This window comes from Lynx rufus, unplaced genomic scaffold (genome assembly GCF_022079265.1).
Source record: "Lynx rufus isolate CCGP_SWC_20201006 ecotype Redwood Valley unplaced genomic scaffold, mLynRuf1.p SCAF_15, whole genome shotgun sequence".
NCBI lineage: Eukaryota > Metazoa > Chordata > Mammalia > Carnivora > Felidae > Lynx > Lynx rufus.
The window spans coordinates 44,718,376-45,295,091 of NW_025814829.1; the positions used below are offsets into that span (position 1 = coordinate 44,718,376).

The window sequence follows — 576,716 nt, forward strand, 5'->3', positions numbered from 1 at the left end:
AACCCGGGTCATCTGGCTCCAGAACTTTCACTCTGAAGCATCTATGCCTACATGAATACAAACTTGAAACAGACAGGGCAACAATCTCCAGGGGCCCACGGTTAGAGGCCAAAGCTATTCTAGAACAACCAGGCATCTTCTCAAAGGGAGAGCACACTCTGATATCCACGTAAGAATAGATGGGATTCAGAGCTTAATATTAGAAACTTGCTTTTTGCCAGTTATGATCTGTTTACACACAAGAGAAGGAGGGCCTCTCTCCCATTGTGTGGGAGAGCTTCACGGCCTCTGCACCGAACATTCTAGCCACACTGGGAGGTCTTCTTCTTCCCACACCACAGTTCATCTCCTTTCTTCTACGGAAGGCACATATGGATACCATCTGATTTCTACCTCCTGAAAACTTTCTTCAAGAAACAAATAAAACACTAATGCCATTTGAAACCCAGGATTTCACCACAGAACTGATGTTTCCTGTAAGCATTTTCTCTCTCTGCCCTTCTAGACAAAATGCCCTTCAGGTCATTGGGGACGACCCTCAATGTGTATTTTACCAGTTTTCTGCGGCCACTTTAGTCAAAGTAAGCAACATCTTGAATTTGCAGAGAGAATTGCCACTGGAGACAAAAGAGGAAGGGATCAAAATGAATTCCCACAGGAGCAATGTAGATCCCTACAACAGTATCCATGGATCCACCATCTTGCTTAATAACTAAAGGCAAAACTCCCAGAATGCTCCTGGAGCAGCCGTGTGTGACCATTCTCTCTTCGCCCCACCAAAGGGTCACCCATCAGAATGCCGCATTCCTGTCAGAATGACTGGTTACCGTTTCCCCAAGTACAGGTTCATGTGCAATAACTGACCCCAGAGAAACAGAATGGCACAGTGTAAGAGCTTGTCACATTAAGTGATCAGAAAACCATTGCCAGCTGATAGAACGGTTGATGGTGCAGAAGTGATTACAGACACTCCCCATGGGCCAGCTCGGAGCTCCCGCCCAAGCATCCAGCGGCTGCCAGGCTTGGGGCTGGGACTCAATGAGAAGAAAAATCTACTCAGGGAGAAGTGATAGTTTATTCACTCCAGTTTCTATAGCCCTTTGAAGGGGATGGTGGTGTTGGGATTCCCAGCCTAACATTTCAGTTCCAATATACTTAAAAAAAAAAAAAGTGCTTCTAAAAGATTGGGATGAACTGAAAAGTCTAAGGTAAATTAAATCTTGTTTTCCTGGACTGGAGGGATTTGCTGCTTAAATACATTCTAGGGTGAATTTTCTCTCTCTCCCTCTCTCTCTCCCTGTCTCTGAGGATGGGAAAAAAATTCTTTAATAAAGAGAATCATTATTCTGAATTTACTTTATAGAAAATTTGTGGGGGGGGGGGGAATATGTTCAGTTTCTTGTACATTTACTGAAAGTCAAGTCAAACTCTTCTGCCCATTTACCTTCACCTGAGCCGGCGTTAACTCTGCCTCTCCCAGCCTGAGCTGGCGGCATTCTGCCTCAGTGGCCCCCGCAAATTTCTTCCGTAGTCTTTAGAGGATGGCGCGGACCAGAGCCACTGAAGCAGACCGTGAACTGCAATCCCGTCCAAGACCAGACCGGATCCAAGCACGATGGAAGAAAGAGAAAGGGTCTGAAAGGAGAGCTGGGTGGGTTGCTCCTGAGAGCGGACTTTCTCTCTCTGTACCAGCCCCTCGAATGCCTGATCTTGTCCCTTCCTCTGCATCCACGTGTGGGAACCCAGGAGAACAGCGTCTATAAATGGCTGCTCTTAGCATTTGGGAACCTTCCAGGGATGAATACCCTGAAACCTTATTTCTGAGACCTTATACTAGCCTACACAGACTGCATAGTTATCGCAGAAACTTTAAAAAACTCCCAGAAACGGAAAAATGTCTCTAAATATACTGTCAGAACCCGGATTCTGGAGTCTGGCTACAAGGAAGCTAATCCTGGCTCCACCCTTACTAGCTGTGTGCCCTTCCTCAAGTTCCTTAACCTCTCTGGACCTCAATGAGCTCATTTGTAAAAACGGATAATAACTGTCCTTCCAACGTAGGACTGTTGTAAGGATTGAATGAGCGCGTGTGCATAAGCCATGAAAAGTGCAAAATCTAGCAAGGGGGCCGAAAATTTCAGTATGTTCATGTGACTAGAAATGCACGCGCCAAACGGTTAACAATAGCAACCTCTAGTTGCTAAAAGGAACAAGGGACGTTCTGGTTTTATTTCTTTTTGTGCTTCTTCCTATTTTCTCTCTTTCTGTTGCATTAGAAACTAATTTGTAATTGGAAAAATAGATGTCTTTGATAAAAGAAAAAACTTTCAGCAAAGCTCCCAGGGCTGTCTGAAGGCCACGGGCAAGGTGAAGAGGACAAAAGAGCGGTGACAACAGGGTGAGTGGGCAGAGGGATGAAGGGGAAGTTTTTATTCAGAGATGCACTCGTGGGAGCCCTGAGGCTGGCTGGGTCACCCAAGGTGAGGATTTTGAGAACCCTTCTATTTTTGACGTGCTTGGTCCAGCAGCCAGGTTCATCCCTCATCAGATGAGCCCGGCCAGCCTCATGGCTGACTTTCAGCTCCGACGCTCCCCGGGATGGGCCTAAAGGGCCAAGAAGACATAGCCCTTGTCCACGCACAAGGCCAGCCGCGGCTGTGGTGGGGACAAGGATGAGGGCAGACTTGCCCCCTGACCTGGAAGATCTCCCCCGACCTCGAAGGCAGGAGCTGGAGCTGCCCTTCCTTCATTTGCATGTCTAGGTAATTACAACTCATGAAAGTATCTAACCCATTAGTTAAAACCCGGCCCCAGCATTTGACTCTGACCTCCTGCGGCAGCACGGGCCACACGCTGACTCCATGCTGCCTGGTTTGTCCTCAATTTATAAGCAGCACAGCCTATAAATAGAAACCCTTTTGCTCAGTTCCCCAGGAGGCATCAGCAGGTTTTCCAGCTTGTATGTGTTTTCTTCTTTCTTTTTTTAAAAACCAACATGGGAGGCTTATTTTCCCTGCCGGCTGCTCCCCCGCCCTCTCCCCCAGTTCAGTCTGGGGGCACGGGGAGCTGGCACAGCACCTGCAGCTCCGGACGGTGGGGGGGGGGGGTGGGGGGGGCGCGGGGGTGCTGCCTGGCTCGGGTCCTGACCCGCCGGGCCCCACTCACCTGTAGATCCTGTACCTGGTGGTGAAACCCTGGCGGTAGCGCTCCATGAAGTCGGCATACTCCTGGGCGCGGTGGAAGGGGCCGCGGTCGGTGAGGAGCCAGTCCAGGGGCGGCTGGCCGGCGGAGGGGGCATGCTGCTCGGGGAGCGCGGCGGCGGCGGCCGTGGCCGAGACCGCCAGCACCCAGCCCGGGAGGCCCAGCGCCAGCAGGGTTGCCCATGGGGCCGCCGCCCGCCCGAGCCCTCTAAGCCGAGTGCCGCACTGCCGCCTCATGCTTCTCCCGGGCGGTTGGTTTCTTCATTCTCTCGCCACGCTCCCCTGCTCTGTGCCGCTCCTCCAGGGCTCCTGGAACTAGAAAAGTCCGACACGGCGATGTCAGTTGGACACCCTGGTCTCAGCCCGCGCGGGCCTGTGCGCCTCGCACGTCAGGAACCCCCTTATACGCTAACGACACCTCTTCATCGCAGGCCCTGGGCAAAGTGCTCGAGGCACGTGTTCCCTTCGATCCTTAAAACAATCCTAGGGGGAAGACCGCCGTCCTCATTTTCACACATGTGAGGGTGAGGGTTAGGGAGATAAAGAGGGAAGGAAGAAACCACATTTTTGAACCCTGGAGGTCTGCCCAGCCGTTCCAGTAAATTGCTTCCCTTCCTGTGTTGACTCAACGCCCTCTGCTTCTGTCTCCCTCCCTCAGAATGTTCGCTGGGGGTCCGTCGCAGGCCCACAGCGCCCCCACTGCCTCGAAAAGCTTGAGGCCAGGTGAACGGAGACCCCGCTTCTCGGGCAGCCAAGCGTGCGGCACAGAAGTAGGGAGGTCCCGTGGTTGCTGGGAAGCTGGGTGAACTTGAACAAATCACTCCCCTTCTCTGGCTGTAGTTTTCTCCTACAGAAAATAAAGGGGCTTGATGAGATCATATCTAAGACTCCTTCCAGCTTTCAGGATCCGATCCCTCTTACTGAAGGCCGCACAGGAATGGCGTTAGAGCGGGAAATCGGATCGCCTACCATCAGAGAGCAGATCCGAGTGCACACGAGGCCTGTAGTTCTGTCTCCACAGGGCATGGGAGCTCCCTGATGGCAGGGCTGTGTATTCTTCTGTCCCAGGTCCCGAGAGCAGACGGCTGGTGTTTAGAGACCCTCCTTGAAGGAGTGAATGAGCATATGCCTGGCCTTCTCTGAGTAGAAGGGAAGGGGCCAGGCAAGAAGATTCTGGCCTTCAAAACTCCTGACTGCCTGTGACTCCTCATATTTCATATGGCCTTCGATCTCCAGCGCCTGCACCTTGTCTAAGAATAAACAGTCATCTTTACAAACCTTTGGGCAGACACAGAGGACTGATTCAATCCTATGGAGGTCCTTACAATTGCATTTGTCCCTCAGATCTTGAACAGCACATGCCGTCTCCCCTCGCCAGGAGCACTTCAGTGCTAGAATGTGCTAGGATGCCTTCTGACCCTACCCCCCAGGACCTGTAATCTGTGGCCTTGAGGACTTTCTCTGGCTGCCAAAACCAAGGAGACAGGCTCCTTCCTTGGGGATGAAACAAGGATGTTAATTCTCTGGTACTTCCAGAGCCCTGTAAGAGCAGACAAAGTAGCCTTCAGCATCTGATTCACGCCCCCTTCCAGAGTCCCCAGTGTCGTCTGCAATGGCTCCAGTTCAACAAAACCACCAGACTTCCCTTGGACCGGTGTGAGCCCTGAAGAGGCTTCCGGGAGGTGGGGCCAAGCATGAATCCTGGATACCCAGAGCCTAAAGGCTGGCCCGAGTGTGAGAGACCCGAGCCTCAGCATTTGTACAGGATGCTTTCAGGAGGGTTGTGGCCTCCTCTTGGAAGGATGCATGAGAATAATGCACCTTCAGACTCACTCCTCCACTCCAGCTAGGAGGTACTGACCACCTACTATGTGCTCCTGGGTGATTCTTTAAAAAAAATTTTTTTTAATGTTTATTTTTGAGAGAGAGAGACAGAGACAGAGACAGAGACAGAGACAGAGCGCAAGCAGGGGAGGGGCAGAGAGAGGGAGACAGAATCTGAAGCAGGCTCCAGGCTCAGAGCTGTCAGCACAGAGCCCGACACGGGGCTCGAACCCACAAACCGCGAGATCACGACCTGAGCCAAAGTCAGACGCTTAACAACTGAGCCGCCCAGGCACCCCTGTGCTGGGTGATTCTTAGAAGCTGCCCCAGTTGATTCTCACAGTAAGTTTGTTACAATGGCGTTATTATTACAGGTTTGCGTCTCACCGCGACTCAGCGGAGTTGCGCCAGGAAGATGCAGAGACAGAATATGAGCTTAGATCTGGCTCCACGTCCAGACCTCGCCAAGAAGGCTGTGCCTACCTAAAGAGCCGGAGCCACCACAAGACAGACCCTCATTTCGTGCACTGGTCGAGACAGAGGCCAAAAGAAGAACACGGAGGTGACACCTGCCTTACTGGGTCTCGGAACACAGCACAGAATTCTGATCATTAAAATAGGTGATGCTGGCACACACACTGGATGGGCAGATCAATGATATAGAACAGACAGCTCAAAAATAGAGCTCGTTATCAACAAGAGCTAAGCATACACATATACATATGAAAACATTACAGACTAATTGGGTAGGGGCTGGAATATTTTAAACATCGCGTTGGGAAATTAGTTCCAGATGGATTAAAAAGTTAAATATAAAAAATAAAATCATAGAAGGAAGAAAAATCCCTGAGTGTTTTATAATAAGCATGCATTACTCTTGAATCAGGGGAAAAGTGATATAAACTGAAAGGAGTCCGCCTTGCACATGGGGGGGGTAGGACTTGTTTTTACAGGATGTAATCCGATGAGGATGCCCAAAATATTTCTCATTTGATCATTCACACATTCATTTCTTGAGAAGCATAAATTGGGAACTCCTAAGACACTATGCTAAGCATTGATTATACAAAAGCAAGGGCTCGCTCCATTATCTGAAACTCTATTGGTGATTAATTCCTCTTATAAAATACTGTTCTGTTTTTTTTTTTAATTTTTTTTAACGTTTATTTTATTTTTGAGACAGAGAGAGACAGAGCATGAACGGGGGAGGGTCAGAGAGAGAGGGAGACACAGAATCTGAAACAGGCTCCAGGCTCCGAGCTGTCAGCACAGAGCCCGACACGGGGCTCAAACCCACGGACCGCGAGATCATGACCTGAGCCGAGGTCGGACGCTTAACCGACTGAGCCACCCAGGCGCCCCAATACTGTTCTGTTTTTAAAGGCATGTTGACGGAGGGGAAGGGAGAAGGGTCATTTGGGAGACTGGGGCTACTTGACTCCGCAGGCCAAGGCAGCAAACACTATGAAGTGGAAATGCATTGACCGGTGGGAGAACACTGTGGAAGACAGGATTCTAAAATGGCCCCCAGGACTCCCGTGTCCTTCTGTGCACTCCCCCACATAATCTCCATGTCCTTCTGTGCACGCCTTGCATAATCTGCTCCCTTTGAGTGGGGGCAGGACCTATGAATATGGTCAGATACTACTAATCAGTTACTAATCACTTAATTTTGAGTTGTTCAAAGGGGAAAGTATCCTTGGTGGGCCTGACCTAATCAGGAGAATGAGAACCCTTAAAAGAAAGTGAAGTGTCAGACAAGCTCCTGGTGATATGAAGAAGGCAAACAGCCATACTGTGAATGGCCTCTTGGGGGGCATGCAGCAAGGGACTGTGGGTCACCTCTAGGAACTGAGAGCAATTCCCTGTCAACAGCTAGTAAAAAAAAAAAAAAAATGAGAATGACAGTCATAGCCCAAGAAAACAAATTCTGCCAACAGCCACGTGAGCCTGGAAGAAAACCCGGGGCCCCAGGGAAGCACCGCTTCCCTGACTGACACCTTGATTTCAGTCAGGTGAGACCTGGAGCAAGAGGACCCGGCTAACCCATACCCGATTCCTGACCCCCAGAAACTGCGAGACCGTAAATTTGTACTGCTCGATGCCACAAAGTTGGTGGCAATTCATTCCACAGCAATAGAAAAAATAATACAGACAACATAATAGGTGGGAATACTCCTCTCCCGTCCTGTGCAAAAGCCTGGTCTGGTGAGAGGTTTCCGTGCTCCCTGAGGAAGAACCATCTGTTGTTCTCGGCACGCGAGAAAGCTAGCATGGCAGTTTCCTGAGCAGAGTGGTGCTGCTCACCTCCATCCCCCCCGCTGGCTAGATTACAGACCCCTCGAGGTCAGAGTTCAGGTCTTTGCTTTTATCATTCCAGCCCTCACACATAGTTCGTCCTCAAATTTATGTGACGACTCAATTCCGCGCGTTTTATAGAGGGATCACGGTGAGCCAGGGGCAACACGTGGCATTGGCTCAGCTCCTGAACTTCTTGGGCCCTGTGCTCTAACACGGGGGGGGGGGGGGGCAGTGGCGGCCGCCACCTCGCCTGCCAATCAGGAGTTTTCTGAGGACAGGTGTGAAAGGCTGTGTGCTCTTTGAAAGAAAGGAGATCCGTTCCGTCAATGTGTGCTTCTTGCCATTCTTTGTAATTAGGCTTTTTCAGAGCTCACAATGTGCTGGAACCTGCCTGGTTCTAGGAGTATCAGCTTTGGAATCAAATGGTTTTGATTGCCGGGGCCAAGTCTGCTGAGTGCAGCAGGATCGCCTGAATGCAGCGCTGACTGCTCCCGGGAAACATTTGGCCTTGGAATCCTACGGCTTCCGCTTCGTCGCTTTTCCTCGGCATCTGAAGACATCCTGACGAAAAGATCTCTTTTCAAGAGGGAGAAGTTTTAAACTGGTTTCAAAACTTTCTCTTAAAACATCTCTAGACTGTGTTCCCTCACCTTTAAAAAAAAAGAGACAAAGTAACGGCTGCATTGACAGTTGTGGGAGAATTAGGCTCTTTCAGGAGAAGGGCTCTGGGGCCATTTCCTGTTTACGCTCCACAAATAATGTCACCAGGGATTTTGTAACAGCAAACGTCCAGCAAATTATAACCATCTCAATTCTCCTGACTTCTGGTGGGATTGCTAATATTCAGCAGGTTGAAACAATTAGCACCTTCCCCACAATGCTTCCAAGGGTGGTTTTATGCTAAAGCTGACTGTGTAAGTAAACCTCCATGTTCCGCGTGAGTATTGTTAAAGTCATGGCTGAGCTAGCTCCTTGAGGAACAAAATACAAATGTACTTGTGAGAGCCAAATAATTCCATTTACTTACACTACACCTACGACAGAGTTTTACACCTACACAAATAATAAATTAGCCTTGGACCAAAGGCACAAGTGAAATAAGTTCATCGAGCCGTGAATAAAAGGGATTACGGTTTTGCCAATAGAGAAAATCAAGTACAGACCAAGTCACGTGAGAAGCAGGCAGTGCGGCCTTTGAAATGGAGAGAATCGTATCTCCACCACTCTGACTGTCAACCAGCTGAGGACCTGGGGGGGGACAGTGTCATGTTCTCCTGGTGGTCTCAATCTCCATTTATGCCCGGACCTGTCGATATGCAGAGCAGTTAGGATCTGGGGCATCTGCTGCTCCCGTGCTAAATCTTGGCAAATGAGATAGGAATAGAGTCTCCTCAGGACTCCTGGGTGGCTCGGTTGGTTAAGCGTCCTACTCTTGATCTCAGCTCTAGTCTCTATCTCAGGGTTGTGAGTTCAAGCCCCGTAATGCACTCCACCCTGGGCGTGAAGCCTAATTAAAAGAAAAAAAAATTTTTTTTAATTTTTTTTCAACGTTTTTTATTTATTTTTGGGACAGAGAGAGACAGAGCATGAACGGGGGAGGGGCAGAGAGAGAGGGAGACACAGAATCGGAAACAGGCTCCAGGCTCCGAGCCATCCGCCCAGAGCCCGACGCGGGGCTCGAACTCCCTGACCGCGAGATCGTGACCTGGCTGAAGTCGGACGCTTAACCGACTGCGCCACCCAGGCGCCCCAAAAGAAAAATTTTTAAAGAAGTAGAGTTTCCTCTCTGAAAACTATTCTAGAGGGAAGGTCACTTATCAGAGGAGTTGAGGGCACGGCCAAGCTAAGCTGCTGTTAGAGTCCAGAAGAGAAGGAGAAATAGAAAGTGTCATTATAATTAACAAAATCATTCATTCTGTCAACAATGATCATTAATAAATGACAGCATAAATCACTTCATATTTGTGTGGCAGTTACTGCTTACGAAGAAGCACAGGTGATAAAATTACACTTGAACTTCATCTTCCAGATTTTATCCCCTTTTAACAGATGAAAATGCTGAGGCCAGGAATGGATGTGAGCTGCAAGAGGGAATCAGGTGTTTCAGCGGTAGATCAATGTCTACCTGCTTTAAAGCATTTTTTAACGGTGATTTATTTTTGAGAGAGACAGAGTAAGTGGGGAAGGGGTGGAGACAGAGGGAGACACAGGACCTGAAGCCAGCTCCAGGCTCTGCGCTGTCAGCACGGAGCCCAAAGTGGGGCTCAAACCCACAAACCATGAGATTATGACCTGAGCTGAAGTTGGACGCTCAACCAACTGAGCCACCCAGCCGCCCCCAGGTCTACCCTCTTCAGATCCTCCGGTATCCCTTAACATGATTCACATCGATAAAACTACGTAGGCTTTGCCACTTACAGGTTCCCTTGGGAGCAAGTCACTTCCCTCTGGGAGCGTCCTCTGGTCATCAGTGAATTGATTTCAGAGGTAAGATGATCCCTAGGATCCTGCCCGGTGCCGAAATTCCATTATTCTATGCAAATACAAGGGGCGCAAATATATGGGGAAAGGCATTAAGATTTCAGTCCTATTTGGGAGGAAACTCTGTTTCAGGAAGGGAGTGAAGCATATAAAAAGTGAGGTATAAAGCCAAAATCCTTGCCCGTTGGAGCAGTGACATTTCATAAAATGATTAGGCAGTGACATTAAATAAGTTTTCAAGCCATTTGAGTGGTTAATTGGCCAACTCTATTGAGGAGATGTTTTCTTGACTAAATCTGAGGGTGTCTTTGGTAGCAACGCACAGAAAGCGTGATTTGTCCTTGTCCTCCACCACATCTTGGTGTGAATTCGGCCTCCCCTTTGTCTAGAAAGGGCGGACAGACAAGAGAAATGACAGGGCGTTCTGGGGTGGAGATTCCTAAAGGGCAGGTAGATGTGGAGTGCTGTTAGTTCACCTCAGTGACTTTCAGTCTCCCCTCTCGTCGGGATGAGCTCCAGCCCCCACAGAGACTAACCATGGCGTGTTTGCCCTGGTCATAGGCTCCTGGTTGCACTTCCGAGAGCTTCCGTCTTGGCCGTCGTTCCCTGTGTGAGTCCAGGCAGATGTCACACCCCGACGGCCATGTCTGCTCTAGGCTCCGTGACACAACCTTCGGTTTCTCCCCCAGAACCGGCCCGGAACCATCAAGCTACATTTGCTGCATTTCCCGACCGCTGGTCAGGAAACAACTTAAAATAGGTGAGGCATATGGATATCCTCCCTGCGTAAAATCAGGGGAGCAAGATTAATGATTATGTGCGCAAAGGTAAGAGCTAATTATAATGACTGTTTCCTAAATGTTCTTACATTCATCTGAGACCTCTGAGAGGAGAGGGTGGAAGAGGGGAAGGGCCTCGCCGAGGTCACTCCGGAGAAGCAGAAGGGACACTCAGACATTCCGACTCCAAGACCTATACTGCAGCTGTCCTCATCCTCACCCACTTCTGTCCTTCAAACAGCCAGTTGTTAAGCAATTCCTATGCACAAGGAATGTCCTAGGTGATGGCACTAAATCTGATGCACAGACCCAGAACTTACCCTCGGAACAGGAAGAAAGTATAGGAACTTGGGGGTCCTAGGAGTTTAAAAGAACGACACACACGCATATGCCCATGTGCGCACGCACACACACAGCTTTAGTGACAATTAGACTTTGTAGGCTCCACCCCCTCAGGGCTCCAAATTTATAGGTTTCTGCTGTGTGATAACCAGCCCTTCACTTGTCAAGGGCGGACTCATCTGTCAGTGGTAGAGGCTTCGTACGCGCCTGGGGGATGTCCTTGGCCCTTTCCTTGGAGAGACAAGCCACCTGACAGGCTTGCCCACAGCCTCACGCGGTAAAGCCCGGGTCGCGGTGTGCGACCAGGGAGGCCCCTGTGCCCCGGAGCTTCTCTTGAGGTCACGGAGGCCTCCAGAAAAGGGAAAGAAGGCAGTGCTGATCAAACAGAACCTCTAAGCGAAAGGTTGTCTATTTCAAAGCCTTTAAAACCTGGTCTCCATGCAGATCAACCTTCCTCGAAACCACTTCCATTATACTCCTTTAGGAAAGAATAGCAGTTCCTTGTGGCCCTGAGATACATCTGCCCTCCTCTGCCACACACCGAGACCCCCGCCAGCGGGTCCACGGAGAAGCGCCGCAAGCATAGGCCAGCGAGTCGAGCTGCCCGGTTTCTCACGCTGGCTCCAGCTCCCTGGCCTCAGTTTCCTCTTCTGTGATGTATATTAAAAAAGGATAACAATACTCATGCCTCCTCATAGGGTTGTGGGGATTAAGCGAGCCAACATTTACAAAGCCTCTAAAAAGTGCCTGGCCTGTGGTGAGTGCTGTGTATGTGTTCGCTGTTATTTCTTCCAACGCTTCAACGTAAGTATCAGAGCCAAAAAGAGTCCACAGGCACCGCCTCATCCACTATGGGGTTTTGTTTGCTTGTTGCTGTTTACAGGTAAGAACGCTGGAGCCTGAGAAGGTAAAATCTCTGTTAAAGAGATATGTCCCCGTTAGCCTTTGGGGATCTCTAGAGGTCACTCTGAGCGGCCTCACCGGTCCTGCTCCCCAGGCCCTCCATAGTTAATGACTCAGAAGTGGGCAGTCCATCTGTCTTTATCTGTGGCCTCTGTCACCTGAGCCTTTGTTATCTGCCTGTGGGCCCTAACACTGTGTGCATTTCTGCCCCCCCCTCCCCTCCATGAGTCTGTGTCTGCCTGTGACATCTTTTAGACTCATTTTCTCCAACAAACTTCTCAAAGCTTGGCTCTGTGTTCATCACTTGGTAACTTTGCCTTCTTTGGGTCCCTGATTAATTTCCACCTGATCATGTCATAGAACTGGGGGGAACAGGGTGAGATCCTGGAAATTAGCTGGAAATCATCCAGTGGTTCTCAGCAGCCTGGAGTGTGTACGGTGTATGTGTGTTGGTGAGAGTGATCATGGGGGTGGGGGTTGGTATAGAGACAGAGAGGGAGGGAAAGGGAGAAATAACCGATGTCCTAGGTTGGGGTCTATTTCTGTGTTTTGAAATATTTTGCAAATCCCCCAAGGAACTTTTGATGCAACTGTCCAGTGCGAGCCAGTGATGGAATCCCCTTCACAATGGACAAGAGATGAGAAAACGTAGGGCCACAGAGGTGCGGTGAGTTATTCACAGTCACGTCGCTGACTTGGGGGCAAATCAGGACGTGAACCTGGCCTCCCAATGCCACGCCTAGAGCTTATTCTGTCTATTTCACACGTGTCCGTGAGAAATTGACATTTCCAGAAGTGGGAACCCATGAGTTCCAGAGCCCCCATCGTCATCATCACCAATTATTGCACAGGCATCAATTACTATGTGCCAAACACTGGTCTTTAAAACTTTCCATTCATTGACTCATTTAATTTTCACAGAACCTTAGGAGGTGGATGTTGTTATTATGCCCGTGTTACACTGGGGAACGCTCAAGAACAGAGAAGCCAGTAATGTTCTTCCAAGAGAGTCCTCAGTATGGTCAAAATGACCTAAAACCTAAGATCCACAGACTTTATTCTGTTAAGGGAGCTGTAGTCACAGAGGTTATCCTGGATGCCTCTAGGTCACTCACTCTCATTTAAAAAATTGCTGCGGAGTGATGAAAAGTCTAAAATCTTAGAGTTTAAAAGTAGGTCTCGCCCAAAATCATTTTCCTGACGTGGATAAAGACATTTAAGCCTTCTGCTTTTGGGGAAGCTGTGTGGCTCCTGTTTAGATGGTCTGTCAGCATGGCCTTAGGAGAAGGCAGTTACATATCACTTGCGCTATCTTAAAATTCATAAGGCCAGGCATGTTCCCCCAACCTGGGCCCGGGTGGACGACCCATAGGTGCTGGTTTCCTGCACAACCCCTGAGTTACTGCGCTCTTTCCTCAGACCCTCCAACCAACTGGGCCTGTGCCCAAGATCCCCATCCCCTCCATTCTACCCAATCTTAGCGTGTGCATCTCAGGTAAGGGGTTCGCATCCTTCTTGACTCCTGAACCCGCTGCCCTCAGCTCCCCTACTTGCTGTTGTAGGAGACAGACCTCCAAGAATTGCCTACCCTTTTGCCTAATTCTGAACTGCCCCCCCAAGCTCTTTTTGTGTTCCTCTTGATGCGTGCTGGCCAAAGCTGGTCCTCGTGCGACCGAGATCATGCCAATTGCCGCCTGCCTCTGGATGTGCCCCTCCCTGGGTCCAGCTACTGAGTCATTCGCTCCAACCCCTAGCAGACTGCTGGTTCCATCCTCCAGAGAGGAAACCTTCTCCATCCTGCCTCCTTCCCACCAGCCCGGCTTCCGCTGCTCAAGCCCCAGCTCGCTTCCCAGCAGAGCCAGCTTCTATATACACACAGGACAATTTAAGTATTTCTTTCAGGCCTGAGAAGCCAAAATAAACCTAAGCCAATCACGTAGAAATTGCTCACCACCTTGTGGGCAGCCCCACCGAGGTGGGGCTGACGAGCAACTCTCCATCCTGACCCTCGGCCCTCAATGCTACTCTTGCTCTTGGCTTCCCGCCATGCCTGTCACTGAATCTGAACTTTTAGCCCAAGCTCTGCCCTATTTGGGCCTTGGCACAGACCAGAATGTAAAATGATAATTCCCTGAGCTGTGCCAAACAGCGCAGAGCTCCCGAGATGTTACAGATGCAGCTGTGACCAGCAAACACATTGTTTCCGGGATGGTGTTTGTAAATATATGAGCTGCCCGACAGCTTGTGGAATTAAATATAGATGCTACATCACAAAGTCTAGCTAAAATAAACTATATGCTGCTCAATGAATGTCAATAAGTACACGGAGAAAGAATCATTATCCCTTTTCTGCAGCACAGTCCAAGGAACCCATCCCTAAGTGGGTTTTTCTGTTTGTTTGCTTGCTTTTTGAGGAAGGCAACGTTTCCCCCCCACACAGGCTCTTGACTGGTCCCGGTGGGCAGCCGGGGGAGGGTGGCATGCAGTGACCGAGTGGGCACGATCGGGAAGGTTGCTGCGCTGGGTGTGGTGTGTACGGGGTGGTGGCCAGAGCCAGCCCATCTGAGGTTCCCGGATGGACCAGGCAATCACAGTCAACCTTTCGGGATTGCTGGCTTTGAGAAACCATTTCTAGAAGTACGGTCTGAAGCGCACTGGCGGGTTCGAGAGACATGATGGAAAGCAAGCTGATCCATCACGGCCAGTCCTCTCTCCCGTTCTTGAGCCGAATGCCTCCCCTTCCCTCGCACTGATTTCTACTGGCTGCTTGCATATTAGCAGCCTCTTAAGTGAATAACGGCAGGTTACCCGAAGCTGGCGTTCACACACTAAAATCGGCATCCCGAAGGAGGTTTCTGAGCGCTCTCGTTCAGCCTTCGGCCGAGAAGCCTTGTTGCCCTGCGATCCTGGGCGTTACGCAGAGCCCACGCTGCTCTGCCCGGACTGCCAAAACCCCACTCCAGGAGGTGGTGCAAAGTGAAAGGCGCTCTGAATTCGGGGCGACGTCAGTGTGGCCCCGAGGAGTTCAGGTTTGACTTGTGCCGATCATTTTGAACGTCTGCAACTGCCACACTGTTGCCCATTGAATGTATTTGTCCGTGCGTGTTCCTCTCTGGCTTTTTTAAAATTTTTTTTTTAACGTTTTATTTATTTTTGAGACAGAGAGAGACAGAGCATGAACGGGGGAGGGGCAGAGAGAGAGGGAGACACAGAATCGGAAGCAGGCTCCAGGCTCTGAGCCATCAGCCCAGAGCCCGATGCGGGGCTCGAACTCATGGACCACGAGATCGTGACCCGAGCTGAAGTCGGACGCTTAACCGACTGAGCCACCCAGGCGCCCCCCTCTCTGGCTCTTTAGCACCAAGTTCTCTCTCCACTACAAAGGGGAGCCGCAGACCTAGGTAGACCGCGGCAGCTCGAGCACCGTCTGGGTCCTTGTGCAAAAAGGTTTCCGAGTTTCCGGTAGAAGAGCTAGAGTAATTCTCTACAAATCGTAATGCAGACTTCCTTCTGGCTCACCCTGCCACGGACTACCCAGACTACTTCTGATAAATTAAACCCTTTGGAAGATGTGGCGATAAGTTTCCCCACTTCCTTCCTTTTAGGAAAGCTAATAAATAGCTATTCGTTCATCCGACTAATGTTTGTCGGACAACAAACATTTAGCTAGAATGTAAAATGCACGAAGGGGACGGTGGAAGGGAGGCTGGAAGGTAACGCTGGGATTTCTTTCAAAGAAAGGTGAGGGCAAACCCTTACAATAATTCTCTCGCGGCAAGCCTGATTAGCCAAAGCCACACTAGAATGACTGTGCTGACTGGGATTTACAGATGTCCACAACTGAGTGACAACTGAGGCTTGACTCTGCAGCTTCTGATTCAAAGCGAAGATCATCCTCAGCCTAATTTTGAATTGTATCATTGATTTTCAGTCCAAATCTTTGGAAAAACAGTAGAGAGTAACTCCTAAGAACTTGGGAAATTAAATCAAATATCCCATTCCTCAAACTTGGTAACAGAGAATACAGTTAAGACAGAGCCAAGTATTTATTCTGATGGGTCTCCAGTGTGTGTGTGTGTGTGTGTGTGTGTGTGTGTGTGTGTGTGTGAGAGAGAGAGAGAGAGAGAGAGAGAGAGAGAGAGAGAGAGAGAGAGATTTGCCCCATGAGACCTTTCTCAATTTCCAGAGAAATATTTGGTTGCAACAACTTGGAGAGGGGTGCTATTTCTCGTGGGTAAGGCCAGGTAGCTGTTAAGCATCCTATAATCCACAGGACAGTTCTAATGATTCCCTGACTCCAAATGTCAGTAGTGCTGAGATTGAGAAGCTCTGGCTTAGGCCAACAAATTCTAATGATCTCAGACTCATACAGTATCTCTGAATACTGGAAGGCCAACTTTTTAGAAAAGTTTTTCCTGCACACCTAGTTTGCCAACATATGTCACAGTGGTGAAGACCAAAACTTCTCATCCCCACAATCCCTCCTTCTAGGCTTCCTGTTTCCTGTTTAATTGGTCCTTGATAACAACAACAACAGTTAAAAGACCTATTTATTGAGTTATTATTTTCTACTGGGCACTGTGCTAAGCACTTTACTATCAACAAAGTAGATAGTACTAATCCACAAGCAGTTAATATAAGGAAAATGAGATTCTAAGAGATTTAGAAACTTGTGCACCTCCTTCCCTCCCTCCCTTCCTCCCTTCCTTCCTTCCTTCCTTCCTTCCTTCCTTCCTGTTCAGTCAGAAAGCCAATAGGCAGGCCTGTGCAGCAGGCAGCGTGGGGTGGGGGGGGGGACTAGCAAGGATCTGGATCTATGTAAGGCAGGTAGTTGAGTGGAGCAGTAGCCCAGTGGAGTCAGAAAACTGGTTTCATACGGGGGGGGGGGGCAGTTAGCCAATAAGTAAGTATATTGAGGATAACAGGAGCTAAATTTCTCACGGTCAAAGAGAGGAGTTGGAAATATGGAAAGAAAAAAAGCTAGAATAAACCCTCTGGTTTGGCCTGATTAGAAGTATGAATTCATATTTCTAAATCTAGATAGAGAAATAGAAGGATAGAGAGAGAGAGACTGACAGATGAACAGATGGGGAGATAAATAGATGTCAGATAGATAGATAGAAGTGTGTGCGTGTGTGTGCGTGTGTTTGCACATTAAATATAATATGATATGCTGGGTTGGATTCTGGAATAGAAAAAAGGATATTAGTAGAAAATGGATGTAATCTAAATAAATTTTATAGTTTACTTAATAGTATTGCACCTATGTTAATTTCTTATTTTTGACAAATGGACCACGGTTACAAGATATTAAAGTTAGGAGAAGCTGGATGAAGGACACACAAGACCTCTGTGCTCTTTCAAACTCTTCTGTAAACATAAAATTATTCCAAAGTAAAATGTTTATTTAAAATTAAAGTGTATATATGCATATATATATACAATAACATATTATTGTATTAAATTACATATGTATTAAATGTACATATGTACGTATATGCAATAAGGTATATATGTGTATATATGTCTACACAATAATGCATACATATTTATATGCAATACATACACATACACACACATACAAGCTATCCCTCCCAATTCTGTCCACCCCAAGTATGTCCAGTAGGACTCACCTCACTTTAAGATCTTGGTTTCTAAGTCCTATTCCTTCCACCAAAAGGAATCAGGGATTGTTGGAGAAATGAATGATTACAGGCCTGTGGCAGTTAAGGTGTAACATGAACTTGGAACATCTTTTTATGACAGAAACATCGGTGTCCTGGCAAATTTTTAACATCCAGCTCTCGGGAGGAAAAAGTTCTGATCGTAGCATTTGCCAGTTTCCGTGGTGCAAATACTTCCCAACATGCCTGATTCCAAGCTACCCACTTAATGTTAATGACTCACACGTTTCCTGAAAATTTTGCAGTGGGCTCCCATAAGCCATTGTAAGCTCTAGCAAACTACTGGGTTCATATGTGTATATGTATCTCCAAAGAAGGATGGATACATGTCAAAAGGACACAGAGCCAGCTTGAAAAGGTTCCCGTCATGAATTCTGGGACAATTTGAACATCAAAATAAATATTGATAGTAATGGATTATATTCCTTTGAGTAAAATAAGAATCTATGAGGCCACATTATTTACACACACATACACCAATACCCAGGGAGGGGGGAGCTTTCTTATAATTCTTATAATAGAATGACAACTAATAAATGTAAAAAAAAGGATAGAATTAGAAAACCATCATTTAGGAATTCTCACGGTGATAATCCATTCAGAAAAGAAACATAAATCAGTGCTAAACTGTGAAATACCCCCATTCTTCATCAAAGAAGAATATTTCACAGTCTCAGAAGATCTTCCTCAAAATACTTACTAGTTATACAAAGAAAAAAAAAACTTTACAGTGGACTGATAGCTTCCATCTTACTCTAGTGATCCAACTTAACATCACCAGAATTTAGAACCTTTTAAAATTCTTTTTAAAGTTTATTTATTCATTTAGAGAGAGAGAGAGAGAATGGGAGAGGGGCAGAGAGCAAGGAGAGAATCCCAAGCCGGCTCCGTACTGTCTTGTGCAGAGCCAATGTGGGGCTTGAACTCATGAACCATGAGATCATGACCTGAACCAAAACGGAGTCTGATGCTTAACCGACTGAGCCACCTGGGTGCCCCTAACATCACTAGAATTTAGACAAAGAGAAATCATGTGCCACCTGACGGGATCCAGTGAGATCACAGCACTTCTAGCACAGTCCAGGCAAAAAATCCCAACTTGAATTCAGCACGAAGAAACATTACACAACCTAAACTGAGAGATATCCTATAAAATAGCAAGCCCATAATCTTCAAAAATGTTAAGGTCACAAAGATCAGAGAATGACCGAGGAACTAATTGTTCCAGATTGAAGGGCACTTTAAAAAAGACACGCCAACTACAAGAAATGTACAGTCCTGGGTTGGCTTCTTTGTTATAAAAGACATTATTGGGTCAGTTGCAAAACTTCAATAGGGTCTCTGGATAAAGGGCATCTGGCGAGTTCTTTGTACTCCTGTATGACTTTTTTTTATGAGATTGAAATTATTTCCTTGTACAAAGGAAAAAGGAAAAAAAAGAAATTCATACATGATTACAGAGCTCACGCAACCAACACTGAAACCATAGTTGTTCTAACTCTGACACCTGGGCGAATTACCGATCCATAATTCAAAAATATGTTTGTCTATTGAATTGTAGAGGGATATCTAAGATACAGACGGATCTTTCTTATTTAGGACAGACAGACCCTCATTATTTACATCTTAGGAGATACAGCTAGAGACTTGATACACGTGGCTGTATCCAGCATTGTCCAATAAAAATATAATGCAAACTACACAGATATTTTAAATTTATTACCAGCTACATTAAAAAGGTAAAATTAAGCAGATGCAATCAATTTTAGTGATATATTTTATTTAACCTAGTGAATCCAACATATTGTCATTTGAAATAACTCTGTATGGTGACAGATAGTAACTAATCTTATCATGGTGAGCTTTTCATAATGAGTGTAATTGTCAAATCATTACATGATACACCTGAAACTAATTTAATGTTGTATGTCACCTATATCTCAATTAGAAAAATAAAAACACAAATTTTTGTCATTTGAATATGTAATTAATATGAGAAAATTATTACCAATATATTTTGTATTTTTTCACACTGACTCTGAAATCTAGGGTATATTTTACACTTACAGCTCATGTCAGTGGAGATGCTAAGTTTTCATCAGCAATACTTAATTCCTGGGGCGCCTGGGTGGCTCAGTTAGTTAAGCGTCCAACTTCGGCTCAGGTCATGATCTTGCGGTTTGTGAGTTCGAGGCCTGCATCGGGTTCTGTGCTGACAGCTCAGAGCCTGGAGCCTGTTTCAGATTCTGTGTCTGCCTCTCCCTCTGCCCCTCCCCTGCTTGCACTCTGTCTCTCTCTCTCTCTCAAAAATAAATAATAAACATTAAAAAAACATTTTAAGGGGCGCCTGGTGGTTCAGTTGGTTAAGCGTCCGACTTCGGCTCAGGTCATGATCTCATGGTTGGTGAGGTCAAGCCCCACGTCGGGTTCTATGCTGTCAGCTCAGAGCCTGGAGCCTGCTTCAGATTCTGTGTCTCCCTCTCCCTCTCTCTCTCTGCCCCTCCCCTGCTCGCACTCTGTGCCTCTCTCTCTCAAAAATAAACAAACATTAAAAACATTTTTTTTAATTTTTTAAAAAAGAATACTTGATTCTTTGTTTAGATTTGAAATAATTTACAGTTGAAAAAAGAAATCACATACCCAACGTATTTCCAAGCGCACTTAAATTTTTTCTGATAACTGAATTGAGCAGAAGTTTTGAAATTTAAATTGATGAAAATGAGGTAAAATTTCAAAACTTAGTTTCTTCGTCACACCAGCCACACATCAAGTGCTCAACAGCCCCATATGGCTCATAGCTACCATATCGGACAACACGGGGCGGGATAGGTCCACAATTCATCTGCTCCTATGTATCCCTGTACATTAGGGATACATTGCTCACACCATTCCCCTACACAGAGACTCTAACTTTACACCATCCGGAGCAGGATACTCTTTCCATCCTGTTGCCATTAAGCATAAAGACTTTGAGTGAAGCACGGTTCCATAGACGTGAAGGGACCAGAGGTCCTGGCCCCTCCTTTTCTGCCTCCGCCTACTAAATTAACCGCCCTTAAATCATGGCCGCCTCCGGACTAGCACTTGGGTAAATAAACAGGGGAAATCCATGGCAGAATGGCACCAAAGAGGCAAGTTCTTTACGATGAAAAGCACTAGACAGACATTGATAGTCCAGTTTATTTTTATTATTAGAGGCCAAAAGCGGCGGACGTGGCCATCACAAAGATTTTGAGCAAGTCCCTACATTCGCTATTTTGGCTTCTCCATGGTAACAATAAAGAAGACGCTCTACCCTCTTCAGACCAACCGTCACACACCTCCAGTGCAGAATGAAAGGAGCAAATATTGCAAAGCTGTGCTCTCCCCAGAGAAAAGTGTTACAAGTCAATTTATACTGGTAATTGTTGCCAAGTGCTGCAATCATGGATACCCTTCACTCCCTTTGTTAGATTTTAGGTACGTCCAAATTTTCTACAAAACAATGCATTATTTTTGTAATCAGAAAAAAAAACACCTTTTTCTAATTAAAAAAAGTAATGTAAGATATTAGGAGTGCTGCTCTATCTCTATTTGTCCCATCATCTGTATGACTGAGCAAGACCTGAGCCAGCTGCCCTGGCTAGAGAGCTTCAGCTACCAACGCGAACAGCCGGTCAGCTAATCCTGCCATTTCCAACCATCTCACCCGCTCACACTTGGTTGTTCCCCGCGTGTGAGGCGGAGCTGGGGTTTAGTGGAAACAAACAGAGACAATTCATCACACTCATTCACAAATGTCGCTCCTTCCGGCTCCTTCAGCCCTCCTGCCGCCCCACCATCCTTGATATCCTGCCAAATCTACAGCCTTGTGCTTATTCAGTCCTTGGCCAGGCTGCCCATGGGGATGGCCCGGGCAGATCCTGGAACTGGCACTGGTGATTCAGCAGGATGGGGCTTTCTGTCTCACTCCATCCATCCTCGCTCTGTGCCCTAATGAGCGGCCCAAAGGCTGAAAGTGCCCTCCTGACATCGCAGCTGGTGTGGAGGACCCGGGGAGCAATTACCCATATGCTTTCTGGGCTCGCTGTCCCCTGAAGTTTCAATTAAAGATGCTCTCAGTTCTTCTGTCTTGTTTTTCTCATCCTGACTTAGGACCCTCCCCTCCCCTACAGGGCCACTGAATACCCGGGTTCAGACTGTCGTTGCAAACGCCAAGAGACACCATTCACTCCATAGTCTAAGCAAATGGCTCCCTGTGTTGTTGAGCAAAACACAGTTGTATCCCGTGCAGTCGTATCCGAGGGCCTGCCGCATCCTGCATTTTCTCTTCACCTCCGGAATGACAGTTAAGCCACCACGTTGCTGATGCACCACGACTGTAAAGGGATAGAGAGAGCGCGTGCAAGCAAAGACCCAAAAGGCAAAGGACAACAAAGGTAGACTTGTCGGACCACGTAGGACACCTCTGGGTACCATCCACACGCCCCCAGAGTAGAGTCCCCTGACGTGGCTTGAAAGGGTTCAAACATTCGAGGCAGTGACACAAACAGGGAATGCAGGGGAGGAGACGCCGGGGAGTAATGTGCACGGTTTACAGATGTAGCAGCTGGGAGCTATTTCTCTCAAGGGCAGTTATCAGCAGTTAGGGGGTCATAACTGCCACCACCATGGGCATGGAGGGAATGGTAAGCGTACTTCTTCAAACACTTAAATTCCCATTTTCGTTTTTGGTGTATTCACAGACACAAAGCTATCCCCGCCCCCAACTACAAAATGCCTCTCAACATTGTTCTTGAACCGACCCACACACGGTCACCCCTCGTTTCACAAACATCACTGAGCTTGACTTCGGCAAAACCCACAGCAACTTTCCACTCTCCAAACCAGGACCTTTTAGTACTTGTAGTACCTGTAGCTCCTACTCACTGAGTAGTAACTGGGTGCTAGGCGATGTTCTCTCTGCTTTACATACACTGTCTCACTGGATCCGCAGAACAATAAACAGCCTTGCGTTCTACGGATATTTTACCTTTATGGACGAGGAAACGAAGAGCTAAAGAGATTGAGTAATTTGTCAAGGTGCCAGCGTTTTATGGCCGGGATGGGTTGTCCGGTCCAGAGCCGGCTTGTAACCACTGGGTTCTACCCTCCTCAGTCCAATTCTCCCTCATCACCCTGGCTTCTATGCAGCTTTAGGCACTGCCGGCCTCTCCCACCTGGCTTCTCTCTCCCTTTGCTTCTGTTGATCTCCGACTTCTCTTGCTTTGCCTGCCTCCCCCCGCTCCAAAAGCAGGTTCCTGCTCACTCATATCATCCTCTATCCATTAGCACAGCTCTGTCCTCTCCCGCCCTGCAGGTCGGGGAAAGGAAGCAACCAGGAAAAAAACTGTAATAATGATAGAGAAGACTCCCAGCAAGATGGCGACTACATTGGCAATTGACATCTGGAATTCTAGACTTGTAGAAGGGCCCCATGTTTCATAGAGGAAGAACCAGAGTCCAGACTGTGATTACAAGGTTTAGGTCTATGTGGCCAGTTAATAATGGGCGGGCATTAGAATCTAGGTAGGTTTTTGCCACCCAGAGACCTTTCACCGGAGCCCACTCTTCCAACAAAACTATGGTCTTAACAAAGACCCGAGGGGCCTATCATCCACACAGGACTTCCACGCTTACGGGTCCAGATCCCGATCCCAGGGCAACATTGATTTTCCACAGCCCACTCTTCCCCTTCAAAGCCTCTCTGTACCCTGAATTTCTACCCTCCCTTTCTCTTCTGTCTACCTGCCCACCTGCGATCTGGGTTTTTCCAAGCTGTTAGCCCTCTGGCTCTACTAACATCTTTCTTCTTCTATAGGGTTGTTTTCAGCAGGATGCAAAGGCCATTAGTAAATCAATAACGTTTTATTTAGAAAAGGGGGGGAGGAAAGGACCTGGAGTTTTTAATTCAGATCTAGCAACTCCTGGGGCATTATCAGGAGCATTCTAAAATTAGGCCTTTGAAAAGCATGATGCTGCAGCTGTTGGAACTTGATAGCTTCCTGCCCATAAACAGGAGCAGCTTGCCATGGGTGCGATCATTAGCCGAAACCTCCCTCTCCTGTGGTGGGTACGGCTTCCTCTAACTCTAATGCCATATGTGCAGTCTATTGCTTTAGACCTCTTTGTTTTACTCCTGCCTCCTTCCCCTTCTCTCCATTCATCTCTCTCCCGGTCTCCACACGTGTCCTTTTTCTTCTTTCTAGGAATCTTTGCATTTCCACATATCGGTGTGTTTCCATCCAATGCAGCAAACACTTCCACCAGGGCAGTCTCGTCAATGAAACCACCTCGAGCATCTTAAGCACCAACCTCTCTATGTTCACAAAGATGACCCTCCAAAGGTCAGCACGTGCCATGGGACCAATCTTTGAGGACTCTTGTCGTTGTTCTGCCCCTACTCCTGTTCCAGCCTCACTGCCTACGGGCTGAAAACAAAGTCATGGATCTGTATGGGTATGAATGGGACAAGAGAAGTGATGGCACGGGCACACACGTGAAGGCCAATGTCATGGTGTCTGAAACAACACACTTAAGATTTGACCCTATAACACTGCAATTCTGCATTTCCTTTGATCTAGCAAGTGTATCTCTGGACGATTGTTCTGAAGATGCACACGGAGATTCAGCTACAAGGATGGTTTATTGCTTGACAACAGCGGAGAGAGAGAAACTGAGCTACTTATGTTTCTGAAGTATATTCTTTACCTGTTACTGTGTAGCCATGAACACAAAACTTAGCAGCTGAAAATTAAAAAAAAAAAATGTTTACTATCTCACACAATTTCTGTGGGTCAGGAAGTCGGGCTGGCTCTGGGTCTCTTACCAGGTTGCATTCATGACGTTGCCTAGGGCTACGGGCATCTGAATATTTGGGGGTAGAAGACCCCAGTCTAAGTTGGTTCATTCTCAAGGCCAGCGGGTTGGCGCTGGCTCTCGGTAGGAGCTCTCCATTACTCTTCATTCACACAGACCTCTCCGAAGACAACTCAAATATCCTTGCAACACGGAAGCTGGCTTTCTCCGGAGTGGGTACTCCACAAGAGAGCAAGGCAGAAGCCACCACGATGTTTGCAACCTAGCCATGCAAGTTGCGCACCACCATGTCTGCTGCAGGTACCGCTCACGTGGATCTAACCGGGTACTCTGGGGGAGGGGACTACCCAAGGGGGTAGATACCAGGAACGGAGACTCGTTGAAGGCCATCTTGAAGGCTGGCTACCACCTATGGGGACTACTTCACCAGGAGCAGCAGCCCTGGTCTCTCTCCTCACCAAGAATTCTTCATTCTGTGAGTTTGAGAGAACACTGAAGCTGGTCTGGGCCCGTTAGTTCTAGACTTCTTTGTCTTTGCCAGCTGTCTGCATGCAGTGGATGTGCATTCTGCCTGCTCCCTGTCATCCAATAAAACGCAGGAGCTCTGCTTCTGTGGCACGGCAGTCGGCTCGGAGGGGTGGCGATGGGAGGGCTTGTGTATCTAAGCCTGATTTAGTTCCAGATCTAGGTCACATTCTGTACTTCTCTTTCCAGCAATGAAGCTCGTCTCTACCTGTGTCTTATTCTTCCATGGATTCCCAAGGTCCAAGTGCTTTTTATTGACCCATCGCACTCCCGATTATGTTTTATATTTTAAAATGTGGTCCTTATGATAGTGGAAAATTCAAGACACCTAAATGTTGTACAACAGATTGAGCAAATTATGGCATATCCATACAATTCAGTATAATACAATCATTTAAAAGTATGCTATATAAGAATATTTAATGATACAGAAAATTGCTTAAGATACATTAAGTGAATACAGGATATGAAACAGTATGCAAGTTATTGCTCTATTAAAAATAATGTACATATGCTTAAAAAAGAACACCACACAGATACCATTTTGGAGCCATGGTATGTATGTATGTATGTATGTATGTATGTACGTGTATGTGTATATATACCAAATACCAACTGTAGTTATCATTGGTTGGGAGGCTTATGGGTAGTTAAAATTTCCTTCCTTTTGTGTTTCCTAAATTGCCCACATTTTACACTCATTACCTCTGTAGTGAGGAAAAAAAAGAGAGAAAGTTTGCAGATGCTATAGTTCAGGGGTTCAATTAAAAGTAACTAGAGGTTTCTGACATCCTTTATTGGAGAGAGAGTCAGGCATTAGAGTGACTCCCACATCACCTCCATAAGTTCATTTGACACCATTGACTAATGCCTCTTTCATAAACACGCCCTCCTCTTGGTTTTCTTGACCCCATACTTTGTTTTCTTTCTGCTTTCTCTCTAACAGGCCCATACTCCTATACCAAGTCATTAAACGTTAGAGTTTCTCAAAGTACAGTTCCAGACCTTTCCCTCTTCTCCCTATAAGCTCTACCCTGGGAGGCGTCAACCCACATTCGTGGCCACAGAAAGCAGTTACCCATAGATTATAAGAAATTCATGCCTCAAGCCCAGGCCTCCCTCCTGAGCTCATAGGATTTGTGTACAACCTGAGTACTTTGACGTCTCAAAACTTTCTCAAGTCAGTAAGTGCAAAATCAGCCTCATGATCTTAAGTGGCTCATGATCTTAGCAAAGTGTAGGGCAGAATAATATGTTCTTGGGGTTCTCAATCCTGGTTGCACATTGGAATCACCGGGAAAGCCTTTTTAAAAATACCAATGCCTGAACCCCTAACGGTTCTGATTAAAAAGTGTGGGGTCACGCCCTGCAGCGAGTATTTTTTAAAGCCCCCTCAAAGGATTTTAATGAATGGACAGCGTTGAGTGCCACTGATATACTTATTCAATAGAAACCTCACAGTAATTTTGGTATCTTCCTCTTTCTTGTCCCTTAAGTATCACCTATCCCTAAATCCTACCAATTTGACTTCTAAAATGTTGCTCAAAGTTAACCATAAGTCTTTGTTCTCACTGCCACCACCTTAATCTAAACGATCTTCTCTCATCTGGACTTCCAATGCTTTTTGCATAATGCATCAGATCTGAACATATCATCTCTTTTTACCTGCTGTCGTGGCCCCCAGTGAGTCAGATCCTTGTATAATTTTCTCCTCTTGAGTACAGGAAGGGCCTGTAGCTTGCTTCTAATCAACAGAATGCAGCAACAGTGATGGGATGTCACTCTCACTATTATATTATATTAGGGAAGACCCCATTTTAGCAGACTGGAGACAGAGATTCTATTGCTGGCCTTGAAGAAGCAAACAGCCAGGTTGTGAACTGCCTATGCAGACGGCCATGTGGCAGTGGCCTGTGGACAGCCTCTAGGACCTGAGGTTAGTCTCCAGCTGACAGCCAGTATGAAGCTGAGGCCCTCGGACCTAAAACTGTAAGGAAGTAAATTCTGCCAACAAGTGGCAAGGTCGTAAAAGTGGATTTTCCTTAGCTGAGCTTCCAGGGACAATATAGCCTGGCCAACACGTTGACTTCAGCCACGTGAAGCCCCGAGGAAAGGATCTAGCTAAGCCATGCACATGTTCCTGACTCATGGGAACTGGGAGATCACTAATGTGAGTTGGTTTAAAGCACTAGATTTGTGCTAAACTGCTATGCAGCTATAGAAAATAGACCTTTGGGGTGTCTGAGTGGCTCAGTGGGTTGAGCTACCAACTCTTGATTTCAGCTCAGGTCATGATCCCAGGGTTGTGGGATTGAGCCCTGCGTTGGGCTCTGTGATGAGTGTGGAGCCTGCTTAAGATTCTCTCTGTCCCTCGGCCCCTCTCCCCTGCCTGTTCTCTCTGTCTCTAAAAACAAACAAACAAACAAACAAAAGAAATAAAGGAAAAAGAAAACTAATAGACCTGCTCATTCTCAACCCCAAAACACAGCAATCATTCAACAGCTTCCCATCACTCTTAATATGAATGATCTGGCTCCTCCCACCTCCCCAAACCCATATGTTCTACCTTGCTCTGTGCACTAGCCATGTAGACCTTCTTTAAAGGCCTGGGATGAGTCTAATAGCCTTCAACCACGGGGCATTTGCTCCTCACATTGCCTCTGGATGAGCAAATGCTCTTGAGGGCTCTGTTCATCTATTTCTCACTCAACCCACCTCTTTAAGGAAGCCTTCTTTGAATGTCCCTGTCAGAGTCAAATTCCTGACTACAAGCACCTGTTAACATTGTCTTTTACTCATAAAACTTGCCAATATAATTTTACATATTTGTTTGGATCATTATTTGATCAAAGCGTGTCTCCCTCGCTAGTCTGAGAGTTCCATGAAGGCTGCATTATCACTTGCTTTGGCTTGTCATTTTAACCCCAGTATCTAACACATTACCTAACATTTAAAATGTTCCTTGGACGGACGGACGGACGGATGGATGGATGGATGGAGGAAAAGTGAATTGGATATGGCTTTTGTACCCCACTTCATCCCAGTGCATTCATATTAGAGCACTGGATCTCACCTCACCTCAATGGATCTAGGTTAGATGAAAGTTTATAAGCCTAGGATTCAGGAGAAAAAAAACTACAACCAGACAAATACCCAACAATTGTTAATTCTTCAACAAAAGTTGGCAAGCAACTATATGTAAGGCTATGTGTTAAGTGTATGTGGGCTGCCAAGAAGTACAAGGCAAAATCTTGGACTTCTTATAATAAGCAAGGACCCATTTTAGGGTCTCGAGAGAAAACTTAAGAAACCTTCTCTTTGATTCAAGAAATAGTCCTTTATGATACAGTTGGTGAAGTTAAAATTGCCAGAAGACTCCCATTCAAGCTCGTCCTAATCCAACGAGGGGCAAGGTAGGAGAAAATAGATGATCTGCACAGATGTGCCCTCCTAAGTTTAAGCTTCTAGAACTCTTGAATGTCCAGGTTCTATTCAGCACCTGTTTTATAAACTATGAGTCACGATAAATACTATTTTTATATCTTAGACTTATTCCACAAAATATTGACGAATTTCTACACGCTGAGCACTAGTCAACTACTTCTTACATTTATATTCCAGTGGGATAGAATACAGATGGCAAACATATCAATAATTAAATATATAACATATCAGGTGGGAACAGTTCCATGAAGAAGAGTACAGCAAGGCAAGAGGATAGAGAGCAACAGTGTCGGGAGGGGGTTGTTATCTTATATCAAGTACTCAAGTAATAGGTATATTTGAGCAAAGACTCGATGCAAGTGAAATGGGAACATTAAGCGGGCATTTGGAGGAATAAAGCACATCAGGCTGAGGGAGAAGAGCGGGCAGGCATGAGCCTGCTTTGCCAGCGAGAGGAACGGCACAGAGGCTGGTGTGGCAGCAGGGCCACGAGGGAGTGAGGGCGCAGGAGAGCATGAGGTCACATAGGTAGAGCACAACCAGATTCTGTAAGAACCACGAGGCGTGAGCTTGACCTGAGTACAACGTTATGCTGGAGTAGGTTTGCTAAGGCTGCTCTGTTGAGAAGATAATCTATCTAGAATGCCAAGGGTGGAGGAAAGATGAGGTCAGAGGTCAGAGGTCAGAAAATGGACTGGGTAAAAAATGACACCGCCTTGGACTAGGAAGGTCACTGTGGAGATGGTGAACGATCGTCCAAATCTCTCCATAGATCATAGGTGGAGCTGTCAATGTCTACCAAGGCCTTGGCTGGGAGCATAAGGGAAAAAGGAGTTGGCCATGCTCTAGAATTCGGTACGTTTTTTTTAATGTTTATTTGTTTTTGAGAGAGACAGAGAGAGCACGAGCAAGGGAGGGGCAGAGAGAGAGGGAGACACAGAATCCAAAGCGGGCTCCAGGCTCTGAGCTGTCAGCACAGAGCCCGACACGGGGCTTGAACTCATGATCTGCAAAATCATGACCTGAGCCGAAGTCGGATGCTTAACCCACTGAGCCATCCAGGAGCCCCAGCACATTTTATTTTTAAAGAAGACACCCTTCGATCTCTTTCCTGCCCTTCTTTCATACATCATCATCAACAGAGTCATCTTGGGATATGCCTGAATCCCAAATTGCTCAGCCTAAATACAATTTTCAGAGTTAGAATGCTAAGAAGCCCTTTTTACCCTGAAAATGCTGTCCTTTTTTTTTTTTTTTTTGCATCTCCACTGAGGAAAGATGAGAGAAAGCACTTCAGCTGGAACATGACGGAGGCCACATGGAGACAAGGGAAATCCAGATCAGAAGCTAACAGTAAGGAAAAATGAGAAGGAGTCCTTAAAAGAGCCCTCAATTCCGATCTGCCTGGGACATCTGGGGGAGGGCTGGGCGGTTCTCCAGTGTCCTCTCCTCTCTGTGATGCGGGCCTCAGAAGGAGCTGGTGATCAAAATTATCAGCTAATCCTCCTCCTTCTCCAGAGCAAGCTGGGCTCATGCTGTGCAAAGTTGCCCTTAAAAAGTCAAACAAAAGCTGCTCCAGTACATGTGGCCAGAGTTGGAAATGCAAACCACCACCCGGCTGCAAATAGATCATTCATTGATTTTCCTCAAGTTTGGCTTACAACTGCTGTCTGTCAGAGAATTATCATGCTGCCAAGTTTAAAAGTTTATTACGTTGACCCTACGAGAGCAATAAGGTATAAGGGTGGGGGACCTTTACATTCGCTTACCCCACCTCCACCCCCATCTTGCGATGAGCAAAATATCTAAGGGTGTTTTTTTTCCCTAAAGTATTACCTCAGGGATGAAAACAGAATACAACATCCATGTCTGTGTGAAGCTTGTACATATGGCGTGTGACTCCGTATCTACAAGAGTGCATTTCTCCAGGATTAGCACGGGAGATGTCAACAGGAGGGAGGACAGAGAGAAGAAAATACAATTCGTCTTTCTTTTGACTCTTAGAATCTCCAATTGCCCAACTGCCATTTTGCAGGACTAGCCTGAGCCCATGACACTGAGGTCACTCCCCTTGCTAAAAGGTATACTTTCGTTTCACAATTGTTGGACCACAAGCACCTAGAATGTGTCAGGAGGGACTGGGGGTACAGTGAGGGACGAAGAAACAGCTTCCCCAGGATCACGGACTCTCTTCCGGCATTCTGGGACTGGTCTATGCTCCTACACTTTCCTTGACCGCCCTTTATTTCCTTAAGTTTATTCTTTTTATTTTGAGAGAGGGGGTGCAAGTAGGGGAGGGGCAGAGAGAGAAGGAGAGAGAATCCCAAGCAGGTTCCTCGCTGGCACCACAGAGCCCTACCTGGGGCTCGAACCCATGAACCGTGAGATCATGACCTGAGCAGAAGCCAAGAGTCCCATGCTCAATGGGATGAGTCACCCAAGAGCCCCTTCTTGCCCATCCTTTGAACCGAGTAGGCCCAACCCTACCATTCTTGGAGGACTTTCCTCCTCATTCCCAAGGTTCCCGAGCTCCCACATTTTCCCTGTTGCCCATCCAGCAACGCGGCCCCCATTTACAAACCTGAGCTCCAGACCTGCACGTGTGTGTGCGCACACACAACACACACAGATGTGGTCATTACTGTGCTCATTAAAAGATGAAATCCGCACCTCGTGCTGTCGGCAACAAGGAAAACAGTACAGAGTCTGAGGCACATTCATTCTGCTTCCCCCTCCAGTTTCACTGCTCAGAGTAAGAAACGTTAACAGCTTAGTGCAGGTCTTAACATCCTCCAATCCATGCTCGTCTAAATCTGTATGTAAGTCTGTTTCTATACGTATACATTTCTTTATCTCTATATGCATTTTCCACAGACATCTTGATTTCAGTGCATCTTAGATTTAGACATTAGACCCAATTTTCTATGACCTTACTTCATGTTTGCTTTGCTTTGAACTGAAAACAAGCAAGTTTCCCAACTCATCAATCGACGCCCCCCCCCCCCCCACCAAATCACCATACTCCTATCCATCCTTTTCTCCCCTAATAGTGACTGTTCTAAATGCCCATCTGGTCTGCTTAACATCTTCCATTGGCTTCTCATTGCTCACATGAGAAGGTCTGAGTGCCTTTCCCTTGTATGCAAGGGCCTTTAGGATCTGGCTTCAATCTCTCGTTTTGGTCACACCTTACACTCCATCACTGCCCCACATCCAACAGCTTATTCCCCATCCTATTCAGCTCTGCCCTGGGGCAAAGCCCATGCTTTCTCCTGTCTCTGCTCCTTTGCATATGCCAGGCCCTCTTCCTGGGTGGGGGTATGCATTAGCCAGCTAAACCCGCTATAACAAAATATCACAGACTGGGTGGCTTAAACAACAGAAACCTATTTTCTCCCAGTTCTGGAGGCTGGGAATCCGAGACCATGGTGCGAGGGAGAGGGAGAGGGAGAGGGAGAGGGAGAGGGAGAGGGAGAGGGAGAGGGAGAGGGAGAGGGAGAGGGAGAGGGAGATCTTTTCTCTCTTCCTTTTCTTAGGACACAGCTCTATGGTATTGGGGCTCCACCCTATGACTTCATTTCATCTTAGTTACCTGCTAAGGATCCTATCTTCAGATATAGTCACATTGCGTTTAGGGCTTCAACATATGAATTGGGAAAAGATTTTCCTCCTTTTTAATTTAAAAAAAATATATTTATTATTTTTGAGAGAGAGAGCAAGCAGGGGAGGGGCAGAGAGAGAGGGAGACACAGAAGCTGAAGCAGGTTCCAGGCTCTGAGCTGTCAGCACAGAGCCCGACATGGGGCTCAAACTCACGGACTGTGAGATCATGACCTGAGCTGAAGTCGGCCACTTAACTGACTGAGCCACCCAGACGCCCCAGATTTTCCTTCTTCTCAGCACAGAAGTTAAGAGCGGGTGCTTTGATCTAGACTGCCTGGGTCTGAATCCTCCTTCTACCATTTAGTCTCTGAGTGACACTGAGCAGGATACTTAACCTATTGGTGTTTTAGACAGAGCAGAATCAGAATCAACTGAAGGGATTATTAAAACACAGGCTACAAAGCCCACCCAACTGTTTCTCAGTCAGTAGGTCTGGGGTGGGGACTGAGAACCTGCATTTCTTTTTTTTTTTTTTTTTTTAAGTTTATTTAGTTTGAGAGAGAGAGAACAAGCAGGGGAGGGGCAGTGAGAAGGAGACAGAATCCCATGCAAGCTTCCATCAATGCGTAGCCCGACGGGAGGCTCGAACTCAAGAATTCGAGATCACAACCTGAGCTGAAGTCAAACCAACTGAGCCACACAGGCGCCCTGAAGAACCTGCATTTTTAACAAGGTCCCTAGTGATGACGCCACTGCCTGGGAGGCACCGCATTTGGAGAACCACTTCCCTACCACCAACTGGTAGGGAATTTGTGCTAATATTAACACCTACCTCCTAAGTTTGTCATTGGGATGACTAGATGGGTTACAAAGAGTTCAGAGCAGCGCCTCTTTATGCTAATTGTCCAATGAATGTTTGCGGTCACTATTATCCTTTGCCTGGCAAAAGGTACGTTTGTCATCACTCATATTAAATTTCGCATTTGCTGAAAAGCTTCCTTGATATTTCCTGGTCGAATCTGTAGTCTCACACCTCTATTTTCCCTACCCCATTACAGAACTTACCACATGAAATTGTAACTACTTGTGCCCTACACGAAAGCCCATGTCTTCCATGGACTGAACTGCTTGAGGTTGGGAACTCTGTATTATTTCCCTTTGATTTCCCAGGATTTGCGGGACAGAGAGCAGCTGCCCAATGACTATGCTCCAATTGAAGAAACCAGTGCAGAGTGCCCCGCATCTGTGAGTGTGCACACAGGGTGGGCCGGACTCGGGTTGTCCTTTAGATGCTCACCTAAACTCTAACATATGCGGTCTCCTCCTCTGGCAGTGGTTCTCAATTAGATCACCTTCTACACCAAGCACCTGGGCCCCTCCCCAGACCAATCAGTGCAGCGTCTCCAGGTCTAGGGCCTGGGCACTAAGTTTTCCAAGCTCATCAGGTGATTCTAATGCATATCTAGGGCGGAAAACAACTGGGCTAGGAGAATGCAATCTGTTAAAATGTGCATCTCCTGCAACATTAGCAGTCTTCTACTCCGGACCATACATTTGTTTCTCTTATCCCAATATAAATTGCCAGCTTTGAACAGTTTTGAAAAGGGGTAAATAGAGAAATTAGCATTTGTAGAGCACTTTACAGTGTTCAAAGCACTTTCGTACTCAGTGTGTCATCAAAATCTTAAAATAACCCAGTGAGGAAGGTATCATTATTCTTTACAAATGCTTTGAGGCAACAGCCCAGGGAGGGGGATATACACCAAACCCTCTTAAAAGAAGCAACAAATCAGCAAAATGCCATCTGCCTGGTTTTTTGCTCTTGGCCTATCTGTTACCAACAATGCTACCTACAGGCCATCTTTGCTACTCGTCCAGGACTTGGATTCCAAGCATTTTTCTCCACTTGGCTTTTGGCATATCGGGTTCTATGGCTGGTCGATGACTTCTGCTTTGCCCCTTGGCATCCCTAGGTAGGCTCGGCTCTTTGCCAGCTGCTTTCCAAGAACTGACTCCCTCTTGCTCGCAGGCACTGGTGTTGGTTTGACTCCACTATGCCCACTGAGCGCATCCCACAATTTCCCCAATCTTAACCATAGTTAAGGAAACTTCGGTCCGGAGAAACTCAGTGGCCTGCCTAGATGCACACAGTCAGTGAATGGCAGAGCTGGGATTCAAACCCAGATGAAGTAAGAAACAACTTAGGAGGGCTAAATGCTTTAAGGTAAGAATGGACAGGGAAGAGGGACAAGGGCGCGACGAGGAAAGAGAAGGCATTGAGCATGTGCTATGCCCAACACAAGTCTGCCCAGGGCCACTTCTGAGCTTGTGAGCAGAAGACTAGACTACAGAATAGTACCACTGCTGTTTTAAAATGGGTGAAAGGAGTCCAAGGGTAAAAAAATAAAGTCAAGTTAGTCTGATGCCCATCATAATAAAAGAATCACAATTACACAATAAGGCTAACTTTACTGAATGCTTATTTTCATAGAGCTGGTAAGTCCTTAAATAAGAAAAAACCATCAGCCTAGAAGTAAATATAGTACAGAGACAGGTGAAAAGCAGAAAGAAAAAAACCGTTAAGGTGTACTGGCAACACCTTTTCCACTACAAAATCAAGAACAGGGTAAAAACAGAGAAAGTAGCGAAAACATAAACATAAAAATAAATAAAACCACATGGGATAAAGCTGTTGTGGAACGTGGTACCCGCAGGAGATTCCAGAACATTGCTCCTTTGGGGGACGGATGCCATAGTCCTCCTACATTGTGTTTCGGGAAGTGTTTAAACACACGTAATTTAAAAATTAATAAAATGACAGTGTCACGTAGAGGGCCTTCACGGGCCATGAACTGAGTTACTGCGTTTTGTTAGGGTGGAAAAAAAAGGGTGGCAGGGGGAATATTAGAGGCCCAGCGTTCTTTGTAAGGGTGAGTGCTATTCCTTACAACCTGTTGGAGTCAGTCTTGCATGCGTGTGAGGGTGCCGTCAGCAAGTGAATTTCATTCCATATGGTGGCAACACAAAAAAGCATGAAAACTAATGATGTAAAGGGATATTTAAAGACATGAAAAAGGGTTTAGAAAAATAAAACAGTCACAATAGTCTGCTAAATAGGCTGGAATTTAAATCTCCAAAAAAAGTAGTTTGCTCATCAAAGATGTCCCTCCGGTACATTGTTTTATTTCAGGGATGTGGCGGCGACCCAAAAATATTTTTGGAAGTACCTCCAAAACCCGAAGCACATTCTTGTAAATATAATTAACAGTGGCAAATATTTGTCCTTGGAGGGAATAATTTATGTTTAGATTAAAAGTCAGAACCAAATATGATGAATAACAAAGACTGTAAAGATGAGTTGGGAAAACCTTGGGCTGTAAGCCTCCTCGAGAATGGGGAGCATTTCTTTTATTTTATACGTTCAGGTCCTGCCATACTGCTTGATGTAGGATAAGTGACCAGCAGGCGTTTGATGAGCGGAAAATATTTTGCTATGAGACCCAGAAAGTAATATTTTAAGAAGAATATCCAAAAATACTCTGATTAGTAGGGCATCATTGGAGAGAGCAGTAAGCCTGTCAAGGAGACTATAGGCCAATTCTGGGTCAACTCTTATTGGGTAATGCGGGTCTTGACATACATGCTTCACACCCTCGCAGGTGTAGGCGTGAGCGCACCTGCGTGTGCGCGCGTACACACACACACACACACACACACACAGCGCTTTATAGTCCTACCTTTTCTATTCATATGCAAATATGTGCAAGGCATCCCTATATGTATGGAAAGAAAGTTAAATCTTCTTAGTCATGGGTAGCTGTTCAGGAGAGAGGGAGAAATGAAGGCTTATTAAAATCAAAAGGGGATAGAAAGAGATTTGATACACTAAATGGTTAGACACAAGGTTTTGCCTGCAAATTAAGAATGTGTCTCATTCCCCCAAAAAAAGAAAGAAAAAAGAAAAAAAAAGAATGTATCTCATCCCTAGTTGCTGATACCAGGAAAATGGGCATTTCTCATCTTTGTGATCCTGTCCTTTCACACGTTGGGTATCGTGGGCAGGTGGAGTCCAAGTGGAGTCCAGGACCTCTGTCCAGACCTGGCTTCTCAGAAGCATATTACTGGTGGAAAGAACCCCACTATGTATCCTCCTCAAGTCGTGGGTGTCAAAATAATGGGAAGTAAGCTATTCTGTTAATGGAAAGAAGACTGAGATCATATTACAGAGGAAGATTTTTACGGTATTGGGAGGACCAGAGAATTTGTTTTCCTATAAGTTACCTTAAAAATGTTATTGAGGAGGGGAACCTGAGTGGCTCAGTTGGGTTAAGTGGCCGACTTCGGCTCAGGATATAACTTCATGATTTGTGAGTTCAAGCCCCGCGTCAGGCTCTGTGCTTTTTCAGATTCTGTTTCCCTCTCTGCCCCTCCCCTGCTCACACTCTGTCTCTTTCTCAAAAATAAATAAACATTAAAAAATGTTATTGGAGAAAACAAAATAAAAAAACTGCCCATGCCTCTCCTATTGAATACTGCCAGGACATAAATAACACCAGTGTTACCCCTTTTAACATGATACAAACAATAAGATCCACAGCGAATCATCTCCTAAGTGTCATTAGCTTCTTCTTCACTTGCCGGTCTCAGTCTGGTCCTAACACCAGCATTTCTATTGTGACAAGAGCGTGCCAAAGTCCAGGACCACGGGAAGAATGGACTGGGAAGAATGGGACCCCAGTTACAGGTGTGGCTTTCGCCAATAACTAGCTCTGTGACCTTGAACAAGTTAGCCCTGAGCTTTGGTTACCTCCTGAATAAAACGGGGTGACTGGAATGACCACAGGTGAGGTGACTGGGTCTCCTTCCATCACTGGCAGGCTAATACTTTTTAAATACAGTTTCACCATGTGATGGGAAAGACAAGCCTAGAACAACACAATTCTATAAATGGACCCAACAATGTCTGCTGAAAAGACCTTGCCTCTGTTGAGGGCACATGCTGGACATGGCAAGGTTCTCACAGTTAAATCCTACTTGAGGGATGCTTGAGTGGCAAGGCTCAAGTTCAAGAAGGACACACTTTTAATCCTTCTCCATGAAGAGAGACAGAAATAAAGATTTTGTAAAGTTGCCCAACAAGGGGAAAACTAAGAATTTCATGCAATTATATGGTTCCCGAAGGTTCTACTAATTCAATTACCATAGGCTCTTGTTGGGCATTCCTGACCATGTCCCCTATAATTCCATTAGTATTACCTCTGTGGATCCTATAAAGGCCATTAACATAAGGCAGATATTTGCTTTCAATACGATAACACAGATGATTTTGTCTAATTGTCTCCCTAATCCCTCCCCCTCACAGCCTGGGAAATCACTTGCAGTTGCTCAAATCCAGGCATTTGTTATTGCTGATCAAAACAGCTTTGGAAACATGACAGTGTTACTGAGGAGATGTGGCTCCTTCCCTTCACCCACCACATGCTCTTGTCTTCCAAAAGGATGAAATGAACATTTGTACTGACATCCCTACACTGGAACCATAGAGAGGAAGGAGAAAAGTGCACAGAGCCTGTCCTAGACCTCGCTACACCACCTGGGAACACAGGCCTGGTCTCATGAGCAGCTGATGCCTCACAACCCAAGTGGGTTTCCTCTTCCAAGGTTCTTCTAGCCCACATCAGCCGTGGTTTGCTATTTGCTGGGCAGTTACCTCCACTGGAACAGGCCCATCCGGCTGCCCTTGTAGGCTGGCTCTTACTGTCCAGTCAAATCTGTTATTCTTGGGCTCCTCGATCTTGAATATTCCTAAATCTGGTCTTTTTTTAAGTTATTCGGGGTCTTTGCTTTTGTACCTTGTTTTTGACTACCTGATTACTCATTCATTTCTACATGCTGGCTCCGCAGGGCAAAACCTGATTTCTTTTGCCCTTACTCATTGCTCCAATGAGATATTTATAGGAAGGCTTGGGTAAAATAAGTTTTAGTGTTCTCTGAATTACATTTATTCATGTTCCACTAGCCCACCACTATAAATAATCCAAAGTTGAACATAGGGTCAGCCCATGGTCAGTGTAGTATAAAACTTGGAAATCAGTGGTACCAGGGAGATGACTGATGTCCTTAATAAGAATAGAGCTTGGGTGGGCTCATTTCCTCTCCACAAATACACACACACACACACACACACACACACACACACACACGCACACACGCACACACACAGGCAGTGTAGCAAGGGGAAAAAAATAAGTTAAGACTGAGTTTGGAACCAGACGGCTTTCACAGTGGGTCTCTGTAATCTCACTTATATTTCTGCAACTCGTTTCCCTCTTAGACTAATCCTTTGCTAATTACCAGACCCATCCACCCACAGCCCAAGTGGGCATGCACAAGTACGTACAGAGGCATGATAACATGTACAGCTGGCTGTCAATGAAGGACTTCAGGTCTCTGATCTTAGTGCTAAAGGTTTATCCTTCCCATGTTAAAGGAGGTTCAAATCAAAACACTCTTAACTTTATGAGATTGGTGAGAAACCTCCATCAAAGATGGGAAGTAATGACAGGAAATGAGACCCCTATTATCTCTGCTCATAGCAGAGCAATTATTGGAATAATTGTTCCACTAGTGATCACGAATCCCACACTTAAACTTGTTTCTCCATTATTTTCATTATTCCAATTGATCGATGACACTTTAAAACGTATTTCAAAGAAATATGGTCTTTCATTATAATTTTTTTATTTTTTAATGTAAGATTAAAGCAAGCCATGTATCAAAGAACATATAAGAAGAAATGCATATTCTATGTAACATAGAAAATAGATCTGATCTTCACAAGGGCTATTCACTATAAATTTCTAGTTACAAAATATGCAGCTGGACAACTGAAAATGTTTTGTGTTTCTAATCTAGGTTTCTTCTGTATACATTATAGGTGAAAGACACATGAATCAAGTGAACCAGCTTTGGAAAGGGACCTGCCAGACCATTAAGTCCTACATCCCCAAGGGCTACTGTACTTTGTTCCCATCCTCATACTCTCCAGAGTTTTATCCACTTTCACTTCAAATGTCTTCAGCAATGCATTTCCTGGAGGAAAAGGTCGGGGTAACAGTGGTTGCTGTTAGAAAGCCTTCCTGACATAAGCCTTGGCTGCTCTTTGAAATTCAGCCCAGAAATGCTCTATGTGCAAATTACTACTCGTTCAATTAGGACACAAGTTCTGATAGGACTCTTTAGCGATAAGACTCCGGATTAGTAAACTAGTGCTCTGTGGCAAAGAAGCAAATGGAAATATTATACTCTCCTAAAGGGATAATGCTCTCTGGACACATAACACCACCACCGGGACCCTCTGCCATATTAAGATGTTGAATCTTCTCTGGACTGTTGAGTGAAACGTTGGGCTTTTGCTCATTGGCTTGGGATATATCATAACATTCATGGGCCAAGCAACTGTGTTAAACTCTGAATCACCTCACTTAATCTTCACCACAGCCCCGTGAGAGACACAGTGGCCGACAACATTTTCTATATGAAGAAGCTTGGCTCTGTTAAGTGACTCACTCATGATCACATCACTAGTAGAGCCCAGAACTGAAACCAAGCCATCTGACCCAAGAGTCTGTTCTAACCACACCCTGGGTCCAAGCAGACAGACTGGTCCCCCAAAGCGCACTTCCTATCCCATGAAACTGTAGTTCATTAGTGAAGGAGGAACCATCAGATGGTCTGGTCTGCCTATAGCTGCTTCAAAGGGGATCCACATGCTTTTCCTGACTGACTCCCACTAGGGGAAGAAAGAGGAGAGAACAGGAGCCTGCCAACCTCGACAGATGGTGTGTAGGCTGTTCTGGAGATGGGAAGAGAGAGATTTTTGCTGGCTGACAAAGAACAAGGGAAAAAGATTGGAGAGAAGTGTGACATAAGCAGAAAGAGCTAAACTTGAATTTGAAATACATGTGGTAGAGAAGATTGAGGGATAGAGACTGATCTAGGAGACAGATGGGTAAATAGACTTAAAAGGACATTATTTTAAATGCCACATAACTCCAGTCTAGGGAGAAAAAGTGAGTGAGGAGATACAATCAGAAACGAGAGAAGTAAACTCCTCTCCATGGTGTTTCTGTAGTCTTTCAATGGATGGATTCAAAAGACCTGTGACTTGTTCCCCCACCTGCCAAGCAGTTAAAGATCCATATTCATGTCCAAAGGAAACTTTCCCTAGTCATTCTAGCTTGGAGTCAGCCTCACAGAGGAGAAGATGGGAACATTCTGAGGAAGCTTAGAATTGTATCAGTCCTATTCATTGTCAGCTGAGTTCCAGAAAGGGGACATTAAAATGGAATGGAATTTCTGTTCAGTTGAAACTTATGGGTAAACCACCTGTTACCAAGCTTCAAGGAACCCTCCCGAATCTTGGCTGAGGGAACACTGATGGTGAGTGATCAGTGTCCCACATACTCTCTTTTTGTTTTCTCTCACAAGCCTGGCTTAGGTTATTTATGCACATGACTTAACATTAAGATGGTTTATTCATGAGATTGCCTTAGGAGACAGGAGACAGACAACCTGCTTTTGTGAGGGTCTCTCTGGAGATTGGCAGTTACACAATGTATTGTTACTCCGTCAGGCTCTATGAGGACAAAACATCACAATGTAGAGGCCTCTGTTGAAAATAATGACCTGTGCTGTGTAGGTCCCAATTTGAGAAGCATTTATACTGATAAAGTTACTTGAAGAAAAAAAGTCCAGATTCCTCAGCACCAGACAGGGCAGGTCTGTGTTAAGGAGGAGAGATCAGTGTCTTTGTCTGTTGGATCTTCAACAAGCCTGCAGGTAATTTACTATCCAGAAGGTAATTTACCATTGTTGGCTGTGGTTCTTCTCTGGAAGACATCAGGAGCAACCAAATGAATCATTCTGCCGTCTCTCAACACCATTCACTGTGGACAGGTGCTTGACCAGAGGCGGAGCGGTCTTGGATCCTGTTCTGGGAGGTGTGGTTACTAAAGAACATGATTACCAAATGGACCTTGTGAGAGAACTCCATGGCAGAAAATCTTGCTGACTACATCATAAGAAAATTACTTTTTTCAGGTACCTTTTTTTCAGCTTCCTTAATAGCAGCCTTTGGTCATTTGTTTGGATTTGTGGAATCAAATCTAACTGGGGCCTATTGCTTTCAATTAAGGTCACATAATGTATAACTGCAATTCTTAATTTGCATTAAGACTCTTAAAACGTTTTGTCCCAGTTAGGACTGCACTAAAGACATCAGTTGTGTCTGTCCCGTGTCCTGTGTCCGCCTTTTTCACCTCCCCCAAATTCTTCCGAGCTACAGATTTCCCTATAATTAATTGGTGCTGTGTCCTGAGTTAGCTTAATTGAAAGCATCACATTAATAAAACTTAGAAAAGGACGTCTTATAAAGGTATGTGTAAAGAGGGTGAGTTCTATTGCAAACGTATACAATGCAGTTTCTGCTTTTACAAAAAAGAACTCTCAGCAAAGATAGGTGTGAGTTTATTTTCCATAAACAATTACTGAGTTCTTAACCTATAGAGCTCTGGGATTAAGCATAAATGTAAACTATGGTACATTCTCTAAGCTCTTAGGGAGCCTACCATGGGATAAAGCATGCATAGCGTGGAAGTTAAGAGGTGATATAACAGTTAAATAGGTTTCAGTGCACCTGGGTGGCTCCGTCAGTTGAGCATCTGACTCTTGATTTTGGCTCAGGTCATGATCTCATGGTTCATGAGTTCGAGCCCCCTGTTGGGCTCTGTGCTGACATAGCACAGAGCCTGCTTGGGATTCTCTCCCCATCTCTCTGTTCCTGCCCCATTCGTGCTCTCTCAATCTCTCTCAAAAATAAATAAATATTTTCAAAAAAGAGTTAAGTAGGTCTCGAGGAGCTATTAAACAAAATATATTAATTTCCCACTATGGGGAAAATTCTCCCGATAACCACATAACCACTTTCCCACCTTCTTGTGGACTTTGCTCAAATGTTATCTTGTCATTGGGTCTTGCCCTAACTATCCCATGTAATTGTGCAACCCTCCTCGACTGTTCCAATCTCCCCTGCTCTATTTTTTTTCTCACAGCACTTACTATCTTCTAGCAAAAAATACCACTCACTTATTCATAATGACTCTTGCTTATTTCGTCTCCTCCCACAAAAATATAAGCTCCATAAGGGCTGGGATATTATTTTCTGTCTATTTTGTTCACTGCTCTATCTCTGGCTCCTAGAAAATGCCTGGCGCCTTGGAGAAGCTCAATAAATATTCGTTGCTCTTGTTATATGAGCTTGGAATTGAACTAGATAGGATGAATACGAACCTCAAGAAGGTACAGTAACTGCTGTAAGGAACTCACAAAATGATACTAACAACAAAGATAAAAAATAATACAGCCACAAAGATAGTTATTCATCGAGCAATTTTTATGGGCCTGTCGCTGAGCTAAGTTCATTATTTCACTATTTCATTTATTTTTCAACAATAATCCTTTTAGACAGATATTATCTCCATTGTATTGGTAAGAAAACAAAGGCTCAGAAAATGTAAATCATTGGTCCCAGATAACGCAGCAAGAAAGTGTTTGTGTGGAATTTCTGTTCAAGTCTCTCCCTCTCCCTCCCTCCCTCTCTCTCTCTCTCTCTCTCCAAATTCATGATTTATCTTATTCTTTTAATTATGGAACTTTCCCAAACGTATACGAAAGTGGAAAGAATGTTATGAACCCCTCTGTACCCCCGCAGCCACTCAGGTTCAACCAATAATGATAAATCTACAGGCAGCCTTCCCAGAGTTTGTGATCTTAAGCACTTGCTATATGATCAAGTAAAAGGAATAGAATTTGTATTCCTCTGAGAAGAGTGGGGCTCTCCACATGGGAGTGCTTAGAAAAGCCCTCACAAGGTCTGCCTTAGTTAAACTAACCCCCACGCTCCTCGTCCTCCTCCTCCTCCTCACGGTTGATTATCCAGGCTTCACGTGAAGCCCGCAGGATTGAAATGCTCAGTCCCTGCTCTGGTCCTGATCCTGTGCTCGGCACGTCTGAGACCTGATCCAAAGGAAAATTATTTTGAGAAGACTTATTTTGGTGAGTGTATGTGCTCAGTTTGGGAGGGAGGGATTTTCCACTAAGCTCATTAACTGCCAAGGGGCTTCGGGATCCACAGGAGTAAGTTCAGAAGGAGAGACCTTGGAAGACCAGCTCTTTTGATGGGCTCCTGGGGCTGGTGCCTGATGGCAGGTCAGCAGCCTGGATGCACAAAAAGCCTGGGTGGCTCAGTCGGTTGAGTATCTGACTCTTGGTAACAAACCTGCCTAAATTTCAGCTTCCTGATCTTCAAGGGGGCAACTGAATAGTCTACAATTTGTAGAGTGTCTAAAAGGATGCTTGGCAAGTGTTAGTTCTTTGGAAATCGGGTTGGGAAATTCTCCGCCGTTATCCTGTGACACTTCTCCAGCTTTCATTAATAAAGGAGAGTCCAAGTTCCCCAGTGGGATATGTCTATAACTAGTATTATTCACATTTTTACAAAGAAGGAAATTAAAGTAACCAAAAACTCCTGGCTGGATTGTAAGTTCCAGTGACCCACATCCCACCTGCATTTTGGAAGAGATCCAGGATCTGGGAGCCAAGATGTTTCTTTCTCAATTCCCTCTCACTCCCCAGGACCATGACTTTGACCTCCTGTTATCTCCTCATTAACACCTTTGAAGGAACTGACAGGAAAGCTCTACTCGTCCTACATACATACACATATATGTACCTACATACCGATTTATGCCTTGCCACAATGCAGGTCTCATTAGTCTCCCTCCCCTTTTTGAATTAAGACTAGGAAGCCGAGGGCCAAAGAGGTGAAGTAAATTGGAACTGTGTCACCCAGCCCAGCTTGCCCCTTCAGGGACTCCTTCAATGGTCAGGTACATGAAGGGGTTGAGACCAGGCTAGCCTGACAAGGACCAGGCGATTGCATTTCGTATGAAGGTGTCAGCAGGATGGCCAGATCTTCAGCCCAGTCCGTTATTTGGTAGGCACAGGATTCTGCACCTAATTGCTCTCCATGAATCATCCTTGTCAGGTTGTTTTGCTAAGCATATTTTGTGTTTAAGTACAGCAAAATCTTTCAGAGGGTCAGGCGGTCATTATAATAAATTCTCTGATGAATAAGGGGCAATGATCCCAGGCCCTCACGCAGGAAGAGAATCCTGAGGCACTGAGAGGTAGCTGGAGCTGTCATTCCTCCCTGGCAGAAATTCCCAGAACCTTCGCTACTGCACGAGAGGCTGTCTGACAGAGCAGATAACAGGACAGGCTCTTGAGGCTCACTGCCTGGGTTCAGATCCTAGTCAACTATTTTCAAACTCTGTGATCTTAAGCCTCTCAGTGTCTCAGTTTCATCCTCAGTGAAATGGGGATAAAGTGTCTGACTCATAGGGTTATTTTGAGAAGTAAATAAGGTAATACATATTCAAAAATGCAGAACAGTACCTGGTGAATACTAAATGCTTAACCAATGACGGCTATTATAACCAACACTTCTCCGGACGATAAGATCTTCCCACGGTCAGTGGTTCCCCCACTAATGTGGTGCCACACGAATGTTACACATTCTCTCCTTGGGAAATCTGATTATAGTGGAGCCGGGCTGCTGTATCTCCCTTGTCCAGTAGATGCTGCCCATCCCCCCATGACAATGGTTTCTGTATGGAATTCGCCCAAACTGCATAGGTTTTTCGCCATAAAGTTAAATGATTAAAAATGTCAAGGTCAAGACATATTGGAAATATTTGTCTAAATAAAGTGAAATTGTATGTTTCTTTATCGCAAAAACATGTCAGAACCTCTAGCCTGCTAAGTGAATTATAAACCTCCAATGGTATAGGAGAGGGCAGGTGGGAAGAAGAGAACCATGACCCCACCTCTTCCAAGCACAGACCTTATTTCCTTCATGACACCCATTAACTGCTTAAGGGACACTAATGTTCGGCCAGACTGAACTGGGTGACATTTTATTTGGTTTGCCTTAAAATGGTGTCTCTCAAAGGGTGGTCTTCAGATCATCTGCTTATTAAAACACAGTCTTCTGAATTTTATACAAGACCTATAGAATCAGACTCTCCGAAGGAGGAACTGAAGATTCTGCATTTTAACAAGCTCCCCAGGTGCACATTAAATTTTGAGAACCACTGCATTAAAGAAAACACTTTCCTGATTTTGGAATTCTATACATTTGAAATCCTGAATACGAAATTTTTCGCAACAGGAAGGATACTTGTTAACCTCCCAGAAGCCTGTATTTTATTTAATGAAAAGTGGACGCTGTGGGGGTAGATGGTGAGGTTGTTTAATTGAATAAACCTTAAAAAGTTTTCCCTGATGAGCACTGGGTGTTGTATGGAAACCAATTTGTCAATAAACTTCATATAAAAAAAAAAAAAGAAAAAAAGAAATAAAGATGTAAGCAAGGGAAAAAAAAAAAAAGTTTTCCCTGTGCTAGATAGAAGGCTCAGATCCTGGCTACAAAATGTTTACAGTCTACACCTAAGAAGAGAACCAGGGACACTGCTCAGTTTCTCAGCTGCAGTCACCTGAGCGGTCAAGTTCACGTGGGATACAGGGGGCTCATTCTGGGAATCAAAGTAGGGAGTAGAAGAATTAATTTCTCTTCTAAGTGGTTCAGTCACCAACCAATCACCAAGATACTGTTTTGGTTTTTTTGTTTGTTTTGGCTTTGATATCCAGAAAGAAATGCAGTAAAAAACAGGACAAAGAAGTCAGATAAAGCAAAGGAGGAGCGTAGGAAGTAGGGGAGGGGAACCTAATAGCTAGATGAATTATGGGAAGAGGAGGAAAAAAAAAAACCCAACCCTGCTGACTCTGTTCAGTTTAAGGTGAGAAATAACAGGATTAGAATGTCAAATTGCTGACAGTTGCAGACCTGAACCATAAACCTTCTCTAAGCTGTTCAGCTTTTTTCCTCTGCAGTCACTAATTAAATATTGCCTTGAAATAAATAATGAAATGAAATGAAATAAAATAAAATAAAATAAAATAAAATAAAATAAAATAAAATAAAATAAAATAAAAACAAAAAGCCAAAGGCTTTTTTTGAGTCAAATAGAAAGCATGTCATTAGCCTGTGATGGAGATGGGTCCCTGGCTGACCTACACTAGGAGCCAAAAGTGGAGGAAGCTACGGGAGGGACATCAAGCTAACAGAGAGCTTGTCTCCATCTTAAACTTTTCATGATCACTTTCTAGTTCACACGCAACTTCTGTAGTGTCGTATTTTCATATGTAATCTCGTTGTCCTAAATGGCAGTAACGGGGACTATGTGGGCATCCCCTTTTAGTGTGACCAGAGGATGCTAAAGGCTGCTATCAGGAGTCCGAAAAGCATCCGTGGGTCCAGCAGGAGAAATGACCAGGCAAATTTCACCAGATCAGGGTGGCTGAACAATTCAGTGTCCCTTGCACTATTCTCCCTGTTTTGTCCAGGTAATATCTTTAAAAACTGTTCACCTTCTTGCACATACAGCTTGCTCTTCAGGTAGGTTCCTAAGTCTGTCCGCTCTTGCTCGCTTCATGAAAACACAGTGTGTGTTCCAAGCTTGGTGGTTGGTATCTTTATGATAAAATATCTGACTCTAGCACCTGAGGCCACAAGGAGTCCATTTGTCATTTCACTCTCCTCTCCTGTGTGGAACGGGTCTGCCACCAAATAAGGATTTAACCGACTAAAGCCCTAACAGAGATATCACCGGCCCTGTGTTCTTTGGTTGTTTGCCTGAGCAAAATCTATCATTACTCTATATGCATACGGCATGTGTCAACTGTTTTAAAATTAGCCAATTTTCCTAAGCATAAAAATGGATTTTTGTCATATCACATGAACCATATATCACAGAAACAAACCAGTTTTTGTTGTGCCTTTTTTTTTCTTTTCAAAATGCATTAAGTCTTTTTAAGTCACTGCCAAATCCATTTTGCTCACTGCATTTGTGAGATACATTTAAAGAAACCAAGCAGAGGCAAAAAAAAAAAAAAAAAAAAAAGACCGAGACAAACCCAAAAACTCCATGCAGTGCTGTCACCTGGAAAGAAATCTAGTTCATTACCAAACCAACCACACCTAGGAGGCTGCACTGCTTCACCTGCTTTTAACTAATAAATAGGACCTTTGTATGCTGCCCTGCACTGAAAGTTTGGGATAGGGCAAAAATGGTAAAAACAAAAACAACATGGTTAGGAAAAAGAGCTGTCGTTTACTGAGTACTCTGCATGCACCGAACATTACAGGAAGTGCTAATTCTCCATCATTTCATTTCAGACTCAAAATAATCCTGTGACACGAGTTTTACTGCATCCATTTTACAGATGTGGGAACTGAGGCTTGTGTGGTTACCTTGGCACAGTGCATAGCTAACACATAGCAGAGCCTGCCAGACACGTGAACCCAAGTGAATCATCCCGGGGCCAGAATCTCTAGACGCCTAGACCATCTCACAAGTGAGTGAAAGCCCATCAGACGCCCAGAGACGTAATACTGAGACATCATCGGGAAGCCGTCTATGGCAACTCCTGCATTCCAGACTTCTCCTAATGAAGGCTACATGGGCGTCAGGGTGGATTCTGCCGCCTCGGGTTTCTCTCAGTCCCCACTTAGCTGTGGGAGAGGAGGCAGGAGAGACAGGGTCTCCTGTGTGTGCCCATCACCAGAACCAAGCCCTGCTTTTAAGGACTGTGGGTGAGAGCAGGCCTTCTTTGGGCATAACGCCCCCAACATCGCGAAGATTAGGAGTAATGCAGCATAGGTCCTGAACAGGCAGCTGTCTGTATGGCTCCCTCTGAGGGGCCTACAAATTCCTCTCAAAACGGAAAAAACACCAGTCTCCTACTTGGGTTAAAATATGTGAATCTGTCTTCAGAAGTGCTCGAGTGTTAATTGAGAGGGCAGCACATTGCATCATTATTAGTCATTAATACTTCAGGACAAATTAGTTGATCAGGTTACTGAGAGGCGTGGAGGCCCTGAGGGAAAGACATCATTTGGATGGAGGCGGTGGGGAGTTGCCCGGAGGGCTGACGGGGCTGCTGCAGGGGCTAAGAAGCTGGCAGCAGCAGCCACTGGCATCGGAAGGGACAATGGGTGGGGGCAGGGAGGGGGAGGGTCGCCAGTACTGCTGCTACCACCCCCACCCCATCCCACACACAACCGCCCTCCGACCCGCCCTTGTCCCTTGGGAGGTTACGGGCTTGCACTTCCAGGCACGGGTCTTGGGAAAGGTACGGCAGGCTCCCGGCAAGGCTCCCCGCCTGCACCTCTGCAACCGGGGGGCTTGTAATGCGGCCTTTTGCCTCTAGGGGTCTCCAGTGCCCCGAGGCTTCGGGAGGATGTTGACCTTGCTCCGTTATCCCGCAGGGCTCAGATCCCAAAGGACAAAGATCGCGGGAAGGGAAAGAGGCGCGTGCAGGGAGCCCCCAGGACCCCATTCCCCGCCGGAAGGCTGCTCACCCATCTCCCCTGCTCCTGCCTGATGGCTTATTTATAGCACATGCTAAATGGCTGAACACCAGTGAGGGGGAGGCAGAAATTAACCGCCCCCGCATTCCTTACTGAGTGCCTAAGCATTTCCATACCTCTAAGGGTATTCCAAGGACTTCCTTCCACAACCCCACCCCACACTCTCCCAGTAAGCCCCATCTCCAGGCCACCAGACCTCAGCTGAGCAGGAATCCCCCACACTTCCTCAGCCCAGCAGCCTGGTGCCCAGGACACTCGCTGCCTCCTGATCACCAAGGTCTTGCCACTGAGGCTGGATGGACCCTGATGGCCAGTCCCTCCCTGAGGTTAGGGATGAGGAGGGCAAGGGGCTGTGAGGGAGGACCTCGGCCTGGGTCCCAGGAGGCCTCAGTGCACTAGAAAGCAGAGTCATTGGAGGTCAGAGGGTCCAGAGAGAGTTTTTCTGTAAAATCTCACCACTGAGGAGTATTGGGAAAAGTAAAACACAAACAAAAGACCAAAAAACCAAACAACAACGACGACAAAAAAAAAAAACAAAACAAAAAAAAAAAAAAACGTTGACAGAGAGAGGCAGTATCACTCCTGATCCATGCTTGCAGAGGCCACAGGTTTGTGGCTATACTCTGGCTTTCTAATCCATCCTATGACTTGAGTTTGAAGCCCCACTCCACAACTCACTAGCTGTGAGATCTTGGATAATTGACTTAACCTCTCTGTACTTATTTCTTCTCATCTGCCAAATGGGAATAATATCTACTTTGTAGGGATTTGTTAAACTGAACTTACGGCCAGTGATACCGTGACTAGCACTGTGCCTGACTCAAAGCAGACATTTTATTTCTACGCGTCGAATTTCATGCACCTTCAATCCAGAACAAGAATGAACAAGTCATTAGTCAATTCACAGGTGTTTGGGGGCTGGTTGAGAGTTTCCTATTTTAAAATCAATTTCAGGGGCGCCTGGGTGGCGCAGTCGGTTAAGCGTCCGACTTCAGCCAGGTCACGATCTCGCGGTCGAAGAGTTCGAGCCCCGCGTCAGGCTCTGGGCTGATGGCTCGGAGCCTGGAGCCTGTTTCCAATTCTGTGTCTCCCTCTCTCTCTCTGCCCCTCCCCCGTTCATGCTCTGTCTCTCTGTCCCAAAAATAAATAAAAAACGTTGAAAAAAAAAATTAAAAAAAAAATTAAAAAAAAAATAAAATCAATTTCAATATGTCACCCATTATTTTACATGAATCGCCAAGTCTTGCTTTTTAAAGGAATTCTGTAGTGCAGTGGTTTGCAGCGTACCATGAACAGACTTTAGGTTCCAAGGAGGTTCCTCAAGGACTACATGCAGATGAGAAAAGACAAGTGACAGGTGACAGGTGGGGGAGCTCCAGGTCCCCAGACCTGCTCCAATCAGGGAAGTCTACTCTTATCTGCTTCATCTATTGGGGTTCTGGGTAAGGGTTTATTTGATTAGACTTGTCTCCTTCTTTAAAGGTTAAAACCCACTGCTAATATGTCCTTGCATAATTCAGGGAAAACTTCTCCTCCAAGCCTAGGGACTCGATTCATTTTATTTGTTTTAAAATTGCCTGCTCTTTTGAAAATGGAACGACGCCTGTATTCAGAAACACAGGTACTTGAAATATTCAGCCCGCACATACAAAATACCCCCGATGTGTAAGGCATTGCACTTGAAACTTGGCAGCATTTTTGAACATGTAGTAACTCTCTTGGCTTGCCCCACAAATCCCCTAAGGGTTTAACAGTGCTTCCAGTCCACTCCTGACTGATTTAGCCCAGACCTTGGAACAGATACCCTTACCTTGACCACAAATGTGCCCTTTCCCCCGGACACGACCTAAGACCGTGATCACTTTGCAAAGCCCAATGTGGAAGAGCATGAGCTCTGGGACCTGACAGACCTGGGTTCAAAACTAGGCTCTGCCACTTCCAAGTGGTGTGACCTTGGATTAGCTCTTTAATCTCTCTGAACTTTAATGTCCTCATCTACAAACAGAAGAGAACAAGTCTTCTCAGAGGGGTGTAGGATGATTAAATGAGACAATGCCTGGAAAGCACTTAGCATGCTGCCTGGCATACGGTACTATTGCCCGGAAGTTCCTGACTCACTGGCATCTAACAGCATATGCTACCTGACTCCCACTGACCGCAGCTAAATGCCATCATTGCTCTCCACGAAAGTCAAAGTCTGATGAGCTTTAATACTTCAGGACATGAACACAGTAGCTGCCATTTTTGAGTGCCCATTGTGTAGCAGACACTTTGCTGATATTTTTCAATCCTCTTCAATCATCACGATACTTGTGCAGATAAGGGGTTACTGTCTCCACTGCACTAGATGGGGATACTGAAGCTCAGAGGGGTTATGAAATGTATCTGAGCTCAAACAGCTAGTGAGTGGCCAAGATTACATTGAGGCCCAAGTTTGCCTGACCCAGAAATCAGGGGCCTTTCCTCCCCACCTTGCTGACCCTTGGAGCTTTCCTGTGCAAAAGGTAGAGGGCATGGTGCAGGGGGCAAGAGCCCTGGGTCTCAATGGCAACTCCTCTGTTCTTTGTCCTCCTTATTTTTCAGTCGGTAAACAGGAATGATATTTACTTCATAAAGGCGGTAATAAAAATTAGGGACACCTGGGTGGTTCGGTCAGCTAAGCGTCTCTTGGTTTCTGCTCAGGTTTGTGAGTTCAAGTCCCGCGTCAGGCTCTGCACTGTCAGTGAGGAGCCTGCTTGGGATTCTCTCTCTCTCCCTCTCTCTCTGCCCTTCCCCCACTCACTCTCTCAAAATAAATAAATTAAAAAAATTAAATACAACAATATAAGTAAAAACAAGCCTGGTACAATGTTTGTCATAAAGTAGGCTTTGGATGCACATTAAATAGGTATGAACTTGCCCCACCAATTTTTTTAGCCTTATTATGAGAAATATTCATAGAGAAGATATATATGTATATATGTGTATATATGTAGTGTGTTGTATATAAATATATATGTGTGTTTGTGTATATACGTGTGTATACATATACGTGTGGATATACATAAAACACATATGAAAAACTGTAACACAAACTACCACCCAGGTGAGGAAACAAAGCACCCCCACCCTGCATGCCCCTCCCTGATCCAATTCCCTTTTCTCCCGCCAGTCCAAGTCACTTCTCGTCTTGTTAAAAAATAATTTTCTTTTCCCCTTTTGCTCATGCCTCTGGGTTGTCTCCAGCCTTTTCGCTGTGCCTGTGCCTGTCACTTCACTAAGGTTCTGAGTGATACGTCATTCACAGGAGAGAAGTGAAATAAAGTGTTTCAGCAGAGCGGGGATGCGTGTGTGTGTGTGTGTGTGTGTGCACGTGTGTGTGTGTGTCCCTGCACCTTCTACCTTTCTGGGGAGCAGCAAACCAGACACCTTGTGAGATATGTTTTAAACCAAAAGAACAGAAGGGACAGGTGGACTGATGGCAGAGGTTTGGGGAACAGTTGGACGATTTGTCGCTCCCCAAGACCACTCAGGACTGAGTGCCTACCACGAGCAGTGGACATCACAGCAGCTAGAGCCTGGATTACAGACAGCATACAACTTCTCTTCTCCTGATCCTTCCCCACCCTGGGATTTCTACCTTCCTCAATTGACAATCAGGTTTCAATTTAAATGTGTTCCCTCCTTGGGGCTCTGGGTGGCTCAGTCTGTTGAACGTCCGACTTCGGCTCAGGTCATGATCTCGCGGTTTGTGAGTTCGAGCCCCGTGTCAGGCTCTGTGCTGACAGCTTGGAGCCTGGAGCCTGCTTGGGATTCTGTGTCTCCCTCTCTCTGCCCCTCCCTCACTCATGCTCTGTCTCCCTCTCTCTCTCAAAAATAAATATTAAAAAAATGTTTCTTCCTTGAAGAGACCCTCCCTGACCACCACTTCACTCACTCTAATACTCCATTTTAATAATCTTCATTACCAACACATGAAATGATCTCACTTATTTGTTTATATGTCTATTTTTTCTGGATACCATAGTAAGAAACAATACAGGTTCAGAATCGAAACTGGGTTAGAACACGAAATACCCCCTTTACTAACGGTGTGACCTTGGACAAATTGTTTAACCTCGCTGGGCCTCCAAGTCATCACCTATGATATGGGAATATAGGACTTATCGAAATGAGAATTATAGGATCCTTAGGTGAAGTAAACGAGCTAATGTATGTCAAGCTTTCAGCAATGCCTGACACATAAGTGCTATTCAACTGTTAGCTATTATCAGCAATCTTAATAATAATCCTTATTACGATTCTTACCCTATCTTCCCCCTGGAAGGTGAGCAACTTGCTGGCAGAGATTTTGTCTGTTGTTCTCTGTGGAATCCCCAGTGCCTAAGAAGAATACGTGGCACATATACCTAATAATATACTAAATAAATATTTTCTGAGAAATACGTCTTTGAAAGCCAATCCCAACCGTACCTTTAAGTGCGGGAGATGGCCACGTTAACAACTCATGATAGTGCGGTGGGTACAGCACAAAAAGACAGGCTGAGTGAAATGTGTACAAGTACAGAAGAGGAGGGAATTAATTCTTTCTCAGAATCTCGGGGAGGTGTTCACAGAAGAGATCATCTTGACACAGTCTTGAAGGTCTGAAACCCTGGAGAAGCAGGACAGGTCAGGGGACGGTCCTGCAGGAGAACCACAGCTACACCTAACGGTCCTGTCTGTCGTTTCAGGCAGCTGGAGTGCTAAGCGGGGCGTGGACAGAGGCATGGGGAGACTGCTAGGCCGGCTTGTGAAGTACCTCCTGTTTGTCATGTGAAGACATTTAGGGTCTTACCCTGACTGTAGTGGGGATCATTGGAGGATTACAATAAGGGGAGAAGCGTACTCAAGTTTACCATCTTGAAAGTTTGCCCTAGCTGCAGGGAGGAGACTGGACTGGCTAGGCTTTAAGAGACGAAACAGGGAGACAGAGCATTGGGAAACTCCAAATGAGAAGGAATGATAGCCTGACAAAAGAGTGGGGGGGGGGGGTGAGGGTGGAGGGAAGGGAGGCTTTGAGAAACCAGTAGGAGGTAGACCTTGTCAGGCCTCTGGGATTGATTGGATGTGGGTGGCTTTGTGAGAGGAAGTAGAACCCAGGACAACCTGTATTTCTTAATTATGCCTCTGGGGGTTTGGGTGAGCCTTTAGCCAAAGCAGGGAATTTAGAGAGGGGACTCATTTTATGTGTGAAATTTGTACGTAGTGAGTTCACCTTTGGACATTTTAATCTTGGCAATATCAAAGCGAAGACCTTTGGTAGGAAAGGAGGTTGACATGTGTTGAGCATCAACCATGTTCCTGGAACTGTGTTTGGAACCTTATGTAATTTGTCCTGTCTAACATTTAGAACAACACTTTGAGAGATGCAGCATTATTACTTTTTATTTTCTAGATGATGAAACGGAGGCTCGGAGAGGTAATAAGCCCTACTTTACATGGTTAACCATGAAGAACAGTTAGTAGACCAGTTTGACTAAGCAAGACTGAATGAAGCGCATACAAGAGAAGGATTAGAAAGTAAAGTAATAAAGGTAGTTTGGGGACAGATCGTGGAAAACTTTGAAAGGAAAATCAGAGAATTGGGTGAGAGAAAGCTTGGAAAATACTTCGTAAACTATAAAATGCTGAGCAATTTGTGGAGTTCGAGTTGTCGCCAAACCACACTGCAATTAAAAATAATAAAATAATAACAACGAAGGGCGCCCGGGTGGCTCAGTCGGTTGAGCATCCGACTTCAGCTCGGGTCATGATCTCACAGTTCGTGGGTTCGAGCCCCGCGTCGGGCTCTGTGCTGACGGCTCGGAGCCTGGAGCCTGCTTGGGATTCTGTGTCTCCCTCTCTCTCTGTCCCTCTCCCACTCGTGCTGTCTCTCAAAAATAAATAAAAATGTTAAAAAAGAACAATGATAACAATGAGTGAATTATAACGTTTAAATCTGTAATTATTAAACAAAATTCAATCATGATGCCTTCCCCCTCAGTCTTCTTACTGATAGGTCCACAAAAGAATATTGAACACACAGCAGTGACCCTTCTCTCTCCCTCCCACACGAGCAACATATCTGGTTTGAAGGAAAATTCTCCCAAGGAAAGATGATAACGTGGTAGAGATGAGAAGAAAGACGGAGATATGAAAAGCAAACACGCCTAGCTGGTCCCAGCTGCTGTGTCCTCACACTTTGGGGTGAAACCCTCAAGATAATCTCCGTGGTTATTTCCACTGTCAGCCTGAAACTCAAAAAGATTAGGATAAAATGACCAGGTCTGTCATCTGTGAGTTGTTTGAATGTCAAATGAGGGCTGCAGTGCTCTGTAAATGCTTTGGGTGGGCTGAATCATAGTCGATGAGGTGCCCCTCAAATGTAAATCAAAGGAAGCCGCGTGTGTCCTCCTCGACTCTCGATTTCAGAAATACACACCCCGAGGCCCTCTGGGCTGCTTGGCATCGCTCCCTCCACGTTCTTTCTCTTCATGTCTCTGGCTCCTCTTATCTCACGCCTCTGTCCTTTGTCTACATTACCTGACACTACTCTACAGCCCCTGGACCAGCACCGTCCAAAAGAAATGCGATGTGAGCCACATACACAATCTCAACTCTTCTCGTAGCCACATGAAGAAGCACAAAGAATGGGGGTGAACCTAATCTCAATAAATTTTACTTAACCCCAGCTATCTAGAAGATTATCATCTTAGCAGGTAATCAATATTAAAAATTAGTGATGAGACACTTTGCATGCGTTCTTTTAAACCATGTTTTCAAAATTCAGTATGCACTTTATACTCACAGCACGCATTTCAGGTGCTCGAGAGCCACATGTGGCTCGTGGCTACTGTATGAGGAGCACAGCGCAGATTAGAACTCCGTCTTGTGAGGTGTGAAATTACCCATTCCCTTGCTCAACCCTGCATTCCAGACATATCTGCATTCCACATGGGTTCCAGGAAAAGGGATGATAGAACTGGGTGTTGAAGACTCCATGCTATAATGACGTTACTCAAGTTTATCTCCGTCTGCGTGGCAGAGTAAAGATCTCAAAAGAGATCAACCAGCATTCTCATTGGCCAGATGATCCCTACCCACCGCAGCCCCCAGTCCGAAGCATAGCTGAGTGGCCTCTCTTCACTTCCAAAGAGAAAAGCCTTTAACCCCACAACCACTCCCCACACACCCATGGGCCTGGACCTCTGCCTTGGCCCCCGACATGGCATGGATACTTCTTGAACAGAAAAGAAAAAGGCATCAGACCCACCGTCCGGCTGCCTGATCACTGAACACAGAAAACAAAGGCGACAGGGAGGCCTAAGGGAAGATTTTAAGCAGAAAGTAAACATCCTTTAGGACTGTCCTCAGACAGCCCCTTTGGGGCTAAGGGATCCCACAAACTAAGTTCTGGGGATTTTCCTCTTGACCTGAGGGCAATTATGGTGTGACTTTAGGTAGGTCATTCTACTCTCAGTGCCTGTTAGGAACTGCCTCCATCTTGGAATGGGGCCACCCAAGCAACAAGTGACATGCAGGGTGAATAGATGTCTCAAGCCAAGTGGAGACCAATGAATAGTGTGGTTGTTCTCTCGCAGAACCTATGGTTTGCCTTGACCTTTACTCTAGGAGACAAGGCTCGCTGCTGGAGCAAACTGTGTGGCTGACTGGTCACAGCCATCTCCTGGCCGTCTGCAGCCCATGGCCCTTCCTTGAAGCTGCCCAGGCTGGCAGCCTGCCTGGTTCCCTCTCCTGCTCGGCTGAGCAGCACAGCACCCGGTACAGCTGCGGGCGGTTCTGTGCCCCACCCTCCTGCTTTCTGTGGCCTCCTCCTTTGTGACGGCTACAGCATATGTTTTATTAAAAGGGAAAGAGGAGGGAAGGCAAGAGGTTATGCACATGGGTGTGCTCAAGAATCTTAAGATTGAAGATCTTCTGCTCAATGCTAAATGCCTAAGGGCTTTGGCATTTTGCCAGCTTCAACTAAACCCCAATAGGGACATCTGGGTGGGGAAATCGGAAATGGAGGAAAATCGAGACTCTCTCTTAGGAGATTCTGTTTCTAAACCACGAGGAGATTTCTCTCATGTTTTCTTGAAATTTGCCTGCTTCTTCCCCAATATCTTCAACCGAAAATTTTGATACAATGTTGATAAGGTCCCTGACCTTGAGCATTATTTTTCTCATCATGTATGATTAGACTTGAGGGTGGTTGGAAGGCTAGGTAATTTTCAACGCCTAATGAGGTATCCAAGGTCTGAGAGTAGCTTCCTCTAGGCCAATAGATGCTTTAAGTAACTAACTCAGGTGTATGGTATTTCCAGGATCCAAGGGAGAAATGACCCAGGGTAAACCCCAAGGAAACGTGCAAGCCTCGAAATTTCCAGCATTCTAACTATGCCTCAGTTGGCATCTCTGTCAGCTGGAATCCTTTCTCCATTTCTTCCTCTCCAAGCAAATCCCACCCCGTCCCCCATGGCACAACTCAGATTCTCCTTCCTCGGAATACTGATAGCTCTCGTTATCTGTACAAATCAATCGTGGATTAATTAGGTCAGCCTCATGAATCTCTTGTATTGAACTGCTGCTGAGAATGTATATTGTCGTTTATCTTTTTCCCAGACGTAGCCTCTTTTCCTAACTAGACTGTAAGATCACTGAGGGCCAAGGCAAGGTCTTCTAAGACTTTTATCCCTCGCAGCGCTTAGGTCAGGGCTGGAGGCAAAGCCCTACGTCACTGCCACTTCCTATTCCTGTGAAGCACAGAGCAATCGAATGAAATCTCAGGTACCGAGATGAAACCATTCCTTAGGAGAAGTCGGGGGAGTCTGCGGTTGGGCCAGGAGGGCTGAGCCCCAGACCCCATTCCATGGGACCCCAAGTAAAGCAGTTCATCCTTCCAAGGTTCTCGGCCCTTGCTTTTCCAAGAAGGAAAGCTCCACTTCTTAGGGTCATCAAAGATAAGTGAGACAATCAGCTGTGCGAGGCTTAATTAGATGAGCTCCCTGAAATGCTCTCGGCCCATTGGAAAAGGATGCCACTGTAAAACGGATACAAGCTCTTCTTATTTAAGAGAAAGAGTTGAATCGCCAAAAATACACTGCACAGTGGGGAAAACAAAACACTAACCAGGAAACCTCGACACTAAGCATCCCCGTCAGCAGAAAGTGCCCACGCAGCTGTCTCAAGTCCCTCCAGATTACCTCTTGTTTGTGAGCTAGGGAGGGATTCTGGAGCACCGTCTCAGAAGGGATCTCTTATGTGGTGCTCCCCGGTGGCCAGCCTGTGCCTTGGGAAAGGCGATCAGAAGGAGTTGATGACGCAGGGATGTTCTGTGCCCTCTGGCCTTGCTCAGTAAACAACCTGTCAGTAGGGCCAGAAGGGAACGCCCAGAGGATGATCTGCCCCCATCCTTGAGCCTGGCCCAGTGCTGGTAGAGCACCCTCCCCAGTCCTTCCTTCCTCTCCTCCTTCCTGGTGCCCACACTGCAGTGCACATCACTCCATTCTGGGAGACAAAGCCAGCCCCATTTTTGGAGAGGAGGGAGAAGAAAGAGTCAAGGATGATTCTGTCTTCTCCATGGCTGCTGCCCAGCTGTGAAACCCTTTGGATCCAGTCCCCACCGCACCCCCCCCCCCCGCCCCCAGCAGGGAAGACCGGGGTCTGACATTTGCTTCCTTTCCCTCAAACATTTCATAGCATCTATGCTCTGCGCCTACCAGATCTCATCCCTCCTGAAAGAAGCAAAGCATGCATCCTTCCCCAGAGTGAGCAGCAGCTATGATATTGCTAAGATTTCAGGATCACTGTGGCAGCCTTGCTTGGTCATGTCTCCAGTGCTGCAAAGCAACTTATTGGGAGTGAGAGGGAACTCCGGAGGGTCCTGCTTCAAACAAATAACATACACACAACTGTGTGAAATCAAGAGGGAAAACACACCAACTCCAGCATCACTCTGCTGTTGCCTGATGTCAGCAGACTGCCCCCCAGGGGATTCTGTAAAATACTTTAGCTGCTCGGTTAATACTGGCATTATATGCATCCTAGAGAACATGGTCAGAAAGAGTGTCCCCTCCACACGCACATGTCTGGAGAAGGACAGAGGCAGAAATGCTTGACTTATGATAAAGCTTTTATCCTCCTTGATTGGTCTACGTGGACATATCATTATTCCTGCTGAATAAGGCCCAGATTATCCAGCCATACACATGGCCTGTTACAATTGCTACCCTTTTAACAAAACATTTGTTCCTGCTCCAGGCACCCAGCTCCCAGGGCTAAGAAGAGCACACACACACAGTTCTTTACAGAGGGGTCTGTTCAATCATGTTACAGTGCATTAGCTTGATTATTAGTTAATATTTGGCTTAGGTCTATATACCCTGGATAAATATGTACCATGCAGAGGGACTGCTTGGTGAGGAGAAAACTCCTCCGGGCTGGAACCACGGCTCCCAAGTTCACGCTCTTACTAGCAAGGAACACTCCAGGCATCTCTCCTAGGCAGAGCTGTGCACGCGTGGTTCTTTGGGCAGCAGCTTGCCTCCTGCATACGGCTGTGAGCACAGGCACACACATAAACACACGCACATACCATAGGCAGCACCAGACTGTGGACCCAGATGATCACAGAACCAGGGACAGGGATCGCTCTATAATCTCAGCCTGCCCCTCCTTCCCAGCACACCACGGCTCTCTCCCCGTATCTCCAGCGTGCTGCCAGGCTCCACTCAATCGATGGGGCTCTGCCACCACCCTGGGGAGACTATTTGCAGCCCACAGGGTTGCACTCTTCAGAAATTTTTTCTTGGCTGCATGTGCCTGGGAGGAAGAAGCTGCTAACCGACATGCCACGGGCTCTAGAAGCATGTGAATCCTTCCAGCTCTAGGAGCATGTGAATATAGATGTACCATGTATCACACCCTCAGCAATTGGGGGCCCTTCCCAAACACAGCGAACAGCCTATACAGTTCAGCCCAGCAGCCGCTGAGCAGGCGAAAGTCCCCGTCATCTTCTGCAATTATCCAGCCCGATTGGATTTTCTGACGCTAATGGGAGTTGCGCTAACTTTGAGGACTTAAACCAGGCAAAAGCAATATAGGTCAGGCAGAGTGCCCAAGCCCTGTGACAGCCATGCAACACCAGGGAGACAGTAACAGGGCGATCTCCTGCTAAACCCCAAAGTCCACTGCTCAGCTCCACAAGGCAGAAACTAAGAGGTGGGATCATTCCCTCTAACTGCCAGGCACCTGGGCAAGAGGGTGGTAGGAGGGCGAAATGATCCATTTACCAAGGGACACACGGAAGGACAACGAAAAGGGAAGAGAGAAATATTACCAAAACCCTGCACTGTTACCTTGAATCCTTGCAAGAGCCCTCCTTGCTGTATCAGCTGCTCCCCAAACCTCCACCGACTGGGAGGAGACTCCTAAAAGATTCCAGGGTTTTGTGCAACATCTCCAGTGGCAGCTTTCCAAAGTTTTTACTTCATGATTTCTTGTGGCTCTTTCTCATTTGGGGAAACGCGAATGCCTCCCCCTCAGCGTTTGAGAGGGAGCGGATGTCTCTTTTCAAATAATTCTCTTGCTCCCCGCTTTGCTGCTGCCGCCGCCGCCGTTAGACCACTTGCCTGCTGCCTTCCTGCTGAGCAGCGAGGGTCCCCGTCGCCCAAAGCATGTCTGAAGTGGGGCTTCAGCGCCAGGCCGGGGCGCACGCGGGTGGAAGAGGGAAGGAAAGTGCAAAACCCAGCTGGGGGAGTCCCCCGTCCCTCCACGGAAGAGAAACCCAAGATCTTGCTTTCCTTCCAACTCTAAAGAGACTCACCCGCCCGCTCCTTCTCCCGAAATCACTGCCTTGCACCTGGGCGAAGACAGTTCCTCCGGCTCTACTGCTCTGCCGGCCGCCTGCAGACCTGCCCCTGCGCTCGCGCGGTAAGGCAGGTGCACGTCCCTGGGCAAGTGTTAACGGGAGCCTCCGAGCTCAGCGGAGGCGCTGCCGGAGCAGCCGCGAGCAGCTTCCGAGGCAGGTGGATTCCATCCCAGGGCTGCAGCCCAGGCGCGTCCCTGCTCCGACTCCGCGCTCCGTACCTAAGCAGTGTCACCTGCAGACTCAGACACCAGATGAGTGTCTTAAGATAACAATGCTGCCCTGCCAGCCCCTCTCTTTCTTTCTTATGCACGTAGGTTGGCGGCCAATGAGACACAGCGCCACACTCCCCACAGGTGCCCATTGGCTGGGCGGCTGGGCAGGGGGCGGGCTCGGAGTCTACCGGCTGTCTCCTTTGGTTAGCTGGCAGGCTGGGGTACCAGCTCTGTTAACCCTCCCGGCTTTGCAGCAGGGACTTTTTGGTGTGGGTTAGGAAGCCTTGGATAAATTCACGGCTGGCTGGGGAGTTGGAGGGTGTAAGAAGGCCGCCGAACAGGAAGAAGCTGGGAGCTAATTACATTTTCTTCTAATCTTCCTGAGTTACAATAATCATTTGTCCCAGACCATTTTGTTTGCTTGCTTAACTAGAACTCCTAGAGATAGGGACCCATTTGAGCCATTTTCCTTCTAATTTGAGGTTTTATTCAGTTGTTTTGTGCATTTTAGCCTCTTGGTCCTGAATTGCTTAATTAGAAACGAGCCCCCAAGTGAGAAATACTTATCTTACAGTGCGCGCGCGCACAGGCACACACACAGGCGCACACACACACACACACACACACACACAACCAGAGATGTGAGAGAGGGAGGGAAAAAGAGCAGGAACTCAATAACAAGAGTAGAGAGAGACTCTGAACAGCTAAATCAAGAAACGTTCTGTCCCCAAAACCAGGATTGTGAAGACAAAGGCAAAGAGGAGAACTTCAGGTTTCTGGGAAGAGATTAAAGGGGAAAAATGTCCTGCTTCCAAAAAAAGAGAATTGTTTTGCCTTTGGTGCTCTCCTTCTGTGTGTCTCTTTTTGCTTCAGTGTGTGTCGGGAAGAGGGACTGTTGATCTCCATTTGGTTTTTAAAGGAAGACTAAAGAAATCAGAACAGGACCAGCCTTGTTTCTGTGAAGCAGGTGCTGTTGCTGAGCCTATGAATTGAGGGGTTGGGGGGCGGGGGAGGGAGAAAAGGCAAGACTAAGGAAAAAAAAATTATTAACTTTGGATCAAAGAGTGTGAAATATATTCTTGATGTCCTAATGGGGATGCACAGCTGATTTATGTCCAGCTAACTAACATACTCCACTAAATTTTGGCAAGAGCATGGGAGAGTAATTGTTAAAGAAAAATCCAATTCAACAGAAGAGCTAGGGGCTGGAGCTGGCAAAGGAATTTGGGGAGTTCACACCAAGTCTTGTGGTGGGGAAAATAGGGAGAGAGAAAAAAAAAAACACAGAGAAAGGGAGATAAGTGTTTTGATTTAGCTTCCTTGAATGAAGAGCGACATCAAAGATTATTTTGTAAAAAACTAGAAAAAAAGTAAAAGAAAGCAGAGGTTTAATGAATGCCCAAGTAGTATACATCAGGATTAGCTAAAAAGCATCAAGGAGCCAGATGTTCTGAATGAATGGGGAAAAATTAGAACTATTTCTCATATGGTCCCCCCCTTAGCCCCACCCATCCATCACTTTCACCTCCTCTGTATCTTATTATACAGGTTTGACCTTCCTTCTTCTTACTGTAGGTATGGAGTTCTAAGCCATGTTAAAAAAATTAATGAGGTATAATATACATTAAAAACTCCACAAGTGTAGAGTTTGATGAATTTTTGCCTATATATGCATCCACAATGACTACCTACATCATTTCCAGCACCCCGGAAGCTTGTCTGCACTTCTCAGTCAAAATCCCCCTCACCCCCAGAGATAATCGCTATTTTAACTTCCATCATCAAAGACTGATGGCTACGTTTTCTTGAATTTCATAAATATAGAATCTGCATGTATGCCTACTTTTGTGTCTGATTTCTTTTGCTTATCGTGATGTCTGTGAGACTCATCCGTGTGTCTGCTTGTGTATTTTCTGTTGTTGTATAGTATTCCATTGTGCGACTATAAGCCATGTATCTCTTTTCCTAATGACACATTTTTTGATTCCCTTTCTTTGTGATTATTAAAAGTAAACCTGCTATGAATGTTCACGTACATTTCTTTTGGTGAACACATGCAGTCATTTACCCTTGGTATACACCAAGAGTGTAAATCACTTCTTTTGCTTTTGGCTACTACAAGGGAGACCATTTCATGAAGGAGATTCTGAAGCTTACTTTCTATCTGCAGTAATTGAATAAAGAAATAAGGTCAAAGGCTATCACATTACTGAACACTAACTAAAATGCCTAAAATGTGTCAGATCCTTTCCATACAGTTAGCCTCATTTTCTTCTCACTACTCTAAAAAGTATGTATGTTTCTATTTTGCAAACAGGAATATCCAATGCAAGACCTTATGTTAGGAAGTGGCCCTCGGCCTTGTAAGGTGGAGAGTACATGCATGTAAATGCTCTCTGTGACGAGCTATGTGAGACAAGAATGTGGTAGAAGGACCCACTACGTAGATGAGGCTGGAGATTGGTCTGTGGAGATGAGACACGACCTGGAGAACACAGAGCAGTGCATCCCAGTTGGACCAAATGGCATGGGAGGACTCGAAATGGAAAACAGGCTTTAATTTGATTGGAATGGAATGCATATGTGTATTGTCAGGGGAGAGGGGATAGATTAGACATTAACAGAACCTGCTATTGAATACATCTTGGTGAATATAAGTATTTGCACTTATCTGTGGCTTGTATTACTTGTGGACTCCATTTCACTGATGGGGACACAGAAGGTAAGAATGGTCCAATCTCAGGGTGCCTGGGTGGCTCAGGTGGTTAAGCATGGACTTTGGCCTAGGTCATAATCTTGCCCTTCTAGAGTCTGAGTCCCACATAGGGCTCTGTGCTGACAGCTCAAAGCCTGGAGCCTATTTCAGATTCTGTCTCCCCCTCTCTGTCTGGTCCTCCCCCCCATCCCCGCCCTCTCAAAAATAAATAAACATTTAAAAAAAAGAATGGCCCAATCTCACTTCCAAATAAGCAAATTACAGACTCTAGACTTGAATCCCAACCTGTTGTTTCATTACATCATGTTGCCTGTACACGAAGGTAATGATTGAGATGCTTACAAGTTTCTCCCAGTTCCATTTAAATGTAAAACATCACAGGATACAGATGGTCTAGCTTTTGTGAACTTCAACCTTTCCCCTATCTCTAGGTATTTAATTCTCTAAGAGGAGGCCATGTGACATCTATGTTTACAGGAATCCTGTGCCCTGAAAAAATCTGACCTCAATTTATTTGTACAGTTCTTTTGTCTGATCTTTCCATAGAGAAAGACAAGAGGTCTATAAAGGCTTGAGTCAACAACTTCCAACTATTTCCAACTCAATACTCATTTTTTCAATGACCATTTAGTCTACACACTTTTTCTTGTAAATGTGAGTAGGAAACCGTGTAAAAATGACTATAGATAGGCAAAGAATACTAGATATTGACTTATTAGAAAATCAACCCAAAATGGTTCACATGGGGTTTCTAAAGTTACTCGACACTTTAGAAAATTAGAAAAAAAAAGATTTCAAAGTAATAGACTATATGCTACTTAAAAGCAGGAGTATTTTTCCTCTAGAATCTGTCTGTGCCTAGCCTAATGCCCAGCATATGGTAGGTACCTAAATGTTTACTGAATGAATTACTGTGATATGATAATCCATGGGTGCACCTAAATGTAATGTAACTGTGTTGTGGAAAGAGCATTAGGCAAAGAAGTCTCCTTGGCGGTCTTAGCTCCACCCCTTCTTAGATTGATCTTGGGCAAATCACCTATTTCACTGGCCTCAAGTGCCTCCTGTGTTAAATGAGAGACTGAACTAACAGATGATTTGGTAGTTTTATGCCATTTCTCCCATTTTATGACTAAGTATGTTTTCCTGGCATCTACTCTAGTTTTTCAATGGTAAACTTCGCATAACTAAGTTCAATAGTGTTTTTTATGCTAGGGAGAGTAGGAAAAAAGGTATCACAGGGTCTTTCTCTTCCTCAGTACCTCCTAGGGAAGTAATGAAGAGAAGGATGCGTTTTGGGAAGGATCATTAGCTGATAAATCTTTTTTGCAGTGGTTAGTTCTCAGAGTATGGTTCTCAGCTTATCAGATTCAAAAGACAACTTGTAAAAAAGTATTTTTGTTCTTTTTCTCATACCAAACAGGTCTTTCACCCCTTGAACATGGCTCATTTTCTCTATTCTCATCCATCAACTAGAGTAGCCACGGGGAAATATGTGGCAAAGGTTGTTTTTTTTTTTTTCTTTTAAAGGGCATACATTCATATATGCCAATACATTAACACCAGGTACAGTGAGAATGTAATTGTTTCTAAAATGGGGATCCTCTTTGGAGAGTGTGGTGCATTAAATTCCTGGAGAGCAGGAACTACCTATAGGAGACTTACAACACTATTTAAGCAGCATGGAATAAATGATGTTGGAGGGGCAAACTTTTAAAAGAAATTATTGGTTATCACGTGAGAGAAAGTTCAGTAAAACATCAGATTCCAGCACACACAAACTTCACTTTTCTATCACGGTTTATTGCATATAGTCACTGTTTTGTTAAGGCAACACTGCCCAGCACTAGTGGAAACACACCTTATATGGGTTATTGCCGTTATCTACGCTGTTCTACTTCTGATGGGGCTGGGACTGACTTGGTCCATACCGGAGGGACATTCTTTTATTCCGTTCCAATTCGTTAGGGGTACTTAGACACTTTGTCTCCACATGTCCTTCCAGCTCTGATCTATTTACTGGATTCTCTAAAATTAAAGGCTCAACAATTTCTTCCGGCTAGTTCTACTTTTTCTGTAAGTTATAGCACTCCCCACATCATTTTTATATTGGTTACCAGAGATAACATTTGTAACAGAAATGGAACAAAGGAGAGAAAAATCGCCAATAAAACTTCTGGTCTTCAGCTTCACTGTATACAGTGCATTGGCTTTGTTTTGCTGTTCACATCTACCTCTTGAGAGATCTACAACCCACGTATTTCCTCTAAATATTTTTGCAAAGTAGTGCTGAGTAAAAATATATACATCCATATTTCTCAGCACCCGTTTATCCAACATATATTTGCACAAACAGTGGGTAAAAAAGAATGGGGCCACCTACACCGACAAGATAACGGGGGGCTCATTTGCATCTAGAAAGACCCCCCCCCCCACCTGCTCTCAGGAAACGCCTTTTAAGGTGTGTGCCTGTGTGCCCTTCCCGAGCCATCCGGATGATGATGCGAGAGGGAAGATTTTGCATTGCAAAGACCGATTTTTAAAAAACGCTGTGCAGGTAGTTCCTAGCCAAGAGCGTGCTCGTGCCGGGGGAGGCGAAGGAGGAGAAAGGCGGCAGCACCGGCAGCCTGCTGGGGGCTGACCTGATTCCCTAGAATCCTCAGCTCCCTTCCTCTCTCCTCCGACGTCCTTCCTTCCCTTCTCTCCTCCTTCCCCCCCCTTCCCATCCCCAGCGAAGCAGCTGCGAGGAACAAAGAACGCGGGCGCTCCGGGCAGCAGCGCGCAAGCCCCGCGCACGGCGCGCGGCGTCTGGCTCCGCGGAGCTGGGCTCTCCCGGCTCCACGTCCCTCCGCAGCCTCCCCCGCCTCCCGCGCTCGCTCGCTCCCGCCCGCTCGCCGCCTCCCCCACCTTCGCGGCGCCGGAGGAAGGCGGCCGGGGCTCAAGATGGCTTTAGCCGGGCTCTGCGCCCTGCTCGCCTGCTGCTGGGGGCCGGCGGCGGTGCTGGCCACGGCCGCCGGCGACGTGGACCCATCCAAGGAGCTGGAGTGCAAGCTCAAGAGCATCACGGTGTCGGCGCTGCCCTTCCTGCGCGAGAACGACCTGAGCATCATGCACAGCCCCTCGGCCTCCGAGCCCAAGCTCCTCTTCTCGGTGCGCAACGACTTCCCGGGAGAAATGGTCGTGGTGGACGACCTGGAAAACACGGAGCTGCCCTACTTCGTGCTGGGTGAGTCCCGGGGGAGGTCGAGGCGGCCCGAGGCGCGGCCCGGCGCCCCCACCCCCCACCTCCCCTAGCTCCACACACCCACTAGCCGCCGACCTCCCCTCCCCCACAGCTACCTCCTGGATCCGCCCCGCGCCCGGCCCGCCCTCCACACCCACCTGCCGGCCGGCGCCTCCGTGCCCCCGGCTTCTCCCCGCTTCCGACCTGGACGCCGGGCCCTCGACCTCTCCCCGGCCGCCCTGCCCCACGGAAGCGGGTTGCAGGGGTCTCTCTGAAACCTTTCCCGGCCCTGACCTCCCCGCTTTCCTTCAGGAGCAGACTGACAGAGCACTTCTTGGAGGCTACCAGCTCCACTCCCATAAGCCCTTCTCCCCACTCTCTGGCCACATGCTCAGTTCTTGGCTTCACACCCCCCCCCCCCGGACACCTACGGCATTTCCTGGGGGGAGTTAGAAACAGGTATCTGGCCCCCACCTTGGCAGGCGTGTGCAGGCCGGATTGCACCGGCTGGATCTCTAGGCTGCACCCTCTCAGAGGGTTCTTTATCTTTCACCAGATTACTGACACTCTTTCTGGCCTTCCTTCAGAACACTCAAGTTTCCTCTACCCCTGATGTCCATCCTGGCAAGTCCTCCCTCGGTGCCTACGTACAACAGTGTCCTCATCCAGCCACCTCCACATGTCCATGTCACATCCCAATTCCTCGCATAGAGAAATCATCCGACTGTAGTCTCTTAATGTTGGCATCTTCTTTGTTCCCAGTGCTACCTTAGGTAGGCATAGACGTTCCTGCACCCAGAATGATCTCCCTGGGTAAGAGCTCTCCCTTCCTTCCTTTGTTTACATCTCTCTCCCAGTACCCCTATTTTAATTTTCTTAGGCCACAAAACTCCTTCAGATCCTGGAACCTCTACGTCCTTTCTGATTCACCTCTTTTTCACTACCAGGCTGCAAAGATAATTGTGGTCCTGCTCCAGCATCTTGCAAAGCACCACAGGTTCATGTGACTTCATTAACCAAAATTTCCTTTCCTACTCCCTGTGCAGATGTATGTCTCCCCTGCTGTGCAGGCCCACCATGCAGTCCATTTCTTTAGTGATGCTCTAAATCATCCTTCTTTTGCCCAGGCAAGAATTCAGAGATAACCCAATTCAAAGTTCGTCTTTAGGTCCAAAAACTGAAAAACAATGAAACCGTCCAGGAGGCTGTTGCGTCTACTTAATGTACTACCAGCTGGAGTTCACTTTGTAGGAACATGGCTTCCTGATGGCCATACGTAGGTGACAGCCACATGTGGAATGTCATCTAACATCTCCCTCATGCTCTTTATTCGCCAGAGAGCTCTTCATAGTGCAAGCGTTAAGAAGTGGGTGAGTAAACCTCCCACTCTCCAACCCGCACAGAAAAGCAATTTCAGAAATTGCCCGATCCTTTGAAAAGTTGGTTTGCGTTTCCTAGAGTGCAGCTTAGTTGACCCCATTAAGTCCAGCCTACACTCTGGATGGCATTATTTATTTTTGCATTAAAGACATACCAATAATGTAATAAAAGCTGGGGGCTGGCTGGGAATGGGGACACTGGGGATATGCTACTCATTAAAATGTACAAAAAATTGCCGGGTTATTCAGTGGTTGTAAATTTTGTGTGGAAGTCATGCTGATGTGCAAGTACAATCTGTTCATCATAATATCCAAGAATGAGTATAGGGAATTCTGTGTTTCTAAAGAGCCCTGTTTTGGGCTCTACAATCAGTGTTTACTGTGCATGCGGAGGGCTGTGTGTGGTGCATAAAAAACGGGAAACTGGACTAGCAGTTCTTCAAAATTTTCATGTCCTTTTTTGCAGAATCCCAAAGCCAGGGCCTAAAGCCTGCTGGGATCCAGTGTGCACAGCGAAAGACCAGATGTTAAAGAATGGGGTTTCTGCACCTCTATGCAAAGCTGCCCACTGCAGCACCCTGCTGGAGTTGCTATGGTAACCTCCTGCAACTTGGCATTTACATATAGGAACAGACACTCTCTCACTTCATGGCCAGATGCATTTCCTAAATGCATTGATTGTGTCTCCCCCTTCCCCCTGTCAGGGGGGGCATGTTCAGAACCAGAGATGTACTGATGCCTATCCCTTCTGGCCCAGTATTCCCAGGGGGAATAGGAGTGACTGTCAGCTTGTGTAAGGGAGCAGAGCTAGTCCAGGTTCATGGAGGAAAGACTCAAGTGTATAGTTGCTCTTGAAGTTAAGTTTTGTGGTCCTGGATTCTGTCGCTCGTGGCCAATAGTAAGGGCTGTAGTGACTTTGGTTTTGAGCTTCCCCTACTCTTATCTCTGGAACTGAAGTGTGCTTAAGCCATCCTCTAGAGGAATACGAATTCACTAGTCCTGGGAAATTACTGATTGTTCACTTGCTCAGCACTGGTAGGCATTATTAGGATAGACAAGTGAAAAAAAAAATAATAAAAGGCCCCTGCCCTTGGATTCTCTCTAGTCAGGGAAAACAGACTGAAATACCTGTAAGAATTGGAAGAAATAACACTTGATCGTGTGGTATGGGTGTTAAGGGGCGTGGGAATGCTGGGGAAGGAACTACTTGCATGGTAAGAGCAGACTCCATGGATGACATGGGCTTCATTAGCGACCTTGACCCAAATCAGGTCCTTTGATTTCCTTTTGTCTCCAGGATCAAGTCCTGTTTTTTTTTCAGTGAGGCAAACAAGACTATGTTCTGACTCCAGCCAACGTCTCCAGCCTCACGTCCCTGCAAGACTTTGCATATGCTGTTCCTTCTACCTGGAATGCGCTTTCCCCCTTCTCTACTTGGCACCCATCTGTTCTTCCTTTTAAACCATGCACACTTGTTCACCTCTCTAGGAAGCTTTACCCGTCCCCCAAGGCACATGCGTGTATCCCACTTCCGTCCTCTTTGTGCGGATTTAAAAAGTCAAAACACGAACAAGATTAAAGATGGATTCAATTTGGCTTGGCCAAGGGGAAGGTGAAGCCATCTCAGCAGTGGGTGGTGACGAACAGGAATACGGGATGGCCCGCGTGTGGTGCAGTACTGGGATCGCCCTTGTGGGAGGAGAGTCGTCGGGACGGTGTGCGGCTCGAGAGAGTGGAGCGTAGTTCTCCGCTTAGAAGCCAAGCAGTGCAGGGCTGATTTGACATAGAAGGTTGTGAAGCCTGACTCCCGGCAGCTACCTCAGCCAGCAATGCTGTGGGTTTTGCTTGTAGGATGGGTCATCCTGTGGGGCAGTGTTGGGGGGTGGGGTGGGGTAGCGGGAGCTCTTGTTGTCCAAAGTGAGTTTGCAGATGGTGCAAGGGCCACGTGTAACTTTCAGTTGTGCTTTGTTTGGCTATGTGTAATTTTAAAATGCTTTGAATCGGAATGTTTTTAGTCAAGGCCTGCCATCTCTAGATTGTCATGCTTCCCTTTTCTTTATGGTATTTATCTAGCAACTCTAAGCCAGGCAGTCTAAACCTGCTTTCAGAAATGTTGGGGAAACTCTATAATGTTCCAAAGTAAAGACAGTTTCCAATTTAAGATCTTTAGATGCATAGACCTGTGGACTAAAAAGAGGCTATAAAATAACCATAGGCTTTTTTGTTTGTTTGTTTTTTGGAGGGGCATGGGTCTTAGGTATTGCAATCCAGGAGATAGAGTCCATGGAAAAAGAAAGTATGCTCAAATTGCAAGCAGAGAGTGCAGGTTTGTAAAAGCAAAACCCACATGGTGACGAAACTTGTTTTGAAAGAATTATGATTGGTGCTGACAGAGTTAACCCAGAGGCTACAGGGTTGGCTATTAAGCTAACAGGTGTTACATTGGATTTCAGTCCAAAGTAGAAAGGTATGTTCCAGGAGGTGGTCCAGTTGTAATGGATAGGTTGCAATTGATGAACTCAAAAGTTCGTGGTGTTCTAGAGAATTGAAACAGGAGAAGTGAGAGGGCCCTGCTTCGTCAGTATCCTCCCCACCCTATTTTGTTTGGACAGACTCTGTTAGCAATGTGTATTTCATGTTGGAAGTTTCTTTAAAAGGCCTTATTACTCTCTCAGGAGAAGATAAAATCATGAAAATTTCCTATCTCGACTAAAATTTTGTATCTGAGCTCTTAAGACCGTAGACCTTCTTCCTTTGGAGGTATGTCTGATTTTGACACAGTTGCTTAACCTGCATTGAAGTGTGGTCTTCTGTGCTGTGAACAGAACAGATTTATCAGTGTCACTACTGTTGAGGGGTGCTCCTGTGTTTTAGACCCAAAGATTGAGCTCGTGCATGTGTGAAACTTAGTGAAGAAGGCTGTTTCTCCTGAGCCTTGGTGTTTAGTTTTAGCTGCCATGGCTTTTGATAGAAGAAGGTACTCCCAAAGATAAATCAATCAGCCTGCAGAGCTGTAGTGCGTTCCCACATGCAAGGTGCAGTTTAAACTGTCTGGAACAGTCCAGTGTGGTGGTTAAAAGAACAAGCTTTGAAGACAGATCTGGTGTCAACTCCTGGCTTTTCACTTCTTCCAACAGTGGAGAAAAGTAAGGATCAGAGAGGTTAAATAACTCACTCAGGGTCGCAAAGCTCACAATGGATGGATCCATTACTTGAACTCAGGTCGATATGACATTTAAACCTTTCTCTTAGTGGTGATTTTATGCCTTAAAATTTTTCAAAATCTGTTCTTTTTCATGATTGGATAAAAGAAGGCTCGTCAATGGTGTAGGATAGGGAAAGTACACTAACCTACTTTGTACGGAAGAATCCTTCATGACGTCTACGTAAATACCTTTTGAATATCCTTGCCCGTTGAGTGATTTCTCACCCAAGCCTTAATGCAGAAGAGAGTGAACTTCATCAACAAATATTTGCCTTAGCAGGTATACTTACTCACCGAAGCAGAGATGGGGATTCTTGTTTCATTTATAGTGTCCAGGTTTGGGGAGCCATGTTCCATGATGTGTACAGACGGCACCCTCTGTGGTGATGAACGATGTAGGATCTGTGGGGATGAAGATAACCTGTCCAGTGCTCTTCTTACAAAGACCCCGCAGAAATGCAAACTGGGAATCCCAGAGAGACGGCTCCATGGATAGATGGAGCCATCCAGAAGGTTTTAGCTCCTTGTCCCAGGCCACTGCCCTTTGTATCAAGTAGCCTTGTGCTTTGAATCCACTGTCAGGGCTCCATGGAGCCGCTCGATTAGCAGTTACTGAGCTTTTTTTTTTTTTTTATAATTTTTAAAAAATGTTTTCTTATTTTTGAGAGAGAGAGTGTGAGTGGGGGAGGGGCAGAGAGAGAGGGAGACACAGAATCCCAAGCAGGCTCCAGGCTCCGAGCTGTCAGCACGGAGCCCAATGGGGGGGCTTGAACTCACGAACCGTGAGATCATGACCCCAGCTGAAGTCGGATGCTTACCAACTGAGCCATCCAGGCGCCCTTTACTGAGCTTTTATTTGGCTTCCAGTGTGATAGTGGGCACAATTTCTACCTTTCTGCAAAAGTTGAGCTTTGCTTGTTAGGAAACAACCATACATTTTTTTTTTCACTCGTCCGTCCAATTCTCCACTTGAGAAGAAACTTTAAAATTTCTTGTCCTTCCTTTTACTCTCTGTTACAGTCAGCTGCTTAGGTTAACAGTAAATAAATTTATATACAGTGACAGCCCATCTAAGACACCAGGAGGATGAATGGTAGCAATCTGAAAGTAGGGTCTCCTATACTTACATAACTCAAAGCAGAAGAATGCACTAATTTACAGTATTGAGAGGATTATTATTTATAGTTTGTCTACAGAAATGTAGATTTTTACATCAAAGGCATTTTGAATGCCAGGGTGATGAATTTTACAACACTTCAGATGCTCTTGTAGATATACTGATAGGTTTGAATTCAAGTCATTGGAGTTTTTGAAGGAAAAAATGAAATACGAGTTTAATTTCTTTATAGTTTTTTGGAGTGAAGATTGAGGTCTTGTTTTATAGAACATATATATATATATATATATATATATGTATGTATGTATTTGGAGGGAGTTTTTTTTGAGGGTGGAAATGCAATTAAACCCAAAAGGCTCGAAGTTTCTCAGATTAACGTCAGTTTATGGGCACAGAACTTGACTTCCTTTCAGCGGGGACACGTCCCATCTTTATTTCTCCACTTTCACACTGAGTTGAAATAGATGCACACAAATGGCAGAAAAAAGCTCTTTTATTTAAGCAAGTTAATCTCTCAGGACAAGTTAAGGCCTCTGGTAATTTCTAATGTACCACAACTTGTCATCTATCATCATTCTTTTTATTATAAGTATGTAATAGTCATTAACTTATTTTTTAAATTGCATACAATTTAAATTTTGAGACAACACGATGAAGCGCCTCTGTTGATTCCTGGGTTTCCAAGGAACAAAATTTGTACAAATTAAACTGTTGCTGATAGTTGTCTAAATTGATATACGTAATGATGTGTACGTCATTATATAAAACTGTTTTTATAAAACAGTTTGGTATCACATGGTAAAGTTGAGAACATGCACGTCTCACAATCCAGCATTTCTACTTCCAGGTATTTACTACACAGGAATTTTTATATGTATACTGTTGACCTTAAAATAAAAGTTCTTGTGGTGCCTGGGTGGTGCAGTCGGTTAAGTATCCGGCTTCGGCTCAGGTCATGATCTCGCAGTTCGTGGGTTCGAGCCCCATGTTGGGCTCTGTGCTGACAGCTCAGAGCCTGGAGCCTGCTTTGGATTCTGTGTCTCCCTCTCTCTCTCTCTGCCCCTACCCTGCTTGCACTCTGTGCCTCTCTCAAAAATAAATAAGCATTAAAAATAAAGTTCTTTTACCAGCAGCAATGGGTTCATTTGGGAATGGCAGAGAATTCCAAATGAGGACATAGAAGCTATGGCAGAACCATAGGCAAGTCTAGCAAACAAAGGAGAGGAACATTATTTTATGGAGAAGACAGAGGAAGTTGAGAGGGGTTGTTTTGAATGACAGTCCGTTGGTGAAAAGCAAGAATTCAGGGTGATGATGATTTCTCATTGTCTGAGTTGCAGGGCTAGTGGACTTCTTGTAGAAGATTCAGCGTACATCTTTTCCTGTTGGGGCCTGTAAACTGATCGTTCTTTCCTATGAATGATTCTTCTGTTGGGGTTTGTGATTGATAGTTCTTCCTGTGATTGACATTGAGTGGTAGGGCTCCCCCTTCTAGCCTCCCCGGGTCACTTCAATGAGGTTTGCCTTTAGTAATTTTCACAATACACAGGAATGTTGTAGTAGCCTTGTTAGTCATAACAAAATCTGGAAGCAACCAGTGTCCATTAATAGGAAGCTAGAAGTATGGAGGTGTAACAGTCATCCAATGGAATGCTATCCAGCCATGAAAATGAATGAATTGCAGCCACATACACCAACATGGATGCATCTCACAACTGTAATGTTAAGTAAAAAATAAGCAACTAGCCGAAACATTCATACATCATATTGGGGCACCTGGGTGGCTCAGTTGGTTAAGCGTCTGACTCTTGGTTTCAGCTCAGGTCATGATCCCATGGTTCATGGGTTTGAGCCCTATATCAGGCTCTGTGCTGTCAGCACAGAGGATTCACTCTCTCGCTGTCTCTGCCCCTCCTCTGCTCTCTCTCTCTCTCAAATAAACATTAAAAACAAATACAGCACGGTCTCATTTATATAAAATTCAAAATAGCAACACATTATTTGAGGACATAAAGATATACATTTTTTATGAAAAGCAAAGAAACAAAACCCACAAAATAAAAGTTGGGTGTTATGTCTGGTGGAAAGGGAAGATAATGTGAAGGCGGAGGGAAAGAAGAGGGGCTTCAGACATTCTGGCAGTGTTTCATTTTTGTTTTTGTTCCTTGTTTAAAAATAAACTTACATTTTTTTTAGTGTTTATTTTTGAGAGAGAGAGCATGAGTGGATAAGGGAGGGGCAGAAAAAGAGAGAGAGACCGAGAGAGAGAGAGAGAGAGAGAGAGAATCACAAGCCGGCCCTGCACTGATAGTGCAGACGTGGGGCTCGATCTCACAAACCATGAAATCGTGACCTGAGCTGAAATGAAGAGTTGACACGTAACAGACTGAGCCCCCCCAGGCCCACCTAAAGTTAATTTTTTTGTAGTAGTTCTAGATTTACAGAAAAATTGCAAAGATAGTACAGAGTTCTCATACCCCACATCCATTTTCTCCTGTTAAATAACATCTTATGTTGGTATGATGTATTTATTGCAGTTAAAGAACCAATGTTGATATATTACTATTAAAGTCCATCCTTTGTGTAGATTTCCTTAGTTTTTACCTAATATCCCTTTTTTTCTTTCCCAAGATCTTAACCAGGACGCCACATTACATTGAGTCATCAAGTCTCCATATACTCTTCTTGGCTGTGGCGGTTTCTCAGACTTGTTTTTGATGATCTTACCAGTTTTTGATGACCTTAACAGTTTTGAGGAGTATTGGTCAGGTATTTTGCAGGGTGTTCCTCAACTGGGATTTGTTTGTTCAGGATGAGACTGGAACTGTGTGTTTTGGGGAGGAAGCCATTTTCGTCACATCGTGTCAAGGGCACATTCTGTCAATATGACTTAGCATTCATTGTTGCTGTTGCCCTCTATCACCTGACTGAAGTAGAATTTGTCAGATTTCTCTACTGTAAGTTACTCTCTTTCCTCCCCTTTCCATGCTGTACTCTTTGAAGGAATTCACTGTGTATAGTATATACTAAGAAGCCGGGGAGTTGTGGTCTACCATTTTGAGAGCTGAGAATCTACATAAATTATTTTGAATTATTGTACATGAGAGAATTGTCTCTTATCCCTCATTAATGTATTTATTTAATCATTTATTTATATCATATGGACTCACAAATACTTATTTTATACTTTGGGTTATAATCCAATACTGCTTTATTGATTTTATTGCTGAAATTGTTCCAGCTTTGGCTAATGGGAGCTCTTTCAGTTGGCTTCTGTGTGCCTTTGAGGTAACCTCATCAATGTGGGCATTTGCTTTGTTTTTGTTTTTTGAGCACTTTGTTACTTTTTATCTCTTTCTGCTCCAGCTCATTTTGTGTATGCCTACTACGCCCTCTAGCCCCTGCCCCCAGAGTTCTAGAATCAGCTCTCTCTCTAATTAGCCCTGATTCTTCAAATTAAAGATTAGTATTAAACAAGATCTAGGCACTGTATTTATTTATTCTGGGGTATTGTAGCTTGTAGGATCTCAGCTGACAGAGCAAGGAAATAACATGTGTATATACTAACTCCTATGTACACACATATTTATAAATATTTCTATAAGTAACCATCTGTATCTTATTAAGCTAAGCATGAGTTCATGCTGATGTGTCTGGCTCTAACGCATTATCTAATCCATGGATCATTCTAGTCTCTTGCCTTTCTTTAGCCCAGCCTAGCATTGAGAAATCTGGTTCTATCTTCCATCCATTTTTTTAATTGTTCACTTCCACTGTGCATCTGTGGCAGTATCAGAATTGTTTACCCATACTCCAGTGGGGACAAACTTGATCAATTAGAGTATAATTCTTACATACAGCATCTTTTGTCTTTAGTCTTAAAAGACCAGCCGAAGGTATGTAAGTCCGGATGCCCCCCCCCCCCTTTGTGAGGTTGTTTCATATATTTTTGATAGAATTAGAGTTCTGCCTCATTCTACATTCCATCCCAGGATCACCCAGCCTCCTAAATGATTTTTCTTTTAATTTGCATGCATTGAGAGGGGCTCTTTGTGCTCTAAAATTCTATGGGTTTTTAACAAACGAAATGCATACTATCAAATATCTGCAATTCTAGGATCCCACATAATAGTTTTAATGCCCTACACAATCCCCTGCCCTTCACCTATTCAACCTTCCCTTCATTACGTCCAAACTCTGGCAACCACAGATCTTTGCTGTCACTATAGTTCTGCCTTTTTCAGAATGTTATAGAATTATAATCATACAGTATGTACCCTTTGCAGATTTGCCTCTTTTCATTTAGCATTATGCATTTAAGATTCATCCACATCGATTTTTTTTTTGGGTTGATAGCTCATTCATTGTTATTGTTGAATAATATTCCATTGTATGAATATACCACAGTTTGTATCCATTTACCTGTTGAAGAATATTTTGTTGCTTCTAGTCTTGGGCAATTAGGAATACAAATGCTGTTAATATTAGCATATGCGGTTTTGTGTGTTCTCTTTTTGTTTTTGTAATTTCAGTGCAGAGGTTTGAGTTAATCATACTCCTCAGTTCACAATACATTTTGTCATAGGCCTATGAAAACCCTCCTTCTTCCAGTGGTTCATATATTTGGCTCTTTGTTTCTCTTTATCACTGCTCCCAATTCCCCCCTACCCTTCCTCACAGGCAAGCACTCTAATTTTCCTAATGTTTATCTTTTGGTGGGGGGTAGGGCTATATCTTCTTGCAAAATGTGAGTAGTTGTTTTGTGTTCCTGCATTTGTGACTTAACTAAATGGTGATGTAATATAATGACATTCTGATTCTTACTCTTTGCGCTCAGCACTTTGTTTTGAAGATGTCCTCATGTCACTAGGTGCAGATAGAGCCCAACACTGTCTAACTGAGCTTTCCATAATAATGAGAATGTTGTACATATGCCTTATGCAATATGGTAATCCCGAGCCGCACGTGGCTCTTCAGCACCTGAAATGCAGCTGGTGGGACTGAGCAGCTGAATGTTTTACTTTTTAAAAATTTTCATTAATTTGCATTTGAAGAACCTCACGTGGCTCGTGACTACCATATCGAATAGTACGTTTATAGTACATTATAGTGCGTATACATTGTGGTGCATGTAACACGTATATTACATGTGATATATGCAGTATTATCTATTTTGTACATACTATAGAATATACATAGGTAGTAGATATAACTATATAGTATATACAGTGTATATGTGTGTAATTCTACATACAATATGTATATAGAACACTTCCATCATCATCGCAGAAAGGTTTATCGGACAGTACAGGTGTAGCCCAATGGCTCTCATTGCTGCAGAGGACTCCATGACAGGTATCCATCACATTTTACCAGTCCCCTCAGTGATGGACACTGGGTCGCCTCCAGCTCTTCATCCCCATAAATAATGCTGCATGTGTCATCTTTGTGCATCTTCCCTCAAGGACTGTTGTTAAAATTTCTCTGGGATGTGTAAGTGGGAGTGGAATCACTGACTCATAAAGATTATGTATATTTAATTTGACTAAATACTGTCAGATTGTGCTCAGAATGGCTGTACCAGTCTGCGCACTCATCAGTAGTATTTGAGGGCCACTATACCCCCATACCCCCACCAACACTTGTCTTTATCCAGTGTTCTCAAATTTGTCAGTTTGCTAAGTGTGAAGTGATCTGTCATTACTTCATATTTTTAGAAGCACTTTAAACACTAAGGAGATTATCCCTTTGACTGTAATTGAAGTTACAAATAAAATTTTTTCTCAGATCAAGAGATTAATGTCTCTTGATTTTGCCCATGTTTTTGTTTAGTTGGCTGGTTTTCCAACAGCTTTTGAATTTTTTGTAAGTTACTATTTATTTTTGGCTTTCACACCTTAAGTTTCAGTCGGGGAGTTCTTCCTCACTTTAAGATAATAAAATGATTCATCATTTTTTCTCCTTATATTCTACTGGTTTCATTCTTTGCATTTAAATATTTCATATATTTTGAACATTCTAACATATTCTGTGAGACATAACCTTATCCAGATGTACTGTGGGAAGTACCAAATTTAGCTCTCCAGATGGTTACTCAGATGTCTCAGTACCATTTATTAAATAGTTTGTGATTTCCCCTTTGATTAGAGGTGTCATCTTTATAACATGCTGAATTCCTTCATACATTTAGGTCTATCTGAACTTCTGTTCTATTACTGTGTGTGTGTGTGTGTGTGTGTGTGTACGTGCCTATCCACGTTTTAATTATTGAAGCTTTATAGTATATTGTAGTATGTTTTAACGTTCTGTAGGATTAGTCACCCTCTGCTAGTATTCTTTTTCAGAGTTTTCCTAGCCACTTTTTTTTCATGTAAACTTTCATGGGTGCCGGGGTGGCTCAGTTGGTTGAACGTCCGACTCTTGATCTCAGCTCAGGTCTTGATTTCAGGGTTGTGAGTTTGAGCCCTGCATTGGGCTCCATGCTGGGTGTGAAGTGTATCTGAAACAAACAGACACTTTCAAAGAAGCTTGTTCGGTTCCTGAAAAAAAAAAACAGGAAAAATAAAAGCTAGGTATTTTTGTTTGAGATCTTGTTAAAATTTTTAACTAACTTATTTAGGGAGATTAAATCCTTACGATGTTGAGTTTTTCTGTTTAAGAACTTGGTATATTTGCATTTAGTTGGGACTTCTGGTCTGCCCTCTAGTAGGGTTTTCAAGGTTTTTCTTTCTTGTCATAAAGTTCTTGTACATTTCTTGTTGGATTTACTTCTAGGTATTTTGTCTTTCTGTACTCTTGTAAAAGGAGTATTTTGTATATACCTATGTAGTATATGTATTATGAATTGTGCATATATATATATATATATATATATATCTCCTAAATGATTACAGTTTGTGTATATCAAAGATACCGATATTCATGTGTTAATTTTCAACTGCCGCTACCTTACTAAATTCTTTAGCTATTCTTGTGTTTCAGTTGGTTCTCTTGCGTATTTTAGTTAGGCAGACATATAGGCAAATATTGATCGTTGTATATTGTCCCCTCAAATTTTTATTTCTTTGGTTTCATTTTCTTGCCTGATTACACTAGTAGTAACTACAATACAGTGTCAAATAAAAATATGATAATATCATTTCTTGTCTTTTCCTGACTTTAATGGTAGCAACTGTACTGTCTTGCCATTATGGTAATTGCTTTTCTGTTAAGATAGATAAACGTTATCATGTTAAGGAGGAATTGAGTGTTTCTTTCTTTGTTGAGGATGATTTTTTAAAAATACTAAAATTTCTTTAGTATTTATAATCATGTGATTTTTCTCCTTAGACTAATTAAAAGGATGAATTCTATAAGTGGATTTTCTAATATTGAACTATCCTTGCATTCCTGAAATAATCTTCACTTGGTAAATAGTGAGTGGTTTTTTTCCTTTAATATGTTGTTGGAGTCTGTTTGCTAATATGTATTAGGGGTTTTTCTGCACCAGTATTCCTAAGTGAAGTTAGCCTCACATTTTCTTTGTGTATTCTTTGCCAAGATTTGGTATCAATTTTACATTTACTGTATAAAATAATTTTTAACTTTTCCTTCTTTATTTGCTCTAGAGCAATTTATATAACATTCAAATGATCTGTAAAGCCTATAGTCTTAGCCACTGTCCTACACAGTGTGGTAAATCCAATGACTTGAGTTAAGAACTGATTGCTTTGTTAGTCAGTAATGAACAACTAAATCAGACAGGATAGTAGGAAATTCTTTCCAGAGAAAATGTTCTAAATGGAAGTTAAAGGATAGTGGGATTTAATCTGGCAACTATGAGGATTCTAAGTTTTCAGAAGAAGTTACGAGCTGTAGCCTAAGGGAACAGGAAGTAGAAAGTGTAGAAACCAAAATGAGTGAAAAGAAGTGCAGTTTAGAAATATTTAAGTGCCCTCTTTGGGATCTGTGTGAGAAGTTGACAGCCTTTGGTTGAGTGGGCGTGAAGCTAAGGATAGAAACCAGAGAAGTGCCCAGAGAGACTCTTTCATTGCTGCCGGCTTCTAGGTGGCTTTTGTAATTCTAAATAGTGAGAGAATACTTTTAGTGACTATACCACACCATGTAACTTCATGAGGCAGCATTTCCAGTAAAACCTGTGTACATACAGTGTCCTCTGGAGACGTGCAGTGCGAGTCTGGGCACATCTAATGGCCTGCACTGGTGGCTTCAGATTGTCCTGTTCTCCCCTGTATGTCTACTTTTCTCCCAAATGTTGGGAATTAAAATTCTCCTGCTCATTTTTCCCTCTTATAGTCTCACCCTGTGCCTTGGACTTACTCTCTTTCTCATGTTCCCCCTCCTGTGTTTCCCAGTGTCCTCTGGATGGCTCTTTTCAGTGTAGCACTAGTCAGAATGCAACCTGGAAGGGTGCAGAGGCAAAGAGCGGCTACTTGATTGAGAAGTGTCCTCTGAACGCCTTCTCAGAATGTTGTCTAAGCACGTAGGAGGGATGGCCGTGCCCTCCTTTCTTCACTGATGCTTCCATACCAGGTGTTCTTAGCCTCAGCATCATGAATGGGCTCCTGAGTCCATTAAGTAGAAGATTTGTGTGTTAAGTGCAGTTTCCTGGAAGGAGAGTCCATAGCTTAATCGGATTTTTAAAGGGGTCCTCTAAGTTGGAAAGAGGTTAATCTTCTGGAACAATGAGCCCTCTAAAAATAACTTAAAGAGGAAGAGTTTATTCTCTCTCAGATGACCGTCCCAAGAGACGTGGTGCAGTTTGGAAGGGCAGCTCCACTCCACGCACTTTTTCAGCACTCCGCGGTCCTTCCGTCTTGCTGTTCTGCCTCCCCGCCAGGTCATCATCCTCTTGTGCATGGACAAGCAGGTTGACCAGCACCTGTTTGTACTTCTAGGAAGGAAGAAGGCAGAAGTACAGGATGACGATATTCTTTTTGTTTCAACAAGTGAGACACACATTGTACATATATATACATCTACTCCCGTGCCCTTGTGAGAACTTTGTCACCTGCCCTAAGTCCAGGCAGGTGGTGCTGGGAAATGCAGTCTTAGCTAGGTGGCCACGTGCTCAGCTTCAATTCTTTGTTGTTGTTGTTGCAATATGTTTGACATTTTTATTTTATTTTATTTATTTTTATTTTTTTATTATGCATATAATTTGTTGTCAAATTGGGTTACATACAACACCCAGTGCTCATCCTCAATGCCCGTCACCCATTTTCCCCTCTCCCCCACTCCCCCACCCACCGTTAGTTTGTTCTCTGTATTTAATAGTCTCTTGTGATTTGCCTCCCTCCCTCTCTGTTTGTATCTATTTTTTTCCCTTACCTTCCCCCATGGTCTTCTGTTCAGTTTCTCAGTATCCTCATATGAGTGAAAACATATGATATCTGTCCTTCTCTGACTGACTTATTTCACTCAGCATAATACCTTCCAGTTCCACCCACGTTGCTGCAAATGGCATGATTTCATTCTATCTCATTGCCAAGTGGTATTCCATTGAATATGTAAACCACATCTTCTTTATCCATTCATCAGTTGGTGGGCATTTAGGCTCTTTCCATAATTTGGCTGTTGTTGAGAGTGCTGCTGTGAACACTGGGGTACACGTGCCCCTGTGCATCAGCACTCCTGTATCCTTTGGGTAAATTCCTACTAGTGCTATTGCTGGGTCATAGGGTAGCTCTATTTTTAATTTTTTGAGGAACCCCCAGACTGTTTTCCAGATAACCTGCACCAGTTTGCATTCCTACCAACAGTGCAGGAGGTCAAATTAAATTCTAAGCAGGGATAGAGAATAGGTGTTTTGGAAAAATAGCAGTCTCTGTCACAGGGACGTCAAAAAAGTTAAGACCCATCCTTCTAGACCCATACAATTCTGCTGTCCTTCCGGAAGATGCCTCCTTTTTGGAAGTACGCATCAGCAGCTTCATCACCTCCTGCCCCTCCTTGTCCTTATTCTTCGTACTGCCACTCTGTTTTCTTTCTCTCTCTCTTGTCTCCTGCCTTTACCCAAGAACATTTCCTTAACTATATAGACCCCGTCAACAAACCTATTCTTTTTTTTTTTTTCAACGTTTTATTTATTTTTGGGACAGAGAGAGACAGAGCATGAACGGGGGAGGGGCAGAGAGAGAGGGAGACACAGAATCGGAAGCAGGCTCCAGGCTCTGAGCCATCAGCCCAGAGCCCGACGCGGGGCTCGAACTCACGGACCGCAGGATCGTGACCTGGCTGAAGTCGGACGCTTAACCGACTGCGCCACCCAGGCGCCCCTCAACAAACCTATTCTTAAAGGGCAAGTTAGCAAATACTTTAGGCTTTTTGGCCCATATGGTCTCTGGTGCAACTACCTAACTGTATCTTTGTAGCAGAAAACCAGCTGTAGACAATGCAAAAATGAACGCGTGTGGTTGTTCCATTGAAGCTTGATTTTCAAAAATAGGCAAGTGGCCCATATGTCATAGGCTGCCAACCGCTGACGTGGACAACATATCCCATTTCCTACTTTGTAAATTCCTTGCCTTTTGGCACTTCATTGACCTTCAGAACCCCATTTTATTCACTTGTAACCGTGGCCACTAACCCCTTACCCCTAAACGTCCTCCAGCTCTGAAACTGGTCAGCTCATACCACAGATTCCTCTTTCCAGCGCTTTCCTGCTGTCCCTTTCACTCTGACTGGTATTTGACCCTTGAAATTCACCATTTCACTGATCCTTTTATTTTCCCCATGTCTATTAGAATGCTTCTGGCAACTCTTCCTTTTCCTGAAGTACCTTTTTTATTAGAATCCTCAATTTCATTGCTTCTTGTTATTGTATAGCATCTACTAGTAAATGTCTAAATTTAGATCAATTTCCCCATATGACATGCTTTACTTTGAGCCCTAGACTGAATGCCAAGATTTGTATGTAAATTCTCCCATTTGTCTGGATTGGTGGTTCCATAAATATCTGGATTCCAATTTTGATGTGGTCCTTAACATTGCTTATTAATTTTTTATTGTCCTTGATCAACCTCTCTTCTCATTGCCTTAAGTGACTATTTTAAAATCTTTAGTAGATAGTTAAGCTCACAACCTAATTTCCATATCTTTACACTTAGCATACAGCTTTGCCTCATACTTTACCTAATAAACAAATTGAGTCTGATGGTCAGGCATAGTTTCTGTACACCCCCTACTCTCAAACTTGCAGATATGCCTACACATTCATTCTTAGCTTCTCATTTCCATCTGCCAATATTTTTTCAAGTAGCTGCTAAGTATTGGTGATGATACTAGGCTCTCAGGATGCAAAATAGAAAAGACAGTTCTGTGTTCACAGAACAAAGAATTCTGCCTCTTCTGGGGCCTCACGTGTCTGTCATTCCTCTCTTCTAGATCTTTACTTTGTGTTGCCCGTTCCTTTTCTTGGATCTCTCTCTTCAGTCTATCCTGGTTTAAAAAAAATTGTCTGTTCCCTAGTATACCCTCTTAGCAAGCCACCTGATCAGTCTCTCTCCCTGTTCAGAATGGCTTTTAGCTTCCTGACTGCTTCATTGCACTGAGATGCCATGTGAAATCCAGGGAACGCTCTCTGGCCCCATCTTAGTGACCCACTGCTGATTGCTCCTGCTGATCTTCCTTGAAATTGTCTCCTCCTTTTCTTGGGTAACACAAAACCTCTTTATAGGTGGGAAGGTACCTTGTAAAACTGAAAGAAAGCCAGTGTGGCCAGAGCATAAAAATGAAAGAGTCCTCCCCAAACCAGCTGGTGGCACTTTCAGAAGCTTTATTATTTTCCTGTTTATAATATTATATTGACTTCCTGGACCTGCTGAAGAATGCTCACGATTCTTAGCAAGGTATGGAAGGCACTCCATGATTTGGTTCATACCTGTCAGGACCATGTCAGATCGAGCTCACATTAGTTTGGAATTTTTCCATTATGAGTAAGAGAAAACTGAACTTGAACTGAACTAATTGATACAGGGGATCCATAGGCTCAGGCCTGTGAAAGTGGTAATCAGGTGTACTGTTATCCGGGCTTCAACTTTGTGTCTCTGCAGTTCTCATGGCTTTGGCCTCCCGTGTGCATGGTCTGCATCCTTAGACTGGTAGTAAAATGGCGGCTATGGTTGCAGGCACCACCTCCATATGCAGTATGTCCAGAGGAAGAGTCAGGATCGCTTTGAGAGCTGGCACAAGCCTCCCCGCAGCCCCCTGCAAGCCCCTCCTTGCAGTTCACTGGGGTGAGTTGACTTAGGCCTGCCCATCCCTGGACCAATCTCTGTGCCCAGAGCGATGAAATAATGGCTCAGCTTGGACTAGTCGGGGCTCATTCTTGGAGCCGAGGTCGTACTCCTGGGCTGCATGGGGAGAGGGAGTCACTTTAGTCCCTTCCGCTTCCAGCTTGATGAATGCTGACCTGTTATTTTTCTTGTACCTCTACCTCCCTTTCCAGTTCCTTTCGTTCTTCCATATACATCGTAGATATGACGTCCTCTTCTGAGGGTTGTTTGCCTGCTGTGTTGTCTCCACGCATACCTCCCTAGTAATACTCCCTCAGTCTGAAATTATTTTCTTCCCCATTTGCCTATCCCAGGAAAGAATAGGCTCCTCCCAGGCAGTGTCTTAATCATCTCTGTATCCTCAGCTTCCAGCACAGTGCTCACTTGTTTGGCATAGAGCATGTTCTTTGTGAAAACACGTTGAGCTTGGTTCCATTGACCTTCACCAGGCCAACTCCTGAGGAGCGTTGGCGTTTAGCTCAGTGTTTTATTTTATTTTATTTTTTGTTTATTTATTATTATTTTTTGAAATGGCCTTCATATTCAAGCCATTTAAAATTTTTTTTAATGTTTTGTTTATTTTTAAGGCAGAGACAGAGTGCGAGAGGGGGAGGGGCACAGAGAGAGGGAGACACAGAATCCAAAGCAGGCTCTAGGCTCTGAGCTGTCAGAGCCCAACGCGGGGCTTGAACTCATGAACCATGAGATCATGACCTGAGCTGAAGTTGGATGCTTAACTGATTGAGCCACCTAGGTGCCTAGAGCTCAGTGGTTCTTAAAGTGTCCCACCGACCTTTCCATAGTTCGACGAGACCCCTTCCACAGGCTCTTTGAAGTGAAAACTGTTTTCTTCATAGTATCAAGATTATCTTTATCTTTATCATGGGGTTGATATTTGCAAAAGCAGTGGTGGGAAAAACTGCAGGTGTCTTAGCAGGAATGCTCGCAGGGATGGCAAACCGTACAAGTATTCATTGAGTATTTCACCACACTCTCGCTTGTTCCACGAATCCACTTTTTGTGTAAATGATTAATTTATTACATTTTGGCCCTCGAGCATGTGTCCTCTTCTGTTCTCACCTACAGAGTGGGAAGAAGCACACATACGACTTCTGCCTATAAACTCAAGTGCAGGTGTTTCAGTTGCAAGCTCAACTATCTGCTTTTGTCACATACCGTGATTTGTGCCTGACAGAACAAACGAGCTGTGTTTATTCAGACTTGGGAACTTGGCCGACATTTTCTTGAAAATGAACAAAGTGAGCTTGGAAAATAACTGACAATATTTGTAGCGAATGATAAAATCCAAGCTTTCAAGAGGAAAAAAAAAAGGAATATCATAACAACTTGTGAATGTCACAGCAAGCGTGACAGCTTTTCAGTACTTATAGACTTGACTCATGAGACTGGTAATGCTATTCATGAATGGGAGATTTTGCAGTTGTATAATGAACCATGGAAGATGTGTGGAAATCCATGAGCCAATATTTTTGAAGTGACCAGTGCATGACGTTTTAAAACTGTGCACGAGGGGCCGCTGGGTGGCTCAGTTGGTTGAGCATCTGACTCTTGATTTTGGCTCAGGTCATGATCCCAGGGTTATGCGATCGAGCCCCGTGTGGGGCTCCAGGCTGAGCATAGAGCCTGGTCAAGATTCTCTCCCTCTCCCTCTGTCCCTCCTTTCCCTCTCTCTCTAAAAACACCCAGAAAACAAACAAAAAACCCCCACAAAACTTCCAAAAACCACAAAGCTGTGCATGAGTAAAAAAGTACATTCAAATTTCAACATGGATAATGGACTTTAACGAATATGTTCCATGTATGGTTTCTGTTTCCACATGGCCATTTGCCTTTAAGAAGTTAATACTTCCTGAGCTTTGGTATAGTATCAGAAAAGAATATCCACAGTTTTCTGAAATCGCTATTAAAAGACTCCTCCCTTTTCTAAATTCATCTCTCTGTGAGGCAGGATTTTCTTCATATACTTCAGCCATAGTAATCTGTAGTATATTTAATGCAGAAGCAGGGATGAAAATCCAACTGTCTTTCTTTTTCTGATTCTTTAAAAAATGTAATTTATTGTCAAATTGGTTTCCCATACAACACCCAGGGCTTATCCCAACAAGTGCCCTCCTCCCTGCCCGTCACCCACTTTCCCCTCTCCCCCACCCTCCCATCTGCCCTTAGTTTGTTCTCAGTCCTTAAGAGTCTCTTATTCTAATTTTGTTTAATGTTTATTTATTTTTGAGAGAGAGACAGAGCGTGGGTGGGGGGAGGGGCAGAAAGAGAGGGAGACACAGAATCCAAAGCAGGCCCCAGGCTCTGAACTGTTAGCCCAGAGCCCGACGCAGGGCTTGAACTCCCGAACCATGAGATCATGACCTGAGCTGAAGTCAGATGCTTAATTGACTGAACCACCCAGGCACCCCCTAACTGTCTTGTATTTAAATAGCTGGATATTTAAAAGAATTTTGGAGAATTTTGGAAAGATAATGTCATTCCTCTCACTATTTCTTTTATCATAAAAATATTGTTTTTTCCATAAAATATATGGTTTTTGTTAACATGTGGTGGCTTTCTTATTATTGTTTTTAAATGAATTAATAATTAGGGGCTTCCGGATGGCTCAGTCAGTTAAGCGTCTTACTTTTTTTTTTAAATATATTTTTTAATGTTCATTCATTTTAGAGAGAGAGAGAGGCAGGAGCAAAGAGAGAGAGGGAGACACGGAATCTGAAGCAAGCTCCAGGCTCTGAGCTGTCAGCACAGAGCCCAATGCGGGGTTTGAACTCATGACCTGTGCCAAAGTCTGACGTCTGACCAACTGAGTCACCCAGGTGCCCCAAGCGTCTTACTCTTGATATGGGCTCAGGTCGTGATCTCACAGTCATGAGATCCAGCCCCGTGTCAGGCTCTGTCTGCACGGAGTATGGAGCCTGCTTGGGATTCTCTCTCTCTCTCTTTCTGCCTCTCCCTCATTTGCTCATGCGCGCACAAGTATGCTCATGCCCTCTCCCTCGAAATAAATAAACACTAAACAAATTATTTATAACATTTCTCAGTTCTGGCTTCAGATAAATACCGCAAACTCTGATAGGCATAGCCCACATAGAACAACAAAAGCTCGTTGCGGTTCCCATAGTTTTTAAGAAGGAAAATTTCTTGCCATCAGCTCAGGGATCACACCACCCCATGAGGCTCCACTCCCTGCTCCTGACCTGTTTTGGTTTCAGCCCCAAGAGTACTTATTTAGTATGTATGTAGTCCAGTAATCTCACATAGAGAGTATCTTCCAGAATTTCTGAGACCGAGAAGCTGGAAAATGGCTCACCTAGCTCATGTGGCACCTCAGCCAAGAGCTGCCCCTGATGTCCCAGGGAGAGTTAATTATCTTCCACATGAATTGTGGGCACTTGGTTTACGTCTGTTACAACACTTTGCAGGGAGCAACAGTAGTTTGTACGCCTGTTGTTCCTAGCCTGTGGTCCTAGTGCTGGCACGTCTCTGGTACATGGTTTTTGGTGAATGAACAGAAGAACGAACGAACGAATGAATGAATGGAGGTTCCTGGTTTCCTCGTTCTACTCTAGCTCGTTTTTGTTACCAAATTTTAATGTGTATTCTGTGCTTCCTCTGGAGGACAGTGCTTTATGGGATCATGACCGGTACCAAGTAGGTGTGCCGTACTTAGCCCCCATGACCTTCATGTGTGGGGGATTTTTACCAGTCAGCAAGAAAAAGTGGTTGATTAAGAATCTCAGAATCATGGTGTTTAAAGGTGCTGGCTTACAGAGGTGGTTATTTTATTTTTTTTAAAGTCATGTTCTGTAAGACTTTGGATATATTTTACAGTGAGCCTGGAAGGCACACTGTTATCATTACTTAAAGGTCACGGGGGAGGCCCATTGAGCAACTATGACATTTTAAGCAATTTCGGCTCATTTCCTAGGGGGTTTGAGATTAAAGGTGAGGGGAATGGCTGTTGTTCTAGACCCACTTGGAAGAGTTTGCACTACCCTAAGACAGAGACTCTAAATCTGAGGCATTTTCACCTTCATGCATCACCAGAGGATCAGGGCTGAAAGTTGACTTCTCCAAAGTCACAGGTTAAAGGAATCCAATGAATCATCCGCGTTTCTCGAATCTTGGTTCTGGGCTTTGCGATCCTGGGGATTAGACACTTGGGGATTTGAGGACTTAGCGTGCTCTGAAAGCATCAAGGCCAGTGCTTCCCAAACCCTTTCATCGCAGGAGACCTCTAAAGAGACAGTCTTTGTGGGTCTCCCTGGAGTACCTTACGTGTTTTCTTGAGGTTGGAGGTGATGGGGTTAGTGACTGTGGCTTACGCCAGACCCCATCGGCTACCCCGACGGTTGGAGGTGAACATTGTGGCATATTTCAGTTCGTGTGTAGCATGTCAGTATGCTGTGGTATACCAACTGGGAAATTCTTTTCTAATTTAAAGTGTCTTTGTGGGAAGGAGGTGGAGTCTCATCATAGCCTGTGTGGAGCCCTTGTGTGCAGCGAGAGATCAGAAACAACCTTCCCAAGCATCTGAACATTGTGGCACCTCTGAATTGGACCAGATTGCCCCTACACCATTGGGGCTATTATCCAGTAGGCTAAACCAGCTCAGGGATGATGCCACCCCATTAGGCTCCACTCCCTGCTCCTGACCTGTTTTGGTTTCAGCCCCAAGAGTACTTATTTAGTACGTATGTAGTCCAGTAATCTCGCATGGAGAGTATCTTCCAGAATTTCTGATGGCATCATCAACAACAAGTTATAGTCTGTGGAAACATGTTATAGCCATAATTTCCACGGAGACCTGGTAAAGTTCTAGCTAAACCTGAAGGCGAAGAAACTTGACATTTTGTTTACTTGTGGGACCTGGTTCAATGATATTATTGCCCGATAAGTGGTGACTTATTATTTGAAATAACGTTAGGCTTATGGACACATTGCAGAAATAGTGCAGGTAATGCTCTTGTACCCTTCCCCCAGCTTCTACCCTTCCCCAGCTTCTCCTCATTCACATTTTGCCCGAATGTAATGAATGACCAAAAGCAAGAAATTAGCATTGGTATCAGAATATTTCTAGGTAGGACATGGGCTGTTATTTTAAAAAATATATAAGATTTAAACATATATTAGAAAATATGTGTACTAGGAAATAATAGGTGTACGAAATTAATTTCGTTGATTTTGGTCACTAAGCTTCAGATTAATCAGAAATTGATTTGAAGTAAAGTAAAATTTCAGGTGGTGTTTCAACATGGAAGAATTAAATTATGAAGGTATCACTTGAATGAGTGAGATTTGGGGAATGTCTGTGAGAGTAAATGCCTAATTTGGAAATTTTAAGAATTTACCTCCTTCTCCTTCCTACTTGGCTCGGTGCTCCTTGGATGCTGGTTTCCCAGGGCAGGCGTTATTGCTCCAGAATGTCACTGCTGAATGATTTGTGATCTCCATCCAGCACAGTGATGACGGTCGAGCCTAGAATGACGTCCCTGCACCTGTCCATAGCAAAGTTGACTTCCCAGTAATCCTCACGTTACAATGTAGATTGATGGTTATGGTGGTGATGATGGAAGTTAATGTTCTTCCTCAGCCTGGACATTGACAAAAACTTGGAAGTGTGCGTACTAAAGGGAGACTTGAGAGGGAAATGTAAATTACCCAGTTAATGGGTTTTCCCCAATATAAATGCAAAAACCGCTTTCATCTTCAGGTCACCATGTAAATCACACGACTGCTTGGCAGTTTTACATTCTGCCGGGTTCTGTGCGGAGGTGATTACCAAGAACTCTGGAGCAGGTTGGCTATTTGAGGAGTTTAGATAGCCATGAGGGGTGTGCAGAAGGCTAGGAAGACCTGTGTTTAGTCTGGAAGGGAATTTGCTGACCACATCTGTCTTCTGAAGTTCAGTTTTTCTTCCTCCCTCGGGAGTCAAACTCACTTTAAATAATTTGTGACTCTTCTAACTCAGCCTTCCTTTCTGTGTTTCTTCTCTTCCCCCACCCCCCCCCCCCCACCCGGCTCAAAGAATCCTGACTTCCTATGCATGTTTTCATTGTTAGTGAGTGAACACTTGGTGAGACATAGGGCTTAAACTAAGGTCCCCCAATTTCATTGTCTTCACAGAAGTCAGTAATTTGCGAGATTAAATAATGACCATCGGATAGAGCAAAAGTGCTTTTTGTTACAAGATATACTTAAAATTTTTTAACCTCAGTCTTTCTCAAGGAAAGGAAACTCAGTCCCAGTGATTCTCAGATGCTCTTGCTTATTATCCCTATTTTTTTTAAATACAGGGGTGCCTGAGTGGCTCAGTCGGTTAAGCATCTGACTATGGCTCAGGTCATAATCTCACGGATCGTGGGTTCGAGCCCTGCATGGGGCTCTGTGCTGACAGCTCAGAGCCTGGAGCTTGCTTTGGATTCTGTGTCTCCCTCTCTCTCTGCCCCTTCCCCATTCACACTCTGTGTGTGTGTGTCTCTCTCTCTCAAAAATAAACATTTAAAAAAATTTAAAATATAAAATCGTGGACGTGAAGAGTAACAATGATGTACCAAGGACTATTTGATTGGTAGGTGCTACCTGACAGTCTTCTTCTGTGTTTTGCTTCGTATTTGCCTGGCTTTCCAGACCATTCCACATCAACTGGTATTGCAAAGTCATACCAAGTCCTGGGGGTGTTCTGGAATAACAGGAGAGGATTCTGATTTCTAAATGTCAAGCACATGAACTGTAGTTAACTCACTCCTTCATTTTTTCATGGCTTTTGTTTACTAATTTGCTTCTTTATTTTATTTCATTTCCTGTGGCTGTTTATCATGTAACAATTGTTGGCTACAAGCCTAATTTTAAAAACTACGACAGCAGTGTGGCCACGGAGCCACATGCTGACCACCTTGCCTGGAATTTGTAAATTTGCTGGCAGTGTGCCGTTATTATTTTTATTGCTTCAAATGACAATAACTACTGAATAAATATGACCAAAGGGAACTGTCACCAGAGTATGTCTACATAACCACTGGAGCTAGGGCTCATGGTATCATGATGCACACTCAGTCCCCTGTGGCCCTTGTTATACCACAGACCCTAATACCGCCCCATGGACACATGAAGGACATTCAGCAAATTGGCTGAAACGTTTATGCTTATGTGGCAGGCGGGAGCCGCTATACTCGTGTCCTGCTAACCACTGATACTGATGCAGACTAACTTGACTTCCTATAGACGAGTGAGGCAGTAAAGCCCACTATGCGTTGGTCTTGCCCGCAGGTGCTATTCGTGAGATACTAACTGTTGGGGTTGAGTGAACTCAATGAATGTCACCCAAGTTCAGGACCAATTGAGAGACAGAGGGACAAGAGTTAGACAGTTGGAAATGAGAATTACCACCTTTGTTACTGATAACACTATGCTGGGAGACATGGCTTAGTTATAGTCAAAGGCTTGCATACCATTCTTTTTGACTAAACAGACTCGTGTCCCAAATGCCATGCCTCCTGGGAGTTGGAGCTGGCCCTGCTAAGCCCCCACTAAGTAGAGAGAGCAGAGCAGAAGGTATGCTTTCTCCAGGCACGCAGACATCAAAAATCACCAGACAGGAGGGGAGGGGCTGAGCCCTGCCAGCTCAGATCTTTTCCTCCACTCACCACTCAGATCCATTCCCCTTCTCCTCGCAAGGAATCCAAGGGCAGAAAGACCAGTACTGCTGTCCCAATAGGGACTTCTGACATAGGGAAGCATGAATCCAGGGGAAAGGCGGTTCCCAGCCACCCCCAATACACTGTGTGCCAGGTCCTCTGCTAAGTACTCTACCTGCACAATCTCCTACACCACAGCTATCCTGTGAAGTGCTTTGTATTAACATGGAAGCTAAGGCTTCATAAGGCAAGACGTGTCCTCAGGATCACACAGCTAGAAAGTGAGTGAACAAAATGCATTGTTTAGTCTACCTTACCCCAAAGCCTATGCTCTTTTTTTTTTTTTAATTATTTTAATCTTTGTTTTTGAGAGAGAGAGCGAGTGGGGGAGGAACAGAGAGAGAAACACACACACACACAGAATCTGAAGCAGGCTTCAGGCTCTGAGCTGTCAGCCGGAGCCTGACACAGGGCTTGAACTCACGAACTGCGAGTTCATGACCTGAGCCAAAGTCAGACGCCAAAGCCTATGCTCTTAACCAGAGTTCTGCGAAGTCTCAGATGTTTTACATTCATAGTACTTCTTATCTTGGTGTGTACCTGGACAGAATGCCACATCACTCCATTTTCTTGGTTTCACTATCTGCTCAATGGAGAGAGCTACCAAGTTATCCTGATTTAGAGGAGAGAACTCTTACAAAGAATAGATCATAAATAACATAAAGAACGTTTGTAAATTACATTTAGCTGACATACACATGGATTCCCAGTGAATCCACATATGGATGAAGGATATACACTTTAAATGGGGAGAACAGTGTGCCCTGTTTTGTTCTTTAAAAAAATTTTTTTTTAAATGTTCATTTATTTTGAGAGAGAGAAAGAGGGAGAGGGGGGATGGGGAGGGACACAGAGACGGGGAGAGAGAGAATCCCAATCCCAGGCAGGCTCCATGCTGTCAGCCCAGAGCCTGATATGGGGCTTGAACTCATGAACCGTGAGATCATGACCTGAGCTGAAATCAGGAGTTGGACGCTTCACCAACTGAGCCACGCACATGCCCCTCAAAATGTTCTTTACCTTGTGTGCTGATCCATGCTGGGTGATAGAGGTTAGCCTTGCTTCCCAGGAAGTGGTCAATTGGGTCACATGGTGCTTGAGAGATTCTTTCATTCATTTGTCCATAAAATGCATGTATGGTGTCCTCTCCGTACCAGGAGATTTGGGGCTGAATCAGGGGATGCTCGGAGGGGGACAGATAATGCTCACGTGATCCCCATCAGAGGAAAGGTGTAATGTCTGCTCAGCCATGGTGGATTCTTGAGGGACGTTTTCTGCCGACGTGACTTTCATGCTTCTCAAACACACTTTCACAGATTTGACTGCCAAAAGTAAAACACTGTTTCTTTTCCTCTGCTCACAACCCTTTGGACACCAGACGTCTGGGGATTTTTCTCACACCAACCAATTCTCCAACTCTCTGCACACTTAACTGGGTGTCTTCATAGTTTACGACACCACCTACCCGGAGTTAGTGCAGACTCCACAGGTTAAGGACTTGGTTCCACAAGACTCCCTCCCTACCCCCACTTTAGATGCCAGTCACAACCCAGGTTGTCACTTGTAATTCTGACCAACCAACTATAAATTGGGGTTCCCACAAGCCCCTCCTCAGATTTGATAATTTGCTGGAACAGCTCACAGAACTCATGGAAACACGTTCACCTGTTTATAGTATAGGATATGATAAAGGACATGAATAGCCAGATGAAAAGGGACATAGGTTGAGGTGTGGAAGGGTCCTAAGCATAGATGAGGTACGCCACCCTCCTAGCACGTGATTGTGTTTGCCAGCCCAGAAGCTCTCCGAACCTTGTAGTTCAGGGATGTTTTATGGAGGCTTCAACACGTAGGGGTGGTCGATTTCGGACTCATTGTCCCACCCCTCTCCCTTGCCCAGATGATGGGGGTGAGGCTGAAAGTTCCAAGCCTCTAGTCATGGTGTGGTCTTCCTGGTCACCAGTTCCCATTCACGAGCCTAGCAGGAGTCACCTCATTAGAACAAAAGATACTCCACGTTCCAGGAAAATCCAAGGTATTTAGGAGCTCCGTGTAAGGCACTCGCATTATCTTCATCCCTCAGGAAATTACAAGGCTTTTAGGAGCTCTTTGTCAGCAGCCAGGGGCAGAGGCCCAAATACATATTCCTTTCTATGTCACAACTGCCTATAGCATCACCACAATGATAGACTTCATTCATTCATTCATTCATTCACTCAGTGTAGTGCCTCAGGGCGGTTGTAAAGCCATATATTTACTTCTCAAGACTCTCTCTGATTAAAACCAATTGAGAAAAAAAATTTTTTTTAAGCTCAAAATGGCAGTGTTTTATGGAAGCTCTCATTTGACGGTTAGGGAGATTTGACTTATTTATGAGTATCTTGTCTTCTTTTTGTGCCAAGGCAAGCATCTTTCAACCATATATGGCAAACTTTCCTAAAGTGACTTATTTTATAGGTGGTAAAAATACCATGATAAAGAAAGCAGTAGGGCGCCTGGGTGGCTCAGTTGGCTAAGCATCTGACTCTTGATTTTGGCTCAGGTCATGATCTCAAGGTTTGTGAGTTCGAGCCCCTCCTTGGGCTCTGTGCTGGACAGCGTGGAGCCTGCTGTCTCTCCTTTTCTCTTTCCCTCCCTTGCTTTCTCTCTCTCTCTCTCTCTCTCTCTCTCTCAAAATAAATAATTAAAACTGAAAAGAAAAAAAAAAGAAAAAAGCAGTGAGAGTGCTTGGGATACTTAGATGGAACCAAGGTCTGTGATTCATCCTGTTGGGAACATTTTCTCAGAGGGGCCCCTGGAAGAGAAACAAGGAGGACGAGTGGAGATTGTTCTGACCGTGTCCCACCCTCTTGCTGCTTTCTGTAGACACTGTCCACTTTGAGTCTTCTTACTTGTAAAATTGGAATAGTAATTACTATCAGATAAGTCCTAGGAATTGACTAGGTTTTTGTCTCATTTCTAATAGATTTCCTGGCAGTCAAGATTCTCAGTCATTTCCCCAATATCTCTGCACACCTGTCCTCATTACTGCATCCAGAGTGCCCTCTTGACCTGAGCTACTAGCTTCTGTTTAGGGGAGAGACATCAGTCCTGGTTGGTTCATATCATGTCTTTCCTTTCAGGATGTTCTTTTCCCTTTCTCTACTTCCTGAAATACTAGTCATTCTGCAAAGAATAGCATGGGTCCCTCTCTTTGATAAAGGCTTCCCATAATTGCAGTTTCTCACGTAGATATTCCCCATCTCGAGAGTCCCAGAGCTCCTGGTATCTAACTGTATTCTTTATATTACTTAACTGTTTGCTCTGTGTTTATGTTTCCTCCCAGCTAGATGGTAAGCTCACGTATGGGAAGCCCTATTTCTTATTGTTTTAAATGTTTATTTATTTTTGAGAAAGAGAGAGAGTGTGAGCAGGGGAGGGGCAGAGAGAGAGGGAGACACAGAATCTGAAGCAGGCTGCAGGCTCCCAGCTGTCAGCAGAGAGCCCAACGCGGGGCTCAAACTCATGAACCTCGAGATCATGACCTGAGCCAAAGTTGGACGTTTAACTGACTGAGCCACCCAGGCGCCCCGGGAAGCACTATTTCTTAGATGTCTTTCATTAGAGCCCTTGTCTTTTGTTAGAGGCTAGAACAATGCTGTGCTCATCACAGATGCTCCACAAATACGTAGTTACAGAATAAACCCACGAGTCCTCTTGTGCTGAGATTCACTAAATCCTGAGCTCCCTTGTTGACTCACACCTGGAAGGGCTTTTCAGTGGACCGTTCTTTCTTCCTAGCCCTTCTGTGTGCTGGAGTGGAAAGCTTGAACTTTGGTGTCAGAGACTCCACCACTGACGTGTTAAATGACTACAGCCAAGTTTTTATTCAAAGCCCTGAAACCTCGGCTGTCTCCTCTGCATGGGAGAGATAATACTTTTCTCCTAAGAGTGTAGGAAGTCACTTTCGAGGCGAAGCTGGCACGGTGTTTGGCACTGAGGAGGTACCTCTTCTCGCTGCCCCCTTGGACTCCACTCAGGCTGCACCTTCTTCACTGCCTTTAATCAGTAGCTCCCGACTGCCCATTCTGTTCAGTGGAGTCCTGATTAATGAAAGCTTCCTAAGGAAGCTCAGCTTGGTGCAAACAAACTCACAAAAACCTCCTCTAAATCTTGTGAAGCAGAGCTGTCTGGCTGCATTAGCATGACAAAACCACCCCAGGACAGAGCTATTTGTCCCCGTCCAGTTGAAGAGGGAGCCATGTTGGCTCAGCAAAATGACCAAGTGCTTTAAATATATTTGGATTCACACTGTTTTCTTTCTGTGCTCTCCCTCTTCCTTCCCCTCCTCAACAACCCAATTCCTCAATAGCTTTGCCTCCACTCTGCCACAGAAACTGTGATCTGACATAATTAATACTCTTTGATTAACTGATTGTAGTTGAATGAGAATGAGTTTCAGCCAGTACGTTACCCCAACACACTGGTGGTGTGAGAGACTTTGTCCCATGATAAGAGAGCTCCAGCATCAGCAAGCAGAGAGATTTCCTGGAGCAGGAAAATTCTGCAGTCCCAGTCGGCTGGCTCTAAGGTCAACCTTTGACATATCCCAAATTCAGCATTTTTAAGGTGGTCAGGTATATTGACTCAGAGGTAGTAGCATCTTTCTTCTTCCTTGATGGCTTGGTCTCCTCCTCTCTGGGGAGGAGTTGACTGGGTTAGGTTCTGGGGCTTGTTCTAGTGGCTGGCAGGGACTGGGATCCAGCCTCTGAAGGGTTCTGTTCCTTGTCATTGGTACCCTGGAAGGTAGCTCCCCTCTTGCTTGAGTGATGGCATCTGAACCTCATTCTAAACCCTGTCCGCTTTATTTTCTATTTTGAGACCCAGGGATGCACACTGTACATTTTTCAATACACTAGATATGATTTTATTTTTAAAAATTTTTTTAACGTTTATTTTTGAGAGAGAGAGACGGAGCATGAAGAGGGGAGGAGCAGGGAGAAAGGGAGACACAGAATCCGAAGCAGGCTCCAGACTGAGTTGTCAGCACAGAGCCCAACACGGGGCTCGACCCCACGAACCGTGAGATCATGACCTGAGCCGAAGTCGGATGCTTAACAGACTGAGCCACCCACGTGCCCCTAGGTGTGGTTTTAATCAGCATTTCATTAACAGATTTTCCACACTCTGCAAATCCTCATAAATCACAACAGGCAGAGGGGCATGGTAGAATGATTATCAGGCCAAGAGATAGGAGACCCAGGTTCAATTTTATCTTTGATCCTCTGTTCTCCAGGCCCTGCTCTGGGCGTCGGGCAACCAAAGACCATGAACACTGAGCCTCAGCCTTCACAGACATTGAAGGTTTCTGTTCTAACTCTGCCTCTTGGTAACTGTGACCTTGGATTAGTGCATTTACTTCTCTACATTGTGTGTAGAATAACGGCATTGGACTAAGTGAATCTAATACTCATTCCAGCTGTAGATTTTACGAATCTGTATGTAGCAGACCTGCCTCAGAGAATTAATACTTCAACGTGGTATTTCCTACTGTAGCACCCCTGTTTGTCTGACATCCTTGAACCCTTTTCTCTGTTTCTTCTATGGTTTCCATCTTAGTTGATGATGCCTGTAGCTGAGAAGCAGACCTCTGCTCTTCAGTAAGAGACACTTGCTGGAATTAGAGGTAGCCTAGTCCCCTTGGTTTCTCCTTTCTGAATCACGTGTCTCTCGTGAGTCTTCCTTCTGTCTTCACCAGCGCGTTGACTTGCATGTGTTATTAATACCTCTTTGTTTATCTTACCCAAGAATATAAGTGCTGGGCGTTTGTGTTGTGGCTCTTTCGAATCACATTTCCATAGACTTCTTCCTTACGCTTCCTGATTGTCCACACTCGTGTTTTCTCACCCAGTGGTTTGCAACCAGCAGTGATTTTATCCCTCCTCCCCAAGGAACACTTGGTACTGTCTGGAGACATTCCGTTGGCCACCACTGAGGGATCCCTGAGACGGGCATCTAGTGAGTGCAGGCCAGGGGTGCTGCGGAACATCTTCCAATGCATAGGGAAGCCCCCACAACAGCGAATCGCCAAGCCCAGCATGTCTGTAGTGCTGATGTTTAAAAAACCTTGTATAATCATTTTGAATGCCTTAGGTGAAGAAACCAAATATGTCCATTTCCATGTGAGAAGCAAGCAGTACGGTGCTGCCTGACAAGACAGAGAGGCGTTATTCATTTTTGTTTGACTAACAAACCCCCCCGGGGAGGTAAACGGATCCACAGTGAGGGCACATTTCTCGGTGTTACAATCGTACAAGCACATCCAGGAAGGGAGGTCTGCCTAAAACCACAGTGTGATACTTCCTAAAATACTTTGAAACATCTACAGACTGTTCTGCTGGGATTCTTAACCAAATGCAGTAAGACTAAAGGCCCTCAGGCAGTCCAGTTGAGCTGTGTTCAAAAGCGGACGCTTGGGGAGAGGACAGCCACCAGGAGTGCAGCGATGGCTTCTGAGGCACTGGGCACCTGCTGTGAGCCAAAACCGTGAGCAAGAGCCTTGAGTAGGGTGAGATTTAAGTTGATGACAAATTTTAGCACAGTGTCAGGCCCTCTTAATGGGCAACAGTGATGCTTGCTTCAAGAGGAGAGGTTGGCTAGACTAGCATTCATTTTGCTTTATTTTGTAATCCTCAAGTTAGAATTGATGATTCTCTCCAAGCCTGTGATAAACTGTTCTAGAACAATGCTTGTAAAACTTTAATGTGCATATGAATCACCTGGGGATATCATTAAAATTCAGAGTATCTATAAGTACTTCTGGGGTGGGGACCAAGATGCCACATTTCTTTTCTCTTTTCTCTTTTCTTTTCTTTTTCCTTCCCTTCCCTTCCCTTCTCTCTCCTTTCCTTTCCTTTCCTTTCCTTTCCTTTCCTTTCCTTTCCTTTCCTTTCCTTTCCTTTCCTTTCCTTTCTCTTTTCTTTCCTTTCCTTGTCTTGTCTTTCCTTTCCCTTTCCTTTCCCTTTCCTTTCCTTTCCTTTCCCTTTCCCTTTCCCTTTCCCTTTCCCTTTCCCTTTCCCTTTCCCTTTCCCTTTCCCTTTCCCTTTCCCTTTCCCTTTCCTGTTTTGAGAGAGAGAGAAAAAGCCTGAGCCGGGCAGAGGGAGAAGCACCCATTGTGGAGTCCAACTCAGGGCTCTTATCTCATGACCATGAGATCATGACCTGAGCCAAAATCATGAGTCAGATGCTTAACCGACTGAGCCACCCAGGCGCCCCAAGAGGCCACATTTCTAACAAGCTGTAGGTGATGCCGTATATAGATACAGGTGCTGCTGGGCCGTGGGCATACTTGAACTGACACAGTTTTAGAGTGTTAAAAGCTGGAGAGTATGTTTAAAGGTCATTTAGCCCAAGCCTGTATTTCACAAATGATGGAAGTGAGACCTGGGGACTCAAGGGCAGTCCTAGACACAGTATGGTGACCAGATGTCTGTGCCCAGCCTAGTCCCCACTCCCTTTCTCACTCTGGCCTCACTGCACAACCTTTGGCAAATCACATGCTGTTGCTGGGTCTCAGATTTCTCCTTTTAGAAACAAGTGGGCTGTGGTCCCTATGAATTGCGCTGTGATTTCCTCCGTGCCTCTGTCATTTGGATGCTGACGGTCACCACTGCTCATATCTCCTTTCCTGTTGCCTCTGGTGGGGGTCGGGGGAGGTGTGAATGTGGGGAATGCAGGAGGCACACTGGACGGATCGAAGATTGCTGGGGATGGTGACGGGGTGCCGGCAGGGGGCACAGGTGCCGTCCTCATTTGATGAGCACACCGCCTTGAGGTGGGCTTTCACCTTGGTCACAAATGAATCCGGGCACCCATCAAGCTGGCTCAGAGCCCCCGCTGATGTGATGAGATGCACAGAGCTTAATGTGAACTGGCATCCCTTGCTGCCGTGACACAAGCAACAAAGCAAAATCAGCGCCCCGTGGCAGTGAGCCCATCCCCCCGCCCCTCCGCAGGTACCGGAAGTTCTCTTCGAATCCCAGGGATGGTCCTTCGATTAATATTGCGCCGGAAGGCAGCAAGGAGAGGGAGAGAGGAGAGCACACAGACCTTTGCCTTCGTTCACTTGAACCCCTTCATTATTCATCTGCTGTAATGTCTGCCCTAGCATCTTGTTGCTTTTCAAGTCGTTGTTATAACTAACCACCGTGGTTAGCTTTGGACATCCCTCTGGGAATTCCTAAGGCATTTCTCACAACTCATTCAAAAATAATGATGATACCTCTTCTCGTGGATGGTTATTATTGCTAAAGTTTCCTTTCCCTCCCGTAGCCTTTCTTAACACTTCCTCTCTGTGTTCCATAGCAGCATCCAGTGAAGACATTTTTAAAACTTGAGGAAAAAAAAATCAATATTTTAAGCAATAAAAATCCATTGTTTCTCACAGGATTTTCATTTGAGGATTTTTGCAGACATCAGACAATAAATCTCCTTTGGATCCCTTTTAAATTATTAAGGAAAGGTAGCTCTTTTCATTCAGTTTCGAATAATAGCAAGACTGAAACACCGCACTTCAGCGTTGGCCTAAATTCAGTCCTGCGGGCTGGTGGGAAGTGGACCCACTTCCAGAATAGAATCAGGTTATCTGGTTGAAATCCAGACACCTTGTGATTCTCCACGCGAGTGAGGTTGTTCCCAGTAGCGTATTAGGCAGGACGCCAGGGGTGGGAGACCAGTGTTCTCTAACAAGATCAGAACTGTAAGAGCTGATTAGACCCGTGAGATGGGGCAGGAGTGGATAATGAGTGGTGGAGAGGTCAGTTCGGTGCTACTGCTTTCCTGGGCCTGCATTTCGGAAGCAAGAAGGCACTCAGTGAAATGAAAACGTAACCCATTTAGTGTTGATGAAATGACATTCTTGTGTTTGCAATCCATTACTAATCTGTGGATCTCAGTGCTCCTTGGAAGCACAGAGGCCAGCGACGTTCGTGGAATGATGAATTTTGTAGATGTTCGTGCAGGAGATTGGGATTTTGTGGATCCAGAGATCGGTGCCATCGTTTCTGCCACCGTTATCTGCAATCAATATGTGCTTTCAGCATACACACCCTGGGTGACTACGGTGGGCACGGCATGGTCCTGGGCACAGATGATTTTGTCTCGCTAGCATCTGATGCGTGATAGCTACCGAAGTTTGTTGAAGGGGTCAGTGTCTGAATGAGTGAATGAGTACCCTAAGGCAAATGAGGCCTGTTCCTTGTCCTCATCAGCTTTCAGAAGACTGTAGTCTGGAGCAAATCAGTCATGTTCCTGTGCCTCACTTTCTCCATCTCAAAAATAATAGAAACAAACTAGACCTTTACGGGGTTAACCTGTGAACTCATTCATCCTCGCCCTTTCAGATAAGTAGAAACACTTGCCTACCGATTACTAAGGAACGTCTCAGTCGTTGCATTAGCTGGGCTGTGGGGAGGATGGTGGTCTTTATCTTTGTTCTGTTGATATTCAGTGGGAAAGTGATAATAACTACAACATACGGCCCCATTCCTTTGCCATCATTGTGTTTTGATTGTCTCTATTCTTGCCTTACTCCTCACCAGTTAGAGGGAAAAGAAAGGCAAGGATGAGGAATTTGGGACTATAAGGCATTTATGCTTACATGGCACATGGGATTTTGTACCATGTGTTTTGTTAGGTAGAGGAGAATTAATTCAGTGTCCAAAAAAATCCTAATGTATTTTTGAGGTAACAGAATGTTGTGGAAAGAAAAGAGGCTGGGCTTGCTATCCGGGCAGACCCTGTTTTGAATTCGGTCTGTGTGTGATTGCAATCCAGTTACTTAACTTCTCTGAGCATAGGTTTTCCTCTGACCACGGGGAAGTCTAGATCCAGCAAAGTGCTTCACCTGTTCTTTTTTTTTTAATTTTATTTTTGGGACAGAGAGAGACAGAGCATGAACGGGGGAGGGGCAGAGAGAGAGGGAGACACAGAATCGGAAACAGGCTCCAGGCTCTGAGCCATCAGCCCAGAGCCTGACGCGGGGCTCGAACTCACGGACCGCGAGATCGTGACCTGGCTGAAGTCGGACGCTTAACCGACTGCGCCACCCAGGCGCCCCATCGCCTGTTCTGATTATTATTTAGGTCAATGCTTCGAGGTATCTTTGCACGTGCCTCGGTTGACAGCTAAGGTAGTGTGTGTGATAAGAACGAGATCCAACATATGTTCATAACTCTAGGACATCAGGGCCTCTTTAGAAGCTATCTTTAAAAGTATATGGTGGGATCAGCTGTGCTTTATGAACTAACCTAAAAGGATTCTTTTCCTGGAGAATCTGACCCAAGCCAGGTGACACAGAAAGGTAGAACAGCATCACTGGACCCCCTCCTTCATCGTTAACCCCTTTCTCATTCTGGGCACGAATACCCACCAATGCCACGATCCTGCTGGGGATCCGCGTAAACAAACGTGTGATTCCAGGTCTTCAACAGACAGTTCTGCTGGTGTGTGCCACATTACACCTGTTAAACACAGGCAGTTTGTTCAGCAAGTACTAGAACACGTACCGAGGCAGGGTCGTAGGCAGAGAGGAACTACGTTAGCTTGGTTTTTTCCACTGGGGCCCTTGGAGTCTGGGGACCCAGCCGTCTCCCGGTTTGTACTCACACCTTGGCAGGATTCTGGATTATTGCTTCCCGACTACTGTTCTGGATGTTCGGTTAAAGGACCATCTCAGCGAGGACCTGAGCCCCCTACTGCTGAGAGGAGCCTGCACTGTCCTCCTGGTGTTGGGTTTAGGAGTGTTGGTGTCAGGAGGGGGCGTGCTGGGATTTAGCCCCAGGATCACGCCATCTGGTTGGAGGCACAGGATGGAGGAAGGCAGACCTTCCCCACTCCTTTTTGGAGACTTTATTTGCTCTCTCCCCTTCTCTGCTTGGTGACTACTAAGTCCAAATGGAAGGTAGTGACTGGTAACCTGAAAGAAGTGCTCGTCTTGGCCGAGGTAAGAATCACATCTCCTATTCCGGGAGAAAGGCATTGGATAGGTTGTGTTTCTGTTCATTCGTTCACATGTTTTCAGAAGCGCAGTCCTTCCCTCCCCTCCTTCGATTACAAGGATAATACATGTTCACGGCATTTGTGTCAGAAGAAATAGGAAAGCTTAAGGAAGGAAAAAAATCACTCAACTTCCACCAGTGAGAGGTGACCCTGTTGACACGTAGGTGTATTTTTTCTTTTTAAGCATAGTTTTTACCTACTTGAAATACCGTTGCATATATAATTTAAAATCTTGGGCTTCCACTTAAATTTTTAGTATAAACAAATACCCATGTTATCAGAACCTAAAAACAGTTTTATAAGCTCTGAGAAGGCAGTGCATGGGTGTAGACAGTTTACTATTAAATTCTCAGGGCCTAGCAAATAAGTATTTGGTGACTAAAATGAATAGGAGTATTCTGACATATGGATGTTCAGTATTCTACTGATATATTGACATTTCCAGTTTGCTTTTATACATAATACGTCAGCAATCACCTATCACAAAATTCTCTTGTACTTATTATTTTCTTCTCGTAGATTCCCAGAAGTATAATTACACACTCAGTCAAAGAGGTATGAGCATTTTTAAAGTTCTTGGAACTTAGGACCAAACTGCTTTCCAGAAAGGTTGGGTTAATTTATACTTCCACAAGAAGTACGCAAAGGGGCACATGTCACTGTACCCCAGGCAGATCGTGAGGGAACACAGACATCGAGGGCCACTTGGGCGGCTCCATCCATCTGGTGGGTGGACGAGAGCAGCTTCGGGCGAGTTGAGGGGAAGGTGTTTTTTAATGGGATCTGAAGAGTGAAAAGTGCCATGTACTTTAATTTAAAAATCTAGTAAGTGCAAACTGGGGCTGAGAGTAAAGAAAAAAACCTTTTAGGGAAGCTAAAATATAAAGCTTTCGCCTGCTCAGGGGACCTACCAGCCAGCCCCCAAGAGCCTTGGAGAGGAGCCTCCATGCTAGGAGCTAACAGTAACCTTGTCTGCCTTCACCACTCAGTGTCAAACACTTTAACGTGGACGAGGCTCACGCCAAACTCTCTGGGTGACACTAATCCCTGATTTAATTACCCTTGACAGTGTGTGATGGGCCTTAATGAGCTAGAGTCCCTAATGAGCTACATCTTGGGGTTTGGAAGCGTTACCTGAAGGGCGTGGCCCTCACCCAGGCTGACTCTGGCGGAAGCAGAAAACCAGCTCCCAGCTCAGGGATCTCAGTGCTAGTGACAGAGCAGTATCCGGTGACCTGCAGAGTATGCATCTAAGTGGGGAGATGACACACGATATTTCCCTGGTCCTAAATCATTAGAAAGTAAGAACCGCAGGGACGATTTCAGGAGTGTCAGCATTATGTGGGTGCCTTACCACTTTCTCTGCCACTCAGTCATCTTCCTGGGGACAAGCACTATTTTTGCTTTTAAGCTGTTCATTATAAGTCTCCTTATTGGCATGCCGTAGGGCTGGGACGGGAGGGTGTGCCCGCCAAGTACTCTGGAGGGATGTCCCTAGCCTTATAACCAGGGTTACATAAACCACCCTGTCCAACACTGAGCAAGGTTTATCCCTCATCCTCTCTGTTAAAGGAGGTAAGATCACTGCTTTGAAAAAGGAACTTCAACAGGAATAAACAACAGAAAAGAAAGATCAAGTGAATTTGAAAAAGTAGATCAAGTTACAGAGTAGGATTTAGCCATGAATAAGGTTGTCTCGTCACAAACTCTGGGACCTTGTTCATTAACCTTTGCGAAGTCTGTTTCCTCATTTGTGAAATGCAGAGAATAGTACTCAGATTGTAGGACTCTTGTTAATGTTAAAAGACAGAATGTGCCTGGGCGCCTGGGTGGCTCAGTTGGTTGAGTGTGTCCAGCTCTTGGTTTTGGCTCAGGTCGTGATCTCATTGTTTGTGAGATTGATGTCAGGGCAGAGCCTGCTTGGGTCTCTCTGTCTCTGTGTCTCTGTCTCTCTTTCTCTCTCTCTCTTTCTGCCCTTCCCTGTGCACTTGCACAAGCTCATTCTGTCTCAAAATAAATAAATGAACATTTTTTAAAAAAGACAGAATACACAAGAGAATAGAGCATGGCCTCTAGCACCTTCTTAGGGTTCCAGAAACGGGAGGTGCTTTGTTGGTTTTGTCAGGTTCTCATAATTTTCCTGTTCTTTTCTTTACTTCGCTTTTTCCTCAGGTGCACACTTTACAGAGACATTCTGACTCCCAGGCTGCGGAAGATTTGGGTTGGCAGTGCTTCTAGATCTGACAGTGGCATAGATCTTACATCCTGCTTCCTCGTCACTGGGTTCCTCAGGTCCTACAACGGCTGTTCTGGAGCCTCTTTTCTGCATGCCCCACCTCCCTAAACCATTCTCCTATCCTTAAACTGATTTTACTTTGACCTTGACGCTACCATTATCTCGGCCATTCATGTCTGGTCTTTAACACCTAGGATATGAATTTCTTGGAATTCACATCAGCTTGTTCTAGGAACTCAGTGATTGCACAGCTCTTACACCTTCAGCATTTTTTACATTGTCTGAAGCTGATTCGTCACTGTGCTTCCCCAGTAAGATGAATCTAATCTCACCATTTGATGAAACCTGGCGTCTTCATCTACTGGTCTAGTTGAGCACACTGACCTCAGGCTTAAAGCCTGAGTAATCCTAGTAATGGCACCATCTTTCTTGGAGCACGTCTGCACCTTTGACAATCAGAGGCCGATTCTCTCATCTTAAAAGCATACTTCTTTTTTTGACTAGTTATCATATTCCTATTTCATGTTGATAAGAAATTCCAAACCTCATATCATAGAGTGGAGATAAGTGATTGCCATGTCCTAAGGCCAGTGGCTGATCCAGACTTTGCTGGGTCGGGTTGCTAGTTGAACCTACTTTTTCTCTTTAATCCAGTCTATGAAATAAACCAACTCTTTCCCTCAGGTGCCCCCACGGGGAATTAGTCCTTTAGAGTCTTGTCTAATACCCAAGGAGTATAAACACACAGTTGAAATCACAGAAGGGAATAGTCATTTTATCACAGATGTTTCTTCTAGACTTCAGTTTGGGAGTTGCTTATAGATCTTGTATTTGGTGCATATGTGCACAGACAGGCATGTACAACTTCAAAAATAGCAATGGTACCATGAGCCCCCCAAACGAAGGGGAAGAGTATTTTTTTCATTATGGGCTTTTTCAAAAGTTACTTGTTTGACTTTTGAAAACAACGTATGGAGAATCTGAAGGTAAACATTTCAACTTTCTAATAATGTTAGACTTTGGGAATTTTGATCAAATTAAGCAGACCTTAAATGTGGTTCGCTGTCTCTGAATTCACCATAGAAAGGCCAGTTCCGGGCATAGAATCCTTCTTGTGCATAGTAAGATTCGGGGTGAATATAGCCTACACAGGTAAGAAAGAATCTCTCCAGTAGTTGTGCAAAGAGTGAAATGGAAGCTTGCTTATTTTCTTTTTTCATACGGTACTTCCAAGTTATGACTCCTCTTCAGAAATGTATTTTTTGCTCGAATTCATCTAATGACAAGAACTTATGTGAATAATCTTAAATCCCAGGTAGGATCATAACTAAGAAATGATGAAGGCCTCCGTACGTTTTTGCTGTTCATTTGAAACTTAACATTTGTATTATTATCATTTTTTTTTTTTATCGGAACCTGATGATTGCTTCACCGGGGCATTGCGAGTCACTATTTGTAAAGAAATTGCATCTTTCTGGAATAAAGGTCATTTTCTGTTGGTGCATAAGTTGACATGAAAAATTACATCGACAGCAGGCATTTATGTTTTGAATCATATGCGTACAGAATGTGGTTGACCTGACAAACCATTTAAATAAATCATCAAAATGGGATGCCATCCATCCAACAGTTTTGAAAGAACTTGAGAGTGAAATTGTAAAACCATGGGCCAGATGTGTCTGATGGTGCCTCTAGAAGTAACCTGATTCACGGGAAGGCCTGTGTAGCTGTCAGAAACGCCTAAGGAAATGCAGAAGGGACCCCGGGCCGGCATATCACCCTTCTATTGCAAGAAATGGGCGGAGCACTTATTGAGAGACAGTCATTGAAAGGCTACAAAACCACAGCCAAAGTGGAAGAATAGCCTAGTGGTTAGGATATTGGGTTTCAGACCCAGACACGGCGGGCCAGACGTGCTGAAGCTGTTTGGTTGTGGAGAAGGTACTGGGTGTGAGAAGAACAGGAGAAAATACGGTGACATGGGTGAAGAACTGGCCTAGATGTCAAGGAAAGCGATAAATGGGTGCTTCTCGGAATAAAGAGCATTAACCGAGGGGTCTTCTAGAAACCACTACTTCAAAATTTTCCATTTAACATTTTAATATTTTTATAGAAGAGAGAGGCCATAATGAAATTTCTTTAGTGTGCAATCGACATTAAAGTCTTCCACATACAGGAATGTCAAGCCAATAGAAATAAATTTCAGAAATATTGCAGAAGATTAGACGAGGGAGTTGAAAGATAACTTTTGTAAAAAATTAAAGTTTCATTCTTTGCCACTCAGATGATTATGGCCTGCCTGCACAAAATTTGTCTGATGGTTCCCGTGATCGTTTACCCCTCTTCATGCCTTTGTTGCTTGTTATTTATGTTATTTATTTGGCATGGAGCATATGTTAGCTTCAAAATGTTATTTACCTTTTTCCATTTATACCTTGAATCTCCGGTCATATTGTCTTTTTGGTATCATTAGATCCTTAATAAACCTTTAATAGTATTCTTCTTTTAAATTTTTTAAAAAATGTCATTTATTTTTGAGACACACACACACACAGAGACAGTCAGAGAAAGAGTAGGGGAGGGCCAGAGAGAAAGGGAGACACAGAATCTGAAGCAGCCTCCACGCTCTGAGCTGTCAGCACAGAGCCCAACGCGGGGGCTCGAACTCACAAGCTGTGAGATCATGATCTGAGCTGAAGTCGACGCTTAACTGACTGAGCCACCCAGGCGCCCCTATTGGTATTCTTGATGCTTACCTTAGCCCAAATTCCCTAGAAATTGGGACCTAAGGGGTAAGTTTTGATGATTGTTGGCAAGGCATGGAGCACAAAAGAGGCAGGGCAGTGAGCAGGAAGGACAAGAAGAGTTACGTGGTGATGCGTTAGGATGATGGCCTTTGCTTCATGACACCAGCAAGAAGACATAGCAGGTGACTTGGTACCTGCCAAATGTGGGCACATATCTGTGGACAGGGCTCTACCACACCTTGGAATAGTTTGTGGAATGGGGAAGGACAGATCATCTATCCGCCTGGCTCCTTCCCTTCTCCTTTCTCCTCTTGGTCAAGGTCTGCGTCGAAGCTTACTCCCCTGTGCTTCTGGATTGCGTGAACTGGCTCCTGCAGTGGCGACTCAGCAAGTCAGGTCTGCAACCCTAAAGCGTGGTGCTACATCTGATCCTGAAGTTGCAGGTGATGCCAAGACTCAAGGGGTGTGGCTGATTGTCCTGGTTGTATGTCCACAGCCAAGGGGGAAGGTCTGTCCCTCCCAGGTAGTCGTTGGTTAGGGCCATGCTGGATTGGGTCAATTCATCAGTCACAGAAGCTGTTGAGGTGGAGCAAGCAGCTGAGGGTCTTAGAGGCAGATGAGACCAAGGCAATCAGACACTCAAAAGCTGTATCTGATAGGAGAAGGGGGAAGAAGTGGAGGAGGAAGGGGAGGAGGAAGAGGAGGAGGAAGAAGGTTGGTGTTAAAGGAGCACTGCCAGCAAGAAACAGAGCCAAGAAAGCACCTGAAGAGGTCATCAAGCATCAACAACAAATAGAGGCAATTTTTAATGTAACGGTAGGTTCAGCCCTCTTTAAAGAGGTGAAGGCCAAGAGACGTTCTAATTAAATGAACATAGATTTGTTCGCAACATCTTGGAATATTAGAAGTGAGGGGCATCCTTTGAAGCTTGAAGGAGAGACTTAATTTGGGAGAAGCGAAAAGGGGTATTATTATTACTTAATACAGTGAGCGGGTGGTAAACACACAGAATGCATTACCCTCCGAGGTGACACTGTCAGAAAATACAAATTGGTTGAAGAATAATTTAGGCAAGTTTATATTTTATGGAGCCGTAATCGGCTACTAGGAGGAAATTAGGGTGTTTAGGGTACTAACCCTAACCTTTGGAGATTGAGATCACAAAAGACGGTAATGTCCTTCCTTTAATATACTTGGTGTCATTTTCAGTGACCGAATCCTGCTCTGAATGGATCATTGGTCTGAGCCAATACAGAGGGTTTTACATGCCTATTTTTATCATTAATATCCCTGGTAATTTCAGGCACTTTTTTCCTTTTCATGAGGCAAGTGTGGGGAGGTTATGGAGGGTACACAGGCACTGTTGTCTCCAGACGTAGGTGAACATCCTGCCTTCCTGCTGAGGGGGTTATGTTCACAGTAAGGATTTCTCTGACGTCGCCGGCACCCAGTCTGTTAGTATTAAATTCTCCTCTCCAAACCGGTGGGGAATTAAATGGGCAATCAGTCCACCTGATCTTTGCGTAGTCATTTGAAACGCAAATACAGTGAGATACATTGGTTTCTTCATCTTCATTCAGAGCTCTGGTCCTTGGCCTAAGTTAATCTGTATATGTAGGTTTCCTTCTCTCTCTCTGTTTATCCAAATCCATGCATTGAAAGGCTCAGGCCACTCCCCATTTCTCTATAAAACCTTCTCTGACCACTTCATTCCTCGAGGCCTTTCCCTGCTTTAAGTCATTTGACATTTATTGTCTTTATCATAAATACTCAGCTTTATGCTGTCTTGAATTGGTTGCTAATCACTTTGTTTGTACATAGATCATGTCGCTCTAACTAGATTTTAAACCCTTGTAAGCCCTGGGGTGCGATCTCCTAGTGCTTAAAGGCTCCCTGGCATGTAGCAGAATGCCAGGCACCTGGCTGATGCTGGACCAACACTTACTGAGTGACAGGTCGCCAGGTGAGAGAGGCACGTAGGTATGTCCTGCCATCCAGACTAGGGATGGCGGGCAGCTCTCCATAGCCCCCTGTGAAAATGCTTCCTCGTTGCTTGTGGATAAGGAAAGCAGTCCTTAATTTTCACTGAGCGTAATAAAAGTTACTGCCCCTTTTAGTGGTGCTAACTCTCTCCCACTCCTCCTCTTCTATCAAAACATGCCGGTGAATCCTGAAGACCTCCTAATTGGTGATAAAGAAAACTTCATCTCCTATTTGATATTAAAAAAGGATTCGCCTTCCCTGTCTTTGTCCTCCTGTTCCTCTGGGCAGTGGCTTCTGTGGTAGCTGTTAGCAGAATGCTTCGGGCTATATACATCAGATTGGGAAATCCGTCATTGCTACTTTCCAAGCTCAGGTCTGAGACGATGCAGCAGAGTTTAGCTAAAACAACATCCACCTCCCACTCACACCTTCACCAAACCCATGGTGGGGTCTCAAGGGTCTTTGTCTTCTCTCTCCTGGAGAGAATTTTGAGGGGAGGGATTGGCCAGCAGTAGGAGGCAGAAAAAAGACTGGGGACAAGAATGACTGGAACAGTTTGGCCTGGAACATGCTCCCGAACTTCTGTCCAGATGCTTCTTGGGAGGATGAAGTGCGCTGAAGGCACATGAATGCACGGGCGCGGGAGGGGAGCCGGGGCTCCATTGCTACCTGCTTTAAGCTAACGCGTTCCTCGGAACAGGGAAAAGATGCCCAACCCGTGCCCTGTGCTTCTTAGAAAGAGGACTGTGGTGTGCGTGGGACGGAGAGTCCAGCCCTCCGCAGGAAGCGGCTCCCAAGCCCTGCCATAATCAGATGCAACAGCTGAAAGGCTTCCTCGAAAACATCTCCGTCGGAGAGAACAAAATTAAATGCCCTTACATCAAACCTTTTACACAATGGACCTGGCCTTTCCTGGGCAAGATGGAAATAGACTTGCAGCTCTGGGGCTTAATTCTTTTACTTCCCCTCACCGATCAGCCACTGAACTCGGCTCCCTGCCTGGGGTTAGCTCGAAAGTTGATCCCCAAGCCTCCCGAAGGCTTGGCTGTGCCAGTTCTCGCTGCACCACCGGCCAAGATGTGATCAGCTCACAGAGCCAGGATGGGTAGGATGCGGCTTGAAATGAATAGCTGCTGTCTGTCGAGAAAGTCGGCCGTTGAGGACCCTGAACTCCTAGCACAAAGGAAGAAGGAGTCCGTGGGCCACGGGGGTGGGATGAGGGTGGGAAGCGCGGCAGGAACGAGGGTCCGCGTCGTGTGATCTGTGATTGCCATTTTGGGGGTGTTCGCTTCTGTTTATACATTTTTGGAGCCTCTGTGGTCTACCTCATCTGTAAAAAGGGAAAAACTGCACGTACCCTGCTTCACCCATGGGCTTCTGATGAGAAGCAGACGCTCCAGAGTATTTTGCAAGAACTCTATAAACCACAAACGCTATTGCGCCGTTGCGGGGTATTAGTTGTCATGATTAGAAATAAAAGTCCAATAATGATTATTAATTGGTTAATTTTTCCTCTTTACCGTGAGTGCTTTGGAAATGGTTGTACATTATTTGTGCTAACCTTCCGTGTTTTCCGTTGACTGTTGGAATGAAGCCAGACCCTGTACTGTGCGGGCTTGTTCTTGTCTGAAACCTCGCAGAAGATTGTACTTCTTCATTCCCGACCGGTAACCAACTGTGGTCAAGTCCAGCTGCAAGGAGGCTTATGTTCCCTGGAGTGTTGAGAGGTTCCCTGGCCTTGAAGCTGGTGCTCCAAGGAATTGCTTCAAGCTGTGACAATCCCCAGAGGGAAGAAGGGTCCAGAAGAGGTTGTGCTGTTTAGTGTTTTGGGTCTGGCTCAGTATCTCAGGGGATCTTCTCTCTCGGCCTTTCCCATAATTTACTGCAAGTGGCTCAGAAGACCTTTTAGATCCTGGGCATTTCTGCCCCCAGTTCTTTGAAATAAGGAGGATAGTTCCCGTCACCTCCCTGGCGGGAATGCAGTGAGTCTGATGAGTTAGGTAATGTCTGGACAGGACTCTGGCCACTGTGAAGTAAGAAGAGTAGGGTGGCCAAATGCAAGTCTCCGGGCAGTGACATGGGTGGTCAGATCAGCAGATGGCGAGCCCGGGCTTAGCCTTGCCAGCAAGGATCTGAGCTGAATGTGGGGCCGTGGGGTGGTGAGGACGGGGGGCAGGAAAGAGAGAAATGAGAGCATCCCCATTTTGCTCCTTGGAAGTCTCCTCTCTGGCCTCCTTGGCCTTCCAGGTTCAGGGCCTGGCCTGCTGCTGGATTCCAGAACGAGTCAGTCACGTACTCGTGAGCTGTCATTGCTCCGCTTACACGTCCCCAGATACTACGACTAATTGGGTTGACGGGAAGCAAAGACAGTTCCACTCCGAATTCTGCTTTGGTGGCACCGTGCTCTGCCTATGGAAGAGCAGGGGAGGCGTGGTTCCTGTCACTTCTGGTCCTGTCTCCCCGGCGCCCCCAGCCTCTGGTCGCCCACGTTAACACCCCCGGCTTTGTCTCTGTCCCTCAGTAGCGTGGGGCTGACCCTCATGACCTCCTCGGTGCAACTCCTTTTAAAACCAATTTGGCAAAAGGAGAATGGGATTTGGCAGGTAACAGTAGTGTCCCCATCGATCTCTTTCTTAACCCGGTGACCCCCAAGTGTTCCAGGTAGCTTCCTTCCCTCAGCGTCTCTGCCTCTGCTGAGGCCAAGAAGCAAAGCCACCAGCCCTGTGCTAAGTGGGTCAAGAGGGCTTCTCTTTCGCTGGCATCTGCTTTGCTCCTGTTGACAGCAGTCCTGAGTGAGTGCTCACCGGCCTGGTTCTACCACCACTGTGCCTCTCGCCGGAACTCGTGACGCGTCCAGCCTACCTCCAGGGTCCGGTCTAGGTCTTCCCACGAGCCCCAGCTCTTGACAGGGGCACAGGGAGACACTCCGTCAGCCTGTCTTTTTCCTGATCTCGGGGCCTCTTTAGATCAGGGAGCCACGTGTGATGTGAGAGCTCATAAAAGCCTCGCTGGCAGAAGGGAAGGAGGTGGAGGTAGGACAGCTAACTTTTACAGGTCACGTTTTCTGTGCAGAGAGTAGTCAACTGCTTATCTCCCTTCATTTTCAGCCCAAGCTCCACAGAGTGTGCGAGTGGGGAGAGGAGAAACTTGAGGCTCAGGGAAAATAGCCTTGCCCACCACCGTCGCGCTCCATCAAGGGGCAGGGCTGCTAACTCACGCCCACTCCGTCTGCTCTCCAGGCCCGTGGGCCACCACGAAGGCCCTTTTCCTGCCTTGATATCCATTTGGGACATCCCTCCGTTTCCCTGCTGAGCATACGGCATGTGTCATGGTTCAACGTCACCGGCCTTTTTTCTAGGGCCATAGATTTCTCAGTCTTCTACTCACCGTCCTCCTTGTAAGACACCAGCGCTCTATTCACCTCTGCAAGAGTGCGATGCTGTCTGGCGGCCCTATCTCTGAGTCCCAGTCAAAACCGGAAACCTTGGGGCACCTGGGTGGCTCGGTGGGTGGAGCATCTGACGTCGGCTCAGGTCATGGTCTTGCAGTCCGTGAGTTCGAGCCCCACGTTGGGCTCGCTGCTCTCAGCCTGTCAGCACAGAGCCTGCTTTGGATCCTCTGTCTCCCTCTCTCTGCCCCTCCCCTGCCTGCACTCTCCCCCAGATAAACAAATCTCTTCAAGAACTTGGAAACCTTTTATCCTCCTAAAGATCCCACGTAGTTTATGCGGTCCTACGCGGTCCGTAAGGTCACCTTGGATGTTCTGGCCCCGGCAAGGCTGCTCCTTCCATGAAGAACACGGCAGCCTCAATGATGAACAAGGGCAGAATTGGCGTTTCTAAATCCCAAATCTTTAGATTCCTCGGGGATGAAAATGCTCCACACTTGCAAGCCACCTCCACTTGTGCCCCTCGGTCTGACAGCAGCCTGGTGACGAGCAGTGGGACGACCAGAGGACATCTTCGTGGTAGATGTCCCAAGCTCCGCTCGGCAGAGAGGGATGCTTGGCTCAGGGTCCCGTAGGCACAGGCAGGACCCTGTCCCAGGGAGTCATCTCCACCGCATGCACCCACATGGAGCACACGGTCCGGCTGGCTGAAGCCCTCTTGACAGAGGCCAGACTTGCAGGAGAGCTGAGGCAAACACCACCCTGGTCAGAAAACCCGAGAGATGGAGCCTGTGTATGTGAGCTGGGAAGGGCGAAACTCATTATGGAAGAAAGTGCTGTCTCTTTGCAATGGAGGACCCTCCCTGTGTCTGGGAGTCATGCATATTGCATCAAAAGACTGAGCTTATTTAGAAAAAGGAGAAAGAAACCTAGAAGCTGAGAGAATTAAATAACTCCTGGGAACTAGCCTTAGGAAGGTCTTTTCAATTTGATTGTGAAAGTAAGTTTCTGTCGGGGTTTTTGCCTTGGATTTTTGGCTTTGTGCGAATCCCAAGATCAAGAAAAAACCCTCTGGGAGGCCTGAGGTGAGGAGAGAGCCCTTTGTGAAAAGATGGCAGGCGGGCGAGTCCGGAACCGGTGGGCCTCACGGCACCCATCAGGTTTCCCTGTGCTCGGTTTCTCTACTCCTTTTGTGTAAAATTTCCCAGTGTTTAAAGCTCCCCAGCGTGGCTGGGGACGTTTTAGGTTCAGTCTCATTGTCGCAGCTCTGCGTTTTAATACTTCAATTAAATACCAAGTAATCACGCAAACGTGCTTCTAGGGGGCTTTGCAGCCCGCGATCAGCTGGGGGCCCCTCTGCTGCCCTGTGTTCCTGCTCCGAGGCCACTTTCCTGCCCTTTTTATGTGGAGTGCGGCAACTAACCCTCAGCGAAATGTTCCTGCTTTCAGGTGCCACACGGAACGCGGAGGAAGAGGCTGCCCTCTGCATTATTTATGGGGTGTTTGACCGTGACTCTCTGGCGGGCCACGCACCGTGGCACCTGGCTGTGTCTGGGTGGGGTGGGGGAGGCGGGAGCGGCTCCTTCAACACCTTCCCCCGGATCCGCTCTATTTCTTTCCCTGCCATTTTAGGACAGAGGGACGGCTCATCGAGAGGAGGCCGGTTGTGAACGGACCTGCTTGGGGCAGTTCGGTGTGATATGGGAATGAGGCAAAGTGAAGGAAGAGCCATAATAACAAAAGGCAAAAGGAAAGGCGAAGGAGGCACAGAAGGCAGTAAAAATAGTCCGGAGCTAAATCTGCATTGTTCTGTATGGGCAAGGCCATTCCAGGACTGTACGGAATTGCAGGAGAACTGGCTCCCAGAACTCAGCTTGGTGTCAGCTTTCACAGCGCTCCCGAGGAGTGAAAGGTTTGGGGGAAAAGGAGAGGAGGGGGAACTAAAATACCCTTTGCATCTCTGTAGCTTCTTTTGAGTTGAGAAAGGACTCTTTAGCCAGAGCCTCCATCCAGAACCTCGTTTCCATGGCAACCCCTTGCAGCCTGCAAAGCTGTGACGGCCCATTCTGGAGCTAGTGTTGCTGAACCAGAAAATGGAATAGGAGAGAAGTTTTGTTCCCTGGATTATTAGCATTAGCTAGGTACACGTAGAGGTGTGTAGGAACCCGTGTATTCAGCAGCCAATGCTGCTTTTCTCCTTTGGCCTTAAACATGAATTCTGTGCCTTTATTTAGCGTTTACTGTGCACCAGCGCTGGGTAGGTTCTAGGGATACAAGAGGTGAATAAGACATAATCTTTGACATTGATGAGGCTCCTGGCTGTGGGGGTGGGAGTTATTGCACCAGGAGATCGATGCCACAGAGCATCTATGTGCTGGGTATTCATGGATGCAGAGGAAGGCCTAGCTAGCTAACTTTGGTAGAGGTTGGGAAGGCTTCCCAGTGCAGATGACGTTCAAGAATTGAAAAAAGGGAGTGAGTGGGAGTTTTCCAGGTGCAGAACGTGAGGAGCAGGGAATCCTTGTGGGAATAATGTCTATTAAGCGGAAAATAAAGCAAATTATGACTTTTGTTTCTTGACCGGTTCCTGAAGTAGATTCTGCTCTTTCTGAAGCTTCTGCCCACCAGCTGTTGAAGGCTCTGACCTTCTGAGTGATTTAAAATCTGTGGACTGGGGCGCCAAGCGTCAGACTCTTATTTTTGAGTCAGGTCGTGATCTCTCAGTTTGTGAGTTCGAGCCCAGCATCGGGCTCTGCGCTGACAGTGCGGAGCCTGCTTGGGATTCTCTCTCTCCTTCTCTCTCTGCTCCTCCCCACACTCTCTCTCTCTCAAAATAAATCAACTTAAAAACATAAAGTCTGTGGACTGACAGTATTACCCAAGACCTCATGGGGCTTTCACCTATACACTTGCTTTAAGAGACAAACGCATTTCCAACATTATGTGGAAATACGATACTGGCAAATCAAATGCCGTGGGGGGCTCAGAGGTTGGTCAGGGCTGATTTTTAAAGCTTGTGATTAAATATTTGAAAAAATTTTGTTTGGGGATTAGCATACTTTCTTCCTAAGACATCCCCACCATTAGTTTGACTCTCTTTGTAATGATTTTTTTTAAAGAGGGATATACCTGTTCTGAACTACATAACTGGTCTTTACTTTATGCTCCTAGGAATATACTAATTTGCATATCGATGCCAAGAATATAAAGATAAATTACTTCTTTCAGAGCACTGGAGAACAAGGCCCACCTCAGTAATGTTCCACAGAGTCCCCCCCCGCCCAGTTCAGCATCAGTCATCCTGTGAGCACTCCATGCATATTAATTGGTGATAATTGAAAAATAACACCCATCATCCTTAGAGAAGGATATCGCCTCAGCTGATTGCACTTTTATACATAGGTTGTTCTTATTACCTAGAGTCAGTAAATAATCAGATTGTCGTTATCACACTCAGTACTACCACTAATATATAGTCTTTTTTATTTTATTTTACTTTATTTTATTAAAGTTTATTTTTATTCCTTTTGAGAAAGATACAGAGCTCAAGCGGGGGAGGGACAGAAAGAGAAGGAGACAGAATCCCAAGCAGGCTCCATGCTGTCAGTGCAGAGCCCGATGTGGGGCTTGAACTTACGAACCGTGAGATCATGACCTGAACCGAGACCAAGAGTTGAGACACTTAACCAACTGAGCCACCCAGGTGCCCCTAATATATGGCGTTTTATTCATTCATTCAACAGCCATGTTCGAGGCAATATGGTGGGGATGTAAATATGAAAAAAAAATGAGCCCTATTCTCAAGAATCTTACAATTTACTGTGTTTGTGGGAGGGTGGAGATGTATATAAATAAATACGATACACGGCAGAATGAAGCAATTGCTGTACACACACATAGACACACACACACACCCTAGCACTGTGCCTCACACATAACATGTTTTGTAAGTGTAAAATGATTGATAGGATAAATAAACCTGCTGTAAAGATGCATAGAAGAAATGATTCATTTTGATGCCTGTCCAGGGTTTTCAGGACGGAAAAGCTTTATAGAGGAAGTAACATTTACATAGAAATTTCAAAGCGTGAGTGGTGTTTTGTAGATAAAAAGGAGAAGGGCAGTGTAGGTTGAGGAACCAGCCTGAGCAAGCCTGGGAGGTGTGATGGCATGCCCCATGCTGGGCCAATGTGAGTGGTCCAGTGAGGAAGGGGACACTGTGGGACACCTGGAAATCGGGCACTTGATTATGGGTCTTTGATGTCATCGTGCTTAAATGTTCGGATTTTTTATTTTTATGGTGGGGAGGGTAAGAAAGGAGTAGCCAGTGAAGATTTGAGTAGCGACTTAATGCTATTACGTTTATTGTTTATTACGTTTATTGCTTCTGAGTGCTCCCCAGAGCTCACCCCAGAGGTGAGGCTTCTTGTCTGCTTTGTTCACTTACATATCCCAAGGGCCTAACCCGGTGCCCGGCACACTGTAGATCCTCACCAGATGATTGTTGAACGGGATCCTCCCAGGGCTTTAGGGGTATGTTTCTGGGAATGATATGAAATTAAGGGAATGAGAGGATTTCAGGCAGGAGAGTCAAGGTAGAAAGTTTTTCCGGAAGCTCAAGTGGATACCTGTGAGGCTGAACTTGGGAGACACTCAGAAAGGAAAACTGGATGTAGGGGGGCTGAGGGTCAGATGCATCCTCTGTATGTTAAATCAGTGACCGGCTGGGACTGCTCCGAATTGAACTGAGGCCCAGACATCTGCGGGTAGAACTTGCCTCCTGCTGGGGGAAGGGGTGTTGGGCTGGGGTGAGGCCGAGAAGAGAGAAATAATGGCTTTGTTTTTGGAAAGGTTGAGTGTGACGTGTCTTTGGGAAGTTCATGTGGACGCTGGCTTGGAAAGGTTAAGTTTGAGGCGCCCTTGGGAAGTTCATGTGGACATTGGCTTAAAGGGACACTTGGGTTGTAGACCTCACTATGGGACAGGAGGACTGGAATGAAAGGTATGGGAGTCATTGGGATCCAGGTAACAAGTGAAGTAAGGGAGTGATGGCCTAAGTTTCCTGCGGAGGGAGCTGAAGGATGGGAGACTGAAGGAAGTTTGCATTTAATGGGCAGCAAAGTCAAAAGCCTGAGAATTGGTGGGGAAGTTAGGATGAAAATTAGAGCAAAGGGTCAAGGAAGTCACAAGAGTGTTTTCTGATTGAGGATGGGAGCAAAGAACTCAGTTTGGTGGAAAACCAGGCAGGGTGAAGCCTGGTAAGAGCCCATTGGATTGGACAGCCCAGAGTACTTACAATTAAAACAAAAAACAAACAAACAAAGACGGTATTAGTAATTTCGATGGAATGGTGGAGGCAGAAAACATCTCAGGACGTTGAAAATGTTGGATGAGAAAGTAGAGTTCAAATGTAGACAGCTTTTTAAAGAAGTTTGGCAGTGAAGGAAAAGAAAGAAGGGGGTTTAGTTCCAGGGGAAATCAGTTGCTGAAAGACATTGTATTTTTTATGAAGGGAAGTATGTTTGTGAGGCAGTGGGAAGGAAGCTGTTAGGTAAAGACTTAACAATCAACCTTTGGTTGTTTCTGTGATACAGGAAACTGATTGTGATTCCGAGAAAAGTGAAGACGTGCTTTCATCTACACGTAAAATAACACATCTGAGCACAATTTTAATGGGATAATGTCAAACACGATGCATGTGTAGTCTTACTAAGAATGATCATTTTGGCAGTCTCCGATCTTTTTCTACAGAGAGAGGGCTGCTTTCTGTAAATGCTGTGAGGTTGAAGAGGCAGTGACGTCACCGTGTCTGTGCCTGTCTCACCGTGGCCTGGTGATGGCTGTGTAGTCCAAAAAGGATGAAAATCAGGTCACATGGAGCGAGCACCTGAGAGGACTAGAAAATGTTGGGAATCCTAGATGTTGAGGTACTTTGGAAGGTTACTGGGTCTTTCACCTTGTCCTTTAGATGATTCTCGTGAGAAGTATTCCAGAACTAAAATATCCTGCCCACTGCTTATGTGCCTGGAACCTACCGTGGTAGCGGTAACAGTTCATATGGGAGAGGATCTCATAGAATTTTATGTGATTGTTCTTCTTGTGTTTGGACTCCCTAGAGAGTAGAGTTGGCATAGAAACAAATGGGAAAACGTTTTTTTTTCTTTTTTCTTCTTTAACCGAATAATATGGCCAAATAGAAGCAAGTAATTTTTTTTTAATCCCTTTGTTGAAAGTTGAAGATCTTGTCACGTATCATCAGAGTGCTGGCATAAAATCAGTGTTAAATAAACACGGAGTTGACTGAAATGTGAGCAGAGAATTCTGTACATTTCAAGGCCCTTCTCAGTCCAGAATCTGGAGACCACCGTGTTACACTGAGAAACAGAAGTTGACAAAATATCTAATGGTAGGGAGGTGGATGAATAAACCATGCTGTGTCTCTAAATTCATCATGTACTGTGATTTAGCAGATTCGAAAGCATGGAGGAAACCCAATAACATGTTCAAGGGAAAATCCAGGATGCAAATCTCTATGTAGTGTACTACAAATTTTGTAAAATTAAGTGTCGCACATAAAGATACGTTTGCATGAAAAAAGACCTGAGAGAATATTTTACCCCAGAAACTATAATGGTCATCATCTTTGGTGATGGGATTACGAGTGATTATTATTTTCTTTGTTACGTTTTTATGCACTTGCCAACTTTGATGTAACGAGTATACTTTATTTTTATCATCATAAAAGTTATTTGAGCCTAAGCTTAGATATCACGAAAGTGTAATTGCACATGTACTTCCTCATATGTGTCTTTCCGTTTAATTTTCATCTGAATGGGGTCTGGGTTTGGGGGGCCTAATTTAATAACTCCTGTGGGCTTGCGTTTACAACCAAATCTCAGTATGAATCAGAACAGGTTCTGTTTGGACTCTGGACTATAGCAATTCAGAACTGGCCTGCTGACCAGAAGTTTCCTCGTGGGTGAAATGGGTGGGCACCGAGATCGGGGAGATGGTGGTGCTGCTCATGGTCTTTTGGACTTGGAAGGGGCTGCCATAACTCCTGCCCTCCTGCTCCTCTCCCCGCTTCTCCTCCTGATCTCACTTTCTTTCCCTTCCTTCTCTACCCTTCCCCTTACTCCTCCTTCTGCTCTCCTCCTCCTCCTCCTCCTCCTCCCCTTCCTTCTCCTCCTGCTCACCCTTCTTGTCCTCTGCCCTTCTTACTCCTCCCCTCCCTCCTCTTCCTGCTTTTTCTTCTCTTGCTCTCTCTACTCCTCTTCCTTTTCATCCTCACCGCTTCCTTAATGGCCAGGTGCTCCGTTTCCGTGCTTGAACCAATGCGCTGGAGGATGAAGAGTTCCTTCATGGCTCAGGAGGAGTTCATGGGTGTTCTTGATAAGAGGCACCAGGAACCAGAAGAAAGGCAGAAATGAGCATTTTGACTTTGGCACCCAAATGAGGCTGTTTAAAAAATTGATTGAGAACCCAGGAATGTTTGTGGTGACGGACGTGTTGTGTCTGTTGACTGTGGGGCTGGATACACGAGCCTGCACGTGCGTAACCTTGCATAAGATAAAGACATGCCTACATATACTCGAATGAGTAGAAGTAAAGCAAGAATTCTGAATAAGATTCGCGATTGTATCAGTGTCAATATCCTGGCTGTGATATTGGACACCGTGCTATAGTTTTGCAAAATGTGGCTGTTGGGGAATCTGCATAGAGAACAAATGCTATCTCTCTGTGTTATTATTATTATTTTTACAACTGCACGTGAATCTACAATTATCTCAAAATAAACATTTGATTAAAAAATAAAAAGTATGGGTGAGCCATTCATGTCGTGAAGATCCATTGCCCATGTAGCTCAGGATTCTGCTCTGATAGTAAACACAAAGGATTCCAAGCACGTATCAATTAAGAAATCATTATGTGTTAGGCACTACGCTAACTAGGCACTTGACGTGCATTATTCCCTTTCATTCAGTTCATCAACCTTATGATAGGTATTGCTGTCCTCATGTGACCTATAAGGAAACTGAGGCTCAAAAAGTTCAAATGCCAGCTAGTACTTGCAAAGTAAGGAGCGAGCACAGGCAGTGTGATTCCAGAGCATGCACACTTCATCACTAAGCGACACTCCCTCCGTGTTCTGTCCAGGAGCATGTTGGCCGAGAATGATATTTAACTCAGAGCGGGTAGGGGTGCCTTGTCTCCTCCCAGCCGTCATTTCTTTGCATTGATCCTTCAGGGCCTATTCCCCTGTGGGTTTATCTAAATTCTTACTGCGGTTATTTATATGACCAGTTTTACTATCTCTAGTTTACTATCTCAGTTTTACTGTCAGTCAGGTTTATGCACTGCTGTGTAGGTATGTCTTTTTGAATTGATCTCTTTCTCTGAGGTTTCCGTGGGAAACCCCTTACTCCCTTTCCCCCCGCTAATTTATTTACCAAGATTGGATGGGGTTTGTCTCCGTCATCTGTTAGTGCAAGGCATGTGATCGAATACGGATGAATCCTGTTAGCCCAGAACTGGGAGAACGTGGCAAGGTTGGGAGGGCCTGGAAACTGGTGCCAGGGCAGAGCCTTCTGGATTGAGGGCTGTGGTTAAGCCCCTGTAGCTGAGAGCAAAGAAGAGAATTTAACCAAGTAGGAGCGCTGGAAGGCAAGAGACAGAAAAAGTCAAGACCCAAACAAGGCTAACTCTGGGACCAGCACATCCAAAGGAAACAAGGTAGTGGTAGGAGAAGGAAAGGAAGAGAACACATCTAAGGTCAAGAGGATGACAGTGTTGAGGAGTCTTTTTCCCCAGCTGGAATTGTCACGTATGCTTCCCGCAAGGAACGGCCAGCTCCAGGACACTGACAGCAACAGGCGCCACCCAGCTGTCTCTGGCTCTGAGTTGCTCTTAAGACTTTAATCACCGGCCCTCGAATGTCCTAAAACGATATGTGACTTCTGTTAGTTCTGCGGGGGAAATGGCCTCTTTTCTGCCACGTAGAAGCTGGAAAGGACCTTAGGTGTTTATGGCCTGGTTTGGAGCAAGTGCAGGGGTTATGAGTCATTGTCTCCTATGATCGCTGGGAACATGTGCAGAGAGAAGGCTGGCGAGTGGGGAGGGCTGCTGGCCTCATGCACGCCAGCTCTGTCTGTGCCTGCCTGCCTGCTTCCACGGGATGCTTTGTACAGGCTTGAGAAAGAATTGGTTGGCTAGTTAAAGTTAGCTCTACAAAGATTGCTTTACAGAGAAAATGAAAGAGAACCTTCACAACTAGTCACAGGGGAGAGAGGTCACGGCAGAGGGAGGAGCAGGAGATGATGTGGGGAAAAAATTAATGAGAAAGAGCACTGGGCACGATAACAGACTGACTCGAAAAAGAGAAGAGAGAAAAGGATTCCGCCCTGGGATTGGCTAAGTTGTGTGAAATGTAAAGATAAAAGTTAACACAGTCATCCTCTTAGAATCGGGATATATCTGCACCTCCTGCTTTTCTCCTCCACCCCCCTTTCCAGGTTTAGCCTGGAAACCCAAGAGCCTTAGGGATGTGAGATGAAGAGAATAGAGATGCCTGTTTGGGAGGGAGTGAACTCCACTCATTATGGCGATATTGATCAAGTGCAGTTGGGAGCCATTTTCCCCACGGGACCTCATTACCCACATCATTCTTAGAGTCAGTGTCCCAATCTGGTTGCCACTGGCATGGCACCCACCCCTGTTGGACATGGGCCGAATGCAGAGTGTCCGTTAGGAACTTGTCCCTGGTGAGCAGGGCCTCAGCTGGCCCATAGAAGAGGTGTGGTGGGTAGGAGTGAACAGTTCCGGAAACAGCTAGTGTGAGTTCTGTAGGGAAGCAAATTTTGTCAAGCCAAGATAAGCCTCTTTGGTATATTGATTGTTTTAAGCTGGTTATTTTTAAGAAAAAACAGACACAAGAGAAAGTCTTAAAACTGAGTAGAAATTACTCTTTTATAGGAGACATTGACTTGTATAAGGGAAATCTCCCATCTGTAAGGGTGTCTCCCTCCCTGTACCAGGAAGAGGGGCTTGAGTCATCTCTAGAATTTCTTATCAGTGGGGAAGGCAGTGAACTTAAATCTGCATAAAACATTACCTGTGTTTCCTGTGCTTTCCCTGGTAACTTGCCCTGACTGACTCCCCACCCCAATATCCTCCTTTGTCTTTAGTGAAAGATGGTTTTCAAGATGATGGCTTCAGCCATTTCAGGAATTACTCAGTTTTCCTGGGTGTCCCATGTATACAGTAGGTATACATGTTATTAAATTTTGTTTGCTTTTCTCCTGTTACTCTGTCTGGTGTCAGACTTTTTCCCTTTTTATTTTTTATTTATTGAAAAAAATTTTTAACATTTACTCATTTAAAAATTGTTTTATTATTATTTTTTTAGTTTTTATTTTTTAATATAATTGATTGTCAAATTGGCTAACATACAGTGTGTCAAGTGTACTCTTGGTTTTTGGGGTAGATTCCCGGGTTCATCACTTACCTACAACACCCCGTGAGTTAGAAGATCTTGAAGGGTAAAGGAAAATTTCCTCCCCAACAGTGCTAAAACGTATTTCTTCTTCCTTTGATGTGAAAGATTCCCTACACAAAAGCCACTGTCAGCTGCAAGAACGTGGTAATAAGTTGTTTTTTTTTTTTCCCCTGCCGAAGTAAAGCAATTACTATAGACTGTGCAAACACCTAAGTGACCCCAGTGGTAACCAGAGCAATTTGCTGTGAAGTTGGCTTCCACTGAAATAGCAAAACATTCCATGGAAGTCAGCCTTGACTCCAGATTGCAGACACGGAGGAGGGTCCCTTGCCCTTCAGCTCTATAAGGAGAGCTGAACCCTTGGAGGGAGACAGGGGGCCGGGAGTTGGGGTGGAGGGGGTGGAGTGCAAAGCAGAGCAGTGGAACGTGGCAAAAGGTTGCAAAACAACTTTGTGCCAAAGACCTCCAAGTTGCTGGGAGGTGTTTGGCTCCTCCCCGGGCTGAGCGCTGTCACCCCTAGGGATGTGGGTCTGTCGGAGGGCATCGTGACCATTTGAGAACTGCGGCAGCCTCCACGATCATAGGAGACGTGACAGAATTCTCCCTCCCAAATGGGGACTTCTTACTGCTGCTGTAGAATCCTTCGTTTGCCGAGCGGTTGTCCACATGTTTGCAGAACTGCGCCGAGGGCTTGGGGTAACGCACACATGGTAACTAACCTAACGCCCCCACTCGCCTACCCCGGTCCCAGTCTCTTACATGCCCTCACTCCCTAGCTTAGCAGCTGTAGCAAATTACCATCCCATCAGGTAGAGCAATCGCTGAATACCTTAGAAAGCGGAGCTTCCACTGAAGCCATCTAGCGGAAGCATACCATGTTTAGGCACATGCTGGCGGGGGTTGCCGTATAAATACTTAGATCATTCTATTCTTAATAGTGGTCTGCAGACCAGCAGCTGTCAGCATCACCTGGGAGCTTGTTCGAAATGCAGAATCTAAGGCTCTCCCCCGGACCCAGTGAATCAGACATATGTTTTAACAAGATCCCAGGTGATTCAGGTGCACATTGAAGTCTGAGAGGTACTGCCTTAGATGTCTTCAGTGCCGCTTCTCACAAAGGCATAACTGTGGAGCAACTTTGTCTTGGAATCAGCCTTCGATCCAGACCCAAGCTCCATTACCTAATGATGTTGATCAAGAAACTGTTGGGGCGCCCGGGTGGCTCAGTTTGTTAAGCATCAGATTCTTGATTTCGGCTCATGGTTCATGAGATCAAGCCCCACATAGGGCTCTGTGCTGACAGTGCAGAGCCTGCTTGAGAGTCTCTCTCTGCCCCTCCCCCCAATAAATAACCATTAAAAAATACTGAACTTCTCTGAGACTCAGTTTCTCCTGTATAATATCACAAGAGACGGTTGTGACAGTTCAGTGAGCTAATGCATATCAAGTGCCTGACAGTGCGAATGGTTTAACTAGCACTCTCCCCGCTACCTGTCTTCTCATTAAAGGGATTTTATACAAAATACCTTCTCCCCTGTCCCTAAAAGGCTAGCTGTTATAGAAACTGGTGTTCTCAAGTGTTATGAGAGGGTTAAAAAGAATTTCACTTTGGTTGATCGATCTTACCTCTCTTAAACTCAGCCAGGCTTTCACAGAAGTCTTTTTCTAAATCATGTCTACTTCATAATTAAAGGCAGATATCGGCTTATTTCCTGGTCTGTTGAGCCTGTATTAGAACCGGGAATCCAGAATGTTTCATATTTCCTTTTCCCTAAAGTGGACTGTGGTGCAACTGCTCGGGCTTTGGGCTTCAACAGTCTTGGGTCTAGACTCTAGCCCTGCCATTTACCACAGTATGACCTACAGGGGCTGTCACATCCCTGTGAACCTTTTTTGTGTGGAACATGGAGCTGATGAGTCTGTATCTCATAGGATCATTGTGAAGAATAAGTGAAAAGTCATATATAGCACATAGTAGGTGTTCCCATATGCACCTATTTCCTCCTCTTTTGTATCTAGAAATAACTCTACGCATTTTGGGGGATGATTAAACTAACATTTATTCTAGAACATCACTGGAAAAGGGAAGTTTGAATGTCTGGGACACATGCATAATTTTTTCTCCTCTTTTACTCGCTGGCCACTTTAATATCACGGCTAATGTTACGTTAGACACTGCAGCCCAAACGGCATAGTGATGCATTGGTCTTACGACTCGTTTTAATAAAGTAACTTTGAAATGTTACCTACTTTTACATTTCCAACTTAGTCGTTGTTTGATCTTTCTAACTTATTCAAAAGGTCTCTTTGTAAGTTATCTTTCCTCTGTAAGCCTTGTGATGGCCTTTGGCCAAAAGCTATAAAATTCTGACCTTGGAAAATCTTTATTAATCACTTTTGCTCATGTCATGTGTGGTTCATCTGTACCCACCAACTTTGAGTTCTCAAAATACTGTATTTCGGTGAGGCAGAATTGAATATTAATGTGTTTTATAGGTAGATAAATGAGGGAAAAGATAGAGAAGGGAGGGCAAATAAGTGAACGGTAATAAGTAGAATAAGGGGAAAATATTCAGAAGTGTAATTAAAGATGAAAGATGCCTTCATCTGAGCTTTTTAAGGAAGTGGAAAAGTCAATGAGTCTGAGAAACTTGGCTGGGCTATCTATTCTAGTAGATTGGAAATTGAAAGATGAAAGAAAGCTCTTCTACCCAAAGCAGTGAAACAGCGGAATCATATAATATTATGAAAAGGAGGACCCATGAGGGATCTTCCAGTCTTTTTTCTTTATCTTGAGACATGTTCACACTTAGTTCCAGACAGATGAGAACCCATTTTTGCTTTTAAACAATGCTAGGAAAAGATATTCCGTGGTCCCTCAATTGCAATCCACATCAAACAATTTTGAATGTTTGTAACAATTTCCAGTCACAGAGAGCTTGTCCTGAAGTCTAACTTAAATCTGTTTCTTGCTTAACAATGATTTTTATAGATCATGGACTGCTAAGGGCTGGGGTTTTAAAAATGCCATTCTAGAGCGTTTGCACTTCTGATGCAGTAAAGTTGCCAGTCTCTTGGGATAGTGTGTGTGTGTGTGTGTGTGTGTGTGTGTGTGTGTGTGTGTGTGAAAGAGAGGGAGAGAGAGAGGGACAGGATTTCTTTTTGTTACAACCACTTTAAAAGCTCTGTAAGGTGTATTGCAAGCACCTAACAGTTTGTCATAAATGTAACTCAAGTGATTTTATACCCACCTTCCTAGTATTTATTTTCCTCTACTATTTCTTGAACAAATGACTTTCTCAGATTTACAACTCATTTTCTGCAAGCTTCAAGTAGATAGTTTTAAATGTACCATACCATATTTGAAAAATCAATATTCATAATTTAATGAATTTCAATTTTATCTATTCTCAGTCTTAGTTTTTACCAAACTGATGAGGCCTGACTTTCTCCATCTATTCCAGAAGTTCTTCAGAATCAAATAGCCACATGCTCTGTTGGATTTCCTTCTATTTTTTCTGCATGCCATTCTGTCTCATTTTCTAGCTCATCCTTCCCTACCTCAATGCAAAATTGGAGTTCTTTAGGACTCAGCCCTTGCCTATTGCTGAACACTCTGCTTTTATCTCCACCGGTGATCTTTTCCACTCTCTTGATTTCTGTTGCAACCCCAGTGCCTACAAATGGTAAGGCTATACCTCCAGCCCAGATAGTTTTCTGAGCTCGAGAGCCATATGTATTATCCGTCTACTGAAAATGATCATTTGTATAGCGCCCAGATGCTGAAAGTTCACGCGACCCAAACTGGATCTGCATTTCTTCCTTTACCTTTCATGCTGCTTCCTTCTGCTTCCCCAGCCACGATAAATGACACCACCCAGTGTTCACAATAGCCCAGGCGTCCATCAGTAGATGAGTGGGTAAACAAAATATGCTGTCTACATCCAGCGGAATGGTATTCCTCCTTAAAAGGGAAGGAAATTCGACACAACGTGGATGAACCTTGAGAACATTATGCCAAGTGAAAGAAGCCAGACACAAAAGGACAAATGCTGTGTGATATTCCACTTCTGTGCGGTGCCTAGAACAGTCAGAACATAAAGGCAGAAAGTAAAGTGATGGCTGCCAGGGGTTAAGGGGAAGAGGGGAACAGGTATGGGGAGTTACTATTGAATGGGTACAGAGGTTCACTTGGGGAGGATGAGAAAGGTTCTAGGGGGGATGATCATGTACTGTTGTGAATGTACTTAATGCCATTGAACTGTCCACTTCAAAATAGTTACCATGGTAAATTTCATGGTATGTGTCTTAGCCACGATTTTTAAAAGACAAAAAAAGTAAGGGAACATGTGAAAGGACACCACAGAGACCAATCAGCCGAGTCCTGAATGTGAAACATACTTTAGGTTCATGCTGTAGGCCATGTTTCTCTTGGGGGGAAGAGGGAGGGACCATTACGGAATAGAGGAGGCCTGAGAGACAGAAATTAACTAATTAATTTAAAAAATGAGTAAATAGGAGTGCCTGGGTAGCTCAGTCAGTTAAGCGTCCGACTCTTGATTTTGGCTCAGGTCATGATCTCACAGTTTCCTGAGTTCGGGCCCCGCATTGGACTTCGTGCTGACAGTGGGGAGTCTGTGTGGGATTCTCTGTCTGTCTCTCTCTTTCTCTGTCTCTCTCCGACTCTCACTGTCTCTGTCTCTCTTGAAGTGAATAAACTTTTTTTTTTTTTTAAACGAGTAAATAACACCATCCTCCACCTAGGCTCTTAAGTCAGGGACCTGGAGGGGTGCCTGGGTGGCTGAGTCGGTTGAGCGACCGACTTCCTTCGGCTCAGGTCATGATCTCACGGTTTGTGAGTTCGAGCCCTGCGTCGGGCTCTGTGCTGACAGCTCGGAGCCTGGAGCCTGCTTCGGATTCTGTGTCTCCCTCTCTCTCTGTCCCTCCCCTGCTCATGCTCTGTCTCTGTCTCAGAAATAAATAAATATAATAAAAAAATTTTTTTAAAAAAGTCAGGAGCCTGGAAGTCATGCTTGAATCCTTTTGCCCCATATATCCACCCATATGTGTTTGCACATGTGTTCTGCTCACGGGAAATCCCCTGGCTCTGACTTAGAAGCAAAAAGCCCCAACAGAGTTGGATAAGGGAGAAATTTTTATGTTTTAAAGTTGCGAGGAAAGGGGCCCTGGGTGGCTCAGTCGGTTGAGCGTCCGACTTCAGCTCAGGTCACAATCTTGCAGTCCGTGAGTTCGGGCCCCGCGTCGGGCTCTGTGCTGACAGCTCAGAGCCTGGAGCCTGTTTCAGATTCTGTGTCTCCCTCTTTCTCTCTCCTCCCCCACTCATGCTCTGTCTCTCTCTTCTCAAAAATAAATAAACGTTAAAAAAATTTTAAAGTTGCAAGGAAGACTTTACAAAAAAGGTGGGCCTGTAAGGAGTGGCCTTGAAGGCTGGGTGGTGATGGGGAGTTCCTTGAGAAGTGGTTGGAGATAAGATTCTAGATAGAGGGACAGAGTGAGGATGTGGCGGAAAGAGGCTTGGCGCATGAGTGGCGATGATGGATGGGGAGCTGCCGGGAAGGCTTTTTATGGGACCAGTCTGTTGGTGCCAACTTCTTGTAGAAGTGGGCCTGCTGGCGTGGCACGTGCCCTGTTACACCCAGTTGAGAGTCACATTTTGTTTCGAGGGTGGGCTGATGAGTGTACACACTTGACATTCTGTGATGCAGGGAGGTCAGAAAGAAATGTGATCAGATGTAACTCCGGAAGCTTCTGGAAAAGAGGGGTGATGCTCTGCAAAGGAGTGCGGGATCTGAGTGGACTGTGGCTAGGATGCTTGTGAAAGGGTAGGCCTTAGAGGGAAGCCAGCGATGTATCTGATCAACTTGGAACTTTAAGGAGAAGAAGGGAAGGGGAGGGGACATTGGCAGCAGGCGACTTATCTTCTCAGGCTGTTTCACGGATGCAAGCCAGAGGAACACCTAAGGGACATTGCTGTCACAACACATGGCCACTACACACTGGATAAGTAGGGACTCTCTATTGAAATGCAGCAAATCCCATTCTGAGAATTAGGATTTCTCAACAGGTGAAGGGTAAGCTTAAACACGTTCATATCAGGTTCTAGTGTTTCAGGTGCAAGTGTGATGGGGCATCAGCCCTTGGTTAAATTGGTTGCAACCTCTTTCCTTCCCCAGATCATTCTTTGTTTGAAATCTCCTCCCCATGATAGGTTATTGCCTTATATCCTCCTTTCTTTCTTTGAGCTATAGCTACAGTTTTTATCTATACCCATCAACCAATGTCCCAGCAGAAAACAGGTTATATATTCCAGCCGAGTTTTCTAGAAATTACCGAGGGATTACTAAAACGGTACAGAAAGGAATAGTGCAGTATGCAGAGGTTAATGACAGCAAAGTGTGGTCACCAGCCTTAGGCCTGAGGGGGAGGAGAAGGGGCCGTTCCTGGAACCCAGAGACAGTGAGGGCTTTTGGAGAGAACTGTGACCCCCACAGAGGGATGCAGCCAGCCTGAGGCCAGTCCAGGGGGAGTCTCACTCCTCTTTATCTCTCTGCTCTCATTCAGGTCGGCCTCCTTGGGCACAGAACAAGGTGAAAGAAAGTGGAGGGCGGATCAGAACAGTGAATGGAACATCCCTATTGGATTTCCATGTAGAGATCTTTTGCCGACTCTGCTGTGGTGTCACTGTTTATCCTGAGTACAGTTTTCTTTTTAAATGTTTCCCTTAACTGATTTTCCTTTTATTTATTTTTTTATTTTATTTTATTTTTTATTTTTTTATTTTTTTAAATTTTTTTTTTCAATGTTTATTTATTTTTGGGACAGAGAGAGACAGAGCATGAACGGGGGAGGGGCAGAGAGAGAGGGAGACACAGAATCAGAAACAGGCTCCAGGCTCTGAGCCATCAGCCCAGAGCCCGACGCGGGGCTCGAACTCACGGACCGCGAGATCGTGACCTGGCTGAAGTCGGACGCTTAACCGACTGCGCCACCCAGGCGCCCCTGATTTTCCTTTTAATAACCACATGCGAAGTAACCGCTCGAGCTAAAGCCGACCCTGATTTTGCTTTTGTATGGTCACATGTACTTACAGCTAGGTCAGGCAGGCCAGTCTTCAGCTGAGCTAGGAACCCTCTACCAGAACCTCCCACTATATAGTACACTTGGGAACAGTCAGCTCCGAACACAGGTTGTGATTCAGGAGGTCTGGGGAAGGGCCGGAGAGTCTTCATTTCTAACATGTTCCCAAGTGACGCCCATGCAGCTGGTGCACAGGCCACATTTGGAAAAGCAAGGCACTGCACGATTTGACAATGATCTCTAGATAAACTGCCAGCTGCCCCGAATTAGCTAGGTGAGGCAGTGGGAGGTCCACCTTCCTGCTGATGGCCTGCCATCTGCTACTTCATTATTTCTTGGCTTTGCCACTCGTTCCCAGGGTTCAGGGGTCCCACGTACTTCCCCAAGCCTCAGCGTTTCTGCCTTTATGGAATTGAGGGCTGCTCTTCTTCCTGGGCTTGTGAGAGGATAACAGCAAATGACTGTGTTTATCTTCTGGGAACGGTGTCTTAGAAGTCCTGTTATCTGCCTCATGTTGCTGCTGTTTATTTGAACACCATTCAGCGTGGTGCTTACCTGGCCGAATACGCTGATGATGTTTTTGCCGATTGGATCAGTGAGTTGCCGGAAATGAGGAGCCTGTAATCCTTGGAGCTTCCCTTTAACAGGACAAGGTATCACAGGCTAAAGTTTGAGGGTACCCTAACATCTTGCTGGCCCTACTGTTCAAAGGAATTTCAGCAGAACTCATAAATAGCTCTTCTAAAGTAAATGCCCACCTCATCAGAGGCTGAGGCTCTACAAATACCGGAGTGGGGAGGGACTTGTTCCTCTGAATTTTATTTCAGACAGGAAGCTGCTATATCAGCAAGCAGAATTCTGAAAGCCAGGACCTAGGGAAGGTACAAGCTGGAATACAACGGAGGTTCACTCTGGGATGACTGTGGATGCCACTGGCTGTTGTGTCCATGGGCTGAGACAGTAGTGGGGCCAGTGGAGTAAAACATGTGGGAAGTTAAGGTAGAGAAGTGTAAAGGATGAATTATGTCATAATTGGGAAAACCAACAACACTTAAGAAAACGATTTTGACCTACATTAAATGAAAATACTGCGTGCTTACAATATGGCTACACACGGGGCTCCTGGGTGGCTTAGTTGGTTAGGCAACCCACTCTTGATTTTCGGCTCAGGTCATGATCTCATGGTTTGTGGGATCTATCTCCGCATTGGGCTCTGTGTTGATGGCTGGGAGCCTGCTTAGGATTCTCTTCTTTCCTCTCTCCCTGCCCCTCCTCCCCCAGTCGTGTGTGCGTGTGTGTGTGTGTGTGTGCGCACGCACATGCACCTGCGTCCTCTCTCTTGGTCTTGCTCTCGCTCTCAAAATAAACAGAAAAATAAAAACAAAACAATATGGCTACACATTTTCTTTCAGATTATCATGCCAATTCTGAAGAGCAGCATTAATTAAGGGCCCAGACTCTAAATTGCCCGGGTTTAAATCTGGTGTGCACCAGTTCCTGGAAATGTGGCATTATGAAGCTTTTAACCTCCCTGTGCTGCGTGTTCTTTTCGCGGTGAAATGGACATGAAAATAGTAACAATCTCATAGGGTTGTCTTGAAAAATAAAGGACTTGATAAATGAAAATTACCGAGAACAATGCCGGCATAGACTGATTTCTCAATCAGTGCTGACAATAATTATTATTATCATGCAATCAAGTTCGAGTTCCTGCCTAAATGGGAGTTCTTTCCACGAAGCCATGTTGTCTCTTCCAGCTTGGTGAAAATGCAGTTTATAGTGGGATGAGCAAGTTAGTCATGGTGGAAGGGAAGTCTTAATAGTGTTGAAATACCCACAAGACATTTTCCCTTTTTTGGGTACAGCACAATAAGCATCTATCTAGGAAGGAATATGGGGGAAATGATTTGAGATTGTGAAACACAGTGGTCATGATTCCTTAGTGATTCGTAGGAGCTAAGGTGAAGGAAATCATGCTTGCAGCGGTCTATCAGAGGTCTCAGTTTTTGGCACAGTTTTTTTTTGGTGGGGGGGGGCGGGGATAATAAGGAACTAAACTCTCTTAAGGAAGCATTTAGCCCTTGAATTTGTAAGGAATTTCAGGTGAGTTCTGTGAGACTCAAAATGTAATTACTTACCGAGTACCCAGTGTAACATCAAGTATTGGCTAAGTCCCATACGAGCATATTATTTAATCCCCTCTCTCTCTCTCGGGTGGAAGCTAAGTACCGTCACATAATCCCTCATCAGTGAGGAAATGATGGGCCTAGAATTCCCAAGTGACTTCCTATTCAAGGGCACACGACAAGTCAGAGAGAGAACCGTGGCTTGACTCCAGAGCGCGTGGGTCCCCATTCTGCCTGTTGACTCTGTGAGCCAGGCGAAGCGGTCGAAGGGGAATGCCCAGATGGGAAAAAAGGAAACTCATTTCAAAATGATACTTGATGAAAGGTAGTGGTGATCAAGAAGGGATAAAGATAAGGCCCAGAGGAGTGCTGTTTCACAGTTGTAAAGCCGAGGAGACGTGGGCATCATCCCATCTCAGTCTCTTCATCTGACAGATGAAGAAGAAAGGGTCTAGACCTCAAGGTCACTTGGGGCTCGTGTCAGCACGGAGACAAGAACCCCTTCCTGGACTAACATTCATTCTGTGCTCTCGCTTTCTCCACAAAGGACAGTTGCTTTAGCTGCGAATGAATGGCTGTGAGTATAAGCGTCTGTGGCATTCTTTCAATAGGAACTAGTTAGACTGGGAAAATCACACTTTTTAATTATTGAAATCATTTATTGATGCTGAGACACTGTTTGTTTGGTGAACATATGTGGAGAATATTAATGGATATTATATATTACTAAAGCTCCCCCTTATTGACTTCTGCGTCACAATGTAAACACGCGTAGCCCAATAAAACATGACTTTGTCTTAATAGCATTATGAATAAATTATTAAGGGCTCTTTTTTTTCTTCTGCAGTAATTTTACTACTTTTTTTTAAACAAACCTTCCATAGGACTGTAATTAAAAGTAAAGGAATGTGCAGCAGTTTTTAGCCATAATCCTCAGGAGATTAATAAAGAACCGTCAAAGCCCAGATGAAAAAAAATGCTCTGTGTGCTGAGGGGCTCCTTGAGAATGGCGTTCAAGGGGGCCGTGACCTCTGCTGGTGCACGTGTCTCGCCAGCTGTGGCTGAGGTTTGTGCTGTGGAGAACTTGCCCAGAATGGCTTGTTGGATGCCAGTGGGCATTGCCAAGGCCAGGGAGTGCATTGTCCACGTCTAGCCTGAGCCCAGCCCAGGGTAGACCGTCGTGGAATGCTTGTTGGATGAGTTACTGCACTCCGAGCCGTGCTCTTTACCTCCAAAGCCATACTGTGGTTTGCATTTCTTACTGAGGTGGCTTAGGGATCTGCTCAGAGCTCGTATACGCTGTGAATAACTGCCATCAGAGACAAGAGGTCCCCATTTAATGAGCAAGGGCTCTTGTGTCAGCCAGACCTATATTTTAGTGATGGCTTCACCGTCTTAGGCAAGTTACTTTGCCATGTTGACCCTCATTTCTTAAAAAATGACAGTACCCACTTTTCGGGGGCTGGTGCGAGTACTCTGTGATAAACATGTAAAACGACCTAACTCAGGACCTGGGAGGCTGTTATTAGTCACTCTGCTTGCCAGCAGACGGAAGGAAGCCTTAGAGGAGAGTCACCTGATCATGAGCTGGCTGTTAAGTTCGATTTATCTATTGTTTTGCTATTTTTTTGCATGACCACTGAGTATCTGCTGCCCTGTCACTGTAGCTCAGTGCATCTTCCTCTCTGTTCTCACGGTCATTCAGTCGTACTTCCTAGTGTCTGTGGCTGCTCTCTCCTGACCACCCCTCCAGTGCCCAGTCCTGCTGATTCTGCTGGAGAGAGTACAGAGAACAAATGTCCAGCCTGTGATTTTGTACGCAAAGGGTAGGGCTTAACCGTAGAACTCTAGCCTGGCAAATTTCACTCTGATTTTTTTTTTCTGGCTTTTTGATCCATTCAGTCCCCAAATATAATTTCACATCATCTGTTTGCCTTAGCATTTCATTATGAGTTAGGAAGTCGCTCTCAGACCTCTGCTGGGAGCTGAGAATATGTGCCCTGTGCAGGACCAACACCAGGCTGCATTGCCCAAGGCTCCCTGTACTGATGGTCACGTGATTCTTGGCACTTAGATGGTGCTTCTTTATGCACACATTAGCTACTTCTTTTAATACCTTCAAGGACTGGTAGGAATTGCTATAGTCTGTTTGCATTGGTGGGGAAACTTAGGCATGAAGGGTCAGATGCTTCTTCTAGGACATTGCAGCAGCTATGGTGGTCAGGAAATAGTTTTCACGCGAGGCCATCTCCAGTCTGAGTTATGATACCCTGAAACAGGTATACGGTTTCCCTGAAGGCTTTTGGGTTGGCATCATTGGGATTTTCCTCTCTGGCCGTTAGCCAGTCCTGTAGCACTAAGAACGATTCCTTCTGGAGTCTAAGAGAAGTTAGATGCATAGAATGTGGACATTCATTCTTTTGAGGCCCGCCCTTTGGGAGGTCTCTCACAGACCACCCCTTAGATACCATTGTTTATTAAAGAATATTAGGCTGGATTGAGAAAGTGGTCAGACCAGTGATGGCAGTTATTATAATCTTGTACCCTCACTACCCCGGCTATTTTTTTTTTTTCAGGCAGAAGAGTGGTTGTGTTTTTCGTCGCACTTGGAATAATCCATGATGTTAGGATAGAACTGACAGAGTTGAAAAGAACCCCTTTGGTTCTTCTCTTTAGGGAATGCAGACATTTTGACAAAGGGCCATTGACCTCCGTGGAAGCTAGGTGATCTAGAAGGAGCCTGATGAGTCAACGGTCCTGCATCTGAATCTTTCTTCCCTTCTTTAGTGGCAGTACAACTAGCATAACCTTCGTCCTCTCTGACTTTGTTTCCTCCTCTGTAAAATGAGTGCAGTAGTATTTAGCTTTGAAGGCTGCTGTGAGGGTTACATAAATGTTTAACACTGCGTTGACTCGTGATGGGTACTTAACAATCAATCCCCATCCTTCCTTTATTACAGCCAGAGGAAAGACCTCTGTGCTCCCTCAACAGACCTTACAGATGGAGCACAGAGGACAAACGTCCAATCAGTCTGTGTCCCCAAATGATGTATGTTCCCCAAATGTACCTCACTCCTCTTTGTAATCAGTGGGACACATCTCAGGTGCCACAGACTGCCAGCCACCAACTAGAAATGACAGGCGTGAACTCACTCATTATCCTAATAGGTCCATTTTTAGTATATGAAAACTGAGACCCCCGTCTTGCCTTGGGGCAGGAAGAAGTGAGTACCTTGGTTCCTGCATAAGAATGTGACATTTCTACATTTGGGTTCCTCATTTGCGGGCTGGTGACCAGTTTCATAAGCAGTGATGAAGGAAGAGCAGGGCAAGGGAGGAAGGCTGCCTGTGGGTACAGTCATTCCCTATCTTATTGACAGGACATCTCTTCTACTAATTTGTCATTCTTGCTTTATCATGTTTTCATAGAAAAGTTTTAGGACTTCAGATTTTTTTAAATGACATATAAGCAGATAGGTCAATGCATTTCAACAAAGGTAGCAACCTGTATACCCAGGGCCCTGATCAAGACACAGTAGGATCCCTCTGCTTCTCCTGTACCCCAAACCATCCTCCTTGTGCCCCTTCCATTCCCTCCCGCCACCCTTGGGGAAACACAAACTTGATTTGCAACGGCATGCATTAATCTGATCACTTCCAAACTTTCTATACAAAACCATACGGTGCAAACTTTTTGCCTATGTGGTTCCTTTGGCCCTGCATGATTTTTTGGTGAAAGTTTCTTCATGTTATTAGAGTAGCTATAGTCCACTCATTATCACTGCAAAATAGTATTCCGTTGTGCAAATCTATCACAACGTATTTGTCCAACCTACTACTGATGGCCATTTGGGTAGTTTCCCGTTTCGGGCTAGTTTAAATAATAGGGCTGCTGTGCATGTCTTTTGACTGATGTATAAATGTGTTTTAGTTAGGTATAAATCTATGAGTGAAATTTCTGGCTTATAGTGGATGCTAGTGCTTAGCTTTCATAGCTGTTGACAGACAGTCCTCCAAAGCTAGATCTTTGGTTTTTAAAACACAAGGTCATATTTTTGGAAAGATTGGGAAAAGACCCCCAAACCAGGCTCGCCTCAGTAATTGACTGATCTTATGCTCAGAAGTGGAATCATCTTCTTCGAGTTGTAGATTATGTGCTGCTCACAAAGGGAGTTTTGATGCCTAGGTTCTGTCACAGTAGTTAGTAGTTAGCTGTCTTTACCCAGTGGTAATGGTTTCCTCTCATCCTGAACTCCAGAAGGCAAAACATTTTCCATGGAGGTACAAACCTTTCTCTGGATGTGAAAACCTCAGCTTGTTCATTTTTATGGTACAATAAAAGCCCACTTTTTAAAATTGGCCAGCAGGGGATTAGGGTATCAGTAGAAAAATTCTATGTGTATGCAGTTTCTCAGCTGTCCTTATCCGCCTTGCTCTGTTCTGGAAATGTATTACCAGGAGCTGTCACCTGCCTTAAATGTTTTAATGAATGATATTTAGTTGCCTGTGGCTTTTTTTTTCTTAGCAAAATACATAGAGGTTTTTTTTTTTTAAATACAGAGAGAGATAGAAAATAAGAGATGTTCTGCTTTAACAAAAGCATTACTAAATGCCAACTAACTGACCTCATTTCCCTGTTTCCAGCACAGTGAAATTTCATTATCGTCATCATCTGCATTAACTAATTTTTATTATCTGTCCATAAAGTACTAAGGGGTTTATAGTAGAGTGCGGTGAAATGAAACACGTGTTGGGATTGAAATCAGGTGCCTGGGAGCAAGTCTGTCTGCCATTTACTAGTTGGGGGGTGGGGGGCAGGTATCTTTGGGATTAATCCCTTTGCTTCTTTTTTACCTCACTTCCACTGTTGTAAAAAGAAGTGTTTAGATTCCATGATGTGTAAGAACCTTTTTAGCTTTATAAAAGCTACAGTTTGAACTTTAAGCAGTTTGGAAACATTGATCAAATGCGTATAACCAAATTTTCCTTTTAATGAAGTATATGCTTTAAAAAAAATCTTCATAGCTTAAGAAGGTAAATGCCCACACTTCTCTAAGATCAGGGACCTTTCTAACAGACTTTTAAAAAATCAACAAGATGAGAATGCTCCTCCTGAATGTACTAAGGCCAGTAATGAGGACCCTCCTAACTCCTTGTGGTACTTTCTAGACTTGAGATTGCTCTTTATTTAGTAAAGGGAGAAGTGGAGCAGAGAAGGAGAAAATCCAGGAGACAACCATATTGGCAAAACCTTGAATTGTCCCAATCTCAAATCTCTTCTTAGCTTTTATTTTTAATATTAATATTCATGAAATGTTAAATATTGATATTAATATGTATTTATTAAATATTAAAATTTATTTCAGAGAATATCCATTAAGGGCTAACTATATGTTAGGGACTTAGAGTTTCAAAACTGGTTCACAGAAACCCACATAGTCAGTGAAAGTCTCCTGTGTCTAAAAAACATAACCGTATTTTATGTGATTTTCCTTTTTAAAATAAAAAGAAATGGAAGATAGTATATGCTCATCAGAGGAAACTTCAGACCTGATTTTTTTTTAATAGTCTGTACCGATCGTAAAATACAAGCTAGGACTTTAAAGAAAGATTATATGTTGATTTATTCTTTTATGCCTGCCTGTTTTCCCTGGAATATAATTATATTGAGAAGCTGGTAAGAGCAATGTTTTTGGAGGAAAAAAGGGAGTACATAAAAAACAGCTTTGGAGTTTCTTCAACATAATACTTTGTGTTTAATTTTTAATTATAGCAGTACAAGAGATTATATCCAGTGTGTTGAGAATTGATGTTGCTTAATGGGAATGTATATTCTTCCCTAGTAGTATATGTATTATTCATAGAAAAAATGGTCTTTCATGAAAGGGCAGCTGGTCCTTTAAGAGACAGGAACCTCCTGAGTTGGAGTAGCCGCTAAGAGTGGTTTTGATTTGCTGCCCGAAGTGCACTTACAGGCTCATTTCACATTAATAGAAGGTGATCTGGGTTCCTTCATGACCCCTTGGAACCTAAATTATAGCCTGGGTCATTTAAGAGATTGGGGATGAGTCGACTATATTCACTTCCTTATCCTGGGGCTGATGGAGAGGGAGAATGGAGATCAGTTTATCACAAGAGATTATAAACAATGATTTTTAGAAACCACTCCCCTACTGTGTCCTGTTTCCTCCCCGCTGCCTTCTCTTCTGCATTTCTAATGTTTCTCCTTGCTCCCTTCTTTTCAGTCATTTGCTTCTTTGACATTGACCACCACGGCACTTAACGCCGTGTAAGGAAAAGTCCTATTATTGCTCTACAAAGAGAGATTGAGACAGAGCAAAGTGACTGATCCAGGCGGTCCAGAGCAGTAGATAATGATAAGCAAGAATAGCTACCATGTGGGCTTTGCTAAGTGTCGGGCACTGTATTTTTAAAATTTCATCCTTATGACAAACCTTCCATAGAGGTATTATAGCCACGTTCAGATGAGGAAACTGAGGCTTAGATTCATTAAGGAGTTGTGAAAAGACATCCAGCTGGCAGATAATGGGGCTAGGGTGTGAAGCAGGCTCTAACCCCAAAGACTGTGTTTGTGAGTGTTGTACTTGTCAGACTGAACCTATATCGAGAGATTTCTATATGAAGTGAGATGAAGGTATTTGGCAGCTGGGAGAAAAATAATAATGGGACTTTTCTCTGAAAATGCTGCAGCATTTTCCTAGTGGCAGCAATCACTGGAAAAATGATAGTGATGAGTAAAAATGATGGGAGTTTTGTTAAGACTGGGGAAGAACTAAGGAACTGAGGAAACCATTTAAGATCTCGGTATGGGTGGTTCAAAACTGGATTTACTCTTGGAAGTTAGCTGTATTGGCTCTGAGGTGTTCAAACAGACTTTGGTTGTCTGAGGTTCCTGCCTCTGATTGACCTTCAAGTTTCCTCTCGGAGCTAATGTCCAAAGAGAGGGGGGTCATAGATCTGCAGAAATGCCTGCTGTGATCTTGTTAACGGGCTGATCTGTAAGAAGCAACAGGAGTAAGAGCAGTCACTGAGCCACATCTTCTTTCTCAAAATTGTTGTACCAATCCAGACTCCTTGGTGATTCCCTGTGAGTTTCAGGATTGTTTGTCTGTTTCTGCCAAATGTGCCATTGGGATTCTCACAGAAAATTCATTGAATCTGTAGATCACGTTAGGTAGTGTGACCATGTTAATACTATTAAGTCTTTCAGTCTATGCACAGGGGACATGTTTCCATTTTAACTTCAAAACATACTGCAAAGCTATGATACATCAAAGCCATGGTAATCAAAATGGTATGGCGTGGTCAGACACACAGACCAGTGGAAGCAAATGGAGCTCAGAAATAGACTCAAGCAGGGGCGCCTGGGTGGCTTAGTCGGTTGAGCATCTGACTCTTGATTTCAGCTCAGGTCATGAGCCCAGGGTCGTGGGATCGAGCCCCATGTCAGGCTCCATAATCAGCATGGATGGAGTCTGCTTGAGATTCTCTCTCTCTCTCCCTCTGCCTCTCTCCCCTGCTCACATGTGCTCTCTCTCTCTCTCTCTAAAATAAAAGAAAGAAAGAAAGAAAGAAAGAAAGAAAGAAAGAAAGAAAGAAAGAAAAAGAAAGAAAGAAAGAAGCTCGAACATACATGATCCAATGCTGTCAAGACTACACAATGGGGAAGGAAGAGTTTCTTCAATAAACGGTGCTGGGAAAGAATGAAGTTGGATCCTTGTCTTACACCATACACAAAAATCAACTCAAAATGGGTTAAAGACTTCTTTCTGGAAGAAAACATAGGAAAAATGTTTCATAACACTGGTCTTGGCAATTATTTCTTAGATATGACATAAAGAGCACAGGTAACAAAATGAAAAATACGTAAGTAGGACTCCATCAAACTAAAAAGCTTTTGCATGGTAAAGGAAGCAATCAGTAGTGAAAAGGCAAGGTACAGAATGGGAAAAAAATATTTGTAAACCATCTGATAAGGGGATAATATGCAAAATATATAAGGAACTCTAGTAACTCAATAGTGAAAAGCATATAACTTATTTTTAAAAATGAGCTTAGGGGCACCTGGGTGGCTCAGTCAGTTAAGCATCCAGCTTCGGCTCAGGTCATGATCTCGTGGTCCCTGAGTTTGAGCCCCGCATCAGGCTGTGCACTGACAGCTCAAGCCTGGAGCCTGCTTCAGATTTGGTGTCTCCCTTTCTCTGCCCCTCCCCTGCTCATTCTCTCTCTCTCTCTCTCTCTCTAAGAATAAACAACCATTTAAAAAAATTTTTTTAAATGAGCTTAGGACTTGAATAGACACTTCTCCAAAGAAGATATACAAATGGTCAACAGGTATATGAAAGATAGTTGATCTAACTAATCATCAGGGAAGTGCAAATCACAGTGAGATACCACCTCATAACTGTTAGGATGGACATTTTAAATAAATAAATAAATAAATAAATAAATAAATAAATAAATAAATAAATAAATAAGTAAGTAAGTAAGTAAGTAAGTAAGTAAATAAATAATCAGTGTTGGCAAGGCTTGGAGCAGTTAGAACCTTTGTACCTTGTTGGCAGGGATGTGAAAACAGGTGAAGCCGTTAGGGAAATCATGAAGTTTTCTCAAAAGTTTCTAAGTAGAACCACTGTATGGTCCAGCAATCCCACCTCTGGGTATTTACCCCGTACCCCCCAAAAAACATTATAAAACAGGATCTCAAAGAGATATTTGCATTTCTGTGTTCATTGTGGCATTATTAACAATAGCAAAGATATGGGAACAATCTAGATACCCACTGACAAATGAATGGATAAAGAAAAAATATATTTATATGTCTATATCTATCTGTATCTATATCTATATATCTGTCTGTCTAATTCAGCCTTAAAAAAGAAGAAAATCCAGTTAAGTGCTGCAACAAGGATGAACCTTGAAGACATTATGTTAAATGCCATAAATCTCCACAGAAAGACAAATAGTGCCCGATTCTATTTATATGAGATATCCAAAGTAAAACTCCTTGAAGCAGAAAGTAGAATGGTGTTGCCAGGGGCCTTAAGGGGGGGGGAGAGGAAAATGGGAATTTGCTGTTCAAAGGGTAGAGAGTTTCAGTCACATAAGATGAAAAAGTTCTCGAGTGCTGTGCACCCATGTGTATATAGTTTACTATACTGTACCCTTAAATATTTGTCAGGAAGGTAGATTTCACATCAGGTATTCTTTTACCACACACACACACACACACACACACACACACACACACTGAAAATAAAAGTACACACTGAGGATGTGAGAACGATAAAAAGAAAGTGAGGCAGTGGGCTTGAGATGATTATGTACATTTGAGCTGGCGAAGTCCAAGGCGGTGACCTGGAGGAAGGGGAGCACTCAGATTAGACTCAGGAAACAATCACATGCACAGGCAATCTCTCTTCATGCACATTTATGGTGTATTACATCGTCTTGAGAGGCAGGGTGTACCGTGGCTGAGGGCATGTGGTTTGGTATCAGACAGAACTGGTTCGAGTCTTGGCTCCTCTAATTATGAATTGAAAATTCTTTTCTTTTTTTTTAATTATTTACTTTTTTTTTTTCATTTTAGAAGGGTGAGGGGCAGAGGGAGGGAGAGAGAATCTTAAGTAGGCTCCACGCTCAGTGTGGAGCCTGACATGGGGCTCGATCCCACAACCCTGAGATCCTGACCTGAGCTGAAATCAAGAGCTGGACGCTCAACCAAGTGAGCCACCCAGGCTCACTTTAATTTTCATTTTTATTCCAGTATAGTTAACGTACAGTGTTGTATTTGAATTGAAAAAAATTTTTTAACTCCTCTGAGCCTTGCTGTTCTCTGTACGGCAGAAGACAATATCTATATCAATCGAGAAGATTAAATGAGATCATTTGTGTAGCAATCTCAAATGAAAATGGTGATGGCTGTTTATTAATGTAGACGCAGGGCTGGTACACGAGGCTGGAGGGATTGGATTATAGGAGTTGCTTGAAAGTTCCTGAAATTTCAGGCAAGGATATTTCTATGAGGCAGGCTCTCTTGGGAGCCAGTGTCCGTACCAGTATTTTTATATAGAATTGCACTCCAAACGTAAACCCCAATATATAAATTTTTAATTGAATTCAGAGACCTAACAATCGCATGTACAAAACACACAGCTGAAAAGTCAGCTGTCACATACCATTAAGAAAAAAACCGAACTTTGCAAAAAACAAAACTCTGTTAGTCATTCATCTGCGGGAAGTGATTGAAATCTTTCCTTCTCTGTTGACTTTTCCTTCATCTTTTGATGAGATCTACCCATGTGTCATTTTGCAGCCACCCAGGTCCTGTTCTGAGGCAGGAAGAGCCCTCGAAGAGCCAATCTGGAGGGTGTGTGCAGGGTCATCTTTGGCTTGCTTTCCATTTCTGTTTCCTGGGCCTGCTCTTCCCCAGAGGTCAAATGTGACAGCTGGAGTATTAGCTCACCAGACGGAAGTTCTCCTTTTTCTCTTGAGCTGCCGAATGATATGATTGTGGTGGCCCTAGGATTTTGCAGTTCTTCAGAATTGGTGATAATGGTTTTAGGGGGGGCATGTCATAGAAGGTTTCTGTCTTAGATTACCAAGCGGCAACCTCCTGTGCCAGGAATGGTCAAAATCATTGTTCTTTTGGAGGTCCTAAGGTGATGGATATCACATACGGTATCCTGCGCTAAGGGTTCAAATAAATGTTCTTTAAACATCAGCAAGGCATTTGGCAAGGTCTTCCACACTAGCTTTCCAGACACCATGGAAAGAGAAGGCAGAACGCTGGTCCAGCAAAGTAGACGTGTCCATGGTTGAAATTTGAGAGTGAGTTCTAATCATATTTTTTACTCAGTGATTCATTCATGGCAACAAATATTTATTCAGAGCCTTACCATGTGTCAGATTTTTTTCTAGGCACCTGGGATACATCAGAGACCAAAGGAGACAAGGCTTCTGCCTTCGCAGGGCTTATATTCTAGTATCATGCCACAGGGCTCTTCAGTTCTACCTTGCTCAGCATTTCCATAATCAACTTCTGTAACATTCAAAGGCATGTTTGTCCTACAAAGCCACCATCACAAAGACAGCGTAGCGCTGGCGGAAGGATAGGCATATAGAAATGGAATAGAATTAAGAGTCCAGAAATAAGCCCTTATACTTACAGACAATTCATTTTTGACAAGCATTCCAAGACAATTCAGTGGGGGGAAATGGTTCTGGGACAGTGCAAAACACCATAGCCCGTGTGTTAAAAACCGAAATTCAACGTAATAAATTTGAAGATCTAATTATTAAATGACTCATGAATTGAGCAGCATTGCATCTAGCAAGTAGAAAGGAGCCCCATGGAGCTGCAGAAAAGGAAAGGCTTTTTAAAGGCGGAGAGGGGGTGGAGAGAAAAGGAAATTGTTTGCCAGGAATGCATTGTTTTAGGAAAGGTCAGCCTCCTAAGGGGAACAGAAAGGGTCTATCAGTAGATTACCTCATAGTGTTGACCAGAAGATTCCATCTCTGCTGGTTAAAAGTCACATTCCTGGGGCTGGGGTTGGGGTAGTTAAAACCCCTTCAGTGTTGGTTTGTTGGGGTGGGGCCCTTAACATAAGGGAATCCATTTGGAACCTGTGGTTTCCTTTATAACACGTGCAAAAGAATGAAGTTGGACCTTTCCCTCCTACCATATACAAAAATTGACTAAAGCGGGTCTAACATCTCAATGTAAGGGCTAAAACTATAAAACCTTAGAAGAAAACATAGACATAAGTCTTTGTGTTCTTAGATTAGGCAATGGGTCTTAGTTAAACATGATAGCAAAGGCACACGCAACAAAGGGAAACATAGATACAGTGGACTTCATCAGAATTTGAAACTTTTGTGTTTCAAAGAATACCATTAGGAAAGTGAAAACAGACCCCTGTTTCTGTGGGTTATAGAGTAACCCACAGTATAATAGTAAATATTTACAAAGCACATATCTGATAAAGGATTTGCATCCAGAATACATTTAAAAAGCTCTTATAACTCAGCCCAATAAAAAAGACGATCCAACTAAAAAATTAGGAAAGACTTAAGTAGACATTTCTCCTAAGAAGATACACAATGGCCAATAAGACCATGAAAAGATGCTCAACGTCATTAGTGATTAGGTAGCTACAAATAAAAATCACAATGAAATACCCTTTCGTAGCCACTAGGATGGCTATGATCAGAAAGACAAACAAGAATATATGCTAAGAAGGATGTAGGGAAATCGGAACCCTCATACACTGCTGGTGGGAATGTAACATGGTTTCACTGATGTGAAAAGCAACTTGGCATTTCTTCAGAAAGTTAAGCCTACACTTTCTATATGACTCAGACATTCCACTTTGAGGTATATACTCAAGAGAATTGAAAACATCGGTCTGCACAAAAACTTATGTTTGTAGCGGCATGATTCATAATATTGAAAAAATGGAAACACCCAAGTGTACATCAACTGATGAATGAATAAACAAAATGTGCTCTATCCATGCGCTATACTATTATTTGGCCCTAAAATGAATGAGGTACTGATGTGTGCTACAACATGTCTGAATCCTAAAGACATTATATATGCTAAGTGAAGGAAAGCAGACGCGAAAGGCCACGTACTGGGTGAGTTCATCTCTACAGGATGTCCATAATAGACAAATCCGTAGAGACCTGTGAGTATATTAGAAATTACTGATTGTACGATTTAAAAGAGTGAATTAGTACGTGACTCATCTATCAATAAAAAAGACATGCTTATCATAATTATAGGTTACATGAAACCAGCAAAGGGAATATTTGCATTGGGCAAAGGCAACAAAGTCAGTACTTAGACGAACCTTGACAGATTGGACAGCTGGGCTAAATCTGACAAGGTGAAATTTATTTGGAATAAACAGAGAATCCTAAAACTGCATTCAAGAAAAACAACTAATAACAGCCCTATAAAAATAATTCCAGGCTTTAGTTCACAGGGAGCCTGATGCGAGTCAACAGAATGTCACATTCCTAAAAGGTTAATGTAACGTTTGCAGCATTAATAGAAGTATCGTTACTCCAATGAGGAATTAACGTCATTTTTTTGAGAGTCAGTCAAATGGCACCCAGACTTTTGAGGTCAGTTCTGGTTGTCGTGTTTCAGGAAGCGTCTAGCTCAGTGGGTGAATCTAGTGTAAATACACATTGTACTTGGCTCTCACAAAGTCTGTTTTCTCCTTTGAAGGTGTTTTGGTGAGAAAGGGCTCCCCGCCTTCACTCCCAGCCCCATCCCTCCTTCATTGCCTTAAGCAAGGCCAGGCTCGCACCTGTATGCTATCTACCTGCTTATTACTAATGTTTGAGTTTAGCCTCCCTCTGTACCCAATCTCAAAAACAAAGACATGTAAAAAGAATGGCGAAGGGGTCCCCAAGACATGTTAAAAGAACTAGTTATGTTTGATCAGAAAAAGACTGTGGGAACGGACCTCAAATATTTGAAGGTCTTTCATGTAGATGTGGGGAAAGACAAATGAATACAGTCAGGGATGGATGAGTTGAGGCTTCAGAGGAGATGCTTTGATTCAATGTAGAGAGCGTTTCAGATGAGCTCCCCGTGGGTGGGTGGTTTCTATTCAAAGGTGGAGTGTGGGTTGAGTTTCATTGGCACAAGCTAATGACCTTTTAGATGGAATTTATGATCAGATGTATATACAGTGTAGATGAGCTTGGTAATGTCTTCTAGTTTTAGGATTTCATCACGATGCTAATTGTCTGCCCAGCAACCCCTGCCAGTTTATCTATTAGACTCTCCAGCAGGGACTGGAAACAGAAGACTAGCGTCTGGATCTTGTCCTTTTGGAAGCTCACAGCCTAAAAAGAATAAGAAGAATGCCAACGCCATGGAGCTATTTTGAGGATTAAGTGACATAATGCTTGTAAAGTAATGTCTGTGTCTCACGTTTAGTGTATATTCAGTTAATGTTAGTGAGCTTTCAAGTTAGGAGGACAGAAAAGCTAAGTAAATATACTAAGTGTGATATATATGTATAGCACATGAACAGAGTGCTGTTATGTGGGTTACTGGTTGTTGGGGCTGTGAAGTCCCTCCATCTAGGACATTGTCACATGGCAGTGGTTGGCTTCTATGATAAAAATGAAAACGGTCAGTTTAACTGTGTATAAGTCATAAGTCCCGGGGCCTTTGTGGTGTGATGAATTGCACTGATGATAGTGGTGGTGATTGAGGGGTGTAGTATGTTTATGTTTTTTCACAAATGTGTACTTTTATGCTCATGTAAACAAGGCTAAACTAATACATGGGCAGCTAATGCTTTTGGTGTCAGAAGTGAAGAGGATGCCCTATTTGTTTTTTGTTTGTTTGTTGCATGTTGGTGTTTTTTTTCCTTTTCTTTACTTTTTTAGTTTGCATCCAAGTTAGTTAGCATTTAGTGCAATAATGATTTCAGGAGTGGAATTCAGTGGTTCATCCCCTACATATAACACCCAGTGCTCAGCCCAATAAGTGTCCTCCTTAATGCCCCCTGCCCGTTTAGCCCATCCCCCGACCCACAACCCCTCCAGCAACTCTCAATTTGTTCTCTATATTTTTTTTAAAAATTTTTTTTAACGTTTTGTTTATTTTTGAGTCAGGGAGAGACAGAGCATGAACAGGGGAGAGTCAGAGAGAGAGGGAGACACAGAATCTGAAACAGGCTCCAGGCTCTGAGCTGTCAGCACAGAGCCCGACGTGGGGCTCGAACTCACGGACCGCGAGGTCGTGACCTGAGCCAAAGTCGGCCGCTTCACCGACTGAGCCACCCAGGCGCCCCTGTTCTCTATATTTAAGAGTCTCTTATGTTTTGGGGAGCCTGAGTGGCCCAGGCGGTTGAATGTCCAACTTCGGCTCAGGTCACGATCTCGCAGTTGATGGGTTTGTGCCCCTCGTCAGGCTCTGTGCTGACAGCCCAGAGCCTGGAGCCTGCTTTGGATTCTGTGTTTCCCTCTCTCTGCCCTCCCCCACTCATGCTGTGTCTCTCTCTGTCTCAAAAATAAAATAAACATTAAAAAAATTAAAAAAAGTCTCATGTTTTGTCCCCCTCCCTGTTTTTATATTATTTTTGCTTCCCTTCCCTCATGTTCATCTGTCTTGTGTCAATTCCACATATGAATGAAATCATATGATATTTGTCTTTCTCTAATTACACTCAGCATAATACCCTCCAGTTCCATCCACGTAGTTACAAATGAGGATGCCCTATTTGTATTAAACAAAGTAAAAGCTTCACTCAACCACTGACTGATAACACCCTAGGAAAGGTGACCAGTTTCAGTGACATCTAATTTTTATTTTAGTGTCTGATTTCAAGCCCTTTGCTGACGGTCAGTTTTGATGGGGCGTTGTAGGGTTGTGGAAGAACCCCTAAGGGCCCGGTGTACGAATGGTACTGGGAGGAGGCCAGAGGGTGAGTGAGAGCGAAGGCAGAGCAAGCCTTTCTGGCCGTGCTACGAGTGAGTAGTGAGTGCGTGTGGGAGAGGTTGGTACAAGTGTGGAGGTGTATGTATCCTAAGGGCATCAGATTAGGTTCCAGTGTTTTGTGAACTGGACCCTGAGACTCGAGGAGCACTCATAACGGTTGATGTTATTTGTCTCAGATATTTTCAGGGTATGGTGCATCTCTCTCTCATTCTCTCTCCCTCTCCTTCCCATCATAGCTATGGATCCAAGATGAACACATTCACCAAAGGATAACAGGTGGCTTTAACTTTCTCCATAGGAGCTTTTGTGACTGGAAGGGTCACACCTGGTCGCACTTAGAACAGTCTAGAAACTCTCACGGGACCTTCAAGGACCAATGGTGGTCTGAGTTTTCCACTGAGCAGGAAGGCTTTTGGCATCAGACAAATCACAGAGGTGGGGGAGCTCTGTGCCTCCACATTGGTGAGGTGAGGGCATGGGCTCCTGGGTCGCCTCTTCTGCCTTTGAGGAAAGGGACTGGCTGTGGCTAGTTACATAAACCAAGAAAATCACCAACCTGTGCTCCTTTCTTGCTCACTGCCCATGCGTCTGCCCCTCGCCCTTCCCACGAAGGGCAGGCGAGTGTGGTAGCAGAAAAGGGAGAAGCAACACAGGCAGCAGTTCTGACTCTGGGTCAGGTGAAATGGTTCCTAGGGCATGTGCATTACTGTTTTCTAAACCTCATTGGAAGCATTTTGATGTTTTTAATACCCTTTTGATTAAAGAAGGAAGGAAGAAAAGAAGGAAGGCAAGAAAAGAGGAGAGAGGGAAGAAAAATTCCACACGTGTTTGTATATATTTATGTGAGCTTGGAGAAGGGCGTGCAGAGGTCTGTTTTGTCGTTTAACGTTAGTTATTTCCGGGAGTGAGATCGCAAGGCAAGTGAGGCGGAAGTTTCGCTTCAGAAACTTCTGAATTCTTTGACTTCTTAGAAAGAGCATGTTTTAAAATAGAAACGCTTACAATAAGTGTTCAACTAGTGTAATATCAACAGAGTATAGGATTTTTTAAAAAAGAAATCGCACCTTTTGGTTTGTTGATAGCTCCAAGAAACGTGGCTTTTTCCCTTGTGACTGTCCTGCCCACCTTCTTGATTTTACCGATGGTGACGCCAGCCACAGTGGGCACGGGAGCCAGTCGGGCACATGGTGAACGTTGCAGCTCTTCAGGCCTCTCTGTGTCTTTGGCTTCCTGGCCTGATTCTCAAGCTCGAGGGAGCTGCCTCCATGCCCCCCCCCCTTGTGAAACAGGGAGCACCCAGAAAGCGTGGCTGGACACTTAGTGAATATTGTTCATCTCCGGCACTGGAACTTGGTCTGTCTTCTTGTGGTTGGCGGGCCGGCGGGCGGGCGGGCAGGCGGGCAGGTGCCTCCGTGTGTAGCAGTAGGAAGCCTTCCATTCTCCTTAGGTACTTAAGTAGATTTCCAGTCCAATTCTGTCACGTCTGGGGGCTTCAGATACATTTTCAACATCCAAGCCTCCAGGCTTGTACTAAACTGCAACTCTGAGGCACGTGAGCTTGGCTCCCCATCACTATTACGGGAGGTGAAGATAGAGAAAGATTAGGTGATAATAATACCTCACAGGTATACAACTTCTTTAAGCCAAAGCTCTTTGCAAGGAGCTGGGCAAACCCCAGGACCAAGAGCCGGGCTCAGCAGGTGCTGAAATGCAGCCAGGCCCTGAACGAAGCCACCTCCGGGGTCAGCGAGCCACCCTCGGAGAGACCTTAACTCCAGACTTCACTTGGTGAGGTGCAAATGAAGCCTGCATCTAACAGTGGCAGCGGGAATGCTTTTCTGAGGCAAAATGTAATTACCAGAGGAGGAGCTGGCCTGGCAAGTGGGGATTAACACTCCCCAGCTCCTACGGGCACCTTGGGCTCTCTGAGTGTCTTCAGCAAGATTTGGGGTTTTATGCCTCCACCTGAAAGTCGGCTCTGTGTGACACACGGTTGAGGACTAGCAGACGACAGGGACATTGATTCATCGCAAGCAGGGGAAGGGATTTACTAGTATTTCTTGTGAAACCCAGGCAGCCTGAAGGTGGAGAGGGGATTGGAGGAGGTACACAGAGTATGAAGGTTGTAAAAGCGGCCATGGTCACCTGCAAATGATAAATAACGTCCGGCTCCTGCTGAAGGGGCAGAATTCCGCACGTGGCTTGCTGAGCACACTGTTGAGGGTGGCATCGCGGGTCCTGTGCTCTGTCTTGGGTCCCAAGAACATCACTGAAAGAATGCTCTCCTCTTTTAGGTGAAGCTAAAGGTTTGGGAGGCTGGAAATCCGGGTTTTCTGTTTGCCCCGGTCAGGAGACGTGGTGACTTTATGCGAGCCACTGCCCATCTTCCAGCCTGATTCTTCATCTGTGGCTTGGAGAGGTTGTGCCAGATCAGGATCTTTACAAATTACCTTTCACAGCGTCCCAGAGATTTCATTAACATGCCTCCACTGCCAACAGGAGGGCGGGGATGATGGGGCTCTGGGCCCATTATCCCTGCTGCGATGAGAAGCATTCTTCTTTTATCTTTGTTGACATAGTAAGCATCTCCTTAAGGTTTCTTTTGAAGAAAGAGTTTTGCTGGTAAAAAAAAAAAAAAACAAAAGTTTGATAATAGATGCTGTTTTCTGGTTCCCTCTGGCCTGTAATAGTCTATGCCCTGCAAATAGCTTTCAGTTTTTACAAACAAAACACCAGAGTATGCATATTAGTTACCCTCAAAGATACTCAACAATCCATGGTATCAGAATAAAAACTATTATTTTCTTCTCATTAAAAGCTATCCCTCAGTCCTAGAAAAATTAGGAGAAACACAAAAAAGTAAGGAAGAAATTTGAAATCGTAACCCTACTCCCCAGAGATGAACTGTAAGCATGAGTTGCGTCTTTTGTCAATTTTCTATTCGTGTGATGCTTCTTTGTAGAAAATGGAATTCATGGGGCGCCTGGGTGGCGCAGTCGGTTAAGCGTCCGACTTCAGCCAGGTCACGATCTCGCGGTCCGTGAGTTCGAGCCCCGCGTCGGGCTCTGGGCTGATGGCTCAGAGTCTGGAGCCTGTTTCCGATTCTGTGTCTCCCTCTCTCTCTGCCCCTCCCCCGTTCATGCTCTGTCTCTCTCTGTCCCAAAAATAAATAAACGTTGAAAAAAAAAATTAAAAAAAAAAAAAAAGAAAATGGAATTCATATTTTACACGGTTTTCAAAAAGTCCAAAGACATTTATTTGACCTTATGTTATAAGTGGCTTGCCATGTCATTAAATGTTCTTTGAAACATAGTGGTCCATGGCATTTAGTGTTACCTAGTATTCCATCCTGGGTCCATACCACGATTTATCCATCCCTTCTTCAAGTGCTGAGCATCTAGATAGATCCCGGTGTCTGCAAGTTCAATTCCAAGGGGAACATTTGTGGAACAGTTTTTTTCAACCCACATGTGTACAGTACATTTAAGGTTTAATTGTTGGTGTCGTTGTTTGGCTTGTGTGTTTAGCGTCAGGGCTATGGCTGTTTTTTCCCTTCTTGAAAGTGTGTGTGTATGTCTGAAACTAGTTGACGTAAGAGAGCTGAATGGGGAGAAAAGAATTGTTTGAACGGATCCATGAGGCTACAGAGAAGGTGCCACTAGAGATACAAGAAGGAGGAAGGAAAAACACTAGGGGAAGGTGTGTGCTGGCCGAGCGGGTGGGAATGGTTTCTCTGCTATCCTAAAAGACCAGGACATCTGACAGCCCCAGTCACACACAGGAGTCCTTGTGTCAGACCATCATTATTGAGTTTAAGAAGATATCCCCTGTCAGAGGAACATAAAATTGGCCGTGTAGATCCCCTCAAGGAGTGTTGTGAGGGGCTCTTGAAGTACCACGTGAACAGTAAAACAACCTGATTACCAACTTTGACATTGCCACTAACTGACCCCACAAACTCGTGGCAAAACTGTTATCTCATCAAATAATGAGGGGGTTCCTCTAGGTCAGTCATTTCCCCTGAGGGACACCAGCCTGCCTGGGAGCCATTGAGAGACTAAATGGTGTCTGCGTGGTACTTGCAGTGTTTATTAGGAACCTGATAGAAACTCTACCCTTGCTGTTGAAGAAAGAGAGAAGGAGAAAACCAGGGAAGCTCAGATTTATCCAGTGCCTTCTCTGCACCAACCATTATGTGACCCAGGCTCTTAATCTCAGCCACCTCTCACAACAGTCCTGGGAGGCAGGGATTTTGCAGGTGTACTTTACTGCCTTTGCTGCACTTTACAGGTGAGGAATCTGAGGCTCAGATCAGTTGAGTAGCCTGTCCAGGGTCATATGGCTAGTAAGTGTCAAAGTGGGATTTAAACTCCTACTTCCTGGCTTTAAAACCCATGATCTTGGCACTGGGCCATATGGCCCCAGTCAAACGTATCTTTGGAGAAAAAATAAATTATTACTGAATAAATACATTTGGTAAACAGGAAGAAAAATGAACAAGGTTCCCAGTCAGATAAAAAAAAAAAAAAGATGCCTTATAAATCTGGGACTATTTCATCTCCAAGTTCTACTCCAGCGTATACAACCAAATGCTTTTCCTTCATACCTTTTAGGTGTCAAGGAGTGTGAGAAATTCTTTAGTCCACTCATCCAATCATTTTGTCTTATAGATAAAAAACTAGGGTTCAGAACAAGGTTAACTGACTTGTTCAGTATCATTTAGATGGTTAGGAGCAGAAATGAGGTAGGAACCAAAGTCATCTGTGGTCAAATGGACAAGTATTAGCAATACCTGACACAATGCCTAGCACGGGTTAGTAGCAGTCCGGGGCAAAGCTTAGGCTTACCATCTACGATTCTATCCCTCTCTTGTATTCATTCCTTCATTCCTTCAGCATTCACTTGCTGTGCCCACGCCATGTTTTCAAGAAGCTCTTGGTCCAGTTAGAATTTCATCATATCTTACGCCTGTGCTCATCCACTCTTGCTCTGTGTCATTTGGTAAAGAGTGGGTTTAGCAATAAATGGGAGAGTAAGTAGAGGAAATGAATTCATAAGCTCAATTTTTTGAAGGGTTGGGGAATGAATGAGAGTAAAAAAGGCCATGAGAAAAATCAAAACCAAGATCAAAGTTTTTTGTTTTTTATTTTTTGTTTTGGAAGATACGGAGGTGAGAATGACTGTGAGCATTATTTTAGACCAAAGAGGAAGAGATACTGGAAAGACAGAGTGAAGGTACAAGAGACAAGATAGTAAAGCCTATCTTCAGAGTCCTGTCCAGAGACAGAGAGGGTGAAGAGCCCGAGTCGCGGGGTTGAACTTTGGGAAGAAATAGAATAGCTTTCCCTCTAAGATGGATAGGATATGAAAGGAAAAGGGAAGATATGGAAAATCTTGAAGTGAAAGTCAAGAGCATTAACAGGGTTCAGTTTTCCTGTAGGTAGATTGGGACTGGGGTAGTAGGTTCGAGTTATGAAAACAGGAATTAGGATCACAATGTACCCACTCTGGGGGCGCCTCGGTGGCTCAGTTGGTTAAGCGGTTGACTTTAGCTCAGGTCATGATCTCACGGTTTGTGAGTTCAGGCCCCACGTCGCGCTCTGTGCTGACAGCTCAGAGCCTACTTCAGATTCTGTGTCTCCCTGTCTCTCTGACCCTCCCCCGCTCTCACTCTGTTTCTCAAAACTGAATAAACATTAAAAATAAAGCACACTTAAAGAATGTACCCACTCTGGAGATTTCCGTCTGGGGAGGGATACATTCTTTGGCACCTCTGCGACTGGGACGTTAGTTACACTAACCCTGGGCGCTCACCCAGCAGCCTCTGCCTTCAGTGGGCTGCAGGTAGGGCCTGGGATTGTGGTAAAGCACGACTAGATGGTTCTCCTGTCTTTGGTCTGTGCACTCATTTACCTTTCTTTCCTCCTGAGTGGAAATCGTGATCCTGCCAAGCATTCACCCCCTGATGGTTTCTGAAGTATGACTGTGAGAACTTACTTCCCACCTGTGATGGGGAACTAGAGCAGCACGGAGCTTTGCAGTCAGAGGCACCTGGCATCCAGGGGGCAGTGGTCACATTTTTGCAGTTATTATAAGGAGGCTTCAGGGTAGTTACTTCCTGTCTCCACAGATGACTAAGCTAAAAGGAGCAGGCTTAAATGACAGCAAGGGAGAATTGACTCTGACAAAAGACACATATGCCGTGGATGAGGATTTGGAGGAACTTATTTGTCTGGACACCTGAGATGCCCAAGAACTTCCTACAGGGGTTTGGTCCAGGTGGTTAAGACTCCCTTATGGAGCGATATTTAATTTATAATCCTGGTATCCAGACCCCAGGTGCTTATGGCTGGAAGTGGTCCACTTAGGAGACAGTGTTGACACTTGAGGATTTGGGGAAGTTACACACGCGCATGTGCGTGCACGCACGCACACCCACCCACCCACCCACACGTATACACACACACAAAGGGGAGGGAGGTTAGGAGTACCCTTCTGTTGCTTTCCTGATATGCAGTGGGCCTTGGCAAGAGGCAAGTCTTTTATTCCAGGGGCAGAAATCTAATCCTTAGTCCCAGTTTTCTACAGAAAAAGCCCCACTTACTGCATTTTCATTCATTTCTGGCTTTTGTACTCTGAATTCCTCATTTCCAATACCTAAAAACAATTTCTATTGTGAAGGATGAGAGGAAGGAAGCATTTTTTGCCCCTCAATGACACCTGACCAGATTTGGCACAGAGCAAAGGATGATGCCTTTGGACCTGCAGATTTCCTACGAGAATCGTAGAAAATCCTGAGGGCTGTCATCTCCTGATACTGGGTGGGGCCAGACAGAGGGCAGTCGATCACTAATGTTGAATTTGTATGTGATGAGCGATACATTTTATACTCCGTCCAGACAACCAAAAACATATGGCCCTGGACTCCCATAATAGGGAAAATATACTGATCCGTGGCCAATTGTTGTCATCAGGTCACTAAACCTATTTCCCCAGATATAAAATGAGACTATCTTGCCTCTCGGTACAAATGTAATAAAATCTAGTGATGCAGCCATGAAAATAAGCACTGGCCCATAACCCAAGGGCTTAAGAAGTCAAGGCTAATGAGAAACGGGCAGTATACAAAAAATAAATTGAATTTCCTCCTCTCTATCTTGGGTTTAATAGGAATTTGGGTGTATTTTCCACAGAGAGTGTCTACATGGGCCTCGTGCAGGTGGGAGGTAGAAAAGTGGGAAACATGGTGCGTTGCTAAGACGAAGAGTGGGTAAAATCATAAATGGGGATATGGCCAACGAGAATTTTATGGTGCTAATAATTCTTCAGTCTACTGGTAGGTAATGAGGTGCCAGGATCTTAGGCACAATTTGTAGTGGTGGACTCCCTCCAGCCTGAGGAGAGAGAGCATCGAGGGAGCCAGGAGTATTTCATGCCGGGTGCCGGTGTTATTTTCTGGTGTGCCTCAAAAACACCTCCCCCGGACACCAGAGGAGTGGGAGGGAAATCCATTCTATTGTGGCGTCTTTGAAGGCATGAGAAGGGCCATGTCCCGGCACAGAGACCTGCCCCTGTTCTCGCCTGCCTTTTCTTCTTCTGTGAAGTCTCCCTGCCGTACTCTTTGCACGCACGCCCTCACGACAGAGGGATCAAGGGGCCACTTCAGAGGGGCTTAAGCTTCAAACAGCCTTTTCCAAAAATAACAAAGGTGGAAGGAAGAAAAGGGAGCCGGTTGTGAGGGAAAGCCGGAGCCCGATAAAAAAAGCATGAAATGAGACATTGTAGAGGAGAAAATAACCAAAGAGGGCACAGAAGCCCATCCCTCTCACTTAACAGAAGAGGAAAACTGAGGCGTAGAGAAGCCTTTTCCTTACAGGACAGTGTCCCGTGGTCATCCTTGGGCCCAGACCTCTACACGCTGCACACTTCTAGATGAATCATCCGTTCCTGTGGCTCCAAGGTACCATTTTGCCTGCCCAACCAGGGAGGAGGATGTTCCCACGTGCTTCCGACATGTGCATTCACGTACCCATGGGTGCCCCTGCCTGGAGGTCCAGTGTGCAATTCAGACTCGGCACATGGGAAGCTCCGCTCCCTCCCCCACACCTGCTCCCCATCTTGTGTGTCTTCGGGGGTGGGCCTCACACTAGCCTTTCAGGGTTATCCACACACCTTCCCTTCCCGTCATCCCCAGACCTGAGCAGAGACTCAGTCTTAATTTCCACCCCGTTCTGTTACTTCTGCCTTTTCTCTCTTCTCCTGTCCATAGTACAGGCCCCTAACCCCTCTTTGCTCCAGTTTTTCATAGCTGGTCTCCCTGTTTCTGATCTCAGCTCTTCTGGTCTTTATATGCCACAGCTACCTGCTTAAAGGCCCAAATCAGGCCTTATGTTTTACTCCCTTTTGCCAGAGAATAAAGCTCAAACCCTTCAGCGTGACACACAGTGTCCCCTGTGACTTGGCCTCCAGTGAGCACTCCGGCTACGGCCTGCCAAGTGCCTTCTTGATGTTCTCGGAGAGTGCTCTGCTATCATTATTACATGGTTCCATATTCTAGCCAACAGCATGGCTGGTGTCTCCCTTTGCCACATACACTCTGCTCAGACAACCACACTTACCTTTAACCCTAGTGCAAATATCGCCTCTTCCTTGAAACCTTCTTGATTCTCTCCCCCTTCAGACTCAGAGAACAAACTGGTGGTTGCCAAAGCGGAGGAGAGGTGGGGGAATGGGCGAAATGGATGAAGGGGATTAAGAGGTACAAACTTCCAGTGATCAAATAAATAAATCATGGGGATGGAAAGTACAGCATCTGGAATACCGTCAATAATACTGTAATACGCTTACCACGGTGAGCATTTTGTAATGGATGTAATTGTTCAATCGCTATGTTGCACACCTGAAACGAATTTATAACTAATTCCGTGTTTAGTAATTTTAACTAATTTAATATTACATGTCGGCTCTACTTCAATGAAAAACTTAAGGAAAACATCAGATTTGGGGCAGAATAGTCCATGGAATTGTAATAGGGTTGCATGGTGATGGGTGGCTCACAGTGTGTGCCCTCGTCCAGTCACTGTTTTGCACACCTGAAGCTAATGTAACGTGTTGACCATACTCCAATTAAAACAGAAAAAAAAAGTTCAGGGAGGACTAAACCATGATGTTAGATGTTGCTGGGTGGTCGAAGTAAAGATGTGAAAATGGTCAAAAAGTTTTTAAAACAATGGACTATACCCTCGCTCTGTCCTGTGGCTATCGCTCCCGCAGCTCCTTCATGGCATTCCTAACTGTTGTTTTCCTTCTTTCGCCCTGCCCATTCCAGAACGTAAACTCACGGACCAGCTCACTCGTGTTTGTGACCTTTAGGGTTTGGCGTGAAGATAAGACTCAAGAGAATACTTTGAATGGATGAGTGAAATTTACACGGTCCACTTGTGGCTCGGTTCTTCCTTCTTCTGGTTCATGTTTTTCCTACTTCATGTTGTCCAATGAGCAGACCCTGGCACTTAAAATGGTACCATCAGGTGCGCCTGGCTGGCTCAGTCGGAAGAGCATGCGACTCTTGACCTTGGGGTCGCGAGCTCAAGCCCCCTGTTGGGTGTCGGGATTAAATAAGTAAACTTAAAAAAATAAAATAAATAAAATGGTACTCTCAATGTGCTTTCTCCACACAATTTATCTTATTTTCAGATTGAAGCGTTAGAACTCATCGGCCAATTGGAAGTAAATGAAGACGGGTCTCCAGTTTCTGGTTTGTTATCTCTCTTGTGGCTCAGTTATATTTTAATTGTCCAAGGAAGAAGGATACATACATGTATTGAGTGCCTGCTGCACACTTCACACACGGTCTCATTTAATCTACACACATCCTTTGAAGTGATTATTGTTACGTACATTTTACAAATGAAGACACAGAGGCTCTGAGGTTATGTAACTTGCCTGGGATCCTACGACAAGCAAATGTCAGAGTTGAGAGTCTAACCACGTCTGTCTGATTCTAAAGTCCATTCTCTTTCCCCTTCACTACACTTCCTCCCTAGGGAAACAGAACAGAATTAGGGACATAAAAATCTCAAGAAGTTTCACTAAAAGACATTCCTCTGTGCCTCCAATAACAAATTGGACTAAAGAGGCAGGTGCTCTGAACCCTAACTCTAACCCTGTTTCATGACATGATTTTGAGAAAGTCAATTAACCTCTTGTTTTCCATCTCCTTAACTCACAAATATGGGATATGCAGACTTTCCTCGATTAATCAATTAATGAAAAAGAGTTACTTCATAAATTAGGTTGTGCTGTTTGCTACAGAAATGCTTCTGCTGAATTACTAACCATAAAAGTGACCTTGTTTCTGTAAGAAATTAGCGTTGGTCTGAAGGAAATAAGACAGCTGGTCTAGTGAAACATCAGGCTGTGGATCCAAAATTGATTCCCTTTTTATTTCATCTTATATAACATCTTCTTCCCTTTGAAATTAAATTTTTTTTTCTTTTTTAAAGTAGGCTCCACACCCAAGGTGGGGCTTGAACTCATGACCCTGAGATGGAGTCGGATGCTCTACCCACTGAGCCAGGTGCCCCCGTGACCTCTTTTTTGAGGTGTGTGATACCTGTCTTCTTTTACGCCTGGTGATAGGGCAAAAAAGGAGGAATAAAGAGATGCTTAGGAGGACGAAGAGGAAGGACGGTTAGGAGTATGGCTGTTGAGCATTTTACGTGCCAAATTGATTTTTTTCCCTAGGTCTAATAACTCCACGGTGGAAATGGATATTTTTCCTTGAGCATTAAACACATAACATTCAGAGCATTCATTGGACCTCAACAGTCACCGGCTGTTGACAGAACTTGAATGTTGACAGTGCGGAGTCTAAGATGAAATATACTGGACAGAGCAATAGAGAAAATATTCAAAGTAGAAGCATTTTAGAATCTAAAAAGTATATTTTCAATTTTTTCTGGATTCTGAGAAGCAGTATAACAGAAGGAGCCTCAGTCTGAGATGCTTTCTCTGGATTTCTTATGAGGTAATGCTCCGTGTGACCTTGGGCAAAATATTTAACTCTCTGAGCTTTTGTTATGTTTTAAATAGGGGGTGTGGCGTTTCTGCTGTTGAAGGGTTGGATACCAGTAAGATGAGGACAGTATCTTTTTCTTTTTGTCTTTGTCTTTTTTTTTTTTTTTTTGAAAGAGAGCATGAGTGGGGGAGAGGGGCAGAGGCAGGGAGAGAGAGAGAATCTCTGGTAGGCTCCACACTCAGCTAGGAGCCTGATCTGCGGCTGGATCTCACGACCCTGAGATCATGACCTGAGCCAAAATCAAGAGTCGTGAACCCTCGACCAACTGAGCCACCCAGGAAAGGACAGTATTTTTAACTTCCTTCATAACGCCTCTATCCTTTGGTTTTGTGGTGGCTGTGATACTGAACTTGGCCTCCAGCCACCTTTAGAGCATGCCTGATGAAGTAGCAGCAGGTCAGCAGAAAGGAAATGTTTGAGGCTGCAGATAATGGGAAACAACGGGAAAATAAATGGTGGCTGAGATTTTCCTTAAAATCATGGTCCTTCTTTCAAAATAAGACCTAAGTTAATAGATTTTTAGATGGCAAGGAAGAATTAACCCCAGCTTCTAGAGGCTAAATTCCTAAAGGATGAAACTCCTTGAGACATTCCTATAGCAACCCCTATTTAGATTCAGGGGCACGAGGCTGGGAGAACCCTAGCGTGGCCCCGACACTGAGCCTTACAGATTGCCCCCAACCCCCACGTGCCACCGTTCTTCTGGGACCTGGGAAAGACACCAGCTCCTTCACCGAGGGTCTGTCATTTTGCCAGTTGGAATACGCCCTCAGAGATTCAATCCACTCTTTCCTTGTTTTATGAAAAGTCCAACCTTTATACACCTAATATGATTTAGTCCTGGTTTAATTTCCTGAATCTTTGTGCTGCTTTTTCTTCCTGGCTCTCATGTTCAGGGTTGCCAGTTTCTTTGTCCCTGCAGGTGCAGACAGATTAGCATAAAGAGTAAGTTGCAGAATCGGAGAACAGCAAATTTGATTTCAAAAGCCATTTCAGATTGAGGTCCATTTGGTGGCATTAGGAGCAAAACTAATAAACAAACCAGATTTTTTTTTCCCCTCCTCAAATTGATTTTTTTTTTTTACTTGACGGTATCCCTTTAGAAGTAGAATATCTTATCAAATTCTGATTTTAGCTGTCATGTACAGTGCTTTTTTTTTGTTTCCTTTCTCCTTGTTGCTGACTGTTAAGGTATGTGGGTTGGCAAAGGAAAATCTTTTCTTTTATAATAAAGAATGCATCATTATCTACCTGCGTGTTTCATGATCTTGCAGATGTAGTATGTTGTGGTTTGACGTTTGTGCTATCGTGACTCCCATTTTACAGATGGGAAAAAATTAGGAAGAGACTTTCAGGACCGTACCTTGACTTGAAAAGATACAATTCTGGGTCTAGTTTACTCTTTGACTAAACAAACATTGTTCATGACTTCTCTCGCAAAGAGTGATATGTACTTATTTACCTGTCGTTCCGGGGGGCACGGGAAGAGTCCGCTATAAGCTGAAACAGAAGGACCAGAGGAGGCTTGTGCTGTGTGCCGTGATCAAGGTCATCTGGGGAGGGGCCAGGGTTCAGAATGCACTGAGCAGTTCAGATTTTCTGAAGGGTGTTCACTCTCAGTGGGGAGGCTCCTGTGGTTGATTACAAGGCGCAGGGACTCAGTTCCTCAGTGAGGGGGGAGTCCTTGTTAGGACTCGCACATGTCAGCAGGAGGCAGTGGCCTCGCAGGAATGAGGGAGCAGGACGCATGCCCCTGCCGGGCCTCGAGGCAGGTGGCCCTGGATCCAGGATAGCTCTCGGGGCTCCGCAGAGGGCCTCGGGGTGTTCCCTGTGTCATCCTGCCCCACACCTGCTTTTCCTCGTCCCTCTGCGGTCTTGCCTAGCGTCTTCCCTCTCCGCCCCATGTCTTTTCTCTAGCTCAGAGCTTTGCTTACTCGTGTTTTTTGTATTTCCTCATTTCTCCAGCTTGAAGTGGCCCTTATGGTGCAGACTCCCCATCTGTGCGTTTTACTGTGCCTCTCTCTGAGCTCTGCTTCTGCTGATTTGTGCCTGACTCGTCCATATTCCCCAGTTCACATTCCTAAGAATCAGAATCTGATGAGTTCGTCTTGTGCTGATCCATGTCATGGGTCGCTGCCCGGTCTATAGACAGGCTGCCCTTGGTGACACGCCCCCCACCCCCACCCCCACCCCCGCCCCGAGAGGGTCAGGTGGAAAGAAATGCCTACGGAAGGGGCCCTTCAGGCACTTGCCTGCTCTTCTCTTCATAAACCTGTCCCTCAACCTCAAGTAGTCTGCCAGCCTGTGAGGAATGATTTCTAGGAGCTAGAATATTTTCAAGGTCAGAAAAGGAGAAATCACTAAAGTGACCGTAGCTACGAGGCACTGTATTAAGAGCTTTACATTTATTACTTCATTTCCGGCTCACAACAACTTTATAAAGTAGATATAATCCTTTTTAGGCTTAAATAACCTGTTCAGGGCAAACCAGTATTAAGGAGGATGGTTCATATGCAAACGCAGTCTGTCAGACTCCGAAATTACGCTGGCAAATTCTACTCCCTCCGTATCTAACTAGGTACCTTTAACTGGCATTTTCTTCGCCCGAGTCACATGAAGCGTCTATGAAATCATCTGATTGGAATTGGAGCCATGATGGGGAAGCATCCTAAGCCAGGGCTGGGATGGAGGGGAGCAGTGTGGGCAGGTGACGAAGGTCCCTCCTCACCAAGCAAAACTCGCTGGTGTCGGGACTGTGGATACCGGTGCCTGGCGAGGCCATCTCATGCCCAGCGGACGCGAATGTGCCACGTGACCGCCTCCTGTGACTGGTATTAACACAGATCCATCATTAATATTACAAATGTGCGCACCTGCAGACTTAATTGCTTCAATTTTCTTGAGTCACTGATAGGTTTATGGCCCGCCTCAATTCCAGTAAAACTGAAGCAATCTAGATTGGATGAAAAAAGTGTCTTACTCCAATCAATCTCTTGAACAGACCCAGACTCCAGCCCTGATGACAGACTTTCTTTCTAGACAGGGTAATTAAAGAGGCAGAGCCAGCTACTTTTTAAAGTCCCTTCATCTTAGTTTTATCATCTATAATACAATCTTAGAAACTCTAGACGGGAAACGTCTTTCCTTCTCCCGTCCCTTCCCCAGATGACTGGCCCTCCCTCTTGGCAAAGGCTGTATGCCCTCTCCATCCGTCTTACTGCCGAGGCCACTCAGTGTAGACTTTCTGGTTTGTTCCTGAGGGGATCGTGGATGTGCTGAGGGGTTTCTGTTGCAGTTGGGGGATCCATCACTTAAGATCGAAAGGTTTGCCCACAAAAAGAAAAGCCATCTTCATACCGGAAGTTTTTTTTCCCCACCAAATCCAGGTTCAGCTTTTCACGCAAAACCAAAGAAAACACAAAGGGGGGGGGGATATTATGGATTCCTTACATTATTGAGGAAACCTCTAGCAAAGAAAGCAAAGCTACCTAGGGTATATTTTGTCCCAAGGGACCATTATAAATATGGAAAATAGTAAAAAGAAAAACCCACAGGGATTTGGGAATCATTAATAGATTTTTAAGTGACCAAATGTGAAATAATGTGTGTTAAATAGAAATTAATTGACCAAAATGTTTATTTTTGGTTACCATCAGGGGTATAAGAGATCCCCACAAGGTGTAACAAAATGGTGCCAGTCAGAAAACCCTCAAATCCTTTCATGATTCTGGAAGGGGGGGGGACCGAGAAAAGTAACTGATGAAATGACTTTTCTCAGTTGTTATTGAAGAATTTGTGAAATCTCAACAGACATCTTACTTTCTGAAGATTTAAGTAGTAAACCAAGTAACAGTGAGTGCTGGTGACCTAGAATAACATGGAGGTTGGGGCACTGATTCCCTGTACAGTCAAAAATCTGTGAATAACTTTTGACTCCCCAAAAAGTTCACTAATATCCTATTGTTGACTGGAAGCCATACCAATCCCATAAACAGTTGGTTGACATGTATTGTGTTTGTTGTATGTATTAAGAGACTGTATTTTTATAATAAAGTAAGCTAGAGGAAAGAAAATGGCATTAAGGAAATCATAAGGAAGAAAACATACATTTACAGTACTGCATTTACCGGAAAAAAATTCGCTTGTGAGTGGATCTGTGTAGTTCTAACCCATGTTGTTTGAGGGTCACCTGTACTGAGTATACCCCAAGCCAGGGAACCAGGAATAGGTAAGTGATGGATGTGGCAAAAGATACAGCCATGAATCCTGAAGAATTTCAGAGATGAAGTTGGGGAAAAGGGTGTGAAAGTATCTGACTCAGGGTCATCTGACAGACCCTTCCTGTTTGTAGGAATTCAGCCCTTATTGGGGGCCAGTCACCAAAGTTGATAATGATGGATGAGATCTCTAAATACTTCAGTGTGAATTGAACTTAGCGTGAGTGTAAGGGGTGGGTGGGCAGAAGCGGTGGAGGGCATGGCAACACTGGATGTCTATAAAGGGAATCAAGTCTTGGCGTCTCTGTCATAGGGGTGTACCATACATATGCATCAAGGGGATCTGCTTAGATTTGCAAAGAGCTTTACCAGGTTCTGCCTTTAAAATTTATTTTTTTAGGGGCACCTGGGTGGCCCTCAACTCAGTTGGTTGGGTGTCTGACTCTTGATTTCAGCTCAGGTCATGATCCCAGGGTCATGGGATCGAGCCCTGTGTTGGGCTCCATGCTGAGTGTGGAGCCTGCTTAAGATTCTCTCTCTCTCTCTCTCTCTCTCTCTCTCTCTCCCTTCCCTCCCTCCACCTCTGCTCCCTCCCCTGCTGGTGCTTTCTCTGACATATCCATAAATACATAAATAATCTACTTATTTATTTATTTTTTATTTTTTTATTAATCTTATTAATTTTTTAAATTTACATCCAAATTAGCATCTAGTGCAACAATGATTTCAGGAGTAGATTCCTTAATGCCCCTTACCCATTTAGCCCATCCCCCCCCACAACCCCTCCAGTAACTCTGTTTGTTCTCCATATTTATGAGTCTCTTATGTTTTGTCCTCCTTCCTGTTTTTATATTATTTTTGTTTCCGTTCCTTTATGATCATCTGTTTTGTCTCTTAAAGTCCTCATATGAGTGAAGTCATATGATATTGGTCTTTCTCTGACTAATTTCACTTAGCATACTACCCTCCAGTTCCATCCACGTAGTTGCAAATGGCAAGATTTCATTTTTTTCGATTGCCGGGTAATACTCCATTGTATATATATACCACATCTTCTTTATCCATTCATCCGTCAGTGGACATTTGGGCTCTTTCCATACTTTGGCTATTGTTGATAGGGCTGCTACAAACATTGGGGTGCATGTGCCCCTTCAAAACAGCACACCTGTGTCCCTTGGATAAATACCTAGTAGTGCAATTGCTGAGTCGTAGGATAGTTCTATTTTTAATTTTTTGAGGAACCTCCATACTGTTTTCCAGAGTGGCTACACCAGTTTGCATTCCCACCGACAGTGCAAAAGAGAACCTCTTTCTCCGTATCCTCGCCAACATCTATTGTTGCCTGAGTTGTTAGTGTTAGCCATCTGACAGATGTGAGGTGGTATCTCATTGTGGTTTTGGTTTGTATTTCCCAGATGATGAGTGATGTGGAGCATTTTTTCATGTGTCGGTTGGCCATCTGGATGTCTTCTTTGGAGAAGTATCTGTTCATGTCTTTGCCCATTTCTTCACTGGATTATTTGTTTTTTGGGTGTTGAGTTTGAGAAGTCCAAAATCTATAGGTTTTGGATACTAACCCTTTATCTGATATGTCGTTTGTAAATATCTTCTCCCATTCTGTCAGTTGCCTTTTAGTTTTGCTGATTGTTTCCTTCACTGTGCAGAAGCTTTTTATTTTGATGAGGTCCCAGTAGTTCATTTTTGCTTTTGTTTCCCTTGCCTCCAGGGACGTGTTGAGTAAGAAGTTGCTGCAGCCAAGATCAAAGAGGTTTTTGCCTGCTTTCTCCTCAAGGCTTTTGATGGCTTCCTGTCTTACTTTTAGGTCTTTCATCCACTTTGGGTTTATTTTTGTGTGTGGTGTAAGAAAGTGGTCCAGGTTCATTCTTCTGCATGTTGCTGTTTTCCCAGCACCACTTTCTGAAGAGACTGTCTTTATTCCATTGGATATTCTTCCCTGCTTTGTTAGAGATTAGTTGGCCATATGCTTGTGGGTCCATTTCTGGGTTCTCTATTCTGTTCCATTGATCTGAGTGTCTGTTCTTGTGCCGGTACCATACTGTCTTGATGATTACAGCTTTGTAGTATAGCTTGAAGTCTGGGATTGTGATAACTCCTGCTTTGTTTTCTTTTTCAAGATTGCTTTGGCTATTTGGGGTCTTTTCTGGTTCCGTACAAATTTTAGGATTATTTGTTCTAGCTCTGTGAAGAATGATGGTGTTGTTTTGATAGGGATTGCATTGAATACGTAGATTGTTTTGGGTAGTATCGACATTTTAACTATATTTTTTCTTCCTATCCAGGAGCATGGGATATTTTTCCATTTTTTGTGTCTTCTTCAGTTTCTTTTATTAGATTTCTATAGTTTTCAGTGCAGAGATTTTTCACCTCTTTGGTCAGATTTATTCTTAGGTATTTTATGGTTTTTGGTACAATTGTAAATGAGACCGATAGCTTGATTTCTCTTTCTGTTGCTTCATTGTTGGTGTATGAGAATGCAACCAATTTCTGTGCATTGATTTTATATCCTGCAACTTTGCTGAATTCATGGATCAGTTCTAGCAGCTTTTGGTGGAATTTTTTGGGTTTTCCATATAGAGTATCATGTCATCTGCGAAGAGTGAAAGTTTGACCTCCTCCTGGCCGATTTTGATGCCTTTTATTTCTTTGTGTTGTCTGATTGCCGTGGCTAAGAATTCCAGTACTATATTGAATAACAGTGGCAAGAGTGGACATCCTGGTCTTGTTCCTGACCTTAGGGGGAAGGTTCTTAGTTTTTCCCCATTGAGGATGATGTTAGCGTTGGGTCGTTCATATATGGCTTTTAAAATCTATTTTTAATGGTAAGTAACCACCATATTTGTTGGTGATAGAGCCTCAGTTGTGAAAGCGGTATAACTGACAGTTTTTACACATGATTTAGATGATACTAAACTTTATATACTAAAAAGTCAAGCTGATGGAGACAGACTGCAAGGAGATCATTAGAATCCATGTCAAAGGATGGAGCAGAGGGAGGTGATTTTCATGCCATCAACATCAAGGCAGTGCCCTCCCGCATACAGGGTCTGGTTACAGTTATAAAATAAAAGGCTGTCTGCCACATTCTTAATGATTCAGAAAAATAGTCTAGAATTCATTAAAATCATTTGCTGAAAACATGGAGCCAGTATGCTATCCTGGCTAAAAAGGAGGAACGAAATGTCATCATGAAGTGCCTGGGAAGCCCAACAGTTCTCTACACTTACGTAGAACCAGTTGACTTTCTACCAGGAATAAAATAAGTTATTCTTGTCACTGATCTTTAAGGATCCTATTAAGATTAATAACTATAACTCCTATTTCTCATGCTTTGAACCACTTCCATTTGCATTTTCACTTTAATCACCCTGTAAGGTAGATGTTGGTATGATTTCCATTTTTTGAAAGGTAGAGAAACTGAGGCATAAAGATTGCAGAGTTAATAGGTGCAGGAACCTTCTCTCAAACTTAGGGTTTTCTGATACTGGGATCCTTCTTGTCTCTGCTGTGCTGTGTGCTCCACTCTGGGGAACACATTTAATGACCGCAGCGGAAGTATGGGAACGGCAGGTGCAGTGGTCAGGAGGAGGTGGGTACGGTTCTATGAAGGCAGAATAAAAAGCCTGACCCATACTGGACACAACAGCCAAAAATGTACCAAAGAGATATGAATGAGTCTACTGATACAAAGGTGGACTCTTAGAGGAATTTTCGTCACTTAAAGTATGTGTGACCTTGTTCACCAAACACTCAACTGCTAGGATTCAAAGCTCTATTTGAAACCCAAGGAAGGTGAGCTTAGGGCAAATGAAAGGAAGTACTCCTTCACCCAGAAGGTATTATTCATACAGAACTTATTTCCCAGGTGTGGTACAACCAGAAAATATAAGTGTAGTAAACAAAGGCACTGGAAATTTCATGAATGAAAAAGACATAGTTGCTAAGAAGCTGAGATCGACCTTAGCTTCTTTTTAAGATTTTATTTTAAAATAATCACTACACCCAGTGTGGGGCTTGAATTTACAACCCCGAAATCAAGAATTATATGTTCTACTGGCTAAGCCAGCAAGGCACCCACCCACAGGGTGATCTTAGCTTTAAGACCAACGTCCTAGAGGATATGAGCCTCCTGACACAGAATTGCCTTCCAGTCTGTGCCTTTTTGGCCATAGAATCAGCCTCTAACTAATGGGTCAGTGCTACTAAGTAGGGAATGAAAATGTCAGGGCCACCTCCATGTTAATTTCCTGATCTTTGGTACTGATATGGTGTGCCAGGATCAGCTAAGAAGGAAAACTAACCATGAGAGGTTATCTTGCAGTGGAAATATGTGTGGAACATTGCTGAAAATTAAAAATGAAATTCCAGAAGAAATGTAATTCCAGTTAAAATATAAGAATGGTAGCAAGGCTGTGGCAGAAAATCAGGAGAAAAGGGGCAAGGAATACTATAGGGAGCAAATAGGTTAATTAGGAATTAGTCTTATAACAGGGGGTATATACTGGAACCCCCCCCCCCCCCGGGGAAGAGGCAGGGAAGTATAGTGGTTTAGAATCCAGACTCTGGATCTAGACATCCTGTTTGAATCCAGTCTCCTCTACTTGCTAAGCATATGATGCTAGGCAAACTGCTTAACCTTTCTGAACCTTCGCCCTCTAACCTGTAGTTGTTCACCTCATGCAATGGCTGTGAAGGTGAGATGAATCAGTGTATTCAACAGCCCTTAGATAGTGCCTGTCATATTGCAAATGTGTCATAATCATTAGCCATTATTCTGAATTAGGTTGAAAGACCATATGTGTTTGGGGGCTGATGTTTATACATGTACCCATACTTCCTATTCTTGACTTGATCAAGTCAAAAAAAGAGAATATATGGATAGATTTTCAGGTCCAGTTCGTGCCTCACCATTCCCCATTCTCATGGCCATGCCAGATGATACCAAGGATTCTGCCCACCTGATCTCACCACAGTGTGTCTGCAGCCTCTTCCTTGGTCACCGATGGAATCAGTGTGTTGGCTTGGGTGCTAATGATCCCTCCCTAGATCTGTCACTTAGAATTAGTGAGTGGACCATGTAAGGCTTCAGGAAGAATGTGTTCCTTTTCTAGAGTCATGTTACCTAGTCTCTTTGTGCCTCACCTCCCTAATCCTGGGATAATAATAGTACCTACCTTATAGGCTGTTCAGTAGCTTAAGGAGCATGTATGTGTTTAGCTCAATGTGATAGCTGTTGTGAAGAAGAATAATAATTCTCAATTGTCCTACTTCATTTCTGGCAGATTCAGCCTGGTCTTTACATCACCCAGCATTGTGTGGACACTAGGCACTTGTGGAGCATGAACATTACAAGTCTTGTAGATGGAGTCGAGAAAAAAGGGAAAAACCTCCTGGTGCCATGAAGTATATATGATAATATAAGCCCACAGATTCGGACATGCCCCACAGAGCAGTTACCCGCACAATAAAAGGGTAGAAGGCCAGAGCAGGTGTGAGGATTGGTGCCATTGATGAATGCAAAATGGCAGACAGACTTCACCTGTTTTCTGAAAATGAGTCCTTCGTGAAGAATACCTTACTCCTATTTCTCGCTGACAGCCTCTTAATGTGTGTTTTGTGTAGGGGGCCTGGAGAGGAGGGGAGGGCTTTAGAATTAAGAAAGAATATAGAGCGGGCTATAATGAAGAAAGAGAAGAAAAGCACAAAGATGTTAGCAACTGGTCTTGTCAGTGTCTGTCCTTCCTGTTTAAGCAGCAACATCTTATTGAAATCAAGGGACCTTGTATTCCTTTAACCCACTCTTGTTGGGACTAGATGGCCAGATCCACGATTCCCTGGGGAGGTCTGTCAGGTCATTTAGAGGTCATCTTGACCCCTATTATAATGAGCATTTACCCAAATAAGCCTGCAGAAATGGACCCAAAGCAGTGTCGAGAGAGTCTTCAGACCCATAACTGGAAGAGAGGAAGAAGCAGATCTGATCTTCCAAGGGAGTCTGTCACGGGGAAATCACATCAGATTGCCATGTGATTTATAGACCAGTGCGAATAGGTTAATAACTCAGTTTCATTCCTGGGCCTGTGAGTCCAAACTCTTCAAACTCCTGACAGTGTTTACTCCTGATGTAGATCTTCTGTATATCTAATTCATTAAGCTCAAATACAAGCACAGTGGTTCATGATTTCTCAGTATAAATAAACATCGCTCTGGTAGACAGCACAGTTTGGTAGAAAGAGCATTGAGCTCAGAGTCAGAAGACTGGAGTTGAGCCCTGTTATCTCCGTCTCATTAGCACTAACCCTTGTGATCATCACTGTTTGGCCTTCTGACTCTACCTCTGTAGAGCCTACTGCATAGGATTGATGAATGAAAAGGGAGGGGGCCTTATAAGGGTGGGCTTTGCAAGTTGTAACGCAGTGATGATAATAAGGAATTTTTCCTGTGCTTGAGTCTTTGTAGAATTCCCTCCCACTCTCCTTTCTTAGGCTGGACAACACAGCAGAGATACCGAAGATTCGTAGCATTTTTCATCTTCAGTCTGGAGGAACCTAAGGTTTAGTTCCCAGTATGGCAAGTGCAGATCGTAGGAAGATGCAAACTAAAATCAGAGAATTTTAGAGGGAGAAGAGGCTTTAGAGGTCACTTGACACCCCCCTCCCCCTTTTCTGTAAGAGGAAATGGTTCAGAGAGAAGAGCCTAGAGAAATGCTTGTCTTGCCCTGAACTACGTGCAAGAAGGCAGTGCTCATGGTCAGCAAGGTGGGCTCACAGGTCTGTAGGAATGGGCCAGAAAGCTTTGCTCCCCAGGGTTGAGATGAGAAAGAAAAGTTCTGCTTAAGTTGCAATACCTCTGGCATTTATGATAACAAGCACTTAAACAGATTTCGTCTGCCGAAGAGGACTCAGTTTGCTCACAACCTCCATTTGGTCTTTGCTTCTTCCTTGACCGCAGTCACCACACCCTCGGCCCTCCAGGGGGACCTGCCTGTGTGAATTCACGAGTCTCTTGGTAAGTGCCTGACGGCAAACTCATTTGCGCGCCGGCCTTGAATGGGCATGGATGGCATAGCCTCCCTCGGTGAGAATCTCTGTGGCTGGGTCTTAACGCAGAGGTATGTATATAAAAGGGGGTTTTATGAGAGAGATCTAAAGAGTGTTCAGTGTGCTAACAAGCATTAGAGAAGTATACACAAATGACTTGGCCCCATTCCTCACTGGACCTGAGCTCATTCCTGGACTTAGGGTTCCCAGGCTTCTGAAGATTCTTAAGCAGCTGGAGTCATCTATTTTTTAAAATTAATTAATTTATTTTGAGAGAGAGGTTGAGAGAGAGAGAGCTCAAGGGAGGGGCAAGGAGAGAGGGAGAGGGAGAGTCCCAATAGGCTCTATCCCACGACCCTGGGATCATGACCTGAGCCGAAATCAAGAGGTGGATGCTCAACTGACTGAGCCACCCAGGCGCCTCCCAGTTGGGGTCATTTAAAGGGACCATTTGCTTAACTCTGTCAAGGATTATTAGTCACTTTTAGAATTTATGTGAGTGGCTCTAATAATGACAACAACAAACCATATTAACAATGACAGTGAAGGCACTGATGTTGATCGGTGCTCATCATATGTCAGATACTGCTGAGCACTTTACTTATATTATCCTGGGGTTGAGATTTACAAAGTGAGAGAATGGGAATTGAAATAGTGGAGAGGAACAGTAGCCTTGCAGTCAGGGGGCCTAGGCATCTTTCCCCCTAATTAGTATTTACTAACTGGGTGACCTTGGTCAAGTAGATTGACTTTTCTGGAACCCCTCATCTGTAAAATGGGAATATAAATACCCACACTAAAGCGTCATTGAGGCTTAAGTTAACCCGTGAATGTTGAAAGGGCTTCTTAGCAGAGCCAACACGTAATAGACATATTACTTGTTGAGTTGAAACACAGATGATAAGAACAGAAATACAAATGGATGAGAACTAATAAGAAGTGGAGCTCAATCAAGACAGTTTAGGACAAACAGTGGGTTTTTCTCCTTTTTATGTCATTACAGGTGATCTTTTGTCATTAACGTTTTCTCTACCCACCCCTTTTATAAGGTGAGAACCATACAGAGGACCTCATTGAAATAGTTCAGGGTGAGAACTATCGCAAATGCTAAACTCTTTGTTAATAATGAAGGACTTAAAGGATGTGAGAGAGGATTCTGAAGGAGCAGAGCTCTCACTTGTCTGAGAAGAAGTCTCCTTGCAATCACCCTGTATCCATCTAGTGCCCTGGCTTTCTAAAACACAGGCCGCCATATTGCTTCCAATGCCACACTGCAGGGAAGTGGCCCCCAAGGACTTACAAAGCTCAAATCAGAATTCCAATCATGAACCTGCAGGCTTCAAAATGACTTATTCTCATTACAATGTATGAAATGATCCGTAAATACATATTTTAACATTACAGAGTTTAAATATTATTACACATCTTACTTGATGTCAGATTTTGTTAAATGCGTGTCGTTATCTCAATTTACAAAGGTCAGTCGGGTGGCAGTGGAGAATAGAGCTGGATATATTTAAAAATTTTCTTACCAGTACATCTGCAGCTCAGATAACCCTGCCTTTTTCAAAGAGCTTTGGGCTTTTTTCCCCCCCTTTCAAATGAGACTTTAATGAGTATCATGTGGATAAACTCTTTGCAGAGGTTTGAAAAGATCCAGAGAAACACTGTAGTAGGAACAAGCAAACCATTTTGGATGAAATCATAAGCCATTTGAATGCCTCCTCATCTCTCTGGTTGTGTCAGAACCTTTTGGCTGCGTTTTTCTGCCACAGGAATGTTTTCATCTCCATGGCTAGGTAAATAGAATGTTCGTGTAGTTGCTCGATTGCTATTCATGCCGGCACAGAGTAGCAGAGAGTGACCTACTTCCAGCAGCATCCATAGAAAGCTTTGCTGCTTTCCGTCACGTCTGATTTTAAAATCTACCTTCTGTTTTTTTGTTTTTGTTTTTGTTTTTTGTTTTTTTTGTGTGTGTTTTTGTTTTTTGCATCTTCTGCCCCGACTTGGCCCCAGAGACACCATACCATGGACTGTCAAGAGTCTTTATTTCTTTCTTTAATCACTCTTGCTTTTTGTGTTGGTTCATTTTAGTCTATCTTAAACCTCTGTTGGAAAAGGAGATGTGGGTGGGTGGCTAGCCTTAAAGGAAGTGAGCTTTTCTGACTTGTAGAATATGGTTCTATAAGGTAGGACTGCCGAGAGAGATCAGGTGAGGTTTTCTTACTGAGACTACCCTTCTCCACATCAGCCTTTTGGAAGCATCTATATGTGGATGCTTTCTTATTGGGGACCACCAACTGGAGTTTCCAGAGGTCACTCTCATGAGTTTCTGTACAGCCAGTCCTTACTCTAGAAGTTGACAGGCTGGAGTGAGCTAGAAGCATTCCATACTCTCAAGAGGAAAGGCTGATTTGAAAAACTCCCACAGAGACTTATCCAGTTGGCGTGCAGAAATATAGTTAGCCTTCACCTGATTTGGGGTATAACTAGAACCAAGTGTCACGTGTGGCTTTGTGTCATGGAATACCATGGTCACAGCTTGGGAGTCCTTAGAGACCTCCTGGTCCCATGATTTGAAGATGATAAAAAGGAGCTCCAGAGAGATTACTACAGCTTTATTCTTCCAGCTCCCCATCCAGTGCTCCGTTCAACCCGCCATTCCGTTTCTCATCAGTGGATCATTAATGCTTTGAGGCACTCTTGTTTTTTGAGAGCACGTGTCACCAAGGAAAGGAAATAGAAATTCAGTTATCCTTCTCCTTGTCACAAGTGGAAATTTCTATCCCAGATCTGCAAGTCAAGAAGGTTCTAGTTACTTGAAAAAGAGATTCTTGAAATTTTAATCCATTTTGCTGTGGAGGGTTTGCTTGTGTGATTCTGTGTCCATGGCTCAAGCCATGAGATGATAAGAAACAGCCCCATGGCAGATAGTGAATTGAATAGAGGAAGCACATTGAGAGTTCCATTCGCAGTAGGACTTTGAACATCTTTACAAAAGAATTTCCTGGCTATGCTGTCTCCCATTTTGTTGTTCACTGAGCCAGGCCTCCATAGGTGCAGACTTCAGGCAAACCATCGGTGTTTCTGGCATCTGTGCTGGTTGAATTCAGGCCCAGCAGGGCACCTTATCTTATGTGTTTCTCACTCAGGGCTGTGGGATTGTATCACTTCAGAACTCCCTACCAGATGGTCCCTGTAGCGAGAGGTGTAGAGGCCCAGCCAACTCAGCCCGAGGGACATCGTTTCTCTGGCTAGCCTCCTTTTCTTACTTCTCTTGACTTTGTCCTTTCTCTCTGCATCCTTCTCCTTTGTCTGCTCTTCATCTGTCCCTTATCTTTCTTCACAGATGGCCAGGACACTAATGTGCTGCTGTCATTATGTTATGGAACAAGTTGGGGTCTTCAGAGGCTGCCGTTCCAGAGACATTAAAGACTTGGGTCACGTTTGATACCAGGGTAAAGATTTGCAGGATAATTAGCGATCCTCTGCTGTTATTAACCCCTGACTCAAGCAGGTTATTTTCTTACAAAGGTGTTGAAAGTTAATGCCACTGTTAATAGTTTCTGTTGGAAGACCATAATGAAACCATGTGGGAACTGGCACCTACCATCAATAATCTTTCAAACTCTGAAATCAGGCAGGTGGGGGTGGGGTGGGAAGAAACATCAAAAAAGAGTGGAAGAAAGGGGGGTAATTATATCACAGGCTTACCTTTGGTTACCTTAGTGATAGTCACTGATGGACAAAACCCATTTGTTACCATTCGTTTTGAACAGTTGGCTTATCCCTGCTGAAGTCCTGCGCTGTCTCCATCACATAGGGAAACTCAAAATGGCCACTGTGGTAGCACAGGGTGGAGAGAAGGCTAGATTCCATTTTTAGAGATGACCCTTTCCCCTGCAATTTTTTCATCAAGAACATGAGGCTATTCACAATATCATAGTTAACAGAATTGAAAAACAGCCAGGCAAAACTGATAATGCATAGATTACCCCCTCCAGTCTCCTAACAGCAGGGAGTTTCGTGGTAGTGCATTTTATTTGTCTTCCAATTGATCCAGATCTTTTCTGACTCTGCGCTGGGGAGCCCCCTCAGAAGCTGTATTAGATTTGGTTAGAGGAAGAGTTTCTAAGATTAACAGCAAGTTTGAAAATCCTGATCTAAACAAGGTCTTCTGATAGTAATGGTCATCAGGGGGTGTCGCCCTCAACCTTGAAAGACTGCAGGGTCAGTTCAGCAGGTGCCTCAACGAGAGGCTTAGAATTGACGAGTTCATGCCGCCTCCTGGCTTGACCTCACCACCTGAGCAACCTCATTACTACTTAGCTGGGTTTAGCTGGAAACTCAGCCTTCTCAGGAGTGAAAAAAGGGCCCAGAAAGGCTTAGAGTGCTCTAAGCCACTCTGAGTTATTGAGTGCGTTAAAGGATCTTTGAGAATTTTCCCAGTTCAAATCCACATTTGACTTTAAATTGCCAAATTCTTTGGAAGAGGGCATCATAGATCTGGTGTTCAGTGAAGTTGTCTTTCGGGGGAAATTCTGATGCTGGCATGCTGTGTTGTCCTAGTGGCTCAGTTCAGGGATGCTCAGCGTGAGGGGACACCTACGGAAGGGGCACGGCACTTGGATGGTAGGAGGAAGTTGTTATGTTTGGAAAAGGAATTTTTGTAGCAAGCTTTGGGTATCCTAAGCTAACCCCACAAAAACACAGTGCTACAAGTTCACAGGGCACATGCTAACATTACCACAGTAACTAACTGAAAAGTGATTTTGGGGGTGCCTGGGTGGTTCAGTCGGTTGAGCGTCTACCTCTTGAGTTCGGCCTGGGTCATAGTCTTACCATTCGTGGGGTCGAGCTCTGCGTCAGCCTCTGTGCTGAGTGTGGTGGAGACTGCTTGGTATTCTCTCTCTCTCTCTCTCTCTCTCTCTCTCTCTCTCTCTCTCTTCTTGCTCCCTCCCTCCCTTCCCCCTACCCCCTCCCCTGCTTGCCCTTTCTCTCTTTCTCTAAAATAAAAAAAAATATGATAATAAAAGTGATTTTATCTCACTCTCCACTGTGCCTTTCCCCACCCCAGCTCATTCTCTAGCATGACTGCCTCTGCTTACCCATCCTCCTGCTTCTCTATTGCATATGCAGAAGCTCCAGGATTTCTTCCTTAGAAACCGCATATCTGCATCAGCAGGAATGAGAACCTTTCTCCCCAGCCTGAGGTCCAGTCCAAAAAGGGGCCTGGCTCTTAAAGGCTCTGATGAAATCATCCCAAACCTGTCCACCCTGTGCTCTGAGGGAAAGGGGAGGTGGAATGCAGGGAAGGCCTGAGAGAAGAGTGGACATTTCTTGGCACGTGGAAATTACCATCTTTCTAGGCGGTCATGTGAAGCACCCTGTTCTGGACTTAGAATCGTGGAATGTCAAGTTACAAAACGGTCTTGAAATTCATGTGTACAGCTCCTTCTTACATAGATAAGGAAACTCAAAGCTAGGCAGTACATTCAAGGCTACTCCAGACCCAGATCTCTTGAGTTCCAGCTCAGTATTTTGGTCACTGCAGAATACGGGATCAGAGTTACCATGAGATTGGGGTAGAGTCTAGTCTGTCTGCCGCTCTCTTTCTGGGTCTTCTCAATCTTTCTAAATCCTGGCCTTATTCCCTTCTCTGCTTAATGAGACCGGGAGTGACTTTCCATTAGCTCGGAACTGCTTAAACTGGCATTCACACCTTTCACACCTGACATCAATCTGCATTCCTTCCCTCGTCCTCCATGACTCCTCTGAACTAACGCTACCCTTCTGCAAACAGGCATCAGGCTGCCGTTTCTTAGTACACATTCTCTTCATATGGAGTTGCCTCCAGCGTCTCTTCCCATTATATCCCATGTCCAGCCAGATCCCACCCTCCCCCAACTCAGCATGGCTGTTACCGCTTAGAGTACTTAGTCTTGGCCATGTCTTCAGTTTCTTCCTAGACCAAAGCCTCTTTCAGGGTAGGGATCATATAGCAGTTTGCTGAATGTGGTCAATGGAGTGTGCTCCAAAAATCTTCATTGTATACAGGAACAAATGGCATCCTGGTTTCTGTGTATTCTAGGCAGTTCCAGAATTTTGGGAGGTGCTGGGAGACGTGAGGCTCGTATAGGGGAAGAATGGACACGTTAAGAGTAAGGGCACCCTTCCCTTTCTGGAGATCTCCATCCCACAGCGTGCTGTTGGCAATGGTGCCCAGCCCACCCGTGGTATCTTGAAATGGCTGTGGAGGCTTCTGTAGGCACTTGTTTTATTCAGTCCACTATGGAGGACTGGGCTGTGCGGAGCACGCACAGAGCAGAGGCTCAGTTTGAGCCTCATCCACAGCCCTCAGGAGGCTTTGGACCAGAGTAACTGCCGCCTCCCGTATGTACCTCTTGGGAGTTTCAGGGAAGGCTTGCATTGCTAAAGCAATTTCTGAGCATTTCTTCTTCTGGAGACCCTCTGCTAACATCCAGGCCAACGTGATTACATTGATGTTCCAAGCTCTGATCTCAGTTCCATTGGTGACGAAATTCACAAGACGTTTACTGTGCCCTGTGGTTTTTCATTGGCTGACCTAGGGCAGATTCAGCACAAGTAAATAAGTTCCTGGTTTAGCATTTTGGCCCTCCCATGTCAGATCCTGCCAGGACAGGGAAAAAGGCCAAAGAAGAAGCTATCATTCTGTAATTATCTTGAATCTTAAAAACGACAAGCACCCTCATGGGCAGGCATGGTGCTCTCCTTGTTTACCCTTTTTTTTTTTTTTTTGCCCTCTACCATGAGTCTGGTCTGGGCAGGATCAGGTTATCACTGTCTTGTGGAGATGGGCATGAATATCTCACAAAGAGGTTCAGAGGGCTGGCCTGGAAGCCAGGGTCAGAGATTCTGTGCTCTCAGCTCACCTCCCTGTGGGAGAACTTTGTCAATAACCTGTTCGTTCCCTGGTACCACCACTCCTGGGACCCTGGAGCAGAACGCCTCCCTCCTCAGAAATTGTCTTGGACCGCCAATACATATAGGTTTCTTTTTGGGCTGATGAAGATGTTCTGGAATTACAGTGGTGATGGTCTCACAACTTTGTGAATGTACGAACCACCATGGAATTGTATACTTTGAAAGGACAGATTTTATGGTATGGGAATTCTATCTCAATTTTGAAAGAAGTCATGGAATACTTGGGGAGCCTGGGTGGCTCAGCCAGTTAAGCATCTGACTTCGGCTCGGGTCATGATCTCACGGCTCGTGAGTTTGAGCCCCGCGTCAGGCTCTGTGCTGACAGCTTGGAGCCTGGAACCTGCTTCAGGTTCTGTGTCTCCTCTCTCTCTCTCTTTCTCTGCCCCTCCTCTGCTCACGCTCTGTCTCCCTGTCTCTCAAAAATAAATCAACATTAAAAAATGTTTTTTAATAAAATGTTATTGATAAAATGTTTTTAATTTTTTTACACAAAGAAGTCATGGAATACTAAGACCTTGCACAACAAATAAAAATACTGCCGCTCAGAACCTGCTAGAAGACCACACGCACTCCATACTCAAATGCTCGCTCTCTCTCTCTCTCTCTCTCTCTCTCTCCGTGCTTCTGCAAAAGTCATGTTGTCTGGTGTGTGTTGGCAATGGAGGGGATCTGATAGGACTACTTCTGTTTTAGCTCCTGTTCTGTGTCAGGCTGGCATGACCTTGATCTGGGTGTTTACTTGTCCTTGCTTCCACAGTAAAAATGGAGGTAATGAGCCTGGCCTAGTTGATGAGAGTCTCCTGGGAAAGAAAAATCCATTTTAAGCGCTTTGGAGGTATGAGGTGCTAGATTCCTTCTAAAGAGTTACAGGAAGGCCTGAAGTGGCACCCAACATGTATGGAATTAATCCCAGGCTGGCTTAGAGCCGGTGTGGGTAGGAGGCTGAAAGCGTGTTGCTCTGAGTGATTGAATTATGGTGTTGGGTGTTCTATTATAAGCTGTTAGTGCTTGTGAGTTTTGTCCATGCTGCGGGGACTGGTCTCTTCCTGCAGCGGCAGGGAAGGCACTTGGGGGAGGGATGTGCTTCCCAGGAGGAATCTTCCTGGGGCTTGACCCATGGTTGGGAAGTAGCTTGTGATTGGGGCACTTGTAGTGACATGTCGTGTGGCTGCTGCTGGGAGGCACGCCCAAGGGTTTCTCTTCACCTGGAAGTCTGGAAGGCCACCTTAGAGGAAAAGTGAACTCAGGAGTCCTGTGTCACTCACTGCCTCACTTAACAAATGGGGCTGTGCCTGCGGAAAACCAAGACCCGGATGCAGGGGATCTTCCATTCCTACACCCTGTGCAGCTTCTTGGCTGCTTGAGCTGGTCACTTCCAGAGCACGGACAGCTCGCCATCCCGGTGGGATGTTTGGGCGCCAGGCGAGTGGGCGAGGGGCTGAGGATGAAGGGGGGCTCTGATCGTCCCGTCTTTGCTGTCCCCTCATCGCCCGTCACACACCCATTTACTCTTCTCCCCGGTCTGGAGGGTATTAGGAAGAGGTAGGGAATACTATCTGTGTCTTTTAGGGATAGGCTAATGACCTGTGGCTCCTGTGAATTCTTTTCACCAACCTACCCTGAGAGGACCAGCCAGTATTCTTCCTCGTCCTCCTTCTAATTCTCCTATCAGTGTCTGCATGTCCCCTTTCTACATCTCTACCTGTGAAAAGGATAGCCACCACCCTTTAGGACCCAAGGCCACTACCATCTTCTTCCAGATTTCCTCCCCTTCTTCCACCCTCAACCCTGGCAAGCCTACTCTTAAATTGTACGTTTTCACATGGTGTCATTATATACATGGTGCAACACCTCCCACATTCACCCAAGGGTGGATTGCTTTGGAGAACTTGTTGAGGGCCTCATTTAGATTAGTATCACAGTGCCTAGAACAGTGCCTGGTGCACAGTGCATGCCCAATGTATATGTTAAGTCAATTAATGAATAAATACGTAAGTAAATAAATAAAGCAGAACATCATTTGTGCCCTCCTACAAATAGTGAAAGATATTTATAAACTCCATAAATATTCAAAATTGCTTCCCTCTTTATGGTGCGGTACTTGATGAGAATACTATTCTAAATGTGTCTTATTAAATCTTTTTTATGTCCGTGGAATTATTATTTTTTTTGGTCAAAGGTGATAAATTTTGGGAGAAGAAGCCATGCCTTTTAAAAAATGAACTTTTATAAAGCAATGCATTGCCAAAGTGTGCTCAGCGGAATATTAGTTCCCTAGGGTGGTAATAGTTGTTAAGGAAGAAATGATTTTGAGGCCAAATGAAGTTTAGGAAAGGCTGGGCTAATCAGGTCTCTCTGTTGTGAATTATCTCATAGCTTCGATGTGATCTTGCTTAGGAATATTAGCAGGAGAGACCCATAGTAGCATACTTCTGTACCAGTAGCTTAGCACCTGCAGTGTGAAATGCATAGTAGGTTTTTGGTATTTTGTTGTTAATTGTTGATGATAGTCCGGTGCCTCCATCTCGAGCCTTGAGAGCAGGTGAGTGCTTGTGTCTGTGCTAAGGGCCCAGGTTTTCACCACCCCCTCTGTGTGTACCAGCTCTGCTCTGCAAAAATGAAGAGAAAAATTAAAGGGAATTAAAACATCCCTGCCACGGCGAGTATTACACATCTCCAGTGGGCTATGCAGCAAATGATTGTGGTTTTAGAAATATTCTGTCAGCCCCAGTTGCTCTGCAGTAACCTCCCAGGACTGTTCCAGACGTGCCAGTTCTCTGCACAGTAATTACCCGCTCTTTCCTTGGTAGATTCACTGGTGTCTAGGAGTAATTGCTAGGGAACTCACATTTTCAAATTTACAAGAGGCAAACAACCTTCTATTTACCTCCGGGGTTATCAGGGTATTCAAACAGTGCTGGGTAAAGGATGCTATTGATCATAGAAATATGGGGAAGAGCTCGAATTTTCACCTTGGTGTTTTTCTCAATGGGTGAGAGTCTGGCTCGCTCGATTATGGAGCAAAGATCTAGGGGGTGGATAAGTCTCTTCTTCTCGGGGCCTCTTCCCTTCCTGGAGATTTGAAACCTGACCTAACCATAGCTGGAACCCTTTGTCGTCTTTAGCTGACACCGGCTGATCGGTACCATTGCCTAGGAAGAAGATGAATAAGAAGATCCAGATTGGGCCAGTCCAAATTCTGACCTGTGCTTTGGTGTTTGTCCTCTAGAGATCTCAGGAAACACAGAGGACATCCCTCTGGTGCGCTGGAGGCAGCAGTGGCTGGAGAATGGCACTCTGCTGTTTCACATTCATCACCAAGATGGTGCTCCCAGCCTCCCTGGACAAGACCCAACTGAAGAACCCCAGCATGAGTCAGCAGAAGAGGAATTGAGGATCCTGCACATCTCAGTCATGGTAGGAGCAGCGTGGCTTTAACCTCTCAGGCCGTAGCTTATGTTATCTTGACTTTAAGAGCCTTGGCGCCGTGAACGTAGCTCTACGAAACCCACTCCACAACGATCATTGATCACATTAATAAGTAAATTTCCCATTTGTGGGAAGTGTCTCCACCTGGGGTGAAATATAAGGGGTAGTTATTTCTATACCACCATTACCCACCTGTTCTCTTTGGGAACATGCCTAGACATGGAGTAACTTTTACAAACAAGAGAATATCAGATTGTGGCAGTGGATTGTCTTATAAAGGCGTTCTTCAACTAGTAGATCAGAATATCTTGTAATAGTTGCTCCATAAATGTTTGCTGAATGACTGAATTGCCAAGCTGCTTGCTGCTACCAAGCCCTCTCTCTCCTCTTCCAGCCAGGAGAAAGTCAACATTTGGCTTTCTGTCCTCTTACAACAAAGGGCATATCAATAGATACTTGCCCCTCCCTGTAGCCTAGCTCAGAACTGTCACCATCAGCCTCCCTTCTCCTCTTCAGAAATTTGAGGCCTCAAAAAAATGAGAAGATTCTTCCTAAAATTCTAGGAACTTGTGTCCTAGACTCTCACTCAAAAGTAGGTGGTACAGTGACAGGCAGGGGTTTTGTCTGGTGGTGTTTTGTGCACTGTTGTGTTCTTGGCACTCAGAAGAATGCATTCACATAGTTAATGCTTAATAAATATTTGTGGAAGAAATGAATGAATTTCCCAGTGGACATAGACAATGTCTGCTTCCCTTGGCATCTTACATATTAGTATTGTATTGGTAAAACCAACATATCGTCTGCTTCTAGGGAAGCCTGAGAGCAGGTTGAGGCCAGACTGATTATTCATGAGCCATATATACAGAAGGCATGGGCTCTTTCATGTTTACGAAACTAGAGAAAACCAATCTAGGTCTTGATCTAAACTTTATCTGTTACTCTGATACCAACACTACGTGCTGTTTGGTTTTGTTTATCAAATTGGGAGAAATTGAGCACACTTCAGATACATAAAAATTCCCATTATCCAAATATGTGACATTGAAACTCTTTCCATAAAATCTCTGATGAAATCTCAGAATGTAAGTCTTCCACTGATCTCTGCACGAATAACTAGCTTGATAGATTACCTGCATATACACAAGCTACTTTATTTAAACTATATGGTCAAGAAAAGAGTCCTTAAGAGCAAATGGTAAACCTCAATGCTTAGATGTGCTGGAAGGCAGGCAGGTAAATGAGATTGCCATGCCTCACATTTACAAATTTATTGAGGTTTCTAACATGGCAGTTATGGTACTTGTACGTCCTTAATTAAAGGCTAGCATTTCCTCTCTCAGGGAAGATTGTCTTCTGTCATGTAGCTTGTAGTTCCCAGAGAGCGGTAAGATCGGGCAGATCAGCCGAACCACCCTGGCATTGACTGGAGTGACAGATGTAGAGGCCACGTTGCCTTCACATTTATGATACGGTCTCACTGAAAAGAAGGGCACAATGGTGGATTTCCCCCAGCCATTCACATCTTCCCATCAATGTGAAAAGCAGTCGCCATTGTTCTGGATGGTTTTTGTTTTGTTTTGTTTTGTTTTGTTTTGTTTTGTTTTGTTTTGTTTTGTTTTGTTTCTTTTGGTCTGAGACCATTTCAAAGAACCAGTCATCACGCCAAGGAAATGTTTAGGGTGAAAGGAAGTGTATGGAGATTCTTAAGGACTAATACTGGGTGTGATTGTATCTGAAAGGCCCTGAATATAGATGGTCAAGACAGGCAACGTATCAGAAGGTGTGTTTGGTGTGGGGCTTGAGGGAGTAGTGGGAGGATCCATGGAAAGACGGTCTAATGCTGGTCCTCGTTGCTGCATCACGAATCTTAGTGTAGCAAGGATCCTGTCTTCAAGTATCCTGTCCTTTCCATCCTCAGAATGATGTGCTCCAGTAAGTTCTCTAGAGAAGTTTATATGTGGGTATTGTGTGTGTGCGCATGCATGTGTATGTGCACACATAGATGCATGTTTGTGGGGGTGGGTGACCATGGAGACGGAAATGTGCAGGTCAAGGATGCCAGAGGATTTGAGGAAATAGTTTGTGCCCTTAAAATATAACAGTCCCTATGAGAAGCCCTCCGTTACTAATGCTTTGTTTTTTGAGGCCTCCCCCCACCGAGCGGGGATTAATGGACCGTGGGCGCTGAGATGGAAAGAGAACAAAAGTCAGCCTTCAACCTGTGTCTGAAATTTTTCCTTCCTATGCTACTGGTCACCCATAGACCAACGATGACATTCTGTCTTCCAGATAAAATGGAAGAGATTCTTCCTTCAGCTTTACTTTAGTTTATTCTACGTTACTCTTCACTACGTTATTATTCATTAACCTTGCTGGAGGGGGCAAAGGTTAAAAGAGCATGGGCAGGGGGTGAGGGCAGGCAAGTCTTGTGTTTGACCTCTTGCATGTGGATAGGCCCCTGTCTCCATGAAAAATTCAGGAAAGCCTTTGACCTGTGCAAGCAAACAGGGACCCCACGGTGAGGTGAAGATGTAAGGACTCCCTCCCGTCCTTGGCAAAGACGCGGTGGTCAGGGGAGTCTTCCCGAGCCCAGCTTGCTATCTTACCTTGCCCTACTCCCATTCCATGCCATACGCTCTCGCGCACTGCCTCTCCTGTCCTTAACATTCCATTCTAGACACAGTTTCAAAGTCTAAAGTTGTGTATCTGCCCTCAGCTTAGAAATCAAGCCTGAGGGTATCCTGTTTGAAGATACCGTTCCTAGAATCTCTGATGGCTTCTTCTTAAGAGACTCGGGGACTGGTAGACTTCATCTGATATGCTTTATACCACATCCTTCGGAGGTGAAGTAGGCAGCCATTTGAGGCATCTGGAAAGAGAGCATTATAAATGTCAGAAGATTTTGCAGGCCTTTGACTAGTAACACTGTTGGACAGCAAAATGCACTTACATGAAATTTTATTACCCAAGCCCTGTTGGTTATGAAATAACAATAGCAGAGCTATTTTTCATTAACTGTAACGATCAATACTGATGTGGTTTTCAGTTCGGATCCAAATAGCATAATTTGAAAAAGAGAAAAGTTAAGGTGATTATCAAAATATGAATACACCCAACCTTTTCTCTCTTGTTAAGAAAATGTATATTTAAAAGCTTAACTGGTAATTCTAAATATTTCCAATATGTGCAGAGGGAATTAATGGTCCTGTGAAAACCTTCAAGTTTACATTTCTCTGATTTTGTGTTTACCCTTTTCCCATCCATATTGCCTCAATGCAGAGACCACTGTTTATTTTTATATTTTGCATTTACTGTGTTTAGTTTTAAGCACAAAGTATAAGTAATGAGAGACTGAAAGGCCAAGGAATACCTTCTTTGTATCCTTATGACACTCTGTGAATGAGAATTGGTGAGTCCTTGTTTCCACTGCCCCCAGTGTAAATATACCTTCGGCAAAATGGTGGGCTTGAGGGAAACCAGTACCTCAGCTGGGGACTTGGCAATTGAAAACTTTGAAAACCCTTTTGCTTTACTTACTGTTCAATCAAATCCTAAAATTTTTGAATTATTTTTTCCAAAGAGGTACTCTTTCCCTCCTGACATCTTAGATTACCGCGTTGAGGGTCAAACAATGTATTGTAACCTCCAGCATGATTCAAACTGGGCGGAAGAGATTTATTGTGAATCTTGCAAGGTAATTGACATTTATTTATTTATTTATTTATTTATTTATTTATTTAAATTTTTTTTTCAACGTTTATTTATTTTTGGGACAGAGAGACAGAGCATGAACGGGGGAGGGGCAGAGAGAGAGGGAGACACAGAATCGGAAGCAGGCTCCAGGCTCCGAGCCATCAGTCCAGAGCCTGACGCGGGGCTCGAACTCACGGACCGCGAGATCGTGACCTGGCTGAAGTCGGACGCTTAACCGACTGCGCCACCCAGGTGCCCCGGTAATTGACATTTAAAACTACTGAAGCACACAGGGATACTGTTGATACTCTTTTGCAAACTCTTGAACAAGTGAAAGCCAAATCACCAAATAGAAATCAATTGTGTGAGTTTAAATCCATAAATCAGAGAATTTTTCAGTTATAAGCACATCCTTTACTCCACGGCAGGTTTTAATATGACTTTGTTTTTTTTTAATGTTTACTTATATTTGAGAGAGAGAGAGAGAGAGAGAGAGAGAGCTGCGAGTGGGGGAGGGGCAGAGAACGAGGGAGACGCAGACTCCAAAACCTCTCCAGGCTCCGAGCGGTCAGCATAGAGCCCGACTTGGGGCTCGAACCCACAAACCATGAGATTACCACCTGAGCTGAAGTCAGAGGCTCAACCAACTGAGCCACCCAGGTGCCCCTAACATGACTTGACTTTAGATATTCAGACTCTGTGGGTTTAAATTTCCATGTTGTACTTTTGCTAATTTGCCATATGATCTACATTTTTCTTCTTACGGTATGCAAAAGAATTGAATGGTGCATAATAGCACTTTAACGTACTATCTATATATTTCATCTTTGTAATTAAAGATGGCAGTGGTAATAGACTTCCTATATGCATATAGGTTGGTTAAATATAGTGTTCACAGCAAGTAACCTTTCAAAAATCCTTCAGTTTGGTATATATATTTTGCAGTCATAACTCCTGCTGGTAGGTAAGCTTTCATAGTTCAGCCCTCGTAGGCACAACTCACAGTTGTGTGGAAAAAAATAATGTTTGAGCGTTTGTCTATCTCCCTGGAGATTTGGGGACTGGAGCCCATCAGTGAAGCCTGGGTCTGCTCAAGACCACTAGTCCCACCTCTGTGGGGCCCATTGGCCAGTGTCTGTAGGTCCGTGTGGCCCTCAACTGCTGGCTCCTCAGGTGTCTCCAAGCACCTTGTCTCTGGGAGCTCCTGGTGAGCCCTAGACACGTGGTTTTCTTTTGGGAGAAACAGCATAAAGAACCAGGTTCAGGGACAAAGGAGGCCACAGGTGTTACTGTGGAGTCCCAGCATCCAGGAAATAGAATGGACACTTTAGAGAAGTTGTATCCTGGGGAAGTAACGGCTGGGCCGAGTTAGTACAAAGCCTGCAGAACATACCTATGGGAGCTTCCAGGACTGTGTTACTACGACTGTCGCCAACTTTGTGCCAGAGGACCCATCCTTGCTCTCACTTGCTCTTCCTTGTGCATCCTCGCTCAAGTTCAGTTCAGCTGCCTACGCATCGTGTGTTACTTTGCTTGAAGCTGTCTACACTGAACTCGTAAAGCTCAGCCACGTCTAAGGGCAGGGAAGAGCATTTCTAAGTGTGGTCATTGCTATGTGCCATCAAGGCCATCGGTTTATTATTAAGTGTCTGTGGGCATAGGAGAGCTAGATGCTTTTTCTGTCAGTCCCTTTTGCCTTCAGCTAATCGGTTACAAAAATTCATTAGCAAATTCATTAATCAGGGTCACTTTTACATCTTCATTGTCAATTTATATTGTTTGCTTAGTTCAACTGAGGATGCCCTATCCTTCTTTTTGATCTTTAGAAAGAAATGGAAGGGCACCTGGGTGGGTCAGTCAGTAGAGCGTCCGACTTCGGCTCAGGCCATGATCACACAGTTTGTGGGTTCAAGCCCTGTGTTGACAACTCAGAGCCTGGAGCCTACTTCAGATTCTGTGTCTCCCTCTCTCTCTCTGCCCCTCCCCCACTCATGTGCATGCACGCGCTCTCTCTCTCTCTTTCAAAAAATAAATATTAAAAAAAATTTTTTTAGAAAGAAATGGAGGAGTTTAGTCATGTCTTGTGTTACCACAAAAGATAGAACTAGAGTGATAACAGATTCAGTCCAAAGAACTTTTCTAGCAATTCAAGCCATCCATTATGGGGCAGGACTGACTTACTGGCCATACCGTCCCCTTGCCAAAGCCATTGTCTTGTACTTGGCCTCCTACTAAGAAAATGGTGGGCAGTTTGTAAAATAACAGCAAGATCCCTACAGACAAAACCTCCTCGCACTTGGGTTGTTATTGGCAGACTGATGTGCAAAAGAGGACATGCCAGGGCCCATTTGGGGGCTCTCCCAAGTGCCAAGGGAAGGTTGGTTTCTAAACCTCCCCACTTGGCACCATGGTTTGGCTGTGCCTGCCTTGCCAAGGTGCATTAGGTGCAGGTACATGGGAGTCCATTAGCCGTTTCAGTTGTTGAGCTATTCCGAGTGCTGGCTGTGCTCCCATATTCACACGGGTGTGTGGGGGGGGCTAGGATGTGTGGGAAAGAAACACTGGGTTTAGGGTTGGAAGGTAAGCTTCAGAGCCTGGCTTTATATGATGTCGGGTAATCTGCTGACCTTTTGGGAAGCTTCTCACCTCAACTGTGAAATGGATACATTCACTGCTGAGGCTTTTTAGTTTCCAAAAAATGGAGATCCACTCAGGTCTTCTCTGTAAGGGAGTTTGACTATAGTAACTCACATGGAGGTAAGGTAGACAGGAATCTTCTCTTTTTTTTTAATGTTTATTTATTTTTGAGAGAGAGACAGAGCACGAGCGGAGGGGGGGGGGCGCAGAGAGAGAAGGAGACACAGAATCGGAAGCAGGCTCCAGGCTCCGAGCTGTCAGCGCAGAGCCCCACACAGGGCTTGAACCCACGAATCATAAGATCATGACCTGAGTCGAAATCGGATGCTCAACCGACTGAGCCACCCAGGCGCCCCAGCAGGAATCTTGTAATTAAAAAAAAAAAAAATCCTCAAAGTAGAATTTCATGAACTCTGGAGCTGAAAGGTTGTGCAGGATCTGGGAGTCACCCTGTCAGCCCCCAGCATCCACAGCTGGTTTGTGGTTTGGCTCTTTGACGCGTTCCCATTGCCATAAATTAGCTCCTTTGTCCAGCGTACTCTGTAAATCTCATCCCCATTTTGATGCTTTTCAGTGTTTGTACTATCCATTTATTCATCAAGTCACTTCACTTGTGACCCCTCGGGACTTCTTGCACCTTGTCCCTGTCCCTGTGGCTGCCAGATTCCCTGCTTTTCCCCACCTCCCCTGACTCCTTAGGGAGACAAGCAGAGGGAAGCTAGTTACCATAGTTCTTGTTTGTTGACAGCTTTTTTCCTCTCAAATCACCCCATGGAAAGCTATAACCTTAACCTTCTCCCGTTGGCTGTGGTTACAGGAAGGTTGGCTTAGGTGGCACAGAACACGACTAGTCCTGTTCCAGGCCCAGCTCGGAACCACTTTCTTTAGCAGAGGAGAGAAGCCATGATCCCATGATTTGCTTGTTCAATGTGACGGGCGTGCTGCAGGGGGAGCCTGGGTGGCTCAGTTGCTTAAGCACCCCACACTTTTTTTGGCTCAGTTCATGATACCAGGGTCATGGGATCAAGCCCTGCATCGGGCTTCATGCTGGGTGTGGAGCCTGCTTAGGATTCTCTCTTTCTCCCTCTGCCTCGCCCCCCACCAAAAATCCCCCGAAAAAACACTACTCTAAGTACTTGCAGTATATATTACCGTATGTTTTATTCTCATCACAACACCATGAGGTAGGGATAATTATCATCCCATTTTACAAATGAAGGGACCAAGGGCCAGAGAAGTGGAGTAACATACCTAAACTCAAACAGCTGTTAGGTTACACAGCCAGGATTTAAGTCGAAGCAGTTGGCAGAGTCTAGACTCTGTTCTCTGAGAAGCACCAGCTCATATTCTGGCCAATCGTGGGTGCCCGGTAAGTATTTCTTACATGTCCATTCATCGGTTTTTGTTGTTTTGTCCACTTTTGACTGCTGAGCCTCATCTGATGCTTTTCCCCCATTGTTGCTTCAAAACCAGTAACTCTGTGAGCACTAGGACCCACAAGCAAGGTGGAATATAGATCTTTCTTCCTGTGGCTACACCAGACAGCTAACCCCAAAAGCTCAGATTCCGTTCAGCTTGGCTACACCCACCTGCTAACCTTGGCTTCAGCCACACCGCCTCACAGCTGGCTGCGGGCTTATTGGCAGGGAAGGGAAGAGGGCAGTTAGGGACTTTTCACTCTAAAATTGTGAAAGTCATATAACAATAAATTTAGGCTTTTTCAGGTACATACTTTCACATCTTTGCAGTTTTTAAAAACAAAAAAACATTTTAAAAGCATTATTGACCTATCATTGATTTAAAAGAAATCGTTGACTCATTCATTCATTTAGATATGGATTCTTTACCAGTATCTGTCAGGCTAAGGAGGTAGGAAATTAATAAGACAACCTTTTGCTTTCAAGAAACATTTAATGATATTATTAACACTTAATATTTGAGGATGGCCTTTGGCAGAACTGGGAGGCAGGTAGAGTGTCTACCTTCTTTTCCATTTCTTTATATTTTTTACATCCTTTTTACAGTTTTGTTCTTCTCTTTCCTGAAGCTCATGGAGACCTTAAGCTGCCCCCATTTCTCCAGACAGCAAGGAGAACAGCTAAGAGGCCACATTTTCATGATACTATTTTTTAACAACATGATGTAATACTCTGTTCAGCAATTTAGCTCACTTGATATAGAAGCCAACAAATTTTAAGTACTTAGTTCCAAAAATCTCTGAAGATCCTTTTGAAAGCGGGAGTCATAGTCTCTGTGGGGTTTAAATCGATAACATGAACTGGTGATACTCATAGTAATGAAGCTAACATTTTTACTCGCTGGGTCCCAGGCGATGTATGGGATCACTTTCATGCATAATATCAGTCGACTCTCTAAAAATCTAGTGAAATAGATGGTAATTCTCCCACTTTTCAGATACGAACACTGAGACTTCGAGAAAGTACATCACAGATCCGAGGTCTTATAGGTGGAGCCAGGATTCAAGGCAAACGCATCCGACTCCAGACTTCATTCTGCCGTGACGGTGCCACTTGCTGGCTTCAGGGTCAGCCGGTTTGTTCCAGGCTGTGGGATAATTTTGCTTCCTCTGGCTAGCACAGTAGAGACCCTTCACTTGATGAACATTGGGAAAGCTCATAGAGAACTGGGCAAGGAAGGTGCTATCATGATGGAGTCTCTGAGCTACATCAAAAGGTGAAGATCTGCACTGAGCAAATGGATAAAGCATCGCAGGGAAGCCTGGGGTTGACTCTGGACAGAGGTCATCGAGAAGCCAAGACTCCAGAGAAGACTATACAGTCCGTGTATTGAACTTCAGGGCGGGAGTTTATAGCAAGGCTTTGTTATCAGAGAGACCAGTTTGAATCCCTGTTCTACCCCTTACTACGTTTTCTAGAGTCCTTGGGCCAGTTGCTTAAAACTCTCTGAACTCACTTTCCTCATTTATGAAATGGGAATGATAATAGATTCTGCTTCTTAAAGCTGTTTTGAGGATTACATGAGATGATTCTTACTAAGCACTTCCTACAGTGCCTGGCCCGTGGGAGGTGCCCAGTAAATACCAACCAGGTAAACCCTTGGGGTGCCGGGCAAGCTGCCTGTAACCATTCCTTGCGTCGTGTGTTACTCCGGGGCCCACTACCTTAGGGAGCCAGAAAAGCAGCTGGGATCATGGCAGCCCCTTGCAGGAGTCCTGGAGGAGTTGTGCTCGGGGGCAAGACTGAGGCAATTAAGGTCATCAGGGCAACAGAACGGGCCCCTTGTGAAGCCGGGATGTGGCCGTGTACATCTAGGGCATTGTTAAGCCACTTCTGTTTCATTGTTTACAGGGTTTCCTAGCAGCTATCCTTTGGTTTGGGAGGACGATCCCAGCTCCAAATTCCCTGGAAGAACTTCACTAATTTATTTATTTATTTTATCAAACCAAATGATGTCATTATGGGAATTTCTGTTCTGCTGAGGTATCTAAGAGTGTTGTTACTCACGTTCACGACGGGGAAGAGAAGGCATGGACTGATGGGAGACGTTTGTGGCCAGCACTGGTGAAAAGGCTCAGGGTTCTTTGTTGTTTTTAACTTTTTTTTAACATTTATTTATTTTTGAGAGACAGAGAGAGACAGAGCATGAGCAGGGGAGGGGCAGAGAGAGAGGGAGACACAGAATCCGAAGCAGGCTCTGAGCTGTCAGCACAGAGCCTGATGCGGGGCTCGAACTCGCAAACCGCGAGTTCATGACCTGAGTCAAAGTCGGACGCTTAACAGACTGAGCCACCCAGGCTCCCCAAGACTCAGGGTTCTTAATCTGAAGGCTGTCATCTTTCCTCCAGCTCATGCTGCCTTCTTCCTGCCTTCTGCCCATGTCTAAAGTTTTGTGATTCTTTCACTGACCCGAAATTTGCCTTTAAATCTGACCTCAAGCCTACACTCAATGGGTGGTTGGTGGGGACAGAGTAGCTTTGGGTATAGTGGATGTAGGCAGCCATGTGCCCAGAGACAGAAGCCTGCGTGGGCAATGGCAGGAAATCAGGCCACGGGTCTGTAAAGTGCCAGATGATAAACACTTTCAGCTTTGTAGGCTGTTTGAACTCTGGTACAACTACCCAACTCTTGCCATTTTATAGTGCCAAAGTAGCCATATGCAATAAGTAAATGGATAAATGTGGCTGTGTTCTAATAAAGCTTTATTTACCAAATAGGCAGCGGGCACCATTTGGCCTAGAGGCCATAGTCGGCTGATCCCCATCTAGTACATTCTCTTTTGTCTACAGTGTGTAAACAGAGACTGAAATCTTAACAACTTAGTGGAAGTGTTAGGGTACCATTTACAGAGTGAAAGATAATAGTTTGCTCATTTTAGTCAGACTCCTATAGATTGATTATAATTGTCACTTAAGGCAGACATTGACAGAGATCGTTCTTGCTACAAATTCAAGGCACAAATTCGGGTGAGATACAAGCATATTAGCCTCTCCTGAGAGGTATTGATGGGTTTAGCGAAGACAAAGTTGATGAAAACAAAATATGCTTAGACTTGACAAGGGAATTATCAACAAGGTATGGGTTAGGAAATATGCAATTTTTTTTCCTTCCCTGTGAGGCTGATGGCTCCTGCTTGGTTTCGATTTTGACATACACAACAGACTTTTGTGAAATGTTTAGATAGGTTACAACAGCCCCTTATACAGAAACACCTAATATTGGTGGACATGCACGCAGAGAAGTATATTACACTTCCAGACAGGTCATGATACATTTGGTCTGTGATACGTAAGGACTTTACATTTATTTATTTTTGAGAAACGGAGTGAAACAAAGCGTGAGTGGTGGAGGGGCAGAGAGAGGAGACACAGAATCTGAAGCAGGCTCCAGGCTCTGAGCAAGCGGTCAGCACGGAGCCTGATGCGGGGCTCGAACCCACAAACTGTGAGATCATGACCTGAGCCGAAGTCGGACGCTCAACCGACTGAGCCACCCAGGTGCCCCGATACTTAAGGACTTTAAGAGTTAGTGGTGGCTGTCTGCCTTGCTTATAAATAAGGCTGAAGGGGGCGCCTGGGTGGCGCAGTCGGTTAAGCGTCCGACTTCAGCCAGGTCACGATCTCGCGGTCCGTGAGTTCGAGCCCCGCATCAGGCTCTGGGCTGATGGCTCAGAGCCTGGAGCCTGTTTCCGATTCTGTGTCTCCCTCTCTCTCTGCCCCTCCCCCGTTCATGCTCTGTCTCTCTCTGTCCCAAAAATAAATAAACGTTGAAAAAAAAATAAATAAATAAATAAATAAGGCTGAAGGTGGACGAGGCATTTTGAGAGACCTCACCTCATAAAATCGCCTTATCGCATACCCTGTCAAGTATGAGCTCAGGTTCATTGGAAGTCTTGCCTGCATGAGAGGCTGATGTCAGTAGCTCTCCTCCAGATTGCACAGGAGTCTCCGTGGTACATCCGAGGAGGTCGGGAGCTTCCTGCTGCTGCCTTGCTATTTATGATTCTCCTGATACCTCTGTCACTGCTGCTGACATCCACGAATAGCAAGAGATGAGTCAAATAGCCTTCTAACTTGGGCGAATCAGATGCTCAGTTAATTGATATATTGAACTGTGGCTGACAGCAGTGAGTGCCTCATGGAGAACTATCTGGGCCTTCTGGGCTTGGCTCCCAGTGCCGAAGTTTGCTTAAGGTGAACTTAAGGGGACTTCTGCAGCCCCCTAAAGCACCATGGCCATAGGAGATCCCTAAGAGATCAGACAGCAGGTGTTTGTTAAAGGGCTCAGCCTTTTGTTTCCTCCCTTCCTGTATTCTGTCTGAGCAAGAAGGTGGAAGAATTTGGGACTGAGACGCATAAGCATTTGGGACGTAGAGGAGTGAGTGTGTCAGAACTTGACCTGTCTGGGCCTCAGACACAGTCTTACGAGGGAAGGTAAGCCGCCCTACAAACAAACGCAGGAGGGCTCTGCCTCCCAACGGTGATGATGAAGCATCCCAGTTTGATTCTTTTTATTCCCTAAATGATGTGACATGTACACGCGGAGGTCACCATCCCTGGGCTTTCAGCTGGCCGCCTCGGGGGCTCTGCTGACCAGAGCAGGCGGCCTCGGCACCTGAGAGTTCCAGCCTGTCAGAACATAGGCACCATCCTTGGGCTCCGCCTGCAGTTGGAACGGGCAGCACCAACATGTCCCCGCTGGGGCTCTGCCCGGAACTCCCAGAACAGAGTGACGCCACCAGGCTGTGCTCCCCTAGACGGCATTTTCTCTTCTTCCCTCAACAGTGATACATGCTGGGCCGGGGAGACCAGGGGACCATTGAATTAGAAATCAGGAGGCTTTGCTTATGGGCCTTTTCCCCACAAAAGTCTGTGAAACTGCAGGCATATGTCTTCACCTGTCAGAAGCCTGTTCTCATCTGCACATGAGTGTTCTTAAAACTTTAGGCATTCGGATTGTGCCGTGGTTGTTTTTTTTTTTTTTTTTTTTTTAATCTGCCTTGGTATTTTCTGAATATTTTTATTTACATTGACTGGCTTTTCCAGTTTGAACTTATTTTTGCCTTAGATGAAAAGGCCAACAAAACCAGGGGTTTGATGTTATCGTTAATGACATCAGTACAGGTTAGGAAAAATATTATTTTATAAAAGAATGGAATGGAAACATCCCCTACTTTTGCCAGCCATTGGCATGGCACCAACTAGGAGCACATGGATGGGCTGTGGGCACTCTGCCTTGGGAATCCCAAACTGGATGACCTTGTAAGTTGCTTCCAGCTCTGGTATTCCAGGAGTATGAAAGTGAAGGACATATGGGACACTAGCAACCCCAGTTAAAACAGACTTCAGAGTAATATACAGAGAAACTGTATTCTGCTCCCTGCAGCAACTCTGTTTTTCTTTTTCCCATTTACGACCGTGGGATGATGGTCTACGGGGAAAATGGCGGGCTTGTCTGCCTGTAGGTTGGGTTGAATGGAAGTGGTTCTGACCAGGGAGAGAGCTGTCACTTCCCGCTGTGCTGACCTGTCGAAAGGAGTTTGGTGGCTGGGAGCCTTTTCCCATGGCCTGGTGGGGCCTGTCCTCAGGATTTGCTGAGCCGCTAGCCCAGGGCCTCTTGTGCTCAGCCAGCCGTCCTCACAGTCACCCACGGAGTCTGCCTGGACACGCCCCCACCTTTGCCTCAGGGAGTACACTGGGAGCCTCCTGGGGTCGGCCTCAGAGTGGAGTGGCTCCTGGACCACGGGAGGGAGAACATCGTGGGAAATAAAAGACCACGACCTTCTGCTTGGGGGATTTGGTGCATCTTGGAGTCACCTCTGGAGCACTTGGAGTCCTCAAAGAGGACATTTCTCCTTCTACCCAGAATGACTGCGATGAAACCAGAGGCGGAGTGATTGTGGCAAGCACAATCGAGCCGGTGGTTTTATATTTCTTCCTCCCCTGACGGCCTCAGTGGCCCTGTGTGCTCTCTTCTCAGGACAGCACTTGTACCTGAGAGGGAAAAGTCTGCTTTGGAAGGAAAATTTCTGATAGGATAGTGGGTTCTGCCTTGCCAAATAACAGGACACCTCCCAGACTTCCCTTCCGGGAGAGCTCTCCTGGTTCTCAGGACTGCATCTGGACAAGGTCGAGGACAAGTCAGTGTCACCTCTCTCAGTAATGACAGGCCATCTTCGGTCTCTAAGGCACTGGAGACCCTGCTGTCGTTCTCTTCCCTGCTTCCTCTTCCACATGCCCTTTGTGAGTTCCTTTGCCTCTTTGATCAAACTTGCATCTGATGTTCATTTTCACCTGATTTCATCTAATGAAAAAAATTGAAGTGGGAAGTGGGCCGTGTAACCATTCCTGTGTGGGACTGTGAGTGTGTTCAAAGGGCTGCGTTTGCCTCCAGAATTTTTTACCAGCGTCTATGTCAAAGGCTGCCTTATCCAGTTAATATCCTTCCACGTCACTAGGGTCGCAGAGAAAGAAGAGTGAAAAGGAGAAAAGTAGTTCTTTCGCTTGAGAATCATCTACACAAATAGTGCATTTTATTATTTGGGGAGAGAGGGATCTGTCTTCCTACTCATTCTTATTGCCCAGGATGCCCTTTTCTGTACCCTCTTACTCACTGCTGCTGCACCTGCCATGGCTGTGTCTTCCTGGGTCCCTCCTTCCCCTCCATGTGTATGCGTTCAAATCCTACCTCTCTTTCGGGTCCCATTTCAAATGTGTCCACCTGGCCACCTCTCTGCATCATTCAGCTGGAGACCATTCCTCCCCCTTGGTCTCCTATGGCTGGGCGAACAGGAAAGGCTTCTTTGAGCCTTTCTTATGGCTGGTGTCTGTTTCCATCCAAAGGCAATTTTGATGAATCTTGTCTTCCCTACCAGACTCCAGGATCCTAAATGGCAGGATCTGGTTTTGAGTCTGATTCATCTTTATATTTCTTACAGCTACCAACCCGACGCTTCACACAAGGAATGTCCCCCAGTTGGTGTTTGTGAAATGAGTAGAATTTGTTTGTATCATGTTTTGTTTTTTTTTTTTTTCACTTGGTCCTTATAACTGTCTCTGTCTCCAGCCTTGGCCTCTCCTACCAGCTTCTGACTTACCTATCTGCTTGGGTGTCCCACATGCATTGTGAACAATGTTTCCCCACCCACCCTGTCCTCCCCTTGTGCCTCCTGTGGTGACAGGACCACCAACACCGTCACCCAGGCCAGACCCCCTTTCCTCCCCCTTCTCATTCATTCAGTCCAGCACCACATTCTGCTCATTTTAGTTCCAGATGCCACTGGAATCCTTCTGTACTTGTCCCCTCTACTGCCTCTGGTAGGACAGCCTCCCTTCCCAAATCCCCCCCTGCCCCGCCCCCTCCTCTCACCAGATTGCTACAGGCGATTTCCACCTGTTCACATTGCCTTCTGACTTGCTCCCCTCAAAAACTTCCCTCTTTCGGGGCTCCTGGTTGGCTCAGTCAGTTAAGCATCCAATTCTTGGTTTCGGCTCAGGTCATGATCTCATGGTTCATGAGTTAGAGCCCCACATCGGGCTCTGGGCTCACAGTGCAGAGACTGCTTGGAATTCTCTCTCTCTCTCTCTCTCTCTCTCTCTCTCTCTCTCTCTCTCTCCCCCCCTCCCCCACTGTCCCTCAAAATAAATAAATAAACGTAAACAAAAAACTCCCCTCCCATTGCCACCAGGCTGTTCTTAGCAAAGTGCGGCTTGCACAGTATCATCTTGCTCACAAAACACCTGAAGTAATTCCCTTCGCTCTGCAAGGTCACTTCCCAGCTAACCTTTTCATGGCCTGACCCTCATCTCGTCTCCTCAGTTTCCACTCTGTCCTAGCCACACTGACCAACTCGGTCATGGTGCCTGGAAGTCCCTTGCTGTGTCATACTTCTGTGATTTCACGCGTGTTTTACTTTCGGCTTACAATGTCTTTCCTCTCCTCTGAGTGGGGTTGCTTCTAACTACTGGCTTTAAAATTCGCCCGTGAGTTCCCTGGAAAATGCCCTGACCCGTTTCCCTCTAGGCAGGGTTGAGTCATGCTTTGCAGTCCCCGACACGCCTTCCTGCCACGGACCTCGTCGTCGTCATCTGTGCCTGCGGCCCTGAGCATGAACTTCTTGCTGGGGGGCGGGGAGGGGGTGAAGGTGAGGAGTTCCGCTTCTCTGCGTCCTAGCGGAGCCTCTGGTCTTTGCTAGGAGGCCAAGAGGGACTTTGGGAATGAACGGCCAACCCCATGAAGAAGGCTGAGCAAATCTGACAAACAGACAGCTGAGGCTCAAAGGTCCGAGGGCTGAATGACCGGTAAGTGGCGCCATTGGGAACAGAAGCTGTTTGCTGGTCAGCTCGCCTTCCCTCGTCTTGCAAGACCTTTGGTGGAATGTTCTACTCAGGTCTCCTCTCTGATGGTTGTGGCTCCCTCCTCTCCGCTAAACCGTCACCTCCCCTCCTCCCTTCACGTAATCATGGAACAGGAAGCCCAGGGAAGACTACCGTACCCACCAGAGCTGGCTAGTCACAAGGCATCTCTATCCATCTATTCGTCCGTCATCGTCTATGGAATGTTTTAAAATCGTTTTTTAATTGATACTGAGCAAAATCACTGTGAGATATTTTCAGAGTGAAGACTTCAGTTTTGAGTGTTCCAGGGCATGGGTGAAGGACTGGGGTAGTACCCACTAGTGTTATAAATTTAGAGGGCCCCTCCCAGGACCTGAAGACAGGACAGTCCCTGACGCAGCCTCTGGACGAAGCAAACGGCTCGCCTTTCATATCCTCAGTGGCTGCGTTCACACCTCTGCAGTTCTCGGCCACGGTGCCGGGTCCCCATCAGTTGTGAACTGTGGCAGCTGAATCTGACGCTGATCATAGTCACAGTGTCAGGATTTGCAAGTGGTTTCCTTTTCTCCATTAGAATAGAGTCTGCATTATAAGTGCCCGATAAAAAAAGTCGTTCTCACTCAGCTTGCATTCTGGTCTGGTTTCTTGACCCAGAGGAAACTTCACTGGGGTTACAGCCGGCACTGGGTGTGCCTGTGGGGTCTACCCAGTTTGTAGCCCGCATTTGTCATGGTATGGTGGCGGAGAAGACTGTTGAGAACGGCTGGTCCTGACCGTGTGTGGCCCTCTGCTAAGGCAGATGCAGTTTCTGCACTACAGAATGGAGTTAGCGAGAACTCCTACATCCTACCTGCAGTCACTCTCTAGAAGCGGAAAGATAAATGCAAATATATGTGCATACATAAATACAGATAATGCATATATTAATGAAAACAAAAAGTAAAGCTTTGGTTTCCAGGAGAGAGGACTTTCTTCACACCCTTCCCTTTGTAAAGCACGTAGCAGAGGTTTTCCTATAATTAGGTGCTAATAGATGTCTTATAACTGCACTTAATGTGCTGATCATTTTGCAGTATATACAAATATCAGATCATCATGTTGTACACCTGGAACTAACGTAATGTCATATGTCAGTTATATCTCAATCATAAGGAAAAAATGTGGTGACAAATTTCTTTAACCTCTCTGATGACGAGACGCGATTCACGCGGAGTTTTGTGGAGTACAGCAAGTACAGGCCAGTTAGTTTTTCTAGAGGAAAAATGGCTGTCGGTTTACGTGAGGCCCCTGCCATCTCACAGCAGCTTTGCTGGTGGCACAAAAAGGTACAAGTCAGAACGAGGTTGGGTAAATGGAAGCCATCGTGCTTTCTGGAAGCACAGCTAACGTCCTCTGGATGACGGGTCTGTAGCATGGACCTCCCATCTGAACCACCCACCCTCGTGAGTGAGGATGCTGACGTCCTTCCGGAGCTGACTTCTTCCTGGTGGCTCTGCGCTGAGGGGACCTCTCAGCACTGGCCAGGGAGCCAGCAGAGAGGAGTGAAGATGGGCTCCCCGATGGAGGCCTTAAGTCTGAGTTGACAGACAGCAGGAAAGTCATGTTCTCTGTGCTGTATCAACCTGGCCAAGCCAGCCTCACTTTAATTAATCAAGCAGCGCACTGTCCATGCTGAGAATGGGGCTGTGGAAAGTTTTTAAAGTGGGGTCTCTGCCTGCATGTGTAGTCAGAGCTATGATGCGGGACATAGCAGAATTAGGGATTAAAGATTAATTAAGAAATGCCCACATATGCTTTCAGAGTGGGGACAAAACATGTCCTAGGATCGTAGAAATCAAACTCATTTTTGGGAAGGAGAGGAACTTCTGGTGGGGGCCGTGGCGGGGGTAAGGGGCTTAGGCAAAGGGAAGGTGAGGGAGGGCAGGTCAGGGGAGGGAGAGGGCAAAGGCTCTGGGATAGGCAATAGGCATGGGCGTGTGTCCTCTCTCTCCCTCCCTCTCCCACTTACTCCTTTCAACCCACCTTTCTCTCTCCCTCACTCCCTCCCTCCCTCTCCCTTACAATAACACTGAATCTTAAAAATAGAAAAAATAAATCACCTCTATTAAAAAGTAGAAAAATAGAATCCCATGAACGCGGTGATCTGAATTAAATCATAATGGTGCCTCTGGTTGGCTGGGAATGGCCCTCCTGGGGTCAGCAGCACATGCCCGCCCCAGGTACAGAATAATGTCTTGTCTGGAAAGATGATGTCTGTCTCATCAGTTGCCTTGGAAGCAAGAACCCCTGACTATCTTTGTATCATGAGAGTGTCTCTGGCCAGAGCAGGCTGACCTGTGGATTCACACTACATGATCCAGCCACTGATCAGTAAATCAAAACTATAGCAGAGTTGGGCCTTTTGTCACTTTCCACGGGGTTTGGGGGGGGGTGGCGGGCAGAGGGGTGAGCTGGGACTCAGCTTCCAGCTTCCCTCTGCTTGGGTCCATCTTTGGCTGGTGAACACTGGGCTTGTGCCCAACGACCTGGTAGAGGTGACTAGTTTCCACCCAGGAACAAAGTGAGCCACGGACCAGCTAGTGAAGAAATCGAGTTACAGGTGTCCAGTTCTGTACTCAGCCTCATCACCTCCCCGTCGGAAGCCAAATATAAGAGAGAAATCCTGGAAAACCAGAGGAACAAAGCTGACATCACGCGGCGATGGGTGGGTGGGATGCCAGGGAGGGAGGAGGCAGAGCAGGGCAATTTTTTTTTTTAATTAACGATGGGGAGGATTTGAAGACTTGACAATGGCTTTGCCTGCAAAAATATAATTAGCCAAAGACCATGTGCTGCTGATGTTGGAGGTGGTAGTTGAAGGAAACCTGCCCTAATGAGGACGTCAGTGCCTCACTCAGAGGTTGTCTTCCCAAACCAGGCCTCTTCTCCAGATTCTGTGCTTGATTAGTTCCAGAGAAAAATTGAATTATAATAATTTTTTAAGAGGCAGAAATAAGAGCCACAGCACTTAGCGCATGGCCCAAGAGGAGACTCTTTTGACTGTCAGTCTTCCCTCTCCCTCCCCTCTTTGATATCAGACAAAGCTTGTTGGCAAGAGTGAAGGGCTTGGAAGATATCTTGGCATAGGATACGCTAATTGCGTTTGTACGTCAGCATCTCTGCTGTCCTTAATTCCTTCGCCTGCTCCCTTTGCTACAGTTCTTCAGCTTTAATATGCATCTTACTTGGATGCCAAGATTGAGTCACAGCTGGAGTGTTACAAGAGCTGTGGCCACGAGTGCCCGTTGTTCTCATCAGCCTTGTGGGTGAAGTACGCTACAAGTGAGAGATCCTTTATGAGCAGAAAGCTGTGTGTGAGAGTTTTGCTGACTTCTGTATTTGACTAGCTTTGAATGACTTGCATTCCGAGTGACCGTTATCATCCTTTGAGTTTTAATGCAAGACATGACCTGCAGGGCTTTCTCTTACCTTCTCCAGGTCTGTTGGCCAGCCAACTTGTAGGTGACCCGACTGCGATGCCGCTCCTTGGCTTCCTTGAAAGTGTTCAAGTCTGACACTTTCTTCCAAGTCTGTTTTCTACATGTGCTGTTATATTATGGAAAACATCCACTGCTCCTCTTAGGTCTCTGATCCCAGACTAAGGGCTTCAGGTGGCAGAGGGACCTAAGTCTGTGTGCACGTATGGCAGACTGTTCTCAAGGAAATGCTGGAACATCTGTACCTTGCAACCCTTAAGACGGCTGATTTCACTTAGAAAATATCCACCCAAGGGGCGCCTGGGTGGTTCAGTCGGTTAAGTGTCTGACTTCGGCCTAGGTCACAATCTCGCGATTTGTGAGTTCGAGCCCCGCGTCGGGCTCTGTGCTGACAGCTCAGAGCCTGGAGCCTGATTCGGATTCTGTGTCTCCCTCTCTCTCTCTGCCCCTCCCCTGCTCATGCTCTCTCTGTCTCTCAAAAATAAATAAATGTTAAAAAAAATTTTAAAAAAAGAAAACATCCACCCAAGAATAGGTATCTCCAATAGATTTCCCTTACCTATGTCAGAATGACACAATAGATGATCACAGTAGATATCCCTTGCCTGGTAAATATGGCCACCGTTGGCACAATTAAATTACTGCTTGAAATGATGCATTTGGTTAACCCTGTGATCAAGCTTAACTGAAGAAGATTGGGGGCGTCCAGGACATCTACCACAATGCAGACATTTGGGAATCCTTACTTGTATAATCCTAAGAGTTATGTGTAGGTACAAGGCCATTCAGGGCTTAATTTAGAAAAGATGGAGGTTAGGGAATTGGGGCCCTGGCCCAGGCCCAGATGGTGGGCCCCTTTCTACTCAGCCAGGTCATAGAACATCATTAAGACCAGTGGTTGAGTCTTGATTTGGCTTTGTACTAACTACCACACGAACCTGAGCAAGTGACTTAACCCCTCTAATCTGTTTTCTCATCTAAGAATGGAAACAGTAATTTCTGCTACTTATATTTATTGGTAGCATTAAATAAAATAATGAATGTAATTCACCGTGTGCTGTGTTTGGCACATGGTAAATACTTTACACATGGTAGTTATTATTCCTTCTTCATTGCTTCGATACCGTAGGAATAAGGCAGTGTGTCCATAGAATTACAAAATAAGACAGGAATTTAGTAGGGGGGCGTGGATTAAGCATGTGTAATGGGATTGCTGTAGATGCCGAGAAATGCTTTCATAGTGATTTGTAGCCTTTGAGATCTTCACAAAACTAACCCTCAGCTTGGTAGGTTTGTCACCTCTCCTAGTACAGACACTGCACCATTGGAGATTCCACTGAGAGGAATCTCCTGGGCAGAGCTCCTGAGTATCTGACTAGACCCTAGCACACCAGACCTCACGGCAATTATGATGAAGTTGTACCTTCCTGCGTGGGACAGGAATATGATCAAGGCCCACACCCTATGTGTTGGGTCTTCTACCTAGCCTGTGACTAGCAGGTATCTCTGAAGAGCACAGCCTTTAACGATCCGTCTCAGCTTGTTTTTTGTTTTTTGTTTGTTTGTTTGTTTTCTGGAGAGGAAACAGAGCTTTTAAGTCTTCACTGGTTCAGAAAGTGATATGTACCAAATTCAGGGAAATCTTGCCATCTCGATTCTCTCCACCCTGCTATACCCCACTTTTTTTTTTTCAGCTGAAGTCATTGGAGTCTTGACAGGTACCTTGCATACGGTCTGCCCTCAGTGACTGGTCATTAATGTTGTTCATTTGCTCGCCCCCAGCTGCTGCCCACAGAGCTATTAGGTCTTTGAGACCTCTCACCTCCCCTTGGGCTGGGCTGCCTGACTTTTGGGAGATGAGAGGAAGAGGGGTTTAACAACTCCATTATGTTTAGAGAGAAAGAGGGTTAAAGTCTAATGGTCATTAGCATATCCTGTGCCAGCTGCCTCTTCTGTTACTTGTTCAATAATTCCCTTAATGTTTGGTCCTAATGGAGCAGATTATTGTTATTATTTTATTTCATCAAGATCACCTACTGCATAAAAACAAAGAGGAAAGGAGGAAAGGAACGTGGCCAAGAATAAGCATTGAGCATTATCCAGCTGGAGATATTTATTTATTGGCTTCATGCTTGGCTTGTGAAGTTTTGAAGGGCTGGTGCACATAGCCCATGGAGGGAGCCTGTCTCACGCAGCTCTGCCCACGGGTTGCTGAGACAGCGACCTGGAGTGCTTTTGCTTCTCTCTGGACCCTTTTATCTCCCAGCCTGCCTCTCGTGCACAGTACACGTAGCATTTGTGCACGTGCACACACGCACATACCCACATACACGGGTTACATGTGGGGCCAGCCTCTTAACACAACACTGATTGGGGGGTCCCATCCACAGTGTCTGACAAGGCAGCGTCACCTCTTAGAATATTGCCCCGTCTACATCTAGAGGGACGGGAGGACCTCGGCTTTGCCCAGTGTCCTGATTCCTCCATGCTCTCCCACTCTGCTGAGATCTAGGCAGGTCTTTGGAGTTAGGGGACCCGTTAGGCTAGCCTTGGACCGGGAACACCCTGCATACAGCAAGCTGCTTCTGCCCCCCCCCCCCCCCGCCGCTGCCTCACCCGGCTGCACCTGGCTTTGGCGTTCTCATTAAGGCAAACAACAGGCGCCTGGTGCCGCTGAAGATCCGAGAGCTCTGAGCTCCTTATGAACAAGTGCACTCCTTCGTTTGCTTTGGGACAGCAAAGTTAAGGTTCTGAGGCAAGAAAAAATCCCAAGAACCAAAAAAGCAGCTCTATAAAAAGAACCTGAAAGAGGACAACTTGAAATAGCCCGGGCTGACTCCAGCACGCTAGCCTCCAGCCACTTTCCCTAGAGGGCTTCAGGCTCTCATTAATGAACCTCCTGAAGGCTCATAAAGAAATGCATGACAAACTTCCTGGATTAAAGAAGAAGAATAGTGAGCAAATCTAACCGAATTAAAACTTTGGACCTGGGAAAAGCCAACAAATAAAAAATAAAAAGCTAGCAAGCTGAGTCTCCTCCGGAGAAGAACTTTATTCACAGTGTCTTCAGATTGGAAGAGCCTTCAGATGTCAACCTGCCTAATCTGGAAGACTCTTAGTCTTAGGGATTGTCTCTTGCTTATGGAAGGCTGTCTGTTTGGTCCCCGTCTCTACCTCCCCAAATGGCGTTTTAGTGAGGGAAGGTCTTGGAAGGCCTTCTATTTCTTCCCTTAGCTTTGGGTTCTTGCACCCGGAAGCATGGGGAAGGGGTCCTAAAGCATTTGATAGCAGCCAGCTAACATAGTATCCTGCCCCAGTGAGAGGCTAACCAGGCAGGGCAGCTCTGTCCCCCACGTGGGATGTGCAATTCACGTCAGAAGCCCCAGAGGACATATTGAGGCCTCTTAATTAACGTGGTGGCCCGTGGCAACTGGAAAGCATTTCCACACGATTAAAGACTTCGGAAAACCCCCAAGGGGAGGTAATGTTCCTAATAATTTATAAATTGAACTCACTACTTAATATGCTTAACATGTTTCTCTCGTCTTCCATTTGGGAAAGAGATGGGCAGGGGATAATGGATTTCTGTTCGCCAGCCACCACAGGAAAGAGAATCTTCAAGAAGAACAAACCAAGGGGCTTTCTCTTCTAGTTTAGGTGACTCCTTCTGGCAGTAAATGGATCCTCGAGGTTAAGAACATGTTACCGCAATTTTGATGACATCATCTAATTTTCAAAGGCCTTATTGTGCCTTTGGGGCTTCCTATCAGGGGCTCCATTGGGCTAGCTAGGGTTGATAGCCCACCTCTGAAGGATCAGTTCCATTATTGCTGTGGTCTGTAGTTACTGGCTTTCCTGCGCAGGAAGAGCTCAAAGACATTTTCTCCACCAGTTTAGAGCTATTTCCAGTTTGACAGGGATCAGTGTTAACAATCAGGAAGTTTTCAAGTTGGAAGAGTCCATTCATTTCTGTCAGTCGCTTCATTTGCTAGATGAAAGCCTGGGGAGGGCGCAGAGGAGTTAACACAGCTTGCCCAGAGCCCTTCTGCTGGTTGGCCCTGCGGTTTTACTGGTGACCTCCATGTTCTTAGTAAATGAGGTCCAGTTTTGCTCAGAAGCACAGGGTCAGACAAGACCTTGAAAAGTCATCTCTGTACCTCATCTGTTTGCTGCCCCTGGAACATTTGGATCTAGATTCGAGTATGGCCGGCGATGCCATGCAGACGTGCACAGTTTTCTCCTGTTGGTCTGTCTCCTTTGAAAGCCAGAGATAGATGTAAGTGATCACTGTCATGTGTGAGAGAGGCCCTTTGCCCCAACAACCCTTGGGCATTGTTAGTGGGAGAAAATAAGAGACATGGACCACCAAACTTGTCTATTTCATTCTGATTTTCTAACCACCATTTAATTCCTTTAGGAATATAATTTGAATTCCGTGTGTCCAGTTGCCTTGAGGGACAATTAATTATGTCTCAGACTCACTCTTCTGGTTACTCCTAGGGTGAAACGGAGCTTTGAAATGTGAGTTGATTGATTGGCTGCAGTCCCTTGACAGATGGTAGCTGGACACATAATCTCAGCTTTTCCATTTCTCTGCCAAGGGTTCACAAAACCCAAGTGACTCCTAAACTTTAGTGACATTTGATAGATGGAGATTCTTTATTCTGGGATTTACTGATCATATGACATTGATACCAGATAAGGGAAGGACTCCACTGGCCCCTGACGTGTTCCCTAGGGTACTACCTCCAGTCCGAGATATCTTTACCTACCCCAGTTTCTTCTGTTATGAGGAGCAGTGACATTTCCCAGCCCTGGTGAGCTGTTCTCATCTTCCTTTTGTGCCTGAGTTTACCTTTAAAAGCCAAATTATAGGGACTGTTTCCTCTAACTTGAATGTGAAGCCCACGAGCTCAGGAACTATACCTGTATTTTTCACTGCAGTATCTCCATCCCTGTGACCAGTAGACAAATGCCTTGCTGAAGTAAGTAAAAACTTGTTGAATGATTGAGTAATGAAATGAATGGATGAGTTACATAGCAATTGTATAAAGCTTTGCTTGCAAGCACACAGAAGATGTCTTTATTGAAATACATGCACAGTTGACCTCTCCTCCCTCCCTCCCTTCCTTCTTCTTTAGTTATTGAACACCTTTGTGCCATGCACTGTGCTTGGCCCCAGAGCTTAGTGGCCCCTGCTCATGAAGTCTGTACTCTAGTAGATGAGCTGGACAGGAAAACCAAAGGAAAGATGCTTGTGGTCAGAGTTATTGTGGAGGCTTCCGTGGGCAGTTTAGTGAGACTAGGGAAGAATCGGCTGAGGCTGTGTCACTGAAATGACTCGGAAGGGCAAGTAGGAGTGAGCTCAGGGTGGGAGGTGCGACGTAGACCCAGGATGAACACACAGGTCAGATAATGAGACAGTCTGGGGTTAGCCTGCATGATTGGGATGAGCATAAACGGAGATCTGCCTAGAACGTTCTGTCCCTGGGCAATCATCATCAGTGTTATATACAACGTTGTTACACAAAGGTTTCAAAATCTGTAAGGGATCTGACCAACATCATACTATTCTCTCAGGTAAGTGCTGAAAAATGTCAGTGTCATAATAAAATAAAAGCTGGTTTCATTTTTTGATCTCTATTAAAGCCAGGAGAAATGATTTATTGATTTCTAAAGAAAACATATTTTTAAATGCCACTTTTTTTGCATGCAACTTGTTAACGGATGTGGAGTTCTCATCTACCCCAAACGTGCTTCTAGTTATAAAATGTTAATAGTTTTGAGAAAAATCAATAGAATAATCAGAAAACTCATGAAAAGATGAATAAAGAGCAAAACAATTTCATATCTTGCAGTAATTGTTATTTTTTCTCGAATGTTCAGAGTTTGCAACTTGTTACCTGTCATTGGGTCCAGGTGTACCTTAATGCTTTTGCCTTGTTTTGCTTTGTTTTGCATACCATGAAAATTGAAGCTAACACACATAAATGAAGAATACCCTCTGAGCACAGCTAAGGTGATACAGAAATGCAAAGCCAGGAGCTCATGTGTGAATTCCTGCATGCTTTCTGTAAAGCCTCGTGTGATGACGTCGCCATTATGACGTCTTGTCTGGGATCAAATGCATGGAGGAAGTTTGTTCCTCCCACTGAATTTTATCATCAGACAAGATGTGTGCAGCTTGCCTTTCCCTTTTTGACTTGGTTACCAGGAAGCTCCTCGCTGTAGCTCCTGGTTCAGGCACTCTTTCCATTTCATCTGCCACCTCTTTGTTCTGTTAGATCCCTTGAAAGAAAAATTTTAGAGCAGCTCCGACTTAAGTCGAAAATGCTTAAAATTCTCTGTGGAAATTGGTTGAAAATAATGCTAAAAGCAAAAACTATGGTTTATCACAGGAATGCAAAAACGATCGAACGTGAGCACTGGATTTCCATGTCATCACTGTAGAAGGAAAGTTATCAAGGTGGCTATATCCATGGCTTCTCCTAGTATAGTGGAGAGTCTCTACATTTTTCCCTACCCAGGACCTTCTTATTGGATAGAGCAGATAAGCAGTTCAGAGGAATTTGTGTATAGTGACTTTGCAAATTATGATTATGACAAAATGTTTTTATTATATATTCATAGCATGTAACATTATTTTTGTGATTATTTATGTATGAATCCACGATTAGTAAGTCCTTGCTAAGGGTTGTGACATCTGCCACCAATTTGGGTTGTAGAAGCAGAGAAACCTTACCACAACTTGAATACCTACGTCGACAGTCCCTTTTCATGTCTATGCCGAGCCTCACCTAGTGGCTGGCGCCCATTACTAATAACCGATTATGAAAAACCCAAGGTTGTTAGGATCACTGACTCCAAGCAGGGGAAACATTTCAATAAAGCAAGGTTAGATATGCTAAATACACTGGCTTAGCCAATCAGAAACTTGTGTTCTAGCTCCCTATAAGTTATTATTTAAAATAAATAAATACTACTTGGCAGTGAGAAAGAATGAAATCCTGCCATGTGCAGCAACGTGCATGGAACTGGAGGGTATTATGCTAAACGAAGTAAGTCAGAGAAAGGCAGATATCATGCTTGCCTCATATGTGGAACTTGAGAAACTTACCAGAAGACCATGGGGGAAAGGAAGGGAAAAAAAAATAGTTACAAACAGAGAGGGAGGAAGGCAAACCATAAGAGACTCTTAGATACAGAGAACAAACTGAAGGTTGATGGGGGGAAGGTTGATGGGGTGGGGGGGGAGAGGGGAAAATGGGTGATGGGCCTTGAGGAGGGCACTTGAGCACTGGGTGTTGTATGTAAGCGATGAATCATGGGAATCTACCCCCAAAACCAAGAGCACACTATACATTGTATGTTAGCCAACCTGACAGTAAATTGTATTTAAAAAATAAAAATACTTGGGGCGCCTGGGTGGCGCAGTCGGTTAAGCGTCCGACTTCAGCCAGGTCACGATCTCGCGGTCCATGGGTTCGAGCCCCGCGTCGGGCTCTGGGCTGATGGCTCAGAGCCTGGAGCCTGTTTCCGACTCTGTGTCTCCCTCTCTCTCTGCCCCTCCCCCGTTCATGCTCTGTCTCTCTCTGTCCCAAAAATAAATAAACGTTGAAAAAAAAAATTAAAAAAAAAATAAATAAAAATACTTAAAAAATAAAAAAGTGTATGCATTATATTTAAGTAAATAAGTAAATATAAAATATTCCAAATGGAGTGTCTAGAGCCACACCTGGTAAAAGGAATGTTATTTATTTATTTATTTTTATTTTAGAGACAAAACGTGAGCGGGGGAGAGGGGCAGAGGGAGAGAGAGAGAGAGAAAAAGAGAGAATCTCAAGCAGTCTCCATGCACAGCCCCGACACGGGGCTCGATCTCACGACCCTGGGATCATAACCTCAGCCACAGTCAGGAGTCAGAAGCTCAACCAACTGAGCCACCCAGGTGCCCCTGGGGAATTTTAGATGAACCTAACAGAGCGGTGCCATGAGAAAGGATCAGGTCTAGAACCACTTTGGAGCTGTCTAGTTTTATAGCTTCTCTGGGCATTAGTTTCTTCATCAGAAAAGGAGGGGCTGAACCTAGAGGTTTTCAGTGGGTCTCACAGTTGAAAGAGAAAACAAATTCTTCGTGGAAATTTAACTAAATTGAGACCTAATGATATCCTCCAGGCTTGTGGTGATGTGTGAGGCGCGCTGTCTTATTTTCGCACAGAACTCTTGAAACGTGAGGGTTGGGTTAGTTAATTAATTAATCTTGGGTCTGGACGCTTAGTGGGCGCCCCGTGAAAGGTCCTTTGTTTAGGACGATGCCTCTTTGGACCCGCTGTCAGCTACATGTGCACTTTGAATAGTTTCTGTGTTTTGTTCGAGAAGGGAGGGTAGATCTAAGTTGGATTATCCACACTCCCCCCACCCCACCCGCTTACGATTTGTGAGACAGAAGCCAGGGTGTGTGTGTTTCCAGTGAGCAACCCCGTACAGCATCACTGGAGCCTGGTGGTTAAGAACAGAGGCTCTGCCATGGGAGGGGAGGCCTGGTTCCCATTCCAGAACTGTTTCTTTGCTGTGTGCCCTTGGACAAGTTACTTAACCTCTGTGCCTTAGGCTTTTCAGATGTAAAATGGAGAAATAGTTGACCCTGCCTCCAGCAGCAGTTAGAAGTCAGAGCATTTAGAACAAACGTCTGATACACGGGAACAGCCCCAGAATGGACAACTGTTCTTGCTTGATTACTGCATAATATGGGGGATGAACCTTTGGCCTGCCTCCGATCAAAACCGGGAGAAACTGAGGGGAAGCACGGAGGGGCCCCCCGAATACCTCAATGTGAGCGGGAAAGATGGTGTTTCAGCCCTTCCTGGGAGATTGATGTTTGTATTGCTCTCACGGCTCTTTAGGGAATAAAATTACCTCTCGTTTTCACTAGCCTAATTCAATGTCTGACAACTCCTCTCACTCGGGAAGTTATTCTTTCTGTATGGCTTAATTGCCCATTGTTGCGGTTTCGATTTGGGGTGAAGGAAAGGATGGCGGGTCTGACTCCCAGATAAAGGGCCTGCTGAAAAAACTAGCGGGTGGGACTCCAGCAAATGGGGGGCGGGCTCTGGTTTGTTTGCGGCCCCCTGGGTGTGCTGCCCCCCTGGGCGTGCCGCCCCCTGGATGTGTCTGCAGGGCTGGCGGGCTGCAGGGAGGTGGTGGTCAGCCAGGACTCAGAATACTTGTGTCAGGACCCCCACCCACGCAGCAGCCCAGGCAGCTTCATATTTACGCTTTCTGTGTACTTGCCTGAGAGATTTCACCAGGAGAAAGGGTTCCAACAGAGAAAAGTCTGAAGAACCTGGTGGCCAGTGTCTGTCCCCAACAAGCCGCCTGACGTGACTTGTCTGTCACCTGGCAGCTGACTCTGTTGCTTCCTGTGTCAGCTGCTCTGTGCCTGAGCACATGGTGTGTGTACGCACGGGGACGTGTGCTCCTTTGCTCCAGGTGATGGTCAGGGAGGGAGGGTAAATGGGAAGATGTATGGGGAGAGGAACTTTATAAATTCAAGGTACAGTTATCACGAGACTGGAAAAGGCTCCTGTTGGTGCATTTGAAGGAATGATCTTGACCCAGCCTGGGGTGGGTGGGCCACTGGGAATTAATAGGGGGTTTTCATCTCTAGCCTATGTGACGGGGTGGCAGTGACCGAAGCCCGAGTCGAGGGCAGAGCCATCTGGCACGCCCCCCACCTAGTGAAATAGGTTTGGAGGGATATTGACCAAAATCAAGGGACTGAATACAGATCGTGCACGGGAAGGTTTATGCCCGCCGAGCCCTGGGGAACAGTGGGTTTCCTCCAAACCCTGCCCCCGTGGATGTCGAGGTCAGGTGTTCTTTGTCGCCGAGTATGGCGTGTTGGCCACTGCTAGACAACCGAGTGGAGTCCTGGTGTTTAAGGAGAGGCCTCAGAGGATGGGCTGGGAGCATAAGAAGGTTCCGAAGGAAACGCCTTTGCGAGCCTGGCCCTAGGACACGGGTCTCGGTCCCTCCCTCGAACTGTAGAAGAATGAGAGATCACTCAAGGCCGCGTGTGTGGGAGCAAGCTGTCCCCTAAAGCCGTAGGGATCCAAAAAGTCACGTGCAAATGGTGAGGGTCCTCCGCATGCTTGCTTGTGCATGCCTAAGGGACATAAACGTAGCTTTGGATTGGTCGATGGCCCTCCCCTACTCCAATGGAAACATTTCAGGTTAGGCTGAGGATAGCCCGGATGTCGCTGGAGTTAGGACCTATACATGGCTGATTTTAAGATGTGAGACAGGAAGAAATGAGATGCCATCCTGCTGCTAAAAGTTGGCTGGAAACCAGCTTTATGTGTAACAGATTTGCCTTAACAAACTAACCCCCTCCCCTGTTTCTACAGCTGAAGTGATACACACACGCACACACACACACACATACATCGAAAGACTTCTCTTTCAAATTGTTTGCTAAGCCAGAAGCAACTGTGGATCACTTAAATGAAGCACCGGTCATCGCAATCCCATTTTTCTCCATTTTCCTTAAGCACCCATCACAGCAGACTGTCCCTGTGCCCCTGAGCGAGGCTCAACTCTAAGTGCCTCCTGCATCTGAATGAATAAAGGAGTGAGTGAGTGAGTGAGTGAGTGATGGACGGTGGTAGGGGGAGGGCCGGTGCCTCTCCGCGGGACAAGCTCGCCCATCTTCCCACGTCTGTCTGCTGTCTCTTCCCAGGGTGGCATGATCGCTCTCCTGCTGTCCATCTTGTGCCTGGTGATGATCCTGTACACGCGTCGACGCTGGTGTAAACGTCGCCGGGTGCCCCAGCCCCAGAAGAGTGCCAGCGCTGAGGCAGCCAACGAGATTCACTACATTCCCTCCGTGCTGATCGGTGGGCACGGGCGGGAGAGCCTGCGCAACGCCCGCGTGCAGGGCCACAACTCCAGCGGCACCCTGAGCATCCGGGAGACACCCATCCTGGACGGTTATGAGTACGACATCACAGACTTGCGCCACCACCTGCAGAGGGAGTGCATGAACGGAGGGGAGGACTTTGCCAGCCAGGTCACCCGCACCCTGGACTCCCTGCAGGGCTGCAACGAGAAGGCGGGGATGGACCTCACACCAGGTGGGCCCATGGGTCCTCGTCCCGGGGAGCTCGTGAGTGAGCCGGGAACAGCAGTTTTCCAATCTTGGTGGCTGGTTGTCATCCATAATGGCAGACGTGTGCCCCTTTCCCCGGGGCGGGGGGCAAGAAGAGCCAGCTTTTCTGTGAGACGATGGGAGCTGTTTTCTAATGTGGGGAATCAGAAGAACAAGTATAAACTGAATCCCCCTCCACTTCCGCTTGGCATTGGGAGCACAGCTACCTTTACATCCAACAGAAGAGTGGGTCTAGATAGAGCCCTTTTCATATCTGATAGAGCAGCCCCCAGGGGAGGAAGAAGCTAGCGAAGAAAGATCAACGTGTGTGTGTGACAGTTTTGTATGTGGCACGTTTGCTTTGGCAATTTATTTTTCCACGGAGGTGGAAGGGACAGGGGTCTCTGTACTTTTCTGTGACTCTCGAGACTTTGCCTGGGGTGGGGGTGGTGAGATGTGTTGTCTTGCTCATGGCTCTGTGGTCTTTACAAGGGTCTTCAGATAAGAAGCAGTCAAGCTGTCCGACCTTAGGTGCCTTGGGTTTCTACGAGACGCTGGGTGGAAAGAACTTGGACCTGATCAGGCTGAACCAAATCGGGGTCAACAAGGTGCAGGGAGGAAACGACTGTACTTTTCCTTTACGGTAGCTCTCCCGTCTCTCTCTAAGTAAGCCACGCCTCATAGATAAAACCCCACGTGATCCCTCAAAAATTGGCTCAGTTATCTTTAAAGAAGACGTTTTTGGTCCTGAAAATTGCTTAAGATGCATGGACTTTCAGGGGGGCTTGAAGAGAGGGAAATCACATCATAAAAGTTTCCATTCTGCTTGGTATCTAGAAGAGATCCTCTTGTATGAATAGCCACTTCTAAATAAGATTTAAAGTCAGGGAACTCCTTGAGGATAGGAGACATGTCGTCAATGTCTCACGTCCCCCATAGCACCTGGCATGGTGCTGAGCCCCAGGTAGCCATGTGTGACTCAGGGGTTACAAACCCCAGTGCATTCAGGAAGCGGCAGTTAGCCCAAACATGTGCAGTAGTTAGGTGTCAGACAATAGGGAAAGGTGTAGACTGGGGTGGAGGGGCGAGCGGGTGTGTTCTGCCTGATTGCCCTCAAACTCGGCTTCTTTTAAAACTCTGTGTCGACCAAAAGAAAGGAATCCGCAGCCTGTATCTAGCCAGAGGGCCACAGGTGGTGACCGTAATCGATAGCAGAATCAGTTGACTTGGATTTTCAGTTGTAATCATTCTTTTTCTCCCCTCTCTCAGTTTTGTCGGCCTCCAGAAATCAGAGAGGAGTGTTTCAGTCTCTGACAATCTCTCACTTTAAAGGTTCCTTATTTCAATTCTGTGAAACTCCGTTTACTTGGTTCATGCAGATTTCGTGGCTCTCGCTTCCTTTTGGCCTTTTCTCTGAAAGATTTTGCCTTGACTCTCCCTTACGCAGGAAGTGACAATGCCAAGCTGTCGCTGATGAATAAGTACAAAGATAACATCATCGCCACCAGCCCCGTGGATTCCAATCACCAGCAGGCCACCCTGCTCTCGCACACCTCCAGCCAGAGAAAGCGGATCAACAACAAGGCAAGAGGTACCAGTGTCTGATGTTAGGGCTTGGAGGTGGATTGTGCGTAGAGGCAGAACCATTAATATCCTGGACCCCCCACTCTCAGGCACGGCTGGGTGGGGGGGGGTGTTTTTGGCCCAGTGTTTCTGGAGGCCTGTTAAGTGTTACTTACCCAAAAAATATATCAACCCTTTGACCAAGCGATTTCATAAACAAGAATTTATCCTCAGGAAATAATTGGACAAGTGCGCAAAGATGTGTGTAAAAGGCTGTTCATCACCACATTGTTTAAAAGAGCGAAAAATTGGAAATAGCTTAAGTGTCCATCAGTAGGGAATCCGTTAACTACCTGCACATCTGTCTGCTGTCCAGCGGCTTGCCATGCAGCCATTTAAGATGATAATATAGATCCATATTTGTTAATATGGAAAGTTGCCCGCCCATTTATTAAATGGAAAAAAAAACCCGAGGCTATAAAATTGAAGGTACAGCAAAATGCCATTTTTAAGGGGACATTAAGAAACCTTTATCTGTTTCTGTATCAGAAAAAGAGAGCATACACGTCGAATGTTAACAGTTTTTCTCTGATTGCCAGGGTTTAGAGGACACTGGTTTGTTCCCTTTACACAGGTCTATGTATTTTATTACTTCCTCTTTTTCACGTGGAATGTATATTAACCCTAGAAAAAAAAGCAAAAACAGAATGTCTTCCCTTTTGAGGAGGGCAGTTTCCCTTCCTTCCTTTCCCAGCCTCCATCCATGAAGGTCCTCTCTCTCAGTCCGGCTCTCTGTCCCTCCTTGCGGGGAGCACGGGCAGGGTGGAGAAGGTGCTAGTGAGTGCCGTCGCGAAAAGGTCCACTTCTCCAATAAATCGGTATATCAGGAAGCTCCAGTGTCCGTGGCTACCCCTCCCAGATTGTCAGTCAACCCGCTCTTGTTTCTATCGATTTTTCTCTCGAGCTTGCCCAGTGATTGGGTGTCATGAAGGAAAAACTGAAGATGTCGACTTTGCTGTGCTGCTTTTCATTACAGCTGGTTCCGCCTTCCTGAACCCTGAAGGAGACTCTGGCACAGAGACAGAAAACGACCCCCAGCTGACTTTCTACACCGACCCCTCCAGGAGCCGGAGGCGCAGCAGAGGTGGGAAGGATGGAGGGGCACAGCGGGTGACGGGGCACTGGGGAGAGGAGGCAGGTTGCTGCAGAGGTTCTGGGTCGGGTTGGGGGCCGTGTGGACCAAGGCCAGTTTCTGCAGGAAGCGTTCTTGGATCACGACCGGTGTTTCCTCCTAAGGAAGAAAGAAGAGCCTAGAGTGGAAAATTTCGGAGAATCATCTCTCCCAGATAATGGCACTCTCAAACAAGTTTTGAAGTTGTTTGAAAGGCTATTTCTTGGTCAGAAGACTCTCAATTCCTTCTGGAAGCCTCAGGAGTCCTCTTTTGGTGTTTAGACACAGGAAATAAAGTTGATAAAGTGCATTATATGTGAAAAAGCGGACAGTGCCTGTACTCGTGCTTACCCAGCCACACCGGCCTGGGGACTGGGCGAGGCGGCGGCTGTGGGATGGCGTGCTTGAGGAATGATCTGTGGCCTGACATACGTGTGTTGTGGGATTTGACCTTTTATCCTCTATCTGGAAGAACCGCAGGACCCCAAGCCTCCCAAGTCGCCTCCTCTCTCCCGACAGGGCCCCGGTTATTTCCTTCACTCCCCTCACCACTGACAGAGTTGTTATTCCGCACAGCCGGTATCTGTTCCAGGCCACCCGATGTTCAAGTATGGCTGTTGTGGATACGTTGTAGATATCGCCACCGCCTATATGCCCTTGCTGGTACCACTGTTGTCACCGAGGGAGGTCTGGGTTCCACAGGCTTCACCATTGACTTGTTGTGGGATGTTGGATAAGGACAACAACTTCGCTGAGCCTCCCGTTTCCCCACGTTAAGCGTGTTTAACAATGCATCATGCACAGGGCTATTGTCGGGATTAAATTATATTAAAATGTGCCCTTTTTGGTGACCGCCAGAGTGCTATGCAGTCCCATTGTTGTGGCTCCTAGACCTCTCCATGGTGTGGCCTCGGGCTTGTACAGCACCCCATCTTAAAGAATCTTGGACAGGGGCCCCTTGGGATACAGTGGAAGATATTTGAGTGGCGTCCCTCTTGTTACGCTCCATAGCATTTCCCCCAACCAATGATCGACCAATGCCCCCCAAAAGACATTCTCATTTGGCTGTCTCCAACCTCCACTTGAGTTTCCTCCATGCTGAGGGCCTTCTCCCCAGGGATTGGAAGCAGCCCTTTTAATTCCCCATTTCCAGTTTCTGTAAGCTTTGCTAATATCGGGACAAAAATCCTTCCCACCGTTTTTCACAAGAGATGAGTGGGGCTCTGGGCCTAACGTCTGATGCCCCAGTATCCCTGAGGGTGAGAATGTGGATCCCTTGATCCTCTTTACATATTTATACACAGCAGACAGTCACCCTAGGCCCATCCAACCCAGAGCAGGGTGTGTTCTTCTTTAAGAAAATCCCGTTTTAGGAAAATCCGTAGTAATGAATTCGAATGAGTTTCTTTGCAGCATAAAACTGTTCCTTAAAATACCGAGCTCTCCGAGTACATCAACTGTTTATTGCCATTAACTAGACTGTAAGCTTCTTAGGGATGGGCATGTCTAATTTATTTTTCCAAAGTGCCTTGTGAAGGATTTTGCCTATAATAGATGCTTGTAAGTGTTTGTTGAATTGAACAGAATACATCAATCAGGCCAGCAAGAAATTTTATAACGCACCTGCCATAGGTCAGGCTTTGTGATAGGAGGTAGAAACGTGAAAACATGGCACAGTGATAAGGCTTAATTTAGTATTATAAATAAGGTAAAGTGAGTTCTCAGAAGAAAGAACAGGTCATTCTACCTGGCAGCAATAGGAGGCAAAGAAGGAGAAAATAAGGAGACCTGGGTTATATACAATGTATAGAATGCCTTGAAAAAGGAGGCTCTGGGATAAGGGCGTTCTAGTAAGGAAAATAGCATATGTGAAGCCTTGAAGGCACAAAAGAACCTGGTATTTTAAAGCAAGGAAGAGTAGTTCAATATGGCAGCTATAATCCGGGGTGTCAGTATATGGGCGCACGGGACAGTAGGGATGGGGCAGGATAACAGGCCAGCTACCAAAGGATTATATGTGTGCCATGAGTTTGCACTTGGTTCTGTAGGTCACAGAGAACGACTGGAAATTTTGAAGCCAGGTAGAGACGCTGGATGATGGGTTGACGACGCAGAAGGACCAGAGAGATGGGAAGAGGAGTAGCAAATTATTGCAGTCCCATGAGTAAACAGTGACAACGCTGTGTGATAAAAGCTATAACAGCAGGGTGCACCCAGGGCTAAAGGAACAGCCCGGAATGAGTGAGAATCTGCTCTTAAAGGTTTCAGGGAAGTGTTTACAAGGAGATGTTGTTTGAGCTGAGACTTGAAGAGTAGGTGTATGCCAGGCTGACAAGGTGACGAAGTGGCATTCTGCGGAGGAGGAGATGATATGTGCAAAGTCACAGAGACATAAACGATAATGGTCTAGTCAGAGAGTGGTAAAGAGTTTACTAGAATGAAGCTTATCGTGCAGGCTTGCGGTTTGCTAGGAACTAAGGCTGGAAGATCACACGCCTCGACTGGAGGACTTGAACCTAGCGCTTCAGGTGGCATCACAGAAGGCTTTTAAAGAGCACGGCCCTGGTCTGCTCTGCTTCGTGAAGTGTGCCTCTGGGCCGGGGCGGAGGGTAGGCGAGGGTGGGGGAGGTTGAGGCAGGGAGACTGGGCAGATGGCTGTTGCCGCGGTCCAGGTGTGCGATGCTGGGCGTGGGTAGGGATGGAGAGAATGTAGGCAAGAGGAACTTTGGACACCAGTGGAGAAAAGATTTAATGGCACTGGAGGTGGTGGAGGGTGTGGCTTCTGGAACAGAGGATGGAGTTTTCCCACTTGAGAAACCCGAGTCGCCGAGGGTGCCGTTCTCCAGGTGATGGAAATCGGAGGAAGAGGGAGAGTCCAGTCTCGCATTCGAGCGCCTGGGGGATATGCTGGAGGTAGATGTGCTCAGGCCCGGTCTGGGCCTGAGTGGCCCAGGGAGATTTGTAGGTGTGGGAAAACAGACCCCTCGTTGAAAGGCCGCTAACATGAATAGAATGTCTCCAGGTAGCAAGGGACCGAGGACCCAGAGTCTGCCTGCCACCCTGGAGTCTGTCATCCCAGCTACTGCCGGCTCGCCCGCTCAGGGAACGTGCTGCCGTAAAGGGTGGGTGCAGCCGTGGACCCAAACCTTCCCTGTGGTCCTGAGAACAGCGGTTCCAAAGACTCCCCTGGCCCCCAGAGATGGAGCAGTGCCTCGTCTGGGGGCGAGGACCTGTTCCTTAGTAGCTGCTTGACCCTGGACGTGCCCCGTCGCCTCTCTGATTGTCCCTCTGTGGGGGCTGCCTCCTCACACTGTGGTCACTTTAAATGATACGAGCCACATAAAGCCTGGGCACTGGCGCCTGACATAATTACGCTTCATGAGTTTTAACTATTGCTGTGAGGTTAATCTCTTTGAGACTTATTCTCCTTACCTGTGAAGTGGGTAGTTACTGTACAGACTCACAGATTCATCCTAAGGAAGCAAATAATAAAAACAAAACAATGTATGCAACGCACTTAGCACACTGTCTGACATAATAGATGCATTTTATTTCTAGCACTAATAAATGCCAACGCAGATCAGATGATGAGAAAATTACAAAGGACACATATTTGATGGCAACTTGCTTTCTTTTTCTTTCCCACATCTGTTCTGCCTCCAGGTGAAAGGTCCCTCTTGTTACTACCATTTATCGTCTCCACAAAACCCAAAACGAAACCAACAAAAACACAGCAAGAAAACCTTCCTTCCCGTTCCTGTCCACACCTGCCTGGGAAGGTGTCTTCTTCTCAGCATTATTATGTTCTCACCAGGCTGCCATTTATAACCTTACCCCAGTGACTGCAGGACTGGGGAGACCCTTCTGGCATGACAGCATCCTCTGCTCATACAGAGAGACTTTCCTCTTTCCAGGCCCTAGAGAGGAAGAGTCACCCAAGAGGTGGGAGCTCAGCGGAGGGAGTAGAAGGGGAGAATGCCCTCCTTTCTATCTATTGATTTCTTTGTGAACCTGCCCCAGGACGAGTGCAGAGAACGTGCACATGACTGGCCATTGTTCACCCTGAGGGCCACCAGTAGGCTAGGCCCCTGTGACTCCAGCTGACGACATGGTGTTGCTCGAGGATGAAGCTCACTGAGGTCGTGAGCTGAGACATTTCCTGCCTGGGCTAGGTTTGTCCACTGCCTCCCCCATTTGCTGGGTCGGGCAGCAACAGGCCAAATTGTCTTCCCTCTGCCAAGATTCTTACCGCCACGTGTCTTGCTTGTATCTTGCTTCCAGTGGGCTCCCCCCGAAGTCCTGTGAATAAGACCACCTTGACGCTGATCAGCATCACCAGCTGTGTAATCGGTCTCGTGTGCTCGTCCCACGTCAGCTGCCCCCTCGTTGTCAAAATCACCCTGCACGTCCCCGAGCACCTGATCGCCGATGGTGAGCTCACTTCCGAGGATGTGGCTTCCTCCCCAAAGGGGAAGTTTTCGAGTTGGACAGGGAAGATAGGGAAGCCGGGGGTCACTGTTACTTGTTACTGTAAGCGAGGGAAAAATAAACCCAGATAAGTGAGGCTTAGGACAAATTTGGATTGTCCGCAGATGAGGACAGAAAGCAGGTTAAAAAAGAAACAACCATAAAACTGAACAGATTACCTCCTCTTCTCTGTACCCACTCCAGTTTCTCATTTCTCTTTGTTTTAAAATAAGCCCCTGTCTTTGTAGAGAAATACAGAGCATGCTGGATACAGGTAGATCGACACTGAGATTCCCGGCTTTTGGGAAGGGAGAGGCTAAGCGGAGGAGAGGAGGTGATTACCAACCAGCCATGCTTCGGTCTGGGTATGCCCGGGTGAGAAACTCCTAATTGCAGTAACTTGCTAAAGCCTAGAACACTGAAGCGATAATTTACTTTCATCCAGGGGGACCCCAATATAATGAGGGAGTGAAACAGGTTCTGAGAGGCCCTGAATTTGTTAAGCCCAGAGCACCGAATTGACTTGTATAATGTCTGTTCGCTCTGCTGCTCTAAGGCTGAAGACAGGTGGGGACTGTCCCTGGTGTGAGAGGGCCTGCTATTTCGTGGCATGTGGAGGAGACAAGGCAGCGGGTCCCTGTTCCTTGGGCGAGCGCCAGTGCCTGTGGCTGGGTCTGATGGAGCCATGCCATGGCCATCACAGAGCCGCTGTGTCCCAGGATTCCCTCGGTCCACCCTGACCGAGACGGGACGGGGCAAGGCACCAGGGGGCGGTGTGGCAGGAGGTCCAGGTGGCGGCCGAGCCTCCATCTGCTGATCCCTTGCTTGGGGGCTCATGACAGGCCGGGGCTGGTAGGAGTAGTGATCTCAGCTTGGGGTATTCTGCAGAGCGTCCCTTACTCTGCCTTCAGTGGCGTGTGTGTGTGTGCACACGTGTGCGCATTGTATGCACACACAGGCACACCTCCTCTCTCTCTCCTGCAGGGAGCCGCTTCATCTTGCTGGAGGGGAGCCAGCTGGATGCCAGTGACTGGCTGAACCCAGCCCAAGTGGTGCTCTTCTCTCAGCAGAACTCCAGTGGGCCCTGGGCCATGGACCTCTGTGCCCGGCGGCTCCTGGACCCCTGTGAACACCAGTGCGACCCCGAAACTGGTAGGCGGGAGCACCGGGCAGCGGGTAACTGTCAGAGTTCATGCCTCTTGCAATCACTCCCCTGGAAACCCAGACCGTCTCTCCCAATTTTTCCATTGCCTTTGGGAGTCTAGACCGTGCAAGCTGCCGGTGTAGTCTTGGGCCCCCGAGCATGTGGGCTTAAAATGTGTCATCTTCTGGCAGAAGCCTTGGAAGTGTCTTTTCTGGGACCCCCACTCTGTATGGACCCGTTTAAGATGACCTCCACCCCCATTTGCCATCCATCCATTGGATGTCAGCTACTGGGGCCAGACTCTTTATGCATGTTTATCGCAGAAAATTTGGAAAAGTTAGGAAAGCTCATTGAAGAAAATGATAATTATCTATAATTCTATCTTCTGGAGAAATCATTTTAAAATCGTAATGTCCCTTCTGATCTTTATCTGTGCATGATTTTCAGAGACTCATAAGCACACGAAGTCCAATAGCATTTCCCTGATTTTTTTCACTTTAACATTTTATCATGAAAATTTTCCAGAACCATTAAATAATCGTCAATAACATAATTTTAATGGCTATTTGGTATTCCATTGTACGTCTGTATCATAGCTCACTTAAATAGTTCCCTATTATTTGACATTTAGGATGCTTTAAATTTTTAATTTTTACAAATACTACCAAAATGAATATCTTTCCACATAAACGCAGGGCACATCTGAAGTTATAGTCTTCAGATGAATCTTAGGAGAGGGGTTACTGGGGCAAAGGAGAGAGACATCTTCCAGGCTGTCATGTTACCAGATGGGGTGGGGCTTCCCTGAGAGGGTCCATATTCATGCACGGCTCTGAGAGCTTTGTGAGCTCCAGGAAACTGAGGAGTGTGGGCCTCTCCTTCCAGGTTGCTGTGCGCTTTTCTTGCAGAAAGGGTTCATCTCCAGTAGTCGTTATAAAGACCTGGTTCCAGTAGATTCGGTTCTACAGATAGATCCTTCCCAGAGAAATGGTATGATGCCTTAGAACAAAGGAAGGGGTGTAATGATAGTTAAGACCCCCAAGGGAAATGTGGGGAGTTAGGGGCCAACTGCTCCCACTCTCCATACCTCACGTACAGCCCCTCACCTCCACTACACATACCACACATATATGCCTGTGTATGTGCACACACACACACATATACATATGCATCACACATTTACACACACGTACATATGCATGCACGCACATACACACACGTGTACACGTACATGTGCACACATACACGCACACACACTGTACACACGTACACTTACACACACGTGTGCGCACATAGTTACATATATACGTGCACATACAAGTACACACATACATACACAGGCACACACATATACAAACGTACACACATGCATATACATACACAGGCACACATAAATACATACATACACGTGCTCATGTACACACCCCCCCCCCACAGGTGTATCTTCTTCAGGTGCTGGGGTGGAGGGATATTAGTAGAGGTTGAGTCCAGGAGATATAGCCTTACTTCTGTCACAACCATTGCTAGATGTCTTTGGGAGAGTAACAGGTGGAGACAATGGCTAAAGTTCACCTTCTTAGGTCTAAGAGTTTTCACCTGGGCCCATCACAGGTCTTCCAGGCCCGAGTGTGGAAGAGAAAGTACAGCATTTTAAACATCTGATGTCTAAGACTGTGCCTACTTACTGCTCCTCCCACGCTGTCAGGCAAACACCAAATCAAACAGATGGGCTGTGCACCCTGCCCGAAAGCCAGTGTGCTCGGGAGAACGGAAAAGCGGCTCATGTCCAAGACGGGGCCTCTCTGTGCAGCAGGTCTCTGGTCCCCACCACTGACTTGGATTGGGAGATCCTGGGACAAGCTGAGCTGTTAAATTCACTTCTGAGAGAACCATGATCCCCAGAGGGCCTTGGAAGGCGCCACTGAGGTGTTATTTATTTATTTTTTCATGAATATAATTTATTGTCAGATTGGCTCACATACAACACCCAGTGCTCATCCCAAGTGCCCTCCTCAACACCCGTCACCCATTTTCCCTTCTCCCCCACATTCCCATCCACCCTCAGTTTGTTCTCTGTATTTAAGAGTCTCTTACGGTTTGCCTCCCTCCCTCTCTGTTTGTATCTATTTTTTCCCCTCCCTTCCCCCATGGTCTTCTGTTAAGTTTCTCGAGATCCACATATGAGTGAAAACATGATGTCTGTTCTTCTCTACTGAGGTTTTAAAGAGCAGAAAGCACTTTTAATTACATGTGGGGAGAAGGGATTGGTGTTTTATGCATGGAGGGGTCTTAGAGAGAAACGACCTTCTTACTTTAGATCGATGTGTGAATTCCCCGAGAAGGTGCATAACTCACTCAAAGCCCCCACGGCTTCCTAAGGCATAAGTCTGTGTTCTATCCATCATGAAGTCAGAGCGGAGGTGGGATTATCAAGGGTTGCTTGATTTCCCCAGACATGTCAGATCCAGCATATCTGTCACTGAAAACTATGCAAACAACCATCATTATACTGAGCATGCTCCCCAAGCCAGGAACCGGGTGCCTGCTTGTCCACAGCGAAGTTCCTATCACCTCCCTCTTCAGTCTTCCTAGACATCTCATTGCTAATCCTTGCTGAAAATGACTTTGGGAAACCCTCCTCTGCCAGTGGCTTCCCCGTATCTGTGACAATTAATGAATATCCAACTGGAAAGCCATGCGGGAGACTGCAGAGAGGAACCCAAACCCCACAGCAGAGCTAAGGTGCATCGTCTTCATTTGGGGTAGCAGCTGAAAAGTGCTGCTTCGGAGACTTCTGTTTTCATTAATGCTGGAATTGGAAACCCTCCCCCTTCCTGCCCTGCTTCTTCCCGCACGTGGGACGATGTGGTCATCCCACACGCTCATCAGTAAGAAACTTTATCGCCTCCCACACTCCGTCCTAGAGCCTTTCTCCAAAGAGCTGAGTGTGGGAATTGGCTGCAAGTCAAGCCGACGTTATTTTTGCAATCCTCCAGCTAACTCACTTGGAAATGTCACCGTGTTGGGACGTGTGCTTTCCCAGCCATGCCGAGGGGTCTGCCCATATGGAGATGTGGAACGGTGCAAGTGCACGTGTGTACTTGTTCACACACGCACACACACGAACACACAAACACGCACGCTCAGTCACTGCAAAGGAGCATCCTCTGGGGCCTGGAGCTCTCCTTAGGCAACCTTCCAGAACGTTCCAAAGTTAAGCATGCGTTTACGCATCACCTGCACAGTGGTCCAGAATAGCAGCTGTGGTAGGCAGAATATCCCCCAAGGATGTTGTCCCCCTCTTCCCCAGAACCTGTGAGTGAGTTACGTTATGTGGCAAAGATGAATCCGGGTGGCTAAACAACAGGCTTTAGAATGAGAATATTCTGGGTCAACCAGGTGGGCCTAGTGAAATCACTAGGGTCCTTAAAAAGTGGAAGAGGGAGACAGAAGAGGAGGCCAGGATGATACGACACGAGAAGGACCCCACCAGCCACTGCTGGCTTTGTAGCTGGAGGAAAGGGGCACGAGGCAAGCAATGTGGTCAACCTCCAGAAGGTGGAAGAGGCAAGGAAACAGCTTTCTCCTCTCCAGGCTCCAAAAAAGAATGTGGGCCTGCAGACACCTTGTTTGTAGCTCCCCGAGACTTATGTCAGGCTTCTGATCTACAGAACTGTAAGATAATAAAACAGTGTTGTTTAAGCCGTGAAGTTTGTGGTCATTTTTATGGCACCTGTAGAAACAGAAGGAGGGAAAGGGCAGAGAAAGAACGAGCATCGTTAACGTTACCCTTTGTAGCTCCAGCCCAGTTCATAGAGGTGGCTACACGGATCTTCTAAACATGCATCAGGGGTCTCCAGAAGAATGAGCTGGAGGAAGCCTGCTGATCTGTTTTCCATGTCAGCCTCCCTCCTACGTTGTAGCAACACACTCTTTGGGAGAGATGTAGCGTACCTGGAGCTCTTAGCCCGGTGCCTGGAAGCCCTCGGCCAAGTGCACGCTGATATTCTCCCCCAGATCTGCCCAGGTTTGGAACCGTAGGTGTGTCTCAGGTCCGGGTGGGCTAACGGCAAACCACTGAGGTTGAATGGCTTAGTGCTCTGGTTGGATCCAGCCAGAGGTTGACTTTTGCTGTACTTTCTAAGGGTTTTTGTTTATAGTTGTATGTTTGCCCGATTGCTTGTTTTCTGATGGAAACACAGACTAGCTGGATTCAGCAACTTCTCTCACTACTCCATCCCCGGACTTTGTTCTGCCAGTTGGGCAGCTGTGGAGGCATCACACACACTTGCTTGATTTCACAGCCCCCGTCAATCCTGGCCACAGACGCTGACTGCCCTTTGCAAGATATGTAGCTTTTATGGGTCTACAAGCAGCACGGGCATCCAAGCTAAATCAGATTTTACTGGCTATCCAAGATTGCCATTCGCCAAAATTCTTTCCACCCCAGATCTTTCTAGAGGCCAGTGCTAACCATAGAGAAATGTGTAAAACCTGGCGAGGGCCATTGGTCCAGTTTCCCAGACTCAGTGGAGCCCTCCTCCCCTTTCCTTGATCTGAACCACTGCCTCTCTCTCTTGAACTCAGTTTGGCAGAGTAGCATGGCTTTCAATTTTGTTCTTGCCACCTGGATCACCCACTCATTCCAAACTCCGTTAAAACCCCTTCCTTCAGGATGTGCAACTGGTGTACTTCCCTGTCTGCCCTCCCAGGGTCACATGGGACCGTTTGACTCTGGGCCCGCCTCTTGCCTGATGTCTCCACAGGGGAGGAGACCAGGAGGTTAGATGTTACCGTAGTCCAGATGTCTTACAGAGATTGCCCTTTTTAGATGGAGCACACCAGCCAGTTGCATTTAATAAAAGCCAACAGCTATCTGGAGGATAGGTAAGTCAGGGCTTTTGGCCACATCAAGTCCAGCCCAGTCATGTCGGAGGAGCCCTTAAGTCAAGGTTGATCCTTCGATGAGATTTGCACCTCACCCCTTCACCTACAGAATGGGGAATGAGGGAAGGCAGGGGCACCATGCAAGTTACCTCAAGGCATTTGACCTCAAGGGTAGCAAGCACAAATCAAGTGTAGCCATTTCCAGGCCTTGCCTGGATCACCTCTTGGTGGGTTTCTACTCTCTGGCAGTGTGGTGGCCTGTGCGTGCCTCCTGCAGGGCACAATCCATCCCGGTTGGGCACCTCTCCGTGGCCGTGACACGTCTCTCCATTGGATTCCTGTGAACACCACCACAGAGCCGGCACGTCATGTGTTCCCCGCCATCTGTCACAGCAGATGCAGAGACTGTAACACTTCGAGCTTAGGAGGGCATCCAACACCCTTGTGGGGTCTTTAAAATTCACAGCTAACAGTCGGAGCTTGTGCTCGCATGAAACCCCTCTTAAAGTCAAGATTTAGCATTTGGTTGCCATAGCAACTTCCCTCATCAAGTCTGAACTCCTTTTCCGTGTAGATGGCCCAACTGGTTTTGAGGAGGAATATAGAAGGGGGGAGTTTGGTGGGTTCCGGAAATGAGGATCGTTTGAGAGGCAGATTTTGGATATCCTCAAACTCTAGCCTGGTATGTTTGAAAATGTCTCTGTTGATCCGGCTTTGGGCCGCATGTGACATTAGACGGAGGGAAGCTCTATCTGTTGTCGGCAGCGGGTCCCCACGTGGTAATGAGTGATGGAACCTCACAAGGAGATAATGACTATGAAGGCAATTTGAGAAAGGTGAATGTACTCTACAAATGGTAGGTATTGCCATCATTAGGAAAATCAGGCTTTGCTTGAACTCTCAGTTGTTACTGCATTTATTTTTACATGTTTTGCAGTAACTAGATCTCGAACGTGGAAGGACTTCCTTTTTGGTCAGTCCTTAAGTCTAGGGCATGGCCTCCAGCCAAGACCCTTCTAAGAGTCGGAGTGATGTGCTCAGAAGCCTCATGAGGTTACTTCCTGTTTTTCAACGTCCTACCCATGCCTGACGTCCACAGGGACAGCTGGGAAATGATCTCCTGAAGGGAGAAGCCAGTCTGTGAACTAGACCCACTAGTTGCCTTTTATCTCTGCATCTTGAGAGTTGGTGGTGGTCGTGTTGTCTGTAAATTCAGGGCAAAATTTGAAATGATTTAATCAATTTTCCATTTTGCACTGTTTATAAAATCCCTGTTTATGCAAATAAACAAAACAAAACAACAGCAACAACAAAAAACCTAACTTTGTTCCTGCCCTTGTGTGGCTTATAGTCTAAAGTCCATGCTTTCTTTGGAATTGGTAAGATAGGAAGGCTGACCCCTTAGTAATTTTCTTCTTTTATGATCCTCTGGTACTTGCCTTCTTTATCTTCCTCTCTCCTGGAGAAACGTCATTCATCTGAAAGCTTTATTATCATTTCCCTGATTTCTAGCTTTGTTTTCCTATGTTCCACTCCTAGCTCCCTGACCATTCTTGGACACAGCTCAGCACCACTGAAGCCAGTAAATTTGAGCCTATTGTGAATCTAGCCCACGTGGAAGCCTGAGTTTCCCATACAGGAGACAAAGTACTAACCTCATACTCTGTGTGGACACCCCCTAAACTAAGAAGTGAACTAATTGTCACTCCACTCCTCAGCACCTTGAGCTAAACAGGTGTGGGGGAAGAAAATGGGTGTTACCTGGTAGTGGGGCCCTGATGGTCAGTAGCTTATAGGCCCATCTGGAAAAGAAAGATTAACCTTAGATCCTAACAACAACAACAAAAAACTCCTTCCTTTAGAACCTACCCAGTCCCTTCGCTCTAGGACGGTGGGGACCCCTCGCTTCATTTTTATTGTTTTTTATCTTGGAAAGCAGAAAATCATACTCCAAGCTATGTATATCCCTTTTTAGAGTCTCTTCCTAGAAAGATGAGGAAACCTTATGTCCCTTGTCTCTTCAAGGCATGCCACTTTTACTATTTACAAATGGTGGGAAGTCATACCCTGTCCTTCTACTACCTGTGAACTAACCAGCCAGTGACAGAGTTCACACGAGTGCTGCACTGGCTCCGGTCTCAGCAGTTTAGGGATACACAGCATTGCTTAAGGATTACTAATATAAGGGCACAGCAGCAAATGTTTCCAAGATCAGTACTAAATGGAGCAATGATTCTTAATCCTTGGGGGTCTTGATTTTGCTTGTAAATCAGAAGAATGTTATGGAATCCTGCCGTGAGGAGATGTGCGCGTGCACGCACACACACACACACACACACAGTGTTGCATACAGTTCCAAAGGGGTGTGGACCGCTTGGTATATTAATGGAGTAACTAATGGTAAGGAAGCATAGTAATGTTCTAAACAAATATAGAATTGTGGATGGTTCTTCTGTTTAAAAGCTCCAAAATAATTAGCCATTTTCATTTAAAAACGAAAACCCAGAGTTCCTAGAAAACCATAAGAAGTATAAGTGACCTCCTCTAAGTATGTCATTGTTCTATGGGCTAATGGCCTGGCATGGTGTGAATAAAGGTCCAGAGATGGACCGTCATAAGCTCAAATATGAACTCTGCCATTTATAAGCTGTCTCCAGATCCCTCAATTTTTCTGAGCTTCAGTTTCCCCTATCAGCATAGCAGAGCTAATAATACCTACTTTTCAAGTTTCTTAGAAATATTTGATGAAATACATCGCTTATGTGCTCTTTAAATACTTATTGATCACCTAATATGCACCTTGCGGTAGACTTGGCGCTGAGAAAACACGGTTGAAAAAGTTCTTTTGCTCAGAGTTCTCGTTCTTTGTGTTCACCGAGCACATATAGTAGGCTCTTTGCAAATGTTAGATTCCTCCACTAGAGAAAATTAGCACGTAGTGGAAAATGGAGAGATTGGGGGTGTGTTCATTCCGTGGGCAGTAGAGACGGGGATGTGTGACATAATGGGATTTATTGTTTCTTCCACACCATTATTAGAGTCTGAGTTTAATCTGATCATTTCACGTTCATTTTCTCAAACAGACATGTTAATCAATTCCTTCATGTTTCTTTTCCTTCTTCCTACCCTGCTTCTAAGGGGAATGCCTTTGCTACGAAGGTTACATGAAGGATCCAGTACACAAGCATCTTTGCATTCGGAATGAATGGGGCACAAACCAGGGGTAAGTGAGGGGATGGCAGATGAGCCGGTTCCCAGATGTCACCCTTCTTCATGCAGACAGGACGCGGAACAATTGCGTGTAGAGGAACGGAGCTAAGGGGTGGTTATATTCTGAATAGCGAATGGGTAAAAATGTCACCATGCATTTCCATATTTATACCATTCCAGTGACGTCCGTGTCATCTTTTTCTCCATTTACGAGTCCAGAGATGATGCCTCTGACTCGCAGCCCCACAGCCTCCAGCTGGGATCTCAAAATCAAGCTGTCCCTCTCCTCCTTTGCATTCTACCGCCAGCCACCAGGATTCCACAGGCAGAACTTAGCTGTTGATTTTGTTGGAGACACACGAAGCCACACAGACTCCCGTGGAGCTCTCCCAGAGCTCAAGGGGCTTTGTGAGACTGACATGAGGAGACACTCGTTTTCCCCACCACTGTCAGCAAGGGGGGAAACGTGGGAATGCTCGGTACCAAGTAAGGGTATTTTGCCCGGATCCCCAGTAACCATTTCTTTCGGAGACCTTTGCTTTCCCCTAAGCACACATGACTGGGATAGAAGTTATCTTGTCTTGGATTTTTCTTTTCTTTTTTTTTTTTACATTAAAAAAATTATTGTGATGAAATACACATCTCATAAAACTTACCATTTTCATCATTTTTAAGTGTACCATTCAGCGGCATTAAGGACATTCGCATTGTTGTGCAACCGTCACCACTGTGCGTCTTCTCTTGCTTTTTAGAAGCAACTTTCTACTTTGTCTTGGGTGCTGAGAGCTTGCTTTCTGCGTTGGCTCCCCCATGGAGCAGAGTGGATAGAGAAAGGGGTCGATAAACACTAACTAATAATAGCAGTCGATGGAACAGGGAAAACTAGAAAGAGATCAAGGCAAAAGCCATCTGAGAGTGATTGCTTTTCTGCAGATTAGAAATGTGTTTGCAGCCTGACAAGGTGGAAAAAGGAACCACCATCATTTCGCACATTGCATGGAGGACTCATATCCCCGGGGTTGATGATCAGCCCCTTCTGTGTGATTCTGAAGAGACCAAGCCTAGAATATTGAATGTAGTTCTGGACTCTCAAAGCAATAAATATGGAGACAAATGGGTGAGAGTTTGGAGAAGAGCAATAAAAATGATTGAAGAGCCCAAGGGAGTGATTTATGACGAAGGGTAGAAGAACTCAACTCAGAGAACTGGCCAGCTGATGACTAAGTCAAGGCGTGATAGATGCCCATCGACGTTAGAAGAGGGCAAATGTTCTGGAACGGGTTGAGGTTGAGGAATAAGGACAAGAGGGAATGAAGTTAGGGAAAGGAAATCTGAGTCACAGGTCAGAAAACTTGAGGAAGTCAAAATGCCATGAAATTTTTCTGTTAGTGAAAATGAAGGATTGCTGTTTCCACTGAACCCGAGATCGCATCGGAGAGGCTGCCCCCCACGATTTGGAGGAAGGTGTTAGTAGAAGGGTAAATGCACATGAGGTAGCGTCTTGTTGAAAGATGGGTGGGGAGGGCAGAAGGCTTGGCTGATAGATGTCAAGCGGCGTATGAATAAAGGAGTGCCACTCGCTGTTTAAAGTCCCCTTAGTCCCCTCACTCTCTGACCCCTGACACGTTTGCATAGTGGATGGGGAGCCAGGATATTAGCTTCTGTGGTGGCTGAGCATCTCGGTTGGCTAGGATTCTTACTGAGTAAAATGTTGTAAAGGGTGATGGATAACCAGCTCTCTATCTCTTAGCCTGCAAACTTGCTGCTGAAGAAAACAACGACAAAATATCATTTCGCTTTTTGCCCTGAATGATCCAGGCTGGCCCTCTGCAGTGATTGGATTTGGTGGCTAATCGCTCAAGCCTCCACATCCCTCGCCTTGCAGACAGATCATGCGAGGACGGGCCTGGCCTCACTTGGTAATTGCACAGGGTTTGTCGTTCCCTCTGGCTGCGTGTAGAGGCAGTCTTAGGATGTAGACGAGAGCCTCCAGGGACTTGGTGGAGGCCCCACGTTGGTGTCATTTAAAATAAGACAGGCTAAAGCATCGAGTCGCAGACTGACAGGAACATTAGCCCCAGGAAACAGACAAGGAGACCTAATCTGTCATTTCCATCTCTAATTTCCATTATTCTCTGATCATCACTGTCTGCGAGGTCTCGTTTTGGACACTAATAAAATAATGGAGCAACTGTTAGGAGGGAAAAAAGTGACTGTCTTGGGGATAATGGAGCCAGGAGTGATAAGCAGCATGGGTTTATATGTATATAAAAAAGTGCCAGACAAATGACTGCATTTTCCCCGTAAAATGACAAGATAAATGAAAAGTGGAGGATGCCATACATCTTGATTTAAATCAGGGCTCTGATGCCACGTTTCTCTGAATGATTCTTGCAAAATTAATCGAAATTGATTTGAACGTGAAGTCTGTCACTTGAGTTGAAACCTGCCTTACAGATTGCCAACTAATGATACGTATTGGGGTATTATGGAAAAATCGATGGTGGGCCTCATTTTCCTGAATATTTAATGTTCCGGAAGGTGGAGATAAGCAGCGTGTGTGGGTATTTATGTTTTTCACCTAGGATCCTTGTATTGCGTATATAAAAATGGCTGAACGTTCTTTTGAAGTAGAACAAGCAAATCCCAGGCCGGTAATCTTTAAAATGAATTCCCTTGTGAAAAATCTAGGCTAATGTAGAAGGGAAAAAGTAGCAATAAGCATCCGTTATTTCAGGCAAGGAACAAAATGGATTAAGGACACAAATGCAGAAAATTACAAATGGATGATTTGGTGAGGCAGAGAAGTTAACACCTGTAACTTCACCCAGTCTCTGCCTTGTGCTTTGGTTTACCTAGACCCACGTGTGTCTGCACGTGCACCTACATGCACGTGTGTGGTGAATGTGTGTGCGTGGTGTGTGAATGTGTGGCGTGCGCATGTGCATGTGGGTGAGTGAGCGGATTAGTTTATAGAAATCCTCTCACTACTGTGCACCATCATTCATGGTTTCAACAGATATCCCCTCCATTACCTATTGTACCAGGATGAGCTAGATGGCTAATTACAAGATGTGGTCTCTGCTCTGGAAGAACTAATAGTCTAGATAGATAATGGGCACATAATGAAAAAATTACATTCAATTCTAAGACCTATTAAAATAAAGGTGTGAGCAAAGGTCAATGTGATTACAGTTTAAGGGGTGACTTATGTGACACCTGAGAACCGAGAATAGGATTTCGTGGAGAAGTTAGATTTTGAACTGTTCAATTTAGCAGCTAACATAGGTAATTCCGAGCAAAGGAAACAGCATATGCCAAGGCGTGGAGATACAAGAAGCATGGCTTTTCCAGGAGTAGCAAATAAATAGCCCAGGGTAGCTTAAGAATGCAGTTAACAGAGACAGGAGAAGAGGCTGATACAGTAAGGAAAGATTCGTTCTTGAAGAGCTCTTGCTTTCTAAGGTTTGGGACACGAAACTTCCGTATACCTGCCCTTAAAATTGTTAGCAGGAGGGAGAAATTCCAAGGTGTCTGTATATTTGGTGGGATATTCCCTCATTATACATTATCATTCTGGGTCCTTCGAAATAAATTAAAATAACCCTAAAAAGAAAACAAAACAACACACACACGCACATGCACGCGCACACAAAACAGAACAAACCCACACATATCCTCTTGAGACTATCTAAATGTGTATTTATCTGGATTCTGCATGTAGAACATAGTCCTAAAATTATTCTGTAGATAAAGTTGTCAAGATCAAACAGCACAGAAGGACAGAATAGGGCCCCATATATATAAGGCACGTGAGTCAAAGGGGTTGTCAACAACCATTTTTTGGTGACTCTGGTTCTACCGAAAATGCCCAAGGAGAAGTGAGGCAGGTTGAGAAATGTGTGAGTGGATCCGGCTGGTGAATCTAGTCACCGTAGTGCACCCAGGTGACAGGATCGGGTCACAAGTTGTAAAATTGTTGAACTCATTACACAAGAGGCTCCTGTTCAATAGAAGTAAAAATAGCTTCAAAAAGATATAAACGAAGTCATGGATGACAGATTTCTAATGAGTTACTAAAAGAACATGGGATGTTTGAGGTTACATTTTTGGTCTTCGAGGTTGGCAACAAAAATCAATCATTTCCTGCCACAGCATCCCGGTGACAGGTTGTCCAGCAGAGGACCCAGGATGAAAGGGTCTTACCCCCAGCATGAGGCTTTACCATGTCTTCTGTCTAACCTGTATGAATTCACTAAAAAACCCTCAGCCTCCTATCCCTGTGGCTTCATAGATACAGCCAGAGACTATTAGAGTATGTATTTAGTATTTGTTTGCTAGGACAACAAGGACAAATGGAAAATTTTCACAGACAAGAAATGAAACCAATAAATGAGGCTGGAGGAGGCAAGAGAGATTGATTTACATGAACACATTAGAGGAGGGAAAAAAAAACAAATTTATTTAGCTACTTTGGAGATTATTAAGAAAGGCTATCAATAGTTTTTTGTTGTTGTTAAATCAAAAGTGTGCCCAAGGGCTTCTAGATACATTTTTCAGGACACCACATTAGATAAAATTCATGCATTTGAAGATTCCCTGTAAATAATAGCCTGACTTCTTATTCTGGCATCTCAGATACAGAGGGCAACACCAAGGAGATTTCCCACTAAAGAACCATCACATATCACTAGATTTCAATGCTGAAGGGTTGTGATCGGGCGATAATTCATGAGAGGGGAAGAGCCGGCAGTAGGAAACGAACAGGTGTTTCTCTCAGGCTGTAGAAGCCATCGTCAGGAATGGCCCTGCTCATCAGAACCTTCTCTCACTGGCTGCTCAAGAGGCAACACGTTCACCATGGCATCCCCGGATAAGAACACATGTGTGCGTGCACATGCACACACACGCTCGCTCTCTCAGACAGCCCACGCTGCCTTAATCTGGCCTTTCCATTGTGCCAGGTGCTTACTGTTCTCTCCTTCTATTTCTACCACGTCTGCCTGCTGCACCCTCCCAAGAGTGACTGCCTGGGGATTCTAAATCCATATAAGGAGCAAATGTCCCACCTTGTAGAATCCAGTTTCCTTTTCAAGCCAAGAATGAGGACGGTGTCGGTCATGGTTAGCTTCAGTCCCTCTTTCTGGCTCAAAATACATCCTTGATGGCAGTAAATGGGAGGGGGGCTGCCCCAATGATGCCATTGGTAACATTTGTCTGGAGACAACTCTCAGTACAATGACCAGAGCTCAGTGGAAAGGATGCCTCTGCCTCTGGGTTCTAGGTATCGAGCAGAGACCAGGCTCCCCCGATTACTCAAAATGATCCCAAACCCACTCTCACCTCCTGACCACCTAGAACTGAGCAAAGACCTCCTCACGGCTGTCTGACAGAGGGCCACTGCTCGCCCATTGGACGGCAGCATCTGGGATGCCGGCGTGCGTCTCTGATCCCAAGTCCCGGTCTTGGGCGGTGTTTGGCCTACGTTGACCTGCCCAAAGTCTCTTCAGAAGTGACTCAGACAGAGTCAGACAGTCCTGGGTGACATACAACATTTCCTGACTTCCCTTTGTCCATTTCTAGCTCACTGTCTGGCTTTTATTTCCCCACCCACGTGTCACTGATTTCTGTGTCACCGATGCCCCATTCACCTTCCCCCACCCCCTCAGACAAGATTTGCAAGCCAGCCTGGTACTGCTCTTTGTATCTCTGGGTGCGCTCCCCCCCGCCCCGCCCTCCCGACCGCGCTGTCTGTGCCAGCTCCTGTCACTGCCGTGCCATGCACAAATGGGATTATCTCCCCATTAGCTCTCTTTTTGTTCTCCTTTTCTCTGTTTCTCTGTGTGTGTGTTGTATGTGACTCTTTCTAATTATACCTAACTTATTCGCATATTCCTAACAAGGGTTCCCGGTGTTTGGACCCTTATTTCTCATTCTTCTTTTCTTCCCTCCTTTTTTCTTTGCTTCTGTCTCCCCTACTTCCCCCAGGAGTCGATGGAAACGTGGCTGTCCTTTCTCCCACCCATTTCAATGTCAAACAGATCTTCATCTTAGCTCGTAGAATTCAATCTAAAGCTCCTAGTTTCCTCTCTCTTTAGAAGCCTCACTGTAACCTGATTCCAGCTGAAATATTGTCCGTGGAAGGAGAACCAACCCCTCCCTGGACAAGCAGGCGGGAACTGAGCAACTGAACGCAGATCTCCACCCGCCAGGACCCCCTCAGTCAGGTGTAATGGGATCGGTTCCCCCACTCGGCTTGGGAAACTGCACCTCGTTCTCGGGGATTTTCCCAAGTGAAAACATGTTTGACTTGACCCATTTTCACAAAAAGCGTGCGGTCAGTCCGCTGAGTACAGTGCTAGACCTTGTACGTTGCAGATAAGACATCTGGCTAGGAGAGCAACCGAAGCCTGAAACCTAGCCCGTGTTCACCAAGGCAAGCAAACCCTGAGACAAAGGCGATGTTTGTCCAGATGGGCACCTTTTTCTAATTTGCACAGAGGCGCTTAATGAGCTGCGCTGAGCCTGGCTGTGGTCATTTTAGGTGGTGCCCTTTGCTCCCCTCTTAGAGGCAACGGTAACCTTCTTGGTTACTTAGGATGATACAGAAGCAAAATACGTCATTAGTAATTGACTCCCCAGTGCATCTGGGCAGCTTATTTAAAATACGGATTTCTGATTTCTGCCCCTAGAGATTTTCATTTCACAGGTCTGGGAGAGAGTCCAGAATCTGTACCTACAAAAAGTTTCCCCAAATGCTTCTGAAGCACAGCCAGAAGCATTTCTTAATGCTTAAGTCTTAAGACTTAAGAACCCTTCCTGAGCTGGAAGTGGAGTCTCCAGACCCCTTGGGAGGGCACCCTCTTGCCACCGTACCCACCCCCTGCAATGCAAGTAACGGATTTGTAGACTGTGGCTGAGTGCATCCTAAAGGATCCTTGAATTTTACTGATTGGGAAATAGAGAGCCAGAGAGGTGAAGAAACTTGCTTAAGGTTACAGAGCCGGTGGCCACGCTTGACAGTGATGGGTGGGTATTGGAGCTCAGTCGGTCAGGTAAATACAGGTTTCAAAGGGAGTGCAATGTGAATCGCATAGAACACCCTGAAGGTCAGTTACCAGCTGTAGATGAGAGGTGGACGTTCTGTGCTCTCCACCAGCTTCTCCGAACCCTCCTCCCCCTGGGACAGAGGGGCCTCACTGTGCCACCCTTCCCTGAGTGACGAGCGTCTGCAGTCGCCCCCTGCTATACTGCCAACCCCCTGGAGGAGGGTGTAGCTATCACAGTGTTCTCTCTGACTAGTCCAGTCACGGCACCAAGAGACTTATTTTAAACAGTGCCGGAGGCGGGAACACTCATATTTCCTCCAACATGACCACCAGGGTGAAAAAAAAATCAACCTCAATTTACCCTCCCATCTGCTCAAGAATGGAAGATAAATTGTTTCAATTTTATAGAAATGAATGTTTTATGTCTTGCCCATGCTTTCCAGATAGTGTCCTGAATTTATATATTCTACTGAATGCATGGCTATTTTCCACTAGGAATGCTCGCTGGACCTTCAGCTTCCTTGGGTTTTGGTCTAAGAATACTAGGTTTGAGAGTGCTGTCATTTTCCCTGGCTTTGGAGGTCTTGGCTATATATCTTTTTTTTCCCCTCTAAAATAAATAGAAAAAAAAATCCACTCATTATCCCATGCTCAGAGAAAACTACCATTACCATTTTGGCACATTTCCTCCCAATTTCTTTTGCTATGCATCAAAAGTTTTGCTTCCCACTGCCCCCCCCCCCCCGATTCTGTATTTATATTTTTGTTCTCTTTCATAATTTAACAATAAGCATGTATTACTCTTATAATCACAGAATTTGGAGGAAAAAGATAAGGAAGGAAGCTTTAAAAGTATCTTTGTGGTACATTACTATTGTCAGGACTTTTTCCATGAGAAAGTTATTATTATTATTTTTTTAATCAGAGAGCGCGGCATAGGGAAGAGGGGCAGAGGGAGAGAGTGAGAGTCTCAGGCAGGCTCCGTGCGCATCATGCAGCCTGACACAGGGCTTGATCCCATGACCCTGGATTCATGACCTGAGCTGAAATCAAGAGTCAGATGCTCAACCGAGCCACCCAGGCGCCCCCATGAGGAAGTTACTCTTAATGGCTAAACCTTCCATTTTAACCTGATTTTAGAGGAAAGGAGAAAGTGGTTCAGGGTCTAGCATTCTGGTCAAACTCTAATAAAACATTTCTGTAGGTCTGGATAGCAAAGGGCTGGATGAACCCCAAGCAGTGAGCCTCATATTCAGCACAGTGTTTAATGCAGTACAACTTCAATGTCACTGAAGACGTTGAGCCCTCGCATAATGCTGATTAGTAGCTGTGATAATGCTGGACTCAGTGTTTGTTTTTTAGTATCACTAATCTTGATAAAAATCCTACAAACTGGTTAAGAGGTGAGTAGTTAGCAGTGGTTATTCCACCTACAATTTCTGTGAAAACAATTTTAGTAAAAATAATTGTAAGGTTTATTCTTCCTAGAGAAATATTTTTGGATTCTTATTCAGACGTTCATCCTGTAATGATCTTTTTGAAATTTTAACTTCATGTAATTTCAGAAACTGGAGAGCAAACATTTTGTCTCTACGTATTTGTTCTTTGCCTTTTCTTTTTATAAAAGGGATGCATGTAACTGGTAGAAAAATTAGGGAGAACATGCACACACACACACACACACACAAACACACACACACACACACACACACACACACACACACACACAACAGTAAAAAGAAGAAAATCCAAACCACCTGAAGTACCATTCCCTGGAGGGAACTCATTGTGACCTTTTGTTTGTTTAGGTATATTTTTTTTAACAAAAATGGCATCATATTGTTATAGGTCTTGCTTTGTTTTACACACACACACACACACACACACACACACACACACGTATGTATAATGAAAACGGTGCCTAGTATTATTTGAGACTCAATAGTATGATGACCAGAATCACAGAGTGGTGAAACAGAACTGTCCGATGCCAACATCTAGGCTCTTATTAAACCATGATGTAGCTTAACAATCGGGATAATCTTTTTCCTCCTTATAGGCTCCTTTCCATCAAGCTTATTAACCATTCCACAAGGTTTTCCACACCAAGAGTAGCATTATTTGCTTGAGGAGATACAGCCAAAATCAGGCTTTCCAGTCAAGGTTGCCCTTTGGATCCAAGACCCTCAGATGTAGAGGGCCCCAAATTTCAGTTGTGCAGGACCTTGGACAGCTGCTCAGAGCCCCAGTGCCGCACTAGCCTAGTTAGCCCGGGAGGTGGATGATCCCATCGGCTGCCCAGACCACAGTTCTCAGCACGGACTTCCTCCCATCCTGACGTACAACAGGGACTCCTTCGTTTGTAGCCACAGGAGAAGGGTGACTTTAAATGGAGTGAGGTCTTGCCATTGTGGGATGGTCATAAATGGGAACACAGTCTACGCTGAAAGCAGCCCATGTGGAGTAGAATTAACATCAGTGCCAGGGAGCCATAATACTTTGCATGCCTGGTGTTATAGTACTCCCCCCACACTCTGCCCTTCAAGTGCTATAGTAATAGAATTGATATTAATATTAGTAATAATAATAGCTGACACTTCCATAGTCCTTGCGATGCACCAGCCACTCTTCTCCATATTTTTCTTGTACCAACACAGGTGATTCTCATCTCAATGCTATGAAGTAACTACTATTGTCACCATTCTATAGGTGAACCTCTTGAATATTGCAGCAATATTGAGAGTCTCATAAGCCAAAAAAATAAAAAGAAAAGAAAAAGAATCTTGGTCCCTAAAGAGAATTTTCTTGCGTCTAATCCCTCAAGAGCTAGAGTCTCAAAATGAAACAAAAGCCAGAGAGAAGCCACAGTTCAGCCTTGGGGCTCTAGGGGCAGGGGATCCATGAGTTGACGTCTGGATTAAAACAATGGCAAGTGTGTGGTCTGTAGTTAAGCATCTCTTTCAAAATGATGTAGAGTCCCAGGGAAAGCCACAAGTCACTAGAGGGACCTTACTGGAGACCTAATAAACAGTAAATGTCATTGGCTTCTTGCCCAATCCAGGTTTGAAAAAGCACTCAGACACATCCTGGGGGCCCCAGGCTGGTAACTGTCTGTCAGGGGCAGGCATCTGCTACTGACTAGCTCTGTGCTGTGGCCAGTGTGGAACCACGGCCATGTGTTCAAGTCAAGATGGCCCATTACTATAGCGGGGACATGGCAGAGCCTGTATGGATCACATTTACTCATTTACCAGCACAATCGAGGGAAAATAAAACATCTACTCAGGTCCTTGTTTTTCACAAAGATTTCAGAGCTCTTGCCCAATAGGTCAGGAGTGGTATCTTCATGTTTGAGCCATCCATCCATCTTCCCCAAGCTACTTGGCCTAGCAGAAAGGTTGTCTGGAATATGCTCAGAGGTTTTTCCTTCCAGGGATAGGCTTGGGTATCGTTAACTAAACTTCACTTAATAGCCTTGATAAAACCATTTCATCCGTGCAGGGAGGCTGTGGGTTCCTCACTTCCAAGAGGATTAGTGTTCACCCGCTTACATTTTCAACTGTAAGGGAGGCGGCAGAGCATAATGGGAAGAGCATAGAGTTGGACTCAGACACATTTGGGCTCAAATCTCATTTCTTTTATTTAAAAGCACTGCATTTGGGGCTGAATTCGTAACAGTTTTGAGTCTCAGCTTCCTCAGTAAAAATAAGGATAGTAAGTATCGACTTCATAGAGTTGTTATAAGGTTTATGAGGAAAACATAAATATGTTGTACTCAATAATGCTAAATAAAATATGGAAGCTCTCAATAAGTGATGGCATTGAGTTTTGCCCTGGCGTGGCCTCATTTATGTTCTTTGGCCTGCCACCAAATGATGTGATCTTAACATCAGTTTGGCAAGTTGGGTTTAGAATAACCTACCGCTAGAATTTAAACTTCACCAGGGCATGAACAATGCCTCGAATTTCACTGCATTGTCACATCCTAACACACTATTATCTCTTACCTCCTGTAAATAATAATGGGTAATACTCACAGGGTGCTTTCTACATGAAGGCATTATTTGTAAATGCTCTGAGAATGTTCCTATCGTTCCCTCTTCACATTGTGCAGATGAGGAAGCCACGACATAGAGGGTCCAATAATGTGCTCAAGGGCACACTGTACCAATGGCAGGAGATGGAATGTCCCCAGCAGTCTGACCCTGTGTCTAGGCTCTCAGTGTGATGGATGAGGACAAGTATGGCCACCATGTGGCCTCTCAGGGTAAGGCCCTCCCAGCACCCAAGGCCCCAGCACTTGTTTCCAGCCTGATTGAACTGCTTGCTTCCTGACCATACTTACTTTTTACTTCACCCCCTCCCCACTTTTCCTCAGGACATGTCTTCCCTTCCAAGTACTCCCCCCTTATCCTCTCAGTTAATTCTATCCATTTGCCAAGGTCCTGCCCAAATACCTGCTCCTCCATAAAGCCTTCCCTCCTTCACCAGTTGGAATTCATCTCTTCCTCCTTTGGGCTGCCTCAGACCTTGTGGCAGTTGCTACATTATGCCTTGGTATTTCTATTCCTATACTGGCCTTGACTCCTTGTAGACCATAAGACCTTTGGAGCAAGAGCGTAATTTTGAGTCTCATTCTCAAGCACATATTGTCAGGCATAGAATATGTGCTCAATAAAAATCGAATAATTGGTGAGATTTCAAGCATTATGAGAAATAGACTATCAGGGAAGACATTTATGTCAGGGGCAGGAAGGATGGAAGGTCGTGATACCACTCACAGCACATCACTTCCACGGAGGACTTCCTCTGTGCCAAACACCCTATTCAATCTTCACAGTAGTCCTGTAAGGTCCAGTCCATTAGGAACTTAAATAAGTGAAGAACTGAGTTCGTACAGCATATTGGTTAGGACTGTACAAGCATCCCCCTTGAGTCCAAATCCTGGTTCTACCACTTACTGGCTCTACCCGCTTCCCTCGAGCAGATTACTTAAGCTCTCCGTGCCGTAACTTCCTCTCCTGTGAATGGGGATAATAATAATAATACCCACCTCATAAGGTAGGTAAATGAGAATCGTGGAAAGTGAGAGTATCTAATGCATGGGAGTTAGCATCAGGCATCATAATACCTGCCAGGCGGATGGTTTTCAGGAGGGAGGACTTGCTTCCGTTATTTAAAATCTCTCAATTTTGACCATTGACCAGCAGTTCCTGCCCAGGCTGGGGTTGTTGTTGTTGTTGTTTGGTTGGTTGGTTTGGTTTTAACTTTTTTTCCTCTCTGTCAGCATCAAAGCAGTCATCCTGAAGAAACACCCCTGCTCTTCAAAAGCTTCGTCTCTCCCTTGGCTAAATTGTTTCCTAACAGGCAGAGGAGGGTGCTGTTGGACGTACAAGCCTAAACTCCAGCCTTCTTCTTAATTACACCGCAGTCAGATTTTCCACGCAAGCCCCTAGCGTGGCAGGATGCCCTCTTTGAAGTCATTAGTCTCCACAGCAGGGAGAACACATCATCAAAGGCTCCGTTTCCCAGCAACCCCTGCTGTGCCCTTGTGCACCAGAGGAAGACTCCCGTTTCCCAGCAACCCCTGCTGTGCCCTTGTGCACCAGAGGATTGCAGAGGGAGAGAGCAGAGCCTACAAGTGCATTAAGTCTGTTCTCTCCTCTGGCCCTGAACCGCGATTCCTTTGAACTGAAGCCCAGGGACAGGGCCGGTGATGCTATCGCAAAACCTCTCCCCATTCTTTCAGTTTCAGCCAATTTAGCGATTAAACTTGCTAGGGCCAGGGATGGGAGATGTGGGGCATGGTTAAGGTTCCAGTTGGTAATCTAAGACGCCAAAGAGTTGGGAGCTGGGAAGGGAGGCAGTGGTTCTGAGGCTCCAGATACTGAAAATGTAGTTGGTAATGACTATGGGGAATCTGCAGTGAAGTTAAAATTCTGTGTGTGGGGGGGGGGGGGGGAGGGGTCCCTACACTTCAACCAGACAAACCTGGATTTAAAAAAATTTTTTTTAATGTTTATTCATTTTTGAGAGAGAGAGAAACAGAATGCAAGCAGGGGAGGGACAGAGAGAGAGGGAGACACAGAATCCGAAGCAGGCTCCAGGCACTGAGCTGTCAGCACGGAGCTCGACATGGGCCTCGAACCCACGAGCCATGAGATCGTGACCTGAGCCGAAGTCGGATGTTCAACCGACTGAGCTGCCCTACCCGCCCAGACCTGGATTTTTATCCTGGCCTTACCTCTTCCTTGCCTCTTCGTTTCTGACTTTCAGTTTCTTGATCCCTTCAGAGTTCAGTGGCTACTGTGAGTGAAATGTTTAATGGAAACATTTACTTAGGCCTAGGTCTTCGCTTTCAGCAGGAACCTGGGCCTTATTTCAGCCCTGATGTCCGAGGCCTCTGCCGAGGCTAACCTGCCCTGTCTTCGGAAGATCGGCTGGTGGAGCTCCATCATGGATTCTTAAGTGGTGGGGGGACGTCTGAGTCCAGCTCTCTGGGGGCTGTGCTGAGGCTGAGGGGCGCCCCAGTGGCCTCCAGCAGGGAGCATCTCCTCACACACACACGGTCTCACCTGTCCCACCCGTGTCCCAGGCCAGCACTTTATCCCTCACCTGGGTCACCACGCTAGGCTTCTCACCTGGCTCCCTGCCTCATGACTTGTCCTCACATCCATCCTCTTCGGCCACCCAAAGATCTACCCAGAGGAGCTGTTCATTTTACGCCCTGCCCCCAAATTCACCAGGGGAGCCCACGGCCTTACAGAATAAATGTGCAGTCTCCCGCAGTGGCCTCCAGCCTCTTTGCGACCTGGTTGCTGCCAGGTCAGCCCTATCACTGCAGTCACTCCTTGCCTGCAGTGTTATGTTCCAGTGACACTGAATCTGTTGTCCGGCCTGTGTGTCCGTGCTTACCATGTGGGCGCCTGGTTGTGGGGTGTTCTGTGCCCGCCGTGGCTTTTCCTAAACCCTTCCCTAGCCCACTGCCAAACTTTTCTTGCTATTCCCAACTTAGCGTAGAAGTCTGCATCCGGATAACCCCCTCTGAGACACCTAACTGATGCTACCCAGTGTTCTTCTCTGGTCCTGTGACTCCCCATACCTATCTCCGCCACTGTTTTCACACCATAAAATAACGATCTGATAATTCTCATCATCTGTTCACTACTCTGCCTCTGCTATTCCACCTTGCAAGTTCCTCAAGTTCAGGACCACGTCTTACTCATCTTTGCAACTCTGTGGCATTTCCTGTCGCATTCGGTATTAAGCGCTGAGTGCACGTTTGTTGAATGAATAAGTGATTGGCTGCCTGTAAGGGTACGCGTACAAGTTCTGTGTAAACCTTTCCATGGTTTTCCCAGTGCATTTCCTGGTGCTTAGGTCTCCTTAGCCACAAAAGAGAACTCAGCTTATTTTTATTTAGTATTTGGCATGGTGTTCCTTTCCGAGGTAACTCGTTTGTCTTCCAAGGGCCACTAAAGTAGTGCACTTTCATGATTCATTCACTTGAAAAACATTTAGCGATGACCTTCCATGTCTCAGGGATTGTGTTAGGTGTTCCTGAAAAGAAAAGATGAATGATATTAGCCAACAGTCATGTAGGGTTTATTATATGCTGGGCACTGTCCAAAGCACTTCACGTTAACTCAGTCTTCACAACAACTTTATGAAGAAGGTACTGTCACCATCTCCCCTCATTTTGCGATCGATGACATTGAAGAACGTAGACTGTCCTAGCCCGAGTAGTCTAGAAACAAAACCTAAATGTTATGGCTTTCTAGGAAGGAACGATCCCACGGGAGCAGAGTGGGGGGAAGAGATGACTGAGACAGGACGGGGCTACATTGGTAAGCTGGCGACAGCTTTACAAGAGGTCAGTTTTGGGACACATAGGACAGTAGTATAGGCAGGCCTTGTGGAAATGTGTACCTCTGATCAGTCCGTGAGGGTGGAGGGTAGACAGGAAAAGGGTGCAATTTATCTGCTGATTCTTTCCAGTCTCCTAGTTCTCCCGGGGGATGCTAACTTCTGTGGACATAACACAGCGTTGGAGTGAATGGAGCCCATTCTGTTCACTTCCTTCTCACTCCCACCCCCGCCACACACACGTTACCGCCCAGCTGAGGCTTGGATGAGGGTCAGCCTCAAGTGAGGAAGTGAGGGATCTCGTTAGAATTACAAAACTTCACACTTGGCCTAAGGTAATACACAAAGTGCAGGAAGTACAGGATTAAGAGATTCAAATATAGGAAAGTTGGAGGCTGTAAGTACAGTCCGAGGAATGAATGAATGAATGAATGAATGGGCAAGTTGAGATGAATCGAAGAATGAGAAGGAAGCATCCTGCGGACTGAGGTACACAGGTGCGGCAGTGGCTCCACTGATAACCCGAGTGCTAATGTGAGTCGCCACAGCAAGGTGACAAGCTGACAGAGTCCCCGCTGACCTAGGCTAGGCCACCTAGAGTGTACTTGTGAGACAGATGCAGCCAGACTTTACAGCAGTTGGTTCTCCGGAAGGAGAGTCTTTGTGGGAGAGCTCCTAGACGCTTTTGGCAGTGGGGATGGGTAGTGTCCAAGGATAAATAAATACCCTGTTCCCACGTACCCCTAAGAACTGGTCCGAAAACCCATCTCAGAACGCTCCTGCTTTTGCTCTGCTCCTAGCTCCTGCCACAGCAGATTTAAAAGGCTCTTCCCTGGGGTTTCCTCGCACCTGGGTGTAGGCAAATGGGAGAATAATTCGGTGCTATACTGGCATTCTTGTCTCTTTCCCCACTGGACTGGACAGTAGTGGAAAACTCCTTGAAGACACAGACTGTTTATTGGCTCTGTTTCTGCCTTGTTGTGTTTGCGACGCCTAGACCTCTCAGTCGTACAGTAGGTGTTCAATAAACATTAAATCAATGGCTGAATTAATGAACAAATAGTACCAGGTGGCTGAGAGATCTACCGTAGGCCTTTTTCAAAAAGCAAAAGTAGCAAATTTTTCTCGCCTCTCTTTTTCTGTACCCGCCACCCAAAGTAATACCTGATGATAGAGATTGCAAGAAAGGTCATCTTAAGAGAGATACTAAATCTTATTGGAAACAGGAAGAGAGACAAGGTTTTCTTTTGCCATTTCATTCTAGACGGTTGAGAAGGATCCTTTCTGATCCTCATCTAGTCTGCCTTTTCTTGGCAGGGGCCGCAGGGGCCCAGCCACGGGTCCTTAATGAGTTTGGATGCAGAATTCTCATTCTCTAAGCTTGTCTTTGTGGCTCTCATTCACGGTGTTCAGAGCATATGTTTTTCCTTGAAGGCGGGGTTCAACCCAGGAGGTCACTTCTCCGGTTATCTTTCAGCTCCCCAGAACCGGCATTTAACAGTGTGGAGAAGCAAACGATTCTGGTTGGGATCTGTTTCAGTTCACTCCTGTGGATGCAGGTTAGACGCTGAGGTAGTGATCTGATTGTCACTTCTCTCTGCCTGTCGAGGGCTTTACCTATGCTTTACTTCCTTGGTTCCCCGAGGACACACGGAGGGATGTGGTATGCCACAGCCATCTTACAGGGGCTCCGTGAGCAGAAACAGGGATAGCTGTCAGATACCCTACTTTCTACCTTCAATTTAGAAATTTAGAATTTAGTATTTTTTTTTTCAAGTGACCGCTGAATTGTTAGGAGGTCAATAATACTGATACTTAAATTGTTTGGACCTAACTACTTAATAAATGAAACTAGTAGATACTTCTTTGGACCTGGAAGAGCTGTGAAAATTATTTTGTCATTTGGGGCACGGGGAGTGCGGCAAGTCCGGGAACGTCTCCTTACTTCATGCGGTGACCCCAGTAAGGTGGGCATTATTTCCTCAAGTTTATCTCTGAGGAGACTAACAATCAGAGGAATCTGAAAGGCGTGTCAGTGGTACAGCTGAGGTTTGAACCCAAGTCCACCAGCCCCCGAAGTCCAGGTGCCTCCACGGTCTCTCTACTGCAGAGTTAACGAAGACTCGATCTTAGACTGTCCGAGTTAACATGGGCTTTGGCAGGAATTCAGCCCAACTTACAGCCTGCCCAAGCCACACCCCTGATGAGCGGGAGGAGTTAGCTTAGAGATCTTGTCTCCTGAGTCTCAGTTCTGTATTATTTCCTCTCCACTACATACACTTCTGTCTCTTCCCAGCCTTGGGCAGCCACCCATTATTGCACTCCACTTTCCATGATTGAAATGATGAAGGTGTTTTATTACCTGAAGCACAGAGAAGTGAGGTGCTCTGGGGAACAGCACCACAACTAATTATGGCGGTGAAGGGTGTAGTTTACAGGGAGAGATGAAAAGAACAATCATGCAATGTGTAATTTGGCTAAAGCGAGTGCAAATGGGATGTGGCGTCATCTGTTAATATCTAAGTGGTATAAATGTCAGAGGAAAGGGCAGGGAAGTTATTTAGGGGACATAGGTAGGAAACGTGATAAGGAGAAAGAGGCGAGGCTGAAAATGCAATGTTGATATTTATGTATTGGCCGGTGCAGGGAGGGTCAGCTTTCTGTAAATTTGGATCGGGTGGAGCTTTCTGGAGGTACCTCATGACACTGACCCCCGAGGAATTATCTAGATAGTTTTCTCTATTTGGGATTTTCACGGTTCCTTAACGACTGCAGTTCTGCATTGGTCCTCGACTGTGTCCTCTGCCCTTCCTCGGTTTCCTTCCTGTTCATTTATATCCATTCCAGACTCTTCTTCCCTTTTTTTTTTTTTGCTTTTTCCCTTTTGCTGCTTTTTGTCCCCTCATCCTCACAGTCACTTTTGATTTGCCTGCTTTCCCCTCTGGTTATTCTCGCCCGCCCATCCCCCTCCACGTCTTTCTCTGATACCTGGCGCAGTCCAGGTTTCCGGGCCTTTGCTCTTCCTCTCTCTTCTTCCAAAGTAGAAGACGAAATTTGCCACTCCGACAAAGAGAACAAAAGCTGCGAGTCCCTGCCCAAGTTACAAGGACAGCATTTTCTCTTTTTAGGGTTTTTAATTTTAAAAGGAAAAAAAAATTGCAGCTTCTTCTCCCTCCTCCTGCTGTGCGTTCACTGCCTTCTGGGCTGGGAGCGTCAGCTGAGGGACAGCCCGATAAAAAGCTACTCCTTGGTTCTGATCATCTCTGCTCTCGTGTTTCCTTCCAGCCTCAGCTCCTTTATGCTGCATTTTTTGGAAATCCAGGCAGAGAATGGTAGCATTAGCATTTTTAATAAAGGAAGCTGGAAGAAGAGAGAGGCGGCTCAAGGAAGCTGAGGGAGGGGACGAAGCCCAAAGGCACTGACAGTCAAAACTGCCTTTTGGAGCCAGGGCGCTGTGGATGGGGACAGGGGGAGGCGGACAAGAGAAGGGGCCGTCTTAGGAGAAGCATTCAGGCTGATATAATTGGAGCTTTGAGCACGAGCAGTCACAGTTGGGAGGTGGGAAATCGCTGTGCCGGACTGAGTTTGGCTCAACTTGATGCTGAGGCCTGGCATTGTGAAATGTTTTCTAATTTAGCTCATTTTCCCTGTCTTCCTGGAATGAGCCATTATTCGTCCATTACTGGTGAAAATCATGGTCCTGGCTAACCCCTTCTCTTCTTTTCTCTTCTTCCTCCTCCCCCTGTGCTCTGTAGGAAGGGAGAAGAAATAAACAGGAGGGAAGGGGCCACACCTATTCTTGCTTTAGAAACAGCGAGTGAACCTTGGAGACCCGGAGTGGCTGACATCATCTTTGCCTATTTCATTTTTCCAGGGATACGAATGCAAAAGTTTAATGGAGTTGCTAGGTTTATGTTTTGTCTGTGAGGCCATTGTACCTCTGCAGGATGAAGCTTAATTGGCTCTTTTGCCACCACTGAAAAGGAGAAAAAATTTCTCCTTGCAGAGTTTACTGTTCTGTAAAGAAAGTGCCAGTGATTAGATCTAATGCTTTTGACAGCTGGATAAAAAGTTGCTAAGTAAGAGTAGATTGAATGCATAAACCTAGAGTCAATCAGAAGGTAATACAAATCCCAAACACCAAAAATGAGCGGTCTTACTCCAGTGTTCTTCCCTGTCACGCTTACCACCCTATGCGAGGACAGCAGCGGCCCATCTATTTTCCCAAATCTGATTCCGTGGAAGGCCAAGACGAAGCCAAAATTGGGCAGTACCTCTTTGTACTCCTGCGTTTCAGCCTAGAAAAGGCTTAAGACTTCTCGGTTGGTGAAACGTCAACCTTGATAATTGTAGACATTGCATACATCCCATTGTTCGAAGCCTTGCGATTTTAACAAAAGAGTGACTGTCACAGCCAATGTTCCTTATACATAAAATCAATCACTGTAGCCTCCTCTGAACAGACAAAAGAATGTGTGTGTTTGTGTAAACAGCGAGTCGCATCTGGGCCCTGCCTCATGAGGCTGCAGCTTGTTTTCCTTCATCAGTGAGTTACTCCTCTCGCCCCCTGTGTTTAGCCACGACGGTGGTACCAGACATATGAAGGTACATGTAATTATTAACTGCAACTCTGAAAACTTTCCAAGATCTTCATACCAGAATATCTTTGAAGAGTGCAGAGAGGCGAATAAAATTATATTTCTTAGATCCCTTCAAGGAATAAATGCTGCTTCCGATCTTCAGATCCAAGGGTAGAATTAATATCAGTTGGAGACTCTCAAAAACATTTAGATTTGGATAGAATGTAGGTTTATACCCAGAGCCAAGTTTTCTTGAAGGAGTCAGGAATTAATTTGGAAATTGCTTTGTTATTATACCTAGGGAAAAGAGGGTTGTTTTTTTTTTAATGTCTCTTAATTTGCAAATAACCTCAAGTGAGACCTTGGTCTTTAGCTTTCCCCACATTAAAAGTGTCCTGGACAAAAGTCAAACCTTTAAGCATGTGAAAAGAAAGTTGTTGTGTTTTTTTCCCAATAGCACCCTCTGCAATCCCTACCCCTGCGTGGAGGTTTTGGCAGGGTCCTCGATTCCCTTCTGTTACTAGACTGCCTGTTTTCCCGGGGTGATCTGCCCCTCTCCCAGAGAATCAAACGTGATCTGTACGCTTGTGTTTTCTAAATCTGTATCTCTAGCATGAATCTCTTTCCTTGGTTTCAGTCTCCATTTCCAACTGCCTTCTGGATATTTGCTCATGGATTTCCTACAAGTATCTCAAATTAACTTGTCCAGAATGGAACATGAAGCCCACACCTGCCCTGATCCCTGCTCTAACTCCTACAATTCTCGTGTGAAGAATTGTAGAAATAGCATCAACAATCACTTGGTCTCCCAGATGAGAAACTTGGGGGTCATTCTCCATGACCCACCTCCCACAATTACCTTCTGCTTTCTCTCTTTCACACACACCCTGTTAGCCCCCAGATCCTCTTTGTTCTTCTCAGAAATCTCAGAAACCCAGCTGTTCCTCTCTACTCCCAAAGCTACAGCCTTCCTCTAGGACAATCCATTACCTTTGACAATTGCCAACATCTTTCCAACCACTGCCATTGCCATTAGGCACCTGTTGAGAAGGAGGGCGGATGAGAAGGAAAGAACCTGCAAATAAGAGGAATTTCATGATAGGCAAGTTCACATGGGCAGATTGTGAGGAGAGGGGGCAGAAATGCCCATGGCCTGTTCAGGAAATAGAGTGATAGGCAGTGGATCTGATAGGACAGGCATAGAGGAAAAGTGTGAAAGGTGGGCGGGCAGTGACCAGAAGGCTTTGAATTTCAAACAAGGAGTCTGGATTTCCCCTAGTAGAAAATGGGAAGCCACAGAATATATTTTGAGCAGGGCATGGGATGATGGAAATGGTATTTCGGGAAGGCGTAAGAGGCATTAATGCAGGGATCTGCAAACTGTCATCCTCAAGCCAAAGCTGGCCTGCCACCTGTTTTTGTAAATAAAGTTTTATTGGAACCCAGCTGTGCTCATTTGGTTGTATATTGTCCATGGCTGCTTTCCTGCTACGAAGGCAGAGTTGAGTACAAATGCAACAGGGACCATATGGCTGCAAAGCCGAAAATATTTATTATCTGGCCCTTCACAGAAAAAGTTTGATGACTCCTGCAGACGATCGGGGCTTCTCAAACTTAGCACTTCCTGACATTTTAGGTTGGCAATTCCTTGTGGGGCTGGGAGCTGTCCTGTGTGTTGTAGGATGTCTAATGATGTCCCTGACCTGCAGACATTGCCCAGGCAAGAGAGAAGGTGCGCACGGCCCCCCGCTAGATGATGGTACAGCCAGCAATGTAGGAGGCAATTTAGGCCAGTCCAGCAGGTAAGGGTGATGCCAGTAAACATTTTCAGCGTGCCTAGCACGTGTCTGCCACTAGAAGGCTTTTACATTTATCAATTCCTTTAATCTTCCAGCAGTCCTGGGAGGTGGGTACTCTTTTACCATTAGTATCCCATAAGGTGACTATGGTTATTATCATTGTTTTACAGGGAAGGGAAGGAGACCCAAAGGTAAAGCGACTTCCCTAAGGGCATCCAGGTGATAAGGGGCAGAGCCACGTTTTGAACTTTTGAACTCACGTCATCTGGCTTCTGAACTCCTTAACCATGAGATTGCCCCGAGTGACACGAACCAAAAGACCTGATGCGTCCTGGTAGCCTCGAGAATACAGACATGGTCAGAAAATAAGTAAATAAGTATTTCGAGCTAACTCTTTCTGTCCACTTCCAAAGCATTTACTTCGCTCTGACCCCAAAGAGCTAGAGAAGGTCTTCAGGTGTCTCTGCACGGTGAAGGTACCGCCCCCTCCTATTCCTCACCCCCGTGCACCCCCCCCCAGAGCTGTATACGTCAGGCATAATACACACTCACTGGGACTGTCCGCATCGTCATGGTCCCCGTTCTCGGTATTCGTGTTCTCCGTCGCTCTACCTTGCTTTCTAACTAGTGATTTCGTATCGGTTCTTATGAAGAGATAACAACCCCTTTCCTGTGGTTTGGCATCATCTTCAGCTTTGTTTCCTGCCTGGATCTGGCAACGGTTCTGTCATCTTCCTGACTGTGCCGTCCGTAGAGAGTGCAGATGTTGTGAGGACAAATGGGCGGGAGATAAGCCCGGGAACATGAAAGAAGCTGGAAGGTGTTCATACGGGGAGACAGTCCTTCTCAGGGACAAAAGAGCAGGTTTGAGCATCAGCTTCAGAGGCGGTGCTGGGAGCCGGATCTCGGCTGCCATCCCTGTCAACCAGTCCCCCCGGCTCACAGGCCTGCTGAGCTTATCCGGGCTTGCTTCAAGGTGAAGGTTGGGGTTGGCCATGTCTGCAGCGAGAGGAGAAAATGCCCTGTCTTCGTCAGGCGTGTTAGGCCCTCTTTATTCAGAAGATGGAAGGGATGGAAAGAAAAAAGAGAGAGAACGTGTTGGAGAGAGGGAAACAACGAAAGAGCTCAAGATTACAATTTGGAAGTAAACGAGCCCAGCTGATGGAGAACAGGGGTCAGGTTGCTGTACCCCAAGGGACAGGATGGAGCAGCTGGTACCCACCCAAGTAGGGGGACTTTTGGCACCCAGAGCGTTGGGCAGAGGACCGGGGTGCACGGGAGGACCCGGCTTGGGGCAGGCCCCAGGGAGCAGCAGAGGGGAATGGCGACTGCAGGAGCTCATGCTTCGGGTCTTCTGGGCCACTCAGCCCAGCGCAGACTCCTTACTCTTTTGTAACTGCCAGAGCGTGTGAGGGTGTGGTGGCTGTCGAGGGCAGGGATCATACGGCAGAAGCAAGACCTGCGGTGGTCTTGAGACCCAGGAAGAGGGGGACCAAGGATCAGGGGTGGGAAGAGAAGCATGACAAAGCAGGGCGGGCAGGGCAGCCCAGGACAGAATGGGGCAGAACAGGGACAGGACTCACTGCAGGTTAATGGAGGTGGGAGTCGGGAGCCGGGGGGGGGGGGGGAGCGGGGAGGGGGGGCCCCTGGGTTCTCCTCGCTGAGATTCCCTTGCCCCAGGAAAAGGCATTTCATGTTATCCAGGCTTTGTTTTGCCCCTAGGAGGGGAAAGTGAGAGAGGGCCTTTGGTGTGCACAGAACGATTTCTCCAGGCCAGACAGGTGTCCAGAGGGCAGAAGTCCCCAGGTGCGAAGCAGAAGGTGAGAACTTAGGGAAGTTGCGGGCACACTGTTACTTTCCCGCCACTACATGAAAGCTGGACTCGAAGCCTGTGTGGGAGAGGAGGGCTCCCCAGGAAACTGGCCGAGGCAGGGTTTGCATGCAGGCCGGATTCTGGGGAGATTCTCCTCAGGGGCAACAACCGTGACGGACTGAGAGAAGCAGATTTAGGCAGGGGGAGATGCTCCCCTGTCAGGCAGTGACAACAGAGGCCCTGCCAGCCCTCCAGGAGCTGAGACAGCCCTTTAGAGATGTCCCAAATGGAGAGGCCAGGGGCCTGGACTTTTGGTCCCCACACTGGCCCGTCCCTAGATGTGAGCTGCCCTGAGACAGGGGTCTGCGTAAGGCAAAGCAGCTCCCTCAGCTGAAGGCAGGGCCCGGGGGGGACCCAGGTGTGCTCCATCAGCAGCCACACTCCCAGTGCCTGGGTCCTGACGTGGGTATCCGGCCGGTGGCCCAGAACGTGCACAAGAGCGGGCAGAGTGGGAAGAACGTGGACGTTCCCATCCGCCTCTGACACAGGTGCCAAACTCGTGGGGAGTGTGACAGCTCTTACCTGCGCTGTGCCTAAGGTGGCCTTGCACCAGGTTGGTGGGATCAGAGTGTGCAGAAAAGGGCCGAGTGGGGCGAGAGGGTCGTCAGGAGGCTTTGTGAGTTTTGCTCTGTGGTGTGTTGGTCTGGTCAGTCACAGCCTTCAAGGTTTAGAACTGGGCCATTCAGTGACAAGCTGGACAGCGCCCAGATGAGAGTGACCGGAGATCGGTCAGGTAAAGCTCCTGGAGGTGCTCAGTGCAAAAGGAGGAGAAGTGAAGGGAGCACATGGTAATAACTGTAGCAAGAAAGTGAGCCTTGCTCGGTTTTGCCCCGGAGAGCCAGGCCCAGGACTAATAGGTACAAATGAGAAGGAAGCAGATTTTAATTCAGATAAGAAAAGCGTTGAATGCTTAACACCGTTTCAAAATAGAACGTTCTGCTCGAGGAGGCAGCAAGCGTCCTGTCTTCTGAAATCTCTGCAGTTTGGGAGCTGAGGCTCGCAGTGGTTCAGTGGACACGTGGCGGTGGAGGTGGGTAAGGGATGTGGCCTCTCAGTACTGGGCTTTATGGTCTCCTAAAATCCAGTTTTTTTCCCAGAAGTCTGTGATCATCTCCACATCCCCAGTAAGGCTCCAGCCCGTCAGCTTTCAGCAATGATGGCAACCTCACTGCCGGGCAATGAGTCTCATTTCTGGATGGTTCTAATGGAGGTAAAGGCCTTCCATTTCCTTTTCCCCAGAGCGATGCTTACCATCCCCCATCACTTAAATTGGAGAGAGAGGAAATCAAAAGCCAAATGCTGCAGAATGGCACTTTCAAACACTCCGTTCTCCTTGCTGTCTGTGCTGAACAATTACCGAGCCTCGGCCTTTGTTCCTGGCCGCTGCACCAGCAGTGTGGAGGGAGAATAAAGGCCCCATCTTGGAGAATGCTAAAAGACCCCAGAAATCACAGAGCTTTCACGGTATCAATGAGGCACGGAGGACAGCCCCCGTCCGCTGTTGTGTCTTTCTCTATCTTGCCTCTGGCTGGGCCGTGACAATCACTGGACTTCCTCAAGTCTCCACTGGCAGTCAGAATGGATTACGCTCTGGCTGGAACATTCTACAGTGGCACAATCCGACAGGGGCAGGCCCAGCAGCTGTCATTTGTGTGCGTGGATCTGAGGCTGGTAGGAGATGCAGGAGGGACAGCCACGGGGATCTGAAACCTTTTGTTTAGTCCAGAGGCCCGAGGCTGCCCAACCACTGTGCCCAAGTCCAAGGTCAGAGCGAATACTTTCCAGGCTTTAAGTGCGCGTGTGAGAAAAGCTCGTGTGCGCAGCGCGGGGGCACTGAGATGCAAAATGTAGGAAACGTATCTTGCGTTGAGGAGTGAGTTGCCTTCAGCAAAACCTGGCTTAGGCAAGGAAACATGCCCAAGCCCCAAATCAGAAAAAGTTTTGGGAAAGACGAAAAATCTGTGAATTTTAACCACGTCTGTGAACATTTTTCATGGGAAAGATAAGGGCCGTGAGTGCAGAATGAGTTAATGCTGCCAAACGGATTAAGAGGAATAAAAATGGTGTTTACAAATATACCAGGGAAAAGAAGCACTTGGGAAAAATAGGTCCGTAAATAAGTAAAGGGGATTGAAATCTACTGCGAGTCTAACAAGACTGAGGCACCGAATTGCTTTTTTCCTATCTGTCTTTTACATGAAAAATAGCAAGAAAAAGCAGGGGGCTGTGATGATTTTCTGGGGGAGGCTGTGACTGTGAGGTGAGGGAGAGAGCCCAGGGAGGGTACCAGGGCCACCGTGGGGAGCTCTTCAGGGGCTTCCCGAGACCCACTGGGGGGCCCAGAGCCTCGGCCTGGCTCACGTCCTGCCTCCTGACCTGCCTCGCCTTGCGAAGGCTTCACCTTCCATGTCCTTGGCACATCAGCCACATCGGGCCACCTGCGTTTATCCAGCAACGCGCCTTCTCAGGCTCTCTCCTGTTCCTGGACTGCAGCCACCCCCACCCGGACATCATCAAACCTCACCTGTCCTGACATCACCACTGCTCCTTTTCCGCTTTACCACCCCGGAAGAGTCCAACCTTTCCTCTCTTCCAGTCTCCTTTCCAAATCCCACCTCCTCCTCCTCAACTCTAGCTTTTCCCGCTTGCCCCCAGCCTCGCCCTGCACTTTTCCAAACGTCCACTGCTCACCTCCCTTTCGTTATGTAAATATATGCATATGTGTAATTCTCCCTCTAGACCTTGAACTCCTTATGACCTAGGCCAGGTCTTTGTGCTCTGTGTTCTGGGCATCTTTCACAGTGCCGGTCACAAAGCAATGCTATTGTTCTCTAGCCGGGCTGCAAATTAGAATCTCCTTGGGTGTACTGAAACATGTCCATGGCCACACCCCATATCAGACCTATTAAATCGGACGTCTCTGGGGCAGTCGTGGGGTTGAGAGCTCCCAAGGTGATTCTGACGCCCAGTGAAGCTTAACGCCCTTAGTACAGGTTCTCGGAGTGTGATTCCCAGGCCAGCAGCATCAGCTTCTCCTAAAAACTTGCTAAAATGCACATTCTCCAGTTCATCCCAGACCTCCTGAATCAGAAACTCTGAGGTGGGGCCCAGCCATTCGAATTTCAGCAAGCCCTCCAGGGGATTCTGATGCCGCCGTGGCCGAGAACAGCTGTTGAACTAGATGCATTCAGCAGTCACTGAATGGGATTGGAGAAGTAGTCACCGTGATTCATCTGCCCTCAGTTCGCCCGGCCGTGATTACTTCCTGGAATACATGCAGTTGATAAAGCCTTGGTTTTGGAACCTTGCTCTCTGCCTTCTTCCTGCTGCTTCCCCAAAGAAGCCAATTAACCCACTGATTTACCTGGTTCCTTCATTAGACTATATAGGTCCTTGAGGAGGGGGCTGTGTCTTACTTGACTCCACTTCCCCAATGATGAGTGTGGTGTTTGACACATAGTAAGCCCTCAGTAGCTCTTTGCTGAATGAATGCACAAATGAAGAACCATACATGTTAATTGTCCTTCTAACTGATGTCTCAGTATCTTCTGGTTCTTCTCGATTTTAGGTGATGGCGGCAGAGCCACTGCTTGATGGCAGTGTATTTTAAAAGCATCTCACGATTAGGCTGTCGAACTCAAGTTCTTCACAGCCTCCCTAGCCTCTCCTTGTCCCATTCCATCTTCCCAAATAGTCTACTCTTGGACTTCATTTTTCAGTATCCTCCCCTGTCTCTCTCCTGGCTCTATATACATCCTGAGCCAGCCTAGACCTCACATGAGCCATTTATGAAAGTACATTCACAATCACCCCCAAATCCCTACCCTTTTTTCCCACTGCCCCACCTGCCTAGCTTGCTCCAAGCTTTATAATGGCTGTTTCTGTTTGTTTCTGTGCTGTTCTGGGGCTTCCTTGAGCTGGGGAGAATCCCGAAGAAACTTGCTGGTGGGAATTCCTTCTGGAATTCTAGCCAGGGACTCAGAGCAACATCATAGTCTTCTTACTCATCTCTCGTCATGGGCCAGAACCCTCTTCCCCGTCCTCAATCATCCAGTCCTATCCTGGCTCTGATGCTCAGCCCATAACTTCAGATCTCACTTAGCAAAGTCAGAGCTCTGTGGCTCAGGGTCCTTGCCCTCCTTGTGTCTGCGTGCGGTTTCTCCTCATCTTTGCCCTTTTGGAAAGCGGCTGTGTCCTCAGTGCCACAGCTGAACTCTGCCTCGATTTGTCCTTTGGACTCAGCTCGCTTTCCGTAGAGTCTTGCCCCTCAGCCGACTCTCTCTTGCATCTACTATTACGCCTGACCAACTTCTATCCCTTATTCAAATGTTAGGTGGTCCCTTGACCCTGTTATCTTTCCATATCATTTTTCTCATTTCCTTTTCTGCCTTAAGGGAAGTATCTACGTATTTTGTCTCTGCTCTTATTGTCAGTTGATGATGCTATTATAATTATTACCTTGAAACGTCAAACTCAGTCTGGCAATCACTCTCTCCCCCCCTCCCTCTTACACACACAGACACCACACACATAGACCTTGCTGTTTCTAATGTCACACACTTCTGCTGATTTGTAATCACCCAAATCATTCACTCATTCTTTCCCCATGGAGTGACATTCTTGCCGTATGTTAGGCTCTGCCACTGGCTGCAGAAACCTTGGGGACTCCTGCCCTCAAGGCATGTGTACTCTCGTGGGGAAGACACTGGGACAAACAATAAAACAAACATGTCCCAGAATACTTACAGGCCGTGAGAAGTAGAGTGAGGGAAACAGACGGCTCATCAAGGATGGCTAACGGGAGGGAAGGGCAGGGTCACTTGAAATCTGGAGCCTTGGAGGCTGAGAGATGAGAAGGTACCGGCCAGAGCAGGAGGGAGGGGCAGAGGCTCCAGGCCTCACTCGCCCTGGATGATCCCGGCCCATTCCAGAAACCTGACTGTAGAGTAACAAGCAGGGAGGTGGAGGCTACCGATGAAGTTGGCCAAGCCAGGGCTAAGCAGGGGGCCAGGTCGTGCAGGAAGGCCTTGAGGGCCAGGACAGGAATTTAACAGAGGGGAGTGGCATGATGCGATTTGTATGTAAAATTCCTCTTAGCCCAGGGCTTAACCTTCCCCTTCTCAGACAGGCTGTCCTTGACCACACACACTCAAGACCGCATTCCTTCCTTCAGAGCTTTCTCCTCAACTGTGATTATATTTATTCATGAGTATAAACTCCATGAAGCAGAACCTCACCACCTTTGCTTTTGTTCACATCTGTATCCCCGGAACACAGAGCTTGGCCCATGCCAGCCAATGAATACATATTTGCTGAATAAGTAGGTGGACGAATGAACGAACGATCTTACCTCGCTTGTCTTCCGTATGGTTTTTTTGGCCTTGTAACCTCTCTGAGCCTCGGTGATCTTATCGCTGAAGCAGGGATGAATGGGTCTAGTGAGTGATCGATCAGGGGCCGGTGTTACCTCTATTCTGCTCCTGCGGTCTCTATTTTCGCTCCCACTCTCCATCTCTGTGCTCCCCTCTCTGGGCAAGGTCAGCCCTGCTTGTCTAGCTGCCTGCTGCACATCTTGCCCAAGCTCACGGTTGAAGCTCAGCCTTTTCAGTCTTGCCTTCTCACGTCTGCCTGGGGATGTGGACGCCTGTGTGGGTTCGCCCTTGCAGCCAGTGCCGCTCAGTGCCCCCCCCGCCTTCTCTGGAAGCAGCAGGGTGGAGGTGATCCACTGAGGTCCTAGCAAGAGCCGGGACATCTGAGAACGCCACGCCCGAGCCCGGGCTCTGCCACTTGTTAGCTGTGAGAGTTTGGCTAACGTTATTGAACCCTCCTAAGCCTTGCTTTCCCCATCTGTGAAATGGGTTTAATAGAATGCCTATGCATTTGTATGAGAATTACATGAAGTAGTAAGCAGCAAGCACTTGGTTCATTGACTACTAGTAAATGCACAATAAACAATGGCTTTTATTTGCTCTGCCGTAAAAATTGACAACCCAAACACCGTGGATTGTTTGCTTGTCATTCTTCTCAGACCATGATTTGGGACAGGGACCCAGCCTTTGATCTGTGTGTCCCAGCACACCCCATTATGCCTGGCTCCTCAGAGGTGTGTAATAACTGCTCAAGGAATGACTCACTACATTGATGAAGTCCTTGATGGCAGGGAACGTGTATTAATCATTTCTGTGTCCCTTGACGGTGTTTAGCAAACTGTTTTTTACACGGCACTTGGATAATTAATATGTTTCAAGTAAATAAATAAATGACTATGTGAAGGAGAAATTGAATTTATCGCGAAACAAATTAGTAGAACTGAAAGAAACTAGGAGATAGGAAAGGACTTTGGGGAAGGGGTAAAAGCTCCATACTAAATACAGGTCCTCGATGGATGTCGTTGTGATTCTTCTCTGGTTCATTTACACTGTCAGTTTCTCCTGACGCAAAATCATAGGCAGATAGGAAGCTACCTTTTCTCCTAGGCCTCCTCTGCCTCTTCTCTTCTCTTTTGTGTTAATGCTGTTGGCTCCCCCCTACCTTCACACGGGAATTGAATGCAGGTATCTCTGGAGGAGGAGGGAACCCCAGGTTTGCACCCTCCTCTTTTACAGGGAGGTCACCCTCCGCGGTGAATAGGTGCCGCACTGCTTCTCTCACACAGAGATGGATTTGCACGGATCCATTACCAAGCTCGGGTCCGATTCATCTGTGAGCAAAGATGGGTGTCCAGGGACACGCGGCCCAGGCTGTGCCCATGGACAGTGGTAAGCGAGACTAACAAGCTTTCAGGAGGATTGAACTTGAAACCCCGGCTGCATTAGCCCAGGGTAAAAATCAACCAAGCCTTCGGATCCAGAGGCCAGAGAGACATGGAGGGAGAGAGCTTCCATTTGGAAAGGACAACTGTACTTCAGTCATTGCACTGAAACGGTATTTATTCATTCATTTAATCTGCTTATAGCCCTGTAAGTAACAGGCAGCTATTATTACCACCATTTCACAGTAAAAGAAAGAGGGATGTGGAAAGGTTAAATATCTGGTCAGTTTCACAGGGCTGGCAGGGACCTCAAATCTAGGCCTTGGACTCACACCGCGGTCTGCCTGACTCGAGCCACCCTCAGAAGCTGGACCGTGGGGTGACTTGTGTGAGTCATGGGAGACCCAGTGCTGATTTCCTCTACAAGGGACCCTGCTCTCCACGGCCCCGTCCTGCACGTCGGCTTTCAGTGTCCAGAGCAGCTGCCAGGAGGTAAAGAGAGAAGGAGGAGGAGGAGGAGGAGGAGAACCATTGTGAGCCCTGCCAGGCGTCTGACTCCCCTTCCCCCAAAGCAATTGTTGCAGCTGGCTGTGGCCAAGCGTGAGGGTTTGTGAACGTGTGTGCATGTGGAGCATGGGCTCGTGTGTGTGTGTGTGTGTGTGTGTGTGTGTGTGTGTGTATTAATGGGGGGGGGGACATCTGTCCCTGTGAATTCATTTATGAATGCATGAAAATCTCAATGCTGCATACTCTTTTAACGGAAATGTTGATTCACTGAAGTCAAAATGACTTGACAGTTAAAACCAAAACAAAACAAATGTACATCTCGTGTACTCGTAATGAGATTTGGGATATCTTAATTCATCAGGAAAAGGGACAAGAAAGAACTCAATATGCTTCATCTCTCATTATTATTCAGAAATTTAAAAGCAGGTTCCAGGGAATTTTTGGGGTAGGTTGCAATTTCTGTTTTTATGGCTGTTGTATTTTACAGAATGCCGGACTGATTCCTAAAGGTTGGCTGGGGTGTGAGCGGGCACATATCAGGTCAGAGATTCTCAACCTGTGTGTGCTTTCCAATCACCCACCTAACTTTTTAAAAATACTGACGCTTGGCTTCACCTTAGATATGTGAAATGAGAGCAACTAAAGTTTGACAGCTATTATCCCATATGTGGGATGAATCTGATGTACCCCAAAGTGTGAGAGCCGTTCTACTAAGTGTCATTTATAAAAGATGCAGGGAGAAAGGAGAGTCAGTAGCTGGGTCAATGAGAGAACATTTAAGAGGAAGACAGATTGGGGCGCCTGGGTGGATCAGTTGGTTAAGCATCCGACTTCAGCTCAGGTCATGATCCCGCGGTTCGTGGGTTCGAGCCCACGTCAGGCTCTGTGCTGACAGCTCGCAGCCTGGAGCCTACTTCGGATTCTCTGTGTCCCTGTCTCTCTGCCCCTCCCCTTCTTGCTCTCTCTGTCTCTCTCTCAAAAGTAAATTAAAAAAAAAAAAAGAGGAAGACAGATAAACAAGTGACTTTACCACTTGGTGTATGTCAGAATTGCCCCACACAAACACGGGAAAGAAAGCAGGGGATCCCTCCTGTGAGCTATAGATAGCACCCGCACCACCTGTCACTGCATCTGGAAGCCAGGGGTGGGCAGGCCAGACCAGCACCCAGGTAGCATCCCTGCCTGCAGACGCAATGCTGTCTTTGTACGTTCTCTCCAGCATCCCTGTGCCTCTGATGGAGAGGAGGGGGAGCAAGGTGTGGGAGAAAGTGTGGGCTGTGCTGTCCATGATAACACTCACCTGTGCCCCTTACTAGCTGTGTGACCTTGAACAACTTACTTAACCCTGCTGAACCTTTGTTTACCTTTACAACATGGGGATAGTAACTGTAGGGTGGATAGCTCTCCGGGTGGCTGTGCCTGCCTGGCATGTGACAAATGTTCAACAAATGGCAGCTATTATCACCAGCTTTTTTCTGACCTATTCAAGATTTCTTCCTCTACTTTATACCAGCCTCGATCCCAGAACATACAGGGGAACTCCAAGTCTCTGCGCCAACTTTCTCCATCTGAGGGCAGATAGACTCTGTGTCTGCCTTCTGTGATGGCCCCTGAGTTATAGAAGCAGACATGTATCTCTCCCTCCGTAAGGCAGGTGTTCAGGGTCAAGGCAATGATGTCTCCTGCCTTACTTGGGGTCCATGCTTGTGTCCCCCTGAAATGCTTTGTGTTGACAAAAAGGTTAAGCGTGGATTCTGGAGTTGTGTATGTGTGTGGGTGTGTGTTTATATGTATGCATCGGTCAGTATTCTACAGAGAAACAGAACCTAGAAGCTGCAGACACAAATATAGAAAAAAAAAGATTTATTGTAAGGAACTGGATCATGTGATTATGGAGGCTGACAAGTCCCAAGATCTGTAGTCAGCAAGCTGGAGACCCACGAGAGCCGATGGTATAGTTTTTGTCCGAATCCGAAGACCTGAGATCCAGGATAATTGATGATGTAGTTCCAGTTTGAAGGCCAGCAGGCTTAAAACCCAAGAAAAGGCAATGTTTCAGTTCGAGTCGAAAGGCAGGAGAAAACTAATGTCTCAGTTCAAAGTTGATCAGGCAAGAGGAGTTCTCTCTAACTCAAAGGAAGGTTTAGCTTTTTTGTTCTATTCAGGCCTTCAACTGATCAGATGAGGCCCACCCACACTAGGGAGAGCAACTTGCTTTACTCTGTCTACTGATTGTAATATTGATCTCATCTGAAACACCTTCACAGAAACATCCAGAATAAGGATTAACCAAATATCGGAGCACCCTGCGGCCCAATCAAGGTGACACATAAAATTAACCATCATACTGTGCCTTTGTCTTTGCCTATTGCCCCTTTTTTTCAAGGCTGTATTCTTATCTTCTAAAATTGCGGGGGGTGGGGGGGCAGGAAGTCTCAACATTTTGTTCATTATTGTCATTTTCAAAATCATTTTATATCTAAAATTTCTTCAAGAAAAACCCTTTTCGACATTTAGAACCAGCATTCCCGATAATGTGTGAAATATAAAATCCAACATTTATTCGGAACTTACCATATATCCAAGGTCATTATGAGTAATTGGCACATATTTTAGATCATTTAATCCTGTGCAGTTGGTCAGGTGGGTACTGTTAATGTCCCATTTTATAGACAAGAAAACTGACCCACGGGGAGGCAGGAATTCTGCCGGCTTCCACTGTTTTACCTGAGTTAATTTCTGTAAAGCACACACACGCACATACACACAAAGTATAGAATAAAACTGCAGAAACCCGATTCACGTGAACGATCAAAGATTATCAATGATCATTTCTACATACTTTGTTTTATGGGATATGCTATATACCTCATGGTTTTCATTTTTCACGTAAAGAAATTGAGACCGTGGGGCACACGCGTTCACTTGAAGTCATAGTAGCAGAAGGGAGCTGGGATTTGTAACCTCCACCTAGGGCTCCTTCCCTTCTGTCGCACCGCCTATAAGATGTCAGAGGGTTAGTTGCAATAGTAGCATTCTGGATGGAACACAAAGTGTTCATGCCTAATTACTGGAAGGGGGCCAAGCAATAGGCAAGAGGCAGGTAGGTGGGTGGATGTGGTGGGACATGCTTTTAATCTGATTGCCTCTGCTTTCTCAGTTACGTAGGAAGCAGATCATTAGCCAAGGGTAAGGATGGGGGAGAAGGGGTTGGAGGTTTTGAGGAGAAAGAAGAAGGTTTGAAATATGATCTAGAGAGTGGGAGAGTGAACAGACAAGGAAAATGTAGTGTGATGTAGGCAGTATTCAGAACCCACTTGAGGTCACTGGTGTGGGATTTAAAATGAGACCGATCAGCCTGGTTGCCAACTGCATTCATTTGCGCAGACGGGACTGGAGCCACAGGGTCGTTGAGCTGAACCAGAGTTGGAGTGTTTTAGACAAGTATGATAAAGCGGTGGAGGGGCGAGAGTGGGGGTTACATGTGATTCCAATAACGGGTACAGAATTTAATCTAAGTGAAGAGGGGGAGAATACGTGAGGTTGGTGAGGGTCAATAAAATGGTGATTGGATGAATGGATTTTAAGTCTCGGGAGCGTAGATAATTCTGGTGGTAAGAGGAATGATCTAGGAAGGTGGGAGGTGATGATCAAATATTGGGACTCCTGAAATTATGACCAAGGAAGGGTTGCAGACATTGGTAGTCTAGGCTTTACCATGGGAGTAGGGGTGGAGGACAGCCTCCTTTAGGAAGAAAAGTCAAGGTGCTGAGTGGTTTCAGAATTGGAAGCATCATCTTAGTGGCTGCTGAAGTCACCAAAAATTATGGTGAAGTGTCAGAGAGGACAGTGAGCCAGACACTGAAATGTCGGGGAAAGATGGGGGCAGGATGGGATTGGGCATGACGGGAGCAAGTGCATGGAATGTTCTGGTGGCAGGATTTCATGACCTTAACCAAGGGCAGAGGGCTAGTCAGTGGTAGAGCCGGGTTTTAAACCTACGAATTTGGTATTTGTAAACCTACAAATATGGTATTCTGCTACATAAAAACTTCTAAATAACAGACATTAAATAATGAATAAAGTCATATCAATATTTAATTTGTTTTTACATGAGATTTACATGCTTAGAGGTAACATGAGTTTGTAAAATATACCACGGTCATCATGGTGTTTTGGTTTTTTTGTTTTGTTTTGCTTTTTGTTTTTGGAAATGTAACGTTAGAAAAAAATTAAGTAGAACGTAATGTTAGAAATGCGTTTTTATTCATCACATGGTGGTGTTGGTCATAATGACCGTAGCTACTAGTCGTTGAATTTGTTCCGTGTGGCAGGCACTGTGCTAATATATACACCCTCATTTATATACGACTCCAGCTACTCTTTTCTCCACGTTTTATAGATGAAGATACTGAGGCTGAGAGAAATTAAGTGCCTTGCCCGAGGCCGTGTGGCACAGTGGGACTGCGTCCTCCCAGACTCAGACCGGGTCTGGCCTCATTTGTCATGTCATCTGGCTCTTCACCGAGTGCCTCTTCTGTGATGGCGTGATGTTAGACAGTGAAGGGAGAGCAAAAATGATGGCAGGGCTCTTTGTATCTGATGAGGGCAAATAGTAACCGAATACATAATACATTAATTAGATTTATAGGTTTTCTGAAGAAAAGTGCAGGGTGTTTTATATAATAAGGGGCATGACCTAGTCTTGGAGCACCAGGGAAGATCTATTTGGGGAAGTAATTATTTTTTAATTAATTAACTTATTTCTAGGGGTGCAGAGAGAGGGGGAGAGAGAGAGAGAGAGAGAGAGAGAGAGAGAATCTCAAGCAGGCTCTGTGCTGTCAGCTCAGAGCCCGACTCGGGGCTCGATCCCATGAACCCGTGAGTTCTTGACCTGATCCTAAATCAAGAGTAGGACGCTCAACTGACTGAGCCACTCAGGCGCCCCTGGGAAGTAATTTTTAAGCCAGACTTAAAAGAATAGTATAAGTTACCCACAGAAATGAGAGGGGGAGAAATTCCAGGTAAAGAAAGAAATCTGCAAGGGCCCCCAGGCCCTAAAGCATCCTATGGATACATCAAGCATCATTATCCTTATTATTTAACTTGTGACAAAGCCATGGGTTTAGCAAATAATTGAGACATCAGTCGTTCCAGTACTTACTTCTTCCAGAACTGGTACTGATTGTGAAGACAGTGGCACATAATAATCTCCCCTTCTTATCATTAGGATAAATTGAGGCATGGAATGTTTCAGCCAACGGCATAGCTGGAAAAGTCATTTTTACCATTTTTCTCTTCACCTTTTCTCCTGTATATCTTGCAAACTACCTTCTTTCCAGAAGCATTTTTTAATGAACCTCTGTTCTGTCTTTGTTTCACCGTTCCCTGCTTGCAAATGCATTTACCTAGCCAGGGAAAGGAACGTTTGCTCAAAAGCCTGTCATATTACATATGGGTATGATCTTCTAAACCAGAGCCCCGTAGTGTAGCTCTAGCTGGGCTGGAATTTCAGAGACTATGCTTCCACCCTAAACTTAGCTGAATGTGGGCCAGAGGCAAGCTTAAAAGGATGTGCTTTTATGTAACTATGGACACATAATTTTCATTTGTAAAATACTCTCTTTAGTGACAGGTGGGGGAAAATATAAGTTCAAAAGAAGCTCCATGACATGCCTTATTTATCAATGCCTACAGCTGAAGCATCCTCTCTCCACACTGAACTGTGTACACACACATCCCCCCCACATACGTGCATACGTACATACGTACATGTATGTATTCTCTCTGCTTTCTCTATCCCCTCTGCTTATTTCCTTCCTTCCTTCCTTCCTTCCTTCCTTCCTTCCTTCCTTCCTTCCTTCCTTCCCTCCTCCCTCCTATCTATCTATCTATCTATCTATCTATCTATCTATCTATCTCTCTCTATTCCCCCTCTCCCTCCCAGGCAATGAGTTTGGAGCTCTCCACAAGGAAGCCCATTACCAGACATGCCGACCGAAAGCTTTCAAGCTCCATTTCTAGGTGCCACTGTTAAGTGGAAGGCTGCACATGATCGAAAAGCAGAATTTGAAATCGTTTGCAACAGAAATGGTCTCTTTGTGCACCGGGAGAGCTAGTGTGAGGGCTCATCCAGCGGAGCAGACCGTGCAGAGTGGTCACTGACTCACTTAGGTCTAGGTGGTGTCATGGAAGAAACGCCCACCCAGTCAAGTCAAGACAAGGCCACAGCCAACTTCTGGCCCAGCCCAACACCAGGACCAAAGGGAGAACCCCATGAGTACTGATGTGTCTTGGAGAAGAAGAGGAAGGGGTGAGGAGAGTAGCTGAAAGTTTGGGAGTTGCCCGGGCTTAGGAAAGGTTCTGCATAAACTGGGTATTGTGTGAGCCAGGGAGAGAGGAAGAGGCAAATAAAAGATAGCGAATAGTTCTAGCATACCAGTTTGCATTACTGTGGGGCTTGTCTGCGGCACGGACTGTGTTTCTGCTTGAGGCAATGGTTCCGGATGGTTCCCCTGCTGGCCTGTGACCCTGAATCTAGGCCGTCTGTGGCTGCCCACACAGGAGGACAGTCTTCAGGGTCTTGATTTGTCAGAATGAAGAAATTAACAAATCAACTCTTTCCTGACCTCTGATTCTGCTAATTTTCCCAAACTAACGAGGGGACTGGGTTATCCAATGCAGGACAGAGAATGTTGGAGCCCACACCTCTGAGTTGAAGTCAAGAGGGCAAAGCTTCTTTCCAACTGCAGGTTTCCACCTTCTGCCCCACACCCATCCTGATGCGGTCCGTGGGCAACTCCCCAGCCCTGTGCTCTTCCCACAAAACTCGTATTGGCTCAGTCTGCTCAGTAATGCCACCCACTTCTGAGGGAGGCAGCACTCTTGCCCCACAAGCAGGTAGAAGCTGGGGTGGAAATGTGTTTGACATTCACCCTCCCCCCCAGCTCCAGCCCTGAAAACCCAACAGGGGTTGCCTCTGCTTAGATGCCTCTCCTTCTCTGGCCCCAGAGATTGGTCTGCTTTGCTCACGTGATTCGGGACCTGTCAAGCAGTTCCTCCGTGGATTATGTTTTCCTAATGAGGAGGGGAGACATCTCCTCTATGGCCTGACCCTGGAAAGACAGGAGTGGCAGCTGCTGGAGACCAAGTCTCCAGCATGGGTGTTGGCCTTTTGAGAGAATAAAGCCTGAAAGGTGAAAAACCAAACAAAGAGAGGAGGGGGACAATTTGAGGGCCTTGGGGCCTGGTTTCCAGGCACCCCCCTCCAACGGCAACTTCCATTTAAACCTGGATAGGAGAGTCTCAGTGATGGGCCTCTTTCTGGTGAGGCCAGTTCCATTGTCTTACTTGGACTTGTACCCAGACAGCCCTGACACAGAGGCCTTCCCTCTTTCAGTTGGTCACGGATAACTCGGCCCCAAAGCGGTTTTGGGGCTTTCAGGTCCAGCTCTTCATCGTGTTACCCCCTGCCTTTTCCTGTATGCTGCCCCCACCCCCACCGTAGCCTCTCCGCTCATGGGCACCAAGCTCCCCGCTGCTGTCATCCCATGCCCTGCCAACCCCCAGCCTTCCCAGTGGCCGGGAGGAGTGCTGGACCACTGCAGTACCACTTAGCTGGTCTCCTGTAACTCCGTCCCTCCTCCCGTTTACTCCATTCTCTTCTGTCTGGCCAGACATGTTTCTTCAGAAAGACCGTAGATTCCTTTGAGGGCAAGAATCTCCCCAACTCCTGTTGCCTAGTATCACAGTTCACACCCAGTAGGCCCTCCATAAATATCTGCTAAATAAATCAAATAGGAAATCCCACCTCTCTGATTTCTCTCGCCGTTTCACACATGCTCTCCCCCCTCTCCCTATACTTAATGTCAACACAGTATAGTCACTGTCCTGTGACGTGACGGCTGGGTGGGAGGTGGGGGGTGGGGCCTTGGTGTTCCCATATTTATCATTGCCTCCTCTCCAGGCCACACGCATACATGTACAACCCGAGTTCAAGCCTGGTATTGCCATGGCATTCGCACCCTAGGGCAAGACACTCGTTCCTGTATAGAAATTTGAGAACCTTCTTATTAGAATATGTATTTGATTCAGGTAACTGCTAAATTTAACTAATTTAGCCAATGCTTGTAGGACACTCACTAAATGCCAGAACACTGTTCTGAACCCTTTAGCTATATTAAATAGTTCTGCCTCATCACAACCTGGCCAAGTGGATATAATTGTTACCATCCGCCTTACTTTATAGGTGAGGAAATGGGGACACAGAATGATTAAAGGACTTGCTCAAGATCGCACAGTGATTCGTGGCTAAGCTGGAATGTGAAGTAGGCAGACTGGCTCCAGAACCCACATCCTAATTGACGTGCCCTGCTGCCTCTCATTGTGATGTGGGCAAGCTCTACCCTGCACATCTGCACCCTTGGATTCTGAGTTGTCTTTCTCGATCTCCAGGCCCCTCGAGAGCAGGAAGGCTCTTTGACCTGACCTACCTAGCAACATGCTGATGTGTGCTTAATCAGTGGGCTCATTGATTTATTACCTATGGCTTGAACACAGGTTTATTTATGTTCTTCTACGCAGTTAATTGTTCACATTGTAATCAATGCCAGTCCTAAAATTTGGCTCCTCAACATATATTTTCAAACAACCTAGGACCCATGCCAAGAATTAACTCTAATTACACATCGTACCAGTTTCGAGCACTAGAGATGACTAGAAGGCAAAATGTGTGTTATTTAAAATTATCAAACTAATAGTAAATAAAATGCTATTTTGCCCAACAGAGAGATAAAGTTATGTCTCTCTCTCTCTCTCTCTCTCTCTCTCTCTCTCTCTCTCTTTGTATTTCCCCTTTCTAGGTGTCAAGGATCACATGGGACTTTTTCCCCTCGTGATTTCTAAACTGTTTCTTTAATTAATGCATAATTTTTAGCAGCTCATGAGCCACCACTCGCTGTTCAGCAAAAAAAGAATCATATTCAAACCCCTCTCTGTGGGTTCACCTCCAATGAACAGAACAAACATGAAAGACACATGGGGGGAGAGCTGTTGATTTGATGCAGGGGTTATTCATAATACAATGTGGGGTCCTTTTTGGAGCCAACTCTAGTTGCTTCAGGGTATTTCTAAATTGAATTCCAAGAACAAAGTGTTTATAAATAGTAAGCATAAAAGAGAATGCATTCATCCCAGCCACTTCGGTTTATAGTCCCAGGAGCTCCCCTTGCAAATACTGACTCCTTTGGCTAGTTAATTGGTTAACTAGTTGAGTTACGTCGGTGGTGTTCAACCCTGTCAGACCCAACACTCTGTTTTATGACAAATATTTTTAACCCCTTTACATGAAATAGAACAAATATTTTAACCCCTTACATGAAATTCACAAGTAGTAAAATCTATATACGCAAGATTTCAAAAATAAATGTAATGCCTTAACAGTGTTTAAAAGAGAAATAAAAAGAAAATACTTTATAATGATAGAGTAGCTTCTAATGTGTAAATGCTGTGGTACTATTGCAACAGGAGAATTTAATAAAGTTGACAGACACTTGCCCCGAATGTAGATTCACCAGAATGTAATAAGTAAAGTAACATATGATGTGCGATATGTCCAAGAGCAGTAGCCGCTGATCCAGATGTGCTGTATTGGTGATTCAAAGATCGTTAGCAGCATTGCAGACAATGATATGATTTTCCAAACTTATGAACACCTCTTGGTAAAATTTCTAAGTAACAAGGTATAATCTTCCCTCGATTTACATCATAGTTATGCACCCAGAAAATTTGTCATAGGTTAAAGCAGTACAAGCTGCTCTGTGCTTATGTGTAAATGGAGTTAGCATCTTGGCTCAGGTCACGATAGGCAAGTTTTAACCTATGTAAATGTGTAGTGAGGCATTCTGTAGTTTGTAGGACATACGGAAATGCTTTGTTGCACAGAGCTATCTTGAGCGCTGTCCGATTCTAGCCTTTCTAGCCCTGCCCTCTAAATGCCAGCAGTGTCCTCCAATCGTTGTGTCCAATCGTTATGTGGGAGAGCAACCATAAATGTCCCCAAATGCACTCTCTTGGGTAATGGCACCCACAATGACAAACACTGGGTTGGTTCCTAGCATTAGATTTAGCCCCAAATCATAATTATGTCAATTTATTCTGCTGACTTTTTCTAGTCTCCAGTAAAATCCTCAATCATTGGGTTCCGTGGGAACAAGGGCTCAGTTCATCCAGAGTGTACAATATTTAGTACCCAGCACAATTGCGGGCTTTCCTAAGTCTGCCTCAAATGAATAAATACTTTTTGGATTAGACATTTGGGTTAGTCAAAAGATATATGCACTATTTAAATAAAATAGTTTTGTTACTTTCAATTATAAGTGACAGAACCTAGAAGCTCATAAGGGAGACTTGTAGTTAAGAATCATTTTAAAAATACCATTTCAACTGTTTCTGTTTGGAGGAATGGCATTAAAATGTTTGAAAACATCTGGAACCTGTCAGCCTTCTTGTCATTTTGAGGAGGGAAGGGGAACATGTCGAGGACCCTGTATGAGCCGTGCCTTTGGCCTACGAGGTTTGCTTAATCTTCATAGTGGTCTGGAGGCACCTATTACAGACTCTATTTTTACCAAAGAGGAAATTAGACTCAACAAGGCAACTAACTTGGCCACAGTAAGCCAACAGCAGAACAGAGTTTGAACTCAGAACCGTCTGACTCCAGAGGCATCGTCTTTCCCAAGAAGTCATACTGACCCTCTTTTTTTAAGTGAGGCAAAGCTAAGTGTCAGTTAAATCTACATCAGAAGGACCGTGAATTACAGCTACGTGAGGTCCACCTTAATATAATTTTACTGTTTCTGTAGTTGTGGTTGTCATGTCTGTTACATTCCACTTTCCTAGTGGTTCGGTGATTTTTATGTTGATCCCGTTCTTGGTCTGGCTCCAGCATCCAGGGTCTTACGTGAGCTCCCGTCAGTGGGATCCTTGAGGGCAGGGATGAGACCTCCGTGTCTTTGGGTCTCCAGTTCCCAGCATGGTGCCTGGCACGAAGTAGATGTTCAGAGAGTGTTTGCGGAGTTGACTTTAATTGAATGATGTTTCTCCTTTTAGGCCTTGGCCTTACACAATATTTCAGCGGGGCTTTGACCTGGTTTTGGGAGAACAGCCTTCTGATAAAATATTCAGGTAAGTGGCTGTCTAGGGACTTGCTTACGTATGTCTACAAGCCCCATGTCTCACTTGGCACTGACCTTTCTTCCCTAGAGATAAAGTAGAAAATGGGAAGCACATCTAGCTGTTCTGCCCTCCTCATTACAAAAGTGCTGGCCCCGGACTCACGCCCAGTGACAGCGTGGAGAACTCTTGAGGGCAGACAGCCCTTGTTTGGGTCCTGGCTTCCTTGCTTGCCTGCTCTGGGAGCCCCAGTAATTTACTTAACCTCTTGGAGCCTCCAGTTTCTGCGTTTGTTAAATGGGGCCGCGTTATTTGCCTGGTTGTATTGTGGTGAGGAATGTATGAGATAATGCAGGGAAAGCCCTTGGCACAGAAACTGGCACAGAGCAGGCAATTAATGTCAGTTTCTGCCTCTCCCTTTTGCATTTAATTTGCACCTTTTTCGTCAAGTCTTATTCAGAATCTGTCCCTCCCCTGCCTCCTCCTTTTCTCAGCTCTACTTCATTATTATTTTTCTTTTATCTACCACCCTCCTAATCAAATTGGATATTTCTAGTCCCTCCCAAATTTCTACCTACATACCTGGGAAGAGCACATGCTAGGAAAGTCAACCAGCAGAGGAAGAATTTGGGTGCCGCCGCGAACTATTGGATGTTCATGAAGTTTAATTCACGCCAGGCTTTAGCCGGAACACAACTTTATTTCCAAACTAAGATCTTAGCATGCGTTTATTTTGTCAGCGTGTCCTTCATTTAATGAGTATTTGCTGACTACCGGCAGAGTACCTGAGATTGCTTGTGGCCTGGCAGTATGGATGTGAATACATGTGCCTCTACGTGCATGCCCTCTGATGGAGGAAGTAAACAGTCCTGCCAAGGATGCATTAAGCTAGTGTAGGGCTCTACCGGAGAAAAGGCGGGCCGTGTGGGGCAAATGGAGAGCTTGTTTCCTTTTTCCTGCACTCGTACAGAGTGCTGAGTCTCCATATTCTCCGCTTCCTTTCCGGTCCCTTCCCGGGACCTTTCCTGTCAGCCTGGCCTGGCCTAGGTGTTAATTTTGCTCCTGCATTTGCCCCCTAGAGCCGACTCCTCTACCCCAGCTTCTCTGGTTCCTCCTCTGTGTTGGCCCCAGATGGCCTGGGTTTGGCCCCTGCAGTGTTCTCTTAAGGCATGCTCTTAGCAAGAGTGCATATTTACAGAGCTGCTTCTTCACAGGGCCTCCCCTTGCCTTTTTCCCTCCTGAATGTCTCTCTCAGGGGAGGCTGGGTCACATTAATGGCATTGGCCGCAGGCTGCTTTTGAGGATTCGTGCTGCACAAGATGTCAGCTATATTCCTTAGACTATGACTTGGGCATTTAAACTTTCCAACAAGGATTTATCATTTGGCTGACTTTTTTTTCTCTCTCTTTTTCTACCACTGGTCTGCTAAGACCTTCCAAGGGTGATAAAGCTAAGGCAGATGGAGAGCCTGGTGGAGTTCAGCGGATTGATGTGCATAAGTTTCCTCTCCCCTAAAAGTCAGAAACCAACACTTTGAAAAACCGGGGCCTTAATGAAATTGCTATTAGAGCAGAACCTGTACAAAAACTGTGCTTCCATCCCTACAAGTACCATTTGTTCTTTTCAGATATGTTAGCTGCCAACTGCATGTGATACCCACGCACTGCAGAGGGGTCAGCTGAATGGTTTGACCCTTGCAGTTATTTCAGGAGCCAGTGGGGTAATCGATCATGTTGGCCCCTAACATGACAATAACTTGCCTGTCTGGTAAAAGCAATGGGTCATGATTTACCTATTTTAGGTATTAAGAACTTTCATCAAAACCACCCTGGGGTCGGAGTAAACCACCCGCCAATGGCTACTGTGGAAAATTCTATGACCTGGTCAGTGACTGTAATCTCTTCAAGAAGCTAAGGACTGTTTACTTGCCATTCTGTTCACCCATGATTTAGTATCCCGATGAATTCCAAGCCACTGCACATTTCTGACATTTGAATCGTTCCACATTTGAATGCCAATGTACAAGGCTGTTTTATAAGTTGCCCTTCTCCTATGAAAACTTCCATTCTTTTTTCTTTTTTTTAGTAGAGAGAGAGCAGGAGGGGCACAGAGAGAAGGAGAGAGAGAGAATTCCAAGCAGGCTCTGCACTGTCAGAGCAGAGCTCATTGTGGGGCCCGAGCTCACGAACCGTGAGATCATGACCAGAGCCGAAACCAAGAGTCAGACACTTAAACGACTGAGCCCCCCAGGCTCCCCGGAACCTTCTGTTCTTAGTCAAATCTATTCCCTACCTGATCCACCGTCCCCGGCAACTTGAACACTTCCCGCTCTACACTTCTGCTCATCCTCTTTCCTCTAGCAAGAATATATATTCTTCTTCTAATATGAACATTATTCGTTTTCATGGTCTGGGTCAAATCTTAGTTAAGCCCAATATCTACTGAGCACCTACCACTGCAAGGCACCGGTTTAGATGCTGTAGATATGACCAAACAAATATGATTGACATAGCCCATGGCTTCAAGAAATTTACAATCTCATCCAAGAATTGTTCTCCAACCCCGATCTTCCAGGAGAATCCCAGCATGCTTCAAAAATGGCCAGTGATCTTCCCTGGCACAAACCCATTAATTGAAAAGTTCAGGGGCATGGGATCAGGCCACGAGTTTTTTAAAATCACCATGGTTCTTCTGATCTCTACCCAGGATTGAGAAACATTGCTCTCAAGCTTCTCCAAATCCACAAAGACTTCCCCCCCCCCCGCTCCAAACATCTATAACATACTGACTGTAATATTTATTTGTCAATTATTTCATCTCATGTTTCTTTTTAGTTGCCTGTTTATTCCAATGAAATGATCGTCTTCTTGAGGGAAGGGGTAATACCCTACATGGCTTTAAATATTTACTATCTAATATATGATTTTGAACACAGTAAATCTCCAATAAATGTCTGTAGCTGATCATTTCAGGTTTTTCCGAAGGGCTTGAAACCAGATTAATAAAGACCTTGTTACCCAACCTAACCTTGGTAATCTGCAATCCCAAAGAATCTGGGAAGGGCCCAAGCTAGACTCAAAGGGTCCAAGGAAGCTGAACCGAGTCTCCTCTGCAAACCCAGTGTGGTCCCAGAGACATTCTTTCCATTATGGTGAGGATCATGCCATTTCACTAGACCCTCTGGTGGCAGGGATTGGCGCAGACCAGATTTCTCTCTCAGACACCCTCCTTCCAAATGTGTACCTGTGTCACTGGGAACAACATCTCATCCCGGAATGGCCGGACCTGGGGAAGAGTGAAGATGCCAAGAGCTAACCGTCAGTTTCCCCACATTCTGTTTCATGCCGAGCCACAGTGAGAGTGCAGGCTTATTATGCCCAGTGCTCTCTGGCAAGGGTTCGCTTCTGAACAGAAGTTTCAAGTGCTAGTTCAACAGTGTCGTGTGCAGGACTCAGCCTACAGCTGAGCCATCAACTGTCGTGGTCACCCCCAGCTGTCGCAAGAGAAGGCCCAACTTGGGAAAGCATTCCAGATGCTCTCCCAATTTCTCTTTGGTGGCTTTCTGAAGTCATTCCTGCCAAATCTACATGAATGAGGGACAGATGAGATTTCAGGACACAGCTTTTTCTCTGACAGTTTGTTCTATATTTGGTTTTTGGAGTTACTCAGTAAATTTTGCAGAGAAAAGAAAACTTTAGAATTTCATGGGCATGAGCCAGTATGGGCTGGAAAGCTGCTGTGAGCCATACTTGAGTATCAGACCAACCCCTGTCTTTCCCACCTATGGAGAGGTGACCTTGGGGAGGTTGCTAAACTCCTTAAAATGTTAGTTGACAAATTAGTCAAGTGGAGCCAAATGGCCAATCTGAGAAGACTGTATTGAGGGTGAATGGAGCAGCATACAGAGCACCTGCTGTGTTGAGAGTTCTCAACTGAGGTTAGTCTCAGCCACATCTGGCTTTGCTGCCTCTTACAGGGTTTCACCTCGGCCCTACCAGACATCGAAGATTACACTGTTTTTCTTGTTGACGTGGTACAGTGTTATGTCTCAGAAACTACTGTGCCCTTTGGAGGTTCCTCACAATACGAAACCCAGATCCATCTTGACCTCTAAATCCATTCAGACCCGGAGGTTGACCCGCATCCTGCTCTAAGTAAAGGATGATCTTCGCCATCACTTCTCCCTTAAGTTTGACAATGGAGATTATATCCATCCCGGAGCCTATGCAAACTAGGGAGCATAACTGAATCTCATTATTGAACAGTCAGTAAATATTTACGGAGTGACCTCCTTGGGCCAAAACTTGGTGGTGGACAGTGCGGATACAAAGATGGCAAAGAAACCTCCCCTGCCACGCAAGAGAGCACGTTCTTCTGCGTGGTGATAGACATGAGAAGGTGGCCATGAGTCACCATCTCTGGGGGCAGCCAGGGACCGTGTGTGTGTGCACAGACGAGTGTCCTTTGTTTCAGCCTGAGGTTGAGCGTGAAGATCCTGGAGGGCCTTCTGGAAGGGGTGGGGATTTTAACTTAGTCTTAACATGGCTGGAATCCAGCAAAGAAAGGGAAGCAAATTCAGAAAGGATTCTTAAGAGCAAAGCAAAGAGGTGAGGAAATTAAGGCGACTTTAGAGACGACAGTCCGATTGCAGGGTAGAAGCACAAAATGTGAGGCGGGGGTTGGGGAAAGAAGCAGCTGAAGAAGGGGGTGAGAATGACACTGTTGGCGACGTAAACTGTGCTCTGTGGGTCCAGGGTGCTGTTGAACAGTTTCAGCTGGGGAAAGAGATGGCTTACTTTTCCCTCTGAATTGTTGCTGAATGCAGAGGAGGAGGGGAACACTGAGACAGAGGGACGTGGAACTCTCTCTTCCAAAAGAAAAATTAACCGTCAGAAATATGCTAGAACTGCCAACTGTTTCCGAAAATCTGTTTCATAAATTATAAGCTACAGGTCCCAGATTTGTTGCTCTGCATCAGTGCAAACTTGTAATTTTATAACCAAAATAGAAAACAAAAATTCACCTCTGTGTCCAAATCAACAAATAAACTGCTTCCTCCCTGGTACCATTCACACTTGTGTATGTTCTCGCTGAAACAATAGCTTACTTATAATATTAGTGGTGTCCTCACCCCCGCCTGCCTGTTGTAATATTACCCTCAAGAATGTCCATTCTGAAATGCCATGTCCGTGCAACACCTTGCACATTGTTGCCTTCGAACCCACTCCGTCTCTGAATCTCAAATTCCGGGCACTTAGGGGCAATCATTTGCCCTAATCGGCTCCTTAATCTTGCCAGATGAGAGAGAGAGGGAAAGAGAGAGAGAGAGAGAGAGAGAGAGAGAGAAGGGGCTGGCATGCCTTCCATTTTGCCAGCTGCTTCACAGAAGAATGAAGTGGCAAGTGTCTTCTTCTGTCCCCTACTAACTGGCCTCCCTCACCTGGTGCAGACCCCTCCCTGCATCCCTGCACAGACCCAGCCCCATCCCACTTGCTCAGTGGTGTTGCCTTTCCCCTGGGCACCCGCCTTCTCTTCTGTCAGCTGCTCTAGCACCCCGGGCTGCCTGTCCATTAGGGAGTGGGTGAAAATCACGCGAGCCTGGGTCAGTGGGCATTCTCCGCGGCCAGCGTTCCAGAGGACTGCATTTCTCATAAAAGATCGCAAGCCATCCGTCTGGTTTCCTAGCATCATCTCAAGCAACCCCAGGGAGTGGAGAAGGGAGCATGTGGGTTAAGGGAGACGGATGAGCAGGATTCTGAAGCGGTGCTCTGTGACCAGCGTGCTGATCAAGCCAGGGCTGGGTTCTGTTTAATTGTATGCATTCTTCAATTGCTCCTCCCTCCACATTAAGTTGGAAGGGGCCGCCAGACTGCCACAGCCTTGCGATATCCCACCCACACTGGCTTTTATCCCATAGACTATTTTTGACTGTGAACACAGGGTATTTGAATGCCTTTGAAATAAAATGAATGAATAAATAAACAAATAATCTTTCACGGTTTTCTTAAGCTCTCCCTTGAAATGCTGATTGATTCTTCTATTCCTTTCAGCCCTTGTTATAAGAATTAAAAAAAAAAAAAACCAAAAAACAAAAAACTCCTCTGTCTCCGGAGGGTTACTGCCATTAGCTGAGGATGTGGGTAGGAGTGTGGCGAACACATCCAGGCTTGCCCCGTTCCCCTTCTTCTCTTCTCCCTTGGGCTGCTGCCTTCCCTCATTTCTGTGTGCTCCACACAACCTGAAAAGAGGGAGCTTCCGTCTTCCTTTCCCTTGGAGGCTTCCTTGAGGCACAAGAAGAGAAGCCGTCGCTACCACTGTGGGTGTGCCATCTGAGGGCTGGGGACGGTGGGAGGCCAGCCTGTCTCTTCAATTAAAATGCTTCCAATTATATCTGACATAGGGTTGAGGAAGCCCAGCTTTACATCTGAAGGAAACTGGGATTCGATTTCTTAGGGCTTGATAAAAACCACTTCAAACAGCTGGTGAGTGGGCGCCATAATCCGTTCCCCCAACTGGCTGGACATGTGCACAGGCGTAGGCCTCTCAGCCTCTCTGGGACTCCGTCATCTTATCCATGGCATGGCGGCCAGCTCCCTTTCCTGACGAGGCGGCGAGGGCCGAGAAGGAAGCCCCTGACAGCAAAAGGCCAGGTCCCCTGGCGGGGTGGTTACTCCCCAGCTGTAACCCCCTGGTGTTGGGTGTCCCTGCAGATTCACCTACACCCTTGGGGAGGGCATGTGGTTGCCCCTCAGCAAGAGTTTTGTGATCCCACCGGCTGAACTGGCCATCAACCCTTCGGCAAAGTGTAAGACGGACATGACAGTGATGGAGGACGCTGTGGAGGTCAGGTGAGTCCGGGCCCAGGGTGCTGGGGCCACATTTGGCTGGGGGCGCTGAGTGAGGAACTACCTGCCCGTGCCAGGAGCTAGGAAAGGAGTCACGACGAGCCGAAGGGAGAAGTTGGCAGGCTGCCTTCAGATTCCCTGTACACGGTGCCAGGATCTACTCTATCTGGGTCAATATTGCACACCCCAAGGCTCATGCTCTGGGAGAGGACATAAAATTAGAGTTTGTAAGCACTTCCCACATCCCCTAAGGACTGACAGGCAATAAAATGTTAATTTCCTTGCCCGAGTTTAGACCTCCTTCTTTGACCAGGCATTACAGCCTTGGCTCATTTCCCAGATATGGAGAATGTCCATAATTTGTTAGTTCAAGGCTCAGAATGTGGCTGATCTTTAATTTTCGTGAGAGTGAGACGTGCTGCGGGTGACTAGAGAGGAACTTGGAAGGTGATGCTGCTTGTTGTACCTGGAGTTGCCTTGACTCCTCGCCCTCCCCCTGCGTCTCCCCACAGAGAGGAGCTGATGACCTCGTCCTCCTTTGACAGCCTGGAGGTTCTCCTAGATTCCTTTGGGCCAGTGCGCGACTGCAGCAAGGATAACGGGGGCTGCAGCAAGAACTTCCGATGCATCTCGGACCGCAAGCTGGACTCCACTGGTTGTGTGGTACGTCTGCCCCATCAGGCTTGTGATTCCAGTGGGTTGGGGGGCGCCCAGGATAACACATAATGCAGATAAACGGACGCAAATACACTGTGAATGAAAGACCAGGCGCCTTGGCTGGCCCAGTGGGCGGAACGTGTGACTCTTAATCTCGGGCTCTTGAGTTTGAGTTCCACGTTGGGTGTAGAGATTACTTTAAAATAAAATCTTTAAAAAAGAAGAAAGAGAAGGTTGGGGGACCCTGGCGACTCAGTCGTTTAAGCATTTGACTCTTCATTTCAGCTCGGGGCATGATCTCACAGTTCGTGAGTTCGAGACGCCCGTCGGGTTCCAGGCTGACAGCGCGGAGCCTGTTGGGGACTCTCTCTCCATCTCCCTCTGCCCCTCCCCTGCTCACTCGCTCTCTGTCTATCTCAAAATACATAAACTTTAAAAAGTACTTTTAAAAAGAGAGAAGGTCAAAATGATCCCTCCCTAGTTGTCAACCACTGTCTAGTCTAAATTACGAATTTTTTCTTGACAGAGATGAGAAGCTAATCACTAGTCAATCAAGAAGAATTTATAGAGCACCTACTGTGTGCACTATAACTATCCTAGTGAAATTTCATGGATCACATAGCAGGATTCTTTGTTTCTAGTCTTACAATCTAACTGGTGAGGGCTACCCCCAAACAATTTGAGAATTAATTAGCTGCTTAACACTATGACATTGACTCTAATAGCAAATAGACTGTATTGACCATAATAGGAAATTCTACTTTGTCTAGGGTCAGATCACATTGGCTGTAATAGGAGATTTTAGGAGAAACCTACCTAAGACCAGAATGATGAAAGAAGTAAGTTGCGCCAGGTACGGTAGGGAAAAGTAAAAATATGTCCCCTTTGCCACCATAGCAGTGAACTCTACTTCACCGAAGGTGGTTTTCTGCTTTGTTATCGGCTATGGAGACTTTGGCTACATGTAAATATGCGATGCCAGGACCTAAATAGGCCATTTGGTCGAGAGCGGACTAAGATAGCTCCTGCACTGTGGATAAAGAGTGACTGAACCATGCAGGTAAATGGAGGCAGGAGCGGATGAAGCCATCAGCTGCCCGAGCCCTTATATTGGCATTTTCATGCCCAGCAGCACTGTTTTCTGTTACCAGCCCTCCTTTCTTGTAAGGGCAGAATGATGCAATCCTCACAGAGAGGAGAGGACAAAGAAGGAAGACAGACAGGAAAGCCAGATGTAAAGTGGGCATAAAGGAGAGGGAGAGATGGTTTGTTGAGACACATAGTTCTGCTGTGTTTCTGGGGCAGGGCCAGGAGCCTTCAGCTGAGGGAGAATACGGTGCCTCGTCTTGCTTCCCAATCTGACAGCTGTGTTTCAGGAAAGGGACCCAGAGCAGGGGCAAGCTGTGAGGAGGCTGGGCCGAATCCCTCTTTCACACACCCCTTCCCTGTCTCTGAGCACCTGCTTGGTTCCGGGAGCTGTGCTCCATCAAAGACGGATATGTGCCTGGGATCCAGGGTGGGACTCTCTCAGCCCTAAGGCCTCCCAGGACTTTCACAGATCAGGCAGCAGCTGACAGGAGCCCAATTCATCTGAGGAGGGAAAGAAAGGGAAGAAAAGAAAAGGGAGAGAGCTGGGGGGCAGATAGGCGGAGACCTGGCCGGTCCATCAAAGGAAGGCAAAGCAAAACAGAGGACCACCGGGCAAGGACAAAGAGAAGCGCTCTGCGGGTTCTGTCTTCCAGAGGCAGCTGGGTGGGGGGGGGGGGGTAAGTTGGTGTCCCACAGGGCTCCCCTCCCTTTGGCTGGTCCACTTTCAGACGTCTTAAGCAATGAGCTTCCCAACTGGGTCCCTTGGTAGACAATTTCACTGTCTGATGGAGCTCCCAGCCGAGCCACCTTTTTCCCTACCATTCAACCTGCATTTCTTCATTCAGATTTCAACCTTTCGTTCCTTGCCACTCTCTCGGGTCCCTCTGAGTCCTCAAACACTGTGTGCACGTGCACGAATACCTTCCCCCCGACCCCGGGCGGTCCCAGCTGAATCGGAGCGCGCTCACACCTTCGTAGACTTACACATGATATGCTCTCCACCTCTCTGCCCCTTTCCTGATCCCCGAACGGTTGCCTGTCAAGTGCCTTCTGTTGGTGATCCTAGCCCCTTTTACTTGGCATGTAGCCTTGCTGGTGTATTTTTGTACTTTTAACACTGTAATCTGTGAGACGAAGCTAGCAGGAATAGTTCTGATGAATATGCATTTGCAATAAGGCCGCGCTGCGTTTTAGAGTTGGAGCCGCGGCAGAAAGTCACGCAATTATACCAGTGCTTGGGATTAGCATAATACTTTGAAGTCACTGGTCCACGTGGCTGTTGGGGGGAGGAGGGGCCGGGTGACTGGCAGGCCACCCAACAGACTGTTTTTCCTTGGCCATCACGCGCGTGATCCCTGAGACAGGAGGACTGGAGGGTGAGGGCCGATGTGCCGCGTCTCGACCCTTGTCATCCGGCTGAGACTTACGGTGAGCTGAGCCAGACGTCAGCACTGTGCGAGAGCTCTGATGTTGATAGCAGAGCCTTCCAGAGTCGTCTGGAGGTGTGGGCCAGGGCCAGGAGCCTTTGGGCGGCACCGGAGTGCCGTTTGGGTGAACTGGGCTGCCGTTCTCCTCTCCATGTCAACCCTGACATTCAGTACTCTGGGTGCCCAACCGAAAGCCTTCTCAGGAGAGGTATGTTTTTGTGGAAGGAGAAAGAGGTGAGGAACTCCGAACACACTGGCCCTGAAGGAACCTGGGAAAGGGACAGGGATGTGGGACAAGAGGAGGCACCTGTGTATTTTCCCGATTGGCTGCAAGCCAGACAGGTGGGGCTGGTGCACATGGGCTGCTCAATCTTCATTCTTTCTAGGAAGGCAGGACACGTTTCTCGGTTACGCATGGACTCCCACAGGGTTAATTGCTACCCAGTTAATTGCCCTATTGTTTATGTTGTCTCTGAGGACAGGAAACAAATGCCCGTGAAAGGCACAGACCTGTGGAAGCCACGGTCTCTCAGTTCCCAACCAGAACACTCTCCCAAAGCGGGGATTGTTGAACCTTTGGGAAGGTTCCCGGAGCAGAGGTCAGCCACCCGCTGCTGATAACTTGGGTCTTACTTCTACCCGTTGTCCTTACTGTGCTGAGGTGGGAGCTGTAATGCCTCCCTGGAAAGCACCAGAGCGGGGGCTCTGTGTCCTGTGAAGTTCCCTAAGGTCCTGCGAAGTGACTGTATTAGTGTCCTATTGTTGCTGTAACAAAGGACCACGGGTTTAGTGGCTTAAAACAGTACTCATCTATTATCTTACAGCTCTCTAGGTGAGAATGCAACAGGAGTCTCATGGGGCTAAAATCAGGTATCTGCAGGGCTGCATTCTTTTCTGGAGGCTCCAGGGGAGAATCCATTGCCTTGGCTTTTCTAGCTTTTAGCGTCTGCCCAAGGGTTTTGGTTCCTGGTCCCCTTCTTGTATCTTTAAAGCCAGCTACGTTGCATTTTTTCTGGCCATTCTTCTGTAGCACCTGCTCTCTGATCTTCAGCTTCTCTCATCCGCTTTTAAGGGCTCCTGTGGTGACGTTGGGTCTACCTGGATAATCCAGGATAATCTCCCCCTCTCAACTTGACCTGCAAAGCGCCTTCTGTCACGTAAGGGGACGTGTTCACAGGCTCCGGAGGTTATATTGCTGACACCCTTGGGGGCCACAGGTGGGAGATGGCAGTGGGATTGGGGCAGACTTGGTGGGCAGGATGCTGGTCCCCATTCCCAGCTTGAGCCAGGCCATCCTTCTTCTCATCCAGCCTACCTGTTGAGTTTTAAGTTAAAACGCTTAGAAGGTTTGAAAATTATTTCCAGTGCTCTAAAATAACAGAAAGCCCATGCTCTACTGCCCCTTCCTCATCTCCACACTCTTCCTGAAAGTGGCCAAAAAATGCCTCTGCTTGGTGCACTATCCGTGTGCACTTAGGTGAGCAGACCGTGGCCTTGGAAGGCAAGGGGTCAGCTGTCCCGCATTCCCGTGTAATGAACACATGACCTTGCCTGCCAGAGCATTATGCTCTAATGAGCTTTGAATTACCCAGTGACCCTGCCGCCCTTCTGTCCACATGCTGCCCACAGTGGTTTCCCACCAAATGTGTCATTTCACCTCTGCTGGAGCACAGATGTGCAGAGACCATTACAGATGACCATATCTCTTTCTCTCCGTAGGACAGTAAGCAGAAGCCTATGCCTCAGAGGCTTTCAGAGAAATGGGGGCAGGAAGCTGAAACATAAATTTAATTCCACCAAACTTTCCCCTTGGGAGAAGTCCTGCATGGCTTGGGTTGGCATGTCCGAGCCCATCGAAAAGTCAGGGAAATCATTATTTGTAAAAGGAAGATCGCCATGTAGTCAAGGGGAGCTTGTTTGGAGTAGACATTATGGTTGGATATCTTATGAATCATCCAGGTAAGGCAAGGCAGGTTCACCTGCGGGAAAGTGTTCCTCTTCTCCCAGGGGCCCCGAACATGCTCACGTGTCCATCACTCCTAGTCATCGGCTAACAGCATCTGCCTCGTAATCTGGAACAGAAGGGTGTGTGTCTCGGGCCTAGTGAGATTTGACTAGACTCCTAAGTAATTAATCAACCAAAAATCATTGGGAGAAAAAGAGGGAAGAGACAGTGAAGAAAAGAAGTTGAATTGGGGGGGGGCATCATTTTAATCTCATTAGCAAATGATGCCTTAGACCAGTAATAAGTCAAGAAGCCATGAGCATCTCATGAAAGATGATTAACCTTGTGTAGTTTAGGGGTCGCTAAAATATGAGCTCATTTATTAGACCTTCTTGATGGGGAAGGGTTGTTGCCATAATAAACGGAGTTTTGTTTTTAAGCCCCTCATTTCTAAAGGCTCTGGGACTGCTAAATGTAACCTAATATGAGAGGAGTTAATACATGACTTTGGGGCTCCATCCTGAGCAAACAGTGCTCTTTTAAGGAGTAAGTGGAGAGTTCGTGCACAAGCCAGGAGGTGAGAATGGCCAACACTTGCCAAGAGAAAATACTAACTCCTCCTGGAGGCAAGATTTCTCTCCTGACAACTGGGCTGTGGCTGCAAATACTTCTAAGAAGAAGGCATGGTTTGGAGCCAGTAGTTTTTTTTTGTATTGAGATTCAGATTTTGAGGAGTCCAGAATGTGACCACAACAGTACACGGAACATGTGGGCAAAAACAAAAACAAACGTCAACTGTGGGAAACTTGATTGATCGGGCCTGTTGGAGAATGGGTGTTCTGGTTCCACCAGGGTTGAGAAGAAAACTGTATTTTCGGTTTCGGCCTTCTTTTTCCTGGAAATCTTTCAAGAATATTTTTCCCTGAACTGCAGACCAAGTGAGTTACAGTGCAGTGAAGATAATTGCCTCTTTTTCAGTGATTGAGGAGCTTGTCTTGCCTTCAGGGTCATCCCTCTGGACGTTTTGAGTGTTTTTGCCTTATAAATATTTGTACCCATAATGTGTGTGTGTGTGTGTGTGTGTGTGTGTGTGTGTGTGTGAAGGAGAAGGGTGAGTGAGAGACACAGAGAGAAATAGAAATAAAAAGAATATTAGGCTAAACCTACAAATCCATAATTGATCCCAGGATGTACTCTGGGAGTTGCTCAAAACAATCAAACAAACAACAAGTCTACCAGATTGCTTTACCTGTGGATGTATTGAATTGACTTTATTTCATTAGGGATTCCAATGAGTCCACGTTTTCTCACACCTGAGAAGCAGCACAGCAGAGTAGAAGAGACAGACTTGAGCTCTGAGGTCAAATAGATCTAGTTCCAAAATCTGATTCTGCCATTTTCCACCTCTGTGACCTGAAACAAGGTACTACTTAATCTTTCTGAGTCTTAAGTTTGCTCATCTGTAAAGTGAGGTGAGAAAAAGTCTGTGTTGTTGCGATTGAAGATAATATATATTGATTGTCCTGCACACGGAATTGCTTAACTCCCGATGGCTGTTATTGTTATTCTCGCTTTGCTTATAAGAACAACAGAAACAATGCAACTGGGACAAGGCAGCTAACCATCTTCTCTCCAGATCTCCCGAGAGACTGTAAATATCAGGTGGTCCAACTTGGCACAGCAGTGGGCATCCAGACATCAGGGCCAGGCAAGTTGTGGATATGCCAGGCTTTGGAATTCTGGAACAAAGCCTGCTTGGGTTTCCTTTGGTGAAGTCTTCGTCAGAAATCACGCTTAATGGAAACAAGCAGGTGGAAAAAAAAGCGGGTGGTTGGGAAGGTGGGAGTCCTGGCTGGTGAGCTCGCCGATGCAAGGGTTGAAACCACACGTGGGAACGACAGGAGGACTGGCTTTGTCTCTACTTTGATGGCTTTTCTTAAGCTTCACAGAAGGGAAAAAAGAAAAAGGACTCCTAGCAACCAGGGCAGCCCATTTAATTCCAATCGAACTTCCACATCCATGCGGGGCAGCCTCACAGTGGTGAAGCCAGCTCCCTTCTGGTGGCACATCTGCCCTAACAGCTGGATGGCCAAGGAGGTGGATGGGTGGGGTGCTAACAAAACATGGGGTGCCATCCTCAGCTGCCTCATTTGCTTGTTTACCATCATCTGGAACATCTGGGTCTGCACCACGTGGGGCAGCCCTTGGAAGTGGCTTTGAATGCCCTCACCTTCCAGCACTCCAGCTGGCTTCATGGGGAGGAAGGGGATGGGCCAGCCTGGTAGCCCGGTGGGCCCACCGAGGGGCCATTTGTTTGGGAAATTGCAGAATTAGTGTCAGCAAACAGTGCGCATCCTGCTGTGATCTTGCGGGGAGGGGAGGCGGGTTTTCCCAGGCCCACCTGCGGCAGCCCCGGGCTCCTAGGCCAGAGTGCTTGGCAGTCGAGCAAAAGAAGCAGCCAGGCAACAGGGCAGGAGGAGGGTGGGAGGGTTGACGCTGTTCCACCAGGTTTTGAACGTTTTCCGGTTTGGTCTTGGAGGAGCGCGTTCGTTAGTTGATAGTGTGTGTAGCACGGTCATTAAAAGCAGATCATCTCTAGACAGACCCCCAGCTCGGCCCCACACTAGCGGCTTGGCCCTGAGCAAGTTACTAACCCCTCTTCCGGCCGTCGCGCAAATGTGCCGAATCTATTGAACAGACAGAAGAAGCAGGAAGGCGAAACACATTCATTGACTCTTTTTGGCGGGCTCCAGTGCCGTTAATTGGCAATGTTAATGGTTTCCGCATGGATTAAATGAGGACCCTCCTATAGGGTGCTGTGAGACGAAATACCCAGAGCACCACCGTAATGACTGGCTCCTAGTAAGTGCTCAGTAAACAGTGACTATGGTGCGAGAGACAGATCGCTGTGGAAGCTAATGATGGGGCGGCCGAGTCGCGGACCCCCATACTCAGCCTGCCAGGTTTTTAGGTGTGGTCCTGCCTGATCGGCAGCGGGACTTTAGGAAAGTTAAGTTTTCTGTGCTGCGGCTTCTTCGCCTGTCCCATGGGACCGATCATGCTCCGTACTTCAAGGGGATGTGTCGAGAGCTGAATGAGTAAGACCGATGAGTTAGACCCGGCCTGGTGTGTGAGAGGGCTCCCCCTGCTCACCAAGCCCCTTTGTCTTGCCCAGATTCTGGCTGACATCTCCACCTGGATTATCTTTGCTGGCACTCCTGGGGAATTTACTGAGGACGTAGCCGTGCAGAGAAGCTAATCGTTGCACAATAAGAGCATCCAGGACACTGGGACAAAGCCCAGACCCAAGCGCAGCACCTGTGGGTGTCATGTAGCAGATGCCCTTGTGTCGCGTCCTCCGCAGGCATCCTTGAGGCGGGAGGGTTGTGGGTCCGGCCACTCCCTCCAGGAGAGCAGTCAAATCTCCCTCCAGGGTCACGGAGAAAGTCCACTTCCTCCTTCCAGCTGGAAGTCCTGGCTCTGCCCGTTCTCTCCAACACCGTCGGCTATCTGGTTGGCAACATGTTTGCATGTTAAAAAAAAAAAGTCCTGTTAATACTAAGTGCAGACAGTAGCACTCCCTCCCCTTAGTCCAACTAGTCCAGAGAAGTCTCTGCTTTGCTGTTCAGTTCTGCCCCACTGCTGCCACCCAGTTGGGAGGCCAGCACACCTCACTCTTGTCTTGCTGTGACGTCCCCTTCTAGCCCGTGTAGAGGAACTGGCTTTAATGCAAATGTGTGTGATCTGTGCCCAGAGAAAAGAAGCAAGATGTCAAAAAGGTCGCTTGCTTTTAATGGGAGTCCAGCACGGTGGGAAATTCGTGCATTACTTGCCAATGTTAATGGTTTCAAGGCCGAGTGCTAAGAATAGGCATGAGTGGTTACACTCTGGTTCCCCGAGAACTCAGTCCCCTGATTCACCTCCCTGCGTGGATGTTTTTTTGACTGTTCCAGTGCCCGTCCGGACTGAGCCCCATGAAGGACAGCTCTGGCTGCTATGACCGCCACATTGGGGTGGACTGCTCAGATGGCTTCAATGGCGGCTGTGAGCAGCTGTGTCTCCAGCAGATGGCGCCCTTCCCGGATGACCCCACCTTGTACAACATCCTCATGTTCTGTGGGTGAGTCGAGCCGCCCGTGAGGCTGGGATGCGGGATGGTCAGTGTTAAAGCCAGGAAAGTAAATCTAAATGAACTGGTCACCCTAGGCCAGCCCTTAGGCTCTGAAGAAAGAGCCTGCAGGACCGGAAGAGCAACACTTTAAAAGTCAAGAGTTGAGAGGACCCTCAGGGAAAGTCTAGTCCCATCCCCGTGGGAGAGGAAGCTGACCGCAGTCATTGCCAGCATACCCCAGAATTTTCCAAACTGTTCTGCGCAACTGTGTTAACTGTGTTTTGTGACACAAGGGTTTCATGGCCCAAAAGCTTGGGAAAGATTGTGTAAAACGAATTAATTCTCAGAGAAGGGGAGGGGGAAGTCTTTGGAGGAGTGGAAACATGATTAAACTCTGCCCCCAAAGCCCCAGCATTTTATGCAGCCACCCTCCCCCTGACCTGGTCATTCCTCGGTGCAGTCAAAGAGCCCTCATTTCATTTGTTCCCAGGATAAATGTGTGAGGGAACAGGGCAGGCAGCACCACCCCATTTTACAGAGGAGAAAACCAATGCACCGTGAGGTTAAGATGCTCCTCAAGACTGGGAGTTGGTAAGCGGGAAGATCAGGATTAGAATCCAGGCTCTCTCTCTCTCTCTCTCTTTAATTCTGCGGTTCCCTCAAAATTTACATTTATACCACTGACTAGAATTATATTTAAAGACCATTGCTTGTTATATTTATAAAGTAAATAACGATTTGGCCCATTCTTGTACACTCATGGTTTGCTTGCCTGTCCTTTCCTCCGCTTTCCTTCCTCCTTCCCTTCTTCTCTCTCCCCGATCCTTCCCTTCCCTCCCTCCTCTCCCCCTCCCCACCCCTGTCTCCCCCGCTGTCAGGGAGGGTGCATGCTTTATGCCACACACCATGCCAGCCCCCGGGCAGCACAGATGAATGACATATGGTTCTTGCCCTCAAGGATCTCATAATCTAAGAGTCTTGCAATGAAAATCAATGTTTATAATAATAAAGCTATGCTAGCTTGTCGCTAAAAGCCAGTGCCTGCTGAATAATCATGACAGGATTATTGGGTGGAGTGCTAATGTTATTTTATTGTATTTCATTGTATTTTGTTTCTTTTCAATTGATAGTTTTTACCTTCAGTTTCTTGTAAAATTCCCTTCTGTAAGTGGCAACTTGTTCTAAATTGCAACGTCTCTATAATGTCGTGGGGTACGGCTGGCCCGCTTCAATTAATAGAGATACTTTCATAAATTATTTGGTAAACATACATATGGGCATCTGGTCTGTGCAGAGAACCTAGTTAAGTGTTAGATACAGGAGAGACCGCAGGATAGGTGACTGGCCTCTGCCCTCAAAGGAGTTTACGGTGGGACACATGTATGAACACCAAGAAGGAGGGGCGAGTGGGGCAGTGCGGAAGGGGGAGCTGTCAGGACACTTAGGAGGGACTGAGAGGGGATCGGCTGGCTTCACGGTTCTTTCCAGACACAGTGAGTTATGGTTCCAGGAAGGAGCCACTTCACTGTCTTGTCCCAGACCTCGGCTGGAGCTATAGAATCCCTTGTGGGGACATCTGTGTACTGGACTAATGCAGTAGGTTCCTACCTGGACTCTCTTTCTGATTTCAGTCAGAATTTGGTATGTGTGTGAATTTAGCACTCTCCAAGCCCCTGTATATGGCCTGCCAAAAGAGTTCCAAGACTTCATACTTTTGTGTAAAGACTAAATCACAGGCACTTAAAGTTAAAGAGCTATAGTTCATACCGGTTAACACAAATCTGTAAATGGCAAATGCGGAATATGAACCGTTAAAGTTGCGGTAACACGGACCTCATTCGTCCCTCTGCTGATGATAGCGACAGCAGGATTTGATGAGTATTTGCTGTTTGCCGGGGACACTGTAAGTTCTTTAAGTTCATTGTCTCACTTGATCTTCTCAACAGCTCTGCAAAGCAGCCTTTCCCCCGCCTTTTACAGTTGTAGAAACTGAAGCTCAGAGAGTTTAATCGACTCACCCAAGGTCACCCAGTAAAGGGCACCGTCATCACTTCTCACCACTTAACACTGTGATTATTTGTTCCTCCATATAGAAGAGAGGTCTTTATCTTGTTACGAAAATTACCATAGATAGTGATAAATGATGTGTTTTCATGTCACGAACATCTATAAATTCTAAATCCGGTATATTTTAAGGAGAAACCCACATTAAATTAATCTGCTTTTTAAATGATGGGTTTATCAAAGTAGTCCTTGAACAAATTACATTTTTCTCAGTATAACTACAAATAAGGTCCCATTAATGACTGCTGGGTCACTGAGCCATATTTACCAACATCAGTACTGCTCTTCCGTTAGAGTAACTGTACATGTTTAATGGGGAGGGACGCCAAGGAGGTGTTCACACATCGTGCCCTAGCGTCTATTTAGTTCAGGAAGGCTACTCGGAATGGAGGGGGAGTTTAACATGGGACGATCTTGTGTTTGGATACATTCACCCAGAACACAGTCGGAAGATGATCGATCTTTCTAATTTCCTAGTTGACTTGTCACAGGACCAGATGAGAAGGTTATTAATTTCTTAAGCCCAGTGTCATTCCTTTTGCTGCCTAATTACCCTCCAAACAAATGCAGGGTCTGGCCACACTGATGGTTCTGGAGAAAGGTTCTAGAATATCTCAGATTTCAATGTGGTAACCCGCTTACAAGCTTATGGCCTGTGACTCTTCCCCTGATCTATTTGGGAGAGGATATACTTAGAGAAGGAAGCATTCCAAAGCTCTGAAAGCACTTGTCTGCAGAGGAAAGGTGAGAGTTTCTGTATGATCACATAATGGAAGGAGACTCGGTTTGTAGGCTTAAGAAACTGAGTTCTAAAGGGACCAAAATGAACCTGGGATACTCATAATCTTTACCACCCAGCACTCTCCCAGAGGTGTTTCTTCCCAATCTGTTGGGTTGAGTTGACTGCATATCTCATTGATGGAACAGCTTTTTATCTTGAGTTTTCCACCATGGTAGGTGCATCGAGGATTACAAGCTTGGTGTGGATGGACGCTCTTGCCAGCTCATCGCGGAGACCTGCCCAGAGGGCGGTGACTGTGGGGAAAGCAGGGAGCTTCCCATGAACCAGACCCTCTTTGGGGAAATGTTCTTTGGTTACAACAACCATTCCAAGGAAGTCGCTGCTGGGCAAGTGCTGAAAGGAACATTCAGGTGATTCTCATGTCTATAGAACTGATTATTCGGCGCCATTGGTGGGTCTTCTTCCTTGAAGAGCTTTAAAGTCAGCATAAAGCTTTGTATCTTAGAGCAAGGGGAACGGCATCCTAAAAGGACAGGTTGTGTTCTCTCCCGTGGTCTTCTCCTCTTTCCAGAATCTGGGAACCGTGCTTCCTCAGGGTGAAAAAAAGTGTTAAATAAATTTCTGTCTTGCCCAGGCAGGGACTGCAGATTTCCCATGGGAGCCACCAGAGAATCCTCATGTTCTGATTTGCTCTGAGTGGAAGAATCAGTGTGTGAGTCAGTCTAGAATAGTAGTCCTCAAGTATGGCCCAAGGATCCTGAGGGTCCCTGAGATCCTTTCAGGAGCTATACAAGGTCCTGCCTCTCCCAACTACAGAGAGAATGGATTTTCCTCATTCACTTCAACCCTAACAGTACATTACAGTAAGTTGCATGGGGAGGAGAGAAGCCAGCTGCAAAAGAAATTTGCAAAAAATATAAAGTAATGCCACTCCCCTCATCATTTTTCACAATGTGTTCATTTTTAGATGGATTAATACATATTACAAAAATTTCTCTTTCAATTTCTAATATGGTAAATATTGACAGATAAAATCCAAACAAACAAAATCTATGTGGGGCCTTCATTTACTTTTAAAACTACAAAGGGGTCCTGAGAGCAAAATATTTGAAGACATTGATTTAGAATACTTCTTGGAGATTCTCCATTTGACCCCTGTTCCTAGTCTGTCTTAGGCTGTTAGAATACATCTTCCTCAGAGCCCATGCTTCCCAGGAGACAATGATGATGATGAAGGGGAGGAGGAGGAGGAGAATGTTATAAGATGGACCAGTAATCGGTAACATCCTAGGCCTGGACCCTTATGAGCAAACCAAGAGTAAATACCCAAGCCAGTTCTTGGAATCAGTTGCTTTTTCTGTTACAGACAGTAGACTTTTCCCCTTATAGGCTGGGACTTCATTTGCCAATGGCAAGCAGTGAGATGTCATAACTAATCTTGTGGTGGCTGGAATCTTCTCTGTAGTCTAGAAATAAGACTGTGTATGCCCAGATCTTGGGGAGTGTGGATCAGGAGGTAGGGCCTGGGATGGGAGGAAGGGAAGAATGTTCTCTATCTTCTGAATAACCTTTTCAGCTGATTTATGTCTCGTCTGTTCTGGCCCTCACCCTACCTCTCACACCCTGTCCTACTCCAGACATGTCCAGCAAGTGGGGTTCAGGAGGAGGGAAGCCTTTTGGTCTAGGAAGAATTTTTTTATTGTAGGTTGAGATCTAGATTGCCCACCAAGAAGTGGGATTCACCTTAACACTCAGAAATGACCATCTATTCTATTTCCAGGCAAAACAACTTTGCTCGGGGTTTAGACCAGCAACTGCCAGATGGTCTTGTGGTGGCCACTGTTCCCCTGGAGAATCAGTGCCTGGAGGAAATCTCGGAGCCCACCCCTGACCCCGACTTCCTGACTGGTGAGTATGTCCTGCCCCACTCAACTGGCAAAAAGCAGGCAGCTCCTGATGGTTTCATAAAATCAAGACTCTTGACCTCACTTATTTTGGTTTTGAAACCAGCCAGGGCACCTGGGTGGCCCAGTTGGTTGAGTGTCTGACTTCAGCTCAGGTCATGATCTCGTGTTCTGTGAGCTCGAGCCCCGCATCGGGCTCTGTGCTGATGGCTCAAAGCCTGGAGCCTGCTTCGGATTCTGTGTCTCCCTCTCTCTGCCCCTCCCCTGCTTGCACTCTGCCTCTCTCTGTCTCTCAGAAATGAAAAAAAATGTTTAAAAAAAATTAAAAAAAAGAGAAACTAGTGAGTAATTTCCATAATAAACAATAAGAACTTAATCCTGAAACACTGGTAGGATTATTTGTCAGTAAAATTGCCAATGTTTTTATATAATCATCTGCAAAATGGTAGTGTTAGTACTTTTCCCTGCGAGTCTCATTGGGTTGCTTTGAAAACAAATGGCATAGCAGGTATGTAATGGTTTAGAGGTCTCGGTGGATTCGAGAAAGTGAAGTCAGAGAGAAGGTGGATGGCTACCATAGCCTAGGATATCTGTCACTGGGGCCGCTGGGTTCCCTGGCAGGTACTTATGGACCAGCACGAGGGAGGAGAAAATGGTAGAGTTTTGTTGTCGAATGACCCTGGCTTTGAGTCACAGCTCTTTCTTTCTAGCTGTGTGATTTGAGGCAGTGCAGTCTCTGGGGGGCTCACGGGCCTCATCCTAAGTTGGGGATGATGGCCCTCAATGCTGTTTTGAGCCCGCTGGCATTCTTCCCCTGGGCTCATTATGGAACTAAAGTATGGGTTGATTGGAAGAGGCAGGAACCTCAGGGAATGCTCCTCCATTTTGGGCCTCTGGAGACCTACCCTGTTAACACATCCTGGACTGAAGAAGACACTTCAAAAGTCCAGTGGACCCCTAAGGGACGGCCGACCAGGAACTCAGCATCACTTGCTATAAAGCTGGATGTGAGCTCAGTTACACTGCTGCTGTGCTCAAGTCTCCATTATTCTTCTCGCTTCCTCGTTCTGTGTCTCCCCCATCCAATACCTTTCTCTCCTTTTTCTTCCCTCTTCTGAAGAATGGATTGTGCTGAGGGCAAACCTTTTCAAGATATCAAGTTCATGACCTTATGGTCCAAACTTTATTTTAGACCTGAACCAGATTAGAAGTAGGTCTGTCTGAGGGAGCATTGCGTAGCAATTAATAACGTAGGCTCTGGAGCCTGGCAGCTGGGCTCAACCCTTCCCTGGCTGTGTGATCTCGGACAAGTTACCTACCTTCTCTGTGCCTCGATATTTTTACCTGTGAAAATGAATAGAAAAATGTCTTCCCTATGGAATGGATACAAGGAGTAAATAAATTCATATTTGTAAAGTGGGTAGAATATTCCTGGTGCTCCGTGTCTAGTGGTAGGCAGTCCGGTTTTCTCATTTCCGTGTCACTTGCTGAGCAATACTTCCCATGTGTGTGTGTAAAATGCCCGGAAAGAGAGGGGTACAATGACACACAGAAACAGGACAGGTTCCACACCAAAGAAACCTGTCTCCCGTTTAAAGGTCCACCGAGACTTCATGTGTAGTAGTTTATTGTGGAGGTGAGGAGACTTTGCTTCAGTCACTAGGCTGGGAGGACAGAGAGGAGTCCTGGATACCACCTGAGGCATTTTTGGAGGAGTGAGGAGAGATCTGAGAAACATCAGAAGAGCACGTTCGACTCTACGTCTGTGGGAATGAGGAACAAATCCAAGCCCACTCCTCATCCACAACAGAAACTTCTTTCCCTTCTGTACCCTTGGGCCTCTCCTAGTCTGGCATAGTGGACATAAAAGGAGTAGAAGGATGTCCATATAGATCATTTACACTTGTCATGGCCTTGAGAGAGTGAAGTCTAACATTTGTTGCACAAAGGTTCAATCTTGCTTTTTTAAAAGCCCAGAATGACTAGAAGAATTCAAGAGACGTTTGACCAAATGTCTCCTATATTAACTTTCTAGTTCTGGTAACATTTTAATCGTATCTTTCCTGAGAGTCACATAGAGAATATCATATCATGTTGCCCTAGGTGCTATTATAGGTTATAATGCCCATAAACCTACAAGCTTAGAAGATTTTAGAGCTAAAGTGATCTTCAGAAGCTTCAATATCAGCATTTACAAGCATGGTGGTGTTTTTTCATGAAAAACCAGTGCTCTACTATAAATAGGTCCTTCCTTGAAATATTGTTTAGAAAGACTATAGTATCTACCTCTCAGCAATTTGCAACTCCTTAGCATAGAGAGAGCAGGTCCCAAGAAGCCCTGTAGCAATGAAATCCCTTCTGCCTCACTTAACCCAGCAATTCCCAAACCTGTTTAACTAGAGAACGTTTTACACCTAATAGCCATTTCCATCTTTCAGAATATTGGTTGGAAGAACATACTGGAAAATAATTGATTTTTGTGCTTTATCTTGCTGAACGCTTCCCTCTTCGTCACGGAACACATGGGTGGCTCAGTTCAGCATCCAGCTTCGGCTCAGGTCATGATCTCACAGCTCATGAGTTTGAGCTCCGCATCGGGCTCTGTGCTGATAGCTCAGAGCCTGGAACCTGCTTCAGGTTCTGTGTCTCCTTCTCTCTCTCTGCCCCTCCCCTGCTCATGCGCTCTCCCTCTCTCTCTTTCAAAAATAAATAAAGCAAACATTTAAAAAAGTAAAAAAATGTAAGAGTTGAGAACCCTGAGCTTTGCCAGCCTTTTTTGTGTTGTAAGTTGTGTGGAAATAAATGAAGAGCAGCCAAATTAAAACAGGTGAAGGCTGTTTATTCAGAGCTTGCTATAGCAAGAGACTTAGCCGCTGTCACTTGCATTTTGGCCAAGACTGAAGGGCTGACAGAGGAGTAGGAAAGCTGCAGAGGAAAGAAGGGAGGGCCCAGGTTGGACGCTTTTGGTATGAGGGTGGGCCAACTACCTGGGAGTGAGGCATTCCAGGTAGATGTTTAGGGGCACGTAGGTCGGACCTAAGTTGGGAGCAACAGCAAAGATAGGAACGCTGTCAGGTATCAGTCAAGTCCTGGTCATGTTGGGCCACTTTTTACAGGGCTTATCGTTTGGCTTCCTGGACTGGTTGACAGATATAGTGGTCTGACTTCTAGAAGTCTGATTTATAGACAGTAGACTAGCTTCTTGGGGTGCTTACTGTAGATAATAGTTTGGTTTCCTGAGCTTTTTGCTGCAGATTAGGGGTCGGAGTTCTATTTTTATATATGGTCTGGCCAATGCCTGTCTGTATTTTGAGTCTCTCAGTTGAGAAAAAGAAGAAACCAGAGGCAGACCAAGGAGGGAGAGGAGGCTGCTGGTTACATTTATGGGCCAGTGGGTGCCATAATTATTAAACCTGCGTAAAGATTTAGAGCTCTGATCTTTTTGGAACTTCTTCGGGTTCATCTGAAGGAAACAGACTTTTAAAACTTCTGGGCAGAATACATTTCCCTGACATTTCAAATAAAATAACAGGAGAAACCAATCTTCCTTCCTTCCTTGTTTCTTCCCTCCCTCCCTCCCTCCCTCCTTCCCTCCCTCCCTTCCTTCCTTCCTTCCTTCCTTCCTTCCTTCCTTCCTTCCTTATTTCTTCCTTCCATCTTTTCTTCATTTCTTTCTTTCTTTCTTGATTGTACATAAATCAATTCAGTCATTCCTTTTTTCAAGCATAGATAGGGGAAAGTGTGTTCTTTCTAAAGAAAACATAGTCAGATATTTTTTTTGAAAAAAAGAGTCATTGAGAGATGTGTCCCAAATAACAAAAATAAAAATAAAATAAAATAAAATAAAATAAAATAAAACAAAATAACATAACATAACATAACATAACATAACATAACATAACATAACATAAAATAAAAAACTAGAATTGACTGCATGTCAAGGGCACACTGAGAAAGAATCCTATGACCCGGCTAGAAAGCATATACTTTAAAATACCCCTTTCTTCCTAACTAATGGACATATTATCCACATGCAGGCACAAAATAACACCTCCCAAGCACTGACAGTTCCGTAACTGTCTCCTGATCATGGTGGAGCCGAAATGCATTCAGTAGGATTGTTGTTCAGCAGCTAAGTGACAGCTAAGTGACAGTGAACTTGGCTCATCCTGAGTGAATATGGGACACTGTTACCCCTTCCTAACCCCTGACATCCCTGCTGTAATTTTCTTTCCTCTGTTGTTCTGAACTAAAGCCTAGGAATTTATAATAAAAGCATCTGTAAAGAAATGTCAAGCTTATACAATTAGGGGTGATGAGGCAGAAGACAACATTATAGAAGCCGCGTGTGTGTATAATACTTTATCTTATCCCAACATACCTTTATACCCATAACTTTACTGGGTTCAGGCAGCTCACCTGTAAAGCAGGCGAGATGAATACCATTATCGCCACTTTTCAGATAGGAGAGTGGAAACCTAGGATTTGCCCATCCCAAAGTCACACAGCTGGTTGGAATCTCAGGATTGAAAAGGAAGCAATAGATCGCCTCTGCTAAGCCTCTGCCTTTACAGATGAAACCTCCAGCAGCCAAAAGATCCCCCAGCTAGGTCGCCAGAGAGGAACTCAGCCAGGGGCCCCTCTAGCAACATGGCCAGTGTTAGAACTGCATGTCCTGCCTGTTCCTTTTCCCATCAGGAAGCAGCTCCATTAAAGGGAATGTTTTCCAATATACTGAAAAGGCTTCATTGATTGGACTTGCTCACTTTTTTATTAATAGTCTTTTTGAAATAACCGCAAGCTAGTGAGCTGACGTAACTAGAGAACGCGCGTTACGTACAATAGTTCTACAAAGAGCGCACGTTTTGTGCTCTACCGAAATGTGCCTTTGAGGTATGTGACTGGGATGTTAATCCTGTAAAGTTAGAATTTCATTTATATGCCTTTAAAATTAACATAAAGGGGTGGTGCTCGAGTGACTCTGTCGGTTAAGCGTCCAGCTCTTGGTTTCAGTTCAGGTCATGATCTCACGGCCTCGTGGGTTCGAGCCCCGCTGACAGCAATGGAGCCTGCTTGAGATTCTCTCTCTCCCTCGTTCTCTGCCCCTCCCCTGCTCATGCTGTCTCTAACTCTCTCAAAATAAATAAATAAACTTTAAAAACTAAAACTAAAAATAAAATTAACATAAAGGTTAAAAGCCAAAGTATGACTGTTGTCACCAAGCTTAATGCCCTGAAAGAAGAACATTTGAAAGAAAAAAAAAGTACAGAAAACCTTCTTTTAGCTTCAAGTAACTTATCTTTGATGGCCTGACATGAAATTTAAGCAATTGATTCATTAAGTGCCCCTTCTGACCTTTTTTTCTTTTTGCCTCACCAATAATTATTCTTGTATGATTCACACAGAAATGGAAATTTGGTAGTCACTCAGCCAATTTGACCAGAGTTGACAAGCAGCTAATTAATCCCACCCCCTCTTCATCCAGTTTATGTATTAAATTAGTTGATTTCACCTCACGGAAGCATGGGTCAAAATGGTAGGGTAACTCACTGCGTATGTATTACCGCCATTACATTTATACACATTATATTAAAACACACTATCTATCTAAATTTTCTATACATATTGCCATTATATTTATGTACATATACGTATATGCGTGTGTGGTACGCATATACATATATGTACATAAATGTATATGTACATTATGTACATATATGTATATGCACATATCACATACGCATATACATATATATTTATTCCTATAACTTACACACACAGCAGATATTAGGCATAGAAATGAAGCTAAAATTGGTTTTCTCAACTTAGCGTGGTGTTTTTTTTTAAATTTCTTATAGCATAATTATTTTGTTTCTGTAGAGTTTTATATGTATCATAATGACTGGAATTCAAATAGGGTGCCCCTCCTTCTCCAAGGTGCTCAGGCAAGAATAGCCTGTTTTATCTTCTCTAAGCACCTACAAGGATGTGCTTATTGAGAATGACTTTGGACAAGTGCCTTGGCTTCTCAGAGCCTCAGTTCTCCCATTGGTAAAAAGGGAGACCACAAATAAAGTGTCTGTCATACTGTCTGGCACATAGATGGCACTCAATACAGGGCCACCCTGCCCCTTAATGACTTAGTCACGCTGACCCTGTCCCTCCTGGTGAAGAAGAAATAAGCATTATCAGCTTCAGAGTAATTAAAACTTAAATACTGAACACAAATCAGTTAAATGGGACAGAAAAATCAATGTTATCAGGTACGTGAGCTGAGTCAATTACTGCAGCTATTAAAGAGAGTGAAAATCTGGTGTGTTACAGTAAGCCTAGCGTTTCATATAAATTTACTCAGGGAATATTGTAGTAGAACGGTTAAGAACAGGAGCACCTGGGTGGCTCAGTCGGTTGGGCATCCGACGTCGGCTCAGGTCATGATCTCACAGTTCATGAGTTCGAGCCCCGTGTCGGGCTCTGTGCTGACAGCTTAGAGCCTGGAGCCTGCTTCGGATCCTGTGTCTCCCCTTCTCTCTGTGACCCTCCTCCACTCATACTCTGCGTTTCTCATTCTCTCTCAAAAATAAACATTAAAAAAAAAAAAAAAGAACGGTTAAGAGCACCACCCTGCCTCAGAGACATCTGGATCTCCACCCTGGCTCTAGCTGGTGGCCTAGGGCCCTTATGCAGACACCCTCTCTGAGCTTCAGTTTCTGCATTTATAAAACGCAGATAATAACACCTGTCTGGTGACAATCAAGTGACTTTATACATGCAGAGTGCTTAGCAAAATGTCTGCCACAGAGTAAGGGTTCAGAAAATGATAGCTGTTGTCACTGTGATTCCAGAAATTCTCTCCATCAAAGAATGCTTTCTCATTCTCTCACAATGACACCTGCTAACCTAGTAGACTTGGGACCTGTGAATCAATTGCACACACTGAGCCCGCGTCTCCTCTACCCCTAGGCATGGTGAACTTCAGTGAGGTGTCTGGATACCCTGTGCTGCAGCACTGGAAGGTCCGGTCTGTGATGTACCACATCAAACTCAACCAAGTGGCCGTCTCTCAGGGTGAGCACCGCAGCAAGCCGTCCGTCCCACTGGCTCCCGGGGCTTAGAATTCTTTCCAAGGGCACAAGCCTTTTATCCCATTGTTGAAGAAGCAGTCTAAAATGTAGCCACTTCAGCGAGATACATAACCTATTCACTCAGATTCACCCTTAAGGACAAGCCCCTGGAATCAGATCCTTGTCTAAGTATAGATTAAATTATTGCACATTTTATCATGGACCGAAGAAGAGATGGGAAGGGCAAGGCAGGAACCGCTGAAGATAAACACCTACTTTATCATTCTTCCTGGGGTCACACAGTGTAGAGAGAGGATGTTCAAAAGCAGACTTTGTAGAAATTGACAGAATAAAACCGTCCACATGCAAAGAGCATGACTTAGAGTTTTCAGACAATGAAAGAAATAAGGGCAAAAGAGCAAGAAAGAGGAGGATGTGGGAGAGGGGATAGAAAACAGCTTTTATGGTCACGAAATACTAGCAGGTGAGCAAAAGATAGACAGATGATAGATAACAGAGAGAGCTATCTAATAAGTTAAGGAGTAGTGAATTCCAAAACTCAGGACAAATTGAGCCAAAACACAACAGTGAGGTGCTCGTACAAGTTTCTTGACACTTTAGCGGTCAATGCCTTGAATCAAGTTTTTCCTAGCACTTAAGCTATTTGAATGTGTGATTTGCAGATGGGAAAACTGCTACAGACAAGGCCTTAATACAGGTGCGCACCTCCATTCCACGTCATCCCCTGGGACCAGGAGAACGTTACTCGCATTCTTTCTCCGAAGCTACCTAAAGAACATGCCAGATGTGAAGTTTATGCCATAGGGTCTTGTTTCTCTGTGTTGGGTGGAAAGGTAACTGGAGCCAGATGACATTGTTGGCACAGGAGGACAAGACAAGGAGAGACCTTTGGGTCAATAACAGAAAGGCAGAGTCTTAGCGCCAACAGGAGAGACGTAAAAGGTAGGGGACAGGTAGAGAAGCATAAAGAGGAAATGAGCCATATCCTCACGGAAGTAAAGCTTTACGTCTAGGGAAAGAAACTGCATTAAGGATGTAGAACATGTCCATAGGACACAAGGGGGCCCAGAACTTTGTTTATTTTAACGTGAAAGAGTTCTTGGCAGGAAGGGATTGGGATGGGAAATCTTCCTGAAGTAAACTCTGCTGGTACAGAAAATCCTTGAAAGAACTAAGCTGCTCTTCCTTCTCGGGAAATGTAGCAGTAGAGAATTTGGCCTGTTCACGTGCTGACTTTGCAGCCAGCACAGGTGCTGTGCACATCAAGGGTTAACAGGGGGACATCTCTGTTGCCACATGCCTTTCAAAGCCACAGGTGGCAGCACAGGTGATGTGGACTTCTGCACTAAGGGTCTTGAGCCTGGGCCGGGCTCGGCCTTGTCCTGTTAGGACACAGGTGTGTACAGAGGAAGTCAGACTAAAGCTGGCCAGGTTCAGAAGGCATTGGGTTTGGAAAATTTGTTGTGGGCTCTCTTTCTGACAGGTGTAATTCTCCTAAACAGGGAAAACGAATCTGTGGAGATGTGGCTGGGGAGGAGGGTGGGCGGGGGGGAACAGATCCTTTCCTCCATTTGCTATTTCCCTGTTTGTACACTTTTGATTTTCTGAAATAAATATGAATAGTGTATTAGGGACTTTCCTTACTCCTCTTCTTCCATTATCTTCCTGTTACCAATGTCTGTGTCTGAAGGCAATATTCTGTCTCCAAAAACACTTTTGGTCATTACCCACAGTTAGAAGACATTTTTTTACACTGCGACCTTGTGCATATGCACACCCCCACATACGCACAAAAGAAGTTTCATGAAACAGTACATCATCTTACGATGTGAAATGTTCTTCGCTGGTATTTGTGTTTCTATTTTAGACTATGCTATTCTTTTTTTTTTTTTAATGCTATTATTTGAGCTCACTAAATTAATTTGATGTCATGACTTGTGATTTGAAAAAGAAAACCCAAGATTGACTGAAGCAGGGCGTTAGATTTGGCAATGTAATGCCTGCATGAAGCTAACAGCATAACCAACTGCCTTGAAAAGACACTCATTTAGGGACTAAAGTGTCTGACGTAGCTAACTGGAGAAGTTCACCTGATACCTCAGCCAGCTCTCCAGCATCACTTTGGGCCACAGAGGTACTTCCGCTTTTGAGGCTGAGTGGCCTGGGAATCCAGATGCTCCCCACCCTGTGAGACCTCACTCTTACTTTTGGGTGATGTTTCTCTGTAGCCCTCAGCAATGCGCTCCACTCCCTGGATGGAGCTACGTCTCGTGGGGATTTTGTGGCCCTTTTGGACCAGTTTGGCAACCACTACATCCAGGAAGCTATCTACGGCTTTGAGGAGTCCTGTTCCATCTGGTACCCAAACAAGCAGGTGCAGCGGCGACTCTGGCTGGAATATGAAGACATCAGCAAAGGTGAGTGATGTGCTCACCAGCATCTTCTACACCCTTGCAGGTACGGCTGTCTAGGTGCAAATCATGGGACCAAAATAAAGGAGTCTGTTGGCAGAGGACTAATTCAGATACTGTCTTGATGCTCTGCGCCCATCCTTAAAATTGCCAGGGTTGGGATGTTTGGGGAAACTTTAGATACAGGATGGGGTCAAAACTGTATGGTCACTTTGTGAGTTACCATGAAAAGAGTCCACTAAGGGTATTTACCAGTCCCTGTGCATTCATGGCAAGGGCAAACAAAGTATTCGACTGTTCTCATGAAATGTGGGAGGAGCAAGAGAGTGTCGCAGTCTCCACCACTTTCTGCTTCTCACCCCATCCTGCCCTATCTTTAGGCCCATTTTTTCCCCACTGATTTGTGCTAAGAGGAAATCTCCATTGGCTCAAGTGTTTATAAAGCTCTGAACAACAGCCGTACAGATAAATCCTTGTCTACTCTTGGATAGCCGGTTAGTATTCTGTCCAAGTAAGTATAAGAAATTGGAGTTATTCAAACCTTTTGAATTCACCTTCTGGTATGGGAGGAGTACTGGCTGGCAAATAATGTATTCTGATCAACCAAGACTGATGTAGAATCGCCACTCGTGGAATTTCTTCCGAGCTTAGCCTCATGGCATTCTGATGAGGCCGAGTTATAGATGTGCGAGTTGCTAAAGGGCAAGCCATGAAATTAGTGCAATGGAAACTCAAGAAGTAAGTCGTCCTAAGATTTAATGATCAAGAGTCCCTCTGAAATGAGGGGACCCCTGTGTCAGCAGTGCTGGACTGGGAAAATGTGCCCCCATGGCTGAGATGCTCTTCACTCTCTGAGCTCCATAGAAATTTCTGTTTTGTCTCACTTGATGGGTAGCAGAAGCATGAGGGCCTCTCTTCCGGCTCATCCTTTTCTTCCAGAAGCAGTAAGAGGCTTGTGTCTGGGCTCCCAGTTGTTGCAGGCATTTCCCTCCAAGCCCTGATTCCTCTAAACCCAAGGACATAATCACAGGCTTCTAGTATCCTTTCAAACTTCAGTCTCCTAATACTGTTCTGTTCCAATTTGCCAAGAAAGGAGTGTCATGTAAGCAAATGTAGATAAGACCAGTTCCAGCTGGCAAAGCTTTCTTACATTTCTATGCCAGAGCCTAATGATTGAACCAAAAGGCTAATTCCTCCCCTGCTTCTGTTTGCCAGTGGTTCAGGGTTGGCTAGGTTCTGTGACTACAGGGAAATGAGCCTGACCTTCCCCCCTGTATTCCTGGTTCTGTTCTTTGCTTCTATCCCGAGCACTGCAATGTCCTTGAAGTTAAACCCTGAGCCCAGGAGGGAGGTGTATCCATGACCTTGGCACTACGCCTTCCCATCTTGATCTCAAGCCATTCTCAAGTTCATTTTGTCACAGTCCAACTGGTGACTCTACTTCTCACAAGTATTATGTATACAATACCTTGCCTGTTATTGATCTAGAAGATATTCAAACATTTTTGTATGTCTACTTTGATATCTCTCAGTTATCCATGGGTACCACCCCCCTCCCAAGTCTTACCTCTGCGTCATAGAGTTTATCTCTTTTATTGTTTGGTCTGCTTGCTACTCTTAAATATTTTTCTCCTCCGTAGGGACTAATTTCCTTTTCTTCCAAAAGAAGGATGCTCCCGATGAAGACTTATAAATACGTAAAACGAAGGAAGATTTTCTTCCACTTTTCTGCACTCTGAGAGGGTTGCTCCAGGATGGGATTTATACGCTAGGGGTGACGAGTGTTCTGAGAGGCCTGGACCTACCATGACATAAAAGTGCCATCTTCTTGGACTCGAGTCCCTTGATTATATGTTCTTGTCCACTCTAACTTTCAAAACCTTCTAGTGGAAAGGGATTCTCTATTGCTCACTTTTGCGCCTGTGATCAGATGCCTAAAATTACTCACAGATTGAATAAGAAAGGAGATTTATTAGGAGTGAAACGAAATGGAAAATGCATAGGACTTAAGGGTTGGGTCTCTAAAATTCGTCAGGTGACTTTTGCTTCGTCAGTTAACGGCCCGGACCTCTCCTGTAATGCCCTCTGTGGTTCCTCCCAGCTCCGAGAGTGTATGGATCCTTACACGTCCCTCTTTATGTGAACAGCTTTCTCAGGTCAGACATTAGAATAAAGACTGCCCTCTTCTCTGTACAGATCACTGCACAGTTTCTCAAAGGTAGGTGTCATGCCTTATTCAACTTTAAATCCTCAGGGTCTGACACAGAGCCGGGCACATGGTAAGTCTCCAACAGTTGTTTACTGTGGTTGTTGTTAGTGGTGATGGAGGCAGTTATGGTGACAGCGGGTGGTGATGGCGGTGGCTGCGGCTGTGGGAATGGTAGGAAAAGCCCTTCTTACGCGGCAGCTTTCCAAGTGGGTTTTATTATAGACATGCAAAGTGCTCTAGTTCTGCCTGGCTGACGGAAACTCACAGATGGATATTTTTGGCCAGATCCTCAGAAGCCAGCCTTTCATTCATCACGCACCTATTTGTCACACTACCGCTACATGGTGTGGCCACACCAATATTGAGGAGTATCTGTCTTTCAATAAGTCTGACTGAAACCTGTGAAAAATAAACTCCCACTTATTGTTCAGGATTAGCGTATCCTAATTTTTTTTTTTTTTACAGAGCAAATAAGGACTACCAGATGTTGAGTGAGTAGTTTATATATCCCTTCTCTTCTTCCTCAGCTTCTTTTTTGACTCTTCAGATTATTATTATTTGCTTTCAATCCCTGTCACCCTACAGAAATAGCGGAGAAGGAAATCAAGGGCTTCTCAGTCAGAGGTTTACTTTTCCATTCGGTGACCGTTTTATCTATGTCAACTGAAGAATTTGTCCCTCTTGACCAGGTCTGTCATCTTGAAAATTCTCTCTTCCGTTCAAGTCCCTGATTCTGTTCCCTCTAGATTCTCTTCATAAATCTTTGGCCTTTGTTTCTCAGCCTTTCTCCCCTTCCTCCTCTGAAGAAATTATTTACATCTTGCTTGTTTTCCAGAATTTCATCTTTAATGTTCATCTCTTCTTCCCCGTTGCTGGGTGATTCTCTTCTGTGTCTACCTTAGCCTACATCTCTGAGATTTTGAAACCTTGCCCTTGAGTGTTGAGCATTTCTACCTGGATATATGCTCTAGGGACCTCAGCGGTCACCATCTCTTTTCTCTGTACCCACTAGTAGATTTGTGCACTGCAACAATGGGTCAAAATGCAAAGTGGGGAGTATGTCTAGATGCTCTCCTCCGTCCTCCACACTCACTCATTTACAAAGTTCTGTTCTTCTTACCACCCAAATACTTCTTCAACAGGTGTAGGTTCTCCTGTCCATGTCTCGAAGCCGTATGAGCTTATGGTATCAGCTCTCATAAGAAAAACTGAAATTGCGTCCTCACGTGTCTCCTTTTCTTCAGTTTCCTTCCACTCTAGTCCACTCAACATCATACTGTTATCTTCTTAAAATGCCACTTAATCATGAGACTCTTCAGCTTGAAGCTGTTCACTCACCCCTGGCTGCCTTCTCAACGTGAGCATGACCTCACTCCTGGTATTAGTTCCCTTGGGCTGCGATAACAAATCACAAACTAAGTGGCTTAAAACAACATAAATTTATTCCCTGACTATTCTGGGGGCCAGAGGTTCGAACACAGTGTCAATAGGCCAAACTAAAGGTATCAATAAGGTGGCTCCTTCCGGAGGCTCCAGGGGAGAATTCCTTCCTTGCCCCTTCCAGCTTCTCAAGACCACTGTATTCCCTGGTTTCTGGCCGTCTCCATCTTTAAGATGTGTCACTCCAATCTCTGAGTCACCTGGCTGTCTGCCAGGACTCCTACCTGCTACTTCTTTTTTTTTTTAATTTTTTTATGTTTATTTTTTATTTTTGAGAAAGAGAGAGACAGAGCACAAGCAGGAGAGGGACAGAGAGAGAGGGAGACATAGAATATGAAGTAGGCTCCAGGCTCTGAGCTGTCAGCCCAGAGCCCGACGCGGGGCTCGAACCCACAAACCGTGAGATCATGGGCGCTCAACCGACTGAGCCACCCAGGCGCCCCCTGCTTCTTCTTTCTTGTAAGGACCCTTTGGATTACATTGGGCCCATGCAGATAATCCAGGATAATCTTCCTATCTCAAGAGTCTTAATTTAAGCATATCAGCAAAGTCCCTCTTGCCATTCACAGGTGACAGTCACAAGTTCCGGGGATCAGGCCCTAGGCTTCTTTGGGAGCCCTTTCCAGCCTGCTACATCTCTGCCCTCTGCAGCTGCTGCATCACTGACCATTCCATGCCCCAAGTATCCTCCACTCTGATGATAACAAGGCTGCTCGCTCTCAATCCCAAACCCTTGCATTTGCTTCCAGACAGTGAAAGGCTTTAGAGGCTCCCTCCCTGCCCCAGTCCAAGGCCCTAGATAAGTTTCTGTCTCACTCAGAAATTTTCTCTTGGGTCCCTGTCTTGTCTCCTCTTGGGGCTCTCTGTTTTTCTCCTTTCCCAGGTGTCCGTTCAGTTGTCTAATTTCTGGAAGGATCTCCCTCTCTCCTTAGCCCCTTAGGATCAGCAAATGAGTCTTTCCGGCTCTGAATTCTGTTTCTTGCTTTTGTTTTTTAATTGCCCTCTCCAGCTCTATAAATTGCCATTTGCAATTAAGTGATACCCAGTCCCAGGCTCAGGCCCCAACTCTGGGTCCAGGGTCAGGGTTTGGAAGAGGGCTTGGAGCCTTTTCCACGCTTCTGAGCCTGTGGGCATGTGCTGCCTGTCTCACCTGGTCCTCTGTTCCACCTCCATTCCACCATCCCCTCCTTCCTGCTCTCCCAGCTGACGGAAGGTCACCTGCCACCCCTCCCACCACCCCTTCCCAGATACTCTGGGTGGAGTTCTTTGCTGCCTCTTAAAGCCCCTTGTATCCTATCCTATCCCCCCGGCAGCACTCTTCGCATTTCTCTGTGTGGCCATTTCCCTGTAGGACTGTCTCCCGCGATAATGGATGGCACAGCACTTACCCTGTTTCTCTCTCTCTCTCTCTTTTTGGTTTAAAAAGATTATTTATTTAAAAAATCCAAAACGTATAAAACAGAATAAAGTGAAAAATAAATCTTCCTCCCACTCTTAGTTCCCAGTGTTCCAGTTCCACACCCCAGAGGCAGCCAGGCAACTGTTGCTAGTTTACTGTCTATCCATCCAGAGAGGTTCCATCCGTAGCCATTTGCAAGTGAACAAAGCAAATCGCAGAAGAGTAGATATATTAGGGTCTCATCCATTTTAAAAATAATACATATAAATATATGCCAATACACACTATATAAATATATATGTATAATCTTCTAATCTGTCACTAAATATGTATATGTGTATGCAGTATGTCTATGTATATATATACCTATAGAGAGAGAAACATATGTATATAATCTCAGAATAGCTCTGTGTGTGTGTGTGTGTGTGTGTGTGTGTGTGTGTGTGTGTGTATACACACATTATCTGTTTGCTCCAAGATTAGGGCTATGGGGTAGAGACTTTTATTTTTTGTACTAAAAAATTCTGTATTGCTTTTCCCACAATAAGCACGTGCCACTTTTTTAATGTTTATTTATTTTTGAGAGAGACAGAGCATGAACAGGGAAGGGGCAGAGAGAGAGAGGGAGACCCAGAATCCGGAGCAGGCTCCAGGCTCTGAGCTGTCAGCACAGAGCTCGATACAGGGCTTGAACCCATGAGCTGAAGTCAGACGCTTAACTGACTGAGCCACCCAGTGCCACAAGCATGTGCCACTTTTACAATAAAACTCTTTTAACACATGGCAAAAAATACATTCTGAAAAGTTTGTGTTACCGTGGAGCGGAGACTTACAAAGGTAACTTAAAAAACAAAACAAAACAAAACGTACAGTTGTATCTACAGAGAGCTGAACTTGGGATAGAAGTCTGGGAGGAAGCGCGAAACAATGTCATCATTTCCTATTGGTATTTGACTCTGCATCCCTGACGCAGTGCCTGGCATATAATTAGCATCCGCTGTTTTTGAAGGAATGAATCCTTTATTTTGTTCATACTTCAAAAGAAACCAGTAAAGAGTTACAGAACTGTAGATTCTGGAGAAATGACAAAAGGAAAGAAAGAAAAGAGAAGAAAAAGAAAACATTGAATCTTCTTCAAATAAGAACTTCCAAGAGCTTAATTTTCATCCTCCACCTGACACACCCAGTACATTTTCTTTCTTTCTTTCTTTCTTTCTTTCTCTTTTCTTTTTTTTCTTTTTAATACTCCATTCGGGAGCGGATTTCCTCAGGGCTTTCTTCCTTTCCTTTTCCAATACCACTTCCATTGTCACTTAAGATCTGACCTTTGTCATCATCTTTTCTTGCCATTGCCTTTGGTGCATGCACATCAGTGGGGTTATCTGGGTTGACAGGTGGGAGTTAGGAAACTCTTCCTGTCTGCTGCACTTTCTAGTCCATAATCCACTGAATTTTTGTTGTTTATTTGTTTCTAGCCAGTTGCCTCCTCTCCGTGGGGAAAGCTAAGAAGAACAGCTTCTTCTTCTTCCATGATACGGAGCTGAGGGTTGTATTGGGGGTGGGGGTGGGGTGGAGAGTAAGGTGACTCTCTAGCTCCAAGTCTGAAGTCAGATGAGAGTCAAAGGAAGAAAAGTAAACCACCTACATGGCATTGTGTTTTTACCACACAGGATGCCATGTTTTCCACTTTCCGTCGATTTGTTTTTGGGTGGATAGGGCCCGAGACAGACTCAGCTGGTCCCTTTCCCCAGAATAATGAACAGATGTCTGCCATGGCTGAAGCAGAAACAATAGCTGGATCGGCCGCCAGCCTTCTGATCCTGGTCTGTGAGTGCTGGTCAGCAGAGACCCAGGGTGGGACACGTGACGCTGGTGCACTTTGCAGGCTCACGTACATAATCGTGGTAAATGGCATGAAAACCTGATTAAGTTCAGGACGCGACATAGAAATCCAACAAAGAGCAATAAAAGACGTTTCTATAATGCTTTATGCTTTACAACCCTAGGTTGCAAGCCAGTTCCAAAGGCTCTTTTTCTGCACGTTTACAACGATGAAGTTAGCGCTCAAGTGGCAAGGCAATTATGGCATATAGCTATTTTCTTTAAATGATTAATTAATTCGTTCCTCAAACATTTGCTGAGGGCCTGCTCCACGCAAAGCCCTGTAGTGAGCAGAGAGGGGATTTAGGTTTAGAGGAGACAGCTGTTCTATGGCTTTCCCAGGCAGACGGCCTGGTGAAGGTGCTGCTGAAGCTGAGCCTGGTGGTGTCATAAACAGAGGCTTTGAAAAGGAGCTAAGCTTTCCTAAACATATGGGTGAGGTTTAATTTGAATCTTCAAGTCCCCTAGGCTCTGATGCAGAGTCCAGAGTAAACTGGATCTTTAGGCTGCAGAAAGACACCACTGTGAATAATATTGCCAAATAGCATGTTATATAACTTTTCTCATTTAATCCCTAGGTCTTACCCTCCCCATTTTATAGATAAGGAAACCAAGTCTCCGAAAGCTTAAATAAATAACTTGCATGCAGTCACATAGCTAGTAAGTGGCAGAGTCAGGACACCTTCACCTCCTGACACAGACTGTGGGCAGCTGCATGCCATGTTGCCTGCCAATGGTACAAGAAGAGATTAAGGTGGGAAGTTTAGTGGACAAGATGGAGGTGGGGCCAGGACGTCATTGAAGCCGGGTCACTGGTCTAAGATGAGTGCGACAAGGCCAGATGTCAACCCTCGTTAGACTGCGTAGTGGATCCCCTGCCTTTCACTTGAGTTTTCTGGAGTTTTTGATTGTTGTGGGTTCGGGGGGCCCTGAGCAATGGCACAGTGGCCGCAGCAGTTTTTTGTTTTCCTATATGGCAGTGTTTCTCAAAATTTATTGCGCAATATGTATCACCTGGGATCTTGTTAAAATGGGAATTCTGATCCGGTAGGTCGGGGTGGGGCCTGACATTCTGCATGTCCTGACAACTCTCACTTGATGCCAATGCTGCCTGTCCAAGGACCCGTTTTGAAGAGCAAGGTGATAGACTTGTCTCAAAGACCCAACAGGGAATGGGCTCCCCCACCGTCCTTGTTCGTCCTGTCCGGTGCAAGGGCTTTAATGATGGAGCCATGGCACGGTGGCCTCCAGGGGCCTATCCTGGTGTCATCCCCACAGAGGAGTGTCACAGATAAGGAGTGTCGACTGAATGGTTTTCACTTTGGTCCAGGACTTTTCTCTGATTAAGCCATTGATCGATAGGCTTGTGTGCAGAATTGAACAGTCCTAAGCCCTCAGGTGCTAAAAGGAATTGGAAACATGCCAGTAATCAGGACGAAAGGTGATAAGCTGATTTTTCTAAACTTTGTACTATAGGCAACACTGTTCTCATCTTAATATCTCAGGCGTTTTCTAGGTATTTTTAAATTTAGTATTTATGAGGCCCCGGTTTTTTTCTTCTAGAATCCATAAATGGTTATAGAATTTCATAGTTTAACATTTCATAGTTTAACATAGTTTAACATTTAACATTTTCGTTAATGGGACAATTCTGGTAGTGATATCAAATTCCTTTCATATAATTATGGGCCTGACAATAGTGACATATTGTGCATACCTACAATTTAGTAGTTAATTATATAGTATTCTGGATTATTTTCTACTCCAAGCATGTAAGCTTTGCCCTCACAACTTGATTGATTGCTTCTTGGAAGAGGGCTTATTCATTCACTTAGTCAACACCTGATTTATCTAAACATTGGTCTAGGCACTGGGCATGTAATGATGAATGACACAGAAAACTTTCCTGCTTTTGTGGAGCTTATATCCTACTGAAGAGAGACAGAGAGTGGCAGGTGACAAATAAATGACAGCAATAATTCTAGACAGTGAGAGAGAGAGATTACAAAGAAACTGAAACCAGGTGACGTGATAGAGATTGGCTGGAGGACTGGGGGCTCATGAAGATGGCGGCCACAGAAAGGCCTCAGTGATGATGATAAGGGCGTGAAGTTGAGCTGAGACCTGGAAAAGACAAGAAGGAGCTGGCCATGCAAAGACCTGGGGACAGAACCATCCAGGCAGAGGAAATAGCGAATGCAAAGGCTTCATAATTTGTTTTTTTTTTTTTTAATTTTTTTTTTTCAACGTTTATTTATTTTTGGGACAGAGAGAGACAGAGCATGAACGGGGGAGGAGCAGAGAGAGAGGGAGACACAGAATCGGAAACAGGCTCCAGGCTCTGAGCCATCAGCCCAGAGCCTGACGCGGGGCTCGAACTCACGGACCGCGAGATCGTGACCTGGCTGAAGTCGGACGCTTAACCGACTGCGCCACCCAGGCGCCCCCATAATTTGTTTTTAAATTCTCATAGCTTCTAGCATAATGCTTCTAGGAGGGCATATGAAGTTACTTGGTAAATATCAGACTGATGATCAATATGACTGTGGAAAACAGAGGAGCCTGGATTCTCTGATGGAATATGAAGAGAAGAAGCTCCGCTTCCAGCCACACTTGTTCTGTTTCCTAGATTCAGCAAGCTGAGATAGGACCGGTATGTTTAGCCCATCTTCCTTATTTTGAAATTTTAATTCCAGTATAGTTAACATACAGTGTTATATTAACCCATCCCGTGTTATCCAGCATGTAGATCAGTGCTCATGTGGGCTGGCTGTGGTAGTATAGACCAAGGGAAATAAGCATAAGGCACAATACATATATCTACCAGTATTTTGATTTCGATCTTAAGTTATGCGCTCCATTCCACAACTAATAGTTTAATCTCTGAAAAAAATGTCGGAAATAAATGTACAAGATAGATGATGAGGCAAAGGGATATTCCACATCAAATGTGAAGATCTACGCTTGACATCACTTGGGGTTTTCATGTCTTTGGGGATGAGTGCCTGTTTCTTACGTAGTAATAGGTCTCTATCGCCCATCCGACTCTAAGGCAGCGTGTTGAGGGAAAAAGCACTGGGTAGGGAGTGAAGACCTACATTCTTGGTCTCAGCTGAACCATTAGCCAGCCAGCTGGCCTTGGGTAAATTACTTAACCCTCCTCCAAATAATCTTCTCACCTGTATAATAACTACCTTGAATCAGGTACTTAGAATTTCTCCTACTTCTGTGACTCTGTATACTCAGCCAGTGTTTTCTACTTCTGATAACAGAATGGAACATTTAATAATGCCTGGCTCATGGCTAAATAGGTTAATGCAACTGCTGTTACATTAAAAGGAGTTTTAGTGTAGTTGCTTTTGTAGTAAGTTCTAAAGTCAGACAGATTTCAATCAAAATTTTTATTAGCTGGGGCGCCTGGATGGCTCAGTCGGGTAAGCATCTGACTTTGGCTCAGGTCATGGTCTCACAGCTCATGGATTCGAGCCCTGTGTCGGGCTCTGTGCTGACAGTTCAGGGCCTGGAGAATGGAGCCTGCTTTACATTCTGTGTCTCCCTCTCTGTCTGCCCCTCCCCTGGCTCTCTTGCTCTCTCTCTCTCAAAAATGAATAAACATTAAAAAAATTTTTTTTTAAATTTTTATTAGCTGTGACTCTTGAGAAGTTTCCTTAATGGCTGTGAGCCTCAGTTTCCATGTCTATAAAATAGGGCTATTAATACTTAGTTACAAGTGAGGATTGTGTAAAGATTGAACATAATAATTATATATGCAGCACAATGTCTAGTATTCTGTAAGTGTTCAATTCAGTATAAGTCTTTTTATTACTACTATTATTAGAATTATTTTAATAAATTTTCAGCTCGGCTTTTTTTTTTTTTTGAGCAAAATAGTAACTGATAAGAATTTCAAAGGGATATCAGTAAAACTTGCCCTGGGTAAATTCGTGCTTCACAGAAACGCTGATGTATATTTTACAAGTCACCTCCTCATCAGGCTAGTGGAACAGGGGGCCCAAACCTTCCTTCCAAACATCAGGATCAGCATCACATCTTTGGCAACTATTTTCAGTTCCAGTTGTAGCACCCCCCTGCTGGGAAAAGATCAGGAAATAAGCACAACTCTTTTTTTGGTGGGAGCAAGGGGTGGGGGCTGTGAGAATGTGCTCTCTGTGGAAAAGGATCCCTGGGGAGGCCTTTTTGATAAGCAGCCTGGGTGTTTCTGCCTTTTAAGTGCAAAGGAGCTGCCAGGTGCATTCCACAAAGGGAGAAAAATTCATGAATGTGTCCAGCTGTACCAGCCTTTCCTTTTACCTGTGATTCAAAGCCTCTGCCGTCTAGTTCCACTGCCTGCATACAGATGCAGACACTGATTCCTCTCGTGCCCCAGAGATGGGTCCCTGGCCCTATTTACAGCCCGAGTTCCAACGTAAGTGATGTTGGGGCTGAGAGAGAACTCGTTAGCAGTTCGGTGTTTTGTTAGACCCCTATCTTGGCCTGGTTTCCATTAACGGATGCTTTAGAGGAACATCTACAGGTCTCTGGGTTCACCCCGCATGCCTACCCCATCTCCGTCAATGTGTAACGCCACGCACAGCACCTGGCATCCAGTCGGTCAGTATTGGTGGAATGAATATAGGAGTGAATGCCATACTTTTTCTCTTCCTCTTCCCTTTCCAAGGGAAATGACAGCAGAATGGCTAAGATAACATCTCCTTGAACACCTTGCCCCGAAGCCCCCGGCACTAGTCCACCCTTTCATTGTCCCTTCCCCCTATCTCCAGGTTTGATTGTTTTGAGTGTGGGGTGGGGTGGGGATAATGTCATGTCCTGGGGTTTGGCATTAGAAGAATAGGCTGGACATTAAAATCAAGTGATCAGCACAAGGTAGGACAGGATTAAATACTAGAAAGAGGAGTCAATCCGTGTGTGGACCTTCAATTTGTGATTTATTATCCCCAATTTCTGTCTACCAGTTAATGTTCTAGGAGCCAATAGCAGCCTTTCTTTTACCACTTTTCCTGACGTTACTTTTCTTTTATAAAGCAGGTAGGAAAGTTTTCTTGGGGAGGGCGGGATAGGTATTAGGTGCAGCACACAGCTTGTATTTAAAATGAAACACAAGACGTAAAACCATCTCGACCTAAACCAACAAATCAACAAGCCGTGTCCATCGGAGCTTCTCTGTGTGGCCACTAGCCATTTCTGGTTCGTTCCTAATCTCCATTCCTCTGTTGTTAGAGGATTCTTTCTGAATCTCACGGAACTCTTGGGAAGTTGGGTCAATTAGTAGAAGATATAAATTAAAGAGAAAATTAAAAAGTACATAAGAAAAACTGATGTCAAAGAAATCATCAAGAAATGGATCAGGTAAGAAAGTAATTGCAAAAAAAGTGGGAGTAGTCGACATCACGTTGAAACCTGGCCCCGGCTGCCAGCTAGCTACACTACAAAACCTAGATGATTAATGCTGCATCAGTCAAAGGCTCCAGAATATATCATCTCTATCTCCATTACTGATGAGAGGAAGATAGTTCTCTGATCAGATCAACGTCCCTCTTTTAAAAATTCCCACATGCACTTTGACTTTCTTGCCGATATGTTGCCGTCAGCAGAGTCCGTGACATGTAGACCCCGGTTAGCAGCACGTTGAGGGAAGGCTGAGTTCTTTGCAAGGTAAGGATGTTTACGCATTCATGCAGAAATGTGCATTGAGTGTTTACTGTAGATCAGGCACAGTGGTAGGCATCAGTGGTTAATAAGAGAGGGCTCCTGACCCACTGTGGAATTCTAGATGCTGAAGGAAGGCCTATTTTCTCTGCCAGCCTTACCTTACCTCTTTCTCTCCCTGCAACTGGCTAGTCAGTATCTGTGTGACAGCATGGTTGAGCCCTCAGGGGGACCCACAGACGAGGCAAAGGAAGCCATCGCAAGGTCCAAAACACACTTTCCACCTTGGGAGTTTATCCTGTTCCTTGGAAGGTTTCTCGGGGGCAGGCTTATGCACATTCTGTCAACTTCCAAAGAGCCTGGGCTCATGGTGGCTGCCCACAGGAGGAATCTGGGACACGCGGAAGGAGGGAAGCAAAGGGACCCGTGTGCAGAGCTTTACGTGCAAGACCCTTCACAACATGAAGCGTTTCTGGGGAGAGATGCTGCTGGGCTGGACTGGGCTGTGCCTGGGACATGTGGGATGCCCAGACCTTGCAGCTTTGGGAAGGCTGTCTGTTCGCTGAGGCGGAGAAGGGGTGGCGCCTGCCTACACAGGGTTCGTGCCTGCGTCACACCGGTCTTCCCCCTAAAAACCAGTGTAATTAGATGGCGCGGCTAAATCATAACCACACGAGGCCCATCGACTTGATGACGTCCGGCAAGGGACAGTGGCCAGTCCGCTTAGTTGGAACGTGATGTCAGCAAAGAGCCCTCAGTTTAAGGCAATTGAAAAACCAAGCAGGTTCAAAAACATTTTTGGTTTTGATGATTAAAAAAAAAATGGTAACAAAGTAAGAAAGAAAAAGGCAAGTAAAAAGAAGCATTTCTTTCGCTCAGTTTCTTAGTAAATCTGCCAGGTAAAATACGTGCTTTGAGGGTGAAATGTGAGTGCCCGTGACAGGGAAAAACAACCTAATCGGGTAAACCAACAGCCTGGACTCCCTTGACACTTTTCTGTTTCCTTGGGGTTTTTCTTTAGTCAGGTTGATTCCACAGGGGCAGCTTATAAAGTCTCTCTTTGTGCGTGCTCCGGCTGCCCGTGCTGACTGCCAGGGCCCCTCCCGTCAATTTGTTACAAATCCAGTCAATTACTGTGGTAATTGGTTCTATATATATTGATGCGTTGGGGGCATTTATGGCTTTATGCATTTTTATTTGGTCTGCTTTGACTCCTCCCTTAGAGAGCAGGGACTCGGCCCACTTCTTTGCGACTCCCCGTAGATGTTGCCTTAGCTTCTGCTCACAGTGGGTTCATCTTCAGTATTGATCACAGTAATGTGGACGAGGATATCCGGAGATGCCAGCCTCCAAGCTTTACTGGTCCCTGCCTTCTTTTACAGGGCTGAATATAAAGAAGAGATGTTATCCCTTCAAACTTTGCACAGTCTCTCTCGTCGAGGGTCATTAATATGTTGGAACCTGGGTACATCACGTATCCTGCATTCTTCAGGCAGGCAAAGGGCATTAATAATCTAGAGATAAAAACAAATTGGGGGGGGGTGGTGCCTGGATGGCTCAGTCGTTTGAGCATCCAACTTCAGCTCAGACCATGATCTCGCGGTTCATGGGTTCCAGCCCCGCATCGGGCTCTGTGCTGACACTCAGAGCCTGGAGTCCGCTTCAGATTCTGTGTCTCCCTGGGAACATTGCCTGGTTCATCTAGAAAATCGTAAAATATTAAAACCACCAAGGCCCTGAGAAATCATTATAATGGTAACTTATAATTGTTAGTACTTCACATATACCATATTTCTCATCGCTTTATGAAGGGAAGGGGTAGGTTATATATTATGACCCTTTTTGGTGAAGGGTCTCTTGTGAGTTGTTCTCAGTCCCTCTGAATTGTGAAACCACGAAAGGCCCCTTGCAGACCAGAGTTGCGTCCCTTGGGCTATCTGCAAGGTGGATGTGTTGTCCCAGATCGCCCCGCCCCGGGTGCTGAACCCTGGAAGCATTCCTCCCCCAGGGACATCTGCCTGCTGACATGTACCCTTGCAGTAGGACTCTGCCGCCCCCCACTGGCCGTCTAGCACCCCTAATTCCAGAGGGGAGGACCTGAGGCCCATGATGTGAAGACACTAGGCTGTGGTCACACAGAGAGTGGCAGAACCCAGGCTGGGTCACTCATTGTCCCAGTCTCAACAGAGCTATGGCATCTGCTTCTCCATGTGCTGAAGCCCAGGAGGGCTCTGGACGCCGGTTCCACTGTCCCGGTGTTTCTCTTTGAATTTTCGATCCGCCATAATGCTGACCCAAGATGAGCGCCCCATTCCGTAAGGATGCCAGATCTACCATGACATGATCTACTCCTAACAGTTTCCTTATGGCTGGGCGTTATTCGCATACTAGCAAACAAGATAAAATCCTTGCTCAGCCCAGCTCTTAGCTGGCCGTCCCTCCCCTGGAGAGAGGGTTCCAGTCTACAAGTTAGCAAACACTCAGCACCTGCTGCTAAAAGTGTACTGAGTGCCAGGCCCTACGCCAAGGGTTGAAAGCATGCTGGTGAATAAGAGCCAGGCGCTGCCCTCAAGTCATTCATAAAATATGTGGGAAGGTGTCCAGCAAACCTGAAGTTGTAATACTGTGATAAGAGCTGTAAGAGACCTGAGAACAGAAAGCACCGAAGAGGGCCTCCCGCTCCAGACTGGGACAGGACTGAGAAAACCCTGCTGAAGGAAATGTTGCCTGGATGGAGAACTGAGGGTGAGTGGATGTTAGCAGGCAGGCTCTGGGTCAAGGACATTCTCAGTAGGAACAAAGCAAGGCACAGGGGACCCGGGGCCGGTGGCAGGGGGGGAGGGGATTCAGGGGAAATGAGGCTAGAGAGAGGCCAAGGGACCGGTGCAAAGGGCCTGCTGGCCATCCCAGTTCCCTTAGTTTTACCTTAAAGCCATTTGAGAGTTATTGAAGGATTTCAGCAGAGAAAAGGTATGTTCCCAGGATGCTTTAGAAGCACACACCCATTAACATCTTGGAGGATAAGTGAGAGATGTAAAGCCTATAGACAGGATGGCCATCAGGAAAATTTTGGAATAGACCAGTGGGAAGTGTGGAGGGTCTGGACTAAGGGGAAGAACAAGCATACGGTGGATGTGACAGTAATTTGGGAGATGTCCCCCAGAAGTGACTCTAGGGATGAGGAGGGTAAGGAGGGGGTAAGTGGATGGAAGTAGAAAGCCCTGGGGCCCTGCAGTGATTTCCCTCATTGTGCAACAGCAAGAATTTAAAGCTCTTTGGCTCAGGGCGCCTGGGTGGCTCAGTCAGTTAAGCGTTCGACTCTTGGTTTCAGCTCAGGTCACAATCTCACAGTTTGTGGGTTCAAGCCCCACCTCAGGCTGCACACTGACAGTGCAGAGCCTGCTTGGCAGTTCTCTCCCACTCCCTCTTTCTCTGCCCCTGCCCTGCTCACTCTCTGTCTCTCAAAATAAATAAACTTAAAAAATTAAACTAAAAAAATAATAAATAAAGCTCTTCAGCTCAGACATTATACCAGGCTGATACGGATTTTTGAGTGGCAGAATTTTTGCTTTTTGTGATAGTACAGTTTGCTTCTCGATGCTGACAAGGCTGGGGATCCAGAGAGCGCAAAATCACCTTTCTGGAATGTTCATCCTAGCAAGATCTCACTTGTGGGGGGCTCCTGAACTGCAGTCACACCTTATGGAGATATACGGGAGGAATGGGGAACCTGAATTTTCACCTGTATTCTTATCTCACAAGCAGCCTGTGCTATGGCAGGATGCCAAGGAGAGGCACCTTGAACCCAGATCAGTCGTCTGGCCTAGTGCAGGGGGAACGAGGTCAGCGGCGACGTGTGTGGTCTCAGGTGTTCAGATACAAGCGAGTCCATCCACTGTATTAAACATGACCGTAGTTTTTCCTGCGAAAGCAATCTGGGTGGAGATGAACCTCAGTGTTGGTGAAGACAGAGAACGGGCAGGGCAAGGCGGGGAGATTCAGGCTCGTGAAACCTACTGCTGCCTCCCTGCAGTAGCTAGAGGTCATATTTCTGTAAATACTCTGATTCTTGCCATTCTGAGCATATGTCTCCTTGTTATCTTTTAATTGGTTTTTATTCTAAATTTAACACTAAACAGTTTGTGATGGTAGCGGCTGTGAGCACTGGTGTGGTGCATGTTAATTCCAAGGACATGTGATACGTCAGGCCTTATCTGTGCCCTCCCTCTCCTCCCCACGTCACACCAGCCTGCATGAAGGAGCTGCAGATTGCTCATCGTGCCCTTTCCTGCCCGTGTTGTCACGGTTATAGATGTCAGGTTGGGGGGAACAAAAGAAGAGTCATCTAAAATCGGAATGATACCGCCAGAAGCCCTGCGTAACGGCAGGTGAATGCCAATAGATCGGAAGGTGATATCCGCAGGCCCATGATGTGGGAAATCCTGCATCCCAGGAAAGGCCTTCAGAAGTCGTTGACCACCACCACCCGGCAAAATGCAGTCATTGGGGGTGTTCTGGAGAAAGCCAGGGAAGTCTGACTTCGAAGATCTCGTGTATCTATGATGTGGAAGGAAACATGGTGCAGAGTGGAGAGGAAAAGGATTTGGCTGAGCAGTTTTAGAACAGGTGACTCACAGCCTCTGAGCCTCGGTGTCCTCATCTGCCAAATGGGATAAGGAGAATATGGCAGAACATTGTGAGGACTAAGAGTCTTGAGGCTGTTAGAGCATCTAGCCCATAGTAGGTCCTCAAGAATGTTCACCGTTAAGCTGTTTTCCAGTAGCCCACCCGTCCAACAAGAGATTCTGCAAGAAATGAATTCCACGTTCGCATTATTTTCTAACAACGATGGATGCGGTATTTCTTTTTTGGAGATTTGTAAAACGTATTAGGATTCTAAAGGCTTTCTGAAGATATAAGAAAAGCCCAAAACCCTGCTTAACTTTCACTTCGGTTGTTCGTTCACATTAAAGCTTGAACATCTTTTTACTTGTCGCTCTATTTGTTACTTGTAATAATGTTATTAGCAGATCTGAAAAACAAAAGTTCTATGAAGTCTACTTAGAAAAAAAGCTTTTGTTACAGACCTTCTGATAAGGTGAAAGCTTTAACCTCCTCTATCCAGATAGGGCGCCAAATCCTCGTATTTCTTCTGTAGTTCCCCCCACCTCGGTTTGCACCTTGTTCTTACACGTGAGAGTCGCCCCAGTCTGACCGCAGACTGACAGGCCCGCCTTGTTACTACAGCCTCGTGGCTGATCGCTTTGGCTTCCAGTCTCCCATTTGTTCAAACATTCAGTCATTCAAAGTCGGTCTACGTTTCACTACCCACTCCATCTTCCTCACCCACTTCTGTGCCCCGTGCCACTTACCATCAAGCTCTGGCAGAGGCTTGTCCCTAGCTGTTGCCCCAAGCCTAAAAGTCCCAGTGTGGTTTTTCAGGGGCCCATTCAGTGCGGCCCTACCCCATCTTGTGTCACCTTATCTATGTAAAACGTCTGTGGCATAGACTTAACACTCTTTAAAGACCTCCTTGGCCACCTTCGCCTCTGTTTTTTGGCCTGATCATCCACATTGTCCCTGACAACCTCATCAGCCCCTGCCCATTCTTAGAATGTGGCCTTCCAGGAAGCCTTCTGAGACTTCTCTGTCCCTCCAGACTCCAGTAACGCTGACAATCTTAACCATACTATGCGGGATTGATTGTGCACCCTAGGATCAGGCCCAGGTGCACGTTGCCCTTCCATTTTTAGACCTCTGTGACCTTGAGTAAAGTGACTTACCTCTCTGTTGCTCAGTCCTGTCATCCAGAAGGTAGGGACAGTTTCAGCATCAATCACTACAGTCCGTATGAAGAACTGACAGTGTTGAATCTGTACTGGACGGTAAGAAATCCAGTCATTTGTGTTCTGGAAAATGGCTTACCGCAAAGAACTACGCTTCCCTGTGAGACTGTGATAAGAGTCATGGTTGTCCCCTTTATTTATGAGAAGGCCAGATACAGACCCTCAAATCCCCGTTCTTTTCTTTATAAAGGATTACCCAAACTGCTTGTCCCCACGGATCTATCAAAACAAAATGCTTGCTTATCAAAGTTTATTATACCCCTGGCCTTTGGCCCACAGTCAACCTGATGGAACATACTGCCTCTTCGGAGAATAGGCTGGCCTCACACCTCTTCACCACACCTGTTTCTTTCTAGCTTTGTTAATTGCCTTCTGTAAAAGAAAAAAAAAAAAAAACCTCTTTTTGCCTAACTCTTGAGATGCTTGCAGACCTTACCAGAGCGTTCTCCCTATTGTAACAATCCCTTCTTCCTATTGCAATGGTATCCCCACTCCACCTGTGTACCACGCAATAATCCTTTTGGATAATACCCTCCTTACTAAGTCCGGATTTGCTGTTTCGTGGGCAGAGTATATACAAAGTGTTCGGTAGAGTGGCAAGATGTCTAAAGATCAGCTGTTGTTATTACTACTGTTACCACATGTTTGTTAGTCTTGATATCTCAAATAGGTTGCACATTCCTGGAGGTCAGTATCTTATACTTGAACACTCTCCGCAGTACATAGTATGATGCTGGGCACATCACAGATCTTTAACAGTTGTATATTTACTGACTGATGAAGCTGTCGGTATCATATCTGGAAGCCAGTGATCCAGTGTGACCCACAGACAGTGTGAAGGGCATTCGGCTCTTTCAGAGAAGGAAGGTGATCAAGGAAGGATGGAGACCACCACCTGATATCCTAAGAGGTGATAGAAGGACATGGAAACTCCTGTTTTCCTTCCGTCTTCTCTAGCACATTAAATTGCTTTTAAACAAGAGATAGGAGGTCGTGCAAGAGAGAACTGCCGCTCAGAGTGGTGAGCAGAGAAGTTAGCAATGTGGAGAGAATGATGAATGTGAGCATGCCCGTTTTCTGCACGAGCTAGCAAGGTCCACGCGTGGGCTCTGGGCGGTCATGGGGGCAGCGGGCCCTAGAGGTTGGAACGAATGCTTGAAGGCTGTCCTTTTTCCTTCAGATATGGGAGAATATTACATTCTGGAAAGTAGAAGCTATCAAACACTATATCCACCCCCTGAATGACCTGTGAAAAGAGAGAACATGATGGTAACAGAGATCTAAGATGAGTTCACTGTGAGCAAGCCATGATGGCAAACCTCATACTCCTTGTAAAGAGTTTTTTTAGGTCTTTGGATGCCTCTGGCTAAAGAAAACCTATTAATTCCACCATTCCTCTGAGCTGCTTACCGTTACTAGGAGGTAGGGTGGCCTAGCGGTTCAGAGCAGGGTTTTTGAAATCTATATGACCTAAGTCCTCTAAGCTTTACTTCGGATATCTAGAAAATGGAAATGATATAGCATCTACCCCACAGAACAGGTTAGGGTTCTATGAGAGCATGTGTTGTAAAGCATCGCGTGTATAGTGAGAACTCAGGAGGTGAGGAGTCCGCAAACTATATGACCCACAGGCAAATCTGTGTTTGTATGGTCCACAAGCTAGGGGTGATTTCTGCCTCCTTAAATATTTGAAAAATAAAGATAAAAGGGGAAATAACATGTTGCGATGTGTGTAAATTATATAAAATTTAAATTTCAGTATCCATAAATAACACTTTATTGGAACAGGGCAATGCCATTCGCTTACATATAGTCTGTGGCTGCTTGTGCACTACAAAGGCGTAATTGAATAGTTGCTTCAGAGACTGGTGAGCCACAAGGCCTAAAATATATACTTTCTGGCTCTTTACAGAGAAAGAGTTGCCAACTCCTACCATGAATGGTAGCTCTTGTTATTAAGGATGCTTTCATCCCTCAAGGCCTAGCCCAACAGCTCCCTCTCCTCAATGAAGCTTTCCTCAATGATTAGAATGGTCTAATCATCCTGATACTGTCTGGTCCTTATCTGATCATTTTGTTTAAAAAAAAAAGGCACTGAAATTCCATATATCTGTCTTATCTCTTCTACAAGGTAATACAGCCTTTGAATGTAGGGATTACACATAATTCATTTTGGTATATTCAAAAGACTTGCACAGTACCTTGTAAATAGATATTCAATAACTTAGTATTTGCTCTATCAAATTGAATTGAGTTCCAGTTTGGGTCTTTTGACTTTTGCTTGATGTCAACCAACTTTTTGATGGAAAGAAAGTCCTAGGAGGGCTGAAAACAGAAGCACAAGAAGGATCTAAAAAGATTTGCTCTCAAAAAAAATAAATACTGGTAACAACCTTGAGATGAGTACTTCCCACTATACACACAAAATTTCAGCCTTGGTTGCTTGTTGACAACATTCACTTTCTATGTTTCTGAAAGTACAGTTAGATGTGCCTCAGGGATTTGGAAATATCAATGATTAATTTTCTTATCAACCATCTTAAAGGAGTCCTTTTGTCCCAGCTTCCTTGATATCACTTAAGTTCCTGGCACTGGGGTGAGACTGTATTTTGTTAGGAGTATGTGCACTTACACATACACATGCACACAGGGGCAGACATCTATTACATTGTGTGGCTTTATTTGTTTGACATTAGACTAGAATGAAGACAATATCCGAATTGTCCTCCAGTAGACTTGTTACTATAGGAATGAAAATTAAATCCAAGATCCTATAGCTACAAGGTTTAGAAAAAGATAGGATTCATGACTCGATATATCTGAAGTGGCTTATCTTCTGTATTTCTCTGTGGGTTTTTGATTCCACATTGATATAAGGGAAAGATACCCCTGAGGTCTTCCTGAAACCTAGGAGGGATTTGCTTTTTCTCTCTTCTGTGAAAGTAAAAAAGAATCTAGAAGTCCTAGCACTCTCTTAGTACTAACCCCTAAGTATTATAGATCGTTACTCAAGGTCCTTAAATACTGCCATTTATATACTACCCACCTGTGCAGGAACCATCCAAGTAGTATTGAATTTCAGGGAGAAATATTTTGTAACTAGAAAGGTTGGCTTGGGGGATCAAAATTTAATCTTACGTAGCATTTTTATTTGAAATAGGTAAAGCTCAGCATGGTCACCAGCATCTTTTCTACCCATTTGCCCCCATTAAAAAATTTTTTTTAATGTTTATTTATTTTTGAGAGAGAAAGAGAGAGAGAGAGAGAGAGAGAGAGCATGAGCAGGGGAGGGGCAGAGAGAGAGAGGGAGACACAGAGCCCAAGGTGGGGCTCGAACTCACGATCTGTGAGATCACGACCTGAGCCGAAATCGGACGCTTAACCAAGTGAGTCACCCAGGTGTCCCCTCTTTCCCCCCAGGATTAATGAAAAGATCACCCAACTGCTGGAGGGATGGGTTGCCAGCCTTGAGGGTCACCTTGGGACCACAGGGACCATGTCACTTTGAACAAGCATACTACTAACAGTGATGCTTGAGAGGCCACCATTAGGCAAACCAGCCACATCTTTTGATTGATTGTCATGCATCAAAGGTGTACATGGAAGCACGTGGTCACAAACGAATTATGAATTTAGCATCATCTTTTCCTTCCCCTCTCCCATCCCATGGGGCTGTCATGACTCCAGTACTAAAGCCAGTGGGTCAGCCACATTCTGGCTCTCCTCCCTCCTGCCATCTCAGGCAGGTAGCTCAGTACTCACAGAAGCCTGGACTTAGGTATGGCTTCCTTGGCCTCACTTTTGGGGGGCAAGTAAGTAGTGGAGCCCTTCCTCAATCATAGTCTGTTTCCCCACAATGTGGGGGATTTCTGATCCCTTAACTATGTAGGAATGGACTTCCTGGCAACCTTGGTGTGTTAGGTTCCTACAGATCCAAAGCCTGCAAGTTTAGTCCTCACTTACTACTGAGTATTCTTGTTCGTCTCTAGCTCATGAAGATCCTTGTTCTGTTTTTGATCATCAATGTTTGTTCACTTTTCATTCATTTTGTATGTATTGAGTACTTACTGGGTGTCCAGACTGTGCTACAAGACTGGGCTAGGTTTTGGAGATGTAATGGTGAACAATGACTACCATCGAGTTATTGGAGTTATGGGAGGCCAGGCTAAGGGTTTGACATGTCTTATCCCATTTAACTCTCAGAACAACCCAGTGAGACAAGTTGTGTTATTCACCAATTTAACTCATAAGGGAACTATAGCCCAAAGAGTTGAAGCATCTTATAATATATCCCAGACCTCTGAATTTGAACCCAGGCCTAACTGCCTCCTCTCAGGAGATGAGGAATTCTGGGTGAAGAAGATCTTTGCCAGCTGAGGTGGTGGCCTGGGATATGATATGCTCACAGTGTCTGTCTCAACGGTTTATGCTGAGACAGATGGGGCTTCACCCCTTTCTGCTCTTCCCTTCATTTTCAACACCAGACATCTGCTTTCATTGGTGGTCCAGTATCAAAGGTCTCAGAGACGGCCCTCCTCACTGACCATGTCCTCACACATCACTGGGTCTGGGAGCTTCTGCTGGCTCAGTGGCTAGGCAGGGCCATTTCTGCCTGGCTGTTGGCTGGCTGGCTGTTCTCCCCATCAACCATTAATTTCCTTATTGAAATAAGAAAAATTGTATGTGTGCACAAGAGTGAGGTAGGCTTTAACGGAGACTGTGGTGTCAGGGCTTTTAATGGCCAAAGTGACAAGATGGCCTTCTTTATGGGTGATGACAGCTGGGCCCTGGTACATGAGTAACAGCCTCTTTCTTCCTTGGCTGGAAGAAACCTCACAGGTCATTCTAACATTTGTAATCATCTTGATCTCTGCTCTTGCTATAAGCATGCAGGGAAGTAGAGTAACATCACAGTGTCACCTTGGTCGGACATAATGATAAAGTTCTCTTGAAGGCATTTGAACGAGATGAGTTAATAATGAAATGTATTAATACACACCTTTATACTCACTGTCTGCAGGAGAGCATTAGATCTGGCTTCTGCATCTGCCCCTCATTTTATTGTCCCCCTGAACAGAACTGTCTGCATGGATGTGGCCTTCTCACGTCTCCATGAAGTTCTTTATGAGATGAATGTGCATGATTGACTAGATCTATGCTTGGTCAAGAGTATAAAGTTTTCTGACTTTGATTATTATCACCTCAGTAGGACTGACCACACAGTGTGGTTTTTGTCTGGCAAAATCCAGGAAGCACCAACAATAGAATTGGATGGCCAACAATAGAATCTGCTGCTGGTGGCAATATCCTTCTCAGGGTCAGCATGCGGTCCTCTTGGCTGGGGAGCACGCTTGGTTACTTCTGGAATAGTTCAGGCCAATGTCATCAGAGTCTGAATCAGTAGTTTTCAAATTAGGCTGCTTGTGCCTGGGGCTCTGAGTAGATGCTTGAATGGCTCCATAAACAATAGAGTTGTTTATTTTTTACCCAACAGTCAAGATGCCAAACGCCTAGGAATCTATTCCCCACTTTAATTTCTTTTACATATTGGGATAACGTGGAGAATTTTTAAGAAGTGTTCTGGCAATATTTATAAAATAAATTACTCTTGTGTAGGGTGTCGAATCCCAACATGTCACGTGAGGATGGCCGCGTTATCCAAAGTCAGAATCCTTTGGTATGTCTGATAAGATGCACATCCCTGGCCCTGCTGCACTGATTTAGAGAAAGACCAAGAAGATGAAGTCACAGAAAGTAGCAGTTTAACGTCTGGCTGTTAAAAGGGACACAAAGCCCTTCTTCTGAAGAGCCCTCCCCCACCCCCACCCCCGCCTCCCTGCCCTGCCATGACATCCCTAGCAGTGGCTGTCTGGCTTCCATATGAATGCTTCTGCCCATCATCTCCTAGGCGGCCCATCTTACTTCGTATCAGTTGTAAGTTATTACAAGATGCGTCCCTGAAGGAATCTAGAGTCCTCCTTCAGTCTCCCCCATACCCAGCAAAGTGGATTTCCAAATTTCCTCATGGGCATGCCCTAAGCCTGTCTCTGAAGCCTCTGATATCACTCCCCATCATATCAGTGTCTGCTTTTCTATCTACTCTCCCACCTCACACACTGGAAAAATGAGCTTTTGGCAAAAATGCGTCTGTGCACATGAGCACTGAGTACTGTACTGACACAGAGTAGGCACTCAGTGAAAACCTGTGGCTCAGTAAATTCATTCTCTCCCATTTCCTTCCCTGGATCTTTATTCTACCTCTGAAACATACAGAATTCATGTGATCCCACGTCCATGTGACAGCCCTTCAGATCCTTGGAGAGAGAGCTCCCAAGTCCGCTTCCAGGTCTCCTGGTATCCATTCCAGACTCCGCCCGCCATCTGCTTCAACCATTGTTGATAGGATACCGGGTCCATGTGCCCCAGAACCCTGACTGCCCTCCCTGTTTTCAGAGTATGTCTCTCCCTGACTCACCCAGAAGTGAACCAGCTCTTGGAGGGTGGCTTGACGTGACACCACTTCTGCCCATCGCCTTGGTCACTGCACGCTCTTAAATACAACCTGAGATTACATCCACCTGACACTCGTTGCTGGCCTGTTCATCTCGCAACCCTTGCTTTCCCGTGCATCTGGTTGTTTCCACCACCTGCAGCCAGGCTGAGCCAGTGAGCCCTCCCTCACAGACCAGTGTGGGTTACAGCTCTGGGTGAATCTATGTCTCATAAGGAGAGTTTGATTAAGGCTGGATGGGTGGATGCAGGGACCATATGTCTGAGAACAGAGCACAGGTCACCGAGAGGTGAAAAGATCCTGGTCCACTCAGCACATTTGAAACTCAAGAGAGGAGGACCAAGAGGTAAAGAACTTAAGCAGAATCCAAATCACCACCAGGAGCCACAATCTATTGGAGCCCGTGGCTCCAACAGGCAGGACGGCAGCATAAATTTCAGTGAGGCAAAGCTAAGTGGTAACGGACTTTAACTTCTGTCATATATAGTTAATTTGCAGAATAAATTGGTCAGGGCAGCAAAAGGACTTAACATCCACATTCATTTGAAAAACAGAAGCTAGATGAGTATCAAGAGGAAAATGGAGACCGTTACGACATTCCCTTGCTGGTTGGAATAGTATTATTATTAAATAATATTTTTATTAAAAATTTCTAGACCGTTTGATAGTTAGATATTTATACACCAGCCTTCGCAGTGTCTCAGCAAGGCATTGAATCTCCCTCTGTGGAACCACATAAGCCCCCAGAGGCTCCCACCTGAGTGTAAGTCATGTCAGCATCCTGGCCACTCTCTCTGTCTTTGTCTCTCTCTCTCTCTCTCTCTCTCTCTCTCTCTCTCTCTGTCACACGCACACACACACACACACACACACACACACACACACACACTGTGCAAGCCAGGCTCTTGTCATGTGGAGCGAAGGCAAGTACTGGTCACATGCCAGTTCCACCCATTTCAGAATGTCAAGGAGTTTCTCTCCATTATGCTTGTCTTGTCCAGATTTGAAGTCTGAAGGAAAAGAGAGGACAAGCCCCCAGGTGGAGCACATAAAGGGCAGGAGACTGAATACATGGAGGAAGAGGTGGAAGGAGTCACACACAGAATGTCCCTGAGGGGATGGCTCTGGCAGAGCGAAGGGGACTCCTGGGCACCCCTGACTGGCAAATGATACTGCCTGGGAAATAGGAGGAAGCATCGTTAATTCCACTCCGGAAAGGACCGGAAGCTCAGAGAGGCCCACGCTGGTCCTGGGAGCGGTGTCTCTCTGGTCCAGGCTTCTCCCTCCGCTTGTGCCTGGGCTACTCCCCAGAGTGATCCTGGCTCCTTCTGCCCCCGAGTGGTCTGAGGGTGCGCTTGGCTTCCCAGCACAGCTTCCCAGACAGGACACACAAGACTGGGGAAAAGAGCTAACCTGCGGACAAGAGCACGGGAGGCTCTGCCGGGAGCCCGCTGAGCGTGCCCACTCACTCGGGTGGTCTCTCCACTAATGGAGGGTCGCAAAGAGCCATCCCACGGGTGCTCCTCATTTTCCCCTCTCTCTGAGCCCCGTCCTCCGCCTCCCTCCCCATGCCGCTCTGTCAGCAGGGATAATCCCGCGCAGCTCTGTACATCCACAAGGCTGTGACTCTGAATCTCCATGTCAGGTTTATTTTGATGTTGACGAGAAGCTGCACAGAGCTGCAGCGGGGCCTCGGGATGCTGAGGGAGCCGAAAACTTCTTCTCTCTTCCCATTGCCTGGGGCCCTGGGAGGAAGTCCAGCAGGTGCACGGCCAGCCCCCAGGCATCACGGGCCGTCGATCAGGGGAGAGCTCAGTGGTTGATGTCACAATGCTACAGGCTATGGACACTGCAGTGGAGGGACTGCAGCTCTTACATCCTGAGTGGCGTCTCCCTAAAACTCATGCCCACCTCACGTGACCTTACTTGGAAACGGGTTCTCTGCCGATGTAATTCACAGAGTGGGTCCCAAATCCAATGACTGGTGTCCTTAGAAGGAAGAGGGAAACTTGGAAAATTTGGGCACAGAGAAGGCGACCGCATAACAGCTGAGACCAGGATCGGAGCGGTGCAGCTTCAAGCCGAGAAACTCCAAGAAATGCCATGAGGTGAGCCACTAGAAGCTGGCAGAGGCGAGGAAGGATTCTTCCCGAGAGCTTGCAGAGGAAGCGTGGCCCTGTGGACACTTTGATTTGGGACTTTGTGCCTCCAGAACTGGAGGAATAAATTGTTTGAAGCCACTCTGTTGGTGCTGATTTGTTTTGGCAGCCCTAGGAAATGAAGGGGGAGAGACTGGATAAGAACAAAAACCTTGGAGAACCGCTCAGAGTCGCATGAAAGGCATCTGGTGAATAACGTGTCAGGCTTTAAGAGGCAAATGAAAAAATGGAATCACGTCAACATTACAAAAGGGTGTTCGACAGTGTGCACGTATATTCATTACACTTCAGCCAAGGCTGAGCAAGTACCTGCAGAGTACCCAGTGCTGGGCTCTGGGGACATATGGGTGAGTAAGGCCCCATCCTGGAGAAGAGTGGGACAGACAAGACATGGAACCAAACTCAGTCTGGTGCAGTGGTGGGTGCTCTTCTGGACACGGGCTCCAGGTACCAGTGGAATTACTTCTAGTAGGGACGACGGGAGCAGAGAGGATCTTAATAAATATATAGGGAAGGAAGGGGGTGCCTGGGTGGTGCAGTCCATTAAGCTCAGGTAACTTTGGCTCAGGTAACAATCTCACGTTCGTGAGGTTGAACCCCACGTCAGGCTCTGTGCTGACAGTGCGGAGCCTGCTTGGGATTCTCTGTCCTCCTTTCTCTCTGCCCCTCCCCCACTCATTCTCTCTCTCTCTCTCTCTCTCTCTCTCTAAATATACATAAACTTTAAAATAGATAAATGAATAAATGTATAGAGGAAGGCGGAGGGAAGAGAGAATTTTTGGTGTGTGAGAACAGTGATACCAGCCCCATCTCCCATATGCACTCAGTAACTGTTTCCAGTTAACCCCCTGAGCCACATCAGGTTTCCTGGCCTCAACTCTATGGTGTATCCTAATGAGGCTTTGGGTTACGGACTCGAGGAGTTACAGGCGGTGAGAGACCAGAAAGAGCTACAATCCCTTTGCTTCTTGCCACCCCTTTGTATTTGTTGAATGCTCACCGAGTCAGGCATTGGGTGAGAACCAGGCAGTTTCTGGCCCACTGGGGACTGGCAGTCTAGCTGACGAGAAGGGTTCATGTTTGACAAAGCTTTAGGGCTTCCTAGGAATTCTTGGATTTTATTATCGATCCTCTTGAGACACATGGGGCCGCGTAAAGATGGGTCTCTAGGCGTCCTCAAAGCGGCGGTTCATGGAGCTTTCTTCGTTTTTCCCCTTTTCACTAAGTTCAAGATTAAAGGGGGTGCAGACGGAGTCACAGCCAGGCAAAGACCATCTTTGTGTTTTTATTAATCCCTCGGCAGGTGCTGCTATTCCATTTTTTGGACTCAACCTCTCCTCCTAAGTGGACCATCACTAGTACTGACCAAAAAAGAGGCTGACAGAGGCTTTGGTGAGTTTTGGTCAGAGGTTTGGTCAGTTCGTTACTCGATTAACTGTTCCCATGCCAAAGAGGACTAATGACTTTTGGCAAAGACAGAGCATTGCACCTGCAGCAAAACTTCAGTTTAACGTGAACCCAACTAGCCAGGAACCTCAACCAGGCAATCGTTTGTTTGACAACGTGCCCATCAAGGGGAGAGGGAATCCTAAGAAACTGTAACCTTAGGTTGTCGATCAACTTTTCAAAAGCCCTTTGGGGTACATGTACCGTTTTATTTCTGTCTCCTACAGCTTCTAAATCTGCACAGTCACAATTGATAAACAAAACGATCACCTGAGGTGCCTTGAGGAAAGGCTTAGTTCTGTTTGGTAGGCAATGCTTCACGAGGCAGGCAGAAAATTGGAAAACTGCATTTTTAGAGAAGAAAAATGTCAACAGGAATTGGAGGAAAAGTAAGCATTTTCTGGCTAAGTATCAATTAAACAAAAAATTCAATTTTCCAGAAGACACCTTTTCTTCAACCCCACAGTTAATTGTGCTTTGCCAAGGTGCCCAGTGGATGTTTGACGACTGCTAATTATTTAACTGGACCTCACCACACCCAGAGATGCTGCTCATGCCTATAACAAAGACCATTTGCTCTTTCCAGAAGCTTCCTGAACAAGTGCCAAAGAACTAGATCTGAAGTTTCAGAAACTTTAATTTGAGGGCCAAAAGAATACATCCTGACATAGGATATTTTTTAATTGTGAATTCATGTGTAGGGAAGGGCAGGGATATAAAGTCTATGTCCAACACGTTGGACAGTTGTGAACCAATGGTTTTCTAGTATTTAATCCCAAAAGCACATCCCCAAAGATGTGCTTCCTCTAAGCTCATGGGTAATGATGAATGTGTGCCTGGAAACGTGGGTGGGCTCCTGTGTACAGGCTGAGATGGGGCAAGGTAGGAAAACTGCAGAAGATACAGGTTTCCATGTTTCATCCTTAGGGCCATTCTTGGGGGCTAGAGCATCCCCCCCGCTCTTGCTGTTACAACCACTGTCTTTTTTTATTGGTGAAGTAGAACGCGCGATGCTGAATCCCGGTACAAATGCTGTCACTCACACCCCCCACAGCGATGTGCCTTCCACCTCAGCCGCTGTCGGATACCCGCGGCCTCATGGCCCAGGACACCAATCATATCCGTTTGCCACTTTGTGACATTAGTGGCTGTAACGCTCCCACATGTACTAGTCACGGGAAAACCACTGCCTGCTCGTCGGTGCCACAATCGGCTGCTCCTTTTTTTAAGCTTAACTCCTTCTATCCCAAGGTAAACGCTCCGTGTACAGCCATAGCCTTTGAGATTTTACCCAATTTGCAAGGTGTCCTTTTGCGGTATTTCCTCAAATTTTTGCAATCAGATTAACTCGGGCCAGTTCACATTTGTCCCTGAGAGGGGTGGAACTTGCCCTGGATGGACGTCCCTCTTTTTTTTAGGAGAAAACCAGAAAATCTCAAAAGAACCCAGGACGGCAAGGCGAGAAACGAATTGAAACCCTGCCTGTCTGGTTAGTACCTAGTCACGTCGTATACAAGTCATTATAAATGATTTATTAATTTGACAGACGTCGGTAGACATTCAATACATATTTGCTTAATGAATTGTCGAATGCATTAGCTACTTGTTAGGCAATAACAACACTGTGGGACATTACAGTGGGAGAACTAGACACAGTTTTGCCCCTCAAGGAGCCCGTTTGGTGGCGGGCGGGGCAGGCAAGTAGACAGGCATCGTGAGAGTAATTAACTTCGGAGAGGCCTCACTGTGTCCCAGGTACGGCAAAGCTGTCTTCATGGATTGTATCAGTTCACCTCCACCGCGGCTTTATGAAAGCAGTTCAGTTGCTGTCTCTTTTTTATGGACCAGAAAGCCCAGGCCCAGAAAGGTTCAGAAACTCACCCCAAATTGTACAGCTAGCAAGTGCTAAGGTCAGAAGTCAATCCCGGGCAGTCTGACTCCGACCTCACACTTTATTTTATTTTTATTTTTTTTTATTTATTTATTTATTTATTTATTTTTTTTTATATGAAGTTTATTGACAAATTGGTTTCCATACAACACCCAGTGCTCATCCCAAAAGGTGCCCTCCTCAATACCCATCACCCACCCGCCCCTCCCTCCCACCCCCCATCAACCCTCAGTTTGTTCTCAGTTTTTAACAGTCTCTTATGCTTTGGCTCTCTCCCACTCTAACGTCCTTTTTTTTTTTTTTTTTTTTTCCTTCCCCTCCCCCATGGGTTCCTGTTAAGTTTCTCAGGATCCACATAAGAGTGAAACCATATGGTATCTGTCTTTCTCTGTATGGCTTATTTCACTTAGCATCACACTCTCCAGTTCCATCCACGTTGCTACAAAAGGCCATATTTCATTTTTTCTCATTGCCACGTAGTATTCCATTGTGTATATAAACCACAATTTCTTTATCCATTCATCAGCTGATGGACATTTAGGCTCTTTCCATAATTTGGCTATTGTTGAGAGTGCTGCTATGAACATTGGGGTACAAGTGCCCCTATGCATCAGTACTCCTGTATCCCTTGGATAAATTCCTAGCAGTGCTATTGCTGGGTCATAGGGTAGGTCTATTTTTAATTTTCTGAGGAACCTCCACACTGCTTTCCAGAGCGGCTGCACCAATTTGCATTCCCACCAACAGTGCAAGAGGGTTCCCGTTTCTCCACATCCTCTCCAGCATCACACTTTAAACTGCTGTGCCGCTGGGGCAGCCGTGGGCCAGCAGAGGAGTGGATGGTTTGGGGAGGTAGAGAATGTGGAGACTGGGTGATTGGTTGGGAGGGCAAGGAAGAACCGACAACGAAGCCGGGCCTCGCATGCTGAGCAGTGAGGAAGCTGGTGCCATTTGCTGGACGAGCACCTTGGAGAGAAGAGGCAGGCTGATGGAGAGAGTGTGGATGAATGACCACGGCAGTGTGGGACACGTTGGCTTTGAGGCGCCCGTCGGACATTCAGATGGATTTCCAAGCAAGCTATTGACAAGGCTCTGTTCACACCGGTGGGAGAGGTCCCGGCTAGAGACCGGGAGTTGGCTGTGGTTAGGATAAGGCTTTGTTCTTGCCACTGGATCCTTCGAAGCTTTAGTACGAGGCTAGCAACTGTTTACAAACGCTTCGGCTTTATTCTTTATGTTTGACTTGTTTTGAACCTTTAAGTCTATGGTCGTGGTTGTTATATTCACCCCCTTTACCCTGCCCCCCAAAACATATATCCATGGGGAGAGAGAGAGAGAGAGGAGGGATATGGATACGCTTGAAATGGTTAGAGGAGTTTCAAAGATGAAACCCAACTGAAACACAATTACTGACCCCAAACACTCGCTGTCTCCTACAGAGGAGTAGAGAGAAGTGGCCAGTTTATGCCCTGTCCCCTTCTCCTTGATTATTAACCCATCACATTGTACTTTATTCAGGTCTCAGAGACTGTCTTACGGCAAGTCTAGGAGTTCATTTTAAGTCATCCCAAGTGACCTGAACCTCTCTGTCCAAAGACGTGACCAAACCTCCCGAGAGACTGATCTGAGCCGGAGGGCGTGGATGGAAATGTGAATTTAGATACCCCCCGGACACCCTTTGTGACCAGGAGCAGGCTGGCGGCGGGGAGGGTGGTGGAATGCAGGGTGTTGGGGGGCTCCAGGGTGCGGTTTGCCACGGCTGTGCTTCATCTGCCCCACGTCAGGCTTTCTTTCCTGTAGATCCTGTGCCGTCTCCAAGGGCTAGGATCTAATTAGTTTGCATTTGATTTCTTTGCTGCCTAATGAACTACCTCTGTAGTTCTGGCTGTGATGTCATTAGCATCTCATTGCCTTGGGCACCAACTCAGGAGAGAGAGTCTTAAGCAGTCCCCGAATCCTACAGGAATTGTACCAATTTACTTCATAACAACTAATCCACCTCCATGACCTGTCAGTTCCTACCAGCAGAGCAGACCCTGTATGAGGATGGGTCCCTCGCTTTTATCATCCTCGTACGCTCCTGAGTCTAGGTGGGTCAGTATGTACACGCCTAAGGCCATGGGCACATCCACAATGAGATTCGAAACATTGAGGATGCCAACATTCTCATTCCACAATATTCTATTGAGGAAATTCATCCACTGGGTGCTGTAGGATACAGATTTAGCCTAAAGCAAATGGCATTTATTTATAGCAAACTGTATTTGCAAAATGCTTTGCAGTTTTGGGGTTGTTAACTACATTCCAGGTTGGCTGTTCTTCTACTTATATGAAAGCTAAGTGTCATGGCTGGACTCCAAAGCCTCCCTGAGAGCAATTCGATGAATTCTGCAAACAGGGATAAGAGGGGGCCACGCCCCTTCTGGGCACCTGGATGCCCTTGATCAGAAGGCACTTTTGCCAATTATAATCTTTTAAGACCTTAACTGTAGCTCCTTTCTTATGTTCAGAGTCTCTGTAACTTGTTGAAATCGCATATTCATTTTATTAAGAGACAACGTAGTGACTTAAAATACTAGAGAATTTCCACCAGGGATCTAGAGGGCAGAAGAGGCAAGAAGTACTTAAGGAATGTAACCAGAGTGGGAGGTGGAGGGGAGAGCCATTGAACAATAAGGAAATGGGGGGGGGGTCTCCTCTCTGCGCTCTCCATGCACTCTCTCTACCTCCCACTCCAACACTGAGGGGGAGTTAAAAGCAAATGTCAAAGATCAGACTCCCCTAAAGCTTTGAGGATTTGAACTACTCTCTCGCTTGCCACAGACATGATGTTATAGGTGCTCTCTCTGGGCAAAGGGAGATTTATCTGGGCTTTCACCACCGGACTCCATCATTTTAAGGAGTATTTCCCAATTGTGCCTTTAACTGCGCATGGAAAATGCATTTCCTCTTTGAAAAATCTCTCTCACACACACATCTCTATTCTTTGCTGGAGCCTGAATGGATGGCTTTGGGAGTTCGCTGCTCATCACTTCTATATAAATCCAGCTCCTTTCTAGACAGCTCCGTACTGCATGACCAGGGGGCTAGAGGGTCCTTCACTGGGCCTGCTTTCTATGAACCTGAATATTTTCAGGAGAAAGAAAATAGGATTCTGGATCAAAACAAGAGTTTGGTGGTCTGCCACCATCTTCTTTTGCATCCTCCTTCCCACGCCTCTCTTCTCCCTAACCGTGCTCCTGCCCGGATATTGAAGGGGATTCGTGGTATCTTGATTTTGCTTGGGACAGTCAGAAGACAGCCACAGGGAATAGCCTCTCAACTGTTTACAGCAATTACAAGTCTTAAGGATGGAGTGCTGGAGGGCTGGGAGGTGGTCACTCAGCTCCACTGTGTTTGGGGATTCGGTGCCCTCTAGTGGCCACATCTGGCTGTCAGAACGGTGCACCCTAAGTGATAAATGGGCAGGCGTCCTACCCCTGAATGCGTGTGGAGTGTGTGGTGGGCAAGTGGGGGGCAGAGTTCCTGGATATTTGGGGATTCAAGGCGAGAGGAAAGGAATTTGGAGGCATATTATCTCCACTTAGAAGTGTCACTCCATGTGAAGGATATTGAGGGAGGATTTTCATTCTCCGTCTCTCAGAATTACCTGTCTCTTGCTCTCTATTGTTTCTCCTTAGGATACATTTTCTGGAATTAGGCTACTCATTAAATTTTTTTCTTATTCCACTGGAAAAAAAATGGCACTGTCACACACTTTTTTAAGTTGCCAGGTGTTACTTTTCCAAGTTTATTTTCTGTATAGTACCAGAGTGGCCACACAGAATTCATTGCAAGATTTTTCCTCTCACAGAAGTCATTTTACACTTGATATCGCCATCTAGTGGTCATCTCATGGGACCTCTTTTCCCCGCCTCTGTTGAATACACTCCACAAGGAGGGCTGTGGGTTGAGGAGATGAATCTGATGGGAAGGGTCACGAGGGCCCTCCAGGAGACACTCAAGCTCCGTGGCAAGGTTTGTGCAGCAAAAATTTTTAAATTTTGTCTTGAAAAGACGCACTGTGTTTTTACTGATTTTTTTCTTTTTTTTTTTTTGGAGTTTCATTCACTTCCCCAATGAATGAAGGCCTTTTTTTCTAGAAATCGTATCAAGAATCCAAGACCTCATTCACTTCTTCTCCCTGCCCAGTCTATATAGCCTGTTGAAGAAGACTGAGGCCTGGCCAGGGGCTGGGTGAGGAGAGTCCTTCCAGATTGTGGTCATTTTACAAATACTCTCAGCCATGGGACCGACTGAGTTGCATAAGCCTGAATGTCAATCAGGATTTACATGTGGCTCAAGGGACCTTGGGGCTCGCTGGTGTGGGCTCCTGGACCTCCCTATTTGATAACATCATTCTTGGTTTTGGTACGTGTAGTTTTGCAGTTTTTATAAACTAGGAAAGGCTTCAGTTCCACTCTGGGTTTGTTATTAAACAAAAAGCAAATGTGAAATGAATTGTATCCCGTGTTTGCAGTCACTGAGAGAATCCTTTGTGTTAGTGAGCAGGGGGAAAGCCATGTCAGTGGAGTCTCTGGATGAAGATGCCTCATCCACATAATGAGGGTGTTCATCTGGGAGACAACAGTGCTGAAATGTCTCATGACGTTTCCAAACAGGTTCATATTACATAACAAACAAGAGACAGGCGAGCAGAGCACTCCCTGGACCCCACAAGAGAGAACCTTGTTATCAAGTCAATCAGTTGTATCCCGGTCACCTTCTGGAACCTTCCAACCATTTCCCCCAGAGATCTGGCCCATCGAGTACCGCATTTCCCCCAGATCAGGCCGAGATGACCAGAATGAATGTTCTAGATCTGCCCCTTGTTCCTAAAATCTCTGTGGTCTGCATGAAATTGTCTCATGTTCGGGACTTGTGGTGTCACAAAAGGCCAGGGGTGTAGAAAGGAACCCAAGGCAAAGGTAGTCTTGGGTCAGCGGACCCTACTTCCATCTTCCTCTGGAATGAAGAGGTTAAATGGGAAATCATGAAGGCTTGGAGGACAAATATCAAGCCATGCTTTCTTCCATAGGGAACAAAGTATTATGTTCGGGTAGGCATTTCTCATCTTTGACACCAAAAATAAACCAAGAGTTTCTCTAACTACCTTTTTTACTCATCAATCGAGGGCGATGTGAACCTGTTTCTTTGGAGTGCTTTGGAACGCAGATCTTTTTGAAAAAGCCAGAACTCCCTCCCCATATTCAATACATTGATGGGTAATGAAGCAGAGAAGTCCTCTTCTTCCCCCCAATGACTCAAAGGCTTTGGAATCTGGCAAAACTGGATTCAAATCCCAGCTCTGACCACCTACTACCCTTGTGTGATCTTAAGGCTCTTGACCTCACTTTCCTCACCCATAAAATGGATGCAATGATGGAAGTCCATGCAGAGAGTTCTTGTAAGGGTTGAAGGAGGCCTGGACCGGATCTCACTTCATAGTTTAGGTAAATCTTACCTGTGGTTATAATGAAGACTGTTATGATGGTGGTTGGCCATGCACTAGCCACCGGGGTGTGTGCTTTAAAAACATGTTGTCATTTATTCATCACATAACGCTAGAGGTAGTACTAGGAATATCTTCATTTAATGGATGAGGGAGCTGAGTCCCGGAATAATCACTGTTGCTACTGTTTGTATTCCTGACGACAGTCCTAGATCCTGCACATGCATTGAAGATGCCTCCCTCTGACGGGATCAGTGGAGCTGATGATTCTCCGAAAGGAAACAACCTGATCTCACATTTAGAAGGCTGTTTCCAACTCTGTTGGTTACTGGGAGGATGGGTTCCCCCTATTCAATGGGAGGTCAGAATCACATCCGTTACCTGCCAGTGACATTTCGTGACCTTCCTACGATTTGACTCCGGCACTCGGGCCACAAGAACATGCAAGACCTTGCTCTTTCATGATCCTTGCTCACTGTTCCTTTTCGTTTTGTGTCCGGCAGGCAACTCTCCATCCGATGAGTCGGAGGAGCGGGAAAGAGACCCCAAGGTGCTGACGTTCCCAGAATACATCGCCAGCCTGTCAGAGTCTGGCACCAAGCGCATGGCAGCTGGGGTCCGCATGGAGTGCCAGAGCAAGGGACGATGCCCCTCATCCTGCCCCCTGTGTCATGTGACATCCAGCCCTGACACTCCTGCTGAGCCAGTTCTGCTGGAGGTGACCAGAGCAGCCCCCATTTATGAACTGGTGACCAACAACCAGACCCAGAGGGTAAGAGGCCTGGGACCCTTGACTCTGGGAGGCCTGAGCAACAACAGAGGGCTTTCCAGATGGCCTGGGGGGTGACAGGGTGTAGTTGAGCTCCCTGCTAGAATATGGATAGTGAGACTTTTTGTTGAGCTAATCCGGGCACATCATTTGTTTAGATTTGCATGTTTGCATATGAAATCAAATCAGTGCATCCACAACACCCATGGTAATGAGTCAGGAGTCACAACTCAGCATTAGGGTAGGTCCTTGAGCAACAAGGGCTGGAAAGAAAAAGGTGGAGAGGGAGGCATGGCATTCGTAGTCACTAAAGGCCTTGTTCAGAAAGCCTCAGGGGACAGTCGTGAGAGGAGGCTCAGCTCCCCTAACAGATCCCGAGCCTGGACCAGCTGCGAGGTTAGGAGGAGTGCGTCAGGCCCAGGTCCCGAAGGGAAGGGTCTGGTCTTAGCCTGGAGGGGATGGTTTTCTGCCCGTCACTTTGACTCTCAGAACAAAGACCATAAAACACCACATCCATGCAAATCTTCTGCCTCAAATAATGCTACTAGATCATGACATTTCCCAGCAGCACCCCCTTTCCCTCTGCGGCTCCCTTTCCAAAGGTGCTGCAAGAAAACGAGTGGACCCAAAGGGATAAGCTGGAGACCTGTGGCTTAGCTCATCTCCTAGCTCTCTGATCTCCTCAAGGACAGACAGAACAGAGTGGGTCAAACACACAACAGCAACGGTGATGACGATGACAAGAATAAAAACACGAAAGCTCAGGGTGTGGGACTTTTGAGACTACAGGCAAAGGTGGCCTTGGGGACAAGACATAGTAGAGTCGGAGCAGAGAGCTGCTTACCTGCCTGAGAGGTGTGTCCATCGAGGTGGGGCCATAATTGCTTTCTCTGTCCTCTTTTAAGGGACACCTGGTGTATCGTGTTGTTTCATAGGTGATGCTCAGACCAACAAGGACAGATTTTGCACACGTGGGCTTCCCTCACCTTTCCGCCTCTGCCACAGACATTTCACTGAGTGTTTGAAGACAAGGTTTCTCAAAAGAATAAATGGTTCCTTTGGCCTATGAATTCCTCTTCAGTCTAGTAGAAGTGATTGGGGAGGAGGAGTTGGAGAGAAAGGCCCACGAGAGGGGGGTTTACAAGGATGAGGAGGAGGAGGGGTTGGTGTCACTGTGGAGACCCAAAGCTGCAGTGGCTTTAACCCAGCGCCCTTACCTGTCTTTTGTGAGCACCCAAGGCTGCTGGTGCCCCAAGATCACCTGTGCACTTGACTGGGAACAACAGAGGCAGAGAGCACACTCCCAGCCCCGTGCTGCGGGACAAGGTGTGCAAAGCTGCAGAATAAGGAAGAGCCTGGTGGGAGAGGAGGACAGAGACTCATGGCTTCCTGCAGGGGCGTCATGAGCATGATGGGGAAGCTAGAGGAATCTGTCCTTCATCATCCCCCTCTCTGGATCTCCTACTTGCCACATCTTGGCCCCTCCCTGTCTCCCTGCACTGGTTTCACGAGAGTGGTTGGGAGATACCAGGCATCTGGTTGTATTTTGAATATTTTAATTTCTAAACGCATAGACAAGGTGGCCGAATCGGTTCAGTCACCATCACGTATTTGTTCTTTCTTATTCCTCAAACGCATTCTTTCTTCTCTGCTCATTCTCTCTACTCCTCTGCTTTTCCTTCCAATTTTCTCTTTCTCCCAAAGAATGAGGATGTGGAGTGTAAAAGCAAAGGAGGGGGTGGGGGTGCTAAGTCACAAAACCTGTAAGTCAGCGTGTGTTCTTATCCCTACCTCTCTGGCATGTCTGGAACCAATTTTCTAACCTCTCTTGGTCTCCTTGGCCTCCTTCTCTGGGACCAGATAATCTATGATGCCATATTTCAGTCTGTGATTGGAAACAGCCCAGAAACCAGTAGGTGGAGCCGTATAACCCACCAGGTGTCCCAGACCCAACAAACTTGAACTCACCATCTTCCACCCCAAACAGCACAAACATTGTGCTTCAATCTCAGTGAATGGGATTCTCTTCTACCAAGTTGCCCCAAATGGAGACCAAGTATGTTTCCTTTCCTTGTCACTCCCTGACATCGGTGTATCACCAGGGATCACAGATATCTTGAATCCAGGGGCATCTGGTAGCTCAGTCGCTTGAGAGTCCGACTTCGGCTCGGGTCATGACCTTGCGGTCTGTGAGTTCAAGCCCCTCGTCGGGCTCTGTGCTGACAGCTCAGAGCCTGGAGCCTGCTTCCGATTCTGTCTCTCCCTCTGTCTCTCTGCCCCTCCCCTGCTCATGCTCTGTCAACCTCTGTCTCAAAAATAAATAAAAACATTTTTAAAAGTTTAAAAAAAGAGGCAAATACCTTGAATCCATTCTCTTGTTACTGTACCCCCATCACAGCCTATTTCAGTCATCCACTGTAACATCAGGCCGCCATCTTGTTACAGTAACCTCTTACTGGTTTTCCTGTGAGACCAGTCAGAGTTTTCTCTCTGATGTGGATATCTGGTCCTACTGCAGCAAGATAAATTCAGTGGTTCTGCAGAATCTGTTACATACAATCTAAAATCCTTAGCATGTCATTATAAGGGCCCTTCATTGTCCCAATGGTGTCTTCACTTACATGGTTAGGGTGTACCCACTCTATACTTTATGTTCTATCCTCCAAATTTTAACTCTTTGTACCTCCTTAAACACATTTTCTGTTGTGCATCTAGCCCTTCACACTTGTCACTCTCGCTCCCAGGAATGGCTTGTCATACATTTCTGCCACTGGCAAACTCCTGCTGTGAAGTGTTTCCAGGTTTCAGCTCAAGCATCACCCGCTGTGACAAGCCTTCTCTTGTTCTCCGAGGCCAACCCATGTGCCTTCACGGCACATTGTCTGTATCCATACATCTTCTGGAACGCGTATCACCTCCTATCACAAGTGTTCACATGGTTCACTCTCCTGGAGACCCTGAGAAGCACTCGTTCTTCTGTGGAACCCCAGTGCCGAGTTGTAGTGGACACATAGTGAGCACTTTGCTGAATCAATGAATGAAATGAATAAATGGAGGAATGAAGGGACCGGTGAACTTGGCTCAAAAGTTCAGCTGCTTTCCTTAGAACAAAATAATAACAAAAATGGGGAAATCCCATTTCTTTTCTGGAATCAGGATTAAATCTCATAACAAATGAGGACTCCCCAGGCAATGCCTGACACATTGCAGATACTAAGAAAAACGTTAATTTTTTTCCCCTTCCTTTCCAAAAGGCCCTCTTCTTGATTCCTCTCTTCTACCCTGTCCTGCCTTCTGCAGCTAGCTATGACCCAGGATTGAGGGAGTCAGAACTCGTGGAATTGTGTGAGTCAAAAGTGGAAAGTTAAAGCTTTTGAAGAAATGTTTGTTGTCATAAGTGTTGGTCCTTACTCCTTTGGGTTGGAAATCTGATAATGTTGTTCCCCTATTTAAAACACTTTAATGGGGCACCTCAGTGGCTCAGCCAGTGAGTGTGGACTCTTGATCTTGGCTCAGGTCATGATCTCACAGTTCATGAGATCGAGCCCCAAGTCTGGCTTTGTGCTGACAGTATGGAGCCTGCTTGGGACTCTCTGTCTCTCCCTCTCTCTCTGCCCCTCACCCACTCTTTCTCTCTCAAAAATAAATAACCATAAAAAATAACCATTTTAATGGCTTGCGGCTGCCCTCAGAATGTGACACTGCCCCTCACCATGGCCCACACGACCTCTGTAACACGCCCCACCCCTTCCTATTTGCTGAGAACCTCTTCCCCCTTCACTCTGTCTCTTAGAGCCAGAGCAACCTTTTCTCCATTGATTTTAGAGGTCAAGTTTCATCCAGGCTGAAGTCTTCTTAATATTGGTTTCTCCACCTGAAACACTTCCCCATCTTTTGTAACCAGACTCCTGATCTGTCCCTCCAAGTTCAATAAAAACACATCCTCAGGGAGGCTTTCCCAAACTCCTCTGTGAGACCGGCCGCCCTCCTTGTCCCTCCTGCCACATTTCACCCTTTTCCGTTGGAGCCCCACCACCCAGTTGTAGTTATTTGGCTACTTATGTAACTTGTGCTTGTTTATTCTTTTGCTGCAAGATTTATGTGGGCAGAGACTGTATATATCTTATGCATCACTGTATCCTTAACGCCAAGCACAGGAAACACCCCTACAGGTGCTTGGCTAGTAATTGTTGATGGAAGACGGTAAGCGGGCAGCCACAATTTCCTCTCTATTCTACCGATCTCAATGAAAGTCTGTTTTCTTAGTTTAGAAAAGTATACTTTTGATTTGAATTTGGTTCAGGCAGGCAGAGCATAAAGTGAGCACCTACCGTGGGCCTGGCTTCATGCTGGGAACTGGCAGATCCAGCGTTTATGAAGAGAGCTTTGCTAGAAAGAGCCTGAGATGTAGCATGGGTCACCTTGAGCTCGGGTTCTGTCACTGCCCCCATTCACTAGCCCGTGACCCTGAGCAGCTCACCTCACCTCTTTGACTCTAAGTGTCCTCCACTGTCAATCATAACCATTTTCCAAGGAGCTCAAACTAAAGTGTTAGCCCTACAAGGGCCTTGAGATTCTAAAACTGCACACAGATTTTAGTGATACTCAGGAATTGGCCCCTGCTCCCTAGACGCTCCCAACCTGAGGGATTGGGATGAGGAAGATCAATATTGACCCTTATTTTCAACTATGTCAAGTTCTGAAGCAACGTAACTTGGGATACTGGTTTCAGCGTGGACGTTTTGATTTTTGTAGGGCTTTCTCTCTCTCTTTTTTTTTTCTTCTTCTTTTTTTTTTTTCTCCTTTTCCTTCCTTCTTTCTTTCCTTTCTCCCTCCCACCCCCCCTCCCCGTCTCTTTCTTTCAGTTTCTTGGCCCCAGATTTTCCATGTGGGTTTGGTAAGAGCGGGTCAGAGAGAAGAGACTCACAGGAAAAGCGGCGGCTGCAGTAGATGGGCTGACCCAGAGAGAAAGCTGACCTTGGCCAGCTTGGCCAGCCATGTGCCATGCGGCCAGCCTCCCCCTCTGCCCATCCCTGGCCTGGGGTTGAGGCAGCAGCACCCCGCTGAGGGGTCAGTGCCCATCAGGATCTGCTTCCTCGCCAGAGAATTGCCCCATCTCAAGTTCTTCTCCTTGACTGGTCTAATTTTATCCTTTGTCCTTTCATTTAATAGTGAATATCTGCTATGAAAACACTGTATATAAAGAATTGTTCTAGGCTCTGCGGCATTTATAAGCTTCCCCATAAGACCCCCCTGTGTCATTCGAACACAATAATAATTGCTGACATTTATTGATGACTGCTGTGTACTATTTATATGCGACTAGTGCGTGCATAGCACAAGTACTATGCTATGCCCTTTGGCGTATATTATTTCATGTGATCATCACAACCCTGTAAGGAAAGTGCTGTTTGTCTCCCGTCTTTCCAGTGAGGAAACATTTATGCAGTTGGCCCAAGGTCCCACGGCAGTGATTGGCAGAGCCGAAGTCCTCACCCAGAGCAGACAGCTCTGGAGCCCGGTTCTTAGTGTGTCGGCCGCACTTTCTGCCCTCTACCAGGAGAGAGAGGCCTCATACGCAATCACAACCCAAGGCAGAACTGTGTAATTATCGTACGTGGGGTACAAGGCGTGCTGAAGGAATGAGGAAGCCATGCTGGGCAGGGTGCAGAGGCCACACAAGGAGGCACAGAGAGGCATTTGAGAAAGGGCCAAGGGCCTCAGGGCAGAGGAAAGGGAGGTAAGGGCACTGTATGGGACAGAGGTTACTGTCGCTAGGGCCCCGGATGTGGAATGACGGCTGGAGTAGGAGGGAGAAGTAAGACTTGCTTCCAAAGTGATAGCCCTTCACCTGTCACATTAATGAGAGAGAGGCACCCTACAGGTCCTGCGAGGTCTGGCTTCCCAGAAACGGTCTCCAGGGATTAGGAATTTTAGCTCAAAAAATGGTGAGGCAGTGCCACAGCCTACTGCCCGGATATTATTTAGAACCAAGCAGAGCCCTGGTGTGCCTGGGTGGCTCAGTTGGTTAAGTGTCCGACTCTGGCTCGGGTCATGATCTCTTGGCGTTGGGCTCTGTGCTGACAGCTCGGAGCCTGCTTCCGGCTCTCTGTCTGTCTGTCTGTCTGTCTCTGCCCCTCCCCTACTCGTGTGCTCTCTCTCTCTCTCTCCCTCACTCTCAAAAATAAATAAATGAACGTTTTTAAAAATGCAAAAACCAAAGAAGCAGACGGAGCCTCGATTCTGTCTCTCGACTGTGGTGGCCCAGCCCCGACTCCTGGACGCGCTCACTCTCTCCCCTGCCCTCTCTTGCAGCTCTTGCAGGAGGCCACCATGAGCTCCCTGTGGTGCTCAGGGACTGGAGACGTCATCGAGGACTGGTGTCGATGTGACTCCACCGCTTTTGGAGCTGATGGACTCCCCACCTGTGCGCCTCTCCCACAGCCTGTGTACGATTCCCCTTCTCTGCCTCTGTTGCATGCACGCCTCCGCACGCTTCTGCACACGTAGATTACAGAGGGTCCACTGTGTGCAAAGCAGTAGGCTGGGTGCTGGGTAAGAAAACCGCGAGGCAGTACCTGCCCTCGGCCAGCTTTCCATCTTCCGGGGGAGGCAGGCACACAGAGAAGCTGTAGGTAGAAGACAGACGATAAGAGTTCTATGAGTTCTATGAGACGTTTCAGCCAAGTGTGAAAGGGAACGGTCAAGTCTGAATTTGGGGAATGGTGAAGCCTTCATGAAGGAGGTGGCCCTTGAATCTCTCCCTGAAGGTGGAGGGGTAGGACAGCACGTGCAGAAGATCAGAGGATAAAGTGGTGCCGCAAAGGAGGAAGTGAGAGGCCTGTAGCGAGCCGCTAACTAGGCCAAGGACGCCCTGGGTGGCGGCACCGTGTGGAGCCATTAGGTACTGTTATCACTTTCATTTAAGAGATAAGGAAATGCATTCAGATGGACTGAATTTTTCCAAGGTCACTGAGCAGGAAGCAGAACCACCACCGCTAAGAAGCTGGGATCTCAGCCGTGATAGTGGGGAAGGACACGATAGAAAGATGACTTTAGGTAGAACCAGCAGGGGGCAGTGGGTGACTTGTTGGTGGGAGGGGGAAAGAGGGATGAGTTGAGAATGGATGTTAAGACTCCTGCCCCTGTGGCTGAGAAGATGAATAGGCCACAGCTGAGAAAAGAAGCAGGCTTGGGGAGGAGACTGTGTTCGTGTGGACCCATCTTGGGGTTCTGTCGGGGCAGTCCTAATGGAGATAGATGTTCAGTGGTCAGAGGGAAAGACAGTCTGGAGCTCTGTAGAAAATATAGACACTAGGGGGCGCCTGGTTGGCTCAGTCGTTTAAGCACCCGACTTCTTCGGCTCAGGTCATGATTCCACGGTGTGTGGGTTCAAGCCGCACGTCGGGCTCTGTGCTGACAGCTCAGAGCCTGGAGCCTGCTTCGGATTCTGCGCCTCCCATTCTCTCTCTGCCCCTCCCCGACTAGCGTGCTCCCCCCCCCTCTCTCTCAAAATAAATAAACACTTTAAAAAAAAGATAGGCACTAAAGATAAGATTTAAATCAACCCCAAAGAAATGAGAGATGCAACCACAGCTATGAGAAAGGCTGCTCCAGAGTAAGTATAAACTGGGAAGAGGAGAGTTGGGGATGAGCATCAGGGGGTATGTGCCTTTGAGGAGTGAACAGAGTACAGAGGGCTGCTAGGGTGGTTCACGATGAACGTGTCCAATTTCCTTGCCCTCAGGGGAAGGCTGAACAGAACTGGTGAAATTCTTGTAAAGGGCCTGAGGCAGGAACCGCCTTAGCCTCTACTGTGGCATCTGCCCTAGAGGTGAAGCACAGACATATGGTGTCTAATAAAGAGTGCTGGCAGGAACAGCCGGACCCGCGTGGCCCCGTGGGTTGGTGAGGCAGAGAAAGCCCAAAGGGAGGATCAGGACCAGCGGGAACAGGAGGGCCGAGTCAGCAAGAGCGAGCCGGCAGGAGGAAACCAGCAAGTGGGAGGCCGGTTCTGTTGGACGCTGCCCTCTGGCCTGTTGCATGGGAGCACAGGTGGGCATTACCAACGGGCCAGGATGAGCAGGAAGAGAACCGAGAAGGAGGAGGACACAACAGTAGACGGTCAGTCCAGACCAGTGTTGTCTACACGACCTCTCTCTAAGGGTAGTTTTAGATACACCGGCCCTTCGTTTCTTGCTCTTTATGGCCATGACTTGGACCTCTTGAGTCAAAAGAGAATCAAGCTCATTGTCAGTAGAAGTCCTTTCTTTTGGTATAAAGGGGGCCACTGGAAGCAGATGATGCTTCTGGATGGATTCACCAACTAAGAAAATTACCTTTGACACAACACTGAAGCCGCCAAATAGTTATCACTAGGTGGACACAAGAGCCAACCATTGGTGTCTTAGGGCTGATTTTTTCTCCAAACCTGTGTTTACTATATGTCATCGCTAAAGATCAAATTGGGCTAACTTTCCATAAGCAGAGGTTCCATAAGCAGGAGCCTCTATTAAGGACTTCACTTCTTGTGTCAACTTTAATCACTTCTTTAGTGGCAGACGTTAGTTTCTTGAATGTTGACTGGTCATTGGAAATAGAAATGCACTCTGGTTTTACACGAGTCTCTGTAATCACGCACGCTATTTTTCAGGAGAGGGGGGCTTCAGTCCATATTTTCATAGAATCTGAGTTCTCAGAAAGGCTTAGTTACTCACTTAAGCTTCCTAATGCTTTTTCTTCAAAATAGCACTCTGCATATGACTCTAATTAATGAATTTGTCAATATCCGCACTGTTTTGGGTCTACTCCATCTTTAATGTCATATGCAAACTATGAGCTGCTTCAGAGTAAGCCACTAAAGAGCATGTGTTTTGCATTATTTTCCCACTGGTTAAATTCCTTGCTATTGCTCCCACAGCCTCCCGTGATTTCTTCTTAAAGTTCTTATCACACATTATTATAAGCACATGTATAGTTGTCTATTGACCACTCCCCTGCATCTTTAGCCCCAAGGTCATTCTTACAATAGGTGTTTAACAAATATTTGCTGAATTGAAATTGACTTTTGCTTTAGTGTGCTCCATCCACAGTGATTCCTTGCACAGTGATCCCTGAGACCAGTGACAGGCATCTGTGACCTGAGTGGAGACCAGAGGACGATGATTGTGGGAGGTTGTGAGATATGGGACCCAAGGCCAAGGGTGAATGGCAGGGATGCATGTGAAGGAGGGAGACTGGAGTGAACAGGAACTGGGAAAATCCCCAGAAACCCGTGGTCTAGGAAGAAACAGGGAATTGGAAGCAAGTGAGAAAAGTGAGACACACATGCAAAGTCAGAACAAGGCAGCAAATTGAAATCACGGGGACCATTAGGAGATCCATACCACCAAATCTCAATTATGTGTCTTGAGTACAAAGAGGTATGAGATGGGAAGGCAAAAGAGTGGCCAAAATAGACAATCTGCATGGAAGGAGGAGACTATGAATTGGGAAAAGCAAAGAAATACTGGAGTTGGGAATCAGGATATTCAAAGAAACCTGAGAGCAAAGAAAGAAACTGAAATCAGAGTTTGCAGACACAGGACATCACCCCGAAGAGAACTTATTAACATGTTGTCACATCTCTCTTGTCCAGTAAAGCCCCCATGTGTGTTGCCTCCACACCGAGCCTGTTGCAAAGCCCGGCCAGCAGATCCATAGCAAGGATGGAAGCCAGCGTTCCCCCCAACAGGGCAGATCCTGGTAACACTATGGAAACTGAGCTGATCATGGCCTTGTTAATGCAGGGCTCTCCAAGACACCACTTTCACTGAGCCTTCGTATGAGCTTTTTTAAGCACATTTTCCTATTTTCAAGAGCAAATCCAGAAATTATATTTCCAAGCCATATAAAGGGCCACCCCGAAAGCCCTATCCATTGACCCCTGTAAGATGCAGGGGTTCATTCATTTTTGAGTCACTTACTTACAAATATAGGTTGAGTTCCTAACCTGTAACAGGCACTTAGAGTAATAAAATGTAGATTTCCGGGATCTTCAAGAACCATTGGTCCCTAGTGAAGGAGACAGGCGCTCAGAGAGATCATTGTAGCAGTTGGTTAAGAAAGGTTAGAAGGAAGACTTCAGGGTGTAACCGTTGAGAAGATGGCCAGTATCAGAAAAAAATTGAAGGTGTCAACAGGGACCCCATGTGTTGTTTCTTTCTGTATGCACTCAGGCTGAGACTCTCCACGGTTCATGAGCCCAGCAGCACCCTTGTGGTCCTAGAGTGGGAACACTCAGAGCCTCCGATCGGGGTGCAGATTGTAGATTACCTCATCCGTCAAGAAAAGGTCACTGACAGGATGGACCACTCCAAAGTGGAGACAGGTGAGCATCTCCGACTTCCTGGGCTCATCTTGATCCATTGGTGAAAAGAAGAGAGAAGAAAAACGCCCTGCCTCCTGGCCTTTGCTCCCGGTCCCCTGTGTCCCAGGGCAGTGCAGGAGGAGCGGGGACAAGCTAGAACAGCCATCTTGCCCACGTAAGAGTTTTTGCATGGCGAGCTATCTGACAAAGTCTTGTTTTGATTTTGTTTTTCTTTTTGTTTATTACAGAGGTGTCCATTTCACTGCCTCTAGGCACACTCACAAAGAAACAACAATACAGTACACTAGTTATCCTAGCCCACAATTAGGAAACAATTCTGTGCTAACCACTGCCATGATTACAGAAAAAAAAAAATTCCTTTGCTAATAACCCCCCTCCAGGCACAAGCATGTGCAAACAGATGTGCTTACCCCGTGTCTTGTCCTAAAGCAAACTCTGCTTTCCCAGGTCCAGCTAGAAGAGGGAAGTCTTAAAGAACGGGAAACGCCCCATGAAAAATGTTCCATGCCTTAGGATTTTGCTGCCTACACGTAGGGAAAGGTCAACATAAATCGTGCCTAAGACTTACGCGTGAGTGTGGTCGCCAACGGGAGAGTGGCATCCACAGTCCGACTCAGGGTACATGGCTTCTTTTGAAACCATCACTCGGGCTGAGAGACCTATGCAGTGCCTTCGGGTGTGGAGAATGTCTCTTGCTTCCCCGAAGGCTCTTTTCCTGCTGTGTACAGGTACTGCAAAGGTCTGGCAGTGACCACTGACCACAGCAGCTGTTCTCTGCCCTCGCCAAGAACATTTCATAAAAGAGCTCACAGATGGGGTATGCATGTCTTGCATCCGGAGTTGTATCTGCATTCACTCTGGACAAACGGCTCTAAATTGACGAAACACGAAACAGAAGAGCCAATTCCTTCTAGGTCTTTTTTCTCTGCAGCAATTCGAGAAGACTGGGGACCAAGCAGTGTTCATGTTAAGTTCTCATTGAACTGACGCCATGCCCTCACCGCTTGGCCGTCGTTTCTCATGGCCTTTTCCGTTCCTTCCCCCTGGGCAGAAACGGTGCTGAGCTTTGTGGACGACATCATCTCTGGAGCCAAGTCTCCTTGTGCCATGCCCTCTCAGGTGCCCGACAAGCAGCTTACCACCATCTCTCTGATCATTCGGTGCCTGGAACCGGACACCATCTACATGTGAGTGACACACATCCGCCTAGCGGTTCTTTGCCCTGAACGTCCTGAGGCTCTAAGCTCCTTCTGTTTTGTTGCTTGAGTTCCTTCAGAAACTTGGGGAAATATTTTGAGTTTCTCAAGTCCTCTCCCCATCGACGTTAGGGAGAGCTTTCTAGGGCCTGGAAAGGGAGGATGAAGAAAGACCGGATAGCCCCATCCTTCAAAGACTCTGCCACGCAGAGAGGACAGATATAAACAAGTCACTTTCATATCGGGTAGGAAGAAAGAAATGCTAGATGGGAGAACAAGGAACGTGTGGTAGAAGGCAAAAGGAAGGAATGGTGAATTCTGACTAGAGTGGACATCGTCTGACTTGGGTTGTGTACAATTTCCATAGGTAGAGTGATGTTGGAAAAGGCACAGCAGCCTAGGGAGCCAGCAAGGGCAAAAGCAAAGAGGCATGAAGGTGAGTAGCAAGTAGTCCCGTAGAGCAGAAGCAGATGGTGAGTAAAAGGGAATGGAGGAAAGTGAGTCCGGAAAAATAAAGTGAATGCTGTAAGTCAGGGGAGATTATTCATTTTGTTAGATGAAAGGTGTAGAATGCCAAGAACTCTGCTTTTTTTCTTTAAATTTTTTTTAATGTTTGTTTATTTTTGAGAGAGAGAGAGAGAGAGAGAGAGAGAGAGACCCAAGTGGGCGAGGGGCAGAGAGCGAGGCAGACACAGAATCCGAAACAGGCTCCAGGCTCCGAGCTGTCAGCACAGAGCCTGACATGGGGCTCGAACCCATGGACAGCGAGATCATGGCCTGAGCCGAAGTCAGATGCTCAACCGACCTGAGCTGAAGTCGGAGGCTCAACCGACTGAGCCACCCAGGTGCCCCAAGAACTCTGCTTTTTTAGAAAGCTAGCTCTAGTGACTTTGAGAGAGTTTCTAGAGGTTAGAGATGGTCAGCACTTTTCTTCAAAGGAAATACAGTGGACTTCTGTATCATGGCACTTGGAACAGCCCTGCGCTCTCAGGGAGCTCTTCCTCATTTTGCCCTGAGCTCCTGGAACAATTGTAAAATATTTTGTGAAGCAGAGACGTAAAAGACTCCAAAAGAGGGAGACATGGAAGGAGTGTAAGTCATGATGGGAAAATTGGCGGGGAGGGGGAGAGGCAGAATTCCTAGTGACGTCATTCTGGGACCTTTTGACCCCATCGGTATGAAAAACATGTAACAGTTTACAGATGAGGTCACAAGAGTAGAGTCAGAGTAGCCAGAATAAATCATCTCCATTTCCACAGTTAAAGAATTCAGAGGTGAAAAGCCCCAGAAGTGTGAGTGGCATTGACTGCAAAATGAACTTAGATGCTCAGCCTGCATATCTTCAATCTAGGAAAAAGAGTAACTAGGGGGCCATACGAGTAAAATACATAAAGACAAGGGATATTCTAGAGGAGCTGGGAAATACAGAGAGCCTACTTGTGATTCTTAGTGGCTCTCGTGCTGTTGGGCAGCACGAACCCTGTATGAGCAAAGCTTCTTAGCTTTAGGAGCAAAGATTAGGGAGGGTGGACCACCTCGCCTGCTGTCAAATGCCTCCAATTCGGTGAAACTGGAATTCTCATTTCTAACAAAGGCTCCATAATTCCTGCCACTAAGTCACAACTGTTAATTAGGAATTTTGAAATTCCTATGAGCCAGCCCTTACCCATCTTGGGACCCTCCTCATGTTGGCCTGACTGGGCCATATTTCCTGATCAAAGACCGGAGACCGATACCTTCTCCCACTCTGCTATCTTTGGGGAGCTTCCAGTATTGCTGTCTCGTATAACACGAACTTTCTGTCAGTGTGGATTACTGGGGAAGTCAGAGACAGCGCCCCGGGGGGCCGAGGGAAGGAGCAGCCAGCTCTGCGGCACTCCACTAGGTGGCGCTGCAGATCACGCGAAGAGGGCCGTGGAGGGCCCGGGAGAGTCGTTCCTCTCCGCAGAGGATCAGGAGAAGCCAGACCTTCAGTCCCTGGTGCAAGGAGGGATCCCTGGATTAGTTGTTGGAAACACTTGGCCCCTAGCCTGGTTTTGTTTCTAAGCACTAAGTAATTCCAAGCAAGATTGCAACTAAGTTTTCTGATCATTAAAATGGAGAGAGGTCAGCCTTCGTTTATGGAGCGCTTACTATGCCTGGGAGCCTCGGGGACCCTGTGAGGTCGGGGTTTTGCTCCCATTTTATAGTTGAGGAAAACAGAGGTTCAGCAACACGGAGTAACTTCCGCAGAATTGCAGGCTGGTTGTCTGGGGTGTGGCGGTGGTTCAGAATTGAATCGGGGTTTGCATTTTCTTCACTCACTGCTTCTCGCTCCCCAGCCACTCCAGGCTGCTGCCATGACCTCATTACCTCACACGAAGGCTTAGGGCTGGTTCTTCTCCTGGGCTGCACGGAAGGAGATGTGCATTTCAGCCCAGCTGGCTTATTTTGCCATCCTATCTGTGCATTTTATTTAATGCATTAAAAAAACATTCTTCTGAGGATTCTCGGTCCACAGTACAAAAATGTTTAAGAATCCCCGGTTGAGATCCCACAGTTTGTGAGATTGAGCCGCGCGTCGGGCTCTGCACTGACATTGTGGAGCCTGCTTGGGAAGCCCAGAGGATGAGAAACTCCAGTGACCGCCATTGCTGAGGATCCAAGCAGCCACTGGGAAGCTGTGTGGGGCCGGTGTGGCACAGAGGGACCACTCAGACCTAGGAGGAGAGGGCTGGCGGGGAGAGAAGGGTAGCAGGGTGCCGGAATTTGGACCAGGGTCAGATGAGGTTTAGGACCAGGCAAGATGGTGGATCTGAACCAAGGAGCAGAGGCCAGTGGAACAGACTGAGCCGCCTTGTGGAGATAGGAGGGAAAGCCTAGCACCGGCCCCAGCCTGACTGACAGCCAGGAGCCCAGGCAGTCCTGCGGGGCCCACAGGTGTGGTCTGGGCCCTGCCCCCAGGCAGCTCGTCACATTCTCAGTCCCAGCAGCCCGCGTTTCCACTTGGGGCTTCTGGTCCGTGGTGGGGTGGAACTAGCCGTACATGGGAAGCAGGCCCCCCAGCCACAGGCAAGTCAGGACCCCTGAACGCTGGCTGTTCCGCTTCTGACTTCAAAAGGGAGAAACTGTCCTCGGCCCTCTGCGTCACCGTGCCATCTGAGCACAAGACAGGACAGAACAGAATGAACGTGATTTGCTCAGTGTCGCCGGTTTCCGGGTATTGTCCTCGGTCTTTCGGGACGTAATGATCTCATTTCGGCCTCACAGGGACCTGCAGGCGGGTTCATCATCATCCCGTTTCACAGATGAGAGAAAGGAGAGCTCAGAGGATTTAGCTGTAACTCCCCACGGCGGGGAGTGGGGCCTCGGACCCGAGGTCTGACCCCAGGTTCCTTGGACACATACGTCCTCGCTCGGCTCAGTGGCCGTCAGAGTAGAAGTGGAAGGCTTGTTAGAGCACCCCTCTGGAGTTTCCGATTCAGTAGGTCTGGGCCGGACGGGAGAACTTTTATGGCTGCCGAGTACCCAGGTGAGGCCGATGCCGCTGGGCTGAGGGCCCCCCTTTGAGAACCACTGCTCGGTGCCCTGATGCCTTTCTGCCAAGTAGTATACCCGAGGCACCCCGTTACAACCCAGGACCCGCCGGGAAGCCACGAGAGGCTCTGGGCTACGCACCTCACGACGTGAGTGGTAGCAGCAGGTTGACACAAGGCTGCGAGAACGGCCGGGGCCAAACCCGCCCAAGCACAGCTTGACTGTCAGCCAGGCCCTCAGCTTCTGTCTGACGACCATTTCCTCCCCCTTCTGCCAGGTTCACCCTGTGGGGCGTGGACAACACCGGACGGCGTTCCAGGCCCAGCGACGTGATCGTAAAGACCCCTTGCCCCGTGGTGGATGATGTCAAAGCCCAAGGTGAGTGACGCCGGGGCCGGCAGAGCCTGCGGGGGGCCGAAAGCGAGAGCAAGGGAGTCAGACAGAACGTGGGTTCCGCGGAGAAGGGGGAGGATGCGAGGCCCAGCCCAGGGGCGGCACCTGTCTGATCGCCTCCGCCTCTGCCTGTGGTGGAGAGCCTCACGGTCCGCCGCTATTTCACACGGTCTGAGAGTCAGGCAGCTGGCACGACACGCTGACGAAAGCCCTGGGCACGCACAGGCGACAACACCAAACGCTTGGGTGTGCATCGAAGTGCCCGTGACCTTAGCCCTCAGGACCCTGATCCGGGCACTTGCTGGCTTCGTGTGTTTGTGCACATCTGAAGGGTTATTTTGAATTAAAGCATAGAGAGTCTGCAGGTGGGGAATTAATTACCGTATCCCCCCCCAAAGATGTTTCCAAATCCTTAATTCTGTATTTCAGAGTATCCATGGGCCAGTCCCTTGGTAGAGAATTGTCCCTCTTCAGTGCACCGGAATAGGCCCTTGTCACTTAAGGGGTTTGCCTCTGTCAACATCCGTGGCACAAACAGCCCACTTGCTAGAGATCCCCTTCCTCATGTTGCCCCCTGGCGCGTCTCGAGAGCGTCCCCTGCTCTGAGGCTTATCACGTGGCCTCCAGAGCCAGGATTTGGCCATCCCGGGCACCCCTTCTGCAGAGTTCTGATGCCAAGCACAGTGCCCTGTCCAGCCACCGCCGTCTCTCTGGTGGCCTAGGGCCGATTTGATTTGCACGTGAGCGGAGACACGGGCCGGCTCTGGCGGGGGGAGCTCCGGCCGTGCAAGTTTCAGGAAGGGAAGTGGGGTGGCCACGCTGATTGCTGGCCCCGCCGGTGGCCTTCCTGCTGGCTCCTGGCTCCAGGAGTATCGGGTTGCCCGTGAGGGACATGGTCCCGCAGCGTTCCAGGGGCACGCGCAGCGATGTGAAAACACACAGGGAGGAGCGCCCCAGACCTACGTTAACTGGAACCACTGGCGGTAGCCCTCACAGCTCCTGGAAGGATCCTCGCAGTTACCGCCTCACTGAACGCGTGTGGCCTGTGAAGAGCGCGGTTATTTTCCACACAGCGATCTGCCCCTGCTCGGGCCCCTTCTTAAAACTCTTCAAGGATTGCCACGCCTCCCGTGACAGAGACCAAAATACTCACCAGACACACGGGACCTGACTGAGGCGACCCTGGCCCGCTTTGCCAGCCTCTTCCTGTCCCCTCTCCCCATCAATCTCTGCGTCTCTGCCCCACCACCTTTCTCAGGTCCCCCACGCCATTTCCGCTCTCGCTGCCTCCAGTGCTCTCCACCCCCAGCCCTGAGCGAACCGATTAACTCCCCTCCGCCTGCAGATTCGGGATCCGGTGTCCCTTCCTCAGGACAGGCACTGCTGGAGGTTCCGCAGCACCGCGTTACTTTCCTTCGGAACATTCATCTCCGTTTGTTAGTATCCTCACGGGCCCAGTATCTCTCACTGGACAGTGAGTTCTGCTAGAGCGGAATCTGCTTTGTTGGCTCACTGTCACGTCCCTAATGCTTCGAAGGAAGGCAGCATGGTGACCGACTGGTGACAGGAAAATTTAGGCTCTGGAGTCAGACCGTCCAGGTTCAGATTCCTGATCTGCTGGCTACTTGACCTTGAGCAGCTGACCTCACCTCATGTCTCCGTTTACTGATCTATAAAATGGGGGAAGGGATAAGACTACCCTACCTGATAAGAGTCTAATAAGAGTCAAATGAGCGAATTTACTTTAAGTCTTTTTCTCGTGCCCATCCCGTAGGAATGGTGCAGTAGATGTTAGGGAACATACATTCTAAGATGGCGCCCCTCATGGCCAACCTGATACAACTGGAGTCAGGAGCCCAAATGAGGTGACGTAAGGGGTATGAGCAAATTGCTTGGCCACAACATTTCTCTGGATGAAACTGGCTCAGCTTAAAATTCCAGCCTCAAAGTCTCCGTGACTACAGAAATGCCGCCACTAACCATGCAGAGTCTGCTTTCCGATAGGGACCCGGTAAGCATTTACTGAATGGATAGAATATTGCCCCCATTTTATGGGTGCAGAAATTGAGATTAGGAGTCGAGTGAACAGCTGACCAGGGTCACAAAGTGAGCAGCTAACAGCCTCGGCACTCAGACCCATTATTTGACATCAGTTCCCACTTTGCCTATAATGTTAAATTAGATATTTAGAAGGTCATTGTGTAAAAGAGTGAAAACCTGTCTTTGAATGAATAAAAGACCTACATTTTAAGCAGAGTGTTCAAGTTAGGTGGCGGGGGGAAAAATCCCCCTTTTTAGAACTATGAGAATCCACTGGGACGCTTCTCTCCAGAGTGAGATAGGGTTGGCTGATAGGGTATGGACCAAATGACTTTGGAAGGTCTCGAAATCCCTAGATGATGAAACCAGAGCCTGGGGTTGCAATGAGAGGCTATCTGGACAGGACCGGCGGCCCCCTTATGTCATCACTGTTGATTTCTTACTCCAAGCCAGAGAGGAGCAGGTTGTGGGAAGGTGCCCCAGTTATTTCTGTTTTGGAAAATTTGCTGATGTCTCTGCCAGCAGAAGTAGGCCCCTTGGACTTGCCTGCGGAAGAGGCCGCAGGCTGGTGGGGCATCAGGGGTGGGATCAGCAGGTAGGAGATTTGTAGCACAGTGCTACCTGGGGGAACAGGTGGATAGACCGCGACACTGGACCAAAGAATGGCCAACGTAGAGAGCTGGCCTGGGAGAGACCACTGTTCTGCTTCTCTGTGGGGCTCCTTTGGGTTAATTCAGCCCCCAAAGTGAATCAAGACGTGCGGCTGCCCCCTTGGGCTCCCTGACAGAGCAGAGTGTCTGGAAGCCCAGCAGACCAGCTGGGGAGCAGGAGAGTCAATTTATTGCTGAGAGAATGACACAGCGTCACCAGGTGCTTTTACTCTTCAGCCAAAAGGGGGTCCTGTAGGGGGCAAACGTGCAGATTAATGGCTTGGACTAATTGAGGGGATCCTCACAAATTAATACAGTTCTAGCAGCTGTACCAAAAAACCATATGCTTTGCCTCCTTCAAACCCAGATGGTGGTCATAAATATAACTCACTTGGGTCTGAGTTTAAATCTAGTAACAAATGGGAATTACCTTTTAAGTGACCCGGAGCATGACCTCGGCTCCTAATTACCCAGCAGGAAGCTAGACTCTATTCCTTGTACGCACACTTTTCCTATGAAGAATTTTATCACATCATGACACTAAAGCCACTGAGCCAGTGAGTTTCTCGTCATGTTCTCCTGAAAGCACCCTTCCCGGGAGGAACGAGCTAGTGTCCACGATAAGACGAGCCTGGTCTCCAAGCTGAGGGCAGAATCTTAACTGGCATGGTTTGGGAAGAGGGTGGAGAAGAATACACGCGGATACTGGGGGAAAATCATTGCAGAAGGAGGAACAGCACGAAAGAGATGCTTGGTGTGTTTAAAGATGTGGAAGGAGGCCCCCATGGTGGAGAGGGATGGGGAGGAGAGAGGGCAAAGAGGAGTTCAGAGGGACTGTGGGGCGGATCCCGTGGGGCCCCAGTGCAGGGCTGAGGATTCAACCTGGGATTCGGAAGGGAAGCAATGGAGCCCTTCAAGCGGAAGAGGGACGTGATTGGACTTCACATTGTCCGGGAGCATTCATCTGCTGTGCTGAGAGTGGACTCCAGATAGCAGGTCCGAGATAGAAGTGGGGAGCCAAGGCTGTGGCAGTGACAGAGGAGAGGGGACGCTTGCGAGGGCCGTGGTGCCGAGTGGGCCGGTCCTAAGTTATTTTGATGGTAGGACCAAGAGGATTTGCTGATGGCTTGGATGTGGGACAGGAGAGAAAGAGGTCATGCTAGGCGTCATATGTTGTGACAAGGGCTGGGCAGGGGTGTGTTGAGAATGCCAACGGAGCACGAGCAGAACCACCTAGCTCAGTGGCTTGTGACTGTCCCCCAGCAGATCCCAGGAGCCTGTGTGAAGACAGAGAAGAGACAAAGGATGGAGCAAGCCGGCTGAGGGCACAGGCCATGGGCCATGTGGATGGTGCCAGGTAGAGAAGGAGGCAGACAGAGCCGATGCCTGAAGTGAGCGGTGGTTTCTATCGCTGAAGGACAGATTTGACGGCAGGAAGAAGTACAGGAAGTTTGAAAGGAGGTTGTGTTGACAGTATGTGATCCTGGGATTTACTGGGACAAAGCTGGAGAAGGTCTCAGACAGGATAATTGACTCCTGATGGCTGGGGGAGCTAGTCTTAAAGAGGACTTCCATGTCGACAGTGAAGTTGCCCTAAATGGTGATGAGAAATGAGGTGGAAAAGATGAATTAGATGCCAGATTCTTTCTGGAAGAATGGTCAGGAAATAAGCAGGGGGAAATAGGAAGAGGCAGGTGAGTTTCTAAGGTGGAGGGACGCTTATGTATGTACGGAGAGAGCAGTAAATTGTTCGCAAGTACTCGTGAGAGGCTGAGAGGCTGCCCTTCTCTGGGGGCATGGGAGGATTCCTCTGTGTGGGAGAATGCTTCAGAAAGGTTTCTGCCAACACAGGGACATCAGGAACGTTTGCCAAGGTCAAGGGGAAAGGGAGAGCTATTTGCCATATTGCCGGTCCCAGAGGAAGCAAGGAAACCCTTGAGAGAATTAATTTGTCTAGAGCCGTGGTTCTCAAAGTGTGATCAGACCAATAGCAGCAGCCTCACCTTGGAACCTGCTAGAAAGGCAAATTCTCAGGTTCCATCTGAGACCTACTGAATCAGGAACTCCATAGGAACCATTAATCTGTGTTTTTCACAGGCCTTCCAGGTGGAGAATCAAATTTTATTCCCAGGGCTGAGAATCACGGGTGTGAAGGCAGCACAGAGCAGCCGGGGGAGGTGAGAGGCTGCAGGGGAAGGGGACAGAGGCTGGAGGGTGGGGGCGGGCGGTGTGGACAGTGCCAAGAAGGACAAAGATAGAAGCCAGGTGGGGTTCCTTGCCCTCATGTTTTCATATAGAATTCTGTGATCAGTTACTTCATTGTGGGGCCAGACAGACCCAGGGACTCATGACAATGGTGCCTTAGGACCTCCATTCAAGGAACTTTCGTTATAGCAGCAAGGAAGCCATTAGGAGGATAGATGCTTCCAAGATTCTTGTTTATTTCATAGTAAAAAGACCAGCCACTGGGACGCCTGAGTGGCTCAGTGGGTCAAACGTCCGACTTTGGCCCAGGTCATGATCTTGCAGTTGGTGAGTTCGAGCCCCACATCGGGTTCTCTGCTGTCAGCGTGGAGCCTGCTTTGGCTCCTCTGTCCCACTCTGCCCCTCCCCCGCTCTCACGCCCTAGTGCTCAATCTCTGTCTCTCTCTGTCTCTCTCTCTTTCTCAAAAGTAAATAAACAAAAAAAAGAGCAGCCACTGCTGGGGTATAAGAAAGTTCACTTCTGCCCCAGGAACCCCCCCCCCCATTCAAATAAGACTGTTTCCCACAGTCTCTTGGACTCCTGTGTTTCAGTATCTCTCTCATGCCATTGGGAAAAGCTTGATCCAGTGATGAACCAGTAATAATCATAATAGTAAATAATAATAATAAAATAACATCCACCATCATTCGACTCTCACTCATCTTACTCCAAACATGGTGGCTTATTTGCTGTTTTCGGATATGCTGCTCGCCATAGCCTAGGAGCTCTGTGCTGGCTTGCCTCTCCCTGACATGCTCTTCCCCACGTCTCCTTGCAGCTCATCCCCTCCCAAGACCTCCAGGTCCTGGCTCCAGGGTCATCTTTGCAATAAGACCTATCATGGTGGGGCGCCTGGGTGGCTCAGTCAGTTGAGCAACTGACTTCGGCTCAGGTCATGATCTCGTGGTTCGTGGGTTCGAGCCCTGCGTCAGGCTCTGTACCTCTTCCTACCACTGGACCGTAGTGCCTCGAGGGTGAGGACTTCTGTCAGTTTCTCCCTGATGTAGCCTGAGTGGCCTAGAAAAATGCCAAGTACATGGTGATTGTATTGAATGGATGAATACATGTATGCTTACTGTGTCCAGACATTGTGCTGAAGAAAGGCTTTATGTTTAACACCACTTAGTCTCGCAATAATCTCGGAAGGTGTATATTATTCACCGTCACAGAACAGAAAAGTCGACTAAGACCCAGAGAGGTTAAGTAATTTGTCCAAGGCCACACAGCTAGTGTAGTGGAACTCACCTTCATATGATGCTATATGCCACGGTGCCTGTTCTTAACCATCCTCTGCGTCTGAGGGCTTAAGTCCCAGCCCTGTTGGTTTATTCTGCTCCCTAAGAGGTATCGTTTCCCTTTTAAGAACTAGTAACTCAGCTTGATTTTTTGTGATGAGTTATGTCTGTAGACTCCCTGCCATCCCTCCACCTGCATTTTAAGTATTCCTGAACACCATGCATTTTAAAGAGAGGAAGGACATATTCCTGTTTTGGATAACCCAAGACTTCTGTGAAGCTGAAAGCTGGGTAAAATGATAACTAAAAATACCTTGTATTCTTTTCCATTCTTTGAGTTAATGACTTCTTGAGATGCTATGAAAGTTAATGAAATAACATCTCTAAATTTCGTCCGTGGAAATAGGAGGAACCAGAAATACTCACGCGCCAGGAACCTAGCATATAGATCCCTCTGAATATAGCATCGCGCTTACTGATGTAGGCTTGTAAGCACACCCTGGAGTTAGATTATCTTGGTTTTAGGAGATTTATGGTGGCACCCGGGCCTCTCCCACCTGGCCTCGGGCATATGTGCTGCTGCTAATGGAAAGCATCAGCCTTCTCTAGTTGGATATTACTGTTGTGTTATGAGAATAGTAAATACACCCGAAAACACCTTCTCAGCCATCTCCGTTCCTCTGCAGAGACAGTCATAACCAGGGCCTGGGGCCAGGGATGCTATTTCCCATCACCAGAAATAAGAACAGAGAGGCATCAATAAACAGAACCCCAGCCCTCCCTATCTGGGCTCTGGTCTGATCGCCCACATTCTTCCTCCTCTGGTCTTTCTTCTCTCAGTACACATTCCCCTCCTCTCACTGCAAACAATACGGCTCTTAGACTGGTCTCTCTGCTCCTGTCTGTCTCGGCTCCAGAAATGACAGGCTCCCTGCATACTTACTGGGAGTCCCTCTTTCTCGACACCTAGGGGCCACCTTGGGTCTACTAGAAACAGTCACCTCAGATGTGCATCCACCAGGATTCTGCCTCCTGTGTCTCAAATTGGTGAAACACTCCAATCCCCTGAGCATTAGTGCCAAAGAGTAACAGAGGACAGACATGGTTTTAAATCTTGACTCCAGCCCACACTGGCTATGTGACCTTGGGTGGGTGACCTGGCCTCTCTCCGAACGTCCTCGTGTGTAGGATACAGACATTCGTATCCATCGTGCAGTGATGGTGTGAGGATGAGAGTTTATATACGTAAATTTCTTAACAATCAAGAGACCGTTAATAAGTAACTAGAGGTACTATAGATCGTTATATTCTAAGTCACTGTCCACTTTACCTCTTGATCCTATTTTAACAACCTGAGAATTTAAAAATCCTGAATATCTCAGTGGGTTTCTGGACTGAAGTTATTTTTAATGCAGTTAAGGTGCTGGCCATCAGAGTTTGATTGCTAAAGGATTGGTAGAGTGTGGGATAGAGAAATATCACTGGATAGATCATGAGTTCTATTCTTTTAGCTAAGATGTTCTTTAACTACTATGTTGTTTGGCCCTGTGCTGGGCACTCAGGACGTGGAAGAAGCTCTGGCCCCCGTCCTCATAGGCGATGGGCAAGATAGAAAAGTAAGGAAATCATTGCAATGTCTGGACAGAGTAGGAGTAGAAATTTTCTTCCTTCCAACCCATGAAACTCCTACAACAATGACTGTCATTACCAACAGTCCCTGAATTCACTTGGAATTGTGACAGCGAATCAGGTTGCTATGCCTTTTGGCTAACAGGAGGTCGAGTGGGCAAAGTTCTGTCTCAGAAACCTGTAGACTTAGTTTCTTCATCCTCAGATTTAACATTGGATCTGAGACACAGTTCTGCTCTCCAGATCTCAGTTCCCAGCTGTTTAGGAAGGAAATGTGAACAAATCTCCTTTCTGACAGGTTTAATACGAAAACATTTAATGATAAAGTGCTTGGAGCTCCATAGAAAAAATGCCAAGGCTATACAAATTCATTGCCACTTTGCCACATCACCAAGTTCAGTCTTAGCAATGTATGCCTTGGAGGAGAAATATAAGAGTTCTAAATTAAACCGAAGGATTACTCATTTGGAGCTGCAGGATGTATTGGATTCAATTTCTGTGTCACCACAGATCTGCAAACGTGTCTTCATATCTGGTCGGCGGGGGGGGGGGGTGGGTTTGCAAAGGCTTGGTTTTCCTGAAATCCTAATCGTGGGGCCAAGGTTGCCTTAGAAATTGCGACCATTCACTGCTCCGGGTTCTTCACGCTGCCCTGGCATCGCCTGACTACCTCACTTCATCCCTGAGCCAAATCTCTACCCCCTGCCACCCAGGGATTCCCAGTAGCTTTTGCAGGACCCGCTTGGTACCCAAGCATATGCAAGCCGGAAGTGCGGGAGAGCTAATGGCTCATGAAGGCAAATGTGAGAAGTCCCTGCAGACCATTCACAGATGGGAGCTGGGGGTAAAGTCTTCCATTCTCCTGGGACAGACTGGTGGGGCTCTGGTAGCTTCATACATCCCGTCCTGCAAAACGTACCACCTGCTCCCTTAGCACACTTCCCTTAGAGTCACTCAGCCCCCTTTCTCGCTTCATTTCCTTCCTCCCTCCTTCCAGCTTCCCTGGGATTGCACTTGCCAATAAAGTATTAATCTGAAGTCTTTTGCCTCTGGCACTGTATTTTCAGGAAACATGGGCAAAGACAGAGACTATTCTAACTGAAATTGACCTCAGCAATATTCCATTTGAAGGTTTTCATTTTATAGAAAAGAGAGCTACAAACAATGGGGCAGAGATAAAGTGAGTTACTCAAACCCCTGTCTCCAGCCTCCAGGTTTGGTATTTAAGCAACATCTCTCTCTCTCTCTCTCTCTCTCTCTCTCACACACACACACACACACACGGATATGTATTACACACATCTGCATACACGTGCACACTCATGTTGCACGTGTATACACAAACGTTAAAAATCTTATTTATTTACCTTTGTTGTCCTCCTCAGAGATAGCAGATAAGATCTACAATCTCTTCAATGGCTACACCAGTGGGAAGGAGCAACAGACGGCCTATAACACCCTCCTGGATCTGGGTTCTCCAACCCTACACCGAGTCCTCTACCACTACAACCAGCACTATGAGAGTTTTGGAGAATTCACCTGGCGGTGTGAGGATGAACTGGGCCCCAGGTAACTAATAAACTTCATTGCCTCTCATAAAGACCTCAGCTCTTTGAAATTTGGTACCTCCTACACCATAATACTGAATCCACGAATTCACAGAGATTTCCTGGGTGAGCTTAGTTGCTTGTAGAAGGAAGGTCTGTGCTTTTACACAGCCCAGTTCATATAGATTAGTTTTGCATAAGCTGTATTTAAGCAGCCAAGTCATGAATACATTTCTTGAACTCTAAAAAAAATCTTTGCCCTTGACCTGTTTTACCCGCCTCTTTTTCACGATGACATGGCATTCCAAATGCTAAAACACAGTAGGAGCCAGAAGCCTAGTCTTGTGAAAGAAAATTAGGAATTTTATTGAAGGGGTTATCCAAACATATTTATTGCATATGAACTTTGCTTATGCAACATGCATTGCACAGGCGTATTTTCAGCTCAACTGCACATTCTTTTGAAAGACAGCGTGGTGATGGTCAGTATCCACCTTGACAGCTATCTTGATAGGCCAAAATTAGGACAATATAGTGTTTCCCTGGCCCTGAAGCTGCAACTTTTCAATACTCAGTCCCTACTGCTTATAGGTTTTACAACTCAGATAACATTCTTAGAAAGAGACAAATGGGGACGATGTGTGCAGATACTAACTTCATTTTGTTTCTACATCATGGCTATATATTCCAAGAAAAACAGATTTCAGCGGAAGCACTGGAATGTTCAGATAGACGGTGTAAGAGGCTTTTCACATGGAATGTTGGCACCTGTATGTCCTTGAATTAGTTAGGAGTTCATAAAGAAAAAAGGGGAGAGCCAAGGACTAAGAAAAAAAAAAGAAGGAAAGAAAATGAAGACAATCAACACAATGGAATCCTCTAGCACTTGAAGAATCCTTGCACTCCTGCCAATAGGCTGCACGAAAGTATCACCCAGAAGTTGTCCCACCCATCTGACCTCTGAGCGAACTGGAGGGAGGCCCAGTATCAGAGTGCCTCTTGTGACCTGAAATTATAAACTCTCGTAGAAGACCATTGCTCAGGACATTCCCTCCTGCATTCTTACTTTTGAAAGAAGGAGGAAGTTTAGGAGTATCTTCCAAAATACAATGATTTGAAGTGTAAGTTTAGGAAGAATCTTTTCTGCATTTCATAAATTATTTCCTGCAGTTTATAGAGACTGGCGGTCCTTGGGCAAACAGATGCCAGAGCTATGTCACAGAGGGAAATACATAAGGGGCTTTTCATTTGTTTTGTCTCAGTTTCGGTAAAAAGCAAACCCTGGGTTAGAGAGAAGATACACATTAAGATATGTCCCCTCCGGTCTATACATTATTACTCTTACCCTTATTATTACGTATACCTAATATCCCCTCTCTCCACCTCTCTCCCCCCACCTCCCTTCCCCCTCTCGCTCTGCTCCCTCCCTTCTTTCTGCTCCCCCCCTCCTTCCTTCTCCCTTTCCTCCCTCCTGACATTTATTGAGTGTATATATACAGTTCTTGGTTAGGGAACATAAATGTCACAATTTGAATAGCACTAACATTGCATATATCATCTTGATTTCCAAGGGCATTAGGATTGCTTTTAAAATTTCTCTCTTGTAACTCAAGAGTCGGGGGAAAAATTGGTTAATAAAGAAAGGGAGCAGGGGAAGAAGCGTGGATCCCCCTGTAAAGCAGGGCGTGCTGCTGACCTGACACTCTCTTCGCAGACTCTCCTCCCTGGAGACCCTTCCATGTGCGATGCTGGTTTCTCAAGGCTATATATTAGAAAACACTGTGTAATTTCATTAGCTTGTGGAAATCAAGTTTTACTTTCCAGTGTCACGGATCTCGGAGAACCACAGGAAGGGAAGAGCGCTGTGCCTTGAGATGCATCGGCCCACTTTGGAGCTCATCTTGAGAGTGAACAGAAGAGGGTCTGTGGGCTACATACTTCCTGTGAGCAGATAAGTCTGTTCCCTTAACTTTCACAGAGGCCTCCAGATTGACTTGCGGGTTGAAATACTTTGAGAACGATATTGGTTGTTCTCACCTTCCAAGAATTTGTCAACAACTAATGACATGTAGTGGGGTAGATTAAGAGGAAGGGCCACCAAAGTCCCTGTTGATGACAACTTTTGGAAGCCTGCGTGGCTAAACTGCAGAGGCTGAGAGGCAGAGGAGAGACGGTCTGCATCAGATGCAATTTCTGCGGCAGGAGGAGTGTCTGACTTCCTCTGACCCACCACTGACATCGGAGAAAATACCACTGCCCTCCGATGACCTCACCCTCTCTCAGCCCCTTGACCGTGCTGCTGAATCTCCACACCTTTCCTCCAGCATCATCTCTGTGCCTCTCAGCGTGGCCTCCCGGGAACGCAATGAGATCGCCCCCGGTGGTAGTCACAGCCAGACAGGAGGGGAGAAATGAAATGAATGTGGCTATTGTTCTCTGAAAGGTCATCCTGAACGGAGTGCAGAAACTTCCATCTTCTGCAAAGAATTGTTGATTAGATTAGAAAAGAGTGGTTCTTCACATGAGAAGTTAGCTTAGCCGCTGATAAATCCTGCAAGGGGTGCTGTTCACTGAGCTTTTCACGACGGCATTTTACAGCCTCCCACGAGCTCTTTCAAATGAGAAATGCCGTGGGTCTCTGAGCACTCAGGCCTTTGTAGAACGAGAGGAACACAGCTGAGTGAGGGAAATGTTGCTCCGTCGCTGCTTCTAAGGGCCCAGAGAGGCGGTGAGTCTGACAGCTGGCTGTCAGGCAGCCCCTCTCTCTGACACTGTAAATGGGCCCAGGGAAGAAGGCTGTACTCCAGTGAGATGGACTGTGGGGACAGCCTGCTTCCCGAGGCTGCTCGTGGAGGCCCCCAGGCTCTGGTCTTGGCCCAGAGGGATCACTGCACTCCAGTGTGCGTGAACTTGGGGCAGCCTCATTCTCCTCTGTTCCTTTCTCTCTCTCCTGGCGATCTGCAGCAGCTCAGGTGCCCTCTCGTCCCCTCCTGTTCCTCTCTCTCTTGATTGGGGCGCAATGGCCATGGCCTCCTGGCCTTCCAAGGTAGAAGGCGGAACGGAGCATGAGCTCACCAGAAGGCTAATTAGGTCACGTGTGCCACCGCGAGTCTGCTTTTCCCCCCAAGAATGGCCCTGCATCATTGTGCCCCGAGGGCATTGCTGTCTTGGCCCTTAGTTCACTGCCACTACCTCCATACGGGCATAATTCGTTACATTGATATCCTCCAAAGTTCAGTATATCAGCTGTTTCTGCTTAGTTCTGAAATAGCCTGGAAAAGGCAAATACTCACTCAAATGCATTATTTGTCATTTGATGACGGTAAATTGCTGGCTGTAAAGAAAACGGATTTGATTTGTCTTTCAAAACTGCCAACCCTGTGATTTTAAAAGGGCATAAATGCCCACTAAAATATCAGTTGTTTTCTCTTCTTTATTTTCCCTCATGGCATTTTGTTTCTCTCTTTTGTTTTGGTGCCTGTCCCACTTGGCACGGCCAGACTGTTCTTTGATCCGCCCATCCGTCCATCCAACCAGTTGCTTGACAGATATTTATGGAAGACCCCTGTTCTAAGTGCCCACGCTAGACCAGCAGGTAGAACACTCTAGGCTGTGCCCTCTTGGAGTTGAAAAGTCTCACTCTAGGGCTGCCTGGGTGGCTCAGCCGACTGAGCGTCCGACTTCAGCTCAGGTCAAGATCTCGAGGTTCGTGAGTTCGAGCCCCGTGTCGTTCTCGCTGCTGTCAGCGTGGATCCCACTTCAGATCCTCTGCCCCCCCCCTCTTTCTCTGTCCCTCCCCTGCTCACACTCTCTCAAAAACAAATAAGGCTTTAAAAGAAATAATGAAGCCTCGCACTAATAGTAGTATCCTCCACGCTTGATCCATAGGAAAGCTGGCCTCATCCTTTCCCAGCTAGGCGATCTCAGCAGTTGGTGCAATGGCCTCCTTCAGGAACCCAAGATAAGCTTGCGACGTGGCTCCCTGAAGTACCTGGGCTGCCGCTACAGTGAGATCAAGCCCTACGGACTTGACTGGTCAGAGCTCAGCCGGGACCTCAGGAAGACGTGCGAGGAGCAGACCCTGAGCGTCCCTTACAACGACTATGGGGACAGCAAGGACATCTAGCGCCATGAAGCCAGATGGTGTGGCTGCCGAAACGAAGCAGGAGAGAGGAGAGGAACATCTGGGTTGGTTTGTGGATTTTTAATATTTTTTAATGGAACATTAAAACCTCTAAACCAGGGAGAGGCAATAGCTAAACCAGGGAGAAACTGATCCTTGCTCCCGGTGGAACTTCTTTGGTATGACATTCTCCATCTGCATGGTCGGTACAGCTGCCATCCGGCAGCTTCGTGCAGTATTTCTCTGCAGGGGATTACTTTGGGGCTTGTTTTACAGTTGATTTGTTTCATTTAATTTTTTTTTTCCCGTGAGGTTCATCAAAATGCTCAAGAGTTCTGCCATGTTTCCCATGAAAGGTCTATCAGGTCGAGGCACCCTGTGCTCACTGAGTCCCTGAGTCCGTTAGCTGGGGACAGAGATGAGGTCAGAGAGTTGCTAGACTGGCCTCGGGCCCCGGCCTCAAGCGTTCCTCAGGAAGCATCTCACTCTGGGAGCCTAAGCTCTGCTCACAAAGACCACAGGAAATTGGGAGGGTGGCCTCTGTGCGGGTCTCATGGTTTCCCCCATGCCTTCCTATTGCTTGTTTCACACCTCTCAGGTGAACTGAGCCTCCAACATGGGTCCCAGCAGGCCTTCGGGATTTTTTAGGTCCTCACCCATTCTAAGACAGGATTAGAATGAAATCTCCTTCTGGTGGATCTCTGCCTCTCCTTCAGACAATACGATCTTTAAGAGGCGACAAAATGCTACCTGTCAAATGCACCTTTGAAACAGTCTGCCTGGGAGACTAGTTAGCAGTCATATTCTAGAAAAGAAGTAGAGTTGATTATTCTAAATTTTTTTTTTCAGCGTTTATTTATTTTTGGGACAGAGAGAGACAGAGCATGAACGGGGGAGGGGCAGAGAGAGAGGGAGACACAGAATTGGAAACAGGCTCCAGGCTCTGAGCCATCAGCCCAGAGCCTGACGCGGGGCTCGAACTCACGCACCGCGAGATCGTGACCTGGCCGAAGTCGGACGCTTAACCGACTGCGCCACCCAGGCGCCCCAGAGTTGATTATTCTAAAAAACTCCTGTGTCCCCAGGATGAACTTCTCCAGACCACATATGTACGTCCCACGCCTGGATTCTCTTTAGTGTCCGAGTCACTTAACCCTGGGCAGAGAAGGCCTGACCGACACCCACTCTGGTCCAGGAAGGGCTGATACCTCCGTGTCAGTGTTTCGGTGAACTAAAGCTCTTACTGATCACACACACACACACACACACACACACACACACAACCAATGTCCATTTCTCCCTTGCTAAATTTGCCTAATTATGTCGCTAGTTTTGCAGATCCTTTCTCTGGATGGCCATCCACAGGAGAATACCACTGTTTTCACCTCCCATCCAGCTGCCGGGAGTAGCCGAGGTTCTATGTAGGCAAGTAGAGGCCGGGCCCTTGGCTCTGTCCCATGACCCTAGTGTGATAGCCACAGATATAAGTGGTGGCCCAGTTAAAAGGAAAGCCAGCCTTTCCGTAAGAGCTTTGAGGGCCATGTGGCCCACACACCTCAGAGGCCTCGACACACACTTCCAGTCACCCTGCCTTTGAACGGGGCTCCTCATTTGGAAACACAAGAGAAAGGTCAGGAAAGAGATGCAGGACGATATGGGACTCTCCTGGGTTTTTTCCAAATAGTGATGACAGATCCCGTTCGTGCTTGCCGTGTGTCAGAGCTGCTCTGAGCACTTCGTACATCCCTGAATCCTCAGGACAGCCTCCCGCCCCCACCACCAAGGAGGTGCTGTTCTCGCCTCCGTTTCAGTGATGAGGAACCCCAGGCAAAGAGAGGAACCCCATTAGGCGGTTTGCCCGGATGCCTCCTTTACCGCTGCCTGGGCCCCGACAGGAACAGGCCAGTTTGCCTGTGGCATGCAGCTGTCCCGTCTCTAAGCTCCACAGGGACCCGCCCAGAGAGCTTTCCCTTTGCCACACCTGCCTGGGACAGATGTGCCCACGGTGCACCCTGAACTCAGCCACCAGAGCACCCCTGGGGACCAAGGGGTCTGCAGAGCGAGCTTCCCCCGGGGTCTGGTGGCGGGGCCTGGGGTGAGGCTGCAGGTTCGGGAGGCCTCACAGCCCGCCCTGCGTCTTCCCGTAAAAAGACTGAAAGATTTGTCTCGAATTCTGGAAGGTACCTGCCTCAGAAATTCCTCCACTTCCGGAGCCAAGGCCAGCAGAAAAGTCGGCCCTCCCGCTCATGGGCAGTGCAGGGCCGCAGGTGGGATGCCTAAAGGGACATCGTTGACCTCCGCCAGGGAGGACAGTGCCACGGGCAGCTGGTCCCCAACCGGTGGGCGAGGCTGAGAGACAGGCCGTCTTATCCCGTCTGTTCAAGTCCGCCCGGAACACGGGGTCTGTGCAGCATGGTGGGGGCCGCCAGGGCTGCGCTGACTTCCTGGCCCCATGAGCCAACGGGCTGAGGAGGGAGGACAGTGAGTGGCGTCAGGGTCACACTTCTTTGACCCCCCCCTTCTGTTTATTAAAATAAGGAGGCTCATTCTCTCCCAGTCTCCCCTCCTCCTCCCCCAGGTCCCTCCAGCTTTGCATCCAATTTCTCGTCTTCCTCTCGGGCCCCACCCTGCCTCCTTCATCCCTTCCTTCTCCATGACTCTCTTCCTCCTTCCGTGTCCCCTTGTGCCCTTCTCGCGGTACGTGTGCTCACACACACACCTCCACACACGCACACCATATGCCCTGCACACCCGTACATCACACACACGTACCACACTCATCACACATACATTTACACACACGAGACGTGCACACACACATGCGTTACACACACAACACACTATACACGTGCACTATGTGCAAAAGTTATACATACCCATACATCATACACGCATATACACATACAGTATACACACGCACTCAACACATATACATCACACACATGCATTATGCACACACAATACACACACATACATAACACACACATCATATATACACACACTATCTATGTATACTACACACACATACTATATGCACATACACTATACACACATGCACACATACACTATACACACCTACATTACACACACACGCACACACACGCACTATCCACATACATTACACACACACTAGACACACAGACGCTATGGCTGGGTCCCATCATCCACTTTCAAGTTACAAGGAAGGCCGACATGAGTGGGGCAGGATTCTAACTTCCTCTGAGGATTTAACTGCAGGATCTTGGCTCCTGGGAAAACACTGTTGATCGTGCCCTTGTGACCTTTCCCAAAGCGTGCCTGGAGGAACCCATCCTGACTAAAAAGGGTGACGGTACCAGACCAGTATTAAACCTCAAATTTCCAAGCTGACAAACAGGTCTTAGGGAGTCACTTATACCCGCCAACCCTCCCCCGGCTCTGGGCTCCCCGTGAGACCCTGGCATTTCCCCTTAAACATACGTGACCCACCGTAATAGCATTAGACCTTTAACTGAGTATGCAGTCATCTTCCATGGAGTTCGGTCCATTCATTATTTTTGGTTAAGCACACTTCTTGAGATTCAGATGTTCTATTAAAACACTGAGTGTGGAAAAAACCCACTTGACTACGATAGAAGGAAGAATGGATATCGTGTGACCAACTTCAGGTATAACAGTATTGTTTCAAAGAGAATTATTGTACGGTTATAAAAAATGGAATAATCAACTAAATAATAAACAAAGCTGTTAGTAAGTGTCAGGTGTGTGGATGTTACCTTGTGTCTGTCAACAGTCAGAGTGATCTGGGGGGACCCACCGGGGAACTGCTCCAGTTTCGAACGTTACACCTCAGGTGCCTTACAGCCCGCCATCCGAACCAAAACAAAAAGTTAAACACCTCACAGCCAATTATAAATGTGTCGTTAGGCGGTAGTGATTCTCATCTTTTCTAGCACCATCCAGATAATTAGCCAATGAAACGTATTTACTATCTACCCTATCTCACACACGATGCCCGGTGCCCAGCGTGTGCTGCTGAGTTAGACAAGCTGCTGCTTCATCGCAGAACCTGGCATCTTATGGGGAAAGTCAGACATTGAGTCCATCGTTACCGGGGTGAAGAGAACCATGAGAGAGAAGTACAGGATGGTGGGAGTCACTAAACTTACCTTCGGGTGTTTAAGGCCAATGTTGCAAAAGGTCCTCCCTGATACTTGCCTGTCTTGTGACTCTGTAGAGGCATTTGGGGTAGGGTAGCGGTATGAAATGCTTCATGGTGCTCAGCCCAAGCACTCAACCACTTTTTTTCCCTCTCTTCCACGTAACTTTAAATAGATGTTCTCTCTCCTGCCACCCATTATCCCCCAAAAAAAGACGTTAAATGTCTGCACACTTAGTAGCCCCTCTCACAAAGTAGTGATGAGAGCAGTTTCCCCCATACAAGCAGGAACTATCTGGAGGTGAAGACTGTGGCAGTTTTCACACATGGCCACAAATTGTTCGAAACCCTCCCCCTAGACGTGTGTTCTACGGACTCTCCCGTTGAAGCTGGGCAGGTTGACTGTTTTAACCAATAGATTATGATGGAAATAATGCTGTAACTTCCCAGCCTGAGTCATAAAAGGCCCTGGGGCTTCTGCCTCCTTCTCTGGAACTCTTGCCTTTGGAGCTCTGAGCCACCGCATAAGAAATGTGAGGCCACCATGCTGGAGAGTCACGTGTAAGCACTGTGATCCACGCCTCCAGCTGAGCCAGCCTTCTAGACATTCCTGCTGAGGCACCAGACATGTGACTGAAGCTGTCTTAGGCCCTCAAGATCAGTCTCTCTGCCAGCTGCATACCACCCAGCAACTTCTATCAATGTCACATGGAAGAGAAGAATCACCCTGCCAAGCCTTGCCTGAATTCCTGACCCCAGAATTATGCAACATAAGAAAACAGTTATTGTTTTAAGCCACTAAGGGGGTCTGTTAAATAAAGGGGATCGGATCAGTGGCCAAAAACAACCTATTCCAGCCAGCCAGTGACGGAGCATCGAGGTGGCCCTCCCCTAGGCATGAACTCACCACAAAAAGGAGAGGAAAGTGTAGTAGAAAGTGTAGAAAGTGCGGGTTGGGCTATGTATGCATAACATGCTGAGTCTCTGCTCCGACAGAGGAGAGCAAAAAGAAAGATGGCCACTTCATCCCAATACATCTGAGCAGGTGAACCTCAGAAACTTACATGGAAACCCTGGGTTGAGGGGCAGGGATGAGTGCTCCAGGGCCAGCAAAAGAAAGAGAAAGAAGGCAATTTGGAATCAAAAAGAGCGATTGGAAGGGAAGGGTTTCTTCCAACGACAGTATTTGTCCCTTTGCATTTGTCCCTTCCCGGATGTGATGTGCATATCCCACACCTAATGCGTGCCAGGCACTTGTGCTAAACGCTTCACTGCAAAATAGTCTTCAGTCTTCACGGGAGTCTTGTGAAATGACTACTCTTAAGTAAGCGGAAAGCAGAGTGTCAGAGACTTGATACGATGTGCCCAAGGTCACAGCTAAGGGCAAGTACAGGCATTTCAACCACAGGTGTCTGACTCTCACCGTGAAACCATACTGCCACTACCTCCTAGGAGTTTGTTTCTCACTGTGTTTCCTAGAAAGGGAAAAACTCCTCCCGTTGAGATTTTTCCAGGTCACTGGCCTGTTACCCTATCTCAGGCAGTAGGAGAGAAGGTGGCTGGATCAGTACAAACTTAACCGCTACCGTTAAGAAAACAGTTCAGAGTGCAAACGAAGCACATTGTCTCTTTTTGTTTATTTGGTCTCGGCTTGGTGTGTTGTCTGTCATATGACTGTAATGCAGAACTAAACAATTGTGACTCCTGCTCTGTCTGTTCGGCGTAGCCCTGTATTGGGCTTTAGTGGTTCTTTGGCCTGGTCTCTGTGTTGCACATACGTGCATGGTGACACCCGATATCTGAGAGAGAACTTGGGGAACAAAAACCTCCTGCCCCTTCAGGGCAGCATCCTTTGGCTTGTTGATTCAGGCCCAGCTCTGATTTTGGTAACTTGCAGCCTCCAACCCTCTTCCCGTCAACAGTGCCTAATTTATTGTGCCAATTAACGAGCGGTTTAGCGTCAAATGAAACCTCAGCATTCTGTAGGATAGCTGACAATTTCCCTGGATATATGTGGGACTCCAGGATTTGGCTCATGTCTGCACTTTTCCAAAGTGAGGAAAAAAAAAATTCCTCCTTGTTCTGGGACTTTGCAGTGTGGGCTATAATTGGATTGATTCCTGTAAGAATGGGCAGGTTTTGACATCATGTTTCACCAAAAGTGCCCTTTGTTAGAGATTATGAATATGCCTGTTGACACAGCGCTGTGAATCGGGTGTAACCGATCCCTTACAACCTTTCTGGGTAGGAGAACCTCAGCTATGTTCTGTGCTTAACAGTTGGGAACAACTTCCTTTGCTTAGAAGGATTCAGATGTCAAGTGACCCTGAGGCTATTGCTGCCCCATGGGTCAGACAGTGCTCTGAGACCTACCGGCTTAGAGATGAAACCACCTCACACAATGCCCTGGTGATGTCGCAGGACCTAAGTGCCCAAGAGTAAGGCTAGATTGGACATGCCCTCACTGCATTTGTCCTGGTGACTATTGAGTATAACATGGTAATGCCTACAGTCCTCAAAAGCCAACTGTCTGTCCTCAGATCCCTTTTCCAACCTTCTGCTGCTCTGCTCCGTGTCACATAGAGATGACTCTATTATAAACTACATTTCCCAGACACTCATGTCAATAGGCTTCCAGTCCAGTGGGAGAATAGAGACACTTGGAGGGGGTCCAGGACAATGGAGGCGCTTGGGGGAAGACTGGAGGACAGGAGGAGGGAGCAAGCCAGGGTACCTCTCCCTCTCTGACTTGGATAGTGTCTCTAGCATCTCCCTCATGATTCCAGCTGCCTATCTGGTCTCAGAACTCCTCCAGCTCTGCCATGATTACAACTCCCTTCCGGTGGCGCCACCTCCTGGGCTTCGGCAGCACCATCTCATCTTCTCAAAGTACGAGCTGCTTCCTGCTGCTGCTCATCTTTGGGTTTCCCCACAATTCTCTATATGCCCTTTCTTTTAGTCCAAAACCTTTCTAATTGGAACTTCCTCTGTTGCATTACCCAAAATGTGTGCCGTTTCCTGACTGGGTCTTAATATATACTTTAGACTAAAAATTATTACATATATATCATTTGGCACAGGAATGTTGTAGTTCTTTAGGGTGATGATCTGGAAGATGAAATTTCGATGCTAAAAGTAAAATTTCTATGAACCCTAAGATTGATTACAGGGTTGGATAATAGGTTTCTACTTGAGTGCTAAATTTGGCCAAGTGGTAGTGGCTGCCCGTGATTTGAAAAGAATTCTGAGGATGCATCTGTATCTAGCCAGAGAGAGTGATGAGATCCATGATCAGTGCCTCACGTGGGTATGGAAATGGTGAATAGTAAGATGTGTGCCATTCTTTTCACCCTAATTAGCTGAAGCAGAATTGGCACAGACTATCTGAAATCGGGACTATTTAGGAAAATCTATGATGTATGCATCATATATCGTATATAAATTATGATACATCCAAAAGTGAATACAGGTTCATTGTGCACTGATAATGGAAATAGAGTGAGAACAAAAAACACATTTCTGAGGCCTTCTGGCCCCGTTACTACATAATCAATTTCACAGCATTTTACTTATGTTTTCTGAACGGCCATTTTCATTTCTAAATCTGTATTTTAAGATAGTCTTAATGTGTTAATTTGGTATGTTAGGTGGCATAAAACGAAGGATTTTAAAGTCTTCATCTGTTTCTGCCACTTGAGCAGTGTATCAGTTAGGATCCAGTTAAGATTTCAACAGGGAGAATTTAATATAGGGATTTGTTTAAAAGATACTGGAGGATCAGAAAAGCGAAAATATTTGAAACCCCAAAATAGCACAGAGGTACTAATGACTATAGGAAGCAGCCCCTACCCTTGGGCTAGAAGAACAAAGAGGGGAAGTTGGTTTAACAGAAACTGGATGCCCCCGAGGAGGAGAGGTTCTTTGCCCAGTGCTGGAAGGTTCTTGTGAGAACATAACGAGGCAGGTTCCTCGAGCACATGTAGATAATGGAGACCATAATGCGGGGCTATTACCATGGTGAAAAGCCACTGGTAGGATGGCATAGACACAAACAGCAAGCAGACAGGAAGGAACCAATCCCATCTCCCTCCACCTTCCTTCCAGTCTCCTCTCCTGCCCCCTGTGGACAAAACCTAACATGGAACTGACAGACAAAAAGGAAGCCATGTTTGCAGTTTTCCAAAAGCAGCATTGCAAACCAGGATACAAAAGGGTGGGTTTGAGCTGAGACACAGTAGCTAAAAAACCACACAGGCAGCCTGAGGCTTGCAGGAGAGGATGCTTTTGAAAGCACTTAGCACAATGCCTGGAACACACTTCATAAGCATCAACAGGGGTACTCCCTGGCCTTCTTCTGTGCCCCTTGGACACTAAAATGGAGCCAGATTTGTCCCTGATGTTATCGGTAGCTTTCTCTTGATAACATCGACAACATAGGGTGGCAAGAAAACATGTTCTAAGTTCATATTTATGCATTCTTTTTTATGTGACAAAAGATCCTTTCATATCTTCGAAACAGAGCTTCCTCTAAGAGGGTTTATCCTGTTCAGTGAGATTTCTTTTGTTGCTAAAGAGGCTGTTGTTGTTGTTTTAGGTTTACTTAATTTATTTTGAGAGACAGAGACAGTGATTGGGGAAGGGGCAGAGAGAGAGGAAGAGAGGGAGAATCCCAAGCAGGCTCCATTCTGTCAATGCAGAGCCCAGTGCGGGGCTCAAGCCCACAAACCGTGAGATCATGACCTGAGCCAAAACCAGGAGTTGGATGCTTAACTGAGCCACCCAGGCGCCCCAAGAGGCTCTTGTTTTTAACAGCAAGTAACGTGTGTTTATTGCTTATTATGTCCCAAGCACTGAGCACCTTGGCATGGCTTCTCTTGTCTAATCACCCCAACGAGAACCCTATGCACAGATGCTGCGACTGTCTACATTGAACTCAGAGGAAACTCAGAGGTCGTAAGTAATTTGCCCAAGGCCACACAGCGGCTAGGTATGCGAGCCACAATGCATCTTTGGGTTGTTGGTTTGTTTTTGTTTTTTTTAATGTCTATTTATTTATTTTGAGAGAGAGAGACACAGAAAGGGAGAAAGAATCCCAAGCAGGCTGCTGCCCACGCGCCCCTCACAGTGTGTCTTTTTTTTTACCGCATGCTGCCGTGTGGCTCGCTTGAGCCACTTTCCGTCACCCCTGGAACCTGGAATCTGTCTTAGGTCACCACGGTGAGCGAACTGAACTAGCAGCAAAATTTGACCGTTCTTTGATCTATTGTCTTGTTTTGCCGATGAGGGGGTTGCGGTGTTTCTTGCGTCCAGCACAGCTGACGAACAACACACGGCAATCTTTACACGTCCGATCGTGCCTCTTCCCTCGGGGTCACTGGCACGGAGTCAGTGCCTGCCGTGGAGAAGGCATGACGGTGGCCCAGGGCCTGTGCACTTTCAAGGCTCCTTGTGACACGAGTTTGTTGGCATTCATGGAAGTGGGACTCCTCCCTGAACTCCCCTCTGAGCCCACGGGGTTTTGATCTAACTGGTATAAGGCGTAGGTCTCATCCCCACTCTCTAGCCTGGTGGTGTTCTCAGACAGACCATTCAGCTGCTCGGGTGTCTATACAGTTACAGAAGGGACGCGTTCCACGGCACTCTGTGGCTTCCATGTTATCTGTTGTGTCTACACCAAGGTCTGACTGAAAAGGCCAGTCAGCCCCCTGGACCCTCCAAGCCGTCTCACTCCCGGGGATCAGCCAGGGGAAGAGGTCTTGATCCTCACCCTCTAGGCTCTGTGTCCCCGGGCAACTGGGGAGGGATGTGAGGAGGCCCGTGACGGAGGTGTTGGTGACGGAGCTGACTGGAATGGGAGGGGGGTGGCATAAAGGAAGGGTGTTTGGTTGCCATGGCAACACCAGCAAACACTCCAAAGAGCGGGTGTGGTCCAGGACTTCACGAAGTGCCACCGGCCTGGAGCAGCCGCTGGAATGTCTGAGTGTGGCCGCGTTCCTCCCCACAGAGCCCGGGGCCAGGCCACCAGCAAGGACGGCCGGTACCTCTCAGGAATGCTCAGGATGAAGACGGGCGTGGAAAAGACAAGCAGGCCTCCCAGGTGTGGGTTTTCCTACCCCCAGCCACAGAATGGGGGCCTTCCAGAAGAAATTTGGAAAACTCCACAGAGAGCCAAAAGCGACTTGATCGACAAATTGGTTTTTTTTCCCCCAAAACTCTGAGGCTGACATTCTTCAGGGTATGAGCAGGCACTTTGAGAGTTCTTCCCTGCAAACGTTCACTCCTGTTGCCGCCTGCCCTCCTCTTCCAAAGTGGTGTTCTCACCGGGGACACGGACCTGGGATCTCAAAACCCTTGGTCTGATCAAACAGAAGACGGGGTCTTGGCACGGGTGGGCAACGGGAATGTGGGTGACAGTGGGATGAAGGGGCAAGTCTGGAGAGATGCGGAAGCAGGAGAGACGAGACCACAAAGGCAGTGACGGGGTGAGGCCAGCAGGACACGAGGAGTGGATTCAGAATATGTGAAAGCTTGAGGTCAAGGCAGGGTCTTGTGTCCAAGGCCCAGGGGTTAGATGAGGCTTTTGCTAGCAAGGAGATTCGTGAACACAAAGAAACAAACAAACCTGGTAAGAATGTGACCGTGAGCTCAACGGCTGGCCGGCCAAGTTGTCTATGGGAAAGAAGGCCTGGAAGGCCCGCTAAAGCCTGGAAAACGAATATTGCCAGAATTGGCAATTGGTAATTGTGACCTTGCTTTCACCCCCAGGTCTTGCAAGACTTGCAAGACCTGCAAGACCTTGCAACTCTTCCCTTCTCCAAATTCAAGTCTTTTCTGTCCTATTCCCTCTTCCCCTAAGCCTTAACTAGCTTAGAGGAAATTCCCACGCAAAATATAGCAGGAGTGGAGACTGGAAATAAAAGTGGTGATATTTTAAGTGTATCTGAAATGCTAATAGGGTGATATTTGGCACTTCCTTGGTAAAGAAGGAAATTCATTCATTAGCAAATGTTGATTATTAATAATTACTTATTGCACTCCAGGTAAATTGGCTCTGTGGTACATACTTTGCGTTCACTATAGTTAGTCTGCATAAAACTTCTTTAAGTTGGGAACTATGGTTCCATTTTACAGATGGGAAAACTGAGTCTCAAGCCACTAACTTGCTCAACATCACTCCACTTCATCTCAGGTCAAGATTTTATGCTTTGAGAAAGGAATTCACATGGAGCACACTTTACGTGCCAAGCGCTCTCAAGGGTTACAAATGTTACCCAATTGAATGTGCATAACAATTCTGCAATATAAACGCATCCCCCACTTTGCAAATGAGCCTTGAACGGTTCAGTCTTCTATCTAAGTTCTCCATGAGCTGGGAGCCCATTCTAAGTCTTGATTCGGAAGTCTATACTCTTTGAAAGAGCTAGCATGAATATCTAAGTACCTGGAATGTACTTTGAGAGAGTCAAGGCTTGAAATACACGATACCTTCGTACCTCTGGGAGCTTCATTTGTATCTAGAGGAAATTCTTATATCTAGAGGAAAACTTGCTACTCTCCCCAAGCCATGAGCATTGCCTGGGGCCCTCTTTATTGCATGAAGGTAAATTGTCTAACTCTAAAATTATTATGGGTGGAGACAGATTGCTCATTTAATGAGCATGCTTCCCAAGCAGAGCTCTGGGACATGCTCTGGCATTAGCATTACCCTCTGAAATCATGGATAAATTACATTGTCTTGCTGACATCGTTTTTTTAAAAAAAAATTTTCCTTCCTTTAATACTTGGAATTGGGGTCACATTCTAACTATTTAATCTGAGGCCTCAAACTGGCGCACAGCATAGCTTTAAATGAAATTAAATTTAAAACCTAGCCAAAGGTTCATAGAACACTTAATTGCATGCATGCACCACGTGTGTGTGTGTGTGTGTGTGTGTGAGAGAGAGAGAGAGCGCGCACAATACCAAGCAGCCCTTTAGAATAACTCACATCCTGGGCCAGGAAGTGCATGGAAACTCAAAAGCCAGCCAATCACCAATCATCATCCTCAATATTTTGCTTCTTCTGGTCTCTTCTGTATCAGGGACACTTCTGTTTACCTTGAGTAACAATACTTACAACAAACATATATGATATAAAATGCTAATTCCATGGCATGTACTTTATGTTCATTATAGTAAATCTGCATGAAAATTCTTTAAGTTGAAAATGATCATTCCATTTTAAAGATGGGAAAATTGAGTCTCCATCCATTAAGTAACTTGCTCAAGATCATTAAATTTCATCTGCCTGGTAGCCTCTTAGATTCTCTCTCTTGCTTGATCAACAGTTACTGCTTCTTCCCAATCCTTGTGGACTACACATCTAAGACTGAAATGTGCATATCTGTTAGCTGGGCTCAAGCAGGCCTCAACAGAAAACTGACTGATGAACCCTGAGTTCAACAGTCAACTTGAAAATGAGTCATTTTGGTACTATGCTCTCACAATCCACAATCTTCTGTGTTGCCCTGCTCTCACCATCACTTTTTGGGCTATTGTTAAAGAACCAATCAAAGCATAAATTTCAAGGGTCCACGGGCCCACCCACTCACCCACCGCCAACCCCAAACACAGCATCCTCTTTTCTTTTGAGCCTCACATCCATAAAAATCAGGGTTGAACTTAGTCTAGCAAATTCCAAGGCTTTATTCAGGCGGGGCACTGTGCAAGGCAGTTGCTGAGATTCCAACCTGAGTAAGATAGTGCTTCCAGGACCACCGTGGAGAGATGTGACATTGTGTCTTGCTCATGGTTGCTTGATCCCAGGGCCAGAAATCAGGCCTGGCCTACCTTTTTCAAGCCATGGTCTCTGATGCTGGTTGGCTTTCACTCAAATGAAAGCGTGCTGTTTTCTACTTCTTACAGGAGTCATCAAATGACCTAGTGCCGCTGAGTTCACTTGCCTTCAAAGAGTTTGATCTGGGGGGAAAGGACAAGAACACAGGTAACAGGACACCAGTCAACTAGATTGACTCTTCTAAGAGAGGACAGGAAGGGTTCATGGATTCAATACATCTCATCAAAGAGGAGAATGAAGAAAAGCTTCGTGAAGTTGGAGAATGGCAGAAAGGACTGAGGAAATGAAGTTTGAGGCACGAGGAGGCAGAGGGAAGGCAGTCCAGGGTAGGGAACAGGACGAGCACAGGCCACAGAGACATTACTCTTCAATGGGAGGGAGGGAGCCCTGGATCAGAAACAGTGAGAAGTCAGTGCAGCGGGCCGGCCGTCTTGACACCAGTTTGACCAGGAAGGACATGCAGAGTCTATGACGTAACTTCACTGAGGCATCGGTGACCTGATGGGAGCTGAGGAATGACCTGGACCCCACGTGCCAGTGGGTTGGGGGTAAGAGGCAGGAGAGGGCAACTTGCCTGGGAACATCACCGTGGTCTGTTGAGGAGGCGATGGCAGCCAGGGGGAGAGCAAGGCCAGCGGGAAGGAGGAGGACAGGGGAGAGTTCCACAGGAAAGGGGATGGCTTAGGTGCGCACAGACGAGCCGCTGTGGGAAACACTTTCCCTCTGAGGACTAGCCAGGGCCATCGTCGTGGCCAAGGAGACCCTCCAGGACCCCTCCCGATCCCCCCATCCCTTCCCTCATTCTGCCCCGGCCACATTGACCTCAGTGCTCTTCTGCAGACATGCTGAGTTCTGTCCCAGCTCACATCTGCCGTTCCCTGTGCAGACTGGTCTTCTCCAGGTATTCACCGGGGCTCCCTCTCTCACCTCCACGTGTCTCCAAGAAGCACGCTCTCACCTTCCCCACATGAACCGGCGCTTCCCCACCCCCAGCCACTACTTGCCGCCTTACGGCACCTGAGTTTCCTTTGTGGAACTCCTCACCAGGGGCATATACGTTTCCAGCTGCCTCGTCTGTCTCCCACTTCTTTCCAAGCTCCATGAGGACAGAGACATTGTTTTGTTCACCACTCTATCCCTAGTGCCTGGCACAGAACAGGTGCTCAGTAAATATTTACTGAATAAAACAGGATCACCGGTTCTTTATTTTTTTGTTTCACGAAGGTCACAGCAGTCCGGATATAAAATATATGGCCCTAGGCGACGGTGAGTTCTTTCATAATTAGATTGATTCATGACAAAGCAGGATAACTCATGGAGGAAAATGCTAGAGTGCATTAACAGTCTTTTGGAGACCCCTTCATGCCCGAGAACCTACAAAACTAAGTACTGTGGTACTTATGTTTATGGGTTTTACGTGTGTGGTTTCCCCAGACGGGGGTGTTCCATCGGAGCTTAGTGGGTTAACGCACAGAGCTTAGGGTCAGACTCTCAGGGTGCAAATCCCGACCCTGCCATTTGTTAGCCGGGCTGCTTTGGGCCTCTGTGAATCTCTCTGAAAACTTCTCATGTCCCATTTTTGTTAAGTATTCCACTCCTCAGTTACTGTCTGAATTCCCGAAGTGCGGGTCCCAGTGGTGACTCTGTTACCTGATCTGTTAAAAAAAACTGCATAGGCTTTATGGAAACTAGATGCCAGTAAGAGACCTTTTATTTGCTTTTTCTTATTGCTGGTTTGAGATTTCTGGATGTATAAATTTGTATACGATTTATTAAATGGAAATTCTCCTAAAGTAGAATAATATAATCAAATACTTCGCTAGGCGTGATGTCCCCTTACTTTAACCATGGGACATAAGTGTCATGATTAAAAAAAAAAATGATGTCCAAAGCATATTTTAAAAGCAAATGTGAGTGATTCATCTGTGTGACAATCTAGAACTGTGCTGTCCAATATGGTGTTCACTTAGCCACATGCGACTATTTACATTTAAATTATTGGAACGGAGTAAAATCTAAAATTAATTCTTCAGTCGTCCTGGTCACCCTTCAGGCGCTCAATGGCAACACAGGACTAATGGCTATTAATTACACTGGACAATGCAGAAGAGAACATTTCCATCCTTGTAGAAAGTTGTACTCTTCTACAAACTTGATGCATTCAGAAATTTAATGTTTTTTTTTTAAGACAATAACCAGCATTCCACATAGCTAGTGCAACTTTCCAGACATAGTCCAAATATCTGGAGCTTCCCAGTAGTTTTGCCAACTCCGAAGATTTCCCCTTAGCCCACTTCATTTTGCTCAGTGCCACTTTTACCACCATCTCCCTACAATCCACGTTGCTTCTCTCTGAATCAGTAGGCTAGGACATCTGGCAGCCAAACCACACGGGATTCTCTTAGCTGCCCTGTCCTGAGAATATAATAATCATGGCACACATCTCGGAGACCCTCTGATGTCCAAGTATCACAGTGAGGATTGGAAGCGTCTTTAAAAGCCATTCAAAGGCACTTCCCTCGGGGTGTTTGGGTGGCTCAGTAGGTTGAGCGTCCGACTTCGGCTCAGGTCATGATCTCATGGTTCGTGGGTTTGAGCCCCGCGTCGGGCTCTGGGCAAACAGCTCAGAGCCTGGAGCTTCCGTTGGATTCTGTGTCTCCCTCTCTGCACCCTCCCACACGCATGCTCTGCCTATATCAAAAATAAGCATTCAAAAATAGTTTTTTAGAGGCACTTCCCTCATCTTCTCCACTGGCAAACTTCTTGACAGCCTAGTCTATACACATTGCTTCTGGCATTCCCTCCTTCCCTTCTTCCTGTCTGCCCTGCTCAGGCAATGTGCGAGGCATAGGGCTGCAAAGGTAGATATTTAGGGAACTGAGGCTCAGAGAGGTTAACTAGATGACAGATCTAGTTAGTGGTATAGTCTGAATTCAAATTCAGATTTGTTGGGCACAAAAGCTTGAGCCCCTTGCAGATCACCATGCTGCTGCCCACAGATTATGAGTCATTAATGCACCATAGGTACTAACCTTCAAGGTCCAGACTCAGTCATCCCTGCCCCTAGCCTCCCTCCCGCAGATCATCCACCAAAGTGGAAAAGGCATTAGCAGCGTTGAGTTAATACGCAATGTTTCCCAGAGTGGAGGCTACTTGGACACTTTAAGAAGCTCTGGGATCCCTCTCACAGGTCATTCTTTTTTTTTTTTTAATTTTTTTTTATGTTTATTTTTGAGACAGAGACAGAGCATGAGTGGGGGAGGGGCAGAAAGAGAGGGAGACACAGAATCCGAAGCAGGCGCCAGGCTCTGAGCTGTCAACACAAAGCCCGACGCGGGCCTTGAACCCATGAACCATGAGTTCATGACCTGAGCTGAAGTTGGATGCTTAACCAACTGAGCCACCCAGGCGCCCCTCTCACAGGTCATTCTTAAGGTGATTGATTCACCACCAACAAAATCATTCCTCGAAGTCATTTGTGTCCTAACACAATGTGACTTACTATTCAGAAAGCCCTCTGACCTGTGCATATGGAGTTGTGGTACGGGGAAATTCTGTAACTTTTATAGCCTTTTGTGAGATTTAAATATATGACTTGTACATGTGTAAACATTTTTGAAAAGGCAACTGCCTTCTGATAGCAGTTATGGGGAGGAAAGGCAAATTGATACATGATTGGTGGTCATTAAAAAGTCAACACTCTCCCTTTATTTATTGTAACTTTTTTTACATTTGAATAAATGACTTTCATGTGGACAAAGACAAAGAAAAGGAAGCTGTCTATATTAAATTATCTTCAGAAGGAAATTTGATTCAAAGAATATTAGTAAATTGCAGTTACTCTGGACTAACTTTCAGGGTTTAGAAATGTTTTTATTATACTGACTTGGGATTTTAACCAGACTTGTAGATTCTTTTAAGAATATACCCTGCCAGGGGCGCCTTGGTGGCTCAGTTGGTTGAGTGTCCAACTCATAATTTCAGCTCAGGTCATGCTCCCAGGGTTGTGGGATCGAGCCCCACATTGGGTTCTGTGCTGAGCATGGAACCTGCTTAAGATTCTCTCATTCTCTCCCCCTCTGCCCCTCTCCCAGACTCATGCTCTCTAACATAAAAATTGAAAAAAAAAATGTACCCAAGGGATCATTAGCAGGTTGCTGAATGTAGCCAATCACATATACTTCCCAATGAGTTGACCACCAGACTGGATTCTGACCATAAGAATGTGCATTCGACCCATGTAGACTCAGACCATGGCAGACTTGAAAATAGCCATCTATTCTCTAAACTAGTCTTACCTCATTCCAGACCCAAATACACAAGGTGTAGGTAGATTTTATGGGCGTGGACTATTATGAGATACCAGATGTTCACCACCACACTCTTTTGTGTCTGAGCTAATCATCGGGCCACCTGAAACGTTATGGATCCAGAATCAGTGGTCTTTCTGGGGTGACTTCAAAAGAGACCCGAAGCCAGCTCTGGAGATACCATGGGGCTATTTGTAAGTGGAAAACCTTCTCGTTCCCATCCTCCCCATGCTAAGCCCCTCATCATCTGGTTGGCCTGAATCTAAGAGTAGTGAGTCTCCCAGCTAACGGGTGACTCATCATGTCATTTAAGTTTGTCAGTCAACGGAAACCAGAGCTCCAAAGTCTCTCTCCAGGACTATCCCTGGGGAAGCTATTAGGGAGAAGGCAGCCTTGCCAGAAGTCTCAGGCCAGCTGTGGCCTAACTGGCATGTGCAGGGGCATCTGCTTATACTCAGGGCCTGGCATGAGGAGAGGGCCCTGGAAGAGCACTCTAGAAAACTCTCAGTTTTCCTACCATCAGCTACTAACAAAGCCACAAGGAAACCAATGAGCACCTGGAAACATAAACAGGTAAAAAGACCCTTAACTTTCCCACCTAAAACAGGTATGGGTTTGCTCTGGGCCTAGTGGGCCACATCCTGGAGTAGAATGCATATGGCATTCGGAGACAGAAAACTTGGATTCCCATCCCAAGCTGAACTTAGTTATATGAACTTGAAGTTTTCAATAATTTGACAGTTTCTTCATCTGTAAAATGGAAACAGACAAGGCTGATTTTGCTCTGATTTACCCACGGGTAGCAATAAAGCAGAAGAAAGCAATTTGTGAGATAAAGAAAATGTCAGGTAACTTTTTCTTTTTGCTCTCAAGTGTTTATTTCTAGTCACAAACCTCTCCCCCAAGTTCCAAGCACACATTCCCACCTATCTATTCCATGGGTCTTACCAAATGGCTAACAGGCGTGTGAAGACAACCACTCAGCCCTTCAGGCCACCGGAATGATGCCTGGCATGACCAGAGACCCTGGCAGGCTGCCCCCAGCTGCAGAGGCCTCTTCCTGGGTGCTAAACACGACTTCACAGGAAATTTCCAAGTAATTATCTACCTGGCCCTCCAACTGATTTTATCAAATAGCAAATATATGTGCTTTCTTCCAAAGACCACTCCTCCTGGCTTCCCTCTTCTGTCAGTGATGGTAATGTTCAAGGGTCCATGCTTAATGTTCAAGGCTTAACGCAAAGCCCTCACCTTTGACATTTCTCTCCACTTCTCCCCCTTCCCTTTCATGTCCTCTTCAACACCATTTTTCTTTTCCTTCTCACATCTCCATGTCCCACAGAACCAGGCGTAAAACAGAGACCAGTCATACGAACTTAAGGAACTTCCCTCACCAGGCTGACACTTGCTATCCTTATCGATGTAATGAGAATATGGAGGGTGCAGATTTGCGATTAAGTTTGCCAAACGCATGGCACATGTTGGCCAAGTTCTGCCTTCTAGCTAACCTGGCTGCCTCAGTGATGTCCAATATCACCCAGCCTCTCCCCAAACCTACCTCCTCTCTTCAGCCCTGTTCTTCACTTTGCTTGCACTATCCTCTTCCTCTTTCCCATTTCTGTCTACCAAGCTTGTATGCCTCCTCCTCAGACGATCCTTCAAGCGCTATGCATCTTTGGCATCCAGGAGTGGTGCCTACTTCCTCTGACCCATAAATGTCAGCCTTTGTTTCTACAACCCACGAGACACTTGACATCACTACTGTGCGCTCTGCTTTGGTACGCGTCCTCTCCTCTCATAAAATTTCATGTTTATTTTGTCTACATGTGCCGCTTACTTAATAAATCACTCTTAAGTGACCAAAAGGAATCCATCAATTAACTGATGACGACGTCTGGACTGGCCCAAGCGAATGGGAAGCGATTTGGAAATGGTGGTTGATTTGAACAAAGAATAAGACACCAAAGACACTTCACATTTTCTGTGCTGATTTTTTAATGAACATCTTATAATCTTACAAAATAACTGGCTGTAGCTGTTTTACATTACAATACAGTAGATCAGCTCCTTTCATTGTGTTCCCAAACAAGCCATCCCCTTGGGGTGCTAACTAACGCACTCAATAGTGATCTCACAGAGTATAGAGCAAATGCCAAGTGCAATGCCTTGTGATGGAGGGAAGCAAAGGAGACAATCAAGATAACTCTTCCCTTTCATGTACAGTTTTGCCAGCTGCCCATCTGTCTTCACTCTGTCCTCTCATCTCTCTGGTTGGAGACTGTCACACGAACCACCAGAGTCAGCCTAGTCCTGGGCAACCTTGACACCAGAGCCCCTAGTTACTAGGAAAAAAAGAAGCAGAGAAGTGACTTTGGAACATAGAAGGGCCTTTGGGAGAGGTCTTCCGTTACCCCGTGGTTGGGTGAGAGCAGCCAAGTGCAGACCACCACATGGAGTGTGAGTTGGTATCTCCCGGAGTTCTATGACCACGGTGGCTCAGTCCTTCCACTTTATTAGTGACATGAGGGCTCAACACATCAGGGTCCAGGGACAAGGGCTGGAAGAGCCTGCCATCTCTGAATGGCCATCGCTGAGTAGCGCCGGGCAGCCTTTAGCCAGAAGGGCTTTCCAGACACCACAGGAACTGCCCTCTCACCTTCCCAGGGCGGTGGTGCATTGCAGATGTCGCCAGTGGAGAATAAAAGATTTGTAAATGAAGTATGACAGAGAAGTGTGCTCACTGTTCCCCCTGTGGAGAGACTGAGCACAGACCCACACTGGCGTGAACCGCAGGCTCACATCCTCGTGGGGGGCTGTAGCCTTCCTGAGCTGGGCAATGCCCAACATACCTATTCTGTTGCCTCAATCTCAAAGCAGCATTCGCTGACACAAAGCTTGATGCACTTCCAAGAATTTGGATATTCTCCCCAAGAAAACAATTGTACGACTTTGTAAAAAATGGAGGATCTAAACTTTTTCATCGTCCTTTCCATATCGAAGCCTACTACAATCCCAGAAATATTTATTCTCTTCTTGGGGTACTAAATATGAATCCAATGAACGGTAGGTGCCTAGGGTTCCATTGGGGCTAAAAACATAGAGGACAAGGGCTTTTTGGATGGGCAATCTGCTCTTTCCTTTCCCCAGTGATGATGCCACCCTCATTTTATATCCCTGGAGATAAATTTTTTTTTCCCATTCCAGAATATTTTCCTTCCCACGTGAAGTCTGGCTCAAGATAGCGGTAACATTTCCTCTTCCTATTTGCAAAGCCGTTGCTCCAGTGTTGGTGGGAAAAGTGGAGGACTTGTGGTCAGAGCCAAGGAGCAGATGATTCAGAGACCAAGGTTGCACGCTAATTTGGCCTGTTATTTGCTTCCATTGGAGAAGTAGCTTTGAGGGAAGCAAGACTCCCAGCCCTTCTTGAGATGACAAACTGAAGTGTTGAGCAAGAAGTTAACGCTCTTTCCCCAAAGGCCTAATCCAGAAATTGTTACCAAAAACAACTGCAATACACCATGAGCAAGAAGAGTAAGCCTGGGACGTGAATGCAGGCAGGTTAACACGGTGGTCACTTTACCTACAGTCCATCTATTGAACAAGAGAGGATAATGGCAACAAAATGGACCCTAAATAGTTGAAATTCTTCTCTTTTCCCACAGAGTGTCACCCTTGCTCCACGTGTTTCCAAAGCTTGCTCAAATGAAAAGCTCTAGGTCGCAGATCTGATACGTTGCACTCGAATAGAATTTACCTCAGATTCCGCATTGCTTGACGGATTCCCCTCTGATCTGTTTTGGAGACTTGGAACAAGGCTGAATCTCTGACTTGTTTCACCCTCCTGCCCGAGGCCGTGATTTTCCCATGGCCTCTCCCACCACTACGGCCTCCCTAGGCTCCTCCATTTCTGCCCGTTCTTCCACCTCCTCCCACTTTCCCCCATGTCATGTCCGTGACATTTTTTTTCCCTCCAGAACATCAACAATTGGTCATGTGTCTGTGAATGATGGCCAGGCTTGGGGACTTAGAAGAAGTGAGACCACAGGCCGAGCATGAGGAATGTGTGAGTTCCTGTAATCCTGGCAATCCCAGCCCTCGTACAAATTTGTTGACTGACTAGTAAGAGCCACACTTGAAAGTGTAGAGAATCCTGGGTCTCGTCAACTCCAAACAAGAGTTCTGAGAAGTGAAAAGTAGTGAATACAGTCTTTTTGGATAGATACACAAGAACCACACTCTGGTTCTCCTGGGCCTAGTGCTAATGGGCACTCCCACCCAACTGCCATCTCTTAATGTTATCGTCCCCGTCCTCCACCTCCTGAAAAGGTAAATTAGCTGACATGTATCAAGAACGCCACCTAATTTCTCTCTCTCTCCTTCTCCACTTCCCTTTCACCGTGCCAATTCTCATCAATAGAACAATGGCAGAGGAACTTGTCTTTCTGTCTTCAAATCCTCAGTATTCATTTTGGATGTGAACTTCACAGCAGCATGTGTGGAACAATGTATACTTTTTAGCTTAGTAGACAGCAAAAAATATAATATATATAATATATTTATATAATTATGTTTAAATACTTATAAAGAATTAATAACTAACCTCATCATTACTAAGGGAGACTACACAAAAGAAAGGGAGCCAGTTTAGAGCAGAAGAGCCCTGAAAGATGGCAATCCATTCAAAACGGGTGTTACAGAGTGTCCCTGGCAACTTCTCTTCTAGTATTTTGGTATTGGTTTGCAAGTCGGGTGGGGCTGAATAGTTGGCAGGGTGCAGAGTGGGGAGCAGGGCAAGAGGCGGGGATGGGGTTGAATAGAATATAAATGGGGGATGAGGGTCCGTGTATATCTATCATATTTCTCCTTCCACTTTTAATCAACTGCCCCTTTGAAGAAACTTTTGCCCATGATTCTTCCCTACTTGGGCTTCTTGATGCAATAGTCGGCACCTAGAAACATCCTCCTGCATTCTATGAGATCCTCATGCTCTTCCTCCTTCCTTCATTTCGTGACCTTTCTTCTCTGTTCACCTTTTGTGCCCTTTTGTGGAGGCCTCTCTTTCTTACTGCCTCCAGGGCAGTAGAAGGAGGGGCTTGATCCCACAGTTACTGATTTTCTTCAGCCTTGGGGTCCCGGCAGGTGCATTCATCCAGGTCACAGTCAGCAGCAAATGGAATGACCTAGTGGAAATCAAAGAGAAGTTGAAATAACCCACTTTCCTGCCAAGCGCCATACTTTTCAACCGGCTTTTGCTTTTCTCACGTGGTCCCAGGGGAAGTGTGGGATTACTGTTAATATCACAGAAGTGAAATTAACACTCAGTTCTTTCACTTACACATCATGTCTCTTTGGGCAAGGCAAATCTTCCTCGCTTCACTTTTATGTGTGTGGAAGGACAACAGTAACCACTCCAGGGGTGTTAGTGTGACTTAAATAAAATGATGGATATAAAACACACATTTCCCGGCACCTACACCACCTGTTACTACTGCTTCTAATATTAAAACTAATGTCAAAACCTTTTGTTAATGTTTTTGTTTCTATTGCTCTCTTCACAAAATCCCTGTGAGTAGGTAAGATGAATGTTGGCATTTTCTTTTTACACGGAAGGCCAAGAGAGGTTGGATAACTTAAGGTCACACTACCATCCAGAAAACTAAGGCTCTACAGCCTAGTTCTATGACTCCTACTTCTTAGTATTCTTGGAGCCATAAGATCATCTTTGCTGTCTTTAAAAAAAATTTTTTTTTAATGTTTTTATTTATTTTTGAAGGAGAGAGAGAGACAGACAGAGCATGAGCAGGGGAGGAGCAGAGAGAGAGGGAGACACAGAATCCGAAGCAGGCTCCAGGCTCCGAGCTGTCAGCACAGAGCACAACGCGGGGCTCGAACCCACGAACCGTGAGATCATGACCTGAGCCGAAGCCGGACACTCAGCCGACTGAGCCACCCAGGCGCCCCAATCTTTGCTGTCTTCATGAGCATGAGAGTCTGCCCATCTTGAACCCAGGATATACTTTGGCTCGGTGAGACAACGCATCTCTCTACCCATTGTGGCTGGACTGCCTCCCTGCTATGTAATTGTCTCTGCTCCATGCCAAAATAATCCAGCAAAAGTTCCTCTCTACCGGCTTGCATTGCCACCAACACACTTTTTGAGTGTATGTTAAGTAGCTTCAGAGAAAACGGGGCATCTTGGGAGACCTGATGTAAAAAGTGGCAAGGATTCTAACCTTTGGGCATGGAAAATCAAGTGAGGTAAAAAATAGATGGACGTATCGTATGCTAGTCCAGGTTCACCAAAGAGAAACAGGGATAAAAGAGAAACCGAGAAAAAGACTCCTGCTCAGGATCGGTCTAGGGAGTCCTGCAAGCAGCCTGTGGTGGCCACTCAACATACATTTGAGATATGGTTATACTGCACTATACAGGATTATCAATGTAATTACAATTTATTAATTACAAACCAACTTAATTAAATTAATTAAACTACTAGCAACTGGATATCACTTCATTGGTGGTCTTGCCTCTCCAGGGGGGTAGAGGCCATGATTCCCTGCCAACAGAAGTGTATCCCAGACAATTATAAGCAGATGTGAGCCTTTGAGTAGCAAAGCCATAGGTTTTTTGAAGGTGCTCCTTAAAGAATTAGCGTTTTCTAACAACCTCACCTAAAATCACTGCCCTTCATCCTGCCACCATAGAAGCTTCAATGTTTTCTCACGATCATTCCTTCTTGAGTGTTGAACAAGCACCAATTATGGTACAGAAGGAAGGAGAACCAGCCAAAGCCCCTGCGCTGATTCCTGGAGCCCCTGCCCAGCCTGTTACCCGCAGGCGGGTTCACGTACCTTCTTGGAAGACAGAGTAGAAGAGCAGCAGTCTCCCCCATCATAGTGGCAGTAGGCCCGGTTGTTGATGGTATCGCACCACCCATCGGCTTGGAAAGGCTGGTGAAGACATGAGAGGTCAGCGTCTAAGAACAGCTTTGCTGGCCTTTGCCCAGCTCTCCCACCCATCCTCACCCCACCATAATCCGTGGAACTCCAGGGATATTATGGGAGAGCACCCAAAGGACAGGATACAAACTGACCCAACGTTCTCAAGAAGCTGAAAAGTCCCAAGACCATTAGACCCAAGGGTCTGTTAAATTTTACTCTCAACAACTCTGCTTCTCACCAGCTCTAGGATCCAGAATGGTTCATCTAAACTCCTTGGTCAGCTTTTTCACCCTGATGTAGTCACAGGTCTTTGTGTCAAGTAGGTTACGGAACATTCTCACACATTTTAACTCTGTGGAAAAGCCTGTGCCGCTGGCCAGGTTGGCTTTAGAATTCCCATTTGATCAGTGAGGAAACGGAGATGCACAGAGATGACAAAAATTGCCCTGATTTGGATAGTTAGGGTCAAGCCGGCTTTGGATTAGAAGTCACGCATCTTGACTTTCTGTTCCTTCTCCCAGATTAAGAACCATAACTACCACCCCTTTGCTGCCACTTGTGTTTAAAGAGCCTGGTGGTCCTGAGGTGCTGTGAATACCCAAATGATGTCTGTCTAGAATGCAGGGGTCCTGGGGCTTGGGACACTAGCGCTAGAACATGAGTCGTCTCACATGTACAGCTACCTAAAGCACAGCAGCTAGACACAGAGCAGAGAGAGCTGAAGTGTTTCCATTCATTCCTGTTACTGCTACAAGTGAACAGAAACCAAAATGGGAAACGGGCCCAGGCCAAACCAGAGTTAATGGAGTGTTTCTCCCCAAAAGGGGATGTATGATAAGAACAGCAATAAGCGGTTAAAATAAAAGCTCAGAAGCCCAATGCGCCGTTTCCCTAGAACTCCTCCTGGAGAAAAACAGTGTCCCACAGCACCCTGGAGGGCATGCCAGCCAGCCCACCTACTCAATCGCATTGGCTGCTTCCCATCCTGAGTGGATGCCCAATTGCAAAGCCTCAGGAAACATCTTGTGGTCAAACTCTTTGTACCACAAGACAGTCAGTAGACTTTTGAGTTCTTAGGTCGCCTTCCAGTTTACATGTTTAAATCACTTTCTCTCCCCCAACCCTCCTTAAATGTCAAATAGACGGACTGTTCCCTATTTCACTGGGCTTTGATGAGACAGATCACTAAACTGGGGGAAAAAAAAAGGCCATTAAATGATTTTCAGCAATTGAATTACATCAGAAGGAGCTCATCCAAATTATTACTTCAATGTTTTGATTTATTCTATGGGGTCCTGAGGTCATTTGAACATCATTCCAGATGTATACCAGTTTGCCAATCACTGAAAAGTTGCTACTTGTGGCGTGGAACTCAACAGCTGTTGCACAGCTGTCCAGCAATGTCGGTTGAGAGCAGGAAGTCAAAATGAATTCTGTTTTCAACACGGGCCTCACTGGGATAGAGACAAAGGTTTTGAGGTGAGCGTTTGTCTTTAACACTAGAACCAGTCACTCTGGCTCTGCAGAACTTGGGATAACTATACAATCAGGACTTGGGTCTACAACTGCAGCCCTATAAAAGGAGTCAACGTACAGCCAGCTGCATCCTTAACGTCTCTAAATGCTCTTGGGTCCTCCCAGGAGGATCAGATACATCTACTGAGATTCCCCCAGAGTTTTCTTTTTCTTTTTCAAGTGTTGGGAGTGTATTTTCCTCATCTAACACCGCATCTGTTACTTTTTTTTCCAACCCTGACTGACTCATTGGCAAAACTTAATCTGTTCCTCCTTTATTTTTCATCTTATTGTCTATAAAAATCCAAAGAGCACCCAAAATACTTTTTTTTTTTACGTATAAAGTATGGTCTTCGGTATGGAGGATTAAAGGGAGAGCTTCCTTTTCGTAAGAACAACTTAAACATAAGAATGAATTAATAAAGGATCCAGGGAGATCTTCCTTTCCAAAGTCTTCCCCAAGGATGGCTTCTTATCTTAGGAACACTAGGGAAGACAGGGTGAAAAGAGTAGAAATGGTCTAGGTGACCTTCTCTACCTCCTGATGGATGTCCACTGCTATAGCCTGAACATGATTTCTAGAAACTGCTTCTTTGCTGCTCTCAAAGGGTCATCAGGGAAGAAAAGGGAATTTATTAAAAGGAGCAGAAAATCGGAGGAAAGGTTGGAAAGACCCAAGTATTTAATTCACTATATACCTATTAGAATTAATTATTCCTCCCCCAACCTGCCAAAAACAACTGCTCCACCCTAAACAAACAGAGTCTCCAATGGCAACATGTGCCTGGGAAACTTGACAGCTTGAGTCCAAAGTTACAATGGAAAAATTAGGAAGGGAAAAATGACTAATTGATTCAAAGTTTTTAAAGCATCTGAAGACTGCATATAGATTAGATCAAAATCTCAATAATGGAAAGGTGTCAGACTTGCCACAGGAAACTTTCCCCAAGGAAGGGCACAAGGCTTGGTTTCTCTGCACAACGTGTCCATAGGTGAATCGTCACTACCCATACCTACACCTCATTTATCCTGTAACATCAGAAAACAAAGTGCTTCACATTAAGTGGATTTTTCAAATACCTGAAGACTATTTCTTCAGGAGACACTTTTTCATTTTCATTTTAACCATTTTGGCAAAAGAAAAAAAAACTATAAAATTCCTCTTATCATGCCTTTTAATAACTTGGATAGAACACAAATTCATCCGCATGAACATTTTTCATTTCCATTTATGGGAAGGCTTTCTGTATGGGGACACTTGTCCCTTCACTAGATGAGCCCCCTCCAACACACACACACACACTTCATAAGTCAAGCTTCTTAGAATTATACCTGAAGTAAGTACCTAGATCTGAGACAGAGGCGTGGTTGTTCTTTTTATGATCCAGGAGCTTGATGTTATCTATGGTTAGCTAGCTGTTGCTCTGGTCAGATGAGGCGGCCATATAAATGGCTGTGTGTGAATGACGAAATATAAGGAGGAAGGGCTATCAGTCTCTATGACCATGTGACTATGGAAACTGTACAACTTTGGGAACTTCTCAAAAGTAAAGATAACTTCTTCTTTATATTATGTCATCTACATTCTTTATGTTGTATTATTTTCTGATTAAGGTTGTTCTGGAAAACTAGGCATGGGGATGGTGGCCCTATCTAGTCATTCATCCATTCATTCAACATCCTTTATTCCTTACCTCTATGTGCCAGGCATTGTTAAGGGGATACAAAGATAAATAAAACATGGTTGCGACCCTGGAGAGAACCCACTGCAAACAAGCATAGCTTATGATGATGAGTGTGGCATAGGGGTGTGGACAGGAGAGAAAAGTACCGAATCCAGATTTTGGTGGTGGGGATCTATAAGAACTTTCAGGGGCTGGCTCTGCTACATCTAGCCCCTGTGGAGGAGAGGTTAGGACTGGATGATTCGGAGGGGATGCCTGAGGGAACTGTGTAAGGGAAAAAAGAGGGTGAAAATAGAGAGACAGGTGGTCTCAGACTGCCTATCACAGGGCCCGCCCTCAGGAATGGTTCCATGAACATCAACTGATTGGCTGATAATACCTCTATTACTTGAATGACATTAAGAGCATTTTTCTTCTATAGCTTGCAGCAGAACTCATGACCATAGTGATGTTTTAGAAAGGTTAGCATTGAACTTTAGATGTTCTGCTCTGCTAACCTACAGGCTGGGATCTCAGCCACAAGTGACTATATCCCTAGAGGTAAGGTATGAGACAAAATCCTGATTTGCCATATTTTAAAAAAAATACGTACTTACTTATTTTGAGAGAGAGAGAGCACAAGCAGGGGAGGGGCAGAGAGAGAGAGGGCTCCGTGTTGTCAGCACAGAGCCCGATGTGGGGCTCGAACTCATGAACCATGAGATCGTGACCCAAGCTGAAACCAAGAGTTGGATACTTAACCGACTCAGCCAGCCAGGCACCCCCTGATTTACCATCTTGAGGAGTGTTTCAGACCAGGAGAAGCTGCTAATACCATTTATGCCTAATGCTTAACACTGTTTTCTTTCTCCTACACCATTTCCCACCAAAACCCTCTAGGTATGTGAAGGACAAATCAGACCCACATCCGTTTCTTCATATTGATGAGGCTGCCTCAGGCCCCAAAGAAGCCCCTTGCCAGGGACACTATGTTGCCGTGCTGGACACAGTCCTGGCGGTAGATAAAGCCTCTTGTGAATACGTACAAGAACGTGTGCTAATTTTCTCTTTTTCTCTGGCTTTCCAGTGAGTGCTTGGCCCGATTCTCCGGCCTGATTCTGATTCTTCTTTCATCCCAAAGATCTGCCTGCTGTGTCCATACTCCCTGGGCTTCACTGCAAGGCCACTCTTCGAATTTCACAGGCAAAACCTGTGAGGCCTTTGAGGCCCCTCAAGGAGCCTTGGTGACCAGAACACTACTTGCTTTTTGTTTTTCTTTGAAAGGATCACAGATACATGAAATTCTATGGTTGGATGGAGCCTTGAAGACTATTTAGTACAAAACTCTTATATTACAAATGATAAAATGGATGCTTAAAAAAAAAAAGAAATGTCTTGTTTGTCAGGCTAGTGGGTGGCAATTCTGCGAATGAGGAGGAAATCTCTGGATCCTTGATCTGATGTTCTCTCTACTATACCATGCTACTGCTATCTGATGAAATCATCGATCTTTTAATTTATGGGGAATGCTGGGTAATTTAATTCCTTTGGCACCTCTATAAGAAATGGCTTAGGTACAGCATTAACAACGAAGTGAACCCAACAATCCAATACAGAAACAAAAAAGGACTGTTTGTATATATCATCTCAATTCCCCTGAACCCCAACAACTTCCCTTCTTATTTTCCCAGCTGCAGGTCGAAATATGTCCCCAATAAGCGACCAGGCGCGATCACTGCTTCTGGCCTCGGGGCTTGGTCAGTGCATATTTCCCTAGAGGCTGATTTGCCCAGGAGGAAGCAGTAACTCTGCTCCCATCCCATCGGCAGATGCCTGCAACCCAGAAACATTTATTTCTGGGTCCCAGAATGCTAAAGCCAGATATTTTTCTGCTCATTGCAGTCATCTGACGGAAAAAGGAAACGGAGCTGTTCCCCTCCTCCAGCGTTCACCCCTTGGGGTGGGAGGGTGCCAATGATCTCACATTTGTGGGTTTGCCACAATCTTCTTGGAAAATGTAAAATTAGAATAGATACCCTGAGATGGATTCTGCAGGAAGAGTTTCTTACATGCAGCCTCCTCTGGAAAATCTCCTCTGGCTCCCTGGACCCAGAGAACTCTCCCTAGCTGTGCGTTACTATGGTATATTTTAGCCATATTTGCATTATTTAAGACTCGACACTCTGAATGGACTATCGAGGACTCACTCAGAGCGTAACCATCTTCACCAGCAGCTAGGTCAGTGTCTGGTGCCACAGGAGGTTCTCAAGGAATGAATATGGGGCGCGTGGGTGGCTCAGTCGGTTAAGTGTCCGACTTCAGCTCAGACCATGATCTCATGGTTTGTGGGTTCGAGCCCCGTGTCGGGCACTGTGCTGACCACTGGGAGGCTGGAGCCTGCTTCGGACTCTGTGTCTCCCTCTCTCTCTGCCCCTCCCCCGCTTGCTCTCTGTCTCTCTCAAAAAATAAACATTAAAAACATATTTTTAATGAATAAATATGGGGGTGGCTAACTTCATTTCCTTAGCATACTTTGTGACCAGATCTGTCCTTTTCATTATTCTTCTCCTACTAGGTACAGAGCATTGGTATATACTTATTTAAGAGTGGAAAGAGACAGTGGAATACACCATCTAAAAGTTCTCCTTCTATAATCCATCTAAAAATGTTGGATAAAATTTAACAATATCCTCTCAACTCCAGAGCTGGGATAAGAAGAAAGGAAGAGAAATTACCAGGGGGCCAAAAACAAAAAAGAAGCTGAAAAACCAGAGCAGAAAGACGGGAGTGAAAGCATGGCTGTCTTAGGAATGTTTGCAAATATCTGTAATCAAGTGGTTAGGTTTTAACGGCTGATTGGGGGTAGGCGCCCAAGTCCCGGGCCCTTGCAAGGTGGTGAACTCATAAGCGACGCTGTTAGTATTTTAATAAGAAGACTGAGTTTGTGAGGACCGATATGGAATGACACAATCATACGGCGATGCCGTACAAGGTACCCTGGCTCACTTGGAACTGGGAGACTGGTTCGTGCCCACCAGCCCTGAAGACCAGACGATGCAAATCCCAGCCTCGGCAGAGTCACCGATCGCTAAGGTATTAAGGACCTGCTGAGTTACAGGGTAGCAGTTGAAACTGCAAATGGTACTTCCTCGAACGCCAAAGGTCTGCTCCACAAATAATAGATGAGCAAGATGTAATTGAAAGAAAGGCAATGGAGACACGCATTCTGCTGGATGGGCAGAGGGAAGCACCCCATTTGGTGGCCCTGAGTAACATCAGGAGTTGGGGTGCAGTCCTATGGTCCACTGTGCTTTACTGGTCTGGGCAAGCTCACACGACTTCTGTATAGTGCTTCAAACCTCGGCCTGTGCAATACCCCAGACTCGCAAAAAGAGGAAAAGCAAACGTGCCACTTTGTAGGGTCCAAAAGAGACACCCGATTACGACGAGTTTATCTATGTGCGACACCACGACCAAAGCACAGTCTTGGAACAGAAATAATCAAATGGTGCAGAACCCATATTCTTCTGAGAGAAATAGTGGGGATGAGTTGAAGTGGAAAGAAAGAAAGCAAATAGGAAAGAAGGAAAACAAAATAACGTCAAGTGACTTGTAAGATTTTCATCTCCTTCAAGGTACATGGGGCTTAACACCTTCTGCTCTGGAAAATGATAAGGCTGTAGAGTGCAGTGATAAAGAGCAGTGTTAGATAAACCTGTGCCCGGATCCCAGCTCTGCTCCTCACCACCTTGTAGATGTGAGCAAATTACCGGACTTCTTTAAGTAGCATTATCCTCATTTGCGAGTGAGAATAACACCTCCCTCATAGACTGTTGTAAGGAGTAAATGAGCCAATGGAGGTGAAATACTTAGCCCCGTACCTGGTACACAGTAAGTCCTCAAGGAATCCTAGTTTTATGAAGGGGGCAGGAATACTACCATTGCTTTTACTGCCGTGGGTTGGTGTCTGAGTTCCCGCCACAGAGACCCTGGTCAGAAAAGCTTTGAGATTCTACCAGCAATACTTCAGAGTCAAAGCCATGGACGTTCTCATCCCCACGCCTCCTGCCCCATTCACTTTCACCACAAACGCACCATCTGAGTCATGAAGGAGTCAGGTGACAAGGGAAATGGGTCTGGAAATTATAAAAACAGAGTGGGAGAGGCCTGACTGGCTTCTGGAAAGCAAGGCTCTCCTCAAAACCATGGTGGTGACTTGAGTGTCTTAGCCTCTGAAAAACCCCAAACCACCACAGACACCTCTTCCCTGACGTGCACCACAGGAAAACAGGAAAGTGAGAAGACGCTCTGTGACTGACTTTCCGGCCAAAAACAACCTCCTAGCAGCCCCTTTCATTTCACTGCAAAGAAAGACCCGGTACGGCAGACTCTTCGACCTCACTTACACACGTATGCCAGCCCGCTTCCCCGCTGGCCTGCCTCTGGGCCCAACAGAGCCGGGTGCTTGTCAGCCACCCCCAGGCAGGGGTAGGGGTGGGGGTAAGAGCCCCAGATGGTGAAGACGAGGCACTCGGGTCGAGTCTGCATTCATCTGTGCCAGAAGAACGTTGGCTCGAAATTAGGGCTCTATTTCCCAAGAGATAGAGACAGAAGAGAACATTCTCCCATGGGCCCTTATCATGCTGTCTTGGGGGCTCAAAAACCAAATGAGACGGCCCTCCTAACGTTTGTGGCCTGCCCCTCTGTGGAGAAATGCCACAGTAGTGAGCCACTGCTACTGATGGGAGTGTGTCCTGGGAGGCCTCACCCAGGCTAAGAAGCCCTGTGCCTCCGGCCCTGACCTCCAGCTGCCTTCGACCAAACTGCATGAGACAGGGCCACCGTCCTTATTCCTCAGTCACATCTCCACAATCACGCGCAAGGTCGCTGCCGGGCCACAGCTGGCCTCCATGTCCACAAAGGCCCCCCCAAACCTCTCTTCTGACTCCCGTCCTCCACGCTCGCCCTTGGCCCGGCCGCAGCTCTTCCCCAGCAGTCGGCTGGTCCAGATTTTACGCCAATGACTCCCAACCCTATGCTGTTGCCCTCCCTGCTTCTCGAACCACACCGCAACGCCTCTCAAGAGGCTGTCTGGTGGCAACCACGGCAGTTCTCCCGAGTCCTGATGTAGCAACGTCTGCTTGGGCTCCCGGCAAGAACCGGTAATGACACACCATCAGACCTCACTCGCCTCTCCGCTGCCAGACCGGTAGGCCCGCTGATTGTCGTGATTTTGTTTTCTTGTTTGGATGGGGGCTGGGAGAGGTGGTGACGGCAGAGGTGGCCTGCAAGGTCTCCTGCCACGGTCTCGCTTGCACGGCATTTGACTTTCTTCTCTAAAAGAGGGACGCATCAGCAACTGTCCGGGGGAATTTCCTGTCTCCCCTCCTGCTAATCGGAGCCAGCCTACGTGTTTCAAGGTCAACGATAGAGACTTTGAACACAAGAGGTTTGGACTCGGTAAGGCCCCCGGGGGCAGGGACACTTCCATTCGTGCTTCTTTCCATGAGCGGTAGACCCCCGCAGCAGCACAGTGCCCAACACAGCACACGGGGTTCTTAACGCAAGACTCATGGATCCCCTCCAGAAGACACTTTCTAACCTAAGAAGGCAGAATATTTTTCTGCTTTCCACTCCTCCTGCCCTTCCTCCAAGGTAAGGTGCCTTTCCTCTGTTGTTCCCGACCACCCCAGGTGTCCATTCTCGCCATCAATTACGCTCCCTAACACGTCACCTGAGAATGGCTCACCATGAGCTTCCAGGTACAGGTTCATGGATGATAGACCCTTACAGAACCAAACTTAAAGATCCAGAAGAACGAACCTGGGAGCAGAAATTCAGGCCATGGCAGCCACCGTGCTGAGCAGGTGGGACAGGACCTGCCCTGCCCGTGTCACCACTGCTGGCAGTCACTCACACAGCCCCTCCTCTCTTGGCTCTCCGACAGCTGTTGTGCCGGGACCGCACCCCCCGTGAGGGACACCGTCGGCAGCCTTGCTCTGCTCAAGGGCTCACATCGCTCTGGGAGGTGGAGGAGGAGGAAGGAGGAGGAAACAGCTGGCAGAAAGGGCTGGAAAGGCACCGGGAAGAAGACCCCAGGGCAGACTGCCGGGGTCCCACTCTGACCGCGAGCCTCTACTTCCCTCTGTCCCCGTCTTCTGACTCCTTGGCCGGCCTGCAGTTCATGGGAGGTTGAGGCCGGCCTGGGCTGGCGATGGAAATGTTCTACCGCAGCCCGCCACGCGTGCTCGCCCCCCGGCGCCCTGCCACACGCACACCCATGCCAGGCAGCTCGGCATTTCTTGGCTCCCCAGGCCTGCCTGTGCGAGATGACTGGGAATGCAGACTGTGGGAGGAAACGACAATATTCATTGTTTGGATTAAATATTTTTCTTGGCCCTCCTGCTGTTTGCTGAGCGTCGTATTTTTTTTTCTTTCCCCATTCTCCCTCATTCCTTCCCTCCTCCCTCCCTCCCTCCCTCTCTCCTAGTCTCTCTTTTCCTCACTCTCTCCTCAGCAACCGAGCACACTGGGAGAAATTTCGGGGAGAAAGCAGAAACTCCTGGGGTGGAAAGAGCTATTTAAAGGAATCAAAGCAGGTGACAGAACCTTTTGCCATTCTGATACCACGCCCAGCTCTTCCCAAACATGGAGCACTTTGGAGTAAATCTAAAGCTACGTTGTTTTGAGTGTTCACAAGTACTCGTGGGGTCTAACTCGCAGGACTTGTTTTCTCTCTCATTCTCACTTTCTTTCATATATTATGTATATATATACATTATTACGTACACGTCATATACACAGAAAACACACAGATATAACAGACACATATATACACACGTACACATAAATATGGTACGTATGATATATACAATATTCATATAGAAGATACATGTGTCGTAATAATATATAACATGTATATTATGGATATATAACATTAAGATATGTGTTTTTATTATATATATACATACACAGAGAGACGTATACAATTTCTCTGTAAGTTCCTTGGTATAAGGAATGTACCTAAAGGCAAAAATATTTTTACAAACTACAAGCCATCATATAGAAGCCAGATGCAATTTTTATCTTATATATGGCATTTTCTGTGACATGGCACTGTGCTATGTGGATGCTATGCATGATCTTACCGAGCCCTCACCATCACTCAGTGAGGTAGGTATGTATTATCATGCCCATTTTGCCAATTAAAACACCAAGGACTTGAGCCATTAAGGAACCTGTGTGAAGAAAAGACGTACAGCCACTGTCCGATGGCCAGGCTCGTGCTATAATCATCCTGACGTATCCGTCCTGCCACCAGTATTGTCACCAAATCATAATGATACGTCACACTCCACTTCTCAGTAGCAAACCTGGTCCAATCTCTCACCACACCTATGAGCATGCAAAGCCACTCTCTGAGGAAAAGTCAATGCTATAGAAATCCACGAAAAACAGATCAGGTAGGCTATTTAAGTTCAAAACATATACTATGAGCCAGGCGTGAGGCTAGTTGCTGAATTCTTGGGATATTTAAATCGATACATAATTAGTGTGTCTTCTTCTAGGTACAAGGAACACGGTATGTTCTGTGTATGACAAAGTCTGCCTTAAAGCAGCTTTGGTGTCATCAGCACTGAATAAGGAAGGATCGGAACAGCGTCTGAGAAAATAGGAAAGAAATCATGGGCCAATGGAGGATTAATTCCCAAAGTAACTAATAGCACCAATAAGAGCTAGAAGGCTCAGAATAGGAAAGGGTCTGCGACATTTCAGAAAAGCTTTATGGAGTATATAGGATTAGATTTCATCTTTGAGTATGGATGGGATTTGGCAGAGAAGTGGGGAGAAAGATCACAGCAGGAGGGCAAAGATAAGCCAAGATTTCAGATGAAAAAGAAAGCGATGTATCTGTGGTTTTCTGCCTCAAGTATTAATGGCCCACATTAGGAACTAGGTCAAAATCTCCATTCTGAGGAATCTAGCTGCTCCTTAGCGTGAAGACAATAGAGACCACTGGAAGTTTTGCTTTGTTTTGTCTTCTCTGTGTTTTGTTTTGAGCAGAAGAACAGGACAAAAGTTATGTTTCAAAGACTGGATCTGGGGACAGTGTGGGAAATGTTCCGGAAAGAAGGGATCAGATTCAGAGCAGGTAGAAGTTCACCTCAAACAAATATGAACTGAAGAAAACAGAACTGGCTGGTTGTAACATGGAACAGAAAACAAAACAAACAAAAAAACAGACAGACAGGAGAGGTACTGCAAAGGAAATGGCCATATTTGGGTAGGAGACCAAATGCAGATGAAAGTTTTTTTGTGACATTTTGACTTTCAAACCATGCTAAGTGTTTCTCAAAAAATTTGTTCATTATGGGGCGCCTGGGTGGCTCAGTCAGTTTAGCATCCGACTTCGGCTCAGGTCAGAATCTTGTAGTCTGTGAATTCGAGCCCCACGTCAGGCTGTATACAGACGGCTCAGAGCCTGCTTCAGATTCTGTCTCCCTCTCTCTCTGCCCCTCCCCTGCTCATGCTCTGTCTCTGTCTCTCAAAAATAAACATTAAAAAAAAATTTTTTTTTAATTTGCTCATTAAAAAAAAAGCTAGAAAGAATCCTTACTAAATCTAAGGACTCAGTCTTAAGAAACAGAGTCTAAGCAAACAGCAAACCCTGTCCTAGCTCACAGTGATAAGGTCTCCATATCTTTTCCCATATAAACACAGACCTAGAGGGTCCCGGCCAGTTTTCTCTCCTGCCCGATTACTGCCAGGCTTTCTCCACAACTTAGGCCTGTTTTGTCACCCCTGTAAAACCCAGGTCCGGCTGAGTTGAGGAATAGCAGGAGGGAGGTGTCATATTTAGTCTAGAATATTTTCTTGCCAATAGTCTTGTCTCTTTTAGCCCTAGTCTAAGTTCCTGTGTCTACAAACAGCTCAATTTGTGTGGCTGATTACTGTGGTTCTTAAGCTCAACCTGTCACGCCATCCCACTCATCAATCCGCTGCTCTGTCCTCCGTTAATTGGTGTATGCACAGAGCCTCCCTGTCACCCATATGGAACCTATTCTGTGTGTAAGTGCCTGGTTTACGTCCCCTTTATCTAGGGGATGCTTGTCCGTGTATCTTTTTCACTCTTCCACTGATCGGCTGCATGTGTTTCAAATAGGTCCCCACTCTCATCTCCCTGCTCTCTGGTCCTCATTCAGCAGGGTTCACTGGCACAACACCCCTTCTTCAGCTTAAAGCTTGCAAAGCCTGGGGAGCTGTCCCAACAGGTGGCCAGCACCCTGTGCTCATCTCTTCATTGAGTATTCTACAAGCCCTACATTCCTAATTCATGTGTTGTTTGTTTTCAATCTTCCTACCAGTTAAGAACAAGGACTCTGGAAACAGACTGCCTGGGTTTGTGTATTTATCCCACATTTGCTACCTCTGGAGCTTTGCAAAGGGACCTGAATTCTCAGCCCCTCAGTTCCCTCATCAGGAAAATAGGAATGATAATAAGGGTAATAATTCCTTAGTATGCACCTGCTATATAATAAACACTCAGTAATGTTATTAAATATACCATGCAACCAGGAGCTACTTCTTGTCTGTTTCCCGAGTGCAATAAGCCTGGATATTCTGAGTATTGATGGTGCCCTGTCTGTGAAGGTGGACGTTAGCCCTCCCAGAGGCGGCTACGGGATAACCTGGTGGGTCATTCTCCTCTCTCTTTTTTTTTTTTTAATTTTTTTTTTTGTTTTAACGTTTATTTATTTTTGAGACAGAGAAAGACAGAGCATGAACGGGGGAGGGGCAGAGAGAGAGGGAGACACAGAATCGGAAACAGGCTCCAGGCTCTGAGCCATCAGCCCAGAGCCCGACGCAGGGCTCGAACTCACGGACCGCGAGATCGTGACCTGGCTGAAGTCGGACGCTTAACCGACTGCGCCACCCAGGCGCCCCTCATTCTCCTCTCTCTTAATCACGACCTGTAATCCCAGGGATCTTACATTTACTTTGCCCAAGTATAGGAACAGAAAAACTATGCATAATATGGCCGTAAGGCAGGAAAAATACAGAAGCCAAGTTAGCTGATACTAATCCTCTCTCTTATGTTCTGTTGTAGTTGAGGTACAGCAGCAAGGCTGTGTCAAAGTCTGTCTTTAGTCCCTGGTCTCTTTTTCCCCCACCATCTCCACATCCACGCTGGGCCCTGCTCGCTCTGAAAACCCCCTTGCCCAAGGTGTCCATCCCTACCATAGTGTCTGCATAGTCTCCTACCTCTCCGGAAAGCAGCTGACATGTTAAGGAGCCAATGATAAATATGTATCTGCAACCAGATAAAATAGAAATTATTGAGGAGAAAATGACTTTAACTTTGGAAACTTTGAGACTTCGTAAGTCAGATGTGGGAGATAAATATTTGAGGGAGAAATAAAAGTATGTACAGCATCCTTAAAGTTATACAGTGCAGGCAGCCACCTGTTAAAGAAAACTGGGAAACTTCGTTCTATGTGTCGGAACGTCTTCTACTCAGGTGAAATGAGCATGAGTGGTGCTGTTAGGGACTGAAGTGTGTTCCTCCAAAATGCATATGTTGAAGCCCCAACTCACAATATGATGGTATCTGGAGGTGAGGCTCTAACAGGTCATTAGGTTTAGATGATATCATGACGGGATCAATGTTCTTAAAGAAGACATACCAGCTCCTCCTCTCTCTCTCTCTCTCTCTCTCTCTCTCTCTCTCTACCTTGTGAAGACATAGCAAGAAGGCAGCCGTCGGCACACCAGAAAGACAGCCCTCACCAGGAAACTGAATGAGCCAGCACCTTGATCTGGGACTTCCCAGCCCTCCAGAACTGTAAGAAATAAATGTCTGGTGTTTAAGTCCCTCAGTCTGTGGTCTTTGACCACAGCAGCCCAAGCAGACCAACACGCATGCCTTAGTTAGTGAATTTATTAATTTAGCTATTTTTCCTGATCTGTCAACACAAAGGATTTTCAGAGATCCTGTCTGAGAAAAAGGGAGCACGAAAACAAGGTAAGAGGACAGGCAGGAAGCGGCTCTCAAGAGGGAGCCCAAAGAAGTTAAAAGATCACTGGGTTCTGCTATTCATTTACTGGGCAACCTGGATGGGTCTGGCCATCGGGCTGGGCGCAAGGGGCATAGACACAGGACAGGCGAGTATGGCCAACAAGCCGGGCAGGCTCCAGGTACTTGTGACTCAGCTGCCGTGTCACTGGGGTCATAAGTGGTTCCAAGGCCAGAGACCATTCCCAGGAACCTGACGGCATAGCAGACATGCACCACCAAGTTTAATATTTCTCACATTAGAAAGACTTCAGTTGAATCTAATCTCATTTTTAATTAGTCCTCACATCGCCTGGTGAGACAGATTAATATGATTATCCATATTCCACTGATGGGGAAAATGAGACAAAGGGCCATGCCCCAAGGTCACTTGGGGAATGAGCACTAGAGGTGAAAATTAAACTTAAACGTTTTAAACTTTCAAGCCAGAACACAAGGGAGAGGACATTGGGGACATGGCTTTCATCTCCATTTGTTCAGGATCTTTCACATCTGGATAATGCATATTCAACTTACTACTTGGTTTGTCTAATTAAAAAACAAAATACTAATTCCAGTTCTGCACCCCACCAGTCCACATTCAATGCATAAAGAATTCACTAAATAATATATGCCAAAGAAGAGAATTAAATGAGCATTACCTAACCACATGTGAATATTTGTTGACTATTTATGGTATGTTTAATAATAAACTACAGTGTGTGTGGGGGGGGGTGGATAGGGGTGGATATAAACACAGAGGAATTAAACATGCCCCCTGCCCTCTAGAAGCTGGTTTAACTGGATGTTCAAAATAGCTACACCAACAAAAACACAAATAGCATATACCTCCAACCACACAGGCAGGAACCAAGTTTTTCTTTACTCCCCGTGGTAGATGTTCAAGCATTATATGTTGGGAAACTGTTAAGTTGAGCTTTCTTCAGAGTAAACTGAGATTATCAGTGTGAGAGGTGAGCCCACAGAATAATCATGCACCCCCCTTCCAAGCAAATTAAGTTCATCTTCAACTCCTCTCTTGTATTCACATCCAACATCCAAACGCTTACCATTCTACTACAGAAATAGTTCTATATTCAGCCCCTTTTCTTTCTACTTTCTCAGTTCAGTGAGAGACTATTACATTAGCTCAGGTTAGAGGTGATAAGGTTCTGACTTCCATGGTCAAAAGTTTTTGTCATCATGACTTTCTTCCTAAAGTATACGTCCTATCATGTTTTCTCTGTGACAGAGATGTTCAATGGTCACCTGATATCTGTATAGTCCCCTGTGTTTCCCTGACCCTCTTGAGGCGGGCTTGAGGCCATGTGACCACGTACTGGGAAATAGAAAGGCAAGCGGAAATGATGTATTAATTCTGTTCCAAGGGACTCAAGAGTTACCGGCCCCTCTTGTGTCTTTTCCGTCCCTTTGGAGGCAACCATGGAGGCCACATTTTGAGAGAACAGAGGAATAAGACAGAAGAGATGAATGGGTGCTTTAAATATTTACACCTTTAGAGATTTAAGACTTAATCTCAGACAAAGACCAAATCAAGGGGTGGATCTTTAACACCCTTTGTTGAGGCTTTTAACTGGACTAATGTGGCACCTGGGGGATCCTCGCATCTTAAAAAAATGCCTCCTAGAAAAGAGACGAAGGCCTTTGTCCCAGAGAAGCCTCTTAAGCTTAGAATACCTTTAATTAAATCTACAGAGAGAGCCACATCTGGAAAAGACTTGTGAGGATAGCTGTTGGTATATGGATTTAACTAAAATTAAATGTATACAAAACCAATAAAGTCTGTGAGTTGAATTGCCAAAAGTACCATCAGCTTGGATTAAAAGAGACTTATAGTTGGAGAACATGAAAAGATTTTTGGGTCCCCCATAGTCTACGACAACAAAGCAGGCAGAGAGAACCACTTAGCTTCCAGTGGAGGGATGTTCTCCAAAGCAACTTTTTGTGGCCTAAGAGGATGATGGAAAATGAAGGACTCCCAAGCCAGCAGAGCCAAAAGCCATGAAGAACTCCCTGGGAGTTATACCCAAGGAGTAATCAAATGCTACTGAACAAGATACTCCCTATTCTAAGAGTAGGGGTTTTTTACAACTTGTCTCAGAGGGATTTCAGAATTGTCATAGGCCGGTAACTGTTACGTGCCTCTCATTATTCTCCCTGAAAGGGGTCATAGTAAATGACAGTAAGTAGGTGTCTTTTCTCTGCCCCACTTTGTTCATCAGGTGTGTGTAAGGTAGAGAACTTGAACACCAGGCTCTAGATTAAGAGAAGCACATTGTAACCTGATAGTAAATCACGATCGTCTAGATTTCAAGCCTGATGCTATGATTGGGGAAGACTTTTGGAGTGTCTTGGGATCGAGTAGAATGAGTTTAAATGCAACAAATGTTTGATTGACTGGCAGATGACATTACATGTCCACTGTTCCTTCCACTCTCTTCCTTTGTCATGACTTCTCTATCAACAGAGTCTGATTCTCCTTCCTACTAATTCTGGACCTAGCCATGGGGCTTGTCTTGACCAATGGAATGTGAGTGCATGTCACACACGCTACGTTTGACCAGAGGTTTTGAATGTGCTGGCATGCCTCTGCTGGTCCTTTTGTGCCCATGCTATCCACCAAGAGTTAACAGAACCTGAGTAGTAGCTGCTGACCCTGAAACCTCGAGTGACAGACACGTGGAGCATATCCGGACCCAACGCACAACCTAAAGCAGAACGAGTTCAGTCACCCTGCAGATGCACGAGTGAGAAATACATCTTGTTATTAAAAGGCCCTGGTGCTTGATTATTTGTTATACAGCATTATTACGGACAAATTTGATGACTGCATTGCACCACTCCCTTTCACAGCTTTGCCTTTCCACATGCTTCTGTTTATCCTTCAAAAGGTTACCTTTCTAAGAAGATCTCTGCGTGACTGGGACAAGCTATTTGCTTTATTCTCGGTGTCCCCACGTGACTTTGAACGTATCTCTGTGTTGCTATACTCATGGGGTAGCAACTGATTGCTCACCTCTATTGCACAGACTGGGTTAGGAAGTTAACTTAATCACTTTTGTAACTCAGCACAAACTGGACACTCAGAAATATTTTAAGGGAGGAAATGAATAAATGGGTATGAAGCAGTGGTCGTAGCTTAGTGACCAGGGTATAAGTCGGGAAAGGAGGTTACGACTCTTCTGCAAATCCCAGCCATTGGGGGGAGCAGCAAGCTTTTAGATTGGGAAATGGCATGAGGCTCACACAGAAAAGCTGGATGAATTTGTTTTTTCGTGTGTTGGAATTTGGAGCCCTAGATTCTGTAGCTAAGCTTGGAGAGGTGGGAAGATGCTTCCCATGCATGAAGTAGTGTACATTCCTGGGTTAGAACATGTTTTCTTTGGGGGTTGCTGTGGTTTCTTTCTCTTTTTCTCTTTTCTTTTCATTTTTTTCCCCAGCTTTGGAAGCATCCAATGTTTGCAATAACAATAACAACAACAAAAATATGAGGCTGGCCCAGTATGAATCAGGAGAGAATGTGTACATGCAGTGGATGTAGGGGGTAGGAGAAGGAGGTAGAAAGTGGAGAGAGGGGAGAAGAAAGGACGCACACAGTTGCCAGGAGCTTCACAGAAGAAAATGCCATGCCGGACACGTGGCTGGCACAGAGGAGAGCGACATCTGTTCTCGATGAGGATCCCCGGTGTGTGCACGTGTGTGTGCATGTGCGTGTGTAAGGAAACACCCAGGCTGTGTGCTTCAGGAAGTCTGCTCGTGGCTCCAGTCTCACTGGGTCTGCGATGCTGCCCTCGGTGGTGGCCTCTTACCGTGGGTTAGATCTCCAGCCAACTCATTCTTGTGAAGTATGTTGCAGGCTAGAACGGGCTGTGGAAAACAAGCCCAAGAAAAGCCACAAGGGCCTCCTGACCCATTTGAATTTTTCTCCTGCCAAGCTCTCATTACTGAGCTTAAATAGGAAGGAAAACAATGTATAAGGCTGAAGAGGCTATGGAGACTCTACGGGGGGAAAAGTCTCACTGGGCTCGCTGGGCTAGGGGTGCTGAGACGAGAAAGAGGTAATAAGTCTGTTTTCAAAGTAGGTGTATGTTTGTTTTGCCCTTTTTTCCAGTTTGGTTAAGCATTTGAAGACTCGTTTTCTCTCTTACCCCTGTTACTCTCTTCAACGAAACGCAGGAGAAAGAAGGTGGAGGGGTTGCATCCTCCAGGGACAGTGGTCATCCTCTGAAGGAGGAAGGGTCCCTAAGATGCTGGGCTGGAGCTGGCACGCTGCTGGCAAGCCTCCAGCTGGGGCTGCTGTCAGCCCGTTACACAAGGCTCTGATGTCCACTTTGGGTGCCTACGCTCGGAAAGGTGGAGCCAAAGAGACACAAAATTTAGCTCAAAATTGTAGACCTGATTCCTGAAAGGGATCAGACTGAGTCTAAAGGAGAGCAGCAGAGGTTGCACTTCTCCTTTGTCCGTTCTTTGCTGCTACGTTACGTGCACACCTGCCCGCAGACATTCAGATCCCTCTCTCCGGAGCTCTGGCACTACGTGAGGCATGTGTCCCCTGCAGCGTCGCCATGCCTCGGCCTGGCCTTGCTTCTCACACAGGGATGATGACAGCGATGATAATCCCCTACTCACGTGTGGCATGTAGTGTCTACAAATGCTTTCAAAAACAGCATCTCGTTTGAGAGCCAAAAGAACTTTGCAAGCCAACCAAGGAAGATACTGTTTTCCCGTATGAGTTAAATGGCTCTGATGGAGGTCACACAACCAAGGAAAGGTAAGAGGAGGAGCCAAGTTTTCTGTCCGCAGCGCACAAACAGCCTTCACAGAGCTGAAGGGATCCTGGGAAACCAGATTTCATCCATCCCCAAAGTCCCAGGCCGGGGCCATGCCAACTGTAGACTTAACACCAAAAAGCATTCAGTAGAAAGGACACTTAAAGGAATCAAAAACTCAGGGTCTCCTGGCAACCTTATTACTCTTCCCGAGTTAGCAAAATTGTCCTTTTCCCCTAAGTAATCAAGTTACTCAAGGTTGTTAAGCCACTGCTAGTCCTCTCCCACATGTGTGGCTGCCTGTAACTTTCTACCTCATTCATCCGTGCAGAAGGTATTTATTGAGCATTTACCATGCTCCAGACACCTTACCACTTTATTACGCACGAGATACAACAGTGAATAAAATAAATAAAAAGTTCTGCCCTGTGAAGCTCAAATCCCAGTGGGGGAAAATAGACATTAAAGATAACAAATAAGTCATTATTTCATAAATCAGAAAGTCTTATAAGAAACAGGACAATGTAAGGGAAGCAGGACTGCTCTGTGTTGGGGGATGGGTGAGAATGAGGGAGTCAGGATAGCTGTAACTCTCAACCCAATGGTCAGAGGGGGAACATCTGGGGGGTTGTGTGAGCCGTCGTAAGCCATTGGCTTTCACTCTGAGCGAAAGGAGCATGGTTAGAAGGGTTTAGCAGAGTCCTGCGTAGCTTTCACGTACATGTTGACAGCATCTTTTGGCTGCTGAGCTGGGAAGGGACCACGCGGTGGTCATGTGACCAGCCAAGAGGCTGTTGCCCCAATGCAGGCAGCAGATGATGACAGCTCAAACCAGGGTGGCAGCAGTTGGAACAGTGAAAAGTGGATGAACTGTGGATACATTTTAGTGGCTACTGGGATTCCCTGATGCGTTGGATGTGGAGGGTGAGAGAAAGAGAGGAATTAAGATAGCACCGAGGGTTCTGTCCTAGGCAACTGGAAGTATGCAGTTGGCATCGGCTGAGATGGGAAAGTTCGCACAGAGAAATGAGAAGCCGTTGTATGTGGAATCCCTGGATTCTAGAATTCCACCTGCTACTCTACAAACTTTGTCTTTAGTCATTGTTACTGCCTTCTCACCTGACTCAGAGCATTTGTAATCCCTTCTATCCTCTCTTGGAGACCTTGGGTCTCCAGTCCGTCAACCAGATTATTACCCACGGCCAATAAATACATTCAAGTCTCGTCCACATCAAAGGTCTTTCCATGGACACTGTTTTCCACTGAAATGACAGCCCATGGCACTTCTTCTACTGGCCAACTTTTGGAAACAATAATTTTTATTTGCTGCACCAACTTTCTTATCTGTTTCTCAACCCATTTGCCCTCTCCCCCGCCCCACTGCTACCTTTGTGCCAGGGATTTCAGTGAGCGCTTAAATCACAAACTTAGTGGTCTCATGTCAATACTCAACTTGTTGTCTACTCTGTAGCAGTTAACACTATTCACCATCTCCTTCTCCGGAAGTCTCTCTTCTTTCACAGTGTTTCTGAGACCACTCTCTCCTTCATTTCCTTCTACCTTTCCAATCATTCTCTTCCTATCTCCTTGACTAGCTTCACTTCCTCTGTTCTTCCTTATTATCACCTGCCAGGTCTTTTTCTTTCTTGTCCCCATTCAAATGCCTTGCATGACCTCATCCATTTGCCACCTTCAATCATCATCCTTACTTTCCTCTTTTCTCAACCTAAGTCACCAACTGAGACTGTGTTTTTGAACTTCTATTTCCAATTCCACTAAACTCACCCCGTCTAAAGCCCAAGCCCATCATCCCCTCCTACAAGCCTACTTCTTTTTCTTTACAGAGGTTAATGGCACTCACTAACCACCCAAGCACCAGTGACTTGGATACAGAACCTCATCTTCCCTACAGGATGTGATTCTAGAATCAGTTTGATGCCTTCAAAGGAAACCCTTCAGTGGTTACTTCTTTCCATCTCTACACCCAGGAGCCAAGTCTGGGCTTTCATCCCTTCTCTTAAAATACAGACGCTGTTTCCTAACCAGTCTACTGATCACCTGTCTCTTCTCCATGGGCTTCATCTCCAACAGTGTATCATATCTGATCTTGCCGTCTCCAGTAAAAACAAAAAAGTGAGGCTCTTCGATGCCTCCAGAATAAAGCTTGTATCCAAAACATGGCAGCATTCAAGCCTCTTTTTAATCTAGCCCACGCCTCTCTAGCCTCACCTGTAGTCTCCACATATCCCATCCTCTGGTGGTTCTCCAGAAATCCTCTGTGTTTTCAACCCCCGTGCCTTGTGCTTATACTATCCTCCCTGCCCACAGGGCTTTCACCTCCAACTGATGAAATTATTACATCCCTCAAGGCCCCACAGGAGTGCCATTTTGCTATAAAATTGTTCCCAAATCTGATGTCCCACCTACTTCCTGCCCGCTCCATAAGCAAATGCAACCACTTTCTTTGCACTGTTCCCACAGCACGTTGAGCATGCCTCTCCCGCAGATCGGACAGGGGGTTCCCAGGAGACAGGAGCCCTGTCTCATTTCACTTCATATCCCTAGAGTCTCATACTATGCATATGCAATAAATGTCTATTCTGTGAATTAGTGCTTCTTAATCTAAAACTTACACTTTCAGGAGTTTGCTACCTTTAAAGAGATTTCTGCTTGGCTTTAGGCTGAAATAAGAAGTTAGAAAAGACAATGCAGGGAAAAGATACCAAAAAAGATATGTGGTCTCTGCCAGGTGCGTCTTTTTCCTTCCACAGAGGCATAAACTCTGTTGAAGGAATTGGTAGTAAGAGTGTGCTGCTCACTGAGCACGTACTATGTCCCAGGCTCATTGCTGGTAAAACATAGGAATTGAATTTGTTTCTATATCAGTTCCCTCTACACACCCCACTCAAATGACCAGAAAGGAATCAAAAAGGTAAGAACTTACAAAAGAAAAGAGGATATGAGAGAGAATGATAGCCAATCGAGAATTCAACACGTAGGAGGGTGGAAAATGGATGGGCGAGCAGGAACTGATATCACAAATTTGAGAAAACAGATACCTAAATGTCTGAAATGAAATAGAACCCCAGAAAAGCTAAGGAATTAGAAGTGTCAGGCATCCCTACCGGCAGCAGTACAGGTATGTGTGTGTGTGTGTGTGCGTGTGTGTGTATGTGTGAGCGATGGTCTCAGAGAGCTCAAACTCATCTTCCATATTAGGAAGTCAGTTAAGAATGTCCTAACTGAAAAAAGAAAATCAAGATTAGCAGAAGAATTATTAAATAGATATGTGTGTGTAGATACAGATGTTTACAGATGTAATTTCCAGAAGAAATCAAAGAAATGAAACCAAAGAAGGAAAGAAGACACGAAAGGATCCCCTCTGCCCAGAGAGCCTGAGGTCAGATGGCAGAGGGGCAAGTACCGTTCATCTTCCAAATAAACCTAGAGGTGCCAAATGGCTCTCTCTAAACTAGGTGCAGGTATTACTTTTATAGGATTAAAGCTCAGTTTAAAAAATATTACACAAAAATAAAACAAGGGTGGAGCTGAGATTCAAACCCATTAGTCTGGGGTTGAGATGTGTAGCTTTTCTTCTACACGCAGTGCTGGCTGCAATTTGCAAATAATCAACTTGGGAGTGTCACCCTCTGTGTCATTACTCACCGCCGGGTTAGTCAGAACCACAGACCCACAAACACACACACCCACACACACAACATGCATATAGGTACACATCTGTACTTTAGAGACTAAAAAGTAAGGTAAGATGTCTAATAGCATAACTTGCTGCCACTCAGTCATTACAATAAAGCATATAATCAAATAATTCCACCTGAAAGAAATGGGGATTTTAGTAGAATGAACTAGAAATGACCCAAACTATATGCACTTTCTGAAAGAGATTGCTTCCATGACTATTTAATAAAGACGTTGTGCCAGTGATCACGGTGGTAGATAGTATACTAACCAATGTTCTATAGATTCATGAACAGTCTCAGTGCATGTATTTGAGTCGTGCTTAACTGTGTTAAAACACATTTTAGAAGCACACGTAGAAGTGGTAGGGGAACAATGTCTCTGTGCAAAGTGAAAAGGGGTAGAGTTTTTTATGTATAGAACCTGATTATATCTGCTTGCTGCTAATTCTAACCTCAGTTATAATCATCGGGAAGAATCTGGAAGGTCGCGCGGGTTAAAGAAAAGAAGGTAGCATTTCTGTGATGCCAGTTTTGCAGGAGGGTAGTATTTACGTTGCCTTCAAGCCCAGGCTAGAGATGATAAAGAAAAAGAACAGAAAAAAAGGGGAAAAGCACAGAGAAATCAGAAAAAGGGTGCGGTGGGAGGAGACAAAGGGACAACCCGGATGTCGTAAAGAGAATAAGCAGAGGGAGAAAGCCGGCCACCCAGGAAGCCTAGAAGACAAAGAAAGCCAAATGCAGTCCCTTAGAAAGCCCACCAGGATGCACAGCGTGGCTCCAGGGGAGTTTAAGAGAGGCATAAATTCTCCTGAATGTTGTTAATCTAGATGAGGTTTTACAATTTGCATGGGTCGTGCTCTCCGTGTTTCACTCTTTTAAAAAGTGAGGGGAGGGAAAACACAATGGTTTTAGCTTTCAAAATGAAAACCTAGTCCTGATTAACATTTGGAGTCTGATTTTCAGAGATTCCAGCTGGAGGATCTGAAGTAGAGCCCTGAACCGAATAGAACTCTGGACAAGCCCAAAGACATGCCCGGATTTTTCAGCCTCGTGCAGAGATTGCACAAAACTGGCAGCGACGTTCACAAACAAATCTCGAGGGGATCGGAATTTGGCAGTCGCTGTGCCTGGAAGGCAGCTCCAACTTAAGCTAATTTTCCATTTTTCTCTGGATTTTAACACGGCTAACACATATTTAGATTTAGATTTGTAAGAACCTACACTATCCCTACCAGAAGCGGAGTGGCTGTCCCTGCTATTGGCATCTGGGCTGTTATTATTCCTGCCATAATTAACATTTTTATGGTCCCTTTTCACCCATAGATCCTAAAGGACTTGGCAAGAATGCAAAAGACAAGCAAGCCCATATGATGTGTCCTCTGAGAACCAGCAGGGAAGGAATGATTATTATATCTGATCTGTAAACAGCTAAAACGTGGCAAGGAGAAGTTTAATTGCTGGCTATTATTTAAATGACAAAATATAAATGGAAAGGGAATGAGAAGTTAAACTATGGCACAACCACACAGGGCACAAGTGATAAAGTTGGAATAGAACATTTGGATTTCTGCATACAGATATCCTAAAAAGGATTCATTTTTCTCTTTCTACTAAGGAATTTATAAAGACATACTCAAGTGAGAATTTGGGGATTTGGAGGGGGGGGGTTTCTGGAGTTTTTTGAAGAACCAGTACCCATCCCACCTGGTCACACTTTGAAGTTCAAGCCATGGGCATTTATTAAAAGTAATTTGTGACTATCTGGTGATGGCATGGCGTTTCTAAAGAGCATAGTCTTAGAGATGAATCTTAAGGATAGAAATGAGAAAAGAATGGCTGGACAGGTTTCACCATGAGGCTGAGGGGAAGAAAGGAGAGAGGTTTCTTTTTAAAAAAAATTTTTTTTTAACGTTTATTTATTTTTGAGACAGAGAGAGACAGAGCATGAACAGGGGAGGTGCAGAGAGAGAGGGAGACACAGAATCTGAAACAGGCTCCAGGCTCTGAGCTGTCAGCACAGAGCCCGACGCGGGGCTCGAACTCACGGACCGCGAGATCATGACCTGAGCCGAAGTCAGACGCTTAACCGACCAAGCCACCCAGGCACCCCAGGAGAGAGGTTTCAAATCAGACAGGCATTGGTACATTCTTCAAGCCCCCACAACGGTCACTATTGAGCTATTCCAGCTCTGCAGGCAGGTCTCAAACCCGGGAGTGCACTGGAACCACCCGGAGGGCCTGCACAACTGCTTGCCCACCCCCTCCCCAGGGCATCTGCACCCAGAGTGGGAGCTGAGAATCCTCCTGACAGGTGTCCAGGCGCACCTCAGGCGGGGCCCTGGTGTATTCTGGATCTCTGCAGGTGCCGGGCCAGCCCACGCTGCCCCACTTGAGTCTCAGAGAGCTCTATGGGTGAAATACAAAACTGTCTGAGTCACTTCGGTCTTCAAATATTTCACTTGGGAGAAAATGTTCCTTCCTGCTTTCTTGCAGGAGGGCCAGCCACTTTAGCTGCCACAGGGAATGTGGGATTTCTGCACCGGAGCCTCCCAGACACTCACACATTTCATTTCACCTTTAAGAATAAAGATCCCTCAAATTTATGATTGTGGTGATAGGTTTTGCCACCCTGCCGTGGAGCTTCACCTGGTCGGATATGAAGAACTATCACTATTTACACACACACACACACACACACACACACACACACTGCCAGCCTCTCCCATCCCTGACCTCAGATCATCTCAATCGGAGCTGTACACAGTCTCAGCCCCAGAATAAAGCATATCCCTTAGAACAGGATTTTTTAGTCGGACTCGAGTGCCTCTCTCTTGGCTCAAACTCTGGGCAAGAAAAAACGGTACAATAAAACCTTGATTTTCATGCCACCATTTCCACCTCATGAATTACACACTGGCCCCTGCATCCCATAGACTTGACAGCAGTAAAGCCAGGCAGTGCCCATGAGCGATCAAGAAGCACAAGCTAACAGGGCTAGCATCTGGAATAGAAATAACAAATAGTGAAAGGGAGGCAGGGGGAGTGGTCCAAGACAACACAGAAGAAAGAATCCAAGGAATGGTGGAGCAGATGGAAGGAATTAGTGATGGACGCATTGTCGGTATCAACTACTAAATGTGTAAAAAAAATACAACTGCCCACCTACATTTAAATAAATGCAGCCACTCTGCGGAAGCTAAATTCGTCCCCAACTCCTCCTCACCGGGTCTTTCCACCTCCCAATTCCCTCCTATACAAATTCCAATCAAGGGTGTACTCCTACAGTTACGATACACAAAAATATCTCTACTAGTTGCTTTAAGAAAACTCCAATATATTTACATTTAAATCCATGGCATGCTAGATCTGCAGGGAAAGAGAATACCAAACCATGTTCTGTGTTCGAGGCAGCAGAAAACTTAACCGTGTCAGAGAGAGGACAACACACATCCCCTTTCAACGCTCCCAAGGCTAATATGCCTTTTAAACACAGGTCTTTATAACCCTGTATAAAGTCTAACACTTCCAGGATATTTCACGCAGCCTTAAATAGTTCATTCGGTTCTCAAACCCATTATTTTCTGTGCCGTTGTTACTGGGAGGGTGTGACTGTGAACTCTTCTGTAGAGAAAATATTTACTACACGAGTCTTTATCTTTCTCTTCTTTGGCTTAAAAATCCCAGTTTCTTTGGATTTTTTTTTCCCCAAAGGAGTTATTATCAAGCTTTTGATATTATTTTTGTTACCTTCAACCTGTTCAGGATTTTCTAATGGCTATGCTACAGAAGCTAGACTGAGAGAGAAAATAGGATCAGAGCAGTGGTGAGAAGAATGAAAAAGACAATGAGACCCTCAGGTTTTCTGTTGGTCTCCTTTCCACCCACTGCCATAGAGCTTGTTGTTTTAAGGTCCTGTGTACCCCTGACGAGACAGAATTTAAAATTTTTCTTCACTCTAATTTTAAGACAACCTCCAGTGTTCTCTGGCTTCTAAGGATTTTAGTTTTATTACTATTGGCCAGATGCTTGTACCTCTATCCTGGACCTTTCTGAACTGCATCCTATTTCAGGTGATTTCATTTTTTCAAGAACTATCAGAAGACACATCCTTTGTCCCAAGATACAAGGTACTGCTGGAAACTATTATCTATGAGTGTATTAATTTATTCCTGCCCAGTGTTTCTCAAAGCACAGTTAAGCATTGCCTGTATTAGAAGCACCTGGGGCATTTGTTAAAAAAACCAAATTCTTGGAGTGCCTGGGTGGCCTAGTCAGTTGAGCGTCTGACTTCAGCTCAGGTCCTGATCTCACGGTTCGTGAGTTAGAGCCCACACTGGGCTCTGTGCTGACAGCTCAGAGCCTGGAGCCTGCTTCTGATTCTGTGTCTCCCTCTCTCTCTGACTCTCCCTCATTCATGGTCTGTCTCTGTCTCTAAAATAAAACATTAACAAAAAATTTTTAAAAAATTTAAAAAAGCAAATTCTCTGGGCCATCTGGGTGGCTCAGTTGGTTAAGTGTCCGACTTCGGCTCGGGTCATGATCTCGCGGTTCGTGAGTTTGAGCCCCGCATTGGGCTCCGCGCTGACAGCTCAGAGCCTGGAGTCTACTTCAGGTTCTGTGTCTCCCTCTCTCTCTGCCTCTCGCCTGCTTGTGCTCTCTCTTTCTCTCAAAAATAAATAAACATTAAAAATTTTTTTTTTTAAAAAGCAAATTCTTGGACTTCACACCAGACTTGATATATAAGAATGAGGAGGTAGGGGCAGAACCTAAGAATCTGCATTTTAAAAGAACCCCAGGTAATTATTAAGCACATTTTTAATCAAAACGACCCACCGAGTCCTTTGCCCATGTCAAATCAGTAAAGGTGGGGGTGCAGCCAAAAGAAGCCTTGAGTGCTCCACTGAATGCGCCACCCCATTCGGCACAATCCACAGTAACGATCCGTGTCATGGTCAAACTCCCTAGCTGCCGTCTTAAATGGGGGAGAGGGAGTACTTCATTTGACCTAGTATGACACATCTGCTAGGTTTAAGAAGTGATTTCTCCTTGGGGCCCCTGGGTGGCTCAGTCGGTTGAGTGTCCAGCTCGGTTTCAGCTCAGGTCATGATCCCAGGGTCGTGGGATCGAGCCCCGCATCAGGCTCTGCACTGATCATGAAGCCTGCTTAAGACTCTCTCTCCCTCTCTCCTGCCCCTATCTTCTCACTCTCTCTCTCAAATAAATAAAATGAAAAAAAATTTTTTTAAATAAAAAAGAAGTGATTTCTCCTTTACCTCTCTGACAAATCATTCTGTCACAAAACAAGACAGTTGGAAGGGAGGGCATGTTCCTTTCAGTATAGGACATGGACTTGGAACTTAGAACTGTTACTAGTAGAAAATCACACTTGCAGGCACATAGCCATTATTGTTCAACCCCCTTTGCCTTTAAAACGGTATATACTGGGATGCCTGGGTGGCTCAGTCGGTTGAGTGAAACAGTATATACCACACAGCTTCGCTTTCAGTTTTCTAAGGGCTCCTCATTCCTTCAAGAACATCAGAATGGCTTAGATAGGGCATCAGAGAATCTTCATCAGCAATCCTTAACCAAATCTCCCTCCAGATCTGCCTGGCCCCTTCCCCCCTCAGGGTATATGCACAGCCGTGGGTCCTGCCCATCACTGGCGTATGAAAAAGAACAGTGGCAAAAACCATAACTTTCCTTCTGAAACAGAAGCCACTCAGTATTGCAGATAGATGAAATCCCATTAACGTTTATCACACACTCAATTGCTGTTTAATGAACATTCATACAATAGGCGTCTGCACACCCTTTATCATGTTCCGATTCTCCTATCTACCCTAGCTTAGTCTGAGTTTTCTCTTGCCAGCTGGGACCAGGATGAAAGTAGTAAAACCAAAAGCAGGACCGGCCTGGAACTGACGCCAAGGAAGGACAGTGCCAACAGATTCCCAAAGTGCAACCCATCCACTGGGTAAGACATCAAGGCCAACTGAAGAGGCCACAAACCGGAAGAGAGGCTCTTTAAGAGAAGGACCCGTGGGCACGATTAAGATCAAACATCTAACCAAAATCTTAATCTTTTGATTCAGATCCAAAATTCCCAGAAACAGGGTGGGGGGGGAGGGTTGCAGTTATTTCTGAATTAGCATGACCCACACTCTACTGAAGTGTGACCTCTCGGAAGGCCCCAAACTACAAAACTATGGAGGTTGCGCCCCCATAGTTTTCTGACCAACAATTTGAAAGACAAATTACATCCATGTAACTGAAAGCTGAGGGAACTTAGATTCAGAGAAAGTAGCTCACTTGCCCAAGGAGTCGTGCGATAAAGGATGGAAACGAGGTTCAAGCCTGCCTCTAAGCCCCAGACGGCCTTTCTTCTGCTAGTCCACGTGGCCCTCACTGGATCTGTCGCAAGCCCTTTGGATTCTGTGCACGGCAGGGTTTTTGTTCTTCACTTCTCCTATGTCTTCCCTGCCTTTACTTCCACTGCGCTGCTTCTCAGAAGCCTGATCCAATCTGTTTCAGTTTAAGACTCTGGAAGTCAAAGTTCGACCTTCAAATCTCTGTCCTTGCCTTTAGGGGCATAGAAGCAGGTATCACTGAAGAATTAGGTTATATGTTTCAGAGGGATACAAAAGGAAATAAAGCACACATCTGACCACTTGGGAGCTTGTAGTCTGTTGGAAGGATGGATCTATCCAATAATCTTGAAACGATGTGGTAAGTGAAGTGATAGGCATTTGCAAGTGTATGTATAAGAGTTGTTAGCAGAAATGGCAGCTAATGCCCAGAGAGACTCCCTTGAAATTCCCAAGGAATTCCTTAGGAATCTTAAAAGGCTTCCTAAGTTTACTGGAAGCCTGAGAAACATCAATTAACCATGGCTACCTATAGTAAATAATAAACACTCATAACGATAGAAACCGGGTGTAAGCTGACTGTTGCATCAGTCTTTTTTTTTTTTCATTTTTTTAATGTTTATTTATTTATTATTTTTTTTAAAGTTTTTTTTTTTTAACGTTTATTTATTTTTGAGACAGAGAGAGAGACAGAGCATGAACGGGGGAGGGGCAGAGAGAGAGGGAGACACAGAATCGGAAGCAGGCTCCAGGCTCTGAGCCATCAGCCCAGAGCCCGACGCGGGGCTCGAACTCACGGACCGCGAGATCGTGACCCGGGCTGAAGTCGGACGCTTAACCGACTGAGCCACCCAGGCGCCCTAATGTTTATTTATTTTTGAGAGAGACAGAGACAGAATGCGAGTGGGTTAGGGGCAGAGAGAGAGGGAGACACACAATCCGAAGCAGGCTCCAGGCTCCGAGCTGTCAGCACAGAGCCCGACGGGGGGCTCGAACTCACAAGCTGTGAGACCGTGACCTAAGCCGAAGTCGGACGCTCAACCGACTGAGCCATGCAGCTGCTCCACGTCAGTCTTAATATATATATAATTATATCAATAAGACCCTGTCCCCACATAGTTAGCAAGTGTAGAGTCAGCGTTTGATCCTAATTATTCTAACACAATTCTGCCTCTGTCCTTCACAGTTCCCGCGTTTGGAACAGGAAGGGCACAACTCTACACAAAACAGCAAAGGGCTGAAGAGAGAATATCAGAAACCATAATCCCAAATGGGGGCTGCTGACAATAAACTTGCAGGAAGTACACGCTTGTGGAAAAAGCAGCCCCAAAACATAGGTCAATGGGCACTCAATTTTAATCATCCAGCAGGAAAGAAATTAATCTCTTCTACCCAAAAAGGGGCCGCGAGTGTGGTCTTTATTCCCAGCCGCATTCCCTGGAACACAAGGTGTTCTTAGTCTAAGTGGAACCTAGGGCTGTGGACTTTGGCAGAATTAATAAATAGGACTTTATGAAAGAGCAAAGAAGGAAGAAAAGGAAGGAACGGGGGGGAGGGAGAGAGGATAACACATGTGATCTGACAGTATCCTAGTGTTCGTGGATGGAATTATCACCCACAAAATGAAGACGCCCCCTTCCCTCTCTCTCTTGCCATGCCAGGAAAAGAGTACACTTTATTGGACGAGCGTTTGGCAAAGTAAGTGTTTGTTTTCTGCACAGTTGTCCTAGACGATTTGTATACTTGTCTGTAATTTTAATGAGCACCGGTCTGGGAGTAGGAAGAACAGTTAGGAGCCCAATGCAGTAGCCCAGGTAGGGAATGCTGAGGCCCTAGCGAGGGGGGCTGAGGGGCTCGACAGCAGGGTGTGGAGAGCTGCTCACGTGATGATCGGCTCACCACTGACCTGGTGACTGACTGGACACGGCAGCCGTCTCCAAGCGGTCTGTGACTTACGGATCTCAGGGGCTTCCCACGGGAATGGCCGGTCTCGCTTCCCTCCTGTCGTTCTGTCCCTTTTCCGATCAGACTTTGCACCTACGCCTCTAGAGACCACATCAGCACTTCAGCCTTGTGCTTTCTGCTCTACTCATTCAGGGAGTGCTCACAAAGTGGCTAATGGTTCCCAACAAATGCCACTACTTTATAACCACTGACTATGAACCAGACAGGGCAGATGCTTAAGCGCTTCATGTACATTATCACATTAATTCCTTGCCACCGCTCCTTAAAATAGCTTTGTTGTCCCCACTTGCCAACACCGATTAAGACTCGAAGGCTCACACCGCTCAGCCGGCCCAGGATTTGAACCTACGCTGTCCAAAATCTCTCCACCCACAAAGCTACCATTCCTTGCTCATGCGTAGCTTACAAAAGAACTAGAAAACACCAGGAGGCTCAGGTTGAGTTTCGAGAAACAACCAGAAAACCCTAATTTAATGTACGAACAGGTCTGGGCTGCAGATACGTAGTATGCACGTTTTCCGGCTCAGACAACGGGAACACAGGTGACGATGAGAAGGCAGCGTTATTTACACAGGAGCCGGCAGAGAAAACCTCAGAGCTGTCTCTTAAAGAATGCAAGAGGCATAGAATGATGGAGGGCGGAAAGCCCAAGCTTGTGGCAAAGGGGACAGGGCACCAAGGAGCAGAAATGACACGAAGCGGGACATGGTTGGTAGGCTAGCAAGCTGATGGTCTCACTGTCCTGGGCTCACTGAGCAGAATGAAGTGTGAGGTCCTCAGCTTTGCCCAGGCGGGATGTCTGAAGGGGACATCTCACAGTTATACTCGGTATCGTAGAGGGAAAAAAAAAAAAAAAAAAAAGGAAAACTCCTTCTAGATACCGGGGAACCAATGTCTAATTTGAGCTCAGATTTCTGTGCAGCACTTTTTAAAAAGTTCTCATCCACCGAGCCCTCTTTGGTTTATCTTGCCTCTGCGTCTGTTTTCCCTCCGTCTGTCTTTGACGCTCTTCAGTTGCCCCTAATATATTTAGCCGACTTTTTCCAGGAAAGAATTAGGTTTCTGCCAAGTGACCAGTTCCAGCCTCTCTCACCCTTTCTCTCCCAGTCTCACCCCCTCTCTGCATCTCTTACTTACTTCTTCAGAGTTTCTTCCCCTTCTCCTCCCCTGTCTGACTCGATTCCTTTCCTTTCCAGTGGGCACTGATACTCCTTTTTTCTTTGCTTCTTCCTCCCACCCTTACGTGGTTTTTTTTTTTCTTTCTTTTTTTCCTCCTCCTAGCCTCTGCTGGGACACCAGAAGCAAAATCTTATCCTTTCAAACCTTTTCCTAACCAGAGAGCCCCAGGAAATACTGTAGTATACTCAGAATGGAATTAATGTTGGCTAGAATTACTCCCGGACAAAGAGAGCTTCAAATTGGGGCTCCACAGGCTGGGAACCTTCTTGACTCCTCCCATGGTGGCCACGGTAGTGGCTCTCAGACTTTGGAACTCTTCAGAAGCACCTGGAGGCCTGTTAAAAACACAGATTTCTGGGCCCCACTCCCAGAGTCTCCAATTCAGTAGGTGTGGGACGGGGCCCAAGAATGTGTATTTCTAACAGGTTCCCAGGAGATGCCAATTGTGCTGGTCCAGGGGCCACATTTTGAGAACCACTTGAGGCTCAGCTGTACGTGGTAGTGGGTGGGCAGGGGAATCGGAGGAGGGAGTGGAGTTTTGTTCCTTGTCACATCAACAAAGGGACTGACAGGAGCCTAGGAAGCTCAGGATAAGGGATCGGGAGGATGCGTTGGGGGTGCAGGGAGGAGGGGAAGACACACGAGGAAAGCTCTGTGTTGTAACCTTCCGGGAAACACGGAAGCCAGCTCCCAGCCCTGTCACCCACCCTCCCTCCTGCCATCACACATGGAAGCAGCAGAAGGGAATTCTCAGGATCCCTTTGATCTCTTCCCAGTTCTGAGTCCTCTGTCTGTTTATCTCCCTCCTCCCTTGGCCTCCTCTTCCCCCTTTCTACCCCCTGCCCAGTGGATGAGTCACTGCCCCTCCTCCCCACCCCACTGCCATCTGTTTTTCTAATGATGGCAGAAGATGAGCTGTTTTGTTGGCCCGCGCCGTAACAAAGCACACTCTCCACTAGCATTTTTCCTGATGGACTCTCAGAATGCTATTTTATTGGTATCATTTCCCCACCCAGTTTTCCCTTTGTCTCAAACCCCACCCTTTCCCCCTCTTTGGCCTCATGTAGATCCCAGTTTCCCAGAATTGGATAAAGAGAAACAGAGATACAGAAGAATCGAGGGATAGATAAGCATGTGGGTTGGATGCATGTGTAGGGGGGAGGGTGTTAGAAATCAGGGGCAGTTCAATGGCTCTCGCTAGCACACAAGGAGCAACCAGAATTACCCAAGTATCACTGCTAAGTGGTTTAATTACTCGCAGTGAGAAACTCGAATGGCAAAACCTACTGTGACTGAGTGGCCATTCCTGGGGTGAGAGGGTTTAAATGGTGTGTGTGTGTGTGTGTGTGTGTGTGTGTGTGTGTGTGAGACAGAGCGGGGGGGTAGGGAGAGAAGAGAGGTGTCCCCTCTTCCCCATGCCAGGATACCTGGGTCATTCTCTGTCTGTAAGGCTCTGCCTCAGTCTTGACTCTTCTTTGCAATAACTCGCGTTAATCTAGCTAAGGGAACCTGTGTGAAGAAGTACATAGGATTCCCTGAGGAAGTAAAGGTCTGGTTTGAATTAACCAACAGGGGGTTACAGGTCTACCTCAGACGTTGCAAACAGATGCCTGCACGCTCCAAGCAGTTGACATAAACCAGGGATGCCCACTAGGTAAGGAGCCACAGGGAGAGGGGAGCATCTTGCTCACCGAGAGAGCAGCTGCCTTTTGGGCTGTAGCTGTTACTCAGGTCTAGCTAACTGTTGCCACGGTGCCAGATAGTCTTGTTTTCCAAGAGACATATCAGCAGTGTTTGATATTGATTTTTATCTGGAGTATGTATGTACGTGGGTGTATGATGTTATATATACATACACAAATGTTATGCGAAACCCCAGTTTTTAAATATTGGCAACCAGAACAGAATTGTTTTCAGAGACGGTGCTGGCCAAATAAACCTGTCTGTAGGCCACCATCGGTCTGCAAAGCTCTGATCTAACTAAGCTCGAGTAAGGTCCAGTTACAGAATCTCAAAACCGTATAACATTCTGATTTGCCTTTTAACTTATTTTTTATTAGGTCATTTAAAATGAGACTCTGGAGATTTTGCAGGAAGGAAAGAAAGAAAGAAAGAAAGAAAGAAAGAAAGAAAGAAAGAAAGAAAGAAAGAAAGAAAGAAAGAAAGAAAGAAAGAAAGAAAGAAAGGAAGAAAGAAATCCTAATATCTGTAATTTGAAAATTAGAGAGCTAAATTTAAGAGATTAAACCAAGGGCATAGTAGCAAGACCTAGCATTAGAAAGACCCAGGTCCCCATTAGTGAAGCAGACCAGACCATTCTGGTGTGGGTCTGGGAGGGGCAGGAGGCTTACCTCACACGACTGGATGCAGTGGATGAGGAAGGGGGGTGGGTGCCATTGACGCTGTCCAGTGCACACAATGCTCTGAAGGGGAAGGTGGAGAGAACAGAAAACAAAAACAAGGACCCCTGGTCAGTAAGAGAAGGGGAAAATCCTGAGCTCACCCCACCAGCCCAACCCCGTTCCCTGAGGAGGGAGACCCCAGCTGTACCCCACACAGGGCTCCAAGGCCAGCCGGACTTGCCCGTGGAAGTGCTAAACTTGCCAGATGGTGCTGAGGTGGAACTCTCATACTCTTCATCCTCCTTCACCCTCCCCAACGTATCAAAATTTCCAGAGAGGTGCAGGTGTAATTTTAGAAAGCATCCTCAGTGTTGTAATGAGTGTAATTTGGTTCCAGGCATAGTATTTTTTTTCTATTTGTCTTGAAATTTTAAATAACATCACAAGAAATTGTGAGATGGCTGGGTTGACAAGGAAGCACCATGGATTTTTAAAGGCTGAGCAGTATAGCTTCACAAGAAGAGTCATAAACTAAACACGGATCTCAAGACTCCTAGGCAAGAAGACGTGAGTGCCAAGCAGGGGCTGGAGGGTGAGTGGAACAAATCTGTAGCTCCTGTTAGCACCATTTATCCCCTCCTCCTGGGAAATAAAAGGTCTCTGCTGGGCCGACAGGGTTAATGGGACACCACTGTGGCTCAAAATGGTGCCCGCATCAAGCTGATGACAGCAAAAACATTCATTCATATTAAACACCGGTGACTGTCCCTGTCCCAACAGCCATTTCCAGATGTGCATTGAAACAAATACTCATCTACTCTTTGTTGAATAATAATTACAACCCATTTTCATTAAGCTTTTCCCTTTTAATTTTTGGATTTTAAAATTTCAAAAGAAACATTTCAGGAAAAGAAAAAGTCCCATAGGAGGCTTCAGGGAGGAAAGGAGATTGATTCTCTCTGTAGCCCATCAACCCAAACCATTTGTAGACTTTCATACTCACGTTTTAATTCAGTGTGATAGGAATACAGTACAATCAGAAGAAAAAGAATACATTGTGAGATATGAGCTTTCTGCAAGATAGCACCTCTAGTAATTAGAAATTATATGTTCTAGAATGTTAAGACTATGTGGTAATCAAATTGGAGACATTTGCATATATTAACATGTAGGTATATGAATATATACCTTGTAGTTACGAGAATAGGGAACTGCGAGATTTTTCTAGAGTTGTACTAGTATAAACTAAAATTTCTCTTTCACAGCCTCCCTAAAAGGGAGGTTATACCATAAATCCTAACGAATTCTGATATTCTAAATTCTACACTGTAATTATAGAAAGTGGCTTGGTTTAAGTTTTCATTGCACTGGGAAAAAAAGGATTATAGAGGATTATACAAATACATAATGGGGGGTCAGCCTACTAAAAAATGATGTATTCTGCACTAACAGCCACTTAAGCAGCATTTGCATATAAACAATGGCTATGCTACCTAGAAAGGATTCTTGTTTATGTTTTAAACCCAGTATCAGTGCAACTCTTTTAGCTAGCAAGGGATTCAATTTCTAGTATTTGAAATATCAATGTTTTACGCTTCCGTTGTTGTTACCAGATAATGCTAATAGCATAAAACAGGAAGTTGTACCCTTGAGATGTCAATACGTATTTTCCTTCTCATAGCATCACATTCCCTAAGGATCCCAATTCCCCATTCTTAACAGTCAGACATTGAAATGTATACATGCTTCACTCACTAGGAACCAGAGTTGCTGCCCTCAAAGAGGTCAAAGTCTGTGGGGAAGGTAGCTGGAAAAATTGTCAGTGCTTCCCCATAAGAGGATATGTAGCCTTGGCAGCCTCACATGATGTCTATGGCCAGAACTCGCCAGAACACCCTGAACTGACTGTGCCAGCTTCTCTTATGCCCACTACACCTTCTACCCCAATCACTTCTTCTATAAATGCAGGAGTTTGGGGGTGCCTGGGTAGTTAAGTGCCCGACTCTTACTTCTACTCAGGTCATGATTTCATGGTTTGTGAGTTCAAGTTCCGCATCAGGCTCTGTGCTGACAGCATGGAGGCTGCTTGGGATTCTCTCTCTCTCTCTCTCTCTCTCTCTCTCTCTCTCTCGCTGCCCACCCCCTGCTCTATCTCTCTCTCTCAAAATAAATAAATAAACTTAAGTTATAAATAAATAGATAAATAAATAAACAAGCAAATAAATAAATGCAGGAGTGTTGGTTTGTTAATAACACTTTAGAAATTCTAAGGATATATTGCAAAGGGACTTAAAAGAAAGGAAAAGAGTCTGTCTTTACTTTTGATGCGTTTTCTTCGATGCTCTTTTGTCCTATTATCTCTGACTGATGTTTTCTATCTTTGTATTCTTATGTAATTTTATTATCGTGTAATATAGATTCACAGAATAAAATATAAAATGTATGAAATGTGCACAGTCTCCCTCCTGCTCCTGATCCCCAATCACCCAAGTTCCTCAGTTTGATTTTCTGTGTTTTGTATCATTACAGAGACGTTCTACGCATATGCAAACATATATGTATGAAATTATCTCCTCACACAAATTCTAAGATGTTGTCATTTTATTTTGTACTTTGGTCTGTTGTTTGCTTGCTTGCCTTTATTCCACTTCACAGTGTTTCTCCGGGTTCTGGAATGTTGCATTCCATTGATTACATAGTATTTCATTGCATGTATAAGATCTCATATACTTAACCAGGCCCATACTGATGGATATTTAGGTGATTTACAGTCTTTTGCTCTAACAAACAATGCTATGTATAAATCATTTCACACACATGCAACTATTATCTGTAGAATAAATACATGATAGTAGAACTGAGAATACCCATCTCAATAATTCTTTAATCTCGCTCTCCCTCTTGCTCTCCCTCTCTCTCTTGAGATGAATTCAAACTGGCTTCTTCCTTAATCTCCATAAAATTGCAAAAGCTTCTGGTACCTGGGTCTAAGACCATTCTAGATTGCAAAATTCTTGAGAACAGGGACCATCTTCCACTCTTACATCTTACCTCAGTGACTTAGAGATGATGTTTTACAAGCATCTGTCAACCACTAAATAGTTAGAGCTCCAGAATTCTCCTCTATTTTCTGGCCTATGAACGTTGTTCATCCCGTAAGAAAAGATATGCACGTGCCATTAACTGAACTACTACTTATTGATCAAAACGGGAGGAGAATATCAAATACGCTTCAGGCCTTAAAGTTTATGGGCAAGTTTGTGGTGGTGAGGTGTGAGAGAGGAACAAAACAGTAAGAAGATAAGGAGAAGGGCTAACTCCTGGTGGGATGAGTTAACTTAATTCAACAAGGGAGCTTTTAGACTGAAGTGTCTCTGATGCCATAGTGGTCTACGTAAGCGACCCAGGATCTAAGCCTATACATGCTTCAAGATTATGAAACTAAGAACTACGGACAACCAATCACAAAGAGCCAACGAGGCTTTAAGGTACAGCCAATCAATGATTTCCTTACTTTCCTTCCTTTTTTCTCTACCATAGTGTCTCCTGAGCTCCTCTTGGTGAGGAACTCCTAACCATTTCTAGTTTCACACTGACTAATTCAAACAGATTTTTGCTCAAATAAACTCAAGATTTTTCATATGCCTCAAGTTATCTTTTAACAGCTCCCTATGATTTTCTTTTTTTCTGGAATATTTTTGACAAATGGTGATAGTATATATTACATTTGAAAAACTATAGAAATTGGGGCCTCTGGGTGGTTCAGTCAGTTGAACGTCTAACTCTTGGTTTCGGCTCAGGTCATGATCACATGGGTTGTGGGATCAAGCCCCATGTCGGGCTCTGTGCTGGCTGTGCAGAGCCTGCTTGGGATTCTCTCTCTCACTCTCTCTCTGTCTCTCCCCTGGTTGTGCTCTCTCTTTTTCTACATAAATAAATAAATAAATAAATAAATAAATAAACTGTAAAAAAAGAAAAGCTAGGGGCGCCTGGGTGGCTCAGTCGGTTGAGCGTCCGACTTCAGCTCAGGTCATGATCTTGCGGTCCGTGAGTTCGAGCCCCGCATTGGGCTCTGTGCTGACTGCTCAGAGCCTGGAGCCTGTTTCAGATTCTGTGTCTCCCTCTCTCTCTGACCCTCCCCCGTTTATGCTCTGTCTCTCTCTGTCTCAAAAATAAATAAACGTTAAAAAAAATTAAAAAAAAGAAAAGCTATAGAAAGTAATTGAAAGAATGTCCTTATATCCTCTGTTCAGCTTTATCAAATCTTAATTTGCTGTATCTGCTTCCAGAACCTAAGTCGCTAGAGATTCAATTAATGTCCTCTACATGTAGCCCTCCAACCTCATTCTCCTTCCTTCCTCCTTATTGGTAACAACTATTCTGAATTTTTTTTCAGTTATTTATTTATTTTGAGAGAGACAGAGAGCGAGCAGGGGAGAGACAGAGAGACAAATAAAGAGACAGAGAGAAAGAGAATCCCAAGCAGGGTCTATACTATCAGAGGGGAACCCGAGGCGGGGCTGAAACTCACAAACCGTGAGATCATGACCTGAGCCAAAACTAAGTCAGACGCTTACCCGACTGAGCCACCCAGGTGCTTCATAACTATTCTGAACTTTTAAGTTATTATTTCTTTATAATTTTATATGATTATTATTGCTATTACACTATTAGCAAGCCACTTGTCAGGTGAATTGATTGTGAACAAAGATTTGTTTTGAACTTTCCAAAAGGAAAGCAGTCACGAGGAAAACCAGCGTAAAGATTTTCTCTCAGGCCATTTCAAAAATTTTTTAAAGTAAAAAGGAAGATGGGAAGAACAAAGGGAAAGTAGAAGGGGGGAGACACAGAGAGAGAGGGACAGAGAGATGAGAGAGAGAGAGAGAGAGAGAGAGAGAGAGAGAAGGGAGGAAGGAAGAGGAAGGAAAGGAAGACCAGTTAAGGGTTATTAGGATGGTCATAAGGCAATTGAAGGCTATTGCCTGGTTAAACATCTCACTAAAGGTCACAAGACTGATAGTTAGCCAACATTAAGGTCTAACACAGAATTGCTCAATTGTTTTTTTTTTATCAGGAATAGTTACTTGACAGAATGGGCTAATCGCACCACCCCAACAAAGTTCTGCAGCTGCCCAGGTCTGTGACCATTTCCTTATGACTACAAATGTATGCAACCCTAAGTGAAGCACAGCACTGTTTTTGCCTTGTTTATCTGGACAGTAGCACGTTACCCTGCAGTTTGCTTTTCAAGTTCTTCCGCCCCCCCCCCAAGACTATCTTGGACTCGAGGCCTCGAGACTCACTCAAACTGAAAGCAGATACTTCCATACTTGAAACTGATGAAAAAGAAGGCTTTTTCATGACTCATATCTGAGGGATTTGCTCTCCCGCTAATGTGTGTATGGCAAGGGTCACTGGAGCTCTTACACAATTGTGCCCATCGAGAGGACACTGTGGGGGATGAGAGCAAGGATCGGGACATGAGACACACAGGAGGGTGAGACGAGCTAGTCGGACACGATGGCTCCTGGAGGGCACCGTCTTCTTTCTCTCTTCCTGCTTCTCTCTCCCTCTTAAAACGTTTTGTTTTTGTTTAAGGAATTATTAATCCTTTGGGGGCCAATTTGGGAAAACAAAGTCAGAAATTACAAGATTTGTTTTGACTCGAGCAATTCTAGTGAAGAGTTGGGGAGCTGAGGGAGGGATTCCCTGCAGTGTTGACAACCTTTGCAAACCTCACATGTGTAGCCACAGGAAAATCTCATTAGTTTGGACCTCACTAATTCCTAATTGTGATATACTAAAGAAAGAAAAGAAAAGCATTGTTCGGTCTGTGACAAAATGAATTTATGAAGCAAACCAACAGAGGAAATGAGATGTTATGATGGATGCTTTTGTACTTCAGAACAGAACACTTTCAAGTATAATTTAGAAAAGCTCATTTACATGCAAACAATTGCCACATTATGTATAAAAAAATCACCTCCCCATGAAATCGGATTCTTGAAGGACCAATGCTTTACAACGTAAGTCAAAATGTTAATTTTCCTGCTTTAAATGGTAAGTCTCAAGATAGAATAAAACACCCTCTCAACACAGCGGTTAAAGACAGTCATAAAAATTCAACCTTACAGAGGCCTCTGGAAAAATCAAAAGGTTTGCCCTGAGAAAGAGCTCTGTGGAGCCAGGAGCCACTCTCTTCATCCAGCAATGGATGAAAAGAGCGATGTGCCGAGCAGATCATTCCTACCCTCGAGAATCTTACCGTTTAGGGGTAGAATGACAGAAAAAAAAAAGAAAAAGGAAGGAAAAAATGAAGATGAGGAAGAACAGGGATGTGCTCCCAGCAAAACTCTGAGAGGAGCTCCTCCCACATGCTCAGCTCAGGCTCCCCAGACAGTCGGGTGTCCACACAGTGCCTGAGACATGCGGGAGGCAGTGGGGCAAAAGCTCTGGTTCCTGGATGTGAGCAGTGGTACCGATTGGGCACGTGGCTGTCGCCTGCATCCCAACTGCCAGATTCCACTGCTCGGTCACCTTGACTAGCAGACCTTTGTTTGACTGCCAAGAAGCCCTTTTGTTGGTGTCCTCTCTTTCTGCCAGGATATTTCTCTGCTGATGTCGCCACCATGGAAAGGTCTAGGTCTCTGTGTGTAGTAAGTGAAGGAGCAAGATACCTTTACAAAAACAAAAGATCCAGAAAGTCCATCTGAGCCCTTCACATCCCTACCTCTTGTTCCCCACAGCCACCATGCTCCTGAAACATTTAGAAGTCACAGTAATTTTCATCCTTACTTTCAGTCTCCCAACAAAAGCTGTTAGAAGTTGCTTCTTTAGTCAATGTTCAAATAGGAAACAATAAATGGCCATTAGTTCTCTTCCCAGCCCCATTTGTAAGAGGGACAGGAAAAAGACAGACAAGGGGCACCTGGGTGGCTTAGTTGGTTAAGCATCCTACTTGGGCCCAGGTCATGATCTCACGGTTCGTGGGTTCGAGCCCTGCATGGGGCTCTGTGCTGACAGCTCAGAGCCTGGAGCCTGCTTCGGATTCTGTGTCTCCCTCTCTCTCTGCCCCTCCCCTGCTCTCTCTCTCTCTCTCTCTCTCTCTCTCTCAAAAATAAATAAACATTAAAAAAAACTGTTTTAAAGACAAATGATCTATACATTTCTGTCTACACACACACATGTACACACACAAATAAGCAAAGTACAGAACTCATAGAATGATACGTTTCTTTTTCATAGAGATAGCTGGTAATATCTGTTCAGAGATGAAGGAAATTTCCAAAGGTAAGATTTGTACTAAATGAAGTGAAATTTCATTTTTACTGAATTCAGAACTATATGCTAAAATCCATGCAAGACATTTCAAAAGTGTTATATTTGACTCTTATTACAGCTCTGCAAGACAGATAATATTATCGTCACCCTCGCTGATGCACAGACAGAAGCGACCGAGGGGTAAGTACCTGAACCCAGAAGGATCTCACTCTTCTATATGCCAGTTGCTACGTAGAGTTGTTTTTTATCAAAACCCCAGGATACCTAAGTCCTCAGAAATTCTTCCTTTACCAAAAAGTATATGATTCTAGGAGTCAGGTATCATTTGCAGGAATAAAGACCAGCAGAACTTCCCAGAGGAAGGCAAATAAACCTTGTGGGTATCTAGAAAGTATACTTGATTGTTCTTTAAAAACAATCTCTTTCCCAACAAGGAATAATAGTGTTACAGGGAACTGTCTCTCTAAATGATTTCTGTTAGACTTTATGGAAAAGGAAGAGAAGTGCGGGGGTTCTCATAGTTGAGAGGACTGACTTCTTTTCTACTTGCTGATCCAAACACATACTAGGCGGGGAAGAAATGACTACGGCAAACAGGGTGATTCGGGGGAAAATCACATTGGATTTGGAATCAGACAAGTCGATTGCACTCCTTTCTCCATTGCTTGTTAGCTGTGCAAGCTTGGACAGATCATCCAACATCAAATTTATCGGTAAAACAAGGATAATCAAATCCTGCTTTCCTAGTTTATTAGTGTGTGATAAGATTAAAATGAAATTATAAATATATGAAAACATATATTTTATATATCTACACAACGTTGAAAACAATAAAGTGTTATCCAAACGTAAGATATCATTTTTATTACAAAGAATGAAGTCATTGGAAGCAGACTAGAGAAAATGACACAATTCAATTCATTTGCTCTGTAGTCCTGCCAGATAAAAAGGTATTTGAAGAATGGGAGATAGGGATTTGCACGAAATAAGGAGATCACCACTTACTAAACAAATGAGCCAGGCTCCAAACAGGCGTGCTTGTACTTAAAATATTTATGTTGTCAGTACTTTATTTTGTAACAGCAGTGTCTCTCAAAGCACTCCAGCGGAATTACCTGGTGTGCCCCACGGCATCACCAGCCTTTCTGAAGGGGGAGCCCAGCTCTGTTCCTCTTACAAACTGCCCACGTGAATTCTTAAGGACACCAATACTCTACATTGAGTACAAAATGGACCCTCCCCCAAGATGATTCGATGTAAGTTATAGGGATTTTACTTGATGAAGAGTTTCATTTAATACAACCGCTTTGCTTCTTATTTATGAGGACAAAGTTAGCTTTCCCACCCCTCATGAGCTGCTGGGTGCCACAAAATAGCAGACATCATGAAATCATCTGTGGCTGGTGTATAATCTTCTGAGGACCTGGGAACATAAGAACAATAACTTCGTCCCCATTCCCAGTGCTTCCATGGACCCCTTTCTCTTGTTTTCTGTTACGGTAAAGTTTTGATATCCTAAGGGGCGCCGGGGTGGCTCAGTCGGTTGAATGTCCGACTTCTGCTCAGGTCATGATCTCACGGTTTGTAGTTCGAGCCCCGAGTAGGGCTCTGTGCTGACAGCTCAGAGCCTGGAGCCTGTTTCAGAATCTGTGTCTCCCTCTCTCACTCTGCCTCTTCCCCACTCATGCTCTGTCTCTCTGTCTCAAGAATGAATAAACATTCAAAAAAAAAATTTTTTAAAGGAAGAAAAACAGCATCCCATGTAAGCTTTTTTTTTGTGAGCAATACTCCTTTATTCCATTATATCTGTGAAATTGTTGAGAGATACCCAAAGGACAGCTTGTTTAGCCATTCTATGATAATTCATGTGAACTACTGGATTAACTCTGGGTTTTTTTTGGCACAAAGAATATTGATTTGGGGATTCAGGAGAAAATGTTATCAATTATATGTTCCATTTTTTTACTAAATTTTTTGAGAGAAAAAAATTTTTTTTAGTTTTTTTCTTTTTGTGCACGTGCACATAAGCAGGGGAGAAGCAGAGGAGAGAGAATGAGAGAGAGAGAGAGAGAGAGAGAGAGAGAGAGAGAATCTTAAGCAGGCTCCACACATGAGATCAGCCAATCTCATGACTGTGAGATCCTGACCTGAGCCTAAATCAGGAGTCGGACACTTAACCAACTGAGCCACCCAGGCGCCCCATTTGTGTCCAGCTTTTGAAATTCTGACCTTCAGATGTTTTTTTAAGGGACGAATTAGTCTTACGAGGTAAGGATGAAGCTCATTTTGTGAGTTACCTCAATTTTTCTTCTCATTATTAGAAGAAGCTAATTCACTTTGTTTTCACACAGGAATAGGACACGAGTCTAAAAAGCACCACTAAAATAATAGTGTCTCTAACAGTATGAAAATTGTGATTGGTATAGTTGTACCCCCAAATCATAAAGAACAGGGCAGTATCATTACAGATGGGAAGAGCAGACAGTGGTGAGGAAAAGCGATCTGTCTCCAGTAAGAATGGAAACTGATCAAGAAAGGTTGTTCTTCATCAAGCACAAAGCTAAGTTCTACCTGCGTTTCTCATCTGATACTCACACTCACCTTTTGAAATAGTATTATGTCCATTTTACACACAAGAAACAGAGGCGCAGAACAGTAAAATTGCCTAAAATTATGCAGCTGAGGAAGAACAGAGATCATGAGTAAAAACTTGGCTTTTTTTTAAATACATTAAAAAAAATTTTTTTTTAATGTTCATTCCTTTTTGAGAGAGAGAGAGACAGAGTGAGCGGAGGAGGGGCAAAGGGAGAGGGAGACACAGAATCTGAAGCGGGCTCCAGTCTCCGAGCTGTCAGCACAGAGCCCGACGCGGGGCTCGAACCCACAAACTGTGAAATCATGACCTGAGCTAAAAGTGGACACTTAACCGACTGAGCCACCCAGGTGCCCCGTTTTTTTTTTTTAACACATTTGGATTCTAAGGTCTACAACATTTCTGTGATGCTATCATCCTTAAACCATACCTGGATAACCTGTTTCAAAATCTGGATTTACTGACTAGACCATACTCAAGACATATGCAGTGATTTTGATGTTTGGCTTAAGGAGAAAAAAAAAATATTCTGCATTTCCTCTCTGGGGTAGACAACTTGAAAATGACAAGGGTGTGATGACATATAGTCACATAGTCACAGAGAGATGCTGAAATCTGATGAAATTTGGAGTTTGATGAGGAAACAGACACTTCCAAAGTAGAAAACGGCTCTACAAGAATTTCTTTGCTCATTCCACCAATGTTTATAAGACACCTACGAGGTTCCCAGCACTGGAAAAGCTACCAGGAATATAATGTAAACAAAAAGCTACAGAAAAAGGGAAAATAAGTAATAATGACTCTTGTGAAGGACAGTTAAGAAAAAGGAGGCTTTCAGAAAACAGAGAATATTATTTTCTAGTTTGGAAACAGGAAAGTCGCTGTATTTGGCGCCCCTGCTGTCTTCATGAAGACAACTGAACTGCTCTTCTTTGAATGTCCCACTTGGAAAGCGGAAGCAGGAGACCCCCACTCACTGGAAGGCCTGCACTCTGGCCTTGCAAGTTCCCACTGGATGCCTTCATGGTGAAGTGGGTGGAGAAGAGTTCCTCAAGCAGGTGATTTCTCAAGAGGAAGAGAAGGGTCTGAAATGTCCTAAGCCTTTCCCCCTTTAGAGCTACTAATGAAGAAAGAGAAGGCTTTCCTCACAGGAAGTTGAGTTTAAGGGACTGAAGGAAAAGGTCTAGACCATCTGGAGCTCCATGAAACATGAGGCCAGAGTTCTTCCTCCAGGCACTGCAATTCTAGCTAGGCCTTCACAACAGACTGTGGGGAGTGGCACAGAAAGTTTAGGAAGGCCAGGGATGGGAGAACCAGGCAAGGTGTTTTCTGGCTTTCTCCTTCCCACCCCAGTCCAGTCTTCAAGCTGCCCTCAGGCTCCTGGTGAGCTCCACCCTGCTCAGTGGCCTGCCCTGCAGGATCTTGCCCGGCCGTCTCTCCCCTATCTCAGCCTTCTAGTATCCATCTTCCCTCTCCCTCACTCCCGCACATACCCTGGTTTCAGCCATAGAGAACTTCTTACATTCCCAAGCCTCTAGAACATTCCTCTCTTGATCATACTTTATGACCCAGAGGAAAAGCCTCCTCATCCTTTGATCCTTCCTGAAGCTCCCAAACAGAAGAATGAGTTGCTTCCTCCAGGGTGTTCCCACAGTACCTTCTACCACAAACAAACCACCTCCCGTGTTGCATTATTATAAATGTCTGTTTCCATGGCCAGATTTTAAGTCTTGTAAATAGAAGGACTATCATTTTTCCATCTCCATATTCCCTGCACTCAGCCCCATTCCAGGGTCCACAGTAAGTTCCGATCAAGGATTGTCCAATGAATAACTGATTGAATTCGTAGGAGCACGCCATTCCCGTCCCCCTCTCCTGAGTCACACATAAGAGTAATTTTTCCTGATCCTCTTGCTTTGACACAAATCCCTGCTGATAAGATAGCGCCACTAGCTGGTGAGGGAAAAAGAAGCAATCTGAGGACGGTTTCCAGATGAAATGCAGTACATCTCTAGAATCCATCTCTTGGTCACTCTAGGAGAGCAGCCTTCCAAGGATTTCATTTGTTAGTCTAATAAGGCAACCAAGCTCCCAGACTCCCTGTCATCCCCACCCTTCCCATTCTAAGGAGAGATACCTAATGTAAGTTAGGCAATACGAAATCAGGATGGAGAAGATCCTGTGGTACCAGGATTGCCTTTTCTTCCTCTTTTCTTCCTCTTTTTCATTTATTCGCCTCTCAGATATTTACTGAGCACTTACTACATATTAGACACTGTTCTAGGATATGGGAATATAGTAGTGAATGGAACAGACAATAATCCCTCCTTGGGCTTTTTATTATAGCAGCAGAAAGGGATACTAAATAAGATACATAAGTAAAATGTATAATATGCCTGGTAATGGTAAGTCCTAAGGAGAAAAAATAAAAAAGGGAAAGGGGGACAGAAAGTGTTAGGTGAGTTAAAATTTTAGCTAGAACAGTCAAAGAGGGCCTGGAATTTGAGTAAAATTCTAAAGAAAGCCAAGGAGCAAGACGTGAAGATACCTGGGAGAAGAACAGTCTAGGCAGAGGGAACTGAGAGCAAAGGTCCTGAGGTGGGAGTGTACCTGGCATGTTTAAGAATCAGCGAGGAAGCCACTGTGGCAAAATCAGAGTGAGCCAAGGGAAGCGTGTAGGGGAGAAAGCCAGAAAGGTACAGGTGATCACTGGAGGAGAGGAGGCCATGGAACCGAGAACCCAGGTTCTGGGAGGATCAAGTATGTGGATACCGAAACCAATGAGTTATGCAGGAATATCAGCTCACATGACTATGACCTAGGAGCTCAAATGTTTAAGAAATGAGAAGAGGAGGTGACTGGAGGGTCAGAGGATGACAGAAGATGAGGGTGGTGAGTGATGTGCTCCTTTGGCATTAGATTCAAATGTGGGTGACTCCAGGGAGGAGGCAGGGTAATGGCTTGGAAATGGCACTGAGGAGATGGGCGGGGGCGGGGGGGGGGGTGGCGGGCAGACAGCGGCCCTTCTTCTAGGCCCAGAGGAGAGAAAAGGCAGGGATGGGCATTCTTGGGGTTTCAACTGAGAATGCAAACAAACGGAGAGCCCAGAGAAGAGGCCGCCGATGTACTGGGTCCTACCCACGACTGACTGGACTCCAGATGGCCCTGGGAGAGGATCTCGGGGTTCAGAAAGGGTGGGGACAGAGACAGGGAAGGCAGCTCTCTCGGACTCCCTGCGGTCATTCTTTCCCCGTTTCCAGTTGCATCACCATCTCTTCCAAGCCATCCTTCCCTCTCCACCCTTCTTTCATCTTTATTCATTTCTTTGGCTTCCTCAAAGTCTTCCTGTCCTACTTTTCATTAGCAGTGATTTTCTCTTTCAATTTCCCTTCCTGAATTACCGTTCTCTTATGTCTCCAAGTCCTCCTTCTAGATTATCTTTTAAACTGTCCTTTGGATAGGGGCCATCTTTTTTCCCAAGTGTCCTCTTTTCTCCTCCTGAGTTTTAATTTTTCTCTCTAGGAATGAGCCGTGTGGTTGTTTGCTTTAAAGATACTTTGAAAGCCTCGGAAATTACTCCAGGGAATATGCTGTCAGTTGTGGATTTCTCAGCCCTCTTACGTCCTTGGTACATAAAAATGTCCCTTTCCTCACCTGGACTTTGACAGGTTCCATCCAGTGCTCCAGCGTGTCAGCAGTGACGTTCTCAGGCAGAACTACGGGGTCACTAGGGGGGATCACACATGATGGGGAACACACAGCACCTGAAGGAACAGAAATTTACAGCAGAGACTTGAACTTCCTAGATCTCAGTCTTTTTCATCCTGGAATCGACAGCTTTGATTTTTTAAGGGCAATTAATTTCTATGTTATGGGTCACCACATAATCACGGATATAGGCAGGGCTGACATTCATCTACCATGTACCTGTAGAGACCCTTCTACGCTAATTGCGACAGAGGTCACTGCTCCACGTTAACTCCCCTTGACCCGATGTCCACTCCTCTTTCTGGTCCAGAACAGCCCCTTCTCTGCAATCTCTGAACCCCTGCATGATCCAGCAATTAAAAGTTTGACTCTTGGTCCTGCAGACTCCCAAGACCCCACGCTAGGACTCTGGCCAGCCAAAGACTATCCTGGTTGGCCGATGCCTTTTAGCACATTTAATATCATTCCTGCTTATATGATCTCTGGAAGGCTGATAAGTACAGCAGCCATCACCTAAGAAGTGTACTAGCTGGGGGGAAAATGGCCCAGAAATGATGAAGGCAGATTTATGTCTGTTGCCCCACTGAACATTATGCTGGCAGCCAAGAAACCTATGTGTTTAAAAGAGAAAGCAACAGGAAATTAGAAGCAGAGATTTTGGTCATGTGTTAGCCTTCTGAAGGAAAATCTTGCTCTACTCCCTTGTATGTGGGTCCAAGTGTCTTAGAAAATTCTATTCAAAGACGGCTTGCTCCCAGGGTTCCGTTTCCTCATCTATAGATATGCTCATCTCCAAGTTTCTTTGCAGCTCTTGCTATCTCTATTTCTATGTTTTTTACAAACCTATGAAATAACTCAAAATGCTACATGACTCTTAAGAGCTCTATATATGTGAGCACCTGACATTTTAATGCAGAAAGTAGAGAGTGGGGAGATGAGAATTTGCTCACGAAATACCATTCAAGAGGCCCAGTCTGAGCACCCTACTACTCTGTGCCTGGCCATAAGATATCTTGGTGCAAAGAGCAGCTTGAAGATGATAAAGAACCGTCTCAGAAACTAATGAGCTTTCTCATTCACTCAAATTATACCCATTGGCGTGACACAGAATGACATAAAATTACTCCTTACTTGTGCAGTTCAGAACTCAGGGTTAACCTTACAAGGTTTGCCACAAACAGCATCTCTTTTCTATGATGCTTATGGCCAGCCAGGGCAAAGTTGAATCAACTTCTCTATAGATCAGCTCCGACCACAGAGTTGCAATTACTTGATTCAGAAGTTGCCCAGAGGCTCCGGAGCCTGGTCCCCTGTAGAGAAAGAATGGCCGAAGGGCAATGCAAGCCTGCAATCTCCAAGCGGCCTTTTCAGGAGGGAACGCCCCGCTCCAGATTCAAGGGCAGAAATGACAGAGAAGGGACTCAGGACATGTGTGGTATGTGGCTACACATTCCCGCCTGTCCTCTTGGACTACAACTCAACTCCTGCCACAAATCAATCCACTCTCCGCCTGCAGCTAAGTGGGTGACATGACCAGACACTCTGCAAACGGCTCGGCAGCAGCACCAATACCAATGGCACACACATGTGCAAGAGTAAAACGGATGCGTTTGCCATAAATTTCATTTTTACTGAAGCAGCGAAGAGTCAACTTGCACCTCCAACCACTCCTCAGGGAGGACAATGGATCTGACTCCAAATCCAGCGAGGCCTCATAAAAGGATGCCTTGGGAGCAGAACTCAGCATCTCGTCCCAAACTTACCAATCCCGTATCCCTGTTCACACTTGTACTCCACAAAATTCAGCTCCGACGGGGGTGGTGGGCACTCCCCTTGTAGGTTCTCACACAACTTGAACTCCTCAGTCCACAGTCCCTCCTTAGTGCAGAGGATAGGAACCTAGAATATCAGAAGTAAACATTTCCATTCTTATTTTGTTAATTTCATTTAGAACAAAGGGGAAAAAGAGGTCTGATTAAATGGCAGTGTTCTCCAGTTTTTAGGACCTGGACTAAAAGACATGATTGAAATAATAAACCATGTTGTTACTGACCACAAAATAAAAATAAAAAATGAGAAAAGTTAAGACAATTTTTTTTTTGGCGTGTTGACGTGAAGAAATCATGAACAATCTTGTCATTAATGAAATTTATTAACAATGTGTTTTCCTTCGGATAGAAGGATTCAGTTGTCAACTGTAGCCCACATATTCGTAGCTATTTTTGGACTTTTTTCCACAGATGGCGTTGTTTTGCATCGATTCATCCATACTATCACACCAATGCTGCTTGTAGCAAATGTCAGATTTTTTTCAAGAGGAGTGTGATCCAGTGAAGCCAATTCATAATCTTTATGAAGGTGTTTTTGCCTTTCTGCTTGAATGGGCACATCACGGTTGCTTTTGATCTCACCAAAGTTTTATTCCCTCTCTCCATAGATGTGCTGGTTTGTGTAACTCTTGGCTCTACAGCCCCAATGATCACAAAGCATACTATATGCAGATCACAGAGAAAATAGCAGCAAATCGCAAAACCCAAGGAAGCAAGGTTTTAGAATTGTAGATAACTCTCCCTTCATCCAGGGCCAACTCCTTGAGGCCTTAAACAATCCGTGCAAACGGATGTGTTTGATTTCTCTGGGGTCTCATTTCATGGCCTATTCTTTCCACATCTGTCCAGCAGTGCTTACCTTGGAGTGCTGGACACTGAGATAGACATGGGCCAGGAGAGCAGTCAAGGTCATTGATCTCTGCCTAGGAAGTCTGCCTAACTTCCTGCCTCATGTATGTGTGTGGTACTTGAAAAGATTCAAACCTGACATTGATTTTAATCACGTAACCACGATAAGACTGTGGTTTTCATTTGAGACCTCTTGCGCCAAAATCCTAGAGAGAATGGTAGTCAAACGGTGTTTTTTGCCTCGCCTTTGCCGAGGAATTTGTGTTTCTGTTCAGGACTCCGTTTGTTGAAAAACATGATACCAGCTTTCATAGCCAGGTTAGGTCAGTGGCCATACATGGGAGGAAATCACACTGACTGCCAGATCAAAATCCCAGCATTTCTGGAACTTACCCAGGGACTCAACCCATCCGGTTTTTCCTTTTATCCAAGAGGAAGTTCTAAACTCAGGAGAAACTATTCCAAAAACATGGTCTCTTCTGAATTCTCCATCAAATAATAGCAACACCACTGGGTAGAACTTCAACTTAGGAAGGCCCTGCCTGTTGGGATTCATTTAGATCATCTCTGGTGAACATTCTTGGATGGGTCATCAGGATTAGAGCATGGCCTGCTCCAAAACCAAGTTCAAGTCATCTTACCCTTCCGCTTTCCTGGTTACAGCTGAGCACACACCGGCTGTTGAGTTCAAAGCCATTGGTACATTCATACATGCCTTCAAAGACAGGGGAAGGGGGCTCACACACCACTGGAACGCAGCTGCCTTGCTCCCAGATGCCACCCTCCAGGCACTGTATCTTCAGGAAATTGCTGATGAGACATGAAACAAAATAGCCCGTTAGACTTCCGCAAGGAGGTCATGGGAGAAGACTGAATTCTCCATAAGTCTAAGGAGTAGCAAATAGGCGGGAGCAGTTCGTTCTTGTTAGCTATGGGTCCTACCTCTCCAGTCTAATTTCCAAGTCATGGAAGGAAAAATAGTAGTATACACTTAGTATCAGTGATAGCAGTAGCTCCTGTATAGTATAGACACACCTTGGAGACACTGCAGGTTTGGCTCCAGACTATCACAAGAAAGCAGATATTGCAATAAAGTGAGTCAAATGAATTTTTTGGTCTCCAGTGCATTTAAACCTATGTTTACACTCTACTGTGGTCTATGAAGTGTGCACCAGCATTATGTATGAAAAAACAATGAAACTTAATCATATCCAAATTTTGATTTAAAGTGAGCTATGCGTGGGGTGCCTGGGGGGCTCAGTCACCTAAGCATCTCACTTTGGCTCAGGGCCGTGATCTCACAGTTCCTGAGTTCAAGCCCCGCATTGGGCTCTCTGTTGACAGCTCAGAGCCTGGAGCCTGCTTTGGATTCTGTGTGTGTCTCTCTCTCTGCCCCTCTCCCACTTGTGCTCTCTCTCTCTCTCTCTCTCTCTCTCTTTCTCTCTCACAAAAACAAACATTAAAAATTTTTTTAAATAAAAAAATAAAAATAAAGTGAGATACATGTGATTCTTCCTTTTACCCAAACACTTAGAGAACGTCATGGGGTTATTAACTGGCCTAATTCTAGTTTTATTGTGTCTCTGTATTCAGAGGCTCAAGGAGAGGGAGAGGGACAGGGGAATGGCCAGACAGTGAAGTAGTCAGAACACCCATGATATTTATCGGTTAAGTTTGCTGCCTTATATAGGTGTGGTTCATGGTGCCCCAAAATGATTATAATAATAACATCAAAGATTGCTGATTACAGATCACCATAACAAATACAATACTAATGAAAAAAAGTCTAAGATAGTGTGAGAATTACCAAGATATGACACAGAGACAAGAGGTGAGTAAATGCTGTCGGAAAAATGATGCCTATAGACCTGCTCAGTGTTGCCACGAGGCTTCTATTTGTAAAAAACTGCAATGTCTTGGGACGCCTGGGTGGCACAGTCAGTTAAGCGTCCGACTTCAGCCAGGTCACAATCTCACGGTCCGTGAGTTCGAGCCCCGCGTCGGGCTCTGGGCTGATGGCTCGGAGCCTGGAGCCTGTTTCCGATTCTGTGTCTCCCTCTCTCTCTGCCCCTCCCCCGTTCATGCTCTGTCTCTGTCTGTCCCAAAAATAAATAAAAACGTTGAAAAAAAAATTAAAAAAAAAAACTGCAATGTCTTCAGAGCACAATAAAGCGAAACACCATACAACTAGGTATGCTTGCAATATATGATATATTACTCTCAAGAGAGCTTGATAAATACCAGTTCAGGGTCTAACCTGTTTACAGTTGGGTTTTATGTAAGACTTTCATCTTGAGAAGTCTCACTCCTAAGTGCACTGGGAGATGCCAGGTAGGATGACGGGAAGAAAAAGTTATGCCAAACTCAGCGGACTACCCAGAAGTGACTTGGGATCATCAGTGTTAATACGGTAACACAACTGATAATGCTACCGTTGTTTCTTAGTTCTCTGGAGAGGGGAGAAGATGCAGCATACAGATTTTCTTTTAAAACAGAGTTTCTTTTAAAACTCTTATCCTGAACTTCTGAAGGGCAAGAATCTCACTAGAGATTACCATGGCCATTTTGTTTGTTTGCGAGTCCATGACTTCCTTGGAAAGAATTCACAGCTTTTGTCAGATTCTCAGAGGGGGCACGACTCAGCACTGGGCCCGAAACAACTGCTCTTCCTTCTAGCGTACGAACATGGCCTCCAACCAGAGAGACTGCTTTGGGGTAGACAGCAGTCAACAGAACTGGGTCTTGTTACGGTGAATTCCATTCCATTCCCCTTCTGACTCACTGCCAATTTGAGGGTGTTTTCCATGTTGCTGTTTTAATGCATCCACTTCTGATTCAGAATGATTCTGGATGGCTCAGTCAGTTGAGCGTCTGACTTCGGCTCAGGTCATGATCTCGTGGTTCGTGAGTTCAAGTCCTGAGTCGGGCTCTGTGCTGACAGCTCAGAGCCTGGAGCCTGCTTCAGATTCTGTGTCTCCCTCTCTCTCCCTCTGCCCCACCCCTGCTTGTGCTCTGTGTCTCTCTGTCTTTCAAAAATGAATAAACATTAAAAAAAAAAAAGAATGATTCTGGCTACATGCTTGTGATTCTAAGATAGAAATAATCCATTGGCCATTGACTCAACCATATGGTAACCCTAAATGATTATTTTACAGTGTCGTGACCCTCTTTTTAAATTCAAATACACCAACAACTTTTAATTACTGTCGTACTATTATACAATGCCTCCTGTGGGCTTCCCAGGCATTCTAATATTACACTACTAAAATATTTATCACACTGTTTTATAAATGTGTATATGTCTCTCTTTTCCAGTGAATTGGAAACTTCCTGAGGGCAAGGATTGTATCTTGTCCTTGTTTTTAATTCCTAAGAATAATTCCTAAATAGTATCTAGCTACATTAGGCATTAGTTAAGTATTTTCCAAGTTGAGTAATTTAACCCAATTCACAGTGTATTAGGCATACTGCAGAGCACATTACACACGGTAACACTGAATGATCAGAATACTCGTTGTGAAATAGTATTAGTATTCCTATTTCATAAAGAAACAGACTCAGAAATGTTAAGTAATTATCCCTACAGCACAGAATGCATTTGATTTCAAATAATTTAAATGAATTTTAATAGTTTAAACATTTAAACAATATCCTCCTAGAAACAAGTGAAGGAGTATTCCTTAGTCTGTTTTTTTAATGTTTATTTATTTTGAGAGAGAGGGAGAGAAAGACAGCAAGTGGGGGAAGGGCAGAGAGTGAGGGAGAGAGAGAATCCCAAGCAGGCTCCATGCTTTCAGCACAGAGCCCAATGTGCAGCTTGAACCAACGAACTGTGAGATCATGACCTGAGCGGGTATCAGGAATTGGATGCTTAATCAACTGAGTCACCCAGGTGCCCCTGTTTGTTTTCGAGGTAGAATTGTTATATAATTTGTTAGTTTCAGATATACAACATGATAATTTGATATTTGTATATTTGTATACATTACAAAATGATCACCACAGTAAGTCTAGTTACAATCTATTACCATGCAATTGACATCATTCATACATATCATTTACTCCCAACTCCCTTCCCCTCTGATAACCATCCATCTGTTCTCTGTATCCATGAGTTTTGTTTCATTTGTTCATTTGTTTTGGGTTTTTTGATTCCACAAATAAGAGAAATATATGGTATTTGTCTTTCTCTAACTTATTTCATTTAGCATAATACCCTCAAGATCTATCCATGTTGTCACAAATGGCAAGATTTCCTTCTTTTTTTAAAAAAAAAAGTTTATTTACTTATTTTTGAGGGCAGGGGGAACATGCATGGAGAAGAGGCAGAGAGAGAGGGAGAGAGAGAATCCCAAACAGGCTCTACTCTGTCAGTGCAGAGCCCAACTCAGGGCTTGATCCCATGAACAATGAGATCATGACCTGAGCCAAAATCAGGAGTTGGACACTTAACTGACTGAGTCACCCAAGATTTCCTTCTTTTTAATGACTGAGTAGTATCCCACTGTGTATATACACTACATTTTCTTTATCTATTCATCCATTGATTGACACTTGGTTGTTTCCATATCTTGGCTGTTGTAAATAATGCTGCAATGAACATAGGGAGGCATGTATCGTTTCAAATTTGTGCGGTTTTTTTTTTTTTTTTTTTGATAAGTACCCAGACATGAAATAGCTGGATCACTTTGTAGTTTTATTCTTGATTTTCTGAGGTTCCTCCATACTATTTTCCATAGTGGCTACACTAATTTACATTCACACCAACAATGTATGAGGGTTCCCTTTTCTCCACATCCTCTTCAACACTTGCTATTGTCTTTTTGATAATAGCCATTCTAACAAATTTGAAAGGATATCTTCCTGTGGTTTTGACTTGTATTTCCCTGATTAATGATTTTGAACATCTTTTCATGTGCCTGTTGGCCATCTGTATGTCTTCTTTGGAAACATGTCGATTTTTAATGGGGTTGGTCGTGGGGTTTTTTGCTATTGAGTTGTTTGAGTTCTTTACAAATTTGGGGTATTAAACCCTTATTGATTATATGATTTGCAAACATTTTCTCCCATTCAGTAGGTTGCCTTTTCTTTAGATTGTTGGTTTCCTTTGCTATGAAGAAGCTTTTTACTTTGATGTAGTCCCACTTGTTTATTTTTGTTGTTGTTGCCTTTGATTTTGGACTCAAATCCAAAAATTCAATGCCGAGACCAATGCTGAGGAGCTTATCTCCTATGTTTTCTTCTAGGAGTTTTATGGTTTCAAGTCTCACATTTAAGTCCTTGATCCATTTGGGGGCAATTTTTGTGTAGAGTGTGAGACAGTGGTCTAGTTTCATTGTTTTGCATGTGGCTGACCAGTTTTTCCCAACAGCATTCATTAAAGAGACTTCCCTTTTCCCACAGAATATTCTTGGCTCCTTTGTTGTAAATTAATTGACCATATTTGTGTGGGTTTATCGTTGGGTTCTCTATTCTGTTCCATTGATTGATATGTCTGTTTTTATAACAACACTATATTGTTTTGATTACCACAGTTTTGCAGTATAGTTTGAAATCAGGGAGCGTGATACCTCCAGCTTTGTTCTTTCTCAAGATTGCTTTGACTATTCAGGGTCTTTTGTGGCCCCATACAAATTTTAGGACTACTTGTTCTAGTTCTGTGAAAAACACTATTGGCATTTTAATAGAGATTGCAGTGAATTTGTAGATTGCTTTGAATACTATGGGTATTTTAACAATATTAATTCTTCTAATCCAAAAGTATGGAATATCTTTCCATTTACTTTTGTCTTCTTCAATTTCTTTCATCAATGTCTGAGTTCTTAGTACACACGTCTTTTTACCTCCTTGGCTATATTTATTCCTAGGTATTTTTTTTCAGTGCATTGGTAGATGGGGTTGTTTTCTTAATTTCCGTGGTAATTTGTTATTAGTGCCTAGAAACAATTTTACTGAATTCATTTATTAGCTCTTCACTGAACTAAGAAATGCAACTTCACTGAGTTCATTTATTAGTTCTGAAGTTTTGTGTGTGTATGTGTATGGAGTCTTTAGGGTTTTCTCTATATAGTATCATATCATCTACAGACAGTTACAGTTTTAGTTTATTTCTCATTTGGATGTCTTTTATTTCTTTTCTTGCCTAATTGCTATGGCTAGGAGTTCCAAAACTACGTTGATAAAAGTGGCAAGAGTGGGAATCCTTGCCTTGTTCCTAATCTTAGAGAAAAGCTTTTGGCTTTTCACCGTTTATTATGATGTTAAATAGTTACTAAGATTCATACTTTTATTCCCAGGAATATTAGAGTAAAAATCTGATTTTATGACTGGAATTCTGAAGCATCATGGTTTATGTGAACATATATCTACTATCTGCTAATAATAAATACTATTTATGAGTTATATTTCAGGTATTTGGCAAGACACACACATATACATATATGTATATATGTATATACATGTATATACATGTATATATGTATATATGTGTGTGTGTGTGTGTGTGTATATATATATATATATATATATATACATATATATATGTATATATAATTTCATTGAATCTTCCAAATGGCAGTTAAGGTAAATAGACTATTATCCACATTTCAGAGAAGGAAACTGGGCCTGAGAGAGATTTATTTTTTTTTTTAATTTTTTTTTCAACTTTTATTATTTATTTTTGGGACAGAGAGAGACAGAGCATGAACGGGGGAGGGGCAGAGAGAGAGGGAGACACAGAATCGGAAACAGTCTCCAGGCTCCGAGCCATCAGCCCAGAGCCCGACGCGGGGCTCGAACTCACAGACCGCAAGATCGTGACCTGGCTGAAGTCGGACGCTTAACCGACTGCGCCACCCAGGCGCCCCTGAGAGAGATTTAAAGCGAGCTCAAAGATCTACAGTAAAAGGTATATTAGGACCTGGACCTAGGTGAGCTTCTGCCAAAGCCTGTGGCTGGTCCTTCCACTGTGTCAGGTTTAAATGCTTCTTTTATGCTCTATAGCCCACTTTGAATATTAACAGAATCTCTATCTTAGTGAATATCCCAGATGCCCTTTATCCTGATACCACATGTATGAGTATGGCAAAAAAAGAAGATTCATTTTAAATTTCTGTATGGAGTAATAAATTACAGATTGAATATTACACAAATCTTAGTATACAGCTCAAGGAATTTCTACATGTGAATATACCTGAATAATCACTCAGATCAAGAGAAAGAGTATTTCCAGCTCCTCAGAAATCCCCTGGTGTTCCTTACAGTTAAACCTTCCCACACCCCTGCAACCCACACTATTCTGACTTTTTCATCAGCACAGATTAGTTTTGCCTGTTCTGCAACTTTATATAAATGAAATCATATACCATGTACCAGTTCGTATATGGCTTCTTTCCCTTAAAAACCGATGCCACTTAAAAATGTTTTCCCAAATGTAATTTCAATGAAAGGTTTGTAGTTGTTTTGATTATAACTAAACTCCTTTTTGTCCCTCTTATAGACTGGAGAGTCTACTCTTCTTTCACACTACAGAGTTTATATCCTCCCAGGGACTCTCTTCTTTCTACCACCTCCCACAGATGAGATCCTTCCTCTACCTTTGCTGAACTGACATCCTCCAGCTGGAGAGAGCAGGCAATACCACCGACACCAGGGGAGAGGCAAGGCTGTAAAACCTTGCATGTCAGCATGGCTATAAAGGAAAACCCTTGCTTGGCCAAGATGATAATATTTTGACTTCATGTGGTATTTTTCTCTGAATTGGTTGGAACTCTTCAACATGGAAATAGTCCTCCCTTTTCCTGCCCAGAGTGGAGAGCCATTCAAGAATACCAATTTCATATACTTCCTTGCCAGTTTAATAACCTCAGGGATGAAGGTAGATAGATCGAACTTGCATAGGGAAGAGTGCCTTGGGCACTGTCTGTGGTACCTGAACAATGTGACAGGCCCTGCACTCCAAACTACCAGTAATATCACTAAAATTTAGAGAGGGAGAATGCTGGAAGGTAGTTCTCACTGGTATCCCTGGACTCCATCAGAGGTACTACAGGCAGGAGTGAAAGGAGGTTGGGAGAGATACCCGATTTCCTAGGAAATAGCATTTCATTTAAACAGGGGTCCCTATGCCCCCTTAACCTCATGGATTCGCCTTCCTTGTTTCTTCTCCCTTGTATGGGGATGGCCTATTATGGTCATTTTTCCACACACCTCTCACAGCTTCTGCCTGGCACTCTATCAGATGACATACTTCAGGTTCTACACTCAGACTTCTCACAACACATTTGATTGGTCAATTCCTCAAGGCCCAATAGCAAGCACACTCTCACTAGTTCCATGTCAATGCTGTCAATCCCTGTTTGTGGCACTAACCTTGGATCCCATAGTAAGGAGCCTGGCACTTGAGTGCCATGGGCTGGTTCTGGCCAGAAGGGACTGTGATTGTGGCAAAGATTCAGTGTCCCGATTCCTTCCAGTTCCAAGAAATCTGTTTCCACATAGGGCCCTTGAAGGGGACTACAGCCTATAGCAATGACAAGACTTTGATCTCCAGGGGTGCCACAGATCCCTCTGCTAAGTTTAGTGTTGAGAAATGACCTCTGAGCCTTTTAAAATCATTAATGAAAAAAAAATTGGTTATTCACAGTGGTTCAACTCGTTCACATAAAGTGTTATGAATCAAGAGTCAAGAGGTACTTTGAAATCATGTAGTGAACAGGTTTGTGTTTCAAAGAATGATGGCATTAGATACTAGATCAATGCACACAGGCAGACCCTCACCAGGACAGGGTTTCCAAGACTTCTCTGATAGTCCAGTCCAAATGTCCTTCAGATGAAACATTCTACTTACTGACTATCTGCTATATTTTTTTCATTCCAGTGGAGTAAAAGAGGCTAAACTATCACATTAGGAACCATGAAGAGACTTGCCCAATGCCACATTGCAAGCAATTCACTGGCAAAAGAGAACAGAATCTGGAGTTTTCAAATCATAATATAACGCAAATCCTCAGACCAGTGGTTTCCAAATGACATTTGTAGGCCAATCATGGAGACATTTTAAAGACCTAGATGGACAGGCTTACTAAATCAAGTACCCTGGGACTGGCCTAGCACTCTGTATTTTTTTCAATGGGCCAGCAGTCTTCCTATGTAGCCAGGTTGGCAAACTACTAAAATCGATGTTAATTTCCAATAGCAAAAATTAACCTTGCCTGTAGAAATCAAAGAGCAAAATCACCTACCTAACAACCCTGGTGAAAAGGGCTGGACGCTTAGCAAAGACCAAACAGAAACAGCTACAGCCAGACAACTTACTCTGGAAACGGTATCATGAGGAGTTGGGGGTAGGGGGCAGGTTTGTATTTATTTTCCTTCTAAGTACTCCAGACAAATCACCACAATTTCCAAGTTAGAAGATGCTTTTTCCAATTTCCAGAACTTGTGGTATCCACCTAGTGCTGAAAATCCAGCTGTGCTCTTTCTGCTTCTTACTCCACTGCCAGAAATAAAGATCTTGTAATCAAAACTTGGCTGAAAGTTTGACTGATGTTGCTGGAGGCACACATGAGTCTACCCTACCCCATCCTTCTATCACCACTGCAGGGTTTTCAAAAGTAACATTTACTTTTGAAAGGATGCTTGTTGAGTCCGAGAGAATTATCATGTCTTTACCCATCAAGGGCATCTGGTGTCTCCAGTGGGTAGTCCCTCATGAATAATAACAATAACAGAAAACCAATAAAATATTGCGCACTGAAGTGTTTGGGATTGTGCAGAAGAATATATATCTATATCATTCGATCCTCAAACCCACCCGGTGTGATAAGGACGATTGTTATGTGAGTTCTTCATTCCTTTATCTTCCCGCATTCTTTTCCTCAATGACACCCCCTATCATCATCTATCCTGTTGCTCAAATTTGAAACTTAAAACACCTCCTTGATTCTACTCTGTCTCTCAGTATTACCTTTTCTCCAAGCCCCCATCTGATCTTATTCAATCCATCAGCAAGCCCTCTCAGATTCTCCTCCCAAATATCAGTGGAATCTGTCCCCATACCTCTTCCATCTCCACTGTTATGAGCGCTAGCCCAAGTTTCCACCCCTCACTTCCTTACTGGACACCCCACTTCTCTCCTCTGGATTCCTTTCTATCCAGTTGGCAGACACCGGTCGGCGAGATATTTTATAAAATAAATAAATACATTACATCATGTCATTTTCTTGCTTAGAACATTTCAGTTGCCTCCTCTTGCATGGAAAAAAAAAATCCAAACTTTCTCAATTCTTACAAGGCCCTGCATGTTCTGGCCCCACTCTCTCTGACCTCATCCTACCCCATTCACCTTCTTTAATGTACTTTGTCCACATTGGACTTAGAATCCCAAGCACAACCCAGTTCTTTCCTACCAAAGGAAATTCTCCCTGCTTGTGTTTTTCCTTTTGCTTTTCTGAGTGGCTCTTTTTCGTATCTAAAAATAATTTTTGCCACCCCAGAGCAACCTTATTTTACACCTTTATTATTTTCCGTTTTTAATCAAAGCACCTATCTTTCAAAGATGGCATGCTCTGTAATTTTTTTTTTTTTGGTTTTATGAATTTGTTTCCTGTCACCCCCACTGGAATGTAAGCTTGGTAAGAGTAAGACCTTATTTACTATCATATCTTCAGTGGCCGGCACAATGTCTGGTACATAACAGGCACCAATAAACACGGGTTCAATGAACATATAAATGTTTATTTTATAGACGAGGTAAGTAAGGTTTTAGAAAACTAAGATACCTTGCCTGGGATTATCTAAGTGGTTGATGGAAGAAAAGGGATCCATCTGATGGCAATGCCTAAGTCATAACAGGGAAGCACCAGTATTCCTAGAAATGGAGGAGCAGATAAAGTACCTCCCTTTACCTAGTACAAGTGCACTGCGTGTCACCAAGTCCTACCACATAGAACATCCCCAAAAAGCAAGGAGTAACTGCATTATTTTTATTACATAAATAAGGAAACTGAAGCATTAACTGGTTAAGTGTTTTGTGTGACACACAGGCAGCTTTTTTCGAACTGAAATTCGAAGCCTCTTTGCTCAGAATAGAGTTTAGCCCCCTGCCACTTAAAACGTGGTTCCCAGCACGGTAGCACTAGAATCACCTGGGACTCTGGTAACAATGCTGAATCCCAGGCTCCACCCAAGGCCGACTCAATCAGAGTCTGCATTTCAACCAGATCCCCAAGTGATTCCTATGCTCATTCAGGTTTGAGAAGTTCTGCTCCAGACTATGTTAAAAGACAGTGTTCTAGCCCCACCCCAGAGAGAACCATCAGCACTTCCGAACTCCATACCAGCTCTTAACCAACTGCAGACCTGGTTTCTCAAGCCAATATCCTAGATGAAGAGCAGTCACGGACAGTCCATGGCCCGTGGGTGATTCCGGCCTCTCTACAGCAGGCCTGCTGATGTTTAGCCCCAGTCTACTGTACCGGACTAGAAATAGCATCAGCAGGACCATCCCACCAGACACATTGGTTTTGGTTTTTCCTTCTTCCCTGACTCAAAAAAATGCCCCTTACAGAGCTCTTTTTCCACGTAAAATAGAGCCTCTCTGAATGAGCTAAGTCCTAAAAGTAGGTACAGTTCTACTTGGAAGCCCCACCCCTCACTTCTTTTTTTAACAAATGTTTATTTTGAGAGAGAGAGAGAGAGAGACAATGTGTGTGTGACCAGGGGAAGGGCAGAAAGAGAGAGAATTCCAAGCCGACTCCACGCTTTGGCACAGAGCCAACACAAGGAGGAGATCAAGACCTGAGCTGAAATCAAGAGTCGGATGCTTAACCGACTGAGCCACCCAGGTGCCCCCCAATCCTTCACTTCTATCTTTGGACTTTCTGCTACTAAATCTTAGGTCTCCAAATCTGCAGATGCAACAATGCCCTGCCCCCGGTCTGAACACCTAACTCAAGGTCGAGGCCCTTCTCTACCTCTTACTGTGCCGGCCTTGGTTGTCCAACCCTCAGCCTCTCTCCTTTTAAGTCCAATAGCTCCCACTTAATCTCTTTTTCACGAGTCCCTTGGCCCCTCACGTCATTCTCCATATAGTTAACAGGGTTACCTTCCTACTGAATCTTCTCAGGTTACCCCCAGATTTTAACACATTCTGAAGTTCCTCTCTAATGCATGTGATTTAAACCCAAACATGTACAATGGCAATTAACATTATTCTGCAGAATTCTAATACTCATTCCCTTCAGTGTGTATTTGCAGACCTGGTAATTACACTGAAATGCTGGAGTGAACTGGGTCCAAGACAAAAACTATTAAACAGGGATCTCTTGCCTTCACCATCTTCCATCATTCACTTATTTGTCTATTCATACATCCACTCAACAAGTATTCACTGAGCATCTAGTATGTGCCCGTGCATTACAGAAAGCCCTGCAGTTGTAGATACAGATACCGGAGTAGTTGTAGAACCAGAGTACTGACCTATGGGGGGCCCGGAGAGGGAGCCACCAGCACTGCTTGGGGACATGAAGGATATCAGGAAAGAAACACTCTGAGATGGGTTCATTAGACAGGGAAGGAGACAAGGGCATACCTGCCAGAAGAACGCTGCGTGAAAGAACCCAGAGGTGTGAAAGGTGGAGTGTGTTTGAAGCCTTGGCCAAAAGTATAAATGGGAAAAGTGTGCACATATGCACGTGCGCCCACCCTAATTTCTGAAGTATGTTCAGCTTTATCTTGCTCTATCTTGTGTTCAGGAAGAGGCAAGGCAAGAGAAGCACCTGGGGGAGGGAAGGTAGGACAAAACTCTGGCCAAAAAGGGCCCCAAACTGTCTGAATTCAGTATCAGAGGGCAGGTTCTCTCACTGCAAGAACTCTTTTGTCTATCTTCACAAAGTGTTCAGTGTATGAATTCCTTCAGGTATTGCTAGATCTCTGTTCCTGGTCAGCCCAGGTCACAGACAGGCCAGATAGAAAGTGCTCACAGTAGGGGCACCTGGGTGGCTCAGTCAAGTTAAATGTCCAACTCTTGATCTCTGCTCAGGTCGAGATCTCACGGTTGTGAGATGAAGCCCCGCGTCGGGCTCTGCACTGACAGCACGGAGCCTGCTTGGGATTCTCTCTCCCCCTCTCTCTCCCTTTCTCTGCCTGTCCCCAGCTTGCACGTGTGCGTTCTCTCTCTCTCTCTCTCTCTCTCTCTCTCTCTCTCTCTCTCAGATAAATAAATAAACTTAGAAAAAAGGGAAGTGCTCACAGTAGAAACACACATCCCCACACTCACCTTGGAACTAACTCTTCAATCACTGCATATCATTGTTGCTCTTTTGGACAGCAAAGCTCTTTACATAGCTCCTTGTCCAGAAGTCATAGCAATGATAAATCTGAGCCCACTAAGTTCTGAGAACTTCTGGAAGGTTGTGATATGCCTAAGGACTTTGGAATTCACACAGGGGAATCCCACATTTACAGTGCTCCAGACAGCTCACCCTTCTGATGTGGGCTAGAATGAAAAGGCTGGTTAACATTCTCCTTGAAACCTTCCCTGACTAAAGAGGAAGAGTCAGAGGTCCTAGGGGACTTCAGTAGGCTTTTAGTGGCTGCACTGGGTGATTCCCATCAGGAATACGGTGTGGCCAAGTGGTAAAGAGCAGGTGACTTGGAATCAGGAGACTAATGCTTGAACTCCAGGTGTGGCTCCAAATAAATCTCTGGCTTTTAAAACATTATTTAGCTTTCTTGTCTCAGTTTTCCAACCTGAAAACAGGGTTTAATACCAGCTTCTTTACAAGATTATTAGAAGTTTATATAAGTTGGTTTAGCATCCCACTTCAGCCCAGGTCATGATCTCACGGTTCCTGAGCTCAAGCCCCACATCGGGTTCTGTGCTGATGGCTCGGAGCCTGGAGCCAGCTTCGGATCCTGTGTTTCCCTCTTTCTCTGTGCCCCTCCTCTGCTTGTGCTCTCTCTCTGTCGCTCAAAAATGAATAAATGTTTAAAAAAAGAAGTTCATATAAGTTAGTGTATATAAAGTATGTAGTACAATGAGTGGCACATGCAATGCTCAGTGAACAGCAGAAATTACTAGCTCTGATGACCAAAAGATCTACTCAGCGACACTCCCCAGTCCATCCCTCTTTTTCTCTCTCCCTGTGTATGTGATGAGTGTTCTGTGTTAACATTCTACACAGGCTTTCCACCCTACTCAGTTGTGCAGATTTTTGTCCCTCCCAGAATCCTTCAGGAGACAGTTTGTAAATCAGTTTGGCTTAACCTGACCCCATCACTAGACACCAAAAGAAGGTCACAATCAACCTGTTCACCCACTAGGCTAAAGAAGGGATTAATAGGAGACTGAGACAGAGGATGAGGTAGGGGTAAAAAGAAGCAAAGAAAAGGCATCAGGGAGAGAAAGTATGGGTCGAAGAAACTCCTATTGGTGTATATATGTGTATGCGTGTGTATGCGCGTGCGTGTGTGTGTATGGTGTATGTGTGTGTATATGTGTGTATGTATATGTTACATATACATATATGTATATGTGATATATATATAACATATATAAACTAATCCAGTGCTTACTCACATGAGTTATATGATGATGAGTATGTTATATATACATATACATATATGTATATGTGTATGTTATATATATATATATATCATATATAAAATAATCCAGTGCTTACTCATATAAGATTTTAAATATTATTCTTCCTGATTAAGAGAGAAATCAGCAGTCAGTGTAATATCAAATCAAAAGAGGAAGGACAGTTTTGCAATCAGATGCTCCCTAGCTTGAGACTGAAGGTCACAGGGAAACTTATGAGTTCAGCAAATGCTGTATTTGACGTGAAGGCCTGCACGCCAATGGCTGGAGCCCCGTGCAGCCCGCAGCAGCGAGCTGGCCTACATGCGGGTGTGCATTTGAGTGGCCAAGGCTTGGAGGAGAGGCTTAGTCACTCTGATGCCAAAAGAGGCTGCAATAGATTAGCCTAAAGCTCACATTATCCTACAATGGCAAGAGAATTGAGGATTCCAAGGATAAACTTTGCATGTATTTACTATAAACACTAATTATAAAGCCAGACAATGTCTTAATGGAAAGAAAACAAATTTCCATCTCTCCCAGATGCAGGAGTGTACCCAGAGATTATAGCGTGTCCTGTCCCTTAACTGGCAAATCACAGAAAACACATGTGTCCGGTCCTAGATCTACATAGGTTTAACATGTATTCATATGTGCCTATGCACAATGTCATGACACAGAGTTTAAAAATTACATAGATGATTTTCCTGATTTTTTTAAATTGCAAATCCAGGATATTTAAGGAATTTCACACATTTACCTTCACTACACATCTCCATTACATTAGCCAAGTCTTTCTTTCGCTTCCTATGGTACGATAAAATCAGTTGAACCTCAGAGATTCAAGTCACAGTTCAAAAAGATCAAAAGGGTCTCAAAATCTAGGTAACATCTCCAGGACATGCCCTTCTTTTCTCCTCCCAGACCAGCCTGACCTTATTTGCTGGCCCCAATTTTTGAAGTATGTCTAGCTCTATCTTACTATTTCATTTCCATTTCTTTTTCCCCACGTCCCCCTTTTTCCTTTTCATGGTCTACTGGAAGCCACTGTAGTATTTGGATAACTCACTGAGTTGACAGCAGGATGAGATGAAGCATTTAGAGAGAGTTCTGATTGGGGGAGGAAACTGCATACATATTTTTTAAATTTAATGAACTTTCTGTTTTGATGTGTGTGTGTGTGTGTGTGTGTGTGTGTGTGTGTGTGTATGTGTCTTATAGGCAGAGGAAATGCACTCCCCCACTGGCCCCGGTAACTGAAGACCTGTACCTCCTAATTGGAAGACCAGCTTCAGTCTTCCTGGTCTCCATGTTGTTTTTCGGGAGCATAGGGCACCAACCATAGGTGGGAGACAACAGCCACTGATAAAAATGTAGCTGAGTGCATTCGTTGTTAAAGAAAGAGTTTACATGTTAAACACACCAAAAGCAAGGGTTATTTTGCAAGGGGAATTAACCTGATGATGATGATAATGATGATGCTAAAATACTGGCTTTTGCTGACCTAAAGCTTCAATGACTAAGAACTGTGCTCAGTTCTTTACAGCCATTACCCAATTTAATCCTTATAAGAATCTATACATATTCTTATTTCCTAAAATCCATTTTATAAGTAAAAACAGTGATGTTCAATATAGACCAGTGACCTGCCCAAGGTCTAAGAGCTAATAAATGGCAGAGTTAGGATTCACACTTAGATCTCACTAATCCCAGAACCTGTGTACTTAACCACTAAGCCAAGAGATAGATCTTGGACGAAGGAAAGCCTGCTTAGCATTTTAACTAAATTTTCCTCGTTAGGGAAGGTTTAGGGAAGTACTAATCTTTAAAGTCAATTCTAGAGATCTTAAAAATGTACCCATATTTTGTCTTCAAAGAAGAACCAATCCTCCTAGGTGTGAATGGAGAACAATCCATCAGAACCTATCAATTAGAAGAGAATGAAACCTTGACCCTTGGCTCGGACCAGAAGTTCTCCAAGTATTACTGTAAATATTGCCCACTAAGATGATGCCTGTACACTAACATATCACTGCTTCTCTGTGTTTTTGCTGGTGGCCATAAATTGTCACGTATCGCTTCTCTCAATGGTGTTATGCCAAAGTGCTTAACTCTTCTCATTGATTCTACTGAGATGGAAAATGAAATACAGGCTGTTGGAGCTGGAAGTCACTCAAGATTTTCCCGTATTTTACAGACGTGGGGAAAAAAGGCCCAGAGATATGTAGTAATTTGCTCAATACTGAAAGTCTTGTTAGCCAAGAGCATGGGCTTTGGAGTCAGAATGACTTAACACCATATATCGGCTGAGTGATTATGGGAAGGCTACTAATGATACTCTGAGTCTCAGTTTCCTCATCTGTCTGGAGGATAATAATCTATCGACCCATATTACTATTACCATATATCAAGGTCTGCATTACTATATCATAATATATTATATGATCGTCTTATTATATCATCAACCCAACAGAACGGAGCCAAGGCCTTAGGCTTTTTAACTCTCTTCCATACCAAATGATCTTTCTATGTGTAGAGATGGCTAAAGTCCACATGTCTACTAGTCCAAGGCCATCCCAAGCCCTCCCCCCAAGTTAGAAGAGACAAACTCCACTGAGGAGGTATACCAACCAAATATCTGTTAAACACTAACGAGTCATAGTGTGAGGCCAATGTATCACAGTTTTGACCTACGTCTGTGCTTATAGAACTCAGCTAGATTGATGTTCTTTGGAAAAACTGATACCACGGGTGACTGTCAGAAAGTATAGCTGTTTACAATCAGGCTGAGGAAGATCTGACGACTACAGCCCACTTCACTTGGCACCTTGATGAATGGCTTATAGAGGGAGAGGCTGTCTAAGTAAAGTTAGAAGGTTGGAATAATTTCGAAGTGAAATTAATTATGGGCCCTAATGAGGTTAACCTAACCTTCACACATAAAGATAACACCTAAATGAGAACAAGGTAACCATGGGAGTGCAAGATAAGGAGGAATATAATATGGTCTTTTTGATAAAATAGAAGTCAAACACATTTATTTTAGCTTTCTGGGAAGTCAAGTGAATGAAACAATAAAGGCGTGATGAATAATGACATATATGTGCAAGTAAATTGCTTGGGAGAAAAAGGAAGAGGTTTCAAGGAGCCTGTGTGTGTATTGTAAAATGTCAGTAAGAAAGAACTTGTGAAACTACTTAAATTTAACAATTTCTTTGGAGCTACAATTGTTTGTATTTTTTTGACTAACTCCAAAAACAAATAAGCCTCAAAGAGACATGTAAAAATCTGGCGTGCAAAAGTGCTGTGACACTACTTTTGAAAAAAGAAAACATTACTCTGGATATTTTTAGGCAAGTCCAAATCCCATGACTGATACTGTTCTTAAAGAAACAAAGATTCCACTAGGGCCGTGCTTCTTGATTTTGGCCGCAGACTGAAGTGACTTGGGAAGCTTTGCAAAACACTAATGCCTGGGTCCCACTTGCAGGGATTCTGATGTAATTGGTGTGGGGTAGGAGCTGAACATTAACATTTTTTCAGTCTCCCCAGGCGAGTCGAACATGCGGTCAGGTAAGAGCACTGTTGTTCTGGGGAGCTTGTTGAGAGATCTAATCCTTTTGTGTGACTAACAACTCGTACTGAGTTGTGTTAATCAAGTTTACATGTGTGTTGAATAAATAAAAGTAAACTGTCTTTGTGGAAGACTGTTCCTCCCATGTTACTGAGACAAATGCTAGAAGAAAAACATACACATATGTTTTTAGAGTTCTTCTACTCTAAAGTTTTTGAAATAGAGATCTCCACTCCCTCCTAAGAAACCGCCCCCCCTTTCCTTTGCCATTTTTAGCCTCAAATTTAACCCCAAATTCCTATCAAGATTTTTCTAATAAATGCATTTCCATCCATTCATAAAGTATTTATTGAGTGCCTACCAATAAATGTAGTAACCATTGGGCACACAGAGCTAAACAAATATTTATGGTCTATTGGAGAATACAGACAAGTACCTGACAACTTCTACTCAGCGAGATAAATGATGTTGCCAGAAGATTTCTGCGTGCAGTGCGACCCATGGGAAGGGCACTTCTTACAGATGGGAGATCTGATTGTCTTCCTAGGTAAAACCATACCTATGCTGAAAATCGGAGAGTAAGAGTCAGCTAAGGCAAAGATCCTTGTCGGGAGAGCTCTGACCCAGAGGCATGTTAGCCAAGGCTTATGTGAGAAAGTAAAATAAATCCAGTGGCATGAGAACCTACACTACAGAAGGTGTTGTGTGTAACTGTTGGAGGGAAGTGGTCTCCCAGGGAAGAGAGTAAGCAATGAGCCTAGAGAAGTAAGCAAAGCCCAGCTAGATTATACAAGACCTTGAAACTATTTTAAGTTTAAGATTTTTTTTCCCCTAGTGAAATGGCAGAAAGGCTGTCCATTCAATTTCACATGGGGAAAAACTACAAATGGAGTTGAATTTTTTGAAGATCACTTTTGCTGCCGAGTGATAAATGTATTGAAGGGAGAAAGACTAGAGCCAGAAAGACCAGTTGAGAAGTGGAAAAAGATAGTGGCCTGTTACAGGGAAGTGGCAGCAGGGATGGGGAGAAATGGGCATATTTGAGAGTCAGTAAGATGACACTAGATGGAAGTTGATGACTGGTTTGATTGGGGGTGAAGGACACCGAAGAGTCTCAAATTATGTGTAAGTTCTTGGCCTGATGAATCGCATGGAACACAGAAGAACATTAAGATTTGAGAGATTATAAGAGGCTCTGTTTTATATAGTAAGAGTTTGAAGTACAGATGGGATATCCAAGTGGCTGCATCCATGAGCAGTGGTTCTAATGGTACTTATGGCCATTAATGGAAGAGACTAGAGTGGCAGGTATGGGTTTAGGAAGCATTAGCGTGTGGATGATAGTCAAGGCTATGCGGTCAATGAGCTCCATCCCAGACAAGTGTGCAGAACAAGAGAGAAAAGTGAGCTCAGAGAAACACCGACACTGAAGGAACGGGCAGAGGGGGGAAGCTAGAAAATAAAATTGAGAAGAGACAGAGAAGAAGGAAAATCAGGGAGTGAAACAGAACAGAATAAAGGAAGAAGTTTCAAGCAGGGTGTAGCCAACAATGCTGTAATAAAGAGCCTGACTCCATTTTTCATGTTTGCCAAGAGCTTCCAAGCCCCACCGCCTCCCTCATGGAGCAAGCCTGTCAGAAAGGTGCGTGCGTCCTCTTTTGGCCTCAGCAGAAAGTTCAAGCCACACAGGTTCTGTTCACATGAACATAAGCCCTGGCATAAGCCCCACTCCCTAAGCACCACAAAACTCCAGGCTCTCTCTTTGCCTTTGTGTCTCCAGCCATTTGAAGGTCAACCTGGGATCCTCTCCTTCTCGTCCCAGAAGACCTCATTTTGTGAGTCATAAACCTTTTCATGTTCTCTTGGTCTGTGTGTGGTATCATTAGTTTCACCATCCACACCAAATTACAGGTAGGAGGGTCCATCCTCTCTCACGGTGACCCCAACACAAGCCAAATATTCTCAAGTAACCTGAGGTCCAAGAAGAGTCACTGCATTTGGCAGTAGAAAGATCCGTGGCAGGCCCAGATCTAGCGAAGAGATGAAAGTAAAAACGTGAATGTAGGTGTGGAGGACAGAAAAGAGGGCAAGAATGAGAGAGTGAAGACAAACAACTCTTACCACAAGTTTCAGTGTAAAAGGGACAGAGAAAGAAAGAACGGTAGCCAGGATGGGAGCATGGGATCAAGAAAAGGCTTTGCTCATTTGTGCTGTAACATGGGTGAAACCTGAGCATGACGAAAGAGAAGTAACCGGGCAAGAGGAAGAGGGAAGCCTCAGACGCAGGAAAGAAAAGGGGAAATGTGTTGAGGGAAATCTCTGAGGAGGGAGATGGGGTCCAGAACCAAGGTGATGAACTGCATTTTAGACGGCAGGGAGGGGGAGAGCTTGTTTGGGGTGTAGATGAGCTTGCACACCTGTGAGCAGACTCTTCACTTTGGGGAATGAGGTGATACACGGGAAGTTAGGGAAGAGGTGTCAGGACTGGATGAGAAAAGGTATGAAGTGGCCTTCAAGAATAAAGACAGTGTTTGTCCTCAAAAAACGTAGAAAGATTTGGGCACGTGGTGGAAAGGTCATGGACCTTTCCTCCTGCTTCTTGGGGTGCTGGTCTCTCCTGGGTTTGCCTATGTAGAAAGATCTGCCTAGTTTTACTTTTATCACTCTCTGCCTCCACAAATTGCTATAATCTACTCTTAATAGCTCACTTCGTTATTTCAGTTTTTAAACCGTTTATCCATTTACCTCATTAGAAAAGCTAGAAAACTTAGCAAATATATATAAATAAAAAAAGAAAAAGAAAAGATGTTCCCTATGAACCTACTACTTAGAGGTTATAATTACTAGTATCATAATCATTTCCAGCTATTAAGGAAGTGATAAAATATAATTTTAATATGGAAAATAGAGATCATATCAATGATTATAACAATTACTTTCCTGCTTTTACCCACTTATTATTGTATTGTGAATGTTTTCCCACGTCTTTAATATTCTCCCAAACATCTTTGATGATAGCAGGCTATTTCAGGATATGGCTCTACCATCATATAGATGTTTATTTTTGTTTTATTGAATTTTTTGCTCCCCCAACATCCATTTACCCTCCTTATCAATCTCCCTCTGGGGACGCCATCGGGCTTGGGTGATGCTGACTCCAGCCATGACTTCAGGGTCAGAGTCTTTGACTCAGGCCTAAGCTATTGCATTTGCCTGTCCTCAGGGACTAGATCCAGTGCGGGTGGTGCCACTCTCAAATCCTGGGAAGAAGGGGCTAGGAGTCCAGGGGTCCGGTGAAAGTGCCCACCTGTGGCTGCGTCTCCCTCTCTACTGTACTTCAAGGAGAAATAAAGCACATGAAAGGGGGAGGGCATGGAGGCTGCGTGTTCCCAGAGATCAGATCCCAGATCTTCCTCACGCGTGTTTCCTCAGCCCCAGCCAGGAGACCGGCACAGAGCACGCACGTGATGAACCTGCCAGCCGGTGCCGTGCCCTCCCTGCCACCTCCTAGTTGAATGGGACACAACTGAAATGGGTCGATCTGAAGAGAAAAGTCAGATCCAGTGCTTGTCTCCCTTTCGTGTTGAAACAACGTTCAACAGACTTAAGAGCAAGGGAATGTACTTGGCTGATATTTTGGTAGTTGTTTCCTTGTTTTAAAAAGAAATGAACAAAAAGCAATGCCTGGTACTTACACTGAACATGGCAGTTGATAAAATGCTTTCAGCGCATTACCTACTTTCAGCCTCAAAACCGCGCTGTTGGGTAGAAATTACTACCCCTCACATTATGGATGCAAAAATTGAGACACATGGATATTGAGTACATTGTTCAGAGTCATGAAAACAATCAGGTGCGAATCTGGCCATCAAGTGGGTTTTTTCCACTAGGCACAGAACCGCATATAATGAGCCTGTGCCCACTCTGTCTAGATTGATCTCCCTGCTTACTTTTTTCAATTTCTTCTCCTGCTCGCATGTCCTAGAAAGAAGTTTAGAGCCCCATTTGTACAACTCTGGGCTCTTTCCACCAAGCGAGGAACAAGGCTGACATAGTTTGTTGGGTAAACAGAAGCGGTAAGTGACAGTGATTTACGCCCGGCTTGCAAACTTCTGATTACCAATCCACCGCCTGCTATGTAAACAGGTGTAAACTAAGATTTAAATCAGTTTACACAGTGGGGTAAATAATTTAATCTTTCCTCAACACGGTGTTTGCGAATGTAAATGTTTATGCCAAAACCGATGCCGATGTTGCAAGCTTCCAGTTTCTCAACCAGAAGAGCCATGCCAACAAATGGCCCTTGTGTGCCCCTGCCCGGACTGGGAAAGCCGGCCGAGTCAGAGGTGCAGGTTAAGGCAGAAAGCCCAAAGTTCTAGGGGGAAGGCTCAGTCTGAACACAAATCTCAGCCATGGGCCGAGGGAGCTAGAAATAATCCCTCCACCCTTAATTCCTCCTGGTCTGGAGAATTTTCTCTCCCCCTCAATTCTTCTCCACACTGTTCTGCAGATACCTGAGTCAGGTGCAGGTCTGTGAAAATGGAGGCAAGAAGAGAGAAGGAAGAAGCCAGAAAACAGCAGCCTGCAGGTGAGTTGTAATACCACTTGAAGGTGGCCCAGGTCCTCACTGCCTGTCAGTGTGTGCCTATGCAAATTGATCTAGATCCTATGAAAATCACATGCAAATGTGTTTTCAGTTGTCAAAAACTGTTGACTATACCTGCCAGAGTCCACTGAACCCAGTGCTGCCTCTTAATGAATTTTTCATCAGTATTATTCATATTCTCATCAGCCTGGCTCTCGCCTGACTTGCTCCCTGCCTGCCCCCCGCCCCTCCGCCCCCTCAGCCCCTCTCCCCACCCCCCCCCCCCACACACACACACATAGAAGCCTGTAGAAGCCCGGGCTTTCTCTGGAGTGGAAGGCTCTGGACAAAGTCAGACTCAATCCACCCCACAGAAAGATGGCTGAGTACTGACTAGTGAAGGTCAAATGAGAGCCAGAGAGTAAGTTTCCTGATATTCTTCTGTCCCCTTAAAGAAGTCTAGCTTATAAGCAAACCCTGTATCCCTTGGCCTCACTGGTAATGCCATAGCTGGGATCTTGTTAGTTCAAAACACAAATCCCTGGGCGCTTGGGTGGCTCAGTCAGTTAAGCGGCAGGCTTCGGCTCAGGTCTTGAACTCACAGTTCATGAGTTTGAGCCCCACATCGGGCTCACTGCTGTCAGCGTGGAGCCCACTTTGGATCCTCTGTCCCCCTCTCTATCTGCCCCTTCCCCCACCCCCCATCTCTTTCTCTCTCTCTCTCTCAAAAATAAGCAAAACATTCTTAAAAATATTTTTAAAAATCCATCTTTAAAAAAATACCTACCATGGGGAGACTTTTAATTAAGTCCTTGGTAAGAAACAAACTAGATTTTCTCCTATACCACATAATTTATGATAGGGAAAGTATAGCTACTAGTTACTGAGTGAAAGGAGTTTCCTTTTTCTGAAAGCTTTTTGTTTGTTTTGTTTGTTCAGAAAAGCCTTCTTTTTCTGAAACCCTTTATTGAGCCATTGGCACAAGGCAGGCAGGGGAGGGGGTGCATTATTTCCTGCCATCTTCACCTCAACACTGAAGTGGCCATTATCTTCAACTTACCAAGGAGACCCAAGAGTTACATAACTTGCCTGAGGTTACTCAGCTGAAAAAAAGGGGGGCTGACTGGGATTTGAAGCCCAGCAGGACTCTCTTCAGAGCCTTTCCTCTTAAAGGGTGCCGCGAGGCTTTTGTTCTTTCTGATCAGAAGAAAGGCTCCTGGTTTCCCTAGGTCTGGGAATGTTCTAGGAGCGTGCGCGCACACAGAACCTGGGAGGGAGAAGGCAGACAGACTACAATGATAGTAATGGCTAATATGTATTGAGTTTTATGTTTTTAAAATAAATTTACCAAACCTTATGCTTAATTACTTAATTAATTAATTTAGCCCCCACACAAGCCCTATCAGATAGGTATTATTATTACTGTCTTTGTTTTACAGATGAGAAAGACCGAGGCGGAGAAAGAAACCTTCCCAGCATCACACAGGTAATAAATGTCTGGACTGGGGACCAGCCCAGGCAGTTTCTCCTAGAGCCACAATCATAAATTCCCAACCGTCCTGATGAGGATGTTCTGCCCACAGTTGGATTTGGGCGACATGCGTAACACTTGGGAAGCTCCCAACACTTACTTTCAAGGAAAACAGTAATTAAGGCAGAGATATTTTTATGTATTTATTTTTAATGTTTATTTAAAACATTTTTGAGAGAGACAGAGCAGGGGAGGGGCAGAGAGAGAGGGAGACAGAGAATCTGAGGCAGGCTCTTCGCTGTGAGCACAGGGCCCAAGGCAGTGTTTGAACTCATGAACTGTGAGTTCATGACCTGAGCCAAAGTCAGACGCTTAACCGACTGAGCCACCCAGGTGCCCCCAGGGCAGAGATTCTTTTAAAAAGCACCTAAGTGGGGTGCCTGGGTGGTTTACTCTATTAAGCACCCGACTTCAGCTCAGGTCATGATCTCATGGTTCGTGAGTTCGAGCCCCACGTCTGGCTCTGTGCTGACAGTTCAGAGCCTGGGGTCTGCTTCAGATTCTGTCTCTCTCTCTCTCTCTCTGTCTCTCTCTCTCTCTGCCCCTCCCCCACTTGGCTCTCTCTCTCTCTCTCTCTCTCAAAAATAAATAAACAGGGGCGCCTGGGTGGCGCAGTCGGTTAAGCGTCCGACTTCAGCCAGGTCACGATCTCGCGGTCCGTGAGTTCGAGCCCCGCGTCAGGCTCTGGGCTGATGGCTCAGAGCCTGGAGCCTGTTTCTGATTCTGTGTCTCCCTCTCTCTCTGCCCCTCCCCAATTCATGCTCTGTCTCTCTCTGTCCCAAAAATAAATAATAAAAACGTTGAAAAAAAAAATTAAAAAAAAAATAAATAAACATTTTTAAAAATTTAAAAATTAAAAAATATAAACAAACAAATAAATAAAAAGCCCCTAAGTGAGGCTGATGGGAACTCCTATGGGAAAGAATATCTTTACAGAAAGCACACCTGGTCAACCTGTCTGCCATGACTGGAGAATACACCTGTGCAGGTAAAGAGAGATTATACAGAAAAACAAACGCAACAAGCAATGGACAACTGGAAGATCTTAATATTATTTCCAAAACAATGGTCTGGGCTTTACAAGTAAAAGTTTGAGGGCAGAGAGAACTGCAAAGACCCAGAAACAACCCAGCTTACCTCCTGACTTTACCCTCGGCACTCGGCTCGGCATAGTAGCCTGGTTTGCATTCGTATCTACAGACGGAGCCCACGTCATGGTTGCCCTGGAGGCAGTGAGGCAAGAGCAGGCTGGCATTCGGGATTACAGGGGGGGCGTCACACTCCAACTTGCAGTAGGCTTCCGGGAGGGACCAGAGCCCGTCTTCAAGACAAGTCAGCCATGGGTTCAGTCCTGACCCCAGGAAAGAAAAGCACAGGATGCTCAGGGCAGAGTCCGGAAACCAACGTGCAGCAGAAAAGAACAAAAACCTGTCAAGCTGTCGGTGTTCTCGGGAAGTCACGTAAGTCTTTGTTGAGAATCGTCTCTAACATCTCAGTCCAGTGTTCACGCTATCTCTCTTTCCCCCACTGAGCATCTCCTGTGATCTCCTACACAGAACGGAGGTCAGGTAGGTATTTTCTGACCAGAGTGGAAGAATAGCTATCGGCCAAATCATTACCTCCCTTCCCAACTACAAATAACAAAAATATATTAGTGGCAGTATCGTGGAAAACATATTAATAATCAGAGAAGACACCTTGAGAGGGCTTATATGCCAGGCACTGTTCTAAGCATTTTACGACACTTGCATAAAGTTCACACCTGAAGCAACCCGCTGAAATAGATACCATCATTATCTCTTGCTTTGCAGGTGGGGAAATTGAGTTTAGGTAACTTGCCAGAGCGGCAGACACAGGGTTTGAACTCGGGTAGTTTGGATGCAGAGTTCTGTACATAAACACCACACTCTATGCCCCAGGGCCATTCATGGTCCCTCCAAATGCAATCCATGAACTTCCCACAGTAACATCACCAATCCACCTCAGACCTACTAAATCAGGCTCTGGCAGCATTAGGCCCAGGAAGTTGCGTTTGTAACAAGCCTCCTGGGTCCTTGTTAGGCACACCAAAGGCTGAGAAGAGGTGAAGAGTAAGTGCGGGGTCAGAGCAGGCTCTCTCCCATCTTCAGCTCTTACTTTCAGCACAGCCAGGGGCGATTCTTGCAACTCTGTTCTTACCTATACAATAGAACTAAAAGCACCTAACGCAGAGGAAGGTTGTAAATGTTAAGTAAAAAATGTGCATCGTAAAGCGTTTCTTAATTATTAATGTGATCAGGCAACTGTTACTCAGCTTGTTTCCAGAGGACATACAACCAAATAAAAACAGGGAAGTCTAAGTGTCTTTCATTAATGAGACCTGAGACAGGGCATCTTTCCACGTCGTCAGGACAAAGAAAAGCGTTGCCCTTTGGGACTTTGGTGGTGTTATCAGGAGAGGGTGGCACAGCAGAGAAAATGGGAAGAGTCCTAGGGTGGAAGAAAGACTCCCCCACAGAACCCCCAAAGAGTGAGAGGCTGAAGAGAACTTGCGTTCGGCTCCTGCTTGGCTGACAATACCTTGGAGCTTGGCTGGTGGGACACAGGAGATTGAACAGCGCTTCAGAAAGTCTGTTCCCTCTGAGCAGGAGAAGTTTGCGTAGTTCACCAAAGATGGGTCGGGAACGCCACAATCAAGGGGCATGCAGCTCACAGCCCGGTCCCAGTGCCCAGAGGAACAGGTGAGCAGAATTTCCTTCTGGAAACGGAGAATTTTCCTCCATCAAGGTCACATGAAAAGGCTTATCAAAGCAGTTCCCAAGCTTTGGAAGAGTCCCGGTGATTACTGGTGCAAACATTCACAACAGATCAAATTATTTTGCCTCGCTCCCCCTTCGTGCCCTATTGGCTTTGATACAGTCTCACAATAGCCAGGTGGGCGGCTGCTGACCGCCCCTGTTAGTGTAAGAGAATCATGAAGTGGAGACACTCCTCCCACCCAACTCGTGGCTTCCCCCCATGGGCTCCTGGATCCACTCTGTGCCCTCCTCCGCCGTGTTCTGTGCCCCTGTGGGTTTCATTCCTCTGACTGTGCTTGGCCCCAACACCTAGCACACTCAGGTGGGAGACTGCAGAGCCAGGAAGGAAAGGGAGGTCAGGGTGCTCATTCTTCCTGCTCCCTCTCTAGGGCATTACTGCCCGCCGGCTTTGTCCTCTGGTGGCCCTCTCCATCCTCTCCTGCACTCTCTTCCTGTGGGTTCTGTTAACTGCTCCCTGCAGTCGACTCTTCAGACCTATAGGTGATGTCACCCTGTCACCCTGGGATTCTGCACCGTATCCTTATGATTTCCCTGCATCCGGCCTTCATAGGTAGTCTCTGTATTGAAGTCTCTCACACTGCCCCCTTCAGAGCATGTCATCCGGCTCCTGCTGACACCCTGGAGGGTGAGCCAACCGATAATGCTACGAACGTACATATCTCTGCTGGGCAGAGTATCCAAGAACGGCCAAGAATTAATGCCCACAAGGCACCTTCCAAACCTGTGGTTAAACTGGAGAGATTCCAGTTCCCTGAGCCCGTCATGTTTGTTGGGTGGCCCTAGGGTTCATCATCACTAAATAAACGAAGAGACATTTCTTGAGCCTCTGGAAAGGGCCAGGTTCTGTGTAGGTTGGGATACACAAGACACCCTCAAGGACCTCATCGTCTAGCAGCATGGCAAATCACAGGCTGAAACAATGGGTCAGAAAACCAAAGAGGAAGTATGGAAAGAAAGAAAGAAAGAGAGAGAGAGAGGAAGGGACGAAAGGCAACAAGGAAGGAAAATGCAAGAGATAACATTGTTATACGTTACAGCCTACTCCCTTCTCTAATGATTTGAAGAACACGCTACAAAGGATGCGAACGATAAAACGAAAGAAGGAGCAAATGGGGACCAAGAAGAGAGAAAATATAAAAATAAAAAAGGAGACAGCCCTCTCATATCTAGGTGCTTGTTTTGTGGTGGGGAGATGGCACATGGGGGCGGGGCTAGAGGAGGAAGCGCCCCTCTGTGAGCAGGAGGTAAGTGTCTGCAGGGAGGTTCCCAGAGGTGGGGGCCCGGGAACTGGCCTATGAAGGATGAGCAGGACTTCCCAGCAGCAGAGGGTAGAGGAGAAGAAAGAGTCCAGAGGGAAGGGAACAGAATGAGCAGAAACCAAGAGGCCTGGAAGTTCACGGCTTGTTTGGGAAAGAGCACAGCCGTCCCTCCAGCCAATGGGTTACCGCAGGTCAGAGAGAGAGCGGGGAGATTCTGCGGCTCAGCAGCCGTGCCGCCAGGAGACCACAGTGGCAGTGAAGCCAAAGGTAAAATGACTGGTGAAAGCACCTGTCACCCCTGACACTCGCTCCTGGCCAGCTGCTCCTCCCTCTTCCCAGGGCTTCCCTGTCGCCTGCCAGAAGGACCCAAGTCAAAGCCAGACACATTTTTCTGTTTAGTTTCAGTTCTTGTGTCAACAAAAAGCAAATATTCCCCACTGTCTTGTGTTCACGAGCCGGGATCGTAGAATTCCCTCAGTGGGGCCAGCTTTGGGTGACAGGAGCTGTGTTGGCTGACTCCACCGTATGGTGGGCAAAGGTGAGCTCCCACCTTCCTCCTCCCAACCCAGACCCTGCCCCTCACACACTGATCGCAGCCTGGAAGCCTGTCTCAAACCACAACAATCACAGCATCTGTCTCAAACTCTGCCTATATTGCCTGGTTTTTCTCCTGGCTTCGCCTTCATTAAATATTGCCCATTTTGTCTTGACTTTGCTCCTAACTTTAACACATTGCAAACACTGTCTTTTCTTCTCTCCCCCTCTTTACCTATCACACAAATGTATTTAATCCCTACTTTTTTTTTTCAATTCCTTTGCATTCCCTCTATCTTTTTTAGTGTGAGTTAAGCTGGGTGAAGAATAGGTAATAAGAGCTCTGCCTTTCTGACCAAAGCATCACGGACCGAGGAGTTGGTGCCTCGAGGTATATTAAAACTTTTTCTCTATGAAGAACCTAAACCATCTGAAGCCAACTCTTGTGTATTTAAATTCAGACTATCTCTAAGCAAGTGAGGATTTTCCGTGAATCTACAATCTACTAAGTAGTCAATTGGTACAAAAGGCAAAAGATCCCAATCTTGGGCACCACTGACACCTGACCACCAGGTTTGCATCCATTTTTTCCTGATCATACCATGGCTTTCTGGTCCTCTCCTCAAGCACCATTATCTTTTCCCTAATGCATCCTTTGTCTCATATTATGGTCATGGTTTTCTAATGGTTGATTCCAAGTTTAAAGATCCCTCTGCAGAGTATTGAAAGCTCCCTAAAGGAAAGATGGAAAACAGAAGTCTTAGTTGAGAATACATTATCATGCTCATAGTAATGGCAGCTTAACAGAGTGCTGTGTGCCTATCATTTAGCTAGAAGCTTTTAATTTTTTTTTAAATGTTTAGTTATTTATCTTGAGAGAGAGAGAGAGAGAGAGAGAACAAGTTGGGGAGGGGCAGAGAGGGAAGGAGTGAGAGAGAATCCCAAGCTCCTTGCTGTCAGCACAGAGCCTGACATGGGGCTCGAACCCACGAACTGTGAGATCACGACCTGAGCTGAAATCAAGAATCAGACGCTTAACCAGTCGAGCCACGCAGGCGTCCCTTAGCTAGAAGCTTTTAAATTATTTCCCATCAGTCATCATTATAACTCAATGACATAAATACTTCTGTCCTCATTATTTCACAAACATGGAAGAAAGCTTGTTTTTACCAAAAATTATACAACTAATAAACAGTGGAGCCAAAATTTCATTCTGCGATTGTCACATGAGCCACGCTCTTAACTAACATGTTCTACTCCCTCCAAATGCTGGAAATGGTAATATGGTAGCTTGCAGACTGTGGAAAATTAGGTAAAAGGTAGAACCATGATATAATCCCCACCTCAGTAACACAGGGAAGAAAATCAGACTCTTTCTCCAACCTTCTTGTCAGGAGGTCCAGGGGTCAAACCACGAGCCACAGACAAGCTGATTACAACCTATCTTATTTACAAATTGTGGACAAGTCTAAGGTGTAGCATTCTCATCTTGAAGTCAAAAGTGGGACCATAATTTCTGACAGGAAGACAGAAACAAGGAAGGAGGATGGGATAAGTATCCCTACCTACTGTCTGCGCGAGAGAAACCAACACCCTAGTTGATGAGAACTGCACGTGCTCTTATATACCTTTCATTTCGGTGAAGCCGTGCTCTCCTTGCTTGTTAGAATCCTCACCTTTCCTTCCAAATGATTTAAAAACACCTGCCTTTCCCCAATCCAGCCCGGGGAAGGAGTGTAGGTACCCTCCCTCCCCAGGAGCTTGGTCTCGATGACCACAGGTTTTCAACTCACCTGCACGGGCCTGAGGTATTGCCCGCTGCTGGCCTGAAGGGCAAACCCCCTTTGACAGGTGATAGCACACTTCATGTGACCTGGGCCACCAGAGGTACAGTTCACCATATCCGCATGATCAAGCAGCAATGGCGCACAGCTGCCCTGCTCCCCACAGGGCCGGTGGACACAGCTGGGGATGACAGAAACAAAAGCATCTTAGACGGACTCCAAACCAGAGGGCGACAGCAAAGACTCTGCAGCTTCCCGTCTGGAAAGTGCCTCCAAACCAAAGAGAACGATTTTTCTCCAAACCCAACACTGAACTCATCACCTCCTTCCGTATGACCTGGAACCGTGTGGCATAAAATGAAAAAGAAGGATAATCAGCTAACAGGTCACGAATGATTAAACGACTTCCTACGGCTCTTCCAGGAGGACAAAATGGTGACAGGACGAGGTGGGGAACGTGTCCCAAGAGCTCTGGATGGCATCAGAAATGGGTAGATTAGAGAGCAATCCTCGAAATGTTTAACCACCGGTACCACTGGGTCCCAAACAATCAGAGCAGACCCAGATCAGCAGCGGATCCTGGGGGCTCCGGGTTGTGTCACACGCTGACCTTTCAGTTGTTTGATTACAGATGGATTCCAGAGGGCCCTACATGAAAGGTCTGGGGTATCTGAGATGGCAGAAAAGGAATCATTTATTCACTGATTGGTGTGGAAATGTTTTTGACAACTGTAGCCATAGCACTACCCTCCACTGAACGTCCACACTGGCTAATGAGAAACGGAGCCCATGACAGGAAGAGGAAACTCACACATACTAAATCCCTGCCTTGTGCCTGACGTTGTGCTAGGGGCTTCGGGGACATCATCTCAGCAGAGCAGGACCACTGCCTAAGGCTCTAGGGCCGATCAACCAAGAATGGGTGACAGAGCTTAACTCCCCAGGTTCAGGGTGACTCAGTCTGGACCATAACAGCACCAAGAGCAAAACGAGCATTGCCCTCTTCCCACGGCAGCAGTGTAGAGATGAAAAATGAGGGCATGGCCCCATACTGTCTCACTTTGGATCCTGGATCCGCCACTTACTACCTGTGTGCTTTGGTTGAGTTATTCATTCCCCAGTGTTTCAGCTCCTTCCCTCATAAGAGGAGGATCATAAAGGCACATATCCCACAGGGTGTTATGGTTCCCAGGCTAAATCCCCCTACTGCTCCACTGCCGATGGCCCAAGTCCCACCCTCAGTGGCTTGTTTTCTGTTGGCAATCCATACTTTTTGGTTCTCCCATTTCTGTACCTTTGCTCAAACTGTCGAGATTTCTAAAAGGACTTTCTTCTCCAAGAAGTCCCTTCAGGTATTTTCCTCCTGTGAACCTCCCAGGGAAATTTTAAAAATAATTTCCCTCTAACACTCCTATTACTCTATCCTATATTATAGTCATGTATGCATCTGCTTATTCTTTAATTTATCCATCCTTGGCTCTACAAGGCAATTAGGATCTGAGTATCTCCTAAGTGCTCAAACTCCCAACCAGATTATGACCTTCTCGAAGACAAATTCCGACTCTGACCCACTTTTATATTCACCATATACCTTGCGGTAGCAAACACAATAAAAGCTGGCTGACTTAAATGTGTTCGCACAGCAAAGTCAGTCAATGGCTACTAAAATGGGTAATTTGTTAAATTTTCAAATGACAGACGGGAATCTGAAACACAAAAATATTATCATCGAACAGTCATTCAACCATCTTGCCCCTATTCATTCATTCACCAATCAACATCTACTGCACACTTCCTGTTGGCAAGGCATTCATTTGAGTACCGGGGGTACAATAAGTATCATGCACCTAAGGAAATCATAGTCTAGTTGAGGTGACCAACACGATATTTTCCTATATTTTCTTGTTCATGATGTTGTTGTCAGTGGTGTCAAATATTAGTTGAAAGGATACTGTGACTCTCATCATCGTTAATTTGCTCTACCTAGAATTCTGTTATGGTCAATGGTCCTAGAATTCTGTTAACAGTCAATGACTTTATTAAAAAGCTGGAAAATACAAGAAAGTGAAAAATTAAAGGTCATTGAATATGCACATACCACCTCGAAATAAATGAGAATTGATTTTAAAAGCACTAATCCAAGGGGTGCCTGGGTGGCTCAGTCGGTTGAGCGTCATCTGGCTCTTGGTTTCAGCTCAGGTCATGATCTCACAGTTCATGAGTTCGAGCCCCACATCAGGCTCTATGCTGACAGCATGGAGCCTGCTTGGGATTCTCTCTCTCCCTCTCTCTGCCCTTCCCCTGCCCACGCTGTCTCTCTCTCTCTCTCAAAATAAATAAATAAAACTTAAAAAGCAAAAAAGCACTAATCCAAAAAGGATGGATTTGATCTGAATGTGCAAAAGTTGCTGCCTCTTATCTTGTACCCCTAGGATTTAAGTCATATGTCAGTGACATTCTTTATCTATGCTTATTAGGTATAGGATAGAGGTATTGGAGTTGAGTGGTATGAAAGAAACTCTTTTAATCCTCTGAGTCCTGAGCATTCCCTTCAGTGGTATGGTTTCCCTCAGATTCATTCCACGGAGCCTGGTGGAGGAAGGAATATATGAATTGGGGGGTAGGGACTGTTAACTCTCAACATAAATTCCCCCAAATCCAGTGCTGATAATTGGGTATGCAGTACAGGAAATAAATCTTTGTCCCCGAGTCTTTATTGACCTCTCTGGATGAGGGATCTGAAACCTGACCATCCTCCATGGGATGCGATCAAGACACCTCATGAGTGATGCTACAGAGCTCCAAGTTTCATAGATGCTGCTGCATTCCTTGATGTCCACAAGAAAGTAATATTTCTTCAGCCTGGTAAACAGAGAGTACTAGAAAACAGAGTCATTAACAGTTCTGGTTCCTGTCAGCTTGTTGCCAGGAAATTAATGTGAAATAGCACGTGCTGTTTGTCAGTGACTCCAGCCAATTAATTAATCCGTGTCATCGTTGAGGACAAATGTGTGCCGAGATAAGACACAGAGCAAATACTCTGAATGAGCCTCCTTCTGTCAAGATGGGGTTCCGTTCACCGCTGTTGCTAGGCTACCGGTGTAAGAAGTCCTTCCAGCACTGGCAGCAAAGGAGGAAGAGTGAGACGGAAGAGGGGAGCACAGAAGAGGGGGAAAGTGTGGCATGAAATAAGACCAAGAAAAAAAAAAAAAGGCACCAAACCCAGACCTGTTTATGAAGTGAGAAATGGTTTTAGGGAAGCTGCTGCAAATTCCTTCACTAGCTTACATTTCCATTTGCTTCCTTTTTAAGGAATTTGTTTTATGAGGACGGTGTTTGTCAGGTCGTTAGCTTCTGATGGCATCTGGTACCAATTGTAGAATTCTCTCCCCTGCACCCCAACCCCCCCCCCCTTTCGTGTTTCTCTTCCACCGCAAACACTGCTTTTCCGAGTGGAGCTGCGTCCTCCATTTTCCCGCCCTCCCCATACCTCTCCTTTCCACCTAGCGCTACACGAGCTCTCCTCTCAGAAGGATAATGCTAAGAGTCAAAACGGTTTGTCTTAAAACTTCCTAGGAGCTTTCTTCTTATGGTCTTTGGACAAATGCTAACGAAAGTGGCAGGGGCGAAATCTTACAATGCCCCAGAGAGGTGGGAAGTTAGGTGTTTATCTTGGTTTGACACACAAGGAAAATTAAGCTGCTCAGGAGACTGGCCGGGGGCCACACAGCGAGTCAGAGGAAAACCCTCGGGCTGGAGCTCAGAGCCCTGGCTCTCTGGCCAGCCCAGACCACGAGGCCATCTCCCAGGGGGATGCGGCTGCTCTCCTGTTGCCTTCTTCTGAATTCAGGAGCTAGCAGCATTGGCCAGGGAGAGCCAAGAAGCTCCTCACCTCAGCAGGGCAGTCAGGGGCAAATATAGAATATTCCATGGTCCATCTTAGCTTCCAGACGTTTTCTTTTTAAATGACAGCAAATCAAGTTGTCAATATTTGTCCAGCTGCCGCCATCTGCGAGATGACCTGCTTTGCATGTTTCCTCCTTTGGCAACAGCTCCTCAGCTTTCCACCCATTTTTTTCAGATCTTTCCCCATACCCCATCACAATGTGTTCTCAGGTAAGGATATGATGAGCCCACCCAGATGTGATTCACAGGTACTTCCACATTAACAGGAGATATAGTTTTAAGTCAAAGGGATGAGTTTTTCATGATGGAATTTTAAGTCGATAGGCCCTTAAAAATCACACTTTCTAGATGACCACCTACCCATAAGTCTAGCTTTGTTTTTTTGTCTCTCCATTTCTCTGATAAGCCTTCGCTCTCTCTCTTCTGGTCCTCACTCCCCAAAGTCATTGTGTTGGAGCGTTTTAAAAAATGCTTTCAGGGGCGCCTGGGTGGCTCAGTCGGTTAAGCGTCCGACTTCGGCTCAGGTCATGATCTCGCGGTCCGTGGGTTCGAGCCCCGCGTCGGGCTCTGTGCTGATGGCTCGGAGCCTGGAGCCTGTTTCAGATTCTGTGTCTCCCTCTTTCTCTGACCCTCCCCTGTTCATGCTCTCTCTCTCTGTCTCAAAAATAAATAAATGTTAAAAAAAAAATTAAAAAAATGCTTTCAGTGAGAAATCCCTGTACAAAATGTACATTTACCCTGGGCTATCTTCCTCTTGTACGTAACCTGCTCGTGGGCACCCAGGCGCAATCCTAATACCATCCTACTGCAGTGATGCGGGTGCTTCCTTTGTTGGTTGGGTCTGTGAGTGACTCCGGTACCTGAGAAACTTCTGTCGGCAGTTTTGTGAAGGAGCGGCCCGCAGGAGGCAGGCCTCAATCGTGGTTGTACATCCGACTCGTTTAAGCAGCTTTCAAAACACAGATACCCAGGCTTTGTCCTCTGGAGATTTTGATTCTCAAGGCTTGTGGTGGCATTTTAGCATCTGTGACTTTATAAGTTGCACAGCGTTTGCTGCTCACCAGGAACGAAAACCGGTGCCACAAAGGTCTGGTATGCGTAACCCGAATGACAGGTCAGTAAATTCCAGAAGCCAAGACTATAACATAACAAGGCCAATTCCAGGAGGAGAACCTGGTCCCACTGCTTGATTATTACATGTCAGTGTATTAAGTACATATTGTCCTGTAGAAGCCATAAGATAGATCAAAAGTATGCAACACTTTTCCTGTTCTGAAGAAGCTTTCAATATAGCTGATGAGAGAATAATAAACTCATGTGTTACTGATTACAACTTCAAGGCTGTTTCAGAGAAAGTTTTATCACTGCATATGATTTGACCTCAGTGAAGGAATAGAATTTGGAAAGGCGAAAGAGATATTCTGGAAAGCTACCTCCAATGCTTGACAGACAGAACACAGGCAAGGTAGCACTCTCAGTGCTTTGACAAAATCTCCATTTCCTACCGACCACTGAGAGGTGCAGAAAATTCATTATATGTGGGTCTCCCAAGTTATAACTAACAAATTTAGAGAACCTTTAGTGAAAGGAGCCCACATCCATATTTGAAGACAGACTTACAGGCAAGTTCCCAAAGCCTGGCTCTGCCTCGTAGTGAGTGGTTGGCGAGGAACAGGGTAAGGCCGACCCCAGAAAGCAGACATCATTCTCTGCAGAGGGAGCACACAGACCCCACACAGGGTACACCACCAGCTGTCCCCCAGGCTATGCCAAATCAGGCACCTCTTTTTAGTTTTACATTTCTTGAGGCTACTAGAAGGAAGTTGGCCTAGTTTCCAGCCAGGGTCCACATTTGGGATGCTGGGTAGTTACTGACAAATGGGTGAAGTCCTGGCTTTTCTGCCCACAGCTTTGGTCCAAGGATCCCCTGAGGGTCTGAGCCACCACGGAGGAATTTCACGAGACTGCAACAATACTCCAGACTCAATAAGAATGGACAGTGAAACCTTGCTTCTCCCGTGTGAGGCCTAATGGAAATTATGTGCTAAAGACCTCATTTGCTTAAGCGTGAATTTTGGGGGGCGTGGGGGTGACTTTTAACAATGATCTTGGAGGAACCATAGCTTGTTAAAAGTAAAATGGACCTTAAACATAATTCAACTCAAATTCGTTTTAGAGATGAGGAAAATGAGCCCGAAAGAAACGATGGGGTATTCCAGAACACTAAGACTACAATATAACAACAAAGACACATTTAATTAAGCTTTGGCTCAAACTCAAAATCAGAATGACATCAGCTCATGGACTCTCCTCAAGTCAACATCCCACCCTCCCGTAAGCAGCCAGAAAAAGCTGACCACAATTTGATATCTGGAATCTAGGTTAGTTTAGGAGAAACTGTCTGGCATCTGTAACACACGTTTGACAAACAGCATGGTGTAATGGAGAAAGTAGGAGATCAAGGCCAATGTGACCTGGGTTCAGGTCTTGGCTTGCCCCTGCTTACCTCTAGGACCTTGGGTAAGTCTCTTAACTGCTCTGGCCCTCTGTCTGCAAATTTGTAAAATGATGGGTTTGAACTAGGTTCTCTTAAAGGTCCCTTCCAGCTCTAACATGATATTTAATTTCCTAGATGAGGTGATGGTGGTATTGGGGTAGGAGTACAGAAAACCCATGAATGGGCAGGATGTGGTAGAGAACAAGAAAGAGTTTCTGACCATCTTTCTTGCCCAGTGTACGTTTCTGCTTAATGTCCCAACTTTTCAGTTGCTTAAACAAAACATTGCAATTCATTTATCCAAGAAGTACCACCATTGACCAAACAGCAATCCCAGTGGTTTCTGCAGAAACAGCTCTTTTAAGGTTAAATAGTAAAGAGGATCAGATTTCTCACCATTCCCCTACTGTGTTTTATTGATTCTTATTGAAATAAGAGGCTGTGGGCTAAGAAGGAATGTATGCTCTGGATTTGCCAGCAGATAGAAGTGCAATGTACAGAATGGAGAGTGGACTGGAAGGGACAGAGTCCTCATTAATCTTGCCTCCACCAACAACAAAACCAAATAATAATAATAGCATCCGTCCTTAGAGAGCTTTGCTGTTTCTCCAAACCAATACAAAAAGATACCGTCTCTACTCTGGCTGCCCATTCTACCTCCTCGTCACTCTGGCTCCATGTTTTGCTTTGTAGGACAGGAACAAGCATAAATGTCAAGTATATTTCCATCAGCCATCTTGGGCAAAACAGTGCTAGTGCTTTGAGGGGGCTTTTCCTCAAGTACAATACCAACCAGGAAGGGAAAATTAATTCAAGTTCTTCTCCTCTGAAGATTCTCATCTGAGAGGAAACAGAGATCTTGATAGTAATTGTTTCTTCCCTCGTGACAGAGAAATGATGAATTACTGCACTAAGCAGACTTCTTCCATTCCTGTATTTTGAAGAAAGCAGAGGTTCCCCTGCCTCTCTATTGAAGGTTCTGCCCCAAAGTCGGCCTTTTGGGAAAGGTCCATCTCTTCCTAGAATGTGACCTATTTGTAAGTTCAGGACTGGACTCTGGTGACCCCAGTACCGGGTAATTTGCTTCACTCATTTCTAATTCTGGGCACAGTTTTTTACCATGCCTGGCTGTAACACTAGAAGTCCCATCCAAATGCCCCCTGTCCTTCTAAAGAGAAACAGATTTACTTCACACAGCCAAAAGCGCTCCCTTTCAAAATCCCTGCCTCACCAAGTTTCAGAACCCATGATTTTAATGTAGATTATAAAATATGTGGAATACCAAAGGAAGAGTCAAAACAATTGTTGGCTAATTAGTAGAGGATATGCTTCCCTAGCATTGCATCAGGGAAACAGAATCACCCATCAGAAATAACAACAACATGGGGTGCCTGGGTGGCTCAGTCGGTTAAGCATCCAACTCTCGATCTCGGCTCAGGTCACGATCTCACAGTTCATGGGTCTAAGCCCTGCATCAGGCTCTGTGCTGGCAGCGTGGAGCCTGCTTGGGATTCTGTCTCTCCCTCTCTTTGCCCCTTCCCCACTTGTACTCTTGAAAGAAAGAAAGGAAGAAAGAAAGAAAGAAAGAAAGAAAGAAAGAAAGAAAGAAAGAAAGACATATATGTGTGTGTGAATTATAAAAACATAAAATATATATAGACACACACACACACACACACATACACATATGTATGTATATATTTCCAGTTTTCAAAGGCAGTAACCATCTCCACGGGGGGCAGTTCCTAACAAGGAGTGATCACTGGAGCCCCCAAATGATTGTACTGTGGACTCTTGTCCTACCAACCCTTCATCCCTGGGTACCAATGAAACTATTAATCTGGGGGTGACCCTTCCCCAGCCACACTCATAGGCCCAGCCCGAGGACTTGTGAAACACATGTAGTCAAGTGAGGGAGCAGCACAGTCCTGCGAATGAAGATTAGTGGGCATGAGTTTCATTCTACATCATTCCTAGAACAGTTCCTACAAGGCAGGAAGAAGGGGTAGCATGACTTCTCTGTGGCTATTCATAAGCTGTGTAAACTGAGGTCTTGAGGATTTGCGAGCCAGCACCTTGAATGAGTGTCAAATTCACACATAAAAGTTAAACAGGTGTTCTGAAACCAACTCCAATATAGTGGCTGGGGCGGGGGGGAGGGGGCGTGCAGATTTCCACACTGGGATGCCGGTAGGACGTCTGAAAATTTAACTCAATCCTGACACTACCTGCCCAGAGAAAGCATCAGATGCCACAAGTTAAGAAATCAGTCCCACTCAGGCACCAGTCACAAACCCAAGTTGTTACCTATACAGTAAAACCTTGGTTTGCGAGCATAATTTGTTTGGGAAACATGCTTGTAATCCAAAGCACTTGTGTATCAAAACAAGTATCAAGAACCATTGACTCAGTTGTGCTCATGTGATGTTCAGCATCACGTACTACTCATATTGCAAGACATCACTTGTTCATCAAGTTACGATTTATTAGAAATGTTTGCTTGTCTTGCGGAATACTCACAGAACAAATTACTCACAATCCAAGGCTTTACTGTACTTCTGACTGACTGGCTATAAATCAGAGGTTCAAACCTCCTCCTCAGGTTTGATTAATTTGCTAGAGCTGTTCATAGAACTCAGAGAAACATTTTACTTACTGGTTACCAGTTTATTATATATAAAGTAATAAATACAACTCAGGAATAGCCAGAAGGAGAGATACATAGGACAAGGCATGGGGAAAGGACATGGAGCTTCCATGCCCTCTCCAGGCGTGCCACCCTCCCCAGTCTCCATGTGTTCACCAACCCAGAAGCTCTCAGAACACAGCCTTTTGGAATTTTATGGAGGCTTCATTACATAGGCTTGGTTGATTGATTCAACCTTCAGCCCTTTCCCACTCTCCAGAGGTCAGAGGGAAAGACTGAAAGTTCTAACCTTCTAATCATGTGTTTGGCTTCACAGACAACCAGCCCCATCCTGAAGTGTTTTTCCAAAAGTCACCTCATTCACACAACAAAAGACACCTTTATCACTCTCAACACTTAAGAAATTCCAAGGGTTTGGGAGCTGTGAGCCAGGAACCGTGGACTAAGACCAAATACCATAATAACGCAGAAGTAGAACATAAAACACGTGCTGGGCCCCTTTGGGAATCTCCCTCTCCCCCTTGGCTTCCTTTCCCCAGAAAGTTTCTGGACTCCCCAACAGAAGCTTCACGTTGTTCCCATCATCTCATAATCCGGGGATTTGTCAGTCCTTGGTTGACATCAGATTTGGAACGTTACTCCCTTCTGTTCTTTTCTTCCTCCTAGCTCTCCCACGCCTTGCAACGTCCCCGGTTTGTGTGCTTATAGAGAAATGAAGGCCCAAAGAAGGGAAGGGACTGTCCTAAAATCAGGTGATGAAACTGATGATGTAGCCAACAGCAGGAGACAGGGGTCTGGACGTTGGGCTTGCTGCCACTTCAATCCCAGACTTCCTCTGCCTCCATGGTTAGAGCTACACAGAACCAGACATGGCCTGAGAGTCATTCCAACCAGAACTTATGGTCAAATCCGTCAACAGTGTCTGTCTACTTGGCAGGCTGGCAAAATGACAGAATCCTGAAAATATTGGTTTGTTTTTATTTTCTGTGCTCTCTCCGCCAGCTGCTATGAATATAGACCATAAGGACAGGGCCAGCCCTGAGCAAAATTGAGAAGCAGGTGACATTTTAAACTCAACGCTCTTTGCAGAACCACTTTTTCTATTTTTCATACTGCCCCAAGCTTCCAGATGCCTACCCTAACTTGCATTTCAGCAGGGCCCTGGTCTATTTTTGAATTGTCAAGGTCCATAAGAGAATGGTTCTGCTATAAAAAATTGATAACAGCTTACAACACTTCTACTTCTATTAAATAGCTGTTTACTATTTTAAAGTGACTTTTGGAGATCACCAAGACTTGAAGAAAATATTTCCTAATGGTGGAATTTCAGACACCATGATAAGACATGGAGGAGTCATTATTTCAAAATTATTGTTTTGAAACTAGCCTATTCCTTAGAGGTAGACCCCAAGTCTTCGTAAGTTGTTTGTGCCTATTCCTAACTTTTGACCCAAAGCTGCTACCTAACCAGTTCTAAGACCGCATCCCACCAAGAATCATCTCAGACAAGGTAGTATTTTAATAAACGCTTTCTAGAATAGTCTAGCCATGCACCCATCAACACTTAAATGAGACTAAGTCCACGACCTTTTCATTTTTCCTCTATAACCCCTGAGAACAAATAGTCAAAGAGACTCAAACAGCTGACTATGCCTCCCAAAGCAGACTATTGTTGACCAGGCCATCCGTCACTGGCCAGAAGAATCAGAACCCTCACCAGCGGATTCTCCTCGTTTCCTCTTATTTTATGGACAAATCATTCCGGGAAAATGAAGTTAGGCAAGAAACCTAGGGAACAATTGAGCAGCTATAATTCTTTCTTTGCTTAAGAAACAAAAACAGATTCAGTGTTAATTTGCTAAACTGCTTTGGGGAAGAAGATAATCAAAAGAGTAGAAATGCAATACATATTTCATTTCTATAGTGCCTTTCCCAGCAAGAGAGAACACTTCCCATCATTCTGGAATATTGAAAGCAACCCCTCTGCTACAAACAAAAGATGAGGAGCCAACGCAAATGCTCTCACCTGTAGCCCCTAGAGAAAGAAAGAAAGGAGCTCTTCACTTTGTGAAGCTATCAAAAGTGAGGGGATATCTGAATGCTCTACATAGAAATGAGCAGGCGAAGGAGAGGCCCGGCAGGTTTACAGAGGCCCAATCCAGGCAGAGAAGGAAGGGAAAGGGTTGGCATTTCAAATCTGAGCTCCAAATAACTGAAGCACAATAGGAATCGGTAAAGCAGCAGCAATAAGGGTTCCAGGGAATAATGAAGCATGAAGCAGAATGACGGATAATAGAGATGGAATGATCCTATTACCAAGGCCAAGCTCACAAACTGATTACAGCGGGGATGGAATGCCAAGGCACTGAGCTGTGCTCTGGCTGCATGCCCCTGGACTGGGGCTTGGAGGCCTTGTAATCTAGACCCAGATCTACCCAGAATCTACAGAATAACCAAGGAGAAATATTTTGACACCTGAGTCCCAACATCTCCCAAATGGAAAACACAGCCGCTTCCTTCCAGAACTTCTCTGGGGATTTTAAAGTCATAAAAGTGAAGTTTGGGGCGCCTGGGTGGCTCAGTCGGTGGAACGTCTGACTTCGGCTCAGGTCATGATCTCGCGGTTCGTGGGCTTGGGCCCGCATCAGGCTCTGTGCTCACAGCTCGGAGCCTAGAGCCTGCTTCGGACTCTGTGTCTCCCTCTCTCTCTGCCCCTCCCCCACTTGTGCTCTGTCTCTCAAAAATAAATACATGTAAGAAAAAATTAAAGTCATAAAAGTGAAGTTCTATGGAAAAGTTGCTCTCTTTTCTACCACATCCCTCCACCCCCAACCAGAATTCCATGTCTATAGTGAATTTTCCAAGGACAACAGAGGGTGATCCAGAAATCTTCTGTACTTGACTCACTGATGCAAGCTCTCTCTTCTCGGCAACACCTCTATCTTCTCAAGAACAACTTTCTAAGGCCAAAGCCATCTTTTTTTGTCACAGCACGAGGGTTTCATTGAAAGGGAAGTCAAAAGAGACGAGGTAACTAGGGTAAGTCAGCCTGAGATAGCATTAGCCCCTCATGTTACCAAAGTTCGTAAGTTGCAGACAGGAAATTAGGGATAACTAATTGATTTTTCTCCCTGGATTATTCAGTTTTGCAGCCCCAGCTTCAGGAAACAGAATCTTTAGAGACTGCCAGAGACAACAGAGTTGACTAAACTGGTACACATGTCCATAAATTTGCAGGTGTTATGCATCCTGAGACCTTCCCAACCAAACCAGATACACATTGTTCTGTGATTACTCATTTTTAAAAGCTTATTTATTTTGAGAGAGAGAAAGAGAGAGGCAGACAGAGAGAGAGAGAGAGAGAGAGAGAGAGAGAGAGAGAGCTAGCTCATGTGTGTGGGCGGGGCAGAGAGAGAGAGAATCCCAAGCAGGCTCCACACTGCTGGAGCAAGAGCCCAATGCAGGGGTTGAAATCACAAACCATGAGACCAAGACCTGAGCCAAAATCAAGAGTCAGATGCTCAACCAACTGAGCCATCCAGGTGCCCCATGGGATTACCCAATTTTAAAATCACCTGATCGTCTTCTTTACACAAGCATGGTTGACAAAATGTGGCAGGTATGTTAATTATGTATATGTGTATTTTTACATTAAGTATAGGAGAGTCAGAGGCTGAACTCCAACACGTATCCACAATAACAGCCTAACAGCAAATGTTTTAATGCAAAAGGTAAATTCTAAGAGTTGTTGCTTTGAATATAGACTCATACAAGAGCACGGTATGTGTGTTCATTACGTTTTCTTGACTCAGACTTTATGTGTTCATGCTTAGTTTGCTCTAAGTAAATAGAGAAAATGCAGATTTATGCAGAAAAGAAAAAGAAAGTAGAAAAAATCTGGGGATGACAGTGCTCTTTACAAAAATATTTTTTACTTAAAAAACAGTACCCTTTTGAATGGCCCAATCATTTAAAAAGTTAAATCATTTTAAAATTTAGTTATATAATCAATACACATGAACCTTTTCCAAAAAATTGTCTTGCATAAAGTGAAATACACACACACACACACTCACACACACTTACAATATATATAACCACGTTTTACTAGACCAAAATTGCTAAAACAATGAACTCTCAATTATATAACATTATGAAAAGAATCAGAATATAGATTTTTAAAACTTTAATGAATAATAATTCATTATAATAATTCATAGTTGAGCCATGGAGAAGACAGCCTTGAAGGTGGCTTAGGCTTATAATAAGGGAAAATGACTTGGGAATAGATATGGATGGATGTGGATTCCTGATAAAACGGATGTGGTGTAACTAGATAATGGACAATCGAGGGGACATCCTCTGCTAAGAGGGTTGCTTAGATAATCCATCTACCAAGACAGGGGAATTTCTATGAGAAGACCTTGCTCTTAGAATCATTGTTCTTCCCTTGTGCTTTTTTGCCAAATATAGTTTGAGGGAGGGTGGCAGGGTTTCTTGGATGATAGTAAGACATGGGTATATTTCTGAAACGGTTTTCCATTTGTATAATAGAACTTTCCTTTACTAAAAACCAATTACTTAGATTCTAGTCTTAGTTTTGCTAATCTCAAATAAGGTGAATTTGGACTAAGACTCTGAGTCTTATTTTCCTCAACTGAAAAATGATTCCTGGCACATTGTAGGCACTTAATAATAAGTATTTTTGAATAAGGAATAGTCCATCTCTTTCTGTACACAGACATACATGCACACGCGCACACGCGCGCGCGCACACACACACACACACACACCATACAGAATAAGTGGTTTTACAAATCAATGTATGTAAAACTTTTCAAAAACTTTCTTCTACTTGAGGAAAAATACAACAATGCATCCACAACGTGTATGCTTACACTCACACACATATCTACTCTATTAGACTTAAATTGTCACACGAGTCTACTTTCAGTTATCCACAGCGATAAAAAGGATCAAAGCATGACTATATATAGTTAACAAGAAAAAATGAGCATGAGAACAAGAGACAGAAGAAAGAACTCAGGTTTCTACAAGGACATTCATTTGAAAAGATTAATATCCGATTCAATTTTAGATTAGAATACTTGGCATTGATAAGCTATAGTTTAAGGTAAACCTCAGAACCCACTACAATTTTATATTTATGAATATCTATTACTTGTTTTCCATCTCAATCAGAATGTGTATTTATACTGAATAAGTTAATGAGGTATTTATACTTCATGTTTGCCTTGGACTTAAGAGAAGTTCAAAACATTAAAAAAAGAAAATATGCATTTTTAGTTAGGTCAATCTATTTAGAAGTTATATTGAAATGTGGTCTGAGGACTCAAGCCAGGGACTTAAAGGAAATCTTAACTGGAACAGAAAAGGCAAAGAGTACAAAGGGATTTCTTCTGGGTTATCTGACAAGAATTTTCCTGCTGCTTTGTGATACTAGAGATTCACCGTGCTCTTTTGCCAGTTAGTGTGATGTCATGCTTTCCCAGTAGATGTTAACTGGAGAGACTTGGAGGAAGAAGGGGCTTTTCTTCTTGGTTTCTACGCACTTTCCTCTCCCGGCTTCTGCTGCACTTGATGTCTGACAGAGCGTCAATCCAATGGTGCTCACCACATAACGAGTTTCCGCGACACCCTGCACGTCTCCTCAAGTTTCGCCAGCACCCTAGAGCAGCTTTCCAGCAAGTCTCAAAGGTACCCCAGTGACTGACTTCGCAGAACATTTCACCAATGCCCAGCGGATGACTTCCCAAAAAGTTTCAGCAGTTACCCAATGGCAGCTTCCTAGAAGCCCCAACAGGGACCCAGTAGGAGCTTCCTAATAAGCTTTGATCAGCACCCCAGTGGATGGCTTCTTGATTGCTGGTCCAGCCCACAAAACCTCCGCAAACTTCCCTATCATCCAGTGTGCTCTCTCTGCGCCCTCCCTAATGGGATCCAAATCACAGCCCGAGGTGGGGAGACTTCCACATTTGTTCCTTCCTCCGATACTTTTCCCTTGTCCCTAAATGGAATAGTTGCTTCCTTTACCCACCATTCTTCTAGTCATTAGGGACCTCTTTACCCCCAAGTAGCTAATCCTTTGTAGTTAATAATTATTTATATTAAACTTCCCCTATTCTAATTACTATGTCCTGACTGGACCCTGACTGGCATACAATGGAACTATAAATGGTACCAGGAGATAGATTCACAAAGGTAGGATTTGGGGATCGGTTTGGTTGTACCTATGGACTTGAGTATGTGAAGCTCCTTATCAATGAGAAATGGGAGGCTGGCAATCCATAATACACAGTAGGATACTTAACAAGCATTACCTTTGGTCAAGGGTGATGAAGAGCCAACCGGAAATAAGTACCCTGGGAGCCCAAGTGGCTGCGATACTTGATGGAAGCTGTTCTCTACACCACATGTCATGTCATAGCAGCAAAAGAGAAGAACACACACTGAAAGCGGGAAGCTAAGCCCTTCCTCCTGCACTGTCTCTCCATAACCCTCTCCTGACAAAACTGAACGTGGCATTAGCCAACAAAGGATAAATATTAATGAAATCCTGTTCTAGCATTACACATTCACATGCTGCGAGTGGATTTAGAGCTGGGAAGCAACAAAGTGCTAGCGGCACACCTTGTAGAAGGAAGAATGGAGACAAACAAAGATGAGAAGTGGTGTAGAAGCCACCATGGGCGGTGCTCCTGCCCGGGGCTACGTGGTACGACAGACTCCGCAGGGATCATTCCTGGTTAATCTCACAAGAATGCTATGAGGTCATTTTTCCCGGCTTCCCACTTAAATTCCGACAATACAGAAAAAAATATGAAAACTCTTATCAATATCAAAAACCAGGACTGACAGCTGGAATCTGTGTGGATTCCCTCCTGATTCCAAAATGTATTGGAGTTGAATTGAGAAACATCATTGGAAGCCAAAGTATGTATTTTTTTTTTCCTAAAAAAAAGCAAATAAGGAATAGAGCCATACTAAAAGAAGAGAGGGAAAGGGTCATTCTTTATTCATTCTCTGGCTTCTCTTGAGACCGGAAAACTGGGCACTGCTTTTCAGGGGTCATAAATCTGTTCTTTATCTATCGGTCCTCATCAGCCTTTCCTGACTTCAAGACATCAGGTCAGGAAGGATAAGGGTCTTGGTCCAGTGAGATGGGAGAGAGTGGGGGTTGGGGGAGAGCCACTGGCAAAGGCCATGGAATCCCAGAAGATAAATGTTCCAAAGGTAAAAACACTGCAGGGTCCTAAGGCTTCTAGAGGCTTGGGGACCATGAAATAAATTTTCAGAATAAACTGCCATGTAGCAATCTGCCCTGGGCTCATTGGCAGTGAAGACAGAGAAATGTTAAAAATAAAAGCAATGCCAATATTTATCAAATAAATATAAACAAATGGAAAGCAGGAATGGAAATTTAAATTCCAGACAAAGTAGAATACAAAGCCAAAGGCATTTAATGGGGCAAAAGGGTTGGCACAAGGTATGATCTTAATAAAGATAAAAGAGTCACAAGCAGCTATGCACAGAATTCTGTAACATCAAATTATAAAAAATCCAGAACTGCTTGAAATACAAGGAAAAGTTAGGGAAGCACAGTTATTTGGGAGATTACACTGCAACCTTTTATAGAGAAGGTAGATGGAAAAATCAATTAAGAGGGAAAGTGCAAATGTTGCAAAGAGAGGAGCGGTCAGAAGTTTCAGCCATTGTAATCAGCCAGGCCCTGGAGAAGAAGACCAAGGTCATCTTCAGAAGATTCAACACTGGGGGATCTGACGAATCTACTGCCATCTGGAGGGGCAGAGAAGTTACAATCAATGTTTCCATTATATTTTGTTCATGTAACTGGAAGAATAAAATTCTGTTGTAGGAGGAAACACACACCCATCAGCAATTCTTGTCTATCTGTAAATTCTTCTAGAACTGATTATGTGAATTTCCAAAGTAGATAACAAGAGTCCTGATTAAATTAGAGTCCAGATTTCTGGAAGCAAATCCACTCATTTAGGCCAAGTAACCTATTAGTGCCTGGATTATATCTGGGGCACACTCCAATTCCTAATGCATTAATCACAAAAGTGGTTCCCATTCCCTAAAGCCATCAACCCGATCTTGGGACGGTTGGGGGGTCTGCCTGATTCTCCAACTCATGGGATGCTGTGGCAGGTTACGCAGGACCTCTCCCTAAAGTGACCAGAGCTAGAAACAGCCAGAGAGTAGGAGTGAATTGAGCTCTTAGGGAGCACTAGTGGCCAAAACCAAGAATACTAAACTTGGTTTTCAAGACTAATGGTTCATTACCAGTAGACTAAGCCCAAAGGGTCATAAATTGGGAAGCCATCACAGCGAAACAAGAAACAAGATGAAGAGACAGATCAAAGCTAAAGGGTCCAAGGTGAGAATCATGAAGATCACTGGAGCGCCAGACAAGTTTATTCGCCTTCAGCTGAGATTCTGTGGGCCAGTCAGGCTGGTTTAAGGATGCAGAACTATAGGAGGGAGAGGCCACTGGTCATTAATGGTTAAATACGAAATGGACAACACATCCTCTACTGCCAGGCATCTGTCAGCTCTCCCTTGCCCATTTTAGTATTAATGGAATTCAGGTCATAAGGGGTAAGAATGAAGTAGCCAGGAATCCCTCTCACTATGCCCAGAATTTGAGGGTTTCATATTATGATCTATCCACATCTACAGTCGGGATTGATATAAAGAAACAAAAATACTCCTATTCTTTGAGAGTATATATAGAGATTAGGATTTTAAATCTGTTCACAAAGAAAACATATGAAATCTTTCAGGTTCCCTGCGTATCAAAATTTACTATGTTGCACTGATTTGCTGGCTAGGAGGGAAAGCCAATTTGCATGGCTCCTGTCAGTCACATGTGGTTTGGAAATGCTTCTGCATTCCAGATACACTCTGTGTAAACTGGAGAATCATATCCTATTTCTACTGGTTTGCATGCATGCATATAAAACTTGTTTTTCCTCACAGTGCCAAATGAAAATAAGTGAACTAGCAGCAGTGATCACAATTAATCAACTTCTTTGTCAGAACTTCACAGCCATGATGGTGAGGGAATTCTTGTCCCTTGAGTCTAGAGAAGCTATGACTTCTATCAGTTTTTTTGGTTTGCTTGTTCGGTTCTGTTCCATACAGCATTTAGAGATAAAATCTGTTACTATCATTCAACGCAGTTTCTGATACCTACTATGTGCCAGGCTCTCTGCTAGGTGCCGAAAGACACCACATGGAATTTCCACTAGAGAGAGCTCGGAGCTTAGTGGAAAAGAACAAGGAAATAAATAGTCACCACCCAACATGAGAGCTGTTTCGGTAGAGAGTAGGTTGTGTACAATGCCCTACGGAGACAGGCAAGGAATCTGCCAAGATTGCACAGAAGAAGGTGAATCCTGACGATGAAGTATGAGTTGAAGAGAAGAAGGGCTGGAAGGCATTCAAGAAAGTAGGGAACATAATGTGCAAAGGCATGAAGCTCCTCAAGAACACATGTTTCAGGGACCTGAAAGAAATTCTGTATGGCTTGAGGCCAGAGGTAGAGCCAAGAGAGGAGATACTTTGAAAACACATAGGAGAGAGGCAAGAATTCTGGTAAACAACAGTATTTTAATAGTCTGTATTCCTGTGCTAATATGTGAAGACGTTTGCTCAATGAGACTACTTAAGAGTTGCACATGAGCTAACGTCACAACGTCCATCATCCAGACTCTAACCCTTATTGCTTCTCTCTTTCCAGCATTTACAACAATACCTGCACACACAGTTAGTATTCAGTTAACATAAGCCACCATTACTGGACGTGGTAGATGGCCTCTAAGATGGCCCCTAGTGATTCATGCCCTGATGATGCAAAGCCTTCCCCTTGAGTACAGGCTGGACTTACTGACTCACATCTAATAAAAAGAATATGCCAGAAGGAATGGATTTTCACTTCCACCATTATGTTATAAAAAGACTCTGGCTTCCCTTTGGGGTGGTCTCCTATGTACTCATCCCCCATGGCCGCTTTCTCTCTCGGATCATTAGTTGTTGTGTCAGAGTATACTCTGGCAGCTTACGAGGAAGCCCACGTGGTAAGGAACTGAGCCACACCTATGTGAGCACGCCTACCGCTAGTGCCTTTGTGACTGAGCTTGGATGCAGATCTTCTGAGGCCTGCCAATCACCACATGAGCGAGCCTGGAAGTGAAATCTCCAGCGCCTCTTGGGCTTTAGGTTACTGTATCTTTGGCCAACAGCTTGATGGCAAACTCGTAAAGGACTCTAAGCCAGAGGCACTCAACTAAGTCGCATCCAAATTCCTCCCACTAGCAACTGTGATAGACCACTAAATTTTACTATGATGTGCTAAATAGCAAAAGATAACTGGTATATTACACACTAATGTCTACTGCCATTCCCTAATCAAAGCTGGGTTTCTGGTATACCTAGGTGGGGCACAGTAGTATCAGAGCTCCTGCTTGGTGATGGAGCATTGCCTGGAACCGCAGCTTTTGTGACTAGGATCCCAATCACCTGACTCCTTGAGGGAATGAGCTCTATTACCTAGAGTCCCACTCAACTGATGAGACCACTCATAGAATGAATCCAGCCCAACTGCAGCACAGATTATTGTCTGGCATGCTCTCTCCCACCTTCGGGCCACCCTTGGGCGCACCAACATTATAAAAGTATAGTCCCTCTGCTAGCTGAGGCAGAGAGTTCAGGAAACCTCTTGTAAATGATGACCATCACAGATGTCCACAGAAAGACCCATGTAGATAACATAGTCCTGATTTCCATATGTAACTCTAACTGATTATATGACGTGCCTTGAAAACTAATTGTTCAACTTGCTGCATACACTGTCCAGGTGGGAACAAGTGGAAAAATATACATTGCTTAGGGAACATTGAGTTTTTGGCAGAAAATTTTTGGCAGTTTATACAACAATGCTGATGTGAAGGCAGCGGTTTTATATGTAAAAAAGATTTTAAGACCTTGTAAAGATGTTAAATATTTACATAAAAAATTATGCTCAGCTAAGAAAAGAAGAGCAAAATGCGAAAACCAAGTGTGCCTTCCATAAATTGTTCTTTACTTGTTTCTTATGTGTTTTTAGTAGTTTTTAGACCCACTTTTTAGTGATCAAGCACCCACTGAAAACAAAATCATATGTATGGAAATGATAGTAGTATTTCACAGCCACAAGAAAAAGAAAGACAAAAAGGAAGAAAGGGGACTTTGTACCTCTGTCCCTGATGATGTTGTCCCTCGTGCTCTGGGATGCAGCTATTGAGAGTTGATGAACTTATATGGGAGGATGTCCTTAGAGCCACCGCTGAGATGCCTACCAATGGGGATGAGAAATTCAGCAGCACTGAGGAGGTACGGTGGGAGAGGACATTCGGGTGATGGCTCACATTGATAACCAGCGGGTTATGCTGGCATGACAGTTCATAGGTTCCTGAAGAGAAATAAGATGAATGATACTGTAGCCACCCATACAGCACTGTGTTTCCATATCTAGCATTCATTTTTATCTTCTCGATAGCTGTGTACTCCAGGCAGGGTCCCGGACAATGTAAGGGACGGAAGCCTAGTTGACTCCGGGGTCTACTGGCTTATCCCCTAACAGCCCTAAAGGGACCATTGTCAGACTCACCAAGAGAGTGGTTGTTCCCACTGACATCAGTCAGGTGAACAGTCACTGTTGGCCGCCGATGTTCTCCAAGTACCGGGCCATCAGATGTCAAGAAAATGAAAATTGTCGTGGCCACTCCTGGTCTACTGAAACACACCTAGGCATAAGCACACATAGGTATAAGCCATTATTTCCAGAGGGGTATCGAGGGATGTGTCACATTACTTTTACATTTCCTCAGTTCACCGTTTATAAAGCAAGAGCTCCCTTCTCCTTTACCTATGAGAAAAATACGGAGTAGGCACAGAAAGATATCCAAGTTCACACCAAAAATCAACATTAGATGAAAAAAGATTAACTTGCGGCTACTGAACTTGCCATCTTTTTCTGAGATTTTTGACTTCAACTGTTCCTTTTTCACTTGGGCCTGTCTTTCTTTAAATTTCTCAAAAAGATCACTGAAAGGGACCATTGCTGGAGACAATAAATCACTGCACAGCGAGCCAATACCACATCTCCAAAGTGGGAGAAGTGGACGAGACTCACCAAGCTAACATACTGCTGTGAACTGGCCTAGCTCCAAACATAGTTCTTCCTTCCCCATCACCCTGTCTTCCCCCTAAACTTCTTATCCGAACGTCTCACTTAGCGCGCGAACTATGACATTAGAGGCTACTGTGGAGTCTATGGTTTCTGAGACTAGAAGCTGACGAACCGTCTGTTCTGACGAAGTTTTCCTGGTGCCCCAAGCGTATATGCCCAACTCTACCCATGGCTGAAAAATAAGCCAACACCGAGGCCTCGGATATTCAGTTCTTTATAAAGAATATTCCTAGATGGTTAGGCTGATTAACAATATAACTGTCTTCCAAAGTAAACTATGGGAGTTTCGTCTGCGAAAATCCTTTAATCAAAAAAGAAAACACCTTAGAGTTCGGGGGATGACCGGGAGGGCTTATTTTCCACGTTGAAATTATTTGATGCAGCAATTCCAGTGTTGCTTTATGTCTTTTAGCTCAATATTATGCTGAATTTCTATTGATCGTAAATCCCTACCTTGCCTGGTATTCCATGATGGCTACATCACTAGATTCTGGTGCTGGACCTTACAGTGTTCTGTGTGCATTTCTGTAGCTTTTTATCTGGTTCCAAGGGCAATGAAGCTCCAGGACAACTGTCCTCAGGGTAAAAGCAAGGTGTATCCACTGGTGGGGACCTACCTCTTCTAAAAATGGGGAGGAGGAGAGTAAAACATGTTTTCCATTTTACCAAGAATTCTTCCTTGTGTGCAGGCTGATTTTTCCTGAGTCTTGCTGGTGTGTTTATAGAGTGTCCGTTTGCACTGCTGGCTCAATTAGGGTGATTTTATGATTTGCAGTGGTCAGTGCAACACAGCTCTCCCTTCTTCCTCTCCTCCTTTGAGGCAAAGACCAGCCACACTCTCTTTTTACAGTGTCTTTTCCCCCTTCTCATTTCCCCTCTTTGAAGTAATAAATATTCCTTTATAACTTAAGAAACATCCAGACCCACAGGTTAGAGCTTGCAATACGAGGTCCTTTGTCCCTGGCTGGATGAGGGCGAGACATGAAACATACCATAAGGTAACCAAGAGCCTAACGCAAAGCCCTCAACTTCAGCGGCAAAGGACATCAAAGTCCCTTGGGAACTCCCACAACCTCTTCCTTTTCCTACACCACAAAAGAGACCTGAGTACTGGAAAAAAGTTCTGGGTCGTTTCCTGAGACAGGAACAGACGGAGTCCAAACAAGTACGTGGTGGCTTTACCTCTGTAGGCCTCAGACTGGAAGAGTGGGGTGGGTTCAAGAAGGAACAGGGGCGCTCAGTCTTCCCACCTTCTGTTGGGCCCCAAAATAGACACCACCCACCTGAAACTAATTAGTTGGGGCAGGTCTCATGGTGTGGATTTCTCTGTCCTGAGGGCCCATGCCCAAAACCTCCAACTCATTTTGCATCTCCTGGCAATGTGCCTCCTTGCTCTAAGGGTCTTTGAACCAAATCACTTTGAACCGTACAGCCTGCTCCTGGTGGCAGTGTCTCTGTGCTGTGATTTGTGGGAAGGGCTATGCCAGGATTTCTAGGCCATGGCTTAAGTAGGAAACCACAGGTAAGACTTACAAAGGAGACACAGGCACAGGAATGTTGGGATACACAAAGCAAAAAGAGACAAGGGTTTGATCGGAGTACAAGACACTGAATCTGAGGCATTTCCTCTCCCAGTGACACAGGAGAGGTAACCGAACTTTGTTTTCATCTGAATACCGAATATGCCCCACAGCAGCCACTAGACGTGAAGAAAGTATGAACTCTCCTACAACTATCGGAGCCTCTAAAGCAGAGACTGGCCTGAATGTGCACATATGCGCATACCCACCAACCTGAGCCAGGATGAAAAGACCCAAGTAAGTTCACCATTCTGGAGAGAGGGGTGCCAGGCAGAAACTTCAGTGACTCTTAGCTCCATCCTCACTAGCTGGTGAAATCCGAGCAGTCCATCCCTCCCCTCTGAGCCTAAAGTTCCTCTTTGGCACATCCCAAACACAGACTTACTACCTGTCTCGTGAGGCTATTATAAGGGTTAGACCGTGGCTCTCATCTAGTTAAGAACTCAATGTTCATAAATTAATTCATGAAATAATTCTTATTTCCAAAGAGAAGTGTGTTTTATTTTGTTGGTACTTCAGAAAGATGAGAGTAAAGAAAAAAATTTCAAAATTAAACATACACCTATATATTTTGGTGCACGGGGAATTATGCTTTTCCAACATCTGCCGGCTGAAAAATTTCACATATGCTATTTTAAATTGGCACATGTAGAAATGTGAGTTGGTATTCCAGGTTCTACTTCTATAGACACTGGTGATATCCAAGGCTTTTGATACAGAGTATATCTCTATAAATGGAATCCATGAAAAATACATCATATATACATAGTAAAGGTGTATTCCTTAAAGATGATGACTTTCATTGAAGTATACTTAACATACAGTGTTACATTAGTTTCAAACATACAACACATGATTGAACGCCACCCATTACTCAGTGCTCACAATAGATTAGTCATTATCTGTCACCAAACGACATTTTCACAATCTTATTGACTATATTCCCTATGCTGTACTTTTCATCGCTGTGACTTATTTGTTTTGTAACTGGAAGTTTATGTCTCTTAATCCCCTTTATCTTCACCCATCCACCCACCACCCCTCCGGCAGCCACCTGTTTGTTCTCTGTATTGAAGAGTCTGGTTTTTTAGTTTCCCTCCTTTTTTCCTTTGCTTCTTTATTTATTTTGTGGAATTTCTTAAATTCCACATATGGTATTTGTCTTTCTCTGACTGGCTTATTTCCCCTAGCATTAAACCCATTAGGTCCGCCCATGTTGTTGCAAAGGCAAGATCTCATTCTTTTTTATGGCTGAGATATATTCCATTGTATTTATATGCCACATCTTCTTTATCCATTCATCTATCCATGGACACTTGGGATGCTTCCATATCTTGGCTATTTTAAATAATGCTGCAATGAACATAGGGGCACATATATCTTTTCAAATTAGTATTTTCTTTGAGAAAATACCCATTAGTGGAATTACTGGATTATATGATGTTTCTGTTTTTAATTTTTTGAGGGACCTCCATACTGTTTTCCACAGTGGCTGCATCAACTTGCATTCCCACCGACAGCGTACGAGGTTTCCTTTTTCTCCACATCCTCGCCAATACTTGTTATTTGTCTTTTTGATTCTAGCCATTCTGACAAGCATAAAGTGATACCTTATTGTGTTTTTGATTTGCCTCTCCTTGATGATGAGTGATGTTAAGCATCAAAGATGATATTTAAAAAAAATTTTAATGTTTATTTGTTTTTGAGAGAGAGAGAGAAACAGAGCGTGAGTGGGGAAGAGGCAGAAAGAGAGGGAGACACAGAATCCGAAGCAGGATCCGGGCTCTGAGCTGTCAGCACAGAGCCCGACATGGGGCTCGAACTCACTCATGAGCTGTGTGATCGTGACCTGAGCCGAAGTCAGCTGCCCAGCCAACGGAGCCACCCAGGTGCCCCAAAGATATTTTTAAAAGTTGCTTTTCCCACAGCTAAATCACAGCTATTTTAATATAGTATTATAGTCCACACTATTTTCACTTTATACAAAATACATAATGAGTTTTATGTTCCTAGATGTAAAAGCTAGGTATCGGCTGGAACAGGTACGTGGGCAACGTGAAGTTCTACTTGTTCTACCCCTGTGCCACTTTTGCCACTATGGTGTGACACTTCTTTAATCACCACACCAAATGCATTATGTGAACAGCTTCCCCTTCAGGATAAAGGGTGCCAGATAGTTCACCTCCTAGAGAACTATCCAGATCTGAAAGGAGCACCAGACACACCCCAAGAGAAAAATCCAAGACGCTAAGAGGTCAAGGGGATGATTAGCTTCATCCGTAATACTGTATTATTCGTGTTAGCAAGGAGATCGCATTCTTGTATTACATTAGCAATATGGGATTAATTTGAACTTAGCTCTTACGAAGAAAAACTAGAGCTAGATGTCAGAAAGGAGGCAGAATCTTTTAGAAAAGCAAGGGATTCTCAGGACTGAAGAAGATTCTCAGTCCCTCAAGATAGAGGGACTGCCAGTGAAATGAGCTCAGTGAATCCACTGCAAAATACTCTGAACTAGAGAAACAGATTGGAGAGACAGACAGACAGATACTGACTCGCATACAGACATGGAAAACCAGTCCACCACACTCAATGCCTTTTTCATCCAAAGCCTTGACATTAACTACTGGATCTAACTTCTGGCCACTGGTGAAGGGTAAGATTGAAAGAATGTTCCGTAGTGAAGAACTGTTTGGGCTTAAGAAACCCCTCTCCAGTCTGCCTACTGGGTACAGACACACTCAGTAATACTCCCAAGCCAAGCATTTTGACTTCCAGGTCATCCTTTGTGGTGGTCACTGGATAGCAGACCCTGAAACTATACCACAAACTTGAAAAGAATCTTCGCTGAGGTTTTTAAATGCTTTTGGTTAGTTACTGGGTTGTTATTTTTTCTGCGCCTCTCCTTTTCACTCCTCTATGGCACATCCTGATTCCAGAGAGACAGGGGAGGCCCTTGAACAGGACACTACATTCTCTTTGTATAGCACTTTACAGCGCGCCAAGTATGCTCACATGCTTTGCTGGAGCCTCCATAAAGTTCCTTGGGTTTTTATTCCTATTGGAGATTTTTGTACTATAATATCCCCAGTATACAAAAAGTCATATCATAGAAGTGGAAAGTAGGCTTTGAGGAGGTTAAGTGATTTCCTCTAGCTAAAGTCTAGAGAGGTAGGAATTTGGGTTTCCCTACCTTCAAGTTCTGTATTCTTTTGACTACACAATGCTTCTTAATTTGGGGTGAGCAGGAAGTCACAAACTCGTAATAAAATTTGTTGACACTCGTCAACAAAAGTGGGGAAAACATCATTTTCCCCCAAAACGAAGTCACACAAACACTTAGGCATAAAAGTTTCCCACAATTTGGGAAATTCCCACAATTTCTGAAAGCTACGAGAACCCTTTAAAAGCTATTTGTAGTCCAATTAGGGGTCAACAGAAATCATATTAAGAATGCTTGCACTATTGGTGTGCCTGGGTGGCTCAGTCGGTTAAGCGTCCAACTTCGGCTCAGGTCACGATCTCACGGTTCATGGGTTCAATTCCCGCATCAGGCTCTGTGCTGATGGCTCATAGCCTGGAGTCTACTTCAGATTCTGTGTCTCCCTCTCTCTCTGCCCCTCCCCACCCACACTCCTTCTCTCCTCTCTCTCTCTCAAAAATAAATAAACATTATAAATTTTTTTAAATGTTTATTTATTTTTGAGAGAGACAGAGACAGAATGTGAGTGGGTTAGGGGCAGAAAGAGAGGGAGATACAGAATTCGAAGCTGGCTCCAGGCTCCAAGCCGTCAGCACAGAGCCCAATGTGGGACTCGAACCCACAAGCTGTGAGATCATGACCCAAGCCGAAGTCGGTCGCTCAACCGACTGAGCCACCCGGGCACCCCTATAAAATTTTTTTTTAATAAATCGATAAAAAGTGCTTGCACTATTGGTTGAACCATATGCCTTTTTTGTAGATGAAAAATTATCAAATGTTGGCAATTTCATATGGCCCACCCTAATAATATTGCTACCTTTGTAGACTTAAGAAATTTGACAGGGCAGAGAGATTAATTCTCACAGTTTCAGGGGATCTTACCTGACATCCAAATCTAACAGAGGAAGGGAGGCTGTGAGGCAACTAGCATCTTGCCACTGACCTGTCTCAGTAGTCTCCATACGTGACGATGTGAGTCAGAATGGGAAACAGTTTTGAACCTGGTTTGACTTCCTTCCCACATCCAAGCCTGTCTCCCTGGCTTTGGTCAAAACTCAGCTGATATCCTATGTTATATTCCTTCATAGTACAAGTACAGCTATAAACACTATGGGCTTATGTGATTCTCTTTTTGGAAGAGTGAAGTCAAGTTGTCATTTTGGGAAATGAAGAGGGAGCACCATTATGACCCCCCACCATCCAGGGGGAGACATTTGGAAATGTGTGACTCGGCAAGTCAATGGAAGGACTCAGATCAGAATCAGCTTGTTGTCTCCCTTCCTTCTAACAGCATTTCCTCATCTGTGATTTTAGACACCAGGGCTAAGTCTGCAGAGACTCTGTGTTAGAAGAGCCCGTGCAACTCAGAAGGGGGCTCAGAAAGAGGGAAACCAAATCTGTGGCGGATACTGCGGTGTGGGGGTCCACTGTGAAATCTGGGAGATATTGTGAGACCACCTCCTTCATGACTGAGCACTCAACCCACGGCAAAGTCTCCTTCTGGAAACTGCCCTCCAAGGAAGAACGACCCCACAAGCTCATGGCACTCTTCTGGGGAGGCTGGAGAGGGAAGAAACCCACGTCCAGTGGCCTTTTGATAGGAGCGAGTGGTGTACGGGTAGGAGAACTCTGAGGGCCATCCAGCTCCATGTGGGATGCCGACGCTGTCACATGGCTGTCTCACAGCCCTCCTCTCTCACTACTTTCTAGTTCTTTCACTCCCCCAACAAGTGTTGATCTTAGGAAAAGTTCTCGATAAACTTGCATCAAATCTTCACCTCAGAATCCTGGGGACACTCCACACAAGACAAACTGAGAATGAGGGAAGGTGTTATGGAATGCATATGGAGAAGCTTCTCTTGGGAACAAGAATGTGTAAGTGAGGGAATGAAGGAGTGCACTCCGGAGCCAGGCAAGCCTCCCCACACCCCGTTGAGAAAGATCGCCATCCCAATTACTCATGTAACTTAGAGTCGGATAAGATGTTGCGTCAAGGGGGGCGCCTGGGTGGCTCAGTCGGTTAAGTGTCCGACTTCAGCTCAGGTCACAATCTCGCGGTCTGTGAGTTTGAGCCCTGCGTCGGGCTCTGGCCTGATGGCTCAGAGCCTGGAGCCTGCTTCTGATTCTGTGTCTCCCTCTCTCTCTGCCCCTGCCCCCTTCATGCTCTGTCTCTCTCTGTCTCAAAAATAAATAAAACGTTAAAAAAAAAAAAAAAGATATTGCGTCAAGGGTGTGAAAAAGCTTCCGTGTCAAATCAATGAAAAGTTACAGAAGTAGCAATCAGACAGGAAAGTGGAAAATGGGTGCTTTTCCTTCTGGGGAGAAACTGTTGAGCCACTGGGAAATGAAGTTCCTCTTTCAGTGCACCAGTCCAGTCTCTGGTGGAAATGAAAAGCGTGTTACACATAGTCACCTTTGTTTTTGCAGGATTCCCAGGGAAGGCAGGGATCCACACAGACTGATTTTCTAAACAGGTTTTCTTTTGAAAGGTAAGACCTGTTTAGAAATGTCAGGGGTGTGTACAGAAATAATTCTAATACCTATTATAAATGCTCCTGGCCTCTTCACTAGGGAATCCTGTACTTAACCGAATCTTTACTTGGTGAATTGGAGGCCTCATTTTGAACATCAATTATTTTCCTGAATGCTAAGATAACAACCCTATAAGGCAGTGCTCTCCAAACTTTAACGTATCTACAGCTCGCCTGAGGGTGTTGTTTTAAAATGCCAATTCTGATTTAGTAGAGCTGAGGTTCTGCAGTCCTACCTATCTCTCAAGTGATGTGGATGCTTCTGGATGCCAACCACACTGTGAGTAGCAAAGCTCTAAAGGTATCAGCAGATATACTTCTCTTTGCTCTTAGCATTTGGTAGCCTACAACTAGAATTCTGTTATTCATATTTATTATCTCTTTCTTTTTTAAGTTCACCATCAAGCTTAAATGAAAATACAGTGGAAGAGAGCCAAAGCATAAGAGACTCTTAGAAACTGAGAACAAACTGAGGGTTGACGGGGGGTGGGAGGGAGGGGAGGGTGGCTGAGGGGTATTGAGGAGGGCACCTTTTGGGATGAGCACTGGGTGTTGTATGGAAACCAATTTGACAATAAACTTCATATATTGAAAAAATAAAAATAAAAAAAATACAGACTGGAAGGAATCATCTAGTCCAAACACCTCAGTTTAAAAGTTTATTTATTTATTTTGAGACAGAGACAGAGAGGGGGCAGGGAGGGATGGAGAGGGAGAGAGAGAGAGAGAGAGAGAGAGAGAGAGAGAGAGAAAGAGAGAGAGAGAGAGAGCATGAGTGGGGGAAGAGGCAGAGTGAGAGAATCCCAAGCAGGCCTCGCACTGTCAGCATGGAGCCTGATGTGGGTCTTGAATTCACCAACTGTGAGATCATGACCTGAGCCGAAATCAAGAGTTGGATGCTCAGCTGACTGAGCCACCCAGGTGCCCCCAAATACCTCATTTTAAAGCTAATAAAATTGATGTCCAAGAAGGCTGTATGATTTATGTAAGGTTATTTGACTGACTAGTGGTAAAAATAGGGCTTATAATACTGCTCCTCTGAGTACAGGTCTTCTCCCAGTTTCTATCTCCCCTACTAATTTGTTGCTCCTTTTCTGTAGCAGATTGAAAAGTCAGAAAATTAATATTATTAAAATTCTAGGTAAGGTAAATAAGCTTTAACAAAGAGATCTAACCACTTTCCTATGAACAAAATGTCAAAGAATCCAAAGTAATGATTAGACTTGATGCCTTCTATATATGAGTTTTTCTTTTTTGCTAAATAATGAAATCTGGACAGTTTTCTGGATGGTTGAAGTCATCTCTAAATAGAGGATTAGTATTCAACTAATTAAATTAAAAAACGTGTTGCCAAATTTAGCAAAAACAAACAAAACTTAACAAGATGTTCACTTAAATTTGAATATCAGAAACAATAAAGAATTTCTTTAGTATAAATATGCCTTATATTCCAGAATAACAGGGAGACAAGAAATAATAAAGATAAAGACAGAAATCCATGACTTGGAGAACCGTGACTAGAAAGAGGAGGAAAATGAACAAAAGCAGAAATTGTTCTTTGAAGAAACCCAGACATGAGTAATCAAGAGAGTGAAGAGGAGAAATCAGAAGGCTTAAAAACATACAATATAAAAGGAGGGGTAACTATAGCTAAGACAGAGATGAGACAAAATAAAAATACATTATGAACAACTATCAGCACGAAATTTGAACACGTGGAAGAAATTAGTAAATGTATGGAAATCTCCCATAGTCCAAAATTGGAAAGGAGAAATTTAACATATTAATAAAAATCAAAGGAAGTTAAATGACAAACATAAATATTTCCTCAAGAAAAAACCCCAAACCCAATTGGTTTTACAGGCGGGTTAATTTTGAAGGAATAGATAATCCTTATTTTATACAGATGGTTTCAGAAACTACAAGAAGGAAAACTCAATTTTATGAGGCTTGTGTAATGTGAATATTCAAAACAGGAACAAACTAATTCCTTATATAAATACAAGTGCAAAAATCCAAAGCAAAAGATTAACCAATAAAATCCAAGAGCATATTTAAAATATAATATGTAATAATCAAGCAGGTTCACTCCACAAAGGCAAAGATAACTTGATATCTAAAAAAAAAAACTTATCGATATGATTCAACATAATGATAGATCAAACAAGAAAACTCATATGATACTATCAATTGACATGTATCAAGTGTTTGATTAAGGTTGGCTCACATATACCAGTATGTTTTTCAAGAGGCAGAAGAAAGAATCTAAGGCTTATTCTAAAATTTATTAGAAAATAAGTGCTCATGAATAATGAATAGCTAACTCAATTTTTTTAAATGTGCAAAAGCGGAAGAAGGTGGGGACATGCCCTACGAGTTATGCTTATGTAGCAAAGTCTATTCCAGAAACTAGTATATAATTAACGTGGCACTTCAGATCATCAGGGCAAGGATGGAATGTTTTAATGGTTGCGATTATAAATTGGCTTCTCATATATAGGAGGAAAAAAGGGGAGCCCTACTTATTCTAAATACAAAAACAAATTTCAATAGGTTAAACGCTAAACTTCAAAAGGCAAAACTGTAAGAAAGTAAAAAATATTTTTGCAATCTTAGAAAAAAACTAATAGACTTATCTACATGACAATTAATAGAAGAGGAACATGAGATGGCTGACAGTTATTTTTGTAAAGGGATGCTCCACCTCACTAATAATGCCCAATATCACGATATCACTTTGTTCACATCATATTTACCCATTTTAGGTAATTAGATAATATTATGTTTATGCACGGATATGTGGAAATGAATGCACTATTTTCATTTGTCTTGGAAGTATCAACTTTAATTTCAAGTCCACATGCTGACATAGATGTCTCTCTCTTTCAGTGTATTTCTGAGCCATCTGGTTCCACTGATTTGTCTATTTGTTGATATTTTAACCATTATAACTTCATGGTATATTTTGATGTTTGACAGAGTCAGGCCTCCTTCCCCGTTAAACTTTTGTAATATTTCCATAAACACATTAATATCAACTTTGTCATTCCTTAAAAGTACTTCGTGAGAATTTTTATTGGGATTCTGCAAAGTCTGGGGTTTAGGGAGAGTCGACCTTCATAGGATATTGAGTCTTTCTGTACAAGACCAGTTTGTGACTCTTCATTTATTCAAGCTTTCATATGCCTTCTTCATACAGATCTTTCCATTTCCTCTTTTTTTTTTTTACATTTACTCCTAGATATTTTACTACCTTCACTGCTATTGTAAAGGAACTATTTTCTTTAATCATGTTTTCTCTTTGACTGCTATTTAAAAATTAGCATATTTCCTTTCATCTTAATTTCGTAATAAACTATGATACTAAATGAAATAATTTTGGGGTTCTTTCCTCTTTTCAGGCATCAACTTAATTTCTGGGGAAATAATTTGAATTTTATTTCCCCCTTTCACATTTTATCGTTTCATTTCTTTTATAGCTCAGAAAGCATAAAATTCAAAGTCTAGCACTGGCTGCTATTTCCAGAGAAAGTAAAATAACAATGGTGATACAGGAGTTTTTGCTACTTTGCGCCCCTTTCTCTGTTAGTTCCTTTACATTTTTACTTTGACTTTAATTTGATCTTTTCCCAATTTAGGTGGAAACTTTGATTATTAATTTTATACTGCTTATTTTTCAAACAGAGACATATAAAGCTATAAATCTCCCTGGAAGTACTATTTTAATCATATCTCATACATTTTGAAATGTTGCTTCATTATCATTCAGCTCAAAATATTTTCTAATTTTCCCCAGAAAACCTTCTTTGACCTATGGATTATTTAGAAATATACTGCTTGACTACCAAAAAATTGTACATCTTCTAGACATATTGTTATTCATTTCAAATCTAGTCCTGTAAAGGTCAGAGGATGTACTCTGTATGACTACCATCATTCCAGATTCGCTAAGACTTATTTTATGGTCTAGTATATAGCCTATTTTGGTGAATGTACCACGTGCATTCTGCAGTTGCTGAGTGTAGTGTTTCTACAAATGTCAAGTAGATCAAGATACCTGATAATGATCTTCAAATCTTACACACTTGTCCTGATTTTTTTGTCTGTTTGTTATATCAATGACTTACAGAGAGATATGATAAAAATCTCCAATTATTATTATGAATTTGGCTATTTGTCTATTAGTTCTGTCAACTTTTAATTATTTTCTTTTGAGGCTCTGTTCTTAGGTGATTCAATTTTATAACAATTAAGATTGTTCAGCATTTTTGATAAATTGACCCACTTATCATTATGAAATATCCCTATTTTCCTCCGGTAACACTCTATTTTGTCAGATATTAACATAGCACAGAAATTTTCTTACAGTTAGAGTTCACATGATATACAATTTTTCACTTTTACTTTCATTCTGCATGTCTTTGTATTTAATGTGTGTTTTCGGGGTCCCTGGGTGGCTCAGTCAAACGTCGGACTTTGGCTCAGGTCATGATCTCACAGTTCGTGAGTTCGAGCCCCGTGTCGGGATCTGTGCTCACAGCGCGGAGCCTGAAGCCCGCTTCCAGTTCTGTGTCTCCGTCTCTCTCGCCCCTCCCCTACCCCTGTTCACACGGCCATTCTCTCTCTCTCTCAAAAACAAAAGAACATTAAAAAATTTTTAAATAAGAAGAATAAAGTGTGTTTTCATAAACAGTATGTAATTCTTTCCATGTTATGTAGACTGACAATCTCTACCTTTTACATGGCATTATTAGGCAATTTGAATTTAATGTAATTAATAACATCCTTAGTTTTAAGTCTGCCAGAGGGTATTTGTTTTTTATTAGCTGTTTCTTCGTTCCTCTTTTCCTGCTTTCTTTTGAGTGAATCAAGTTATTTTATCATTGTATTAATCTTCGTGTATATGTGTATTTTTAATGATTGCTCTGGAGATCATAATATGTATATCTAACTTACTACAATCTACATTCAAATAATATTACTATCCATAGTGTAAGGACCTTACAGCCATATTACTCCACTTACCACTTGTCCCTTGTAATAATACATATTATTTCTTTGCAGGAGAGGACGGTCAAGCTGTCACTGAGGTTGCTCGACTTCCCTTTTCACACACTTACGCTTCCTTCCCTTCTTTTCCACAGATGTTGGTACCCAGGCCGCTCCTTAATAAACACCTGGCACACTAAGTTCCATCTCAATTTTGGTATACGTGCCAACGAAGCAAGCACCTAAATTCCATCTCAGAATCTACTCCTACAGCATCCAACCTGCCACAACCAAAGAAGATGATCAAACTTCCCCCCATCTTCGAAAAATTTCTTTTGATGTGGTTTTCACTCAAACTATAGCCCATCTTTTATAAAATTTTGGAGGAAGAGGTAGTCTGCCTCTGTTTCTAGCCTCTGTCTCCTCCCCTTTCAATCTAGCATAGCCCACAGTCCCACTTACCCACCTCCGTGTTGTGTCATAAGTAGCCTCCCCCCAGTCACCGGATACATTCCAGTGGACCCCTAGGGGATGCCTGAAACTGCAGATAGTACCAAACCCTATATTTATACTATGTCTTTTCCTATACATCATACCAATGATGACATTTAATTTATAGATTAGGCACAGTAAGGGATTAACAATAATAATAAAATAGGACAATTGTAACAATGTACTATAATAAAAATTATATGAATAACTCTCTCTCAAAATATCATTGTACTTCTTCTTGTGATGGTGTGAGATAATAAAATGTCTACGTGATGACATGTGAGGTGAATGACCCAGGCGTTGTGACATAGCGTGAGGCTACTACTGACTTTGTGATGATGTGTCAGAGGAGGGTCATCTGCTTTTCAACCGCGGTTGACCGCAGTCACGGAAACTGCAAGAGTGAAAACACGGATGAGGGGGTGCCACTATGTTACCATTACTCTCCCAATTGTCAAGGCCGAAAGCTAACATGGCATCGTTCATTCAAGCAATCGCCAAACATTCTGAAGATTACAACAGGGAAGCTCTGTGCTCAGTGCCTGACATAAAACCATGACTATACATGGTCACTGCCCACAAGTTCCTAGAGTTCATCAGATGAAGACGGAGAAAGGAGAACAGCAAAGTATACAAACGCTGTGACGGAAGAGTCTGCTGAAGAGGCGCATAGGAAGAAGTTACCGATTACACTAAGAGGGGCTTGGGCAAGAGGTTCGGGAAAGGTCAGACTATAAAAGATATAATCCATGAGCTAAATCTTAGAAGATGAATATGTGTTTCTTAGAGACACAAAACAGAGAAAGCACTTACAGAGAAAGAAAAACATGAGCTCCCTACCTGAAAGGTTATGGAGATGTGAAAACCTTGGAGTATTCCCGTACTGAAAGCAATCTGTTATGAATAAAATGATTAAGGCCTATAATGTGTGCGTGTGTATGTGTGTGTGTGTAGAGGAGTGTGGAAGATGGGATAAATGGGGGAATTCAATGAGACAAGGTTTATCTCTATCTCTCTATGTCCAGTCACCAGGCCCTTCTGAGTCTGTTTTGTAGTTACTGTGTCTGTACCATATGACTTACGACATTTTGTCTTCTGGAGTATTTGTGCAACATGGCCATGCAGTGTATGTACCTCAAGGATAAAGATGGTGACTCATTCAGCTTTGAACTTCTCTATAGTATAATATTCTATTCATTTTCGCCAATGTTTATGGAGTAGAATTAAAATTGGCCCTGTTATGAGGTGGAAATAAGGCAAGTGTCTATCAACATCTTTAGTATGAACTGGACACGTGATCCAGAGTGAAGGTGGGCACGCTATAACCCATGGGCCAAATCTGACCCACTGCCTGGTTTTGTATGGGCTGTGAGCTAAGAATGTCTTTTGCATTTTCCAATGGTTGAAAAAAAAAATCAAAGAAAACCAGTGTGAATAAGGTGAAAATTATATGAAATGAAATTTCAGTGTTCATACATATAATTTTATTAGAACACAGCTATGCTTGTTCATTTACATACTGCCTGTGGCTGCTTTCATTCTATAACAGCAGTGTTAACAGAGTTGTAAGTAGTTGTAACAGAGACTGTATGGCCCATGAACCCTAGAATATGTATTATTTTGCTCTTTATACCAGCTCCTGGTAGAGAGGAAGGACCGTGGCATTTTAGGATAAACTGGATTTGAATCTGGCTCTTATCTGTATCTCTATTAACTATGTTATCCCAAATGTTTAGCATCTCTGAGTTTTCAGATAATCATTTTTAGAATGAGTAAAATCACATCTCTGATAGAGAGCTTGTATGAAAATTAATAATAAGATACCTGGAATGGAAAAAAATATCAATAAATGTGTTTCTCAACCACCACCATCCCCACACCACTGTGTGGTATCACAGACTCTTTGAAATCCAATCAATTAAATATGTAATACATTTTCTATTGAAGATTCATACTCAGTGTTTGGCTAGTTGAACCCAAACAAAGAAAAGAAGGAAATAATGGTTTATAGGCTTTAGGTTTTACACAGCAAAGGCTTCACATAGCACATGTTTCCAGCAGTGGTCTATAATTTATAATTGATGTTTTAAATATTATATTCAAAATACTATAAGCATACTATATTTAAAATACCTAACTACTTTCTGTTAGGATTGCTAACCGGTCCAGCCTGAGTGAGACCATTCCAAATTGGGAACATTTTAGAACAGCCATGAAAATAAATATGAACATATGATTTTGCATATGTTGATGGGCTCTCTGTGTAACCAAACAGCACCTCCTTCTCAGATTGCTTCATTTGTTGTCTGTATTGCTGAGATTCAAAGCACTTTCTGGAAGGAATCATTCCCTCTGTTTCTTTCTCTATCCCCCAATGGCACCTCGAGTTATAATATGCACTTAATAAATCCTATGAATTAGGTCCATGGATACATTGTCTTTGAAGATTTTAGAAGAAATTCAACAAAAGAAGACAAGAGGGCTTTCCTTACAATTCCACATGTTTTAATTTGTTTTCTTGTTCATGTCATGTTCTCATGTTTATCCCCAGTGTTCAATTCTGGGTCTGGCATATAACAGGTGCGTAACGCGTGCTGACTGAATACGGCAACATGGTATAGAGGAAAAAACATGCGATCACAATCAAGAGGCATGAGTCTGATCTTCAGTTTTACCATTTGATTCTTGAGTAATGTAAAAAAAGCACTTTGAGATGAATTCTTATTTTTCTAATCTATAAAATAGGAAAACAACTACTTTGCCAAACTCAGAGCTACTGCAGGGATCAAATTAAAAAGCACATGAGAATGCACTTTGTAAACTATAGTGGCTTTTAAAATGTGCTTATTACTGTAAATAATAAAAATTTACATGTTCTGCCTTATAAAAGAAATTCCTAACATTTTGGTGTATTGGTTTGAGATTAGATGAAACCAAAGAAAACTAAGAGAGACAAGTTCTCAGTAAATGAGGACTAAATTGAGAAATTTGTTGGGAAAGTAGCATTTTAGTAAATGAAGGATTTTGGAAAGATATTTTCAAGGCTAACGTTTTTCAGTATAGTTGTTTTTCACTTGTGCAATAAATTTGTCTCTGATCCACTACATGCAAATCATATGTATGTATCAAATCAAGATTAAAGTAAACTAAAAAAATAAATAAATAGTCAGAAATCCTATAGCCCTCAGAAAACTTGCAGAAAAAACCCCCAATGAACTTATTTTTAGAAATCACTTCCTAATTTATTTGGTATTAAGTGGATTTGTAAAAACTAAATTTTATTAATAGGTTTGCTATATTAACTCCCACATATATTTGTGATTTATATATATATATATATATATATATATATATATATATATATATACCCCTACATCATTTGTAGTAAAAACAGGGTGCACACCGAAAATATAAAATATACATGGTAGTTAACTGACATACATTAAAAGAATTCCAGTTGGAGACTTCTGCTTCTAGCTATGAGGAAATAGCTTATAATAGAACAAACACTTCTGTCAAGAATAATTATAAAATATGAATAAAGTAAAAAGAAAATTTTTTTGTTTTTTTAATGTGTATTTAATTTTGAAAGAGAGAGAGAAAACAAGCAGGGGAGGGACAGAGAGAGAGGGAGACACAGAATCTGAAGCAGGCTCCAGGCTCTGAGCTGTCAGCACACAGCCTGATGCGGGGCTCAAGCCCACAAGCCATGTGATCACGACCTGAGCTGAAGTCAGACACCCAACTGACTGAGCCATCCAGATGCCCCCAAAAAGAAAAAAGTTTGAAAACATGTGAGAGCAACCACAGCAATCAGGACTGAAGAGACTTGAAAAGCAAGAAACCACATTGAAAGGAACCTCACATTCTGTGCCACTTTTGCCATTGAGGTATTTTTCAAACTCTAAGCTCTGCAGAATAAGAGCATAAGAAACTAAGCGGGAATTGGTGGGTGAGAGGCCAAAAAGCCAAACAGTTTTTACCAGACACATACTGCTGAGGAGACAAAAATTGTACTTCAGAGACTATCAAGGTGGAGGGCCTAACCCAAGCTTTTATATGAGACCCCTAAAAAGGGGAAAAGAGGAAAAGGGGAAAAACATATCAGCTCACTAATACAGAAATTTGAAGCATCTTTTCTTTTTAATTTGTTTAATGTTTATTTATTTTTGAGACAGAGACAAAGTGCAAGCAGAAGAGGGGCAGAGAGAGAGGGAGACATAGAATCCAAAGCAGGCTCCAGGCTCTGAGCTGTCAGCACAGAGCCCAACAGGGCTCGAACTCACAAACTGTGAGATCATGACCTGAGCCAAAGTCAGACACATAGCTGACTGAGTCACTCAGGCACCCCAGAAATTTGAGTCATCTTCATTACTGATTGGATTAAGATGTTCTTTCCCAAATCTTTCTACATGCTAAAAAAAAAAAGTAAATGGTCTTGAAAGGAAGATATCATTAGCCACAATCTCTACAATAATATTTAGTTAAAACTTTATTCAATATGAAAGTAAATGAGGCTAAATGAATGAAAATAAAGAGAAGAAACAGTCAACATAAACAGACCTCAGGTCACCAAGCTATTCGTATTATCAGGCACAGACTTTACAATTATAGGGATTAATATATTTTTAAAATAAACTTTAGGATAAAGAATTTCAAACAAAATGATAATCTATACAAAAAGTTAAATAATAATTCTAGAATTAAAAATACAATAACTGAAATTAATAATGTAATAAAGAGTTTAACAGCCAATTATATGGAATAAAAGTTGTGATTAGTAAAACAGAAGGTATACCAGTATGAAATAACCAGGTTATTTCATAACCTAATCCAAACTTTTATTAGGATTAGGTTGACAAACCGTTAGCCAGATATATACAAAGGAAAAACAGGCCTTGGAACATCATAGTAAAAGTGCCGAAGACAAAACACAAAGAGAATATACTAAAAGCATCACAGAGTAAAAGACATTGCCTTCAAAGTTGTATATAGCAGATTGATAGCTAACTCTCCAAAGAAAGTATGAAAGTGAAAAGACACTGGGATAACATCTTTAGGTGATGAACAAAAACAACTGGCCACTTAGAATTCTGTATACCAAGCAAAGATACCCTTGGAAAATGAATGTCAAATAAAGATACTTTCAGCTGCACAAAAACTGAAAGAATACATTGCCAGCACACTCACATAAAAAGAAACGATGGAATTTCTTTTTCACGCTAAATAAAAATGAGGAAAGCATAGAAATATGGAAAGGCCTGAAGAGCATTGGGCAGGGTAAATATTTAGCTATTTTTAAATCATATTAACTTTAAAAAGCCAGGAAGCAGTAAATGGAGGTAGAGTATTCTCAGGGGCTCACTGCTTATGAAATTATGAGAGCTCTAATTCATAGCAGAAAATTGTAAAGAAATCACATAAATTAAGAAGACAATGACAGACAACCCTACAAAACTGAGCAAAAGATTTGAATACGACCTCCAAGAGAAAAAAAAAAAAGAAAAGTATACAGAAATGGCCAATATATATTTAAAAGACCAAACTCATTAGGCAACATATAAATCCAACTGACATGATGGAGGGGCTACTACCTTTCTATGCCAAACAGAATGGCTAAAATTAAGGCTTGAAATATCAAGTACTGATGAAAATGGGAAGCATCTGGAATACTCATAAGCCTCTGGTGGGAGTATGAATTAGTACAACCACTACGGAAGACTACTTGGAATTATCTACTAAAGCTTCTCATCTGCCTACCGACGATCTAGCATTTCCAAATATACCTACCTGTTTATATATGTTCACCAAAAGAAATACAGAAATGTTTATAGCAGAACTATGTGTAACACCATAGAGAAAAACTGGAAATAAGCCAAACGTTCATCAATATGGACACACAAGTTTGGTGTACTCATACACTGGAATGCTACGTGGCAATGAAAATGAACCCTACTGCTAAATGAAGCAGCACTCTAGCAAATGAAATGTTGAGTAAGAACGAATGAGACACAAGAAGTACGTACTGTAAAGTTCTTCACATAAAGTTCAAAAACAGGCACAATAATCTATGGCGATGGAACTAAAAAGAGTAGATACCTCTGTGGTAAAATCACTGAGAAGGGGAATAAGAGTGATTTATGGGGTGATGTCGTACTCTGTTTCTTGATCTGTGTGGTGGTTAGAGAGGATGTTCACTCTGTAAAAATGTATTGATCTGTGCATTTTTGATTTTTTGCACCTTTCTGTGTGTATGTTACACTTTGTAAATGGGTTGACTTACAAAGAAAGAAGCCCAAAATTCAAAAAGAGGTGAAAAATAAACCCAAAATATAAAACCTCAGAGAAAAACAAGAGGAAATTTCCCGAGAAGCCAATCCAACATATCACTTTACACACACACACACGCACGCGCGCGCACACACACACACACACACACACACACACACACACACACACACAATCTACCCACAGCCTTCACAAACAACCATTTGGTTCACTTACTTTGAGCCAAACCTCCTCCTCCCTCTCCAGGCTACCTTCTGTCTTCTCACTCCTTTTATCCTGAGGTCTGTTTCCATTGGTGACACAGGGAAACCAGCCAGTGAGAGGACGGTGCTCTGGTAAATCTGGATGGTATGACGTGCAAATCTGAAATGTAATTTCAATCAAAAATTAAATGTATAAGGTGAGAGAGAAGTAAATACAATGACTCTGTAGCTCAAAACCAAAGTTTTCCTCTCTTTCTGAGTGCCTAATGATCACACTATTGGCAGAAAACTTTTCTCTAAGCAGAAGAATGTCTCAATGCTCTCTGTTAACCTCAAGATATAATTTACCTGGGTAGAAAAACACACATGATAACTCTCAGCCTACCATCAACCCAGATATCTTGCCCAAAGAACAGTCCTGGAACATTTTAGGCAACTGCTCCTAGAATTAGCCATAGAAGTCTGTCCAGGATGATGGTTATATCCTTACTGGGCAGGATCCACCAGTCCGAGGAGTGAGGCTACTGAGTCAGAAACCATTAAGCATTCAGCTGGGTAAAGGAGTCAGGGAACAGAAACACCAGAAAATTTCTCCACTTAATACTTAAGGAAGATAGACAAGCTAGACTAAAAGCCACTTCAGAGAGCTGTTACTAACTCAGAATCTCCCGACTTTCCTGGCTTTCTGTCACTGGGCACCAAGAACTCTTGAGAAAGATGCCAGATTTCATTGAAGAAGTGTAGTGAACATTGCTAGCTGCCTCCCCATATCCATTTCCCCTTACTTTCTTATTAGGAAACTCTGATTTTGTTCAAGGTGGCAGTAAATCCAGTTATAAATGCTTGTCTCCTCAGAGACCTTTACAACAAAGGGTGATGACGTGACCTGGATGTGACCGATGAGATGTTGGTGGAAGTCTATAGTGTTAAACGTCCAGAAAAGCTGCCATGATTGTTTCCCAATAAAAAGGGACTCAGTTAGCGTATACGTACTTCCTGTGAACTTCCCCCATCTTCCTGCCTGAAATGCTGACTTCATGCCTGGTGGAGTCATCTTATGAATAGGAGGAAGAAAGCTGCAAGCCAAGGATGGAAAGAGCTAGAATCTAGAAGATTCCAAGGTCCTTGAGGAGTCTCTCGAACTAGAGCACCAACTCCGGGCTAGTTTCTCAACCTCCTGGGGGTCTCCTGAGGTATACAATGCAATGATTTCATCCTGGCCTAAAATACCAACAGAGCTAAATCACACTTCCATTGAAATGATGGTATTGCTTATTGTTATGATGAATGGAAGAGTTTAGTTGGCAATGGATGCATCTGGAATAGTACCCAAAAGCCAAAGCCCTTAATCTTCTTTTCAGTATTCAACTCTAATTCATAGATGTCAGTCCTTAAAGTCCTTGGAGGATCTCCTATTTATTTAGGTGGATATTCATGGAAAATTGTATACCAGAGGATTTGTTTTTAGTACTAGCTCTAGAATTTCTTCAATAATAACAGTCCTTTAAATCAAGTTATACTTTGATCTTTAATATACTTTAAATTTCATTTGATCCTTGTGATAAACCATTGAGTTAAATGCAAAAGTTATTACTATCCCCATTTTACATATGAGAAAATTGGGGCCCAGAGAGGTTAAGTGACCTGTCAAACCTCGTTTAGTGATAACAGTAGTAATACCAGTGAATTCAATATTGTAATCCAGGCATTCTGACTCTTTGCTACTTCTTTTTCTTCTTGTAAAATAAATTCTCCCGTATAGAAAGCCCAAGTGTAATTTCTGATATTTGTACATCTAAAGTTAATTTTGCGATGCTTCTCTGTACCTTGGAATCAGCGATTGTACAGCCAAATGTTCCTAGATGAAAACTAGTAAGGGTAAGTGGGGTAAGGGAGGTGTGGGGGCAGGGTGGGGGAGATGAGATTTAATTGCTAGTCCAGAAATTTTTCATTTAATGTTACCTTATTCTGAGTTCAGTAGGGACTAAATTTGATGTCAAAGACAGGAAAGAAATGTAAGCCCCCCCATAAAGCACGTGAGAGAGAGAGCCCCTTTACAATTCTGCTCAGCCTTCACTCCATTCTTCCAGCTTGATTTACCATGGAATGAGGTTCTCCAGTTACCAAGGAAGCAGGACACTTCTTGTCTTCATGAGAGGAATAAGCTTGGGTGGCCCACTGATCCACATATCCTTTGGGAGTATAGAGGCCACAGTCTATGATGCTGGTTTCCTTCTCAAAAGGTTCACATATCCCATCTCCCTCATATATGTAACATAGGCTTGGCTCCCCTGGCAAGAAATATTGTATAACATTTCAAAAAGTGTTCATAGATGTCATGGAAAACTCACTGCATTTTTTCTCAAGTCCACAAAAGAAAATGCTGTTACTGCCAGCTAGCTTAATACCCACCCCAAACATACAGACAAAACGATGTGCGTGCACACACACACACACACACACACACACACATACACACACACACCTTCCTAAAGAAGAAGGGTTCTTCATGGGGAGAGGAGTAGAATCCATCTCTATAATAGAAGGTATAGAAAGCAGTGGGATTTGTGAATAAAGAATAGCGAGAGAAAAGTAACCGTAGGCCGGAGGTAGAAAGAAATTTGAAGGCATCGTTAAGCAAGATCCTGAGGGAAGGAGGGGATATAAGAGTAGAAGGTAAAAGAAGAAAGAGAAGTTAAAGAAATGGTATGATGGGCTATGTACGTGGATCCCCTTCATGGTTCTTGAAGTAGTAAAGTATTTGAGGGATTTGTTTCCCATTACTCTTTGTGGCTGAATCGTGTTTCCTCAACTAACTGCGCCACTGCTCTGAAAGAGACAATACGGGCACTGGGTTTTCAAGGCTTACATGCCTCTTCTTTCCTTTCGTCTTACAACAACCATGCGGGGCGTGCATTTTTTGTTTGTGTCATAAATAAGGAACATTTTGCCACAGGTCCCTTGATACGTAAGTAATAGAGCTTGGATTGGAGCCAGGCTCACAGAAGGTGGGTGCAGTGGGGTCTCTATCAAGCTGAGGCCAAGGCACTGCCTTCAAGAGCAAACAAGTGAGGAGCGAATCTGTAAGAAAACCTGCTGGAGTGTTAGCAAGCGAGCTTGTATTCCCTGGACAAGTTCCACACTTGCTCACCAGAAAACTCCTCCTAAGTGAATAGTACCAACTACAGACACGTAAACTAGCTTTCTTCAAGTGTGGAAAGCTGAGGTACAGTTAGAAAGCCACTTACTAAGTTCTGGTCCATTTTCTACCAAAACGTAGGACAATTAACATTAGTGGCATGATTCTAATCTCCTATTTCTACTTTAAGTAATAGGACAAGATGACAGGACCAAGATTTGGAAACATAGCAACGTATAGGTATACATTCAGTAACATCATTACTAAAATTCACTGTTACTATACCATTCTTGTTATTTTTAATTCTTCACAGCAATACTACAGGGATGCTGAAGTAATTTTTTCAGTGGCTCATCAACATGTAGCTACTAATTATTTTCCTTCACAATTTCTTCCAGTCTAAGGCCCTTCTGCTGTAAATCTGTCTCTACTTGCCAGGAATAAGCCAATGTTCCCAGGATGGGGTTCTAAGCTTATTTGGGGTTTTAAACTCCTGCATTCCATCCAACCCATGGCCTTCCCAAATCACTCCCCCAAACCCAAAGCCAATATATGTGCATTTGGAATGACTTTCCCATGATGATTTCTCTCTCTCTCTCTCTCATATATATGCATATATATATGTATTTACACATGTACATGTATTCATGTACATAAATATGTGTATTTAATATATATGTTTGCATTTATGTATATACAAATGTATTTTATATTTTATAATGTACATATATATATGTCTTGTTTCTCTATTTATAACACTGAATATTTCTTCTTGCTTCTATTTTTTTCACCATGGACTTAAAATTTTTGCCTGTTTTTTCAAGTCCGTCTAAAAACAACAGGCCATTTAAAAATATATATATTTCACCATGGTCCCTTAAATCCTAATTTTTGAGAAATAATGGAATATAACTATATGCTGCGCCATGCTATGAGCATATTATACAATGAAACAGAAGTCTAACTGTGGAATGGATCATCTTAGCCTTACCCTGTAAAGTTAAAATAACTTAGATGCAGTCTTACTGGATTTGGAGGCTAAGGAAACAGGAGCCAAGTTTAATGGGATCAAATGTGTTAGAAACAAAACAAGGTGTACTGTTAAGTTAAAGGAGGCTTGAGCTGTACTGGAGGAGACACAGCATTAAGAGAATACATGTGTGCGTGTATGTGTGTATGTGCGTATTCAATGAGCCCATTATGTTACCACACACACACACACACACACACACACACACACACACACTGCAAACAGAGGTGGCATTAACAAATACTTGTGTACAGAAAAGGGGAGGTAATCGGTTCGGTGTATTCTGTACAGCCAGACCACATCTGGAGTATTGAATTCCTTTCTGGGCATTGACCACATGAAACATGCCAGGTTAGGGTAAATAGGAAAGGGTCTGGAAACCTAATCACATGAGGGGATGTTTGGATTGGAAAGGAGAATAATGGGGAGGCATTTCAAATATCTGAATGGTAGTCAAATAAAACAGGGAAAAAATTATCCTCTGTAGTTTCATAGCAGGGCAAAAGCACTTGATTAAGCATGAGGAAAGCTGGGCTCCAGTGCTGGCCCTTCAGAGCCTCATTGTATGCCTGTGGATTAGTCACTACAATGCTCTGAGCCTCAGTTTCCAAACCGGAGAAGAGGAGAAGGATCGTATTGCAACAGATAAAGCCATTCTTAAGTAGAATGGTGCATTTCAAGATGTGTCCTTCACTGCTAGAAGTATGTAAGCAGAAGCTAGAGGCCTCTCTCTCAAGAACTGGCAGGAGAGATTTCTACACGGGAAGGAGGCCAGACTCCAAATCCCAGTTAGACTGCACACATGAAGGGAGCAGGGCCTCTATCAGACTCGTGGTACCTGGCGGGCACTGCCTATGTTTTGTTAGATGGACGGATGAAAGACCCCTAAGATTCTATAATTTTGTGAATCTACTCTAGATAGCAGGAGAATTTGCGCGTCCTGTACAGTATTTTACACCTTAATTATACATTATTACAATCATATCCTACTTTACCTTGCAATTTACAGGCATTAAGATATTTTTCAAAGCATCGCTCTTTACAAAATTTTGGCGAATGGTTACGTTCCACAGAAACACTGCAACATATACAGATAGGAGTAAAAAAAATAATAATAATCTACATGTAAGGAGCCCATTGATGATGTCTTTAACCAGAATTGGGAGAAGTTTCCTAGATGGCCTTCCTGCATGGCAAGAACCTAGAGTCAAAGCCACCTAGTGATAACTTATTGCTAGTGATTTGCCGGGATTAAGCGGTGTTAGGACTCCCCGTCATCAGTCATTATCTTACCTATGAAACACAGCCGCCAAGAGGTATCTTGCAGTCTCTTTGGCTTAGAATGTTTCCCGCACTGATTTTTATGTAAAACCTCTGATTGTGCTGCTTGGCTGGTGCTTTGGTGGTAGACATGAGGACCCAAGGGCAATCCTTGGTAACATTAATCAAGGAGGCAGTGTACCCCAGTGGTTTATATTTAGATTCTAGAACCTCACTTCCTTGGTTCAAATCCCATATTATTTAAGCTCTCTGCGCCTCAGATTGATCTCCTCATAGTTCATGTAGGGATTAAATGAGATACTATAGGTGGGGTGACTGGGTGGCTCAGTCAGCTAAGTGTCTGACTTCAGCTCAGGTCATGATCTCACGGTTCATGGGTGCAAGCCCCGCAGGGGGCTCTGTGCTGACAGCTCGGCGCCTGGAGCCTGCTCTGGATTCTGCGTCTCCCCCTCTCTCTGCCCCTCCCTTGTTCATGCCCTCTCTCTCTCTCTCCTCTCAAAAATAAACATTAAAAAAATGTTTTTTAATGCGATACTATAGATGAAAGTTAGTGCCCGCCTGGCACACCACAGACACATCAAATGTCATTGTTGTTATCATTCAGCTATATGTTATAGGATATCAAAAGCTCACGGAAATAAGACACGGAGACACCTGCAGAAACAGGACATAAGCCTAGGTGGTGGTCCTCCACGCACCTGCGCAGTGGAAGCCTTCCTCCAGCTGGCACGCCCTTGAGCAGCCATCTCCGCTCAGAAGGTCCCCATCATCACATTCTTCTCCCAGGCTCCTAGAAGGTCAAAACATACATTCTTATATACACACAGGCATAAAATAGTTTTCTTTTAAATTATTAAAATCCCTCATTATACATTAAAAAGTGCAAGTTGGAGAAAAGCAGGAGCTAAGAGAATGCTCTTATATAAAAGGTAGCTCACGTCTCAGAAACATCTAGGAGATTCACGGGGGTCCTTCCAGGGTTTCCGGTAGATGGCATTAAGCTAGAAAAGGCCTGCCAGCCCTATGATGAGTGAAATCTTAAAAACAGCTGGTTTGGTGAGGAGGAAACCTGCCTGTCTATATGTTGTTCTGTTTTCTATTCTCTTTTATCTGATATTTCTTTGTGTTTTCATTGTTTTATTCTATCTAGACACAGTTGCTATTAAAGCTAGGGTTTTGTAAGCTTGAAATCTTCTGTTTTATATACCAAGAGACTCAGCAGCCTGATTGCTGCCTGGTCTCCGTCCAGGGCAAAGCTAAGGCCCCGTCAGGTCCTGACTCCCTACTACCACCTGGTGGCAGCTATCATATATTGCAGGGGAGAAATAAATACTGGGAGAAGAAAAATGCCATCGTTTTGTTTTGAACCTGAAAAGCTGACACAGCTGGTGACTAATTTGGATTGGGGTGGGAGAGTTAGTTTAGACTGAGGGCCACAGGAAGCATGTTATGGTAACAAAACAGGTAACACAGATGTGGCCATTGTAAAATGGATGGAGGGTTAGCGTTTTTTTCTTCTTGACTTTGCACCAAAACGGACACGTTTTTAACTCCAGTAGACAAAGGGTTTGGGCATGCTAACGTGCTTTCAGATGAGGACATAACTAATAGCTCTAACCATTGTCTAAAGTGTGCCTCCCCACAGGGATGGAGTGATGAGTAAGTTATTGGATATGAGAATGCTTTCATACGAATTAAAAGCATGCTATGAACGTAATTATATAATAATGTGTTAAATGGTAGGATGCCAACGGAGAAAGGATAACAGATATGAAAAACAACATGATTGAAGAAATCAAGGAAACTTCAAATTCCTTCTTTCTTGGAAGATAAGCCAGCTGAGGCACTGCTACCCAACAGAAAGATGAGCGTCACATACATCATCTTTCATTTTCTAGTAGTCACGTTAAAAGAAAGAAATAGGCGGAATTAGTTTTAATGATACATTTCATCAAACTCGAGACATCCAAAATAGTGTCATTTTAGTAATGTAATCGGTATGAAAATGATTAATAAAGCACATTACATTCTTTTACACATCCCACATCTTTGAAATCTGATGGGTATTTTTCACTTACAATACATCTGGGTCCAAACACTTGATCTGTATTTAGATTTCATAAACTCTATTGTTGGAAAAGTAGATTCATCTACCCAAGTTGTTCCAAATATATTTAAAGGTTTTCTGATAACTGAATCAAGTAAGTTTTTAAATTAAATTTAAGCTACTTAAAATTAAATAAAATTCCGTTTCTTGGCTGCACTTGCCACACTTCCACACGTGGCTTGGATGTCCCACATGGGCAGACTGAGATGATCGCTTCCAAATAAATGTGGCTTACAAGTCCAGGGCCTCCACAGTGTTTGCTCTGATGGTCTTACTGCGGTGTTATCCAGTGTGACAAAAATATATTATAACTAGTCTCAGGATGACTTCTTGGGCATCTGTGATCCCCTTAGATTGAATCTATACATTTGTCAAGCTTTAAACAGTGGGTTAAACAATTTGCATGGCTCCTTCTTGCTGTGTGTGGAGTGGAGGCCCTGCCTCTGGCTGAGACAAAGCTGTAATTCACAGGTTTCTTCCCACTGGGTGGTGAACCATTTATGACTCTTTATAGGGAGGGAATACAGGCAGGAAACAGGAATGTTTGAACGAGGAAACTTGTGAGGCCCAGCAGCCAAGCAGATGCTGCTTCAGGTGAAGCTGTTTCAAGGCACAGGAGAGAAGGTGCAAGTTGGGAAGGGCTCTTCAGCCCTTCCTGTCCCAGACCCCCAGGCAAAGGTGGCATCCTGGGGCCTCCAGGCGGCCACCATCAGAGAAGTGCGGTGGGAGACACCTAGGGCAGAGTGTTTTGCTCAAGGAGGCTTCTGCCTGGGTAGTCCTGGTAACCAAGCCTCCCAAACACCTTAACTGGTGGGCGGCAGACTTCGAAAGAGGCGGCCAGGGCAGGGAGAGCATCAACAGCAGCCAGCCTTACTCTGTGCACAGAGTCCCGGGGAGGAGCCCAGCAGAGACGGAGGAAGCGGGGTGCAAAGCTGAGACCGCGGTAGGCAGAGGTAGCAGCCAACTAGCAAGGTCGGGGTATTGGTGAGGTTTGCCTTATACCAAAGGTTAAAATCTTAGAAGATGGAGAAACAGGCAGTGTTCAGTGACGGCTAAGCAATGCGATGGGCTCCCAAGAAAGGCTACAGAACTGCTTTCTACTAGGGCGTCAGGATACTATGTGTTTTCACCCAGTCTGGGAAATTAAAAAGAGGCCATCTTATTAGCATGCAGAATCTAAGACACATCACAGCGCCTGGCCATCCGGTCTCCTACTGCCACAGTTCTATACAACGAACATATCAGGTCAGACGAGCATTCAGGACAGGTTAATACAGGGCGACTGGTGGGACATGGGGGCGTTTTCAGTGCTAGATTTGGAAAAGTCCCAGACAAACCGGCGTGAATTAGTCCCCTAGGCTGATACCACAAAAGGGAAACAGAAAAAGGAACACGGTGTGTTAAGAAGGCAAAGTAGTGATTTCATCCTTACCTTGGTAGTTTTACAGAATGGCTGTAAATACACCGCAGTCAGGTCTCCTAGGGGTCAAGTGAGCCAGTGAAGCTCAGAACACTATAGGGACTTTCCCCAGGTCACACAGCTAGTCAGGGGTATGGGACAGGACACTGATTCGAAACACACCCTCACCTGGTCTTTTAGCATCATCTGACATATAACCTTCTCCCTTATAAATTCCTTCCCTCAGTCACTGTCAGCACTTGTCCTTTGAAACCTTAAGAGCTGCCTGCCACCCCCTGAATCAGCCCCAGTATCTCAGTACCCTGCAGTGAGCTCTAAATAAAAGTGAGCTTCTCCTCAACTAAGATGTGAGTGATCTCTCAAGATCACTACCAGGTCCTAGATTTCGTTTGATCACATAGTACCTCCAATTTCCAAGACAAGTCAAACTGAAACTCAAGATTAACCCTCCTGTTCAGGGTAGGGCAGGGCATCCTTGCTCACACATTCCCATGTACCCGCTACTCACCCTGCCACCTTCCCGTCTCCACAGTAAGGAGCTCCATGGATGTGGCTCAGCGGAGGCGAGGCTTCTCCTAGTTCTGTTCCAGCTCCAGCTTGAACTTGGTACCGATACAGCTGCCCAGGTGTGACCTCCCTGTGGAAACCAATGAGCCGTGACCATTACATCCAGAAAGTGAGACGCTGCCCTGGGTCCTTTGCAGATGGCTTGCAGGGGTTTAAAAGAAATATTATGGGGAACATAAATGTTAAACATATGCTACGTTATGTAAATCCAAGTTCGGGCACACAGCCTTACACAGCAGCAGAAGGTTTGCAGACATATTGGTTTCTGTATTCCCAGTATGTCCCACATAGTATACATGCAGTAAATGGTTGCTAGAGAGAACCACCGAATTAACCAACAGTCCTATACAATCTAGGAGGATGGCATTTCGAGTATACCTTTATCGTGTTAAAAAAAACAACCACAAGCCAACTATTGGAAAACCAGCCATCTGCATTCTCGAAGTAATCAAAGACACTGAGGAGGAAAGCGTTAGTGTTTGGACTCAGCAGGGTCCTTCCTGGGTCTTCGGGTCACAGTTTTCTTGGGTTTCGAGAGAATTCTTGTCTTAAAGAGTCTGAGTCCTCAGGGGGAAGGACAAACTCTTTCCTAGAAGAAGGGGACAACAGCTTCCGCCATCATTCTTGGGATGCCAAAAATCCCACAACTAGGAATATGTTAAATGACTCCCCACCTCTAGCCCTGCCCAAATTTATATACACCAGGAATTGGGTTTTATTGGTTGACTCCAGAGATGGAAGGAATTTATCAGACTCTCTCTAGAACCTGAGCGCACTGATCAGGTAGAGGCATGAAAGACAGAACATTTAAGTGGGGGTAAGGGACTCAAGAGAGGGCTGCTGTTTCCAAAAATAAACTCTGCCCTTCTCTTAATTTTGCTCAGTGCCTGCCCGGATTGGAAAACTCCCACCAAAGTCAAGCTCGAATGGGAGTTACTTAGGAGGACAGGATCCCAGAGGGTTATGGGGACTGCCATGAATGGCCACCACAAATCTCCTGCCAACAGCCTCTCCTCCTTAACAGATTCTTCAACTCAGCCACTCTCTTGCTTAATGCCACAGCCAGCCAACGGGAAATACTGTGGGGTCTCAGAAACATCTTTAAAAACCTCCCTAGTGGCTTTTGATTATTTTAATAGGAAAGACATCTAAATATTAAAGACTTTTCAAGCTCCACATTGGCTTTTTTTAGGGAAACAATCTTCTCACGAGAGTGCCAGATATTTCAAAAGCAAAAGCAATTTTTTATTCTAATCAATTCTGATGGCTCCCTTTTCAGAGTGGTTTCTGTCAGACTTCTCATCCAGCCACCCATAAAAGTCTCACACTGCCCCGCAGCTGGGAAAAGATTGGCCGGGAGCGTCAAAATGTGTTTACGCTTCTTGTGGAGAAACTCAGCAGCAGGTTGCCCGAACCTTCAATGACCTGAGTTTATAAATGGCACCGTGTCACAAAGGAAAGGGAACCAAAACAAGACTCGGTCATAAAACTGGATTTTAATCCTGAGTCTGCCACAGGTAGCTGTTCAACCAAATTGAAGTCTTAGTTTTCGCATCCACAAAATGGGGTACGACTGACTTTAACGGTTGTGTGTGTGTGTGTGTGTGTGTGAACGCATGTGTGGATACCATGCTAGATGCCAAAGGTCATTTTAACTGCCTTATTAGAGAAGCTTGAAAACTGATTTTTCTTTTTAAATCTGTCCCATGAGCTCCCCTCTCATTTTCATGAGCTTTGTGCCCATTTCATTGTCCCCCAGGTGTAATTCAGAGAGCAGGTATGACAAGAAAAGTGGAGTAAAGCTCAAGGTGAACGTCATCCTCTACTTTCGTGCAGCTATGGTGGACTGCAAATTGGCCTCGGTTCCTTCCGTCCCACGTTCACGCCCCTCCGCAATGTGACGTTGCTATTCCTCCCATCAAGAGACAGAGTCCATTTTGCCGCCCCTTGCGTCTGGCATTGGCCGTGTGACTTGCTGTGGCTAGCGGGACGTCAGCACGAGTAACGTACGAGCAGGTGGGGGCTTGCCCCCCCTGCTGCTGGTGCCCTCCCATCCACCGTGAGGACAAGCCCACGTGAAGCCTGCCAGGGAATGAGAGGTCATGGTCGTCTTCCCAGCCCTGCCGGCTGTTTCAGCTCAGCCAATAGGTACAGGAGCTTGCCCGGGACCGTCTCCGCTGACCACACCAGTCCAGGTGACAGCACCCAGCCGACCCGAAGGATCATGAAAAATAGTGTTGGTGGGGCACCTGGGTGGCTTAGTCGGTTAAGTATCCGACTCCTGATTTCAGCTCAGGTCATAATCTCGTGGTTCATGGGATCCAGCCCCGCATCAGGCTCTGCACTAACAGTGTGGACCCTGCTGGGGATTCCCTCTCCCTCTCTCTCTCTCTCTCTCTCTCTCTCACTCTCACTTTCTCCCCCTCCCCCACTCGTGTGCACTCTCTCTCTCTCTCTGTCTTTCTCTGTCTCTCAAAATAAATAAAACTTAAAAAAAAAAAGAGAAATTGTGTTTGTTGGTTTAGCCTACTTCATTTTGTGATTATTTTCAATGCAGCAAACACTAATCTAGCACCTCTGATACCACTTTTGCCTTACCCCAAGTTCTGGGCAGTCTCTGAGGAAAGTTATAAGGCGGTGGTAATGTGCCTTTGGGGATACAAACCTTCTCCTTTAGACCTTGAACTCTTTGGCGCCAATGATCTTACCTTACTTAGTCTGTGTTACCAGCACTGAGCACACAGTGCCAGGAACACAGCACAACTCACTAAGCGTAGAAGGAACAGAAGAAAAAGAAAAGGGAGCTGGAAGGGAAAGAGAGAGAGGGAAAGAGGGAGGAGCAAAAGAGGGAAGCGTGAAACACACATCAGGAATGAGTCTTGAAATGAAGGTGTGCCTGCAGGACACTTGGCTTCCTCGCTCAGCTATGAAGAGTCAACTACCGTCTTCAAATGGTAGAGGAGCTGTGGCAGATTATCCAAAAGTTACAGCAAGGATCAGAAATTAAATTGTGTCACTAGACAGCAGTCGACTCTGATCAACTTATTTGTGGCAAATACTTTCAGTCCAGCAGAAGCACCTCAGAGAAGAACCTCTTTTTTTTTTCCATGATCCTAATGATGGCAACACTACTCAGAATACTTGCTCGCCCCTTCCTGGGAAATATTTTTCTTCATCTCAGATACACCACTTTAGAATAAAATCCCCTCTGGGATTCTGAACACTTCTCCAGCTAAGGGCATGTTGGAATGGAAAAAAGTGGGAAAGGGGAAGCAAGACCCACTCCCAAAGCCCCAGGAAGCCCCATGGTTTAGAAAGCCCTACTGCCCAACTCACACGTCCGTGAACTTCCTGTGAGGATTTGTCACCACCATGGGCAAGCCATTGGCAAATGGGGGCTCACGAAGAACCTGGTACCTCACAGGCCTGCAGCCAGAGCACAGGGGACTATGGGGCTGGGAAGTTAGCAGAGCTGCGTCAATCTCCATCCGCTCATCAAAGGTGTAGACCTTCACCCCCGAGACCTTCCCGTCCACATGCAGTTTGATAGTGAGTGGGGTGTCACAGAAAGTGTCTAAGGGGCCCAGGTGCACAGACTCCTGGTGTTCCAGCAAGATCTCCGTGTCAAAGAGTGCCTTGGAGGAGTCCATGGAGAGGTAGGTGACCCATAGGGTAAGGGTGTCAGCTTGGACCGGGTGCTGGAAGAGCAGCTCCAGGCTACAGCCTTCCGAAGGGCAGGGGACCGTCATGTTCATATGGTACAGGTGGAGCTCGGGACTCCAGGCCTGCAAGCTCGGCTCACAGGGCTGGTCCACGTCTGGAGGCCCTGAGGGAGGTGAACAGAAAGACAGATGCGTCAGAACTGCCATTGAGTCTAAAAATGACTAGCTCACGTGAGCAACCAGAAAGAAGAAAGAAGAGAGCTTTGAGCCAATCCCCACAGAAGTTGGTCGATGTTGTGGGGTAGATCTTCAGTCCTACTGAGGGCAAACGTGTGACAATTTAGAAGTATTGTGTCTTGCTCCATACCCCTATACATGGGGCCTCTAATAAGCGTAGTCCAGCAAGGCTTCCAGAATGGAGCGGGCCCACGTGGAAACATGAAGCTAATGCAGACAAGGTAAGTCATGTCCTTAAAGGGTCCTTGATCAGAGGAGAATTATTTGTACTGAGTTTATTAATAATGTATGATAAATCAACACTTCTGAAACCCTGTTTTATTTATTAATAAGGCCAATGTTTGTTTCGGTCCGTCACTACATTTTGTTTAACGAGGCTCTCCGCAAAACTTTTTTCACTCCCTAAGATCACACCTTAGCAGTCCTTCCAAATGACTTTTAGCCGAATTTTACAACCATACGTTGAGATTTTCCTTTTAGTTCAGGTATGAGCAGTTAGGTCACTGCATGGAGGAAACTGCAGGCAGGAAATAGAAGCATGTATTTCTGAGTGGGGAGAAAAACAGACATTCAGTAGCTAAGCAAAAAAGGGATGGTCAAAAATCAAATATTGCAAATATATTAAGGTGAGTTCTGTGAAAATAATCTACACAAATGGTGTTCTTTCATATCACACAAGGGGAAATTCATAAAAAAGTGCTAAATTAGAATCAGCAGAGTCACAATCTAATTGGTGCCGTGCCATTAGCTGTGTGACCATGGTTAAGTCTTTATAAGCCTCAATTTCCTCACTGATGAAATAAGTACTATTTAACCCCTGGGTTACTAGGTTAGTGTGAAAGACCTATACAATGTTCCATGGAAACATTTGCAAATTACATTTGCAAAAACAGAATTATTTAGCCCTTCAGAATTTGGAAAATAAAGAATGCTCCAAAACCCAGAGGAGACAAATTCAAATGTGTGTGGGGTGTGTGTGTGTTTGTGTGTGTGTGTGTGTGTTACGTCTCACAGTCCTTATTATCTTTGGCCTGTACTGTAAATCCATTCATTCATTTATTCATCCATTCAACAAAAAATGACTGTGTACCTCCTTTACACCTAGCACTGATCTGGGCATCGAAGAAAGATAAGCAACAAAGATTAAGTCATAATTCTCACAATAGGGTGACAGGGCACAATACTAGACAAAGCGGTAATGGCATCTTTGAAGAAAAATGAAGAAGGATAAAAGGCTAGAGAGGGATAGGGTCTAATTTAGATTACAGAGCCAGGAGTTCATTCCAGAAAGATATTTAAGCAGGGAATGTGGTTCCATTTTCTCTTCATTGCATTTTAGAAAGTAGTTGGTGGTCAGTAAGTGTTCGTTAAGTAGGTTTGGATCGTATCTGTAGATATGCGTGTTTGTGCACACTCTGCCGGGGAGTCAATCACTTTCATTGTGTATATTTTAAGTACGACTGGGTTCTCCATCTTTTCAAAGCAAAGGAAGACCAGTATTTCTTAGTGGTATTTTCCAATAGCTGTCCCCAAAATATTAGCCGAGTAAAACCCCTTGGAAGCCAACCCAACAGCACCACTGTCTCAGAAAATTTTTATCATGATCTCATGGTAAGACAGGAGCGGAGGCCTTGAAAGCTGATTTGATTTGCCTCGAGACACGATTCAACAATTAGAACCCAGACCTTCTAATTCCTTTCACCTCTACCACATAACTTTAAAGTCTGCCAAGAATTAAAAGGAGAGAAATTCAGAGCCAGGGAGTTGCATGGCCATTAAAACACTAGTACAGGACAATCTGTTTGCCACAGAAAAGACTTTTTATGAAATGCCAATCTCCACATGAGTCCAACACAATGCCAATGTGAATTTCAGAGTCGTTTTTCATTCTTCCTTGAAAACTCACATCTGAAAAAAGTTCTATATGTCCAATCAGAATCAAGTACAATGTCTCCCTCCCAATTTCTCCTTGAGGCTCCCGTCATTTGAGTGACTGGGAGCTCAAAGGGACATGTTACAGACACTGTTGACTCTAAAACCACTGTCCTTTTTCTTTTCTTTTTTCTTTGTCAGAATCAAGAGTGCAAACTAACTCAAACAGGACTGTGTCAATTAATCTCACTAATTAGTTTTCATGATCTTAATAAATACAAGAAAAAGAAAAAGATGACAACGAGGTAAACACTGAAGATGATGGAGATGGAAGAAGTCAGGCCATTCAACAGAAGGTGCTAAAACCCCTGTCAACAGCATTTTCCGGACTTGAACGAGGATAACATTTATGCTTGAATTCGTCCTAGAGGCCTTGCTGTACGTATGTGAGTGAGTATTAACTGAGAAGTATGGTGAGGACCAGGAAAAGGGACAGCTAAAAACACTTTCCCCCTCCAAGAGTCTAGGATGTAACTTAGATCACATCCAAAGCACAACCAGTACCCCGTGATTAACGGACTCATAAAAGAGCATAGATGAGAACGATCAGTTTGGAACACCTAGTCCACCCCACCCCCACCCCCACCCCCACCCAGACTGGCTTGGGCCGAACGTCGGTGTTCCCTGCAATGTGTTCTCTATTACTCTCCTGATAGAGAGCAGCTTACACTGTTATGTGGCAAGGCAGCTCTGTGGGCTGGTAGGGGTGCGTAATACTGAACGCCTGAGCTCTCATCCTGAAGTCACCCCCTGAGCTCAGCCGTCCTTCTCCATCCCTCTGTCCTCTATGCTGACCTCTGCTCTGCCACAGCCATCGGGCCTCCATGCTAAGCACACGTGGGACACACGAAGGTGCCAGACAGTCTTTCCCAGGCCCCTGGAGACACATCCAGCAAACCACACACACACACACACACACACACACACGGGCTCCCTTCTTCTCACCATGCCACTGCTCCCCCCTCCCCCCCACCCCCATTCTCAGCAGCCACCAGGTATAAACAAAAAAGCTACGGTGCTTTACCCACAGCCTCCTCTGGAGTCCAGTAACCTGAGGAGTCACACACACGCCGGGAGGAAGCTGCGTGCACGTACTGACGGAACGTCCCATCTTCAGCGCAGGCACCACACACGCTGCCCGGGACCCTGGGAAGATGAAGGGGGAAGGGACACAAGGAGAAGTGGTCAGGTGAACTGGGATCACAAAATTCGAAATCTGGAAGGCCTCTGGGGGCGGGGGAGTGGCGATGGGTAGTGAGGCCCCGGGGGGTAACTGGGAACACAACTGTTTGTCAACTCATTTCCTTCTGGGGTAGACCTCCTCTTTTAAAAATTCATAGTGACATGAAAATCTCAAGGTTATGAAGCAGAAGAATTTAACTAAGTCATAAAGGAGGCCTGTGGAGATGAAAGCAGACAGCTTCTATCCTAGGAACATTCAACCCAAAATAATTATGATCTGAATCTTTCAGCATAAGACCCCTAACTAGGCTGACTTTTAATAACCCATCCCAAGACCCCTTCCATTGCTCCCAACTAAAACAGACAGCAATTTTCAGAGTAAACTCATTAACTATATGTGGCCTTATGTTTTAAACTCCCCACTTGATGTATGAAAGTCATGTGAAATGTGATGCCCCCTGGCTCTCCATCGCCTGTGTGAATTCCTCCAGATTTCTTACCATGATCCAAGGTTCTTCACAAGCTAACTCCAGCCTTACTCACTTTCGTTCCTTTATGAACTTATGTCCCCAGCACAATGAACTCATCACCATTCCTCAAATATACAGCCCTTCTCACAGCTCTGTGAAACATGCTCTTCTCTCTCCTGAAAAAATAGCCTTTTAAAGCTTCTCTGCTTAACAAACTCCTATTCATCCTTCAAAGCCCCTTCACATGTAACCTCTGCAGTGGTATTTATGTCTACTCTTCTGCCTGGCAGGCGCTCTCTCTCCTCTACGCACCCACTGCAAGTTCTGGCTCCTGTCTTAGGACAGGACATTCCCGTTCTCTCCTTTGCCTATGAGCAGGCCCAGACCAAGTTCCAGTCTTTCTATGCCCAGCAGTTAGCATAGGGACTGGCTTCAGCCATCCCTCTGTAAGAGCTTGTTTTATGAGCATCCCTGAGACTATCAGCACACTCTACAAGGAGCTCTTCAAAAGCCAAATGACAAGGTGAGAGCACTTGATGAGGCTCATCTCTGATACTTAGAATCTTTTTAGAAGCCCAACTGGGCATCTGAAAATGGAGGCATTAAGCCAAGGTCTCTCCCAGCTAGAGAGAGAAAATGAATATCGTGTAATAGACTAGAAAAATAATATGATTGTTAAATAGAGATAATAATTATGCGATTGGCTCCCTTTTCTTCCAAGCTCCCGTTTTTAAGCACCTTATATACCTGGCATGGTGCCACAAGGCGCTTTTCATAAATCATTTCTAATCCCTACAAGAACTCTTGTGTTTACAAATGAGGACACTCAGGCTCAGAGAGATTAAGTCAACTGCCTAAGGTCACAGCAAGTTCCTTAATTCCTTTCCGCAAGTTCCCCAAAACCATCCAATGTCCGGGACCTTGGCAATGAAGAGGTGCAGTTAACTCCAACCTCTGACTCGGGTTAGCACCCACTTCTAACGTGGACACAACTCCAAACCACACTTCCTTGATGTACTTGGCCTCTCCAGGGCCACTGCTGAGTGCGTGGTTGGGCTCCTCTCTGACATAAGAATTCCAAATACCTACTGGGGAGGAGTAAACACAACTCCGAGCGTGACACAAATCGCTGGGTGTGTGACGCGAGTCTCCCCGACATGCATGTTGGGAGGCCTCCACGCTGTGGCCCACCTAGCTGAGAAAACGAAGCAAATTACAGCCTTTTCTGCCAACAGACTCATGGCATGCCAGTACTGATGTCTGCTCTATCGTAACGTTTGTACCAGAGGGAGAATTGAGAGATTAAATTGTTTACGTGTGTTACATAAACTGATATAAAACTCCAGTCTGCACATGCCCACAGGAGGACTTACTGTTCAGCCAGTCCGACCGAAGTTGCACAGGGTCACCCTTGCGGGAAGAGGATTCTTAAACACATCACATTTGTTGACTCACAGATGGAGCCCAGGAAAGCCTGGGTGCTGATGGCCATCAGAGCTGCTCTGGAGGATCGTTAAGTGCTAAGTCACGTCACGCACTGAGCACTAAGTCACATCAAGGTACTGAGGACGGGTCCCAAGATCCAGCAGGCTGGGAACGCCACTTTGAAAACCGATTCGCCTGCTTGCCCTCATCCCCATCTCTCCCTGTCTTTTCTCCCAGGCTTTCGGCAAAGGTGGAGTGCATGGAAACATGCTCCAGGGACATGGAGCTCAGTTGCTGGGGTTGCACACCCAGGGGGGAAGTTCTAAGTAGAAGAGGGGCTATCTACCTTCTAAATGGGAAAGCTCGAAGTTCATAGAAATAATCGATTCCAGGTTTCCCGTTTCTGCAATTCGAGCAGATGCCACACTTTCACCTCTGCTCGGTTGCGGGGTCTGGGGCTAGCCACCATGCGCCTCTCTGGGGCTTGGGTCTCTCACTCATGGGGCAGGAGTCGTGCTCGCCACAAGGACCGAGGGAGACAACTGCCAGTACAATACCTAGTGCAACGCTTCACACAAAGATGGACCAAAGAGACAAGAGCCACTGCGGTCATTTAAAAGACGGTGGCAGGGCTTGACAGTGGAGAGCCCGCACAGGCCAGCGGTGGAGTTCTGGCCCTTTCCAGAGAATCCACGTTCCCCCAGACTCCCAGCACTGTCACAGGGGATGCTTTTCCTACCTTCTCTCCTTTTTCACACCTTCCCTGGTATTCATTTATACCAGTATGCAAAGGATAAGTAAGGAACTAATTTTAGGTATAACGATTCTCTTCAAAAAAAAAAAAAAAAACAACACATGTATCAGGTGTCTATTGTGGCAGGCCAAGGGACAGAGATACAAAAAATAGTCCTGCCCCCAGGGAGTGGCAGTGAAATGGGGCAAATGGGAGAACACACAGATAAGGACAACTCCGTAAGACAGTAAGCCATCAGTGGGGCAGGCACCAGGTACAAGAGGAAGCAGAGAAGGCATTAGAAACACCACAAAAGTCGGTTAAGCCCCTTACACAGACCCTTACACAGTGAATAACCTGCCACCCCCCCCACCTCCAGCTGCCTGAACATACCACACTTCCCCCCAACACCACTGTGCAGGCAGCAAGTCTCGGCCCCCCGCCCCTCACACCAGGGAGGATTGGTTGACCTGGACAGGTAGCAACTGCCACCTCAGCTCTGTCAGCTCATCTTCATCACCTTTGTCAACCTCTTCAAGGCTCTGGAAGCATGCCTGATCTGACCGTGACAGGCCCCTCGCCAAGGAGTAAGCACGTATGACGAGCCAGGGGCTTACCTGACAGCCCCGTGAGCTCTCGCAGGGGGAGGACGACTATGGAGGGCGGCCCTGAGCAGCGGTCCGCAGGTTTACAGACCCAAACCAGGGCTCCCCTCACTTCGCATCCTTCGTCCTGCATGTCCGACATGCCCCAGAGACCCCAGAGACATGCCCTCGCCCGCGGCAAGCGCCTCTCTCACCTGTCGTGCACAACCCCACTGATTGGAGGAAGCCAGTGGATGGTGAGGGAGGTGTGGGTCTGCCCGATGACCATGGGTGGGATGGGAATGGGGGTGGGCTTCCGGCTTTGACTCCACTGCTGATACACAAGGTCCAAATAGCAATGCATCCGGGCCACCTGGTTAGGGGTGAAGCTGTCGGTGCAGTCATCATCTGTGGAGACAAAAAAAAAAAAAAAAGGAACAGGAGAGATGAAGGCTTTAACCGCCAAGGCCCACCGAGGCAGGGGTGAATTCTGCCTTGCTCACACCCTGAGTCACTTAACACAAAGCCTCACACGTACTGGGTTCCCCAGGGACTTGTCAGGCGAATAAATGTATGCTGTTCCAGAGAGTATGTAAGCCACAGTGGGAAAGAGAAGGCAGAGAAGAGCACTGCTGATCCCTAAAGCAGGGCCAGTACCTTGCTATGAGGCCGAGCCAGGGGGAGACTCACGCCCTGGGGTACAAGATTGCTCGGAGCTGACGGTTACTTATTCAGGAAACCACAAGATGGCAGTGTTTCAGCATATGGCCTTTTTACTCATGAACATCTCCAGAGTTGCAGACACCTGCTTCGTGCCCAGTGACTGCCAAGGTTAGGGAGGATTCGGTGGAGACGCTCAAGGAAAGAGAGAGCCAAAATGTCAAGGATGCAGCAGGACTGGGAACGGTGGTCCTTACCTTCTTTTTGGGGCCTGCAACATCTCCCTGTTAACATAATTTTCATAGGGCTGGAAAAGGAGTTATTTTAGTTTCAGAGCTTTTTTTAAAAAAATATTTACTTATTTTGGGGGAGAGTGCCAGCGGGGGTGAGGGGCAGAGAGTGGGGGCCAGAGGCTCCGAAGAGGGCTCTGCGCTGACAGCCTGACGGCAGCCAGCCCTATATGGGGCTTGAACTCACGAACCACAAGATTATGACCTGAGCCGAAGTCGGTCACCCAGCTGACTGAGCCACCCAGGCGCCCCTCAGAGATTTTTTTAATGAAAGCACACCAGCCGAACACTGCCCCCTGTTCCTTAGATGGTTTTCCCGGCCCACTTCAAAGGCGGTGCCTAAACAGCTCTGCCCTCTGCACCCCATTGTCTGGTCTCCCGTGGCAAGGGCCACTGTGTCCTCGTTGGGGGGAGGCAGGGCTGCTGGTCCTTATGAATTCAGTGCGCCTGAATTATATGCCAAAATGAGACAATAGGTGACCAGGTCACCACTCTTTTCTTCCCTTCTTTCCTTCAGAGGCATGACCAAGGCCTTGTGGTTTATCTTTTTTTTTTTTTTTTTTTTTCGGAGTCAGGGAGAGGATAGCCTTAGAATTATTACCAAACAAGACCCTTCACCTTACAGAAAAATCATCCCTTCCTTCTCCCTAGAATAAGTCATCAAATCAAATCAGTCCTTACTTTTAGGGATAAATTTGAGTCCGTCACCAAGAGATTATGATAAGTACTACTTTTTGCCAGAAATGAGCAAGAGAAACTGGACAAGTAAGAGACATAATCCAGGATAACAAGACCAGATAATAGGGTTGTTCCCAGGGCCAGGAAAGTAGTGCCATTTTTTAAATAAGACAGCACCTGTTTTTTGGTTTTTTTTTTTTTTTTCCTTTGGTAGGCAAGCTAAGAATCAGCCCTTGGCTCATGTTGGAAGAAGCAAATCTGATACCTTAAAAAAGAACAAAATAAAAAGGAATCCTGAGCTTGAGCTTAAAATTAACCAGGTCCATCTTCTTGACTAATTTCAAAAACAGCACAGAGGCACCTTGACCCAGAAACCTCTTTCCTCATCACTGTTGGGAGTCTCCTTCAGAGAGAATGCCTAAGAACGTGGGCAAGAACAGGAACAACCAAGTTCTAGAGGTCAAAGCAATCTCAAGAGAGCTTTGGGTTTTGTCTCCTTTTTAAACCATCCAAGAGAGAGGGGTGTTTTTCTTTTGACCTCTAGTGGAGGAGAATCCAGCCCCTTAGACCCCTTCTCATCTCCATATTTGTTTAAGTTCTTCAAAGACACACATGAAAAAGAATATGCCGTGGTAAATACACTTCAGCCCTCTGGCATGAGTGACTGCTTCACAGGCCTCTCCACCTCCCACACCTCCATACCCCGCCCTGGCCCCAAAAGGCCCCCACGTAATCTTCATAGCAGATACACATACTGAAACTGTCGGGATACCTGTATAGCTCATGTAGTTGCTGAACGGAGCCCCCGGGAAGTGGGTGAAGCCACAGGTATCGTTGGTAGGCTCTGGGTCCTGGCACAGCTTACTCTTGGGAGTAGGGGCGGTGTCGGCACAGAGGTCTCCCGTATCCATGGATGGCACTGTCTCCCTACAGGGGTCATCACAGGATTCCCTCTCACTGACCCCTTTGAAGACATGGTAGAGTCCCAGGACATGCCCCACCTCGTGGATCATAATGTTGGTATGGCCAGGCATGCCATAATAGGCTGGGTTGAGGACAACGCCACCTGGAATGGAAGATTTGGAAAACATCTCTAAGCATGTAACGAATAGCAGCCTCTGATCCTTAATTATGTCTGCTGGTAAACATCCAGTGTTCAATTTCAGCCTCTAAGGGAATACTGTATAACTTTTAGTGGCATTCAGTCACCTGCTTTTCCCTTTGGTCACAAACACCATCTGAACTAATTAATAAATGCGTCTTTAGCCCCCAGCATAGATGAGGGCTGTTCTAGAAGCCAGGGAGAGCAATAAAGATGAAACGACATGATAGAGGGCCAGGATTCTTAGCGCTGGCTGCACATTAACAGCACCTAGTGAAGTTAAAAACACAGATGTCCTAGAGACCTGAATGTGAGACCTGAAATTATAAAAATCCTAGAAGATAGCACAGACAGTAATATCTCTGATATTGGCCATCGCAACATTTTTCTAGGTATGTGTCCTGAGGCAAGGGGAAATAAAAGCAAAAATAAACTATTGGGACCTCATCAAAATAAAAAGCCTCTGCACAGCAAAGGAAACAATCAACAAAATGAAATGGCAACCTACTGAATGGAAGAAGACATTCGCAAATGACATATCTGATAAAGGGTTAGTATATAAATTATATAAAGAACTTACACAATTCTATACCCAAAAAACAAAGAATCCAATTTAAAAATGGGCAAAAGAAATGTACAGACATCTCTCCAAAGAAGACACACAGATGATCAACAGACACATGAAAAGGTGTTCAACATCATTCATTATCAGGGAAATGCAAATCAAAACTACAATGAGATTTCACCTCACACTTGTCAGAATGGCTAAAATAAAAAACACAAGAAACAGTAAGTGTTGGTGAGAATGTAGAGAAAAAGAAACCCTTTCACACCACTGATGGGAATCCAAACTGGTGCAGTCACTTTGGAAACCAGTATGAAGTTTCCTCCAAAAGTTAAAAACAGAACCACCCTATGATCCAGGAATTGCACTCCTGGGAATTTATCCCCAAAATACAAAAATATTAATTCAAAGGGATACATGTACCCTTATGCTTATTGCGGCATTATTTACCACAGACAAATTATGGAAGCAGCCCAAATATTCGTTGACTGATGAATGGGTAAAGAAGAGATGGTACGTGATATACAACACTATTCAGCCATAAAAATCTTGCCATTTGCAATCATGTGAATGGAGCTAGAGAGTATAATCCTAAGTAAACTAACTCAGAAGAGGATAAATACCATATGATTTCACTCATAGGTGGAACTTAAGACACAAAACAAATGAGCAAAGGAGAAAAGAGAGAGAGAAACCAAGAAACGGATTATTAACTATAGAGAACAAACTGATGGTTACCAGACGGGAGGCGGGGGGGTGGGGAGGATGGGTGAAATAAATGACAGGAATTAAGCATACTGGTGGTACTGATGAACACCAGGTGATGTATGGAAGCGTTGAATCCCTACATTGGACACCTGAAACTAACATAACAGTGCATGATAACTCCACTGGAATTAAAAGAAAGTGAAACAAAACTGTCAAATCCGTTACACTCTTGAGGAGGGCACCTGTTGGGATGAGCACGGGGTGTTGTATGGAAACCAATTTGACAATAAATTTCATTAAAAAAAGATCCATTACACTCTTGGTAGAAATGTAAATTGATACAACAATTTTTATGGTAAAGAGAATGGAGGTTCCCCAATGTATACTTTTTAATTACATTGTTAATTCATTTCAAAAAAAATCAGTGTATATGTGGCAGCAAAACAACAAACAAACAAACAAACAAAAACACAGATGTCCAAATGCTAGCCCCGATGAAATGAATCCAAATATTCGAGGATGGGGATCTATGCCTTAGTATTGTTTGAGACTTCCCAGATTGAGAGCCATTGGTATGGATGAAAGCACATGGGGTTTAGAGTCAGGGAATTCTGGGTCTGAATCCTGGCCCTCCACATACTAGCTCTGAGGACTTGAACAGCTATCTGAGCTTCTAGGACCTCAGCTGTGCCGTCTGTAAAGTGGAGATGATGACACCTACTTCCTGCTTTTTGTAGGTTTGGGTCTTCTAAAGCATTTGGCATGCTGGAGGAGTTTAGTAAATGACAGTTATGTGTGCTTGCTTCTGAATTCATGACCCATACTCACAAGGAGCCAACGACCACTGAGACGAAAGACAAGTCCAACCAAACTACCATTCACTTCAGAATGTCAGAGGCACTACGGGAATATGTCCCACCCTCACCTCCCCCAAATCTCCCTGAGAACACCAGGGAGGTGTTTCAAAGAACAGTTGACTGCATTCATCCGGGCTTGGATGAAAGTAGTGGGCTCCCTGTAACCTTCCAAAAGTAAAGGCTAAAGACCTCTCAGTGTCCCAGCTTCTATGTGTCTAGCTTCCCGATCCCAGCTTTCCAATCTCAGATTCCCAATCCCTGCTTTCCTCCTCTCCCCACGGTTGGAGCCACTTGACCTTCAAACATTGTCGGGATCGGGCCTCATCCTCATCTCTAGGACCTGAAACAGGGCCATGTCAACGGCTCTGGACCAACCCTCTGGTTGCTTCCAGGCTGCCCCTGACCCTCTGATTCAGATCTAACCCCAACTGCCAAGCCGTGCATCATCCCTCCTACCTGAGCCCTCCCTGTATCAACAGTCCACTGAGTACGGCAGTCCCTCCAAAAGAACGGCTCTGCTTTTCTTCTGGAAGATCCTTTCCAGGGACTGTCTCATTTCTGAATTCTATGTGCTGCCCTAAAGACAACTACATAAATGGTTTCATGGGCAGAATGGAATCACCGGGTATCTGGTGCCACACCCGGTGGCTCAACCTGCCCTTTTAGTGACTACCTTCCAGCAAATGACAGTTTCTAGGTCCAAGTTCTAGCTTCTCCCAGTCTACTCAGACATGCTGACATTAACCAAGGCATGCCCAGGCACGTCCTGAAATACACTATCTGCTCTCACATCTACATCAGAGCCAGACCTCACCTCCCTTGTTCATCATTTCTATCACTTCCAGTAGAAGTTTTTATTCTCTCATATTAACCTTTTTTCCTTTTATAAAATTATTTTCTGTATATTTCTTTCATTTGTGCATCATTATGTCAACACAAAGTTATTTGAACACAGATCTATTCCAGTAACATCCTGGGTGCTCAGTATTTGCATAAAGCCAGCAAAATGCAGCATTTCCATGTTTCAAGATGCTGACCCCTTCATGTTTACAGCAATGGCACTAGTAATCATCATCAAAGTTCATACTTTGGCTCTCAACTCTTCTTTGTTTTTTTTTAAGGTTATTTATTTATTTTGGGAGAGAGAGAGGGCATGAGTGGGGTAGGGGCAGAGAGAGAGAATCCCAAGCAGGCTCCATGCTGTCAGCACAGAGACTCATGCAGGGCTCAATTCCATGAACTGTGAAATCATGACCTGAGCCGAGATCAGGAGTCAGACATTTAACCGACTGAGCCACCCGGGGGGGCCCCTCTCAGCTCTTTTTCATCCACATGAGCAAAGCTGCTCTAAGAGCACCATGCTGTTTGTGTCATCACTCTCTTCTGCCTTCCTCCACCCCAACCCTTCCCCCACACACACACTTAACCTGTTTCCCTCCTCCTCCTTTCCCTTCCCCCACCTCTAAGCAAGATTTGGATTCAAAAAACCAATCTGGGAGTGCCTGGGTGGTTCAGTTGGTTAAGGGTCTGACTTCGGCTCAGGTCATGATCTCATGGTTCATGGGTTCGAGCCCCACGTCGGGCTCTGTGCAGACAGCTCAGAGCCTGGAGCCTGCTTCAGAGTCTGTGTCTCCCTCTTTCTCTGCCCCTCCCCTGCTCACGCTCTGTCTTTCTCTCTCTCAAAAATAAACAAACATAAAGAAAAAACCAGTCTCAGGGGGCGCCTGGGTGGCCCAGTCAGTTGAGTGTCCAACTTCACTCAGGTCATGATCTCATGGTCCATGAGTTCGAGCCCCACGTTGGGCTCTGTGCTGACAGTTCAGAGCCTGGAGCCTGCTTCGGATTCTGTGTCTCCTTCTCTCTCTGCCCCTCTGTCGTATCTGATGGTTAGGTGTGCTTGAGAAAAATGAAGCATGCCACACCCACCACCTCCTGCAGATTGGCCTAAGAACTATAGCTTCTGAAAAGGCTTGCAGCAATTTTGTTAAACCCTTTGCTTCCCAAACTCGTTTGAACACAGAACCTGTTTGGGGTAGAATACCTTTCGACGTAAGGAATACTGGATTCCTTAGAGTACAATTCATACAAAGTACCAAAGACAAAGAAAACTCTCAAGTAACAGTTACTTTCTACCCATACATATGGTCAGTCCATCTCAAGTCCTCTTGGGATCTCCTCCAATGGTAGAAGAAAGGGGTTATAACTGAATAGAAATAAGATTACAGGAAGAAGGGCTGGCAAAAATAGGAAGGAGGGGTGGCTGGGAGTATGCTTCTGGGAGCACTGGATGAGGATGAGAGTGGTCATTATACTAGTGGGTGTCTCATCATCCTCCAGAAGTTTCTGCCTCAACCCCAAATGAGATATTTCCCAATATAGGAATATTCTCCTTTCAATAAACCAGCTTATTTGTAAGACGAGGAAGAAGCATAAAAATGCAAGTTCTTACCACGCTCAGCAAATCTTCTCCACACCAACGACAGTGGTGAGGGTTTTCTGCCATAGCACTCTTAATGCACATTAAGGACAGTGTAGACTTAACCAGGCAACACTTAAATTTTAATTAAAAACATAAATCTTTTATGTTCTATTTTTTTTTTACTGTTCTATTTTTTTACTCCAGAAAGATGAGACTTTTGCCCCCAAATCATTGTATGGAACGCACAGTAATAAGTTCAGTTGCTATGTGTGTGTCAGGTAGAATGTTATATATTCTAATTTAGAAGTAAGTGCTGTGTGCACCAATACATGTTGAGGGAAAAGCCCGGGATCCTCTTACAGTAATTCTGCTCGCTAGAGCCTGAGGTTAGGAAATCATGCCGGACCAGAACTTAAGAAATTTGGAAGGTGGCCCTGACCCTGAGTAGTGTATGACCTTGGCTCTGCTCCTTCATCTTTCCCAAGGTTAGCTGCAAAATGAGGGGGCTAGCCATGTTTCTCACCTAGAGTCCCTCTCATCTCGTGCCTCTAAGAGCTAACATTCGGGACTGTGTCGGCAATCATAAATACCACGTGAAGAAAAACTTGGGTTATCACGACTGTCACCCCCTTGGCCTCGTAACCTGTGTTCCAAGACTCCCCACCTCTCGGGAGCCTGAGGGGCAGGAGAAAGCTGGGCATGAGCAACCACATTCTATTCAGATCTGCTAGACCTTCAAGGGATCCAGGTTCACCACCTGCTCATCCTCACGCCCTCTCCTTCCCGTCCCATGTGCAGGGGGTCCCACATGCTTCTTCTAGTCAACCTTTATTCCAACTAAAACACACTTGTGAAATTATTAAGGGAGTAGGTTTTAATCATACAATCACACACCCATCTGGGGAGGAGGGGAGAGACTTTATTTCATGGTTTAGTTTATAAAAGTTCTTTCATGTGTTGATAAAAATCACACACACACACACACACACACACACACACACACACACACACACTCATACCAAAGCCTGAGTGAGACATAAATACTGGCTGCCCAAAATCTAAAAAGAAGAATGGGAGAACTTCTTTTCATTAAGAAGGAATGAGACCTGGGGGCGCCTGGGTGGCGCAGTCGGTTAAGCGTCCGACTTCAGCCAGGTCACGATCTCGCGGTCCGTGAGTTCGAGCCCCGCGTCGGGCTCTGGGCTGATGGCTCAGAGCCTGGAGCCTGTTTCCGATTCTGTGTCTCCCTCTCTCTCTGCCCCTCCCCCGTTCATGCTCTGTCTCTCTCTGTCCCAAAAATAAACGTTGAAAAAAAAAATTTTTAAGAAGGAATGAGACCTGATTAATAACAAATAAAAACAGAGTCCCTCAAATGACAAGCCCTTCCTGCCCTCTATTAGTTGGGTCTGACAACGGAGAGTCTGAGGAGCTGTGAATTCCCACCTGCTGGGGGAAACGTGTAATCCTTTTCCAGGAGCAACTTAATAGGAATAATAAAAAGATACTACCAAGTGCTACTTTCCAGTTCCTATTCTATGTTAATACTCACACAAAGCAGCAGCATCTTCTGATGCGCCTATCTGTGCCCCACACTTTCCTGCCTTTCCATTACTGGCATGGGTCAGACTCTGAGTGGGTACTGGGGGGTCCTCACAGCACTTCCCAGAAGCCTCTCACACAAGATGGCCTTTGGAGTGACGTGGGCTCCTTCTTTGGCTGTGGACACTCACTGGAAATGTATCGACCCTTATCTTTGGGAATACTCCTTAAAAGCTCTCCAGGCTACTTCCTGATCTGTTTCATGGTAATATGAGAGTTCTTAACTCAAAGGGTTGTTACGGAGATTAAAACAGTGATGTGGATAAATAAGCATTTAGCTGATTTTCTGAAACAAAGTAACCCCAACTGTATTTTAGACCATTTGCCAATATTACTGTAATTATATAAGGCAGCCTGGCCACACAGGCTTACCTGCCCCCACCTTTTGTTGGCTTCCTCCTAACCATCTTCATTCATCAAGAAACTGGGATGGTGTCTGACGACAAATAGAGCAGGCTTTCCAGAGTGAAAACTGCCATCGCCAGGCAAGGCAGACAAGCATCTCTCCACGCGAGAAGCTCTGATCTGCCCCTAGGCTGCTCACACTTTTTCCATGTTGTTCGGGTCCTGACATCCATGGGAACCCAGGAGACAGATGAGATTTGGACAGAGTTGCGAATAAACAAGTGCCCATTCAATTCACACACAACACACTGACATTCAAAAATTTTTTGCAATAGCCTAAAATTAGTCCAATAGTGATTGTGTATGGAAAGGAAGTCTTGCAGATTGGACTGTTCCTTTTAATTACTCATAGACCTTGTTGGGAGGTCAGATTTACCCAAGACACCTTTCTTCTGCATTTCCAATAATCTATTCCTTCCTACTTCCCTAGTTATACAGAATATAATTATCATTTCTTACACTCAAAACCACTGCTCAGTTTTGTTTCTCCTCAAATGAGGGATAAAATATGGTGATAGAATAGGGGGATGGGATTTCCTTCCCTACAACTGAATCCCTTTCTTTGTGTTCTCAGCTTCTTTAAAAATTGTTTTTAATGTTTATTTATTTTTGAGACAGAAAGAGAGAAAGAGAGTGTGCACACGCAAATGGGGGGAAGGGGGGCAGCGGGGAGCAGAGAGAGAGGGAGACACAGAATCCGAAGCAGGCTCCAGGCTCTGAGCTGTCAGCACAGAGCCTCACGTGGGGCTCGAACTCACGAACTGTGAGATCATGACCTGAGTCAAAGTCCAACGTTTAACTGACTGAGCCACCCAGGCATCCCTGTGTTCTCAGCTTTTATTTGCTACATGGAAACAGGAAGTAGAAGAAAGACATGACAATATATACTTTCAACAATATCTTGGTTCTTCAAACTTTACTCTAAGACACTATCAGACTCTAACTTCATTCACCTCCCCAACACTTGTTTTGAAAGGCTGCTTAGGAGATGACGACAAAACCCAGGAGTGCCCACTCAAGGGAAACTTTGAAGCGACAGTGTGAATGGAGGGCAACATTTTGGAAGTACTCACATTTTACCCCAGTGGCTCCTGGTCCCTTAGTCCATTGCCAATTCAAGAGGTCAGGCTCTTCTACATTCAGCCATTACCTCCCTAGGAGGTAGAATATGAAGTGAAAAGCAAAAAAAAAAAAGGAAGCCCTTTTCTGTCTGTGAGATTTTCAAAGTGTATGCCATTTGGGCCCTGAGGAGATTCAGGGTTTAGCCAACATGGTAAGTGAACGAGGGTAGTGATCCTTGCCTCACATTACCAATGCCATCAGCACCATCTTAGCCCGGAACAATTTTTTTTTAACTAGCGGAGGAGAAAAGAGATAAAAGGGAAATAATGGGACTGTACAGATGGTGGTGGGTCCAGATAAAGTGGACTGTATTCTATATTTCAAGACCCCAGTAAAAGGATTCAAAATAGGTGCATGGATCTGACAGCAGGGGGATCTTGCCTTATTCCAGTAACAGATTCCTGAGCAAGTGCCCTAGTTCTAGAGAAAACTGGCTAAGAGGGAAGAGGGACAGAGAACCTCCGCAGAGACCCCCTGAAGGTGGGGCCTTGTGATGGAAACAACAGTCATCTCATGTGACCAGCATCACCTGATAATTATTAAGGACAAAATGCATTCTTTCCCCTATGACCTTGGCATTTGTAAGCCATCTCTAAAGACAGACACAGCCTCAGGCAAAAAAAAAAAAAAAGTTCAATTGACTAAGAGTAAATATCTACTACCCAGCTAAGTAGGGGCTCAAAATAGAAATTAAGTTCAATTATAGAAGAATAAATAAAAGTTACATTTCTTGCATACATGAATGTATATATTGAGACTTGAAGTCAATCCATGCCAGCACCACTAACTTGTGCATAGAACATAACATGAAAGGGGCTCCCTGGATGTAGCAACTGGTGGCCATATGTGGCACAGCTGTTGCTTAATGGACTGACAGGGAAGCACAAATACATTCTTAGAAGACCTTTCAGCCTTGATTATAAGGGACAAGCTAAAACAATAAGACAGGGCTGTTGTGTGGTCCAGGGGATGGTGCAGGGGAAGAAAAAAAGAGCAGTTGTTGACTAAAAGATGAAATCTCAGCAGTAGAGAGCCCAAGTCCCAAGGTGATGCTGCATTTCCAAGTTCCAACTGGCTTTTCTCGGCTTTGGAAGACCTCCAGAGTGGCACATGGTAAAGAGAAGGATTCCCAAAGCTACTTCTATTAAAAAAGAAGAAGAAGAAGAAGAAGAAGAAGAAAAGAAGAAGAAGAAGAAGAAGAAGAAGAAGAAGAAGAAGGAGAAAACAACTCAGGCAGTTTGAGTAAAGGACATGAGTTGAAACGACTTGAAAACAGTTCTGTAAAATTTTTAGGGCTGAATGTTATATGGCCATAAAACAAGCAGGTTGAGGGCTAGTCTGCAGGTGCTTCCATAATTACTTCCAGTTACTGGCTGAACCACAGTCCTCCAAACACACTCTCCACAACAAGGGACAAAGTTACCAAAGTATGCCTCGGGGTGGAGGAAAAAGCACTTCAGGGCAGGGCAAGGGAAGAAGTCACGGAGGCAGATGGACAGACAAAGGGAGAGAAAGAAAGGGAGGTTAAAAAAAAGAAGAGGTCATGGAAGCTAGAAAAAGAAGCAAGCTTTTAACAAAACCAGCCCAGAATCCATCCATCTCCAAATCTTGTATTGGCTTCTTAGTTTTACAGCCTGTGGTCTCCTTAGAAGGAAGTCCTTGTTCTGGGCAAGACTGAACCAAGACAGGGGCACCCGGGTGGCACAGTCAGTTAAGCGTCCAACTCTTGATTCTGGCTCCGGTCGTGATCTCACAGTTTGTGAGTTTGAGCCCAACATCAGGCTCTGTGCTCATCAGCACAGATTGGGATTCTCTCTCTCTCCCTCTCTCTCTCTCTGCTCCTCCCCCTCTTGCTCTCTATCTCTCTCTCAAAATAAATAAAAATAAACTTAAAAAAAAGACTGAACCAAGACAAGAATGTGCAGAGGGTGAAGATTGTGCAGTCTGATGTCACTTTCTGTCCTCTTTCATAGTCTCTCAGCCCACTCCTATTTTCAAGTGTCAAGCACTCAGGGGTCTTTAGCCACCCCCACACCATGGGAGAAAAGTAATCTGATTCATAATAGCTGGAAGAGATCATTACCCAGGCACTGGAGACAGTCTGTTAATCCTGTCCTTGCTTATGGATATGGTAGTGTTACACACACACACACACACACACACACACACACACACACACACACTCATACCAGAATTTTAGGCACCACAAAGTATAAATGGGGAAGATATTTTTAAAATTCATTTATTAATTTAGCATTTATTGAGCATCTGTTCTATGTCAGGCACTGTTCTGGACACGAAGGGTCCAATAATGACTAGGACATGTTTTAAAAGAGTAGACCTTTCAAGTAGTCACAAAAAAGGTGATTGTTTACTCCACCTACTTATAAATGCATGAACCTACCTTTGGAGCGCCTCAATTTCAGGGCATGAAATTCATATCCTAGGTCAATTTTATCTAAAGCCTTCAACATTCAAGAATGCTCCCAATGTTCAAAACCCCAAGGCACCCAGAATAACCCCATTTGCTGAATGTCATCTTCTGACAATTATCTATAATAGCAGCCAGTGGATAATTCCTAGGGACGGTCCTCATCTTGTTCCCGTCATGTAGCCCCGTCTCGTGAATGAGGTTTGCCCTGGGGACTCCTAAGTTCTGGTTGGGGGAGAGATATCGCACCTCTGAGCAAGTTTCTGCTGCTTTCACCTTCCCCTGCCCCCCATGGTGCTGTTACTTTGCCTTTCCCCAGATAGCTGCCACATCTGCATGACCTTGGTTTTTGCTGTTGTTTAGTTTTGTCACATTTTTTTAATGGTAATTTATTTTTAAGAGAGAGAGAGAGAGACAGACAGAGTGCAAGAGGGGGATGGGACAGAGAAAGAGAGGGGGACACAGAATCTGAAGCAGGCTCCAGGCTCCGAGCTGTCAGCACAGAGCCGAATGCAGGGCTCAAACTCACAAACCGTGAGATCATGACCTGAACCGAAGTCAGATGCTTAACAGACTGAGCCACCCAGGTGCCCTTGCATCACCTTGTGCCAGCTCTGGCTCTCTCCTCCAGTCCACTGGGCCCCAGAGGAGCCAATACCTTTCCTGGGCACCAAAATTCTCCAGGTTGAAGGTGAGGTGGTAGACTGAGGCCACAAGTAGAAAGGGTAATCACAGACACGTGGTATTCGGAGCATCTACTACTCTTGCTGCTGCTACTAATGGAGCTAACAGTTATTGAGGCCCTACTATGTGCTAGGTTCTCTTCCATGTGCTTATCATCCCCATTTTATACTTAGGAAAGGAAGGCTCAGAGAAGTGACTTGCTCAAGATTCCATTTGTTCTTATCGAAGGGAGGCCATAGCCCACTCTATTATTCAAAGACTTTTTTCTACATGACCTGAAGACCCGATAAGTTTAAACCCTCATCAGGAGCCAGGTTCAAGTTCCCTCCCACTCAGTTCTGGGGTCCCCTGGACACTGGGGCATGTTGCTAGTGATCTGATCAGGATTTCAGAGTGTTCTTTGGCCGTACAGGCACCACCTAGAACAATTAGAAAGATGACTGGCCCAGAAAACTCTGAAGTGTCTAACTTCTGTGCCAGAGAACGACAGATTCTCCTCTCTAGCCTGGCCAAAATGACTTGTACTGACTTCATTTCTCTGCAGCAGCTGCATCTGTGGCCCACACGGGACTTTCTCAAAGCTCTGTCTTTAGGTAGCTGGTATACCCCTGAATCCAGCTCCTCCTCTTGCTTCTGTGAAAGTCCCTTCATAGTCAGATTGCAGAGACCCCAAACTCAACATATCCAAACCAAACCAGCTCCCCATGTGCTCCTTCTCTTCCTGTATTTTCTACCTTGGCACCACTATGCACTCAGTCAATCAAACAGAGTTCCTTTTTTTCCCATCTATTTATGATAACAAGTTTCTCAGCACTCAGAGCTATCAAAGAAAACAAAAGGCAATGTATAACTGGTGCTGAATCTTGTTGCCCTGTAGCAATAACTACTATTCATCCACAGAGACAAGAACTAATTTGAGGAAGAAAAGCCACATTTTTCTCATTAAAATAGGCATTTCTCTTTTTGTTTGCTAGTTATTAATCAACATTTTAAAACAGTGTTTTGATCAATTTTGGACAAGTAATCATTTCAAAAGATGACTCACTGAGAAGAAATCTTTTGACACTTTATAACTTATGATCAGTATCAATGTTAATATCCTGTTTGTGTTACTGCACTACAGTTTTGCTGATGTTACTGCTGGAGGACAATGGGTAAAGGGTACGTAGAATCTTTTGGTACCGTATTTTAGAACATATGTGGACATGCAATTTGTATCAAAATAAAAAGTTTAATTGAAACATTATCACAAAAGAGTTGTTTTATTTATCTAAAATATGTTTTTGGGGGCTCCTGGGTGGCTCCGTCGGTTAAGCATCTGACTTCAGCTCAGGTCATGATCTCATGTTCCGTGAGTTCAAGCCCCGTGTCGAGCTCTGTGCTGACAGCTCAGAGCTTCGAGCCTGCTCAGATTCTGTGTCTCCCTCTCTTTCTCTGTCCCACCCCCCATCCTTGCACTGTCTCTCTCGCTGTTAAAAATAAATAAACATAATAAAAATAAATAAAATAAAATATGTTTTTGGCAGAGAAACAGATGACTCACTAAAGACTTTTAAAAACATGTATATGCTATGTTAGTGTGAAGTTCTACAGGAGAAATGGAACGGAAACACAAATTCAAAGAGAAAAAAAGTACAATGAATAACTTGCTAGTGTTAAAAAAAAAAAAGTGCATGGCCATGAATTTGTGAATGATGGTGATTATCAAATCATTATGTGACCAAAGATTCATTTAGGAGAGTACATTTAAATTTTATTTTAAAACGTCAATAATTTAAAATGATATGGCAGGAATTATTTTCTTTGCCGCTATTTAAGCTTCTAATTATATCTTTAGATGTTGCTTTTAGAGAGCAGAAGTAAGTTTGGAAGGCACTGCTCTAGCCATCCCAAGTACATTCCACTCCTCAGCACGCCCAGGTTTTGAACGGCCTGAACCTTGGTATCCCTCAGCTCCTTTAGCCCGGAATTCGGTCTCATGGTCTGCCAAGCCAACTATGGCTCCTCTTTCAACTGTCCTCTCAAGCCTCCACCCCTCCGGGAGTTCTTCCCTGATGCTCTGAGCACAGTTAGGCACTTTCTCTCCCTGTTCCTACCTGACCTCACGTTAGGTGCCATCCCACCGTAGCAGAAGTGTGTTATTTGTATGTCTGCCTCGCAGTTACGCAGCACAAACCTTTAGGGTGAACTCATTTTATTGTTGTAACTCTAAGTATTGCCACAGACCGATTCGACAGCTTTTCTTTTTTTTTTTTTTTTTAAATTTTTTTTTTCAACGTTTATTTATTTTTGTGACAGAGAGAGACAGAGCATGAACGGGGGAGGGGCAGAGAGAGAGGGAGACACAGAATCGGAAACAGGCTCCAGGCTCTGAGCCATCAGCCCAGAGCCCGACGCGGGGCTCGAACTCACGGACCGCGAGATCGTGACCTGGCTGAAGTCGGACGCTTAACCGACTGCGCCACCCAGGCGCCCCGACAGCTTTTCTTTGAATAAATGATTATGAGAACAGTATGGCCAGCTTACAAAAAGGCTGGTTTACCATGAATTTAAGTTTCCTGCCTTTGAAGATATACTTTCGGTTCAAGTGCTGTGTACTAAGGCTAAAGATGTCCAAACTACCGAACGTTAGAGCTCAAGGGGATCTCATTCATTTATTTATTTATTAAAGAATTCTACCCTGGGGCGCCTGGGTGGCTCAGTCGGTTAAGCGTCCGACTTCAGCTCAGGTCACGATCTCACGGTCCGTGAGTTCGAGCCCTGCGTCGGGCTCTGGGCTGATGATGGCCCAGAGCCTGGAGCCTGCTTCCGATTCTGTGTCTCCCTCTCTCTCTGACCCTCCCCCGTTCATGCTCTGCCTCCCTCTGTCTCAAAAATAAATAAACGTTAAAAAAAAAAACAATTAAAAAAAAAAAGAATTCTACCCTGCGTTACCACAGTCTTAAAAGCACAAAATTTTACTAGAAGTCAGAAAGGCTGTGGATGGAAAAGCACAAGCATGCAGTGCATCGGTCTTTGTGCATACCGACTTAAGGTGTTGGTAGTCAGAAACTAGATTCAGTCTTCAAAACTCTCAGGCTAGTGTACTTATCTGCCGACCCTCAAAATGCAGGGTTCTTGAATGTTGACACAAACAGACAATCTTAATCTTGAGTCTTGGAAAGACCCTATTTAGAAAATCCTAATGTCTTCCTCTATCACGTTATGCTACACCTGCTCTACCCCTGAGTCATGTCAATATGGTTCCTTTGTTCAGTCACAGTTATGACCGAACCAGAAATAAATAAGAACGCGAGCAACTTCATATCGAGCCAGACCTTTCAGCTGTTCAGTCTAGTCTTCTACTTTTGAAAAGCACATTCAGGAACATGTTATAGGAGAACAGTTATTCCTCAGGGGTTTAAGAATAAAATATAAATATGTCTAGCTTCTTTTGCAATTTATTATGAGCCAGTGACTCATGAGACAATTTCAACTCTTCTTGAAACCACTTCAATTTCATACCTTCACTCACTTATTCATTCATCCCTTCATTCAGGGAGCCTTCGCAGAGCACAGAGAGGTCACAGAACTTACTCGGATTTCACCAGTTGTTACGATCACTTGTGTGTGTGTGTGTGTGTGTGTGTGTGTGTGTGTGTGTGTGTCTTGCGGTTCTTTGCAATTTTATCACACGTGTACCTTGAACTACCGCCGCATTCAAGACACTGAACTGTTCCATCACCATTAAGAATCTCTCCTACTATCCTACATGTCACACCCATCCTACGTCCCTCTCCCCATACCCCGATCCCAGCCCCTGGCAACCACTAACTTGTTATTTCTATAATTTCCTCATTTTGAGGCCACTACATAGAATTTTGAGAATGCCACCTAAATCATACAGCATGTAACTTGTGAGATTTTTTTTCATTCAGCATAAGATCCTTGAGATGCATCTAAGTTGTTGTATGTATTCACGCTTTTTTCCTTTTTTAAATGTTTTTATTTTTTGAGAGAGAGAGAGACAGAGCATGAGTGGGGGAGGGGCAGAGAGAGAGGGAGACCCAGCATCTGAAGCGGGCTCCAGGCTCCGAGCTGCCAGCACAGAGCCCGACGCGGGGCTTGAACCCACGAACCGTGAGATCATGACCTGAGCCAAAGTCAGCCGCTTAACCGACTGAGTCACCCAGGTGCCTCCCCACTCTGTTCCTTTTTAGTGCTGGGTAGTATTCCATTGTGTGGACGTACCACACTTCGCTCAAGCAGTTAGCATGGAAGGACATGTTTGTCTTCTCCAGTTCTTAGGCTCTTACAAATAAAGGTGCCATGAAGACTGATGTACAGGTTTTTGAGTGGACATATGTTTTGATTTATCAGGGATCAATGTCCAAGAGTCCATCTGCTGGATCATGGGGTAAGTATAGGTTTAGTTTTATAAGAAATTGCCAAAGTACTCTCCAGAGTGGCCGTGCCATTTTACTTTCCTACCAGCAATGTATGAGAGGTCTGGTTTCTCTGCATCCCCACCAGCATTTAGTATTATCACTGTTCTTTATTTTAGCTCTTCTAAAAAGTGTGTTATGATACCTCACTATGGTTTTAATTTGCATTTCCCTAATGGCTAATACTTCTGAACATCTTTCCATGTGCTTATTTTCTTTGGTAAAATGTCTGTTCATGTCTTTGCCCATTTTCTTTTTTTTATGTTTATTTATTTATTTTATGAGAGAGAGAGAGAGAGAGAGGGAGGGAGAGGGAGAGGGAGAGGGAGAGGGAGAGGGAGAGGGAGAGGGAGGAACAGAGAGACAGGAAGAGAGAGAACTCTAAGCAGGCCCCCACCCCCACCCCACTGTCAGCACAGAGCCTGACATGGGGCTCAGTCCCACAAACCATGAGATCATGACCTGAACTGAAATCAAGAGTTGGACACTTAACTGACTGAGCCACCCAGGTGCCCTGAATGTCTCTGCCCATTTTCTAACTGGAATATCTTACTAGTGACTTTTGAAATTCTTTATATATCCTAGATACAGATCTTTTAGGAGATGTGTGGTCTTCAAATATTGCCTCCAAGTCTGCCATTTCTTTGTTCATCTTAACAAAGTGTTTCTCAGAGAAAATTTTTTAAGTTTTAAGTCCAATTTATCAGTTTTTATTATTATGGACCATGCTTTGAGTGGATATGTAAGCACTCTTCATCTAGCCCTGCCCTGAAGATTTTCTCTTATGTTTTCTTTTAAAAGCTCTATAGGTTTGTTTTTTATATTTAAATCTCTGATCTATGTTGACTTAATTTTTTACAAGGTGTGAGATTCATATTGAAATTCAATTTTTTTTGGCCCATGAATGCCCAATTGCTGTAATGTCATTTGCTGAAAATACCTATTGGCTATTGATGTCTGTAGCATATATAAAAATACTGCCTCTTTCATTTCTCATAGTGGCAATATATTCTTTCTCTCTCGTGTTTTATTTTTTGATCAGTTTTTCTTGGCCCCTCCCCTAAAAAACTTAACTTTTTTCTAAGTAATGTTTACTTTCTATTTCTTCTCTTTTTCATTATTCTTTTTATTACTTCCTCTGTCTTCATTTTTTATTTAATATGTTACTCTTTGCTCGTTTCTTGAGATGGATAGCTTCGATTTTTCCTTTTCTAATATATACAGCTACAGATTTCACTCTACTTACAGCTTCTTGTATATACCACAAGTTTTGATACACCCTATTGTCATAATCATTTTAAAATATGTTCCTATTTCCCTTACAATTTATTCTTTGAACCATGAGGTAATTAGAAGTTTATTACATAGTTTCCAAATATTTGGAGACTTTCTAGTTTTTTGTTGTTTTTTTTTGTTGTTGTTGTTGTTATTGACTTCTAGCTTCTTTCCAGTGATATGAGATAGCAAAGACTTCCTGATGGCAATTCTCTGTAATTTACTTTTTGGCCCTTGGTAAATTTTCCATGACACATGAGAACCGTATATTCTTCACTGTTTAAATACACTTCCCTAATTTTGTTAACTATGTCATTTATTAATCATTTTTCAAATATTCTAGACCTCTACTAGATATTTATTTACTTACTATTTTCTGAGAAAATTGTTTTTTAAAACACCAACTATGATTTTGGATCTATTTTCTTTTTCTTTTTGTCAAATTTTGCTTTACATATTTTTGGGCGTGTTATTGGATGTACAAATTTATCACAGTTATATTTTCTAATTGAATTTACTTTTTCATCATTATAAAGTATTCCTACTTATCTCTGGTAATATGTACTACCTTAAAGTTTACTTTATCTGGTATAAGAAAGCTATACTGACTTTCTTTGGACTAGTATCTTCATTATATATATATTCTCATCCTTATACTTTCAGTCTTTTTGTGTTCTCATGTTTAAGAAATGTCTCTTACAAGCACCACATGGTTGGGTTTTGTTTTCAATCTGACAATTTTTTTACTTTAAAGTGGTATGTTTACAGGGGCCTGGGCGGCTCAGTCGGTTGAGCATACTACTCTTGATTTCTGCTCAGGTCGTGATCTCACGGTCGTGAGATCGAGTCCCACGTCGGCTCCACACTGAGCATGGAGGCTGCTTAAGAGACTCCCTCTCCCTCTGTCCCTCCTCCACTCGTGCTTCCTCTCTCTCCCTCTCTCTCTCGCTCAATAAATTTTTAAAAAATTAAAACATATGGGTATCTCAAAACATTTCATGGGACATCTTATTTAAAAAAATGATATGTTTTTTCCATTTGCATTCAACATTACTATTGATTAGGTCTTAATCAATATCTTACTTTTTGTTTCTATTTGTTCTGTTATTTATTCCTATTTTCTCTCCTTTTGTTGCCTTTTCTGGGTCAATTCACGTCTTGCTGGTTTAACTTGTAAAAGACTATTTGTCTTTTAATGGTCACCCTAAAGGCAACAACATGCATTTTTTACTTATTACTGTCTAAAATTACTAAAATCAGTATTTTTCTAGATACAGGCAAGGAAAGCACCTTAAGTTCTTTTTTTTTTATAAATTTTTTTTTTTTTTCAACGTTTATTTATTTTTGGGACAGAGAGAGACAGAGCATGAACGGGGGAGGGGCAGAGAGAGAGGGAGACACAGAATCGGAAGCAGGCTCCAGGCTCTGAGCCATCAGCCCAGAGCCTGACGCGGGGCTCGAGCTCACGGACCGCGAGATCGTGACCTGGCTGAAGTCGGACGCTTAACCGACTGCGCCACCCAGGCGCCCCGCACCTTAAGTTCTTTAACTTCATTTATTTTCTGTCTTTTGTGTGGTTGTTGTTATCTTTTGATTCTACCCATATTTTAAACCAAAAACACATTTTTATTATTACTTTTAATATTTGTATCCTTTCTAATATCATTCATTCCATTTTATATGTCTCTACTTCCCATCTGGGGTCATTTTCTTTCTGCTTGCATAGTTTTCTCTAGTATTATTTTACTGCTGATATTAAATCATCTCAGTTTTTATCTGTCTGAATATATTTTAAATTTTTCTTCATTTCAAAAGATATTTTTGCTGAATACAGTATTCTAAGTTGACAGTTATTTTCTTTTAGCATCTAAGAAATTATATCTGCTCTCTGATGACCCCCATAGTATCTGTTGAAAAGTCAGCATATGAATCTCACTGTTTCTCCTTTTAAAGTAATGTACCTTTTTTCTCTAGCTACTTCTGAGGGTTTTTTTTTTCTCTGTTTTTGGTTGGTAAGTACTTTTGCTGTAATGGATCTAGTTGTTATTTTCTTTCTATTTCATCCTTTTTGGGGTTTGTAAAACATTTTGAATCTGTGGTTTGATAACTTCTGTCACTTTACAAAAGTCTCAGCCATTATCTCCTTGGTATTTTTTTGACCCGATAGCTTTCTTTTTCTTCCAGATCTCCAATTTACATTAGAAAATTTCCATCAGGTCTCACATGTCTCAAGTTACTTTCTATATTTTTCCAACACTTTTTCCCCCTGAGCTTCAGTATGAATGTTTTCTACAATTTTCTAGTTCTTTTATTCTCTCCCTTACTCACAAACCTATTAATTTCCTAATTTCAATCTATACCTTTTGTTCTAAAATTTCCACTTAATTCATTATTATTCATTCCAGTTCTCTGAATATACTCTCCATTTTAAATACATTTTTAACATATTAATATAATTATCTTAAAGCCAATATCCAATAACTCCAGTATTTGGGTAATCTGTGAGTCTGTATTTATTAACGATTGCTTATTTACCATCATTTGGTCCTGTCTCTTGGCATAACTGATAATTTTTTATTGATTGCTGGATACTGTGCATAACAACTTGTAGAAGCTCTTCATGATGCTGTCTTCCTCTAGAGTATATTCAATTTTCTTTTGCTAGGCATTTAAATATAAGCAAATGACTTTCTTTCACGCAGAGATTTAAGAGTGTTCCAGGCTGGATTTTAAGCTTTGTATTATATGGGCTCTTTCTGTCTCTCAGGGCCCCTCCTCTTTGACAGGGAGGGCCTCAGCTCCAATTTTTTCTCCCCTCTACTATGAGACTCCTGAAACCATTGTTTGGTTTTTTAATCTCTTAGAAGTTATTTTACATTTATTTTCTTGGCCACTAGCCCTAAGAATGCATGGGTTAGTAGTTAGCAGATATTTTAAAAGAAAATTCTGAGCAGAACATCAGGCTCTTTTTGGGGATTTCCATTTCTATGGGAGTCTCGGATGACTTAGAAGGCCTGACCTCCAATTTTTGTCTCCCCAGTAGTGAGATTTCATCAGGCTCCAGCTGCTCTCTGCTCTGCCTCTATTCCTTTCACTGAGAATTTGGCAATTTCCCTGAATGGAAAAAAACAACGGAGTTACATACAGATCTCACTTTAATGCATTTTCTTCTCACTGGGATTGGGCCTTCATCCTTGTTGTCTCGGCTGTTGTCTGATGTCTTCAAATAACTTTTTTCTTATTTTATCCATTTTTATAGTTAAATGAATCTTGTCAATGGCTCAGCTCCAATAAAGTTAGAAAACATTCGGTGGTCTGCTCCCAGTCCAGTGATTCTTATCAGGAGTCCAAGACTTGTCTCCATAATGGCCAGACAGATCGCTTCTAAAGGTTTTTAAACACATAGATTCAGTTCCCAGTGATAGATCTGGGAATCATGAAAACTACTGCCAGGTAAACCTTGCCGTCAGGAACCTCTCACATATACACCAAAAACGTTAAACATTGGCAAATTAGGTGTGCACGAACTTGGGGATACTTTTTTGCAGTGTTGCGTGTTCCTCTGAACTATTATCAAATGCATTATTGGAATATGACCTTCTAGCCTACCACGAAGGCTAGAATGACACATTTGCTTTCATCTAGAAAGCACTAACCCCACAAGTTTCTGATTTCTCATGTACCCTGAGCTGCAACTATAAAATTTAGTGGTACAAGGATTGCAGAGCCCTAAAACTGTATCGGATACCATAGAGTCAATGAAACCCAGCATACTAACGCAGCATTCAGTTTGGACCACCCCATGTTTAATTTTTTATTGTCTCCTCCTTTGCTTGAGATATGTACCCCTTCTAGATGTTGACCTGATTCACTCCAGAGATCTTCACGTTCTGGTTTCCCCCTGAGCAGCAAACAATATTTTTTCATCTATTGCTAACCTACTTCTCGTCTTCCACCTTCCCCAATCCACAATACTAGCTGTCCTTTGACAACTTGCTCATATTTTCTTTAATTATCAATTCAACCTGTTTTGGACTCTACTTCACAATGACCCAATCATACACGGATTTCACATCTACGGCATTATGTGATCTTCCTTCAATTTATTTCTCTCTGCCTCATAAATGATTACTAAGAAGATTAACTTCACATAACCTATTTCAAGTCATTTATAAAATGGTTTCTAGTCTCTACAGTCATTCTCTTTCCAACATGAAAGATTCCTCCCAGTTATGGTAATGCAGTTTTAAAATAAATTTTGATAGAATCCCACTCAAGACTCTACATATAAATTTTATTGAGTAATTCCTTTTTAGCCACATTAACTGATTTAATGACTTATTGACTGATCGGTAAGATTTCCTTCATAACAATGATAACACATTGTAACAGGAATTATATTTCTTAAGAATGCAGAGGTTCAAGTGTTAAGGTGTCACCCTTTTCCTAGGTAAGCAGGCAAGTCCCACCGGCCCAAATTTCCCAGGATATCCTCAGGCCCCCGATCCTGGATCCGTGGATCCCGAGGACCCATAGGCACAGCACGCCAGCCTTCCCGCACAGTGATGACTGCAAACCAGGTTTCACGGTCCAGCCAACTTCTTTGCTCATTTCCTCCTCGAGGCTCTCCAAGATGTAAAACGGATCTTATTACACATCAGCAACTTATTTACCTAGAGATCATATATTTGTCTAGAACATCCTGAGTATTTGCCACTGTTTGCTCTAATACCTCTTTCTTATCTGTATTAAACATTTTGACAGTTTCTCCCAAAAGCCATCCTCAGCCCAAGACAGTGAATTCACGGAGTGAATGTGTTTTTCTCTTTATTTCTTTTTTCCTCAAACTCCCTCCGCATAGTCCCTTGGGGCCCCCTTAAGTTTTCTGCCATATCTGGTCTTCACTTACCCAGGTGACTGATGGCTTCCTTGTCCCAAGGCCAGGTGGCAGCGCCTGCAAGGTCTTCCCGCACGGAGCTGGCAAAGTAGACATTGAGGAAGTGAGTACTGTTGAGCTGCAGTGCCTCCTTCAGCTCCTTCACGCTCATGTATGCCCTGGACAGCACACAAGAGGAGAGCACGTCACGCCGAGGATCAGTACATAGAAAACAGCAGAGCCAGACCGAATCAGACTCTGACACTCCCAGCCAGCATTGCCCTCTGGAGGGGCAGAGGGGCAGAGACCAGGCTGTCATGAAGATCACAAAAAAAGGCACTAACACACATTTGGCAGATTTACTCCACGATAAATAACGTGGAGTTATTTTATTATTAGCACGGTATTTTTAGCACTATATTATTTATATGAATATTCGGTGTTTGATGTCATACTCCATTCCCACTCTACATCTAGGTTATTTTTTCAAGATAAATCTAATGATAGTCCTAATTATTTGCCCAGAGGATTAACCCCAGGCCATGGTGAAGTTCCAACTCTCAGTTCCTGGTTCCTTCTGCCACACTGCATGAATGTTATTATGATCAGAGGACCAATTGAATCTCTGTTTCAGTATATGGTGACTTTGGGCCTTATTTAAAAAAAAAAAAACATAATGGTGACGAGGAAACATAAAGTAAAAAGAGAGAAAAGAAAAGATGAGTTATGGGTAGGAAAAGATATCATAAAGTAACTGCAAAGAATGTTAATTGTGTATGTATTTTTCTTTCTAGTCCCTTAATCTGTAGACACGACTCCAACTCCGACTACCTTATGCTATCTAACAAGTATCTTTTCTGGTGGCCTTCAAAGCACTAGGCAATATCACGTTTGCACTTATGCACAGAATTAAAGGTCTACTAAAAACACATGCCATACGGCCCATAGAAAAGGGAAACAAGCATGCTGTCCCTTTATGAGCTCATACATAGCCAAAGACCTTCATCTTCCTCGCATCAGTGAAACTTTAAACTTACCATAAGCAAACAGACTCACTCAACAGTCTCACTGAAGAGCTATTTTAAGAACAAGCAACCAAAGCAGAGCTCAGTGGCCCTTTGGATCCACTGGATGCTTCCCGTAGTGATCATGGTCTGCCACTCACAAAGGGGAATGTCCCTGTCACAGCTTGAACTGGGCAGACAGCTCCCTCAACATTAGTTGGAAATTTCCTTCACAGATCATGCTTCATTGCTGCCATTCTGCTAGACCAGCTGAAATCCAGAAGCTCATGTTAGGACAGCGTGACCCTTCTTCTCTTGCTTGTTCTGCCTCCCAACCACACTGTTGATGCAATCTATTTAATCCACATGTAGGATATACTGGCAGGGAGTACCCAAAAAATAGAGATCCCAAAGAAGATTGTTTCTGTGTTCTTTGGAACAGAACCAAAAAAAGGGGGAATAAAAGTTAAGTAACAAAAAAGAGTTTGCTTTCGAACCACAGATACTTGGGAGAAAACAGATTTAAAAAATACTTTTTCATATTGACTTATAATATCTTGGAAAAATCGTTCTAAGCCCCAAGAAATCATCCAAATTCCATGAGGTGATGTCACATGTGATCAGAGGGATATTCCTTCTGCTGCTTTCCTGGAGACACAATGTTTTTTGGACTGTCGCCTGCTTTTCCCTGGATATTAGTCACATTCTCTTTCCCTTTCTCCTTTATGAAAAATAATGACAATTTCCTGTATTGACAAATTGATGGTTTGGAGCTATGATGACATCAAACAATTCTTCAACATGGAGAAGCAGGGCCAGAAGAAAGGAGCAGAGAGAGCATGAATGGGGAGAGAGAAGGGAAGGGAAGGGAAGGGAAGGGAAGGGAAGGGAAGGGAAGGGAAGGAAATAAGGTTAGAAAGAATCAGAGACTGAGCCTACACACAGCTCAAGGTACCAAAAAAGACAAGTCACACCCTTTCTCTGTTTCTATTTCAGAGTCCCCATTAAAATTGGGAGTTGGTAATTTGACAGGTTTTTTTTTTTTTTTCTCTTTTCTCCTCCCTCGCTTTCCCCAAATCCCCCTGCTCCTGGCATGGTTTACTTGGGCTATCTGTGTGTTACTGGCTTCTCTGTCTGCCATTAACCAGCCTTGGCTGCCATCCTTCTGTCCTCCCTCAACCCAGCAGTGGCACTAATTTCCCTTGAGCACACTCCAAGAGGCCTCCTCCTCCACCAGCCTCATTAGCTGGTTCTACTCATCTCCCTTGTTCTTTTTGCCCAATCCTCTCTCAAGCCATAAATTACTCTTCCAGATGAGAGTGTTTATGTCATGCTGGTGGCAAACTGGGTGTGGTTGCTCTGACTCTTGCACTCCACAGAGATATGTGTAGATGGAAATCAGCACATATAAGGGGGGGAATACATTTTAAAAAGCTAGAGACGGTTGGGAATAGTCATTAAATGAACTGGTAGAAGATAATCTTATTTTGTTGGAAACAAAGATATTTTTTCTAGATTATTGCTTAATCTACAAAGAGTAAAGCTGTAGCTATCAGTGTGTCCGCTTTGCATGTAGGATGCCTTGCCTATAATAACATGTACACCTTTTCAGAACTTAGAGCTAATAAAGATAAACAACTTACTGATGTGACCAGAGCCTGGCTTAGACCTAGGGTATGGAAAAATGGACATTACTCTTAAATTCAGAGCATAACATCTTGCTTTAGAAATGATGTGTTCAGAGAGAGACTTGATACGCAAAATAATTTATTCAAAGAAAGGTCAAAAAATATACATAAATGTCAGAAAAAGCATAAGCTTTTTGAACTGACCAGACCGTGTATGGAAAGGGAGATGAACTGAATTAATCTGCTTAATTTCTGCCAGGATCTCCGTTTGCTCATATTCCCCATACCCTGGACTGAGGTACTCACCATAAAATTCTCTCTGAGGTCTCAGACCAACCAAAGTGAAATTGCATTTTGATGTTTATAAAAATTGTCTCAGAAACAAGTTCTGCTTGAGGCACACATATCAAGTTGTTCCGCCCCCCGCTCATGGCCCCTGGAAGAATGCATACCCGCCTCACCATTTTATGACAGCGACCTGCTGGTTTGGGATTAACCGTTGCCTGCTATCTAGACCTGTATTTCTTTGTCCCCCAGACTTAGTGCATTCATTTGGATCCGTGCCGTGGCTCCTCGACTGCTGACTCCCAGCCACACTCCAGTGTCTTGAGAGTACATGCAACCCCAACTTTTGCTTCGTTTCTAAGGAGAAGTGAAAGAATATAAAGCATGCCTATTTGTGCTCTAGCTTAATAGTTGAATAACTGATTCCTTTGTAGACTAACAGAAATAATTTCAAGAATGGAGGCAGAAAGAAGAAAAAGATCACAGGCTGTCTGAAGGACACTGAACCGGCCATGAAAAATTGGCACGCTGAAAAATAAGACATAAATGATGCACGTGTGCCCCGAGACCTCCCACAGCCAGAGCAAGCCCTCTCCAGAGGAAGGCCCTTCTACAGGTGAACAGCAGCCTCTGTGACAACAAAACCGGGTGCTCCCAAGGCCCTTCAGCCAATCAGTGTCATGGCAACAACGGTGCCGAAGTTGGAGTATTTTCGGTTGGTTAGATCAAAACCTTGCTGTCATTACTGTACACGATGGTTCTCTACCCAGTGTGTGCAGAAGGGTCTGCCACCTCATCTCCCATGCACTTTGCCAACCATGCTTCTCCCTCTTGGTCGACATCACCTTTGGCCTGCTTCCCCAACCCTTTCATTGTGCCCGCACCACGGGGCTTAGCAGTCCACAGAGTACCAACTAGTGTTCTCCCAGTGCCCAGTGCAACTCTAAAAACAGTTTTCTCCTTCTCTCAAATTCCCCCTGCCCTTAGGTGCATGGGACTCTACTACATCATCATACACTTTATACTCTTCTTCTCTTCCCACCTCCTGGTTAGTCCATACACATCGAGGGTTTCAGCATCTCGCCCAAAGCCTTCTCCTTCCCCACCTCCTATCGTAACCTGAGAAATTTCAACATCTATGTGAAACATCACTGAAAACAGTCTTCTTTTTGACTTCCTTACCTCCAGTTGCCCCCCCCCCACCTCATTCTCATGGTCACCTCTACTCAGAGTGGTTTTTTATTCCTGGTCTCCTGTAGATCTTTAATTCTACTTGTCTCTACTTAGACTTGTTTATGGTCACTTCCTCTCCAGGAATGATTGGAGATCACGATTCTTCTTTTGTTCGTCCTCTCCCACCAACTTCAATCTCTTAATCCCCTGACTCTTAATAAATGATCATGCCTCCTTCTTCAATGGTAAAATTGAAGCCATTCATCACGAATGCTAACACACACTCACACACACACACACACACACACCCTTCTTTACCTATTTTTATTCCCTTACCTCTGGTCCCACAGGATGAGGTTTCTGAGCAAATAATAGCTAACATCCTCTCTTTTTCCTTCTCCCTTTCCAATTCAAACTTCTTGAAAGAATAATTTCCTAATCTCCCATGACTTTTTCCCATGTACCCCCTAATCCCATTGTAACCTGGCTTTCATTGGCACCACTTTATCAAAACTGCTTTTGTTAAAGTTGTCAGTGACCTCAGAACTGTCCCTTCCTACAAAATGAGAAAAGTTCAGTCACCTTCTTATGGGAATCCTTTGCTGTATTTTTATATTTACTTACTTCCTGCTTCTTAAAGTTCTCTACTTCCTTTGCTTTTTTTTTTGCAATGTTCTTTTCTGGCTGTATTCTTGCTTTTGAGACCACTCTCAAAAGGGCTCCTCTTTCCCGTTTCTAATCCTTAAAAGTTATTCCCCAGGGTCCAGTGGTCCTGTTCGGGTACATTCTTTTGTCATGCTCCTTGTTCACTAGTGGAAACTCTTCTACATCTGAACTTGAAAGCATCATCAGTGCTTGGGTAACTCTCAGAGAGGGAGAGAGAGAGAGAGAGAGAGAGAGATGACTATAGATTAGATTCTTGCTTCTATTTTAAAGCAGGACATCTCCACCTAGACCATATACAGACATCTTGAGGTCAAAATGTCAATGTGATGGATGGTTCTACCTGAGCACAAAAGAATTCATATACAGTGAAGCTCAGTAAATCTGAAATAAATAGTGATCTGACCAATGAATCTATGGACATCTTTTCCATGGACAGATATGCAGGAAGGGTTGTTTGGCTAAACACAGAGGAAGAATATGTCTGTGGCCACAGAAAGTCAAAAAGGCTAGGACAAGGGAAGGACCACAATGGCATTTTGTCCCCTACCTAATTTTATAGACTGGATTTTGAGCTCCTCAGGAAAAAACAAACAGCAGTCGTTTCATAAAATCAGTGCAACCCAGGATACACAAGCAATGCTTTCAGGCCTAATAACAAAATGAAGCACCAGTTGAGGATAAGGGACACTCTCTCCATTTCTGGAAAGAATTAAGGGATGTCAGCACCATTCTAGCACTTGAGAGTTTTACAACCTTGGGTTGCATTGGAAGCCAGCTCTCTCAGGAGGCCAGCTTTTCCCTAGAGAAACAGTGAGGGCAAGAGCATCAGCTGGAAACGCTGAGTGTCAGCAGGCAAGGTACATACCATTGCCAGAGTTCAATGGCAAACAGCAGGAGAACCGCAGAAACTGGTGGTCATGAGTGTTTAAGGCACACCCCTTATGGAGACTCCCAGAAATACTACAGAAAGGGAACGTTGTCTGAGGGTAAGATTTTGGTTATATATTGAACTAATGTAATTTGATTGTTAATGGTAGCATGACCTCACTCATGCCCACAGGGCCAAGTGACTACATTTGTCTCTGACACTGAACTCAGTCTTTTTTTTCCACTCCTACTTCTCCAGTGTCTGTCTCTGAATTGGTGCTACTCTTATTACCCTCTCTGTGGCACAACTAGAAAACCTAGGATTCCTCTCTCACTCCTCCCTCCCCTCCACTTTACTCTCCTCAATATAATCAGTCACCTGCTAACAAGGCCCAAGGAAAAAGACACCATGATGATTATTGTTTCTCCTCTGAATGCCATAAAAGAGGCTAGATATATTAGGACATCATCAACTGGGAATATATTTTTTCTTCAGATTCAAATATGAAACACCTGACAATACTTATTACACCCAAAACATTAACTCACTATTGCTAATTCATATGGGAATGAGTAATACTACTAGAAGAAAAATGGAACTATTATTTAGACACATTGAACAGTTGGGGCGCCTGGGTAGCTCAGTTGCTGATTTTGGCTCAGGTCATGATCTCACAGTTCATAAGTTCGGGCCCCGCCTTGGGCTCTGTGCTGACAGCTCAGAGGCTGAAGCCTGCTTCAGATTCTTTGTCTCCCTCTCTCTCTTCTCTGCCCCTCCCCTGTTCACATTCTCTCTCTCTCTCTCTCTCTCTCTCTCTCAAAAATAAACATTAAAAAAATTTTTTTAAGAAACATTTAAGTGTTGTAAGACCTTGAGGCTGAAGTAAAAGAAATAACTAGAGATCAAAAGGGTTTGAAGTCCAGGGTCGCAGTATCTTCTGTGGCAGGCAGAATAATGTTCCCAAATGGCCACACTCTAATCCCTGGAGCCTAGGGATATGTTACCTTACATGGCAAAAAGGGCTTTGCAGAAGTGATTAAAAGTACTACCCTTAAGATGAGAAGATTATTCTGGGTTATCTGAGTTGCCGTGGTTCCAGTTCTTGGTGATAAGCTTGCCTACCTTATCAAGGGAGCCATACCATGAAACTTATTTGGAAGATGAGCATGAAAATACCCAGAGAGCTTGTTAGGTCAGATAAGGGAAAGGAAGAGTGTGATGGAGGAGGTACTCAGTAGAATCAAGAGAAAATGATCAGACCAATGGTCAGAGGAGGTCAGTGTGTCACTATCCTGAGGAGCACGGGCTCTCAAGCCAGAATGACTTGGTTTTGAGTCCCCAACTCTTTCACTCGTTGGCCACGTGGCCCTGGCAAGGCACCTACCATCACTACGCCTCGGTTTCCTTGTCCATAAAACGAGAATAATGAAGTATCTACTGTATATAATTATTGAGAGGAAAAATGAAATAACATTTATAAAACCACACATAATCATTCAACAAACCTTATCATCGGTAATAGCAGTGCCTATGCCCTCAGACGACTACATAGCTAGCAACAAAGCTCAAACATCGTTAATAGAAGAAAGCAAGTGTCATCCCCAAAACTTGATGGGGCGCCTGGGTGGCTCGGTCAGTTGAGCATCTCAGCTCAGATCTTGATCTCAGGGTAGTGAATTCAAGCCCACACTGAGCTCTGCATTGTGCGTGAATACCTACTTAAAAGAAAGATGTGATGGGGAACTAATTATGGGTTATGTCTCAGGAGGGATGTACCTTTCTTACAAGAAAAAAATTAAAATGAAATGGAGATGACACCACAGTGCACAAAAAAAAAAAAAAAAAAAGCAAACACAACCTAAATCTAAAACCTGAAGTAAACCCACAATGAAAAGCTTTTAGTGAAAATGAAATCACAATGAATCTTTTCTAGGCACAAATTGTAGCTGGCCCTGTCGGGCAATGGATAGTTTTGATTCCTCCCCAAACAGGTGCCAAAACGGACACAAAATAAAAATATAGTAATGACCCAGAATTTCAGATGCCACCATCTCTGCCAAAAGGCTGACTTTGCTAATAACAATGGCAGCGTGTCTGATAAATACTTCTCCCTACTTCCTGACGATCTCTCTCAAAAAGTTCAGGAAACAACAAAGGGATATGACAGTTTGGCTGTAATTCTTACTAGGAGGGAAGAACTATCTGGTTCCATGAAGTGGATGTGTTCCTTCAATGAAAGAAACTACATTTTACTTTTTGCCACAGGTGAGGCTGGTTAACAACAGCCTCGAAACTTTAGGGAAACAGATTTCCAAAAGTGAGGAATGATTCCTTGGCCCAGGATGCTCAAGGGGAACATGGCCCTTTGGAAGTAGAAACTGCAAAAATGCACTTAATTCTAGATTGTCCTGATAAAGGCAAAAGGAGACACAAAGCATCAAATAGAACCAGGTTCTGTGAAGGGACTATCTGCTCACCTAAAATTTCAAAATAACACATGTCGATTTTAGAAAGAGGAATAGCATAAAACTGTTAAAAAGAAAAAAAAAAGAGGAAGAGAGTTCAAAAGAAGATAAAGCTCAGGACCAGCAAAAAAATGGGAAAAAATGCAAAGAATGATAAATTTTTAAATTTCCATTTTTCAGAATAATAAGCAAAATAGAGAGTATAATGACACAGAAGGGGAGAAAAAGCTGAGCTCTTCAAAGTCTGCCTTGTTGCCAAGACAAATAACTGTGAAAGTGGAAATCTATTCAATGATTCATTAACCTGGCAACCATTTATTTGCCCTAATAATAACAATGCTCAAAATTAACTGAGTCCCAACTATATGACAGATGCTTCCTATATATTTTCTCATGTAAAGCTCCCAACATTCCTATGAGTTTAGTGTATTTATTTTGCTTTACATATAAGAAACTCAAGTTTACAGAATTCACGTCACTTGCCCCAAACCACACAGCTTGTAAGCGTTGGAGGCAAGTTTTAAACCCAAGCTCCTCTGACTCCAAAGCACACATCCTTTCTTCTATTCTTAAATTGGTTTCCCCAGCATCTGTGAGTCACTGTGTTGGGCCTTGGCAATAAAAAAAATACGTAATACACAACTCTTGTTTTCAAGAAACTCAGTCTAATGAGGAACACAACCATGTGAACAAATAATTGTCATACAGGGTGAAAGACACCATAATGGCAGTGCCCGCAAAATTACACTTGTCATGAGGAGCACTGAGTAACGTACAGAATTATTGAATCACTATATTGTACACCTGGAACTAACATAACACTGTATGTTAGCTATACCGGGATAAAAATTAAAAAAAACAACAACAAAAAAACGACATGCAAGAACAGAAAACGGAGTGAAAAATCGGCTGGGAGAACCATACATTAATGAGGCATGGTCAACTTGGTGTCAGACATCGTGAATTGGTTTGCGCACATTATTCTACCCTCCTTCTAGTGTGTTCCTGCTCCGGAGGACAGAAGAGTTGAATGGCACATTTTCCCACGTCTCTTGTACGTAAGGATCTGGATGTGATTTAGAGTCCGCCTAGCGGCTGTGCTCTTGTTGGAAGATGGCAGTGAGGTGAAGAGCTCACTTCCGCCTGCTTTTTCTTTCTCTGCCTGCATCTGTGGCTGGCTGACAGCGTTCTCGTGCCCAGCCACCAGCGTTAGGGTGTGGGGCAAACACCTGTTCCTGGTGTGGCTCTGGCAGGCACAGCGTCACTGCAATGGTGGCACAGAGGTGGCTTCCTGACCTCCTGACAGCGGCCATACAGTGTGTTCTGGAAGCCAGCAGTTGCACGGGGACCTCAGGACTCCCCACCTTCCCAAGAACTGGCTCCACTTGCAGACCAGTTCTTCAGTGCTGCTCTGGGAGGTACCCTGGATGCCCAACCTACATCCTACTACGCCAGCCCTTGCAAAAACTTTGTGAGCAACAAAATTCCTGTATTGAAGCCTTTTTCATTAAAATGGCAACCATGCTTTGTGTGTTTTGCATCTAAATACTGACTGATTCAGAGATGATATTCCAGCTGTGTTTTCAAATTTGATTTTAGTCCTCAAGTAGAAAAGTCAGGAAAGATATAGTCAAGCCAAATATATACATGACCGAAAAACAACAACAACAACAACAACAACAACAACTAGAAGTCCTAATTGATGGAAGAAATAGTGTAAGAATTGTTTTTGAATGAACTGGCCTCTGGAATCATAAGACTTATACCCTAAAATCTCCAAAAGACATTGTTTGGATACTTACACAACAATGAGCCTTTGTGGGTAACAGAGAGGTGCAAGACAGCTGAAGACTGAAAAGTATTTCAAGTTCCATTAAAAGTAGAAGGAGAGATTTGGAAATTACAGATCAGCGAGCTCAGGGTCAACTCCTGGAAATATTTCCAATGTGTTATTAAATAGGCAAATTGTTACTACTAAGGTAAGAAAAAAGTGATTATGGGCACTACTATGGGCTCACTTAGAAAAAAAAAAATCATGCAAAGGTAATCACATTTCTTTGTCGTTGCTTTGGGTATTTTGTTGGACTTGCCAGCATAGATGATTCCTTGGAGAAATGTACCTTGATTTAACAGGATATGTGATACATCGTTCATGAGATCTTTATAGAGAGGGTGGAGAAATGTGCACTATTACACATTCATAACAACTTGCATCAAAGTTAGGGACTGTCTGAAGGCAGTTCAATATCTTGGCCTCAGTATCTGTATTTGTCCCTATTTCATTGGGTTATATAATCAACATCTTGCAAAACTTCATACAATGCAAGTTTGTAAGTTTACAAATGACATGAATTGAAGAGAGATCATATGTTGGGTGGCAGAATAAAGATTCAAAGAGGTCTCAAAAAGTAGTAATTATAGGGGTAAACTCAAAGGTAAAATGCAAAAGCTTGGAATGCAAAAGCCAAAATTAAACACAAAAAGAGGGGGCGTCTCAGTGGCTCAGTCAGTTAAGCGTCTGACTCTTGATTTCGGCTCAGGTCATGGCTCATGGTTGAGAAGTTTGAGCCCCACATTGGACTCTGCGCTGACAGTGCAGAGCCTGCTTGGGATTCTCTCTCTCTCTCTCTCTCTCTCTCTCTCTCTCTCTCTCCCCCTCTCTCTCTCTTTGCCCCTCCCCTGCTCATGTGTGTTCGTTCTCTCTCTCTCTCTCTCTCTCTCTCTCTCTCTCTGCCCCTCCCCTGCTCATGTGTGTTCTCTCTCTCCCTCTCTCTCTCTCTCAAAATAAATAAATAAACTTTAAACACAAAAAGAGAACATGATTGCTAAACTATAGCAAAACTCTGGGTTTGGCACCAATTAATAGGGAAAAAATGCCTATGGATTTCAGTTGCCAACAACGTTCCATCACTCCCTGGGGGAAAATGTACAGACCCCTAGGATTCCATGCTGGCCACAAAGACTGCACTGCCATAAACAGACCTGTGCTTGGTTAGTCTATCCTCCTCTAAGGACGTTGGAACCTTAGACATGTCCAGAAGAGGGAGATCTGACAACAATGCTGTGTGAAGAATGGCAGAAGAAATGGGGCATTATTTAATCTAGGAGGCAGGGGTAGGAGGGCAGCCTGAAAACTGGTTAAATGTTTGCAGTTCAATGACATGTAAGGACCGTGCTCTGTATAGCAGTGGAAAGGATTAGAGCCAGTGGGTAAAATTACGAGGAGGTATATTTTGCCTCAATATATTAAAAAAAATACATTTTAGTTGTTACGGAATGAATTCCCTATTACTAGAAATATCCAAGCTAAAGCTAAAGGATAACTCTGCAGAGATATTGAAGAGATAAGTCTTATATCAAACAGGATATAAAATCAAACTATCCCTTACAACTCTAAATTGTCACAATGTTGAAGATCTAACACATTCTCATTGTTTCAGTGATTATTATTTTTTTTTTTTTTTGAGACAGAGAGAGAGCGAGCAAGCCAGGGAGAGGCAGAGGGAGAGAAAGTATCTTAAACAGGCTCCATGCCCAGCACAGAGCCCCACGTGGGGCTCAATCTCACGACCATGAGATCATGACCTGAGCCAAAATCAAGAGTCCAATGCTTAACTGACTGAGCCACCCAGACGCTCCTCAATGATTATTTTAATACAACTGATTTCTACATCTATAGCTCCCTCTTTTCGATTCTCACACTTTTAAAATATTTCTACCAGGATAGCCCTTGTTGTGGGCTGAAATGTGTCCCCCCCAAAAGATGTTGAATCCTAATCTCCACTATCTGCGAATGTGACTTTATTGGGAAATATGGTCCTTGCAGATGACCAAATTAAGATGAAATCATTAGGGTGAGCCCTAATCCAATATGATTGTGTCCTTATAAAAGGCAGAATTCCCAGCACTTTCAACAATAGCCAAATTGTGGAAAGAGTCTAAATGTCCATCAACTGATGAATGGATAAAGAAGATGTGGTTTATATATACAGTGGACTACTACTTGGCAATGAGAAAGAATAAAATCATGCCATTTGCAGCAATGTGGATGGAACTGGAGGGTATTACACTAAGTGAAATAAGTCAGTCAGAGAAAGACAGATATCATATGTTTTCACTCATATGTGGGCCTTGAGAAACTTTACAGAAGACCATGGGGGAAAGGAGGGGGGGGGAATTACAAACAGAGAGGGAGGGAGGCAAACCATAAGAAGACTCTTGAATACAGAGAACAAACAGGGTTGATGGGGGGTGGGGGAGAGGGGAAAGTGGGTGATGGGCATCGAGGAGGGCACTTGTTGGGATGAGCACTGTCTGTTGTATGGAAGCCAATTTGACAATAAATTATATTTTTTAAAAAGCAGAAATCTGGACATAGAGGGAAGACAGTGTGAAGAGACAGGGAAAATGAAGCTTTTTTGTTTAATGAAGCTTATAAGCCAAGGAACACCTGAGACTACCAGAAGCTGGAAGATAGATCTGGAATAGATTCTCCCTCACAGCCCTTAGAAGGAATCCACCTGTTAACACTTTGATCTCAGACCTCCAGCCTCCAGAACTACGCGAGAGTATACATTTCTGCTGTTCAAGCCACCCATTGTAGGATACTTTGCAATGGCAGTTCAAGGAAACTCATACAGCCCTCAACAATGCAAATCTACAGGTCATCTACCCGATTTTATTCTCCCACCTGCCCCAGATGACCCAGTCTAATTTAATTTTCTATTCATGCTATAATAATTCTACTATTTGCTGCATTCCCTTGCCACTATCACTATCTGGATGGAATAGATCCTTTTTACTGTATTCGCCATGGACTAAAATGTCTTCCTATTTTTCTCTCTAATCTCCACTCCACTCCAGCCCACCCTGCACAACATCAAAGCTGGTGTCTCCCTGCTTACTCTTGGTTCCCTGTGGCCTACACAACAGTCCTTTAAAATCCTTTCAGTTGCCACGTAAAGCCCCATAATCTGACCCCAGTCTACCCTCCAGGCTTGCACCAGCACCACTATGCCATTGACTGAGCTAAATTGATTTATTGTTGATGACACACCTGCTTCTGGTTTTTCTTCTTTGCCTCCCTGTGTTGCTTATGCTGTTCTCCCCTCACATATACAATTATCAAAACTGTAACTAACATCCAAGTCCCCTTTTCTAGCTCACTTCTGTAAAGTCCAGTCTGATTACCCCAGCCAGAAATGAGCCATGAAATCCGAGCCTCTACCTTATTCAGTCTAGTCTACAATGCACAATAGCAATACGTAAGCCTGCTTTGGCAGTGTTTTCCAACAGTAGAAACCCTATCTTGATATACTTAACTTGTATGAGTTTCAAATATGCATGAACAATAACAGTATAATAGCAACATTAAAAAGTATAATAACACGACAGTATAACAGCATATGTTATGCTAATAGAAGAGTGTAATAGCAAACAAGAGTACAATAAAATATAGATAATGTAAATTTCCATTAACATGGATCTGACAAGATAAATTAAAAGTACATAATGTATATAACATTCATACCACGAAGTCATTAAAAATAAACTAGATCTGGGGCACCTGGGTGGCTCAGTCTGTTGGGCATCCAACTTTGGTTCAGGTCATGATCTCATGGTTCATGAGTTTGAGCCCTGCGTCAGGCTCTGTGCTGACAGCTCAGAGCCTGGAGGCTGCTTTGGATTCTTTGCCTCCCTCTCTCTCTCTGCCCCTCCCCCCACTCTCTCTCTCTCTCTCTCTCTCTCTCTCTCTCTCTCTCTGTCTCTCTCTGTCAAAAATAAACATAAAAAAATTTAATTAAAAAAAACTAGACCTTTATGTATTAAAATAGAAAAGTGACCCCAATATAGTACTGATTGAAGAAGCAGGCAGTGCAATGGCAAGTGTAATGTAATTCCATTTATTTAAAACCATATACATGTCGGGGCGCCTGGGTGGCGCAGTCGGTTAAGCGTCCGACTTCAGCCAGGTCACGATCTCGCGGTCCGGGAGTTCGAGCCCCGCGTCGGGCTCTGGGCTGATGGCTCAGAGCCTGGAGCCTGTTTCCGATTCTGTGTCTCCCTCTCTCTCTCTGCCCCTCCCCCGTTCATGCTCTGTCTCTCTCTGTCCCAAAAAATAAATAAACGTTGAAAAAAAAAATAATTAAAAAAAAAATAAAATAAAAAATAAAACCATATACATGTCAATCTAGATATCTGGAAGGAAATGAAACAAGTAATGAGCTATAAACTAATTTTCTCTTCTTTGTATTATTCTGTATACAGACATATATATATATATATATATATATATACATATATATACGCATATAACACAAACACACCCATATACACACACATACATATATGTATATATTCTGTATTGGTGTGTTATATATGTATACATACAAATGTATGTAAGTATATATAATAGAGCTTTAATTTTTAATAAGTAATGTTTTATTAAATACAATATTAAATAAGTGCACATTTCCTTAGCACATGTTGAGATGGGGTTGTAAAGTTTACATGAGATTTCCAAAAGTCATTGCCTGGGTGCAGTTTAGTCTAAGGATGGGGGAGGAACTAGTGGGATTCTGAACAATGTACTATTAATTCAACAATAATACATTTTAAAACATTGACAATTTGGTATATTTATATAGTTATATTTCTGTTAAGAAAAAATTAGCATTTATAAAACAGATACTTCTTTATTTCAATATTATAGAGCATTCGTTATTTTAGTATCTGGACAAAGTTCCCAGAAGTTGAGTACTATGTCTTTCTCAGTGTAAGAGCAACTTAGTATATCATCTTGCATATTATCAAGTGCTCATTTTTTTAATGTTTATTCATTTTTGAGAGAGAGAGAGAGAGAGAAAGCACAAGTGGAGGAGAAGCAGAGAGAGAAGGAGACACAGAATCCGAAGCAGGCTCCAGGCCCTGAGCTGTTAGCACAGAGCCTGACACGGGGCTCAAACCCACGAACCATAGGATCATGACCTGAGCTGAAGTCAGACGCTTAACCGACTGAGCCACCCAGGCGCCCCTCAGGTGCTCATTTAATATAAGTTGAATATATCAGTAGTAGACAAGGACTGTAACTGGAAGTCGAACCAGAGAACACTCTATTCTTCCTCCCTCACAAATCTGCCAATATTGCCGCCTCCCATAGTGGTCTAGAGACCTCTGAAAGAGCCAAACTTCAAAGAGTAACATATAGGACCTGCCGCCTCTGACAGAGAGCAAGAGACAAAAATATGCCCAAAGACAAAAATATGCTCTCTTTGACAACTCTTTGCTGGTGACTAAAGACAGAGCAGGTTCTTGGCAAATACAGTGCATAACAATAAACTCTCTGGGTCTGGGTAGGAATGGGCAGTGTAATTCCACAGGCATTACACTGGGTTTAAAAATAGGAAGCGTTTCCCAGGAGGAGCGGTCCTTGTGGGTAACCGGAGTGGACATAATATGTTTCAACTAATGGTAAAAATCCATGAAATCATCCAATATTTTAGTCATTCCTTTGTGTTTTTGGGTTTTTTTTTAAATAATTTATTGTCAAGTTAGCTAACACACATTGTATACAGTGTAGTCTTGGCTTTGGGAGTAGATTCTCGTGATTCATCCCTTACATACAACACCCGGTGCTCATCTCAACAAGTGCCCTCCTCAATGCCCATCACCCATTTTCCCCACCCCTTCAACCCTCACACCCACTGACCCTCAGTCGGCTCTCTGTATTTAATCTCCTATGGTTTGCCTCCCTTTCTCTTTGTGACTTCTTTTTCCTGCCCTTCCTTTGTGTTTCTCTTTTCTCTTTTCCTAAAGCTCCTTCTTCCGTAGCTTTAGAACATTGTAAAAGGTTTTCTTCAAATCCTATTTTTGGGCAAAGCATTCTTTACGTAATATGCCACACACACGCCAACACTACAGAAGTCGGTTCTTTCTGACGATACACATGCACCAAACCAAACTCTTAACTTTCTGTTCTACTGCATGGTGGGGAAGGTGAATAATCCTATAATAACAGGACTGTGATGACTGCAAATCCTTTACGCTTTGACTTCAGAAGGCGGGACAACACACTCGTTAGTTCAGACAGTCTGTACTGAATACCTGCTAAACCAGTGCTGAACAACTGGGGTACGAGGCTGAACAACCCAGATAGCACTCCCGAACTCATGGAGTTTGTGGTCTGGTAGCGGAGATAACAAGGAAATGGGCCATCACACTGTGACTCAGCAGATGTTCTTAAAAGAAAGTCAATGTGTCGTGACATCCACAGACAGGAGCAGCTGACCAAGATCTAAGGCACTAGGTAAGTCTTCTCAGAATTGACATTCATTATAGAAAGTCCTGGCAGACAAGAAGGCATTATCCTGGTCAGGGAGTGGCCTAAGAGGAAGAGGCAGCCATTGATACAAGGTGTCACGGCCTGGGGAAGAGAGAGTTCATGAGAGTTGGAGAGAAGTGGAAAGACTGATGCTGAACAGAGTAACAGCGGCCTTACTCTGAGTAAGATCCTGAGAGTTCTTGCAAATCATAGTTAAGAAGTTTAGAGTTCTTTAAAGCAGGGAAGCGTGGAGAATGGATTCAAAGAATGCAAAACTGGAGGCAGAGAAGCCTCTTGGAAGGCTGTGGATGGGTTTGAGAGATATTTAGGGGTAGAGTCCACAGAAATTGGTGATCAATTGGATGAGATAGGGTGACGAACAGGAAGAGACCAATACGATTTCTGGGTTTTCAAATTAAGGAACTGGGTAGTACAGCTCACTGAAGAGCATTCGGAAATAGGAGGTGGAACAAGTCTGGGTTGGAGTTTGAAGTCATCTGTGATAATCAAATGAGAGATGCTTATTAGACAGGTGTATATGGTGCTTTAGATCTGAGCAGTATATGAATTCAGAAAGCATTAACACATAGATGATAATGAAATGTACGTAATGAATGAGGTGGTACATTATTGACTTCCTAATAAGTATGCTCAACAACACAACATGTGCTTAGGGAACCAGGAGAGAGAGAGAGAGGGAGGGAGAGACAGAGAGAGAGAGAGAGAGAGAGAGAGAAAGAGAGAGAAAGAGTTCATTTTCAAAACCATATCTGGAAATGTGCAATCTGAAAGTCCAGAGAGAGACAATATTAATTTTGCTTTGTTTAAAAATATAAATATTTACTTTTGAATTATATATGACAGGATGGTGAAGGGATGATCTTTTCTGAGGTTCTCAAAAGCCTCAATTTGGCCCATGAAGAGGGGTACAGAGTGACCAAAGAAGACATAAAATCAAAACCTAAGGAACAGTAACTTTAAGGAATAGGCAGAGGAACAGAAATTGGCAAGGAGGTCTGAAAAGAAGAGACGAAGTGGCAGGAAGAAATTCGGGAGAGCCACGATCTCCAAAGCCAAAGGAGGCGATCAATCCAAATGTTCCTGGGGACTGAAGTAAGAAAGAGAAGAACAGAAAAGTTTCCATCAGGAGTAGAAACGAAAAGAAGGTTGGTAACTTTGACAAAAGCAGTTTCAGAAAAATAGTAGAGGCGGAAACCAGGCTTCCACAGGTTGGGGAGGGAGTGGGTCTTGAGGAAGAACAGTTAACAGGCACAGATAAGAATCGTGGCAGTGAAGAAAGATGAGAAGATGTAGAGGAGGCCTGGAAGTTTCTGTGACAGGAAACTGAGCGTTATTAAAAGGAAGATGCCAGTAGGAGAGAAAAAAGGGAAAAGAGAGACAGAAATAGTTAGAATTAAATGCAGAACCCAACAGGAGAGATCTACCTCACACAGGAGTGTGGGGGATACCATTGGCACCCCACCCAAGCAGGTACCGCCACCCTGTAGCTGCTGTGAGTGTTGGCTGCTAAGAGAACTCCCCTTAGTCAAGGCAGAACTGCCTCCTCCTAGGTGCAGCTCCCAGACAATGGCTGATTGACAGAAGAGTGCAAAAAGCCAGATCTCTGCCCCAAGGTGGGTCCAAATCCATGGTGCAGTGCATGTTCCAGAGCTCGCTGTGAGACTGGGCTGAGGTCAGACTCTAGCTGAGATCACATGCTAGCTCAGCCCCTTGCCTGGCCCTATCCTGTTTCCCTCACCCCTTTCTGCTGAAAGAAACCCTCTGTAAATCACAAATACTGAAACTCCTGTCAGAGGCACCCCTCCTTGGGAACCTCCTCAAAGACAAGAGGAACCTATGCCCGTGCAACAGAAGAGGAGGAGGGACAGGAGAAACAATGCAAATGGTTTTGAGGGTTGGTGGCATTACACTGAGGGACCACTTCTCTAGTTTATGCCGCCTTCCTAATAAAGGAGAAGGTGAAGTGATGGGTCCAGAAAGTTGAGAAGACTTAGAAGGGGTGAAATACTCATTGTGGAAGAACAGGGAACAGGAAACCATTTACTAGGCAGATATAAGGGGATTAGTTAGATGGGGTTTATAAACAAACACTCCCATGCTCACCTTCTTCCAAATCCAATTAGTTATAATTCCTACTTGGAAGTAACTAAGGAGAAGGAAGAAGAGGATCTTCTGTTGTTACTGATGATTTCAAAGTTGATGATTCCTTCCTAGATGTGGAATTTCTAAATATTATATAATAATAAATTCTGTTCATTATAAATTGGACTTAAAGATGTTCTGCTTTCATCCCCAACATTCTTTGTAAAACTATCCTCTGCAAGGTCGCCAATAACCTCCCAGTTGCTCTATCCAGTAGACATCTTTCTTTCCTTACTTCCTTGACCTCTCTGAGGCATGTGACATCACTGACCACTTTCTTCTTGAGATTTCCTCTTCACTTGCCTTTGGTAAGTCAACACTCACCTAGATTACCTCATACTCTATGGACCCTCCTTCTCATTCTCTCAAGGATCCTTCTTTCTCTCCCTCTCTGCTAGGCACTGTTTTCCCTGGGCCCATCCTGTGCTTTCTCACTTCTCACTCTCCATATCCTCCTAGGGTGAACACATTCACTCCTGCAGTGATAACTCCAAAATGTATCTCTAGTTTAAATTTGTCTCCTCAGCTCCAGGTAAATATATAAAATTGTCTAATGAACCTCACCCCCTAAATGTCCCTCAACAAGTCTAAAACTCAACTCATCTTCCCTTTTAATTTCCACTCTTGCATTTCCCAATCATGGACACAAGTCTCACCATTACTCTGTATCCAACACAGAACCCAAGAAGGGAGTTATCCTAAACTCTTCTCCAAATTCACATCCAATCAATCATCAAGTCCAGTAAGTTCTAATCTCTCCCATCCACTGTCCACTCCATCATTGCTTTAAGCCAACATAGTTTCTCTTGTGGTTTTATGAGTAAAATCTTTACTGGCTGGCTAATCTCCAGTCTTCCCCCATCTTCTTCCATTTTCCGTATGGAAATCTGAGAGCCATTCCCCTGCTCAAAACATCCCAATGGTATCCAGTGTGCCTAAGACAAAATTCTAATGCCTTAATATATTTTCAAAGCCCTTCATGATCTGGCCCCTTGTTACCTGTCTACCTTCATCTTTGGCCATTATTTCTCTTACACTGTTTTTTCCAAATTCCCAAAGTACTCATAGCTCTACACTTGTGCTATGTTCTCGGTTTCATGAAATTGCACAAATATTTCTTCTGCCTAGAATGCTCTTTTTCTGCATATTTTTTGCTAATAACTACCCATTATCAAAAATTAGTACAGATATTACTTTTTCTGGGAAGGTTTCCCTGGTATCCATCCCAACTAAGGTAGTACCTGGTTGGTTCCCAGCCTAGCTACTACCTTAGCATACTCTGTGTTCCTCCAGCATAGCACTGATGGCATTATGCTGGGGACTGGTGGAAAACTGAAACTTCATCAAAGATCCCTCTGATTCCAGAGCTTTCTCTAGCTATGGTACAGTATTGCTTCTAATGATAGCTGAAATATTTCTCAATGCTGAGTCCCTGAAAGGAATTAAAATAAATTTCAATGTGGGATACACACATTGTAATGCAGAAAACAGCCATTTCTGTATCATATTTGACTCCTTTTCATGAAACAATTAAGTGCAAAGGGCAGCTAACTAATAAAACAAGCATCTAAAAATATCCCATCATTCATAGACTCCAGGGCAAGTTTTATTGGTTGTAACGGGGTACAGAATAGGAAGTTCCAAATGCACCAAAGCTTTCCAGGCCCCTCTGATGGTA

The 576,716-nt window shown here is 45.1% G+C and overlaps 2 protein-coding genes across 3 annotated transcripts in view; one reads left to right on the forward strand and one right to left on the reverse strand.

The window, feature by feature from the left end:
- Positions 1 to 66,218: 66,218 nt before the first annotated feature.
- Positions 66,219 to 366,282, forward strand: ASTN1 (astrotactin 1). 2 transcript variants are annotated; one of them, XM_047077313.1, is made up of 23 exons: positions 66,219 to 66,501; positions 181,343 to 181,530; positions 211,901 to 212,294; positions 213,756 to 213,899; positions 214,908 to 215,015; positions 219,324 to 219,473; positions 220,494 to 220,685; positions 228,679 to 228,763; positions 270,285 to 270,359; positions 277,058 to 277,195; positions 277,705 to 277,855; positions 286,264 to 286,430; positions 289,443 to 289,637; positions 291,008 to 291,135; positions 298,095 to 298,199; positions 300,445 to 300,633; positions 337,071 to 337,339; positions 343,652 to 343,785; positions 347,554 to 347,705; positions 348,757 to 348,892; positions 352,695 to 352,795; positions 361,995 to 362,178; positions 366,045 to 366,282. In XM_047077313.1, the coding sequence occupies exons 1-23, from the start codon at positions 66,219 to 66,221 to the stop codon at positions 366,280 to 366,282; spliced, it is 3,906 nt and encodes a 1,301-aa protein (XP_046933269.1). The 2 variants fall into 2 exon arrangements, with proteins under 2 accessions (XP_046933269.1, XP_046933270.1); XM_047077314.1 differs by having other exon boundaries at positions 220,494 to 220,661.
- A 22,386-nt stretch (positions 366,283 to 388,668) lies between these two features.
- The window catches only part of PAPPA2 (pappalysin 2), a 267,658-nt gene continuing 79,610 nt past the window's right edge, over positions 388,669 to 576,716 (reverse strand). The window contains exons 3-22 of the mRNA XM_047077368.1: positions 556,500 to 556,645; positions 534,772 to 535,065; positions 532,587 to 532,779; positions 529,002 to 529,123; positions 525,483 to 525,972; positions 522,088 to 522,216; positions 518,751 to 518,842; positions 514,703 to 514,893; positions 512,616 to 512,762; positions 492,736 to 492,871; positions 492,321 to 492,537; positions 472,000 to 472,171; positions 468,175 to 468,352; positions 466,753 to 466,966; positions 441,983 to 442,151; positions 440,427 to 440,562; positions 438,610 to 438,719; positions 425,091 to 425,162; positions 390,415 to 390,513; positions 388,669 to 388,743 (exon numbers count right to left, since the gene is read on the reverse strand). Coding sequence (XP_046933324.1) covers positions 388,669 to 388,743; positions 390,415 to 390,513; positions 425,091 to 425,162; positions 438,610 to 438,719; positions 440,427 to 440,562; positions 441,983 to 442,151; positions 466,753 to 466,966; positions 468,175 to 468,352; positions 472,000 to 472,171; positions 492,321 to 492,537; positions 492,736 to 492,871; positions 512,616 to 512,762; positions 514,703 to 514,893; positions 518,751 to 518,842; positions 522,088 to 522,216; positions 525,483 to 525,972; positions 529,002 to 529,123; positions 532,587 to 532,779; positions 534,772 to 535,065; positions 556,500 to 556,645 — 3,382 coding nt within the window. The remainder of the gene's footprint in view (positions 388,744 to 390,414; positions 390,514 to 425,090; positions 425,163 to 438,609; positions 438,720 to 440,426; positions 440,563 to 441,982; positions 442,152 to 466,752; positions 466,967 to 468,174; positions 468,353 to 471,999; positions 472,172 to 492,320; positions 492,538 to 492,735; positions 492,872 to 512,615; positions 512,763 to 514,702; positions 514,894 to 518,750; positions 518,843 to 522,087; positions 522,217 to 525,482; positions 525,973 to 529,001; positions 529,124 to 532,586; positions 532,780 to 534,771; positions 535,066 to 556,499; positions 556,646 to 576,716) is intronic.

Coding starts and splice junctions, on each gene's coding strand:
- ASTN1 (XM_047077313.1), top strand. CDS start 66,219: ATGGCTTTAGCCGGGCTCTGCGCCCTGCTCGCCTGCTGCTGGGGGCCG. Junction 213,900..214,907: donor GATCAACAACAAGGCAAGAG/GTACCAGTGTCT, acceptor TTTTCATTACAG/CTGGTTCCGCCTTCCTGAAC. Junction 228,764..270,284: donor GAATGGGGCACAAACCAGGG/GTAAGTGAGGGG, acceptor TTCTCCTTTTAG/GCCTTGGCCTTACACAATAT.